This window comes from Anser cygnoides, chromosome 7, assembly GCF_040182565.1.
Source record: "Anser cygnoides isolate HZ-2024a breed goose chromosome 7, Taihu_goose_T2T_genome, whole genome shotgun sequence".
Classification (NCBI taxonomy): domain Eukaryota; kingdom Metazoa; phylum Chordata; class Aves; order Anseriformes; family Anatidae; genus Anser; species Anser cygnoides.
The window spans coordinates 8582513-9119101 of NC_089879.1; the positions used below are offsets into that span (position 1 = coordinate 8582513).

General features: G+C 43.4%; 8 protein-coding genes, 2 long non-coding RNA genes and 1 other non-coding gene across 36 annotated transcripts; 4 read left to right on the top strand and 7 right to left on the bottom strand.

Annotated features, from left to right (window-relative positions):
- Positions 1–1884: 1884 nt before the first annotated feature.
- Positions 1885–32530, bottom strand: TRUB1 (TruB pseudouridine synthase family member 1). The gene is given in 9 exon segments (XM_048060576.2): positions 1885–2429; positions 3794–3850; positions 4987–5126; positions 6405–6430; positions 6432–6478; positions 11922–12003; positions 26755–26810; positions 30787–30882; positions 32343–32530. Coding segments are annotated over 9 exon segments (864 nt in total). The 5' UTR covers positions 32488–32530; the 3' UTR covers positions 1885–2214.
- A 4542-nt stretch (positions 32531–37072) lies between these two features.
- On the bottom strand, positions 37073–42059 carry LOC106031910 (uncharacterized). Of its 2 annotated transcripts, none has more exons than XR_010832774.1 (3): positions 41504–42059; positions 38439–41100; positions 37073–37725 (listed from the first exon to the last, which is right to left on the bottom strand). It is a non-coding gene; the product is annotated as an uncharacterized lncRNA (long non-coding RNA). The 2 variants fall into 2 exon arrangements; XR_010832775.1 differs by having other exon boundaries at positions 37073–37441; positions 37654–37725; positions 38439–42059.
- Positions 42060–57408: 15349 nt separating this feature from the next.
- Positions 57409–93550, bottom strand: FHIP2A (FHF complex subunit HOOK interacting protein 2A). Of its 2 annotated transcripts, XM_067000409.1 has the most exons (18): positions 93370–93550; positions 85794–85872; positions 83752–83921; positions 81450–81554; positions 81098–81220; positions 78510–78548; positions 76528–76821; positions 75306–75502; positions 73975–74089; positions 73793–73869; positions 73499–73691; positions 72092–72261; positions 71066–71209; positions 69445–69535; positions 67568–67711; positions 63052–63192; positions 61775–61878; positions 57409–61677 (listed from the first exon to the last, which is right to left on the bottom strand). In XM_067000409.1, exons 1-18 carry the CDS (start codon positions 93412–93414, stop codon positions 61572–61574), a joined length of 2337 nt encoding a protein of 778 aa, XP_066856510.1. In that variant the 5' UTR covers positions 93415–93550; the 3' UTR covers positions 57409–61571. The 2 variants fall into 2 exon arrangements, with proteins under 2 accessions (XP_066856510.1, XP_047916454.1); XM_048060497.2 differs by lacking the exon at positions 78510–78548.
- Positions 93551–93634: 84 nt separating this feature from the next.
- On the top strand, positions 93635–99461 carry LOC106031907 (uncharacterized). Of its 3 annotated transcripts, none has more exons than XR_010832772.1 (4): positions 93635–93744; positions 94012–94138; positions 94542–96594; positions 97068–99461. It is a non-coding gene; the product is annotated as an uncharacterized protein (transcript). The 3 variants fall into 3 exon arrangements; XR_001204519.3 differs by lacking the exon at positions 97068–99461 and having other exon boundaries at positions 94542–94674; positions 95256–97057; XR_010832771.1 differs by lacking the exon at positions 97068–99461 and having other exon boundaries at positions 94542–97057.
- A 4894-nt stretch (positions 99462–104355) lies between these two features.
- On the top strand, positions 104356–296403 carry ABLIM1 (actin binding LIM protein 1). Of its 12 annotated transcripts, XM_067000419.1 has the most exons (23): positions 192417–192551; positions 204411–204594; positions 204949–205058; positions 219102–219228; positions 220377–220470; positions 239994–240081; positions 244675–244733; positions 247460–247522; positions 255087–255164; positions 257487–257642; positions 262192–262227; positions 263517–263646; positions 273771–273875; positions 275940–275987; positions 278306–278452; positions 280670–280761; positions 280893–280980; positions 282418–282479; positions 282779–282839; positions 283629–283636; positions 284887–284961; positions 287932–288012; positions 289351–296403. In XM_067000419.1, exons 2-23 carry the CDS (start codon positions 204488–204490, stop codon positions 289462–289464), a joined length of 1929 nt encoding a protein of 642 aa, XP_066856520.1. In that variant the 5' UTR covers positions 192417–192551; positions 204411–204487; the 3' UTR covers positions 289465–296403. The 12 variants fall into 12 exon arrangements, with proteins under 12 accessions (XP_066856518.1, XP_066856519.1, XP_066856516.1 ...); XM_048060488.2 differs by lacking the exons at positions 247460–247522; positions 273771–273875 and adding an exon at positions 163237–163495; XM_067000417.1 differs by lacking the exons at positions 247460–247522; positions 284887–284961; positions 287932–288012; positions 289351–296403 and adding an exon at positions 104356–104558 and having other exon boundaries at positions 280667–280761; positions 283629–284883.
- A 9444-nt stretch (positions 296404–305847) lies between these two features.
- AFAP1L2 (actin filament associated protein 1 like 2) lies at positions 305848–369451 on the top strand. Of its 3 annotated transcripts, none has more exons than XM_048060550.2 (19): positions 305848–306010; positions 343936–344064; positions 344598–344675; positions 348761–348852; positions 352471–352561; positions 357831–358036; positions 358298–358477; positions 359360–359449; positions 359767–359851; positions 360206–360310; positions 360884–361095; positions 363004–363149; positions 363498–363609; positions 364283–364522; positions 364610–364790; positions 364971–365138; positions 365671–365852; positions 366300–366428; positions 367095–369451. In XM_048060550.2, the coding sequence occupies exons 1-19, from the start codon at positions 305995–305997 to the stop codon at positions 367119–367121; spliced, it is 2469 nt and encodes an 822-aa protein (XP_047916507.2). In that variant the 5' UTR covers positions 305848–305994; the 3' UTR covers positions 367122–369451. The 3 variants fall into 3 exon arrangements, with proteins under 3 accessions (XP_047916507.2, XP_066856507.1, XP_047916508.2); XM_067000406.1 differs by lacking the exon at positions 305848–306010 and adding an exon at positions 355736–355819; XM_048060551.2 differs by lacking the exon at positions 305848–306010 and having other exon boundaries at positions 357834–358036.
- A 4098-nt stretch (positions 369452–373549) lies between these two features.
- Positions 373550–393283, bottom strand: VWA2 (von Willebrand factor A domain containing 2). 2 transcript variants are annotated; one of them, XM_067000408.1, is made up of 14 exons: positions 393172–393283; positions 388377–388435; positions 387738–387812; positions 386590–386723; positions 385106–385215; positions 382324–382518; positions 382054–382184; positions 381346–381478; positions 380044–380099; positions 379081–379188; positions 378365–378946; positions 377536–378087; positions 374383–374505; positions 373550–373874 (listed from the first exon to the last, which is right to left on the bottom strand). In XM_067000408.1, exons 2-14 carry the CDS (start codon positions 388423–388425, stop codon positions 373753–373755), a joined length of 2370 nt encoding a protein of 789 aa, XP_066856509.1. In that variant the 5' UTR covers positions 388426–388435; positions 393172–393283; the 3' UTR covers positions 373550–373752. The 2 variants fall into 2 exon arrangements, with proteins under 2 accessions (XP_066856509.1, XP_066856508.1); XM_067000407.1 differs by lacking the exon at positions 393172–393283 and adding an exon at positions 392928–393165.
- A 2478-nt stretch (positions 393284–395761) lies between these two features.
- Positions 395762–418277, bottom strand: TDRD1 (tudor domain containing 1). 5 transcript variants are annotated; one of them, XM_067000403.1, is made up of 26 exons: positions 417612–418276; positions 416755–416852; positions 415504–415574; positions 415177–415321; positions 414674–414779; positions 413499–413559; positions 411822–411926; positions 411304–411486; positions 410490–410633; positions 409373–409544; positions 408130–408201; positions 407522–407698; positions 406221–406328; positions 404626–404796; positions 403975–404226; positions 403078–403197; positions 402279–402389; positions 401909–402079; positions 401129–401371; positions 400530–400646; positions 400196–400306; positions 399092–399259; positions 398582–398797; positions 398328–398374; positions 396691–396819; positions 395762–396076 (listed from the first exon to the last, which is right to left on the bottom strand). In XM_067000403.1, exons 2-25 carry the CDS (start codon positions 416813–416815, stop codon positions 396727–396729), a joined length of 3225 nt encoding a protein of 1074 aa, XP_066856504.1. In that variant the 5' UTR covers positions 416816–416852; positions 417612–418276; the 3' UTR covers positions 395762–396076; positions 396691–396726. The 5 variants fall into 5 exon arrangements, with proteins under 5 accessions (XP_066856504.1, XP_066856506.1, XP_066856505.1 ...); XM_067000405.1 differs by having other exon boundaries at positions 395762–396819; positions 409373–409421; positions 417612–418277; XM_067000404.1 differs by having other exon boundaries at positions 395762–396819; positions 415177–415294.
- Positions 418278–419279: 1002 nt separating this feature from the next.
- Positions 419280–421474, bottom strand: LOC125182377 (uncharacterized). Its single transcript, XR_007161971.2, has 3 exons — positions 421342–421474; positions 420445–420560; positions 419280–419929 (listed from the first exon to the last, which is right to left on the bottom strand). It is a non-coding gene; the product is annotated as an uncharacterized lncRNA (long non-coding RNA).
- Positions 421391–454560, top strand: CCDC186 (coiled-coil domain containing 186). Of its 4 annotated transcripts, none has more exons than XM_048060476.2 (17): positions 421391–421522; positions 431091–431141; positions 433260–433955; positions 436349–436475; positions 438405–438533; positions 439257–439469; positions 440708–440827; positions 441351–441455; positions 441811–441909; positions 442703–442789; positions 443564–443706; positions 445678–445933; positions 446538–446727; positions 447815–447895; positions 448927–449137; positions 449764–449983; positions 450714–454560. In XM_048060476.2, exons 3-17 carry the CDS (start codon positions 433264–433266, stop codon positions 450795–450797), a joined length of 2757 nt encoding a protein of 918 aa, XP_047916433.2. In that variant the 5' UTR covers positions 421391–421522; positions 431091–431141; positions 433260–433263; the 3' UTR covers positions 450798–454560. The 4 variants fall into 4 exon arrangements, with proteins under 4 accessions (XP_047916433.2, XP_047916434.2, XP_013030039.3 ...); XM_013174585.3 differs by lacking the exon at positions 421391–421522 and adding an exon at positions 430191–430532; XM_048060477.2 differs by lacking the exon at positions 431091–431141 and having other exon boundaries at positions 421415–421522.
- Positions 454561–478194: 23634 nt separating this feature from the next.
- Positions 478195–480429, bottom strand: ADRB1 (adrenoceptor beta 1). The gene has a single exon (XM_067000422.1). The coding sequence runs from the start codon at positions 480412–480414 to the stop codon at positions 479107–479109; it is 1308 nt and encodes a 435-aa protein (XP_066856523.1). The 5' UTR covers positions 480415–480429; the 3' UTR covers positions 478195–479106.
- Positions 480430–536589: the final 56160 nt, after the last annotated feature.

The following is a 536589-nucleotide window of genomic DNA, read 5'->3' on the forward strand; positions in this document are numbered from 1 at the left end:
AAGAAGTAGACTAATAGGATAATATCTACTGGCTATTTGTAAAAGTTCAGAAGGATAAATACAGAAAACGAGAAGTTATTCAATCTAGAAGACCACAGGGATATGGACAATAAGAGAAGGTGTGTTTCAATCAAAGACTTGGATCATCCAACATAATAAGTACATGGGAAAATAAAGTTTTCTGCTTTACTTCATTTCTTTAGAAAATAATCTTTCTTCTCTGTTCCTATCCAAAGTACCAAAAAGTACTCCTAAAAGAAACTAAAATCTCCCACTGTTCTCTTACAACACTTTTCTTCCATCTCCTAAATCACAATTTCTCAAAACAGTTACTTCATCCAGTCTGCATTTCCCTTAAGTTTTTGTAAGAATATATATAAAAGAAGAAAATCGTCTGTTTGCTGAACAATAAAATACAAACTCTATCCTCCCACAAAAAAAGAGGGGGAGGGCTTCATTAATCTTGCATATACTTCAGTTTCTTATTTTATAGAAAACAAATAAAAAATACAGCCGTCTGGAAAGGCATCCTGCAGTAAGAAACTTCGGGATATTTATTTCTTTTCTGAAGCTGAAAGCAAAGTTGGAACTTGATCATTTCACATAATACCAGCACACAGAGCAAGCTGCTTTATGTAAGGTGCAGATAAAGACATAAAATGCAGGGTGTGGAGATTCTAACTGGGAACAAAATGCAACTTCTTTCCAATAGATGTAATTAGCTAGCAAGATAACTTACCATGGAAAGGAGCAAGGCAATTAACACAGAGTCATTAAATCAAATTTTCATGTCTTTGTAAAAGATACACCCAACAAGATCTAACCACAGCCTGTTGGCTTCACAGCATTGAGTCACTCAGAGTAAGAGAATCGAGTCTCTGTACTCCAGAACTACAAACTGGAGGCGTAGGAGTGGTACAAAGCCACAGCAGCCCACCTGTCCAGCAGCAGCGTAGAACAGCAGCCAGTCCATTCCTCTTTGATGGCATTCCAGTGACACTTTCGAACGCAGGGCTTTCTCTCAGATATTACTCACATCTTTAAACTATTCCTCTTGTTCCACGTTATGACAAGAGGGAAGTAGACCTGCTACTAACTTGTTGATTGGGGACACATATGGTAGTCCTCCTAGTCCATTACACAGAGGGAAACCACTAGGGTGCTTTTTAGCACTCTCAAACACCACTGTCTTTTAACCATTTTGGAAACCTCAAGGGAAGCAGTGGTGAGAAATAACCAGTGCAATCAGATTCTGTTGAACAAATGAACTGCAGAACAGGCCCTCACTGCCCCACAGAGCTAAAATGGTTTCAACAAAGATGGTTGGGGTGGTGGGTCCCACTGTTGCCCACCCAGCTTCTGGTCTGCAGCAAACCAGTCAGACCCCAGAAGCACTGCAGCACCTGATCCACAGGAGACAGCTCAAGCAATACAAGCAACACACAGTAGAAGTAAATTCCACAAGCCCGACGAGGACATAACAGGTAGCTACACTTTAAATGATAGACCGTCACCAATTAGGACATCATACCAGAACAGGATATACACACCTGTAATGAGGACCACATCTTTCATAGCACTAGTTACCAGTTACTTTTATGGACTCTTTAAACTTGTAAACTACTTACTCTGCTATATCAGACCTAACCTAAAACATCGGCATCTAGGTTTAATGCATGCTGGGTAACATTTGACTGAAAGAACAATCAGCATAGCAGAAACTGCAGGAAGTGGGCATTTCCTGAAATGGATTTCAAGAAAACAAATTGTCACTCCACATTCTTCTACCCTTTAAGCTATCAAAGTCTTATCACCATGGTATTTCAGCATTCGATTAGCAGCTGTAAAGGAGGAAAAAAGAAAAAGATTTTTCTTTGGACCACATTTAGCAAATCCTAAGGACATATATTTTTTTTATTGAGGAATTATTAACAACTGCTATATTACACCCCATAGGTTTTTTAAAAGTTTATGAAGACTTGACATCAGTGACAGACCAATTTACAGCATGTTACAAGGGAAATAAACAGATCAGAAAACAGCAAGCACTGGATATTTTCAGTGAACGTTCTAGCCCCAGGAAACAAAAGAACCATTTTTCTTGCACTGCAGTTTGTCCCAATACAGACCTGTAAATTTACACAAAAGGCAAGACAATCCCAATCCAATCTTAAAATGTCTCAATCATTCAGTCTTTTTCCTTGACCTAACTTATCACTTATCTTCACAGCTCACAGCGGTTTCTCCAGGATGCTCCGTCTTAAATTTTTTATGAGATGGTTCTCCTGGGAGAAGAGACATGCAATGCTCTAAAGATCGCGCAATTTCATCAATTGTCCATTTGTCTTCATGAAGTGCATGCTCCTCTAGCGTAAATGGCCCGTGTTTGGTTCGGGTCAGCTCTTGCATGCTGGCACAGGTAGAGAGTTCTATAGTACAGGAGAAAAGAGACTTTAGAAGAAGTGCATGGTCAAATTTAACTATTTGCAACTCGCTTAAAAAGTACTTGTATACGTAGCCTTCTACATTATTCTGCTTAGTTTGAAAAGGCAGTTCATGAAGATTCAACACTCATTTACATCTTCTTAAGTCTGAGACAAGGAATTCCTTTGATTTCAACAGATCTCCACTGCAGTAAGAGTTCAAAATCTGACAGAAAGTTGTCAGGAGGTTTTCCAGATTTAAATCAGAATGATGAGAGAGAAATAATGACATAAAATAAAAGCAGAACATTCTTTATTCAAGTGACTTAGAAGACCATGTGCTATTTTCCATGTTTTGGAAAAGCATTTGTCCGTGCTTTTCAACATTTTTATCCTGTGCCACTCATCAGGATAATACAAAATAAGGAAAAATTCAAAATATAAACAAATGCTATGATGGGTTAAATACAAGTAGGACAGAATTACATAATGAGCGGTTACAAAAGACAACCCCTTTTGTTTGTCAGCAACTGGAACTGACTTGAAAGCGCACAGGTGTACTAAAATATTCTTGCCCATACTTGCAGATGCAGGAGGATTTTTACTGCATTTCATACTCTGAAAAAGGTCCAGCTGGGTAGAGACTTTATCTCGGTTTGTCTTTAAAGGACTGAACACAACCCAGTATGCTCAGAAGACTGCAATAGGAGAATCTCTGACTTGCCTAAGTACAAATAACAACACTGAAATTCATAGAGCTCTCCCACATCACTTGGTTTCTTGATCTGCAAATGTATCACTTAAAAAAAATGAAATGGACTATCTGTTCTCCATCATGCAGTTTGATAGATATACGGCACAAGACAAATAACCCTGTGGGAAAGCAACACCATTCACAGTAAAAGGAAAAGAGAAAGAAAACACTAGAAAAATCATCACAAATGAAGAAGTCTTTTCAGGAGATAGGGTTTATTATGTGCATGGTAATGTTCTGTGCAATCTGTTTTCAAAATGTGATGAATAACGTTTAAAAAGACAGTATCCTTCTTCTTCTCACCCTTAATCTGACTTAGCTTTAGCATATGGAGGAGAGAAAAAAAAATTCCCACCTTGCCTTGCATTTTCTTGCTCAGTGCTATTCCTTGCTCCATTTTTAGCCCCCAGCCCCCAGGGTCCTCCAGCAATTATTTAGCCCTTATTCCCTCATGCTCCCAAGGAAAATACCCTAGTATATAAAAGCAAGTGATAGCAGTACCAATCTGCAAAATAGCACATAAGTCTGGTGGCCGGAGATATAAAAAATGGCAAGATTTTTCTATAAACAGACACTTTCATTCCTTACACCATCACTTTTTTTTTTTCATGCCTACCTTTGCCAATGTCACTGACCAGGCTCCTGACATAAAAGCCACCGCCGCATTCAACATCTGGAATGTTAATAATGACATGGTAAACTGCCAGTACAATGTGAAATCTACTTTACATGGAGACCATGCTCCCAAACAAATGTAAAAATGCACTAAGCAAACAACCCAGTGATAAAATATTTATAGGATGCAACATCAATTATTCATCCTGTAACATATGTGCGGGTGAGATTGCTAAACCAAGACAGGAGGGAAGGCAAATACAATGGCAACCGAACTAACTCACTAGAAATTAAGTACTTGCTGTGGTACGTTAAAAAATGCTTCAGTTTTATTCATTTTAAAGGTTTCAGATGGTTGTTTTGTATTCCTAATGATGAAACCAAATTATTTCAAGAATAGCCTAAACTGACTATCAATGTTTTTTTTAAGATACTGCACATGAGCAGCTCCAATAAAAGCTGCTGACATTTTAAAATTCACCTTTAACTTTCCCTGCTCTCTCAACCCTTCCCTTCCCCCTCTGCCAGTGATCAGCTGCTTGTCACCCAGACATAAAGTAAGGCCCGAAGTACCAGAGCACCGAGTTCTGTGGTTCATACCTGCTCATCATATAACATCCGGCCCATCAGAGGACTACAGGTCAACCAGGTAGTTCCTCAATGCAAATGATTATCCAACCCTCACCTGCATCAAATATTTACAACAGTATCTTTGGTTCATTTATTAAGGTGCTTCTTAATGTACTACCCACACTTTTTTATGTATGACAGAAGGGTAAGATCCTGTCTCTGCAACCTAGAAAGAGGTCTGACAGTAACTGATGGTGGCCCTTGATGAACTGAGATGCCAGCAGTCTGGGCACTGGGGCAAAGGAATGAGTCAGGTGAAGTAAGGAGACCTGAGAAAGGAGTAGTGAGCTGGAGGCTGCGAAATCATGGACAGATGCAAGTAATCTCCTGGCCAGCCTCTCAGAATTTTCCCTCACAGAAAAGATTACATATAATCAGCTTAACTTAAACCCAAAATATGGTGCTTTTACTGCAAAGTGAAAGTCTGTGCACATAGGCTCACACTAAAATAAGTAGCTGAGGGAAATGAAACCCATTTCAATATCTTAGTCTCATTCTGAGTGTAAATAAGCACTAACAAACAAACTTGGAGCATCACTCTATACAATAATCTTTGGCCTTTACCCAGTGTGAACAGTGGTGGCTGGAACTGTTGGAGAGAGAGGCTGTATACTCTTACTGGCCGAGCTGGCTTTGCTTCAACTGCTTCTCCTCTCTTCACCAGAGTTGATAGCCTTTCTCCGTCCTTCTTCAAAGCAGAATAGCTGATCAGATAGAGCACGAAAATGTGTTACACTGTTGTAACAGAACAAGCTTCCCATCCTCCAGATTCTGTTAATATTGTACAACAGCATACATTTTACCCTTCTAATCCTCTCCAAATGCTCACATACAAAAAAATAAAACCTAGCAAGTGCTTCTGAAATCTCCCGGACACAGAATAATCTCCTTCACCAGTAGCTACGTAAACTGGAAAACAAGAGGCGGTCCTCAATTTACCTCTTGCTGCACGGATTTAAAAGTGTTTCATCACTTAATTTGTAGTTTATGAAAAATAAGGGTTTCTACAAAGGGTACAATACCTGCAGCAGCCTCTAACATTCTGCCCCTCAGAAGGCTGCAGGACACGCTCTGTTTCAGTACTGTGGTGGGGTGAGCACTGGGCATAGCTCGGGCAATGCCTGTAATTCTGCCTTGCACCTTTACTCTACTGAGACCAGGGTCTTCCCTGAACAGCAGCTGCCAAGCTACAGAGCCTTGTTCCAGGGTGTTTAGGACCACTGTGGAATTTAACAGAAAATAAATAAAGAATTCAGTGATAACATGAAACTTCATCAAAGTTCCAACTCTGGCCCTGAAAAAAAGACTACTATAGAAAAATCAAGAAAGATCTTGCTCAAATTACCGGAGGGCAATTTGAAAAGGTCACACAACCAGAACACCTACTGAATGGCTGACCTTACAGGGCTCACAGCGGAACCACAGTAACCGATCCATTGCAAATGCAAAGGAAAGCATGTTAGCTTAAATCACCAGAAAAGCCATCTGTCACAAGCTAAGCACTTGCATATTGCCAGTTACCATGGCTCACCTGACTGGAAGAAATTTGTTAAGCTATGGAAGCTTAAATCACTAACAATTTATTCGTACTCTAAGTTTCCACAAAACTAATTTGCAGGCATTAAAGGTATTTCCGTGCTGATGTCATTAAGCCTCCCCCTGCCCCATAAATAAAATTAAAGTCTTGAGGCTTTCCCTTTTAATTGTAAGACAGGACAGAACAATCCAAGCCCTGCAAAAGCTGCTTAAGACTGCTACTCTATATTTACCAACAGAACAGGCTCCAGGTCACCATTTGTGCTTGATATTCAAATCAGCATGACCTGCAGTTCCAAATGTTAAACTCCTAGGTCTGCCTTGCTTCTACCCTCTTGCCACAACGCGTTCTTTTTTTTTTTTTATTTCTGACAGAACTGACTCCTGTTGGCAAGTCCTGACAGCTGAACACCGCTCCTGAGAGTTCTGAATGCTGTGGAACTTACAGCGGAGGAACCTGCATTATGTCCCCCTGTGAACTTCTGCAGCACATTTTCAAGATCTGTTTTTGTTACCTGGTCTGTAGAAAGAAAACAAGTATGTTAGCATCGGTTATTCACATGGCACCAATGGAACTGATCACGTTCTGCAAACGGATACAAAGAAGTGGTCCCTCTTGTCTGAATTTAGATTGGATGAAAAATGCCAAAGATAAAAAACAGAATGTAGGTAGGAGTGTGAATTATCACAAGAAGAATGGAACAAACAGTCCAAGGTGATTAAGACAGTCTGGACGCTTTCAGAAGGGCACAAGTCCCTACACACACAGTTCTGCTTTGCAACTTTTCCTCCCTCAGGACTACCAATTCATTTTTCTTGGAAACTAGGCAAAACTACAAAACTCGTCCTATTCTAATCTGTGTTAAAGGACTAAGAAGAATAAAATGCTCATCTAACATTGACAACTACTCTTAAAAGTACATAACTGTACTCACAGGAAAATTCCAGCAGGTTAGTAGTGAAAAAACTCTGCAATTTTTATTTTTTTTTTCCCAGTGAAGAAAGACTGTATCTGGAAAAACATACTAAATTCCTCCACCACACATCTAACCTGCAGATGCTCACAAAGGTATGGTTACACACTAAGTAAGGCAATCTTACTGAAGAAATCCTATAAAAGAAAGTAACTGCTTCACGAAATCTACTCTCTTGAGTACACCTACGTACCCCTCCCACTTTTGTTAGAAGGCTGTAACTGAAGTAGCTGGTTGCACTGGTCCTTTGAAATACTATTCGATAGGGATGACATTCATAATTAATTTGTTTAGAGTACAAAAGATCTGTAGGCAAAATGCCCTTCAGTAACTGTCTAGTCATGTGCCTCCTAAGTTATATTCTAGTGGTAGACTTGGCAGTGCTAGGCTAATGGATAGGCTCGATGATCTTGGAGGTCTTTTCCAACCTAAGTGATTCTGTAATTCTATGATATTAGAGGCACATGAAGTCAACAGCATCCTTGAGCATAAATAAAATTAAATTATTTATTGCCCCTTCATTATGTTTTGGAGAAGACCTGTGCTTTCAGCCTTTACAAAACAGCTGTACTTCATGCTGTAAGTAAAAAGGAAGAGTTTTCTTTCCTCTGCAACTTCTGAAGATGGCAATATGGCATCTCGTTTTGGCCAAGCACATTTTGCAGCCTTAGGAGCACATGCTGCCCACAAGAGTTATTAACTGCAAGGTTGCAAGGCACACGGGTCAGTCAGGGATACTGAGAGAGAACAATGCACCGCAGAACATACGGAAGGAATGACAAAATTGTTTGCACAGTAAGTCTGGATCATCTTCTGAAGAGGTTCTTACATGATTGTTTAAATCCGATAGCATTGCTGTAGTTTAGCAGTGCATCACATCAAGATTACACAGAAAAGTTAGCTTGACTCAACCCCATGCCTGTGATCCTGTCTGCCTTCTTGCAAAACCCAGGCTGTTTCAGGGTAGAATTTAGTATTTAATATCTAAGGAAAAAAAAAATCCCCATGTGAGGAATGATGCATTAAGCCATTAACAAAGCTGTGCAGTGTGTTATCAAAGTAAATATTTATAGATGAGTTTGCTAAGATACAGAATAAATCATATTTGTCTTCTGTGATGCATCATAGCACAATCTGGTCAGTATTAAATTCTGAAAATCTCAAAACATGCTTTTTTTTTTTTTCTTTTTTTTTTCCTTCCAGCATGCACTGCCTTTGTGTTAATGGGCTGTACTGGATTCTTGCTCTTTCCTACAGCAAGCTGGTGCAGCTTTCGCCCAGCTCTCTGATGAAGAAGAATGCCCCATTAATCCAGTCCCAAACAAACACTTTCACTACGTCTAAATTGTATATTTGTCCCAGGCACCAGGCTGGACTCGTGTTTCCGCAGAGCACACAGCCCTTTGCTGCCGTTCAGCTCCCCCTGTCGCTGCACCCACCGTGCAGGACTGCGGCCCTGCCCAGCAGAACCATCTCCCTTCTGGCCCCCTGCCCACAGGTCTCCCTCCCCTGGCTGTGGGCTCGGGTTTAGTAGGTTAACAGCCTGTCTTGGCAGCGAGTTCAGAGCAGCATTTGCACGCAGCATTGCTCCATGAAGCAGGGAATATGAACAGGTTCATAAAGGCCACACAGTTTCAACTGCTCCAGAACGTTCTCTCCCCATTCTCCACTCCCTGAGAGTAAGCGGCAGAGAGGTTTCTGCAGGACTTATTTGTCACAGATCCCAATCACCCTTGCTACCAAGAACTAGCCCACTCTCTTCAGTAACCTAATTGCAAAAGCTAGGTTTTGCTAGAAGCTGGGCTTAAACTGCATCTCTCTGCCCTTTCAGGGACAGACTGCTGCCCTGTTTCACAATGATTCCAGTCTGGGCTGTCTAGGTTTGGCCCAAGGGATAACCGCATCCAAACCGCAGGAGTAAAGACAGCCCTAGCTTCGAACAAGATGACTGGAGCTGCTCTGTGTGCATGCTATTTGAAATACCTTTATTTCACACTGTTTTCTAAATTTCTTCGTAAGCCCTTAGACTGACAGTGGGTTCTGTGATGTCTGCACAGGCCGTGCTTCTTCCAGTGCGACCGCTCCCTACGATTCTACCAGCATCCCAAAGCACCCAAGACTTCTTGTCTTGAAGGCTTCTAAAAGCATTTAGAATAACGTTTTCATCAGAATAATGTTTTCAGCTTCTAACATGAACATTTTCAACACTCCTACTTCCGAACACTGATAACTGCTGACCCATTTTCCTGCTGTAATCATAAAGGAAGGTAAATGAGTTACCAAACCAAAAGGCGCCAGCTGTGCCACAACTTCAAAAAGCCTCCACTGAAGGGTGATCTTGCCCTGTGCTTGCCAACAAGTGATACCAGAACAGAACACAAGATCACAATAATTAACTGTGACAGTCCAAGGGAACTACAGCAAGTGGCCTCAGCTCAGTCTGGCAGCAAGTGTCTGCAAACAGACAAGCAGAACGCTGAAACGACTACATTTATTTATTTATTTATAAATTATTCAGGTAGCTCTATTAAACACATTTTAGCAGAATCAGCAGAAACCTGTAGAAAACCCTGAGAAATTCTGTTCTCCATGTCTGGATGCAGTCTCTGAGCAGCTGGGAGGAAGCGGGTTTCAGAATGCACATTCCTGTGCGTAGTTGCAGAAGGGCTGCAAGTGTTAATGTTCTTAGAAAGCTTCAGAGGAACATTAAATCCTCGGTGCTTCCAAAGTCAGCATCCAATAGCCTGGGAGCCGTACGAAGCCCTAAGTAAACCTCATGTGGAAATGCAAGTTCTTTCTCTGCTAAGAAAGAAATAAAAACTCTCGGAGGTTCAGGAGGGGTTAAACCCAAGCAGTTCTCTTCAACACATCCTTTGGTTGCGAGCAAGGGTAATTCACAACAGTTTGCTTTCCGAAGTACTGTCCAGAGACACCCTGAGGACTAAAACTTAACACTTTCTTACAGCAGGCAACTTTGTTCAGGCACTTTACTCTTGGGGTCCAGTGGAGTCATTCGGAGGAGTTTTAAACATCTTGCAGGCTGCTTTACTGCCCTCTCCCTGCATTAAGTCCCAGCCCCGGATTCTGCTGGTACTGCAGGATTTGTATTCCCTAGCAGATGCTCACCATCTCCCAGGATCCCTCTAGGTGTCAAGGAAAGCTGAAATTCGTTTCAAATACCTGCTGTGTATGTTCCTGGAGTAGCAATTAAGATTAGGAATCGGTATGCCACCCAGAAAGCCAAGCTGCTTTGGAAAAGGCACTGGTTAAGAATAGAAATACCTGCTTTATGGAAGATGAGGTAGGAAGAAAATACAAAATACGTAGGTAGCACGCAGAAAGAGAAGGAGTACATATTCTCTATTCCTTCTTTATGAAGAATTCAACTCTGATTTGCAGACATATTGAAAGTAACTAAGGCCAATTTGACAAGAAGCCCTTTCAGCAGTCAGCTTCAGCAAAAGGAAGCTTTGTCCCCTACCCAGTACTACACTGCCCCAGCAACGCCAATACTTCCCTTCATGAAACTGCATGATGAGATGGATCATGGGATTGATCTCAGTTTTAAAAGGATAAGCACCTCAAAAAAGTGGTTATTTTTAACCCAAATCAGTTCCCCAAGCTTACTTGCCATACAGTATAACAAAAACCTAAACCACCCTAACAGAGGAGGTGGTGCAGAGGTAGGAAACTACTGTCGCCAACGCTGTCAGTGGAAGAAATGCTCATGAAAACACTGTGAATTCTGTCTGCCATAAGCAATACACAATTAAAAAGCAAGACTAAAGTTTCATGAAAGTTATTTTTTAAATCAACTATGGGAATTTCATCTATTTGAAATGAACACTCAGTGCAGCCACAGCATTCCACATTGACAGGTATACAAAGACTAGGGAAGCGTCCACCAGCATCACCAAATGTTGGCTATTACCTCAAATACCACGCAGATGCTTAGTCCTTTAGAAGCTTAGAGAGAAACTTAGAGCTAGATCCTGAGGCAGAAGCAAATGAGTCAACATCTCTGACTAGCACTGCCTAGTAAATAACACAATTTAGAATGATCTATCGGGTTAAAGGTGGACAAGAAACTCATACTTGCCTACCTCGTGCAAAAAGAAAGACTACAAAAGAAAGGAGGCTGGGGGTGAGGAGTGGAATCCATGCTACCTTTTCATCATGCTATTAAAAAAAAAAAGATAATTTACTTCATGTGCTTATAACTAGGTACCACAAACAGTGTGGGACCGATACGAGTTGCTAAGCAACCAGTTACCTATTGCTTTTTTTTTCCCCAAGGTTGTGAAAGAACTAATGGTAAATGCATTTGGTGTGTCGCTGTTTAGTCCCGCTCTGTTTCTAAGACAGCCCAGGTAGTGTGAAATGTCCACTCCAACACAGTTGCAGTCAGGATTAAGCAGAAGCCCGAAACCCTTATACTATGCTCTGTGGTTCAGAACATTGCCTTTATTAGGACAGAAACTGCAAGCAAGAGCAAGATTTAGTAGGTGAATATATGCAGAGGGTAGTTTATGCCATCCCCATTTTTACACCGAGCAGTCTGTAGTTAACCAGACATCCTGGAGGGAAGATCTAAGTGCTTTATTCCTCCACTGGCCTTGAAGGGTGTTACTAAAAGAGCATTCGTGAGACTACACACTGTAAGATGAAAATTTTACTGGACACAGCATGCCATTTGTCAGCCTGTTAAAGATTTAAGATGACACAGTCCTGCCCAATTCTATTTTCACCCCCCTTACCTAGTGTCTGCTTTGTTTTTTTTCCTCAACAGAAATGAACACTTGCACTGGGCAGAATTGCATGAAGCTGGACTGAATTATTTCATCTTCAACTTCAGTGCTCGTATAATCTTAGTTTGATTTCACATTTAAATTTAATTCACAGAGTCTCAAACATCTTTTCCACTTTTCTCTGACAGAGACCATTTATGCCTTCAAATAACATCAAGCATATTGATTCATTTATGATTACCATAAGGTTTTTCTTCAGTTATTTTTCCTGTAGCATCCAACGTATCAGTAGCTTTGCCCAGTAGTCCAATGGCAGTGTACTTCTGGGAACAAAAAGAGAGAGATTAGTGAGTCAGGTCTTCCAGGTTTCCTTGTCTTCCTTTTTTTGTGAATTGGTTTTGGTTTTTAAATGACTTCAAAACAACAAGGACTCCAAATAAGACCAGGAAGAACACTAACTGTGAGTAAGACGAAGTAACAACGATAAGACAGGGAACTCAAAAGAAATTAAATCCTGCATTACATGGGCCTATGACTTTTAGAAACCCAAGGAAGAAGAAAGTAATCTGATTTTTCCTATAAATACATCAATACCATAAAGAAAATAGTGTTAAAAATCAAAGTCCCTGTGGGGTGTCATAAGTCACTGTTTAAGCAAGGCACACAGAGTACCTCTCATGCAGTTTTCCTGTTTCTTTACAATCTTAAAAACAAACAAACAAACCGAAACAAAACAACACAAAGAACTTGACTTGTGAAAGCAAAACACCCACTTCCAAAGCAAAGCATTACAACAGTTCAGCCGTGAAATGCAGTGACACACAATAGCCTACAGCTAGAGGAGCTGTGAACATCTGGAACTGGTGCAGACATTGTGACTAGCACATGGAGTGCAAGGCCACTGAGTGACATCTCCGCTTGTCATGGGATCGCAGGATATTTCCCTTTCAGGGTTTTTCCTTAAACAGTTATTGTCGAAAGAACTCTCCAGACTGTGCGTTTGTAGCTTGCAAGAAGGAATTAACCTGTTCCCAGGCCAGTGGCTCTCGTCTGTACTGTGTTTCACCTGTGTCCTCCATTTCCACACTTTCACCCCAGGTACGGCCAGGCTGTAGGAATAAGGCAGAACCTGCTGAAGCTGACAGAAAGCTTCCCATGAACCAGCTGCCCATGAGACTCACTCCGTACAACGAGTTTGGGTCAAGTTTGGAGATCTTTTCATACCTGAAGGTCTGTGCTTTGAACTACTGCCTATCCCCCTTCCTTACATTTCACTAAGCCCTATACCAAGCATTTCGATAGCCTAGAAGAGAACAATCAAGGCGTTCCACAAGCCTAACTCCCTGGTAAGGCTTCGATTAACTTCTTCCCAACTGAGTTAATAAAAATTTGAATCAGGTCCTGAAAAGATGCACCTTCCAGAAGCTGGTTGACCAAACTCTACTGGAATGCATCCAAGCACACATCAGCATTAACATTTTACTCTTCGATGCAATTCATCCTTTTTCATATGCTCGGAAAGAATAAACAAGCTCAAGTAATAACAGTGTAGGAATATAAATCACGCCTACAGAAAGGGACTACTAAGACCTGTCTTGATTTTGTTCTGTGTGACAACCTGCCACTTGAATGCATTTCTTCAAGCAACTGCCATGAAATGGGAACAGCAGAAATAGTTGGACAAAAGGCAGCGGAGTGCAAACTTTAATATAAAAATAGCCGTAGCCTTAATGTGGTAAGCAAACTTTTTTTTTTTTCCTGCAGTAATATGCTGCAAAATTAGGCATTAAAATTTTTTATTTTTATTTTTATTAAAGTTTACTTTCTTCTGGGAAACATGGAAAAGGAAAGGAAGGAATGGATGAAGGCTGCTCCACAATAAATATTTATATCAACTTCGCAGTACATCATCTGCTTTTAGGACCATAAAAGTGCTTGCTCTCAGAGACATTTAATGATCTAGTTCTTAACTTTTAATAGCACAGTTAGAAAGAGACACTATTCAGCAGTTATTTCTAGAGGTTAATAAAAAACGTGAGTAGATCTTAATTCTAGCAAGATGAATGATCCTAGCAGTTCAGTAAAACTTGAAATCTGAAAACTTCAAATCCCTCCACATCAGACTCTTCTAAATGGAAGTACTGATACTTCTTCAGTTTGAATGCAGTTCTTCCTCTTAATTCTGTTTTTGGCTATGCTGCTTCAGGCTGTCTGTTCTAATGACAAGCTTTATTTGACCTCCCTGCAAGGGAGAGAGAATATCATGTGTTCATATGTAAACACAAACTGTAGGAACTACACAATCCAGAGCTCAACACTTGACTTGCCCTTTAGTTTCTGCAAAAAGAACATAAAGCCATCTTTAAAAAGCCATCCCAAAAGAAAATCCTTAAAAATTGGTTACAAATTGCCATTCCTTAGAGAAGCCTTTAAAGAGGCACAAAAGCAGACTCAAGACAGAAACGCAATAATCCACCAAGAAGGCTATAACAGGGCAGCAAGAATTACAGTTGGTTTACAGATCGGTCTCTGAAGTGCCCTTGGATATCTACAATTATACATCATAATTCCTACTAGGCACTTTGTAGGGTTTACTTCCCCTTTTTAGTGTCCAGGACCCAGAGCTTGTAGAAGATGAGAGCCTCAATTTAACCTGTTGTTCCTCTTATTTTGTGTCAAAATTCAGCATTAACTCCCCTTAGCCTCTACCTCACACTGCCCTGGGAAGCGCCCAACGGATTGTGAGTCATTTAGTAAGTGTTTGGTGACCTGCCCTCACCTGTGTCGACAATCATTTCTTTCTTCCAGTTTTATAAAACATATCTGGCAACATTCTTCCTGTACTTAAAGTACAAATCACTGCAGAACACGGACAGCGACAGCTCACAACCACACTGATTGCAACCCACACAGCCAGCAACAACAGGAAAGCACGGTAGTAGGTATCTCAGGAAAAGCCCAACAGATCCAGACCATGACAGGAACATCCCAGTATGAGCAGTTCGTCAGAGAATGGTCTGCCAATTGACAGCCCCAACATCTCTGCCCCCTGCTTATATCAAGTGACCGAGACCCAAATCATTTAAAAACTGAAACCAGCACCTCAGCTTTCCTATGGGATCCTACGATGTGCAGGATGTAGGATGTGTAGGATCCTCCAAGTGTAGCACGTTGAAAGATGAAGCACTCCCAGCCACAACTTGCATGCACTGCAGCACTGTGCATTAATTTCAACTTCTGATGATGTTCTGAAAGGCCCCAAAGCAGCCTCCCAATTACCAGAACAACATAACCCTGAGGGGATGCAGACCTTCACACAACATTCAGGCGTTAGGGTACGGTTACATCTCTCTGCTGCCTAGAAAACATTTTTCTTGATGTTATGACAACTGCAACAAGAGGCAGCAAAGCAATCAGAAGCCCTCAAGTATAAGCAACTCTTTCATTCACACTAGTGAGGAGACGACCTCAAGGTGCTTTAGGTTGACAAACCACTGCACTCCAACCATGAGGAAACTGTCCTGCAGCCTCAGGGATACGCATGGTGGGTGCAGCCCCAACAAGACCAGAAAGAAGTGCTTGGGTAGCCATACGGCTGCTACCACACCTGTGACCAGGAAGACATGGCATAAAAGCCAGTACCAGAGAAAAATGGGACCACTGGAACCCTTAAGAAACAAATTACAAACCCTCCCGTAAAGCTGAAAGATCATGGGAGGAGAGATTTTGTTTTAGTCACAACCACAGGCACAATCAAAATTCTCACTGTCAATAAACATGATGCTCACAATCATGTTTTAGGAAGAGAAAAAGCTATCATTTGGCTTTTTGATTTCAAATCCAATTTAAGAGAAATCCTGATACTAGCTGGGAGGAGAACGAAACTGTAAACATAAGAAGAGAAATTACAGGACTTTATCAGTGCGCATATTTAACTGTGGGAGGAGAAAAGGAGGAGGAGGAGGAGCAGGAGGAGGAATCCTCTCCTGTTTGAGGGTTCGTGCAGCCAGCAGGCTGTTAGCTGCACAGCCTGCCCAGAGGCTGAAGCCCCTGGGCTGCCTGCCAGGCACGTCTGCCCCACTTATCAGTGCAAGTGCCAGACAGACCATGGAACGGAACTTCCCCATTTTAATTGTTAATATATCAAAGGGTGGTGTGTTTTTTTTTTTGTTGTTGTTTGTTTGTTTGGAAAGAAGCCAGATAGCTGAAATCTTAAATTATAAGATGTTTAAAAGCTTTTTTCAAACACGGAAAAGCAACGCTTTGGAGGAGCTAGACAGCAGCACACGTAATTATGAAATAAGGTCACTAGTAGCTGTCAGGAAGATTTTAAGATGGCTCCCATTGCAAGAACTTCTCAGCAAAGCAAGCTCCCTGGAAGAGGCAGTTCATAAGAGTTCACCCAAGGATGACCCATTTTCTAATCACAGCAGCAACCGAACAGAGAAGTGTAAAAGGAAAGTAAAGATTGCAGCTCCTGTGCAGGAGGCTGAAAGCCAGGGAAGAGAAGCCACAGCTGATAGAAAGTCAATTTATGCAAACTGATGCCTGCATGGGGCTGACGAGTTTGAGAGAACACGCACAAAAAATCAACAAAAATAAATAAATAATAATGAAAAAAAAGTGATTTGGGAACCTGAAAGAAATCGGAGGGAGCACCCAGCAGGCCAACACGGATTGGAATTCCTGCTCCCGTGCCTAATCCATGCAATCTACACTCCTGGTGCAAGCAGTTACATTTTTGTAAACTTAGGCCAAAGAAGCCTTCGGCTCTCAGTTTTACACTGACATTCAGTTTGTATGCAATGATTTCTAAAGCACGACTAGGATGCTCCGGATTTACGAGTTACATAACTCGTGTTTGCTGTTTGTGTAACTTTAGCAGTGACCAATGGCCTCCCGCATGCTAATCATCCACCGAAACAGACGAGTACATGAGGTAGACAAATAAGCTGGAAAAAAACCAAGAAGGTTGCCATAGTTTCAATTATTTTCCGAAACAAAGCACTCTCACTATGTAGATTCTAATATATTAAAAACAAAGAGCCCTAATCTCTTAAAAGCAGGTTGCACGGGGGGAAAATTAAAACTGCAGGATTAGGGAGGAGCTCCATATTTTGTGATAGAGCAAGTTCAAAATTAACGAACACCAAACATGTCCTCTTAACACACACAAAAAAAACTTTCCTCTCCCATTCATTTTTCTCCTAAAAGAAAAAGCTGACTTTGTGCTAAGCCTGCACTAAATTTTATTTACTGCTGGATGCTGTAATTGTACTGTCATTGCTGAAGAACTATCTGATCTTTACTCTCGGACTAACAGGATTTTCTGACCTCTTATGTCAGCTTATTTAAGAAGTTCAAGCGCACAGGGTGACTGGACTTTCAACGTGAAGGACTTGAAGCACCTGTAGTAGGGGAGCCCACAAAAGGTACCTTACCTGCAGTTCAGAGAAGCCACAAGGTAGTAACTAAAGGTAGCACCAAGTGCTGGTGTTAGAGGGAGGGAAGGAGAGGGAGGAAAACCAAACCAATAATAATTAAAAATAATACTAATAATCCTAACAGGAACACTAGGTCACCCTAAATAGCACCGTGGCCCTGTGTCCCTTGTAAACGCAACACAGACTCACAATATCCAAGGGGGGATGCAGGCTGATGTGCAAAAGCAGCTGCTGGTAAACCACAGTCTATTTATTCAAACCTTTCTGACACTTACTGCCTGTGGAACCTACCACACAGCAAAATAACTTAAGTTGGCTCTTAAATGTTGTCTTCAGCACCTGTTTTTGTTGTTGTTTTGTTTTGTTTTTTAAACACCTGTTTCCTCATTCTGCCATCTAGCACCTAAACCACAGATCAGACAAAATAAACCAAGCCAACCTCCATCTCCTAGCCAAGAAACAGTTTTAAGAAAATTCATAATTCTTTGCCCAGAGATAAGACAGTCCCTCCAGGGGGTGGTAAGACTTTAGACACAGAGCATCTTAAGCTTAGCAGTGCCTTTGGATTCACTTAAAGGCTTTCAATTTTATCTTAGTTCTAAAACGCATTAAGAGCATCTCCACGTTACTAGAAGAAGCACTACAGAAAACAATGCAGAATGGCTAGTTTAACCCTGTTAACATCTTTTCTTTTTTCCCCCCTATGATTTTGACTAGGGAAAAAAAAAAAAAAAAGGAAAGAAACGAAACTTGCCATCCTGCAGCCTTGGTTTGGGTTTTCATTTTTGTTTGTTTGCTTTGTTTGGTTTGTTTTTCTTTGAACGAGTGAATGAATGCAAGACCTGTACATGTAGCACAGACACACACAATTATAGAAAGGTCAAGAGGAAAGAGGGCCACAGTGACCTTGTGAAAGAAAGCACATTCCAGAATGCTCTTGAAATATTCTGTGTTTTTGGAGGAAAGAGCTTCTAGAGCACAATAGGTGCAGTCTACTCAATATTTCCAACAGTTAAAAAAAAAAAAAAGTGTGAATATTAATAGAGCATGAAGCTGAGCTATTAATAGATTAGGCCTCTGGGGTTAACATAAAAGAGACTTGAGCAATACACAGCATGTTAAGCCAGCTTATTAATGGTACTGCAGCAGGAAAGCTTCTATATATACTATCTAACAGCTTCTTCTTCTACAACTGTGTTTTGGGGATACCGGGTAGGTAAGGAAAGAACAGATATTCAGATCAGCCTCTTTTTATGATTTTTTTTAGGGTAAAAAACAGGTTACAAATGTACTGTGTTTTGGAATAACGGGTCACTGAAGATGACACCAGTGTGCATACATGGAAGGGGCACATTAAGACCACATTTATCCAGCTAACACTTCAGCCCTTCCTGATTTCTGCATCCTACACTGTGCATGCTTAACGTTCTCTCAGTGCACAGACACCACTTCAAGTTTTGCTAGCACCTTCTACACAATCTCAAAACACATCAAAACCAACAGAATTCATGCGGCTCCTAGCCTTCCTTTTTTGTAAGCATTTTCCTTGTAACAAAGTAAGGAGGAAGACCATACTTTCATAAACTGACATTGATCTCCAGTTAGTATCTTGAGACATTCAGGGAACAAGAAATTCATTATCAGTAACGTACAGTGATACGCACAGATCAGAAACCCACACCAAATGTACGTAACCAATGATGGTTGCTGAGCTCTGGTACGAGAAAGCAGAGCAGAGCTCTGAGCTTGTGGTCTCTGCTCTGGTACGAGGGCACCATATGACAACAGAACACTCTGGTTCTGCAAAAATTCTCAGGTGTCAGTAGTGGTTAAAACAAAAGGCAAACAGTATCACAGCGGTACTTGGATATAGCTGTCATGCACTACAGACGTAAGTAGGACAAGTTTTAGCAACAGAGATAACGTCTTGCACCTAAGACTTCCTTATCTGTTTGCACAACTCCGTAACAAATACCATGTAACAGAAATGGCAAGACTTCTCGGTCCTGTATGTGTATTTCAGGAATGTAATATACTTTACTGAACACACAAAAATGGTAACTAAATGGATAAAATTAAGCAACCACTACATGTCAGGATGAATCACCTAGCCCATCTACAAGGGCTGAAACACATCCATCTGCCTGTGGGTTAACATCACTCATAAAACAATCACTCCATCTCTGATCTGCCAGTCCTGTTCCTCAAGGGAAACCTATAAAACACCTTTCAAAACAAGCCTGGGAACTAAAATTCATAACTCCACTGGGCTCAGAAAAAAAAAAAAACACGAACTCAATAGAGATATTGGATTTATGGCACAGTATAACGTTACCTCACACTAACCCCCTCACATTCCACAATGAATAATATACCAGGCTCTCTCCTTCCCCTAGGAGATAACCTTATCTCCTTCTTTCCTCTCCTACCTTCCTTGTAAGGAAACAGTAATTTCTTTGGGCTTGAACAGAGGCAAAGCAATGACATTTTATGTAGCTACAATCCATTTTGCTTAAATGAGCGGGTCACATACAGCACTCTTTTTTGTTGCTTCTCCCATCTCAAAACCAACAGAAATTCCATCAGACCCTTGCTTAATGTGGACGGCATACCACAAACAAAGAGGTGGGAGAACGAAAGGGCACGAACCACGGAGTGAAAAATGAGAAGGTGTTGCAGATGAAAAATTTCCTAGGGAAAGTGCTAAAGAGCAAACTATCCAGTTTTACTTGGATTCCTCACAACAAATATAGATAGCTGGATGTGACAGCAGTGCAATTCGGAGGCAGAACGCCAGCTAAAACTACAGTGTGTTGGTTTTACCCAGCTGAACTCTACCACAACAGCTCTCTCACTCCCCTTCCTCAAAGGGAAAGGGAGAGAAAATATGATGGAAAGGGCTCAAGGGTTGAGATAAGGACAGGGAGATCATTCACCAATTATCGTCACAGGCAAAACAGACTCAGAGTTGGGAGATTAGTAAAATTTATTGCCTATTACTAACAAGCTAGAGAAGTGAGAAACAAAAGGAAAGAAACCAAAACCACCTTTCTGCCTCTCCCACCTCCTTCCCTTGAGCAATGCAGGGGAACAGGGAACGTGGCTGCGGTCAGTCCCTGACACTTTGTCTCCGCTGCTCCTTCGTGGTCCCTCTCTGCCCCTGCTCCATGTGGGGTCCCTCCCACGGGATGCCGTCCCTCCCGAACTGAGCCTGTGGGGGCTGCCCACAGGCAGCAGTTCCTGAAGAGAACTGCTCCCACATAGCTCCGTACCACGGGGTCCATCCCCCAGGAGCAAACTGCTCCAGCACGGGTCCCCCATGGGCAGCAGCTCCGGCCCGGGGCCTGCTCCTGCGGGGGCTCTCCATGGGCCGCAGCCTCCTCCAGGCCACATCCACCTGCTCCACCGGGGGCTCCTCCACAGACCGCAGGGGAACTGCTGCTGCGTGCCTGGAGCACCTCCTGCCCTCCTGCTGCACTGACCTGGGGGGCCCCAGGGCTGCTTCTCACTCCTCACTCTCCCAGCTTCTGTTGTGCATCTTATTTTTTTCCCTTTCTTAAATCTGCTCTCACAGAGGCGCAAACAACATCGCTTATTGGCTCGGCTCTGTGGTGGGTCCCTTTGGAGCTGGCTGAAACTGTCCCTTATCTAACATGGGGCAGCTACAGGGCTCTGCTCACAGAGGCCACCCCTGCGGCCCCCCACTACCAAAGCCTTGCCACATAAACCCGATACACACGGGTGAACAGAAGCAAGACAGGATCTGAAGACTCATCATGCAAGCAACAGCAATCCCCCTAGCCTTCTTGACTGGAAGCCTGGCTCATAAAGTAGTGAACAAGAATCCTGCTACCTCACATGGGATAGAAGTTGTTTTCCTAATCCATTTTATTAAAAGAGGCAATAAAACATAGCCCATCTGTATGGAATAGTCCTGGGGTCTTACCTACCTGCTGCCTGCCTGGCCAGAACCATTGGTGTACCATGGTCACAACCACTAACTACTTTTTCTTTCAGAAGTGATCTAAAAGATACCTACTTCACTAAACTCTAAACAGATCTGAAGTGACATTTAATTTAGAACCCATGGCTTCTGTTTTAGACCTGAGAAAGTACTTGCAGGTTCAAATGCCTAGCTTTCCTTACTACACCAATAAATCTAATAAAATACAAAAAAAAATACTACCATTACTCACAAGCTCACCCTTCCAAAAGAATGTTAAAAATACCAGAATATGAAAAAGAAAACAGAACACATACCCCTATGTACTGTATGAATAAATAGTTTTGACTTTACCACTTCCAAAAGAAAGCATGATGAAGCAAAGAGCTCAGCTGGTGATACTGCGGAGAAATCTTTTAATATTAAAAATAAGAGCGCACACAACCAAGAGCATCCCTCAAAAGGAAAGTCAGATCAATTTTCTTGCACTCATAATTCAAGTATATGAACTGGAGCACAAACTGCTTTAGAAATACATTTTAAAAGAAAATAAAAGGCTCTTTAAAAAAAAAGGATTTCATAAGATGTAGCACTCAAACCATCACGGTATGCATATTAATGCGCAAACACACAAATGTTAGCAGAAGAATAGAGTTCTCAGAGATCCTGAGTTCTTATAAATCTCAGGAAAATAGGTAGATAGAGGAAACAAATCTACTCCAGCTTCCACTAAGAAAAAGGCCCCAGAGGGAGCCCCACTGTATTACTGGATACCAACGAGTCCACATGGGGCTTTGGTGTCTAACGAGCTGTAAACAAATGAAGTCACAAGAAAAGGCTTCATTAGTTCTGCTCCTTATAGAACTAATGGATGTTCTTTTTAATGCATTATTAATTCATTGAACTCATTGCCTTAAGATGGAAGTTAAGGACTAAATTCAAAAAGAAAAAAAAAAAGAATTCAGAGAAAGCTAGCAATCTTTATGTTTGAGAAGTTAGGGGATACAAATTAAAGCTTAATCTTTTAGGACAGTAAGATAATCACAGGAGGTAAAGCAACAGCCTCCTTTATGGACATTTTGTTCCGCAGCATCTGGTCCCAACCTTCTAGAGGAACAATCCTGCAATATATGAATTCTAAACCAAGTATCACACTGCAAGAAGCAACTTACATGTCTCCGAAATTCCCAGAAGCGATGTGGAAACAATTCTTCCATAGGACAGAAGTTTGAATGCCAAGTTTTGAGACCTGATTGCTGGGCTTATTTCCCATCCAGGATTCACAAAAACTCCAGATAGTCCAATTATAATAAATCTAAGTTGCCACATATCAGGTAACTGATGTATCTTTGTTCTGCCCATAATCTTTTTTTCTCTTTCTAGTGCTTGCAATGACTTGGATTTTGTGTTTTACTCCACCCAGTGATTTTTATTTTATTTTTTATTTTGGATAGTGTTTCATTCTGGAGAAGCCAGAACTTCTGAGATTACATTTTCTGTTTTAAATAGCTCCTGCCCAAGCTTGTGCAAACATCGCAGTGTACTCGAGCAATTCCCTTCATATCACTGAGTTGTTGAGGCTTCAGATTATAAACAGACCATGACATGAAGCCGCATCCCCAGATACAAACAAAACACATATGCTTTCTGCTCATCAGGAAGCAATGATTTCAATCGCAGTTAGATGGATAGCCAAGTCCTGGCCTCATTCACACTTGTAGGAGTCAAATAAAACTCTTAGGGTGAGCCCAGATGTTACCTCACTGAAAAATATGCAAATTAAGCACGGAATTGAAGTATAAAAGTTTAAATTATCCTGTTCTATCCTAACTAAAAATAAATGCTGCATGTGTTGGAAGACATCTCCTCCCAATGGAAAGCATTAGAATAATGAAGAATTTCATTACTTAATGCTATTTCCCCCCCCCCGGCTCTGATGAGTCTGTTCCTACATTACAGCACATTCTAGGAGATGAGAAGTTTTAAAATAGCATTACCATTTGGGAAAATGTACTAGTAACTAGCATTCTCTAACCTCTTCACCCTCCCCAGAAAGTCATTTCTATTACTGTGTTTGAGAGAGACAAGTCACCCACCAGACTGAGCACTTGAAAAACAGTTTACCATAATAATAAAAATTGGTCCACCCCAATTCTATACACTTTACCAGTGAAACAAGAAATAGTAGAATGAGAAACTATCGTTATTTTGCAAACAATAAAACAATTTATCTCAAAACAACGCAGTGTGAAAACTCCAAGCAAGACTAAGTTCAAGCACATAAGATGGAAAAGCGACTCTCCTATGGAACATGTATTAAATGCTCAGTATTTACATTCCAGATCCAAGAGGATTCAGCTTCTCCCCCTCACTTGGAACATTTGAAACAAAATAAAGCAAACAAACAAAACCTAAGCCAGCTTGGACATATTTTTATTTCTGGATAAATACTAAGAATTCGATGAGATCTGGAACACTAAGTAGGTATTGCCCTTGGCTACACGTTTTTATTTGTTTTGAGTTACTACATAAGGAGGTCAAACCGACAGAACACCAGTGGATAAAAGATTTACAGAGGAAGAGTAACACTCCTTGTATAATATGTACAAGTTGCAAATTGAGTGATAATGTTCATAGCTGCCACACAGAGTCAGGAAAGTTTCACACAATGTTTGGGAGAAAAAAAAAAAAATCAGAAATAGTCCAATCTCTGGCAGAGCCACCATATGGAGTTTACTGCAGTAACATACGTTTTGGCCACTCAGCATAGCTCTGCTGCCAACAATGATAGACTGAACTATTTCTTTACAAGATACATTCCTATAAAGAAACAGCAAATCCTAACCAGAGAAGCTCAGCCAGTTCAGCTGAATCTTTATAGTAATAAACAAAATAAAAGAAAAACATCACACCCTTCAGCATACACTTTAGCATCCACAATGGTAAAAAGATCAGAGCATAAAATTGTAATACATGGCACGGGATGCAAAAAAAAAAAAAAAAAAACCTCGAAAGGTATTTAGACAGTCACGTACTTATCTGTATCGTCTCTCACTACATTATGAGCCTTTACTGTAAGCACGGTCAAAGCCAAAAAGGCAGGTATCTGCAGCAAATCCTTCAACTTCCTTAAGCTTCCTTTCCTGAGTTACTGCGTGCCTAATTTATCAAAGCATAAACAGAAAATAAGAAAGCAGAGGCAGACAAGCTCCAAACGAAGGCTTGTGACTGTCAGGCCATCTGGCACAGATGCTAGCTGCCTTGCTCCCTCTGCCATATCAGAGCATCCAAACAGCTCCTGTGGAAGAGCAGATCTGCTGTAAGGATGCAGCTTTACTTGCCTCATTAAATCATGCACCTGCAGCCCATCCAATCTAAGGCCAGGTGAGAGCTGATGGATCCGGCTGGGGCAGCTTTCTGGACTGCCCCCCCTGCCCGTTTCTCCTCTGTGTTCCCTTCCCTTGTCCTGCAGCAGCAGCTCTAAGCCTTCTTGAGCTCCCTGGGTACAACATTCAGATAGATAACCCTACTGGCTGCAGGACAGCAAAGTCACCAAGGAGCTCTTCTGCCAGAACAGGAGGAACTGCCTCATCCACCACAGCTGTTTCCTCTGAGCATCAGCTTAAGAGATTCTTGGATTGCTTTAGGTGTTTTGAAATCAAGACTTTTTCCACACATTTAGCTACAAAGACATAACTGAATTATCTCAAAGCTTTAGTTTAACTTAAATGTTCTTTAAAGGGAGATGTCATGTGGTAAAAGGTTAGAACTTCCATGCTGAAATGCTTTAAATAAAAATCATTTCCTAATGAGGGTTGGAAACTCACTTCTACAACTGGAGGGCTGTGCTTTCCTCTTCCCAGATGTTACGACAGCTGTGCCAGAGGGCAGGAGGATACAAAAACTTTGGTGAAACTCCTCAGCAGGACAGATATTTAAAATATTACATGAATCCATATGAAGATATGCAAAGTAATGCTGCTTCAATAGGAAAGCGCAAGGTTTAAGTGCTTCTGGGCACTGCTGAACTGGTAATTAAACAGCCAACTAAACAAGAGCCTTCAAACTTTATCAAGTGTTTAACAACAGGAGGGTAGAGAAGCTGCTAAGGAAGCAGCATTCAGTATTGTAGTGTGCTTCTTCCTGGATGCTTTTGGGTTTTGGCCTCATTAGCAGGTGAGCACTGGTCAGATTGCGTAGGAAACTACAGAGGTGGCTTTAGTTAAATCACTATTTTTTTTTGCTTGAAATTGCAAAGATTAAAATTGTACTTAATTTTTTTCTATTCAAATGTCTGTTCTAATCCCAGACTAATTTTAATTCAGTTTTGCTTAGTCAATGAGAAAAATGTAATGTCTAGGACATCAGAGATAGAAATCTGTGATTTGTAAGAAATGCAACGTCTGAAGTGTTGAGAACATACATAGTGGATTTTTCACCTAACTCCTTACACTTCAACTGTAAATCCAGCTCCAGCTGCTTACTGTATGTTTTAAAACATAAAAGACTGAAATCTGGTCTTATACATCAATACAAGCCCATTTCAGTCAGTTGAGAGACTGACAGAGTACACAGGAAGTTTTGTACCAGTCTCTCCAGCTACAGCTTTTTATCCTGCTTGTATTCTCTTCTGTCAAAGTATTTTCCTTTGAGCTGAACTGAGGATTATCAATCAAATTTTACCTCAATTTATCACTTCAACACCTATAAACAGCTTAAGTGATCAGACCAGAAGAGAATGGGAAAATAGAATAAAATGCATTTAGAAAGGCTATCAATTTGCTGAGCCCCTCTCTATTGACTTTCCCTGAGTACAAGATGAAATCTGGTAGGCTTAATTGATTTCTGCATCTTTCATTCTTACCTAAACTTCTCATTTAAAAATAACGGCTAAAACCACGGGATTTTACTTGCAAAGAAAGAATCAACACTGGCAGGTTATTCCTGGAGTATGTGCACCTCTTTGTTTAAGTAACACCTCCACTCTGGAGTGCGCTCACCAAAGACGTAGTGCAACTAATCAAAAGCAGCAATGAACAAGATTTCTGCCTGTTGAGGCTCCAGTTTGGACTAATTCATGCAGCCAGAGGGCTTTTGTTACCTTTTGCTCTTTGCATGTGCCTGTCCACGTGTTTGTAAATCACCTGTCTGAAATAGACAGAATTTGGAGTGAAAGCTACTATCACATCCACAAAACATACTTAATTCCAAAGGGTGCCTCTTAAGGTCTTGTTGCATTTAAGAAGGGAGAAAAGAAACAAAGACCACCTGTTACTGCAAGGTGACCAACAGCTATGTTGTCTACACACAAGGAAATCAAACAAAAACTGAACCATCAGCCACAACTACATTCCAAAAGCATCCCTTACAGTACCATCTTCATTACAGGTTTTCAAATTTTTCTCTTTGTTGAAAACACTGAAGTACTATAGAAGTCTTCTTGTAAAATGGGAATTTGTTTTCCTAAAGAATGTTGATAAAGACCAAAGAGAAACAAAGGTTTTTAAATGACCAGTCTAGATGTAAGAGCCTCAATATCAAATTTCTGTCCAAATGCAAAAAGGAACAGAAGTACGTATTTACTAAAAAGGTAGTGGACATTTCAGATATTTGTATGTTGGTGCAGCTCTTCAAGGGAAGAAAAGACAAGCAAAACCCACTAATACACGACATTAAGTACTCCTTACCTTGGAACCAGCCAACATAGTTTTCAGCAGTTTTGTTCCCTTTCCAATGCCAACCACTGCAAAGACAGAAAGAGAAGTGCCACTTCAGAACTAGCTCTGCAATTCCCTTATTCAACACCAGTCACTTCTAAATATTATGCTAGTCAGAAATACTGCCTTTCGTGCTCTGTTAGCATATAAGGAGAGCCAATGCTTATGAGAAAATCTCTCTATGATGTTCAAACAACATGGGACCAGTGAAAGAAAAAAAAAAAACACACATCTAAAGCAGAAGAGAAATAAGCTTCACCTAATTCTTAAAATGCTTTAATTCAGCTCCTATATTTCTCTATCTTTTAATCGCCAAAGAAACAGACAGTGCAATTAACCCCGTCTCTGGTTTGATGAAGGCTATGGCTCACTAATAATGAATCTGGCCTTCACTCTAAGTAAATAGGCCTTTTAAAGGTTGATGGTGGCTAAGAGAAATACAGGCAAGATAGCGTAATGAAATAGTTTATCAGGGTCACAGCAAGCAAGTAAAATAAACAAAAGGTCTCACTGTCTCTGTCAAAAATCTTCTATAATCAAACCCTCCTGTTACTGTGTATGTACAAACCGTCGTCTTCTCTTAAATCGGTACCACGCAAAGTAACAATCAGTCAGCTTTTCATAAAAGAAGCAGACAGGAAAAAGAAATATTTTACATTTTGCTTTAAAGCTTTTTACAACATGGTGCTTTCCTTGGATAAGCTTTTCTATTGATTTTCTCCACATACAGCAATCCAAAGAAACAAAAGACAACAGAAGGAGGATAGAAAACAATGAAGAGTCAGATACGCTGTCACCGCACATTTGTGAGAGCAATGCCATGCTATTTATTGTAATTCATTGCAAAATTCACCGCGAGGTCACATCAAAAAAAGACAGTCAGTGCTGATGAGAAACTACGAAATTGTTCTGAAATTGTTCTACTGTTGAAATAATACAAGGTCACCTTCACCTTTCTTGAAATTTAAAATGAAAATATTGCCCATGTACTGATGCAATACGTAACAGCTATGTCCTTGATTTTAATAAAACTACAGGAGTTAAGGGAACTTGCAAGAAATCAGATTTGTGTTAACCAGAAAACAAAAGCATCTAGCCAGCTAATGACTTTCTTAAAATAAACAAAAACCACATTTGTGCTCTAATACTTCTCACTCTGAGACTCTTAATAATTCTTATTCCCAGTAACTTATCCTCTTGATTCTCAGGGCTTTTTACACAGTCACATATGCCCTTGTGCATGTGCTTTTGTGTGCCTTCAGTTCAGCGCGTTCCTGTCATACTCACCAGACTGAGCTGCAACAAGGCTGAGAAAAGGAGATAAGCACACAGATAAAACTTTGTAACCACGCACTTCTCTTACAACTTGATGACATCACTGACAGTTCAATGCAACTGCTGAGCTGAAATTTGCTTCAAAGTGTCAAGAGATTCAATAGAGTAGTTTTAGAGACATCCAATGCTTTTGTGAATAAGAGAGTAACAATTTTCCTTGTTAATCATCAACTAATGTAGCATGTGTGCTATTGAAAAAGAAAAACTAAACTTGCCAGACTACACAAGACATAGCAAGGTTTAACTGAATTTCACACTCGCATTTTGCCACCTTCCAAACCACTTCTTAAACGCCTGTTACTAACTGGATTAAATAATGCTGACTTCAGTTTCAGAAGTATCACCACTGCTCACTTACCTCTGCCTTTTTATGAACGGCTTAGACTGGCAGTCCTGTGTCCTCGGAAACCCTAAGATTTTACTCTCAGATCTTCCTCACATAAGGTTGAACGTATCTCCATAACATACGCTCTTTCTCAAAGATGTAATGAGTTCTCCTAAAATTTTACCACTAGCTTTTAATTTTGTGGCTTTTTCTTCTTTTCTTCCTCTGTGGAACTACAGCTCATTATTGGCATAGAGAAACAAGAAAAATATGAACAATTGCTATTATACAGCAAGAAGCACTAAACGAGAGCCACAGCCCTACACTGATATTAAAACAAGATACTCTAAAAACTTAAGAGTTCCTTGCTTCTTCTATCTAATATATGAGACCTCACTGAAATACAAGCTGAGTCCCAGCTCTCATCATCTTCCAAATGCAACAGAAGCCACAGATGGGGACAGAAAAGATTTCACCTCCCAGAGACTGCAGTTGCTCCAGACTCCTATCAGCGCAGGGCCATCGTTTGCCACTTGGTCCCTAAGTCACCTTTCATTAATAGCATAAATGACTGAGCTCTGCCTCCAAGGCCCTTCCTCATCTACACTTGCTGGGAGTAGGAAAAGAAATACAAAAGTGTGTCTTCTGATGAAAGGCACTGCCCAGGTGGTTGCAGTACACTTTGCACACCAAGCAGTGCTCTGTATCAGCCACTTCACATAAACAAAGTTACAGATATTCAGCACATACAGTTTGTGAAACAGCAGTAAAGATGGAGAGCAGACAGTTAGAGGTTTCAGAAAATACTTTATTATGCTCCCATACACCAGGGAAGAAAGCTTCCTGCCCTTCCACCCCACATCAAAAAGCAGCACACATTTTCTGAATAACTTGTTTCTATTGTGTCTCCAAATCATCTTACCTGAACCCCCAGGAAATCTCAACACATTCCCTTCCCCATTCCTCACAAGTCTTGTCCTTTCCAGTTTAACTTCCACTGATTTTTCTCTGTGTGTTTTGTATGGCACTGGAAGGAAACATCCTGTGCCTTTTTGGATCAATCCATAGCACATTAAGGTGATGAACTTCTCTGTCTTTACCAAGCACATCAAGCCCAAGTACTTTTTGTCATGCCACATGAGCTGGCTTTGGAGACTGCTGGATATCACAGAACGCTAGGAGAAGCAATTAAGGACGAGTGATTTTTCTTTTCCTCTGGATCAATGCTGTTGATGTCCCACAATAAGCAGTAATATGCTCAATGGGAACATCTCTGCAAAAGGAAAACCTTGGCTTCAGTGAGACACGCAGTGTTCTCCGTTGAGTGGCCACAGAGCACAGGAAATCGGAACTGGAAGAGCTAGTACTTAACTCCTAGCCCAAGAAGGTTCCATTTTAAAATGCTTGAGGTGACAGAGAACAACAATTACCAGCATATACAGGCCTCTACTAGCAACAACCTCTGCAAACAACGTTCCTTTGAAGCACAGCTCTCCCTGAGAGCCATTACATCGAAGCTCAATGGGTTTATTTTGTGTATACTCATAGTTGCACTGTTGATTTTCAATACCCAAGTATCGCTGTTATTTCTTCTAGCCAAGGTGAGCTACAAAACTATGATTAAAGCAAGCTGTAGTTTTCCACGTTACCTATCAACAAAACCACTGGTGACAGTATATGATACGGGATTAATCCAGCCCAATTATCATACCCCCGGCCAAGTTTTCAACAGCAACTGATATATCCTGTTCTTTAATAAAACAAAGGAGTTCAATAAATAAATCACTATCAAAATTAAAAGGAAAAAATCTCCTTGATGACTCTTCTTTAATAAGCAAGATAGGACAGCAAGTGAAAACTATTTCTGTGCTAAGCCTCAAAAAAACAGCACTTGAATTGCTGTTACTCATCTATCCTTTGACAAGTATACAAGCCCAAAAGGCTCTCTCCAAATCCCAGAAATGCATTACTTTAAGAACAAATAGTTTAGAAAATTATGATGACTATAAATCCCCAGCTTAACTAAAAAAAAAAAAAGCCATAAATTTCTGAGGTTATTTAGAAAATACAGAATGTTGTGCAATGAATTGATGTAATAGCCCATGAGTTATATCAGGGATTTGGAAAAAAAATAACCTTTTGTTCAGGAACATATTATATGCATGTAAAAGTATATGAAGGGGAAATTTAACCTGGATCACTCTTTTCCAGTAACTCGTCCTTCCCCCAAAGCCACAAGGTTTGCCACGTGTATCCCAAATTGTTCTTCCACCTCTGATTTCACGTAGGTGTGAAAATATTTCCCGAGGTCATTGTATGACTGTATGTATACTTTTCATTACCCAGAACTCCTGTCGCTGCACTGTCCAAAGTTCCACCATGTCCAATTTTCAAGACCTGACTTTTTCTTTTGTTACCATTCGTTTGCACACCAGCTTCTGAAAATAGAAATGGAAAGGAGGCATTACAGGACAACTTTCAGGCATTACAGTACAAATAGAATATATTTCCAGATTGCCGAAGGAGAAAAAAAAAAAACTATGAAATTGTAGTGCAGAAACTACTGTACTGATTAAAACCAATGATTCATTTAGATCTATTCCCAACCCAAAACAACTTTCAAGATATTATCGCTTATATTTTAATCAACTCTTTTGTACTGTTATAAACAAAAGTTCAGACAACACTACTAGAAAACCAGACAGTTTACCTGTGAAATCACGTATCATACACAAATTTTATGCTAAATAATCTGAACAGTTTTTGCTGAATTTACTTCCACGCAATGGGCCATGTTTAGAATAGAACAGAATAGTTCAGAATAGTTCCCTGCTGTTGGAAGGGACCTACAGCAACCCGCTGCCTGACCACTTCAGGGCTAACCAAAAGTTAAAGAGCTACCCATATGTCTCCTGAACACTGGCAGGCACAGGGCATCAAGCCCCTCTCTGGGAAGCCTGCTGTGGTGTTTGCCCTCATGTTGAACCTGCTGCCACCCAGCACCCCCAGATCCCTTTCTGCTGAGCTTTCTCATTTATTTTTATGTTTATTTGCATGTAGGCAGCCCCATGGAAATTATACAATGAACTGAACTTCCTCACTGCTGCTTTCATGCTGTCAGAGCATCCCAACCCACCGTACTTCTCATGTAGCTGATGACTCCAGCAACTGTGCAGAGACCAATGCTCCTTAGTTATTAGTACCAAGTATGATTAATGTTCTAAGCCCCCTTACTTATTTCCAAAGTTTTACCAGGACGCTGTATTATCTCTCCATTACACCCTTCACATCAGGCCATCAGACGTGATCTGGCCGAGCCTCACCCACGCAAGAGCTGCAGTCTGTGCCTCCTCACTATGGAGCAAATCAGCCTCAGTGGGCGACCACCAGTCCTAAACTTTGTTCTCACCAAGTGAGCACAAGCCAGTTCTCCAATACAGGCCTATATTAGATGAACAAGTACCCCCAGTCCATTATGAAGGAAATCCGTGCCACAGCCCTTTACATCTTTTCAATAACCAAACTTTTGTTTTCCCCTGGTAAGGGACAGCCAAGATTCCATTTGTATTCAGGAAAAAAGTTCCTGCAAACCATGCCCTGAACTTCCAACTTCCTTGAAGCACTTTTCGGTTTTCACTCGGTTAAAATTTAGCTATTCTAGCAGCAAGAGGCAGCGGGTGCGGAGCTGAGCATCCCTCCTGCTGTCCCCGGGTCCGGGCCCCACGGCTGTGGGGCGGCAGCATGGGGACAAACCCCACAGCCTCCCCGTGCCGTGCCTCGGGCCGAGCCCCCCCAAACTACCCCTCCTTGGGGTTTTCTGGCCCGATGGGGGACGCGGCCCCAGCCAAAACCCGTCCCCACGGGGCCTCCCCCCTCGGCTACCAGGCCCGGCGCCTACCTGCCAGCAGCTTCTCCTTCAGGAGGTTGAGCACGGCGGCCGAGGTGGGCCCCTTGGGCTTGTAGACGGCGAAGAGCCCGCTCAGGGAGAAGAGCTTCTGGGCCGCCCTGCCCGCCACGCCGCCGCCCGCCTCCCTGGCGGCCATGCTCCGAGCACGGCCCCGCCGCCCGCCCGGCCTCCGCCCCGCCGGCCCCCGCCCGGGAGCCGCTGGGAAACGTAGTTCGGCCGGGCTCCGGCTCGTCCTTCCCAGTGGGGACTGGGGAGAAGGAGGGGGGTCCTGTGGTGGTGGGGCTGGGGGGAATGGTGGTCAGCGGGTGTGAGGTGCAAGGGTGTAAACGTGAGGGGTTGGAGCCCCGCGGTGTGCTCAGCGAGGGCACAGGGCGCGGTGAATGCCGTGTGACTGGATCCCTCAGCAGCTTCGCGGGGTTGTTCTCTGCTGGAAGCCTTTCGGTCAAAAAACTAGTTAGGAGTCCTGTCATAAAATACGCCGTAGCGCGACCAGAAATGAGGGCGTACTGGGAAAATAAAGGAAAGTCTCCAACTGGTATCCCCAAACCAGGTCACAGTGGGAGGTGGCAGGTAGCAGGGCTGCCCGGCTGTGTGAGCCGTGCTTACAGCTGGGCATATGCGCAAGAATTTGTGGGATTACGGCCCAAGTTTTAGATAAAGCTATCAGACTTCCCTAACAGCTGGAGGTAGTCAATTAGAACATAAACGTATCGCGTTTTAATGAAGGCAGTGAGACCCCTGCAGTTCTGCCTTTGGCACTGAGAAGAAAATCTTACAGCACTATCAAACCGGCTCAAAGGCGGGATTTGAACCATCTCAGTGCTAGGTGCTTGATTTCTGGAATATCACATTTATGGACGATAGCTGCTAATCTCAAGTACATAAGTTACCTTTTGTGGTTGCATGCAGTTCGCCCTGTCCTACAGCATGGGCAGAAAGACACATGGCTTTCTGATAAATGGGTTTGGAGAGCTGCTGTCCCTCCCCCTCACCCGTCACAACGTTAGTCATTGTACCTTCCCCGCACAACTTAAAAGAATTACATTCTGCTGACTACTTGCTCAGTCCATTAATCTTCCTGCCTTCACGTGTGTCATATAAGAAAGTATTGCTAAGGCAGGCTTCTCTTGGCTCTCTCCCTTCTCCTGTTAAATCACAAGGGAAGTACAGCGCGTGGGTTTTCCTCTTCAGGCCTGACTTGTACAGACTCATTTCTCTGACAACACTCCCAAGGCATTAAAGCAAGCTATACATGAGCAAGGTACCAGGAACTTGGATGTTTCATTCATTCATTTCATGTACTCGTTCATAAGCGACTGCAGATGAACCTATGAAGAGACACTGAGGAAATAAACACATGTTTAGCTAAGGGCTAAATGTGTTCCCAATACTCCCCAGAGCTTGAGAAGCACATATTCCTGCTTTCTCTGCACAGAGCAGGACCAAGGCCCACGTGTGCTTAAGCACTTTTTCGGCTTTCACTGGGGCCAGGGTCTCCCTCAGTGACTGCTCACGCCTCCTACAGCAGCTACCTGGGTGCCCAGTGCTTGAGACGCAAGCTACGAACACTGCTTCCAGGAGATGAGTACCCGCTTCCTGCCACTAGCAGTGCTGAGCAGCCTCCCTGACACACTTCTTGCACATATTACTGAAGGGGTCTGGTTACAAAGAGGAGTACTAGCTCCTCTCTCCAGGACAATCGTGTGCAGAAGAGTTTAGTAGTACCCATGTGTTCAGTAATGGTGAAATCCAAACCATTCCTTCTTAATAAAAGTAGGGTGCCTACATCAGCTCTCTGGAACTACCAGGCAAGGTTTTAATTATGTGCCTTATTTGCTTAGATCTCATTTACATAGCTGTAATCTGGCTGTGGAAATATTTGCTGTCATCTTAAGCTGTGAGGGTGAATTCCCTGTTGAGCGGCACGTGTGGCCATCATTGCAGGATGTACAAGAGAGGCATCAGAGTCCTTCAGAAGACAAAATGGAAAAAAAAAAAAAAAAAAAAAAAAAAAAACTTGGGTAAAAGGTCAGCAGGAAAATTGCTGCTGACTTACGTGAAGTTAAAATTTAAGCAGTATGTTAAACCATGTATTGTAAACCATGATGGTGTTTCTTTTGCAGATATGGCTTAGTCAGGCTAACCATTTGAAAACCATTTGTGAAATATTCTCACAAATGCCCTGCTAAAAAGTTCTTAAACACAGATTGCTCTGAAAGCAAGCTCAAGCAAAACTACTTAAACAGCACTGTTTAAATAGAAATACATTTAAATTTAAATTCTCCAGAAATGGAGTAGCAAGCTTCCAGCAAGGAGACTGCTGCCCAAGGACCGAAATGCAAACCTGTCACAGTCATGCCCAGCACTATCACTAGGTCAGCAGGCTATTCTGAAAACACTGCAAAGGGGTAGAAGTATGTAACACAAAAATGAGAGCTCCACTGTTGGCACAAAGATGTCCCTAAGGCAAAGCAAACCTCATCTTTCCAATACTGCAGCAGTGGATGGGGCCTGTGCTACACCTCCGTGTACTGCCTTTTAAAGGACTGACCTAAGCTGAGAATTGTCTAAAATGATTTGTCTACTGTAATTACCACAGATGAAGGGCTTGAGCTGAAGGTCAGTGTCTCACCCTGGTACTGTTTCCACAAATTACAAAAAGCCCCCTTTTTTTTTTTTTTTTTTTTTATTTGAGGAGACGGGTTTCAACTGACTAAAGAAACTACCCCCTACCCTCATTTTTAGGACTGAGCAGCAAGTTCTTGTTGGTCTCCCAGACTTCTGCATCAGCAATTAAAACCCAACTCTTTGTTACTGCAGCAGATGGAGTCTTTGAAGGCTTAGAAAGAAGAGGTTTGCTTTGACTTCAGTGGGCATTGGATAAGGGCCCAAAACAAGAAATGTGAAAGACTATTAATGACTGTCAGTATTTTAGTTAGCTAGAAGTATGAGTACATAAATCACACATGGCTCGCTTCATGGGGCAAGGTTATTCAGCATTCGAAATGGTGGGAATGATGTACCAAACTGTTCGTCTCAAGGGCATTATTTCAGATTTGCCTCGTGTTGCTAGTGATTAAAAGTCATTACCATCTGCTCAGTAGCCTATTTGAAATGAGATGTTTATCTCCAACGATTCCTAGCCAAGCCAGGATCCACAACAACCAAAAGCATGATTAGAGTTACTGATTTTATTAGCAACTTTAAAAAAGGGACTCAGTAAAAGGTTGAAAGGACGTTGTTGCTTTATGCATGAAGCATGGTAGGTCGGGTAGGGACAGGCCAAATGCTCCATGCAGGTCACTGGAACTGCACAAAGTGATGCCTTGAGGATCTGGTGATTATGCTTTATAGAGAAGAAATAATGTGGAAGATAATAGTAGCTCTAGTATGTGCAAACAGCAGATGAGTGCTGTTGCAGAAGAGGAGGAATCCTTTACTTGTTTGTGCAGAACAGAGATGCAACACTTCCTTCTCCAGGAAGATGCTTACTTCCTTGTCTGCTTTTAGATGAGCTTTTTCTGAAGCAATGCTTACACACCAGAATGCAGAAGAAAATGATGCTAGATGTCAGCTTTTAAAGTAGATTCATCAGCAGAAGGCCATTTCTGTATCTGTGTTCAGCAAATCACTTTATGATTCCAGCTTTATTGTCTGCATCCAAATCAGAGCAGATAATTGCAAGGAGGTCAGTCATGGCTCATGTTCTTCCTGTGAAAACAGACTTGCAGCTGTCTGAAAGTTTAGGTCCTAGTCATGTGAACTGTTCCCTTTGTCAGCTAGGGGAGTTTTGTCCATAATAGCAACTGTTCAAGCCTGAAGTACATCTAATATTTTTCCTCTAACTGTTCCATCTGGTTGGATAATAAGGCGCTGATAAATAACTCTTCAACTTGTTAGTTCTTTCAATCCCATTCCGATGGGCACACAGCACGTACTTGATTGTGTGTGAGTGGGTCTTTACAATAAAAGTAGGTTCTTCAGCATCTTGTTGAACTGCAGCAGTTTTGAAAAAAAGAATATCAATTATTGCATGCAAGGGAAAGATAAAACTACCCATGACATATACTAGCACTAGGTTTGGCAATTTTTGTTAGTCATTGTTCCCATGATGGTTCCTAAACTGCAAGTATTTCATGAACAGATTTTTCTATTTTGTTCAGAACAAGATCAGTAGTCTAGGTTTACACCAATTAAAATTTTACATCTATGTTTCTGTTTATTTTTAAGAATATTTTCTTTCCATCTTTATTCTGACTTCTCTGATATTAGAGGGATTATTTTCAATTGAGAATGGTTTAGGTAAGAGCAGGTTTTGGTTAGCTGATTTACTGCAGATTTGTAGTGCCAAACTGAGTTGGACTGAACAGAATCACAGAATCATTTAGTTGAAAAAGACCTCCAAGATCATCAGGTCCAACTGTTAACATAGCATTGCTGAGTCTGCCACCAGACCATGTCCCTAAGCACCACATCTACACGTCTTTTGAAGACCTCCAGGAATGGTGACTCAGCTGCTTCCCTGGGCAACCTGTTCCAATACTTCACAACCCGTTCAGTGAAGAATTTCTTCCTAATATCCAGCCTAAACCTCCCCTTGCACAACTTGTCCTATCACTTGTTTCTTGGGATAAGAGACTGACCCCCATGCAGCTACAACCTCCTTTGAGGTAGTTGTAGAGCAGGATAAGGTCTCCCCTCAGCCAGGGGATAAGGTCTCCCCTCAGCCTCCTTTTCTCCAGGCTAAACAACCCCAGTTCCCTCAACTGCTTCTCATAAGACTTGTGTTCCAGACCCTTCCCCAGCTTCATTACCCTAAATGAACACAGCATGATTCAGATGTTTTTAGTTATTCCTTCTTAATGTGAAATGCACCCCTGGCAGTTAACTAAAGAAGATACCAGCAATTCTTCCTGACCACATACTGGTCATAAATCACCCATAGAGCTATGCAGTAATATGATATAGATATGATTTAAATTGTTCCTTAAAGAGCCTGTTGCATTTAGTAGGTGAGGACATATCTGTTAAGGAGTGGGAAGTCACTTTTAATCTCTGGTACATGTCCAGGTGTAATGACAGAGCATGGTCTGGAATCAGAAGACTCAGTGATGATGAGGGGAAAAAAATATATATTTTGTAGATCTTTGGGTTGTTTTTTTTTTTTTTTTTTTTTTTGAATAAAAGCCTTAGTAGGATTCTCAGTTCTTGTTTAAATTTGCACAGTTGCTTGTTAGAGTTGCTGTCAAAGAACTAATTTTCCAAGAATCTGCATCCTAATTAGGAATGACGAAAGACTCACCAGATGTTCATACGGAAGAATGCAGCACATGAGGGATTGTTTATGCAGACCATTCAAGTCCACACTGCCCCCCTGTAAATTTAGAACATAAGGTTAAAAAGACTTAGACACTGACATCTGAGAAGCTGCCACTGCTACATTAAATTCAGCAATATGAGTTGAATTAAAGTGTGTTTTCTAGACAAAACATTCAATCTTGATTTGAAGATAGAAGGAGACAGAAAAAAATTAGATTTATGCCTTCACCAGTAGTTCAAATTTGTGCTTGTTTTCTCACCTGGCTTTGTACAATTTTCATGTCCAGATAAATGAGATAATAATCAGCCCTTTGGTGGCCCATTCTCACCCCGTGAGCACACATACAGACTGATTCGTGGTTTGTGACGGATGTGCAGTACCTGAGCTCCCACACCTCAGATGACCGTCTTTCCTCACCTCATTTGATAGAGGGAACAGTCTGTATCTCCAGAAGAAGAAAAAGAAAAAAAAAAAGAAGGAAAAAAAAAAAAAGACACTATATCTAGCATTAAACTCACATCAAAGTTAAATAAATATTGTGTAATTTCTTCACATAAGCAAGCTGAAGCCTTGATCTAGGGGGGTATTCTCTCCCAAAACAGTGCTACCGTTCAGATTTGTTGTGCCTGGGCTGCAGCAGGGGCACAGCCATCTTCTCTGCACGAGCAACTGGGTCGGTTCAGGTCCCCAGCCCTCAACTAGCAGCAGATGCTTATGGAAAGAGCAAGAACGAATACTGCAAGGAGTTCCCTTCACCTCTTATGTACCTCACCAGCCCAAGCAAATGCCTCTGATAAGAAGGTCAAAGCTGTGGGTTTGCTATGCATTGTCCCAGGAGTGAATATGGAGGCCGGAGGTGTCCGCTGTATGCCCTGGCAGGGGGAGCCAGTGGCCATTCTGGCACATTTTGCCTGGAAGATGTCCTGCTGGCATGAGAACTACCACAGCACACCTCCTCCGTCCCCTTTTATTGGCAGGCTCTCACCCTGGAAAAGCACAAGTAACCACGGATTAGTTCCAATTAATTCAGAAGTGCAAACAAACAAAAGTAGCCATTGTCCACGGGTGAGGGCTGCCAACTGCATCGCTAATGAGAGCTCCAGAATCAATAATCGAGCAGCTCCAGGCAGAGAAGTGTAGTTCTAATGCACGTTATAATACTGTTAACAGAAATTTTTCCATTTACCATAAATTATTCAACTTTTAATTGCTTAGGCTGTAGAGTCTGTAAAGATGCTAATTGCCACCTGTAAGATTAAATTGATAATGTCTGCTTTTTATTTTCATAAAGACAGTCTTAAAATGGCAGAGAAAAAGACTTTGATTTGTCGGGTACCCTGTTAAAAATAAAGAGATTCTAAAGATGGTGAACACTCTGCTTTTGATTCTGGCTTGCAATCATTAAAATGACACTGCATATTTACTATGTTGCTGTGAATAAATAAATATTTTGACATAGCTGGATCAATATTATTCTACTCTATCCAGATTATCCTATCTCATGTCGTGATCACGGACTATGAACAACCCTAAGGTCAGAATATATTTTTGCCTGTCACAATGAAAGTCCTAAATTATTATTATTTTTTTTAATAAGAAAGGAAAATGGAGTTGAGTATTGTCAATTTTCTGACAGGTTTCTTATAGATTTTCATAATATTTTTTATCATTCTTTCTTTATCTGGCCAGGTTTGTATGGATATTCTCTAGACAGATGGACAAATTGACTTTGTTTGCTTTTTATAGTAATCACACCAGGGAAAAGATAATGAGAAGTTTATTCAGAAATATTTTTGCTAGTAAAAAAGGATTCCATTTGCTGCACCTATAAATCCAATACCACCTAGAAAGCCCACCTGGATTATTTTTTTTTAATGGATTTCCTTTAATTTGAGCCTTTCTTTAAAATGTTTGATGAGGAAAGAAAACCATGCTTTTCATAGTATCCTGATTCACCTTCCACTTCTGAAAGGAACATTGCATCCAATCTCCACTGTTAAAACTGAAATAAACTAAAACAGAGAATGTTTTCCTCTGCTAGACATTGAAAGCCTCCTTCCTGGAAAGCTGAAAAAAAGGCCAAAATATTTTTTTTTCTCTTAGCTCAGGAGCTCACTTTGAAGCAGTACTCACTTACACAGCTGAAGAACTTGATCCCAGGAGTGCTATCTGCTGAAGTCAGTGAGAGGAAAAGGATGCTCGAAACCATGCCCTAATTGCTAACTTGGCTTGAAGGTACCTTCTGTGTCCTACTAAGACGCCATCCCTACAGTTTACGGTAATCATCTCGTGTTGTCACAAGGTCATGGTGAGCGGTGATGGCCAGGACTAGCAGCGTGCAAGTGTAGCGTTGACATGAGCACTAAGTGGATGGTACCAGAGCAATGATATTTTGGCAAGAGATCATCTACAAGAGGTGACCAGGGATGTGCAGAAGGAGATTTACTTGAGTTACTGCTTAAGTAAAGATACTCTGCTCGAGTACCCTGTTGGTTTAAGTCCTTGAGTTCATAGGAAGGTCATTAAGTTACTTGTTTCTGGAGTATATTTATTACTTTTAAATCCAGTGCAGTCTATTTAGTCTTTCTTGGAGCTTCTTTGTGAAACATTAATGAGAAGCTCATGCACACAGTCATAGAATTTGTCTGATTACTCCATTCATATTTAATAAGCTTGCTGCTTACACTTCAGAGCAACAACAGAAATTAGATAATGCAATACTTTAGTGCTGGAGTGACCCTAAATTTGGCTCTAAATTATTCATTATACTGGCTGAGGGCAAGACAGCTGTCGTAACCTTAAATTTATCTAAATCCTACATTGCCTAATTGGTGCCTCTTTGTTGTTATTCCCACTTAAAAAAATAACTAATTTTTATTGAAACCGAAAACATCCAGTTTTAATCTGTTGCAGATTTATCATCAGTCTCTGCAGAAGTACTGCAGTCAGCTAAAAGCAAAGATAATTTAGTTGGACTTCAGCTGTATATACAACACGTGAGCCCTGCAATCAAGTGAGACTGGGAAGATCTGTTTTGTTAAAGGGGTGATTGTATTTTCTAGCTAAGACAGTATTTTTTAAAGCTGTCAATTAGAATAGAACACAGATATTAACCAGATGTTCTCCCACATTTTTAGGTTTTTATGGTTTCATTTTATAAACTATATGTCTCTTTCTCATGGGTCTCATCCAGAAACACACTACCAATGTAGTATTTTTTAGGGTTTTAAAGAAAATAAACTCTGTAAGGTTAAAGGTGTAATATAAATGTAGGTATAGTCCAGCCATCAAGTAGAATCTAAAATCATACCTTAAGTGTAGGTGGGCTCATAATCTGTTTACCAGGTGAGAAATCATACTTTCATACCTCTCATACCTGTCATACCTCTAGGGTTGTCACTGGGAATGGCCTGTTCTTAAAAGTGGTATCTGAAAAGAAGCACAGATTTCATCGAAACATCCGAGGGAAAAATAAATGGCAAAGATGAACTGGGGTGTAACCGCCCTGCGGATGAGCAGGAGGAAGCCAGAGGCAGCGCAGCTGCCCCTGCGTTTTCATCGCCTGCATCGCCTGGACAGCCCCAGGCCGGGAGAGTGACGGCACCGACAGCACCGACTTGACCAAACGACCTGCTCTGAAAGGCCAGAGTGAGGGAATAGCATATAAAATGCTGCCACGTTACTCCTAAAATACAGTAACTGCCCATCAGAGGTTTGGAGCCTCTTGGTACTCATTGCCTTTCAGGTGCCATGCACGGTAGTGCGTCGCTATCAGTGTGTGTTGTTAACGAATAAAGTAACATGTTTAAGAGTTGAAGGCATTTTATCGTACCTCGAGTGCTGACTGGAACGCTCACCGAGACAGATTGCATATCCTGACAGCGGTCCAAGGGGGAAAAAACAACTTTGGGAAGGCAACACAATCTAAATTTTGTAGAGTTGAGCCAACAAACAGATGGCAGGAACTAAACGTCCTTAAAAAAAATAATCCCGTGGCCGTGGCTGTCCTGGCATCAGCCTGAAACCCTGCCAAACTGAGAGCCCCGGTGAATGAGCTGCAAGGAGCTCACAGTCATCTCTGTCCAAAAGAGCTTAAGGGGGAAGAGCTGGGAAGAACTGCTGCAGATGACGGCAACTCCAGAAGTTAACACGGGAACCTGCCCGCTCAGTGAGGTGGGAGGGAGGGACGCTGAAAGAAAGCAGCGATTTCTTAGTCAGATTAGTAAGTTATTTTTCAGCAGTGGCAAACCAGCTCCTGTAGCTGCTCCACAGCAGGCAGCTCCAGTTCCTGAAGATTTGCCTGGCGTGCAGGGAAGAAGGCAGGTGCCTATGGAGCTGAGATCCGTCTCGCCCAGGGCACGGCAGAGGAAGGTCTCTGGACCAGCAGCCTCGCCGGTCGCCCCTCAGCAGCCCCATCCCCACAGCAGCCCCGGCCACCCACTCAAGTCCCCCCACAGCACCGGGTAAGGGCTCCCCTTGCAAACAGATCCCACTGAATAACTCCAAAGTTTCCCTCTGCATTTTGGAGAGCAGGAAATACCAGCCGGGGAAGGGGTGAAGCCTAGAATAGCAACTTATATTGAACAAGACCTGCAAAACTTTTTTCCTCATTATTTTAAATAGGGCTTAATGTCTCAGACAACTAAAAGAAGATCTGTTTTCCCCTTCAGAAGCATTCTGTGCTCTTAATTCATCCAGATTTAGCTTCAAAGTCCAGCTCTTTTAATGCTGAACACTGTGCTTTCTGTGAGAATTAAGAGTTCTGCTTGAATCCTTCACCGGGTGACGCTGGCAGCAACGCAGTACACTTGCATTGAGAACAGACAGAAGCCCCCCAGAAGCCCTTCCCTCAACAGGTAGAGTTGGCAAGATCTGATCGCTCCTGATTCACATTTCCATCTGTCTTCCCATTGAAGGGTGAGGGCGAAATGCCTGGGGGAAGGCTGGCCACACAGCTGGTACTGGTTTTCCCTGCATCGTTGCCATCCAAAGTGAAGGAGACAGGCAGGAGGGGCTGCAAACACTCACGAAATGCTGAGCTGATTAAACTTGCTTTGATCCTCACAGTAATTCTGCATCCAGGATGCTGTGGCACATCACTGCATTGCACACATCACCGAGCTGGAGCTGTTCCTGGGGGAAGGCTTTTCTCCCCAAAGCCTGCAAGAGGATTCTTTATTCCACGGTTAAAAGGGAGTGACTGAAGCAAACTGTCAGGGGAGCGAGCAGGCTGCGGGGTCTTTTTCTTTCTGCCGGGGCCTGCCTGCACGGCCAGCCCAGCACAGGCAGCAGAGAGGACACTTAGAGCCACTTCCCTGCTTGCTGGGTTTGATTGCCGTGTGCTGCTTGCCTGCGGATCCAAGCCTTCGCCATTCTCTTTACCCTTCCCAGAAGTGCACTTAGCGATAAATGGAAGGTTCGAATTCAGACATTCACTCTGGGGAAAAAATGGGTTGCAATAAATAATGGTCACAGGTTAAGTCATCCAGGTATTGTGTGTTCCCATTAACGGGCATCAGAGAAAAAATATGCTGTAATGCTTGCATATGACTTTTTTTTTTTTTCCAAGAACATCCATTTTAAATTACATCTCATGAGAGATTTCAGCTATTTTCTTTGCGTTCAAACACAGCTTCCCTCTATATCTCTGACTGAAGCAGAGAGCTGAATGCAAGCTGCAGAGAAATCTGTTAGAAGATGCCCGCAGGTATACGTGGCACAAAGACACAGGAACTTTATCTTATTTTCTGGCTGCTCTGAACTGATTGTGGGGATTAATGATTTATCTCTCTTTAAAGAACTCCTTGGAGCTACATAGTCTCAAATCAGATAAAGTATACACCATTCCCCAACCAGGCACCTGCCAATTTAGGTTTATCCTTTAATCTGGGCACATCTAGTTTTACAAAGATTTGACTTAAAGGAAAGTTTCCTGAGAAACATCATCAGTGCTCATCAGTTTTCCAAAACCCATGTGATGTTTCTTCTGAGACCCCCCCCTTGCCTGGAAATTTTTGAGATGAGAGGAAAAGAGCAGAGATTTACTGCGCTGCTGGGAACAAGCCGGTACCACACCTCTGCGATGGGGGAGTCCCCTGAGCGGTGCAGAGGGCTTGAGCTGGCTTCTGACACAAGGAAAAAGTTTGCTTTGGAGAATATCACAGCCATATTTCATCCTGCTGCCAGCACCAATGGAGGCTGCCAGCAGGCACAGAGAAAGCAAGCAGCTCCTTCCTCCGCCTAGCATCTGTTTAAGTTTGCTGCAAACTTACATATCCATGCAAAAAGGGAGTAAGAGATTGCTCAGAATCAGAAGTACATGACACTGGTCTATAGACAAATCTTGAAGAAGTCAATACGGATGTTTCTGGAAGTACACCAGAGACAATGTGGCTCAGTGACATTAAAGCTGATTATTGACTCCCTTGTAATGAAGTCAATGGGAGTCATCTTGGTGAAAGCGTGTTTCGACTAGATACTTGTCTGATTCATGTCCTCATTTATGTGAGTCTGAAGTGGGATTTGTTCTTTGCGGGGAAAAAAAAAAAAGATTCATTCATATATACAATAAAAGGGAATTCACACGCACTCAGGAGAAGTCTGCCAAATGCAAGGCAGCTCCAGAGAAAAATGGCATTGTAAACCACCTCATAGCTTAAAAGAAAATAAGCTGGGCGTACAACAAGGTGGGAACCATCTGCTTGGCTTCAGTGGGAATTTCCCCTGAGTATTCACTGCAGGGGTGGATAGATCATGAAACAGAGGATTATTTTTCCTCCTTTAGTAATTAAATTTACTGGGTTTCTGCAGAACAGTTCCTGGCACAGAGTAAGACATGTATATGCAGTACCTTATCATTGTAAGGCCACATAATTACAGTGATAAACAAGCCCATTTCGTTAAGCAGAGTCTGACATTTTGTCTGATTGACAGACCTTCATTTGCTACAGACCATAAGTCCATTTTATGCAGTCATGTCAGATTTCCCACTCAGCCACTAGTCCGTGCACCAAAATGCCTTTCCTTTCCCTCGGCATCCAAGATAAATACCCGTTTGATGTAGTACCAGATTTCTCTAGCGAGCTAAAATTTGAAGGGGGCACCATATTTGCTTCATTCTTCTTCATGACATTCAGACTAAACAGCTGGCCTTCCCACAGGTCTTCTGCGAGGCTGGGCGCAGAGAACATGAATCAACAAGGCAAAGGTCTCTATGACCTTGTGATAAATTGGCATTGTCCTTTGTCTAGGTGCTTTTGGACCCGCACCATAAATTCTTGATCAGGATGTAAATCCAGATCTACTCCCAGTTTGCTTCTCCTGTGATATCTGGAATTAATACAGCAGGTAGTGGTGCAGTTCCAGTGCAATTGCGGTTAAATATTGCTGTCAATCTAAGTGCCTTTAATTAAGAAATATTTACAGAGCAATTGGATGTTCTGAGAACTGCAATATAGTGACTTTGAATTCTTCAAGACTTCTTTTTCTTTCTTTCTAATTTCAAGATTTTCTTTTGCATTTCAGCTTCTTTTGCACTTGTAATTTAAAACTGTGTCACATCCTCACAGCTGACCTGTGGTGTTCTGTGCTTTTATCCCTACAGTTTCAAATACTACATGTTGGATTTACTTTTATTTTCTATGTGAAATGAAACCAACCTCAAGAGTTGCACAACGTCAGAAGGAACACTTTCTCCTAGTTAAATTTTCCTGAATCTTGTTGAATATGCTAACCTCATTTTTTCCAATTCCCTTGCTAAGTGGAAAAGGCCAGAAGAAAGTACAATAATTGCTTGCTATTGTCTTTACTATTAATTAAAAATTCATAAATAACATGTACAAACAAAGATGAATAATTCATCTCCGAACAGTGGGTCTGACAAGGAAAATCCATATTCTGAATATATTTTCTCCAGATGCATCAGGCAATGAAACCAGCTCCCACAAAGGAGTTTAACACTATCGTGTTTGTGTATCTTGAATATAAACATGGCCAGGTGAGTTTACAGAGAGAGACAGAGAAAAAAAATAGAAGAGAATTAAGGAGAGATGTATAGAATAGGCATTTAGTGTATATAGGTTAGGGAGCCGTGCAGGCCGGGGGAGCGGTGTTCGGTGCCAGGCCGGCTCGCAGGCGCTGGTCAGTCAGTGACACCGGGCTCCTGAGGGGCAGGCGGAGGCCGTGCAGCTGGCTGGGTCTGGGCGCCAGTGGTGGCCGCCCTGTCTGCCAGACAGCTGGAGGTTTCCTTATCTCTGAAGCCTTACGCTAAATATGCTACCAAGTTCTTCTAAAACGCCTCACACTCCCTCAGGGAAGTGTCTGAACCTCCCAGCTGTGACAGCATTTGTCCTTCCAGGCACACGGTGGGGATTTTTTTTTGTCTCTGGGCTGCGATGCACAGAGGTTGTCTGAGCTCCCAAGGGCACAAGAGGAGCCCAGGGGCCCTCAGACACACCCAGAACTTGTGGTTTTGCTCCATTTCCTTTTCTCATGTGGAAAACAGATGATACATGATGTTATGCCGGACAGCCATCATAGAAAGCTTTGGGTCGGAAGGGACCTTAAAGACCATCTAATTCTACCCCCCTGCCATAGGCAGGGACACCACCCACCAGACCAGGTTGCCCAGGGCCTTGTCCAACCTGGCCTTGATCACCTCCAGGGTTGGGGCATCCACAGCTGCTCTGGGCAGCCTGTGCCCGTGCCAGAAGGTGTTCTTACCTCAGCAGAGCTGGATCCCCAAGCTGTCAGCCCCGCAGTGCAACGCGGCTGTGCCGCGGTGCCACAGACCACACAAGATGGACTCCGGGCAGGAGCTGGGCCTGCTCGGGGGATGGAGGAGCTGGGGCCGTGGGGAGGAACCTCCTGAACTGGCACAGCTGAGATCCCTGGGGTACTGAATTCGTGCTTTGGATCAGGAGGGTAGGGTATGAGAGATTCTCCTACAACGCATATTTTGAGATAAATGCCAGTTGCAGTGAAGCATCCACTATGAACCAGTCTGTTAGAGAAGGGGCACGCTGCTGTTGTGCCAGTTACCGCTACAAAGCACCATTGGTCCACGAAGCCTCGCAGGACATGGCTTACAGGAACCACTTCGGCAGGGTAATAGAGGTGCTATATGTTGCCCCTGACTGAAAAGCTGCAAAACTGCCCGGCAATGAACAGGTTTCGCAGCCTTTGACTGACGATGAACTGGCCTTGTGAGTTTAATTAGCCGGTGAGGAGGCAGAGGTACCAGAACTGTTCTCAGTTTGGTTCAGTGCAGAGTAAATAATCGCTCTCCAACTTCCCTCGCCCCTGAAATTTATTCCTTGCTTGGATCTGACCGCATCTGCGAGTCAGGGAGGCAGACACTGGGAGCGAGGAGGAGGCTTTTGCAACCTGACCCTCAGGATGAGTAGCTGCAGCTAAGGCTTTTGTACTGACCCATTTTTCTAAAATATTTATGCCTGATCAGCCGCTGCTGTTTACTTCAGGCTCTGCCCTCTTGGCCCACCCGGAGCTGCCTTATCGGCCAGCCTCTGCTATTTACAAAGCACAAAAAAAAAATGCTGCAAATCTGAAATTCAAGAAAACCCTTCCTTTTTGCCATGTGCTGAAGTTTCCACTAAGGGAGCCATGAAGAATTAATGGTGCAGGCAGACAGGGCTATAAGTGGAGACCAGCAGATGCCCCAGCAGCCTCACATGAGCATGAAAGGCCGGGTGCCCCTCACCTCAGCAGCCACAACTGTTGTCAAATGTAGGTGCGGATGGCTTTTCAGGGCCCCTTGTCATCTTTGGGTGGTGTGGTCAGTTGTTTCATACATACTGGGTGCCTTCCCCTTGCCTGTTTGCAGAAGGGGCAGCCTCTGCCACAGAAACACATTGAAAAGCCTCCGAGCAGGCAGCAGAAAGCTGGCTGGCACTCCCCATATAGATTTCTTTCTTTCTTCTTCCTGTATATTTGCTTTTAATGGATCAGAAGCACGGCATGCTCCTTTGCATCATTTTCAGTGAGGAAGGAGCTAAACTCCTGCTCCGTGCTCTCCCCTCTGACCTCCCTCATTACTGTAGGAAGGGCAAAGAAAGTCGATGTGGAAAAGACCCGCTGGATCCTGAGATCCATCAGGCTGCTGGAGGAAGGGTATGGCCTCTCTGAGGTGACAGATGGAGCTGAGGTCAGCAAATTTGTCCTTTTAAACAAATTTGCAAGAAAAGGTGCTTTTGCTGTGAGACTTTGGGGTTGCTTTGGTCAGTTCTGCTTTTTCACTGTGTCTAGATCCAGGCTGCCTGGAGGTAACCATGGGTTTGCCAGTGATTTCAGTGTCATGGGAATTTGATCTTGAAATACACTGAGTTCACAGGCCATATAAACTACAATATTTTGCACGTCTGCTCTCAATCCAGAGAGCCAGAGGGCTGAAGGTACATTTCCTCACTGCAAACAGCAAGAAATAGATCTTGACTTAAAGGAGAGCCACCTTCACTGACCGTTGTGCCGTTCCTCAGAGAGGGCATGGAAGGGGAATCATGGCCACCCACACTTTATTGACTTTATTCCTTTCTTAACTAACAGACGAACTTCTGAAAATGTGCGCAGTAGACATTTTCTGAGATATGAGAGCCAGCTCTAAATTACGATCCTCAAATCACCAATTCAGAGCCCTCAGAAATATATATATTTTTCCATTTCTTCCACTATAATTTCCGGGCTGGGGCTTCTAGCCATTAATAGCATCTACATCATTACGGTGCCGTGACACTCCAGCAGCACCCTCATCCATTTCAGTCATTGATCCACTAATGTGTGCCGGATGAAAGAGGAAAAGGTCCAGCTCATTCATCCTCCCCTCCCTCCTCCTCCTCCTCTCACCAGGTGGCAGCCACTCACCCTGTGCTTTAAATCCCTATCGGATTTCAGATGCTCGGTGTTAATTGCTTTGGACTGACCCCAGACAGCGAAACTAAAATTAAAGTAACGGGGCCATAGAAGTGGGTGAAATGCTACAGGAGTGAATGGCTCTGCAGCTGCTTCCCTTGGCCACAGTCTGCTGGCAGCAAGGAAATAACAAGTCAGAGCTGGGGCTGCAAAGCACACTCAACAGCATTGGATCCTTCCTGGAACATGAAGCCGAACCAGGAGAAAGGCTATAGAAATTAGGCAATAAGGACATCAAAGGTGCAGCAACACGCTGCTGCAGGGATGGCACCTGAAGTAGCATCAACTGCACAAGTAATGCTGCAATTCCTGCTGCACGTGAGACAAAAAAAAAAAATCCTCCCTGCGGCCATCTACAGTAAATCCATACTGCAGCTCTGTGTTTGAGTGATGGTGTGAGCTACAAACATAGCTGAAAGATACATTGCTTATGCTTATAGCTTGTCGGGGGGTTCTAATACAGCAATTTGATTTTTTATTTATTTATCCACGTAACCTACCGGCAGATTCCCCCTTTCTCTTTGTACTCATTACTTGATACATCTGTTCTTTTGTTCTGTTTTTCTTTATCTTTATATTGCTCATTTTGGGGATCAAAGGATAATGGAAATAAAAATCCTGTTAGTTTTCAAAGGTCCCCACAGCAGCAGGTAATTGGTTTCCAATCAAGCCCAGCCTGTCTTTCATCTCCAAAGGCCTTGCAAAGAACATTTTGCTAAGACACAAGCATATGTGTTCAGCAGCACTGCCAGGAGATCTAATTTTGAAAGTCTGCAATTACCTGTGCAGTGGCACTTACAGAGATGAGAAGCGCTGATAACAACGCTTTGTTTTTCTGCCATCTTGCATTAATGAGCCGTAACTGCACCCTTCTGCAGGGGCTTTCGGCGGCACTGCTCCCACGCTGGAGTAGCAGCGGTGGTGGCACAGGGCCAGGGGCAGGCTCCAGCTTCCCCCTGCTGCCCGGGCCAGGGCCTGACCATGCGGCCATCCTCCTTTCCCCTCCTTCTTGGTGAAGCCAAGGGAGATGTGCCACCCGTTGCCACCCTGCTTCATGCTTCCACCTCCCTGCAGCAGCATGTGAGCTTGAGTTGGCCACCTGAACTTCCTGGGCTGTGTCACAATGACCCCTGGAATATCCTTGTGTATATACATTTACCTTTCAGCAAGAGGAAAACACGATGCCAAGCAGCTACAGACAGGAACTTTTAAAAACCAGCTTTGCCACCAGAAGAACTGAAACTCCTCCTGCTCCACCCACAGCTAACCACACTAAGACATACTAATGGATTTTGTTCGTGTATTGAGCAGAACAATTCTGTGCCATCTAGAGAGGCAGGAGGCACCCAGGTATGTACTTATGTATGCACACCAAAATCTGGGGCTGACTCTGTTTCTTTAAATAAACAGTATACATTCATTTCACTTAAAATAGGACTCCTGTCAAGCTTCTACCCTAGAGCAACTACCAATTGCACTGTCAAAATCACTCTCTGTGGTTCTGAATAGGTTCCTTAATGAAAGAGCAACATTAGCTCTTTAGAACATTTTGTCCCTGAAGGATGCAGCAGCAACAGCCGCTAAATGATTTCTGGCTCAGAGATGCTTATAAATGGTAGGAAACATAATGGTTTAAAACATGAGTATCAGCTCCCTGGAAATGCTTCATAACAGCGAATCAGGAAACCAAGAGAAAAATGGATGGTTAAGAATGGTACCCACTGATGAATGCTGTTTCCCACACGCACGCTGACCCCCCTTGAGAATAATTACTGTGTGGGTATGTTGTCACTGAAACAACGAAATAACCAGAGAATGAAATTATTCGGGACTCAATCCAAAGAAAAATACTTGCTGGTAAAATGAAATTTTAATGTCCACTGGTTGCTGGATTAAATAATGGTGAGCATCCGAATGAAATTCTCTGTTTCTATTTTTGCAATCTGTTCATGCTGACTGTCAGGGTGGTCATTTTTTATCCTGGTTAAACCTGGAGGCAGTCGCAGAGTAGGATTTGACTTCAGCAGAGATGTTTGGATTCAAAACAAAGAAAAGGAGCTTTTGTTAGACGCTGCGTGGTCAGAGGCAGGACTCAGGTGTTCTCCTTTTTCTTTAATGGGCATGATGTGGCTGAACTCAGCTGAAGTCTCCAAACGGGGACTTTGGCACCATTTAAACATCGCAGAAGATTTACCAGCAGGCTTGTGCACATCCCCAGTCTCAGTTCCAGACTGACTTCAGATCAAATGTCACTCTTCTTATGCAGGAAAAACCCGCGAGGAGCCTTTCCACAGCATGGTGTGTATCAGGGTCAAGAACAGTAATAAAAGAGATGACATTTGTCATGGGCAGGCAGGAGTCTCTGTCCCTGCTTTGTCAGAATCTTTCCCCTGGCCACAAGAGAATGGAATTTTTTTGCTGTGTTTGATCCTGTTACTTGTTTTTTATTTCTTTTCTTTTTCTTTTCTTTCCCTTTTTTTTTCTTTGCAGTTCTGAAGTGTATTTTTTACTGTTACAACCCCAAATTTTTTTATGGCCAAAGAGGAAACACACCTGATATGATATATAAAGCCAAGAATTTACTTCAAGTAGAATTGAAATCTTTGAAGTCTGTTCCAAGAACCACTATCAGTCCAGACCTGATTATTGCAGAAAGAATTTTGTCTAGGCACAAGAAAAAAAATCAGTGATTTCTGTATTTCAGGTCATAGTTATAATACAGCCATACAGACCACGGGGTCTCCAGTGCTGAGCCCGCTCCCCACCTCTTCCCTGCGGGTTCTCCTCTACCCTCATGCTCCCGAGGCCTCAGCCATCCGACCAGCCCCGTATTTCTCCACACCCTGTCACAACGCAACAGTGCAGAGCTACACGTGGTAGTACCGCTATGACAAGCCAAGGAAAACACGGCCAGCTGGTGAGAAGACCAGTTGGTGTTGCAGCTAACCCAAATTAAAACAAGGCCGCAGGCAGGTCGGGAGGAGCTCAGAGAGGCCTCAGCCCCGAGGCCTTGCAAACCGAGCACAAAGCCCGTGGCCTGTTACCACAGTGGCAATGCCGTGTTACAGGGCCTCAGGGCCGCTCTGCTGTGCTGCTACTACATCTCTTGTTTGCTTCCCATCCAGCTGTGACCCTGCTCCTGCCCAGCCTCACAGCCTGAGGAAGGTAGCTGTAGGCCCAGGGATCAGCCCGGCATCAGGAGGTCTGTGTTCACCTGGCTTAATGAAGAACAACTCCATATCAAATACCACATGGGGGATCGGTGCCTCCTTGGCTGTGCTTATAAAATTTCAGGGAGCCCCTGGAATAAATGGTACTGAAGTAATATGAAGCTATAAACAGGGATCTTTAGCTGCTGTAGTAGGTGAGTTACAAAGTTAGACTGACCTTGGCTCATGACGGTGCGAGTTTTCTTCATCTGATTTCAGTTTCAGCCTGGAGATCTTCACATGGCATCTGGGTCAGCTTGCTCTGTAAATCCTTACTTACTTCTGATAATTGTTGGTGTAACTGCTAAGCACACAAAGCTTCTGTGGAAAACCGAATCCAGAATAAGAAGTCAAGCCCTCCTCTGCCAAACAGTTTAATACAGGAAGAGCTGAAAAGACGAATTACACCTATGCAGCTTGTACTTATAAAAGTTAAATGAAGTCTGGATTGCACATTCGTGGCATTCGTGGCATATGTAATTCCTCTGTGACAGCTTCCTCTACTAACAGTCTGACTCATCTAGCTGTCATATGGGGTAAAAACCATATGCCACTCAAAAACACCAACCCAACAAAGTAGCTCAGGTATTCAACACCACCACAGTGTGTGGATGGACATCAAACTGATTAACAATAACTAAGGCAGAACAAACCACAGTGATCTAGGAGTAAAAAATAATCCGAGCGCTCAGGTACTATGAAAAATTCACTTAAATGGTACCAATCACTGCAATTATTAGCATCACATTATTTGCAGTTCCCATCCCTTTGCTTCTGTCTGAAATAAAATTAAATAAGTAAATATTAGTTTACTGGATAAGCATCAACATTGAAGTGTAGCTGTTCGGAGAATGGTGAATCACTGTCAGCTGTACCATAATCCCAAATGATTGGAAGCAACAAATTTCTATTTTCCACCTCAGAAGTGAAAGACAAACTTTTGTGTTACAGCTTTCCCCTTAGAGCTTTCCTTTCCTCAGAGCTCACTGTGCCAGAGCTTCACTTGAGAGACTGAGAAAGTGTGCTCCAAGCTGCAGGACTGGCTGACTGGTAGCACAGATCACATATAATCGCATCAAGGCATGTGTTTTCTCATTATTCTCTATGGTTGATATTTAGAAACAAAAAGGCAACCTTATTTTAGAAATTTAGCAATTAGAATTATATTAGTAGATCAAATTGACATTTGGAATTAATTATAAAAGGAAAAAAAATAGGGGTTATGCTCTCTCTTGATCTTGTAGAATGTAAAAATAGGGTTTGATAAATCTGGTTTCCTGCACATTTCCCATCTTAGAAACATCAAGGCTTATTGTGATTTGTTGGTTGATATTAACCCAACTCCTTATTTAATGATCCAAGCTGAGATCATGGCTCCAGAGAAGCAGACATAATACATAGCATGAAAGTGCATGCTAAAGCTAATACAATTTTGTTGCACGTTTCACCCCGTGTTGGTACTACTCCTCCTAAATTTGAGTGAAAAGTCAGAGCAGAGGAACAGCCAAATTCCAGGCTGGTAATGGGAGGTCTTGTTTACCAAGACCAAGGCTGGCTGCATTCTGGCAAATGGCAATGAGAGGGTAACACTTCAATTATCATCGGCTTAAATTAGCATCTTACACGATGCAGACAAGTTTTTGCCTATGTAAGCAAAGCCAGGTGGTTTGGGGGACTGAATTTTGATCCCACATTATTCAGGCTTTTGTTCCTTAGGAATTTGTGTTAAATAGGTTTGTCTGAACAAAGAAGCACCACCAAAGCAGTAACATGTTTAGCAACCAGAATAAAACATGCTTCTCTTCTCCCTGGTTTATGCTTTACTCCTTTGGTGAAGCCAATACCAAGCTATTATGATTACCGTGTTCCACGAGTGCTCAGTGTTAGCCAGGACCTCAGTTCTCGATGAAAAACAGCCAGAAGGACGCAGAGGTGCTGGGCCCTGCCTGGGACCCTCACAAGGCTGCAGGTACAGGACCCCAGCTCCAGTTCGTGGCGTGTACAGGCATGCTCCTTAAATCAACAGAGGGAACCTCCTTACACATCTTTCCTTTAAACACGACCAAGCTATCCAGTTTTCTTCAAGCGTCATTAAGAAACTCCTGAGCCCAGTTTTTTCTTCTCTGCTAATTTGCCTTCCTATTTTTCTCTAGAAAATTTTAACGCATTATCAGAAATGCCTAAATCAGCTTGCTGAGCAGAGAGAGAAGACTGCATCATTTCTACCGAATGCCAAATTCCAACCGATTTCAACATTTGGGTTTTCACCGACCCGCCCAGCCACACTCACTATGCAGCTAGGACTTTCCTAAGGGATCCTGCAGCTGGAGCTGCACGGACAGAGGCAGCGCTGCTTTTGTCTGCTATGTCCTTAACACGCCGTGCCCGCTGGGCTGAACAAACTGCTGACTGCAGAACTCCCAAGGTGAAGGACAAGAAGGAAAATATTCCCAGGGATCTGAAAGGATGGAATTAACAAGGCAAGAGAGTGTGAGTCTTGGGAGGCAAGAGAGGCAATAGGAAGATTTCTGTCCTTTACAGGAAGCTTAAAGGAAAATTGTCTGGAGAGATGCACAGTGTCAAAGACTTGCTGCTAATAATAAAAATAGAAATCTCCAAAAATGTTAGGAAATAAAAATTCATAACCGAGAAAATAAACCCAAATTAAGAAACACAAACTTGACAGGTGCTTCCTGTGGATGCGGAGATGAGGGAGGTACAAGTGGCTTTCTCGAGTAAAGGATAATGAAGATCCAGAGAACAGGTAATTTGTTTCTTCTCTCGGAGGTGCCCCAGCATGGGGGGCTCCTGGCCCAGCTCATCAAGCTGTGCCCCCCGCTGCTCGTAATGGGTGCAGCTTCTGCAAAGAGGTTTTTATGTAAGCGAGTCTCATTTTGGAAGGCTGAAAATTGCTTTTCTCAGATTGCAGCAACTTTCCTCATTTGCAGGAGACTTTCAAGTGGATCAGTCCATTTCACCGCTTTCTAGTGGAACAAATACAAATCACGTAGGAGCCGTTAATTAGCCGGGAGTCTGAGGAGGTAAATGGGATACACGCTCAGTTCATCTCCTCTCTGATACAGCCTGGCTTCCTGTTACAACACTCAATGTTTTGTCCAGTCTGGTTTTAAAATGTGTCGGGTAACAGGCTCCTTCCACGTCTAGCCTGGCAGCGTTCAGTCAGGAAGCTCTCATCGATCAGGGGTATCAGTTTTCCTCCATGACATTACCTCATTAATTACGTGCTGATAAATCAGGTTCAGTATTTCCTTCAGTCTTAATGTGTAAGGCTTTCAAATCTTTTTATTGTGAGGAAGTGTCCCACTAAGCCTGAGCCATAATTTCACTATGCAAAAAGCAGTTACCCCCGTTGCCCTTAGCTCCTAAATAAATTGCTGCACTTCACTATCTTTTGCCGTTTTCCCCAGAACTTCCTGTAGTCTTGTTATCTGTCATTACTCAGCACAATGACTCACATTTTCATCCAAAATGTCTCCATTTCGTATGGAGACATCAGAAAATACAGAAATCTCTCTCCAAGCTGGGGTAGGGGATACTGTACACATAATGCAAATGTCTCATTTTTGCTGCCCCTAAGGCAACACATTTGGGGGTTTATAGTTGCCATCTAGGGCTCTCTATGGAGGGTACCCCCCCCCCCCCCAACACCAGTTATTTCAGAGAATACATAGAATAAACCAAGGTCCTTTTTGGAAAATGAAGGTGATTAAGAATACATTACGCTTTTCTTCATGCTCCTACTGCCTAACACTGCAGTGGGGCTCCTCCCTTGCGGGTGCTTCAATAGTTTTCAGTATGTAGAATATTTTATCGGAGTGGCAAAGCCGTACAAACCCCTGCTGAATTACGATGCTGGAGAGCAGAAAGGCAAGAGGAGCAAGATGTACCTGCTTCATCAAAGTAGCAAAACACCGACAAAGTTGTCAGTGCCACAGTGCTATCCTAGCAGACTCCAGACCACCAGCAGCACTTATAGTAACGTACAGGAATTTAATGAAATGTTGTTCAGAATATATGCACCATCTTAGCAAGGTCGATTTAAGTAGCACTTCCACTTGGTGAAATACTAAATTTTAAGATGCATTGCATCTTTTTATCTTTATTGATCTGACTCCAAAAGCAAAACCAGCAACCAGTCTGAACTTGTAAAATTCAACTTTTCATACTTTCTTGCTTTTCTGGCATTCCCAAGAAGCTTAAGTCACCTGAAAACTTTAATCCACCACACGCTTCACTTGATTCCTAAATTGCTCTTCAATCCTCTTGCTCATCCTTGAGACAGAACATCAGCTGATCAAGGATGCACCAAGAACATATGGGTTTAGGCCAAAAGGGCTCATACAAGTTGTGACAGATTCACTTCTCCGAGCATTAATACCCTTTAATCCAATTGGATCACATACCAAACCAGCAAAATCCTGCAGGCTTTGACTGCACCAGCTCTGGTAATATTTAAAGGTTAACAAATTCGGTAGATCCTGTGCTACTTGTATCTGCACTGAGAGCTTTGACTGAGAGTTTGTAAAATGAGCTAACGAATATGAAGGATAAACCACACGCCCATAGCAGTGTTTTTTTGTGTTTTTTTTCTTGCAGTAGGATGTGGAGCCCCCAAACTTGCATCAGAATGCAAGTGCCGTAAGATTACCACGCTTCAATAATAAAGTGATTTCAAGGATATCGAAAGTAAGCGAAAAATACAAGAAGATATAAAATGTGCAATTTTGATTCAAATTCCTCACTGCTTGAGGAGCCAAAGTGTCCCTAAATCTCTAAATGCCTCATGCAGGCACAGCAAGTAAATGATTTGGGGTGGGAGATGACAATCTCTGAGACCCAGGAGGATGGAGGAAAGATGCTGAGAGCTATAAAAAAGCTGTCAAGTGTATCATCTTGCTGTTGCTCTCTCCTTGTTCAAGATGCAAGAGCACTTGCAGCTGTTAAATATTGAGAAGGAAAAACAGCTTAACATCCAAGTGTAGCCCTCAAAGGGAATCTTACAGAGCAGTAAGATTTTTTAAAAGATTATGAAAACTTGAAGGACACCAAAACTAGATGAGATAGTAAGAAAAGATATCCAACAAATACGATTTAAAAATATATAAAAACATGTAACAAAGCTTTCCTCAAAGGGCCTGAAGGAAGAAGAGATGCTCACTCACGTACATGACATTTGTACCCAATTCAATAAACTGCTGTTGTGACTGAGGCACTCTGCTCTCAAATGCAATAGAAAACCAAGGTCTTGACCAGCTGCAGTCTTGAAAGATATTAGGGCTCTCAGGAAGAGCAGACATTAATCTGTGTTCAGGATGACTGTATCCTGGCCATTTCCCTTTGCTTCCATTTTTCATGGGAAAGAGTACACTGATTCACTCTGAGCCCTGCACAGTACAGCACAGTGCAGGAAATAGGTTTATTCCAGAAGATGCTGCAGTGACAAACAAAATAAACTTTAAAAAAAAAAAAGATTTCAAGATCAAAGGCACGATATAAAATATGACACTATGAAGACTCAGTATTTTCTGTCTTGAGGTCATCTAACAAAATCCGTTATGTATTCTGTAATAATAGAAGGAGTGGCTTCATTGAAATTCATTTATTTGGAGAATATCCCTTTTAATCCTGCATGCATTTTTTAGCACAAAAAGTTGGATTTTCTTGCAACCTCCTTTGTAAAACTTAATATTGTATGTCTGCTAATGTGGCTGTTTCAGCATTCCTCACCGGAAATCCCACACCTGTGAAACTTCAGCAACACTATCAGTAAGTGACCTACACAAAGTTTAATAGAAAAATTTTACTGAATATCCTCTGTTTAATGTAAACAAGGCAGGAGGCAAAACAAGGAACGTTTATTTTACATAGTTACACTATTTTACAGGGCACAGAAACTACTGAGAATCACGGTTTGAAAACCCTGTAGGATATGCCATATCGGATATGGATTTTTCATGTAGCACTAAATCTGCTACATAATCCTTAGATTTTACCTAGCACTTCGGTTTAGTACTGAGACAGTAAGTAATAATAAAATGTCACCTGTGGAGTCACACAGCAGGCTAAGGTAGAAATTACCATGCATTTACAAAGCCATTCCATGATTACTTGTGCCCTGTAAAATCACGTGCAACGATCTTTACACTAATCATAGTGTAAGCAAGCTCGGAATTCTGGTTCTCATATATATATATATCTATGTATATATATACATAGGTGATATACAACCAGACTCAAGCTGTGTCAAATCACAGCTTTTATATTGCACAGACAAATACATAGTAAGAACATTACACAGACAAGATCTGAATACCAGGAATATTACAGTCATATGAGAAGACAACTAAGGACAAACTTGTTCTACGGGAGCTTAGCACATGGCTTATTACAAAATTTGCTATATCAGAGTCTAAATCAAATACATACTTTAAATGGAAAAAACATAAAAATGTGTCTATTTACACACGTGCATCAAGGGTTAAAAAGTAGTTTGCATCTGCTTTTTGAAATCAAAAATTATTCTAGTATTCCTCTCAAGCATTTCAATCTAATACTAGTGGCCATATTTTCAAAGGTGATAAGCACTTGCACTTTCCACAGACATGTGGAGGATCTCCATATGTTGTGAACTTCAGGCCATACATTTTCTCAGGTGTCCATCTCTGGGTAATAAATATACAAACACAGAGACACAAGATGGGCACCTCAATGGCATGCATAGATTGGGAAGGTGAAAACATGGACCTGAACTAACTTCTAACCTAAGAAGAAGGTTCTTCTTTAAAAAAAAGTGCATGAAAAGTATCACAAAACAAAATTAAATGAGTTCCATCTCTTAAGGAAGATTAAATCACTTTTACAAAATAAAGGTCATTGTCATCGTGTATGGTAATCAAGGGTTTGTAGGCGGCACTCACAAAATCAGTTCAGGCTAATGCAACTTTAAGCATTGCTTCACTTCTTACCAAGACGGATCCGTGTCTTACAAATTTATCAGCTGAGTAAGATTTAGTTTGCAAGAACATCTCCAATGTTCCCGAAGACTGCACAATTTTATCCTGAATTTAAGAGTACTCACAGTTATATCTACTTTTTTTTTTTTTTTCTTCCCCATGTACAAGAGTTGAGGAATTGTGTTTGCAGCTTGGTAAACTGTTTTGCATTAAAATGCCACAGACATTGCAGCAGTCCTTCCAGAAACTGACTGATACAATTCCTTACAACGTAATAAGCTCAGGTATCAGTAAAAACAACAATACCAGAGGTGATGTTAATGGTTTCATTTAAGATCAGGCATCTCCCACATGGCTTTACAAATCATTATATAGCTTGGAAAGCTCTTGCAAGTTTTGCTTAACATTTCTCTCCCTTTCATTCATAGCAGTATTATCACTTCCAGTTTCCACTGAAATTAGGACATCAGAAGTATCCTGGAACATACACTCAAAAAAATAAATAACGAAATATAAATTTTAAGGAAAAAGTAATTAAGCTCAAGAAAAAACAATAAAGACAAATTCAATGAAGCATCAGCATTTGTGCTCAACAGCTTAACTCTATCCATGCAAAAGACTGTGATTTAGGAAAATTATTGAAATTAACCTTACGTTTAACTGTTTCACTGAATTGTGACCTTAATTATAGCAAACGTATGTATTAAACATCACTGCACAGACATATGTTCTAAATTATATGTCAAGTATGTTACATTAATGAAGCTTCTAATATGGACTGACTGCAATACATATCACTAAAATTATTTGCTACTTTCAAGGTATATTTCTAAAGAACAAAAATGAGAAAAGTGTCATTTTTTAAACTTTATCCTACTATGCTACTTGGATCTGAAAACACTTCAGGGCTGAATTCAGGGGGAAAAAAGGAAGGTTGGGAAGTAAAATACATTTGCTTTTTTTTGCCAGATAAATCCAAGAAACTGTACAGATGCCTCCCAGTATAAGGAGCCACTGGATTTGCTTTTACCTGCCAAAATATTTCCCCAGTTCCAGAACTGCTCTGTTAGCCTTCCTCCCCAGCTGAACCTGCACAGGAAGCCTTTACAGCAGGACCACCTTCACTGTTGTGACAAGAATAAATTTAGCCCGTTAACTGTGACACTTCTAATTAGCCTGCTAACTTAAATGACCTCTCAACACCCAGATTCCGTAAACATATTAAAAAAAATGATCTCAAAGGCATGGATTCAGAGCAGAATCTGATTCTAGGTACAGTCACGCAAATCCAGGACAATTCCAGTGACTGAGTAAATGAGTCCATATTTGCATATAAGCAATCACATCCAAAACGGGCATTAGCTGTGCAAAAAGGACACTAGCAAAGACAAAGAAAGACAATGTAAACACAAGGAACTAACCTCTACCTTGCCTGCCTATACTGTTAGGTTTGTAGAAGGGGAAAGAGGTACTATGCACCTGTGCGGTGTGCAGGACAGGTCTCTCACGCAAATCACTGCGTGTGGCTTGAAGGTTAAAGCACAGCCTCCTGGCCCTGCTAGTGCAGGGGTGGCAGCGAGCTGCAAGCCCTGTCTGAAGGGCTCGCTGCCATCACTGTAGAGAAACAGCAGCAAAGTCCAAGCAATGAGAACGACTGCCCTGGCTGACAGCATTCACACTGACAGACTCACTGAGATACCCTTCTGTATCCCAGCACCATGCAAAGCAGGTGTACATTTTGGTCCTACATAACGTAGCAACACTCAGGCAATCTTCCGCTGGGCACCACTGCTAGGGTTAGATAAACAATAAACACGTTTCTAAAAATGACAGAACATTTATGCTGCCAATTTTCAAGGCACAAAAGATTCTTAAATAAATTCAAGCTAAATGTCAATTTAGAAATTAAAAAAGAAATTAAAAATACTGTTTCAGCAACAACTACTAATGACCTATAATTCATTTCCCTGTAAAGGTGAAATGCCAAGCAACTGGAGTTCACATGCAAAAAACTGAAGTAAATCTAGTTACACAGATGACCTGAAGAGCAATCACTTGGAAAGACAGAGACAAATGTGCAATAAACATGTACATTTCAGATATACTTGTTATGGACATGCTCCTGAATCAGGGTTAATTCACTAGTATTGGTTTTATACTAATATACCTCCTGAAGTAATCCACTGGGGAATCAAGCTCAGAGTTGTTTTTAAGAGTCACAAAATTAAAAAAAAAAAAATCCCTCATGAATATATTTCACTGTATACGAATTAGTGGATTTTTTGAACCTCTCTTAATTTCTAATAATATTCATTTCAACTATAGTTGTGATTTCCTTTCACATGAGAAGAAAGGAATTAGGACATAAAAATGTTATAAAAATTAATTTGCTACTTAAAAGTAATATGGTCACAAAAAGCGAACTGGCGCACGTGAGCTCCAAAACATGAAAGACCTAGCTCCCTGAACATCGTTGTAATAACAGAACAATAACCAAGGTCTGATGTCTGTGGTTCTCCATGCAGCTTCTGCAGATCCTTGCACAGTGGCTAGAAATGCTATGTATTGGTTTCTCCCAAAATGCCTTTAATCACATTCTAGGTCCATCTGAATCCATCTACCTCACAACGTGGCGAATCCAACAACTGGTGAAAGTAACCCGTCTTCCAGTCCTGCCAAATGTCAACAGACGCTTTGCCAGGAGGTGTCACCTCTTCTAGCTGGGTGTTGTCGGTAGTCCTTCTGGCTAAAACAGGCCGGGTGATTTTACAGCCTGGCCACTCGTCAAGGCTGCTTATGGTGTAGATGAGGCATGATACTTCACAAATGCAATTGCTGCCAGCTCTTTGCAGAATTCTTCCAGCACAATCACACCCTCTAGTAACGTCATGTGGTCAATGCTGAGAGAAAATTAAAATAAAAATCAGCAGAGAATCAGGACCGGCACGCACAAAAACCACCAGTGAGCTTTAGAGAATATGCAATGTATTTACTCACATGGGCCCTTCCGGCTCCAAGCCCAGCAGGCGTTTTCTGACCAGCAGAAGTTTGGGAGTGAAGTCTGGGATGCGCTGGATTCTAACCATGAGGTCCCCAACAACCTGCAAAGCACAGCGCCATCAGCACACACAGTCACACCCTTGCAGAGCGGCTGGCAGCAGGGACAGATGACAGCCTTCAGTGCCTGGGACACAGAGCCACTTCAGAATCGTCACAGGCTCACAAAACAATATGCGGAACTGCTGCTCTGTGCCAAAAAAGGGTGAGTGGTCGTAAGCACTAAGGATATGAGCAGGGCCAAGGGTGTGAGTGAAGAAAGCAAAGAGATAAAAGAGGACAGGAGCTCTGAAGCCTTCCTAGCTATTGCCATAGATTATATTACTCATTTATTTTAATTACACCAGTGATTAATTCGTCTTAGTAAATGTTGACGCAGGCAATTGACCAGTAAATTCACGGGTTTAGGGAAAGCACAAAGGGAGAGAGTGAAGATTATATTTGAAATGGGGAGGGCTGCTGGGAAAAAGGGAGCTAAGCCCTCTGTTAGCATTGGGTAAGCACCATTAATAGGCTCCTGACCAGCTTAATAACAGCTGGTGCGTGGGGTAGCCGAGGGATCTCTGACTGAGACGACTGCGCTGTGACAGGCATCCAGCCAGCACTTGTAGGATGAAGGTCTGGCAGGAAGAGATGAAATCAGAGAGGGAAAGGAAAGGGACTTCCAATAAATCTAGCACTTCATTGCTGACCGGAATCCAGAGAAGGGTCACAGGCTGGACTGTAAAAAACAGCTTTCATCAGAAAAAAAAAAAAGAAAAAAAGAGGATGAGCAGAGATATTCACTCAGGCACAGGTATTCAGAGTGTCCTTTGCTGGAGTGTAAATTAAAGCCCTCTCTTTCCCATCCAGGTGCAAACGTGTACTTTTTCTGTTCTTACTGCATTACCTGATGTTGCCTGCAAGTGACAACAATGTCACCTAGTCCTAAAGCAACATCATTGCCAGAAGGGATATTTTACATCTGCGCTATGAAACTAAACAAACAAACAATTTTGAAGACATGCAGAATCAGAATAAATGCTGGAGAACATATTTTCCAATATTTTTGGTAGAAAATCAGTAATTCTGATTTTTAAATCCAGAGCTAAGTATCTGTTTTCAATAGGAAGCCATTTGCCAACTTAAACTACCCAGCTTTAAATATTCATTACGAAGTTACTAAATATATCACTGCTATATAGCCATATGTAAATATTAACCGTGTGTTTACTCACCCTGACAATAACAGAGAAGAGAGACCTGCAGCCAGAGGCTAGGTTTACATAAGGATCCAAAAGGTATTCGTGTATATGAGGATGGGGAAACAAGGAGAGTTTGGACAACACTGACGTAACTTGTAAATTTACATCATAGGGCTGCAAAAAACAAACAAAAAAGGAAAATGTAGTGCTTTGTTATTTTCACATTGAGTTCTTTTTATCCAGCAAGTGTTTATTCAACTACTACAACCTCACATACAGGGTTATAAATATGTACAGACAAAAAGCTAGATTAGAAGACAGGCCCCAAACCTGTCCCACAGCAGGATTAAAAAGAATATGACAGTTAGGTATCAGATATCATTATCGATGTAACTGCTACAACCACAGGGCACTTCTGCACACTTCCTGTTTACTGTAGGATAAGAAGTCCTCTTCCTATAAAACCGTTCTTCAGCTCACTAGCTAAACAAATAGCATAGAATCAGCCTACATCAAACATCTGCCTCGATGAAACATCTTCTTGCTTCTCCTGGATAACCGCAAACTATATGAGCTTAGGAAATTGACAGCGATAAATCCCTGTTTAAAGCTAATAATGTATTTCTCTTCTTTTATTTTTTTCCTGGAAAGAACCACTGCAGAAGGCCAGGTCATCCTGTGGCAGCATGCTACTGGAGATGAGGCAATCCTGGGCTGGGAACGCGGCACGAAATTCCGAGCTTCTTCTGCACCGCCTTTCCCCAAATCAACCACATGGAAGAAGCAACACTGTCAGACGCTGCAAGATGCTGATCAGCCATAAGGGCTTTCTAGGAAAAAAAGAGTACCTAGCTTAAAGGTTTTTACCAGCCCAGGAAGAAACTCATTTCCATAAAAGAAAGTGCTTTCATCACAGCTTCTTCATGTTCCAAGAACTCCTTTTTTTTTTGTCTTCAATTTTCTCGTTGCAGGGAAAACAATCTGATGTTTTAATGTAGGCCAAAATTTCCAAACTAGTGGAATTTCCTTCCATTTATTGAGTGTTGGAACAGACAATGATGGCAAGAGTTGGACAGACATTCCCTTGGTACATGCCGATGCCAGTCTGAAAATATTACCAATGCACAGATGGTTTCACTCAACCTGCCTGATTCTACCTGAAATGGATTACCGGGCCCTCATTCAATCCCTTTGCCTGCCAGAAGCATGTTGGCAGCAACATCTTCATGGCATAATCACATCTAGGAGACGATGTGTGCTCATGGGCTCAAATTATCCCCTTGATGCTCTCAAGTTAGCATCCCACTGAAGAATCAGGGAACAGATTCTTCCCTTTTCCAGAGCAAGATTTGGAAGACTTCAGCTTCAGATTTAGATATATTTAGGTGTGCCTACATGTCTAAGCTCTCCTTAGCCTACTCAACAGAGATTTGACACTTGATACAATTGCTTATAAACACCTCATGCCGCCTCAGATGCTCCCAAGTATCCTGATAGTCTCTTGACAGTTCCACAGAGGGTGGATCCTGCAAGATCTGTGTGTAACTGCCAGCTTGTGGGAATGTCTCGGGCATCACAAAAACAGCAACAGTTACCTCAGTTCAGGCAACTGAGTCGACCCGACAGTCATTACAGTCAAGGAAGCTGAGATGGTGATTCATTAGGTTTAAAAGACACCTACTGGTTTCTCAGTCTAACAGCTCCTGAGACTACAGGGGCTGTTCTGACAAAATTTCCACTGACTAGATGTGGACACCCAACTAACATTTAGGTATCGTAATCCTGAGTTCGTTACTAGACACCGTGGCATGCCAGAGGGAGTTGTCTTACAGTTCTCGTGAAGGGAAGGCACTTATTTCTCCCAGTCAGCAGCAGTTATTTCTGTACTTGATATGTTCTAGCGAGAGATTCATCCCAATCTTCTAACAAATGAATGAAGCTTTCAGATTCTGGGCCAGAGATGTTATAGGTGACAGGGATTACTACCTTTTGAGTTAGTGTGGAAAAGAAAAGTTACTGTGCAGACAGAGACACAAATTCCCCCCATAAATCTATTCCACTGTCTGTCTAACTGAACCGCTGGAGAAGGTCTTTAGAGTTGTGTGAGTCAGTCAATTCATTAGGAGGTTTTGAAGCCATGAGATTTATCTGGTGTTCGCAAGAAGAGAAGGAAACAAAGTAGTAACACGTGCTGCATCGTTCAGACAGACTGCTGTTGTGATTTGAACTCATTGAGAGCATTAAGGAAAGCTGAGCTTTTATTTATGTCCATATGTTCTCTAGTTAGAGAAAACCAGCAAAATTTGGAGTTTAGAAAGTTCTTAGGAAACAGTTACTTCCACAGACATTTAGTGGGTAATATTAACAGCAGGAAGGAGGTACTGTCTAGTAATTAAGGTACTAGATTTGAACAGCCCTGATACAAGTTACTTTACTTCTGTGCCTCAGCTATCTTCTGTCAGAAACTAGGTGAATGACACTGACCAGCCCTGTAAAGTCTTCTGATATCCACTAATGAAAACTGATAAATACAAAAGAACTACCTAAGACAAAGCAAAAAGGACATCGAACACAATCCGTAAGTAGTACTGTATCCCTACTACAGGCTTTTCCGAATTTTTTACTTTATCTGGACATCAGCATATATTGTGTCAAATTTGCCTTTGGTCAGACCCAGGTTTTTCTGTGCATTTGACCATGAATGTTTGCGTGTTTCACCATGTTGTTTGTATGTTTCACCATGAATAACCCCTACCAATTTCTGTTTTAAATTATTTTTTAATTTTTTTTAAGGCAGGCTTTTGGTACAATATAGTATGAATTTACCCCTGCTGTTTGATTCAGGCAGTTCATTTTAGTTCTGGAGTCAAGTATTTTTGACACCACAGATTGTAACACCTTGCTTGACTAACTCAAATGTGTGTCATGCCGACCGGTAGTATGTCAATATGGGCACTGTGCTGCCATGCCAGATGCTATTTTTGCTGTAATCATATGTATCTGATACTTAGGTGTTTCTCGGGGGATGTAATTTAGTTTCTTTACTTTTTATAATTTATGTGTCATTGCTCAGACAAGGTTTTCATATCCACAAGGATTGTTTTTCCTAAAAAAGGAAAACCAGGTTTCCTTACAACTCCAATCTATAACCATTTAAACTAGGGAAGAGCACAGTACATGTTTACTGGAACCAAAACACTGAGAATACACAATACAGCAGTATTTGGCTTTCTTTTCCAAATTCTGAATTATAAAAGTCAGTAATCTCAAACATCCTTCTCCTCTAAACACTCACAGAGCTGACCTAGAAACAACTTCTGGCTTCCTGTCATGTTGCCTGTGCATTTATGTGTCCAAATGACTCTGGTCCTGTTTACGAGCAGGAAATCTGGCAGTACCACAGTTAACTAGTCATTCTGCAGATAGCTGCACATGCAAAACCAAACAGAATTGTGCAAACTTCTGAAAAACTGGCACTGCTGCATCTATAGCAACTCCAGCTGGTGTTACAGGGAGTGTAATCTAGACTTTCAGCACTCATTTTTACCAAGAAGGAAAGGCATCTTCCTCATCAAAAACAGCAATGTCAACTTGACTAACTTAAGTCCAGAATTTAGAAAGGACAAAGAAACAAGAAATTTTTGTACAGGGTGACCTCCTTTTCATCTCGCTGAGCCTTCATGTTGCTTCTCCTCAGAAAGACGAGGCCATGTGGACAGGCTAGATACAGAAAGAAACACAGAGCAGGAAAATTCACTTTCTTTTAACTCCTTTATACTAATCTGGGTCTGACATGTCCTTTTCAGGATAAGGAGCCTGTCAGATCATACCTCACTTGTTTGCCCTTGGCAGCTATACTTTCATTACTTGAATATAACGAAACAGGAAAAAAGAAAAACACCTTTACATTGCAGATGGAAAAGGATACCTTCTAGAACTTTTCTCTGCAATGTAGTTTTTTTCTAACTGTTGAAAAAACATGGGGAGAATGTTACCAGCGATACAGTAAGTTCTTCTCATCTCACAATGGTGTAAACTGTGTTCTGAACAAGACTCCAGAATGAAATTCAGAGAAGTGTGACAGAAAGGAGATGTAACGCATTTTATTTACTGAAAAATGCACATGCTTTCTAGGTGTAAATACTAGAAAATGCAAACAGAACCAGTGATGCTAGTCGCAAAGAGTACTTAAGGATACTATCTTACACTCATCCTTTACCACAAAGATATTCTAGTATTAGTCATCAATTTAAATGACATTTCAGTCACAACACTGATCAAGAAAACATTCTGTACGCAGAAAGATGGCTAACAAATATAACATGCTTAATGTACAAGAAGTTTTTGTTCTGTTTTTAGTGAGAGAATACTGATCGCTATAACATCCTGCAATCTACAGAGACCTGCAACAAGGACATGGGATTTTACACAATAATATGATGCTGTAACAGACATCTGAATGATGGGAATCCACAAGACCTGATGGACATTAGCCACTTAGTAGTGATGAAAGCATCAGAAATTGAATTTATAGCTTGCTTTTTCTTACCTGATCAAGAATCCTGCCCATTCTTTCAAAGAGGACTTTCAAAAAGTGTCCTTCAAAAAATGATGCTTCTAAATTGCACTTTTCCAAAGACCTGGGAGATCCAGGCCACTCCCACCGTAAGCAGATGACACAATAATCACGGAACTAGAAAAAAGTAGAGAGGAAAACATATTCAAACCTCCATGGAAATCATTTCATTTCCTTTTAATAGTGTCTAGGCCTTAAAACCATAATCTGTAGCTACATGAGAAATCTAAGCCCCAAAAGAACAGCCATTCTGAAATAAACATAACCAGTTTCTATACAGGCACTTCATTTTCTTCTCGATGTTCATGATACTAAGGTGGTTTTAGAAACACAACACATGGAGAACTGAGCTACCCAAAATTGGCAGACACCAAAACACAAAGCAAAGCTAACAATACACATCTCGATCTAGGTTCTTCTAAAGCAGAAGTTACATTCCTATACATTACTCTTGTCAGTAAGTTACCACACTGTCACTGCCTCATGGGCAGCTTATCCCAACATCCAACCCATATTGCTCCCATATTCCCCAGGGAGGGAAGGCACGTGTATGAGCAGGTGATAGAAACAAAATGAACTTCAGGGCTTTCTCTTCCCTCTCTCTGTTTCCTATCATCCACAGCAGTCTTTCTTAATACCCCCATCAGCTTCTGCCTCCGATGTGCTGCAGGCTGCCTGGTGTCTCACTTTCAAGGAATTGTACCTTGAAGGGAGCACCAATAATACACATAAAAATAAGGAATGCAGGAATAAACAGTAGCAAAAGTGAGACAAAACAGACTCGGGAATCATTCAGTGCATGCAGCTTACCTACTGGTACAAGCTTCCAGGAATAGAAATAGGGAAGCAGAACAGCTATTTGGTTGTAATAACAGCAATAGGCAGTGCTATTCTTAGGGGGGAAATATTTTAAGAGTAGCCATATCATTGTCAGGAAGTGACAGAAACCAATTCTCTTCTCTAATAACTCCCAGAATACTCTTTTTCCCAAGGCATGAAAGAAATACAAAGATGATATGTACTTTCTAGCATCCAAGAATAGAACATGGGGGAATTTTACGTCAACCTTTGTTTTCTTATTCACTATTTTCTATTCCTTTTCTTTTCAGGAGACTGTAGATAAAACAATACAATAAATACAGAAATCCAAGCTTCTCACCCTAAATTGCTGCTGTCATAACTCAGAGATCATGGAATTTTTGAAGTACGTACTAAATGTAGCTCTCTCGGTTACTTCTTTGCATAATTTTTTCTATAATAGAAGACTCACAGGGCTTCAGTAAGAAAGCCACAAATAAATAGTGATTGTCCTCTGACCAAGGAGACTTTAGATTACATGTGTAAAAACAAAAGCTGCATTTATTTCAAAATAGTAAATCATAAAGGTTTCCCTTCCTACCAGAACCCTCTACTTCAAACCTGAACGCCTGAGGCTGTGCATTCCCTGTGATGAGCCTTTATTTTTGAAGTCCCAGATTGCATAACTCCTATGCAGCATTTTAATTTCCCTTTAGTCCTTTCAAACAGCTTGGCAGGCAATTCTCCAAGAGAATGCAGATAAATGCAAAAGCAAATTAAGAACCTATCAGCAGTTCAGATTTCCTCTCAGTGTATTTGTTATATGAATATTAATGCATTTAATGTCATCCATTATTCCCACTAGAGTAATACAAGGTGGATTCATCATCAAAAAAATCTCCAAAGCTAAGTTTTCATTAGAAAATAAAAATTGAATTTTCCCATCTTCCATTACTAGAAGATGCATATATTAGGACTATTTATAGAAGCATTTGTATATCCGCATAATCACTGCAAATTCTCGAGGAATAACGAAGACTTCGCTGACTTACTTGTCTGTGGGCATCTCTGAGGTAAGTATCATAACCTGTACCCTCCACGTGGTATGACGACTTGGCTTCATCAGGTACAAGACAGAGAAAACTACAGAGATAAAAGTGTGTTAATGAATACCCATAATCCACAGAGCACCAGATCAATACTTTTGCATTATCTGCAATAGCGTTCACAATACTGAATCGTATGTGCATTCTAACTATTGTTTGTAAAAAGACTTACACTTCAGAACTGTTCTATCTAGCACTAGAGGTGAAAACCTCAGTGGAAGGCTAGCACTTTCTGAAAATGAGCAGACAGAATGGAGATGAAAAGGAATAGTCATAAGCAGTCCAAGCGTTTGCTAAAGGTCAGGCTCCATCTCACAAGAGCACATGGAAAATTCACTGGGGAATAAATGAGTCCAAAGAGAATTACAGTCAAAATTCTTCTTAACCTACTGCACAGGCAGTTTTATTTCCCAGTTTGTTGTGGTAATAAATATCTAATATCTAGTTCAGGAATATTTGCATATAAATGCCGTTGCCAGGTATGTAGTGCATAAACTTTATGTGCTTATTACTTCACCAATACCTGGCCTAAGTAACAGCAGAGAATTCTGAAGCTTATTAGAGAGGAAATTTCATTAAAAATTATTTTAAAAGACAAAATTTCTGGACAGCAAAATAAAACTGCTTTTGGACCCTTTTCCCAAAGTTTAGCTTTCTCCACACTGAACTCCTGAAGGCTCCTGTAAGATTTGTATGCAGAAATATGTAGTAGCTGAGTTTTCATATGGAGCTCATCTTATCTGAAAAAATAAATCTGCAAAACACTGCAAATCCTGAAAACATTTCTATTCAATGATGGATATTACATAGGGTGAATTTAGGAGATTGTTCTTTTTATCTTTCCTCCAAATCATGTCCACCGTAAACTACATATAGAAGTACTGGGGAAAGAAGGCAAGAAGCCACTCCAGTCTGTGCTGACTGTCCTTGGGCTGTTTGCTGCCTTTGGCTAAAACCTTTGATTAATTCTGGATAAGCAAATAGGGCAGCACTGAAATACCAGTGGCGCTTTGCTAAAGTGTATTAACAGGGCAAACAGCATTTGTCCTAATATTAGTTGCTAATAGAATTACCTTCACTAAGATGCTTAGAGAAGAACCTGTCCTCTTCATGATATCCTATTTGCAGTATGTCTAGCATGCACAAAGGTAGGTTGCAGGTGACAGAGATGCCTCTTGGTTTTCAAGGAACAGAAGGTTATCTCTGGTTTGGCAATTATTTCCTTCTATGTAAGTGTTCAGGGAACTTTGGGAAGGTGGAGGTTTTTTTACCTCTTTTGGAGAAAAGAAAGCTTTATACTAATGAGGCATTCATTCGGAATTGTATTTGGCTGGACTGTTAGCTGTAAAGTTTATCTAGTCTTTTGTCTATGATGAATTATTTTTACTTATCTTTCTCTAATCTTTCAGGAGTAGCTTTCTGATAAAATGCCACATCATTTTCTTCTGTGGACCCATTTTACCAGCTGGCACAGAATAACATCCATTACAGAGTACATTTGGTTTGCAACAGTGTGCACAGACACCCACACATTCAGAGATTTCTTTAAGTGTTTATTTCAACTTACCTATTTACAATTTTATGAACTTCAGTCTTCCCGTCATTTTTTGGATGATCTGGACTGACAGGTGGAGAAGCACTGAGCCACTCTTGAGCTGACAATGTGTTATCTGGAGACAGATCAGTAAATAGCGGATCTTCCTCCAGGTCTCTGTGAGATTATATTAGACAAAGTCATTCACAGAACGTTATGCAAGGCAGGAAACTGGATCAAAAGGCATCCTTTCTGTTTTTCTTCTCTGAACAACTAAGATGTTTTTCAGAACGCTACCATATGCACAGCTTTTTACCAAATTAATAAGCAGAAATGCCAACCTCTACACATAACCAGCAAAATTTCTCTTCTTTTAAAGAAAAATCATAACCTGCTGATCTGAAGAACACAGCAGACATTTTTGACTGGTACAAAATCACTGCATTACATCACATAAATGCTTCAGACACATTTTTCACAAGAGATATACTCTGGGAAATCACCAGGTTATTTTAGATGACTCAGGCACCTTAATTTAGATAATTTCTAAAATAGCTGGTGTGATTAGTCCTTACCCCTCTCCATCAGTATATATATATATAAAAAAAAAGTTACAATAGTTACATAGGGTATTTCAAAGAATTTTATGTGAAGTGTCCCAGAAAAGTTTTTCCACCAAAAAATGATTCTAGAACATAAATGTAAACAAGACACCTAAGTGACTGACTTCAGGAACAACCTCATTGAATACAGTACAAATGTGCATGGGTTTAAGCTAGGTCGACATGTAAGTACAATGCTAAATGACAATCTTTGAGTGCCCAGTGTTCAGAAAAGAGGCTTTTGAGAATTTTAGCTTTTCTGTTACTGATCCAACAATTGGTAATGTAATAATTTGTGCATCACTTTAGATATGCTTATTATGGATACAGCTTAATACGCAGAGCACTCAGTGTGCTCTCTATGCTCACTTTTTCTTCAATTACTAAAACACCCTGATTTTAAAAATAAATATCCAAGTTAGCTGCTGTGAAAATTTTCCTTAAAAAAGAAACTTACATTGCTCCTGCAATCTGTCCATTCTCTACCACATCTTTATCTTCTTGACACAGTGGCTTATATTCTATATAATTTCTTTCTTCTAAATTTCTCAGAACCAAATTATAAAGAATATGCTCATTGGGTTTTTGCAAAAGGTGCTCAAACATTCGTAGAGTCATTATGCTGATCTGCAAAACAAAAAGCAAAAATTACATGAACAATGTACCATTGCCTTATGCTGCTTATCTTATATCTGAGTTTGCATATCTTAGGACATTGCAATTACTTGTTTACATTATGGAAGGAATCAAAAATCCCAAGAAAAATTAGTAAATTATTATACTGAATTATTATGTGGTATAAGAACAGACAGAGCCCACAAATATCCGAAAACTAATATGTGCATGTATTTTTTCCTATAAAACAAAAACTCTCCTAAAATCTGCCAAAATAACGATGCAAAGAACATCCAAAGAACTTACAACTTAGCTTTCTGTGTATTACAATCAATTCCATGCTGGAGGATAGATATCAGTGTGCAGGTGAGACACAGAACAGGACTTAAAGACAGTAACAAATATCCAGAATAAAACGAAGTAATATGGGGATATTGAGGCTAGAACTACAGACTAAGATTTCTACATGGAGATATGCAGGCTTTTACAATGAGACTGACTTTAAGCAATAAAGAGACAGTTTTTAGAGACAGCTTTAGAGTGCTTCATTTTGCAAAAGCTAGATAACCAATTTTGAAAAAGCGAGCAGGTGAGCATACTGAAAAAAAATGAGTATGTGAAGGCATAGGTCAGTATTTCAAACAAGCTTGGGTTACGTGTTTGTTGTTGTTGTTGTTTTTTAAAGTAGAGGGTGGAGAATGGAAAAATGAAACAAGCAGGTCCTGAGGGAGGATTTTACTGAAGTCAATTATTCTAACAAGGTTTGCTGTGTGTAAAGTACTTAAAGTTATTACATCATCTTTTCATTGTCATTGTGTATATTCTCTGACCACATGTAATTTATATAAAAAATAGGGGTTTTTACTATACTTTATGCGATAACATGAGAGAATTGACACAATGTGGAAAATAACAGTGATGCAACATATAACAAACCACAAATTAAAATGCAATTACAGAAACTGCTTTTGCCCAATCTTACAGATAAGCAAGCCCAAACAGATATGTATATAGGGCAAGCAAATTTAGCAAAGAATCTTTATTAATTGCTGCAATGAGCTAGCTAGAAAAAACAGACTGACTTTCACTTTCCAAAGGGAGTTTGTAGAGCTGGCAGTCAGAACTGTTTTCCTTGGCAAAAAGCAGTGAGCTGACAAAAATATGAAAAAACTTCATGACGACATCTCTACAGGTTCTATGCAAGCCAAAACTGGCCAGCAGAAGTTATTACGTGATTAGCACTTCTCACCTCATCAGAAATGTGATCACAGTGTTCAATTAACCTGTGTCGCAATGGATGTCTGTTGATGTCTGTCAAAGTTTCTGGCTCTCTGTGTTCTCCTAGTACAAAATAAACTACTTCCTGCAGCAGGACATCCGAAGTTACTTGACGAACAATGCGATGCAATAGCGCAGTTGATGTGAGGATTCCAATCTCTGAGCTGAACAGTAAAATTAAGGTCAGATATGTATACTGGATTTGAAAAGAAAACTCAGCTTGATTCAGACTTTGCTCTGCTGTGTTTTGTAGGATGCTACTCACGTTTGCATCAGCTGGGGTTCCATAACATCAACGAAAAATCGTTCCCGCACAGCTTTTGCCATAGCAACAGCAGCAGTCTGAAATGAAAATACAGGATGGTATGCCTCAAACTCAAAAGCTAAGAAACAACTAGAAGTCTTTATTTGCTGAATATATTTGTATCATCTGTAAACATTTCAAACCTTTTGTGCTTCTTTGATGAGTTGATCACAGTAGTCAAACCATGAAAGAAATGAAATCAACGCTCTTTTCCCTGGAAAAGCAGATGCGTCTTCTTTGTGGCTATAGGAATCCAAACTAGAGAATGCAGGGAAAAATACTTATTTAGTCTACGAGTACTTGAAGAACATTGGGCTCTATTCTTATTGAACTTAACAGCATAATTCATGATCTACTAACAACAAAGTGAACATTAAAACAACATTAAAACAGTTCTTCTGCTTGTCTCTACCAATCTGGAAGTGCTATCATTACATAGAAAGGTTTTCAATGGCATGTTAAAGGATATATGGTATGTCCAGCAGAAGAACTCTGAGGGGAAATACTGAGGTTAAGTATTTCTTAAGTCAGAAGGGAATACCAATCACCTAGTCTGTTCTGCCAGGAAACACAGGCCACAGAAACTGCATCTGCAACTCCTGTAGTCAGAGACCATAAAATGAAGGCAATGATCTCTGCTCTGTAAGCAACCTCAATCAAGTCGACCAAAACTACACGGTATATACCTGAACAAGATGGTATCTTTCAGAAGAAAAACATGCATCTCTATGGCTCTACAGAATAACAAGCACACTGTGTTCTTTGGTAAAGCAGTCCAAAAATTATTTATTCCACTATTCTGCTGCCATTTTTTTCTTCTAACTTCAAACTCCATCCACCAGAAGCTAAAATATTCTTTTGCAAATAGCTTTGTTTTGTGTGTGTACTAACAGATCAAGATCAATTCATAAGAAAAAAGGGCAGAGTGGGAAGGAGCACTTAAATGTATTGAGAATATGACAAACAAGCAGTTAGGATAACAGGCACGTATCTCTTGCTTCTTGCTGTTACACAGTAACTCCTTCCTTCTTCTTTTTTACTGCAAAAATTTTGCAACAGCATGCTGTCAAATACACTCTTCCTGCCCTCTGCAGCACCTTATGGGGCTTACTGTGTACAGTGAAAAGTTTGTGAGTATGCTTCTTAAATCCTTGACATCTGAACAGGAAAATAATTTGTACCTGACGCTACAGCTACAACACCATAAATTGCTAATGTAATTCAGCGGAAAACCCCACCCCCTGAGGAATGTCTGCAACAGACCAGCAGTCAAACCTGGCCCTATGGCAGAAATAACAAGTACATTGTACGTCTGAAGTCTGACCACTATACTGCAGACGGTATCTAAACTCTGCCCTTGAGACGAGCATGGGGATGTAAATATTTCTGTACATCTCATCTAACTACAGAAAATGAGTGTCAGGAAGGGATGTAAAGTCACCACAGATACTAAATACAAAGATAAAATTCTTACCCCCAGTTAATTGCCTCCACTGTTTCAATGTCTAAGGGATCCAGTGACTGAGGCAGGGCTTTGTAGAGGGTGGCCAGCCTGTCTGTCAACAGTTCACACAAACAAGTGCTTTGAGTCAGGCACTTGGCAGCTGCTGGTTCTGGCAAACTCACCAAAAGCATGAGCCCTTCACAGGCCTTCACGGCTATCCGGCCGTCCTGGCAGAAAGACGTGGAAGAATTAATCAGAGGGTGAACGAAGCTCACTTGAAATTAAGAAGCAAACATCTCCCAGACAATAACTATCCACTTCCCCACAGTGAATGAATACATTTCTTTTTGTTTCTTTTTCAGTCATTGAGATTTATTTCTAGTGAATTTGGATGGTACAAAATAACCTCACTTGAATCCAGGTCAAATACTAAGAACACAACTGCAACCTTCAGGTTGACAGAGCTAGTGCTGTAGGTCAGAGTAAGACCAAGACATTAGACAATACGAACTATGATTTAACAATAATGAGCTACACAGACAGATATGGGACCTTGGGATCTTGAGCAATGTGGTCTGGTGGGAGGTGTCCCTGCCCACGGCAGGAGGCTGGAACTGGATGGTCTTTAAAGGTCCTTTCCAACTCAAACCCTTCTATGCTTCCATAATATATTTTTCTGCTCTCAACCCTACTGTACCAGTTACAGACCCCCCTCTAAGTTTTCAGAAAGAATCCTTCTAAGGATGAATTCCAGGATGGAACTGGCTACAGCAGCTTTTTTAAAAAGAAATCAACCCTCTAAACATAGTGCCTTTGCAAGAAGAGTGGGTATGGTAACTCAAAATAATCAAAAGTAGTTTGTTGTTTGTTTGTTTTTAAAAAAAAAAATCCTCATGATATATTTAACTTGATGATTATCCTATGTAGCAGTTTTTTGAGCAATTTGTACAGGATGCTGCTCAAAACTGACATTACCATCAACAAACTTAATAATCATTTTCTAAAATATTTTTATTTTAGAATGAATCTAAATTTGCAAAGTGAATTTGACAAAACCCTTTGACAAAAACCACCCACAAAAATCTTTGGTTTACTTTTTATATCTAAAGTACAGGCTGTAAAGACATGTATGTTCACTCTCTCTGCCTAACCCACACTGCATCCAAACTATTCCTTCATTTTATCGCATCGAACAAAACATAACAAAGCAAAAAAGCAAACAATCAATCAAAAAAAAAAAAACTACACTCACCGGACTTTTAGTGAGATTTAGCAGAGAATTCACTAAATTATAGTCTTGATTTGGACAAACAGTGGAGGACTCGGGTGATGATGCGACATTGAGTTCATCCAGACTGAAAGACAAATCATCTGCCTGTTGAGGGAGGTCATCTTCCTTCTCCATTTGCTCTGCTCCAGCAGCACCAGGTATTTCTTCAGGCTGAATGGGCTGTCCTGTGTCTGCTGCCAAAGACTCTTGGCCTTTTAGCATGTCTTCTGTGATTACGTTTGTTGACTCTTTGGAAGCCATTGCTTTTAACTTATTCTGCAAAGCATTTTGTTGCAATTATAAAGCTGAAATTGCTGTTCATTCTAAAGCACAAATCTACTAAAAGGAAATTTTACATCAGCATTTGAAGTAGTTCTCTACAAGGCTAGACACAGTAACCATGTAGAACGTAATGGGTTGCAAGAATACGTGAGTTTTTAAATCCAGCACATTTTTTAATTTGCTTAAACTTGTTTTAAGGCCCATAAGGTTGAATCCTATATGGTTTCAAGGTTGAAACCTATATGGTTTCAAGGATTCCTGCCTTTTAGGAGATAGAATCTTTTTCTCTCCACCAATGAAGGCACACATTCATTTGATTTGCCCGCTATTTGAAGTTTTTCATTTATCTTACGAGGGCACCTTTTGACCTTAGCACACACTATAAAATGTCCCTTTCTAGGTCAAGACCTCAAATTCATTTAATGTCTGAAATACTATTTCCAGTTAGAGTCGTACAATGGAACTCACTCTAAACTTCTTGAGAGTTTATCTTCAGTGAGATAGGTTAAAAAAAAATACACACAACTTTTATGATAGTAGAATACCCTTGAGTTGAAGAAAAAGTTCAATAGATTCAATGGACAGAAGATACTATAAGTTAGCACTGGTACTATAACAGATCATAGAGTACCTTCTCAGATGCTACAAAGCATTTCTACTTATGAAAGAAAGCAACCCATCTCTTTCTATAAATTCATCTCCAGCACTTAAAGAGGCATTTAAATCTGTGCTCGGAGGGACCGGGAAGAAACTCAGACAGTGGCAAAAACTGTGTGTTCTTCTGGCATAAGCACAGGTGAATAATATTTTAGTAGAACCATAAATTAGACTTCAGCACAGGACAGTCTTTCAAGTCAGTAGCAAGATTATTAATCTAAACGGTTTCTCTCCACTATAATAATGGCAAAATTATTACAAATGTATCTTAAGCATTAACAATTTAAAAGATTAACCATATTAATGACATTAATGGTGTTTAGTGCATACAAACCAGCAGGGACAGGCAGCAAACAACAGAACTGTCGTGAATGTTTGCTTGCTTGGTGTGCATTCTATGTGGTGAATTTGTTCTGAGTGATACCATACACTCATATAACTAAGTCCCTGGAGAGGCAACCCAGCGGTAAAAGCAGCATACTGCATGCCATAACGGAAGTAGGATTTTTGACTACAGTAGAAAAATAACTCTAGATCTTCTAAACTCCTCCTGACATCCTTATAAGTTATCAATACATGGGAATAACTGGATCGGAACTATGACCCTTGCACAGAAAGCAGAACAGGAGCCCGGAACTGCATTTTCAACCCTGGGTTACACACTGCTGCTGGCACTACTCAAGTAGCCTCAAGCAGGGCTGTTAAAGAGAAAAGCTTCTTTTTTTTTCCAAAGATTTGATAATGTTTTGTAGAATATTTACTTTTTCTTACCTATTATCTCATGCCTAGACTCTTTTATCACTTGAAAGGCTGTAGTTTACTCTTTAGCTAAGATGAGACTTATTGATAAGACCTAACATACACAGAAGTATAAATGCCCCTGGAAATTTGTTCATAGCTCGTTATTTTAACATAGGCAGGTAACACAAAGCGGTCTGTACATCCAACAACACACAAGCAGAGCTTATGGATGTATTTAAGCTTCCTGTTGTCTAATCATGCAATTGTGCAGCTTAGCTGCTCACCTGCCTCCTGTAAAGGTGCAAAACAGGATCCTGAATGACCTAATAGGAAAGGTTACATAAAACATACATTCAGTGTTTTCTAGATAAAGAACTCCTCAAAGTGAACTCAGTATCAGCAAAGAGCAGACAATATAAAAATACAGTTTTGTATTTGCGTAAGATGCAATTATTGGAGTTTCAAAATCTGTGGTGGGTAGTAAATACCATGTTGTTTTTCTAGTTCAGAGAGATTTAAAAAGAATTCTGTGAAAAATCAAGTAATATCATAGCTAATACAAATGCCTATGTTGAAAAATATAAACCTGACAATTTGTATGAATGAAAGAAGTCCACAGTGAAACTATTTTTCATTTTATAAAATGAATGTACAACTTTTTAATAGATACTATATTAGAACTTGTTTAAAGTCTCAAGAGCAGAAATTTGAACACAGAGATGCAAGTATCCTTTGCATGGAACAGTCAGTTGCAAGTTAACACCTCTCATGAGATGAGATAGGCCAACTAAGGTGGAAACGAGTAAGGAAATAGCATAAAATAATGATTAAGACAGAGGTGATAAACATTCCTATACATGTTCTTTCTCTCTACACAAGAACGAGGAAAACTCAGTTTAAAGAATGGAATACAGTAAAGCCAAAATAAAATTAGCATATGGATTTTAAAGGCTTTATAAGAAGAACGCAGTTCTGATTTCCCAACAGAAGTAACTTTCCCAAGAGATAGTTATGATGCCAGATAGTCTTATCAGTTAAGTAATATAGGTGAAAGATTATATTAAAATATAAACGGCTTTCTAATACCAAAATATTTGATATGGAATCATAAAAAGGAATTCCTGTGTTTGTAGATACTCATTCTTTTAAGTTCATGAAATACTGTGGAAGCTCATCAGGAAAATTCAAAGAAGGATGCAAAACATACTGACAGACAAGCAGACTGCTTTGGAGAGATGTATCTGCATTTCAGTTTAAAAGTGTTAGAGATTTAAGAGTTAAATGCCATACAAAATACTGTAACTTTCCCCTTTCATGAATTTGAAGGTCAGAAACAGTATCAAGTCACAATAGCACCTCTAAGAGGCATGGATGTGAACAACCAGAATGTTCTGTTCTAACAGAGCACTATTCTGCACCCCAAATATCAGTTTACCTGGCAGGAACTATCAGAAGTTGTAAAGATATCTGCCTTAGGCTACAACGTTTAGAACACCATTGTGAAGGAAACAGGATTGACAAGGAATGCCCTTCAGCTTGCCTGAACTTTATAGCCAGCATTTTGTGAAACTGGAGATCTATTTGAAATTTGGAATCATCTCATTTTCCATGATTGATTTCTAATATTGTAAACTTGCTGTATTGAAAAAGAACACTAACTAATGTCTTACAAAATACTTGTACTTCTTGTGACAGGGATTCTCAAGGTTGACTTTATTATTTGAGTACAGGAGTTATTCAGAGGGTCTTATTTATTCTTTTCATCTATGCAATGTACACAAACTACATTAAAAATTATCCTGGCTTGGACTTCTACTACATTCTGCACATAATATATCTAGTAGCCTGCTTCTGAATACCTCTAATATTTAAACACAAACTCCTCGATCCTTATGTCGCTTGTATTACTTGTACAACCACAGTGGATACAACGGCAATCAGGGCAGTGTTTAATTAAGGTAAAAATAAACTCAGGATGGATTCTTTACTGACTGACTTCTAAGTGAGGTATTCATATACTCAGTGGAAAAGAACATATCTTTGCTGTTTATCAGTCTCTACTGTTACAGATTTACAAGGTTTGGGGAAACATTGTAAAATATTCCTGAAGTACAGTGTATCTACATATTTTCAGCTATGTGTCACACACTTAATAGATATTGTGCCACGATAGGAAACACTGAAGTGGGTACAGGAAGAATTTCTAAATGGACTTTTATAAATTAAACTTTTATATGTTCCTTCTAAATGGGAAGAGAAAGTCAGCCTAGAAATTCTTTGTACTCCCACTCTGGTTTCATCAATGCCACATGTAAGTTCCAAGAAGGGAGTAAAGATATTTGGCTTTCTTACAGTTAGAAAATAATGCCATATTGTAGATTGTGAGTTGGCACTGCAGCTAGACCATATGCGCCACTACCAAATAAGGGCCCGAGCCCACAGAACACTTAGCATTTTGCAAGGTTTCATTGCCCCATGCAATCTGTCCCTTAGTCTTCATCGGGCTGAAGGCAAAATAACAAGGAAGCCCAACGCCTCACTCACACAATGTTCTACTTTACAATCCCTACTATTTCCCTGGGCTGAAAAAAAATGATTTTCCAACTTGGAGAGTGCCCTCTAAAGGTTCAAAGGGTAAGTACCTCAAGAAGGTGTATTTGTGGGCCCTGAATGAAAAGTAAGTAAAATTTATCAGATGTATCAAGTCTCTAGAAGTAAAAGACTATTAATATTGCAGGAAAAAAATCACATAGTGAATGAAAACTAAGCTATGAAGCACAATGTCCTATCTCCAGTTCTCTATTAGATTTTGTCTGTGACATGGTGCTTTAAAAATACAAATGGAAAAAAAACACAGATTTGATTTACTCACCTCAAGGAAAAAGTTGACCAGGTATGGATCCTGTTTCAGCTTTGCACATACTATACAGAGAAACTGAATTTCTTCATTTTCTGTTGGTGTTGCCAGAACTTCACCACACAGCCTGATTAATTTCTGTCACATACAGCAAAATGCACAATTAAGGCAGGAAGAAAGTTATAGCTTTATCTACAAAAGGTGGACTGAAAGGTGACAGCTCAAGGATCTAATTGGCAATACACTAAAACCAATCCTTTTCTTAAACTGACTCAAAAATAGAAAAATTAAAGATACCGTTAGCTGCAGCAGAGTAAGAAAAACTTGTCATACAAAAACATAGCTCGCTTAAAAAATTGAACAGTACCTGCACTGGCCTATGCACATTTATGTGGGGAAGAAGAGGTTGTTGTATTCTTCCAAGCAGTTTTGTATAAAAAGCCAAAACTTGCTGTTTCATTCCTGGAGGACACTGAAACAAAAACAGATGAACACTAATGAAAATGTAACAAATGTGGAGAGAAACATAGAAACAAACTTGTCATTCAAAATGGCTAAGATTAAACAGAAATAATTTATCCAAAACTATTTTTAAAATTGCATCATCTGTTAACACATTACTTTTATTAACAGAGATCAACAAAAATGTTGCATTTCATTATCCATTTTCTTTTTCAAATTATCCATACTTTCAATTAACTGCTTTATACAGATTTCCACCATCTTTCCAGTAAATATTCCCTAATATAGAGGGAAATTAACTCTGAAAGAATTGGCTACACGTCAGCTGCCTTGTAGGATACCATACCACAAAATGCAGCAAATCAGTGTGAATTCTGTACGTTCAAATATAAGATAATCATAGAAATATCTACAGAAAACTATCATCAGAAATATCTACAAAAGTCTTTTTGTTTTTTAAATTAATGTGCCATTAGCCTTAGGCAGATAAAGTGTTTACAAAAGCACAGACGTTCCAGGACAAGAGAAAGCTGTTGTTTTCCCTGAGATTCAGCAGAATACAAATTGCAAATGCCTATGGAACATCCAGGCCCGTGTTCTACTGTCTCTCATGCATACATCACATGAAAATACTTTCCCATCTCCATGAGATCTAATGGCATGTGGTCCTGTACGTACCTCTGCTTCTGGCTAAATCCCCCTAACCCTGATGTGTCCTAACACGTTAAAATATAAAAAAAGCTGTTACTCACAGGTCAATTTTAACCCATATTATTTCCCAGATCCATTTCACTGCACACCTTTAACGGTTATACTAACAGAAATATGTGAATGGAGCATGGGTGGCAACAGCCAGGAATCACAACTGCCTAACTTGCCTCTCCTGCCAAGGTAATTACCCTCAGATTATTAATCCCTAATTATCACTCCACTGTCAAGTGAACTGCTACAAAGAATGACAAAATTTGAACCATCAGGGTACAACAACAATAACGTAATAAGTGTAAGTGACTGCTGCAAAGGGATATTACTTTTTTTTTTTTGCAACAGATCTTTGAAACATCTTGCAAGCGCTAAACTGTGTGTTTGCTTCAGATGTATCAACGCACAAGTGGCAAAGTATAAAGACAGGCTGTACAAGAATTGCTTGTACAGGCATATTTGCCTGAGTGCAAAATGACTTCTCTCAACTCTTAGAAACATGCTACTAATTACTTGCTTCACATATGTCTCCATTTCATCTTGGTTTCTTGACAAGAACAAAAATGAGACGTATTTCTGAACAAGTAAGTATTTTCAACACATCTGTATTAGGTATCCTTGACTGATTATAGCTGGTACAGTAACAGTAACTGCAGAGCTCTGGTCCTTTCAGAGCAAGTAACATCCTAGGCTCAGACAACTAGTACCCTACATTGTCTACGTGTCAAATCAAGCACATTAAAAACTCATGACAACATGTAAAAGGTTCACTGAGAATGAAACCATGGAGAGCCGCATTTATCCTTAGAACAGGGCACACCATACTTTTCTAACTGCACCTGCACCACGATACAAAAAGCTCTAGAATTAGGGCTTCCAAGTTAACTCACATCATGATCCATCCAATCCCAAATATTTCAGTTGATAAGTCTGCCAAGAAAGGTATCAATGAGAATGCACAAAGACCATGAAGTTAATTTCACATGCCACAAAGCAGATGTGAGAAGAACCAGACAACACTGCCATGGGCTGGATTCATATTAAAGTCTCAGATGTAAAAGCTGTCTGGGAATCAGCTTAAGTCAATGCTTTCTAGCATGGAGTCTTTATGAGCAGTAACTCCTCACATTCAGAAAAACAGAACAAAATTTGTATTCAATACAGCACTTTTCACCCAAGAATCTCCCAACACTTACTAAGCAGCAAGAGGGATAATACTGTCTTGTGGATGCCATAAAACTTTTAGACTGAACAGAAGTTCTTCCTACTTCCAGCCTCACAGTCAGTGCCAGAGCGCTAAGTAACAAATCTCAGTGTTCTGCCTCACTCAGCATCTCACTGGTTGTCTCTCTTTGATCACAATTATTTAAGATTATTATTTATGATATGTTGGTAAGATAAGCAAACAGCTATTGCTTTGTCCCTCGGTGTCCCACACTAACATCTACTTCCCTATTACAATTAGGAGTCCATCCAAAAGATAATCTGCTCTGCAGAGTACGTACATCAGCTTTTCCTAGTGTGTAGAGTGTCTCCAGAATCTTGTGATGTAGCAAATACTCCATACACGGCCCCGTTTCACCTGATTCCCTCTCATTTTCTTCTTGCACTAGAATATCCAACATCTGCTCCAGATGAGAAGGAATGTTGGTATCGGTCACAGGAGCTTTGTCATCTAAATAGAAGAGATATGCGATTAAGAATGACTAAAATATTGTCCTTAGTTAAGCCCAGTTCTAAATTTAAAATTTAAACACAAGACCACTCATTTAAAGAATATTACACACAGAAGTCACAAAATAGCTATTGGGAAGCTATCAGACAGTTGATATATGCATATATATACATATATAATCTGAAAGATAGAAATATGTATCTTTAAAATATATGCGAATGCATAGTGGCCCAAATTTTGAAAAGACAGTAGAGGTTTTGGATGTTCAGTTTTAAGACACTTTCCCTAACTAGCCAAAATTGCAGTCCTGAAAAGCAAGTCAGAAAGGAAAACTCTTGCAGCCAGAAACCAAATTTAACGACAGAAACGTTCAAGCATCAAGCTTTCAGTTAGCATCCAGCCTGTCTCAGTAAGTTCCTCTTTGCCTCGTATTCTGGAATCTATAACCAGCCTCCAAGATCAAATCAATTCACAGCTGATCAGTTCCTTTATCAAACTAGATAAGTAAAATGGCTTTTCTAACAATGACAACAACAAAGCAAACTCAGACTCTATGCTGTTTATGAGATTTTAGATTTGGCTTTTATGCATTCTGCATTAAGATAGCATTCTTCCAATTTTTTTTGAATGAAAGGGTTAAACATCGATCTATGACTGAAGTCATGAAACTTTTGGATTTATGTCACTGTCAGTGGGAGCTGGCATTAACATGTTGTAGAGCGTGTCTGCACATGTAAAGATTTTGCTTTTAAAAAAAAAAAATCTCTTCAGCTAAATTCTCGAACAAATATCCCTCTAGGGAAATGGCTACTACTTTTTACGTAATACTCTAAAAATAGCTGTCACTTGCATGCAAATGGCAACAAGGAAAACTGTCATATCAGAGTGATTTTAGTCTCTACCACAACCTCTAATTATCCTGGAGCATTTTTCTGGAATTTCTTAGGCATAATTCTGCTTAAACTGAAGAGGACAGAAATCTATCCACTGAGTGAAAACTTATTTTTTTTATACAACTTTTGAAAGTCTGGGGGAAAGTCTAGGTCAGATTTTATTCTGTACCACATAATCACAGGTATCAGTTTTCCACTACCACCCTGTCATTTCCACCTTAGGAAACATCACATAGTGTTCCCGAAGATGAGTAGAACGAGGGGTCAAGTTTCAGCTTTTAGAGTAAATATTGATATAAACAAGATCATCAGTCCCAGACAGAAAGACAGATTTAATAGCTACTCTAACAAAAATGCAGAACTAATAAGCTTATGGAAAGCATGGTAATGATCACTTTTAAAACTATTAAACTAGAACCAAAAATTGAAAAGATATGTGCTGCATAACTGCCGTAGGAAACCAGGAAAAAGGTTAAGAACAACTATAGCCAAAAGTTCATCAGAATACCTATTTTTTTTTACTATTTTCCACCTATTTTCTATAGGTATCTATTCTGACAAAATATATTTCTATTGTTTTATACCTATTTTACTTTGGTGAAAGATTTTGTTAAAATCTTGGAAGGAAAAAGAGAATCCTTCATGCAAAACAATAAAAAAGTTAACAGCAGGTACCACATTTCTGTAGCTGTCTGTTTACATCAAACAGAATACATCAAGACAGAAATTGGACCAGACAGGAAAAGGGGCACTTCTCCACATGGCAGTCAGGAAACAAGACCTTCCTTCTATTTTTGTTCATGACACAATTTTGGGGATGAATGTACACTTTTTTTTTTAATTATTACTCATGTTAGTACTTCGGTAAAAAACATGACTCATTTTAGTATTTCTTCATCTTCACTTTTTAACAAAACTGAAACCGGGAATTCTAGATTTCACAACCAAGAGACCAAAACAGAGCATTTCTTTCTTTTACCTGACGTCTCTATGTAGTAATGGGTGATTGCCTTCCAGTGGTAAACAAAATCTTCTTGTAATGGAAGGGAAGGTGCAAGCTATGGCGGAAAGAAAAAAAAAAAAAAAAAGGTTAGGAATAAATGAACTTATTTCCTCAGAGATTAAAGTGAATTTTGGGAATAAACTGCCAGTAGACCAATGCTACACTTTTTATGCTGTGCTTTTACTTTTAACAAGGACTCCTCCATACACTATTTGTGGAAGGAGCCCCATGTCATACTGATAGATGAGAACATCACCAGCAATCTCAGTGATGTCTTTATGACCAGACAATCTACTTGACACAACAAAAGCTCATATAGCAAAGCAAAACAAGAAACGTGGGTTTGAATTGTTTAGATATCAGATATCACAGTTTTGTCCTTTAGGAAAAAATCGCATTCTTTTACATCCGCTTTTGACGACATCTATCCCTTTCCATAAGCTGTTTTCCTCCCTCTGCTCCCTTAAAAATACTGATTAGCTGCTTCCTATTTGCCACAACCTCTAAAAAATCTTTTTTTTTTTTTCCCCGCATCAGACCCATCCCTAGAGTTTGACGGGTTACTCTTTCTTTTAGCAAATACATTTATTTCATTTCTGAAATGCAAAGTTCCTTTTTTTTTTTTTTCTGAAGGCATTTGGGATTGCCAGTTGAGTGTGTCTGGCATGCAGGAATAAATAACACGCTGCAAGAACGAAACGCGGCCTCCCTCGTGCTCGGTCAACTACCAGCACTGCTCCTTCCTTGCCAACTGTGAGGGCTTGGTGGCCAGCCTCTGGGGCCCATTACACCATAGGCACAAACAACCTTTACTCCACAGGCAATGTGCGGAGGACGAGAGGACCACAACCACTTCACCACTCAGCTCTCCAAAGAGCCTTATAAAAGTTGAGGCAAATACTGCATTTGTGATCACGACATAAAATGTTCAGAGTTGGTAAAATCAGGAATCTTACAGTGAAAACTGACACAACCCCACAGAGCACATTAGGAGCTGTTGTTACTGACGCCTAATCCTACATTCGATGCTTCTCTGGATGAATCAAGTCCCCACGTCATTCTTTTATACACAATCCTGCAATAAAAGATTATCACTTGACATGACAACAGCAATGAGATCTCAGGGCATCTCCACTCCAGAAGCTACAGATAGTGCATTTAAGATTAATAACCCCGAACTCCTCTCATGTCTCCTCTTAGGGCCTAAAAACTGCTAAGTTAGCTCAGGTCCTGGACAAACAGAAGCACAGGGCTGTACACTCTTCACTGTGTAGGGTTGGTCTCTTTGAAAAAGCCTTTTAAGTTTGCTACGACAGTCTTTTCTTTTCCTTGAATTTAATGGCATTTAAACTTACGTTGGTAAAGACGTGAAGCTGAGTCTATGAACAGCATTGCCACGTGTTGATAAAGAAGGGAAATGCTAATTGTTACTGACCCTTTGCACACAGGACTTTGAAATTCAAGACTTCAAAAAAGTAATGGTGCTTGGTAACTATCTACACCTGCACCTTGTGTTGAAACGTGTCCTCACAAATGGCAGCTAGGCAATCAAATTTACATTGCTTATCCCTTCCCTGATAGCCTGCGGCCTGATTAAGCCTTCTGTACTTCCATGGCTGGGCACTGAGAGCAGCACTTTAGCACACCAGCTAGCTTGAGGACACCTCACAGTGCACAAAAGCAGTTAGTTTCACTGTGAAGTCTCATAGGTTATTGAAATTCAGCAGAGTGACTGAACAAACTGAAGCCTGAGTGCAAGGTACTTTGTCTCATGCTCCATACGTCACGCTTGCTGTGTAGCTGTGTATTTCAGGCAATGGAATGATTGTTTTGTATAATAAAACTATACTGAAAACTCAGCTCAGGCTGACGAATGGCACAGAGACCGCTTTTGAGGAATATCAGGCTTTTCAGCCCATGCTATTATCAAAGTAACACACAATAGATAACATTAAAAATTTATCCTTGACTGATGTGATTTTCCTCTCCACTTCTTCCAGCCTCATCTATTTCGAGATGAACGTAGTGCCTCTGAGCAATGCCAGGAACAGGATTTCACTTCTCAACACTGTCAATAATTTATCCACAGAGAAAGCTGTGGATATGGACATCCTCCCTCCCAACAGACGCCTCAAGGGACTGCTCTCAGAGATGAAGAGGTAATTCAGGGACAGGTTAATTGAAATATCTGGTGATTTCACAGAGTCTTGTCAGATCAAGGTGTGTGTGCACAGACGGCATGTGCAGCACCAGCTAATGGAGGGACCCCCATTGCACACGTATGTATTTTCTGCTAACGAGTCTCCATTCTGATCAGCCAGGGAGGGGAACAGGATCAGGTCATTTGCACTGTTTGTGTTTGCACAAGTCTTGCATCACTGTCTGTCTGTGTGGCCAACCATGTATACGTGCATTGTGTACGTCTTTATGCATACCTCTCGGGAATATAAAAATCAACCTTGCTGCCAACTGGACCTAGGGATACAGAGCTATGCAGGCTATCCTTGCCTGCACTGGGCTACCTGACTCAGTAACCCCTAACAATAAAAAAAAATGTATTTATTTACTTGTTTGGTTAAAGTATTTAACCCTCCTACCCACAAATTGGTCCTCCCACTGAGGATGGACCTAGTATAAACATGCTTTTTACAGCACAGCTGTTCCAGGGAACATTTAAGAGAGATGTAACTCCAGCAGTGCTACATATTATTCTGAGGTAAGTGTTTTACTAGAAAAAGAAAAAAGAAAAAAAAGGAAAAAGGGAAAAGGGGAAAAGGGAAAAGGGAAAAGGGAAAAGGGAAAAGGGAAAAGGGAAAAGGGAAAAGGGAAAAAGGAAAAAGGAAAAAGGAAAAGGGAAAAGGGAAAAGGGAAAAGGGAAAAAAAGGAAAAAGAACTCTCATCTCAGTTACTCAGATACAAAACCGAGGTAAAGACAAAAACTAAGATTTCAACTATACACAGACAAAGCCCAACACTGGAAAGCACTGGAAAACTGTAAGCTCCCTAACACTTGGTTGACATGCTTTAACTTTACTAAGTCAGGTAATTCCAGTACGAAGTTGTCGTTTCTGCTCTAGGAGGAATTATTCGCTACCAGCTGAGATGGAATATGATACAGTTGCTAATCTGAGTAATCATTCTTTCCTAAAAGTATGCATATTTGTATGCAAGTTTCTGACGCAAAACAAAATTGATTATGAAGGCCTTTGATTACTGCTATTTCTCTAATTTTAAAGAATTACTTTAAAAGTGCAGTTACTTATTGCAGTTATATTAGTTCACTTTGATGTAGATGCTTATGTCCTTACTAATTATGAGCTCTCGATTCCATTCCTAATCTCAATTTAAAGTCCTCCTCCTCTGTGGAAAAAACTTCTTAAAGATTGCAGTGTGGGTGTTGGTATATGAAAATCGCCAAAACTCACTGAACGCTACTGAAAAGCAGCCCCTTAGAGCAGGCACCGATTAGCTGTTCCATCTGGTCCCCAACTCCAGCAGTCCAGCTTCCTGGGAGCGAGTGAATGAGTGTTCTCATTTACCAGCTAAACTTAGCACACGCTGCCCTATCGTTCTGGTGACAATACATTAGTAAAGATCAAACCCCACTCCTTCCAGAGAAAGTGCTGTTCTCAGAAGAACTATAGATCTTTGACCAGAGCTTCAGTCTTTCAGTTATAAAATCTGTCCAAAGCACAATTCCAGGTAGCTTTCAAAACTATACAGAATTAGTGTCTAGGCAGGAAAAAAAAACAATAAAGTCAAGAACGATGAAACCTATAAATATTCAGTTTTAATAGCAACTTCTTTGTGCATTTAAAAATCATTGCCGTATTTTTCACATACGCTTTTCAAGAGTGTAATTCAATATTGAAAGGGTGGGAACAAGAGAGGTTGGTGATATCCCTCAGTACCTTTTGGACAAGTCCACACAGTCAAGCAAACAGCGTATAAACGAGTAACAGCTTCTGGCTGGTCAGATGGGAGGGTAAAGGGAAAGCGGAAGCTGGGTCAAAGAGAAGCAAAGGGGAAGTGCGTACAAGTGCACACACACTCCCCTGACTGAAACACGGAAAAGTACAGCAGTCACTCGATGTTTTTCTTCGATCTCACTAGCCTGAATATTTGCCCTGAGGGAAAATCCAAAAAAAAAGACTAACGCTGGCAGGTTTACTTTATTTTCTCAGTTGATGAAAGCACAGAGTTTATAATGGCCACTGCTTTCAAGTACAAAATTAAGACCGCACATGCCTGCAAGTGCATTAAATTTTGTCATTATAATTTGTTACCAGTAGCACAATGTTAAAACAATCAGTAATGTGAGCTCATTACATCAAATAAAGTGGGCTCAAGAAGAATAAAGAAGAATAAATCTTGTTCTGAGTAGTTGTGCAGCTAATGGTTTTGGAGTAATCTGTAGCAAGTGACCAACAGAGTGAAACAAACAATGTTGTTTGACAGAAAGATGCAAAATTCAAAACAACCCAAATCATAATTTTCCTGCTTAAGATACAGAGCTCAAACACATCCTTTCAAGTTCACTGTTAAGACAAAACATCTCATGAAGGACCAAATCCAATCCAACACAAACAAAAGTCCTTTGAAAACCGAGTGACCCCTTTACAGACAAGCTGTTTGCTCTACGGAAACAAAAGTGAAGAACACGAGATAAGAGGGGGAAAAAAAAAAAAAAGAAGCCTAACTTGCAGCTTTATTATTGTACACTGTATTTTGTACCTCACTGAGAATTTAAAACTCCTGGAATACTCTGGGGATAGAAGCGTACCAATAAACAGCAAAAAGAAAACATCTTGGCGAGAAGGCATACAGAAACTGTCACAGATTCACTAACAGTAACCCCGCTAAGTAACAACACTTCTATTCTGCCCTGAAGAAAGGCAGCAGAACAAAGACCTCAGTCCCCTCCACTGTTCTCACCAACCCACCTAACCCAATTTATTGCCAGGACAATACCACGATGGTGCTTACTCATCCAGACGCTGCACAGAAGTCCAAAAAAAAGCAAAAATACCTAAGTGTCAGGACTGAGATGTGATAAAAGGTGGCAACAATTAGGATTCAGCTGTAATGACAAACAGGAATACAGAGCTACCCCACACTTGGACAATTCGGGGAGAAAAGACTGAAAGTTTTGAGATAAAAAAGCCTTAATAAAAAGCAACTGCTCCCTGACTTATGCCTCATCACAGTCCTGTCACAAAGGTAGTCGATTAAAGAGCAGTACACTCACAACAAGCGAGAAGTTAATGCTCGATGCACATTACACTGCCAACCTTCGGAATGCCTTGTCATAGTTTGGAGAGATAGCACACTCAGGGTAAGATAACAACTATTATCTAATAAAAAGCAACTCTTACTATTTAAATACGTGTCTAACGTCTGTAGGCCTCTGGACCCTGAGTGAGGCAGGAGAGGAGCAGTGAGTGATATGCAGGAGAAATCACAGGGGAAAAGGGCTACCTGAACAACTCTGACTGAAAGTGCTCGTACCAATGAAAGCTGAACCCCGGCACTTCTTCAAGTGTATTTAAGCATCCAACTCGGCTGAAAACTGTTCAGCCACAGCTGAACTCTTCCAGGAGGCAAGCACCCAAAACCTTTGAGAATTTACATTTTAGTTAACAGCTTTGTGGCCAATACTCAGAGTTGAAGCAGAGTCAGCCCCAAAACTGGTTAAAGGTTCTGTTTCTTTGCTCTGTGTTTGAATTGCTGGATCAAACTTCCTACGTAAAGCAAAAAAGCGTTCTTACTGTCTTCTTGCTTTTGTGATCCCATCTTTCATTCCTAACACGTGATGCTCGATATTTGTCACAACTCTGCAAACACAACTTAGCACGGTATCTATTATCAGGAGGTCCACCACAGCAGAAGGATCCAATTCTAAAAGGGACAACACCATTGAGCAATGACACGTAGAAAGTTGCTTCACGAGGCCATTCACAAAGTGATGTTTACCAGCCTGTGTGTTTTTTTTCCATAAATTAAAAAAGGTAGTCTAGTCCCTACTATTTTTCCATTCAGCTTCCTGATTTTTCCTAGTATTGTATGGATCTTACATAAATGCAGTTCTCTTTGTTTCTTTTGGTGCACCATCAATGATGTAAAGATTCTTCTAGGAATAACTTTTACAAGTTGAATCATTAAGCCTGAAAGAATAACTCTTCCTCCACTCTAGCCTCACTTAGTCATCCTTTCCTATTCAAAAAGTGGCACAGTTCACTATAACAAGATTTAGTTAGTTAGGCAGCCACGAATTTCTGTATGTCTTCCAATGAAAGCACTATCTGCTGAAGGTGACTGTATGTGATCATACAGAGTTTTCAAATAAGTACTTCCATCTTTACATTTCTTTCCAGTTGCTCTCTGCCACCAACAGAGCAAACTAGGATGGAGACCCCATTAATCAGTGCAATTAATACATGCTTAATTTTAACACCTGAACAGTCCTGCCGCAGACTGTAGAACTACGGGCACACATAAAGCTAGGCAGATGCTTAAGTATTTGCGGCACTGAGGAACACATTAATGCACAAAGGTGCGCCCCACATGAGACAAGATTTGCCACGGAGGCTCTTCTTTTTCCAACCGTTCTGAATTTCCCTTCAGCACTTTCTGTGTCTGCTCCAGCAGTATTTCACCTCCAGCTTTTGACACCTAACCAAAGACACATCTCTTCAAACTCAGCCTTGAAGACGTCTTGGCCCGCTGCGAAAGCCGGTGCTGAACACCGAAGACGTTACTCGCAGGCCCCCAGCCCAGTGAATACCAAGTAACATAAATGCTGTAAGCAGTAAACCAGCCTTCGGGAGCAGGCAGCCAAACGCGGCCTACCGCAACGGCAGCCCCACAAAGGGGCCCTGCTGCTTCCTTCTCCCCAGCCCAACCGTGGGCACAGACGTTTTGGGCTCCACGACGAGGTTTAACCAAGCGCACAGCACCACGGGGCACCTCACCTTGCTTTCCCGTCCCACCCAATTAAAAAAGGCACCGGCAACGAAAAGGCGCTTTTCGGAAGGGACTATGCCGCACAAAAGCACCGGAGCTGGTTCACAAGCCACGACAACAACAACAACAACAACAGAACCCCGAGAAGTTTCCTGAATTTTCCTCCTTTTATTCTGCTTCGTTGAAAACACAATTACAAGCAAGGGCCTCCCTGGCTATCACCGGGAGCGGGACGCAAAGGCCCGGCAGGACGGACCCCGCTGCCAGCCCTGGCTGCCCCCCGGCCCCCCCGGGAACCCTCCGGGAGCCCCCCGGGGCTCCGAGCCGGGGGCAGGGACCGGCCCTGCCCTGCCCTGCCCGGGCAGCTCGGCCCCGGCTTCCCTGCCCCGCGGCGGGGGCGAGCCGGGAGCGGCGGGGCCACGGCGGGGAAGGAGGGAGCCGGGCCGGGCTGAGCCGGGCCGGGCTGAACCGAGCCGAGCCGGGCCGAGCCGGGCCCCCCCGCCCCGCCCGTCCCCGTGGCGGCCCGGCCGGCCGCTAGGCCCCGCTCGGATCCCCGGCGTTGCGTGGCAGGGCCCGCCGGCGGCCTTACCGCCTCCACGGCGTGCTGCAGGATGGAGGTGAACTTGGAGAACATCCTGTCCCGCGACTGCAGCAGCCGCTGCCGGGACGCCCGCGAGAGCTCCTCGATCCGCCGCCGCCGCTCCAGGGTGAGGGCTGCATGCGGGGGCCCGGCCGCGGGGACGGGGCCAGGCTCTGCCTTGCTCGCTCGGCGGCCGACACCGTGGCACTGACACCGCCGGGCTGCCGGGGCTCCGGGTGCCCGCCCCGCCGCCGCCTGCAGGGGCCGCCACCCGCTCCGCCGCCCTCCCTGCCCGCGGGGAGCCGCGCTCCGTGGGCCCCGGGCGCTGGCACCGGGGTAGGGAGCCCCCACGGGGTGCGGGCAGGTCTCCCTTCTCGTCCCCCCGTAGGTGGCCCCACGCGGTTTTTGGTGTTTTCAGGGCCAGTTGGGGTCTGGCACCGCTCAGACCCCAGGGAGGCGGTGAAATGCCCCCACGCTGCAGCACAGAAAGTCAGTGGGGTCTGGCTGCTGCAGGGAGAGAGGCTGGGTTGGGCTGGTGGCGTGGTCCTGGCCAACTGGGGTGCTTGTAGAGCTGCTGTGAAAGGGCTTGGGGCACCGTGTATCTTACCTGTTTCACTGCTGCTTTTTTTTTTTTTTTTTTTTCCCCCCCAGAATACTGATGGTACGCATCCTCCTCCCTTTGAACAAGACCAAGGGAGCTTTACTTCGCTTCCAAGCCCAATACTTAAGAGAAAAAAGACCCCCCTTCCCATTTTCCCTTGCTGCAGGAAAAGCAGAGGTAAGGTAGGCAGGCAGAGGTTACACGAGCAGCGGGTGGGCAGTGTGATGGTTTGGGAACAGCTAGAGCTCACAGGATAGTGTCTGGGCACTGGCCAAATGGAAGTAGGGGAAAAGGACTGGTTTGGTACTGGGGGAGCAGAATGAAATGTTGGGAAGGTGACGTGGCTGGCACCTGTCATTCCAAATGGGGAAAAACTTTCCCATTAATTTCTGGAGACTAACAAACACCAGTTTTCATATGTTAGGAGTAAGTAAAGAGAGATGAATCACAAGACGACACAAAACTACTATGTAGGTGCTGTATTTTGTATTGTGTCATTTGTGAAGTTTGTCTATGACCGATTTTGTGATGAAGTTTTACTAATGATTCTGCTGTACTAATTGTTGTTACTACTTTGCAGGCCCGGAGAGATGCAGTCCAAGCACTGTATAAATACTATTTGTACGTGAACACCTTTGCTGAAGTGGCTAAGGACCAGAGCTAGCTATTTCCTTCTCAAAATCTATATGTATCGCATAACATAATTTTAGAAGGTAATTATGTTTTTTAAACAATTTTGCTTATTGTGGGTTTGTCAAGTTATATTCTGTAGATACTCTTAGGAAATATAAGTTTTCTATGTGAGCAGTCGTATGATGAAATGTCTGTCCTATCTCTGTGTTTAGGTAATTAGCAACTAGATGTGTGTTGCATTAGGAAGGTTTTTATACTGTACGATATAAGATAAAAAGTTTTCTTAGATTTTTTAAGAATACTGTAGGAGGCAAACCTAGATGCATTTAAGTGGTATTTGCTATGGTTTTGCAATACACACTGATTATGCCTGATATTTATTATTATTAATTTTATTATATGTATGTATTAGCATTTTAATACTGTAAGTACGGTTCAGAGGATACATCCACCCTGCTTATGTGGTTTATATTGCAGGATTAAGCTCTGCTTTCATTAAAGAAAATAAATGATGAGTTGTAGGTTTGAATGCAAATATGTTGTCAGAAAGGGGACTGAGTAGTGGTATAGCTTTTCTCCCATATATGTGGGGATGCTTTTCTCCCATATATGTGGGGATGTTTACCATGTCACTGGTGGCCCTCCCATTCTCTCATTATAGATTCCCTATTTGGAGCCTGCATAGTTTGTGAAGAAAATGTGGATTTAAGGCACTTATGCTTGATTAAGGTGTCTAAGAGAACATGGTAATTTCAAATGCTCTTTGCAACCCATTTGTTTTTGCAAAAATGTTTTTTGGGTGTCTCTGGGAAGCAAAATGAATGAAGAAACAGTAAAGTATTACGAAGATATAAAAACTGACAGTTTTATAACTGGGCGTATTACTAAGTGTAGTTCACAATTTATGAAATCACAAGTCACCTCTTCACAGATGGTGAGACAATGGTTTTTTAATGCTTAAGGGCCTCTTATTATTCTAAGAATGCCAGATGTACATAAAAACAGGGTTGGGTTTTTTGTTTGTTTTGTTTTAAACAAAACATTTCAGTGTGCTTGGCATTCAGTTTTTGGTTGTAAAGGTGACTTCTTATTAGGACTCCTCAATATGAAATGCCTTGCGGTAAGGAAAACAAAGAAAACACCACAATTGCATGATTATCCCAAGGCCTATTAAACATAAATTGAATCACTGCAAATAACCCTGCGTTTACTTTACTAATATATTGAGCTTGAATTTGTAGTGCAGAATCCAGTCAATGGTGCATATATATGTTGCAAATTGTAAATATGGTGGGTTTTTTTTTATGCTTTTCTAAAGAAGTCTCAAAATTCTTAGGTATATGGAGGTATTTCTCACTGCTGGGAATATTATACAAATACTCACAGACCAGTATTTCTATGCAAATCACTGGAGAACTAATGGCGAAATGAGTTCGCCAATATCAGTGCAAAAGAACTCTGCTGGGGTTACATTCTGTTTGGATACTTCTTGTTCTCTGGAAGTGATTCAATTGGAGATGAGTCAGTTATGGACAGGCTACCAGTGCCATGTTGTATACAACAACCTCACTTGCTTATGCCTGATGCTCTTTCCACTGAAATAAACACAAATATTACTGTTTTAATACTCATTAAGTGTAGAGCTCTGCTGTTGTTTTTTGTTTGTTTTTAAAGTAGGATTTTATTTGTGGGTGCTGCATGCAATACGTTAGTGTTTTGCTTGAATGTCAGTTAATACGCTTCTTGAAAGTGAGGCTATTTTAATTGATGAAGCTTTTGGGAACTAACTTCTCCCTCTTGCAAATTAATGAAATTGTCAAGATTAAATCAATTTAAGTGGAGTGAGACAGCGAGATAATGTGCTAGCCTTTCTATCTGGAAATCTCTGTGCTCTTTAGATTGATGGCATCAGGCAGTCTCTAATGGATATATTTGTCTACATTACAAAAGTACTTCCTGCAGTCTGGACTTTTGCGTCAGAGAGTTTCAGGATTTGGAAGGTACAGCTTTGCAGCCAAAAATGAAAACATGCTGGTAGAGCTATGCAGAATATGTTTGCATTCTATTGTGTTTATAATAACCAGAGTGACATCTATGTTTTCAGGGACTGCTTGCATGAAATAAAGAATGAAAAGGTAGAGGCTTGATATGATCTCTGCTTCTGGGGAAGGTGAAAGAGAAATTTGAATTATCTCTGTACCCTTCTCATTTCAGGCTTTATGGTAGAAAGCAAGCAATTTTTGTGTTGGATACCAAATAGCATGCACAGGGATTGAAGTCCAAACCATGTTTCTTCCAAGTTTAATCAGTTTAGTATATGTTGTATCGTACACGCTCCTATTAGCTGTCATTTTCCATCATGAATTTTCTGGTTGTTGGTGCTTCAAGATGCATGTAACATCTCCCTCCTTGCTGCTTTGCTAATAGCACCATGTAATCAGCTCATGCACTATTTCTTCAAATCCCATTTCAGATGTTCCCTGGCCTGCACACCCTGTTGCAGTTCTGCACATCTATTTCTTCTGTAGAGGCATCCACTTGTCTTCTAATGGGCTACAAACCTCCTAGTCGTTAGTCTATTGTCTAATCACTTACCAGTCACATCTGCGAGTCTCTTTACGCCATCCCTCATTGCAGCTGTTGAAGACAGGATACTGGGCTGGATGGACAAATATGCATGCCCAGTAGGGTATTTCTTATGCTTGTGCCTCCGTTACACTGTTTATACAACACAGCTCTAGCTTGCATAACGGGTTATAAAGGAGACCACAAGGAGGTCAGAAGTACACACTACTGATGAAATGAGACATGAATTTTCCAAACACATCATGTTTTCCTCCAATAAGTTTCTATTCCACTGCAAGCCTCCTTATAATCTGAGTTTTCCCCTATAAGTAAATATATGAACGTTCTGCCATATGGTGTCTGCAAGCATTAGCATGTAATAAATTACTGAAACCAGATAAAATGCTCTCAAATGTGATCAGTTAGAGTTTAGCCAATTTCACTGAATTCTGCAGGTTAACAGGACCAGGAGTTTACTTGTTCATATGGTACTGGAAGCTGGAGCAGAGGGATTAAAAATAAATTTCCAGATTTGTGGTGTATTACAACTGTAATGACTGCAACAGTCTGAATGTGATAGAAATAAAAGTGGAATTTGCCCCAAAATATTGGAAAAAAAAAAGAACTGAGCAGCCCAGCTGTGATACATTGGCTGTCTCAATCATTTGTCTGTGTACTTGCAGAAAGGAAAGTCTAGACACTAGAATCCGCATGTACTTCAGGGGACAATTGAGGTGCTTAGTCCTGGCTCGGCTAAGAGGTTTCTTAGTAGTTTTTAGATCAGCTCTGACTGCATGTGTTTGTTTTCTAATGCATAATAAGATTTCATTGTTACTTATATTTTTGGATTTAGGGTTATAATCTGTTAATCCCTAAAATTTTATCAAGATAATCTGTTTGATCATATGCAAAAGGTCATCTAGATAGTAAATAAGAGCTATGCAAAATAGTTCAGGCACACTACTATGCATATTCAGAAACTTTCAACAGATCTCTCTTTTACATTAGTCTACAATTAAGAGTTAAGCTTTTGTTGGAATATCAGTTCAGATATCTTTGTCCTGAGGCATAACTGAAATCTTCCATGGAGTTTGATATTAAATATTGGCATTGTAAAATGTCTTAATTTTGGAGCAACTGTCTAACATTTATTATGTGAGGCACTCAGTAGTGGCTTCATGATTAGTTTTAAATCATTATTGATAGAACAATTATCTAGAAAGACCCAATTATTTGTGTCACAAAGCTCTCTAGTGTTTGCTATCCATGGAGAAAATCCCTGGACATTTGTCATTTACCTATTTTGTTACAGCCAGGGAAATGACCAGTAACTCCCGTGGGTTTATTTCATGACTTGATAGGAAGCTATGTCCAGCAGTAGAGGGCACGAGTGACCTGGTTTCATCTGTTTTGCACGTTTCTGTCAGAAACACAGCAACAAGGTTTAGAGAGAATCTTCGTATCTTGTTTTGAGATAAAATATCCCTGTGTACCCTCTGTAGAAGGAATTAATACACCAACCAGTAACGTTATTTCTGGGCTTAGCTGCTGTATGTTTACTTGGATTTTAGCAGTTCATTTGTCCAGTTTGGTTCTCAAATGATGTTTGAAGCTACAGGACTAGTCTGAGTTTACTCAGACATTGGTTTATCCCTGCAGCCATCACATCCCACATGATCTTTGCATTTCTCCATCAACTAAACCCCAATGAATTTAGGGAGAGGCTTGTGTTAAAAGACAGGCCCTTTTTGGGAACCCCAGCTGAATTCTTGCAAGGTTCCTGAATAACTCCGAAGAGTGACCATGTACATCCCCATTGCATTATTTTATTTGTTGGTGAGAGTAGATGGATTCATCTGAACACTTCCAGTTAGAATTTCGTGCTCAGAAGCTGTACTCTGTGCCAAACTACATTTCCAGAGTAAGCACATTCAGCTCGATCCTTTGTAATTCTTTCTGAGTCATTAGCCCTGTAGGAATGAGCATCTGCACTTGGATGAGGCCTTTAAGGAACTGAGCTGGAGGCACTACTGACAACGAGCAAAGAAAATGAAGTCTGTAGTAGACCTAAGGTCATTCAGAAATGTTTCGGTTGCTCATCCATGTTCTTTTGCCTCGGGCTCTTTGGATTAGTTTGACATTCAGTCCTCGTGTTGTGAAATGCTGAAGTAAGCAGACCTGTGTCTGTAATATGCCTAATATAAAGGAACCCGCTCCTGATTAGATCCTTGAGCACTGCCAGGGCGCTTGATTCCTGCCTGGCAGCTCTTGTGTCAAGAGAAGCATTTCCAACCATTTCGTTTCTCAGGTTCCGTGTTCAGAAGCTGTTATCTCCAGTTGCTGGGTCTCCTGGAAATTTGCAGGTGGTGTCAAACTGAGCTGATATCCATACCTGGGGTGCTCGACTGCTGCCGTCAGACCAGCGCAGTCTGCATTTCCTTCTGCCTCTCCAGCAGTAACGGCCAGCAACAGGAAGCCAATCCCTGTTATATTCACCACCGCATGTACAGCGCACGTGGAAATTCTCTGTTCAGCTGTAAAAACCTTGTCACAACATCAATCCATTTCCACGAGCCGTTTCAGAGCAATTCGTCCCGCTGCCGGATCACTGCCTGCAGAGGGCAGCCTGCCCTAGTATTTCACTCCAGCAACGTGCTCAGGTGGAGAATTCCGTCACCTGCTGGCATCTCTGTCCGTCAGCATCACTGTCCGTGGAAAAAACGAATGAGAGCTGTGGAGGATCACCGTCAGCCTGAAACCCAAACGGATTCAAAAGTTGCGAGCACCCCCCACACACTTGACTAAATTAAACTGTGTTTGTTTGTTTGTTTAAAAGCATGCTGAAAGAATACGGTAACATCAGAAAATTCAGCTAGGCCTGAGACTGTGTCTCACGTCAACCAGATGCGTTTATTGGTACATGTCAATGGGTAGGAGAAAGAAAATATCCAGGATACGCTCACCAGGGTGTACTGGCTGGTACTAACAGCAGAAAAGTGTTTTTATTTTATTCCAAATTTCTTCAGGAAGATTGTGAGATTTGTTCAAGGTACCGTTAAGACGAGCGAGACGGTGCCTTTCGCTGGTTTTGTCGTGTGTTCTCTCCCAAGCGTGTCCCAAGTCCCTGTGAAACAGCCGTCACAATTTCAGTGACGCTTTGTCACAGAGCATGTGCCTACACACAGGTGTGTGCTTTAGCTGTAGGACTGATCAGTGCCGGGTTTGAGACTAGGGGTTGCTATCTTGATATAGAGTGACAAGGGACAAGGCTTTCAGTTCCTGAAAAAGAGTCAGTACTTTGTGGCTCTCGAATCAAATTGTGTCCAACAGCTGATAAAGGAATGATCTTGATGTGCGCTGAAGGGAGTCCTGTCTGCTTCTATACTCCTCAGCCAGAGGGCCCTGCTACGTAGTGGTCAGAGTAGAAAGTAAGGATAAAGAAAACAGCATTTTAGGAATTAAGAGAGCATCAGCAATGTCTGAATTCCAGGAGTACAGGAAGAAATCGGTGTATCTTATGATCAGTTGTCACGTTACTCACTGATGTACTTTCACATTGATTTAGATAATGAATTTATTTGCATCCAGACTTTCTATCCCACATAAACAGGGCTGTTCACAGCAGAATGTATACACTTCTCAGAGTTTGGCTTATTGTCATTGCAATTATCAGTGAATTTTTGCTGCTGATTCCTAAAATTTTATGTGGAGTGCCGAGAAATTTTGATTCTAGTTTATTCATAGTATTCTTTGCTATTCTTGCTATGTTACTCATCTTCGCTACTGTGAACTTTGGCCAAGGAAATATCTGTCCCAGTTTACATTGATAGCATAATGTAAAAGATACTCTATGTAAAAATGCTTACACATTTAATCAGCTCTGATTGCATAATCTAATTGTGTTTGGCCACAGCAAATTCTTTAGGATAAAGGGCAAAGTAGGGCACACATTGAGATAACGCCCTTGCTTGACACACATCTAAAAACTCTCATTTATAATTAACAACAAAGGCAGTTTATGTAATTGTCTCTGTATCTCCTGAAAGCATACACTGAATACAAAATCAGAAGAAAAATGATTTAGGAGTCAAGATTCACAGCTGTTATTCGTGGTTCATACCTCATACGTGAGTCTGTGAGAACCTGATGAAACCTGAGTAAGACTCTGAGCTCTTTGTTGGGATCTTTCCAATAAGGATGCACACATAGATGATACTGAAATTCTTCTGCAGTAAATCTTAGTCAACGTTTAGCTGATCTTTCCAAACCTGATCCTCAGAAATGAATTTCTCATTCTGGCCCATGTGCCCTAAGTTCCTCCAGGGTACTTAGCCATTTTGGTGCAAGGGCATTATAGATTAGCTAGTAATGGGCTTATTTGGAGGCTTTTTCGTAGGCTTTTTTTCTCCAATGCTCTAGGTTACATCGGTAAAAATGATTAATGTTTTCACAATTCAAATGTATAAATCCAGCCTTCGCTGACTTAGCTGGACGACATCGTTCTTTTAAGAGTTTTCAGTTTGTCTAAACCCTGTTTACTTAATGGTTAGAAAAACAGAATCTTTTATGTATTCACACAGGTGAATATATTCACAAGTGACAGCACGGTATGTTGTACAGAGAATACAGCCCAGTATTTAGAGGGCTTTTCCGTAAAGATGCAAATTCTGTTCTTTACTCTGACATAATTTTCTCTGTGACCTTAAACAACATACTTAGTTCTTCAAGGGCATTTAAGCATCTGAATATACCAATAGGGGATTTGAAAACACCTGGCTGCTAAAATTGGTTGGTGAAGTACTTTGAAAAAATCTCTACAAAATCCCTAGGTGCCTGTTTGCATCTCTCAAAGCCCAAATACCTTTAAAAAACATTGACATTAGTGTGTGTGTGTGTGTTTGTTTGTTTTTCTGTCTAATTTGAGTTAGAAGCTTAAGCTGTCTGTATAGTCAATACGAAAATGTAGGAGGTAGGATCCTGCTTCTCAGCTGACTAATTCAGAAACCTCAGGTAGGTGCCTGAAATAAAACTATGTCAATCACTGCTCCTAATGGACTTCTTAAGTAGTCAGGAAATGGCTCAGTCAACTGAACAGCTCAACAGCTTGCTGCTGCTCGAAAAGACCATCTCTTTTCTCTCTAATGCTCACCTGTTTTTCCTCACCTCTTGCTGCACTCGCCTTCTGTAAGCTCCAGTGTTTATCTGAGCCTTAGGTTTTTGTTTTTGTTTATATTTCTGTTTCCTTTTCCAGTCTGTTTCTATTCTGTTTCCAGTCTGTTTCTATTTCTGTTTCCTTTTCCAGAAAACTCACCAGCACAAGAAAGGGAGCAATTCCTTGCTGATTAATGAGCTAAAGTGGTTTGCTGGGGGGTGAGACCAGTGAGGGGAGCAGGAGCACATGGGTTGGGGTGAGTAGGAAAAAGGTAGTGCACAGGAGAGTACACGACCGTCTCTTACAGAAGCAGCAGCAGCAGCAAACTCTTGGATTGGTTTGTCCATCTTGTCGGGCTCAGTAGCTCTTGTTTGAGGTCTCCCCTCCTCTCTGTACCACCCTTTCCCACCCTCTCCTTTCTCTTCAGCTCCCTTCCACATTCCCTAAATATTGGCAGGACAGGAGACAGCCGTTGCAGAAGCTGATTCAGCTGCACACATGCAGATTGCCTGGCTGGTACTTGTGGCTGATGAAGACATGGCTTCCAGAACTGATAACTGTTGAGTTCCCACTGCAGCTTTCCTTCATTTTAATTTCTCTTCTTTAGTCCTAGTTACTACAAAACTTGCGAGGTTTTTGAACTATTTCTGAGTTCTACCTTTTAGTCAACTTTAATTGAAATTTTCTATATCCAAATCTTGAAGTTCTTGAAGCGAATTTGCTGGACAGACAGAAAAATCAAACTCTGTCATCCTCAATTCCTTAGGAAACCCAACTAAAGGGCTAATTTTAATAAATGGGTTCTGTATCTGATCCATTTTAACTTTCTCTGATCAACATGTCTGTTGAACTGCTCAGCCTCAGAGGTGTTGCACAGTAAGTGGAATAAATTCTTTGTGTTCTATAGAAAGCCAAGGTACAAATGCCTTTCTCCTTTTACTTCCTAGCAGCATAAAGAAAGGAAATTCTTCATTAAAAAGCTAATTTCTGCATGTTCCTGGACCTTTTTTTTTTAAGCCATCTATTACGTATCACGCAGGAGAACCCTTGTTAATGCTAGTCAGAAACTCATTGAAGGAAGTGCATAGGAAATGACTCAATTAAAAACACAAAATGCTGTTATATTACATGAGGAAAACCTTGGCTCTTTTGGTACAAGAAGGAAAACCTGAGTTGGTTCCAAGTGGAAAACATTACTCATTTCAGAAAAGAAGACGGGGAAGGGAACTTTTTTGAGTGGATGTTAGCTGAGCAACTACAGGAGGTGGGAAAGAGACGAACCTGCGATTTATTTCATTGCTGCTGCAGGACTCAGAAACAAGGGGCGAGAAGACTGAACGACCTAAGGAGTATGAACTGAAGTGCGGGTGACAGCGGGCAAACAGAGGTGCATATGACTACAAGCCATTGCTGGCTGAGCGCGATATGGGAGGAAGAGCCGTGCCGGCGCATTGTCTGCGCGTACAGCACCTGGTGAGAAGGCACGTGTGTGCTCGCCGTTGTGCTGCTGCTGCCCTGCTCCCTTACACACACACGTAGGTGTACACACACATGTGTACGTACACATACACAGCCGCTGCCTGTCTGGCAATGGGCTGAGCAGCACAAGGGCGCTGCCAGGCAGCCACCAGCCGGCCGCACCTCGGCGCTGCGGTGGGGACCGCCGCCGGGCAGCCGCGGACAGGGATGCGAGCACCGCCGCCTCTCCTGGATAACCGCCTGTATTTATTTCACGGGAAAACCGTGGGGGCTTGCTGCTGGCAGGCAGCTGCGCTGCGTGTGGCACAGCAGAGCGGAGGAGCGTGACTCAGCCCCGCTGCCACCGCCGTGCTGGCGGCTCCAGCACCCCGCGTCCCGCCTGCCGCCCGTGCCGACCCCGAGCAAAGCCGCCTCTCGCGGTTCAATCCGGCCGCACCGCTGCGGTCCCCGTGGCCCGCCCTTCCCCGCAGACTCCCGGTGCGCTGAAGGAGGGGGGGGGGGGGGGGGGGAGCGTTCGCCGTGTCGGGGAGCTCCCGGCCCCGCCGGGGGGGGGGGGCGCCCGCTGCCCCTCCGGGCCCGCAGCGCTGCGCCCGCCCCGCTCCGCCCCGCAGCCGCCGCCCTGCCCCCGGCAGCCCGATCCCAGGCGATCCGACTCGATCCAATCCGATCCAAGGCGAGCCGAGCCCAGCCGCACAGGCGCAGGCAGCGCGGAGAGCGCCGCGGCCCCGCCCGGCTCGGCCCGGCCCGGCCCGGCCATGTCCGCCCGAGGTGGGTCTGCGGGGGGCGAGGGGGGACCGGGGGGCTTGGGGCGGGGGGCCGCCGCGGAGCCGTGCGGCGAAGGGGCTCGGGGAGGGGGCGCTGGGTGCCGGGGTGGGGGGCCCGAGGCTGCCGAGCCCCCCTGGGCGCTGGGCTGGGCGGCTGGCTGCGGGGCTGCAGGTGCGGGGCGCGGGGCGCAGCCCTCGGGGCACTCCGTGCCCGCGGAGGAACCGGAGGCGTAAAGTTAAACGTGTTCTGAACGCTGTCATAACAAAGCTGAAATACCGGTAAGCATCTCTCTCTTTTTTTTTTTAAATTTTTTTTTTCCCCCTTAAAATTATCTGCACGGTAATAACCAGTAAAACCACTCCCCGGTTGTCTCTGAAATGAAAAAAATACTTTGGGAAAATTATATATGGCGTGTGAACAAGCCCCTGAATGCAGGGATACGCCCTGTTTGTGCATCCCCTTATTTCTCTGCATCTTCACGTACTACACACCGCCCGGCGTGCACCAGCGCTTTCCTTTGCCTGGATTCGTCCCGCTGTCCGAATGAGCCTCGCGCACATGGGCGGCAGCGTGCGACTGCTGAAGGGTTGTCAGCACTCTGTGCCTGGCACCATGTTCCTACAGCGTCGCACCCATCCCGGGTATAAATAATAAATGGTGGTAGGTCAGCGTAATTCCTCGTGGCACTGTGGAGCTCTTGCTGTAGGAAGCACTGGTCTGCATCAATCTCCGAAGAATCCATTTCTGGAAGAGCGCTAATTGTGTTAGCATCAGTGCTGTGCTAAGGCTGCATTAGTACCTGGGGGGAAAGCCCTGGTCTCAGCAAAGCTTTATGACGTGCATTAGATTTGCTGTCTTCACAGGGCTACCTGGAGTTGAGGAAGCGATGGAAATACCTTGCAATTTCAGCTCTGCAGATGTTTTGCTCCACCAAACCTGAAACATACAGAATGGGAAGCCAGGGAACATTTCCACTGGCCCTATTCCCATTTTCACCCCCCACCATTCCTCTTTCATATTTCATCGACATGGCGTGGATGTTTGATGCCTGCTTGGTTCTGCTGGAGAGCTGCCTGGAGATGAAGGGGGAATTCTTTCTCAGCCTTTCCCATGCCATCCATTTTTTTCAGAGTAATTAATTGGAGGGACAGGGACCTCACAGGAGTTTAGAGACGCAGCAAATAAGATTCATAAAAGAGATTAAGATATTAATTTCTATCAATATCTGCTTTTCAATTTTAGCAGATGGACTTAGATGGAAAATAAGCATGTCTGTAGGAGTAAATAGTAGAGTTGTTTGGTGCTGACCAAAGGCTATTTGTGTATAAGGCAGTACAGAACATTTTTATTGTCAACTGTTCTAAACGCTACTACTGATAAAATGTTATGTATGAACTTACTTTTAGACACTTAACGTGGTATGACGGATCTTAATGAGGTTACTTCTGAGCATGTAGCTCAGATAAGAAATATGTCTTTATGGGATCAGGGCTTTGTTTGAGTGTTGGATCAGGACCCTTTGCTTCATGCTGGCAGATTACCTCATGCATAAGGAGTCTCATTAAAACCTCAGTATCGTTAGGGTCTGCATGTTCAGCGAATGTCGATTGTTAATATTTTATGTAGTGTTAGCTGTCCAAAAGGTGATCATTATTATTCTGAATGCATCAGATTTGGAGCTTGCTGTTTGTACACCAGGCATACCAAGAACAGCAGAAGAGTTAAACATTTACCTGTGCCATTTTTATTACTAAACTGCAGAAGATACTCAAGGCATAGTAAAACACATCACAATATCATCAGTGTTCAATTTGTGCAGCTCTCTTTATTCATCTCTTTTGCTCCAGGAGGCAGCATGGTCTAGTGAACTGACTGCAACAGATGACGGAAGAAACTCCTGAAATCCATCAGGACCTCTGTATTTTGAACCATCCCTTTGAACTCTTCTGCTCTAGTTCCTTGTTATTTAAGCAGAAGTACCATATAGCCAATGACATGATGGTAGATTGTAAATCAATACATAAAGTCTAGCAAATAAACCAAAATAATGTAATTTTTCTGTAGATGGAACACTGAGTGAAGAGTTTTATACTTCCCTACTTGTACAATGGAAATAATGGGAGATAATTTTTTCAGAGGGGTTGCTGTGAGGACTAATGGCTGATCTGTGCTTGAAGATGAATTTTCTGAAATTCTCCTTTATTTTCTACCAGCTCTTACAGACTCTTACAGCTCTTATGTTGCTGATGTCCTTTGCAATGTCCCTCACCTCTCCTTGTTACCAAAGCATGAGGTCTCTAACCTTCCTTTGCAGCTTGCCTCATAGTACAGCTCTAGCTGATGTTCTGACCAAATGCCAGATGAAGTAGCATAGATGAGTATTTCCATAAGTGTGAACGAATAATCATTTTGGAAATCTGGTGATTGAACTGGGAGCTAAACTAAAGTGAACTTTGAAAATCCTTTTCCACGTCCCTGTCAAGTTGGAGCGCTTCCCAGGGCACTCTCATGACCTGTTCTGCAGCCTGTTGGGATCACTGCCGTTGACGTCAGTCATGCTTTCTATTGTGCAGTTTGCAAAGGTCTTCATATTATACTTTCAGCTGTTGTTAAGTAGCCGCTATTAGGGTTCATACATGACTGAATTTGGGTGTTGGAGTAAGCCTTATAGGTTGTTGCTTACCTAAGGGCTTGTTTGTAAAGAGCTGTAAATTCGCTGGATGAAAGACATTTTTCTAAAGCCAAGTATAACCGTGACCTACTTGTGCATGTTATCTCAAACTGCTTAAAAACTGTCAAAACTACTTGTTATCATGAAGGTCTAAGTTAATGGAAAATGGCTATTTTTAACTTTAGTAATCTGCAGTTACATTGAAGCAAGCAGGCACAAATGGTAGTTTTTCATATGGATAAATAAGGTCTTTGCTTTTTTTTTTTCTAAATATTGAAAGAATTAGCACGAGGTATATTTAGTCTAGCGGGCAACTTCAGGCAAAATGAAGGCGCATAAAGTAGGCTTATCAATAGTGGTGTCTTTTCTGCCTTTTTTGTGCCATAACAATAATCACTAAGTTTTGACAGAAGCCAGAGTTGAAGAAATATTATTGCTGTCTAATCTTAACAGGTTGTTCTGTGCTGCTCTGATACTGTAAGTGTGGGAGTTGTAGAGCAAGTACTTCCATTTTTTAGCCTACTCAACAGTCAGCATAGTAGGGTTGTTTGGAATTTATTTCATACTACAATCTTTGTCTTTTCAGAATTGATTTTGCAACAAATGTAGATCAAACAGACAGATCCATCACCGACACTGGCATTAGGGAGGTTTTGTCCTTGTTTTACAGGTGAGGCAACTGAGGTGATGTTTTTCTTTGCACTGAGTCTCAGATCCAGGGTCAGGAGGAGAATTCTGGTCTGCAGGTCCTGTTCTCAGACTACTAGTTTGTACTTACACCAGTTGGCAATAGATTTCGATGGGAAGAGGACAAACTTCACCTCGTTATGTTTTGCTCTGGTAACTTCTTTCCTCATACACGCTGTGCAGATCACTTGGTTGATGTCTCACAGGTTTGTCAGTGAGAAATTGACGTAATAAATATTGAGCTCCTGTATATTCCACTAGTACCTTTTATTTTTCTTTCCCTAATCTTCTAATTCTCCTCAAACAGCTGTAGCCATGGCTGCTGTTGCTGGCAGTGGTGGTTTTGATCGAGGTCCATGCCGACAGGGTTAAAAACTAGCTGCTGTGAGCTGCAGCTCGGCCATTTATTGTGGTCTGTGATGAGCACAGCAATATTGCTCCATCTAAAGGCACCGGCCTTTTAAGAGGTGGCAATGTTGTCTGCCGTGCCCTTGCTGAAATATATTGCTCTGTTTTAATGCTTGTTGTCAGCGGCATTCCTTTCAGGCACGTGCCGACCTTCCTTGCCGCTGTTTGCGACCTGCTGGCTGCGTGTCCTCCTGAGAGGCCTGGACAGCGAGGGCGGTGCAAACTGGCCGAGCATTTCCTTAATTTCACAAATAGTGAAGTTTAACGTGTTGAGTGGTTAATTATAGTAGCAGTGGACACTCCCAGTCATAGTGATTTCCAGCATGTTCCTCGGTGCGATGCTGCACAGCCTGCAGGAGCTCTCTTGGCGGGGCTGGGCGTGCTGCGGTGGTGCCTGAGGCAGGGCCGCGCGTGGAGCCCTGCCCGCACGGTGCGTTCCTGCCTGCCAGGCCTGGGCTCTGCAGGGCGCCAGCCTGCAGCCGAGGCTGTTTCTCCCCCCCAGCTTTCATCCTGAATTCCTTGTGTACCCATTTCATACCGTTATTTAATCCTATCCACACCTTCTGCTTATTTCTTCCAAATTTGTGTAATGACTTAGCTGGGGTTTTTCTCTCTAGGTACTCATTTTGGGGCTTGAACCTCAGTGTAGGGGCTTAAAGAGGTCAGGATCAGCACCTGGAATGTCACTGTAAGCTGTACTTGTCTGTGGATGAGAATATCTGCAGCCTAATCTTTAGACCTGGTAGAAGTTTTGTTTTGGTGGGGAAGAAGAGTGTTTTAATGAGGTATCTGTCTGAAAGGACAGGATTTCTTTCGAGCTGGTCCTTTTTAAGCTTCACCTCTTCTTCCCATCTTTCTTTTCCCATCAACAAAGATTAGCCTGGGCTGTTTAACTTCTGAGATTAATGAAAATTAGTCCTGAATACATGGAAAAAGTTGCATAGACTAATGGCAACAACAAAAGGAAACTGGGACAATGAGGTAGAATCTATTTTAGATGCACAGCTTTGAAAGGAATTGCACACAAGGAAAATGAACATCAGCTTATGGATGGAAAAGCCAGCAAAATTGCTTTTAGTGAAGAACAGCGGAACCTCATGTGCTTTGCAGTTTCTGAAAATAATCTTTTGGAGATTTTTTTTCCCTTCTTTTTAGTATAATGGGTTTGAATTGAATATTTTGAATTATTTTTAACCTAACCTGTAAGTAATTGGAAATGAAACCATATGTGGTTAGTTCATGTGCTTGATGTAGTATTTCTTAGTGCTGCAGTATAAAGGTGGAAACAGAATACAAAGCAGACCTTGGTCTGTAAGTTCTGAGACCAGCAAGTAGCCCCTAATTTTTTTCATTGCATATTGTTTAGGCTATGATGTCTTTATAAGTAAGTGGTCTCAGTTACAACCCCAAAAAAACTCTTAGGCACTATACAGTAATAGCAGAAAAATACTTCGGAAACTCTTCTTTTAAATCCTCAGCCCTTATTGTTGCATGTTTTCAGAAAGGATTTCATTTTTAGAAAATCCAACCCCAGTCACAGTCTCAATCCTGTAAACATTACTGAGCATTGCATTCAGTGTGTTTACCAGCCCCATACGTAACGTAAGGAAATCCTTAATTTGTAAACAAGGCTGGACCAGATGGGCTTTAGTAAGGTACGCCCATGGTGGAGGAGCCTTAGGTTCTCCTTTCCCCATTTGTAAGCTAGAATTAGTGCTTCAGTGAGTCAGTTTGTTTCATGTGAGTCACAAACCGTGGCCACATCCAGTGCAGCGCCTGCTGTTTCTGCGCCCACGTCGGAGTTGGGCTCACACTCGGAGCGGTGCTGATCGCCTGCCTGCGCCCAGGCTCTGCAGCATGTGCCGATTCCTGTGCTGTTGGTCGTGGTGGTTGTTGTCGTGGCTATGCTGTAATTATGTGGCCTTGGAGTTTCTGCCTCATGGCTAGAAAAGCTCGTGTGTGCTTCACATCTGAAGAAGATGAACATGTTCACGTAAGCTCTGTATTTTAAAGCGCAAAGAGGATCTGTGTCACGGTAAAAAAGGCTGTCCAAAAAGGTATGATACGCCAGCGTGTGTTGTGGCCCTGGGATGCTCTCTGCCTTCAAAGAGGAGGCGCTGGGGCTTTGCTGCCGCGCTGCTGGTGTCACTGGGAGGTACTGGGGAGACACGGGCTCTGCACAGCTGTGGCTGGGAGGTGCTGCGGAGGGAAGCATGGAACAGGAACGTCCAGGAGACAGCATGCTCAAAGGTGGGGCAAAGGGTACTTTTTTCTCCCCGTGGAATATCTGCAGTTTCAACGTAAGGGGGTTGGAAGAAAACCAGACCAGGCTGGTCAGCAAGTTGTGAGGTTCTGCCTCCCTGAAGCCCTAGGGCCAGTGCTTAGCTCTTTTAGGAGTATGCTGAGAAATGGTGCTCTTCATTGACCATGTCAATGGCTTTTTCTAGATAGAGCTCTTTTTCTATTTCACACACAGACATTTTCTTGGTAACTTATCGGTGTCATGCTTAGAAGTGACCCTTCTGGAAATACGCCTGAGAAGTGAGTGGCCTTATCACATTGCACATTTGGAGGATAACATAAGTTTTGGTTGACTGCTTCCTTACTAACAAAGATACTTTATGCTGCTTGTGGAACTGCACAAACAGGTCATGTATTGTCATATTTTATTCCGAAGTGCCAAGCTGAAACAATTTCTGTAACATTTTTTTGTTTTTAATACTTGCCATTCCCTTTGCTATATCTGGGACCCTAACTTAGTCATTTTTAATGTGCTCTCATTTTAACTACAGTTTCCTCCAGTGTAAATCTTGTATGAGTAAGGACTGGGGGATTTCACTCAATGAAAGGATTCTGCTCTAATTATTGTTATTATAGAGCTGATTTTGTTTCTGTTGCACCGGGCTTGTATGAGGCATCTTTGATCAACAGAGCAGTCAGCAAAACCCCTTTTCAAATTACAGTTTCCTTTTAACTAGTGATAAAAGGTTTCAGTTTGTTTTTGGCATTAGAAACTTTGGGAGAAGACCAGGTTAGATAAGAGCTGAAACTTAGTTAACAGTAAAGGATCGTAGTTAAGATAGTGTAACACAGCCCTGAGAGGGGTGTTCCAGCTAACTCAGAGCCTGCACATGCGGTAGATGAAAAGTCCTGGCTCTCTCTGCTGTCCTAGGTTTGTGGTTTTGTGAGTCAGCATTTGTGGGAGAGCAGGCTCCAACAGATGCTATGTAAGGTGCATGAACTTCATAGAATTAGGGTGTAAAAGAAGAGATGGATTTGGGATTTGTTGTTTTTCTGAAGATGCAGGAATGTAGGTGGGCCTGTGGTCAGTAGGCAAGGTGGAAATTAATGTTTTTCTCAGAATGAAAACAGAAGGAAGGAAAACCTTTTTCTTTTTTTTTTGAGTGAAAGCACATCTGAGTGACAAATAGTGACCTTAGCACAAATCTAAACACCACCAATGTCACCTTTAAAATTAGATTTAGTTTCAAAAGGAATTGTGCTGAGTACTACCCGTGAAGTAATATTTTATGCCTATTTATGAAAGTTGTAATGAAAGTATACTAATTTTTTGGCCAAGGACTTTCTTTATTCCAGTGCTATGGGTGTGTGCATGCATGAGCAGGCTGTGCCGAGGTGTGGGTGAGTGTCTGTGCTCCACAGCAGGAAACCTGCGCATGTCTTGAGGGGTTTAAAATGAGCAGAGCTGTAAAACTGATTGGCTTTCGCTGGAGTTGTGCCCAGTTTTGTTTTTTAATCTTAGTCTCACCTGTGCTTGTAAATATTCTCTTCCTACGAATGCAGACACTCAGGACAGGATTTAATGTTTCTACAGCCTTTGCTACTGTTGTATGGTTTTCTCTTGTCATAGTAAAACAAAAGATAAGCAGACAATTCATTTATAAACCTGTGGAATAAAACTCACTGCAAGAAGACAGTGTTGTTATATAATAATGTGGTTATCCAGAACTGTTTATTCTGCTTCATGAGCTGGAGATAATCCCAAAATGCTGGACTTTGATCTCAGGAAGAATAATAAAACTTTGATCATCCTTGAATTGACAGCTGCTATAAAAAGCCTATGTCTTATTTCTCTTTTAGTAACACTGGCTAAATCCAGAGCAACTGATAAAAGAATTTGATGATTGAGGCTTAGGGATTCTTTCTGACTTGACCTGAAGTGATCTCTGTCCAAAAATGTCTATAAATATTTTTTCTATTTTCTGTTGACAGATGTTTTGATATTTGAGATGAATGGCAAAAATGTTTTGTGTACTTAGATGTGCCGTGCACATTTGCTGGAGTCTAGTGTTTCAGAGAGGCAGGCTCCGGTTAACTCTTTATGTTTATGCAAAATACAAGATTGATTTATAATAGAATTCTGGTGCTGTGATTGAGATGCTGTTATCTTGCTTTCTGTATTTCTGAGAATATCATTTAAAATTTAAAAAGGATAAATGGCTAATATCTATGAACATATTTTAATTACTGCAGTGGTACCGTATTTCTTTATGTGCTTGAAACGTGGTAAATATTTTCCTACACAAGTTCGTAGCCCACTTGTGACGTCCTTCTTTCAGAGTTGCAGCTGGACAGTGGCATTTTTTTCTAGATTTAGTGTTTTAAAACTTATAGGAGAATGTGGAAAAAAAATCTAACTTTTTATTCATCATAAACTGAGTTTCTTGAATATTGCAGAATTGTATGGGTCAGCAGAGCTCACAGACTTGGAAGTTTTCTTTGGTACTTCAGAAGTTCTCCCTGTGTGGGGTTCCTGTAGTGGTTTGTGTGGGGTTTCGAGAGTAAAGTGCCATAAAAGGGTCAGGGGTTGTTCCTCCTTCCATCTGGCTCATGCTGTGCTTTGTGTTTTGCTCCTTTTGCCATGCATTGAGGTTCAGCAGTGAAGTAGGGCAAGATCCGAGAATCATTACACTTGGAAAAGACCTCCGAGATCACCTGGTCCGATCATCCCCCAACCACTGATATCACCCACTAAACAATGACCCTAAAGATGCAGCCTTTCTCTTGTTTTTTGGGTTTTCCTCCTGCATGGCTCACTGCTTGGTGCAGAGCTTAAGTTTTCTTTAGTAACACCGGTCTTGTGTTTTGGGCACTACATCCTCATAATTTAAATGTGTTCTAAAACTAGGTTTGCTAGATTTTGAGAGTTTTCACAATAGCACTTTCCCCCTCTTTCTCTTGTTCTCTGGTGCCAGCTTCAGCAGATAGTGGAAGTTGTCATTTTTCCTTTCTGCAAGGCAAACAGGCCAAGCAGACCGGTGCAGTAAGATGCACTTTATTCTGTGTACATAATTGCCACTCTGTATTTATCAGAAGCAAAGAGACTATGTGCCTCCGGGGGGGATTGAGAATTCTACCATCTTGCTATTTATGATGCTCAGGAGGTATTTTTAGTGCAGGTCCTTGGCTGTGATGCCAAAGGGAATGGCTGGCTGGCTGGTGCAGGCGGGATCTGCAGGCGGGCAGCTGAAACTAGCAAGTGCTGGGGGGCACTGCGGGGAGTGGGAGCCCCAACACAGCACCCTTGGGTGGGCTGGTGTGTGCCAGCGTGCTCGTGTGCGGGCCAGTGTGTTTTGGGCCTGTGCAGCGACACCCACTGAGGAAGCTGTAACCTCCTGTGCTCACTGCAGCCACTTGGAAGAGGGGAGGGGATCCATTCGTGCCCCCATCCATGCAATTCCTATTGCTGAATGACTGTCAGAGTTTTGTGGAGTGGTTTTACAGCACGTTTAGTTTCCGTACCTGAACCCTCCCACCAAAAGCAGAGGTCCAGCAGCGTCTGCTAATGCGGGCTATGACTCAGTTTTCTCCGGAAGGCAAGGTCCAGCCTGAGCCTTGCTCTGCCCTGTTAAATGAGCTGCCTGCGCTTTTCTTCCACAGGCTGAGAAGTCCTGAGGGCAGTGGGTGAAGGAGATGGCGAGTGAGAGCTGGAGAGGGCGGAAGGGGAGTGGAAGGCACCTGGGAATGGTGAGCAAGAGAAATATGTAAAGTGGAACAAGGCGGGAGAGCGTGCGTGGAAATGCTCCTTCGAGCTGGGAGAGGCCCAGCTGGCACAGCCCAGAACGGGCCTTGAGTATAAGAACGAGGTGGGAGCAGAGAACATTTGGAGAGTTACTGATAGCTCTCTGGTGGAAGGAGTCGTAAGTGCCCTGATGCCAGGAAGCTTATTTTTCTTGCTTTGGTTTTTGGACACCCCAGGCAGCATAGCAGCCAGCCTAGGCGAGCGCCTTCTGCAGTGACTCTCCTCAGAACTGCTGACAATATTTCTGTGATTTTTCAGGAGGGAGCAGTAGGAGTACTGGTTTGTAATTGTCTGAGGAAAAATTCACAGCTGCCTGAAACCTCTGAGCGCTTCGCTCTGCCGACTCCTCTTTTTAAGCAGTCAACCCGCGGAAGCGAGGCCTCTCCTGCCGTCCCGCACAGGAGTAGGGCCTGGAGGGGGGCTGCGTGCAAGCAGGTGGCTTCTGAGGGGAAGCATCAAAACCCAAGTTTGGTGCCGTGTTTGTGTTTGCATAGCAAAGAGCTGATCTTCTGCGAGGCTGAACAGCCCCAGCGCCAGTGCGTATCCCTCCTGCTGAGGTACACCATCCGTGGTGCTGCTTAAAAGTAGAATCTGCTGGTTTCCTTGAATAAATAGTTAATTCCTTGCTACCCATGTTTTCTTTGCACTGCAAGTTGAAGTTTCAAACAGATTTATTAAGCGATTTCCTAGGGCAGTTAGGAAACACCATCTGTTGTCACGTGTAAAGTGACTGGAAAGCTTGATGCCAGCAGAGGTCCTGTCTTAACTCCCTGTTAAATCTCCCATTGACTGGTAGGTCACCCAGGACGTCTTTGTGACTTGTGGCGTGTCTAAAGAGCCCATAGATGCAGCCAGAACTGGGCAAAGCTGTTCTTATAAACACAACAAGCAGTTTTCTATTTGTAAAAGGAAATGGGGATGACAGAAGGTACGATTGGAAGAGAAACTGAAGTCCACAGGAAGTGCTGCTTTTGCCTAAACACGAGTAATGCTATTAACAGTTCCCAGCTTAATAGTTTTTGTCAAAATATATTTTCCTTCCTTCCAGCAGGACAGCTCAGTTTACTTAGTGTATTGTACTTTTTTGATTTCCAGTAATAAATGTTACATCAATAGCATGGCCAATCAGCCACATGAGAGCTGGTGTCTGAGATTATTCCAAGTTCTAGGACAGAAAGTGATGCCTTGACACAAGGATGGGAGATGGTTGGTCCATTCAAAGTGTGTGCTAGCGTGTCTGCTCAGAATTTCTATCAAGTGCTTAGTTCTTAGTAAAGCGTTCATTGATGTTTTCCACAGCCCGTAAACAGCCCAGAAACAACATGCATCGTGGACTGAAATAGTTCTTGGCTTCTAGAATCTATTGAGTTTCATTTTCTGCCTCCCCGCTTGATTTCTGCAATGCAAGATAACCCAATTGGAAAACCTGAATTCAGCTTTTACTCTCTCCAGCATTAGTTGCTAATAATATTTATGGTTTCCATAAGCATGTTACTCTTGATTCTCAACGTTTGTACTCCCATGATGAAGTACGAGGACATTTCAGTTATTTTCCTGTTTCATAAGTGTTGAAAATGTCAGACGATACTGTTGGTAACGCTTGAGCACAGTATTCTGCAGTATCGGAAGGTGAAACAGATACAGCAATTTGATCTTTCCTTTCCTAAGCGCTTCAAAAATAATTAGCATGCCTTTTATTTCTGATCTATTTCTTGCTTGAATGACTGTTTAGAAACTGCAGTGCTTATTTTATGCACTGCACTTTGAATATATTGACAAAAAGTCTTTCTTCAGAGCTCTTTGAAGACGAGCTATATACTCTATTGTGTTCTGCAAATCTGGAATTACTGTGGAGGCTGGCAGAGTAATTCCAGATTTGTGCTAGTCAGAGAAATGAATTGGTCAGATTTTTTTCAGTAACATTTGACACAGTGGAAGACATTAAGCAGGGGAATGCTTTAGGGACAGTTCATCCTGCTGTAAGTGAGGAGGGGGCACATAGGTTTTTCGAGTCCCTTTCACCGTTAGTATTTTAGAACTTCTAGGGTTCTATGCTATGGGATGAAAGGGTTTATCCAGCTGTATTTGGTCTGAACTTGTATTTTGGAGACTTTCTTGAAAGGGTTTTTTGCATGCTCATTAGTGTACGAGAACAGCGCAGAGAGCCCCAACAATATGTTTTTTTATAGAAGTTTAATTGATAATGAGGATAGAGTTACACTTTGGAGTGTAAAAATGAATGTTAATTGTATACAGTTGATTTTTAGTAAGTATTCCCCTGATCAGAAGGTGCAAAAGTAGGCATTGTGATCTTTGGAGAACCATCCATCCTCATAGCTACAAGAATCTAGGTAAAAATCTGTATTTCATCCACAATTCGCTTTATCTGATCTAGGACATGCTAGATCAGATGTTATTCTAGAAGAAAGGTGTGAAAATTACTTTTAGCTGTTCCTGAAGCATTATGACTGATGTCAGATGTAGGTTAGTGCAGGGAAGAGAAGTTGTGTAAAGTGATTCTACTCTTAAGGAGCCCCAGTTCTGTATGTTAATCAAGATATTTCTGTCCCTTCCTTCTTCTCTTCCTCTCTTCTTCTGGTCTAAACCCTGCTCCGAACTGAGTAGCTTTTCTTTTGCCATCCCAGCAGCCATGTTGGTAAATTGCTGGAAACATCAACTCTACAAATGGCACGTGCATTTATGGTCATGTTTTTATTCAGTTTCTGTGGGGTTGATCAGCTACTGCCAATCGTGATTTTTGGCTTAGCTGAACCATAGGCAAGTACACTTTTTTTTTTTTTTTGCCTAGCCCATAGTTTGCTTTCTAGTTATGCTTCAATCTTCTCTAAAGAATCTGCAGTATCTGGATGTTGTTATTTACTTTTAATACCTCTTTGGAATAGCTTGTGTGCCAATAGTGGTGTCGAGGATTTACTCCTAATCCAGAGCATGGTGGCTTTCTGTCTTGGAGGACATAAACACTGTCAGCAGGATGAAGAGAGCTGTGAGGTTGTTCAGTAGCTAGGGGCAGAGATATGTTGCATGTTTTCATTACCTTTGCATCTTTTCATTACCTTACATGAGGTAGATATCTTGTAAAAGTGACCTGCAAAAGCAAAGTCAGTATGTTGCATTATGTTTTCTGATGCTGAATTCACATTCCCTCTTTGATTTCTTCTTTATTTTTTTTTTAAGCGGAGTGGCTGTTTTTTAATTTATTTGACATTTGGCCATCTGGAGCTGAGCTGAGCTCTAGTCACACACGTTAGCTGTGTTAAGTGGAGCGATGCAGGATCTAGGGGCCAGTGTAAGCACAGTGGAATGAGCGAAGTTCCAACAGGGTTGGACTGGGCCTTTCAGGGGTCATTTGTCGATCAGATCACTGAGAAATTTCATCTTGTTTTCTCAGCTCTGATGGAACTTGGTGTAAAGATGCTTGGGATAAATTGATGGACAAGTAAATGGAAAACAGGAGGATCGTTTCCACTACTTTGTTTCTGAGTTAAAACAACTAATAAGCAGTTCTTTCTGGGTAGTGCTCTGCAGGGCACCTGGGACCTGCTAATGACCCAGAGCTAGTGCTTACAGAGCCTATTATATATATATAAATGTGTATATATATATACACGTTTATACTGCATATAGGGTGTATCTCATTCCCTAGATATCTCCCCGAGCCTTGCGTTGCAGTAGCTCTCTGCCCAAGCTTTTCCAGAAGGGGTGGCTCTGAATGCAGGAGAGAGTGAATACAGCCTTACGAAGTGCTTGGGTGATTTACTGCTGGTTTTGTACTGACTTGAATTGTGAGCTGGGTACACGGGGTGGTATTGTATTCAGTGGACAAGCTCCCTTATACAACAGTATTTCTACTTCCTTGAAAATGATGCTGTCAACAGCCTTCTGGGCAAAGGGCGTTGACAGCAATTCCACAAACAGCATTGGTGAGCATTTCCTCTTTCCATAATTGTGATGTCCAGCTTCCTTCTGGGTCATGCTAACAGCCCATAACTGTTTTTTGTACCTCCACAAGCAAGTGAGGGCTTACGGCTCCGGTTTGCTGACTTTGAAGACGCTTGAAGTTATGAACCTGAATCCCTCGATACCAATTCTGTGTTTCCAGCACATCTCCATGTGGGACACAATATTTATTTATTTCATGACACTTGCCCCCTACTTACCAGTTGGCCTTGTGAGTACTTTGTTAGGACCAGAGATTGTCACGGCTTCTTTAACACAGATATTTAGGGTAGGTAATGGTGGCTATGTCTGCTCTCATTTAGAAGAATAATGGCCTTATTCTGCTATAATTTCTCCAAGTTTAGTGTGTAGCTTCAGATGCTGCCTTTATTTTGTCAACAGGCACTCTGTGTAACACCTACTGACTTCCTCTCCCCTTGGACTTTGGTTTCCCTGCTGAAGACAGCTGCTCACAATCAGCTGTGTTTGTCCATTTTACAAAGCTTCAAGGATTAATGATTTTAATGCACAGTGCAGTAGGGAGACTTTGTTAGATTGATGCTCCCTCGTTTGGTGACCAAGCTCTTTAATACTTAAAGCGATTGCCCACAGTGGTTTTCTGCCTTTCCTGATGTCCAGAAGAGCAGTTCTGGACGTGGCACAAGTGCTCCAGTTGCTGTGCAGATGAGCTGAGGCTGAGCCAGCTGCCGTGCCGCGGGGTGAGGAGCTGCAGCACAACTTCCCTGAGAAGCTTTGGGATCTGCAAAATCACCCCACCTCGATTTACAGCATTTTCAGATTTGGTAGCGGAGTACTGGCAAGATGTGCAAATTATGGAAGATGAAGCATCGCTTAGCCCACATAAAGAATCACACAGTGAGAAAACACGCTTACACTGGTGCTAGTGTGAGAGAAGCGCATTGTAAAGTATCCAGTAGCAGGCGTTTCCTGAGAGTTGCATGCACCTTCTTAAATTTTACGTCTGGAAGTCAGTCTGGGTGATTACAGATGCCTTCAAATCAGTGAATAGTGGAATGAAAATAATTAGAGACAGCAGTCACGGAACACATTTTGAGCTTGGCTTCTCACCGTTATGGCTATCGGTTGCCACCTGTGAGTTAGTTTTTTTCTTTGAGTACAAACATTGGCAGTGGTGGGCAGAGCTGCCTGCTGGGGACATGGGACAAATGAGGGGGCACGAGGCATTAGTTCGTGGTCCTCACTCAGACTGGAGTTTGGGGCAAAGTGGCCTATGTCCCTAGATTTTGGGGGGTTGTTTCAGAAGGATTCATCACTGGGTTCTGTTCTCTTCCCAAGTGAGCCTGGAGATGTGACTTCCCGACCAAGGCTGCGGTTTAACACAGCTGGGGCTTTATGGCAAGCTGTCGCTGTTAGTGTGTTTAACAAGCCTAGGGACACTGCAATTAGGAAGTTCTGTGCCTGTGAGCGTTACCACTGATGTTATTCAGGGCTGGCCCCAGCTCTGCGATGCTCCACTGCTGAGTGCAGACCAAGTCAGTGCTGCGGCTTCTCTCCCGCTGTGATTTCATGCACTGGGTGTCAGCAGTTAGCATGATCTGTGCTGCCAGGTGCAGGTCGTGATATAGGAGAGGATATATAAGATGAAGCTGTTATATCCAAGGGGGCTAGAGAGCACATATGATAGCATAACCTAGTAATGCTATGTTGTTCCTTCCCTGTCATCTAGTCCAGCATGCTGAGCGTGTCTCCCGTTACCTAATCCACAGTGGTGCTGTCTCATTTGTGCCAGAAGAACGTTAATGATATTTGGAATAGGCTTAAGTAGGATTTAAGTGTCATGCAGATGTGGGCTAATCCTTCGCATGGGGTAGTAGTCAGCCCTTATGCAAACCCGTAGTTAGCCTTTTTGCTCAAATGTGGCACAAAGATTAACAGTTTTGAATTACAAATACGAGTTCTTTTAAATCTACTGGGTAGTCAGCAGAGTGTCACAGTATCTCTAACAAGCACACTGTCCTGGAAAGGTGAAACAGACATTTACCACGGCATTTCACGGTGGAAATTTATTTCTAGTTAAGTGTCGTGAGATCTTAGGGAAAAAGAGAGAAGTTTTATTTCTTCGAACAGAGTAAGTTATAAGATAAAATCAAGTTTTCCAGCTTTACTGCTTTAAAAGAAAGCACCATTAGGAACATCTGTGTAAATGTATTTTTTGCTTTTTCCCACCCAGTCATAAATTGACGGACCAGACAATCAACTTGGAGGAAGAAAAGTACGGGATAGTTTACAACCAGAGGCTTGTACTGAGGCTACATTAGGGAACAAAGTAGAGCGGGTTTAAAGCTGTGTTTGGACGACCTTCAAATCCCATCTGCGGAATTCTTTTTAGCTTCAAGTTTCAAATGTCAGCTGCAAGTAGATCATTGCACCAGAAGCACTTAAGCAATAAAAGATCAAGGATGTCCTCCTCTCTTTGCATTTGTTTTAGAGAGTGAGCCGTGTTGCCTCATTAGGAACTGCTGCCTGTGGGTAGGCTGATGGCTTGGGAGGAATCAGGAAACCTTGTGCAAAGGGCTGATGCATTAATCAAGGGTGAGAATGGCAATGTCTCCACTAGGTGAAACAAAAACATTAAAAAATCCACTCTGATAACATATTGCTCCAGTCCGGTGTTTGGGTTCTCTGCCACGAGGCACAAAAATCCTCGTGCACGACACATGGTTAAGAGCTGTGAAGAGTTTGGGAGTGTGGATGTTGGGAGAAGAAAACCGAAATGATACTAGGGTATAGTTAAGTATATTTAGCCAGCACTGGGATCTCTGGCCTCCTTGAACTACAGAATGTATAACAAATCCAAAAAGATGGCTGAAGGGAGAAATCTCTCCCCCCACGCACTGTTTTGGTTGTGGACTTCCCTCTTGCGCTTCCATTGCTTACATGAAAGAACCAGAAACGTGGAAAAAGGGGAAGTAGATGTAAGCACTGTTATTGTAGAAGCAAAACCTGAGGCCAGAGGTTTCTGGACGATCCCTGAGTCCAGTAAAACTATACGGAGCCTTAGCTGCCTCCAAGAGGCACTTGGCAGAACTGAGAGAACGAGGAGCATTCGGAGGGCTAACAAGGCTGCTCTGCCGTGCTGTGAGAGCGTCGGGAGCTTTAATTGTTACCGCCAATGTCATCAAGCCTGATTCCCACTGGAAGTTCCTCTCTGTTAATTATGGTCCTGAGGATGATAACTTGGCAAACGCAGCTGCAGCATTGCTGGTGTATCAGTTAATTAATCATCTGGGCCGGATTGGAGGGAAGATGTTTCTTTACTCCCATTATAAACAGCTGTAGAGAGATGCAAAGGTTTTGAGGACAGGAAGTCCGTTTTCAACTTGTACAGTGTGAGGGCTGTGGGGTCCTGATACTGCTGTGCAGTTTTCATGTGTTCATGTTTTTGAAGGCACGGTGGTGCATTTTTCACACTTAGAAGTCTACAAAAGCAGTTAATTTGTGGCTACTCAGTACAGCTCTAAAAAAAAAAAATCTTTATGACAGAATTGAATAATAACTTTTTATAGTTTCACAGGTGAAGGAAAGAGATCATATTAAGACTAAATTAAAGATAACCAGAGTGGTTTTCTTAGACAGATGTAGAGTAAGCATTTCTGAGATGGCTTTGGGAATAGTTTGCTCTGGTGATGCTGATTTCACTGTAGGGTTTTCAGGTTTTTTTTAGTGCTGCTTGAAACGCTGCAAACACCTGAAGTATATAGCTTATAGGATTCCAGAGCAAAACTTCAGCTGTAGGAACATGGCCTTTTAAGTGACCTCTGCCAGTTCACCCCACAACGATCTGACCTTCTCTTTATCTGTTCCTGTTAATTGTAAGGAATATTGAATGTGATTTATTGTCCGAAGTGCAAGCTGTAGCACCTGAATGTTATTTCAGCTAAACTTTGGAGCTAGTGAGATGAAATGTACTTACATTGCTGAACTGGGTCACTCTCTTTCATTCTGAAATTTGATTCCGAACCTGCTCAGGAGCAGAGGTAATGCTTTTCTAAAACCATTATTTTGTTGTTAAGGCAGACAAAAGCCTCAAGCTGCTTTCTGTAATGTACCTCACAGATCCTCAGGTTGGCTTTTTCAAAGGCAAAAGTAACTTACAGAAATGTCAGCAGAGGTGAGAAGTCATTATTTTAGAGCTAGTCAATTAAACTAACTGCAATGAAAACATGTTCTTTGTATGTGATGACAGAAAACAGTGATAAACGTGGTGATGTGTTCATACTGGTAAAGATATCCTACAATCTGTAATTATGTTCTTCCTAGCTTATTAATTAACTGATTTCTGCGGCATTTTTATGGGGAAGGGAGGGCTGTGTTCATGAGTAGGGCATTGCAGAATTTGGTTTGTGTCCAGTGATTTTCAGGACAGGCTTGTGGCTAAAACAATGATCTACATTGTCTGTCCTTAGGAGACTGAGACTGACTCCTGATATTACCAGGAAAAACCTCCTTGCTGTGCTTTTCGCTTGGCATATTCCCCAAGGTGTACTTCATCATGCTACAGGTGACCTGCCTTTGTGGCAGCAAATTAGAACTGAAAATGATCACAGGGTGCTGAGGTACCTGCTAGCAGAGCCCTGGTATCTGCTGTTACAAACACCAGCAAGATTTGTAGGAGGTTTGTATTAACTTCAGGCTTCCAAAAAGATTCCGTGGACAGCTGGTGTTGTATTTTGGAAGCCCTTTAAAATCCAGAGCTAACATGGGAATAATCTTTTTTTGCAGCTGTATTGTTTTAGACGTGCCTTTCCTTGGAAACAGTAAGTGTAATTTCAGTGTTTTAAGACGAACATAATCAAGGTCAAGATATTAAAAATAAATACTGATTTCCAAACCATTGTCTCTCCCTTGACGCTAATCAGATCAGATCTGTGAAGGCTGTGGTTTCCTCAGTGCCATCTAGTTTTGTTGTTGTTTGCATCTAATTTAGGTCACATGCAGTGAAATTGTTCTCTGACTGAAGTAAACCTGCCTGCTCTTGGCTGCAGTTTAGAGGGTCATAGGGATTTTGTCTGTGATATGTGAGAGCGCTTCCCCAGCAGATGAAGAGGCCGAAGATGCACAGTGTGCAGTTGCTGCACAGATTTGCTTTCTTTGGGGTGCTCAGGGCACCTCGGGGGCCTGCGGCTGGGATGCTCTGTGCTGGTCCTTTGCCAAAGCCTGTTTGGAGACATTGGTCATGGCTAAAAGCGTTGCTGCTGGTTTTGTCTTTATTCCTGCAGTTGTTTTTATTTTCCTGTTCATTTCTTCCTTTTGCTTTCCTTTCCTTCTCTCCTTTCTCCTCTCTCCTCTCTTCTTTTTCCTTTACATTTTTTGTCCTTTTTCCTCTTTTCCTTCTTACTCTTCTTTCTCTTTTTGTTTCTTTCTCTTTTTGTTTCTTTCTCTTTTTGTTTCTTTCTCTTTTTGTTTCTTTCTCTTTTTGTTTCTTTCTCTTTTTGTTTCTTTGTTTCCCTGCTCGTATTAAACATTGACCGTATAATCTTTTCCTTTTACTCCCGAGCCTTCTGTCTTAAAGTGTTTGTTTTCCCATTTTACTGCAGGCTGTTTTATGGTGTGGTGTGTTCCCCTGCATTAAAAATGAAGTCTGAAAATGTCAGCTGTTGAATGGACAAATATCTCTACTCATGAAATTAAAAATTAATGTTTTTCTTTTAAAGATTTTTTTTTTGTATCAGAAATATACTTAAGAAAAGTTTGCCTTGTGCATTTAAGAATTCATTTAAAAAAAAAAAAAAGAAAAAAAAAGAAGGTGCTGAGGAACAAGACCACTTTGCCAGTGTCACAAGGTTTTATTTCTGAGGAAGAGCAAACTTTTGGGGGAACATGATCTAAGTCTGTTATAAGTATTTTTTTTTCCTTGTTTTTAAAACTGTAGAGATTTTCTTGAATACTGGTTGTACTGAGTTTACCTTTCTAAGGGAAGCATTTCATCTGGGGCCTGCTCTTTTTCCTTGCGGAAACTGACACTAATAAACAAGGTAGCATTTACCCTGTCTGGCCAGAACAGTTGCTAAAGAATAAAAAGTAGCATTTGTCTCAAAACATGTGAGACAAGGTGATAAATTACCCTTTATATGTACTTTTTTATGCTGACTGTAGAGATGACTTTCATGATTTGGCATGGAGGAGATGCTTATCTTTTGGGCAGCTATGGGTAGGTTAGGTGAATCCTGCTCTAAAAATGCTTTGTATTGCTGGAATTAGATTAACATTGGGAAGCCCAGCAAGGCTGGGGTAGGCGATGGGCATTGTGCCGAGTTGCGTTTACACTTCGTGAAAGACCAGTGCCTGAGGACTTTCTAATCTAAATGGACAGCAGAAACAGAGAAACAGTTTGTATCCTGAATTTATTTATTTATTAATAAAGAAAGCTATTTAGAGCTATTTTAAATGATTTTGACTCTGCTAAATTGCTGTAAAGGAGCTAAATTGGCATGCAAATTGCAGAGTCCATCAAAGAAGCACAAATAAGCACAGTTCATCAAATGGATTAACCGTGACATGTATATATAGGTGCATGTAAGATGTTGATAAGTGAGTGACAGACCCTGAATCAAGTTAATAAAATTCACTTTGCATGGCAGAGTCATGGATTCTTTCCTCTAGATGAAGGGAGACGTGTCGTTTTTCAGGGAGCGCTTTTAACCAGAGGTACACGCCGACACTTTGCTGTTTGGGGAGAATGGTGAAACAGACGTCGATATCCGTCCGACACCTTTTTAACTTTGTTCATTACAGTCTGGTACATAGAGAATCCATGTAAAATCTCTCTCTGCGGCCCGCCGGGCCCGCAACGGGGTGTTGGGTCGGATGAGAGAAAACCCGGGCTGAGGGCCCGGAGGAGGCCGGGGAAACCGGCGGCGCCTGACGACGGCTGAGGCGGCGCGGGGGGCCCCCTGGCGGCGGGAGGCGGGACGCTGTGGGGCCGCCGCTGTGGGGCCGCCGCTGTGGGGCCGCCGCTGTGGGGCCGCCGCTGTGGGGCCGCCGCTGTGGGGCCGCCCCGGGGCCGGGTCAGGGTGCCCTGTACCGCACAGCTTGTTGTTCTGCCCCTGTACTCTGCTCCATAACCCCCTGCCGTTTTCCCCCCTTCTCCGGCTGCAACCAGCATTCCCTCTGTAGCAGTGGGTTAAAATGCTGTCGCCGAACCATGTGTCCTCACCTAAAAGTCATCCTGTAAAAAGGGGTTGGAACACAGCGTGGTTTTGATGAACTATCATCAAAAAGATTGTGCATTGAGATCAGAAAGCAGGATTTAGAATCATTGGGATCACCGTTTTGTTTCTTAACCACAGCTATGATATTTGTTCATGCATATTCTCACAATATTCCCTCTGATTTAACAGATTATGAACCTTTTTACAGGATTTGGACTTATGAAGCTAAATAGTTGTAGTCCTATAGCCGTATTTCCACTGAATTTAATCACCTTGCTTTCATGCTGTTGTGTGTAATCAGCTTACCCCTTGGGGCCAACAAACACCTTTGATGGTGGTTTGTTTGTAGGTACTGGTTTGATTGCCATTAGCCATCCCAGAACTCCTGAGAGAGAAAGCTTTGCTTTCCTAGCTATAAAATGGGTTTTAATGAGAGACAGGTGAAATGACTTTTAGCCACTGTTACACGTTCTTGTGTCCAAAGGAACTTGCTTCTTGAAAGCTTCCTTGCTTCTGAAGTCTTTTGTAGTCACCTCAGTAGCACTCTTAACAGTGGCTTAGCCCTGGAGCAGGTAAGCTTTGGTCGTCTTTTTTGGCCTTCAGATATCACAGAGTTGTAATTGCACTGTGTGGCCTCCCTGGAGCACCTTCATTCTTCCAGGTGATGGCTCTGGAATTACAGGTTTCACCCACAGAAGAGTGAGTTCTTCAGGAACAGGCTGATTTAATTTCACAGCGTAGTAGGTATGTGAAACTTAAGGCTCTGCAGGTCTTTGCGTAAGGCCTTACAAGTTCAGTTTGGTCACAGAGGAGTCCGCATCCCAGATATTTTTGCCAGAGGCACTCTCTTCACTTAATCTCCCAACTCCTTTAATCACTTTTCATTTCCCTTGGCAAGAGGGTCAGTGTCCAGTCATTTTCTACACTATCTCTGTTTCTTCCCGGTGAGCACTGAAGTGTCAGGAGCGACCAGTCTGCCTGTCCAGGCTAGGCTGGTATCCTTAGCCTTTTCCTCAGTGGTGAAATTGCACATGCTTCCAGGGGAGAGAGTAAGGAAATTGCAGTGAACCTGAAATGAAACACCAACATACTTTTCTGTCCACACCAACCACCCTCAAGGCAGCCATACAGAAGTGTGTGTGAGGGACCTCTGCTTTCTCTGTCTCATAAGTGTTTTTTATTAAAAGTATCCATCATACTGAACTGCAGTGTTTCTGTGTTTCCCCATCATTGGGGAGGATGTAGATCTTGGTAAGTGGAGTACGTATATTACACTAGTAGGAGGTGAAAATCTGTGTATTTTTTAGTATGGTGAATTATGTTAGCTTTGGCACATTCTGTTATACTATAAACTTACTGAGTCTTGGGTATAGGAAATGAAAGTCAAACAGCTGCCTTTCTTCTGCCCTTGCGAAGCCTGGCTGTTTATTAGCAGGGCAGCTTTGCAGCCTTTTTCCACCCTGAGTCACCATGGCCTGCGGTTTGTCAGCCACTCATACCCTGTGTGAGGGGTCCCAGAGCAGCAGCTAGGCTGTGCAGGTGGCTTATACCTCCGTTCCCTTCCACTGACTGAACATCCCTCTCCTTCACCGCTTGAGTTGGGCTTTCATGTGCAGAAACGGATTGAGATACCAGGTAATGTCACGCTGAAACAAACAGGTGGGGCAGGAATCAAGGTACCTGCATCTCTGTCGCTGTAGTGGTGTTATTTTTTCCTTGTTATTTCCTTTTTCCTGTTACTGTTCTTTGGAGTAATAAAAGCTGCTGGTCGCCAAGCAGAGGAGAAAAATTCTCAGAATTTTAATGATGTAGAACAGTTAAGATTTTGTCTGGCTCTATGTGCGTCCTGCCTCTACTGCCTGTGGCAGAGAATAGTGTGAGAGGGACTGTTAAAATCATTTATGGTGTGTTTTCTGTTGTTAGGGTAAGCTGGTGGCCTGCTGGCATCCTTTCTGCTTCTGCACCCTCAGCTCTGCGTTACAGGAGAGAAGTAAGCAGTATCCTGTTGGATCCCTCATTTAGTCCAAACCCTCCGGACAGTCTCTCTTCCCCCTGTCTTGCTGCCATTGAACAGGAACTTGTTCTTTCATTCCTCTCAGCAGTGCAGGCTGGAAATCTCCAACCATTTTGTTCTGTTTTCCTGCCAGTGCGCAACCGCAGTGGCAGTAAGGGAGCAGGTCCCTCTCTGTTTTGGGTAGGGGAACTTAAACTGCAAGACGGTTTCACAGCAGTCTGTTACATAATACTGCGCAAAGCGAAAAGTAATTAATGTGGAGGTGGAAAAGATACCCTTACTACTCAGTGCGAAGCCGGCTTGTCTTTCCGACAGAGATAGTTACCTCCTACCTCTTCATTTCCATGAGAGGCTCTCTCGGAATCCTAAAGATGAGAGAAAATAATTGGAAAATTGTCTTTAATCTTTCACAGAATCTGGCAATACAATCAAAAGGTTGAGGCAATGTTGTTCTGTCTTCTCAGCTGCTTAATATTTGGAAACGGTGAGCAAAGAAACAAGCAAGTGGAAAACGACCCCATGTCCCCTCCCCAGGACTGCAGAATTCTACGTTTTTCATCAGACCAACCAGATTCTCATTTTGTGCCACACTGGCAAAAAAATGAAGTAACCTTCTGAAAGAAATGAATTTTCCCTGCACATCTGAAATCACAGTGTTGTGGTGTGTGGAACTTAGGAGCCCTTTGGACTGCCTACCTCCAGTTACTGGAGAGTTACTGCTATTATTGCAGAATGTAACGAGATGAAACTCCCCTGAAGATACTCCCTGCCCAGAAATTGATGGGACTGCTCATTTTGCTCTGTTACACCCTTCTTTAAATGGCTTTTCATAAAGATTTGTTTTGCAGCAGTTTCAAGTTATATGAGGGTATGATAACAAGAACAGTCTGGCTAAACCTCCTAGCTGATGCTCATCTGACTTAGACAATGTATAATCATAGATAAAAATACCCTGAGCTTGGTTACATCCTAAAAATACTCTTCAAAATTCTTAGCAGCTGTTACTAGAAATAGTTTACTATTGGCTAGGAGGTACAGCAGAAGCTGAAAAAACAAAGACTAAATGTATATTTTTTTCTCTCAGATATTCATCTTGACTTAAATACTCCACGTTCAGATTAAAATCTTTCAAGCACTTGCTCTTCTTAGGCTGCTTATAAGGACGGAAGTGGGCAATTGGATTATTTTCTTAGGCCCCTTTCTTCGTACCTTTTCTGTTTTATCAGTAGCTGAAATTATAAATGGTATAGGAAAGGTAGATAAGGACCATGTATTTTCTTTTAGCAAAAATATCAGGGCACTCAGTGAAACACAAATGATTGCAAACCTATAGGGGGAAAATGAGTTTTTGGCTAGGCTTTGAAACTTACAGCAACAGGCTTTTATTGAAATCACGAAATTAATGAAATGAAGAAAGAAATTGAGCCACTGAAACTAATCTATCAAAATGCCTATGCCTAGTTGTACTGAGGTTAGGAAATACTGGTGCTGAAGTCCTGGGTTTAAGATGAGGGAGTTGTACTTAACCACCATCCTAAGAGCATTGTAGGACTGAAGAAAGTAAGGGAAAGAGCAATAGCTGTATTTGGTTATGCATTTATTTTCTTTCAGTCAAGAACATGCGATAGCAATCGATTTTTAATTGCCCAGGTGGTGACCAGCCTGGGCATGGCACCTGTGCTTCTGGGACTGTCCAAGCCTGAGCTGCTTTTCTGAAATAAATCCCCTGAGCTGCCATTGTTCAGGCCAGTGCTTTTCTGTAGAGTGCCAGCCCAGCTTGTACTCTTCAATAGTCTTTGCATTAGCTTTCTTCGGGGGACCCTGAAAACTGCCTGCATCACAAGCAATGTAGTCACAGGAGTGTGTTTATTTGCAGAAACATTTTCTGTGTCCTTTCAAAAATCCAAAGAATTGTCACTAGAGTATTAATGTCAGTGCGGTAATTTTTTTGTTTGAAAAAGTCTGTACATCCTTTGATTTTCTTTTTTAAGTTTGAGGTTTCGCTTTTCATTGTCAGAACTAACTTTAAAATCCACAAAAGCTATAGATCATGTATTTAGATATTTACTGTTTTTGAAATAATTTGTTATCGTTTCCCCCAAGATCAAATTACTGCATATGTTTTCCAAGTGTCACCCTTGCACAAATGTTGCCTTAAGAAACCTTTTAAAATGTGCTGTGTACTTCACACGCGTGTGTTCTGAACGTGAACCCAGTTCACTGGTAAACTTTCCATAATCCTCTCCATTGTCAACCCCCTACAGTCACTGAAGTAGACTGTGTTGTGTGGAAGTCTTGGCAGAAAGTGCCTTTTGTATGCAGTGAAAGCAGCCGATGGCAGGCGTGCTAATCACCTTACCTCTGGGGTCTTCTGAAGCCACAGCAGCATTAATCGTGTTACCAGCTGCAGGCTGCGCTCTGACCTTCTGCCTGTGGAAAAGATGCTTCTGTTTGCAGAACCCAGACATGGTGTGGACACGAGTGTGACGTACTTTGCATCATGATCTGAGTGCTTGAATCTTGTTGCTGTGTGCTGCTCAGTGGCTGCTGTACAGCACCCTACAGGCAGCTGCGTTTGCCCACTGGTTCTTGTTTGTGCAGGAGCTGTGAGAGTGATGGCACTGCGCGGAAACGGGATGCACAGGATCTTAGAGCTTATCAGCTGAAGGCTTGGATGCTGCATGGCACTTGCTGACACTCTGAAGTGCATCTTTTTAGTTGGTAAATTCCTCAGGCCCCTCCTACGTCTCTGTTTTTCAGTGACTAAGGGAAGGTGGGCTCCAAGCCACATCAGACCTTCAACTTGGATGTCCTAGGTTGGCAAGCCCTCTTTGGATAGTTGCTAGTACACTGAAACAGATGTTGTGGGAAGACTGGAAGTATAGTTATTTTCCTGTATTAGTACTGCTCCTGATTCCAGAACTAATCTGGAAAGCACAGAAGACAAGAACCCTTTTTTTTTTTTTTAAATTAAAAAAAAAATAATTTAAAACTAATGGAACCATTCATGTTTTTCATCCTTTCTCTAAAACGTTCCTTATCCCTAGAAGCTTTTCTCTAAATTATTCTGTGTCTTTTTATAGAAGAAAAATACACTTCAGAAAATAAATTCTATTGGTCTTTGTGTTGTGTGCTGCCTGAACAGCAGGTACTTCAATGAAAATCAGCATCTCAATGCCTTCAATCAGTTCCGCAGCATTTGAGAGTTTCCACGTAGGGACTGTAAACTTCTGCAGGCCATCAAGTGCAAACCAACTGTGAGCTTAGAAAAAGAAAATACAAAGTGTATTTCAGCGGGATATATGTTATTCTAGAGGATAAATGTTGATGGAATTTTATTGTGTGAAGCTTAGTTTTTTTTTTTCCTTTTAGTTGCCCATCTGTGCGCATGAAATAGCTTGCATCCTATGTCAGACAATTGATGTTGCTACAGCTGAAATGAACAGTCCTGGAAATGTACACTTACCTCTGATTTTGGAAGTAATTTTTATGAATCTTAGGGGTCTAGAATTACAGACTATTCAGACGCTGCTAGCTAAATATTTGGGTCATTGTTCAAATAATTAGGTAAGTTTCTAATGCTCTCTGGGATTAATTTGACTGAAAAAAGTATAAACATTGCATTTTCTGTTTGTATCTATTTTCATTGCGCTTTATTTCTGACTTCGCAGCAGAGCAGAAGCCTCATGAGAGCTGGTACCGTAGAGGACACCTCGCTACAAGTAGCTGCAGTATCAAACTGGATGTCCTGAACAGTTGTTATCTAAACTATATTACATTAGATAATCAGTAATGTCTTATCTGTTCCTATTTTTAAGGTATTGAGGTTCTGTTGTGTTGGTTTTTTTTTCATACTATTGTTTTATTTTGTATTCAAATGAGAATGAGATTTTTCTTGATTTTCGCAGCTGAATAGAATAGAATTCTGAATAGAATTTCCTTTACCATTTATAAAAGGGGTTTGGTGAAAGGCAGATTGTACAGTAGCTGCCTGCTTAGCTGACAGGTGAGAGATTTATTAGGGGGCTGTATTATGTTTGTTGATTTATTTATTATTAAAAATCCCTGGTATCACTTATGTTCTCTTCTATATTTTTGGCTTCTGAGTAATCAAAGTCATAAATGGAACAGGTGTAAATTTTCCTGGTCTCTTTACAGTGTAGACTCTATACCTGTAGGAAACTTATGACAAAATAAATATATAAATAAATCTCTTTTAATATTCTCCCAGTATTTTTTTGACTGTAACTGCAATAATTTTATCCATTATATAAACTCAGAAGCCTAAGAGCTGTTAAAATTGTGGACTTAGTAATTGTCTTTTTGTTTTGATAGCTGTACAGTGTTACTGCAGTGTAAAAGCCAAACAGAGCAGTCAGTAATGTTAATATACAGTTAAATTTTTAAAAGTCACAGGAGAAGCCAAGGGAAAACCTTACAATTCATATCAGAGAAGCAGGCAAATAGGTGGGGTCAGTTAAGGAACTGAAAAACCGGAAAGACTTACGAATATTCCCCGGCCCCTTGGCTGTCTGGTTAAATTAGGCAGATACCGCTTACGTGGCTTTGTGTCTGTAACGCCTAATGTTATTTTATCTTGTCTCGAAAATTCACCTGATGGGTGAAGATGTATAGGTTTAATGCCAGATTTATGAGACTTCTCTCTCTGACGTTAGGATTCCCTTGCTGTAGCCCCATGTTCCCAGAATGCCTGTAACAGGGAGCAGGATTAGGCAGCTGTCAGCATCGCTTCCCGTCATTTCAGAACAACTGACTTGCCATTGTGGATGACTCTGACTTCTCCCTCTCATTTTAAAAATTTAAATAATTGGTAGCTTTTAATCAAAAGACTTGCTTTAATCCATTGCTAGTGAAGCAGGGAGCTGCTCTCAAGTGTCTAGCGCTAATGTACGTATAATAATGTAGCACGGGGTCTAGAGAATATTTATGAGCGGCTGTGTATTTTCTCTGAAGATTCTAAGCTATTTTGCAGGATTTAGATTTTAATATTGAAAGCTGCTTTGAACAAATTTGGGTACTCCGGTTGCTGGATGCTGCAGTGACAATGCTATATGAAGTTGTTAAGGGAGTAGGGAAGAAAGCATTTTACAATGAAAAAGCTGTAATACTAAAGAGTTTAAGTGACTACGGCAAATATATTTCTGCCCATATGTGTGTTTTTTGACTTGAATTTTGACTTAACTGAAATGGAGTGGTGGAGGTGGATCTTCTCTGTCCCCTAAAAATAAATAAATAACCTTAGAAAAACACTTGGCTATTTTTTTTGGATACTTACTAATTTTGTGTACCATAGTTTTTAGGTGCCTATTTCAGCTACTTAGAATTTTATTTTTGAGAGGTGGCATGAAGATAGCTTTAATCAGGCAAAGCAAGAGATTCTGTGTGAAGAACTTGCCCGCGAATTTTGTTTTCCAGTTCTGTTGACATCCTTGTCTTGACCCTTTACTGCATTACATTGCCTGTTATAAACAGTATCAGGGACGGCCCCAGCAATATGAATATGGTGTTATATTTGGCCTGCTCTCCAGGAAGGGTTCTCATGCAGTCCTATATAAACAGAAAGATGATCAGTTAAACTAAATTGCTATAAAAAGCATGGACTATGTTTCTGGAACTGTCAACCTTTTTTCTTTTTCTTTTTTTTTTTCTGAATAAACACTTACTATTCAGCTGAGACTGTCTCTCAGAAACATCCTAAGATGAATCTGTACCTGTGGGCAGGGTTGCTTATTAGCTTTGCCTGAAGACTTGCTGAATAAGGTAGAAGGAAGAACATCACATATGTTTTCCTTATGCAGATACACCTGACGCAGTTTCTGTTTTTGCCCATGAAGGTGTAAGTACAAATGTCAGCAACGCTTGGAATAGTTTTTAGAACTTGAGACTTATTAGCAAGTTACTGATGCAACAGAGTAGAGAAAATAACATCTACCATTTCTCTTGAGGCCTCATCATGACAAATAATTTCCAAAGGCTTGCTTCTTTCCTTCCTTGTTTAATCTTTTCAAGAGCAGAAAATTACCATAGAGCACTAGAGTACCAAAGGCAGTCAGTCTGTCTGGGAGCAGTACTTTTAACAAGTGTTTGTCTGCCCATTGACAAGGCTGGAAATACAATAGTATAATAAACAGACGCGTGATGGGGAAGGAAGACATAAAATTCACTCCACTCCACAGGACACGTTACTTGGGCTTTTTGTTTCTAACTTTCACCAAGAAACTGCTGTGAGTGAGGAACGTGGCAGATGTTTGGCCTAGTAATGATATCAATGTTGGGTATTTTGGGGGTAAATTATACTTCAAAAATCTTAAAGATGTTTGTCTTCTGTTCTCTGTGGATCTCTGCTATCATGCCTCTCATCGCCACACAGCTTCTTAGGCAATTTTTGTAATTTAAAGTAGTGTCAGGCTTGACTCATCCTCGAGTGAGCTTGGGCAAAGGAGACAGGGGATGGCTGCCTGCACTTGGGCAGGGCTGCAGTCCTCTGCCTGTGTCGGGGCCGAGATGGCATTGCGGCACAGCGGTGGGCTCCCTGGGAAGGTGCTGCTGGATACCTTGTGAAATCTGACTGCGCTGAGGTTCCTGAAACCATATCAGCAAGAAACAAAAACGAATTTCAGATCCAATTCAACTGAGGTAGTTATAATTTGTTTCCCTAATCCGTGTATAACTGCTTGATGTATTTTTAGACGCATCACTGAATAGCTCTCTTTAAAGATATGGTAGGTTCCAGTTATTTGATTATAGTACTTTTCACTTCTTGTCTCAGTGTGGCATGAAATTGTTGCAGTCCACATAAGAGACAGCTTCTAGTCTTAAGCATTATAGTTTGATTATACAGCTAATGCCCACTCCAGTTAGTCTCCTGATGTTTTGGTAAAGTCATCCCCCACAAGGGTCTCTTCCTTGAGTATATCTTCATTAAGCTATGTACTTGAATGCATGCAGGCAGAATACTCAGCTAAGTAACAGGTCACCTTTGCTCTTACCTCTTTCCATCTCTGTTTTTCCTCCCTGGTCTATCTTCAAGCGTGTTTTGTCTTAAAGGGAGTAGGGCAACCCGTGTGTGTCTGAGAATTCAGATTTGACCATTTTTCATTCTATGCAAAATAAAGGCAGTGAAACAAAGACCATCGAGCAGTTCAGTAGCAAAGAGAAAAACTTGTTCATGGTTGAAAGTAATCCTACCAGTTTCAATACCAGGAAATTCTCAGGCTTAAGACAGTCTGCAGTGCTCTGGGTGTATAGATTTACCCTGAAACAGTACTCCTGCTACTGTGCTTGGCATCAGTTTGCAAATCTGATTCTCTGAATTTGAAACTCCTACCGCTTACTGCAGTGGGACTTCTGCTTGTCAGGGCTTTGTGTCAGCCTACTTCATAGTCCAGTAAGGGCTGTAAAGTTCTCTGGATTCTCTGGGACAAGTGGAGCTACCTATGTAATCCAGAGCACGGTGTGGATGGCTGGCACACATTCTGTAATGCGGCATGAAGTTTGGTCTGTTCCTACTCCCTCTTCTGGGTGAGGGTTACATAAGAACTTACAGGACACCTACAATTTAAAGAAGCCAGAGCACTCTTCAGGATTTACAGTTTTTTTCCAGTCTCACTGTTAGACCTACGACAAGTATAAACAACCTTTGTTTTCTAGTACACATTCATTTTAACCCATGAGAGAGAAGTGGTGTGTCCAAGATTCTTCAGAAAGTCTGTGGTGAAGGTAAGACTTAACCTCTGGCATCTTGGGTGCCACTGCAGGCTGTTAGTTACCCTTCTTCATGCTCCTTTGTGTTTCACTCTTTCCCCTCAGAGCTATGTACTGATAGTACAGACACTTCCACAATGCGGCGTAGTGAAATAATGCTAGAGAGAGACAATCACCATCACCCTGTCATGCCTAAATACGCGTGCACTCAGGCGTGCACGCACACTTGCGAACTCAGTCACTTAAATAGGTGACAGCATAAGGACAAATTCTCCTGCGTTTATACCATTTCAAGTTCCCTTGACAGTACAACTCAGTCTCTGGAGCTGCAAAGGTTTGCACTCATCTGAATTTCAAAGTAGCTGGTGAAGCCTTCAGTTACGTGTAACCGCTGTGCTGGTTTTCTCTAGGAAGTCGGTATCACGCTAGTCTGATCGGTGGAATGCTGCTCGACTTCTCCAGCGCTCGCTGCTTTGCAGATATGTAGGGCATAAATACAGATTAACTCTTACCCTGCGCCAGCTTGGCACGTACAAGAAAGCTGCTCTCCCAGTTAGCTACAGGCAAAAAGCTTGTCTGGCTAATGCTGTGCTTTTAGAAATGCTGTACGAGAGTAGAAGGTGACTTAAAAGTTGTGATCCTTGGGAAGATGTGGTATTAGAGAAAGCAGGGAACGCTGCCCGCAGCTTTTTGTGGAAAATATGGGGAAGATGCTTTGGCAAGCAGAGGGAGTTTCTTCTCAGCTTGTGTTGCCTCCCATCTGCCCGCTTGACTTTGTTCCTCTCGGCAAGTGTAACTTCCTTGCATTGTCGGCTGCTGCAAGGGTGTTGTTTGAAGGAAATGGGTCATAAAAACTTTGTTAAAGGCTTAGTGGGAAATGGTAAGAGCAGTAAATCTATCGGAACAGGTTATTCCTGTCCCCAAATGAGGCAGCAGCCAACCCTGGTTGTAAGGAAAGTCTCTGTGTTCGGTGACTGCTGCCTGATCCTTCAGCCTACGTCCAGCTCGGAAGACTTCTGTAAAATTCAGGCGGTTTTGGTTCCTTTGCTGTTCCTTCTGTGGTCTCTGCGTAAAGTCTGCGCTTGAGGAGAAGCCGAGGGCTGTCAAGTACAGCTCAAGTGACAGCTGGCATCATCCGCGGCGTTCAGCTGCCGTCGCCTTTGGAGCGGAGCCTGACAGGGGCGTTGTGTGCTGTTCCTGCGGCCTGTGACGGGGCGGCAGGGACCTGTCACTGCTGCCACCCCCCGCTGGTTGTCCCTCACTGACCTTCAGCGGGAACCCAGCCTGTTGTTGAGGGGACTCAAGGTGGGGGAAAGGCTGTCTGACCTGTTACTGGGGTTGCTCTTCCAGAGTACACGAGGCTTTTTCTGCCAGGTATTCAAGGGAAATACTAAAAAATCCCCCTGCGTTGGTTACTTGGGTGTCAGAAACAAAAGAGTACCAGCCTTGTGGAAGAGCACCTCGAGTTACAGCTGTCTCACCCTGCCGTCGCCGGGAAGATGATGCAGGGCTGTTTGTTTCTGTTTGCTCTCCAGCCTTCTGTGACAGCTGACACAGTCCGATGGAGGGACATAGGAACGATTCATCCAAATTAAACAAGGATGTGAATCCAGAGTAGAAGGTGCTCTGATTGATCTTAATTTATTCTTGTAATGAGCTAACTGAAATTAAGGTCACTCTTAGTTATGAACAAGAGTGTCCACAAAAGGCTTTAAAGTGCTTTATGTAATTCATTTCAAAAGTTAATTTGAATTAATTTTCTGAAATGTCTGCAGGCAGAAAACCCATTATAGTCCGTGTTTGAAGACTGCAAGCAAAAGTAAATCTGCCTGTGCCATAACAAGTCATTATAACAGAGCGACACGGCGGTGTCCCAGTGGGCTGCAGGCAGCCCTGTGTCACACCACATCGCCACGTCCCCTGGGCCCAGGTCTCTCCTCCGTGCACAGCCGTGGCCTCAAGCCCGCACCAGGGACTAAGGGCTCCTGCTGAACATGATGCCTTTTACCTACCTCCTACTCCCGGTGCAGTAATTTACATTTGCTTTCCCCTGGCTCTGACGTACGGCACCTTCACCCACAGCTGAGCAAGTCAGTCTTTAGACACATTTTCCAGAGTTTCATCCAGAATTTCTGCCGGGGTTCAGCTGCTGGGAGCGAGGAACGGCAGGCTCCCCAGGGAACACAGCTCCTGGTCTGGCTCCGTGCCCTGAAGGCTTCCTGAGTGCCACGTCCCGCCAGTTAGCCCCAGCCTGCGACTTTGGTGGCTGCTGTTCTCACTGGTGACTCAGAGAAACTCGTTTTGAAAAAGCTGAATCCCACTTCTGCATTCAGGAGGGTTGGGAGAACGGAGGAAAGACTGGGGACTGCTCTGAGCTGTGAATTACAGCTGGATGGCACTGGTGCTGTGCCTGTGCCACTCTGCCACATGGAAAAATTGTGCTTGAGAGTGTTCTGATGGCTTTCCTCTGCTGCTCAGGAAAGTATGTCTGAACTGCTCCTGGTTCAGGTCCTCTCTTATGCTACTGTATTAAAGGATTGTGCTGCTCACAGGCACTAATTCAGCAGCCCAGGAGATCCCTTTCATACTCAGAGCTGCTCAGAAAAGGCTTCCACTCTTATGGGGTAATTCTAAGGGAAATTTAGAGGGTTTGTTTGTTTGTTTGTTTGTTTTTGTCATCCAGCCCCTCAGATGCCAAGTGCATTGCCTTCCCAAGAGCTGCAGCCCCTTGCTACAGAATTGGTTGTTTCCACGGTAGTGCTGCTGTGGGATATGGCAGTAATGAGACGCTGCGCTGGGATCACAACTGAAGAGCTGGTCCCCACTGTGACAGACGCTACCCAGTCAGAAAATACTCTGCTACCTTAAAGCCTTGCTTGTGAAGCTGTAGCTACGCTGGGCTAAAGACAGGCAGCGAGCTGTGTGTGGAAATCATCCAGGAGCTGAAGTCAGCGCAGACTGTGGCTGCCCGCTAATGAAGTTGTTTTTGTTGCTGCAGTACGGGCTGGGTGCTGGCAGGCTGTCAGCAGCTGCTGCCTGCCAGCCGTGCTCCGTCCGGGCTGCTGGATGCCTCCCTGCCTCCTAGCATGCTCCCAGCGCCTGTGTAGGTGATGCTCTTGCTATTCTGGGGACGGCCAAACCTTATCTCACATGTTTCGAGGGTGGAGGCGTTGGCCCTCGCTTCTGGAATAAATACTGTCATCTCGGAGCACAGGGATGTATTTCTGGCCCTCTGGTGGGGCAACCAAGGACATAACCTGGTGGTCACTTGGGCTGGCAACAATGTCAGCTTGTTTGTCCAGCCTTGCTTTGGAGGCTGTGAGCTTGCAGAGCCCTTACCTCTCCGGTGTGTAATGGGGCTTACACAGGGAAAGAAGTTTACGTGGGAATTCCTTTAAGGAAAGATTTGGAGCCATCTTCCCCAAGAATAGTTTTTCTTCCTGAAATAGAAATTTGTTTTTCCTGAGCTGCAAACAAGAGTTGTCACTACAGGCAGGTCTGGAACACATATTTCAACAACTTTTAAATAAGCATTTGTATTATTTAGTGCTAGCAGCGACCAGTTTGTCACCTCTCCAAGGCACTGGAGCCATTGAAGTATTTCCAAGGTATTTCTAACCCATCTCCTGTCAGATTGCCTTATGATAGCTTTACTCACAATGTGCATTGAAATTTATGAGAATTCCTTTAGATTTTGGTGTGTTTGTGTTTTGTTGGAAAGGAGTGAAGTTGAGTAGGAAGCAGCGCCTTTAGAGAAGCCAGGATTTTTCATCTGCTTTAGCTATACTATAAGCTAGCAGGTTTTTTTATTTCTTAAACAGCTTCCAGAAGATAGAAAAGCTCTTAGGTTTTTCTCTGTTTTTAATGTGGTTTTATGCAGAAGGAATGCTATTGGCGTAGAAGAGCAGAGTTTTTAGTTTCTGACCGTGTGAGTAATATGCATATCAGGACATAGGTGTCATTAATTATTCCCAGGATTAGCTCTTTTTCTTCTCCTTTTTTTTTTTTTTCTCATGTGGTTATAATTGAAGAACAATAGGAATGGCTGTGACGGCCCAGCTCATTTGTTTAGTTTGGAAGCTGCTTTGTACACTTGGATTTGCTGAAACTGACTTTTGGAAAATGGGACTCTTGTTCCAGAGGTCCTGAAATGACAGCTTTGCAAATTGATTGGTGATAATAGTGAAAGGGTATGACCAAGTGACCAAGTCTGCTGAGACAGGTGACTCGGAGGTGAGGGAAGGATTGGTACGGTCAGGCCAGCTGGAGATTTTAGAAGACAGTTGTTAGAAGTACTCTGGTGCCTCTGGGAATAGGGTATAGGTGGCATGGAGATGAGACGAATCAAGTCTAAAATCTTTTGACAGAAACTGATTTGTCTTGAATTTGAAGTCTAAGACTCAATACAGCATTTAAGAGTTTTTAAAAATTGATGGGTAACACCATGCTTTATTATTATTTTAGTATTTTAGATTGATGATAAAAGAACGATCAGTGTGAATTTAATCTAGAGATCACCGGTAGAATTTTCTTGGCATGGCAAAATTATGAGAAGAATCCAAAATGAATCTTGAAGTACACAAGGAATTTAAGCCTAGCAATGAGACAGAATTTAAGATTAAAAATAGCATTTAGTCTGTAGCTGGAAATAGTTCTGAGCTGGAAAAATTAGTGACACAACAATAAAGCTATCTGGAAACTGAGCTTCCAAGAATATGTGATCCATGGAAAGGTGTCTACGCAAAATGGACGAACGCTCACAGAGAGTGGAACAAAGGATTTGTGTTTCCAGTGTAGGTGTCTGTAAGGTATGCGCTATCCAGCCTTACAAATCTGTGATCAGAGACATACTCCGGGTGGAATTTGTTTTGAACCGCCTTCTTTGGCAACGCGGTTGACCTTGAGCAAGGCTTTTCATACCCTTTAGCGTACATAAACAGCCTGCTAAAAGGCCAAACAATTTGTTGGCTTTTTTTTTTTTTTTCTAAACTCTTGATTTGTCACGGAACAAATGTGAAACTCATGATAGAAATTAGTAGAATAAGTGTGTAGGTGTCATCAGTGTGCATAGACTGCTGACTAAGTGTTCAGTCAAATGCCAGCTAAATCTCACTGGCTTGTGTTAATTTTTGTCCATTAAATTGTTCCATGCATTCTCAGATGCTGAAGGGTGTGGAATTATTTTCTGGTTGATCTGAGATGGATGGGTAACTATGACAGCTCGTTCTTTAAATAGAAGAAACAGACCACATCTTAGCTGCTTTCTGTTCTTTGCAGGAGGGCAGGTTAATTAATAACAAGAGAATGAGGTGTTAAAACGCCTTGCTAGTTTCCCTTCTGTGACTGTAATAGGAAGAAAACGGACAGAAGAGAAAGCTGTTGCTAGTAATAGAGGGGAAAGGGAGGAGTTCTCAAGTAGTGACCAAAGTACTGTCTGTTTCCGTATGGGATGTGTGCATATGGACATCTTGGTCTTCTAAAATGGCACCACAGCTCTTCGCAGTGCTAACTGCTGGGTTTCGCTTGGGCTGATCACCCTTGAACGCATTCTGTCCAGGTTTTGGTGTGTAGCAGTGGTGCAGCTTTGCACTGAGTGTGCTTGCTGTTCTTCAAGCCGACACAACATCTGCTAGAGCGTATTTGCTGTCAGACTGGGGGTCGTGGACTGACTGGGTGGGCTAGGTTTTTGAACTGGCTAGACCATTTAGGCTGAAGGAGCGTCTAGCAGCCTGTCCCAAGCAGTGTACCTCGGGGTTTGATACTGGAGTTACTGCTGTTCAACATCTTCCTCAGTGACCCAAATGGAGGGGCAGAATGCCCCTTATAGCGAGTTCACGGGTGGCACTGGACTGGGAGAGCAGCCAGTAGCTGGAGGGAGAGCAGGGCTGCCACGCAGAGGCACGTGAGCCACCTGCAGGGATGGGCCAGCAGAGAACTTGGGGTGTTCTGCAAGGACAAATGGAGTCTGGCACGTCGGATGGAAGAACCAGGCAGGCTGGGAGCATCCGGCGAGCAGAGAAGGACTAGCGGGACCTGATGGACAGGTAAAATGAGAGTCAGCACTGTGCCCAGACAAGCTTGCTTATGACACCAAGAGCTCATTCTGCAGTGGAATAAAATTTACAAGATTTTCAAGAATGTAGCTTTCAGATCAAGGGAAGTGATGGCTCCCCTCTGTGCAGCGCTGAGAGCTTCCTCTGGAATAGTATCACAGTACCCAGTTTTACACACACACACCCCTGGTTGTAGAGGTGCCAGCCACAAGATAGAAGCTGACCCTGTAGGAGTTCCAGAATTCACACAACCAGCGATCTCCTTCTCCATCCCCCGTGCATTCATTGCTCTTGCTTGAAAGGGCTCTTCCTTTTAAACCCTGTCCTGATGGCGAATGACCTGCTGAATGTTGGTCAGTAGGAGTTTCTAGTTTTTTGGTCTCTTGTCCCACATATTAGTCCTGGCCAGAATTCGCTTACTCTAGCAGAAAATTTTGGGCAGAAAGAAGAAAGGACTTGCACCCAGGTGAGCTCCCTGTGTGTTGCTTGTAGTGCATGGGGTGCTGAGTAATAGGAGCAGCAATGCTGAGCTACCGGTTAGGTGTGGCAGGTAGCACTGAGCCTGGTTCTTGTCTTCTGCCCTTGTACCACAGATAATAAATAAATAATAGAACCGCTGATTCTGCGAGGCAGCCCCAATGCATTTTAAATAACTAGGAGCAAATGTCATTGCCCTACTTCTAAATAAAACTCGCAGGTATAAAAACATGGGTATGTGAGTTAAAAGAAGAATAAATCTCCCTCTCTTTTGACCTAACCATTTCTGTAAATTTTAATCCTGTATTTTTCTATTTAACATTTTTTTTTTTTTTTACTGCTCATTTGTTAGATAAACAGAGTGCATGTAATCCTGAGGTCTGTTTTGCTACCACTTTCAGTTTTCCCTGCTTAACATAACAAAAAAACAACAACAAAACCTTATTTATTCAGATTCACTAGTGCTTGACATCCTGAAATTCGCTGTGTGGCTATTGACTAGACAGGTGTTGAAGTTAAAAACAAACAAACAAACAAAAGCCCCTCTTACTTAGGTTTCTGTATTACCTTGCTTTAATCACTGTGATAAGAAAGAAAATTTTCTTGGTCTGAAGTCACATCTCATACATAGTATTGTCAGTGGTAATAAAATTTTAATGAAAGAATTTTTAATATAATCCAGTAGGCTGTGATAAAAATTGCCTTGAAGCAAAAAAGAGCTATAAGGCATCATTTGAATTCTCCCAGTATTTTTCCCTATCAACTGTGCTTTATACTTACAGCACACAAAGTGCTGTAAAAGCCATTAACTGCTTCAGATGTTCCCTTTCTAGCAAATTTTTGAGCCTTGGTCTTCAGATATTGGTGATTTATTTAAAAAACAGTTACCAAAAAGAGAGAGAGCTGATTTTTCGGTTGTACTACATTGTTCATTTGTTGTCATTTTGAATAGTCCTATGGGTGTATCAGTACTTCCACACAAAAACAGAACTGAAAAGCTGTCTTGTGGGGTCCTGCCTGGAGTGGTGTAACGCCTAGCTTCTCGCTCTGGCTTTGCCCCTGATCTGTGGCGTGCAAAGTTAGACCAAGGCATTCCTTTCTCTTTATGTCTTAATTTGCCCCCCTGTCTCGTGGTTATCCCACCTGATCAGGTTTTAATTGGTGCAGGAATGTTGCTACGTCCTATGGTGTCTCAGCGGTACTGAAGTACGAATGGCTGCGCTTCTCATTAACTCCCAAAACAATGCTCTGGTTATTCTGAAAATGTAGAGCATGTCAGCTGAACTGAAGGCTCATTTGAGCAAAGTCTTAATGACAGAACTTAACCATTGTTGGTTTTTATCTCAGAGTAAAGAATTCTTTTGACCTGATCTGAGCCAGCAGAGCAGCTTAGTGCAAAAGTGTCTGATGGGGGGTCTTTTTCACAGACTAATGTAAAACATGACAGATGAAATATGGACAAATTTGTAAACTTGAATATTTATTTTTGAGAAATTACTGATTAAGGTGGAAGAGATTATGGTTCATACACAAGGAAAACACAGGTGTCTGCTAACCAACTGTACTGATGACAAATCTGGGAGGCATATTCAGTGCCAAGTAGGGATTAGAATGTTGTACAGAGGAGTTGAGGGCAAATCATAAAAACAGGTTAAAATTAAGTTTTAGTAAGTAATATATATTTGTGTAGTTGGGGACTAAGGACTTTTGCTGCTCGGTAGGAATTAACCAGTGGGGGAATGACTGTCAAGGAGAATGCTCACCCCTTGTTTGATGGCAGGCTGACGGTGGGTGGGTAAATCCCAACTTCTCTAGACGGGTGTGTGTTGGTAGAGCCTAACAGAACAGATGCTGAGAGAACACGTACCTGTCAGGGCACACGTCCAGGAGTACGTGGCACTAGTGAAGGAAGAGCAGCTGTTTTAACTAATGGATTAAGCTGTCACAGGAAAAAAGTTCATAAACATCCCGTTAACAAATTTAGTATAGGAGCCAGAAGGAACTGAATCCTGACACCTGGCTTCCAGTGGGACTTGCAGACATTCATTTTTTAGGTTGGAACTTGGTCAGGTTAGGTAAGGAGTTGTGTGATGTTATAGCCTGTAATTGCTGACGGCTGAACTTGATACACTGGAAAGTTGCATCCATTCCTTCCATCCCCGTATCATATTTTGCCGCTCAGTACCATGCCCAAATTTCTTATAAAAAACAAGACAGTAAAGTCTTCACTTTAGAGACTGCATATTCTTTACATTCTTGTAGGAGATGTAATATCACAGAGACTGGTAAATGAAACTTGCATTGTAAAGACTCACACCAGGTGACGTGGGAAGCCTGATGCCGAGGATGGGTGTGCGCTCAGGGTCCTGTGGTGCTGAGTCTGGTTCACTTCCTTACATCATGCCTCACTGAGGAGTCTCTGAGCTGACAGTCAGCCTTGGTGTATTGTATTAAAACTCCTGACACAGATAAAGCCACGTGTGTTCGGGTTGAAGGAGAACATCAGCACAACTGACGCCTGCCTGTCACTTTTTTGCTTTTGGCAATCTGATTTTGTATCTTTACAGCTGTTACTCATTACGAATTAATCCTTGAACCAGGCTTTTCATTTAGGTCTTAGCTGACTTTGAGGGTTGAGTTTTCCTTGCGAAAACTGAGGATGTAAGTGTTCTTGTCACTGACAGAGTGGAAATATTTTTATTTTCCTTGAGAGTTGCTCAGCAAGCAGATCACAATTGCAAAAAAGTTGCATCAAAATTCAAAAAAAAAAAAAAGGTTATTTGTAAGCAAAAACCAGAGCAAGAGCAACCATTACTAGCTGAGGATCTCACCCAAAGTTATTTATTGTGAAGATTTGGTAAATGCCAGCCTCTGGTGGGAATAAAAGTCACTCCTGCTAACACACTTTCCTTCTGAAAGAAAAAGCATTTACTTAACGAACAAGATGCCAATAAAAACAGAATCATAGAAAAGTTAATTAATGAGATGATTTTAATAGGTCCTCTTTTGTTTCTTGGCAACAGAAAGCATATGACAGTCAAGTGTTTGCCAAACGTTTTATCTTCATGCTATCCATTTGTGATCCATTGCTTGGCGCCTGCGTTAAGAGCCAAGTCAGGGGAACGCAATCAGTATCAGCAAGTTCCCAAGCTACAACTCGGGATGGAAAAGCACAGAGGGAGGTTGCACATTCTTGTAGCTCAGCAAATGCTTAGCATAAAAAAAAAAAAAAGACAAAATTGTTCGGTAAATCTTTATTTAAAGTTTAAGGGGAAACTGCCATTTTAGTCTGAGAAGCTATTTAAAGCTCAATGTATCACAACTGATATACTTGCATTTCTTGCAAGCATACACTGAAATCCCAATAGTGCTGACTCAGCATCCATCCTTCCTGCATGCGTATGTTGGGGAGCATGCAATTTAGAATCAGAGAATCAATTTACTCCCTCTTCTTGCCTTCTAGTAATGACTGTAAGTATGAGGACGCCTGGGCTCTTTCATCAGGGCTGTCACTAGCTCAGCGTGTGAACTCAGAAAGTGACTTGTTGTCTATACGGGTGGAAATTTTAAAACACTGTGCTTAAAATTAGACACCTAAATATAAACAGCTTGTATTCATGCAGGTGTAAGGGCTTGTTGGAAAAAAATTGGCTTCTATGCTTGTTTACCTGTAAAACCAAGTGGTGCTGGAAGAGGATAAAAAATTCTAAAATCTATGGGCAGCGAAAGCATGTAGAAAATGATTCTTCAATTAATTTATTTATTTCCCCACAAAGATAAGACTTTTCACCTCAACCTCATTGAATTAGCGAGTGATAGGCTTAAAAGCTAAAAGAGCTATTTGGGAAGTGCTTCTTCATTCCTCGCTGGAGTGCAAGATGGAGCTCACTACTTCGGGGTGCAGAGCAGTGAAAAGGAGGAGGGAGGTGTTCCGGGAGGAATTAGAAGAATTTAGAGAGAATGGGTGCCTTGGTAGCTGGCAAACACTGCTCTGGAGGCAGTCTCCAGCTAAACCACCTCTTGCTGCAACGTGAGAGAGAATCTAGAGCGCTCTCTCAGTGTTTGCCCTGGTTCGTATGGTTTTTCCCTTAAGCAGTAGCTCTTGATTGCTAGCAGAAGCATTGCAGGTTTTATATCTTCATTTATGCCTTACCTAATTAGAATACTGTACAAGTTAATTAATGTTTTTAAAACCTTGAGATCATCAAATGGAATGGATATGCAAGAATTTCAAGTGATGTCTGAAGGGGGAAGGCAGGTCTTTATCTAACTACAGGGGCTCGGTGTTGTGCCGTTGGCCCAAAACCTCCCTCATAACGCACGTATCTGCGGGCTGCTGCGCTGGGCTCTGGGGCTGTCTGGGTGCTAGGAGTTCTGCCTTAATACAGGGCTGCTTTTAAAACCATGTGACATTTTGTAAAGTGCCCTGGGATGCAGCAGGATGAAAGGTGCGTAAATACATGTAAAACGTTATAATTAGGATGCAATTAGCAATGCACAGGGAAGGAGTGTTTGCTTGGCTACGCTTTGTATGTCTATAAAGTTTCATTATTCTGGAGCACAGAGTGCATGGCATAACGCCTGTTCCAAGCAGTTACACTTGAAAATAATTGCTACGCACAAGCATTAAGGAAGTTATTGTAAATTAGTTTCTGCTGGGAGACAGAGACATTGCTGGTGATGCAAAAATTTCACTGGATGGAAAAAAAAATCTGGAATAGTCACCACTGGAAGCAGTAAATGAGAAGGAGAGTAACTAGCGATCAGGAGCCTCAGCCTAGACTGGGAGGTGAGGGAAGTTGTTTGCTGAAGTAACGAGGGAGAGTCTGCTGGTGATTTCCATCCTGTGATCTGCTGGTTCTGCTGCTGGCCCTTACGAACCAGCTCCGGTGAAAGGCTGCGTCATCGCAGGAGCTGTGTGTGTGCATATTCTGTTATGTGGGGCTGGGAGTGAGAAGAAACAAGGAGAAAAGCTATGAAGGAACAGGGTAAGTTAATTTCCTTATGATAAGAGCACACTCGTCCTTTAAAGTCTCAGTCCCGTCCCTGTTCCTGCTCCCCCTCCTCCCTTTTTTTCTTTCTTTTTTAATAATTTTCTCCAAACAGGAGGTTGAATGCCTAGGGTTGGGATTCCTGATACAGACTCACAAAGTTGAGCATAGAGTTTTGTGGTCCTGGGCAGATTTCTTAAGTGTTTTCTTAACCTGTAGCTGGGAAATAATATCTCAACAAGGCTAAGATCTTCCAGGGAGCAGGCTGAGCTATTACGGTCTAATGTTGTCTAGGAAGGAATGCTTTGGAAACTTGAAGGAGAGGCTGAGATGCCTGGTGTGTCTCCCAGCAGACACAACAGGAATTTGCTGCTTCGTGAATCTGTGGCTGTCTGAAGGGGCCGATAACGTCCTCGATTAGTGCGTTCCCTGATAGTTGGCAGTTTGTGGCTCTGGGAGCTTCTGTTTGTATTACATGAAGTCCGGAGCAAGGGAAAAATGGTATTAAATGTAAATGAAAGCCCCACAAACACGCTCTTCAGTTTAAGAGCCATCAGATTGTTGGTCTGTGTGGTGGCATCACTGAGGACGTCGTCGCCTCTCTGTGCTGCTGGCACCAGTGTCAGTTCTGCAAGGCCCTCGCACCACGGGGCTGGTTATGCTCAGACAATGCAGGAATTACAACAGTCCTGAGAACTGTATAGGTTGAAGTAAGCTAAATCCAGTGAGATTGCTGTAGATCTAATAGCTAACAAGTCTCTGCTGAGCTTTAATAGCCAACAAAAACATCTCTCTGATGAGCATAACAGACTGCAGTATTTCAGAGTCTTGTCACTTGGCGAGATTTGAATGTTTTTTTTTTTTGTTTTTTTTTTTTTTCATGGGAACAACATACAGTGTTTATGGCAGCACACCCGTGGATTTCAAATCCCCCAGGGTTTTTGGAGGCTAGATCCTCAGCATATGAGAAGTGAACAGAGATTGCTGAGATGAGACTGGGGACTGGTAAAGTGCATGAGAATTGATCACTTCCCACTAAATTACCAGGAATGGTCAGTTAATTTAACATAGATGAAAGTCAACGTACAATCAACCTGTGTTATAGAGGGGTGTGTATGTACATACACAGCCACACAGAAGAATTAATATATGGCTCCAGCATAGTGTCCAGTACTATGGCTACTAATAATATAGAGCTGGTGTGAGCACGGTGAGTTGTGCAATATGTAGATGTCTATTGCATCATTCTCAACTTCTCCTTTCATCTCTTCACCTGAGCAAAAAAGATCAAGATGTGGTTAGCTGCCGAAGTCACAGCGGCCTACTCCAGGAACTTGCCTCTTAACAATGCCGGAGACCCAGAGCGTGCCTCTTTGCAATTGTGTCTGAGACGTACGCACTGCGCAGTTGTATCTAGGAGCAGAGTCAACAAAAATAAGTGCTAATGGTCAACGCTTCCTGGGAATGCAGTGCTCTAATTCTTTTTGTCTGTAGAACAGGCCTAATTGTATTTGCCTACCACATAAGAGTGTCAGTGAAGGTAATTAAAGCGCAGAGTGCCTTGATTATTAGAAAGGAGGATGGGGGTGGAGAGAAAGCAGTATTTCTGTTGAGCTAATCGTTTTCTGTCAGGCACGTTGAAGTCCAAGCAGAGTGAACGCCCTGTCCTGCACTACACTTAATTTGGCAGCAAATGAAAAGCGTAAAGGTGAAGGAGGAGAACGGCAGCCTGCGACTAAAGGAAGGGAGGCCGGGTTCCGGGCCTGCATTTACAGCTGTCTGAGCGTCTGGATGAGTGTATATTTTTAACGAGCTGGCTGAGAAGATGACGGTTCAGTGTGGGGAAAATGAAGTCAAGAGTTCAGGAAATTCAGGATTTACTCTTTGAAGCAGGGAATTAAAAGTAGTTGGCCAAAATTTGGATGTAGGAGTTCTTACCCAGGAACCCAGCAGGTCTTGTATGTTTCTGACATCTTTACATAGAAGTTCAGACAAGAGAAAATGTGGGGTATTTGCCTTTTTTGGGGGGGTTATTTAAACTGAAATTTTAGGGGGAAAATGGGATTCCTTCTATTCTTTCAGGGAATAGAACTCAAAGGTACTAAGCAGTCGTTGGGGCCCAGGGGAAAGAAGAAAGTGAGAGAAGAGAGTGTGCAGTTCAGGTGGCACAGGTGGAAACTTCAGGTATTGAAGCACTTAAGGAAGACAGCTTTAGGCTTTGGTGGATGGGTCTAAAGGACATGGAGAGAAACTTGGAAAGCAGACAAATGGAAAGGAACTGAAAGCGCTTCTGGGAATCTTGTTGCCAAGAGGATGTTACATGGAGGTAGTGCAGACCTGGTGGGTATTGAGGATGTTAAACACAAATCTGTCAGAAATGAAGATTAATTAATTCAGCTGCTCGTGGAACAGTTTGTCTCTTGTGCAACTGCGTAGAAGGAAATGCCTGGAAGTTTACACTTGTAGTCAGCCTAATTGCCTCTGTCCGGGTGGGATGTTCTGGGAACCTGAGGAAGATGCATGGGACTTCAGCTTTCCCTGCTCTAAGTGATAAAACTGTTTCTTTGATCCCTGGCTTACACAGGCTCTTATTCTTTTGTTTAGGTGCAATATATCCAAAAAAAGAAGAGCAGTGGAGTGGAGGTGAAGCACAGAGTAAAATAGAAGTAAAGCAGTTGTAGGACAAAATGAAGTCTGCTCGCAGTCAGCCTTTGAGGCAGGTTAGGAAAAAGAAAGTTGTCAGTGATATCAGCGGCTTTGAGGTGCTTGATACATTGGAACACACCGCTGTTTGAAGGGCAATATACCACGGTCCTGATGATGAGTGGAATATCTAGAGGAAAATACTCACTCTTCCTTTAAACTGGGAACATAGACACACCTATTTTGCTAGGGCCACTCCCTTTAGTACTGCTAACCCAGGAAATATTGGGAGTAAAGCCATAAAGTGAGCCACCACTGAAGGATCTCTGCCGTTTCTCTGGCTTTACATCTCTGCTCTGGAAGGCTGTAGCTTTTGAGGTCCAGAAACGTTACTGCTTGAGAACACGAATGGAACTAGAAATACATCCGAGCTCTGCAAACGGCAAAGGTTTGTCCTGGGCTATAGCTCTACCGATAAATTACATAGGTTAAAACATGCACAGGACATTGGTTATTGGGTTTACAGAGGGAAAATGGGCTGAGGAAGTTCTGTTGGACTGAAATTTGCATGTTTGTTAGTAGAGCAATTTCTTTAGTTTCTTTTTTACTGATTAAGTGGTTAAACCCTTTCCCAGTTTGATGTATTTTATGTAACAAAGTCCATGGACTTTGCTACATGGCTGAGCAGTGAGTGTGTGCATCCATGTGCTTCTCATCTGAAGTGAATTTTGCAATGTGAGGAGTGGAACACAACCGGGTGGAATTAAACAGCCTTGTTGTCCAGCTCTGACTCTGTGTGTTTGTGGAAAGCTCTTCCCTGCTCTGTTTCGTGGTTCTTCTGTTTTGTAGGTGAAGATGATGACAGCATGCTATTGCTGTGGGGTAAGTTCTGTATAAAGAGGTTTCAGTGCTCTTTTGTGATGGAAGGTGGCATAAAAGTTCCAAGTATTGTTAATTAATGCTTTGAATGAAAAGCTGATAACTTGATCTGCGCTGTTGAGAGCAGCTTTCTTTGGAATTTGTCCTGAGGAAACATTGCTGTACAATCTGTGACTTACTGACTAAGCGCACCTACGAGTTCTTGGCTGTCCCGCAACTGTCTGTCACTCCTGTTTGCTTTTGCACAGAAGGCAGGCAGCAGGATGTTGGGCAGCTGCTGCTGGCAAGCTCTGCTTTTTCCTTGTTAAAAGGTGCTGCGGGTATGACTGAGCAGTGCTGACTGCCGACGTGTAGCAGCCTGCAAGGAGGCACTGGGAGATGAACCTTGAAGCACTTTGCTTCCAAACACCAAAAGACCATTCACCACAGTTTTGGTGGTAAGGTACAAGCAAGCGATACAACATGACTGATGCACGTGCAAGCGGCCTGCAAGTCTTAATCCATTTATCAAACATTTCTCTTTTTTTATACCACAATCTTAGAAAAACATGAGGGAAGACACATGCTTATAAGAAGACTTAGCTTTCTTAGTAGCTCAAGCATGGGTACTTGCTTACTCTCTTACGCTTGGACAGATAAACAAACCTCCCAGGACCCCATTTGACTTCAGGGGTTACAGCTAGCAAAAGTAAAATCATATTTTCTCTTTGCATTGTCTAATCCAATATTTGTCATCTAAAAATAATGTCTCACACAGACATCATCTATCTTTATGGAGCTTAAAAAATGTACAGGTATGCATATTAGAGAACTCTGTATATCTCTTTATGAAAAGTATCACTTTACCTTAAAAAAAAAATAGCCCAAATTCTACTTTTTTATAACAGCAACAACAACAAAATATTCCATTGCTAATTATTCTTTGTAGGCCAAACACTTCACCTAATGTGGAACTAGATAGAACAGTTCTATTTCTGTTGCATCTCTCAGTGTGTGGTGAATGACGTGTGGAAAATTACTTTTTTCCCCTCCTTATTTCTTTACTATTTTATTTTTAAATTCTGTTTTGGCTGATTGCAAGAACATAAATTAATCTGCACAGAAGTGCAAGGTTAAAATCAGCTATTTCTGTGTTGCTGTGATGTGGGAAACTGTCATATCATTACATGAACGTGCTGATGAAAAGAGCATCTGTCCAAATCTGGTGGGGATTCATTCTAGTGAGGTTAGACTGAATATCTGCTTCTGCACTTCCTGAACAGATGTACAGAGAGTAGGGGAAGTCTTGCTTATATCTCTGCCTGCTTTGGCTGGTGCAGACGATCTCTTGTGTGGATTTGGAAATCTGTTCTCACTGTTGAGGTCCTAGTAGATAAACTTCTGACTGCCGCACTGATAAAGTGCAGGAGGGAAGAATTGATGGCTTCTCCTTTATACTCGAGGTATTTGTACTTTCTCTTCCCTAGCATTAGGAGGAATTTGGGAGTCTAGCCCTTTTGAGATCTTATACACAGAGAGACAGTTTTTGAGATATGTGTTTGTCATTTCAGTAAAATGAGTAATGAAGACACTGTTTTGTTTTACCCCTGTTTTTAATCAGTTTCATGTGCTAGCTTTCCCATTCTAGAAAACTGACCCACCAATTCTTTGTCAGATGTCTTCTGAGTTGCAAGGCCTGACCTTATTCTGATGGTAATCCAGCAAGCAGCTGGAGAACTGAAATTTTTGACTTCTTCATAATCAATTAATTGAATCTAGGAAAAGTACTGGGAAGGTTTGGATTCCAAAGAAAACATAAATGTGGAGGAAAAAAAAAACACATGAACAATATAAAAGAAAACCACTATAAAATAATGGTTTATCTTGTAATTCATTCATAGTTAAAAAGGAAATAACTGGAAGCTGCCAACTAGTTTCAGTCAGAAAACGTATGTTATAAACATATGTTTATAGCATAAGGTCTGTACTGCTAAATCCTGTGGTGGTCAGCACCTGCTTTAACTGATTCATCTGAAAATATTGCTCAGTGCTGCTAGAAGTACTTCATCAATCAGTTTTCATTAGCACAGCCTGGCAGGTTGGCTGGCATGCCTGCTTTCTTTAGTTGTTGTTGTTGTTTTCTTGTTATTCTCAGCTGCAGAACTATTTCTAAAAGATACCAGGGCAAAACTCCTACCAAATAATTGAATACGTAGAGTTTAAATACCAGAAGGAATGATGAAGTTGAACTTGAAGAGCTGGTATGTGGAAAAGGGATTTTTTTGTCATAGATCTGTGTCAGTGTTAAGTCTGTGCCTTAAACAAGTTTCAGAGTGATAATATCAACATAAATTAATCTGTGTGATATACTAAGGGAGTGTCTACACTTAAAACAAAAAAAAACCACCCACCAAAGCAAACAGAAAAACCCTAATATGCCCTTGTAATAATTGGTTGAACTCTGCATGAACTGAAGAATTGGACCTCCCATCGTGGAGTAACTGTCTAGATGCAGCGTTTAACGTAGTGTACGTACCAGGAAGGACAGAGAAACTGTGATGATGATTAAGAATGCAGCAACAGGTTGTTCCCGAAGATGGGAAGGGCCATCTTGACTTTAAATTGTGTTTTAGTTAAAGTTTATTTTAAAAACAAACAAACAAACAAAAACAAACAACACAAACATTTGATTAAATTTCACCTGCTGGAACAGCAGCTTTTTTTCTAGTAGCCCAAGACATACGTGACCTTGACTGGCAAAAGCAAATACCCTCAATAGATGGCTTATGGTCAAGGAATGGCAGGATAAGTCAAGAACTTACTGCTGAAGAAATACTGCTCTAAATCATTGTTGTGAATATAGTACGGTAAATATCAATCAATTTATCAACATTGTGATCTCAGATCCTTTGTAGCTGTTCCAGTTGACTCATTCACAATTCCTGTAGTTTATACTACCACTAGTATGGTTTTCCCGATATTGTAAGACCTTCTTTCCTATCTCCTATTCCAAAATTTTAGGCTGGCTAGATGTCAAATGCCCTGCACTTCCACTGCAGGATCAAGAGTCCTGATGCAGTACTATCTTTGAATAACTGTCGTAGCGTTTAATGGGCAGAGCTGCACCACATTGTACGTGGCAGGGAAATACAACAAGATAAGGCCTGTTCTGTGCTGAGTGGCACTGGTAAAGCACAAACAAGCTGTATCTGTCTTCACGTCAAGGACGTGTTTCTCCATTTTCGTGTCCTGTCGGCTTTGGAAGTGTAGTATGTTTCTGTGGCTGTTGCGTTTTCTGTTGGTGCCAGGTTACAAACCTTATTCAAGTAAAGGTTCCCCTTAAATATCAAGAAAACAAAACAAAACAAACAAAAAAACAAAACAAAAAACAAAACAAAACAAAAAAAAGACAATTTGAGGCCATGGGATACCCAGGAGGACCAAAACCTCAGTTTGCTAAATATGAGTGGTTACATTTTATGTTACGCATCATTTCATGTCACGAATGAATTGAACTAAATCCCAAGTCTTTTGTCGGCCCCACCAGTGTTTTGTCTGTGCTGGTGCAGAACACGGTCCCTGCGAGAAGCAAGCGGCTGGCAGAGCATCGTTTTGCTTAACTGACATGTATCAGGTTTTAACGGGGCTCTTGATCACTTGTGCGTGTGTGCAGAGCCGATTCGTCAACCACACGATAGTGCTGACCATGAGAGGAAGGGTTCAGCGGTGCTGTGGGTTTTATTTAATTACAAAGCAAAGATTAGCCAACACAGCATATTTAAAGCTGCTTTTAGCAGGAATGTTGGCAGTGGATGAACTGATCTGATGTCATTTCTGGCATCCTCCAGCAGTGCCATACTTTCCACTGTATTGAAAGGTAGCCTCCTATTCTTAGTTTTGTTTTTGACAGACGTTACCAAAAATTTTACCAGCTTCTGTTAGGTACCTAAATTAGGCCTTCTAGCAGGAAGATGGAGCCTCTTCTAGCGCTTCGCTGGAGCTGAGGGCAGGAGGACTGCAAGTTACCCTGCAGTTAGGCTCCGAGAACAGCCGTGGTGCTGGGGAGCCCGAGGGTTTGATGCACCAACAGAAATGCTTCATGCTTTGTGCCATCACGTGTGCTGGTTCTGCATCTGCAATGGAAGATCCACCATTGGGAGAGAAAGGGAAATTTTCAGCTAAGATATTCAGGAGGTTCTACAGTGACCTAGAGGACTTTTTCTTCTAATATAATTTCTCTGTTCAGCATTTGAGTGAAGTTGCTGTGTATATTCCTGTAATCGTGTGACTTGTCAGAAGAGACAGTGCAATAAGATCCAGTTTATTTTAGTACATAACAAGAGGAGTGCTGCTTTCTTTGATGTCATGCTTATAGCACATCACACTTTAAAAAGGTACAAGAAATAAATACGAGGACTGAAAGAAAACCAAGCTTTCAACTTTGATCTCTTCCCTTCCCAATTTATTTCTGTCTCAGGTAGTATGAGGTCTCCGTTGTGAAGAGAGTGTTACAGAGTTTCTCCTCTCAGCTGGAAGAAATTATCAAAGTTCAAGAAAGGCAAAGTGAAGAAAAAATGTCTGATTAACGGAATTCCATTTTTCTTGCATATCTTGGCTCATTTGATGCTACCTTTGTGGTTGTCTGAAAAAGCAAAATGAATATGAAACACAATGGGGTGCTATTTTAATGAACCATCTCTAGCTCTTGGGGCCTCTAGCTAATATAATAAAGCTTTTTTTTTTTTTTTTTTTGATAGTGGTTCTTTACAGGCTGCTACAGGCTGAAGTGTTACAAAGTAATGACCACAAGTAAGTAGAAGAAAATCAAAAAATTTTAATGTTTTTTCCACACTGCTTATTTGCATCTGTAGTATCTGTTTATATAAAACATACCTAACACTGTTGAGGACTAGGAAAAAAATAATTCCTATAAAATATCTGAAGGTGTGCCAGCTTCTGCCAGGACGATCCTTTTTGCTAATTATTCCCTAGAGTGGCTTAGGCGTCTCTTTAACTTAAAGCATACTGCATGGCCCCAGGAAAGCCAAGGGATTATTTATAAGGTTGCAGATAGGCAAGCACTTGAATTGTGTTGCTGAGTCAGTCGTTCAATTATACAGAGTCTTGAGGGTGCAGTAGTTCTTATATTGGTATTTCGTATAGCTCTGACCATATCCTGCCTACAAAATGGCATCAGTTGTCAGCAGTTACAGCTGTTGTTTTCTTCCACCTTTAAGTAAAAAGGATAGCTTTTGCTATAAGAATATATGTTGAACTGTTCTTGGCATTATAGATCAATAGATTAGTTTTAATTGTGCTGCCAGGAAATATAATGCTGAGCCACCTCATCTCGAAATAATACAATAGACTGATCCATTAATGCACACACTGACATTTTATGTCTGAAAATAGTCAAGGGTGTAGATTTTTTTATTTTTTTTTTCCCCGTGACTAGTCTGAAATGCACATTTGAATTGATAAAGTAAGGTAAATAGCCTTTGGTTGAACAATGCTTTTTGTCTTAACCCTATTATCAGTGCACTCCTCTAGCAAGCAGAGTGCCAGTGATTTTGTATCACAGATTGGGAAATTTAGTTGCCTGCTTCTGCTTTAGATTTGAACCTAGGAGGAGATACCATTTTTGTAATGAAAATGGTAACCTCCACAAGCACTAGCTTTATGCAGAAGATGGAAAAATCATTTGACAAACCTTTTAGTGGATTTTTAAAGTGTTTTAAGTGGTAAATTGGTGAATTACAAGGAAAGTTTTGGTTTGTTTTGTTTTACCCAGAACTGCAATGTAGAAGGATTACGTATTTTGTTTCAAATTAGTGAATTAGGAAGTTTTACAAAGAGATTTCTTTCTTACTTTTAGATAAGCTTAGAGATGCTTTTTAGGAACAAATTATGTTTATTTATTTGCAGTATTCTTAATGAAAATGGATCATCCAATATAGAAATCAGGTAGTTAAGAAATTGATTTGAACTATTCTTTCATTTCCAGTGGACGTATATCCAGTCCCTGACAGTGACCGATACCTGATGCTTGAAAGGGATGATTTAAAGCTGCCATAGGTAGTAGACAGTGCTTTGCTAACTGATGTTATTTTTGCCCCTAACATCATGTAAATATTTCATATGGTGATTGATTTTTTGTGTGTGTACTATTTCAGCCCAGCTAATTGCATGATAGAGAATGGCTGTTGTTGCTCTCCTTTGTTGTCCAAGAAAGAGAGTGATTGGATTTAATCTCAAGCATATTGTTTTGATATTTTTGTGTGTGTTATCTTAACATGCATTGCTTCACTGGTGGATAAACTTGGTGGACTCTGGAGTTTAGGGAAGTGAGTCAGATTCAGTTTCTGAATGTACAGCAAAGGGGAAAGCTTTCCCAAGAGCTTGTTATGCTGCCTGTCCAGCTTTACAATGCACTGCAAAGCTGGTCTTTTGTTATTTAAGGCTCATGTGCCATGAAAGTTATCATACATAGTTGATAACAGGAAGCTGAGCACAATGCTTTAATTCAGCTGAAAGATTTTGCAAATGTCATCAGTTGGGAAAGGAAATTGTCACCATGTGGTCTTAGTTAAGTCCGAGGCAGAACTGTAGTAGTGTTTTCTTTTATATTTTTTTCTTGCTTGCAAATTGTACAGAAGAAATACAGGGCAAAGCAACATTTTATATATGTTTTGCAATGAACACCAAAAAAAAAAAATCAGTAAATTCAATTCCTTTCTTATTTCTGAGTTAGACAAAATAGTTTGTGCATGCAAGTCTTGCTGTTACTACATAGACCTGTGATCCAGTTTGCAGTGCGCCACCTTGGAAATAAATCCTCAGATGGGCTTTCAGAAAGTCCATGTTTGGTGCAGTGGAAGATGGTACAACCACAGCTTCATCCTATTCAGTCTTTAGACTCGCTTCTATCCATTGACGTAGACGTTCATAGACTTCATAACAGTTCTTTGGTACTGTATTTTGCATGTGTGTGTGCTGCAAAAACAGGTGTTTTGGATAAAACTTGGCAAATTATTTTGTTAAATGTCAGTTATAATAATGGTGAAGATCAAATCCTGATTTAGCAGCTCAGTAAGCCTGTAAGGGCTTAACTGGGTTGCTCAGTTGAGTTGTAATACAAATAATTTTATCTTTGATGTCACTTTAACCTGAGAGAGCTCTTTTCAGTCAGCCACTCTGCTCTTTTTGCCAGTATGGAGCTGCCCTGTGTCTCTGTGATCTTTATGTTCCTTCTGTTGTAGATGGTGGCGTAGCTTATCTGACCTTTTCAGTTGAAACCAAGGAATTAACTTGGTAGGGACCTATGGACTGTAAAAGTTGTATCTATACGGATTCTTCATAGCCTGTACCACAATGAAAAATAGCAATGCTCCTCAGTTCTTTATGCTTTTATAGACAGGAAATTGGTGAAGTAATATTGAGTAACTAGGCTTTTAGATCTGTTAGAATTTGCATCCAGATATGCTAGCACAGATCTCTTTTTAAAGTGTCTTGTTAAGTAAAGTAGTAGCAGTGCTTAATATGGACATCAGCGGTCATTATAAGATCTCTACTAAATATGTTTTCATGAGTGGGTGTGATCTTAGTGCGGAGGCTATAACAGAGAGGAGACAAGTGTGGGGTGCAAGGAGCAGAGTTGTTGGAGGCCCAACTGTTCTTCACTTGTAATCATCCTCTGAGACCAGAGGGGATAGCAAAAGTCATTCTGCAAATATTTAGCTCAGTCACTGTCATTAATTGGGTGATCTGTAGTATATGTTTTCATGCTCTTCTAGTTAGTCTGATTTCACTGTGCTGTGGTCTCTGAAGAGCAAAGCAGAGACAGGTATGTGAGGCCTGCCACTGCAGTGGGCCCAGAGGAGGACCGCTGAGTCAGTTCGGTTTGATTTTCTTCCCGGATTTTGACCATTTGCTTTATTGTTGAGGTGAACCCGCTTCCTCATACTTGCTGTTGGAAACAGCAAGGATGGTGAGCTTGTTCTGTGGTACTTTACAATTTTTTGGTTTCTCATTTGCTTGCTCATGTTAGGTAAGCGAAGGTAGCGGTGAGGTGAGACTGGCTTCGTGCTTTGGCGGCTGATCTGGCAAAGTGCCCTGCTGCTCCTGGCTGCAGTGCCTTAGTTCTTTTGCAATACACGGTGCTATGAAGTGCCAGAAGATAAGGTGGTGTTAGTACCTGGGCTCTTTTTACTGTTTTTAGTCCCCAGAAAATATATAGCATTGAGGAGGGGATGTGTGACTCGAGAAATGCCCTTACAACTGTGTTCATGTCTGCTTGCTGGAGTGTGTCAGTACTGGGGGTAATTCTGTTTCTGGGTCTGAGCTGGGGGGATGTTTTATGTGTCTTACTGACCAGAACGCGATCCCAATGATATTTTCCATTGTACAGCAAGAGCATGGATTTTGTTGCAATTTAAAATAATGGCTGTAAACTATTGGACTATAATAACCTGAGATACTTTTTAAGGACATGATTACTTCAAAAGCCACAAAGTAGCTCTGCGCTGCTGGTTTTTAGAGCTCAGCAAATTGTATATAGGGCCTGAATTATTAATGGAGATAAACTGGAAGAGGAAGCTCTGTAGTCTTATCAGTCTCAAGCAAGCAGTAGTTGTTTGACTTTGTCGAGAAAGGCAGCTCCTTCGGAAGCAATGAGTGAACAGGTCCTCGGTGAGGAGTCCTACAGCGAGAATGGCTTGTGTCAGTATGCCCAGAAGATGACTGCCTGTTTTGGACATTTAGGTAAAGAAACTAAAGATATGCATGTGGATTTTTTGCTCTCCATTATATCGATGAACTCTTTCATCAAGCTTGCAGTAAATAGCTGAGTGTTTTGTACGTCACCCTGCGGTCTTCAGTAAGTAAATGGTGTGTGTCAGAAGTGAAAAGCTGCGTGCGTGGAGTCATTGTACAGTAATTAGTAAGCTTTTGATTCCCTATTTGTGGGAACTTGAATTTTAGAATGACTTTTTTTTGCTCTGTCTTGCTGTTTTAGTGTTTTGTTTTTTTTTTTTTTGTTTGTTTGTTTTGTTTTTAAATTGCTTGGATAATTATATTTCTTGGTATAAATGGATGTAGTCCTTGATCATTTTTCATCTACGTGAAGGCTTTTTTCTTTCTTTTTTTTTCTCTCTTTTTTTTTTTCTTTTTTTTTTTCTTTTCTCAGTCTGTATGAGAATTCTGATGTCGGAGAAGATAATTCTGTTGTCTTGGTCAGATGCATGAAACAATAGTTGGGGCTATCTACCTATATGATAATGTGTTACACTCCAAAGTGGCATGAGGAGGGAAAAGGAAAATTTGGTTTTGTTTTCTGTGTTGTTTTTTGTTGTTTGTTTTTTGTTTTTCCTTTGGAGGTAGGTTTTGCTGAATTTAGGATGATTGACTATTTTTTTCAAAAATGAGAATAACATCACACTGAAATGTGTGTGCAGGAAGTTGAAGTCTGTTGACAGAAGCAATTAAAGCAGTTGTCTACTTTTTGCTATTATTCAGCAAAATAACATAGCAGGTGCCTGCTATTCTGTTCTGTGATTTATTTATTGATTGCAGTCAAATTTTGTTGTTACTTCTGTTTGAGTAGCGTTAGTAGAGTAATCTATTCCTGGCTGTACATGAGACATACATAGTTATTTATTTATATAATCTGGGACTGCTTGTTCGGGAAATTCAGACCGGATTGAATAGGAAATGGCCTTGAGATGGATGGAAATGCTATAATTAAAATATTTATGTAGTAGTGAGATCAGACATTTAAAGTAACTAGTTTGCCTAACTTCTGTCTCGTATTCAGTCCCTGGTGAAATCCGTCAGCCTGAAAAGCGACTGCACCTGCGGCTGTGCTCTGTAAAGCCCGCCAAGACTCGAGCCCCCAGTGCTGAACGCTCAGAGGAGGCACAGCTTCAGATTGGCAGTGGTTGAAAAACATTTTGATACTTGGCAGGTGCTGAGGAAATTTCCTCAGTGCTGTTTCTGGGTTGGGTTCCTGAGAACTGGCTTCAAGAAACATACGGACGGGGTTGTGCCCTTGTGCTTCCTGCCTCTTTTGTTTCTCTTCAGCAAGGGTATTAGAAATCAATCTCCTCCATCTAATCGAGTGCTTAACCACCATTCCAGTGGTAGGAGATTGGCACTGTCTTTTTGATTCTGGCTGAAGCTAAGCCTGTTACCAATAAGGCTGGGTTACGGGGTGGTGTAGGAGGTTTTCTCAGACCTGGGGCATGGGGACCTGACCCGCTGAGCCAGCTCTCAGAAAGCCACTCTGATGCTTCTTAGGCTTGTTTTGCTCATTTCTACTTGTTGTCCCCTTATATTATGTATTAACAGGGTGGAGGCTCTTAAAGGTATACCCTGTGCTTAAAAAACACTGACAAAAAATCATATTGCTTTGCATTAGCAGCAGCAGCTACTGTATGGTCTTCGAGATTTGCAGTCATCAGACACAGACACCAATAGCCAGGGCTGGAAAGGGGCATCGTTAGAGTAGCTCCTCGGAGAAAGGTAACCTCAATTTGCGAAAATTAAGAAGCTGAATGTTTCTATGGTGACACACTAAGGTCACAAAATGCTTGCTGAACTGTACTCATGGCCCTTCCGCTAATCCTGTGAGTCTCAGCGTCAGAAGGAGCCCAGGTTGTGATTCCCCTTTCAAACTAGCACTGGAGCCTCCTACAGCAGGCACAGGCGGACTGCTTCTGGGGTGGAGATGCTGCAGAAAAAGGACACTGGTCTCTGCCTCTCAAGCTGACCCTGGAGTTGCTCTGCCCACAGAAGCCATGCTACCAAGTGCAGGAGCAGATCCCTGCGTGGGTAACAGAGGGTTCAGCCTCTTGTGCCTTTGTCCTGCCCCTGCCCCTGTGTCCCCTGCTTGCAGCTCTTCTGTAGTCATGTAAGAGGTAAATGTGCAGGGACCAATCTCAAGTGGTTAAAGGAGTCAGAGGAGGCTTTGTATAGCTTTTATGTCATGTGAGAAAAGGATGCAGTTTCTTCTGATCACCACTACACAGCAGATTGTACCAGTATGTTGTGCATTAGCAGGTGTAACGCCTGTGTAGGGACATACAGCTGGGAAGCTGGGGAGCTCACTGCAGAGCTCACCTTTCTGCCTTCGGAGGATTGGCTTGGGCAGCTGATTTGATGTCAGGGTGTTGTGTGCTCTACCTGAAGGGCAGAGCCCACCTGGAAGTGTTGGTCAGGTTGGATAATTGTCACCACTGTTGTCAGGTTTCTGTGGCCTGTCAACATCTTTCTCAGATTATTCAGCAATAACTGGTACCTGAGCTGAGAGATGCACATGTTAGAGAGCGCCCAGCCGTCTCCTCTGAGTCATCCCGCTGCGTGAGCACCGAGCGGCGATCCACCTTCAGCTCGAGCGATGGAAGCTGTTGTTATTTCGGGAGATCTGCCTCTTCCCCTGGCTGGCCGTGGTGTGCAGGCCAGTCAATTGTGAAATCTGGGAGAGACAGAAAAACAGCTGACGAGCTTCGTTTCCTGGGGGTAATACTTGAAAATAGTTTGCTGCGATCTCTGATCTGATAGGAGATGCTGTAAGACAGAACTCTAATTGCTGTATTTATTGAGCCCCGTCCTCCTCAAAGACACATTAGCATGACCCCATAAAAAGGAGTGTGGCGGCGTTGATTTGTACTGGCTCTGTCCATGGTTGGTTATAAAACCCCAGGGAATGGCTGCTTAAAGGGAGCCGTGATTTCAGGCTTGTTTTCAAGATAACATAGAAGTCCTGCTATGTAAAAATGAAAAGCAAATGACCTCACAGGAAAGGAAAACTGTAATAATAGATGATCAAAGGCTGGGTTTGTGAGATGGCGTGTTCTCTTTAAAACAGTAAATAAAGCGGTCTTCTCTTCCAAGCCTGTCCCAATCAGATAGTACTCGAACTCTGTTTGGGTTTTGAGGGAAGAGTTAAATGACAATTTCTCACCGTGCTCAATAAGCTTATTATTTTGATGTTTTTATTTCACCTTATAATTTAGCAAAAGCCATACTAGAAGCAGTGTGTTAATTGCACCAGGCCATTTTGCAGCTATATACAGCTTCTGAGTGGTAAGGTCTACCTGTAACTCCCTGTTTCAGATTATGAATGCTGTTTCAGTTCTTTTTTTCTATTTCGCTTTGGGATTTCCTGTGACTTTCCAGTGCCCAGTTGATGATTAACTCTGCCTTTACCCAGGGAGAAATATTCATTAGATGATTAGATTAGCAAGTCACTGGAATTGGATTAATGTAAATACTTCTTGTAAGCGAAGCAGGAGGAGTTGGCACCGTGTCTGCAAAGCTTCTCCTGTCAGCCATACAGGAAAGTGGAGAGGAAGAGAGCCCCAGCGAACCAGTCTTCAGTAGTTAGGGGAAAGCTTAAGTGCTTTTGTTTGTAATAGGCAGTGAAAGCTGCAGAAAGGATTTCTCCAAGGAAATCTACTTACACAGTAAAGTTAGCCAGCCTTTGTGTATTCCTCAAGGAGGAGGACAAGCATGCTTTACTCAAACCTTTTCTCCATGGCACACATACAGGCCTGGCAAGGAACAGGGGCTTGGTAGATTAAATGCACAGATGTGCATTTGTAGCTTACGATGATGATTCCTCCATAATAAGATTTCTAACAGAGCAATTTTGTTTTGTTTTGTTTTCAAACTAATCCTCTTACATACCTCAGATAAATTCTTTCTCTTGTCCTGAATATTAATCTGATTTTCAAATACTCTTTATGGTTTTGCTGCAGCTTTTTGCATTCCCTGGAATGAGTTGCAACTGATTGCAATAGTTTTAGATGGCAGTCACCTGACCAAGCATACTGTCATAATCTCTCGACGATAATCACTAAAAATATATCTTCCTTAATCTCCTTTGCTGGATAAGAGAAAAAGAGAAGGATCGGTAAGGACAGTAGTAGACAGAGTACAAGCACTACAGGTTGCTTTCCGTAGCTCCATTCTCATAGAAATGCCGTCTTTCCCCATCTTAAACAGCTTTGGGAAGCTGTGTGGATCAAGTAACAGTAAAGAATTGGTGCTGGAAAAGGTGAAATTCAGAAATTCAGTCAAAAGGATGTCCATTATTGAGGATGGGGATATTGCAGAGGTCTTGTATCTCATTCCGAAGCAGAGCATACTGAAGCAACTGCCCTACTTGAATCCAGATGACTACTACTTATGTGAGCGGTTGTTTGACGGTCCTGAGGATCTGGGTAAGTGAGGGCTGGCATCAGATCATGGGTTTTTTGTTCACCCTATAGACTGAATTGCTTTACAGCTAGCTTATCATTTTGTGTAACAGCGAGATTCTTTATGACAGCAGGTGTGCTCAGGTGTGCAGAAATATTTTTAGTGACTGACAGGAGGGAACAAGAATTAAAAACAAACAAAAAAAAAAAAAAAACCCAAACCTAGAATCTGAATAGTCAAAAGATGAATATAGGTGCATCTCTCTCTGTGATCATTTTGAGAAAAAGAAAGCTTTAATCTGCAGAAGTACTCAAGCTATAAAAATACCTTGCAAAACCACAGCATCCTGTGGTGGTGTGTTCCACTGTTTTCCTAAGGGTTTTATGGAACTATATTTGTTTTTGTTTTAAAACCTATTGCCAAGTAGTTTAATTTGGAGCTGCCTAATTTTTGAATTGGAAGAGATTATTAAAAGTCTTTCCCTGTTCACCTTGTCACTTGTGAATTTTAGACCTCTGTTGTATCTCTTATCCAGGTACCTATTTTCCAGGATAAACAGTCATAGTTTATTTAGATGCTCTTTGTGCAGGAGCGTATCCATGCATTTTATTATCCTTCTTCCCCTTTATTTTTCTAGTTCTACTATAACCCTTGAAAACATGGGGAATAGAACTGCACACAGTATTCAAGATGCAGCATAATGTGGATGTATGTGCGGAGTCATAAATATGCTGTCTGTTCCTCCCAGCAGTCCTTAATTTTTATGTATTTATTTATTTATTTGCATTGATATTGAACACTGGTTTATTCCTTGATGGAGCTATTCGTTGTGGGGCAGTGTGAGGGGGCATTATGTTTTGAATTCATGAGCTTAACTCATTTGTTCCAGTCCATCAAGAATTAAAAAATAAAAATTTTCTGTAAATGCCAATCTATGAAACTGGCTATGAAATTGTTAATCTGAAGCTTGCAGATAAATACAAAATTTCTCTTCTAGGACTTGCGTTATGGACCCTGGTTTTGATACCCCAAACTTCTTACATGCTTGAATTCTGCCTGTCCTTAGCAGATCGAGAGAACTACTACATACTTGTCACTCTGCTTAGATCCTAAAAATATTAATATTGAGTGACTGTATATGGTAGGCGGGTATTTTTCCAATATTTGCTTTCAGGTTTGATATTTCATCAGTGCCAGATAATTTTCTATTCTGTGCAAGTAGTTTTTTAGCTAGTTAGCTCTGTACTCAATGAACTTCGCAGTGTAATAGTAACACTGCAAAAAATGTATGTTCTTTTGTGTAGTTACTGCTTCTGAGCGACCAATTCTGTTAAAACTAAAATTTTAATTAAGATAATGCTAGAACATGAGGTAAATATGTAATATGGCTGTGACCCTGAAAAAGCAGGTGTCATTCTGCCTTGCCATCCCTACATTTCCCTCTGGTGTTCTAGAGAGAGCTTTGACGGATATTTTCTGCATTTGTATAAAGCACAATTTAAAGCAGAAAACTGAATGAACAATGACTGGCTATATGATCAATCCATGTGGGATTCCAAAGAAATGCTTTGCATTTGTAGCAGACTGGCAGCCACCATTTTGCAATTTTCTTCTGATTCACGTGGGACTTGAATCTCTCTAGAAATTTGCATTTATGCAGTTCTTCACTCAGTTATCAGCAATCGCAAAGCATTATTAAGCACTAATAATAAGCAGTTCCTTAATAATTATTAAGCAAATGATTAGCATTATTTTATCATCCTACAATTTGGGTGCTGGTATTCAATAGGATGGGTGTTATGGCCCTGCTTTCCAGTTGGGTGGATAACGCTAGCTGAAAAGCTGCAAGGTGCCTGGTGTCTCAGCTCTGCTTAAATTGCACTACTGTAACTGGAGCCAGAAACCCAGCTCTTTAGAAGAAAAGTAGTGAAATGGTTACTGAAAAAGGCCTGGTGGTAAAAACTGTGTGTGACTTTAAGACAGAAAATGCATGCATCCATCCCTTAGGCCATGTGCCTCCTTGGGGATTACGGTGCCTCAAGTACTACAAGATTTATCAGCTTATGTACGCTCCTGAAAGACAGGTTGCTGTCTGTATTTGGCTTTACAAACAGAGATTAGAAATTACCCCATCCAAGGCATTTGGAGACTCATCTCACGTTTTGCTTGCTGCTCCTAAGTGGAATTATAGCCTTCTGGAAAGGCCCTGTTCTTAGGTTTTTGGAGGGCCAGGAATCTTCTCAACAAGTGCAGAGCAATTTAGTGTCCAGGAAGTGGGTCTTTGGAGTCTCAGGGATTTAACCTGTGCCATGCTTTTACTTAGCGCTCAGCATGAAACTCCATTGGTTTCATAAGGGGAAGGTTGGAGCATCTCATCTCAGGTTAGAGAGTGGTGTGATGTAGACAGTTAACTGTATTCTAAAAATGGAAGATTTTTTTTTAGAAGAAAAAGAAAAAGACTTCAAAAGACATTTTGAATCACTGCAAGGTGACTGCAGGATGGGGGTTCTTGGCTTCATTTGGCTCGCAAAGCCTGCTGAGCAGCCTTCACTCCCGATTCCAGGGAAGGTGGTAAGGGACGGCTTCCCACGGGAGGAATTGCCAGCCGGGTGGTTTGCTGTCACCAAACCTGTGTTAGCCCAGCCTGTTTAAGCACATGGCTAGGTGTCTCTGGAGGCCAGACTCCCATACAAAGGAGGCTGTGGAAAAATGTCTGATATTAAGGACTAGCAAAAGTTGAAAGCTCATTGCAAAAGAGAAGAGGAATCTGAAAGAGAAAATTGGCTCGGAGCTGTGTGATGTTCCTTCTTGCCTGAGATGCTGTCATCTGTCACATGGATGTGATTCCCTGTGCAGCCCTCCTCTCTTCCTCCAACCTGAGTGCTGTTTGATGCGGCGGTGGCGTACACCTGAGGGAAAGGAGATATATACCACGTTATCTAACCGACCTCCTGCGTGAGTTCAGTACCTGTTTATGTAACAGTCTTAATTCAAAGCAGTGCTTGTGAGAACGGCTGCTTGTGTTGGATCAGTTAGATGGAAGGGAAGACAGAAGGAATTTGAGAGGATGAAAAGGGCGTGGGGGAAGTCCAGAGCGCATGAAGACAGCTCAGGGGTGAGCCAGGGAGCTGGTTGGATGGATGAAGGAAAATTTATACAGCATGAGATCCTGTGAAAAATGAGGGTGTGGGGAAAATGTCTGTTTGTAATGTGCTGATGGTGCTCATAGGAGCTCCCCACAGTGTGCGTACTTAATATGACCTATGGCCATAGGGTTTTAATGGTGCTGGATGAGTTTGTAAAGTGTCCAAAGCTAAGCAATGTTGAGAGTGGCAAGCGGTGATTAGAGAGAAGAATCCAGGTTCTGTTGGCATTGTAGCCAGTACTCTTTCTTTAGATGCTGAGACGTGCTGTACAGACTGGCTGTGTGCTTCAGATAAGGTGGTGCTGCTATTTGATAGCTTTTCAAATAGATTCCTTCAAGTGAACGATCTCTCCTGGTCTCACTCCCCGTTTATAAAAGCTCCCTGGTTTATAAAGCTGGTTTACATGATGGAATATAGAGCATGCCTTCAAAGTTTCTGTGGTAATCTAAGTTTATGAGCATTGTGTCATTCTCCTGCAGAATGTCTGAATTCCGAATGGTCCCCGTAAGTCAGCTAGGTGGTTTGAAGTCGTGCAGTTGATCTTCAGTGAATACAAGTCTAAGGTGTTGGACTTGTGTAGGTAAGATATGGAAAATAACTAACGCTACTACAGAAAAGCATATGGAGGACAACTATATTTATCACAATATAAATATAAATCAACTAAATGATACTACTGCAAAAAAAAATCTATTATTCTGGGATGTGTTAGCAGGAGATGTGTACAGCAAGGGAGATAATTGCTCTCTGTTCTGCTACAGAAGAGGCCACTGCTGGATACTGCCTCTGTTTGAACATCTTATTTTGGGAAAGATACTGATAAACTGGAGGAAAACTAGTAGAAGGCAGTGAGAATAATAAATTTAGGTAAGAAGACTTATGAGGAAAGATTAATAGAATTAGGTTGGCTCAATCTAGAAGAGTGGAGATAAGTGAGGGATTTAGTCAATCTTCATGTATGGAAAGGGTTGTCAAATGGAGATGTTCTGCATTGTACTGAGAAGCACAGAATGAGATTAGCTGCATTTGCAGCAGAGAAGACCTACTTTGCATAACTGTATAACTAACTTTCTAGGTGCAAGGGCAGAGAAGTGGAGGAACAATTTGCCAAAGCATGTTGTGCAAACGTTTTGCAGATTTTTATGAGTGTCACAAAGGATCAAGGTGCTTGAGCCTACCTAGCACGTGGCTATGTAATCTCTCGAGTCTCTTCTGAGTCTCTGTTTCTGTGATTACAGATCACTGTCAGTTAAGGACCTGGCTGAGTGCACTGATATATTGTTTTTTTCTCTTTGTTTTTAAGAACCATATGGTCCTAGTGTCTTGATTCAATTCAGGTTTGTGGGAAGCTGCGTTTCTTCCTCCTTGAATTCCTATTCTTCTGGGGTTAGCTTTGCAGTGTTATGGTAGAGATTCATAGGCATATTGCAGTGTGCTTCATGGACCAAACATGTCATCAAGGTCGGGCTCTCATCCTGGGAGCACCCTCTCTCTTCCAGGTGTTTTTCAGCACCTCTTGAAATTGGTTGTAAACCCCTTGTGCTACCAGTGCACAGCTGGGGGTAGGCATGAAGGATCAGGTGTGCCTGGTGAAGCTCAGCCAAGCGCAGCTAAGCTGCTGTCCCCTTGGCACCTGCACTTGCAGAGTCATTCTAACAATTGCCATCACTGAGTGAGAATCTTGCTTTTGTGCTTGCTGCACAGTGCCTGATGTTAAATAGCAAGGGCTTGTGCACAGCTCTCACAGATGAAAGTACTGTCTTGGTCACTCCTGTTACAGACGCTGCTTGCTACTCTGCCCTTTGCCACAGTGACAGCGTTATTGGCTTTTAATCCTGCAATGGTTGCAGGTGTTGAAGATATGGTTGGTTAGTTCATCAGCTTTACCAGCATGGGGTTGCTTTTCATTGCTCACCTGCTAAACACAGGCAGATGTTCTCACCTGTGGCACTACGAGAGTCACAGCGAGGGGCAGCAGCCGGCTAAGTTTACCTGATGCAGTTGTTTCAGTATTTATCCTACTAGGGATAAATTTGCTTGTGAAAATACCAGAGTACTGGTTTCATGTTGGAGTAAGAAATATAGATGAAACTCCCTGTGACAGGCCCTAGAAGTCTTTGGTTATGTAAATGTGCACAGTTAGCTTCATTAAAAGAAGGAAAAAAAAAAGGAAAAAGGTAATTAATTAGAACCAGTTCTTTGTCCTCTGCCTGTATGCTGTATCTACTCCTATTTAATTGCTGTGCCATTTTTATTTAAAGTATTTGAACATATAATGTCTTCTTAACCCTTGGTTTCCAGTTTCAGCTTTCCATTTGCTGTGGGCCAAGTCACTGCAAGTGTTCAAGATCAATCCAAGCTAATTTGCTTAGTGGTACATTGGTGGTTTAGCATTAACCTGCATTAATGCAACATGGTTTAGAGCAACTGCATTCACCTCTGTAGGGCTCGCTGCTCTCTGCCTAAATTCTTCATTATCTGTTATCTGATAAATAACAACAAAATCGTAGTTCCTACTGTTACTAGATACTAGCAAGAAAAATCAGCTAAGTCAGCTTTGAGTAGAAAGAAATAATGAAAAATTTATTAGCATAAAGATTATTGAGAGGAATTTAAGCAAGGATCTTCTTTATGCTGATGGGTGCAGGCAGCTGTGGCAGGGAGGAGCATGTTGTGGCCACACATCCCCCACTGTTTACAGGGAGCCCTGCTTTTGTTCTGTATCTGATCAAAACTTCCTCTCCCATGTCCGTCCTTTGCAGTTGTGTAATCTCGTTATTTTAATCAAACAGCTGAGAGAGAAGTGCAGTCCCCTTCCTGGGCAGGCCAGGAGCGGGATGGCTGCTGAGGCCTACCTGAGGTGGCCGAGCTGCCCGCTGCCCTGCTCCGAGGGGCTCGGGGCTGCCACAGCCTCTTGCTGGTGACCCAGGCCGGCTCTGCCGGTGGGTGCAATGCTGGTGGCACTGGGATGGGGAAGAGAGGTGTAGGAAGTGCTGTTTTCTTCTCCTCTGAGAGGCATGCCTTGGGTCTGAGCTCCTTTTCCAAAAGGAAGGGCTGAAGGGCAGAGAGAGGGGAATCAGAGATGGCTGCCTTCGCTCCCTCAGATTTTGACATTGGGGCACGGAGGGAGTAGAAGAGGAGAGAGAAGCTTGGTGTGGGGCCTCGTCCACTCCGTATGTCCGTGGTTGAGGAGAGGATGAATGCCACCTGCTGTTGGCTCCTTCTCCTCCGTTACGCGCAGAGGTGGGGGCATCACTGAGCAGGCTGTTGTACACCAGGACCTTGGAAGTGTCTTTTAGTTTGGGACAATGACAAATGTTTGATAGACCTCTGTGGGCTTTTTTCAGTGAAAGGGGAGATAGGTAATGGAACAAGAAGGGCAGGAAGGGAACAGCAGGAGCATTCTCCACCCCAGGGTTTTCCATGGATGAGGGCCCTGCCATACTGGGCATGTTGCTCATATGTAGTAAAGGTGTTGTTAGTCTCAAATGTGTTCACAATCCTAGATGCAGACAAGGTGAAGCTGAGAGGGAAATAAGATAATGTTAGAATGGGAGCTTGTGATTACAGGTTTTGCATCATCCTGCTTTCAATTTTGTTTTCAATTATTTTCCTCTAGGGAGCGAGTCTTTATGGTGGAGTACCACAGAAGCGCTGCAATACCAGGGCATGTTTGTCACTGGCTTGCTACCACGTGTGAATTAGATGGTGAAACTCTTTGCAGTTTTCAGTGTAAATCATAGAAATTGCCAAAATATAAAAAACAATTAGTTTATCAGTATTCATCAGTACTTCAGAGATTAAATGCTGTTTGTATATTTTTAAGATGGCAAGTTCTCCTTTAAAATATCACAGTATCACAGATTTCTAGGTTGGAAGAGACCTCAAGATCATCGAGTCCAACCTCCGACCTAACAGTAAGTACTCCCCTAAACCATATCGCTAAGCTCTACATCTAAACGTCTTTTAAAGACCTCCAGGGATGGTGACTCCACCACCTCCCTGGTGTTGTGGTTTAACCCGGCTGGCAGCTAAACACCACACAGCCGTTCGCTCACCCTCCCCCCTCCCTCTCTGGGATGGGGGAGAGAAACGGGAAAGTGAAGCCTGTGAGTTGAGATAAAGACAGTTTATTAAGACAGGAAAATAATAATAACAATAATAATAATAATAGTGATAATGGTAATAGTATTAACAATAATAATGTGTAAGAAAACAAGTGATGCACAATGCAATTGCTCACCACCCGCTGACCGATGCCCAGCCTATTCCCGAGCAGCCGGCCCCCCACCCCGGCCAGCCACCCCTATATATTGTTTAGCATGACGTCAGATGGTATGGAATACCCCTTTGGCCAGTTTGGGTCAGCTGTCCTGGGTCTGTCCCCTCCCAGCTCCTGCTGCACCCCCAGCCTGCTCGCTGGCAGGACAGAGCAAGAAGCCGAAAAGTCCTTGGCCTGGTGTAAACACTGCTCTGCAACAATTAAAACATCAGCATGTTATCAGCGCTCTTCTCATCCTAATCCAAAACATAGCACCCTACCAGCTACTATGAGCTACTTAACTCTGTCCTAACTGGAACCAGGACACCTGGGCAGCCCGTTCCAATGCTTAATAACCCTTTCGGTAAAGAAGTACTTCCTAACATCCAACCTAAAACTCCCCTGTCGCAACTTTCGCCCATTCCCCCTCGTCCTGTCACCAGGCACGTAGGAGAACAGACCAACCCCCACCTCTTTACAGCCTCCTTTAAGGTAACTGTAGAGAGCGATAAGGTCGCCCCTGAGCCTCCTCTTCTCCAGGCTGAACAAGCCCTGCTCCCTCAGCCGCTCCTCGTAAGACTTGTTCTCCAGACCCCTCACCAGCTCGGTCGCCCTTCTCTGGACTCGCTCGAGCACGTCCATGTCCTTCCTGTAGCGAGGGGCCCAAAACTGAACACAGTACTCGAGGTGCGGCCTCACCAGAGCCGAGTACAGGGGCACAATCACTTCCCTAGACCTGCTGGCCACACTGCTTCTTATACAGGCCAGGATGCTGTGACAATATGTGACTTTCCTTTGGAGTGGAGGCAATGAGCCATCCAGTTTGATGTAAACTAACAGTGAGCAAACCTTACAGAGCAACAGCAGCAAAATAGCTTTTGTAGTTCTGTTTAAAAATTCCAGTCGGAGCAAGTATTGGAATCAGTTTTGCCTACTCTATTTTGAATATCAGTTTGATCTGTGTCTCCTAAATACTGTTGAAATGGCAACAAATAATTTGAAGGCAAGTTTCAAATCTGTAAGTTTCTACATATTGAAGCAAGTGACTTCCCTTGCTAGGAGATAAAATGGAGATCCACTAATGGAAAAGTTCCAGAAGCTGGAGGGAGGTGATGAAAGATCTGTTCATTGTAAAAAGTTTGTTTGAATATATTAATATTACACTTTGTAGCCAAGTTGCATCTATTCAGATACCATATTTTTATCTTTTCTTTGAGGGCCTCTGTGGTTCTTTTGAAAGGACTCAGGACTGGGAAATAACTGTTGAGAGTGAAGTATATTTGCAGGACAGATCAGATGCCTTTTTTAGAGTCCTATTTATAGTTTATGTGAAATCAGAACAGAAGAAATTTGTCATCTGGCACAGTAAAAAACAATTAGTCCAGTTGAAGTGTAAGGGTGGTGTATATCCAGTGTCCATGACGAGTTGCCTCATCCTCAGGGACTGTGGACTCGCACTGCCGTCTGCGTTGCTGTGTGTTGTATTGTTGAGGCATGCGCTAAAGGTTAATGCTCAGTGAGATGCTCTGTCACATCTCTCATGACTGAAAAACAAAGAACTTGCTGCTTTGCTCTGCAAGTTAACTGATTGGTGGGAAGCTGCTTCGATCTGTTGTTTCACGGGCCTCTTGGGGAGAAATTCTTTGGACTAGAGAGTCTTTACTGCCTTCCTGCTGATTTCACTGAGCCCCAAACTCCCAAGACAAGCTGTAGAGGTTATTCTGCGAAGTTAATCCAATTCTGAAGTGGATTATCAATATCAAATCTCCTTAACCTTAGGCATGTACAGTAAAACATGACACTTGCATATACTCTTCCCTGTCAGGGATTCCTGCCTTTGTGCAAGTTATTTGCAGTGTTCGCCAGTAATCGTCAGATGGTTACTGACAGCATGTGCTAATTTTTATCTGCAGCATTACTGGTTGTGATTGTGAATTGGCTGGGCTAATTCAGTTTGTAGCAGGTGAATTGCAGTGATTTTGTAAGGTAAGCTTCTAATTAAAATACCGAGCGTAAACCGCTGTCACTAGGCATTTTTACGTACTGTATCTCAGTTCAGTGTCAAATGTGTGCATAGAGGATAAGTTCACACAGGTGTTCATAAAGTATGATCTCCTTTCTAAGGATTAACAGTAACATAAGTAGTTTGGAAGCTGCTTGTTATATCAATAATGTAATTGCTGTTCAGAGGTAAATGTTTGTACATACCTACAGTGAGAAGATTACCCAACAGTGAGCTTTGTATATTTTTGGAGCCACTGCAAAGAAGTATAATGTAACCGTCTTTCCTTATCTGTTTCTAAAGATAAGATGATCTGGAGGTTTCAGGTGCTTTTTACATAAGCTTGCGCGTTAGAGGTTTCTGAATGTTTAGAGCGAAGATGAGCATCCCCGTTTCCTTGTTTTGTTTCGCAGTGAATTAAGCATAACCATTTTACTGTTTTATCTGTATTTTTTGTAGGCTGCTATTACCACTATGCAGAATAACAACCTGCTAAGAAAATCTAGCTTGGAAGTACCTCGTAAAATCAAATTTTGTTTTAAGAAATCCAGACCACTTAATAGATCAAAATCTGTCAATGTTTCATTCCTGAGGAATCTGTCTTTTAAGAATATGAAATGTTTCTATTTAAAAAGCAGTAAGCCCTCACATCCTAGCAGATCAGAATAAACTACTCTATGTATTTTGCTGAATCAGATGATGCATTTGGTAAATTTTAATTTCATTTTCTGCAAAAGAATGATTGCATGTTATTGTAAAGAGCAGTAATACAGGGTGCTTGTATTCAAAGTAGCACGACATAGGTGCTGCAAATAGGACCCAAGGCCATCGGGCATTATCTGCCTGCGGATCAGTCTGATAAGAGTAAGGCTACTGTGATTATTCTAGGTTGTAGGGTTGTGGGACTGCAATATGTCCTTAGAAAGCACATTCCTCTCTAGTGGGTGCTCCCCTTGACTGTGCAAAGCTTGTGTTAGGGAGCCCAGAGGGGCTCGGGGGGAGGTCAGTCTGTGGGGCCTTCAGAGCTCTTCAGCGTCCTGCTGAGGAGATGGGTGAGGAGAGGCTGGCAGCCTACGGCCGTTGCACAAGCTGCTGTATGAACTCGTGGAGGTAAAGCTGTGTGGGGGGTATGGAAAGGCTACAGAATGAATAACTGCCATGAAGAGACTTCTGCAACTCACCTGCCGGCTTCAGAAGATAGGTTGGTTGGCTGAGAGTACTGTAAGAACCTGGAGAGGTAAAAGAGCAAGGCGTGCAAGAGCAGTCAAACACCTGGGAGCGAACACCCAGCTATTCAGACCTATGTGTGGGGGACAGCTTTTCCAGGTACAGGCTGAGTTCTGCCCAGCGGCGTCTGAAAAAACTGAGATCATCAGCTTTGCATGAGTCAGTTGTCTGCCTTCTTTTGTGCTCTGGTCCTTAATAACCATCACTGCTTGTGCCGTTTTCAAAGGATGGAAAATGTGTCAGTTGTCCAAGTGTCTGAGGACAACACATCAGAGGAATAGACTGCTGGACTGGGGTATGTTGAAGAGGAAAAGAAGCCAGGAAAATACTTAACTGTATGACTGGAGAACGCTGAAACTGGAAACCGTGTGCTTCAGCATCAGGGCACTGGGACCACTGCAGAGTTGCAACAAATCCCTTGTTGACATCATTAGTTTTTCTTTTGAACAGGCATGGTTAAGTCAGGATAACAACTAGAGCAGGCCTCCTGTTCCTTAAGAGCGTGAGGGAGGGGGATTTCCTTCTCGGAGAAATGAGCGTTTTGCAAAATTCCCTGAACAACACTTTACAGAAGTGGTGACTCTTAAAATTGACTGAGGTTGTGCAGCAGTTAAGCTGTGGAAGCTTGGGGCAGGCTTTCTTGTCAAAACTGTTTGTGCCAGGCTTTTTGCTGGAAGCAAAAGGACATTAAGTAGAGGATATTTTCCTGGATGTTATTTATTAGTACAACTTCTCCACTTTCCCTTTGTGTTTTCTAGCAGGCAGTTTCCATCACTGTTGGATGAACAAGAGATTTCAGTCAGTCTTGAAGGAGTTTTATATAAACTATGCACTGATACTCACAATCCGTGGTCTCATCTGTGAAGAATGAGAGCAAGATAAAAATCTGAAAGCCAACTTTTAAAATGAGAATAACAAATCTTAAGCCATGGCTAAACTGCTTAGTATCTTAACATGGATTTGTCAACATTATCGCCGTACAAGAAAAAGCAAACCAAGCTGGTTAACCCTTTCCCTTCGTGGAGTGGTCTCAGTATGACTCCCATGCCTTTTGCTGACTGCACAGGGTATTTTTCACCGTGAAGTAACAGTAACATAATTACACTGTGTAGTTATAGTGTGCTCTTTGTGAATCTTACATCCTGGCTGTGTTCAAGGGTGACTCTCTATTAAAGTTGTACAGTGCAAAAGGTTATGTAAAGGATTTTTTTTCTTTCTTTTAGAATATGCACCCCCTAAATAGCAATATGTACCAAGGTTTTGTTTCTAGACTTGCTAACTATTTGTCTTTTCTCCCAGTTTAGCATATGTGAGTAGATTCTGAATTGTACAACAAGGTAAATTTTTTGTCTTCAGGCTTGAAACAATGAGATTAAAACAAAAAATCACCCCAGTTTAAAAAGATTTTATTTACAATACCAACAGCTGATCTCTATATCTTCTTATGCTGGAGTAAATTACATTTGACTCCTAAAATCCCCAGCCTAATATACTGCAGTCTGTATTTTCAAATTTATTTCTGTGTGCATGCTGCAGTCTAACCCTGCAGCTTTCGATGGCTGAGCGATGCGAGGAAAAGCTTCTATTCAGCCACGGGCGAGATGAGATATGGCAGTGCTAATCTCTAGCATATGTGAAAAACGGAGGTAATGAACTCAGAGAACAGAAAGTTCAGATACCAGCAGTCAGCTTCTGTGTCAGCAGCTGCTGGAACAAAACAGATGAATGATAACCATCGCACGCCTTTGGAGGGTGTCAGAAGGAAAGAGTTAACGGTACCCATGCGTGCAGAGCACGGGCTGCTCGCACATCGGATCCAACAGTTATGAATGAAGGTCAGCTGTGCCCCTTGCAGGCTGCTGGCCCCGAACTGTTTACAAAATACGGCTTGGGAAAGAACACAGGCAGGCTGAGTTACAACCTGAGCGTCTCCAGGGTGTCAGAAGCGTGACACAGCGTGCTGCGCCCCGGGTCGGTGGGGCTGGGGCTGAGCTGCTATTAATAGCAGCACACTGAGTCAGAGAAGCAAGAATGTCAGACTGCCTGGGCTGCGCTGCTCTTACACATCAGGCTGCTAACAATAGAAAGCCAGCCAGGTTTGCTAGAGAATATTTTTTTCCCATGCACGTGCCTGAATCTCTGTCAGTCTCTCTTTCTAATTTATATAGTTATTTATTAAAGAATGTCATTGAATAAGAGATATTTTGGGTGAAGTGGACTGGTTTATTTCATTTCTTTCTGTTTTTCTGGGTGGCATTTATGCAAAACACTGAGAATTTATTTACTGAAAATATTTTTAATGATGGATGTATGCTCTGATTTTCCAGCATGCATCAGCCATCTGGTGCTCTGTCTGGCTGATGCCTACAGTTTGTTTCTTTATATTAATTTTTATCTCCCTACATATAGTGGCATTGAGAAGGGATTCCCTTGTGGAGGTGTGAGTTCCAGTTCCCAAAATACAGAGGTGCCTCTGGCTCTGGGCTGAACACAGAGCTTGCTTTAGGCTGCTGTGTGAGTGTAACGGCACCTCCGCCGTGTTACCGAGCGCAGGTACGGCACTGAGCTGAGGCCGACGAAGCTGCAGCCCAGTGAATCTGCCCAGACTCTAGCCCAGAATAGCTTTGTGTTCAGTCCAGCTCTCTTTTGCTGAGGTCACCTCCGTCCTTGGCAAGTCAGTTCATTTTCCTTTGTCAGTTTCTCCACCTCTGAAACACAGATACTAAAATTTAGCGACCAATGAAAGGCATGATGGGGTAGGTTTGTATTGGCAAAATCACTGGTAGCTGGCTACAATGAGGAATAAAGTTATTTATAAACAAGGAAAAAGTGGCCTATAAATACAGGAGTATTGCTACTTGATACTGGCAGCATATATATGTATCCAAAATACCACATGTTAAGTGATTTTAATGAGCATTCAGGCTTTTGAATAATCATATTTCTAAGCTTTTTTCCATTACTGGGAATAAAGTTGTGCTTTTGAAAGTCAGGCTTTGATTTGTACCTGACTCTGAGGTGTTATCTTTTAAAAGAAAACAGAAATATTCTGAATCTTGCTGTAAGGCAGTGAGACCTGGCAATATTATTAAGGGCTTGTTTGTTTTCTGTTTGTTTTTTAACATCAGCCTACTGTCCAGTCCTTCTCAGGCAGCATTTAGTGCCTGGAAAACCCCAGACTGGAAGGTCGGTTTGCTGTCCAGATTCACCAGTGGAGTCAGAGGCATGTTGGAGGGTGATGTTCACCCGAGCAGTGCTGCTGTATCGGTACGCGGCTCTCTTCCTGCTCGGCTCCCTGGCTGCCTGTGGCCAGCATCTCTGACGGAGCTGTGTAAGAGGGATGGAGCTCCCAGCCCTCGGTGTCTCAGCGTGCACTGCCTACCCGACTCACGCCGTGGATGCTGTCTGGGGCACTCCCTGGCTGTGCTTCTAAACCCGAGATGCCCACTGAGCGGCTGCAGATCTGATTTTTATTATTTTTATTGTTATTTCAGGTAGTGAGTAGAGTCAGTATTCCAAGTTTGCAGAGCTGATATGTGCTGCTCTGTTCTGTACTGTGGTCAGAGGACACTGAGAGGCTGTGTCTTAGCGTGTTTTATGGTCTGGTAGTTGATGTTTGGTAACGGTTTTAAAGCAAAACCAGGGGTGGATAAAGAGTGCTCAGCAGAGAAAAGCCACTGTGCTGCAGCCTGCCTCAGCATTTGTATGTGTTCATCTTGTATTTCCCCATCTCATCCTGGCTCAGTTTGAGTAAATAAAAAAAGGAATTCATAAATATCCAGTGTCGTGTGCGTTTGAACATTTCTCCTCCTTTCTCCCACATCTCACTCGCAGTCTTTTGCCAGTCATTCGGGAGCAGACTGCGTTGCCAGCTCTGTTCTGCGAGGGCAGAGGAATGCAAGGTGGTGTCAGTGGCTGGGAGCCGGGGCCGGGGAATTCGGCGTTTGTTACACAGCAGCAGCTGTAGCTGGGTGCTTCGGCACAAGGGGCAGAGTCTGCACACAGGGTACGAGCTGGAGGAAGAGACCACAGTGCGAAAGAGGCACAAGAAGAAAAGAGACACGACGAGCAATAGGACCGTATCAGATTTTGTGGGAGATCTGGCTGAGGAAGATAACTGTCTGGAATAAGCTGCCTTTTTTTTTTTTTAATTATTTTTATTTAATCCACTTCAGCCAAACACTGCTGGAAAAGAGATTGTGTTTAAATTCCTTCAGCTAATTCTTGCTGCTTCCACTACGAAGAAAATTTGTTTGCCATGGTGAAAGAAAAAGGTAATTATGTTTATTGATAGACTGGAACTGAAAAGACCTAATTACCTGAGGTTTAAACCTTCACATTTAAAATTAAGTGTGTCTTCATTGACAGCTGCTTTTTGCCTTTCTGTAGATGCGATGTGTCAAAAGCTGCAGTGGATTGTTTTGATGATTTGTACCTGTTTTAGTAAGGGCAGAATCTTAAACACGCCTAACATAAGGTGTTTGCACAGCTGAGTTCCTTCTGAGTGTGCATGTATCTGTTGTTTCCATGTGATTTAATTCAAGTTTGCTGGTTTTATTTTATTTTATTTTTTTTTTTGATCTGTGTTAGCTTCAGTTCAGGGAGCTTTGACCACCAAAGCAGTAGCTTACTTCTTAAGATAAACACATTCAGCAAGCCTGGACTTGACAAGGTCACGTTTTTCCTTTCAATGAAGTGGCTTATATGGGAGTTTTGTATAATGTTTGAATTTTGCAGCAGTAAATGAGATGCATTTCAATTGCCTATAAGTAACATGTTAAGCCTCCTACCAGAGCATTAACTAGTCAAAGAATTCAGGAATGGTTGTGGAGTCTTTCTTCACAGTAGTAGCAGTCTGCATCGTTTATTGCATTATAAAGATGCAAACTACATCTGAATTGTATTTGAGCAGTGGGATGGATGTGGTTTTGGAGCATTACATTACCACAGACACAGACTTTAGTCCCTGTTTTTTGAAGAGGGAGGATCTGTTCTCTTTACTTTCCTGAGGGCTCTGTAAAAGCTAATGTAGGATAAATTCAAATCAGGTAAGCAGAAATAAAAAGCAGTCGTGTTGAGTGAGTGTGAATAGTTTTTCAACTCTGAACACCCACACAGTGATTTAATGCTATAAATGAAACAAATTGAGTGAATTTACTCTCATTGGGTTTTACATTGGAGCGAGCAGGACAAACTCTCAATAGTCTGCTGCAGTGTATCTGATGTTTACAGAGAGTTGTGGCCATAAACTGTCTCCTGATAACTTTGGTTGATGAAATGTGCTGGTCCAGCATAAATAGTACGGGATATTTAGGCAATTTGAGATCCATTACTTAAGATTTACAGGATTGTTTTTAAAATGTTGTGGCTGTGAACTGTTGACCTGCTACCAGTATCAGTAAGCCATACCAGGGATGGTTTAAGAAGCAGTTTCATCCCAAATCCTTGCAGCTGTAAGTTTCAGGGATTCTGTATCATTTGCATCAGCTATGCCTCCCATCTTTTCAGAAAAGTATATTGTCATTCAGCTTATCATAATTGTCACTTGTTTTCTAAGATGCATTTTGAAATTAGGCTGTTAATTTTCTTGAAATGCACATTAAATACGTGTAGCAGTTTTAGCAGTGCAGTTTTCATCCTTTGCTACGTTTCTGCTCCCCACCCAGCTGATGTGCAGTTAGTTAGACACCCCATGCTGCGTGGGGCTGTACCTTAGGGGTAGTCTGTAAATTCAGTTTACGGCATGAAAGTTGTCACTTACCTGTAAGGACGTTAAAACAAGCCCATCATTTTCATTAAAAAACAAACAAACAAAAAAGCGAGGGAGACAATACGCTAGAATAATGGGAAAAGTTGACAATAAACAGTTGAAAATAGGAAAAGGACTTGTATTTAAATTGCTTCCTTTTCCCCTCCCCACCAAGCATGATGAATTATTTACAATAGCTATTAATATTGATGTTGGATATAAAATTTGGCTTCTGTTCACACAGATCTTAGACAAAAGAGCTAAATGCTGCCTTTAATTTTGTGATACTATTACTAATATTTCATACATCATGGCTGCAGAATGAGAAAAGATAATACTGTTCAGTATTTTTTTTCTTTCATGTTTTCTGCCTTACTCTTGTCAAATAATTTCTCCAACAAAAGTTTGTTGGCCGCCTTTTTGTTTTGTTTATTTTCTGTGTTCTCTCCTCGCACTTTATTTTGCTTTCCCCAGAATTTCAGGCTTTGTTTCAGGCCTGTGTAGGACAGCTGGTCCCCTCCCTCCCAGCCACTGCCGGAATTGTTTTTAACAAGCTGAAAATGCCTTCAGCCTGGTGCCAGTTGGTAAACATGTTAACTAAGCGCAGGAGAGGCTGGTTTCCACTAGAAAAACTGTGATTCCAATTCACCGAAGTGCAAAATGGTTAGTAACAGTTTTTAGCAAATTAGCATGCTTCATTATGTTCAGATTGTGGAGTGATTTCAGTGTCTGCCTGGTCAATTCACGTACAAACAAAATAAAATCCCGAGGCCAGGGTGTTCTCTGCTGACACCAAATGGCTCTTCCTAAATTGTGTTTGACTGATACCACAGTTTTGTGTCTCTCATCGTGTACCTGTCTCTTTCCAATTACAAGCTCTTATTATCTAGTTACTCAGATAAAATTATTGTCACAGCGTTGTGTGTAAAGACGACTTGCTGTCTATAAATCCTGCAGCAGAGAGTTTACATATGTGTTTCTTGTTATTAGCTGTCTTCTGCAAAGCCCATACTAACATATCTGCATTCTCAGTTTTTCTATGTTGAGGTTGTTGTCTGAGTTTCGAGCCTGCAAGCCACGTTGCTGGTTAACCCACGTTGTTAGATCTTCGTTTTTTACCTCCGTTAGTTCAGCACAGCGGAGGATTTAGCCCTGGTTCTTGATTCCTGACCAACTGCTGACGGCCTGGCATTCACCTGCCAGTCTGTGAAAGTGTGGTGGGAATCGGCCCTTTGTCTGATGAGTCGGACTGGGTTGTACATGGCCAAACCCCTGGAAGTGGAGTAGTATCTATTTGTGCCAGACTCCTCTATGCTTGGAAGGATAGGAGTAGAAAAGAGGAAGGGCTGAAAGCTTTTAGGGTTGGGTAAGCAGGTGCAGATGCTTCATGATTTCTGTTCTTCGCACACTGCTTCTCTTGCAGGTTTGGTGCTGGCACCGACTGGGTGCCAGGCTGCAGTAAGCCCCATCGTGTTTCCCTGTTCTCACAGATGCCTCTGTGGATATTCGATTGGTAATGGCTTTCCCAGTAAACAAGACAGACAACATAGTTCAGCAAAATATTAGCGTTTCCTGGATAATTTGGCTTCTGGTCTAGTTAAGCCTTGCAGAGAGATTTAGTTCTGTGTTGTTTTTTCATACTGTTGATAAAGCGTGATGCTGATATCCCTTAAGGTTATGACCAAGAGGACGTTTTTGTGCTTGCAGTGGCTCCAGTCTTGCCTTCTCTTCCATTCGCCTATTCCCAAAAGCCATGAGTCTCCAAAGCAGCTTTTCTTCTGCCCTTTTCCCTTGGAGTAAATTGGACTGCTTTAGCTGGGGCTGTACTCGAAGAGCATACAAAATGTTACCTGCATGTTAATGTCAAGGTGTTTTTGGTGTGGAACGCTCTCACCAGGGCTCTGCTTATTTGCAGTCTCAACATTTATTGCCAGTGTGAAGGAAGAAAACCTTGAACAGTGGGATCTGGGTTCTGACACTCTCTCTGTGTCGTGGATGTTAATGATAAACAGTCTTGATATAACTCACGGCTTGGGAACTTTTATCCCCAGGTGACCTGGGAAAGTCTCCAGGTTTGTTGCTGTTGAATCACTTGACAAAATTATGCATTCACACTTCGCTGGGGGAGGATTGGGGAGTTTCCTTGTCTCTTTGCTTTGGTTGACTTTGTTAACTTTGCTTGTGCCTGACAGTTTGCTTTTGGGGCTGGGCATTTGGGGTTTTGTTTTGATGAAGTCAATGTGCTGACTTTTGTACAAGCCACAAAAAAGGCATTTTATAAATATGTGTGGTATTAGGTATTAAAAAAAGATACTTGTGTGGCTAAGGTACTAAACTACAGAACGGTTCTGTGTTAGACTCTTAAGGTGACCCTGGGGAAGTAACTTGATCTCCCGCTTTGTTAGGTGATCTGTAAAATAAGGATAAGAACATTCCTCTTGTCTGCCTTGATTATTTGTATTAGGGGCCTTTGGAGCAGAGAGTTTTTTTTGCTTTTCACAGCTATCACAAAGAAATATTAGTCTTGGATTTTAACTACTACCACTTGAAACAAAAATCCAATGGTATGTGAAATATCTTATAAACATCTTACTGCTTTTTAAGACAAAATGGTTGTAAAAGAATTATGTTTTTCTTGGAAAACTTACGGTGTTTCTTTTTCTCTACTTTCTCTTTCCAAATTTATTTCTAATACTCGATTTCAAGTTGCAGTTCTGGTGTGCAGCACTGATACTGAGAGAAACAAAAATAACCAAAGAGATGCCAGTTCAGGCACTGCGTGTTTGCTGCAGTTTTTGCATATTTTTTAATAGCACTTAGTTCACACCGGGGCACGAATATTCAAGTCCCGAGTCAGGCCATGCAGTCGCACCAGGCCCCATGGCTGCAGCGCCATTCCATGCATTCCTCACGGCCCAGCTGCCTGCAGCAGGCAGTCCCTGAAGATCCAGTGGCAGCTATTTCGTACTGAGAAGTGGGAGAACTTTTGCCGTTGATGCTGGTGGAGGGGAGGGCTTCGTGGCTTTAGTCATTAACTCTGAGGCCACAGAGTTCGTGGTTCAGGTAGCGGTGGAGGCAGTTAAACCATTGCTCCTTCAAGAGGAGATAAAGGGAGAGCCAAAGGCCCACAAATCAGTTTTGAGTTGGGGAGTTTTGATCGGTTTAATTTGTTGCCAATTAACAAACTTCTAATCACCGATTCCGCTATTGAAAAATAAGAGCAAACAAACCCACGTGTAGACAAACACACCTTGGCTTCTCTCCTTCCCCCTTCCAGGCCCCCTGTCCCCAGGCCCCACGCGGTGCCTTTGGCGAGGCGAGGGAGCCCCAGGGCCAGGTGAGCTCTTGGCCTTTGGGTGCCCCTTTGGTTGTACCCTGGCACTCTGCTGGGGCTCCACCACAGCCCGTGGGCCTTTCTAAGTCAGGCCTCCCCCGAGTGTCCTCGTGTGGTAGGAAAGACCTTGTAGGTTGGGATAGGATGGTAATTGGGCCTGCCACCATAGGAGAATCGGTCCTTTTTGTGATAAATGAGTGCATAGTGGGGGAAAACACCAAGTTCCACTAATCAAAATGTGATGTGTCCTTTGGGTGGGACAAACCAGAGAACAGGATTTTGTTGTTTCTGGGGGCAATCCATAACTAATTTAAAAAGGATTATTTGTAACAAACATGGATTTCCACCTAGAGAACAGTCGGTATCCCCAAAAGGATGATTAATCCTTGCCTTCGCTGAGCCTGGATAGCTTTCAGGCTCACTGGGGATCTGGCTGAGAAGAACACTTAGGCTTTGTCTTAAGCTTATTCTGTTCAGCAAAGTATCTCTGTGAGTCTAATTGAATCACTGGGATTTAAAGCTAAGTAAGTGCTTCGGTGTTGTCTCAAAGTTGGACGCCATTTGCAGCAAAGTCATATATTTCATTAATGGCAATGATTTTTGTGGTGTAAGTTAGCTGCACTGTTGTGTAGGAGGTGACAGTGAGAGAAATAATGCTAGCTTTCGTATGGGCTAATCATAAAGTACTATACACCCAGAAATGATATATGCCTTGTATAGCACAGGGACATATGTTATTTGCTGTTTCAAATTATATATTGACAGGAAAACAGAAGCTGGAAAGCAGAGGAATCTTCTCAAAGCTGCAAAGTGAGGAGCAAGTGCTAGCATAAGGGTCGAACAAAGTAATGCCTGTTCAGAAGTGAAAATGTTGCTGAATTTCTGCAGTACAAGAGCCTAATAGGCACGGTTCTGTAAACAGCGTCACCAGGGTAGCTCGCTAATTCATTCCCTAATTCCCAGCTCTGTTAGCACCAGGTTGATGGCACAGATGTTAATATAATCTACATGGCAGAATTGTGGAACTTGGTGTTAGTTTAGGATCTTAAAATAATGCCGCATTAAAGGAGTAATTCAAGTAGAAACGCAGCCTTGCAGAACAATGAGGGTTATCTTTTATTACTGCTACATCAAACAAGAGTCACTAAATGACCAGTTTATTCAAAGTGTGTGTTTGTTTTTCTCTGAAGACACCTTGAAGCAGCATTGATGGATTTCAGAGCCTGCTTTCTACCCACCACCTCAAGTGCTAACCAGAGGAACGATGGCTGAGCACGGGTCTCATAGGAAACCCATGGTGGAAAGATTGCTGGTGGTAACTGAGGGACACTTTACTACAGATTTTGTTTTGAAAGGTCTTTGTGACAGCCCTATTTCTGTGCAGGCTTTTCCCCATTTTTCATTCAAACATCAGACTGCGGTAACGGTAGGTCTCTATGCAGGGGTCCCCTAAAATCTATAAGTAGATTGCATTAAGCTAGCTCAGAGGCCTGTTTGATGTTTGAGTGCTGTCACAGGTAAGCGCTGTTCATCAGTAAGATGGAATTTCCCTGCTGTTTGGAAAAAGCCATTGCTTTTTCTGCTAACTTCAGCAATTTGCTTTGTGCAGCTTTGAGGATCCTTGAGGACTTGCAGTGAATGATTTGACACTTCTATTTATTAATTGTTTTGAGTAAAATTTTGGTGCAGACATCAAATGATGTATATGAGATAGTTGCTCAGAGTACTCTGAGGAGCCCTTGAATTTCTAATTACCCCATCCTATGCTAGAGGAAGAAAAAAAAAAAAAAACACATTTTTGGGATGGCTCGATCTTTTTGTGTACAATGTGTTGAAGGCATATACAGAACAAAATTATTTAACCGCTTTCCAGGCCAATACAGTTGCTGTGTTATGAACTTGCAGATGTTAGATGTGAGAAACATATGCTTACCGTGATCCTCCAACCCTTTGGTAAGGAGATTTGAAGGGTGAATTGATTATCTTCAAGTTCTGTCCTTCAGTAAGTTGGTTGTATGAGCAAATGCAGAGAACTTTTGCTGAAGTGAGGAAGATAAAAAATAAAGGTATTCTCAGAACATTAGATTAGGCAGTCTGGGTTCACTATCTCTTTATCATGCAATTTGTATCATGATCTATTTTTGTGAAAAATTAGTCTGTACTGATACAGAACTATGGCTGACTAAAGTCACTTAATGCTTCTGCCCTTTGCTTTGCTAACTACCTATCCCCTAACCCATCTGTTAACAGTCGTGTTGAATAATGTAATTTTTAATTCAAAGACTGGCTTAGCTTAGTCAACATTTGTTTCAACATCGTGTTTCACAGCAAGTCTTAGCTTGCTGCATTCTTCATTGTAAGATTAGTGCCTTTTCATTACTGAAAATGGGTTTAAAACTGCCTGCTGCTTTTTCTTGTTTGAGCTTAAAACAGCACTTGATCATAAATAACAAGCTGTTCATTAACTACTCTGGGAAAGGATTATTTTTTCTTAAACATGGGTTGTCATGTATGCTATAATGTAACAAATACAAGCAGAATAATTTTGTCAAGTCTTTTTGTTTCTGCACTGTAGACCATGCTACAAAACCTGCTCTGTGTTCACTGTTGCAAACTTGAGGCAAGTGACCAAGGCAAACACCTGTGGACAGAGGAGGTGAAATTTGTTGTTGCCCAGCAAATGAAGGCAGTACTACAGCTGGCTTAGACAATGTCACACAGGCTCCGATGCTTTCGTATTGAGAACAGTATCAGTGATACTTTCACAGTTTTTATATGTATGCATGTGTGGGGCATGAACTTTCCATTTTTTGTTTGTAAGTAGCAGTGGACTGTTCTCTCTTTGAGTCCAAGCTGCAGTTGTTTATGTTCTAGGACGTTACTTGGCATTTGTCTGTAAATCTTCTATTTCATTCTTTGGGTGGCATCAGCTCTACCTATGCAATTTGCATACTTATGAATATTTAGGAAAGTACCTGAATACCAACTTTCTTATTTTAAAATAGTATGTTTTGTCTTTTTTAAAAATGGTTTCTGGTAAGAAAATTTTCACATGCTATTTTCATGTAAATTATGAGTTTCATATTTTTACTTAGAATGTTTTCTCAACTGTTGTTCTTGTGAACTCCCCCAGCCTCTCATCCTAGTTAACTAGTTCCACTCATTAATGCCGTTACAACTTAGTTTGGCTTTTAAAGAATCTCTCAGGATAGCAATGCAACCTATTTCTAGGCTGGACAAGTGCTGTGATTTGGTGTCTTACTTTCTGCATAGTGTGTTGTGAAAAAGCTTCAGTTGTTACCTGCCAAGCTGAGGGGTGCAGGGGGTGAAGGGTCAGTCATCTGTTCATTACTGTGTTGTAGTCAGGCCTGCGGCTGGCCATGAGATGCTATTTTGAGGATAGATACCTTTGGTGTATTTTGTTCTAGCTGATAAACTGTGGCTGAGGAAGCAAATGTTATGGTGATAACTCAACAGGATACAGAGGTAAACTGTCGGTTTTTCTTAGGTCTTCTCTGCTTTCAGTATCAGGCTAATTGGAATAGGAAAATAATACTTCTGTGGAAAATGCCAGAAAGCATCTAAAAATATGGCAAATAGGAGTTTAAGATTTTTTCCCCCTTTAAAGGTACCTTCTCTGGTTATACGTAGACTGTTAGAAAAGCTTTAAGACAAATTTCCAGGAAGAGAGTTTTAAAATGTGATTCTCTAGGTACAATTTGAATGGCAACAGTGTAAGCAAGCTGCAGTCTAGGATTTTGCCTTAGGCTTTTTCCTGTGTGTGTGGGCACGCAGCTCGCTGCTGTCTCTGCAGGGAGTGCCTCCTGCCAGGGTGTCCCGCAGTTCCCCACGATCCCTGTCCCGTGCCTGCAGCTAGCGACTGCAGTGCCTCCTCTGTCTGCTCCTGGCAGCTCTGGGGTTGCTTTCAGTCTTGGTCAGTATTTGGTCACCTCAGCTGATGGGGTTCTCAGGCTTAAGATTCAAGACCAGGATCTGCAGAGAAGCAAAACGATACTGTCTTTGTCACCCTTGTTTTTAACAGGTATTTCAGTAGCTCCTCAAGGCTCCTCTGTGCTGGCCTCCTGTCTTCACTACGAGAGCACAGGGAGTAGGTGATATGGCAGGCCTGCCTCTTGAACGTGCTCCTGTGGTGCCTTTCCTCCCACAGCAGCTTTTGCCACAGTTAGCATTTCTGAGCTTGCTGTCTGTATTAGGCCACTCGTAAGATATGAAGGGCAGAGCTGTGAAATCCTGAAGGTCCCCTCACCTGCGCTGCTCTGGGTGCAGGATGTTCTCAGTGCTGTGCAAAAACCCTCCAGAGGCTGCGGAGCCAGAAGTCATAAAAATTGTATATCCTAGCAGGAGGTGAAAAGTCCCAGCTGCTACAACACGGTCAGAATGACTGAGCGTAACTCCGCATTTAGCTGCGAAGGTAGGCATGCAAATGTGAAAACTAAAAAATTCACCTTTTAGACAACACTAGCCCATACCCTCCTCGTGTTTAAATTTAGACGAAGCTGCTTTTTGCTTCAGTTAAGAGCAGAAGCGAAGCCAGCATATTTTGCTGTAACCTCGGCTTTGCAGCATGCTCATAGCAAGGCGTTTCCCAGAAGCTTCTTTCTGACTTCCAATAAAAAGCCGAAGTATTTTGTGGCTTGCAGCAGAGCCGTGGAGTCTTGCCAGCAGGATCTGCAGCTCAGAGTCACTTAGCTCGTCTGGTTTCCCAACAGCTCTGCGCTCAGGTCAAGCTCAGGGAGAGAATCATCAGAAAGGGAGGCCGCAGTATTTATTTGTCTTGTTTTCTTTAATTCAACAATTGTTACTCTTCAGGTAATACCTGTAATTTCCATTTCAGAAGGACTTGGTGCTGAGGTTCTTCTTCTGGCTGAGGCAGCAAGATGTTTAATTGCTATTAAACCTTTGCACAATGATCTGCACTACATAAAGCAGCACTGACACGGCAGATTTAAACTTTGCACAGCAAATCAATTCCCTAATTTTGTTCAGAAAGTACATCAGGCTTGTCACGAACATGGGGTTGTTAGTGGTCTCTTCTGTCTCCTTTTTTAATTGTTGCTTTTTCTTTGGAAATCTGGGATTATTTGGAGATGTTTTGGTAAAACACAGAAATTAGCACTCTAAAGCTGGTGGAGTTGCTTTGAATTTACATCAATATAGTGAAGTTGCTAAATGTAATGAAATCAGCATGGCATGATTCACAAGGGATGACACAAATTATGCTGATAAGTCTATGGAGTGAGATTAGCACAAAGCAAGATCAGTGACAGAAAATTCCTCAGAAAACTGAGGTTTTGTTGTTTTTCTGTTTCTTTCCTTAAGGAAGAAATCAAGTAATCCAGACTTCCCAGATGTCCATACTTGTTACTCTGGGTAAATGGAATGTTTAATAGGCCATTGATCTGTCTTATTGGAAACCCAAGTGAGCTGAAGAAAGCATTAATTATCCATTAATTATTCATTTAAGCTGGTCTTGGAAGCAAAAGTGGAAGTCTCAGCCTAGCTTGTCTTGAAAACTTGTGTACCTCTCTGCCCAGAGATTTCTTTTTCATTAATAAAGATAAAAATAAAAAGTCCAGGCAGGGCACAACTGCGTCACAAGTAAAAACTGCTAAAAAGCAACTTGAAACTTTGGGAAAGTTTCATTGATGATCTCTTGTAATTAGGCTGTGCAAAATTAGAAGGACTGTTACAGCTTAGAAATCTATAGGTATTGTAGCTTTTGAAGTTATTCCTGGAAAGTGCTGAAGGAATAAAAATAAAATGAAATATTCAAAGAAATGCTCACGCCTATTTGCCCTGTATGCCTGCTTCCAGCATCCCTTGGGGTTTGTTCAGGTATGGACATTGCACTAGTTCAGCTAGAGCCAGTTTTAAAAATAAAAATTAAAACAAAAATGTGTTAGTAGCCTGGGTATTTTTGTACTTTTGACAGAAAAACATATCTTTAAAATGATCCCTTCTACTAGTAGGCATCTGCACCTTCCTGATGTGAGATAGACAAGTTGACAATGTTTAATCTTGCACTAACGGATCCCTGGGCTATGTTATGCTGGTTGGGCCAAAGAGACAGACAATTGCATCTTGAATTCATCCGACGTGGCCTGTAGGTAGGCAAGTACCAGTGCACACCAGTATGCTAGAGCTGGTAAATACCTGACTTGCATTTCCACACCCATGCAGAAAGTATGCAGCTTATGATACAAAGACAACTGTGAGCCCCTGTACTGAGCCAAGAATGTGTTGCTCTGGGAGCATTTCTCCTTCAAAATTATTAGTTTATATTCTTTTAAATTGGAAAGAAATCCATTTTAGAGTGACCTGAGAAAACTGCATAGTGTGCTAAAACAGATCATGCAGGTTTGCTCCTAGCTACTGTAAATGGAAAGAAAATACTGGTTTCCTTCTAGATAAATCTTATTTTTATCTGTTTTTACATAAGTATTCACTAAGGTAGTTAAGACTTCTGAGCAGCAGACTGTGACCTGCTTCAGATTTGGATGGTCTAGCCTGCCACCATAATCCAAGCTGAAGAATCCTGAGCTCCCAGTACCTCTCTTAATTTCTGGCTCTGAGTTTTCAGACCCAAAGCAGCTCACAATTTATATGGCCAGTAAGCTGGTTGGACTTCAGTCAGGAACACATAAAATAAATTGCTTTTAAAGGTGTTAGTCCTTCTTTAACTCCCTGTTCTGATGCCTGTCTCGCTCATAGGCACTGATGCCTATAAAGGGTCAACTCTGCCTTCTGTGTGTTGCATATGTCCAGAGAAAAAAGCTTGCAAGCAATTCCTTGCAAGAGAACAAGTCAATTACTCAAATCTTGACCTACATTTCCAATTTGAGGCCAGTAAGACAAGCAACGTAATTAGCTTCATTAAAGAGATCGGTCTGGAAATAGCAACTAACAGCATTTGTATTCATTAAAGGGCTGTAAAGGCAGAACTTGAAGTTGCATCGTTGGACCAGTCTTGAAAACATTTACTTATTCCCAATAAAGAGCAAAAACTTGTCTTTCAGATCAATACTAGAAGGTTTGAGTGCTGACATGCAGGGTGTGCTAGGGTGTCCTCCACACGAGTTTGTGAGCAGAACACTGCAGGTACGGATTTCATTTGGCACTGTGCGAGTCCTAGATAACATGTGCCCAAATCCTCAGCTCATTTCCTCCTTTGAGCAACTTTAAAAAATCTGCTCTGATACCTTTTCTTCAGTTGGCTCCAGGCCCACCTTGGGCTGTCTGGATCAGAAAGGGAATTTTCCTCATAATAATTTCCTTTGCTAGCCCCCTGCTTGTCTCTCTCTGTTTTTTGGTGTTTTTTTTTTTTTTTCCTTCTTATTGCATAAACTGTGTGTTTCCTTGGTTACAAGTTAATCGTCAATAGTCTTGTTTGGAAGAATAATAACTTCTGTTCCAGAAATAGTTTTGTATTGCAGCCTATTAAATGAGGTTCACTCAAGGCAAGGCATTTACTGGGATCTTATTTAGATGGAACTGCTAATTAAAACATTGGTCGGCATTGCCAACTGCGCTCTGATTCTGGATTGAATTGAGGGGAAATAATTGAAGTGAGGCTACCAGAAGAGGAGGTATTCACAACTTGGTATTTCAGTAGAAGAATTCATCCATTTGCTTTGAAGGCTTTTAGGGGACTGGGGGGAAAACAAAACAGCAGCTGCCATGTTAGTTTGGCTGAATTTACAGCAGAAATTATTGCTTGAAATATGTTTTCTTCTCTATTCTGTATGCTGTTACTCCCCTTAAGTCATTTTTTTTATTATTAATCTTGTACTCACTATATCTCACACAGTTATAGCAATATATTTCTTCACAAAGGCATTTATAAAGGACAGTAATGTAGAAGAACTTCATGAAGTGATAGGTTTCTTTTGTAGCAATTCATTGAGAAAGGAGAGGAAAGTGGTACAGCAAGTATGAACAAGGTATGTGTTCTGTTGCTGTGTAAGCACTAACCTGGAAAAAAAGCATTATCCTGCTTGGGGAGATGTCAGGAGCTGGTCAGGAAAGGAAAAGAGAGCTCCAGAAAATGCTGAGCTAAAATAATCAATATGATTGCCAGCGACAGTGAAGATGATATGGGTATATCAGCAGTCAGTCCAAGAAAAGCAGGGCAGGAATGGCAGGGAGAGAGAGACAGGGTGAAGAGATGCACATTATCTGGACAATGTTCTGATAAGTATCAGTGATAAGTATCAGTACTTTGGGAGCAGCATTAGGACAGCTGCTAAAATGGGATTTAGGAGGGGGATTTGAGGGAACATGGTTTTGTTTGGGAACATTCTGGATAACACTTTCCACTTCACACAGTCCAACTGAGACACATTTTTTGTTCTACCTTACACCCGCGCATTGCTATTGGAGCCCAGGCTGACACAAGGCACATCTGAAGAGAAAGTTAAACATTGCTTTACAGAAGCCAAATGTGGAGCAATAAAACTTTTATTACCGTAATGAAATATACAACAAAGCTTACACAAACCTTTCCTGTTCCTGCCCAAGCTTTGCTAAGGGCTGTGGGATTGCTGATCATTTCCCAGAACCTGGAATTTTGTCACCCTGACTACATTGCATATGCTTTGTGCATTTCTGTCTACTCATATTATCTCTAATTTGCATGAGATAGTTGTTTCTGCAAGAAACAAATAAACTTGGCTTCTATTCTCTACAGATATGCTTTCCCGGTATGTACTAAAACAAAGTCGAGATAGTTGTAGTTTTGTTATAGCCATTTGCATGCAAAGTCAAGCTACCTCATTCATCTTTTTTATCCCAAAACATGACTTGGAACTGCTTTCCCTTCATTCTTTTTCTTGGATTGTATTCTGTATTTTTGTATTAAAATAGTCCAGTTCTTTTTGCCTTGTGTGTTTGTTGAATGAATTACATGCATTCGTGTTCTTGGAAAGAAAAGCTTATGGACTCTGAAACATTTTGTGGTGTCAAAACTGTGGAGGGAATTTTTCCTCATCTTCACGTGTCTATGGCAGCCTCAGTGGAAAGAGATAGTAGATATGGGTGGCTCTAACTACTGTTTTATGAAAAGACTATATATTTTTTAAATGGTTGTGACTTTTTTGATGAGTGTGAAATGTGATTGGATAAACTTGTGATGAGAAGTGACTGGGAATACAGTTTTATGTATAGCAGAAATTCTTTAGGTTTAAATCATATTTGTTTGCTTTACAGTGGCCCATCCTCAAGAGCCTCACCACCCATCGGAAAAGCCAGTCATCCACTGCCATAAATGTGGAGAGCCATGTAAAGGTGAAGTACTCCGTGTTCAGGCCAGACACTTTCACATCAAATGCTTCACCTGCAAAGGTAAGACCTTGATGTTCACCTGTTAGAAATGAGTCAATTTATGAAAATGTACCTTGAAGCAGTTATGAGAGGTAAAGCTTCCTGCGATCTGCAGGATATTCCTCTTGCTCAATGCGTCAAGGGTTTGTGGGTGGGGAAGGTAAAGAATGGATAGTAAAAGGGCTGAATCACCCACATACAAGCAGCAAGATGATCAACACTACACAGAACAAATTCAATGTGCAAACATTTAGAGTGTAATTGGAAAGAAAGATTATATTGGATATTTGATTCATGAGGGGGGAGGTGATAAACTTACCACTACTAGGAGACTCAGAATGTTCTCACACTTGATTTTGGCCCCCCACTGATTCTGTCTCCCCTTTTTTTTTTTTTCCTGGTCTCTCAGTACTGCTAGGCCTCTACTTCTTTTTCCAGCCTCCACTTTTTTTTTTTTGTGGCCTTGATTTCCATTTTGGTCTCCTACTACCTCTAAGGCTCCCACTAACTCTCATTCAGTCTATGCCTTATTAGTTGGGTTTGCCAGCGAGTGTTGTCTTTTTTGTCTTTGCCTCTTTCACTTAGAGGAGGAAAAGGGGCGTGTGGAGGAGGTAGCTCCAAGTTCTGTTCTGAAGCTTTTACCTGAGCTTCAGAGCTTGTTTGTTGTTGACCTCTTATATTTAAGTGAATACATTTTTTTGTTGTTGTTTAAACTGTATAGTAATTTACTCGTATTGCATATTGTCTGACCATATGGTTCATACGAGCGGGACACAGCTGCTGAAGTAAGCATTTTTCTTTTTAGTCTAATGGGCTCTTAATTTAACGTGACTGTGCCTCTAAAGGAGGTAGAATTAGACACTCTCACTTTAGACAGTTTGGTGTTAGCCAGAGGAAAAAAAAAAAACAAATAATGAGAGCAGAATGCATCAGCTGCATCTACAGGCGGTTTAGTTGTCTTTCTGCTTTATGCATAGCAATATTTGCTCTTGAGATTTCAGCTCATACATTTACAGTGTGAAAGCCTTGAACAAGCTTGTATGACTGAACAGATAGACACCTGCTGAAAATGTTTAGTTTTTACTTCTAGACTTATTCCGATATTATTCCAATAGTCTAGTGAAGATGAGGAAAAAACGCATTTGCTCATAAAGCTGTCACAGTAGTTGTACTGTAGCAGGGTTTCGGTGCGACCATTTTTAGTCTGCTGTATATGGGATTCCTTTTCGTTGTTGCTGTTAAGCGGGTTTGATATGATCATAATCCTGCTTCCTAGGTAGTGTCAGAGGCACGTAGGCACGCTGTGTCTGCTCGCCGTGTGTGCCAGCGGTGGGTGCTGCACTGCGGGAAACAGGGGCTTAAACCTCCGTGCTGCGCTGGCCAGCCCAGGACGTGCTCCATGTCCCGTAACGTGATCGGGCGGTTCTCATGCCCAGTAGTCTGGTGCCGTGTCCATCTCTGGAATCAGTCCCGGTAAAAAGAGACAGTAAAACTGCTCCCTGACAAAGGAGGCAAGGAAAACCTCTACCAATCAGTGTGTTTACATGCCCCCAAGATAAGGGGTAGCTTGCAGTTATTCCGTGCCCACTGAGAACCAAACGCATACCGCCACTTTGTCGTATCTGCCCAGCAAGGCTGGCTGGTTCTATTTGTAGCTCCGCATAAGAGCTGATAAAAGAACAGAGCTGAAAATGGTGCGCCTTGTGCCCCAGAAGGCGAGCTCCTCAGGACTCCTGATAGGCAAGGAATCTCAGGCAGCCAGCAGCTGACTTGGAGCTGGAGTTAACAAGGGAATGATGGACAGGGGACGGTGAGAGACGTTTAGGAGTGTAACTCCAGCAGCACTATGTAGAGCAGTTGCATTTTGCAGTGTTATAACAAAGTCACTCACCTTGCTAAGGAACTACCATTCTGTGTTACAAATAGAGGTTTAATTGGATTCTGTTTTGCCTCGTGCGTTAATCTCTAATTGTAATAAACAGGTTTTAGTTTATATATTAGCAAGAGTACACGGCTCTGTAACCAAAGTGTTAATGGTTACCTGGCAATGGAAGCAGCAGGTGGAAAGGAGGGAGGCTGAGATGTGAAGGTTGGAGGGAGAGGAGACTGTGCTTGAGATCTCATTTTTTTACTTCTTGTCTTTAATAACAAGAATGAATTCGTGGCATATAAAGAAGTAAAAAAAATATTTTTGTAAACTTCCATGCACATGAATAACTTATTTGGAAAACTAAGACTATACACTGCAACGTCTGTTACTTATGTAAATGTGCATGGGATCAGAGCATAAATTACGTTGTGCACTAGCAGAGATTTTAATATCAGTTTAAGTTGTGATCTGATAGGAATTGATTTTTATTTTTTTTGTCATTGGCAGTAGATGACAGCTCATTTTACCCTATTGCAAATACTAGGAGAGGAAACTTTGAGGCTAGCAAAATTGCTATAATGAGACTTAATAATAAGCCTGTGATTCATCTTTTGGGTTAGAGGGAAATGCTGGTTTCAATACAGCCAAAACAACAAAATCAGCTTTAAGCTTTGCTAGTAACAAATAAAAGTTTACAATGCTTGATTTTTGGCTCATGTAGAGAGACAGGCTGCGTTCCCTTACCAAGGTAATGTAATATTAGGGGCATTTCAGATAGTGGGCAGTGTCCCTATTCTTGATGTTGAATATAAATTGGAAAACAAAGCTTACATGTAGTAGAGTCTAAACAAAGAAAAAAACAAAAAACCAACCACCTCATAAATGAGTAATCCTGCTGTGTGTATATGGGTAGCGTCCTCAAGTTTGCTAGTCCTTACTAAATGTCATAAATGTCCGCCATTTGACTGGGCTGTGCCAGGTGGAAATGTTTCACTGTGTTTGAACATTATACATGCAATAGCAGTGTCAGATATCAAATAGCAATTACCAGCTAGTACTCCTGCTAATTACGAGACAAAGCCAAGTCTTGGCATTCAGGAAGCATTCCACAAGCCCAGGTCTCCCATGGAGAAGCAACTTGTAGCTTCTGTTAAAACATTGCTAGAAATTAGTGTAAGATGCTTTCTTAATTACAGAACAAATATGCTAACTCTCTTCTTTTGAGTTGGATGTTTTTGAGGGTTGTTTAGGAAAGCCTACATAAATATGCACTTCCAGCATCCTTTATGGCATGTTCAGGTTCCAGGCACACGTCTGTTTTGTCTATGGGATGACTTTTACAAGGCTCTGTCATCTGTAGTTCAAAGAGCTTAACGGGGGAGGGCTCCTAAGTTTAGATTTTGGGATGCTCTGTAATCTTTGACTTTGAACTGGATATTCCTCCCTTGAAGGACAGGGAAGCAGTTAGGGTCACGTAAGCAGACACTGTATCAACAGGCTGGAATGTAGTTTAAATCATTAGTTCTTTGACCTTTGATCTGTCATCAGATTCCTTCGGTGGAGGAAGGAGGAGGAGGCTGCAATGTGACTGCGGGGCGGTTGGAGCTATTAATAGGTCAGTGTCAGTGCATGGCAAGTCTAAACATGAGGATCCTCTTGTAGCTGATAGCCAGTGCAGAGATATCTGCATTTCCACAAATACTGCTCAAACACTGAGCAGTGGACCAGGTAAGGTGGCTGGTGGATACAAAGTGTTCCTTCCTGAGCATCAGGAAATGGCACAAGGTCCCTCGAAGCTATGAATCACTGAACCAGAGATGCCATCATATAAGAACTCTGCAGACACTGTGGTTCTGCCTGCCTGCTTGTGAACTCCTCTCCTCAGCTTACTTACAGAAACAGCCTTCAACGTCATTAAGTCTGAGTTTTTGTATTTTCATTTATTTTTTTCTAAAACCTGAGTGCCTCAGCTTTCATTTAAACACAAGGGTATTTCTGGTCATAAAAATAGAAAGCACTGGGAAATATGAACTGGAAATGCTTTTGCAGCAGTATACAAAGAGAACAGAAAGTTTATAACATCCTGGTTTGGATGGTCATGACTTTTGGGACCTGACTCATTATCTCAAACAGCTGCAGCAACCCTGCATCATTTATCCACGGTAGGAAGTCCCATGGAAGGGGGCAAGGAATGCTGATGTCAGTTTGGTTGGGCCTGAGGTCCCTTTCGGAGACCAAACGTTTGACAGGAGATGAAACTAATTGCACTTTTTGGCTGATGTTTATGAAAGCTGACAGATGCCATGTCAGATTTTAATAAGCGACTGGATCCCTTTGAAGACAGGAGGCCAGCAGGATGCTTTACAGGTGCTTGGTGAGTAGCACACAGCATCCTTAAGAGCATAGGGAAAGTCACTTGGGTTGGTGGTCAACGTATCCTTTGCGGAATCGTAGAATATCCTGAGTTGGAAGGGTCCCACAAGGGTTACCGAGTTCATTTGCCTGGCTTCTTCATAAGTTTAGGGGTTTTGTTATGTTCTTACATCCTTGTTTTGCTCATTGTTTTAGAAATCTCTCATCCAAGTAGGTAGAGCCAGGCAATCTAAGGCTAAACTTTGACATTTTTCCACTGACTGCATTTTCTTCAAGGTTCATTTCCCACAGACCCATACATGACTTTGATCTCCACCTAGTGCTTAGTCTAATGTGAAAGGTGTTTTAAATGGCTGAATGATTCTTGCCATTGTTTCCATCCTGGTGCACAAAATAGTGATATCTTACTTGGAAAGCTGTCACGTTGTCACGTATGTGGTGGTCGTTTACTTGCCGTTGAGCTTGGTTGCTAGCTATTGCCTGTTAGAGTGCCAGAAAGACTGAAATACATGCACGTCAGGCTCAGGCAGGAAGGTTTCTCCTGTGCAGGACTGGTGCTTGTATCTTCAGTGTTAAGCAGAAAACCTAAGAGTGCTGACTGAGTAACACTTAAGGCAGTGCCACGGCTTTGATTGGGAAGTTGATTAAATTAAAACTCTGAGCTCATCCGAAACTCAGTCATCGCTAGTGGTTTTTGCTCAATGAATGCTTGCATTAAATGCTTAGATGTTTCAAGGTATCCCACTGGGAAATATTTGTGTCATAAAGACAGTTGGCACTAAGTAGTCATGCAGGCAGGATGTTCAAAACAGAGCGTCAAGGGTTTTCAAGGAAACAGGTGAAAGGCCTGGCTGGAGGCTGGAGGGAATGCTTGTCATGGGGATCCCAGACCTAGTTAGGGGACGAGGGGAGAAATGCATTTCCCTCTTTTGCTCAGGAAGTGTTTTAGCTGCTCAACCTTTCTTCCAGCCAAGGTGGTGAATAGCTAATGAAGCAGTTCACCTGTATTTGTTATATATAGGTAAAGCTCTTCTGACTTACCAGCATTGTTTCTAAAATCAATCTGCTGAAATGAGAAGATTCCAGAACCACTGGGAGCACTGGCCACGGTTCCGAATAGTTCTCAAAACGTGTCTGTCATCAGCCTATGGCAAAGAAAATCTACAGCGGCAGGAGTGTGACAAAAAGTTATCATGGTCTCCTTTACAGCTTTTGCAAAATGCTGTGTGCAGGTTCTTAATAGCGCCTGGGAATCTTTCTGTAATGGTAGTGCCTAAACATGGCTTCTGAGATTTACCAATCTCATCTTGTCTTCTGTTGATATGTACTTTGACGTATATTTATTCCTTAAATGACTCATGGAACTGAAGGGTATGCCATCAAGAACAGTGTTGATAAGAGGAATGAAACAAAGATAGCGAAATACTTCATTCATTTGAAATGTGGAAACTTGAAACTATAACAAGAACATGAACCTTGTTTTTATCAAGATAGGATTTTTTTTAAGCTCTTAGGCAAAAAAAAAAAGAAGGAAAAAAAACCCACCTCCTACCCTGAAACAGATTTTTGTGTATTTGTTTAGATGTAAATGATAAACATAAACTGATACACTGTCAAATTCATTTATGCCTTTAAACACAAAATCCATTATGTCTTAAGAAACAGAGATTATATGAATCTTTACCTGCTTGAGAGCAGTACCATTATTCTATGAAGTTTAGAAGTGCAAGAAAGAAAAAACAGGACAGGAAATTGAATTTGCACCCTATTTAATGCATGATGACGAAGCAGATCATTAGACTTTTCTTAATGAATAGCATTCATTTCTGCAAAGTGAGCTCATGGAGTCTGCTCGTGTGGTTTTGTTTCTTCAGTTTTTAAACAATTTTCACTTAAAATCTACGTGGAGTTGTTTTACAAAGGGCCTGCTTTTTTCAACTGTCTCTGACAATAACTATGGAAATCCTCCATAATGCTTGGTAGGATCAAATTGTGCTTCTGTTCACTTCGAACAACTCTGATCTTCTCATTTTCATCATCTCTGTTAAAGCTTGGAAGTGATTCAGCTTAGGAATGATCCTGCTCCTTGGAGATCACAGGCAATTGGATTGCTCTTGAGCAGCTATGTTTTGTCTTAATAGCCTGGGCTTGCACTTGCAGCTCTGAGGCTTTGAGAGCTGACGGCAGCACTGAGGCAGTCTCCAGTCCTGTGCTCCAAAGATGTAAAGGAGCGGCTCCATTATAGTTGAAGAAAGAAAGAAGAGTCTGTGCAGCGTGCAGCAGAAGGGATGAGGAATTCTCCTCATTCCATTCACGAGAAAGGCAGGATCATATGCTTGGAATATGAGAGCCTTTGATATACAGATTCTGAAACAAAGTCTGGTGTTTTCCAGGAGCTGTTGAAGATAAGTTGTTGATGCTGATTTATTTTTTTTGTCTCTGTTCTTGTGATATCTCAGGGAATAGAAATGCTCCCCTGTGTCTTCTGTTTCAGAAGGGAGGTTCTGGCCATGTGAAAAGGAATTCCTTCCATCATATCGAGCAGAAAGGGTCTTGGGGAAATGTTTTTCTCAGAAAGAACTGTTGGGCTGGTAGAATATTTCCATGTGGTGGATGCTTACAGAATACCTCTTGCTTTTCACCTTCTCAAGCAGGATTTAATAATCATTACTGGCTTCACTAATTAATTCTCTTGAAGTGTTTCTTTTTCCCATCAGCACAGGAAAAAAACAAAGGAAAATACTTTGATGTTTCCTATTAACTGTCATCACTGTGGATTTATTTTTTTGTTGTTTTATGACATGATACTTGTATCACAGTTATTGCCTACATCACACCACTGGGATTTATTGTACATATGTATTGAACTCAGTGGGTTTCACTTCATTGCCTCTGCTGTTTGTGGCATGAACAGTGCTGGGCAGATTGTGTTCATTTAAAAGAAAATCTATCACAATCAGTTCATCTTTTCCGTGGTATTTCTACAGTGGTTATAAATATGTGCGCTAATACAATATTTTTAAGCTTGAGGGGATTTGTGGTCAGAATCATTACTTCTGCACAGTTGCAAGAAGAAAAATGCTGTTTAAGTCCCTTCTTTGTATACAAAGTTGTACACCAAGTGTGGATTCTGTCATGTTTATCTGTTCTGATTCAATCTCTGACTCCAAGTGAAAGCAGCCTGTTAGAACCAACCAACGGATGTTAACAGTCTGGGTGACCCTTGTTTGGTCCATGTAGCTTAAAGCTGATTAGTGACAGGAACACGTGCTAAATTGCCTGCGAAAATCCGTCGTAATGTGGGGTTGCCAGAACTTGTCTTTAATTCTTGCAGATTGGTGTGTGCTTTCTGCTGTGAAGAAGCCAAAGATGATGAATCTGCTGGTGGTTCACATAATAAACAGTTCTCCTTGTGTCTGCATTCATGACTCGCCAGTAAGAGAGAATTTAACTCGCTCTCAGTGACTGGCAAAAAGAATAAGAGAGTGACTGGAATGGTGATTTCATAAGGAAAAGGGTAATCGGGGGAACATCGATTTTTTTAGAACAGTCATCACTGCCTTTGTAACACTCTCCAAATAATTTTATCCCGTTTTCATCCTTTTCTCCCCCAAGCAAAAGGGATGAAGCTTAATAATTGTGAGAGTATGAACCCTTTGATTCAAAGTTTGTAGAGGTTTCTGCAAACAATGATGCATCTGCCACAGCCCTTTGTATGATGCAGTGAAGATGGATTGTCAGAAGAAGCTAGAACAGAGGTTGCACGGAAAGTTACTTCATCATCCTACCTTATTATACCAGCCATGATGACTAAGTGAGTTTTTCAGAAAGTGACTCAGTGGTAGAACTGGGAACCACAGTGAAGAGCCAGAAAGTTAAATATAAGGCTTCTGAGACAGTAGTGTATGGACTGCCTTCAGCTCGAGGCCAAAATATATGTAGACTTGAGCTTTAAAGCTACAAGCTAAAATGCAAACTAAAGGAGGTTAGGAAGAAACTTGCATGTAGACACATGAGCACTCCATAACTCCTCGTGATATTTAGCACCTTCTGAAGCATCCAGTATAGGGCATTCCATACCAATACTCCAGTCCATGCAACATAACCACAGGATCTAGCAGTCTGAATACTGAAGTAATCCCTAACAACTTCTAGGCATTAAAGTAGAGCAAACCTATTGTAAATATGCTTATGCTTTGCTTCTGGATGTCCAGTGGAAAAAGTCTTGGTAGCCCCCTAAATCAAGGTAAGTCTAAGGTCTTACCTTACCTGTGGTGTTGAGATCACGTTATTTTCTGCCAAATTGGATATCAGTAGAAAAAAATGGAAGAATTACAAAGTTTTTTTTCTGGAGGTGGACCTGAAAACCAGTTGGGAACATTTTTTGCAGCATTATAATAGAGCCTTAACTGTAGTTCTTTGTAGTTCTCCTCAGTCACTGATAATTGAGTTTTAGCTGCTTGTGGGTTTAATGCCTTCGTGAAATGTCATTTGTTTGCATGTAAATATTAACACTGGTCTATGCAGAAATGGGAAACTGGAGGAATGCTAGTACTGATGCTCTTTCAGTTCTAACTTGCATTCTACCATGTGATCTTTATTAGTATTCTATTAATTACTGTTACAATAACATTTCAAAATGCCTGGGTGCTGCCATATGTATGTACTTTTAAGAAGTCATCGAGCAGCTCATAATTATGCTTTCCCACAGAGGTCTATAAAGAGGACTTTTAAAAAACCGACATGAAGTAAACAGTCCAGTATTTTCGGTGCTACTTTGGGATTTTAGATTCAGGTTCAAGTCCTTGGTTCAGCCCAAGTTAAAGCAAAATTGTAAAATTCAGTCTCCTATCTCTCGTGTCACTTTTCCTTCATAGGAGTTGGCTGTTTGGGGATGGATTGCTTTCTGCCTCTTAAGTTGACCAAAAATGCCAGCGTAGCACTATGAATATTTTCTTAAAGCAAAACAGGTTCCTGGTGAATAAGCATTTAATAGTGAAAAACTGCCAAGTCACAGAAATCCTCGACTGGTCTCTCACCCTTTAATGAATACACTTATGTTTCCCAGTGAAGTAGTACATGACTAACATTTTATGTAGCTACAATTCCACATTCAAATGTAGTGTTATTTATCTAATCCATGAAGTACAGGGAATACAGTGTGTAAAAGACCAACGCACAACCAGTGCAGATTAGCCACCAAAGGTAATAACAGTTCTTGGGAAATTACTTTGTCCAAAATACAGATGGTTAATACTCTTTATTCCCATTTGCCATATTCAAGATCCGCTATTCTGTCATATGGTTTGGCTGCACGTGTCATAAATTATAGATAGTGGAGATGTGGCTAGATTTTTAATGCTTGACTGTCTCTACTGCAGCCTTCTCCCAGTATTTATGTGTAAATAGATACTGACAGTTTACCCTGAACATTTCAAATATACTTTTTAAAGCAATGCAAAAAGTATTGATGCAGTGAAGGTGGGACAGCTCAGCGTTATCTGGGGAATGGAGGAGTTAATCAAAACCACACAACATTCCTGAAATATTCATTGGTTCAAAAAGAAGCAGCAGCATGAAAGCTTCTTAAAATAAAGCACATGCTTGAGGGGAAAAATGTGTGATAGTGTATAAAATAGTAAAATCTGTTGTATTTATGAAATCATATCTTCTGCTCATCTCCTGTCCCTGAAGCGAAAGCAGGATTGCGTTGGTACAAACTATATTTTCCTTGGACAAGTGAATTAGAGACCTGTGGTCAGGTTCCAGGGCTGAACAGCCCTGGAATAGTTTCAGCTGGGAAACTAGATGACAAGTTCGGTTCGGCTCTGTTGGCTGTACCGTGGCTTTGCAGGCCAGGCCACAGAGTGGGTAGTATCGCCCTGTTCGTGAGTTGGGGTCAAAAAGGTTGTCTGATTCCCAGACAAAAAGAAGATAATGGAGTCTTACCTTCTTCCTGAGTCTCTTCTACATGCCCTTACAAGAAAGAATTGTACCCAACTGCTTTAGTGGCCTAAAATCAGTGAGTGCCTCTGGGGAAATCCCCACTAGTCCAGGAATTTGTCTGGAATTTTAGCCTGGAATTTTTCTGTCAAATGGATTCTTTTTTTTCATGACCATCTAATTTATCTTGATTTCTACGGTGCTGTATTCAATGAGGAACTAAGCACCTGACTGCACCCGTTACTTCTTTGCTGTGTAGTTGTGGTCTTTCATGTTGTTGTTGCTGTCAGAATCAATATTACTATGATCTTTTCTCTAAAACATTAGGTTAATCTGAAAGACTCATCCACCACCATTAATCAAACCTGTGGATTAGGGAGGCTGTCTACATAGCACGAAAAAAACTGTTCTCCAAGCTAGCTCCAAACAAATAGGTTCATTCACAGATTACAGCATGGCCCCGCACAGTGATTTTGGCAGGGCAAGTGAGATAGCGGTGTGCTGACCCTGAACGAAGATGTAAGACAGCCTTGCCTTTCAGCGAGGAGCACAAATCCAGCTGCAGCCTGATACCGCCACAGTAAAACTGTCTCCATCTGCAAAGCCTGCTTGGAGTTGTTGACGCAGTGCAGGCCTTTCCAGGGAAATAGGTGATTTGCTTGATGTTAGGCAGAGGCTTAACCTCTTCTTTCCTGTGTTAGAAGAGTTCCTGCAAGCGCTTCAGGTGGCTGAAGGCAAACTCCCACAAGGGCCAGTGGTGTGCCGAAGATGTGCTGAAGTGAGCAGGTTCCTCACACACGTATTGTCGGGAAAACACAAAGTCAGGAGCATCCTGTTCCTAGTGAATCTGTAATTTGGTGATAACCAGGAGTAAATACAATGCAAAACCTATCTTAGAAGGTAGGCCTTGCTTAGCAATTTCCCCTAAGAATGTGTCCACATCTACCACTCATCTGACAATTAAAAAAAGTATTTCAGCTGCCTCCAGTGTCTTTCCTAGGCTAAAAAACATGCATCCCCTGTAATTCAGTAGGGTTGGTTTGAGGATTTTGCTTCCCCCAGTCAGCGGCAGTTGTTTAAGATTCAGCTGCTCAGAGAATGAGCTTTTCAGTTGAAGTGATAATCTCAGAACAAGATCGGAAAGGCAAACACAATGCAACAGGCAATTAGTGGGGGACATGAGCCCCGAGTTTGTGTTATGAGACTTTTTGCTTTTTAATGTAGTATGTGTTCCGTATAACTCCAGTATTTAAAGAAACAGCAACAGAAAAAGTTCTTAGTGACTGGAAAATATAAAAGCAGATACTTGAGAGATGGTATCTTTCACTATGTCATATTTTATGTTTCATAACACACCAGTCAATCCTAAGTTCCATTTTTCTGTACTGCTCTGCTAACATGATTAACTGGATGATGCAAGGTAACCAAGGTCTTAGTGAGGACCAAGTGCGTGGAAGTTGTGACTGTATGCATTTTTCCAAAGAAACTCTTTATTACAAAGTCTCGTGTAGCCAGAGAATGCCAGTCATTTTCTGGGAAGTCAAGGCATGCAGTGACAGTAGGAAAAGTCAAGAATCTGATAGGAGGAAGCAAGACCACCAGGGTCCTCTCATTTGTAGGCATCATCGACTGTTGCTAACATCCCTTGTAGGTATATTTTTCCAATCTGTATGTGTGTTTGTTTTTTCTTCCAGTGTGTGGCTGTGACCTGGCACAAGGAGGCTTTTTCATTAAGAATGGGGAATACCTTTGTACTTTGGATTACCAGCGCATGTATGGTACCCGCTGCAACGGCTGTGGGGAGTTCGTTGAAGGAGAAGTGGTGACAGCTCTGGGGAAAACCTACCATCCAACCTGCTTTGCCTGTACTGTTTGCAAGTAAGTCATCCCTTTCATCTAGTGTGGCCTGAACCCAGTACAGGAAAAACAGGGAGAAAGGCATCACCATGAGACAGAAGTCTCAAGATGTTCTTCTCTTTAGATAAAGTATGTTGTGTAACATTTTGAAACCAAAATACAAGGCAAGTCTAACCTCTGCTCTGCTTGCATCTGTGGATTGGATTTCTTCCAGTGCCTGGCTTTGCCAAGGCCACATTGCAGAAACTCTTTGGCCTAAGTTTCTGTAAAATATTAATTGCACTGGCGGAAGGCAGCAAACTTGAGGCATGGCGAACAGAACAAAATTTCTGGCGTAACCTTTGCTAAAATAGGTTTTTCTTTTTAACTCTCCAGGCGTCCGTTTCCACCAGGTGATCGAGTTACCTTTAATGGAAGGGATTGTCTCTGTCAGTTGTGTGCTCAGCCAATGTCCTCAAGCCCCAAAGAATTGTCTGCCTCCAGCAGTAAGTATTCCATCTTCTTTCTAAATCCTTTCACTTTCTGAGCTCATCAGCATTTGATTGAAACTGTCTCAATTCAATCTTCTTGATTTAATTTTTCCTTCTCCTTTTAGAAGTGTAGACTCTCTCTGGGAGCCATCCTTTTTTTTTCTTTCTTTCCTTTTTTTTTTTTTAAAGTGTCTGGTACTACAGGTTGGAAGAGACATTTACACTTAGTCATTTCCGTATGAACAAATGACTTTTACCCAGAAATTGGATATTTTGAAGGGCTCATTTTCTTTTATAGACACTGTAAAAGTGTCCTCTTGATGCAATCAGAGGTTTCAGAGTTCATAGATTCCAGTTTTTCCATGTATAGTTGCACAAGCTGAAGTATTCAGAAGAGGACAATGTTAGAGGAAATTAATTTTCTTCCACTCTTTAACACTTCAATTCAATTAAATTATCCTTTAAAGTGGGGTATCACCAGGTTTATGCCTCTGGTAGATTAATACTGCAATGGATTTGTGATCAGAAACCGTTTTCAGGAACAGTTCTTAAGAAACCATTATTTAAAAAAAAAAAAAAAAAAACAAAGAGAGAAATCAAGTTAAGAGTAAAGAGAGAATGAAGAAAGTTTCAGAACGAAATTAACTTGGTTTGCTGTTGAGTTTTAGTGCTTCTAAGAGAATTTGTAAATTACTGATTTGCAGTAAGTATTCAGCTCTGCCTGTGGTAGTTTATTCATTAAATCTTTTGGAATTTCTGATTCTTTCTCTGACTCCTGGATTGCATTTAGTCCACTAATCTGTAATGATTTACCCAGTATAGTTTTATAATTCAAAATGACTGCAGATTTTTTTGTGATACTGGGTAGTTTACCAGCAGTCTTGGTTTTATCAAGGGAGGCTTTCTGTATTTTGTACTGGTACTTGGCTTCGAGATCCTGGGATTATAAAGGGCAATGTAAAGGAATATTTGGATAAGATTTGTACTCAGCAGATGAGTGAAGAGAATCTCAGGTTGTCTGATATGACTGAGAGCATAATCAGGCATTAGAAAAATGGAAGAATAAAGGCATATTTGGGTATCATGCCCTCCTGTCTGTTAAGCCATAATATTCCACTCTGTGGTTTTGGAGCTGAAAAAGCCCAGGCCTAATTGGTTAAGGAAGAATTAAGGAAACTCTAAAAAGATTTAGAAGAATTATAAACCAACATGAAGTTGTATGTGGTATTTCAGGCACCCAGAGAATCATTCTGAGATAAAGGAATCATGTGGAAATCATACTTGTTTGAATTTTTGATATCTAGGAGTGATAACCAGCAAGGACTTAGAGGACCTAGCGATGTGGACAGCACTGCCATTCTTTTTCTTGGTGATAGCATCGATTCCTGAACTAGTGGTGTTCAGTGAGAGAAGTATCTGGATCACACTAGACCTTGTTCTCAAAAAGCGGTGTGCTTGTCCAGCACTGTGGCCCCTTCCCCACAACGAGACTCCAGATGCCAAAATGCTACCTAGCAAACAATAGGCTAGAGTTGTATCACTGATGGCAAGTGGCAGAGCTGGGGAGTCACTTCTCGATAGCCATAGTCTCTGCTAGAATTGCTGCTTGGGTTCCAAACTGAAACCATGGGTAACAAGGACTGTAATACATAATTTTGACTGTCACTTGTACTGAGATTTTGTTTTTTAAATCAAAACTGGGTCCTGCTGGGCAAACTTACCAGTGCACATAACAAGAGAGCTCCTGCTCTTAACAATTTAGTGTGCACTAGGTAGAGATCTGCAAGTACCTGCCACTGTGTATCTGCTTCTTTTGTGGACAGATAGTTGTAGAAGATAGTTGTGGGAGATACAGCGTAGAGGTTCTGGTCATTTTAGAGCAAAACTCTCCAAAACCGACAAATGAAAGCATGTGCTCGTAAGTTCAGACAACTTCAATTAAAAGAATACTAATGAAGCATCCTCCTAATAGAGTGTGTTCAGAGATATGCCAGCTGCTGCTTTAGCTTCGCACAAAAGTTGACTTAGATACTGAGACGCCTTTCTTGCTGGCACTGAAGAGTAAATTTTAATTAGTGTAAGCTGTTCCAGATTGCTTCCACTTCTCTCCTGCTGGCTGAATAAGACACATCAATCTTTTCTAATACTTCACCCTTCTTTGAAAAGATTTTTTTTTTTTAAACATAAGTTCTTCTAGAAAAGAATCTCATTCATACTGTGCATCTATTTTCCATCCTATATTGTGTTCAGTTTCGCCTGATTACTTTCAAGTAGATTACTGGAGGCAGTTTTCCTTAAAACAAAGAAAGTTGGAGGTGTGGAAATTCAATAGACTGAAAGTGTATCAGGTTTGGTTGCTTTACGTAATGTGAAAAAGGAAGCTTTGTATCCACTGGAATGTCTGCATTAATGTTGACACACAGTTTTCTGATGTCTGTTATTTCACATAAATGAAAGGCTTATTGATAGCTTTTCTTGGATGCTTTCAAGGAGAATCAAATGCCTCTAAATACAGGGGTTAAGATCTTGAATATCATGAACCTGAATATTATTACACTCTTATAGTGCCCACCCATGACAATCAGAAGGAAAAATACTGAAAAATTAATTTTCCTTTTTTCTTTAAGAGTAGTTGAGTCCATGGTACTTCTTTACTGTGTTTATATTAATATATTTCTTTTGCTCCACGTATATTACCTGGAATAATTATAGCTTTTTTTCTTGAAGAACATTTCAGTGACTCCTTTTTATTCCATTTTGCTAAGACAGTCTTTTTAAGTATACAGATGCTATAATTCGTAATTTAGTCATCTGTATTCCTTAGACATTGCTGGATGAACAGAGTTCATTAGCTTTGGGATTTTCCTTGAAGTCAGCAGGAAATTTAGGGCCAAATACCTGTATATAGCCTTGCAGACAAATGAAATGGTTGGTGGTCTTTTTTCCTTCTGGTTTTATTTCATATGACAGCATGACAGATGAGACATGCTCTATAAAGCAAAGTGGTGAGGATCGGTGCAGAGCAGCACAGGTGCAAGGGGCAAGTGCCTGGTATTTAAAAATCAAATCAGAGAGGAGAGATGATGCTGAACTGGGTTGTGAAAGACTAGAAGTGTAATGTTGATGGCTTGGATGGTTCATGGTTTTCAAGCTTCTGCCAAAGTCATAAAGTTATTTTGTTTGGGTCTTAGTAGACGAGTAATGTAAGTAGTGTATCCGGTCAATTAGTATTTGTGTTTTAAGCAGTGTCCAAGTTGTTACACAGCATCATGATTGCCTGGTTTGTACTGTCTTAAGCTCTTTCTATTTTCCTTTGAATTCTAGCTACTTGCTTACACACCTGTGTTTGTTATGGTTCATGTAGTTCGACATGTAGAGAAGCAGTTGTGCAGGCATCTGTTATCTGTAATTACAGAGGAGGCTACAGCTTGTCTGTGGTCTATTTGGTGGTGATGGGTGCTCTGCTTCCTCTTCTCCCCCCACCTCCCCCTTACAGTACGGGAGATGTTAATTAACAGAATGAATCTCTGGTCCATATATGACAGCCTCAAGTCAGACTCCCTCAGCATTTTCAATCACATATTCAATGGACTGTTTTGAAGACCACCTTTAAAATTCTGCAAAAATGTGTGTTTTTCTAATTTCATGCTGTAATTTAGAGTAAAAAAAAAAAAAAAGAGCCAAAGCCAATTTCAAACTTCATGTACATCATTTATTATTACTTATTATTTATGCAGAGGCAAGTAGATTCGCAGAATTACCAGGCTTACCCTCTTTAATGCTTCTCCATTGGGCATTTTATCACTGAATTCTCACTAGGGTGGTTGGTGAATGAGTTGATGTGGGCATTTCCAAATACAAATTCCTAGTTTATTGAGACCTTGATTTTTATTTTTAATCTTTTAGAAAGTAGTTAAAAGAATACCTGAGAGCAGAGCAGCCACAGAGACATCCCTGTGCTCGGGGCAGGCAGGGGAGGTAGTGCCAGCAGTCTGCGTTGGCACAACTTGAATCAGCAGTCTGCTGGCTCCGTGCTCATCTCTGAAATTCAGACGAGGCTACTACGTGGCTTTGAGCACAGCTTAAGAGATTGCCCTTTTCCTTGAACAGAGATTTTCCCCTTAGGCATTACACTTCAGAATTTCCATGATAAAGCACATCACTAATAAGAATATTACATTGCTTCCTTGCCCTTTCTGAGTTGGCTCCTTGTCTGGGTACTGGCAAGGAAGTTTTAGTTATCGCTGATTATCTTTTTGCTGAAAGGCTGGATCATTTTAGTGATGTATATTAACTGATTAAGAAATTGTATTTCAAATGAGAAGTAGGCTCTAGATGGGTAGGAGAAAACCTCCTTATCCACAAAAGACTGAAGCGGTACCATCACCTAGCAAGAGTTTTCATTTGGAAAAATGTATCGTCTTACAAAATGATGGAGTTTCATAGTTTGCTTTTCTTCAGTGAAATAGATACTTGTGCCCTATACATGCTCAGGTATGCAGTGATACTTCTTGGAAAGAAGCACAGGGAAGATACCTTGACACCCCTTTCTTTGGAGTAGTCTCTGTTGTGAGCTAAGAGCATTGCAGTACAGAGACAACGTTGGACCAGAGTTTCCAAAATGGCCAGTCGTACGGTGCATGAATAATCTTCGGTGCAGCTGTTCCCTGACCAGCCAGCTTCCACGTGAAGCTTTCACAATGCTGTTTTGTATGTTTGTCCTTGCCCGCTTTGAACATTTTGTTCTGGTTCAAAGAATGACCCAGGACTCTCTGGGACAAATGCTTTCATGCCTATCTGTACAGAGCCTAACAGAGCCGCATCCTGGCTCACAACTGGGGCTCTTAGCTCTATTGTGATATAAATAATAAGCTTAATGCTTAATGAACTTGTGGGAGAAAGATATCTTTGTTAATGATTCAATAGCCTTATCTCTTCAAATAAGACACAGTAAAGCTCCCAGTAAATATCTGAAACTTCCAGCAAGGCTTGTGGCAAAGCTGAAGTAGGGCAGAGCTGGGATACTTGATCTGTTGAAGAAAAAGGTGATCAGGAATAAATAGGAATCATCTTTTGTCTCACTGCCCAAAAAGCGTGGAGAAAGAGCTTGTTTTAGAAACAATAAAGCATCAGAACGGAGAAGCACGTTTGCTTTGCACTCTTCCTTTAAAGACTCTCTAATTTTTAATGTGCATTTATACTCAGGACATAACTCTCCCTTCATTAGAGGCAGAGGCAGGTCACTGCTGCCAGTATTCAGAAATATGCCTTAGCAGATTTATAGGCATCCCAAACTTCGCTGTTAGAAGTTAGCTGCGTAAATAAAATGGACGTAAAATTTCTTTTAATCGTGGTTGTTGTGAAAGGTCTGCACCTAGCCTTTGTAACTGTTTATCCACATTTGACTGAGTTTTCATTATTTTGTTCTTTAGCCTTCTTTCCCAAGCAGTCAGAATACTCCTTCAAGTCTGCAGGGAGGCTGCAAAATCTGAAGGGGAAGACTTGGCTGGCTATTTGGAAGCAAGCTCTCTGCAATGATTTTGGGCTTAAAAGGGTATTAAGCAACATCCAACACATGATTTTTGAGCTCATTCTTAGGAAATATCTTACAATTCCACACTGTGTGTCAAAGCTGCATAATATATGGAGGGGTTGTCCAAATGCTTGGCGCAGATGTAGATAGGCCTTAGTGGAGGACGCCCAGCCCAGTTTTGTCTCAAGGGATGCACGCTCCCAGTACCCATACACATCAGTCAGAGAGAGCACTGGGGAACGATTCAGTTCCCCAATGTAATTCAATAATTTCTGTTTCCAAAATGCATTTTAAAATGGATTTTTAAAAATCTTGTATATAGTTTTGATCCTTAAGGAATTAATATTTTGTGTGTATGCCGTAGCACACAGAATTCTCATTTCATAATTCTTCGCTTATCTGCTGAAGATAGAGAAGCACTCACATATCTCTGTGGCATTTAAGCCTGCACACCTGTGTACTGGAGGGGGATATTTGGGACTTAACAGAAGGGGCCCACGCAGTCATGTAACTTTTTCTTTTGATTTATCATAGAATCAAAACACTACAGACATCATTGTGGATTGATTTCAAACACCGTGATTTAAATCACTGATTTTAATCATAGCTTAACTAAGAACCCAGGAAACCTTGATTAAAATAATTGATTGGAACCTTGTTTTACATTTATACTTTTAATTATTTTCCTAAAGAAAAGGCTAACTGCTAAGCATGAGGATACTCCATATGTGTACATATTTACTTAAACTAGTATAGTTCTGTATAAATTAGTCAAATTCTTTGACATCTGTATTTTTACATAATGACTATTTTTGCTCATGACTTACATCTAGATCCATTTGCATGGAAATTGAAATTAAATTACAAGGCTTAAAATAGCATTATGGATTTTTTTTTTTTAATTCAGAAACTACCTGAAATCTGCTGGACACACAGAATGTACATATGTTAAAATTTATTTTAATTTTGTATCTCCTGATTTGTCAAGGGTCTGTAGCTTTATAAAACTATTTACTTTGTATAACTATGTCCATAAGGGTTTTTAAAGTGACGGACCTTATCATACCTGATTTTGTTTATAGATACGAAAAGGAGAGCAAGTTTCCTCCGTGTTTTCAAATCCTGTTTGGATTTTTTAACTTTGATTTAAAGTGTAAAATTTGGATTTTTAATAACATCCTTGATTTTTAAATATCAGTATTAAATTTCCCCTATCTTAATTTAAATTGGTTTTTAATAATCTTGCAGGGCTACTGACTTTTTAATACATTGAGAATACTATGGGTCTAAAATTTCCCCTATCCTGCCCTTTTTAAGGATAAAATAAGCAAATCAACATTCATGAAAGGGTACAAAAAAGTGATGCAAACCTCAAGTACAGTTCCTATCTGGCAAAAGCCATTGGGTTATGGCAGAAGAATACTCAGTTCTTCCCTTGTTAAATTCTTCCAGTGACTCTAAGAACCAATTTCTATGATTACTCCAAGAAGGTTTATTCTTTTGAAGAGTGTTTGCAATTTTTGAGACGTTTTCATCATTTGAATTGTTTTCTTAGATTAATTTTAGTTGTCACTTATGTTTTGTACCAGTGGCTAAATTGCATGAGAAGCCTCCATTTGCTCGTCTACTTCTTATTTTATGAGGATTGGTATTTTCACTGCTGCTTTATAAATCAACTTTGTTCCTTCCCTGGAGGTGTATAAAGCATTGTTAGAAGGTAACTTTTGGGTGACAAGAAACAGAGCAGCAACTGTATTGAGAATGTAGTGGTGGCAGGGCAGTAAGTTTCTGACTTAGCAGTTTTCCATCAGGAAATGTTGGTTCACAAATGTAATGTTTTTTTTCAGGAAGGTGTTTTCAGTCCATTTTGCCTATTTCTTTTGTGTTGCGTGTAAATTGGGCAAGAACAGTTGTGAATGGACTATATGAATGTACTAACCATTAAGTATCTGCTACTATTTGTGTAAGTGTAACCCCATCTTAAATTTGGAATTAAAAAATTTCCATCTCCAAGTCTTTACTACTAATCAAAAGACAATTCCAAAGAGAGTTCTGGGAGAAGTGCGAGGAATTGCTCAGTAAATGGGTGTTTCACTGGGAGGCATCACTAATTTGGAAAACACAACTATAGGAGGAAATCCCCAGACACGAGTATTTGGGAATTGGCATGTTCAGAGAGGCTACCAGGTAATAAGTCAGGAATCAGAGGTCACTTTCTGTTGTTATTTAGAGCTCAGTTTGCCATGGGTTACCAGGACATAAAAACCTTCCTAAAAGTTTCCATACTGGAGATTGTACCGTTTTAATTGTTTTCCAAGAGTAACAGTGGAAAATTACCCAAAATAGTCTTCAAATGAAGAGACACAGCATGTACTGTCCATGAGCTGGGCTTTAAGCATTGAAGCTTATTTGCAAACTGAGCAACTCCCTTGGTATACTGTGAGTTAGAGCTGTGAATTTAAATTCAGCTGAAATTATCTGAGTCCGGAATGTGTGGTAAAGGAAATAACAGGTTAGACTAGCTTCAGATAGCCACTGCTGATATGTATCAGGCTTTGGTTCATCCTCAGAGTAGTTTTACAACTGGGACACTGGGGCTGCTAAGTGTAAAAAACAAACAAACACAAAAGTTACCTTTCTTTTACAGGACAATTAGAAACTCCTCTCTAAGATAGGTGGAGGAAGAAAGAGACAGACATCCTACAAGCTATTTCCATCACACTTTGGTTTTCCATTCAGATGTGTAGGAAAGATGGGGTTGAAAAGGTGGCTGATGTTGAGGCTGATGTCATGGAGAAAGGCCAACTTGGTTGTATGTTGCTTGCAGGGACACTTTTCAGGAGTAAGAGGGTAAAAGGCCAATTGGTTTGGCCTCTGTTGAGAAGGAGGTGTAGCAAGATAAGGAAGGAAGGGAAATAATTTTCTACACAAGAACAGGAAACTAACACAAATGGTCACATCAGTAAAGAGAAGAAAAACTCTCATAATAATATCGTATTAACAAACGAAAGTTGGGGAAAAGCTTTCATCCTTCTAAATTACATTAAATTACATCAAATGGTGGAAGTGCTGTTTCCAGTAATTATATATCAAGATAATCACACAGTGATCTTCATATAAGTGGGTTTAGTTTGTATTTCCATGTATATTAGTCAAATTCTTAAACAGACAAGTCAACGTTAGGCACTCGTAGGTGGTTAACAGGGACTCGTACTGCAAGCAAATAATGCCATTCTATGCCATTGTGATTTCTTTCCATAGTTAATCAACTAAAGCATTTTATTTTCTTTAAATATTTATTTTGAAAATATCATTTTTTCCAACTTGCCATTTATAATAAATGGTCAAACTATGTTCCACTTCCCGTGGGAAACTTAGTTCCCTTCATTGTGCAAGCCCAGCCTCTCATTGTTAGATTATTCAGGAGTACAAGGATGTTGGAGTGGGTTTGTTTTGCCTTTAGCAAAAGGGCAATAACACACTTTGTCCGTCTTTACATTGGCAAAGAGGAAGGGTCTGGCAACAGATTTCATTGCAAAATTGAGTAACATACGTGGATCTCAATTCTGGATGAAAGATTTCCAGTATTGTATGGCCTTCTCTGACTCCAGAACTCATCACTGCCATAACAATCAAATGATTGTGGCTTAAACTTTGAAAGCATTTAATATACTGTAAACAGACAAAGTGAGTTTGTATTTTTAGCTTTCACAGAAATATCTTGATGAGCTAGAAAAGCCTGTGTGATATCATTGAAAGTTTTAAATTTAAAACAGGGCTTTAAAAAGCATTGCCTGATCTTTGTGGTTAAAGGGTAACAGAGAAACTTCTCTGATCTTCCTAACTCTATGAGAAAGGATAACTTGCTCAATCTCCCGATTGCCACAGAGGAATTACTGGGATACAAGTGCTTTTTTAAAGATGGCTAAGAATTATTTACAGTTAGAGATTTCTTTACTTTGACTCCAGTGAAAATACTTGCCTCTTTTTTTTTTTTCCTCCCCACTTCCAAGCCGCTGTCCATTGTAGCTTGCTCCATTGGTCCAATTGTGTTTGATGGTATATTTCTGTGCATGTTGAATGAAAGCTTGTTTTCAAATAAATATCTCTATATAGAGATAAATAGATACTAGATTCCCTGTTTTACCTGTTGCAGGTTTGAACGCTGCTAGTGCCGTCTCCATACAACTGATGTGTTGTACTCTATGGGAACCGTAACAAAGAGTCTCACTCCTGTAATTTGTAGAAGTTCAGCAGCTTCAGGCTTTATCTAGACGCATGCTACCAATGGCTGTCAGGATTGACGAGAACTTTGTGGTGGCTTAATTATGCATCACTAAGCCAGGCTGCTGTTATCTCTGTTCAGCCCCCTGCACGGAACAAAGTTGGCTTGCTCACGTCAACTCATCCTGCACGTGATTTTGCACAAAGGTGTTCATTAGGACAAAAGCAGGTAGAGACGACTTCCCTTGCATATGTTCTATGCAGCGAGTGGAGAACGTGAGAGAAAGGTAGAATTTCTAGTAATTTTTTCAAAGCAATCCACATGGGAGTGGGCAAGGCGCTACGCAGCGTTGTTAGGGTTAATGCAGCTGTGTCAGCTCCGAGCCCCCCGCCTGTGCAGGGATCCAGCAGGGGGGAGCTCCCTGCTATTGGCTGAGAGCAGGGGAGGGAGGCAAAGGAAGAAAATCCACCGCTTAATTTAGGCAGTGACGAATGGGTTGCTGTGCAGGATTTTTCACTCCTGGATGGCTGGGGTGATGCAGATGCTAAAAAGGGAAATGCGTTTTCTCATTGCATCTTCACAAGCAAGATGCCATGGAAGGCAGCTCACCCTGGCCTGCATCTTCTAATGAGGCAGATTAAGGTGACTGGGGGGTGGAGGTCTTCATCATGCACAATATTACAGTGTCATGCTGCTTCCCGTTGCCCTGTCCCCCCAGTTTTCCATGCTTTTGGGCTGGCTGACTCCAAATTCAGCTACACACTTTTTGTCCTTCTTGTCATTTGCTTTTGTATTCGGACACATCAACTATGACAGCCTTCTGAGCGATTTTTTTTCCAGAGCTGTAACTTAAATATGTTAGGATGCATCTTCAGATTGAGCAGGCCTAGTCAGAGAACAGGAAAACCACAACAGGTTATGTTAACCATTAACCATCTCTGGCAGAGAACCGTGCAAGGAGCTTTTGCTTGGCTAAAAACGATGCTGTCAGCTACTGCTGAGAGAGGGCGAATTCACTTCTTCTGTACCATGTCTGAGCAAGTAGACATCGCCTGTGGAGGCTACAAGGTGGGGAATTGCAGCTGTTGGTGTCATAGGCAGCCACAACGCACATCAGCATGTGTGTTACTTCACATTTCTTAGAATTAGTGCTGTGGACTGTCTCAAGTCTTCCTTCCTCTCAAATGTAATTCCACATATTGTTTTTTGTGGTAGGCTTTTCGTTACGTTGTAAGTGTGTATAGGAGCTGTATTACTCACTCATGCATTCACACTGCACTTCTCCTCTGCGTTATGCTGGCCCAGCTGAACGTGTGGCTGTGCAATGGATGGGAGTGGGGAGAAATGTGGGTTATCTGACAAAACGAGAGCACGAGAGAGCTCAAGGTCAAAGGGGTGCCATCTGTTTGACCCAGGTGTGAAGCCAGAGGGAGAACTGCTGTGGGAACCATTACACAAAATCTGGGGGGAGGGTTTTCAGATTTTTGAGTACAAGTTTGGCCTGGCACATGGTTGTGAACCACTAGTCTTATCTCACTGCCCTTTTCTTTGCAGCATGAGCTGGTTATGGCTTAGGCTGATGCAGCCTGTGCTTAGTGTGATACTGAGATCTGGCCCGCATATGTTGTGTGCTGATGACATTCAGCCAAAGGCTTTAATATGCCTCATACAGGCCTGCGGTCATAAATGGCTTTTATTTGTAGAATTTGGATGAATAAATGGTCTTTTCTTAGCCTAGCCCAGCCTTATTTACTCTCTATTTTAGGAAATAATGATAATTGCTAGCTTCTCATGCATATACCCAACTGTTTTGCTAGAATTAAAATCAGGTTTAGTTAAAAGCCATCTCAGCCTAATAAGACAGTACTTGGGCTGTTAGCTTGCTTTGATATTAGACGTTCAGTATGCCTGTGACTGGAAATAACGATATCCATTTACACTTTAAGGAACCCAGAAAGAGTGAGTGAATGTCATAGTTGCTATAGGATAATAAATGTATGTCCAGCACCACCATCTTTGACTTACAGGAAGCAAGTAAACAGGTGGGCGTACTTCATGGATCCCTATTTCTTCCACATAACTGCTTTTTGCACCAGGAAAGCCAAAGATTGTGGACCGGGTGGGCCCTTTGCAGAAGGCAGTTCTGTTCTGACTTGGCTTCAGAAATTCAGTAGAAGTGAAGCAAAGTGCTTTAAAAAATCTCTTTCTTGGTTCCGTATCTGCAAAATTTCAGCTTCACAAAACTTGCCTGGATAAAGCTGCCAAAAGCATGGAAAATAAAGCAGATTTTTGGAGGGATTATTGTAACAGGGAATGTGTCATGGTTTGGCAGGACCGCAGGTCAGGAATGTGGAAGCTGGCACAGCAGGGAGAAGCAGGAGTGCTAGGAAGCTGAGAAATGGGTGCTGATTAAAGCTGCAGCTCAGCATCCACTGGGATGGGAGGAAAGATTCCGTTTGTTCTCACAGTTGGTAGATGTATTGCATGGTTTCAAGTTGGAAGGAACCTTAAGAGATAATGTAGTATCCTCTCCAAACCAAAGGGAAGATCAATGTACCAATGGCATCCTGACAGATGTTCACTTGTCTCCCCCTTAGTCCCATTTTGTAAACTCCAGAGCCTCTCTCAGTGACCTGTTCCAGCCCTTGCTGTCATTGTGGAGTGGCATGAAGCCTCGAAATGGCACTGAAGAGCAGAGGGATCCATTACGTGCTGTCAGTACTTGTCATTTCATAATTTCAATTTGTAACTTTTGTCCTCTAGAGCAAAGCCCTGGGATTAGGACATCTCAGGGTTGCTTTTCAAGTCCAAGCTGCATCATTGGTCTGTGACTTGCATTTTATTACAAGATACCGTGGTGCTTGGGCCTCTTCTCTTAAGGGATTAGAGGGCATGAAGAATGCTGATAGAGAGGCCTGCTGCAAATAGTGACCTGGTTAGCAGGAATGCACAGCATCTATTTGGGGCTGGCCTTGCCCATTATCCAGCAAACAAAAGTCAGGCCCTTGGGTGTCAAAAGGAGACACTCCTCTTATTGTCAGTTGTTATAGTAAACCTGGACTTGCCCTTTTGCAGGGTGTGGTGTTACCTGGGCTGTAAAACTCTGAGGAGATGGCGGTGTCCGGGCTGTACCTGTTCAGTCAGCTGGAACTGGTCTTGTTCTAAGGCCGCTTGTTGATGTTTCAGGCACGTGGAGAAGATGTTACATTCATGGAAGGAACACCAAGTCTGAGGATAATAAAATACAGAAAAACCTTTGTTCTGTTTTGTCTCTGGCTTCCAAGCATGTCCCAGTTGATGGGCATTCCCTTTCTGCCTCGCTGCTCCGCCAGGCCTTCCTTTCCCTCAGTCACAGAAGCTCCAGCACAGTGCCGGCAGTTCTCTGCTGTGACCCACATCGGTCTCGTCAAATCTCCCCATGCACTGAACTGCCCCTTGCCAAGAAATCTCTTGAGTATCTTATATGTGAATGGAGAGGAATGGGAGCTCAGGGCTGAGCCCAAGATTTCTGATGTGACGTGAGATGTTGTGGCATCCTCTGGGACAGAGGGCATTCGGTGGCTCCGGGCTTCAGGTTTGCTGTCTGCCTTCAAATTGTCTTTCTGAATCACAGCAAAAATTGAGCGTTGGCTACTGGGTAGTACCAAAATCCCCGAGTGAGAGTGCTTGTGCCTATTAGAGCCCAGGAGAGCTGCTGTTTTCCACACCTGCAGGTGGAACACAATATGCCCCGTCATATAGCATTTAGTGCTGCCACACTGCTGTCACCCTTGCCTCAGGCCCTTGCTAAAAATGTTCTCTCCTCTCTTCCTGGGCTGGGATGTGCCACCGCCCGTGGCTGGGTGCACGTCGTGGGGTTTGCTGCCACCCAATGGGAGACTGCAGCATCCTGGTGGCACTCGCCCAGGCCTCCTTCCGTAGCTTCACTTTGGCACTCCAGATCTTGCAAAGAGCAAAATGAGAAAAATACTGATTCCTTTGGAAGGCTGGTACTTTTCTGGATGATGGTTCATTGCTGCTTCCCAACAAAATCTCAAATTTGTACAAAGCTTACCTGGCAATCTTTGAATCACAAAGTGTGAAAAACAGGATAGAGATTTCTGTCCTCTGCTGAATATGTCTGTAATAAAGAAGACTGTATCTTCATGGGGGATCTGTAAGTCTCTGAGGAAAGGAAGACATGTCTTTGCATAGCTGTGTAACTTTCCCCTTTGGTTACCAAGTACAGAGATGGGTGTATGGTTGATGAGCATCAGTGAACCAGGTAACTGAACAAATGCATTTGTTTGTTTATTTGCAGATTGTGCTGGCTGTGGAAGAGACATAAAGAATGGACAAGCATTGCTAGCTCTGGATAAGCAGTGGCACCTGGGATGCTTTAAGTGTAAGGCCTGTGGCAAGGTCCTAACTGGGGAATACATCAGCAAGTAAGTAGCCTCTGCAACTCTCCTGCACTCTTGGCATGAGTTCTTGTTGCCGGAAGGGAAGAGCTTGCAGCAAAGTTCACCTTTTGACATCCAGTTTCTATCACCTCTCAGTATACATCAAAATTCTTTCCTGTCGGTGAGAGCTGAGCTGGGGAAGGGAAGTAAGCTGGGAAGAGCAACTGAAATGTGATGTTTAATGATAGTAGTCCCTACTTAATACCAGTACAGAAGGGGATATATCTCAATGCTCCCACAAGGGGTTGAGTGAATTCCTGTGTTTTCTGTGTTAGCCAGATACAGCTTTTTGCCGTTTTGTTTTCCAACATTGATATTGAGGAAAAAAAAAATAGGAACCTGTCCATCGTTTGCTTTTGCTACAGAATAGACTAAATGTGATGTGATTGACCTGTCAGTGTTTCTCAACTCCAAATAAACTAATGAAGAGAATATTGAACGTAAGGAGGGGCAGAGGAAGAGAACGGGAAAAAGTGTTATAATGATAAAACAGAGGGAATGAAGATACAGTCTTTGTTCTCCTCTTCAAGTATATAATGAGGAGAAAATGTAGGGAAATAAAGTATGTTTCACAAACCCTTCAGTAAGTATAGTGGGATGTATAATATTATAAGTCAATAAAATGAAATAAATTCTGTAATTTCTTAAAAGAAGGTCAATGCGAATGCCTGAGAAATAGTATTAAGCTCTGATTGGTGCTTCAATTTGTACTATGTATTCATTGTTCATACCAAAACCATCCATGGCCTTACACTTAGAAGCAACTGGTTATGCTCTTCACAGACTACGAAGATTTCTTTGTTGAATGATCTCCACTCATCACCATGGACAGAGTTCCACTAATTTCTCTAGAATTGTACTACCTGTAGTTTTAGAGTCTGTTCTTAAGAATGAGGTTTGCTTCAGTGTTTTGAGGTTGGATACCTTTCCTTTTTGGAAATTTAAAGAAATAATTCTAGAATTATGAGAATATGATATTTTTTCTTCTACTGCAAAATACGTCTCTTGAATTCTCTCCCATTTGCCTATTGCTGTTTATTGATGTTCCTGAGTGAAAACAAGGGAAGAATGTAAGTCAGGCTGTAACCTGTTTATTAAAAGGTGGTTTATATCTTGCGGATTTTCTTTTTCAGAGATGGTGCTCCTTATTGTGAAAAGGACTATCAGGTTCTTTTTGGAGTCAAGTGTGAAGCATGTCACCAGTTCATTACTGGGAAAGTCCTAGAGGTATGTGCTTTGTAAGATGGAGTTTAAGAATTGGGCCACATCCCATTATGTTCTCATGAAACTGCAAAAGATAAAAAAAATTCTCATGGGAAAGTTTTACTGCTGATTTTAGAGCAAAGGTGCTAATTTTCAGAAATATTTTCAAATGTTTTACCTTTGGAGTAATCAGGGAAAGTATCTGATAGAGAATTAATTACACTAGTTTCTATGGATTTGTGATTTCTATGTTTCTTTTTTAGTGGTGATGTGCAAAGTCTGTTGCATTTCTTATTCTGTGTCAGATTTGATATATTTATAGAGGTAATTTGAGTATTGGAATCATAACCTTTGACAACTGTGAGTATTCTGAGATATATAGTCATGAAGGGGGGTTGTGTACCTGAGATTTTTCTTCTCAAATAAGGCCAGATGATATGAATGATGCTGACAAAGCGAGGGAGAAATGTACTGGAAGTAATATGTTAGAAATGAGAAGGCACAAACAGAAAATGTCTGAACAGTCTATTTTGTTGACTTTTAGTTGGAATCCTTTGTCTTCTCTTTGCATCTGGCCAAATCATTTTACAGTTGCATATCTTCTGTTGTCAGTACTGTCTTCCACGGCTGTGACTAGTCCCATGAGATGGGATCCTTGAATTATGCATGGATCCCTCTGTGTCATCACAGAACTGTTCAGTGGTTAAAAATGCAGACGACCTTCTTTGTCGTGTTATCATTGAAATATGAGGAGCAAACCTGTTACCTCCCTTCCATATAGGATTCTATGTTCAATGGAAAGAACCTGACCTTTGAGCTTAGGCCTAGAGCGGGGCTGCTTGGCTTGACTCCAGATTTAGTTATGCTTGATACTCAACCTTCCTGGGGAAAAAAGGAATTATTGGAGGAAAATAATATATATAAAGGAAAATCCCCTTTATATAATAAAGAAAGTGGAAGAAATGGGAAAGCCAGGAAGAACTTCAGTTACAGGTGTATTTTTTGGAGCGGAAACCAGATGTACTATTTTAGTGAGTCCAAGAAATAAACCTGAAAGTATTACCAAAATAAAAACAGATGGAATTTGCTAGTTAAATGTGTATTACAAGTTGTCTTCTTTGTGTTCCATCTACTACCGGTATAGGGCTGTGTCTGCCCTCCTCTGAGAAGTTTCAGATTTGATGTAAAGTGGAAACAGCTTGAGTTTCTAGCTCTGGAGGTCTCTAGTTCAATATTCGAATATTAACCAGGACAGTAGCCACCAAATGAGACTCAGAAAGCATGTAGACACCTGGTGTACCTGTCACTGCTTCTACTGAGAGGAAATACACTTTTTCAGTTAGCTGTGATCTTAGTCTGACTCCTTTGCAGTGTGTTTCTAATTCTTTTGGAGAGCCACAAAGATAACTAGTGAGAACAGTCTGACTTTTCCCTTGAGTTAGAAAGGCTGTGTCTCTGGCTTTTGTCTAGAGGTCTACTACCATATGCTTATCTGTTCACATCTACTGATGAGTTTTTCAGTTTAGTACTCTCTATTGGAGAGTACTCAGCTTAGTTGGAATGGGAAGCACTGCAGGAGAGAAGTAATTGGATTTGTGAGACTGGGAAGCATAAAATATTCTAAAATGACTTTAGATGCTATTTCTGCTGTTACTCTTTTACACAGCACATGATAGGTGCTCAAACCTGTGCAATCGGTTGCTGAAAGCAATGTGATCTATTCAGAGGCATGGAGATGAAAATAATAAAAGAGGAGGTTCTTTGAGTCTGCAGAGAGCTGGGAAGAAATGAGCTATTTCTGTTCGGAGCCTTCTGTGTAGTGGATGTGAATATAGAAAGGTTGCATTCCTGTTGCTCTTTCTAGTATCAATGAGAAAGAAAATTAGGTTTCTGAGAGGATCTAGAGCTATATCCTTTCAGAGCTGAATCAGCTGAGGCCAGGGGAAGATGAGTTCAACTGAACTAGGTTTCAGCTCTCCATCACAACCTAAGCTAAAGTTCAGTTTATCAGAGTCTTTGTGTCCCAGACAGAACCTTGTTGCAGTCATTTTGGCCTCAAGGTTGGTTTCTTGCCTTGTAGTTCTTTCTCTTCTTATGGGTATTTATTATCAGAAGAATAAACAACATATTGCTGAAATAAAAGTAATGGAGCAGGTGTCCAACCTCATGTAAGAGTCAAAGTCAGAGAAAATAGATAAAGGTTCTTCATGTGACCTAGCCCCAGCAGGATTCGAATATGCTCATGAAATAGAAACAGACCTTTTGAATGATATTATGGAAATATTAAGCATGTGAAATTGTAGGTAAAACTAGAATTTTTGCTTGCATATTCATGGATCTCATTGATTATCAGAGGCACAACCCATAATAATACAGTAGAGGGCAGCAATAGTTCTCGATATCTAACCAAGACCAAAAAATAAAGCATATAGAAATTGAATTACTTGTAACACAGCTCTTTCCAGATTTGTTTTAAATGGCATTTGAAGCTCACTGCTGTGTGGCAGGTGTAGAGTGGACAAGTCCTTAGAGACTTTCACCAAAAAACACAGTATTTTGTGGTCAGGGAGACTCAGACATTGCTTTGACTGATTTACAGTACATCTTAGTAGCCTGGATAGTCCATGAATAGAGTTCTTCACATATCAGCTGGGAATGCAGATGCAGGAGAGACATACAAGCGTTTTCTGTCATTGAGTGGCACTTGAAAAGATGCTTAGAAGATACAGCTAATATTCAATAATAGGAGGAGTTTATTAGAACCATGGGCTAGTTTCTTGTCTCCTCCTAGAAATCTTGTATGCTGTCAGAGATGCACAGTTCTAAAGGAGCAGTACTAATGTCTCTAAATTAGACTAAAGGCACTAATAAGTGGCAACATAAGATGAGAAAATCATGTGTCAGCACGAGTCCCCTTTGAGAAGAAAAGGTAGTTTAAAGGATGGGGTCAGAGCATGACATAAATCCTCTGGTAACAAAGGAGATGAGAGATTGGAAGTAGCCAGAGGGTCACGGAAGATAATTCACAGAACAGGATTCTACAGTTCATGGAGAGCTGCGGATGCTTTTGAGGCAGGACAAGTAAAAATCTCATTAGCCTGTACAGGAAATCACCCACAATCTTTCAGTACACCTGAAGTTTTAATTTAGATGAAGCTCGGGATTCTCACAGACAGATTACTGTTTTCCCTCCTTGTTTTCTTAAGCAGTGTTTCTTTGGCAAAGTTGGGCATTTTTGTCAATTAATATCATGGGCATTGTCTCTTGTCCTGCTGCCTCTCTTGGGAATGAAACCACATTACCGGCGTGAAGTAGTACAGTTGTAGGAGGTGGAGATTATGGCATCACTGTGCAGCTCAAGTGCTACTTGGCTTTGTATTTTGCTTTTATTAATAAGAAATATTAATCTGATCCATGTTTTTCATTTAATATGTCAATAAAATATTTGTTATGTCAGGACCGCTATATATTATTTCATAATATTCATCCAGAGCAATGATGTGAAGATATTACAGGGGAAGTATGTGGCACATTGTATGCAAACACTTCCTTCTAATGGATCAGAAGCAATCAACAGAATGCTGTTGTTGTAGGGCTGCTTTATTTTCTGCTCATTCTTATTACTTTACTAGATGGAAAGTATAGAAAAGCAGGAAAACTGAAGAGAAATGAAAGCGTGAATCTGAGCTTTTTTGTGGAGGCAGGTGATACCTGTTTTTCCAGTAAGAGTTTAATTTTTTTTTAAAGAAAATTTAAGATGCTTTGCAACATCTCAGACTTTCAGCTCCTGCTCATTTTTATCCCTCATCATTGCTTTGCACCTCTGAAAAATCAGGCTTTAGTCTTCTACATTGAGCAGTCAGCAAGAGAGACAACCACTGCTGAAGCTAACGTTGGCGCAAGAGTCCTCATCTCAGAAGGCAGCTGTGCTATGCCCTATAGGCACATTCAGCAAACTTTGTCAGAAAAGCCAAGGTTTGAGCTCAAATGTTTTAAGATTCAAGCCTTAAGAAAATAGAACTTCTCCAGCATTCTGTAGAGATGATTTATTTGCTCAGTTTTGAAATGCATTACTGAAAAAAACAGCATGTATTTTGCTAATATCCACATCTCATGGAAGAATCTCCTTTTTTTCTATACCATAGATCTGACAACTTTGAATAGCCATAAAAATACATAAGAAAAAAATACCATGTGCATTTAAGTCAGCTCAGGTATTTCTCATGTTATTTTGCCCATAGCTTTCTGTGATAAATAGTCACAGATGATAGATAAGTCTGCACACCAGCACAATGAATGTGATAAGTATCTAACATGAAATAGATACTGCAACTTTCTTGAGCATGCAGGATACTTTAATACTTGAGTATTTGATGATACTGTTGTCAAGACAACAGAGATCAGTGTTCTTCCTTGGGTTTCTCCAGGAGAAAGGAAGCTTTATTTATGGCAAATTACTCATTTCCTCTTAACTCCAGTGAAAAACTTCTCAGGCAATAATGCCATAATGAGAGTAAGGACTGTCACATAGACTTTCCACTAAGTTGTTGTCTTCATAGCTTCAAGGCTTGCCTATAGTCCATCTGGTCTTAATCCTACAGATCTCTCTGTAGACATGTGTAACTCCACAAATCCGAGCAAACTTCAGCACATATTTAGCTATTTGAAAGATACTGGCTTAAATCATTTTTGCCTCATGTTTATCATGCACAATATAATTATTCCTGTAGGGCTTGATTCAAAATATGTTAAAGCACTGAGAAGCTTTCCATTGACTTCAGAGAATGGTGGATCGTGCCTATACCCATGCGTTTTATCTGTGCTTATCTAAAGTGTTTTACAAAACTCCTTAGTATTCTTTTAGTTCTGCAGAAAGAAGATACCAAGGCAGAAACAGGCAAATAACATGCATGAAATCGGACAGAAAACCTGAGAATAAAATTCAGGTGTTGAGATTTTCACTTTTATTTTCTATTACTGATATGACTAGGATTTGATCTCATGATCTGGAGATCAAGATATATATATCTACTATATCTACTGTCAAATCTCTCAACCATCTGGCTACTCTACCCATTTAATTTTTTTTTTTTTTTAATGCTACTTGCTTACTATTCATTAGCAAATAAAAAGCCATTGTGTGATTTCTCCTGGCTGTGCATAGCTTGAGTTCCTGTTCTGGTGGGCTCCTGGCTGCCCTGTTTGTTTCCTGAGCACTGCTGAAACTCGCATGCCACCTTGTAAGCAGTGGCATAAAGCCATTTTAACAGATGGACCCGGAAAGAGAAATGCCAGGAAACCAGAAGCCTTCTTTGACTTCAGCCTGCAAGGTCAAGTTCTAAACGGTTTTGATATAGCAATTTATGCTGAGCTTCCCCTTATTTTAAAGAGAGTGAGTATACTTAAGAGGTTGTATTTCATATGGAGGAAACTTAATACTTCTAGATACTGTACTTTAATGTGCCAGAATTTTAAGATGTTTTATCTGTGCTGCACCTGATTCAGATACCAATTCTCTCCTTCACACCTTGACTTCAGAAATTAGAAATAAATAATAATAATAATTAGAGAGAGAGACAAAGTTGCCATGGTTGTATAAGGAAACTGTATATGTATTTAAAAGGCAAAGAATGTGAGCCTGTGTGGCCTGTAAGTTTATTCAAGTGTTGATTTCAGGGCTAGATTGAGAAGCTCACATGAAATCCTCACCCTTCTCTGCAGTACAGGGCGTAGTTTAGGTACTGCAGGGTATTCATGCACCTGGTCCTGTGTTCTTACGCCAGTACATCTTCTAGATCAAAGAATCTCTTAGATTCGTGTAGAGAATCTCTTAAAACAAACACAGATATACTTTACTTCTGTTCAGAACTGTTAAATGAAAGGCAAACGTATTCTTCTGCTGAATGAAATATATTTCACAGGGCTGTTTTCATAGTGATTATCCTGGAAGTATCACAAAATGTGTCACTTACCAGATTCAGATGATGCAGCCTGTACCAGTAGTAAAGGTCGAGGTGATTTAAAATGTTTAGCACTTTTATAAAGGAAGTAGTTTAAACAAAGACTGATGATGTGATGTATGCAAAAGGGTTTGGTTTTGGTGGTGTGTTAAGGAAAATTGCTGAAGGACGTATTACCATTCTGTTTTCATATCACCACACTGGTCTGGACATTTTATAGGCTTGGGAGAGAACTCAGCTGCTCTCAACCAGCGTCTCCCAGCCAGCGCTGTCATCCTCACACAGCAGAAAAATGCAGCAGCAGAAGGCTACATAACACATGAGAAGCAGTAGCGTTTAGTGCACGCCTTGTCAGTTCTGTGATTTGCTTTGTGTTTAATTTTACTGCTGTTCTAATAAATCAGAAAACACGAACGTGTTGCCTAACCAACAAGGTAAGTGGTAAAAAAAAACAGCAGAAGCACGTTGCTGCGATGGGTTTGCCTTGTGTTTGCCCTCACAGCCAGACAGGTACATACAGCAGACCGCAGGGCTTGTTTCGATTGTGGTATATACCTGTGAAGAGATCAAATAGGGTTGTTTTACAGGGCACACGGTGCGTTCATCAAAGGCTAACAGGATGTGTGTGAGGCATGGCCTCACCCGCAGAGTGCTGGCAGTACGCAGGATGTATGTGCCTGTGAGAGAAGCGGCCCCTGTGCTCTTCCTGCACTCGCCTGAATCAGAGCAGAATGCAAGCTGGGCGTAACTAAGTGCTTCTGACAAAACAAGACTAACACCCAGGAGGCCGTGTAAATTCTTCAGAAGCCGTGCAAGTAAAATTTAATAACTTCCAGAGCCAGAGAGTGCTGGTTTCGTACTCGGTGGACACCTGTCCCTGAGGGAAAAAATGTTCACCATCGAGCGGTGACACACAAGTGATGGATGAGAAGTGGCCCAGCCCCTGCCTGGGCCAGGATCTTCCCCGTTTCCTTCTCTCAGAGCGAGCTGGTCGAGTCAGTGCCCGCGTGTGTTCAGCGTGCAGGCTTGGCAGGAGGGAGAGCGAGAGCAGAAGACGACGAGGAGGAGGAGAAGGAGGAGGAGGAGGAGGAGGAGGGAGGCTGAGGGCTGGGTGCACTCAGGGGCGCCTTGCTCGTGGTCTGTAAGGAGGTGGAGGGAGTCTGCCCACCGGCCGAGCAGGGATGGAGTTAGACTGAGGAATTCTTACCAGAAGGTAAATGTCTTCCTGTGAAACCAGATCTGAACTAGAAGGGGAGTAGTTTTCTTTTTGGGGAGGGGATACAGCTTTGTGATGTGACTGAATAGCTTGTCAGTAATATCAGAATAGGATGTTTGTACTATTAATACTGTGCTCCAGCAGGATTTTTTAAAGGGGTATGTGTAATCCCGTGTTTTAGTTGGAGAGTGTAGCTAACATTTTTAAACTGCCAGGAACAGATGAGAACAGGACAGAGCTTGGCTGTTTCTGATTGCAGCTGATTGCAGATGCACGGAGGAACAATACACTGCTTTATCTCAAATACTTCTTAATATAGTATGTTAGATCTTGTGATCACTTCTGGAGAATCGGTGCATAGCAATAAGGTTAGAACTTTTTTTCCAGTTTCCCTGCCTTTGAGCTCAGAAACCTGTGTTTTTAGTTAATGTCAAACGTTGGGTTTTGTATTGTTTTTAATGTGGGGTTTGTTTGTGTAGAAATGGGGAAATGAAAAGTATAATAACTCAGGGATATTAGTAAATGTTTTAGCCAGCTTGTCTATGTAGCTGAGTAGCAGCACAGACTTAATTCAAACTACCCTTCCCTGATAAAAATATGCATGTGTAATTGCACAGAACACAACACCATGCACAGGGTCAAAAATCTAGAATTAATATACTTCCAGAGAAAAATAATCCAATAAAATATAATAATAAATTAAAAAAAAAAAAAAAGACCTTCATGTAAAAATCATTCTAACAGGGTTTTGGTGACTTTGCTTTTTTAAATTCAAAAGATTGAACTTGGCAAGAGGGATATCTGTATCTAGAAGAGGCTTGACATATAGTAAAAGCAATTAGCTGGAGTTGACAGAGCCCTAACACAAGTTCAGTTGCTATGGCAGCATCATCACAAGGCATTAACTTCTCGGCAGTGGTTTTGAAACCATCCCTTAGTCAATTTGAACATCAATAGAAAGGGGAGGAATGTTAAGAAGATGGTGAATAAGGAGAGCAAGTCGTAACAAGTAATTTGAAAAAATAACCAATTAAAGCTTCCTTATTGCCACAAAGGGACTTGTGAAGTCTTGCAGGTGCTTATAAAATAATGGCTTATCTATATAAATTGCTTTCTTGTGTACAGTCTTGCTGATGAGGATTTATGTTTCCTAGCACAGCATCTATAGCTTTTTCCTGTTTGTTTTAATTAAATATTCTGTAGAGTGTTTCTTGCACTAAGTATTAGTGATAAACTTTAGCAGGCTGCTAAAAATACTTTAGAATGACATTTTAGTGGAGGCATTTATATTAGTAAAAAGATTACTGCCACCAAGAGCTGCCTTTGTGGTATATAACTATTGCGCATATTCTGGTAGCACAAAACAGGTACTTAAAACAGGAAGTTTTTTCCTGTAACAGAGGTGCACGTAACATACCTTTTTTTTTTTTTTTTTTTCCCCAGTGGAATGGTAAATTACCTGGGCTACTTTATTTTTCTTGTTATGTACCTGTGTTAAGAACTCTATTGCGTGGTTGTCACTGTAGAACATGTTTTTTTTTCTTGGCACAGTCTGTTTTAGGGAAAACATAATATTGGATTTTTATTTTATAGTTACTCGTTTCTTCTGTTGGAATTCATCTTTTCAACTTTTGCATATATATTTTATTTATTTTTGCATCTTTTAAATGTTTGCACCACAATCAGCCACAAAAGAGGTATAAAATTACTGAGGATCCCTGCACCAAGGTACTACACTGAAACCACTGTCATGGTCTCGCTTTCAATTGGGATGTAGCGCTAGGGGAATGTGAGGTAATCTGTGACATCATGACATTATTTCAGCCAGTTTAATTTTTGATTTTCCTGAACTGAGATCACAATGAAAATGGATTAAGTGGTGAAATATTTTTTGTAAGATTGTGATCTTTCATTTTTAGGTTCTGTAAGTGGAGGGTTTGCTCCTAACTTGTAGAAGGGCAGGGTGGGACTTACACCTGTCCCCAGTAAAAAGTAATTGTTGGGAAGAATGCAGCAGAAACCAGTTTGAAACTTGAGAAGTGGAGAAGAGCTTGTTGAGGCAAGTCTATAGGTGTCACACATTTGTAATAGGCTCCAACCAGGTATTGTGCTTAATATTCTCTATGTGAGGACTCAGTCTTCTCTTCTGTCTGCTTTGTCAGGGTGCTTTCCCTGACAAAGTTTGGAACCTAGGAACTTTGAAGTCCACACAATTAACACCCAAGTGTCTCTTTACTTATCTGGGTGCTTTAAAGATGAAGAAATATGATTACCTGAGTATTTTGCAGGTAATTAAATGTTTAAAATGACCACCTGGAGCATAAAGTAGGTAGGTTTTAATTGCATGCTCATGCTACATTGGAAGGTCATACAGCTGTAATTGTTCTTTAGATAGATACCTGGTTTGTATGACATTTATTACAAGCTATTTTCTTTGTAAGAGGGAAAAAGAGCACACAGCAAGAGGTGCACCTGTGCATCACCAGCAACGCAGATATGCTGGCATTCAAACTGTCCGTGAAACTGGCTTGGGGTGTTCCGTAGTTCACAAAGGTCTCTGAAACGAGCACCATGAATCACTTGAGTATGAGTTAGTGTGTTAAGAATTTGACTTGTACATGTAGGACTTGGAGAGAGATTTGTTATGCATACAGATGGATGTTTTGCTTTGAATTCTGTGAAGTAGTTGCATCTTGGCTGGAAAATGTTGTTTTCCTAGGAATGAGGAGAGTAAGAACTGAGGCAGTAAAACTTCAAGCAGATTTCTCAGCAGCACCCTTGAACTACTGTGCTGTTGAGGCAACAGTCATAGAGATGCTGTATTCAAGTGAAACTTTGATGGCAGCAAATGATGTTAGGTATCCCTTTCTACTTTATGTCCATTTATCTCTTTCCTGTTCATCACCAGAGTAACATGTTCTATCACGGTTATTTTGTTGGAGTCATTTTCCTGCAGTAACTAGAAACCTTGATTTTATACGGAACTGAAGAAAACAAGGTAGCGAGTAAAATGGCTGTGATTTGGCTCTGAGAAACATACTCTGATGTGATGTTCATGCCAGCTAGGATTCAAAAGTGTGCTTGCATAGTTTTGCATCTGTAATTAGAAATTATCTGTATGAGAAGACTGACAAACAATACAAAATGGACCTCTGCCAAAAATAAAAGGCTCTGATTCTAAGTTATTCTGTTTGAAAAAAGAGACGACTATTTCTCTGCATTAACTTATTCACGTGGTTAATTTGATGTCATTTTGGCCAGAATTGCAAAGCAAGGATTCCTCAGAAATGCCTCGCTGTAGTCAAATTCAGTCTCATAATTATGTATCAGTGACTCTGGAGTTAAGAGTGATGTGTTTGGGAAGAAAAATATTTGAAGAATATCTGTCCCTTCGCTAGATGGTCACCTGTTGCTTATTGTGACCTCTTACTGGAAGAATTTTCTAAAGGTAGTAGGTAGCATTGCAGATAATCAAGAATAAAATACTTTTTATACTTTTTAAAGCGTTATAGGACCAGAGTAGCTGGAACAGTGACTACTAGGATGAGTTTGCTACAAGAGCAGACACTAGTCACCAAAAGGAAAAAAATACTCTACTCAATTCACTCCTGGCATGTTTTCCTATTAGAATAACGTGGGGATCTACCAGATACAAATGAGCATATATTGAGTGCTTTATTTCTACTTTGTTTCTTACTGGCTACCTTTGTTTTATGTCCTCTTGTTATTTTCTGCTGAGGTACTGTGTGATCTCATGCTTAATCTCTTTTCCCGCTCCTTTGGCCTTCCCAACTCTTCTTTCTCTGTTGTTCTTGGGACACTCCCTCTGAACTGAATGCAGACATTGGAGTGGAGACCAGGCGTTGCTAAATCGCATGCCAGAGGTTGCACGGTTCCACAAACAGCCTTCTGACAGAAAACTGGAAAGTCAATTTTATATTAATTAGGTAGGAAATCAGCTATGGTTATTTGAATCTGGTGGTGTGCTACTCAGAGGCGCTGCCGGACTGGGAGTCTGAGAATTTGAGTTCTCTGCTTGGATCTGCTGCAAGAATTAATTTTGATCCAAGGTGAGTTGCTTAATGCCCCAAACTCTCACATCCTTCATCGATAGGCAGGTGCTAGCCTGCTCAGCAGGCTAGCAGGAGTTTTGCTGAGCCCTGCACTGAGCTGTCTCCAGGCTGTGCCCATTCTGCAGAGCCCCTGATGCTGGTGCCGTGCTGGAGCAGCCATGGCAGTAGCAGCTCCGGTGCTGATGCGGCACAGCTCGCCCCGATCTGCTCCTGGCGTTGTGCTTGGACTGTCTCCCTGAGCCGCAAACCGCATCAACAAAAGCTCACTTCCAGCAGCAAAGCTCCTGCTATACCAGGAATTTTGCTGCTTTGCCAAGACAGCTCGAGGAGTAAATTTTTCAGGCTCTGACTCTAATTATTCTGTTGGTTTGCTCCTGTGCTCCCTGGGAGCAGTTTAGAATCACAGAATGGTTTGGGTTGGAAGGGACCTTAAAGACCAGCTAATTCCAATGCCCTGCCACAGGCAGGGACACCTCCCTCCAGACCAGCCCTGGCCTTGATGCATGTTTAAATACTTCTGTCTGTATAAAGCCCATTGGAATGGATTTTAAGGTTAGAGGAATTGCTAAAAGCATCTTGCTTGGCCTTCTCTTTTCAAAATCATAGAGCTTTTCCCTAAAAATAATGGTAATAATGGTAAAATAATAAAAATAAAAGCTTATCCTTTGGGAAATTATCCTGTCTTGTCATGAAGGCTGCAGAATGATCGTAAAGTCACAGATTTTCCCTCTTGCTGTTTAAGTTACCTCTACTGTAGAAACCTCATTTTGAGGTTAAATTTGTCTAACTGCAGCTCGTTGATGTCACAGTTGTTTTTGTTTGTTTTTTTGGTGGGATTGAAAAGCTCATTCTCTTTCCTGTTATTATCTCTTCTTTGCTTTTAATTAGTTTTCCATTGTGCTCCACTCATCTTTGAAGCCTCTCTCTCTCAGTAATGATTTGGCTCCGAGTCCTTCAGTTTCGCATCTTAAGGCTCACGTTGGTTTGGTGGCTCTCCGCTGAACTACTCTGCAAATCCACGTGTCCGCTTGTCAGTATTATAACAGTGATGCTGCAGTATATAGTCAGAAGCAAAACCTTCCTTCTGCTACCCCTTTATGTTCTTTGCACACACCAAATGATCGGAAGAACCAGCCGTTTGAGGTACTCTGTGAGCTCTTTCCAGGAGGTTACTAATGATCATCTCCAAGTGCCCCCCTCAGTGGCTGTGGCCTACAACATGGCGCTCAGTCTCCCAGGGCCCTGCTTGCTTGATTTGCGGCCATTCTGTATTAGGCTATTAAAACGTACTTGTTGGATTTTAGGTAGCTTAAACAAGCATTGTTTTGAGTCATCAGCAAATTTACAAGGAAAGGCTTTTATATTTGTTTTTAGATTTGTTTTTATTATATTGTTTGGGCCAGTAGCAGAGGTACCTCATGCTGTGGGCAGAAGGAAGTCATCTCTGAGGTGTTTGTCTCCCCCCTGCTAACACATCCATCTGTCAGACAACTGCCTAGCTATAGTGTTTTTTTTAAGACTCTTGAGTACAAATTATTCAAGTCTTTTAATTTGTAAAAGTAGACTCATGGCAAACACTTAAAAACAGTATCAAACAACAAACAGCATCAAACATTACCTTTTACATTGCCTTTTTAATTATCTTAATTTTTATGCTTTTTCTATATAAAAGAGTACAGAGCATGGTAATTTTCTTATTTGTCTTTTACAGTACACAATTTAGGACATTCAGTAGGCTGTCTTTGAAATTCAAGGATTTATCTTTTCATGGTTACTTTAAGATCTAGGTATATGTTCCTTTAAAATTCCATGTGTGAACATGCAGTGTTGTTCTTTATTTCTGTCTGTCTACACAATTAAATCATGATCGGAATGGAATTGCTAATTTTTGGAATTGCAAATAACCTGTTTACATTAGGATCAAGTCTAGTATTTGTTACCAGGTGTCAGGTGCAGTGCCTTCTGACCTATGAAATATCCGTCAGATGCAGGTTTTTTGTTTGTTTCAGGGGGAGGTTGGTTTTTGTTTGTTTGTTTTTATTTTTTAAGATATGAAGGAGCTTTGTTATTGACATTTCTAGCTAAATTTCAGCAGGTTGAAGTCAGTTGTGGTTCTGCTGACTGAGAAAGTAGTTTCTGATTAAGTATACTAGTAATATCTGTCACAAAAACAGTGAATTCACAGATTTGTATTGACTCTCAATGAATCAACATGAGAACTGCTGTTTATGAACCCAGACTTTTCCCTGATTTTTGGCCTTTTATTTCTGAACAGAAAACATGCATCTTAGATTACATTCCTCAGCCATAGTGACACTAGTCATTATCTTAACTCCTGCATCTCTGATGTGAATGACCCTTATAAATTTAGTATCCTTCTAGATCCTAGATCCAGTCAGTCCAAATAATAATGGGAGAAGACTTATAAATTGCATAGAGTAGTGAGATGCCTGAGACTAGGTAGAATACCATCAATTTACATACCTATGTGCTACAAGTACAAGACAGAACATAGTGTAAATGTTGCACGCATTCAACAGTTAGTCTTACTTTGCAGGACATACATACACCTTAATACAATCTACTACGTGTATTTTTTCTGAATTCTCTCTGATTAACTACGTGGTCAGTCACTGGGATTAGATTTCTCTGTGCATAAATGTAACCCAGCATCCTAATAGAGATGACGTTAGAAATCCTGGCAGTCAGCAATAAAGGTGGGTCTGCTATTGCTTTGCCTCTCTGTACAGACCAGAATACTCTGGTCACTGGTCAAGAATAGTCTGGTCAACTGGCCACTTGGGGCTTCTGTGGGTACATGTCTTAGCTGAGTGGAATTATCTTTGAAGTAACAACCTCCTGCTGTTAACTGTGTGGAGAATGTAAGTTCTTAGCAGTGGTATGGTGTGTAACAATAGGTGCATTTGCTCTGTGAAGACAGGATGAATGGCTGCCGTAAAGAACCCGTAGTTTAGCATGTTTCGCCTCTGTGTGCAACTTGCTCACCACTGGGTGTTGCAGGAAACAGTGCAGTCACAGGTGGCTGCCAGGGCCTTACTGCACGGTAAGTCTGGTTGATGTTCAGCTCCCAGGAGGGCTGATTCTTCATGCTAGCAGACCAATTGCAACACTGGAGATTTAGCCTGAAGCATTATTCACATCTTTTCTATAAGGAAAAATGATATTCTAAGCAGCTAATAATTGCATTGCTATTTAGCAGCCACTAATGAGTATAATAATACTGTATGCTGATGGAATTAACAGTAATAAGTTCCAAAAGTTTGATATAGTCCATCTGTTAAGGAATGTAATAGCATGACACTGGTAGTCACTGCTGGGATGCTGGGAAGTACGTTGTATAAAACTCAGAAAGCAGGCATGAACGAACAGTGCAAGTGTTCCTGGCAGCTGCAGTCTGGGCTTGCCCGAGACAACACAGCAGTCAATGGAACGCTCTGCGGTTCTTCCACGTCCCTTGCATGCAGGTTGTCATTCAGATTTAGAGTCACGGGCTCACGCTCCATTTCCCACTTTCCCCCTCACGTGCTTCTTGCAGCCTGGGAACTGCCAGTGTGAGCTCTGCTTCCCGCTGCTCCGGCTGCGCAGGGCAGGGCTCTGCTGGGAGCTGCTCCTCTCCAGAGGGGGTGGTGACATTAGTACTCCAAACAACGTCAGGAGGTCCTCGTTTTAAAGATGCACATCAAACAAGGATTTATCAAGCTAGAGTGTTTACAGAATTTAAATTGTATTACATTGTCCTTCCTTTGGTAATAACAGAGAAAGTTACGGGAGATTCGGACGTCCTTTGGAAGCAGAGGAGCTGCACTTTTATTGTTGTATCTGTTGTAGTGACTTGCTGAACAGATAAGAGCCTGGGAAAAGTGAGTGGACAGTTTAGGCCAGGATGTTATTAAAAGCAAATTTTGGTCTTCATAGTGTTTGTGCTGTTCCACCCGCCTGTGAGATCACAGAAGCCTGCAGAGAAGGAAACAATGGCATTTGATATTATCCTGAACATCAAACAGGGTGAAAGATTCTGTGACCTCTGCGAGTAATTAAAATAAAGCTTCCCTGGAAAAGGGTAGGCTACTGCTACAGTTCCTGTTTTACAATTCATGACATTCCTTAAGGGGTTTAAAGATGAGTCTGAGTTATTCTTTGTGCTGCTCCGTAGTCCTTAAGAGAGCTGAGAAATCAGGTCAACCTTCTTAGAGTCGTGGTAGAAGTAAATATTTGATTAGATGTGTCAATCACAGAGCTGTGATAGCTCTTCATTAAAAAAAAAAAAAAAAAAAAAAACTTTAAAGTACTCTTAAAACTACATAGCTTTTTTTTTGCATTTAAGTTGCATTAGAAAAATGAAGCTTTCTACGTGTTTAATAGCTGTTTGTCAGGTGATTGCTAGGATGTCTTTGAATGGAGAGTGAGTGCAGCTGTGCAAGTGTAACGCAGCAAAAATGCACTTAATTGTGTCTTTTGGCCAACAGAAAATGTCTGTTGGTAATTAGTTCTTCCTCCACCAGACCCACTGGCATGTGAGCACTCCTGGTGGGATTCTTGTTATTGTCCTTTCTGGCTCTTGTTCACCGTTGTGCTGGAAAGAACAGGACTGAAGGCATGAGTAATAGGAAATCTTAAACTCTCACGTTCACCAAAGAGGAAAACATTTATTTAATCAGACTGGAGCTCTACAAGCACTGAGAAAATAAAAGTTGGTCTTGTGGGAGCTGGGGGTACAGCATGAGGGAAGAGATGGACTCCAAGAGTGCAGTACTTGGCCTTTGAAGTACTGTGGTCCTGGGATTAGGGCTGGGTGTGCTCAAAGCAGGGACTGAGACTGGCTTCTGGGTCATGTTACATCGGCTTGTGTGCAGCTGTATTTGTATCTTCTGGGTTGGAGTCATTTGTGTTTAAATTTTTTTGTGCAACCCACGATTGCCTTCCCTGACACCTATGAGAAACGGTACAGTTTTGGCTTTAAGTCCCCAAAGACTGAATAGCTGTTTTTTTGAACAAGAAGTGATTTGTTGCTGTCAGCAGGGTGCAAGGTGCCAGCTGAGAAGTTTTTGAGTAGCAAACCAACTGCAAGAGGTTTTTGGACATGAAGTGAACTTGGGAAGGGGTAAGGAGAGCGAGGCATAGTGGGAAGGCAAGTGCCTTTAACCCTCTTACACTTCGGCTGAAGAATCTTCAGGGCAAATGTGCACTGAGTAATGGTGCCTGGTACTGCCAGCAGGGCTGGGCTGTAAGCCTTACAGCCCCCAGTACAGCAGCATGTGGTTACAGGAGACTTCACGCTGACTGTGCTGAATGTGGGTTTAGTAGCCTAAAAGCTAGGAAAAAAAAAAAAAAAAACACATATCTGAAAAGCATGAATATTTCATTCTCTGTAGATCCTGAAGTTTTTCCTAATACGTTGTAATGACTGATTTTTAGCAACCAGCTTTCTCAGACGATGACGGCAAGTCAGGCTTAGCAAGACTAACCCTGGGTTAGCTGAGATGCAGATTGGTTCCCAGTGGATACCCGCTGAAGAGTCATAGAAACACTACTGAGGTAGAAAATGGATGAAACTGGTTTTGAAGCATTCAGCAACATCTGCAGCTGCTGTGATACAAAACTCCAGCAAAACCTAGCTAGTGCGGGATGGGTTAGTGCTTCCACTTAGCAAGCTTCTGTTAGCAGGGGCGTGCTGTTCCTTCATCACCGCTCGCACTGGGCTAACATCTGGCCAGTTGTTACAGCCTTGGGGAGAGATCTGATAAACATTTCGGCTGTTTTAAAGAGATGTGTACATCATATAAATTACATTGACAGTAGCATATTGGAGGTTTTTCTGGGGGATGGGAAGCTTCAGAGTGGCCACAGGTTTACACACGACGTTGTGATGAATCCTGGATTTGTTTCTCCTGTAAATAACCTGACTTTTTCAAATGTGTAGGCTGCTTATAGAGGTCATAATCAACTGACAGATGTACCAGGTGTCCTTAAGAAGAGCTTTGTGATGAGGAGAAAAACAAATGGCATGTCTGTCAGATGATCACGGCAAGTGAAAGACTCACCAGTATTAGCACCAGGTAGACCAGATACAGATCCTTTTAGGACAAAGGATGAATGGAGCTAGTAGAAATTACTGACCCAAGTTGTTGTGAATTAACTGCAAAATAAGGAACACAAAAATCAGACGCCTGGGCTACTGCCAGAATAACTACCCAACAACCAAAGAATTTAGCAGTTTTGCTTGCGACAGTGCAATGCAACATTTGATTAATACATTGGGGTTTTATGTCATTGTGTTCCTAAAACACACACACATCAAAGCTTGGAAGAACAGAAGCTGAAACTGTTTGGATGTGAATGCCTGATTTCTATTGCCCACACAGCATGGTGCTTTCACGTTATAGATATTTCTGCTGGATCCATTAAAACTCCATTGCCGTAGTTTACTATTGGTGTTCTTGGTAGGGAATTCTTTCTTTATAAAGCCTGATTAATCTGACAGTATCGATGTACAGACTTTTTGGCAGTTAACTGAAATTACAAAAGCTTTTGACCAGTGTTGTTTCAGTCTTTTGTGTCTGGGAATTTGGATAACATCTCATGAGACGTGGCCCCATCTCAGATGGGATATGTCAGGGGTTAATTAATAATAATATAACAGGACCTGTACTCTTCCTAGTTCAGACTATACAGCTTCTTAGTTACCCTACTGAATACGTTTTGAGAAGCTATGAATTTATTTCAGAAAAATCCGTGTGTCTACTGAAAATCTGAGCTCTCTTATGCAGCAGAGATATGCTGTAGCTGGATGAGACAGGCGAGCCCAGAAAAGATTCCTGTTCTATGAGTTCATATATATTTTTGTAATCATTGTCTTCCTGTTTGGAGAAGATGCTTTCCGGCAGTGATTCAGTCTTGTTAGGAATTTTTTATATCTCATTAACTGGAAGCAGTTTCCAGGACGTGGGCTTGGCATCATCTTTAAATGAAATATGCCTGAAATCGCTTGTGACAAGCAGCTCTGTGGGCCCTCACTCTGCTGAAGAATTTGAGGAGTGCTCAAAAGTGGGGATTATTTTTTACCAAACACAGATAAAATTCCTGTTCCTTTGTATGTACAATATCGATTGTGCACGGCAGAAAGTGCAGAGAAGGATGTCAGCTTCTGCTGGTGAGTGCTGAGCTGTCTGAGTTGGAGATCTACCTTGGAAACCCATTCAATATTCACAGCCCTGTGCTGCAGACCGGTGTTATGCATATAATATTTCAGTTGATAGGGAATATTTTGTGAAAAAGCATTTGAAGTTAACATGTTAAGAAATCAGATACATTTTTAAAGCCTTTTAAAATCCATTAATTGTCACTATTCAAGTGTTTGGGTTTTTGTTTGTTTGTTTTAGGATTCATCATTTATTTATTTTATTTTTTTTCAAAAAGCCTGGTGTGGGCTTTGCATGCTTTGTTTCTCCCAAGGAGAAATCACAATCGTATCTGTGCCTTGATTTTTCCTGTCCTTAAAGGCCTGAAACCTGATCAGCCTAGTCTTTTATGAATATCACTGTATTGAAGAGATGTGTACTTAAGTGACTCAGTGGATTTGGGTAACAGGATCTAGAGCATTTAGAATCTTTAGGTTGATAGTTCAGACAGCTCAAGCTGCCTGCACCCAAGTAGCTTCTGAAGTCAGGCATTTGTGATTTAGGTTAATGGTCCCAGGAGCTGCTCATATCAGCAGTGTTGGGAAGGCAGCCAAGGAATGAAATGGCAGGTTGAAAACTGTCATTCATTGTCTAAACTCATCCATAACAATGGAGCAATTGAGAACATACGCACTGTCTGCAAAAGGAGGAGGCAGCAGGTTTGCACAAATGTCTAGCTGCAGTGTAACATTCATTGCTTTGGACTGGTAAGTGAGATTCAAAAAGCTGTTGGGCAAAATCACGGAGAATAGAGAGACTGGGATATAGCCTTTCACCAGGAAGTCTTTAAATCACTGAGTACTTGAATGGGGACGTGTGAAGAGGAAAGGCCGTTCTATCTTGTCTTGTTCTTGTAGCCTTCTACCCCATGTAGTCACTGCTGGCTTCTGTTGAGGACAGGGTATTGGGCCTTTGGATTGAACCAGAACGGCAGGTCTTACGTCCCCATAGCTACTGTCACATCATCAGAGCAGTATTATAACAGGTGAACTAGAGGAAAAATGACTGTGGTCTGTTAGCAGGTGGAGTGCTTACAGAGCAGCGTAAATGTGAGCAATGTTTACAGTGCATTGATCCCTCATTTCTCTTTCTTGTTTAGGCAGGTGACAAGCATTATCATCCAAGCTGTGCACGATGCAGCAGGTGCAACCAAATGTTCACGGAAGGAGAAGAAATGTATCTGCAAGGTAAGGACGTCTCTGTTCCAAAACCAGAAAATCAGACTTGTTAATTTTTCTGTCACAGACCTCAGCACTTTATAAGCTATCCCTGTGCAATACAGACAAGGGGGACTGTAGCCATCCTTTCTTCTTTACAGTGCCCTCAAACATTTTACTTAACTCTTTCACTTTAGTAAGTGGCCATGATGGTGGCTTTGCAGTGACTCTACACCTGAGTTGAGCCAGATTGTGTTTTCAAAAGCTGTGTAGCAAGGGTAAAATTTATTAGGCTGCCTCTGAATTTGGCTTCTCACAGATAGCTTAGTGCATAGACTGGTGGATGAGATATCAGACAAGGTGAGAGGGTTTCATGTCATTTTCCCCTGAATTGTGCTGATCAGTTTCTCTGCTGTTCTGGACCACTCTCCAAACTGTAAAACGCAATGGAAAAACTTCCAGACACTGCAGTAAGCTTGCTTTGAATCACGTAGATCTCATCCCCCATGCGCATCATTAGATTGTCTCCTCTGCTTCCTAATTATATTTGCTTGCCTTGCCTATTTCCCGTTCATCTGGTCACATATCTCTTTGAGTTCCATTTATATTTATTTGTTGTCTTTCTGAAGTCACTTCTTTCTCATATATTCATTTTCATCTCCTTGTTATTATTAGCAGTCTTGCACTCACTTCCAGGTGCGAAGCACTTTTTTTTTTTTCTTTCCCCAGAATCTTTTCACGTAAAAAAGAATGTGCTTCTTTCTTTGATTGAAAAATACCCTGGAACTGAATTCTGTTTACTTTCCCACAAGGTAGCACATTAGGTATTAAGCTACAATTATTTTTTCTGACTGATGTAGTATTAATTAATGTTGGTAGCAAGACATCGAATATGCATTTGTATATCTAGAAATCTAAGTGAAAAGGCAACCACAGATCGTGATTTTGTATATTGTATTTATGTTAGAAAACTCGCTTGATGCACCTGAAAGGACTGTGAAAGCATAGGAAAGAAATGATGAAAGTGTGATGGCAGCTATCTCCTGAAAAACTGGAGACAGATTCCTTCTGGAGGAATTCCAAAACTAGATAACATTGTTAAGGAATTCCTTTGAAGCTAACTTGTGTTATTTTATAGTTTGTCCTCCCTTGCAGTCCATTTTTCTCATCTCACTGGCCTTGTAAGGCGTCATCTTATTCCAGCTGTGCACAGAATTAGATACACAGTTGTGTAGCGGCACTTCATTGCCAGAGCAAGGAGAGGCTGAAAGAGGGCTGGGTAGGAACTAGTGCTTTCTGATGGCAAACTGGAAAGACTAATTTGAAAGCAGCAGTTTCAGCATCTGACAAATAGTGATCTTAGGTTCTTCACATGATAGTATGATAAAAGGACAGGCAGAGTTCAAGGTGAGCAGATTAATTCAGAAATTATTTTAATAGCAGTGAGGGATGAACTGATGCAGTTTGCACCAGTCCAGCACAGTTCACGTGCAGGCTGTGGTGTAAACTTGCGCAGATCCCAGAAAGGCAGGAGGTACTTAAACAAGGCTAGATTTTGTCCTGGAAAAGTTTAGGTGATATGAGACAGGAAGAGATACCTGGCTCCTTGACCTGCCATCATTCTCTTCTTAGCTGCACATACTTCTGTATCTCCTGTCCCATGAAGGTGAATTGATGTTCCTCACGCTCACTGTGCTTCAGTGGAGGAGCAGCAGCCCAGGTTGCATTGCTTTATTGTAGAAATCTGTTTTCTGACCAAGTAATGTTATTGCTGAGTGTGCTCCAGACTGTCTTGACAAAGCTTTCCTTGCTGAATTCAGCATGCTTTTAAGCGTAGGTGACCTGAAAGCCTTTCCTCTGCAGAGCTCTCAGCTGAAATGGATATCCTGACTCCATCCAAATTGTTCCCCCTCGGGTGCAGAATAACAGCCTTCCAAGCACTTCTCTGAAATAAAAACCAGCCAGAACCAAAATCACGTTATCGATGAAATATATGAAAATAGGAAGCTTCCTTCTCATTTCTCGTTGTTCTCTCTACTGGACATAAAAACTGTGTTGGTACCACTTTGTGTAATTAGAGGAGCCTGGTAGGTTTCTGTTAGTCACTTGCAATAGAAATGTGCAAAAGCAAACCTGCAAAAGGAAAACACAAAACCAAACCCACCATTCTGGGGCTTTCTGTGTTAAGGATGGCTTAAGTAGCGCTAGCAGAAGCACTCTGACTTCACCCTGCTCCCTCACAGGAAAATAACAAGGAAGTAGCATCAGAAACTCTCTTTCCCATGGACTTCCTTAGTAGTATTTTATTATAGGGCTCATCCCAGAGGGCTGTTGCTGAGCTAGGATGTTGCTTAGCATTCAGAGGGCTGCTGCTCTTGATTCTCACACAGGCTTTCAGCCTTATTCACTGTGTAACTGAGCTTCTGCTTTTTAGAGCACTGTAGTCTGAATCAGAGGTACACGCAAAGCAAAAAGCTGAATAAATGAATGTGTTGGCTGATGTCTGCCAAGTGAGCAAACTTACATTAAGAGTGGGATTAGCCACAATTTGCTGAACTGTTTCTGTTAGGAAAAGGAAGGGCGATGCAACTTGAGAATTTACACAGTTCCAAACATTTCAAAATAGTGTGACACAGCTGGGTGAATAAAATCTACAAGTTATAGTTCAGGATCATGAAAAAATATTTGCATTTTACTTCTTGTGCCTGCTCTATCTGATTTGGGTTACACAATTTCATATTTTTAAAACTTTTTACCATTTTTGTGAAGGAAAGCTCACAACTGGTAACTAAGTTCCACCATGAAAATTATATCCAAACCTTCTTGCGTTTCTTGTTCCCCTTCAGCAGCTCCAGCATTCTCCTGGGGTGTTCCTAAAATTGGACTAGTTTGTGGTAAATGCTGCCTGAAAATGCAGTGATAGCTTTTTCTTTGATGATGGGAATGGTTTAACAGAAAAGAAACTGAGGTACAGAGGAGCAGAGAACATTTTTCTTAGGGTCACGCAGGAAGCTTGTAACTGAATTTGCAAATTCTGAAACCTTCTGAGTCTTAACTCATCAGCCTTATAGCATGAACTCCCTTCCTCCTGAGGGCTGGGATCTGCCTGATCTCCTCAGCAAATGCACAGGCCATGCTGCTCTGCTGATCTTGCTGGCGCTGTGGGGTCCTGGCTCGGAAGCTGCTGTTTGTTTACAGAGAAGGCTCTCGGTACGCTTCTCCCTGTTATCTGATCCTTCCCGCCTGCCAAATGCAGTTTCTTCTTCCTTGTCTTAGACTCAAAGCCAAACGTCTCAGGCCCTGATCCAGAATCACAGCGTTCCCTGCAGTCTTCTGGTGATGATTATGCTGTGTGCTGCTGGGAAGTGAAATCATTCCTGTTGCTCTTCACTTCTGTACTGAGGCATGTAAGGGCTTGTTAGGATAAAGTGTCCGGGGCCCCTGACCCGTACCTCTCAGTGGCTCTGAGGGTGGGGTGTCCTCTGGCTGCACTTGGGCTAATATTCACCAGCAGGAGACCTGGACGGCCCTTTGTTTGGTTTCTTTGTGGACGGAGTGAAGGTGAAGCTCCCTCCTGCAGACAGACATGGCTCAGTATTGGCTTTGCAGTGGCTGGACCGAAGTTTGAATTTGACTGCAGCTGCAGTCAGTGTTACAAATCAGCATTAGCTTCTGCTCCATTTCAGTTTGGCTAAAACCTGCCAGCAGCTTCCCAGCAGTGACCACAGTTCATGCTCTGTTCCTGAGCACTGAAGTGGAATGGAAGTCCCCCTTGCCCTGGGCACTGCTCAGCCCGTGGGCACAGATGGATATTTACATTTTCACAATGTAAGAGAAAATCCCATGTTTTGGAACACAAACGGTGGAGACCTTGAATTTTTTTAAAGGATGTGAGGCTGGAACGTGCCGTGCGGAAATGCCAGTACAACACATGCCACTGACCTCACAGAGCAAGGAGCAGAAGCGATGTGTGTGCCAGTGACAAGTACGGTACACTTGGATCTCGAGATAGGCTCCTTCACGTACTGCTTCATGCCAAATGTCATGCTGGCTTCTCCAGCTTGGTGCAGCGGGCACGATACAGCACTGACTGCTGTGTTGTGAATTTTTTCTGATTTTGCTCCATATAAGCTTTTCCTGTTGCATTTTGCGTAGTTGTAGGGAAGAGGTGATATTTCTCAATATTTCGCAATAACTGAGCACGGCACCTACTGCTCGAGGAAGTCATCAGACTTTGCTGGTATTGGTGGGCTTATAACCAGAGCTTCCTTTTTATGCGTGGTGGGGTACATAAGGGAAGAACAGATCAGGTCGCCATGGCCCTTGCCCTCCATCCTCACCAGAAGAACCCTTAGTCTTTCAGTTCCTCCAGCTGGTGCTGGCTGCCTTTCTTGCTGCTTACGGCTGTTTGACTTAATTAAGAACGTGTGCTAAGTGCTTTGACAGCTTCCACAAGGGGCTGCTGTAGGTGGGCTGTGGGTTTGGTTTGTTTGTTTCACTTGTGTTCCTCTTTCACAGTCAGATACAGTGAAGGGGTTCTCTTTTCACGACTAAGTTTTCATGATCAGAAGTCATCTGTTTTAATCTGAATAAGGATTTTTCTCCTTTTTACACCTCCCAAAGGTTCCACTGTCTGGCATCCCGACTGTAAGCAATCCACTAAGACCGAAGAGAAGCTAAGGGTAAGCTGAACTTGTGGCAATGACTCACTGGATATTTTGCACACCCAGTAACTGGACATTGTATTTGAAAGAGTTGATTGTCCATGTTTGTTTAGTGCATAGCTGTCACCACACTGGCAGAATAACTATGACAGCACTTCAGAGGTACTGGTGTGATTTTTAGGCTCACCATCTTCACGTATCTGTTTCAGTGTACTGATCTGAAGGTAGCATCATTTACTGACATACAGATGTGGCATTGTCTTTAAGATATTTAATCTTATATCTCAATTATTATTTTTTTTGGGGGGGGGGGGGAGATTTTTAAGAGGAAAATGTGAACTGAGCAAGTGCTACAAGGTATCTTAGTATTTTTGCAAATCTGTATAACTTCTCAATAGTTATCCCATTCTGTGCAGTTATTTACAGCATGTAGCTCAGATGGACTCTTCATCCAAATAAAACCCAGACTAAAGGGATCCTAATTTGAATGTCGAGAAGAGTTGCAGTTATCCTTGGGGTCACTTCAGCATATCCCTACAAGGTTTCTGGATTAAATATTTGATGGGAATAACATCGCACTGATAAACATTATAGTCTGGATTTTTGCATGCAATTTTAATGTTAAGCCTGTATTCACTAATTTGCCTTCTGGACAATTTACTCTCTTTGATGTCTCAGTAGTTTCTTTGAACTTTAATTTTTCTGAATATGAATATTAGAGACTTCATGTGAATAAAATGGCTAGAAGGTCTGTCAGCCAAGGAAAATGAGAGGCACTGGCATGAAGGTTATCCTGTGGGCTTTGTTCTACGTGCGGGTTGTTCACAGGAAACCCAGGCCTTCAGAATTTATTTAGGTGCACTGTTCTGCAAATTTACTATGAACGTAGGTAGCATACTGATAACTGTTTCTTGATCAGAGTTCACATTAGTGTGGGCTGTACTGATAATACAGAAGTAGAACTGGCCATAGGTGACCAGGTATTAAAAATGCCTGTGAAACTTTCTTCATAAAATTCTCTGGATTTTGTACCCGGTCCTGTCAGCTGCAAAGAGGTGGGTGTGATGCAGGCTTGGAAACTTAGGAAGTCAGTAAGCCCCCTGGCTGTTCTCAGAAGTCTGTCTCCTGGCCTTTGGTTTCCAGCATGCAGCATTATGTCACTTGCATAAATATTGTTCTCAGTGACCCTCTTATCATAATGTAAACCAGCTGTAACTTTACCACGTTACCTCCAGAATAGGCGTGGGGCTATTGCATCACCCAAGGAGCAGACAGATTGTTTATGCCAGCGCTCAGTAATTAGAAGGTAAAGAGAGATCTCCAAAGAATTAGATTGCTCCCTTATTAATGTTAACTAATTACCACAGTACTTTTTATGCTGCTCTGGATTTTCTTCCTCATTTAACAATTTGAATGTAAGACAAGGCTTTGGCCCTGCTTAAGTGTCAGAATGCTTACGCCTAGCAGTGAATGGCTGGGGTACAATACCTCCCTTTCACTTGGACCCAAAAGCCTTATCAAAGCATTCCTGACTACAGTGCTGCCCTTATGAACCTTCTCCAAGCTGACCTTATAACTCAGTTGGTTTATTTCCATTCCCCATGGAAATTGTAAAGTCCTCTTCAAGTATCTTCTCCATTTTTCCATTATACATTTAAGCATGTGAATCTTCTTCCTCTTCAGCTGATTTTAATTGAAGTGAATGAAGTAAATAAATTCACCCACCTGCAAGACTTTGCATAAGTGAGTTCTTTCAGGAAATTTAAGACAAATGAAGTGAGAGAATGCTTATTAGGGGAACATGAGAAATGTTATGGCAAAGCTATCCAAGGCCACCTTATTCCTGGAGATCTTCCATGCAGAGGTTTCAAATGTCTTTAAAGGGTATCAGGAAATGCAATATATTGAAGATAGCTGGAGAGAGAGAGAGGATTTTTAGCTTCAGCTTTACATCGCAGATAGTCTGTATGTATTCTACAAATATCAGACGCTTATTTTAAAATCAGTTTGAGTTCACTTGATCACTTGAGTTCATTTAGATGACTTTGCCAAATGTTTCATTCGGCAGGCTCAAATGAAGGCAGTAGCAAAAAGGTAGGTACAGAAACATATTAAACAACTGGCAGAACTATGTGCTATTTGAACGTGTCACCACTAAATTATGAACTGTGGTTTGATTTGCTGTCAGTTTCTTGGTTGCATAGATTTCAACCTGATATGAGAATCAGAATCTGGTTTGTGAGTTGTCAAATATGAGATAAAACCACTTACAGGGTCAGGCCTAGATATACTAGTGGTTCTGCAAGAAGTCAGTGACATGGCCTCTCTGCTCTGCTGAGTTTCCTTTCCCAGTAGAGCAGAACAAAACAAAATGCCCTTTTATCATGGAAGTCACTTCAGAAGTTTTCAGCAAGTTCTGTTTTCCAGCAGAAACTGATTTGTGATATAAACTAATCAACACTTTAGCTGGTTATTATTTCAGAGGGAGTTCATAAAAATGGTTAAGGTCTTCCTCCTGGATTTTTTGTAGAGGATTATAAAGACAAAACAAGCAAAGTAAAGCAGTCGTGTGTATATAACAAGAATATACATCGTTTAGTTTTTGTTGGTGGTGTTTATTTTGTTTTTAACAACTGTCTGGTGGTTTGTGATTCTACAGGGACCAATAAGTAACATAAATCTTATGGGCTGGGGAAACTATTTTCCTTTTCACTCTTCTTTTTCCCTTTTCTGTTTCATGACAGCATTCCTCATCTGAGTTCTTTTATCCAAAGAGTCTGGTTCTGCGCAGACCACGCTCTGCAGAGGTTTGCTGCTGTGTTTTCAGTGTTGATAACAATCTTCTTTACTGAGAAGATTCTTGGTTATTGTCATTTGCTGTGCTTGCTACTACTTCTGCCACATAGCTTTCCTGCTGTCACTTGCCACCCTGGGTACTGATTCTGTATTTTGCATCATGTAGTCTAGTGTTTGTTAATTCTCACATGTTCATTTCTTTTAATGAAATGCTTAATTTATTTTTTTAGATTAATTTGAGCTTTTGGGGGTTGCAGTATTTTTCTTCCAGTGCCATAGAAAGTTTTTCTTCTGAAGGAAAAAATTAGAGTGCAAATATGAAGCAAATGAAAATGGTAAAAAAGTGTCTGACTTTGAAGGGAAGAAGTCAGGTTTCCATGAACAATGGTTTATGGTTTTTAGAGAGAAAAATGCTATCAGTTATATCATTTTTGTTTTTATAATTATTGACCAAATACAGATGAAAACTTCAGTTGAGAAAATATTTACAAAATGCTGGGTTTGGGCATGTCCTGGGCACCGCCCCAGAGCATTTGGCCTCTCCGTAGTCAGCAGCACATCCATGTTGGCGTTAGGAGGTTGTCCCTTCTTGATTGTTTTTCTTTCAGACTTCCTTGACTTTCAGACTTCCTTGCGTTTGGTGTGCACCTGAGACCACCACCTATTTCCATTTCTTCTCATTCAGAGCATTGCTTCTTTGTTGGTTGTATCTGCTGTCTGGTTATACAGCTTTCACCCAATAATGAAGTAAAATTGTGCTGATAAGGACTTAGTACAGGCTAGCACTAGGCAGATGGGCTGATAGACTCCGTGTCACTGGACTTTCACTGTCTCTCCTCACTCTGCCTTCACATCTCTCATTGCATAGTTGTATCATCAGCCAGGGCAGGGTATTTGTGTTAGATGCAGTCTGCAGAGCAGCGTTACGTGGCTGAATACAGCGCTGTGATTCAATAGCGGTCACTGCCAGCCCTGTGCCCTTTGTCCTGCACAGGACTTCACACAGTTCACTTGGATGTTGCAATGCATTAACCCCTCTTGAACGTTGCTCTCTCTTATCTACAGAATATATATCAAGAAAATAAAGCTACAAAGTTATGTTATCACGGCTCCTAAGGAGGGCATTGTCTCTGCGCTTTTAGGCTTTATGGAATCTGATATTGGAGACTAAAGAAAGCAATCTGGGAGACTGTTCTGCTCATCTTTTAGGCCAGTGTAGTGGCTTCTTGCAGTCAGTTTAGCATGCAGGAATCTGAGTTTCCAATGTTGAAATCCAGGAGCCTTAGGATTGAAAAATGAATCCTATCCAATGTATTAGAAAAATATGCAAGGAAAAATATGAACGGCCCATGCCAAGATCAAGGTATGTTCTCTTTCTTGCTTTGTAGACTGTATAAGATACAAGTAGCTTAGGGTCAGATGATATCCTCTTGTGTAAATTTAGTCAGTATTTAATGCTGCTTAGATTTACAGGCTGATTATACAAAGTGTAATTCAAGGCAGATTTTGGCTTTAAGTGTTCTTCTGCAGAGTAGACACAAAGATGCTATCACTGCTGTTGCTGTAAAGACGGGCCAAAGGCTTTAATCTACATTAAAATTACAGTTTAAACTTTACTAGAGCATGCTTGATGCAAACGCCTTTTGCACATAGTAAGCCAGAGCATGCATGTTTTGTAAATATTATCTGCAGCTTTTTCCAGACCATGGCGGTTCAGTCTTGTTAATGCTTCTTGTTTCTCTGAAGTATGCACCTGTTGATGAAGGTGCATACTTCAAAGATCCTGTAGGTCCCTGGATCTTGACTTCAGAGTCCTGAGACTTTGTGACTGAGCCGAGTACCAAACAGCTAGTGAGAAATGGGTCACAAAATCTTAGCCAGAAACAGAAATACCTGACAGTCTCTTAGATCTATGAACAAACTTTGGTACTGTAGTTAGAAGACGTTTTGAGCCTTGGATGAACTTGCTGCCAATGAGTTCCATTTTGTATGTGTGTTTTATTACTAATATGGTGGCAGATTACAGGCAAGACAGGAGAAGGTGTATGCCTACTGCAGCTCTTCATCACATGATAAACCTGCTGAAAACTGTTTGGATGGTGTACATAATTTGGAGAAGACAATCCTTGGTGTGCGATTCAAACAGGACTTTACTCCGAGCACTTTAAATGCCACTGATGCAGTGATTACACATCAGGCATCAACACCACCATCTTCGACCAGCCCAACAAAAGTGCTGAGCTGCCAAACTTGAGTACTGGAGCTTCCATTGAAATCAGTGGGAGTTAGAAGTTAGGCATTTCGCTAGGAGTTAGATGCCAAAGGCAGTGCAAGAAAGAAAGGAAAAGAATATAAGGGAACATAAAAGGTATAAAGGAACATAAAAGAAATATAAACCTTGTGCAGTAATTGCTTATCATTTGCCATGAGTGGCTGTCTGTGGACTGAGACCCATGTTTACTGGGGTTAATTGTTTGCTAAATGTAAGAAGGAACCCAGCAAATTGAAATAACTAGCTTGTAGGGGATAATGTCTTAAGTTAAAAGATGACTGTAGTGTTTTTAAAACCATACTTGCTACCTATCACACACACACACAAAAAAAGTTCTTTTAAGAATTTTTGAGGAAGTAAGCCAAATCTTGTGAATTCTATAAGAAATTGACCATTGAATTCAGTATGTTCTGAATTTCATTCATTCAAAGTATTCATTTTTTTTCTGCTTTCCACTCAGGTTACTTTTGGTGAAGACTGCATTTGCATGAGTAGTCTTGTAAAAGATCTTACATATGGTAGCAGTGTGCCTTCAATGACTGAACTGAAAATTCCTTCTCCTTTCTGGCCTTTTTGTCTAGAAAGGGAAGAAAAAATTCTTGTAACCTATTAATATGTGTCTGTGTGACTTTGAACTAAACCTTTTCGCGAGTTTTGTCCTGGTGCACATATATTGTAGATTTTTAAGGAAGTGAAATACTGAAGTACTCCGTGCATTTGAAGGTAACACACTTGTAAGAAGGGCACAGTTCAACTGGCAGACAGGCACAATGAATGCTGTAGCACTGAAGTGCGTTATTGGTCTTGTACACTGCCACTGAAAATTACTGAAATCCATGGGAAACCTGTCTCCAATGAGCCCTGGTTCCAAGACCTAAAAAACTTCTGTCCTCTGTAAAGCCTTGCAGTTGCTGAAGCAGGTACTTCCAGTAGCAAGTATTGTACTGGGACTGCCAAATTCTTTGCTATTGCAAAGTTGTGGCTGCTGAGTAGAATAAATTACACCCTAATCTTCTTTTTAGCTTATTTATAAATACGCTTCACTTACAGTAGCTTCTGAGGTTTAGAGAATTTGCTTAAACTGTGCTGCTAAATGTTATTAAGTGAAAACATATTCATTTTTCTGCAGCTATTATCACCGCCTTGCATAATGAACTCTATCAAAAAACTAAGGCAGGTACTGTAAACAACGCTGACGATGCCTTTGTTAAACAATAGTGCATCTGTTTGGCCAGATGTTCTTGGGATCAGTTTTGATCTGGTTGCCTGCACTTAGTTATTGTAGAGCATGCTTTTGAACATCTGTACTTCAAAAAGCCACAGCCACCACATTACAGCAGTATCTGGATGATGTGAATGGCTCTAGTGTGGATGTTTTTCTTAAAAGAAGTTATGTATTTAGATGATGTGCCATGCATGATGACATGACAAGCTGAGGTAAATGCAGATGAACATGTTAAGCTTTGTAATCTAATAATAAAATAACAAGTTAATTAATTTGGGGCATATGCATGGGTGGTATGATAACTGAGCATTAAAATTCACAATGAACCTAACAGGATGAGCATCAAGAGCATGACAGTTGGTGTTACCTCTGCCAGTCTGCAAATGAAGTTGGTAAAGAACTTTTGCATTGAGGACAAATGCATGAAATGAAGATCAAAAACATAAAATTAAGATGTCTGTGATAAAGTGGGAAATACGGAGAAGTCTTACAGATATTTCATCTGCTTTGTGATTTGGTTGTTTCCCTGAGCTACTTTAATGATATGTATGAACTTCTATTGTTTGTTTTTTTCATATGCATTCAAAAACTTCCTATATGTGGTACAGACATCCCATGTTAATATATTTACCAGTGTTACATCCATTTGGATAGAGGAGGAAAGAAAAAAGAAACAACTTTTCTACAGTTAAAAAATGTGGAGAACGACCATGCCACAAGAAAAAAATAGTTGTAGTTCTTAACAAAGATTTGATTTAAATTTCTCTGAAAAAAGTGACAGTGTGAAAAGCTCTATTTGAATCCCTAAAGAACAAGCACGGTCATGCAAAGAATATTCCAGATCCATTTGCAGAAGTAAACCAGCTTAACTTTGTTGCTGGGAGTATAGAACAAGTGTCACAGGTCTGTTGTGATGGAATGAAATACCTCTAGAGGAATGCATTCATATTAAAGAAGTCTCTCATTTTCTTATCTGTATGTGTTGAAGAGATGCTCATGTGATATCTCCAGTGAAGGTCAGGGTTTGCCGCCGTTCCAGTTTTAACCTGTGTTCTTATCCAGCTCTTCTCTAGGATGGGATTTAGACCAGTTACATCAGTAGAGAATTCATCAGCCAATGTGTCTCTTGCCACCTGTTTAAGTAGTAAAGTCACAGTGGTGCTACAGAGACAGGGTTTCTCGACTGATAATGAAAACATAACGTACAATGTAATAAAAGCCATGCCCAGCCACAGATTTTCAGTCAGGAGTTATTATAGGCCTCTTGGTTGCTATAGTTGTCTAATAGCCTAAAACTTTGCAAAACTAACAGTTTATATCAAGGGATCTTCAATGTAGGTTTGTTAAGGCAAAGAGCAGAAATGTTCTTAAATGCAGAGCAGTCGTATTTAGGGGAAGGTGCAAATCTGTGAAGGATTCCAGACCATATGGGAAACGGCAGAGTCTACAGAGAATAGCCATCTGCAATGGAAACAGTCAGTGTAATTCAAAACAAGTAGGGCAAAGTGAGGCAGCAAGAATGAAAGTAGATGCAGAAGTCCTCTTCCGTGCACTGTCTTCAAGGGTATGTTGTAAAATCAGTCAAGATACAGGGCTGGGAGCTGATGGAGGAAGCGCAGAGTAGCAGGTCTGCTTGCATTCAGATGCTCAGCAGATAACCCACGTGTGCTCAGGTAGGGTGGCATCCTGCCTGGGGAACGTGGAACTTCATCAGACGCTCCAGGTTAAACTGCTGTACACAAGAACTGTTACAGAAAATAGAAAAGTGGTTTTAGAGAGCGTCATATCTGGCTCGTGGCCGTGTTAATGGGATAGTAATGAGGAACTTGGAGCAGAAGCACGGAGGGGAAATGAAGAACAGGTGCTACGACTTGCCAGTCCATCTGGCAACTGCTCCTGTACTCCTGAACTAAGAGCACTTAAAAGAATTGTTAGCAGGGCATTGCTGAAACTGTCTTCTTAGGCTGACTGTATTCAATAAACTCGCTGAAGTGATAAGCACAAGGGAATTTTTCTTCGCTGAAGAAGATTTTAGCGGTTACACTAAGAGGTGAGACTGAGAGTTGAAGCAAGGGCTGAAAAATTCTGATTTCCTGAAGAGATTACAAAGAACCAGAGGGAAAAGCAACCCAGAAGGCGTGCCAGTTTAGAAGAAGTCGTAACTGGCTCTCATGCTTGTTTTCCTGCAAGAGGGAAAATTAATCAGACAAAACTCATAAAGCATGTCTGCCAAAAGTGAAAGGTAACAGAGACGCCCCTAACAGTACCTCAAGTGCTTAATGGTGTTCCCTGTGTTGTAATGAAAACAGTGGTTTTCCATAGCAACTGCAGCAGCACGTTACATGTGTCTTCACTCAGTGGCGTGAAATGGCAAAATGCAAAGGGGATGAAGTGTTTCTCAGCAATAGCCAGCTTAAGTCTTGTAACGTTTCCATCAAACAAGTGTGTGGGGGGGACTGTTTTGTTTTGTTTTTCCTTTGATTTCATCGTGGAAGGAGCTAAAGGACAGCTGAGAAATTTCTGAGCTCCCTTTTGGGATGTAGGAATTTGCAGCTACAGAGGGAAAAAGAAAGGAGCATACAAAGGTCCAGCTGAGAAGGCATTCTCAGACGTACTCCTGAGGGGATTGGTGACCATGTCATTCCATAGCCACATCTGCTCTCTATTTGATCTGGATCTTCACGTTTTTTGGTGGAATGTGTTCAAAGCCCTTTATTTCTTTGACCCTCCCTGCATATGGTGATTTCATTTCCACAGAGGGAGTCAGAGGAATCCTGCTGTATGATCCTCAGCTAGTCTTCAGCATTTTTGTAAGGATGGTTCCAGTAGCTTTCCTGGCTATGAAATTAAAGGTAGAAAGAGTCTGAGAGTGTTTCAGGGATGAGAAATGTCCAGTAGCCTTGCTCACTCCAAATATTTCCTAAGAAAAATCAGTGAACCAAGCTGTTTAGTCTTGTTTCTCACCAGTGTGTGACTGGAAGGTCCCTTAGTGCATCGTCACAAACAGACAAGAGGTAAGGACTGCTTAAGGCGGCTTAATTTTTGGTGACTTTGAAACAACCCACTGCACTGTTCTCAGAGTCATCTGCTGATGCATTACTTTATGATAGGAGTTAGTTCTTCACAGTCAATTAGGGAACAAAAATGGCTTCTCAAGTGGAAGAGGGATCTTTGATTACCTTTGTCTGTTGCATGCTATATTTGAGTTATTGCCCCAATAGCCTTGAGTGACTTTTGATCAAATAAGTGGTTTTCAAATTTGTCAGGTTTTCAGGATCCCCACATCTCAGTGCCAAGTTATTTTTTCTCCTCTCACAAAACTTTTGCTAGGGGATCAGTGTCCGTTGAGTACTGATGCAGTGTTAGATAATCCTCTGAATGTGCGGCAGCACTCACTCTGTAGGGGTGCAGCTGTTCTCCTGAATTTCAGTTTGCAGGACATTGGCACTAAACATCAGTTTTGCAGTGTGGAGAATCATGAAATTTCAACCAACAGTTTAGCTTTTAGGTTGCATCTAAGTTGTGCTGCAGATGCAGGGAACAGCTCCAAGCCAAAGATTTCTGGTCTTTCTGCTGAGAAGGGCCAAATTCAATTCCATATTCATAATGGAAATCCAGTGACTGAACACCTGGAAAGCAATGACGTGTGTGCTGTGCTCCTCTCAACAATTTTGGCTGCTGAGCCAATGGCTGCTGATAATCTCTAGCTGTTTGTGAACTAACATTTTGATAAAGTGACCAGCAGGACTGTCCCGAACTGTACGTTATATGGCTACTTGCAGTGTCTCTGGCAGGTGTCGTTTTGTTTTGTTCATCATTGTTGTCAGTCTTTTACACCATACGATTTAGAAAACCTCATTCCTCCCTCACAACACTCCTTCCCCTGAAAAAAAAAAAAAAGCCCACACCTGCCTCATAAGATTGTGAAATATGCCAGAATGCTTGCATTTGTCTTGACTTTTTTTTTTTTCCAAAATGCGGTTAATTTCAAGATGTGTGCAGATTTCTTCACTTAAAACCAAAGATACCAATGTTAATTGCTTCAGGTGGCTCTGAAAAGTTCCTGTTTGTTTTTCAGCCTACGAGAACATCATCAGAAAGTATTTATTCCAGACCAGGTTCCAGTATACCTGGCTCACCAGGCCACACTATCTATGTAAGTATTTCTTCTGATGAATGAGCTGCTTGAATATGAAATACTTCGTGCTGAAATAAAACATTTCTATACTGATGCTAATGCCTTCATTTCAGTGATTGAATTGTTAAAATTCTCAGCACCATTACAGGGGTAGTTTTTATCACCACAGAATTTCAAGGGCAGGGCAGGCTTTTTCCAGGCCACATAAAGATTTAGTAAATCTCCTGAAGCCACTTGGTGATGTGAAGATGGACAGAAGGCAGACAGGTCAGCTGCCTGACCAGATCTTAGAAATTGCAGTTGGAAATACATTCACAGGAAGTTTGCCCCAACATTTCAAAGAGTTATTTCTTTTTCTCCTCTTCTAATACCACTTTTAGTATTTACCACTATACTTCAGTATTGTCAGTGCCCCTTTTTTCTTGGCAGAGGAGTTTCCAGGGTCAGAAGAAGTCATCTACTAAGTTCGGTTCTAAGGAGGCAGAGTATGAAATCAGCTGTACTTGGATGAATAACAAAACAGCTCAACCTTCTCAGACTTGCTGTATTTCAATGCATATAACCTACACTTCCAAGAACTTGCATGCATTTAAGAGTCCATATAGCCTTTGTCCTCATATAAAACGTGCTCCAGACAACCTGCACAGTATCCAAGGGAGAAGTGGAATATAATAACGAAGAAGAAAATGACAGGAAAGCAAGTTAGTGAGAGAGAGTCCATTATGAGGGGTCAAAGACAAAGGTTATGTTCGGAAGAAGCAGCAGATACAGGGCAGACTTTCTTTTCTGTTACCTGCACTTAATGCTGAATCACTCATTTTGTAGATAACCTTAAGATTATATAGGTGAAAATGTAAGGCATACAGATTTGTTACATGTATTATAACGCAGAAGAATTACCAAAATTACAGATCTCAAGTCCTGAGTTTGAGATAAGTGCTAGTTCTTCAGTGCATTTCAACAACAACCTAAAAAACAGCTAATATGTCTAAAGTGTTCACACTGCAGCTGTCAAACCACAGAGCATGTCCTGGAGAACTGGTAATATCACCTGCATAAGCTGTAGCTTCACCTGTTGCTGAACAACTGAGTCTATAGGGCAACATCTGGGGTCTGTGAAAGTATCTATGGTGATTTAAAATGTCCAGACATATTTGCAGCTCTTTGACAGACTGCGGTAAAAACATTACACAATCCATTAAAAAGTGGATTTCCTAACTATTTCAAGCTTTGTTTCTCAATCAGAAGTATTTTGTATTGTATTTAATTTATGGTGTTATTTAAGAACCACCAAGACTAGTGGTTGTTAGAAGGGTTGTTAGAAGGGCTCAGGAAGGTAAATTCACTTAAATATAAAGACATTATGTGCTAGTACTCAGGCAGAACAGAACTGAATGAGAGTAGAAACAGATCAGCCTTGTTTTCTTGTGCAGCCTCCTATAAATAACTAAAATACCTAGTAGAAAAGGTGAAAAGCAAATTGAATATTCCCTATTAGCTTTAAAAATCAAGTTTACTTCTGTAAAGTAGTTAAGAATGTATGCTGATTTTTTTAACAAGTTTTCTTTTAATTAAGAGAAAATATTAGCTACCTAAACAATATGTAAGACCTCTTTCCAGCTCCCTCTGATGGCCACAACTGTCTTTTTAGAACTGATTTCCTGCTCCCAGTTTCAAACTAGTTAAGAACGTCTCGCAGTTTTAGTGAGAAAATAGTCAATGTTAGTACTACTTGGTATCCTGTTAGTAAGCAATAAATGCTTTAGTTAGAAGTTTGCGCATAGGTTAAGTGATGAGTGCAATATAAAAATTTCAGCTGGGAGTTTGATGCCTAGTCCCGACAACTAGTCCTGCTTGCCATTTTATTTCCTTGTAATGAGTTGTATTTCCTCTCGTGTGCAGATTTATAGGTTGGCGTTCTGTCTGTGGTCTCCTGCATGGAATCCTCTCACAGTCTCTGTGATCTGCAATCTAAATTGATGTTATCGCACATTTTGCAGATGGGAAAATAAGAGCGGAGGTGAAATGACTTGCCTTAGGCCACAAAATGAGTCATTTGTGGAGCTGTAGTTTCCAGCTCGGTACTGTTGATAAGCAACTTTTGTGTGACATCTGTATATGCAATGTTCTTTCTTTCCTAAGCTCAGAAAACACTGTGTGCTTTTAGAGGGAGGCCCACTTGGAGAAGAAACAGAAGCAGCCACTTTGTGTGTAGAGTGCCAAAAAGGGTTTTTCCATGGCAACAGTGTGATAACAAATACACAAAATCATAAATTGTGTAAAATAGAAATTACTAGTGCATTTGTGTAAGTTAATTTATGTTCTGTCTTTGACCTTCAGGCAAAAGTAGACAATGAGATCCTTGATTACAAGGATTTAGCAGCCATTCCCAAAGTCAAGGCCATTTATGACATTGAACGTCCAGACCTAATTACTTATGAGCCATTCTACACTTCCGCCTACGAGGACAGACAGGAGAGACAGAGTCTTGGAGAGGTAATGAACCGACAAGCAACCCATTCTGCTATAAGCTTTACTCAAAGCCTGCTACGCTTCTATCCTCTTTTGAAATAATTTCTAATTGACACTCTTTAGAATTGTTGCTGCTGCTGTTCAAAGTGCTTTTTGTGTTTGATCTGGGCTTAATGGGGACAGTCGTGACGATGTGTTACGTGGGGAAGCTGCACAGTTAAACACACAGGTCCACTTCTTGCCTGCATTAACACCAGCTGCTGGCAGAGGAATGGGGAGCAGGTTGCAGGCCGTTTGTGTGTGTCTCTGCTGATAATTCGCATGCATATTCTAGCCTTTGGGTGCAGCAAAATCCAGACCATGAGGCAAAAGCCAGCTTGGTGTTGTGCTCTGTACCAGGCACGTTGCTGTAGAGCACCAATGCTCACAACAGAATATGAGGAGTACCATAATGTTCTGTGGCAGTAACAGCATTAAGAGCTGCAGACTGCTTTCTCTCTTGCACACCAAAGGGAAATACGTTTCTAGAGCACTTTGCCAGACATACATATGGGATAAAATTTGAAATAGGTCAGGATGAAATGCTCTTCCACCTGGAAAAGCAGGTTAGTTGCAGTATGGAAATAGCTGCCTCACATTGTAAACTCCCGACATTTAGTAGATTCTTTTATCCTGCAACAAGAGAAACAATCGTCTCATTTATTTTCTTAAATTTGTATTTAAAGATATCTTTCAGGTTGTAGGGTCCCTCAGTTTTCTCAGGTGAACTTCTATAGCTGCAACCACTATTAACACGGTTCAAATGCAGATCATGAAGCAGGTTTTGTCAGGTATTACCAGTTGACTGTAAATCTAATTTCCAGAATGCAAATCTAATGGGTGTGGAAATAGACTTCTTTGCTATCTCGGTGACTTTAGCTGACAGTAACTGAATTAAGTATGAAGATATGCTGAGGAAAAAGGAAGTACAGTAGAGCATTCAGGCACAGATGGTTTGAAGTGACTAAGATAATCTCTCTTAGCAAAGCATTCTTCTCAGCAATAGATTGGTTTTCTCTGCTTTTGTACTTTGTTCATTGATATTTCATAGGACTAATCTTAAATTGTGAGCTATATTATAAGTTAACTTGAGGAAATTCAGGAGACTGTTTGGCTCAGGAATACAACAGGTGATTAACAGGTCAGAATATTACAGAACTTCTGCTCTCAAATTCAGGCTGGCAGCGAATCCAGCTGACGTATGATTCATAACTCCTGTGAGATGTATTGGTGATCTCTGAGCAGTTCCAACAGATCTGAGCCATTCCACAGAACCATCTACAGACACAAATCTCTTGTTAGTCACAAAGGAAGAACTGATTTCACCCAGTTTTGTTAATCCTTAAGGGGATGCTGCTCACTGATAAAGGCATATGTTGGAAACTGTCTGCCCTTATGCTTGTTCCGGGAATAGGCAAAAGCCTTTGGGGTTTTCTTACCCTGTATTATCACCAGCATTAAATCCAATTAATTTCTGGTGACTACAGAAATTTGTTCTTGAAACAAAATGGTTCTCACCATCTTTTCAAGAGATCTGGGTTTTCTACTCAATGCTACTGGTGACTACTGTGACCTTGGGCAATTCACCTCGCCTCTCTGTCCCTGTTTCTCCTCCCTTCCCTTTCCCTAATGAAAGCACAAGCCCATCAGGGGTGGAGTGATCTCTTACTTTGTGTTTGTGTTGTTGTATATGAGTGACACTTAATCTTCGAATATCAGTTGCTATCATCTTTAAAAAGCAAAGGAGGTGACATGTTCAGTCGTGGCAGGGATTTACAGACTTTAAGCAATTTAGCCTGCATTCTTTTTCTAAAGTGTTTGTATGTGGTGGGATTAAATAAAATGTGAGCCTGACTTTAAGCCTGCACCCTAGAAATGCCCTTTACATAAATTTAAAAAAATATATAAAAAAATCAAACTCAGGTAAGAAAGATGTGCATGTGTACAAGGCAGGTGTGTAAGAGCAACCAAAATTAATCCAGTAGTGGAAACAAACCTTAAATTACAGGGAATAAACTACAAGAAAATTGTATACTTCAGCTACAGAAAGTGCAAAGACAGCACGAGACATTTTTCTTTATTGAAATAAAAGGGAAATGCATTGAAAAGTTTCTCACCAATAATTTGTGGAGTTCGGTTAAATCCCAATCTTGTTTTTCTATAAATCTGTGATGAGAAACACTTTCCCACAGCACCATCTAGCGGGAGCTGGACATTTTAGTTAAAGACACTGGATGCTTGAGTTACACATCCACCAGCAGCCAGAAGGTCGTGAAGAGGTGGTTTAGCTTCTCACACAAAACAGATGAGAAATGAGCCTTCTGGTGCTCTGTGGCTGTTTGAAGATGTGTTTGCTTGAAATCAGTACATATTTTTTTTTTTTTTTTTTTTTTGCTATTGAGGCTGACCCTTAATGCAGTGATAAAATTTCTAGAAAGTCGAAGTTGCTCAGGTTCTTCAGGCCTTTAACTTCTGCCCCGTTAGCAGCAACCTGGTTAGCACAGGAATCAAGTCTTTCGTCAGCTCCGACTTTTGCTGCATACATATTGAGAGAAGCAACGTTACCCTGTGCGTTCTCTACTTCTAGTATTCTGTCAGTTGAGAGCAATAGCTGTCTGTAGCAGCTTTCAGTAAATAAACTGATGTAAAATGTGAAAACTGTTTTTTTCTAATGTGATAGGTGCTTCAAAATGGAGCAGGCATCATACCTGGTAGTTCATTCAAAAGGCAATTAAAATGAGATCAGTACAAAGTGCTGGAAGTTGCATTGTAAAATTACACCTGTAAATGTGGCCAAAATGTTGCATGCCAAAATTTCCCAGATGATTTCCCAGAATTTCGAAGAATGATCTGCATGACTGCAGGCATCAGAGCAGCCCCTTAGATCTCAAAGTGACAGAAGACTGAGCCTGCCGTGGGGAGTAGAAATTTTGCTGTAAATTTTTTTTTTTTTTTTTGCTGTAATTTTGTTCCCTACAGCTCTACCAAAGTTTGTTGTTGTTGTTTTTAATATCTGGAGACGTCACTTTGTGTTTCCACTGGCTTACTATTCTGGAACTTTGTCTTCACAGTCTACTGCAGAGCGTATTTTGAACTGACTAGTGTAAAGATTTGTGCAACAGAACAGATTTTAAAAGACTTCATAAGCTCTGAAGAAGCATGACTCAGAATTTGAGATACAGCAGTTCACCTATGCGTGATGAAACAATGAGTTGGCTGCAGAGGGTGGCTCCATTTCCCAAAAAGCAATGAGATGATGTCAGTTAGTGATGGAGTGGAAATACCTGAAATGTTGGTCATGGAATCAGCAAGTCGCTTTCTGGGTTGCCTTCCCAGTCTTAGATTCCTGTGACAACCATTTACATTGCCTGAGCAAGTAGGCAACCTCAACAGATTATGGAAATTTGTTTATTTACAGTAATCACCAGTGTTACCAGCTCTGTGAGAGTTAATGGTCTCACACTGCAAAATGTAGAGGTGAATTTCTGGTTATTACCAGAAACTGAGCATACATTTTAGACTAACTATTGTTGTGCATTATTGTAAAAGTTAAACCAGAATCAGCAGTTTTGGTGCTGAGACATTATCTTAACAGCTATGTCGTCCTGTAACAACTGTGGTCATATTTAAGAGCATAATCTCTTGCCGTGTTTGCTATGGCAATTAAGTAATATGGAAATTTAATGCATAAAAGAATAAATATTTTAAATCCTGATCTTCCAGCTTCAAATTGTCTTGTGATAAAAGACACATAACTGGTAATCATACATAGCCTTTATTCTTGTTTGTACCACCAGTTTATGCATGATCTTATGCTTCATTTCTAAAGGCACGTCTTGCCTCAGTTTCCCTATCTCTGTAATAGAAACGCTTCATAACTATTGCGCGTATTTCTTACCGCTGGCTTTTGCATACTTCTTTCAATATACATGCTGAAATTCCTGTCTGTTCTCCTTGCATAACTATGGATGAATACAAAGCTAACATAGAGAGAGATCATATCAATGTTGGTGACAACTACGTGCTGCTTTGCATTGGCTGTGAAACGTAAGGCCTTGAGGAAAAGGAGATTTTTGCCAGAGTATGTGTGTTGGAGGAACAGCATGCTTCACCCTGGAAGTCATTCTCTACTTCTGGCGCCATGCAAAGCTTTGAGTTAAGATTATTTACTTTTGATTTCCACTTTAAAGATTTCTTCATAACAGGCATGCTTATTAAATTAATAACCCTTTCTGATTCTGATCTCTACAGATATGCTTTAACTACCACAATGATTAGATGGTTGAGAGATGTTGTTGCATGATATTTGACTGAATTAATCACGCTTATAAAGATTCTCCCAGAGACTTTAATTGCTTCAATGATTTATGGACCAATTCCTGAGCAATGTGGAAAAAGCAAGTTACGGTGTTACAATGGCCTCAGTTATGTCTTCATTGCCATTTTATATGTCTGGGTTGCCATTTTCTAGCCCAAAACATGCCGTGATGATTCTGTAACCTTACTTTTTTTTTTTTTTTTTGTATCTTTGCAGTCTCCAAGGACATTATCACCTACCCCTTCTGCAGAAGTAAGTTTGGTGGAACATAATCTTACTATGATTACAATAGCTCACTTCAGCAAATGCAGGTGTTGATTTTGTTACCCATCTGATCTCTTTTTGCTATGTAGAAATGTTTTCTGAATATTGAAATTTAAGGAAAATTAACTCTAAAAAGAAAACATTAAGCTTTCATTGACAGATTGTATGAGAAATGAAGCTCGTGGCGCTACCCAATTATTGTCTATAAAGCAGAGCCACTTGTCCAGCAGAGGTCACTTCTTGTACATTGATTCTTCTGGTTGCCACAGGCAGGATCTCCGGAGACGGATGACTGACATGAGCTAAAACGCTGCTCTAAGCATTTAAATAAGAAGACATGGTTGCTACTAAAACATTTGTAGTTTTGCCTAGAAGAAAACATAACTGTGGTTTGGTTTTCCCTGGGGGCTGTTTTGAACATTATGATAACATTAAATATTTGTAGAGTTATTTGTCAGGTTCCTATAGATGCCATTGCATAAGCATTTTCATTTTGGGGGTGTAGCGTGTTTGTTTGCAACATAAAAGTCACGGTGATTGCTACATGCTTAAAAAAATAAAAATAAAAATAAGGTGACTATAAAATTTGTAATTCTTTGTGCATTCAAATTGCTCTCATCCATTTTGTCCTGTTTTGCTTTGCTTTGCATGTGTTTTCTTGTTTTGTTGGCTCTGGGTTTATTTTGGTTTGTTCTGTTTTGGTTTGTTTTCCAGGAAACTGAGAAAACTGAGTTTTGCTGTGCAAGAAGGTGTCATGTTTTCAGATGGTTGGGTGGGGGCGTCAGATCTAATTTGGGTACTAAAAACCCTGTTTGTAGCTAGTTGAGACACATGGTAAATTAAGCCACAGAGCTCTGAGCTGCCTCTTTTGAACTCTTGCTGGTCTCCACCTTAGCTAATTGAAGGCTGGCTCGTGTATCTTGTGCCATGTGCTGCAGCACAGGCATCCTCTGAACAGGCAACTTCCCTTATTGAATCACAGGAACATGGGGAAATCTAGGATTACATAAGATTTAATAGAAATTACGCTGAATGACAGGTGCAGTTAGAACCTTCCAAGACTGAACTCTGACACTGACTATAAAAATGGATCAGTCTTTGAACAGATCATTAACAAACAATAACAATGAAATGGGTTGAAAGCTTAGGGAATATTGTTGTTTCAGTAGCTTCTGTTGATATCTGCAGATCCACAAACGTTGAGCATTGCTAAAAGAAATGTGTAATGCACGTTTATATTTACTAGTGAATTCTTTTTAATTGCTTCTATTCTGCAGGGTTATCAGGATGTTCGGGATCGCATGATTCACAGGTCTACTAGTCAGGGCTCCATTAATTCTCCAGTGTACAGTCGTCACAGCTACACACCCACCATGTCACGTTCCCCTCAGCATTTCCACAGACCTGGTAAGGGCAACTGCCTTAGAAGCATGTATAAAAGTAGTGTTTCTTTACTATGTCACCGAGTGGCAAAGATAAGCATTTGTTTCTCTTAGCAGTCATTTGAAAAATTGTTTCCTATTTTAATATCTTCTCCTCTACCTGTGTTTTTTGTTCATGATTGATGCAGTCTTTTGCCGTAGATTGATGAGTGTCATCATGAATACTGATCTTCTGGTTTTATTTCTGATTAATTATTTTCTAAATGTATGTATGTTTGTGGAAGTGATCAACAATTTACAGCAATGAAACACAACCTTCGTTCAGGAATTTGGGAAAAGTATCACATCTTAGAAACAAACGTTATGGCTTGACTATAGAGAAGTCACAGATGTAGGATTCCTCCCTCCTAAAAAATATTTATATAAAATAAATAACCCAGCATATTCTGAATTGTTAGTCACTTTTTAAACATACTCATGCTTTGCAAGATAGTTTTGGGTTTTTTTAATTGAAGCCATAGACATTTTCTAGGGGACATATAAAAAAATACAATTTTTTTTATTGATTTAGCAGTGATGCACAAGTTCTGTGTATAATACAGAGAATGTACAGTCATTCAGGTTCTAAGTGCATTCAAATTACTAGTTGTGTATAGGAAAGCAATACTTGAAAATTAAGCGTTCATCCATGCCCAAATTGCATAAAAATGTATCTGTAAATGCAATTCATTGAATACTTTTCAAGATTGATTTATTCTTTATGGTAATGAATTAAATCTTTGTGACCCGTTTTTAAAATAAGTGATACAATCGTGCAGTTCCATCCTCCTTGGTGATTGCAGACGAACACTTAGCATGCCAAAGGCCCATCCACAATAGCAGCTGCAATTTTAAAATTAAAGATTAATTGTAGAGCCACCACTGTGGAACTTGAGTGCTGGAGCCATTTCCTAGTAAGGGTGGGCTGAAAGCAGCTAATTGTGTCTGTCAGTGAATGCCTTATTTAATGGGCCCAAGGGAGGTGGGACAGAAGCAAATTGTGTCTGATAGTTAGTGCTGACAACATGACTGTGTTTTAAGATGACATTATAACTAAAACTGAGAGACTTATAAAGCATGAAAAAGCTGCAAACTTCTGTCTCTTGTTTCTGGCAATTTCAAGGGGATTTTTCCATTTCTATCGGTTGTATCAGGGGCATGAACAAATCCAAGACTTATTCCAGAACTTACTGTGATTGATTTTTTTTGTCTGTGTTCAGTCAAGGATGTTCCTCAGAAGTAGGCTCTGCTTGTGTAATTCTTTGATGGGCGGATGGGCTCAAGCAAGAATTTGGGTCCAAATGTAAAATCTTCAAAAGTTCGCAGCCCGAGGGATTTTCCGAGAAGATATTTGTTCAAGCTTATCTCTGTTCAGATGATCTCATCTTTGGCTAACCTGTTTTTTTTTTCTCATATGACACAGACATAAGTCTGTAGAATTCATCATTTTGATCTTTGCTACCCTGCTTTGGGGTGATTGTTAATTTATAATTTTCCTCCAGTATTATTCATATTGAATAATAGCATGTGTATATTTAACATTCTTTTCTTAATATCACTTCTTGTAGCCATGTTATTTGCAAGAATAACTTCTCTCTGAATAAATGCAGTGGCCCCAAGTAACTCCTCTTTGGCTTCCAGCTAGCCCTTGAGAGAGAAGCGAAGCACTGTGTTGACGTTGTCAGCATCAGGTTCTTCAAAATTTGAGTGCTACAAGTTTTGAAAAAGTTTGCAGCCTTTTCCTACCGTGATGCCCTAGCTGACGTTGGTAGAGTTTTTGGAATGCCTTAAAACAATAGAGGGCAGCTTGCATGCCTCTTGACTGACATGGGGTTGATCAGGCACTTTTCAAAACAGCTGCTTTCTTAACTAATTGAGCGTCAATGTTTGTGATGTTTGCATGATGGCAGCAGGCTATTTTCTGGTAACAAGGCATAGATAAGAAGCTCATTAAGCAAGTAAATATTACGCTGAATTAGTAATGCAGTTCAAATCTGAGCCTCTCTTCATCTACTTGCTGTAACTTTGTCTAATGTTTATGAACCCTTTGGTACGTCTTTTAACCTTTTTTTTTTTCCTTCCTCCTTTTCAGAATCCTAATTGTTTAATGCCTTTTTTTTCTTCCTTTGAAGCCTCCTTCCCTGCCTTTCTCTTATTATTTTTCTTTGTTTTCATTTTGTTCTGCCCCCCGATTCCCTGCTGCCGCAGAGCTGCTCCCTACTGGTGTGCAGCGGTTGTCATACCTGCGCACTAGCAGTCGCAGCTCCGCTCACCATGACTCCCGCCCCAACTCCCCCTTCCGACACCACTTCATCCCCCATGTCAAAGGTAAGGAGCCAGGCCTCTCCAAGGAGTACCCTCCGGGCTGGAGATTTATTAGCATTCTGTCAAAGCTAATAAGGTGCATCTTCGTAAGGTTATCATTGGCTGCGTAGCTGAGCATGCCTCGAAATGTGCCGTTACACTTAAAACACTGGTAGAATAGACATAATGTCCTTTCTTAGAGGAAATATGTCATTTCTAAGGGCCCTAGTTGACAAGTCATCAAGCAATTTCCCTGTTAGAAATACAGAGGGAAGCATTACCATCTACTGCTTAGAGCGTTTATGTGCCTAACTTAGCCTCTTCCTAAAGTAATATATAACAACCCTTACAGCAACTAGCATGTCAAATTATTTCCACATTCTTAAAACACACATTTAAAAATTTACTACAAATACTGCCTGAATAAGACCAAGGTGACCCAAAAAATATGAGGAAAAAAAAAAAAACAACACAGATTATATCAAGATCAATGGCAATAAGGAAAAGAATCATTATTAATCCTATTGGCAATAACTAGTGCCCAACAAAATAAAATCTCTAGGCCTCTCCTCAACTAGTGAGAATCAGCAAACTCTGCTGAAGTCAGTAGAGTTGCAAGGATTTACGCTACCTGAGGATTTGGTCATTTCTCATTTTTTAACCTGTAATTTTTTGTTATTTGATTTGAGGGCGGAGTTTTTTCTATGTCTCCCTTCAAAGAGCTCATTCAGCTCAACAAGCTTTTAGTTTCTTGCTTTCTCTGGATGTGGTTTTACTTTTATTCCTACTGGAGCATTCTCTGGCTGGGCTGTTTCTTTATGTTGGGGGAGACAGTCATAGCTTATATCACCTACGAAAGCTCAAGAAGAGGCAATTGAGTATGTTGAGCACAAACTCTATTCTGGCACCATGGATTAATGCAGATAATCAGAAATTGGAGTTAAAAATGGTTGCAAGGCAGTTGTTGCTATGCATTTTCAATAAATGCTAATAGATCTCAATGCTATCTCTCTTGAAACATTCAGATCACCATTACTAATTTTAGTTTTGCTTTTCCTTAGATGATTTTTGTTAATATGCACTTCAACTTTCCTATTATATCACTATAAAAACAAGAAAACACACCTCACTTCAAACTTAAAAGATTGGGACCCTTAAAAATAGATACACAGCTCATTTCAGCATGCAGTTAATCCATAACCCTTGCAATTTCAACATTTTTTTTTGCTGTTAACCCAAATTACTACCTGCACTCTTTCAAGTGGCATTTTCATTCTTTTTCTGTTGAGAAAATAGATTCTTCAGAAGATAAATCAGAAGAACTATTGAAAAACCGTGCCTGTTGTTTTCATGTTTCAAAGATATTCATGTGTAGATTAGTCCTGTATCTCAGCTATTGGTACAAAAGGCCAATTGGAATTGTAAGTGCTGTAGACAAAGGGGTGAGTATGGTTCTTATGAAGTAGATGCACATAGAACATTGTAAGAATCTACCATTTTCTGAAAATTTTACATAAAGGTCTTAGGCCTGTACAGGGTTCATGTGTGGTAACTAAGCAAGGCTCCCAAAGCTGTGGTTCATATCACTGTGACATGTGCACCATCTGGGGATGTGGTGCGTTTGGGAGGGGGCAAGCAGCAGGTACTCACAGATTGTAATTCACATGGCTCAGTTGGAAGAGTAATCTCTTAATTGTCAGTCGAGGAAAAGAAGCACCTTCTTAAGGTGACCTACAGCACTTCAGTGTGGTTCACAGGTTAACGTGGTGGGACTGTCCCCGTGGTTTTCATTTCCTTTTGGTTTTCTTCTCTGTGGAGGAAGGAGGCCACTCAGTAAAACAAAAAGTGCGCTCTTGGGCTTCAGTTCACCACTACAAGCTGAGCTCCGCCAGAGCATTGAGTCAAACTCAAACTTCTATAAAGCATACATAGATAAAGTAACTTGGGATGTTTTTATTAATGATCTGAAATAAAACATGTAGTAAAACTGCAGGCAGAGCTTCCTGATGACATGCAGACTGTGAAAATAGCAGCCAATAAAGAACACGAGTAAGAGCTTTTTCAGTGAGCAGTGCAGCCAAATGTAAGCCGTGCTTCTGAGTGATGTCCATTCATACACGCTGGAAAAAGTAGTAACTATGAAGAGAACTTGGCTGTTCTGGTGGATATTAGGTTGAGTAGGACAGAAGAAAGAGATGCTCCAGCTAAAAGAGCTACGTAGGGATGTTTTAAGACCTACAGGGAACTGGTAGATTCACAGTCCCAGCAGGATGAGTGACATAAGAAAAGCTCCAGAAGTTTCAGAGAAGGATCATCAATTTATTGCAGATCTCATAGTGAGAAAGTTAATGCTATTAATTTATTAGCACTATCAGATGGAACAATTTGATAGCGATTTGTACCTGTGTAATAGAAATGTGTGGTAATAGTACTTTCTCCTATATAACAGGTAAAGATACAATAAAGTCCTATGGTACACTGAAATTAGGCAAAAATCATTATTTCTCTCATTTGTTTTAGTTGAAGATAAGTAGGCATTGGAATATCTTTGTCTACAAAACACTGAAAAATACAAAAAATCAACAGGCCTGAAGACCTTCAGAATTTTTCCAACATGTTAAGTGATCAGTGGAGCTCTCACAAAACCCAAACATTAGATGAACAAATGTTTGTCGTGTTCCTGAAGTCAGAGCAAGCTCTGGCTTGTCCTTTGAACAGGTTATGATGGAAGATAGTTTGTAATCAGATGCACTCAGAAAACCCACATGGTGTATATATGTGTATATGTACTATATGTATACAAGATTATAGGGAGAGATAAAGTTTCTGCTAAATAAGTCCTGTGCCTGTCACAACATGTAGGAGAACATGTTTTCATAGGAGGAGACAGTATAGCTTGTTCTGAATATAATTAGGGGATTTGGTGTGGCAATTTTTTTTTTAATCATTCCAGTAGTGTTGAGTGAAGTCCAGTTGCACTATACTGTGTGTCCTCTTCACTACTCCATGTTCATATAAAGCTATTGTTACCCACTGGTGGGTTGAGCTGGGTTTCCCACATGGTTCTGCATTTGTTCTCCTTGTATACCAAGTGTCCACATACCCCCTTTTTTTTTTTTACATCCATCTAGCAGAAAAGGGAGATTGGTCTGGTACCGGCTGCACCTAAAGCAACTCCCTGATAATCTTGTCTGTAGCGGTTTGCCTTGGATATCATAACCATCAATTGTCAGAGTTTAAAGAACTGCCTTATTTTACCCTTGAGAGTAACATCTTTTTCTACTAGGGAGTCAGACCCTTGTGAATACATCTGAGATGAGAACTGGAGCACTGTCTGGAGTTAATTAGATGGGATAGATATGTTTACAATGATTTAACGAATAAGTATCATATATCTTTGTATTTGGCCTTTTTCAAAGTCACTTGTACTTTGAGCAGGAAGGTAAAATTGGTGTAAATTTGTATGAAAGATTTCATAAAGCTGTAGTGTTTTGGTTTGTGTTGATTTTCTTAGGAGTCAGAGAATACGGGTCATGTCAAAACTGCTATAGTAAAGGGGCGTAATTTCCAATCAACATAATGATAATGAAATTGACAGTTGCCACATACACCTGTGTTATTTTGTATCATCAAGCCAAAAAAAGTTGACATTTAGACCAGTTTGTGTGTTTACCTATAGCATAATGCTTAAACCAGCGTAATACTCAAGCCTTGCAGACAAGGCCAGATTTTAAGGCCTTTAACAAGTGAGGGGGCTAAATATGCCTAAGGCAATCTTAGTTAGAGTTTGTTGATGTAATTTACATGTTGAACAGGCTGGGAGAGGGTATAATATACATCAACTCAGACTTCATTTAAGCTCATTTGGTCTCTCCATTGAATTTGGGCTTGTCTCAATAAAGTACTGTCTTCGCTATGAAAGAATCAAAACAAGTCCGTGAATGAAAGAAACCCTGACCCTACTGAAATCAGAGACAAAACTTTCATTGAGACCCAGGATTTCATCTTACATGCCTAGAATTTTTCAGAGGCATTCAAGAAGATTGCAAAGCCCCCATAAGATTTCTGTCTGAAAAGAGCACCAAGTTAAGGGGGGAGGTTTCCTCTACTCCCAGACCTTCCCATAATGAATCTACAGGCCTCCATAGTGAATCTGGGCCTTGTTTTTCACAGGTTCCTCCTTTCCTGCCCCAAGACGGGTCTCTGAAATGAAATACTCAGTGCATGTGATAAATTTCCAGGGTTTTGTGGATGTAGCTGAAAGTTCTGCTCTGGAAAACAGTTATGCTTTGGCTGCTTCACGACTTTCAGATTTGTTGGGAAACGTGCTACACATCTGGATAAGCTGATGGACGGCAGCTTGATGACACATGAAAAGGACTTAGGACTTAGGTTCTGTTGAGGTGGTTTCTTGTCTGTTCAGAAGTAAAGCAACTAAATTGCAGGTTGGCAGAAAGCTCAGTGTTGGTTGCATACTGACTTATCTTAGCCTGATTCTGTGAATTTAGCTTGTGAATCACACGGTGGGTACAGTGACTGATTTCTATGTTAAACTGACTCCAGTATTACTTCACATCCCCCATCTACACATGCACACATTAAAGTTCATGCCAGGGGAGCAGGAGCTAGTTTTTCTCATGGCGTTGGCAAACTGGTGTGCTCTCATTGCTTCGTGGAGTCAAAAGCAGTTACAGTTTATTCTGAGATACGAAGACAGGCTTTTGGGTGCAGGCACAGCAAGGAACCCCAGTGCAGTGGGCTCAGCCCCTACTTTTACGTAAAGCTGCTGGCAGGCTGGCCTCAGGGCACTGGGAGGCACGTAGAGGCAGGTTAGCTCTGCTCTCCGGTCTGTGTATGCGCACTCTAAAGACATCGATACTGAAGATACACAGACTTCTTCCAATTTACGTAGTCTGTCACCAAAGAAAACTCAGTTTCTGAAGCAGTATTGTCCAGAGCATTGATTGTTCATTTCCTTCCAAGAAGCACCCCCTGAGCCATTTTACATTTTAGGTAGTTGAGGTTAGTTAAGATTTCTTAATAGCCTTGGGTTCCCTGTCTGAGGACTCTGTTCTTGAAAATTTCTGTACAGTTAGCCTCTAAAAGATTTCCTGGAAGAACTGCTGAGGTGTTTTTTTGTTTTGTTTTTTTTTTTTTTTCCCCCCATTTCATCATAAGCATGTTTCTGTGCTGCATCATTTTCAGTTGAACACCAGTTTTCTTTGAACTTGGAGCTGTTTTTACCACTCAGCACCAAACCCAGCAGGACGCTTCATATGCTTGAAGTCATAAGAAAAATGTCCTTATACTGAAAAACTGACCAAAGCATGGCTAGTCATTTTTGTTCACTTCAAATCCCTTTTATGCATTTTCTGTGATCTCCTACACACATTCAGATCAGTGCTAGGGTCAGGGACCCAGAACTGCCAGCCTTTCCTAGACCCTCAGGCACTATCTAGAGTTCAGCAGATGCCTACCAAGCCTGTGTTATTTTTCTAGAAATCAATTTAGACTCCAACAGTGCCATTTTCCTACTAAAACATAAAAATTGCCAAGCAACTCTAAGATGAAGTTCCTAAGGTTTTCTCTTCCTAAGACCCATTGTAGATGGAACCTTAAAACTGCTCAGGACATAAGCCTATACAGCTCTTCTGGGCAAAGTTGAAAATCATTTATTTCTATTTACTGAAAAATGGGTATATGGATGAAGTCTTACAGCAATTCCACATTGTTTTTGCAGATTTGTTGCAGTAAAATAAAAATTTTAGAAAAAGATTGTTTTTTTTAGAAACAAAACATTTTAGTTTTTGATGGTTTTTAGTTTTAATTTCTGAGAAGGCATTGGAGAATGTTGTGTTTAACCTGTAGTGATTTTTAACAATGACAAGCAAACGGAAATAATTATGTTCTTAGTTCTCTGCAAACGCAGGTTCCTAAGCATGAGCTTTAACACAAAATTCTGCTTTCATAAATTGTGGGTGATTTTATAGCTGCATCTGAAGCATTTAAGCCTTGTTATGAAAGTGGGCTCACCAGGGATGATCTAATGAGTCTAAATAGATGTACCATTCCCTCCTGCAGGGGTTGGAGTTAATGAGACTACGATCCTAGAAACTGTAAAGGAGAGTCATATATCAGTACTAGTAGGAGTCATTAGGAAGAGACAGACCACACAGAAACCCCGGGAAATACCAGGCAGCAGAGACATCTGCAAAGCAACATGTGCAGGAGGATATCGTGCTAATTGCGTGCCTTGTGCTGTGTGCATGATACAACATTGCCAGTTTTCTCTAAACAAGTTATCTGTGTACCAGCTAGGAGATTAGCCAGCATACGTTATGGATGTGAGCTATTTGGGTCTAGGTGAGACACGGCTGTGTCTCACAGAGACATAACTCTAACTGTGTTAAGAGTATTTTTTCCATTTCTGGTGCCCTTTAGGATGGTAAATGACCACTCAGATGAAAGAGAAATGATGCGAAAGAAAACTCCTCACCCCAATGTATAAATAAGAAGTGTGCTGAGCCTGAGGTTTTGGGTAGTCTAATGGAGCATAGGAAACCTGCAGCTGAAAGAAGGCCTGCATTTTTTTTTTTGGTGTTTCATAGCTTTCCTGTACTTGTCTACTATTTTATTTTGGTGGTGGTGTTTTGTTTAGTTTCTTTTTTCTTGCTTTATTAATCAGCTTTGCTAGGTTTTTTAATCCCTGGTGCATACCTGAAAAAATGAAGGGGTTTGATGCTCCCCTACCTTTTACCTTAGTGGTCACCCACACCCATATAAACTGAGCACTCAGGTGGACAGGTTTTGCTTGTATGAGTTTGTGTTACTGTGAAGAAAGGCACAAAGTAAAAGGCAGCAATGTTCTTTTATGGAAAACACACAGCTGTGCGTTGGGAAATCTGTCTTGGTGCTTGGGGATCAAACTATGTTTCAGCAGCAGCCCTCACATTGACTGGGGAGCTTTCAGGGCTGATGGGTTGTTAGGAAGCAAAGAAATAGTCCTAGTAAGAATAACCATACAAACGGAACTTAAGTTTTAAGACAGTAGATTCAGATTTGCTGAATAAGCAGTCATGAAGTATTGTCACTGGAGCCAGATACGTCATTGACAGAGACAATGGGGTGGCACCATTGATTAAGGTGCAGCCACCAGATGGGCTGCATTGCTTTACAAATTATTTTGCCATATCAAAAACTTCCTATCGGAGGAATAAACCAATGAAAGAGTGTGTAAGGAACAGGTATGCATTTCAATGTTGGCCAAGTGACCTAACAGCTATTTTCCATCTCTAGCTTCTCTGCGCTTCTGGTTTAGGGAACTGTAGTAACTGCCAGCATCTGCTTTTACCTGCTTGGGAGTTGGTTTCATTTGGGGTTTGCGTATCAACTACTATGCTCTGTGCCTGCGACTTTTAACTCCAAATGTCAATTGCCGTATTAAACCATTGCCAAGTAACCTTCCATTCTTCTTTTCCACATTGCCCATCTAATCACCAGCTGCCAGCACACAGCTCCTGCCTGCATGCCGTCAGAATGAGTGTGAGCTGCTAAAACCTCAACTCCAGCCTGAACACAAATCTTTGTCTCTGCAGGAAAATGAGGAAAAAAAAAAGTCACCAGGGCTACCAGACCTTGTTATTGTTTGTGTTTATATTTTTGGTTCAAACTTCTTTTCTCCCTGGAGGTTTTGATTCCACCAATTTTGTTTGGGTTTGATTGGGCTTGCTTTTTAAATTTATTTTATTTTATTTTGTTTGTTGCTCTCCCTCTTCTTATTTTGTTTTCTCCATTCTTTCATTGGAGGCAATGAGCCGTCCAGCGGTTGGAACTCCCCTGTCCCCTATCGGCCAGACAGCCGCCCTCTCACTCCAACTTACGCTCAGGCCCCTAAACATTTCCATGTTCCAGGTAGGAGCTGGCACTGTATGTGTCTCGGTGTCCTGTCACAGTGTAGAATGTAGCCTTTGTAACTCCTGTCTTGTCTCCATTGTTTCACGCTGTTTGCCATGGGGTGCACACGCAGGGTTTGGGACTGCCTGCTCCTGGGCTTGCTGGGAGGAGTAGTGCCTTCAGAAAAGGGGGGTTTCTGGTGATTTTTCTCTGTTCTGTTGGTCAGGTGTTTCACTGTTAGAATACCATGTATGAGGTCTACTAATGGCCCGTGAGCTGGATATAAGCTATGCAGGGCTTGATTTTTCTCTCAGTTGCACCAGCATAATTCTGCTGACTTTGGGGAAGTTGGTTGTGATTCCCAGTGACCAGTGAGCCATTGCGTCTATAGTCATGGTTGGGACTTATTTCAGTCTTGAACCAAACAGTTTATTGTTCCCTTTTATTTTATTTTTTATTTTTTTTATTTTAACCAATTGAGGATATTTCACTTGTTTTGTGCAGTGGCATGGTGTCCTCACAGAGCCCTGCAGATTTGCAAGGACATGTGTGCATCAGGATGCCCTCTCTATAAAGGGCAATATCTATTTAGAAGTGAGCTGCAGCCTCTGAGATCACTTGTCTTGCTTTTTGGTGGGATGAGGGTGTATGTCCGTAGGGTTGTGGACACACATTATCTGACTGTATCAGTGCTAGCTGAAAGCCTTATATCCAGTTATTCTTCAGGTCCCCTTCAGTCTAGTGTCCCTTTTCACTGCAGAGGTTACTGCTCTGCCTCCCGTCCTCAGACCAGGCAGATAAACCACTGATGTGAGCTTCCCTTTCAGGCAGTATGACCTGGCTTGGCCCAGGTGGGCTGTTTTAACCGCCTAAGCTAACCTGGCTGCTTTTACTTGTGCAGGTTAAAGTGCCCTTGCATGACTTACCCAGCCGAGTAAACACCCCAGTGCGGTGGGAGAGCTGTCCTGCTCAGCTGGCACACGGCAGCCCCCCAGGAGCCATGTTTGCAGCCCCCTTATGGCTTTTTGGGTCAGGCGTGCACAAAAGTACTGCGTGACTGCCCTTTAATAGCTATACTCATTTGCTGTTCAAGTAGCCCTAACAGATCACGAACACGAATGAAATACCTCAGTGTCTTTGTGTGCAAGGAATTGGCCTATTTAGTCAAGGAGGTAGGGTTCCGTAGAGTAAGTTTTACCTTAATTTTCATAGATTTCTGCTTGGTTTTCCTTAATGCCAGAGGTTGTCTCCTGTAGCACTTTAATGGGATCTGTGTATTTGTAGCACTTTAATGGGATCTTGTATTTGTAATACATGAAGTGTTGGTTTGAGGTGGGTGGGTACTTTAGAACAATGTAGCTTCTGTCTTGGATCACTGTTTGTAAAAATATTTTATCTTTTAGACATGCTGTAGATTTACTCCATTAGGGTTCCGGGAAGTGACTTTTTCCTGATTTACATTGCAATATGCAATGTGGTGGTCCTTAAATAAATATATATATATATTAAAGTCTATCCTTGTGGTTTGAGGATTAGCAATATATCCCTTAGCACTGACTCAGTGAAGCTAGCTGTTGACTGTTCAAAACAGTGTGTGAGGCAGCTATTTTGTTCTCTGGGTTTTAAAGTGAATTGTAGGCTCGCTGCATTATCCTCTTCTCAGTCCAACCAGTCAGCTGGAGAGAAAATTGAGCTGTTATGGCTGAAGCACAATTTTCCACAAGAAGTTATTTGGGGTAGTTTCCCCCAAATAGCTTGTATCTTCACCATGGAAATCTCTTGCTTGTTTGCATTTCCTAATGTCTGTGACACTGATAATCTCCTGGATATTTGAAGTGAATTGTTCATGATTTGGATGCATCCACATGTTACAGAATCAGCTCCAAAGGACTTCATACCACATGTCTTTGACTTGTCACTTGTTCTTTTCTTTTCTTCAGATAATCTGATTCTGTGTAATACTGGCTTTTTCTTGTGCTACATCCTTGATTTGGTCTGTCTGCTGTTTTAGTGTTGGGGTTAACTTCAACTATAACTGAAGTAGTTCTCATATTAACATTTTTCTCTTTCTCAATTTCACAGATCAAGGTGTCAACATTTACAGAAAACCTCCAATCTACAAACAACATGGTAAATGATCTTTCTCTTTTTGTTTCAGAGCTGGATTGTCAATTGAAATGCATGCAGAATAGTGAGAAGTATTCAGTGTTTATGCTGCAAGCATCAAAAATCAGTAGTCCAAGCTTGAAACAGCTTTTATTGCATGTCCTGCTGAGTGATTATGTTTTAACGCATGTTGTTTCATTTGGATCATATGGCTTAAATCTTGGCCACATTGATATTAATGGCAAAATTGCCATTAACTGGGATTTTGCTGTCTTTATAGCGTTGTGATGCCTTTCTGTATTTTACTTCTTTAAGTTTATATTTTCAGAATACGGGTTTTGATGGTGGAAAAATGGATTAACAACAGTCTGTTTTCTGACAGGAACTTCATGGATTATGTTTATTTTAAACAGACAAAGTACAATTTATTTCAACAGCAGTGATGGGGATGTTACTATCAGACTGGAACTCCAAATGTACTGTGGCTTCAAACAGGAATCTTTAAATACTGAAAACAATATAGGTGACTTATCATTGACAGGGCTCATTTGATTCTCAAGCCCTAGGAAACTGCTCTGGTAGTACAGTGTATTTGCTGTTCCAGTGTTTGGATTCTGAGTTGGACAACAGCATTAGTACTCTTATCTTTTCAGAGTAGATGTTTTTTTAGCAAGTCTGAAATAACAATGATGGCAGAAGCCAACTGCCTTGGTCTTCTGTAATACTCCAGAGCAAGGGACCTTGAATGTGTTCTCTATTCCCTTTTGCTGTGAACAGAAAACTTTAAATAGGACATTTCTATGTGATGTGATGAAAGACAGATGACTCTACTCTTTAAAGACTCTGCAACCCTTTGCAGACCCCTTAACCAATGAAACTTATTTGAGTTAAGTAGCAAATTAGCAGTACTACAGGGTTCAGATGAACAGTTGGCTGAGAGCTGTTGAGCTGAGATGATTAAGAAAGCCCAGGAAATCCATTCTGTAGGCAGGAATGAGCACTGCAAATAGCACAGCTGAAGTTTTACATCAGGTTTCTTTCCTCTTTCTTTTTTAAGTTTTCAAACCATGTGATCATTTTAGAAGTCTTAACATTACTTTTGTTTATTTTTATGGTTTTAATGTATCTCCTCATCTCCCATTAACATGTGAATGTTTAACCACTGACATCACCAAATCTAATACGTAAGTACTGTTTGAAGTCATGCTTTTGTAAACTCTGACCAGATTTCTCCATACCTGTAATTATGCTTAGTTTTCCAATCATAAAATTCTCAGAATTCCCAATGATACCTAATACTGATTTTCCTGAACTACTCTGAGTGTGTTGGATTAGTAACAAAGTGCTTCATTTCTATAACAGATATCTTTCCCTTTAAAAAGAAAAAGGGGAAAAAAAAATCCAGAATCTTTCCTTCTGATATAATAGCTTCATATAAGAGAAGGGTGATTTGGACTAACAGTTCGTGGATAAGAGGTAGTTAAGGTTGTTTTAAATGCAAACTAAATTCTATTGAATTTATATATATGTATATATATAAAGTGTGTGTATATGTATATGCATACATATATATATATACACATTTAATGTCAAGAAGTGAAATCCATAATGCACATCCTCACATGCTTTTAAGAGACTTTGGCTTAGGCTGGAATCTTAAATGCATGTGCCACTGCTAAGGTATGTTAATGGTGAGGTTCATTTCATTGCAAGTGCCTTTCCCTGCCAAGTTGATCTAAATGGAGTTTAGTAGTTAATAAATAAATTTGCATCTCTTTTTTACTGCTACTGCATGCTAATAAGCAAGTACATGCAGGAGAAGAGATAGAGTGGTTAAATAAACATATTTGTTTCAGATTTTTTTAACGTTTGTTTTGCAGTTTGTCACGGAAACATAGGAAATAATTAGCATCAGTACAGTTAAAATTTATGTTGTCTTTCTGAACTATTTGTTTTCTTACCCTAGAGGGAAGACAAACCAGTGCATAAATCTGGTTTCATCTTCGTTATTAATCAGCTGTCTTTAGGAGATATTGGCAAATACTGTTGGCTTAAATTTTCTCACTCTTGCCTATCATTCTAACGCTCTGCAACCCTATTAAAATCCCAAGCTGACTTGGGGTTATTTTGGGGGTAGGGATGTGGGATGAGAAGGTTTGATTTGAATCTGTTGGCAAGAGGAAATCATTACGTTGCTTCAAATTACAATTAGAAAGGCAAAACATGAAAATGTTTAGTTTTGAAAATGGCCTTCTTGTAAAGTATAAAATTTTGCCGAAATATGGAAGACCTTTATATTGATAAAGATTACTACATAGCTAAGTTCCCTGATTGCCATCTAGATGCAGCTGCTTTGGCAGCACAGAGCAAGTCCTCCGAGGATATCATCAAGTCCTCCAAGTTCCCAGCAGCTCACGCACCAGCACCCAACGAGATACCAAAGATTGAGACGGACCACTGGCCAGGTCCTCCCTCCCTTGCAGCCATAGGTATGCCAAAGAAATGATGTAAGTGATGTAGACTAAAAGGTACTGATAAGCAAAGTAGGTGTAAAAACAGGTAGGGAGGGTTGTTTCCAGTCCAGGTGTTCTCCACAAAGCGCAGTTGTTCTGGTGAGACCTCCGGATGTCTGGGTATTTATAACTGTTGAATAGGAGTGAGTAGAGGAGGTCTTGCAAAAGGACATTTTAATTGATCACACGGATACTAACTGTAGACAACGGATGTGAATTCCCATATAGTAACGTAATAACAGTATCATGTATCACACAAGCCTGACTTCTTTCAGTTATTGTCTATTTAAGCTTTTAGTCCTAAGCTAATGGCGAATATTCCACACACAGTGTCATCGCTTCCAACCACATGACTGTTTTCATGCAAGTACTGCAGTGAAGCAATTAATAGACTAAAACAGTCCTATTTTTTCCAGATTTACTGTTTCTATAGACTGTGTATTTTTCTTCTTTGTTGTCGCATTGCAGGCACCTTATTTACTTTTATTTAAATCATGCACATGATCATTTTTAAACTTTTTTTTTAATGTATTTTTTCTTTTGATTTTGTTGACCCTCATGTAACACAGTACAAAAGTTATCTAGCCTGGCTGATTTATGAAGTCAAGTCAGAAACAGTGAAGGTCTTGCCTATTTCATAACCTCCTTTCTGAAAAGGAGAGTATGGTTATTCTCACAATGGGATTTTCGTGGAAGTGCTGTGAGAGGTGTCATAACGTGAGAGGTGTCATAACGTGGGAGAGCTCGATGACCAGTCAAAGGGGCTGCATATGCAGTGGCAATTGCTTGAAAATGTCCTTTTTGTAGGGTTGTAACTACAACATTACAGTCACAGTTAGCACAGTCACAGTGCTAACATCTACATTGAACCTCTCCTGATGGTGCTTGTCATAACTACACCATTATTAAGCTGTGTGTCAGAGGGGGAGGCTTTGTTGGAAATTTTGGCTCTCAGTTCACTCTCCTAGCTGTGGATGATAACTTTAATATTTTTTTCCCAGTAAAACTGCTTTGTACGTTGTTTGTTACATCTGAGAAATTAACATGATTGTTTATACAGATAAAAATGTGCTCATGGATGTATTTTATTCAGAAATAAAAAGACATTAAGCACTGAAAAACAAACTCGCAAGCCCTAGTTTTTTAGGCTTGTTACCTGATTTTCTGAGTGTGGTATTTTAGTTACAGAGCTAGACTGAGCTCAGCAGTCAAGAAATAAGTCATGCAGCTATTGTACTGAAGTCTTGCAAAAGCCTGAGACACCAAACGAAATAATAAATAATTTGAATACAAAGATATAATTTCTTGATAACTTTTTGTCTCCATGTTAGCATCAATTTAATAGTGCTGTACAAAACATTTCATTCATGTAAACCTTCAGAGACTTTAGTAGCAAAATTGAGTCTTCATTCAAATAAAACACTGAGTTTGTATTGGTGAATAGCTGTATGAGGAAATAGCCTGTGCAGAATAAAATACAATTGGCTAAATGCATGCAGCAGTGTCATACTCTGTGTATTCATTGAAGTGTCCTAGCGTCCAAACTGGAAATTAGCCCATTTCTTATGAATATTCAAGACGATAAAGATTAACCAATAAAGATCAAGAAACTAAAATGCAGAAAACCTGTGTAGAAGTGGTTTAGTAAATCTAAATTCATTTTAGCTTTATCCAAAGGATTAATTAATTTATTTTATACTAGAAATTATGGGATACTCATTCCAAATATGAGAGTCTATTCAGGAGATTTATGAAGTTTAATTTTCCACTTGAAATGTTATGTGAAATTCACTTTTCTGAGTCTAGATAATTATAAATGCAAATCAGACATTGTTTTTTTAGCCGCTGGTACACTTGCAGGTACACTAAACCCCATGTTTCCAGAACTAGCAATCTGAGCTCCTTTTCCCTATTACTTTAATTCTTCAGTTTTTTATTCAGGACCGTTGCTTGGCTGGGAGCCCATGTGCAGTTTAACTTCTTGTTAATTTTATAAGAAGCTGTTAGCCATAGGGCAGGCTATCTGAGTGAGTTTTGTTAAGGGCAAATTTTGAATAACTTGAGTCTGCAGGAAAACATTGCTTTGTTTATTCAGTAAATCAAACTGATGAATACATTGAACTAGCACTGAAATTTCAAGCTGCAGTAGAATGGATACACAAAGCTGTCTGTACTGTGGTTTTATGGAAGCAGGAGCTGACATGAGACGCAGGTCAAGTGGAAGAGAGGAAGACGACGAGGAGCTGCAGAGACGCCGGCAACTGCAGGAGGAGCAGCTCATGAAGGTTATTATAACCTTGTCTTCATACTGTTTCTGAACACCATACAAAAACTGCTCCTTTTCTTTCTGTAAGCAATTTTTGATACCTCAACTAGCTTTATTTTATTCATGTATTTTTTTAATTGCCATTTTTAGCTTAACTCTGGTCTTGGACAATTGATACTGAAAGAAGAGATGGAAAAGGAGAGGTCATCCCTTTCTGCCAGTCGTTATGATTCTCCAGGTAATTCATGTAGGCATTGAAGCTACCAATGAATAGTGAATAATGAACACCATAAAGGCACATATTCAGTGGTTTCCCAGAAGAGAGACCACTGGGAGACTGCCTGATATGTGGTATTCTCCCATGAAAAGAGTGGCGGGTGAGGGCAGGAGTCATAGTTGGGTATTTGCGGGATTGTTTGTGTTGTTGTTGTTGTTGTGTTATGTTCTTTTGATCATTTTTTTTTAAACTAGAAGAAATGCGAGGCTGAGAATTCTGAGGCCATTTTGGGGAGAGAAATTTCCTAAAATAGATAAAGAACGAGCTTCAGTAACTGTTACCTCACACACATACTGGTAACAGGATTATTAAATTACAATAACACATTTTGCTTAAATTGGTGGTTGCAATCACCCTTTAGTTTCTCCTCTCAGGGACAGAAGGTCAGCAACATTTACTAATGGAGCTGCATATTCTAAACACAGGTGGTATTTCAGTAGTGGCTGACATTTTGATTGGGTGTATTGTGTTGCAGAGAAAAAAAAAAAAATCAGCTTTTGGCCTTTTTGCACACTTTGATATACATTAGTGGCTACCGCAGAGCTCCAGAGATTAGCTTTTGGGGTTTTATTTCACCCTTCATCCACAGGTTGTTGTAGCACAGCAGCTAGACTTCAAGCCAAGATGGGACAAAATGACTGCTGCCAAGCAAACTAAGATTTCTTCATGTTCCCTATTGTATAAGTGCATTGCCTCTATTTATGGTTTAGGAGAGAGAGTCTGTGGCTCTCCCTCAATACTTGTAATGTTTACAGGTCCAGAGTCTACCTGGTCACTTCAGAGCTTATGATTTTTTTATTAATGATAGCACAGGTTAGAGAACTACTTTATTGGAGATGAGTTCATCTCTCTTCACAGTGATAATCAATGCAGTCAACATTTGCCTTTTGTGGAGTCGATGGTACCTCTCCCAAAGCTGCTTATTGCTGGCAACAAGAATGCTTCAAGTTCCATGCCCCTGTCCTTCTGTGACAAAAATATTTAAAAAAATCAAAATCATTTTTATATGAAGAATCTTGTCTGAAAGGGCTGCATTAACTAAAGAAACTATTAAAGATACATGACAATATTTCATCTATCTAAGGTCTAAAAATTTGTTTTACTCTCTTGTCTAATCCTTGAGCATTAATTTCAGCTCAGTGGAGACCACTTTGATTTTGAGCCTGGCACCATGACATGATAATGCTACGTCTAACTTGCAGAACGTATGGAAGTTTGTGATGAGTCTGGTGCTGAGATGTTACTCTCTTAAAGTCAGTATATCTCAGTTGGTTATGTGTACATTCAGTGTTTCTAACTGTTTTTTTTTCTGCTAGTTGATTTCTCAGATGTCCTTGGTTTTGAGTTTTCGTGGAATTTTCCCAGTAAAATGTTTTTTTTTTCTTCCTCCTTCGACAGCCCATGCTTCAGCCTCCAAAACCTCTTCTCTTCCTGGCTATGGAAAAAATGGACTTCACAGGGTAAGGAGATGGTGATTCTGAGAAGCAAAAGGTGGCTTTAATCATCTATGGTATTTATTTCCCTATTAAATGTAGTGGATTTTCAGTTTGATCAAGCTTTCCTATAAGAACATCTGAACTAAAACCTAATTTCCCTCCCCGCAAACTTCAGTGTTAAAAATGCAAGAAAGTAATGCAAGAAAGCTTATAAAGGTTGAGGAAAGATAAGCTTTAAACAATTTGTTACTCCCCATATAGCACCACACTGGTGAGGTCACAAACTGTGAATTTATGTGCATGTCCCTCTTTTCCTGTTACAGCCGGTGTCTACAGATTTTGGTCAGTACAACAGTTATGGGGATGTGAGTGGTGGTGTTAGAGGTAAGACTGAGGGGCCTTTTTACACGCCTCTTCCTTACAGGGAATGTATTATGATCTTTGATCATTTCTGCTATTTTATTTTAAGGTTGTGGATGTGGTAGCATTGTATTTGCTGAGTACATTTCTCCGGTAAACTTGACAGTTAATGTGTACTTGCAGAATTTGAGTTAAAAGGTTTGGGTTTATTTTGCTAAATCTGCTACGTAGATCTGACCCCTGTTTATGCCAAGTGACTGCTTTAGCACTGGTATACATGGAAAGCAGGTAATCTGTAATTGGAATTTGTACTGAGTTCTGCTACCATGTTCTCTTCTGAAAATTGCCATCCACTGCACAGAGTGTGCCGCAGTGAAGTAAGAAGGATAATAGCTTCTAATCCCAGTTGCTGCTCGTAATTTTCATTGTGACTTTAAGATAGATGTGATATCAGTCCTTGCCTAATAGATTTTCAATTAATATTTATGAAAGTTATGGAACTTTATGAGACTTAATGTTTTGAAACAGTTTGAGCTTGGGGGTGAGAACCTGATTATGGTTCTGTGTGTCTCAATATTTCCAAAGTGACTTGATTTTACTGACTGAGGATCCCACTTGAAATGAAGCAGTCTGCGGTGTCTGGAGTGTTTTACTCTTCACAAATTAAGACTAAAAGTAGGGAGGTTTGCTGAATCAGGTGGGATTTTGAAAAGATCAGGCAGATCACAAGACACTAGGATTATCTGGTAAATTGTGACTGATTCCTCCTCTTCCACACTCTACAGCCGATGAAATTTCTCTTTTGCTTTTCAGATTTCCAGGTAGAGTATGGATTTTCATCAATCAACTGACAACGGAATTAAAAGCATCTACTTTCTTGTTGAAGTCTGAATTTCTGCTACAGGAAAGGGGTTCTTAAGACATTAGCTTTGATTTACCTGCATGTTTAAGCATAATCACCAATGTAGACTCTTATCAATAAAAAACAGGCACAACCTCAGGTTCCTCCTTGTACCTCCCCAGAACTGGGTTAAGAAGGCTCAGACCAGTTCTGTGACTTGTTCTGTTAAACCCATTGTCTGTTGAAATACAAGTTATCTGCTGTAGCTCTCTTTGGATGGCTAAGGGCAAATTTATTTCCAGCCTCTCTAATACCAGCCCCAGAGACAGGTAGAAATTCTCCTCTGGAGGCAATTTTCTTCCATACCAGGAGCCTTGAAATCCTTATTTTTGCCCTGAAATTTGCTCTCCAGACAAGATGGCTGATAAATAGCTTTCTACAGTGCTGCTGTCACAGATGAGCTAGTAAGATATGTACTTGCAAGAACCAGCCCTTTTACCCCAAATCCTATCTGCAGGATTTTTTCCAGAATAGTTTGTCTGGCTGGCTCCTCAGCACAATCACAATATGAAGTGACAATTTAAGAAGGGATTTAATTGTTTGGATATATTTTTTTACTACTGTATCAAAACCATGATGATTGGAAAGAAAACAAGCTTATGGGAAGAGAAGGGAGTTCTTTGTGTATTATGCTCAAAATGTAATTTTATTAGGAACAGTACCTGTGTCAAAATAGCACCCTTTTACCAGAACCCTATCCCCACTTGTGTTCATAGTCAAAATTTTCCATTGTAGAGACAAAAAAATACCTTGGCTGATACAGTAAATGACAGAAAGGACAGTCCAGAAGCGTAAGAGTGCTTATGTATGCTGTTGGGTGGGATCTAAATTAATGCTCCTGTGTATTTGTTCCAAAGAACCTTAACTGATCATTGGGGCTGGGAAAGACTTACCACTCTTTCAGAGACCCCAGGTCCACCCGGGCTGTGGTGTATTTAGTCTCAGTGGGCAGCTATCGCCAGCCTTAGTGACAGAAAATGTGGTGGCAGAGGGGGTGGAAGGATGCCTCAGAAGAGTGAGAAAAGAGCAATGTCCTGTATGGTAAGAGTCAGCATTAAGGTGCGAAGGAAGTCTCAGTGCAAATTCACCTTTGTTTTCACCGCTGCTTGAGTGCCTTTACCCTCTGTGTGTGTAACCTACGTGTCTGATGTATACCTGTATCTGATGCAGTCCCTTCCGGATGGTCATGTCCCTGGAATGAGAATGGACAGAGGAGTATCTATGCCTAACATGTTGGAGCCAAAGGCAAGTGCAGATGTTATTCACTTTTCTTCAAGGCAATGAAGATTTGACTGTGAAATGCAGATAAAATACAGGAAATGTCTTAGTCCCCTTGTTTTTCTTTGCCTCACCTCAGTCCCTTCTCCTTATGTGCTAAACCTTTCCCTTTGTTCTGGACTTTGCCTGTTTTAGGTGTTAGTACTCAGGCTGAGGGCAGCCAAAGTGCCCTTTCTGGGTAAAGGAGGCTTCTCCAGAGACAAAATGAAGATACTGAAAGTGCTCAAAAGCTAGTTCTCTGTCAAGCTTTCAGTAGCCAAAATAGTAGACCAAACTTGACTGCAAAGTCGCAGATCTGTTAAGTTTGAAAAGTGACACAATACTGTGGCTCACAACACGTGGTTGAGGCTGCCTTGATTCAATAAAAGACATGGATCTCAGTTTTGAATTGGAAGCTAGGTATCTATGTATCTTTTGGGATCTATCTTCAGCTGTCAGCACCATTAGCCTGACACCTTAAATAGTGTTGAATTCCCTATATAAAAAAATATTAGGAGATTTGCTGGGAAAAAGAGGCAATATCAGCTGAATGTGAGTTAAGTTATAAATTAAAGTGCTTTTGCTGCTATGTTTAGAGATGTCTGAATCAAAAATGAACATAAACAATGGAGAGGCTTCAACCAGGCCTGTGTTTTAAGTCTTGAAACTGCCTCTGTTGCTGGTGAACCTTCTGAAAAATCATGATTTTGCCAAAGTTACAAGGATTAGCATTTATGCAGTTAAGTGAGGAACTCTTTTTGCAAACCAGATTACTACTTGTGCTTCCAAGTGACCTCTAGACAAATTGTACAAGGCAATAACTTTAGCTTTATAAGCTGAGACTCTAGTGCAATGTACATTAACGAGTGTTTTTATATATTATATAAATAAGACCCTGGGGACATCCCTGACTTCTGAGATACTGCTTTTTATTCCAAATAATTTCTCTTTCAGTGCAATAGCAATTCTTACAGCCACCACTTCTCTTGATGCACCCAGTTATTTGGAAAGTTGTTTTGGGTAACAAATTCTGTCATATTACTAGTGATAAAATTTGTGGGAATTTTCGTGAGATAACAGGTCACTTTCTGTTGACGTTTGAAAAGGTTATGCCAGACCTGGAGCTAATTGACAGCAATTCTGTTCATGTCAATGATCCAACACTAATTGAAGCTTGATCGGGTGAAAAAAAGCCAACTCAAAGTCAACATGAAACTCCTGGGAAGTAAAAATCAGTAAACTTTAGAAAGACCAAATCTTATCAAGTGATTCATTGGAAAGGACAGAATTTGTGCATCCTGACACCCTGGATTGAAACATACCTTGTTGTGAATTCCTAAATATAAAATGTACTTATGACCTTAGACCTTGACTTAAACTCTGTTTGTTTAAACATTATAAAGAGTTAAGTTTTAGTTTCCTTTCATGCTGTATCTGGTAATCATTTCCAGTATCAAACGTAAGCAATGTAATTCAAAGTATAGTCTCATTGTACATTTGTGACAATGTCAGAATCTCCTAAGAATCATATCTTACAATTGGTATGTAAGCACACATTACTTAAATTATTATTACTTACAATAAACTCAGTGGTGTGTTCATCAATGCCTGAATCTTATTTATTATATTTCTGCAAAGTTCATTGGGATAATTGTTTACAACGGAATGAACTTAATTGCTTAGTACTGCACAAAAGCTGATTTGGTTGAATTTCTTCTGTTAAAATAATTGAATTAGTGGTGTTTGATGATAGCACAGCTGCTTCTCCTAAGAGAGTTTTGGTGGTTTCACTCAGGGAGCAAGTATCTGAATCAGTAGAACAAGACCAGCAGTAAAAATAGCAGTAAAAGCCAATTCCTACTGAAGTCTGTGGAAGAACTTCACTGGTTTCAGTGGGGATTGGATGAGGACCTCATTGGGAATGCTGTTATCCTACATTACAGCAATATGCAATGAGAAGGGCTATAGGGAGGCTCTGTCAGGCAAAACATGAGCTCTCCAATGTCATTCTAAATGTATGTGGAAGTGTACATGAAAGACTGAAATGAGATGATTCCAGAAACTGATTTTAAGGCACAGGGTTTTCTGAAATCCTTTCTAAGGACTGTAGTTTCTGTTGGGTCAGACTGATTTGGGACCCACTGACAGTAAATATTTTTACTTCAAATAAAGAACCTATACATGTAAAAGAAAAAATGAATAATTTATGCATTCAGGAATTACTGGGCAGCAACTGATTTGTGTGAGTTCTGGATATTCTTTGCAATGCAAAGGGAAATCAGGAGAAATGTAACGGGAGATGTGCTGGACACACTCTTCTGAAGGAGATGAAGGTGTGCAAGATAAGTATGTCTACAAAAGCATCTCCTTTAATCCATGCATGTGTGGCACAGCCAGCAACCACAGAAGGCAGTTGTTCATTTCTCTAACTATCCAAATAGGCAAAGAAAATCGTGATGAATTTTGTTGATTGCAGTGGCCCCCACTAATGAATGTCTTGCTTATTCAGAGTTGCTGCTTTTTCAGATGCTCTCTCATGTGGTTCATCTTTTAAAAGTCCTCTGTCTGTTTCCTTAGAGCTGTCCACACTTTGGCAACCATCAGCCAGACCAAGGAGTGCCAAATATACTTACCTTAATAAACTCTAAAAATTATACATTGCTAGATGAGAAAGTATATTGACTAGAGAGGACTCTGTGTTACCAAAGCCAACTGATGCACCATAAAAATTATTGGTGTGGACAAGGACAGATTGCCTCTGAAGTATGAGGCAGTTTGGTATTAAGTTCTTGCTCTATCCAGACTGGCCTTTCATGCATCTTTAAAAATGAAATGCTGCAATTTCCGTTGAAAAAGAAAACAAATGTTTGTGTGGTTATGAAAATAAGACACATTGTGTTCTTTCTGTTTTCGAATGTAAATACATCTCTTTTTCCCATTTTTATACATTGTTAACAGATTTTTCCATATGAAATGCTCATGGTGACCAACAGAGGGCGAAATAAAATACTAAAAGATGTAGACAGAACCAGGCTGGAGGTAAGAGAAGCAAGTTCCTAAACGCGCTTTCCTGCTCAAGTTGGTTGTTGTTGCACACTTGAAAACTCTAACATTGATGTGTGGGTCCTTGTTAGACTGGAAAGATTTCTCAGCACTAAGCAGGGAAGAAGGAGTCAGACAGGGAGGAAGCAACAGCTTCTCTGCAAATGGTGCCAGGCAAGGAGTCCCGCATCTCTGACCAGCAATGCCTGTGTCTCCTTGTTCCTGGACAGAGCTGTTCACAACCACCTTATTTTTTAAAGCAATTATTTTCATACTTGCAAATTGGTAAAAAGGCCAACATTGGTTAAGCATTTTGTAGTCATAGAACCCATGCTGGAATGGAGCAATGCTTTGTGCAGGCTTGGATCACTTTCTAGCTAAGAGTCAGTACCAGCCGTCCTTGGGGATCCAAAGTCTGACTTGCTTCGATTCATCAGTAAGTCCTGTGAGTTAGACTGGTCGATATGCAAAAATGCGAGGATTTAAATCTCTACTAACAAATAGAAGTGGTCAACCAATTTGTGGGTTAGTAAGACTTAAGTAGTTCAGTGGAATTCCTTGCCTAACGATGTTTAAGTAACTTGTAGTTAATTAATCTCGTGGAGGTGAGTGAAAGCGGCCACAAAAATTCAGGTATGTGCCTGTTTATGTACATTTTTAGACAAGTAGATAATGGGATCACTAATCAAAATGCAAGGTGGCGTTACATTAGCACTGCAGGGAGGGACTTTCCCTGTCCAGTGCACTCTAGAGCAGTGGAACAAGAGACGTAACTAATGCACAGGACAACACCAAAGTGTGTTTCATTTGCTGCAGAGAAATGTGGTGGACAGTTAGGCTGGCTTCTTGCTTTTCGAAACTTGCAGTAAAGCGTGTCCAACCTGCAGCCCTTCTGCAAAGCTCTCCCGAAACCCAGTGTCTGTTTAAACTTCAGTGTGTGGGTGGGGATGACTGCCTAAAGCCCACAACAAGGGCATGCAAGAGCTTTTTTCTGTTCTAAGATCTACTTGTCGCTACTTGGTGGATGACTGCAGATAAAATGTTTTTCTGTCTTTCTTATTCAGCAACTGAAATAATTGTCCTGATCTCCTTTTTAGACTTCTCAGAGGTAATAAATGGCAAAATTTTATTGGTGCGTTGAGAATGCAGGTTCATAAGGACTTGGATATTGCCAAGGGATTGTTAGTTCATCAAACTTCAATCACTAGATGCTGCAGTGGCTCTTAGAGTGACATGAAATCCTTAAGGCACTCCTGTCTCCTATTGCATCTCTTTGGCTTTGACTGACTGACCATTGCCTGTTCTCTCCTTTTTTTTTTTTTTTTTTTTTTAAAGCGTCACTTAGCACCTGAAGTTTTTCAAGAAATATTTGGCATGACGATACAGGAGTTTGACAAGTTACCTCTCTGGAGACGCAACGACATGAAGAAAAAAGCAAAACTCTTTTAACTCCCTTTAAAGAAACCAACTTAAAAATGGTACATAGGATATTGTATCATACAGTCCAAACTATTTGGCAGCAACTACCTACCCACCAAAAAAAGGAAAATCGCATAGAGGCACCTCTGCACACAGCAGTTGAACAAGACGAACACTTGCCCTCCTGGAACATAGGGAAGGAAATATCTGAGCTCAGAAACAACAAAGATGATTTTCAGAGGTGTCGACCTTTTACATGATATCATACAAGATAGGAAACTGTTCTTCTCCCTCAGTGATACTCCCTTTACTTCTCTCCATAACATGATGGACTTTATTGCTAGAGCCAGGAAGTGCCCTTAGGATGCCTTGTAGACTAAAGCAGTTGTAACCACTCCAAGAACTGGAAAAGAAATATATATATATATATAAATATATATATATGTAAGTGTGTTTGCGTGTGTGCGCACATGTATTTATATCTATCCATCTGTGTGTATGTATGTGTATATATGTGTATATATATGGAGAGAAAGATAGATAGATACTCTGTAGTGAAGGAGAAGCCCTTTGTAACACACCCATATGGTCACGTTGTCTTTCACACAACTGTTTCTTAGTTGGCAGTCTTTTGAAATGGCATCTTTGTGTGACACAGTCTGCAAAGGTGGGTGCTCTGCTCGTTTGCAGTGCATCCCAGTTGAATTCTTGGAAAGCGGACTCCATGTACCTGTATATATTTGCTAGGATATATAGAAAGTGAATTGCTGTGTCTGTTGCCAGTCTTCCCTCTTCCACACTTTCTGCTTGAATTAATAAGGCTGGAGCTTAACCAGTCAAATAATTTAAGATCACTTAAGTAATGGGAATGATGGAGAAGAGTCAGTTTTCTTGTAATTTAGTCCAGGAGATGAGTGGATGGGGGTGGGAGTGATAGAGTGAGAAAATGCTTTTTTAAGTGTGCCCTGGTTCACACCCAGAGATTTCGGGACAGACTCCCTGCTGGTCATTACTAGTACAGCTCCTCAGATTGCTGTGGAGCTGTAGGATTTTACATCAGCAGGGAAGACGGTTCTCTGCAAGCCAACACACAGTTTCATCCCTCTTGGGGGAGGAATGTTTATGAACTAAAAGGTACCACCAAGGTGGTACCATGCTCTGCCAATAGAGGCTTTTTGATTAAATTGCAGTTGCTGTTGTCAATATGGCACAGTGCATGGGGCCAAGCACTTTCTTTTTAGTTAATGTAGTTTTTCACTTGTGCTTGGAAAAGAGGGCACAGGCTCTTTTTTTTTTCTTTTTTTTTTCTTTTTTTCCTCTTGAAGCTTCAGAGCTCCAGCCTTGGTTATATTTATTTCCCTTTGTGCCTGACTTGGTTTGTGGAGACAGAGAAATCATGCAAGATGGTTTCTGAGCTGCATTGAACTCCTCTTGCTTTCAGTCTTCTTCCACTATGCTGCAGCTTGAAAAAAAAAAAAAAAAACTGCCTATATATACCTTAACTGCTTCTGGGCAGGTCCTTAAAGAGATGGACACAAGCACCAAAGTAATTGAATACATGCATTGTGGCTGCAAGGTCAGCTTTTTTTCTTCCTCGGTGCTTAACTGCCAATGCATACTGCACTAATGAGCCCGTCTCCTGGTATTGGAGAGGGACGTTCAGGTTCTGTGTCTGTCAAAGAATATCAAGGTTTCATTTTTAATGCAGAAACTTTTGGCACTGGAGACATCAGAACCTTTGTATTTTCTGTTACGAGACATTGGTGTTAAAAGTCTGGAAGTCAGGAAGGGGAAACAGTCCCACGTAGCTGTGAGATTCGATATCACTGTGCTGAGTTCTGTGTCTCACCGTGCGGCATTTCACCATGAAACGCGCGGGACAGCCCAAACCCTGCCTCTTCTGTGCTGGTTTAAGAAGTCCTGTTACAGCAGATCACCGTGGTTCCTTTGATCCAACCCAAGCTGAAGATTCAGTGTTTGAGAGGCAGATGCAAAGGGTCAGCACCTGCTCCATGCTCTAGGGCTAAGGGAAGGGTGAGCCCAAGGGACAAGCTGGAGAACGTGCTCCTGTGCAGAGCTGCCTCACAGTCCCTGCTGAACACAAGCCCTCAGAGAACACCGTGACACGCGGTTAGCTGCGAGGTAGCTCTCTGGACCTCACTGAGATTGCAGCAAGGCTCAGTTCAACATGTTTTACTTCATTTTTCAGAACAAGCATCTGAAATGGCTTTAGAAGAACGCTGGGAAGCAAGTGGGAATGCCAGGGGCACTGGCAGGTTGAGATGCATTTCTGAGTGGCAGCTGAAACCGCAGCCAGGCAATGAAAGGACAGCAGTGTCTCACAGTCACACGTTTCGTGAACGCTAGTCTCAGAAATTCGGCGTATGTTACCTGCGAAGGTGTGGCTTAACTCCGAGATGAACATTTGGGTTTTAATCATTTAAAGTATTAAATTCTCCAAATTTTGTCAGCCCACATTGGTGATGCCATGATGCTGCTGCTCAAACGCAGTAGGCATTACAGGTCTCTTAGCCCAAGTCACCTTGACAATAAACCTTTTTGGTGTGAAGTCTGCTCTCAGGGATGTGAGCTGTCAGTCTGCATTTTTCTGTTCCCATCTTTAAATTACTATTGAACTGCTCACAAGGTATGTAAATATGCTACCCGGTCAGTTCAGAGATGGTTAAGCTGGGTTGTCTTGTCTTCTATTCTCTCTTCTCCCTCCTCTCAAAAAAAAACAACCAAGCAAAGACAGTTCCTCAGCCTTTGAGAAATGACAAGACAATTTGTGTCTGCCTCATCAACGGAGAATTTAAAGCTGCAATTGCAGCTTGGGAAGGAATGAGGAGAAGCCAGCTCAGATGCAGCAGACGCAATTAATCTTTAACTGGATTTTTGGGCTGGTGCCGGTGTGGAGCATAGTCAGTCAGTTCACAGCTCTCTACACTGAACTTACTACTGCTTTATTTCTGATTGAGGACATGAAGGATTAATTCCTCTTAATATCCCACCCATCCAGAAGCAGAACCATCCCAAGATCCCTTGGCCCCAAAGAGCAGGCTGCAGCCGGCCATGGGATGGGTGGGTGGTTTCTGCAGTGGGCTGTTAGCAATTGTCACTGCAATATTTTCTTTCATCTGGTCTTCCCACCTCATAAAAATGGAAAGGCAGCTCCAGGGAGAGTTTTCTGTGTAAGCAGTGAATCATTTTCCTAGTATCGATCCAGTAGCGTATTGTTTGTTGGGCAGCTCTGTGCTGTTGGGCAGTTCTTTGTAATTCCCCTCTCAATGGTCCCTTGTGGCCGATAAATTTGAATATTGTAATGTAACAGAGAGTCAAAGCTTTGTAATAAGACTCTAAATTATTCAGTAAATACTTAAGCATGTCTAAGAATATTCCTTAAGTACATGCTCAAGTTCTTCTGCCTCGTGCAAAGCATTTGAGCTTCTGATGAAGTCCCATCAAACTCAGTGCTGTCAACAACGTCACTGCCAAGAGAACTGAAACCTGATTGCTTTTGTCTCATTTTTCCCCTTTCTGCTTTAAGAATGAAGTAAGAACAAAGACCTGTCAAAACAGGCACGTGGGGTGGAATTGCAAAACCATACAGGTGTGCAGAACGGGATCATAGACACGTGCAGGTTGTCAAAAACACATGTACATGTAGCACACGCTTCCCTTATGGAGTTGAGATGCTCTGTGAGTAGTTAGCCTGGAATTTCCAAACGCTACATTGTGTTGAAAAGAGCAGTAGTTTTGAAGGATGTCACTTGCATATGTGCTCGTATCTTCAGGGCTCCTGGGTACCTGCTTCTGAGATCCAGCAAGTGTGCAAAATACAAGGTAACCGTCCCACTTTGTGGAAGTGCCAGGCTGGCCACGTGTGGTATCATTTAAAAGGCGTTTTCAGGCTTATGTGAACATTTGCAGTGCCCATTCCTGGTAGTGCTTAGATGGAAGAGAAAGACCTTATGCAGCAGTCTTCATATTAATGGGGAATCCAGAGATTTGACCTGCTGGGTTTTGTGGTTTCTCCAGATCCTGGTCTGATAATTTCCATTGAGAACAAGAGAGCTGTTCTGCAGTACAGTGGGAACAGCTGCCTGTAACCTGGATGCCCTCGCCTTCACTTGGCGTAAGCTCCAGCCTGCTGACAGTCAGAAGTGGAAATAAGTGTGTTGAAATAAATATGTTTTTCATCTTCCCTGAAGGTAGTAAAATGAAGCCAACTTGAAAAATAGATTTGGAAATTACTAAACTGTCCACTCTTTCTCAGTGAAGTGATTGATCTATTGTGGCCTCAGTTTGGAAGCTGAGTGTAGCATCTCAACTCTGCCAGTGTCCTATCCCAAACTTGACAAACTTTCTGTACAGCTGGAAGAGTAAGTTCTTGTGAAGCTTGCTCTCAGAATTTCATGCTTTTTTATTATTATTGTTTGTTACCATTTCATGCTGGTGTCATTTAACACAGGTTTTAGTGGCGTGAGTCTCAGAAACATACTCTTTTTTTTTTCAGTTTGATTGGTAGCCTTTCATTCAGTATGGTTTGTGCACATAGCTGCAGTGTGCTGTGAAAGGTTAGACTAGAAAAACAGTAAGTTTCTTACAGCTGCATGTGGGACGAGGTAGCTCGGTGGCTCCAGTAATGCTGTTACTTCTGTCAAGACGGGGTCGTCTGGTCTTACCAAACTGAATGGTCCCAGGTCTCTGTGGGGCCAGCACTGCAGTGCTCACTGCTCTTCCCCTGTCACAATGTGGAAATCCTTTCTCAGCCACACAGTTCAGACACCCTGCTTTTCGGGGAAGGTCACTAGGGGTCTCTTCTGTGAAAGAGTTACTCTGAAGTTAGACACATTTTGAAGTGAAGTCCCTTTCTGTAAGTCATTGCTGCTGCTGGGGTGTTTCTGCTATGTCAGGTAATGTCAACGGATGGAGAAGTGTTAAGTTCTGGGAAGGAGGACAGCTGGCATAGGCTTGCTTTCTCCAGGGTTTGCCAGCGTGATATTTAGCAAATTTAGAAGAAAATGCATGCCAGCTTGTGCTACTTCTTTCAGACTTTGGGGAAATCAAGTTTGGAGCACCTGTAGATTATGAGCGTCTATGCCGAAGTTAATGTTCTGAAGCTATTACAACAAGTGATGGAAAAAGTGGGTCCCCAGAACAGTAAGAATATAAGAACATCCTCCAAACTCAGCGTGGAGTGACTTACCTTGGCTGTTCCTGACTTAGCAGCAGTTAGGAGATCCTGGCCCGTTTGGGCCATAGCCTTGTAGATACAGACTAAATGGAAATCAGCCTTTCTCCCACTCCACATTTCATTGTTTTCTTCTGAATTTATCTGTAGAGGAGGACGTCAGCATCCTGGAAATTACCTGTGGTGCTAAAAAAATCGATGATAATGATGATGAACAAAGCATGTACAGGAAGCAATAAAATCAACTGATCTGTTGTGAAATGCCAATCCATTTTCCATAGCAAAGACACTTGGGGCTTGATCCCGCAGCCTCCTTTCACATTCAGGGCACGGCCCAGGCCTTTGCCAAACATTGTGGCCCTGCCCACACATCTTCTGGAGTCCATATTCTTCAGGGTAGACATATGGAGGAAGTGATCCCGACAATATGTGGTATGTTTTTACCCCATTGCTCTGTAATTAAGAGCTGGAGAGAGTGACTGACCACTGTGATGGCAGAACTTTATCTTCTAGTGTAGGAACACCCTCATCGCTGCGGGTTGCAGGACTGCTCTGGCTGGTGAGTGTTGCTGCCTGTTTTCTCCCACACACCTATTTAGTGCTTAATAAAGTGCAGGACAAAAAGATCTATCACTAAAAAAAAAGATACTGAATTTTTAGTCAGACAATTGTGCTGGCAGGAGCTGTGTGATGCTGGCATTTGGCATGGAGGGAGTGAGTGTTATTAATTTTAATGTGAGCATCAGTGCAGGAAGTGGGAATGTAATTGGCCATTAATGTTGTTTGCCTGTATGCAAAATAAATTATCTGTTGCCCAAAGAGCTTTTAACAGGGAAATAGATTTCTGCTAATGATTTCCTAAAAAATGCTTGTCCGTATGAAGAGGTAATACTTCCACGTGTGCTGTGGTCTTTCTTTTGAGGTAAAAAGAGATGACTGAAGGCAAGCAGTTATCTGCTTGGCCAGAAATCACTATAGTTAATACGGGTGTTGCTCCTAGGACTTGCAAAGCTGAGGCCACGGGACCTTGCTCCTAGGCATTAGGAGATGAGGTGTTAAAGGCTTGCAGAAGCAGCTGCGCGAATCCCAGCGGTGCCTTACCAGGCTGAGTCTGGCTCCCTTGGGCGCTGACAGGTCCCACTGGACACCCTGCAGAAAGCACTACCCCCAGATGCAAAACCACTGACACCAGTGGGGCCTCTCACTGCCATCCACACGCTTGGGAACGGGTTCTTTCTCATCTGGCAGGACCAGGAAAGCGTCTGACTGCTGTGCATGCCCGCAGCAGCCAGCTCTGTGTGTCCCTGCTGGATCCGTCTTGTCCCAGCAGTGCCACCTGGTCGTTGCTGACAGCTCTTCCTGCGAGGGGGCCTTACAGCTGGGGACATTTTTTTAAGCTTTGGAAACTGAAACTAGTTTTTCAAAGGTATATTTTCCTTTAAGTCGGTAGATTTTGGCAATAGGATTTTTATTGTTTTATTTTTCTTTTCTCCTCCCTCCACACATTACAAGCCAGCGTTTCGGGGAGGTGTCCCTGTGTTTCCCATTCATCTGTGAGACAGCTCTTGAGTCTCTCTGTAAAAGCAAATCAATGTCTTGTCTGTACAGTAAGTCTGCTTGTATGCATAATGAAAAGTTGAGCTGGGTTGCTGTTCTGTACAATTAGTGTTTCCACTGTCATACTGCAAACAGCACATACTGCACTCCTGTGCCACTGTAATCTGCATCACTGTTGTACTCAAGTCAATGAATAAAGTTTGGAGCTTTATTCTTAATTGCTGGATTCATGTAGCCTCATTTATTTGTTTCGTTGCTTTTTTTCACCTTGCAGAGTTGTATCAAAGTCTTCTTACAGAACAAGATGCGCAGAGAGAGGCGAGACATCATTGACCAAGACAGATGAAAAAATGGCGTGGCTTCAGTAAAATTCTCACAAGACTTGAGAAATGACAAGAAGTTTCCTGTCAGTAAAATATCTACTTATACAAACCGCATAGGAGTCTTAATTTTGTGCGGTTAGTTTGTGGTTTAAAAGGACCCAAGATATCAGCAAGGTCAGATAGGTCATCCTGCTGCATTGCCTTCATGATCTAAATAATTTCCTTTCTCTGTCCTTGTGAGTTCAGCTAAAATTTTCATCCCTGACAGGGTATTTCTGCGTCTTAGTATTTTAAGTTGAGTGTTTGCCCAACTACCTGGAGTTTAACTCTCCCCAGCCTTGGTCTGGGTGCAGAAGATGGGGAAGATGCCATTCCAGGAGACAGGGCTGCATGTGTGTGCTGAACGCCCAGGTCTGCAGCAGACCACAGCAGCAGCAGGGCAGAACACACCGCATCTCAGAAGGACCTGTAGCGATTCCCATCATTGCCTAAGAAGAGAGAAATGTCCAGAGACTTGGCGTGTAGGTAGCCCCTGGAAAGGGTGCTATGCGTGCACTGCGCTGTAAATAGATGGCCTCCTGAACATCACTGAATTAATTCGAGCCTCCTGCAGTTGCACTGGAGCCTCATTAAGACTGGCTTTGGGGCTTAACGTTAAAGGGGAGGGGGGGGTATGTTGTGGTGTTACTCTTTGAAGTGAAACCACTGGAGATCAATCCTAAAAGAAGTTCAGAGGGGGTGTGAAAGAATTGTGCTTCAGGCCATTGATCATCTGAGCCGCAGCTCTCTGTTCAAGGGCAGAAATGGTACAGCACGTGTCACAGAATCACAGAATGGCTTGGGTTGGAAGGGGCCTTAAAGATCATCTAACTCCAACCCCTGCCATGGGCAGCGGCACCTCCCTCCAGACAAGGTTGCTCAAAACCCCATCAGCCTAGTCTTGAATGCTTCCAGGGATGGGGCATCCGCAGCTTCTCTGGGCAGCCTGTGCCAGGCCTCACCACCCTCTGAGTGAAGAATTTCATCCTGCACGGCATCCTTGAGCCTACAGAAAGCCCCTGCAGCATCAGGATCTGTGCCCTGCAGGTAATACGTTCCCCGTCTTCTCTCCCACACCTGACAACCAGGAGATGTTTCCCTCACTGCTCGGCAGGGCAGGACCCCATTCCCTGCCTGCCACCCTGCAGCCCCAGGCACCTAGAAAAAAAGAAAGTCCTCCTTTTGAATGTCTCATTTAGTTATGAAAAGTCCACTTCCCAGGTCTCAGCTCCCTCCTTGTAGCAACAGAGCAAGAGTTACCGTCTGGTGCTAGCCCCAGAATGCCTCCAGCCAGCATGGTCTGGAGGTCCTGAGCAGCAGCTCCCAGGGGGGCCTTGGACCCAGCAGGGTGAGGGAGCAGTTGCTGTGTTTCAATCTGCCTCAGTCCACAGTGGTTGGGAATTTCATCTCCATGAACGTCTCCTGTGCACAGAGCAAGTACGCAAGGCTCTGGTCCAGTCACCGGCTCCACAGAGTGACAGTGGCAGCCACCCTAATTGCATTTTTTAATTTCTTTCCAGTTAAATGTACAAGCCCAGTGAAATCTAAGTCCCAGGTTTCTCTTTTTCTTTTCGTTTTTTCATTTTTAATTGTTAGACCATTTTTCCCTGTTCCCTCCTCCCCACAAATAATGTGAGGTTTATGACCCCTGAGTAATGGCTGAGGAATGCGCTGCATCCTACAGCCATCGCGAGGCATCTGGCAATGGGAATCTTCACAGCATGTCAAAAATACACAGATAAAGCCACTGTAAATAGCTCAGATCAAAACAAGTCAAATGTCAGTGCTAATTTGCTGTCAAGTATATAGTCCAAGACCACTTCCTCCTGCAAAAAGAGAAACCCAGTTCCCAAGTGTGGCTTGCTCTGCTGTCCCAAGAAGCTCGCTCCCCACCAAAAATCTCTCTCACTCTGAATGAACAAGAGCATTTTTTCCCCTTGCTTTTTTATTCTCTAGCTTTTGTGCTGTCCGCTGCTGAGTCTGAGGCTGGGAAATGAAACTTCAATCTGGCCTGCCATTTTTCTATCGTAAGAAAGGACTCTTGGGAGAGATATTTACTGTTTTCTATGGCTCAGTGAGAGGGCGAGAGAGGGAAGTTGTTCCAGGAGTTCCCATTACAAAGCATTTTTTCACATAGGCTCACTTGTATTTTTAAGGACTTGGAGATTAAAGAGCCGGCAGCCCTGGAACAGGAAGCTTGCTGTACGTCCAAAGGTCAGGTGGGTCTCAGACAGCCACTGCTTCCAGTTCTCTTTTGTATACACACTGCAGATTAAAATGTACGTCCCGGACTGGATGTAGCCATGGTAGTGATGGGGGCCCGTGGGTTGGGGGAAAGGAAGAACGAGGCAGCAGGAAAGCAGCACAGAGCCGTCCCTCCTCAGGCTGCGGTTTCATAAGACGAAGGACTGGGCTGCTCAGCCAGCTCAAGGTATTCCCACGGCCTCACAGCTCCTTCCTGCCATCAGATATGTCAGCATGACTGCTTGTGGGGTCGTTCTCCCTGACATTCGGGAACTGATCCTGCTTAAGAAAACATTTTTTACTTCTTATTTTGTTCCATACTTTTTTTTCTTTTTCTTTTTCTTTTTTTTTTTTTTAATGGAGTCAGTTCCCTCCTTCGGTGAATGCAGTGGCCTCACAAAACAGTTGTACTGGCACAAAAGAAGGGGTGGGCACAAGTGGGCAATGGGGTATGAAGAGCATTAGAGCAGAATACTTTGAGTTGCGAGGGATTATGACACATTACGTCATGAAATTACAGTCTTGATTTGGTGACAGAAGTGATAACCCTCCCTTAGTGCTGCGGTTCCAGCAGCACATTCACACCTTCTGTTATTAAGCAGTCATTAAGAAGCGTGTATCATTTGGGATATCCCAGCCCCCATAGCACCAGGTTTTGGAGAGAAGAGTTGCTTGTAGAACCAACCCTTTTCAGGATGAGCCCAGTGAGGCTGCCTGAAATAGTGCTCCACGTTGGCTGACTCTTCTGGAAGTAGTCTACATACTGCAGAGCAAACAAAATGCAGCTGAGTCCATTCAAGGAATTCATTGACATTGATGCTTTGAGGTCTTTATGTGAACCGAAGTGTTTGCTGTGAAACAGGAGACAAGCTAATAATCAAAACAAGTTTTACAATGAATGAACTGCTGCTGAGAAATGCCTACTTTACAGCCTTGATACCATGCTGGACGCTAAATGACTGCCAGGAGCAAACTCTGTGGTATCTCAGTTAGCTCTTACCCTAATTATCATTTACAGAGGAGTCCCAGCTAGATGAATGATGACTTCAATATAAAGGACTTTTAAGTAAGATTTATTGATGTGACTACATTAATAATTCCCTTAGTAATGATGCATTTAAGAGTACAGATACTGTGGGAGGAAGGAGGAAGGAGGCCAGATATTTGGAATCATGTAGAAGTGTGTGTTTTATTTTCATGTTGTGGCTTTTGCTGTTCCCCCTACCTCCTCACGCAGCTAAAAATAATAATAAATAAAAACAAAACAAAACAAAAAAACAGTAATGCTCTTACTGGCTAGTTTTGTGGGAAAAAAAAAAAAGAGGGAAAAAAAAGAGAAAAAAAGTAGGTAATTGGCACATCTGTTGAGGACAAGAAATACTGGATCATAAACAAGATCTGCCATTACACACAGGCAGCCCCAAGCACACCACTGCAACATGCCGACCTTGCTGCCAATGCTTGGCATTCAAGATTTGTTTTTTCCATAGCTGATCAATTGTTCCACTTCCTGAAAAGTGCATTTGTGCTCCTTCTGCCCCCGAAGCGATCCCAGTGGAGGACCCCAGGAGAGCTTCCCCGTGTTTTACCAGTCCCAGTGACAACAACGCTACCACAGGGGCAGGCTGAGCAGCCACCCGATCGGGTGCACAAACCAGCTCAAAAACTGACCCTGTGAGGAAAAGTGGAGTCAGGTTCAGTTGTACCAGCAATCTGTTGGGGTCAGTATGCGGCTAACATGGCCCTGGTGCTGACACCAGGGAAGGGGAGCTCTGCCCCAGCAGGATTTACCGCTCTGCAGGCCCCAGGCTGCCACTCGGCCTTCTCCTCATAGGGACATCCAGGGAAGCTCGTCCAAACTTAAGTTGCTAGACCACTCCCCTCTGGGCATTTTCGGCCTGAAATGAATTGTCCTTGGTCAGATGATTTCACTGAGGGATTGAAGTAAACCGAAACAAATTAAAGGCACTTAAAGCGTGAAGGTTTGGTAAGATCTTCTGCAGGTCTCGTGGGAGATGCTAAAGCCATTACATCTCACCACCACTCTTCTGCTGGATGTCAGCATCTTCAGCTGCAGCACTGGAGCAGCTGCATGCAAAGCTATTCAGGTTATTTCAAGCAACCTTCCTTGAAGGTTGAGCTGTGGTAGCTAACTTTTCGGTGAGAAAGGAAATGCCACAAGAATACACAAAAATAGTGTTTGGTGGGCAGCCAGCGAGAAGCGGCAGGACGGAACCTGCACAAGAAAGGCCCTGAGACAAGATCTCTTGCTATAACTTCAGTACCGAGAACTACCCTTTAGCAGAAACCTCATCCTGTAGCAGAACCCACGTGTCTCCTCAGTGCATCTGCCTGAGGGAAGGACAGGAGAGCTGCAGCCTGAGGTGGACATGCACGCTCCTATGGTCACCTCCCACCCTGCAGCTGCTGGGGCCTGAGGATGGCGGCTGCAGCCCTGTGCTCCTCGGGGAATGGCAGACCAGGGCTTGGGTGTCCAGGGCCCTCAGGCACCGTGGGACACTCCTGGCTCCTGCCACTTGTGCATGGGGTGACGCACGCCATCTCCCAGCTTCGCCAGTGACGACCCTCATGGCCTGTGCCCCTGGGCGGCTCTCCCAGTCCAACCCCCTCCGAAAAAACACACATTTCTGGGCACCTGGCCTGCAGTGTGAAACAGCCTTTGTGCGATATTTTGTCAGCTACAAATAATTGAAAAAGGCCTACATAAAGTCCTAATTGTGTCACAGAACAGGCTCTTCAGTCATCCATCTTCCTATTAAACTTGCGAATTTCAGCTACTCAGCCCTGTTGGAGTTATTTTCCCCTTCCCCTCCTTCTTCTTTTAAGCTTCTATTTATATTCTCTCAGTTGTCTCTGCCAGAAGATCTCATGTGGATACATTAGGCCTTTTCAAAAGGAAAGTTGGATTACAGCGATTTTTCTCCCCGTAGGACACAACAGCTTCATCCTTCATAACAGAGCAATACACTATAACTTCATTATGGATGGCATGAAGCTGGCCTATTTAAACGGAATACTTAATGATAGCGGGGAAGGCAGAAGAAATTCAATTCTGCTGGTCTACGTGGGAAAAGGAAAAGAGCTCTTTTGGTATTTACTGAGGCTGACTTCTTGACTCTTAATTAAAGTCTCCTTTCACAGGACATAAAAAATAAATAAAAATGGGAGATTCGAGTTATACAGATAAGATCTGCTACCGTGTGGTTGCTTCTTTTTTGTCAGGTAGTCTGACATACCCTGAGATCTAGTATTATTAGCAGGCATAGGGGCTCCTCCGTAGCACTTAGCCATGGCTGGAAGAAATTGCAGTTTGTTGGTGCTCTCCTGTAGGAATTACAGGTTCTGTTTTTTTTTTTTTGTTTTGTTTTGTTTTGTTTTTTAACTTTCCCACTTCAGCAGCGCTGACCTCTGAAGCGTGTTCTGCTTATTGACTTTGGCTTGGTGGAAGTGGTTAAGGTCTAAAGAGACGCTGCGGACTGAAAAAAAAGACAAAAAAAAAAACCAAAAAACCTCCTTTTTGGGAAAATGCCAGAATAAATAGCCTTCTGTGAGCTCACAGTTGACATCAGACCACAGGTTGTGGTGGTTGTGGTGATGATGGAAGAGGCTTTAGAAGATCCTAATGAAAATGTAGCAAGATGTAAAAATTAATGTTTCCCGTATTTTAATAAAACCAGTTTTTCCTCTCGCCTGGGTAAGTTTTAGTGGTGCTGAAAGATGCCAAGAGGTCATCTCTGTTGAGGCAAGTCCTCCATTGACAGCATTATAGTCCACACAGGTTTTTTGTACCGACTTAGGAGAGAGATTACTCCATATTGGCTTACCAATAAAATCCATGTGTGGATGAGATTTGTAATATTTGGTCCACTGAAAGCCCTGATTTCCTATCCCATCCCCTCAAAAACTAGGACCATGGCTAATTACATATCAGAAACCTGTAACAGAAACTCTTAGGAAGCTGAAAGACACGTCCCATGGTGACTGTGAGCATTATATGCTGAAATGCAGTGTGTTGATACCCAGTGAGGTCTGCTGGTGGGAGCATGCCCATACGGAGTGGAAAAAAGAATGTTTTTTTAGTTCTTTTACTGGTGTTGAACACTGCCAAAGGAAAGCTGAGGGGCTTCTCTGGAGGGAAACATAGGTCTGAAGTGGAAAATAAGTGTGACGAAGGAATGGCTCCAGGATGAATAAATGCCCAGGCAGTTGAGAACACTGTCCAGTCAGCATGTCTCATACTTTGGCCAGAGGTAGGTACGCTATCTGTCAGGGGAGAGAAAGTCATCCATGCTGTTAGAGCTCTCTCTAATTTGTTCTAGAAGCAGTTTGGACTCAACGACTGCAAAGGAAATGTCGAAGAATAGAAAGCCAAGAGAAGCTCATCAAAAAGACATCTGGTCCTGCTGTCCTTAATGGGAAATCCCCCCCTCCCTCCAGCCACTCTCTTCCCAGCTATGCTCTTTTGAAACAGTTAATGTCTGAGGGAATCCAAAACATTGCTGGAATGTATCAGCCATGAAGTTTTTGTATAGCTGAGCAGCTGAACAGCTTTTTTTTTTTTGTTATTTGTTTGTGTTAGGTCTGATTGTCTTGCCTTTCACTGGAAAAAGTCAGAAATGGCTGGGCAGAAGTCAGTGGAGCAACACCAGTGTTAGGCCAGTTGAAGCTGGGGAAGAATTTGGCCATCTCTTTTATGGCCAGAATCATGAGGTGCTTCACAGGGAAACAGGAAGACCTCAAAAGGCATACCCAGAGTCGGCATGCTTGAAAATCTGAAGTGAAGGATTCATGTCCTGTTCTCCAATTAAGTACTCACTCCTCTTCCGCCAAGTAGCTTTGCTTGCGTCAGTTACGCTATCCCAGACAGCGATGGGTCTGCCTCCTGCTGCTTCTGGGCCTTTCTTCACTGACTGAGCCCTGGCAGTGCTTTCCTGGAAGCGGGGACAGGTCAGGTCTGCTGTAAAGCACCCACAAATGTTACCTCTGGGGAAAGAAGCTGGGTTGAGGCTCATGCTCCTGAGCGGATTGCTGGGATTTGTCACAGAGCACTGCAGTAAGTCACCTGGCAATGGCATTTACCACATGAAATATCTCCCCTGAAAAGAGGCAGAAGCTTATTATGGATGTCTGCAATTGCCACTAATAATAAGGAGGAAAAAAGCAAGAAATACATGGATACATGTGTAGACGGATGTTATTTTATTGGCTCCAAGGAGCTCCATCATGAAAACCGGCATACAAGTATTTGCTCTGCCTGGACAAAGCAGCAAACTCTGATTTCAGCACCAACACTGGGAGTATTAGCTCCTTGCACTAAGCAGGGTCTGCACATTTCCCAGTTTTATTAAAACCTGGAATACAACAGCCTGTTTGAAGAAAAAAAAAAAGTGTTCCAAAGTATTCTAGGTAGTTTACACTGCAAGAGGAAGGGGACAAACAGGAAGAATTTATATCCTCTGCCATTATGTTCGTTGTATGTTCGTCAGGGACAGGCAGGGGATATAAAGCCTCTGGGGCCTGAAGACAGGAATCTCAGGTATCTGATGTCTTGATGTTTCAAATCATCTTTAATTAGTTTGTTTAACTGTTATTATCCCTAATTAGGCTTGCTGAATTCAGAATGACTACTCACCTGCTTTGAGGCACAGGCAGGCTTTAAAAGTTTGCAAAATCAGGGCCACACTGCTAGATTATGAAAACCACAGCCAAGAACTTGCTGGAAAGGGCTGTAAGAGAAGTATTCCTAGTGACGGATGTATTTATTTAACCTGTTTTTCTTCCAGTCATCGGAGGCTGCTGGATCTGATGGCTCACACTCTTGGCTTGCCTCTCCATTTGTGTGGTGGTTGTGTACTGGCAAGAGACGGGATGTGCTCCACCTTCAGCTTCCTTGAGCAGCAATAGCCCTTTATCAAAATGTGTTCTCACTGGGGACGTTTCCATGCGGTAAAAGCCGCTTTGCAGTTCCACCTGACACAGATGCCCTGTGAGATGTCACCGCCAGCAAGCACAGCCTTGGAGGGTGGGGGCAGGAGGGGCACGCAGGGACCCAGGCAGGTTGGGAAATGGGGGTTCCGTGAGCCCCTCCTTGGCCTTTGCCTAACTCACTGCCCTGTGCTTGCTGACTCCATGGCCCAGCAATCGCACAGAAATGATGATGCTCCCCCCCCCCCACCATTTTACTCAGCTGAAGTGGAAATGAACATCTCTGAGCACTCCAGGCTCTTCAGACGTGTGTGTGCGCCTCAGAGATAGGCTTGCAGAGCCGAGCAAAGGTGCAAGGAGCTGTATGGTTTGGAGATCCCACCCACCTGCCCCACAGTGGAAACAGGTCTCTGCAAGAAGAGGTATGTTTCCATTGCGGGCTACACCACTGTCTTCCTGTCCACACTTAAAGTGCTAAGCAAGGCCCAAGCCCCAAAGTCTGTGGGTCCCTTGAGGGTCAAGGCTAACCTCAGAAAAACAAGGCCTTGGTGTCACCCTCATCCTTCAGTGGCATCTTTTCAGTCCCTCTTTTAGTTTAAAGCCATTACCCCTTGTCATACCACTATGTTCCCTGACAGAGTCCCTTCTCAGCTTTCCTGCAGCCCCTTTTAGGTACTGGAAGGCTGCTGTAAGTTGCCCCAGGAGCCTTCTCTTCTCCGAACTGAAGACCCCAGCTCCCTCAGCCTGTCTCCACAGGAGACCTCTGAGCAGGAGACCTCTGAGACCTCTGAGACCCCAGCCCTCTGAGCATCCTCGTGGCCTCCTTTGGAGCGTCTCCAACAGCCCCACGTCTTTTTCGTGCGGGCCCACAACGCTCCCGTTACTGACAGAAGAAGCGTCACGGTCCTGCAGCGCCCTCACAAACGGCACATCACCCTCGGACCTGATCCCCGCTGGCCGTGCCTGCGGCGCTCTGCCGCGAAAAGCTCCGCCGGAACCGCGGGCGGGGAAAGCCCCCGGGACGAGCCGGGCGCGGCGCTGCGGGGCGGGGCAGCGCCGTGCCCCTGGGGCCGTTCCCGGCTCCCGGTGGCCTCGGCGGCCGCAGGTTGCCGGCTGCCCGTGCCCACAGCGGAGCCCCGGCCGCGGGGCGGGAGAGGGGCGGGGAGGGGGCGGCCCGGGCCGGGATCCGGCGCCGGCGGCGGAGGGGCGGGTGCGGTGCGGAGCGGAGCGGAGGCAGCGCCGTGTCCCGCAGCCCCCATGGAGAAATGCAGAGGTGAGGGGGGGGCGCCACGCGTGTCCGCGACCCGCCGCGCTCCCCTGCTCCGGCGGTGGTGGGGAAGGGGCTTGGGGGAAATGGGGGGGGGGGGGTCGCTGTTTTCACGCGTGGAGAAACCCCGGTGGAGGGGGTGTCCGCGCGTGGGGGCGGCAGGCAGCTCCCCAGGGAGCCGAGCCCCGCGAGTGGGGCGGGGATGGGAGCGGGGCGAGTCCCGCAGGGGGTCGGGGCGGGGGGCGCGGAGCTGCGGCTCCCCGGGCACCTGCCCCGGGCAGGGAGCGGCGGGGACCGCGGGGGCTCCCCACGCAGGACCGGTCCCCCTCGGGGCCAGGGAGCACCGCCGTGGTTCGCTTGCTGCAGCCCCTGGATATGCCTAAGGTTGCTCCGGTTTTTCTTCCTAAATTGCCCGTCGGCGCAGACTTCCTGCCCTCCCAGGCGCGATATCGGTGTCCTGGTTTCTGAATGCAAATCGGGCTGGAGGGAGGGCAGGGCAGCGCCCCGGTCTCCCCGCTACCCCCGGGGGTCAACGGCGGCTGGGAACGGCTCGGCCGAGCCCCGCAGCAATGCGGGTAGCGCCGGGGAACCGCTCCGGGGAGCGGAGGAGGAGGGAGGGAGGCTGATGAAGTGCCCACGCCTGGGGTGCTCTGCGATTTTTGGTGCTGCTGTTTTGTAAAAGTCTCCCCCGGAGGAGGTGATTCCAGCACTTGCAATGTACCGAACAAGTTTGCAGTACAGCTTTATCTGTTGGGAGGAAAGAGGGTTCTGCTCATAGCCACTGCCCAACTTGGGCTGCCTGAACACTTCAGAGAGGAGCATAGAGCTCGACAAGTATGTTTCTGCCTGACCCCACCTGGACTCGTTACCCTCGAACTGCCCAGGTGTGCTTAGAGCTCAGCAGATGCATTCAAATTAATAGCCCTTGTTCCCTAGTCCTTCCGTGGTGGGGACCTGATGTGCCAAGGTATCATACTGTGGAAGTTAATTTTTGCCAGGACTGTCTGTTCTCTGACTCTGCTGTGCAAGTAATGCAGTGCTCTGACACAGCTGGTTCTGTATCTCCTATTGCATTTTGATTCGTTTCCTACTTACAATTGGTGCTTTAGAGGCCCAATAGGCACAGTAGTGATGTACTGCTAAAGTAATGTTAAAGATCATATCACAAGCTAAATATTGTGTAGCTTTTTTTTTTTTTTTGCCTTTTTTTTTTTTCTGGCAGGGTCTGCACAGTGCCATTCAGTTTTCGTGGCAAAGCAGTGGATTCATTGAGATTCAGCTATGTTTTGTATATTGTCTTCTTTTAAATATGCACACTGCTCCCTCAGAGCAGTGGGATGCGTTCTGCACATGTGTAATGAATAGCAAGAGCAACTGATGGCAGAGGCTCGGCAGTGCTTTCTGTGCTATGGGTAACGAACGGGAAAGGTGTGGGACCAGCGGGCACTGATGAGGGCAGGGAGGCATCCTGAGCTGCCTGGTCCCAGGGGGATAGCGTGTGGGAGTTGGGAGCCCTGCGGAGCAGGTGGAGGAAGCAGTTGAGTGAGGAGTTAGTGATGAGCATGAGGGGCAGTGCCTGTTCCTGTGGGACAGTCCACCTACGATGGATGGAGCCAAAGGACACTGTTAAGCAATAAACTGCTGTTACGGGGAGGCATTTGACTCTAAGGCCTTTCCTCTTGCTTAAGAAGTGCAGATTGTGAGCATCGGCAGACAGCACTGCTTATTTCCTTAAAATGCAGGTGGGAACGCGTTCTAGTCGTGGCCGTAGCCTGGCACACGCGGGAGGTGTCTGTCCCTCCTGCTCCCAGAGCAGCCACAGGATTTGGGTGCTGTATCAGCCTGCGGGGTGGCACCTGCACTGCGGGAAGGGCTTAGGTGCTTGGATGCATGTGGTGGGAGTGAAGGAGGGGCTGTGGAGCTCTCCTGGGAATGGGTTTCCTTTCCCAGCCTCTGCAGATGGGGATGCAGGGCCAGCTGCATGGGAAGAAACTCTCTTGACACTTGTTAGGCTACTAAGGCTCTGAAAGATGATCTCGGTGTGTGGCAGGGTTTTTTTTTGTGTGTGTGTTTTTTTTTTTTTTCCTGCCAGTCTGCAGCAAAGAGCGTTTTCTCAAATGATATGAGCCTTGAGAGGTTTGGTAGGTTATTATTGTATTTTTAATGCGATAGGGCTCTGTAATGGAAATCGGTGCGACTTGCAGCCCAGTCCTTCAAAGAAAGATGTTTGGCACTCTTGTGTTACTGTCTCTGTTGAGGAAAGACATCAGCTTTGTATTCCTCTTCATCTGAGGGTCTGCCAGGGCTCTGCAGGGCACTGCAAGTGCTTGCAGCGCTCCTCTAAGGGGACGCGCTCCTTCCTCTGGGGAGTAGAGGTTGTCTTGTTACCAGAAGCCAAACATTTAGTGTAGATGAGGATTAAAATGGTGACTTGGTAGAAAGATGAGGTGTTTGCTTGCTTATTAGCGTGTTTCGACTGGGAGGGGAATGGGGCGTGGGCCTGCTTGGGACCTAGTGCACATGTTCTTTTAAACAAGTTCCTGCAAATGCAAGGAGATATGCTTGGGATGAACTGTAAAACAGAGAGGAGAATAAAAGTCCTGGTGACATTGAGGCCCTTTATAAACCCTCGTTAATCAGAATCAGAATTGGATTGATTCATATTAACATGATCTAGGCTGTATATAAACATATGTGGTTTATCCTCAGCTGAGCACCATCACAGCTGTTGTGTTTAGCTAATTGCTTTGGTGCAATTGGCAACTGCAGAAAACAGGGCAGTGTGCTGCTCTGTACCGAATCCAATACAATTTTCAACTGCTGTGCTGAGTCTCCTTTGAAATGGAAATTAATGTCCTGTGTAATGCTGTAAGATATGTTATCTCTCACTTCTGTGAGAGTGACCCTGGTGGGTTTTGGAGAAGGAAATGGGCTCTGGGAGCAGAAGGCAGGGATGACAGTCATTTTCAGCACGGATTTAGGTAATGAAGCCTTTTTCTGTGACTAAAACCACAGCCTGCCTCAATTATACATCTACCCTGTCCACCCAGCCACGCCATCCTGCACATTGTCACCCGTGCCAGTATATTTCTAGCCCAGCTGCATTTCTGAACGCAGAACCCCCTCAGTCATGCTGCTGTGGTATCTGTGCCCTGCTGGCATCGTTCACAGAATTGCCTGGATCCTGCTTCTAAAGCTGGCAGTGCTCACCAGCACTGCAACTTTGGGTGCCTGCTTTTGGAGCATTCCTGGCAAGGCAGGAGGCCTTGTTTTTGTGGTGTGCTCTTTCATTTTGTGTATGGGGCAGTTCTTGCCCCTCTGCACACCTTCGCTGCTCCTGAAGCCGTCTGTGTGCGTGCTGTGCCTGGCGGGGGCACCGGAGGCTCCCTGTGAAGGAGCTTGTTGTTCAGGGGCTTTCACTGATCACTTCCATCGAAAATCTGCAGCACAGGGAGTGCCGATGTTGTTCTCTTGGGAACTTCCTATGAGCCTCCAAATAACCTGCTGTCCCCTCCGGAAAGGCAGAAGTCCTCTGAGGCAGGCAAGTGTATCTTCAGGCAGTAGCAACCAGAGAGCCCAGGGCTGTAGGGGAGACCTTGGAGAACCAAAACTCAGACGTGCATCTGTGACTAACGATGATGTGGAGCACGAGCACCTGGGCCGTAGGCGTTCCTCGCTGAAGCACAGGCCCAGAGCCAGTGTGTTGATCGGGGTGCTGCAGTCACAGGGCCGGGCTGCTGACCTGCCTGGTGGTGTTTACTTCGCCTTGGAAGTTGAGTCACCTCCTCTCTGCTCTCAGGTCAGCGGGGAAGACAGGCTGGTGCGGTCACTGCTGTGGTCTGTTGGCACGGCTCTGAGCTGTCGCTGACATGGCCTTGCCCCTCAGAGGTGGAGGTGCCAGCACTGCTCATTTCTGGGCTGAAGTTCCTATAAATGTTTTTAGAGACCAATAAATTTAGTTGATTTCAGGGAGCAGAGCTTTAGGAAGATGGGGTGTGTGGGGGGTAGTTTGAAGCAAACTCAAGCACCCTTAAGCAGGGCGGCATTGGGTGGGCGACCGGCCCCACAGTGACCCAACAAGGCCACAGCCAGGGACGAAAGACACCGAGGCTGAGAAAATCGCCAGGGCTAACGCCTGGCATGGGTTAGCTTGTGACTGTTGGTGCGGGATGGCCATGGGAGAGGTGTCGGTGACAGAGGTGTGTGCGTGGCAGCTCCCACAGGCAGGGGCTTTGGCTTTGCTGCTGCCTTGGGGTCCCCTGGCAGCAGGAGCGTGGCGTGGCAGGATGCTGCGGGGGGAGGCCTGGGAACTGCGCTCGGCTGGCCTGAAGTTCCAAACACAAGGGTCAGCACTCACTGAAGTACTTTTTTCCCCTCTTTTCCCACTGACCTACTGGCTTTTTTCGTGGGCAGAATTCCATAGAAAGCACATCTGAGGATGGTTTGGTGTATGGCAACATTGTCTTCAGTTATAAACAGCTCTGTCTGGAAGTAAATATCTCAGAATTATAGGATCAGCCTGAAACTCCCACATAATGTACATACTTGCCACTTGTGATTTAATAAAAGCCAGTATTTCCTCCCTTTGGTGAACCATGCTCTGTCTTGCATAAAGGTTTTTCTGATGTCTTTTTTTTTTCCCTCCTTTGGATCCGCTTAGGATAAAAGTGTAGTGCAAGGCTTACAATGAGCCTGGGAAAGATAGATCTGCAAGCCCCGGCTGGCAGTTCAGCCTGTGGGCTTCTTGTTTGTGCGTGTAGGAATTCGAGTCTCCTCCTGAGATAACCAGGAGCAGTCGCCGCCCCCAGCACGGGGGTGATGCACGTGGTTTTCCACTCGCTCGTGTGACTTGGGAGACTTTCTTTTTGAAAATATCTTTAGACTCCCCATCTCGCTAATAATTAATGGATCTAGGGTTTTTTTTTTTGGAGTCAGCGTGAAGTTTGGAGTGTAGAGGTGGGCTGCTAAGCAGCTTGGATGCCTTTTGAAGATGTTTGCATAACGCTTTGGCAGCAGTGCTTTCAGCGAGGTGGGCCCGAGCCAGGAGATTTTTGCAGTTCATGCCCGAGTTGTGGCTTGAGCCCTTCCCTCTTGAACTGAGCTCGGTGGGGAGCAGGGCTCGGGCTGCTGCGATGAGGCGATCTCCTTCCCGGAGCTTGCGTCTGCACCGAGGCAGGTGGCGAGGGGAAGTGTGTGTACAGGCTTCTGTGGGCTGAGATAAGGTATCTGCAAACAGATCTCTGATCCAAAGTCGCTCTGCAGATCACATCATCATTATTTATCACTGCAAAGCATGAGAACTATTAAGGCTTGGGAAGAAAGAGCTGGCTCCCAGAGAACGTGAGTTGCACAAGGGTTTTGCAATGCCGCTAGTGGCTTTAGCTGAGTGTCTCTCCACAAGCACGTTTGAAACGGGGAGCTTTCTTCTGCTGAGGAATGCGACCCGGCCAGCTGCAGCCCCACCGGCTTCCAGTAGCACCATTAATTTGTCATTTGTGTGGAACAAGCCAGTGCACGCGGCCGGTCAGTCCCCATGCCAAAGGCTCCGGCTTCTGATGGTCCCACTGAGAAAGAGCTGAAATCGGCACTACACAGAGACGCTCTTTGATGCCTGCTGGTAACGGGCAAGTGATCGCAGCGGTTAGGTGGCCACCACCTGCAGCAGTAAAGGATTGCAAATGCAGAAATTTGGGCTGCAAAAGTCGAGATGTGGCAAGGCCAGGCTTCTGCGGTGGCTTGTGACAGCTGGAGGCCATCTGTCCCCTCATCCCATCAGCAGCTTTATCCCTGCTACTTGGCTGGGGAGCATGTCCTGCCTCCTCTGTTTGAATCTGGTGTCTTCAAGGATATTTTGCGTTTTATTACAGCCTCTAAAAATGTGCCTGGTAGCCTTGAATGCTGGGAACTTCTGCTGGTTTTATTGTCATACTTCTCAGACTTCTCCATTGCCCTGGGGTATACAGAATCCAGCAGAGAACTGGGATTATAATGTACTGTTCCACATCTGCTATAGGATTGCCTGATCTTGGCAGCTGATTGAGGTGTGATAAAGCCTCCTCGCATGAGAAGAGAACTGCTCAGACTGATGGAGCTCTATCTACAAAGCAGCAGAGCTCTCTTTACCTTGCTGCAGTTAACTGGGCTGAGGGGTGCGATGTAGCATCCCCTCATCTAACCACAGCCAAGCTTTTGGTGCCTGTTAGGAATTCAGGATGTGTTCATGTGCTTGTGGGTGAAAGCAGCTTTTTTTTCTTAATTAAAAAAAAAAAAGTGTTTTGTGTGCATCGTAGCAGCTGTCTGCCTGTTGTGTGCGGTGCTTGGGACCGTGCCTGTGAAACTGGGTTAGGAGACTGAAGCGCTGAGAACTTGTTTGATGACCTTATGGCTATATTCCTTCCTCTCGTGGTGGGTAACAAGGGGAGAAGTGTAGAACACAAAGATGACGAGCTACGTGTGAAATCGCATGAGGTGGCTCGAAGTGGAGGTGTGACACAGATGGACCAGGCAGACCTTTGTTCCCCTGGGGGGCCACGTGCCATCCTGTGCTGGCCTCAGACCCATGAAGAGCAGGCTGTGGGTTGGCTCCTGCTCAGTTGTCTGCTGCTGCTGGGGTCTTGTGGCTGCTGGGCAGCACTGCGGCTACGTGCTCTTCCTCCTGAGCTTTTCAAGCCGTGCCTTGGTGGTTTGCCTAATCTGGGGCATGTCGTGCTTGGTGCCTGGGACTGCAAGTGTAATCAGTGCTGCACGGGCTTTTGTAGTTCAGCACCCTCATCGTTCTCTTTGAAAGACAGTCATGAGTATCCCAGAGCAGTGCCCAGTCACCAGTGAGCTGTGTGTGTGTGACTTTGGGGAATCTTGGGTTTTCCCTCAGCCTGGTGCTTGTGATCCCCACATCTGTCTTGGTTCCCTGTGCAACAGTCAGAGCCCACTGCTGTTGCTGGTGGTGCTCGGCCTCGTATGGCAGCGGTACCTCTGAAAGCCAGGGGCCTCTGCAAGAGGTCATCTCTGCAGAGCCACCCCTCGCGAGCTCCTGCACCCTGCCATCTCGTCTTGCAGTGCCTCCCTTGGCTACCCCATGAGAAAGCTGTAGGAAAACGTGAGGACTGACTTGTGATAGTCCTAATTACACATTACTGGGTTCTGTCTATAGCCTAACCGATCATAGTGCTGAGCAGTTAATAATACAGTTCCCCTGCTGTGTGCCAAGCATGGGTGTAGCTTTTCGGCTAACAAGGACCCACGTTGTCGCAGGGCGAGGGCTGTGTGGGATGAGGAGCAGCCTAAGAGCATGCTGAAAAGGCACAACCCAAATATTCTCTGAGGCTTGCAGCAGGCGTGCACTCACCTTAACACAAACCCAAAAGGTCATGTTTCTTCTCACCAATGCAAAATGGAAGTCTGCTACCACACCATTTAGCAAAGCAGTGCTTGTAAATGATTTACTCTTCTGTTAAGCACAGTATTATTTTATATAAGCACAGATTCTCACTACTGCTTTAACCTTGTCCCATTTTTTCCAGTCCTGTTAAAGGATACACACGCATCCACAGTGTCTTTCAACTCTCTAATGAGCAATGCTGGCTGATGATGTTACCCATTTGCCTCAGTGCCATGACAGTTTAATTCTGCTGCTGCAGCTTTGGAGTTCTTCCCCTGGTGAAGAGAAGACTCTCCTTTGTGAAATTAGGCTATCTTTCAGGTGCTGAAAGGCACTATTGGCTTGTTTGGTGCTGGTTGTCCTAATGCTGAGCTATGCATTGGGACCCTGTAACCTATCGAGTGTCGTTAATGTATCAGTGCTTGCAAGAGTGGCTCAGCTTGTATCTGAACGTGGTTGAACTGCAGGGTCTAGTTCTAGGAAACTTCCCCAATTCTTGTAAGTCAGTCTTGAAGTGTGTTTATTATGCTAAGCTTCACTCTTGGTTTCTGGGACTTTGAATCGTAATTCTGTCGCTGATCCTGATCTAGATGTTGAGACACCGTTAATGCAGTCTGTCATCTGAGTGCTTAGGTTGTGGCAGCTAGTCCCAGTTTCAGCACAGCAGGCTCTTGCTTTAATCACCTGCATATGCCAAAATACCAATCAAATGGATTTAAGTGGGCTACCCTGACTTATGCTGAGCTAGTACAACCTAGCAATGCATTACTTCTAGCGAAGCAGAGCAGACCTGGGTGAGGATGCGGTTTCTTCAGGTCTGTGTCTGTTAGCACTTTGTGCTAGATGACTTCAGTGAGCATAGTTTTCAGCTCGGGTTGCTCAAGCAGATGCTCTCTTTGAGTGCAGAAGAGGTCTATTTCTGGAAATTGAAGTGGGAGTTGGCGAGCTGGGGGGAAACGAAATGGCAATCGAAACTCATACGTTATGAAGCCTGAATTCCCTTGTCTGGCTGAGAAGAGAAGCAAATGCTTTCTAGACCCGGGAGGCTCAGCGTTCCCAACATCAGCGTGATTTATTTGTAATTCTGATAGCTCTCTGAGCCTCTTAAACTGAAAGAGCAATGGCAGCTTTCCTGTACCGCTCCGACCGCGTGCAGCAAGCTGTGGGCAGTGCCCGGGCGGGAGACCCGAGTGCCGCAGGAAGGGAGCTCAGCTGCAGCCAGGTCCTGGGGCAGCACCCCAGGAGAGGATTGCCTCTGGCTGAAACCCTGCGTTAAATGGCATGGGATTTAAATTCCATGTTTCGCTGGGCCTGCTACGTCAGCCTTCCTTCAATTCTTTGGCTTAAATAATGGCATCCCCCTTTGGTCCTGTGTGCTTTCATTTGCTTGCTGGTATCATTTCAGCTGTGGTAGTTCTTTTATTCTTGTGGTGGTCAGTTACCAACTCCACAGGAGTTTCAGAGCCACGGGGGTAACCTGGAGCACGGCCAGGTATTGATCATGGAGAGCAGCTCTTCTGGGAGAAGGCTTCAAGACCAGGTGTAGGGTGTCCTGTTCATGCTGCATGTGCACTAAAATGGAGCATCCGTGCAGTTAGTGTAGGCATTTAGTGTCTTTGAAACTAGTGTGACTACAAAGCAGTGGACTGTTGTGTGCCACTTCCAGATTGCGTGTTCTTACATCAGTCAGCTAGTCCCCATGAAGAAATGAGTAGGTCCACTTCTCTCTTTAAGGTATTCTTATAGAATTTAACTCTGGTCAGACAACCTCACGCCGACACTCCTGATTAGCTGCAAAACCTTTTCAGTTTGCTTTTGTTCCCATGCAGGACTGGAGTTTTTGTTGGAAATGCTCTGTTTTCAGCATGTGTTCTTGTTTTTTCTGACAAACATGAATGTCTGTTGGCCTACAACTAGAGGAGGTGGGAAAGGCCAAATTCATTCCTGGTGTCACTCCAGCATAGTCAATGGGCTGACCACAAGGATCAGATAGGATCTAAGACATTAAGTTTTCTGAAAGTTTAACCAATTTTTATTGATACGTTACTTAACTACATTTCTGGTGCAACTGATAAAGATGCTTTGTCACATCAGGAAATCGAACTTTAGAGTTAACAAAAGCCAATGTGTGATGGAAAAGGAATGCAGAGCTGGCAGCTCATTCACCCAGCAGAAATGCTGATGCTTCTGGGTGCTCGTAGCACAGGCATGGCTCACCCTTGCTCCAGACATAATTACTTGGACCATGAAAGATGAGGAGGTTTGAACACGCTGGAGACGTGCGGTATGCAAACACAGCCAAATCCTCTGCTGAGACCTCAGCCGGGGCTAGGGGACCCTGGCGCTGAGGGCTATGGAGCATGCGGCACGGCACCGACCTGTTGGTGCTTGACATCTTCATCTTTGAGGCTTTGGGCTGAAGCCTCCTCAGCTGCTGCTGAAATGGCGCTCCTGAGAGCTTCTGCTAGTCCCACGTTCTGGGTTGGAATTTCAAATTTTCTCTCAGCACTTGTTTGTAAGATTTCCTTCTCTCGTTAATACGTTCACTTTTTGTCTGTGTTGTTTCCAAACGCGCAGACCTGCTCTGCCATGGTACAGCAAGAAGGAAGTAAAATATTCCTTTTTTAATATGTAAAGGGAACTGCTGCCTAGTGAAGACAGAGCTGGCTTCTGGATGAAAGAGTCAAATGCCAAATTGTTTTCTTTCAATTTGAGCAGGAGCAGCTTTGATCTAGAAAAGATGACTCAGTCAGTAGCAGGGAGCATTTCTTTATTCTGAATTCAGAAATAAAACCCTAAGATTTAGGCTATGGTGGGTTTGACACATCAGTCACAGTGTATATTATGTGAAAATGAAAACCATAATGTCTGAAATGAAGTGTGGATGCTTTTCTGAAACAAAAAAACACTTCTGATGTCGGTTGCCAAGAGTTTTCCTGAAGCCAGAAAGGGCTGGGGGTGGGGGAAGATCACTGCTACGGAGATGGGAACAGGGAGCAACGTGGACAACCCGGGAAGGGGAGAGACTTCCTGCACCTCAGCTTAAGCCAGAGGTGGGGCCGGGATTAAAATCTGGGTTTCCTGGCCCTGAGTCAGACCCCACAATCCGTGTTTGCTGCCTCCTCGCCCTGACTCGGTGCATCTCCTGTGCCACCGCTTGCAGCTCGCTGGAGGGGGCCGACGCGGTCAGACCCTGCTTGGTCACAGAGTCAGCTCCAGTTGTGTGGAGCAGGGATGGCCAATTCCTGCTACCGAGCTGCTTTTATTTGGAGCCAGGTGTCCGGGCCCAGATCGGCGCAGCTGTGTTTTGTGGCACCACAGCTGACCCAACAACACAGCTGCGCCCGGGCTGGGGCCCTGCGCAGGCCACAGCACACACATGTGGCCTGAGCTGGGTGCTGGGGTCAGCAGGGTGTGCGGCCGGCATCCTGGGGATGTGGTGAAACACATCTGGCTCAAGGCAGCGAGCTGCTGGCGAGTCCTGGCGCAAGGGAAAACTGTCATTGGTGCAGCTTTACTCAACGTCCAGCCACTGGCCTGTTTTGTTCTGTGCTGCTCTCCTCTGCAGGCTGAGAGCGAGTGGGTGTGTGCGTGGAGGGAGCCTCCAGACACATCCTTGGTGGTTTCGGTGGTTGCGTGCAGTGGGTGATGGAGACTTCTTCGGCACGGTCGCCTTGTGAAACCTCCAGCTACCCAACAGGTTGTTCCTGCTGAGGAGGACGGCCCAGCCCTCAGCCCTACGATCCCCCTGCCTTGCCTGCACCGCCTCTGGCATTTGCTCTCCTTCTCCCTCTCCTAGCAGGCAGCTGCCAGCTAGCTTGTGGCCAGGCTATTTTTCTGCTCACTTAGCTTGCTGACAGACCAGAGGGCAAGGGGGTGGGAGCAGCGTGCTGGGGAGAGGAGCCACCCTGTTGGGTAGCAATGCACTGTCAAGCGTGCTCGCTCAGGATGCCAAGGATGTTCAGGTTCTCCACAGATGCCTGGCAGCAGGGATTTCCTTGGTCTGCACTGTAGCCCTGCCTGGTAACAGGGTTGGTTATGGAATAGTAGCTTGATTAGGTAGCCCAAACTATACAGCTGTAGAGAAGATTAATTTATACAGGGAAAAGAGTCCTTAAATCATTTACTTTACCCCATGTTCCAGAAAGCGTGTGTCTTCTGGTGTTTTCCCCATTTAGACACTGAATATTCCAAGTGATGTGACTTCCCCTCAGATCTCGTCAGGATTGCTCCATGGTCTGGGAGGTCTCATTACTCCTAGGGACGTGATGTGAAATATTAGTACTGGATGCATATAGTGGAACACTCACATAATTTCCCTTCTTGGCATGGCCCAAAAAAAAAAAAATTAAAAAAATCCCATTTTCACCAACGCCAAAGAACAGCCAAAGGTGTGATGTGAGAGCTGGAGAAGGTGAGGACATAGTGGCCCACACTACCTGCTGTCACACTGAACCCAAACCGCCCTGGCACCCAGAGGTGTCTCAGCCAGCCCGTGCTTACCAGCGAGCTGCTGGCCTCCCACAGCATCATCCTGTGGCTGGCAGCTGGAAAGAGTGTGAGTGCAGATGTGGTGCTGGGAGACGATTCAGAAGCTCAAGGCTTGCAGCTGGAAAGTGGAGAGAACGTGGTTGGAGGGAGCTGATCATGTCCCTTCCTTGAGGAAGGAACGGAGTCTTGGGCGCTTCCACCCTGTGGGTGGGTGGGAGGGAGGAGGTGTCTGCTGTCCACCCTACAGCAGAGCAGACTGAGAGCTCCCAGATGTCATCAAATCCTTCTCTTCCTCCTCCAGCTTCCCTTTGTACATTATCATTATCACAGTTTGTTTTGCCCATCCGTTTCCAGGAACTACCCCAATTTTCAAAGTCTTGCAGAGATAGAAGGGAGGTTTCTTCTGTGACAGCTTGAGGAGCAGAAGATCATATTCATTTATCTGAAAAGGACTCTCTCTGGTAGTGGTTCACCTGCCACTGATGTTTTCAGCCCAGGGGATAACTGTGTGACCATGACATTGAGGCAAATGTGAAGCTAATGGACTGAAAACACGTAGCAGTGCTGGCTAATCCCAAGTAAATATCCAGCAATATGTAGCGTGGCAGTGCGGGTGTGCTCCCAGGTATCGGTGGTGCTTTTGATATTTCCATGCTTCAGTTCACTCTTGTCTTGAGTGTGCCTTTAATATAAAGCAGTATTGTGAGAATTAGAGATTTTACCCAGTGGCACCATGTGAATTTTGAAGTAGTAATGCTTTCTTGAGTAGCACTGGTGATATGTATGTTAGCAAAGAGATTAGAAGCACGGATTTCTGTCCTCCATGAAACAGCCCAAAGGGCCTAACTGGAGATGTTGCTGAGCTTTATCCCACAGGAGCAGACTTTTAACCCTTGGCTGGAACAGTCCTGTCTATTGGGTGGAAATACACAGTGTGACTATTCATCTCCAGCTTTAAAACAATAACTTTTGTAATCGGTTGTTGGGTGTGGGTTTTTTTTGACAACTTCCAGATCTCATAAAACTGATGTTTATGAATTATAAATACCAGTAAATGTACCTGAAAGCTTGGATGCTGTAACTGTTATTAGCTCCTCTTAATGTAGGTCGTACCAAAATGTAACTTCAGCCCAGAATTGGTGACAATCCTCAAAGCTGTAGGTGTGCCCAATGCTGCAGTATAGTTGCTGGCGTGTCTTTTAGATGGAAGGAAATTGATAGGATAAACATTGTATCAGAAAATCAAAATAAGCCTGCAGAAATTTCTGCTTGCAGTGAAGATTGTAATTTTTAGGTGGTAGGACAAAGGGAAAATAAATGCAGCAGGGAACAAGGAAATCATGTAGCAACTGAAAAATATCCAAACATATGGAAAATTCAATTCTGTGGAGAATTAAGTCACTATTTATGTAATCAGGATCAATGGAAATGAGCTGATGTCAGTATTGGACTGGCTTAATGCATGGATGGAAAATTGTGTCCTCTCGGACAGACCTGCTAATAGGAGTGGAAGCTCCATGCACGCTGCATTTCCATTAACTGTGTTTTATATTTTACCTAGAAGGGGCCTGAGCCAAACCCAACAGAAATAATAGCGTTTTTACTAACCTGGAGCTGATTTGGGGTCTGAGCCTAAAAGATCCGTAGAAGATGGCAAACAGCAAGAGTCTGTGGTGAATGTCTACCTTGTACTGCTTGTTCAGGGCAAAGCTTTTCCCTTGCTTTCCATCTGTCTGAACCTCTTGTGCAACCAAGTTCTGGATCATCCCTCCAGGTAGGGCTGTGGTGGCCCAGCAGCCTTGCAAGTCCCTGCCCAGGTAGGAATTTCCATTCCAAACCTCCAGCTGAGAACTGGAAGGGGCTGTACCTGGCACCAGGTGGGATGGGTGCCCATGTGCCCAGGGCACGGAGACTCCAGCAGTATTACAGTGACCGCAGAATCATCGAGGCTGGAAAAGACCTTCAAGATCATCATGCTGCAGAAGTGCCCAAAGACCTCCTAGCCTTCTTGTGCCATGACAGTGGTCCCATGAGATGGACCCTGTGGTGCAGGAGTGATGTGGAGCAGAAGAAAAGCCCCTGCAGCTGCATGGGATGTCCCAGAAGGATGTGTGCTTTGGAGGCAGGTTGGTCTTCTCTTGTGATGGGGCTTGATAGCAGCAGCAGCAGGTCCACAGCTTGTTCCTGAAAATAATCATTACCCTTGCAGCTGTGTAGGAAACACCAGAGCAGTCTGTTAGGGGTGAGCACACTCTAGTTAACGTTACTGAAGGATCGTCCTGGAAGAACTGCTTGGGTTCAGCACAGCTTAGGGCAGTCTCTCTTTGGCCACCTTGAATGGGGCTGGTTATCAGGATCCAGCCACACATCCTTACTGCTGATTTGGGAGCCAGAAGGGTTCTCGAGGTTTCTGGGGTGTGGGTTTTTTTCCGATTTGTGAAGATGAAGAAAGAAAAAAGCATATAATGGTTTAGTGAGGAGCTTGCATTCTAGATACCGTGGACACTGTGATAGTGATCAGGGCACTGCGCTGTGACCTACTGAAGATGCACTTCAGTGATGAGCATCAGCCACATATTAACCAAAAGGGATCTTCTGATAGGAAGCAACAGGTTTCATGAGAGGCTCTTCACTGCATGAAATAGGTTTGAAATCCTGGAGTGGTTACTGCATAACAAGAAAACCTGCCTTTGAATCAACAAAATGAGGGGAAAAATGTCAGCTGTTAAATGTTAGTGGATGGAGCTGTCATGTGAAGCAAACGTGTGGGTGGCTTCCAATTAACAGAGATGCCAGGGGTGGGGAGAGACTAATGAGAGAAAAGGGGATGGGATAGGCTGACCTTTGACTGTTTCCAATTCAGTGAGAGCCTGAAGGGAGTGTGCGAAGTGAGCGGGAGGTCTCTGAGGGTGTCAGCACAGGAGACGACCCGAGCTGCTGAACATCTCACACCCCCTGGAAAGGGGGGCTGCCACGTGTGCCCTCAGCTCTCCCCGCTGGCCAGGCACTTCTGCTGCTCGCCTTGTGCTCGGACAGTCAGCCCACCCTCGGAGCCAATTCCCCTGGTCAGCCAAGGTGAAAAATGGGGGAGGAAGGGAAGGGAAACTCCCTCGTCCCCACCAAAATCCCTTTTGTTGTTGCCACACATTACTCTCACTGAATTGATGTGGCTCAGTGAAGGGTGGGATGAATACCACTGAAAGTGCAGGGCAGAACCGAAACTGTAGCCAATGGCAGGGAAAAGGAAGAGGAGCATGGGGCTCGTTAGCTTCATGGGTTCCTCATTTGGAAAGCTTTTTGGTCACTGAAATAACCTTGATGTTTCCCTAACCGGTAGGAAAGGATATGGAGAGAGGTGTGACATAAAGAGAGCAAACAGCTTTGTCCAGTACCTTAAACGTTACTTCTGCATTTCTTGTTAAGCCTCTTCAGCTTAACTTAAACATTTTCTGTGCTATGAAATAATCGCTCTGAAAATGGTGCTAGCGAGGTGAAGACACCCTTGGCTTTGGGAGCGATGTTAAAGTGATTGCATCTACTTCCTGCCCAGCAGATTTGTTGAAAGTTGGCCAATGTCTTTCCTGAGAAACAGCTGCTCAGAAATTTGGGAGGAAAAATATTTTATTCCTCACATTCTGGTGGATTTGAGGCTCACCAGCTGGTTGAGTAGCCTGCCAAGGCTCCACGCTGTTGTGGAAATGTACAGTAACTGGGCATAAGTAGCTCTAAGCCCCTTTTGGACTCGAGTGTGAAAATGTCTTAATGCTGGGAAGCTGTTGAATGTCTCTTTCAAAGTAGAAATAAATCAGAATGGAATTGCTCTGTCTTTGCCAACAAATAAACTCATTTTGGGGAATTTACTGTCCCTGTTTCCACAGCGCCTCTTAGGCTCGGCCTGTTGGCTGGAGCTGTCCAAGCCCTCCAAGGCCCTTGTGCTATTCGTGTCTGTTTGAAATATTATATTCAACTTAAAAACCCAGTTCTTAAATTGGATTCTTGAGTGCTTGTATCCATAATTTGTTTTATTTCAATCTGAGGATGAAATTCTCTGTGTTGAGGAAAGTCTCTGATTGACTTCAAGGAAAACAGGCTCAAGTCCTAACAGACTGAATTTTAAACAAGGAAAGGAAGACTTGTGTCAAAAAGACTTTGCAGCAAATACAACTTCTGTCAACGTAGTCTTGTTTGTCTGTCTGTTTTTAAACCCTGAATAAACTATGATTTGCTTTTCTCAACTCCCACCCCTCCCACAAATTGGAGAAAAGTTTAAATGGAGTATTTTGTTTGACTGGTGTAAAATAAATATTTTGACAGCTAAAAAATGAAAAAGAAATGTTTGCCTCCATCTTCTGAATGGAAAACTGGATATTTTCTGGCTTAGAATGTAATGGTGATGCTTGGCCACAAGGACAGCCTCCTCCAGCCCAACTGCGGGCCCAGGACGAACAGAAGAGGGAAGGTTCAGGCATGATATGAGAAAAATCTTTCTGATGATGAGGAGAGTCAAGCTGTGGACAAGGCTGCATGGAGAGGTTGTGCAGTCTCCATCCTTGGAAGTTTTCAAGACCTGATCACTGGAAAGAGCCCAAAGTGACCTGGTGTGAATTAGGAGTTAATGCTGCTCTGAGCATGTGGCTGGATTAGGGATGCCTGAGGTCTCTTCCACCTGCAGCATTTCTGGGATTCTTCAGATTAATAGCCATGGAGAGAAACAGCACCTCTCCTCCAGAAGCTGCAGTTTTGGGGATGTAGTGGCTCTCTAGCCCGTGCTTCTTAGTGGAACTTTAAGCGGGTGCCATCCCTCTCCCCATCCATACCCGTGGACCTTAATAAGCATGAGCTTTGGGACAGTACGACCCAGATGCTGAATCTGGAATAAATCCCTGATACTCATATTGCAAAGCAGCTGCCTTCAGGGTGTGTGGGGAGGATCCTTGCCTGCAGGGAATAGTCGAGGGCTACGTGAGCTGTGCTTAACCATTTCATGAGAGTTCTCTGTATGCGTGCTATCTGGCCAAAGCTGCTCGTACTTGTGGCCAGGAGCTGCTTGTGTGTGGCTTCTGCAACAGATCTCCAGGCAGATTTCCTCCCTCTGGGCTAGCAGACTTCTGGAATAGGCCAGTCCCCTCGTAGCAACCCGTCTGTCGATGGTGAAGCTCAAATCAAGATTTCATTAATGCGGAGCAAATTGTTCTGTTGGAATAAAGTTCAGGCTGCGAAAGACCAGGGCTGCTTTGGATCTGACCCAGGACTTTTACAAAGCAGCTTCAATCTATTTGTATGATTTTTATTTATTTATTTATTTTGTATACACTATACAAGATTTCAGAACAAGATGTTCTTCTAACCCTATGAAAAAAAAAAGGCCAAGAGAAAATGTGTGATGCAGTAGTGCAGTAGTGGGAGGCATTCAGATGCTGCCAAAGTGGTGTGATGTAACTTGACACGGTGCCAATGTTTCAATTGTAAACCGAATGCAGGTGAATGCTGATCAAAATGAGCCCACAGAATATCAAACTGCTGCATCTGTAGCTTGGTTTGAGGTAGCGTGTAGAAATACAGGTGAGGGAGCCAGATTCTGTCTGGTGATATATGAGTATTCTTATCTCCGTGTTTAAGTCCTAAAACAAACACAACCCATGGATATGCAATGTTATTCTCTCTAAACAAGCTTAAAAAAAAAAAGCGCAAACAAAAAACCCACACCTTACTACTCATGCTTAGCTTTTGATGAGTAGACAGCTTGGGAAAATGTTTGCTTTATTTTTTACACACTATCATCTTACAGGCTTGATGCGTGTAAAACGCTGATAAGAGGACTGGCTTGGTGGCTGAGGGGAGAGCAGTGGATGTTGTTTATCTTGACTTTATTAAGGCTTTCCCATAACATCGTCTCAGGAGTAGGCGGGGAGGTGAGATGAAACTGCCTGAACTGCCGTGCTTCGTGGCACAAAGTCTAGCTGGGGGCCAGTCGCTAGAGGTGTGCCCAGGGGTCGATACTGGGGCGAATACTATTCAACATCTTCATTAAAGACCTAGCTGATGGGGAGCATCCTCGGTAGTTTTGCAGATAACAAAACTTGAGAAGTGTTCAGTGCACCAGAGGGTTGTGCTGGTGTTTGGAGGGACTTGAGCAGGCTGGAGAAATAAGCCAAAGGCTTCTGAAGTTTAGCAAAGAAGTGCAGAGTGCTTTGGAGAGGAATAACTGCACCAGTACCTGTGGTGGGCTGAGCGGCTGGAAAGCAGCTTTGCAAGGAAACACTCAGAGGTCCTGGTGGAGAACCGTGGTACTCCTCCTCAGAGGACCACATACTGGGGCTGGTTCAGCAAAGGACCAAGAAGATGTTGGAGGGATTGGTGCGTCTGGCACAGGAGGGGAGGCTGAGAGAGCTGGGACTGTTCAACCTGGGGAAGAGAAGGCTCGGAGGGTCTTGTCACTGTGTATAAACACCTGATGGGGGGTAAAGGAGGCAGAGACAGACATTTCTTAGTGGTATGTAGGGAAAGGACAAGAGGCAATGCTTTCCGCAGAGGCACAATCTGTCTCAGTCAAGAGAGTTTTAGCTCTTGAGCAGGGCCTGTGTTCCCATAGTGCGTGACGCAGCTGCATGGGTGAACCTCTATCCCTTCACGCTGCATCTACTTTTGGCACACTCAGGTACCTGTGAACTTGTGGCTCTTAAGCTGTTCTGCAGACGAAAATCTCAAGTGTTGGGACTGTACCTTCAGGGCTAGAAAAGAGGCTTTTCTGTTCTAATGGATTTATTGCCTCCGGTTTCCTTGAAGCACCACTAAATGTGTCGTGCACAAAGGTGGTTTCATCAGCAGTTCTGCTTGGCTGGAGGGAAGATGCTCTCTGTTTTGCTTATTTAGGTTCAGCATGAAGTCTCTCCTGGCAGGTCAGTCGCTTCCCATGCATGCCCAAGCTGCCCTTTGCTGTGAGCTGAAGGTGAGCTCCCACCCCTGGCCAGCCGTGGTCGGGGTGGGCAGAGCCATGGGCAGGGATGCTCTGCGACCCAGCCGAGCGTGGTGTTCACCATGTTGACCCCCCTCTGGCTGCCCTCTATTTTTAGAGGTTTGGAAGTGTCGCTGGGATGTTCCTCATCAGAGGATCTGGCACGCCAGGTCTCCTACGCGTCCTGGAGTTCAGCTGGGCAGAAGGGATTTCTAGTGGAAATGCACATCTGTTACTCCTTAAGTGTGACCACTGTCAAGGTTTCCATCCCTCCAGCAAAGCAGTTCTTTGCCAGTGGCCCAGTAAACTCTGATTTTGGAGGAAGAGAGGGAAAGGGAGTAAGTCTGCAGGATAACCGAGTCTTTTTTTTCTTTTCTTTCTTTCTTTTTTTTTTTTTAGTTGAAGGGATGAAGTTTGTTTTAAATTACAGCATATTGAGTCAGTGTCTTTGACACCCGCAGCTGTGCTGGCAGAAAGCTGCAGGAGGCTTTGTCCGGGCAGGGTCCCGTGCGCCTGGTGCGGCTGTGGGAAGGCTGCACCTTGCAAGGTGCTCGGCTCGCGGTGGCTCCCGGCTTTGCTTTGCGTCCCCGGCGGGAGCATTCCTGTCAGGGGGCGGGCGTCCGCCCAGCAAAACAAACGACGTTGTTTTGACACGGTGGTGCAAAACCGCTCCCTCCACCTTCCCCTGCACCGCTGCCGCCCGGATCTCGGCGTGAAATCCTGAGGGGAAGCTGCAGGCTGAGTCATCTGGCGCTGCGCGCGCTGACAGCACGGACAGCGGGCTGGAGCCCTGCGGAGGCTGGGAGGAGAAACCCAGGAGATCTTGGCCAGAGGTGGCGGTGGGTTCCCCCACCTCCTTTCCTGTCCTTGGGCTTGGTCGTGGACCCAGACCTCCGGGTTTGAGCTGTGAGGTGATCGAAAGGAGTCGGTTCAAGAAAACCACTGACAAGGCATCAAACTGCCAGGGTAAACTTGTGTTTTGCCTGAAAAACCTCGTGTGTGAGCTCAGGACAGAGATAGAAGAGTGGAAAAGGCTTGCACAGGGAAGGTCTTTGAAGATTTGTGCTGCTCACAGGAGCAGCCAAGATAAGAGGTTGCAATCCCCCTGCTCCAGCCGCAGCCTGCAGCCAGGTAGCTTTGGTGGAGCTCCTGCATGGGTACGCGAGAGGGAGCTGGGGCTGCTCTGGAGCTGGGCAGTGGTGGGAACCCGCCCCACGCTCCCTCCCAGCCCCTTTCCTCCTGGAAAAATGAAGCCAAAGCAGGGAATTTTTTGGTTGCTCCGCTGGGTGTCCCCTTCCTCTGGCAGCTCTGGCAGCTGGTCCCCTCTTAATGAGCCACGTTGCCTGGGGATGCCATTTCCCCAGGGCAGGCAGCTCCCCCTGCACTCCTGCACCGATTTGTGGTGGTAGCTGCGTGTCCAGCCTCTGTTATCTCTTTCCATGCTTTCCCTGGAAAAGCTGCTTTTCTGCAGAAGGGCTGTTTGCAAGCTTCCTCCTTCCTGCAAGGGGCTATGGTCCCCGCGGCTGCTGTGCCGCGGGAGGGGAGGGATCGCTCCCTTCCTTTCGGTATATCCCACCCACACTGTGAGAATAGGGAGCTCGCTGCTGAAACAAACGGGCAGGAAATGGGCAGTGAATAAAGGAAAGGGCTCCTCCACATGCCGTGAGTGTGACCAGTGGTGTTAGCCTGCCTTTTAGAAAGGGCTTTGCTAGCTGGATATGACCCAAACCTGCCGGACTTCCAGGCAGTACGTCTGCACCGCGCCTTGTGGCTGGGCACAGTCGATCCATGCACTCGCAGGGAAAGCAAAGCGCCTCTGTCGTGGGCTGCTGGGCCTTGGGAGGGTTGCGCACAGCCGGTGTTGGGCAGCGTGGCCTTGCAGGAAAAACCTGGGAAGCCGGAGGCTGTCCCTAGCACGGCACTGTGCTCCGGGGTGGGAGAACAACTCCATCAGCTGCAGTGGCAGTGGTACCTCAGCGGTGTCTCGCACTGTGCTGAGCCCCCAGGTTCGCCCTGCTGAGCGCCCGGAAGGCAGACCCAGACCCTGCTGGCTGTTTGCAGGGTGTGCTGCTGCTGCTGCAGTGGAGCTGCTTCGCCGTGGAGCACCGGCTGTCACCTTGGGCGCGCGGGCCCAGAGGTCTCCGCTGTCGCTGCAACCTTCTGGACCCCCGGGGTTTTGGTCTGGGATTTGAGGCCAGGGGATTTCTGTTTGTTTGTTCAAGGCTGTTTTGTTCATTTATTCCTAATCACATACAGTTCTCATTGTTGCTCAGGCTGTGGCTTTCAGCCGTCTTGAAATGAAAAGAAAATACATGTTTGTCTTCCAGCACCTTGGGAGCCAAGGGAAGCCTTCGGCAGAGCCAAGACGTAACGTGGCAGTGCAAACACTGATGTGCAATGTTCCCCCAGATCTGTGATTAAGAGCCGATGATTTTCCCAGGGTTACCAGGAGGACGCAAGCCGACAGGACCCGGTCCTCTGGCCGCCACAACACTAAACCTGTTCCTATGGTGATGGGCTGATTGCTATCGTTTTTTTGTGCTGATTTCAGGTCTTTTACTTCTAATGCTCTCAAATCTGCGCTGCTACGTATTTCCCGTCTACGTACAGCCAAAACCAGACTGAGCAGCTTTCAGGGGACAACACAAGCAGCAGCCCTTTTCCCCCGAGGGCTCTTCCAACCCAAACGCCGCCCGGCAGGAGGCCTGAGCAGCCCCGGCGGCTCCTCCAAGGGGCTGAGCTGGGCCTGCCGCCCCGCCGTTCTTTCTCACAGTATTTTTAGTGGAGGAATGCACCTCCTGACCCGCCGCCGGGAGCCTCTGCCGTGCGGGGAAGCGGGTCCCAGGCGTGCTCCAGCTGCGACGTTCCGAGCAGCGACTATTTCGGGAGCCTCTGGGTGTTTCCAGGTCCCCCGGGTACTCTCTGCATTTGCCTTCTCGCCTTTGTTGATGCTGCTTGGACAGTAAGGAGGACCTGGAAGCTTGCCACGATTTATGATCTATTTTTTATTAGGTAAGCAGCAGACAAAACGCATCCTGGCTTAGCGACCCTTATCGGAGAAGGGGTGCCTGTCTGTGTGGGAAGCACGCAGGGAGGGCGATCGGCCAATTTTTCGTTTTTGTTTTTTCCCGGTTGGTGCTCTCTGGCCACACATAATGTAACAAGGGAAAGAAAAGAATATTTTTGTGCTGTTGGAGATGTGAGGTCTGCTCCCTGCCTCTCCTAGAAGGTAAAATGTTTTAGGGATGAACACAGCGTGCATCTGAGGAGCTCCTCTCCTTTCTGTTAGCTGGATGTAGGAGGTCTGTAACCTCCTGCCAGTTGGGAAAGCGCAGGCAAGCTCCTGCCCGCTTTCCTGCTGAGGTGTCCTCCCTGGCCCGGGCCCGGGCTCAGATCCTGCCCCAGCCTTGCTGATAAGTGAGTTGTGTGGGCGAGGGCACGCTGCCGAGGGATGGAGGCAACCACACGCTCACCTTCCTCGTGGTGAACTGGGGCTGTGAGCAGGCCGGTCGCGACAATGCGGTGTTTTGTGAAGGTCCGTGCTTCTGAGTTACTGAGAAGATGGGTTTGTTAGCCGTAGGGTAAGGGAAACACAGGAATTTAACAGAGCCTGCTTATCATCCATCCATCCATGTAGGTGGTACAGGGCCAGAGGACTTTGCAGGTGACTTCTGAGCATGAAAGCTGTGCTGGGTGGGAGGGACAGCAGCGTGGGCTGCTTCAGCTGCTCTTCAGCTCCTGGAGCTTCGCTGGGTGGCTGCAGCAGTGTCCCAGGCTCCCACTGCCCTTTTTGAGGGCAACGTGATTTTTTTTTTTTTCAGCGTAGCTCTGACCCGGAGTGCTTCTGGAAGCCAGATGTGTCAGCTCAGCACGACATCCTGTCTAAATATTTTCAAACAGAAGTTTAGGGTTGCTTTATGACTCTTGATTTTGGAGCTGTTTGCTTTTCAACACTGGTGTTTGGTCTTGTGGCTGTCTCCCTGCAACGAGGCCAGGTCCTGGTCTAACTTTCACCGGTTGGACTGGGAGCTGCTCGTACCGACCTGGGCTGCAGGGCACGGAGGCTGGAGCACACCACGTAGGTCACGGGCAGCGCTGGAAGGTGGCTGAGGGCTCAGCAACTGTCTCCTGATAAATGTCAGCACCGGGCAAACCCTTCACAGAAACTGCTGGGTCTCACCATGGGAGCATGTGCTTGGGGGAGCTGTTGTTGGCAGTGGGAGAAGGGAAGGAAAATGGGCAAATTCAGACATAGTGGGGTTTTTCCTTCTGTAGTAGGAAAATAGTGGGCCACGTCCCTGATCCCGAGCCTTGCAAATCACCCCGTGTCAGGCTCCTAGTCAAGGAACAGTAGTATCATATATACATACATGTGTACAAACATACGTATGTAGGGGAACAACTTATATGGGATAAAATGGGAGTCAGCTGCTCTGGATAAACTGGTGTTTGGGGCACACGGGACTTGCCTGCAGTTCTCCCCAGCCTGACCTCAGTTTTGGTCCTAGGTCTCTCCTGTCCCAGAGGAGAGCCCCAGCAGCCTGGTGGAGTTACTGGCTGTTGAAAGATGGTGGAATCAGTCTTTCTTTTTCTAGAAACAAACAAAATCCCAATGTTCAGGCTTCCCACTGAAAGTGGAATGGTTTGTGGTTTCCCATTTCAATGAAACATAGTTTGCGTTTGTTTCAGTTTCATCTTGAGCTTTTTTTTTTTTGGTGGTATTTTGGGATCCCCAGAGCTGAACATCTGGATCTCCGTGACATGAATTGGGAAATATCTACACTGTTTGTTCGCTCCTGCGTAAAACTGAAGTTTCTGTTAAAGAGGTCATCCTTCTTCTCTGTGCTTAAACTAAAACTTTATTGGTAAGCTTCGGTGGGGGCTGTGTGGATCTTTAACAAAAGAAGGTACGGCTCAGGTAGATATCTGCAGTGACTGTACAGCAATAACGAGATCTCTATGTACTCTGTATTTAAAATCCTGTGAACAGCAGTGATCGTTCGGGTTTGATGTGGTACCTGATGTTACCATTGCCTTAGCCATGGTGTGCACTTTCACACCTGGTGAAGGAGGAAAGATGGTACGCAGTCCAGTTAGGGCAGCGGGATTAGATGTCCCCATCCAGGCTGCAGCCTCTTGCTAGAAATGAAGCCATCAGATTTCTCTGAACACCTTTGAGGTGTTGGTCTGAAGCTGTCTTCTTGCCCTGTTACCTTTGGTTCGTGGCCCAAATACTCGGGTGGCTGCTTGTGTCTGGGTCAGGGTGATGGTGCCACTGATACCTCCCAGAGCAGCTTTTGAAGTGGTACATGTGCTTTCACAGCCAGAAGCCTTTTGCCAGTCTGCCCGTGCGTCCTGAGGCGTGGCCGCCCTGGTGTGTACCTTCTTGTGATGAGTCCTCTTCCAGCAGCGGCTGTGTTTGTGCAAAGATTGCTCTGTTTCCCTCACAATTGCCAGGAGCTTGTGAAATGGGGGCCCTGTGAGACCTGTGGGGAGAAGTGACAACTTCCCTTCCTGTGAAATTATGGTTAGATCCACAAGTCTGAAGCAGATGGGATCCAACACGGTTTGAACTAAGCCCACAAGTAGCATTTGAATGCTGAGACAATTTTCAGTAAATACTTTGCGTTATGACATCCTGTGAGCTTCCTCAGAGTGTTTCTGGAAGCCTGGTTAAGCTTGCCAAACTTCCAGAATATATATTTATTTATTTATCTTTAGCACTCTTGACAGATAAGCAACCCCAGGGACTTAACCACGGCGACCCGTCCAGCTGGGAGCGGGGCGGTCCCCAGGGACCGTCTGCGAGCGGCGCTGCTGGGGCTTGTTCCTCTGGCCTGGCTCACCTCATCTCACCTGCACCCAGCGAGACACCCCGAGCCCTGTGCCCTCTGAGGGCTGGGGACTCGTTTTAATCATCTGTGTCGCTGTCTGGATACGAACCATTGAGCAGAAGAGTCTTTACAGTAGGGGAAAAGTTTAGAGAAAACGGGCATTAAAGCCTTCAGGTGGGGAATAGGTGATGGGCCGAAATGGCCCTGGTCTAACACCAGCTTTGACTTCACTGCAAAACCACAAATCTTTTGGCTTTGGGTCTCACTGCAGCTGGCTGCCTTTGGCTCTTGCTCTTCCAGAAGCGTTAAGGCCTGGTGGAAGGGGATGAATGTGGAGCTTGCTGAGGGGAACAGAACAAGCGCGACAGGTTTCAGCTGAGCTTTTGCTGTCATAAGCTTGTGTTCGTTTGAGCCCCCGTTCAAAACCACTCGTGGCATAGCACGTATCTCAAAGCAGCAGCAATTTAGCAATGGTTGTTTGTGACTGGAAACCACCTAGTTTTGCATTCGGTTTCATCTCTGGCTAGCATCACGCCTCTCCAGCTGGAGCAGCACTCCTGACCTGGGAGGCCGCTCACTGCCAAAGCAAACACCAGTGCTTGCGGACCCCAGATGCCTTTGAAGCCCTTGCTTCAAAAAAACACCACCCTCTGAACTACGATGAGGGATGATAAACTGCTCCACATACAGATCCAGTCCTCTAAGAAACGTCTTATCTCTGAGGGATTTGCAGAAACCCTCTCTTGTTTGGAAACGATGAAAGCAAGACAGCCGTTAGTAAGGGGAAAAGAAAAATGGGAGCAGGAGGCATCTAGTTCTTCATGGTGGTGTCTTCCTCAGGTTTTCAGCGGTTGCAAGGGTTTTCTGTAAAAATGTTTTGAGACACAGGTGTTCATGAAGCTGCATTTCTAACAGGCTGGGGAGCAGTGGGAAAGCTAAAAGAAACTTTTTGGCAGTAGATCAGCTTTCTTAGCATAGTGTACTTGCCCAATCTGTGTCCTTTTAAATTGTAATGACTTCCTCAGGCACCGTAAACACTCTGGCCCTTGTCACTTTTCCTTTTGAAGTCTGTTTTTCATAATGCAGCCTTTTCTGAAGTGTTCCTGCTGTCAGTCAGCTAACTAGTCCAAAACACTCCCGGTCTTCAAAATCGCTTAATTCTTTCTCAATTGCAGATAACAGCTCTCCTGTTGCTTGCTGCTGACTCATGCAAGAAAGGTAGCGTGCCTTGGGTACGTGTGCAAGTCCCCGCTGCCACCTAAATAGGGCAGAGAAATCAGAGCAAGATGGCCAAGGCGTGGACACAGTGAGGTGTGCTGAGAGGAAAAATTGCCTCAGTGAAGCCAGCATCCGAGTGTTAACCAGTGCTGGGCGTGTATCCTTGGTGAGGCTTGGAAAACCAGCCCCATCACTGAAGCCTTTGGTTTTGGCCTAAGGTTGCCTGTGGTGAAGGGTGAATATGGAAAAATGTCCACTTCTGAAAAATATTTAATTGCACAGTATCTTTTCTCAGGTTAGCAGGACCAATTTATGAAGTGTTGCAAAATGCAGGTCTATAGTTTGGCTCCAAACTAACAGAGAGGCAGAGCTAAAAGACAAATTCAAATCCCTTCAGGCAGGGGAGGGATTTGAACCTGCCTGCCCCCTTGGAGGTAATGGCAAGAGGGCAGCTGCCCTGTCTTGGTGGATCCAACCTCCACCCAGCTCCTGCCCCTCTTTTCTTTTTCTGTTGAAACAAATGTGTGAAATCAAAATTGCTTTTTACTTCATTAAAAAAAAATCACTTCATTGTTTTCAGTTAATTCTGCAATAATGTATGCCTAGCCCTAAAAATGGGCAGTGTTTTCCTAGCCATTTGTCTTTCCGCTCCTTCACCTGCCTCTCTGCTGCTTAGAAAGTCTGGACAGGCAGGTAGCAATAAAGCAAATGAAACTGCAACAAACCACAACAGAAGCAATCCTCGTATTTTCCCTAACCCAAGAAGATTTAAAGGCTCTGTGGCTTTGTGTTCCCTGGCTGCCTCAGCTTCGCCTTTGGGGCTGGAAATTGATGGAGGGAGAGGCAACAGGTTGAGTGAATTTGCAGTGGCAGCCTGTGTGGGAAAGGGCTGGTGCAGCTGCGAGGGCTTGGACAGCCTTTGCGAGACAGGAACAGGAGACAGCAAATGAGAAAATCCCTCCCTAAGCAGTATCCCAAATGCTCCCTGGAAAAGTGAGCAAAGCAGTGTGGTGAGGGGGAGGTCTGGAGCACACAGCCCGGGGCTCCTCTCCTCGCTGCTGCCCCTTTCTCTGGACCATCAGCACGTTGAATGGCCACTGGTTTTCGGTACCTTCTCTGCAAAACTGGGGCTCTGCTGCTTTAGTTGCAGCTCACTCACCAGTGGTTTTGAGGATGTGTTTCTCTTTATGACTGTGAGCATTATAAAATTATCTCAAGGGCAGTTCCTGCTTGCAAGATGCTAATCGTGTCCTTGACTGAATTGGTTCCAGCGCCGGAGGCAGAGCAGTGTGCTGGCCAGGCTGCGCCTCACGGTAGAATAAGAGACTTCCTTCAAGTTATTACTTTCATTAAAAGCTATTAATTCATTAGTGCCAACATTTAACTATGTTATGTTCACCTTTGGGATGGAAAACACGGCTTGGAGCAGGGGCAGCACGGATGGGTCCTGGCCAAAGCGCTCCCGCCTGCTTGTGCTGCTCCCTTTGGTCCCCTGCGTGACCCCCCAGGTGCTCCCCAAATAACCCAGGTGGGCAGGGGGAGTTCCTGAGGATCACATAACTACTTATTGGCATGCAATGCTAAGAAAAGAGAAATGCCAGACTGGGTAAATTATAGCCCAACTACAAGGATCTCTCAGACGTCTGTTAAGAGGGAGATTAAGGAGTCAAACACGAGCGCAGAAAAGTTCGAAGGAAGCTGAATTTGCTGGAAGGGCCTGATCTTGTTCATCAGCAGTTTCTTGTCATGGATTTTCTGCTGAAATGGTAAATGAAAATAATGATCTAACTCTTAAATCTGTGATAGGATTAGCAATACCTTCGGCATATTTATGTAATGGGTTTCAGAGATTTAATTCAGCGTATTGTTCCCGCTCTGGATAACTGGCTCTCGTTCATGTAAACAAAGTGCAAGACAGACAAAGTAAGAAAATCTTTTTTATCCGGTAAATGGTTGTTTTTTTGGTTTGAGAGCTGTCTTTCATTTCCCATGCCTCACAGTCAGAATAGAAAGGGAAAAGTTTTCGAGTTTTCTTGGGAAATAAAAAGGCCACTCTTTGTCCTGGTGCTCTGCTGCCGCAGCCCCCTGGGCTCCTGTGGGGCCCTGCTGGGGAAGAAGGCAGAGGTGCAGTAGGGTTACCTTGTCCTGAGCTCCTTCTCACCCCTCTGTGCGTCTGGGTGAATTTGACCTGGGGGTGGTGGTTGATGAGAAGCTCAACACGAGCCGGCAATGAGTGCTCGCAGCCCAGAAAGCCAGCCATATGCTGGGCTGCACCCAAAAGCAGCGTGGCCAGCAGGGTCAGGGAGGTGATTGCACTCCTCTGCTCTGCTCTAGTGAGACCCCACCTGGGGCCCTGCGTTCAGCTCTGGGGCCCCCAGCACAAGAAGGGCGTGGACCTGTTGGAGCAAGTCCAGAAGAGGGCCACAAAGATGATCAAGGGGCTGGAGCACCTCTCTTGTGAAGACAGGCTGAGGGAGCTGGGGTTGTTCCGCCTGGAGCAGAGAAGGCTCTGGAGAGGTCTTATAGGTTTTGGTAGAGTAGAGGGGTTGATTCTGGGCTTCTTTGATCCCTTCTCCATGGATCTGACCATCACAGCACGTGGGGCTTGGATCCATGGGGAGACAGCAGGAGCTCACGTTGCATCTCCTCGTGCAGCAGCGCCCAGCTCCGGCAGTCGCCGTGGCGCTGGCATCCTGACCCGTGCTGGCTGGCACGTTACTGGGTCACCCACCCCAGTATGCTCCTGGCTTGTTGTGGGAAGTATTGTGTCACCATTTAGCCCCGAGGCATTGTCACCTGTGTTTTAGTAGGGCACGTTTCTTTCACACGGTGAAGGAGAGCTGCGTTGGACGAGTAACGTGTGTGCAGCCATTGCGTAAATCGGGAGGCTTGGGAGAGGCTCGCTTCTGAGTCTCCCTGTGGGTGACACTTGTTTTTGTGAGTATTGGACAGGTAGGCTCTACAAAGAAAACACATTTGGCAATTTCTTGGGCAATATATGAATTAACAACACAGATGCCAAATGGTACCAAAAACTTGAACTGCATTTGAAAACCTGGTGAGCGGTGAAAGCGATGTTTGGGGTTTGAAGCAGAGCAGAGCCCCTGTTTCTAGAGCATCGCTGCAGCATTAGGACAACATTGGTGTTTCCCTGCAGGGCTCGCATGTCTTGAAATGGCTCATGTGGTGCCCAGCTGCTTCGGTAATCCACAGCTAACAGAAGACGTGTGCTCCTGGGGTGCAGCTCTTCCACCCCGAATTCAGCAAAACGTCAGGTCTGAGGTGGGGGAGATGAATAAAGATGTCATCCAGCCCTGTCCTCAGGACACCTTCTGCAGGTGGGTGGGAGCTGTGGCCTCCCATGCTCAGATGCTGGGGCCCTGCTGGGAGAGGCTCGCTGAGCTCTGGGGACTCGGGGCAGGAGGAAGTACCGCTTGGTCATTCCTAAGCACCTCCACGCCTGGTGACCCTAAACTGAAGTTTAGTAAACGTCAGCTTGCTGTTGTTAGTAAAGCGATGAGCTTGGGTGATGTCTGTAGATTTTTATTATTTATTTATTTTTAATTATCTTTATTTTGGAGTGGTTTTGCCTGCTGGTGGTTATACAGTGGGATTCCAGAAAAAGTCTCTGATATGCACATTGCTGCATCCCCACTGCTCAGTGCCTCGGGGACATGCTCCCGCCCCATGTTTAGGCTCTGTGGTTCCCCTGAAGAGGACGGATAAGGACAGTATGAAATGTTTGGAAAAGGGATTGAGCAAGATAGTTAAGAAAGAAACATAGCAATCAATAATGATGTCGCTGTTGCCTCCACCAGCCTACCCTGATATATTTCAGGATACTTTTAAAACCTGTTTTTCCCCTGCACTGGTGCAGCAGCCTTGCGTAGTCCTTCTGCTCCTCAGCTGTAGAAGCAGAGGCTCAGCCCAGGCCATACAGGCTGCCGGCACAGCTCGAAGAGTCCTTGCCGCAGAGGAAACAGCAGGGAAAGGCTGGGGACGCCAGGGCTCTGTGTCTGTCTTTCTTTCTGACCCCAGAGCTCATGCTTTTGCTTTCTCAGACATAATTCCCTTCCCCTTCTGTTATGTTTCTATTGTTTGTTGGAGAAATGATGCCATTAAATCAACAGAGAGTGGTGGGAAAATGTTTTGATACGAGGGTATGTGTATGTGTGTGTGCATGTCCTCCATTAAAAAAAAACACACACACAAACCCTCTGCATATCTGGCAGCTTCCTTTAATTTGTGTCTTGCCTGCAAGAGAGAAATCCATCTCCAAATATTTTTGGCAGTTAACCTCCTTTATTTGTATTGATGTGGTACAAAGCGCGGGGTGTTGTTCCAGGGCTGTCGCTCACCATCATTGTGATAGCTAATCTCTCGAGGGCCTTGCATTTTCCCAGTTGCTGCTTTGTGAGTGCGGTATCCCAGGCTTCCTTTTTCTATGGGAAAGAGGGATCCTGTGGCCAGGGCTCTGAGAGGCATTCGGACAACAGTGTGCCTGCTGTTCTGTAAGGCAGGGATGGGGATGTGCTTTCCTCTGGATATAGCCATGCAGAGTGGTGGATAAGAATGATGCAAGGTCGACATATTTCGACAACAATCATTTTCCCTAACCCAGGAGTTCCTTCAAGACCGGCTACCCTCCCTTCCATGAGCTAGAGCAGCCCTACCTGGCTCTGTTCCTTCTGTAAGAGGAAGTCTACTTTTGGGAATTGGTTTCTGGCTGCAGTAGAGAAAGGTTTTCCCCCAGCAGTGGCAAGACCCTCAGCTGAGGTGCAGGAGCACACATTGCCACTTCCATGGAGCAAACATTGCACCAACGGAGAAGAGAATATGACTGGGCTGAGTGAGTGGCTGTGAGATGCTCGTTTTGCTGGATTTGAGCAATGTCTAATTGTGTCATGTAGTTGAGTTCTTTGCATGTTTTTATTTTTTTTTCCATGAAAACAGCTATTCTATTTGATTGAATGCCTCTAAGTAGCCCCTTCCTGGATAGAGCTATGCATTACATTAGATAGCAAACAACGGAAGTCCTTTTTAAGTTACAGGTCAGATGGTAAGCAACTCCCCATAATGAAGTAGCTGCATGGAGTCTTTGTGTCTTGTAAGGATCGAGAGAGGGAGAAGAGAGCAAAACTTCACAAGAAAGGAGAAAAAGAACCCTAAATTTTAGCAGAAGGAGTCGGGAGAAAACACAGGAGAAAGGACTGTGGGAAGAGAAGAGAGTCAGTGGTGGCAGCTTTAGAGGAAGTTATGTCTCTCTGTAACGCCACTGTAGGATTCAACTCTGGGGCTTGGCAGCAAATTTCTGATTTGTAGAAATTGTTGAGATTGTTTTCCTCCGTGTTGGGAAGGGAGCCTGCTACAGCCTGCTCTTGGGGATATTTATCTTAGAAAGAGGACCTTCTTTAACATCCTGCCCTGCCTGACTTAGTCCGTATTTTTTCAGTTGATGTCCATGCCAATTTGGTTTGATCTCAACTTACCCTCTTGGCCACTGTGCTGATCTTTCCTTGGTTGCTTCCCTGATGTTTCCTAGCTCTGTTCTGCCCCAGCAAGTTACTATGTTAGGCAAGTGATACGTGACCTGGTATGCTGAGGGTGCAACAGTTCTCATGGTGACAGTCCAAACAACCCCACATCCCATCACAGTTTCGTGCTGATGCTACTTGCATCGCTAAGCACCTGAGCAGAATTGTGCAGTCCATGGCCTAGCAACACTTCAGGGACTTGAGGTTGATGGGCACTCTGCTAATAGGGCATGTTACACAGGGAGGAGACTGGCTTCTTTCAGATATCAGCCAACCGATTCGTTTGCCAGTGTGAGACCTCCAATGAGTCACCAATTGGTCTGTCATGGAAAGACTGAGACACTTGACAAAGAAAGATGTCACTGTATAGCCCCTGAATTTTCATTCATCTACCCTATATTGCCTGTAATAAGGCAATATGGCACTAAAATATGAGATTGCTTAGTAAAGCTCCTTATGACACAGTAATTTTCATGTTTTGCTTCTCTTCTCTCTTCCTTCTTTTTTTCTTAATTTTTCTTGGATGCTGTTTCTCATCTTCCAGCAGAGTGAAGAGAAGCCTGTTGTTTGCTCAGCAAACTGAAAAGCTTTGTGTGCGTTTTCTGCTGCTGTTTTGCTGAAGTTCAGGGTTCCTAGGTTAGAGCCGCTACTTCTCAATGCGAGGCTTGTTCCAACTTCCAGAGCAGCCCACGCAGAGCTGGTTGGGTTCATCTGTGCAGTTCACAGCCCACAACCCACCAGACACATTGTTTGCCTCTCTCCTTCCATGATTCATACTTTGCGACAAAGACGAGCCTAATGCTCCCGACTGGAGTGTGAAGCCAGGCGGTGCCGGATTTTAGGTGCATCAATAGAAGCAGTCTGGGTTTTTTTCTTTCTTTCTTCCTTGTAAGCACTCATTATGTCTGAAAATCAGACAGCTTTGTGACTGGTCATAATAGTCTGACACAGCAGGCTTAATAGGGAAAATATGATAGGAGTTCACTAATCTTACAGTTTTCCTATTTAAGAGAAGAGGCTTGCCTCAATTTTGTGTTTTTTACCTTTTTTTTTTTTTAATCTAGCAGTGATTGTTTAATGAGAAAGTTCGCTGTTTACTGGAAGCCTGGTGTTGTTTTTTTCCTTCTTCTTTTCCTTTGGTAAACACAGCACTTCACATTTTGCTGTGGGGAGACTTCTTTTTTCTACAAATATTTATGAAATACTCTTTTGTGAAAAATGGAGGAGTTTCATCTGGCCAACACTGAGTTGAGCTTTTTATTTTATTTTTTATTTATTTATGTTATTTTTCTGTGAAAAGCTAGAGGCAGAAAGGCTGGCCAGTCAGTGCAGGTGCCAGCCTGGGCAGTGGAGCCTGCTTTATGGTGATGAAAACCAAACCGGCACCCTTGAGTCTGTGCTTGCCTGTCTTGTGCTCATCAACCTGGTGAACTTTGGCGTGCTGGAGCCACACCAGCTCCTGCTCTCCTGTCACACGTCCTCTGAGTGTGCCACAGCGGAGGGGTAACCACCGCAGGAGGGCCAGGGCGTCGTGGTGGCCTTGTCTTTGCTGCCCCTCTGCGAGGTGCTGAGGCTGGCCCCGTGGGGAGGGCCGGTTCGCCCGAGGAAGGGTCTGCTCTGCTGTTTTGGAAGGCAGCCCCACGCGGGGGTCATCCAGCCTCTACAGCTGTCGCTGTCACCACATCTGCCTTTCCTCAGGGCCATGAGAGAAGCCTTCTGGCTGTCATCGAGGGCGACGTCAGCCTGAGCGAGGCCCGAGGAGGCTGGGGACAGTGCTGTGGCTCGGCTGACAGCGCTCGCTGTTCGGCCCTCTGAATGCTGCCTCTGTGCCTGCCAGGCCCCTCCATGCACTCCTCAGCTGCCCTACTGACGGGGGATGAGGAACCAGAGAAAAAAAAAAAAAGTGAAAAGCGTTGCTCTCCGTGGGCCGCAGTGTCGTGGGGTGCCCCCTCCATCTGCGGGGTGCCGGACTCCATGTTGTGTGCCCACAGCCCAGACACCCGTAGCGGGTGTGGAGCCTGACATGGAGCGTGGAGCTGGAAATCTCCTTAACATGCCAAGGTTCGGGGAAGGGTGGGCTGGGACACTGGGAAGCTGGGTTGTACTGGGGACCTGCTGGAAAAGAAGCCCGTATCCGTGGCCAAATCACTCTCATCACTGCATGCACGAGTTTCCTGGTAGTAAAGGGTACTCCTTATCATCCTCTCATCTCGGGAGAGGAAAGAGTTCATCATTTAGTATGTCTCTTCTTACAGTCCTTTGTCCAGTGGCTGGGGCCCCTCTACCTTGATAAAATAAATAATTGAATTTAGATTAAAAGGTCTAATATAATCCTGCCCAGTGGTTACTAAAACACTTGAGTGAAAGTTCATTCTGAGCCTGTCTTTCCATTTCCTCATAAGGCCAAGACATGAAGTAATTAGATGTAGACATAGGTTGTTATTGTAGCAAAATGACAAAGATCAGTGGTTATTGGAAGGAATGGCTTTTATAATCTAGTTTTATGGTCATTTACCTTTCACTGACCTTGGTGTCAGGCAAAATTGGCAGCTCCGTTGTGAGGAATGTGCTTCCTCAATGGGGGCTTTGCAAGCTGCTGCATTTTTGGCTCTAGCTTCACATGAACTAGGACAGATACTGCTGCAATGCAAGGGACTTTCTGTCTGCAAAGAAAGGCCATAGAAGAGAGCCAAAAGAAGCCCTTTTCAGCGCTCTCTGACTGCCACTGAATTGACGTCGAAACAGATCAGTTGTGTTTCAAGTAATTCTTTGCTTATTGCTGCAACCGAATTTCCAACCTTCATACAGAGAGAGTCTGCTGTGGTCAGAGGGCTGCCCAGGAGTTTCTGTAAAAAGGGTTTCATTGTCTTGGAGTAAAAGAAGGGGGAGCATCCCTCATCCTCCATTTAGGATCATGTAGGAGGAGATGGTGGTTCTGGTTGTAGCCTCCACTGTGTAAGTCTTCCTACACCAGCAAAGATGTGAGATTTGTTTGTATTTTAAAGTATTGTACTTTCGGTGACAATCATCACTGAAATCAGTCAAGTTCCGTGCATTGACTACTCTCTTCATCACATATTGAGAAATCCTTATGGTTGTATTCAGTGACTGATGCCTGTGGCCATGAAGAAGAGCACGATGTGAGCTGTGTTGTGCCATCTAATGTACTCCATATTTTTGGCCATACTTTGTAAGGAGATGGAGTATCCTGTCCCGGGGCTTGGGAGGACTGGCTTCAGTAGGGGTTTACACAGTGACTGTGGCTAAATCTTTTAATTCTTCTGGGCCTTGCTTTCTCCATTCTTAACCTTAGAGGTAATTTGTTTTTCATAAATAAGGCAAATTTTTTGATGTGGAAGTATTTATTTGAGGTAGTCTTTCTGATAGAGGTAAATAGGTAGAAAGATTATTTGGGTAATGTTGTACTTGGGGCTTACACTGAAGTGCTATAAGAGTTGAGAAGAGCAGTGCAGATGTGGAAGGAGGTTTCTTAAAATAGTCTTTGAGAGTTGCACTGTCTTGTGAATCTGGCTTCTGTCTACTTCTGATGTCTCATTCTGCTGCTTACAGCCTTTGATTTTGCAGATGCATTCCTTGCATCTGTAGCTACTGCCCTGCAGAGCATGCCTAGCTTTATGTGCTCTGAGTTCTAAACTGCTAAAATAAGGAGAGCAAAACAATGCAGCTAGGAGGGAGCCGTTTGTTTCAGGCTGCTTTGGATAACCACCAACCTGGTTCTGCCATGCGTATGTTCAATACTTCATCACCACAGCGTGACAGGTCTTTAGGGGAGGTCAAGCAGTGGTTTCCAGCATTCCAGATCCTGAGATGGTTTGACATACATGGGCTCTCAACTGTTTTTAGTCCTATTGACCTGCTGTGACCTGCTGTGATTCTTGCTTGTGGAGAGGATCTTATAGAGCCCCTTCTTATTCATCCTTCTTCTTTCTCACATTCATCACTCTGATGAGTTTTAGCTTGTTCTTCTTCTGATATGAGAGAATGAATGGTCACATTCATTTCAATGGCGGTTTATTTTTGCAGGTATCAGGTTTGGATAGGGAATGTCCAGCTGAGATGAAAGAGAAACTTGCATAGAAGCAGATGGTTTATATGCTGCTTCTTGCTGAAGAAGAGCAAAATGAATCTCTCTTGAGCCCCTAAAGGCCGAATCCCTTGAAGTCTGACAGAGTCTTTCCACTGACCTCGGTGGCCCCAGGATCACATCCTAAATGAGTTGCTTTGAGTCACTGGAAGCCTGAATTCAGCTTTGGTGGGCTGGAAAATGTAACCTACTGTATGGGCTGTGTTATTCACAAGAGCCGGGTCCTGTGTGTATGCTAGCTGTGGATGCCTGGGAGAAGAATAAAGGCATTTTCTGCAGTCATGGGGGTGGAGGAGGGAATTATCCCCCCTTCCCTGCAAATGCAGTGTCGTGACTGCCACGCAGGCAGCTGGGGGAGCTGACCCACTTCTGAAGATTCAAATTAAGATTAAGTGGTTTTTTGAGCTGTTTCTTTTGGTACACGCAAATGTCCTGTTCCTAGGACAGACGAATAGGAACATACGTTTAGGCCTGACTTCAGCCAGAACCAGCCTCAGTTCAGGTTTTTGGAAGCGCACCATTGTAGTGGATGGCGGGGTTTATAAGCCTGGGATTTGCCCCAGTGGAGTTTCCTTAAACTTAGGAGAAGCAGGCTCCTTGATACTTGAGAGAAGCAGGTTATGAGCGTGCTTGACACAAAATGCTCACAGCTCATTGCTAAGTGACACTTATCAATGACATCAAGTATTGTTGACAAATGCTACCTGTTTCCTTGTAGCTTATGAAAAATGCTATTGTTTCTTGAAATCATTTTTACTTTCTCTAGTCAGCAGTGGGTTATAGCTGGGCAAACAAGCAGCCAACAAAAGCATTCAAGTTAATGCATCGTGTTACAGGTATTTTTTATTTCATACTGGTCCTAAATAAAACCAGATGAGAATTAATTGGATATAGAGGGTATAAAATAAGTGTGAAGAGCTAGAATTTAGCAGTTTCCTCTAGAGCTATTATCAATTGATCTGGACTTGTTAGACTGCTTTAGAGTCAGGCTAGTGAAGGTTAATACAGTTTGAGAGCAGTAGCATGAGTTTGAATTAATGGCTAGCAACACAAAACTTCACAGTGTAGAGTAATTTATGCTTTATTTTTCCATCTTCTAACAAGTATTCACCCGAGGAAGGGTCAGCGGCTGGCTAAAGGTGGGGGCAGTAAGACGGTGAAGGCTCTTTCCTGCACAAATATTTGTGATGAGACTGGAGGTGGTAGCACTTAGGGTCAATATGCTTCAGATGCTTTGCCCGGCAGAACTAAAGTATAACACTTCTCTAGTTCGCTGCTGTGCACTGTGATTCACATGGGAACACGAGGCATGGAAATGCCGCAAGTAAAGGGAAGGGCGTGTTGCCCCAGTTAAATAACCCACACGTCACAGCCGCTAAGGATCCGCAGCCTGGCAGCGGTAACCCCAGGCTTTTCAGCCCATCATCTTCCCCGCAGGTCCTTGGCATCAGGGAGCGATGGAGGGAGGTGAGCGGGGAGCCTCCCAGCCGGAGGAAGAGCCGAAGCTGGTTTTTCCCTACTTTTCCCACACGCTGTCATTCTTGTGCTGCGCTTCCTCTCTCCACGTAACACCCCGTTATTTCCTCTGCGGAGCAGGCTCCTGCCACTGCTGCTAATTAGCCCACGATAAACTTCAGAGCAAACAAAAGCAAGCAATTAGACGCCTGGTGCTTCGGCGCGAGCCCTGTCAGTGGCAGAGCTGAGCAGCAGCTCCTCAGAAGGAAAACAGACCTGTCGCTGCCGGTGTGAAGGGATGGCATCGGTGCGGCAGGTTTTCCTGAAGGCTGTCTGGGAAGCTGCTCAGCCTTGGGTTTATCTTCAGTTCCATGTGGTACACACACCACTGGTCAGCGCCCAAGCAAGATGGTGTGAGAAGTTACTGAATCATGGATTTTTGATGTTCTTTTCTTCTTTTTTCCTTTTTTTTTCCTTATTTTTTTGAGGGGAGATGAATATTTGGTACATAGCATGTGGATGTTTTTCAAATTGTTGTGGAGAAATAAGGAGCAAGCCTGAAAATAGGAACCAAAAAGCAGGGTCTTTGATAGGCTCTAATTGCAATGATGTTTCCGTTATATTTGAAGGGATTCAAGATTCAAGTGGCAAGATCCTTCTAGCTGCTTTTGTGTAGTCTCAGCCCGATTGCTCAAAATCCCTCTAGGCTTTTGTCATCTTGAGCAAAAGGTCCTATAGGAAGAAGAGTAGGTGTTTACCTGGGATTTTAGTGGTTTATGAACAAGCTAATGGAATTTGGAGCTTTCTTTTAAAAAATAGAAGGAGGGTTCAAGCTAGAAAAGTAAATATGAATTATTCCTGAGCAGAAAAAATGCAGAAAAATGGAAAACAATCAATGTATGTCCTCTTTTGAAATGCCACCAAACTGCTTTGCTAACAGTTGTCTCTGTTGCTGTCGTAGCTCTCGAGCAGCTGCTCAATGAACTTGAAGATTTTCTGAGGATCCTGGACAAGGAGAACTTGAGCAGCACTGCTCTTGTGAAGAAGAGCTTCCTCTCCGACCTGCTGCGGGTGTACACCAAGACCAGCGGTACGGGCAGGGAAAGCTGAAGATGGGGTGGTGGGCTCACGTGGGAACCGCTACGGGGTCTTGAAGCAACATTTTCTTGGAGGTTGGCAGGAAGGGGAGACAAGAAAATTAAAAGGAGAAAATGGAACAGATTATTTTTGCAGTGACCTCTAATTGTTTATGTAAAATTCCTCTAGTTATGTGTCCAGCTTTACAAGCAAAGGATTCCCAAGATTCCTGATCCTTTCTGTTTTCCTTATTAAACCTTAAGTTTATTTAATCCACTTTGTAAGATACACAGGATGTACTGTTTGGCTAAGTTAGTGTTTAAGTAGAAATTTTAACTTATGGAATTTCCTGGCTATACAGCATTTATTTTTTCTGCTTTTTATTATTGGTTTTCTTTTTTTTTTTCTGCACATTGCCTCAACAAACATGCTGTCCCCCACGTGCACTCAGCAAAGCCACTTCTTACATCCGTCTTTGTGGAAAAAAAAATGAGCAATGGGAAAGCAGAGGGGGGATAAAGGCTTCGCTTTTCCCTTTGGTTGCAGGTGGCGATGAAGAATATATTTACATGAACAAAGTGACTGTCAACAAACAGCAGGGTGACCAGGAGAAACAAGACAAAGGTAGGGAATTGAAGATTGATGGTTGCCTCATACCTAACAGCGTGATGAAGGTGCGTGTGACTACTAGAGCTTTTCTTTACCGAGACTGGTGGTGGTCCCTCTGGCAGCTCTGAGAGCTGAAGCAGTTGATGGGGTGGAAGGACTGCCATTTTCACTACATTCCTTTGGAAATCGTGGTCCTTGCCAACACTGTGAAGTTATTCCTGGAAGTAGCACTTTGGAGGGCATTATTTTGGGATTAAAACGTTGCCTTCTAAGGCTTGCAGTTCCAGTGCCTGAAATATTTAAGGAAGCTGTTGTGTTTCCTTTGGCCATGAAAGAAGTCACTTCACCTTTTTGAGCCCCTGAAAGCATGTTCTCTTTTGTGTGTCGCTTTGCGCTAGCCCATAGGGTCCGAGTTGTCACAACATAGTGAAGTGAACTCCCAGGCACAGCCTGCACCATCTGCATCGGCAGAGGAGCTTTGTCTCCCGGGGGTTTCTCGAGTTCTGCGGTGTACAAGCCAAGAAATCAAACCTAGGCAAAATATTAATTTCTAATTTAGATTTCCCAAGTTTCAAATTTGTAGCGTGTCAAAGAACATAATTCTTTAAAAGTAGCCGTGCTCTTTGAAGTTCATCACAAAGGCTGTTTTTGATAATTGTGTGGAGTGAGTTACTGCTGACACGCATCTTCTTAAAGCACTTGTAGTCACAGGCAAACCCAGCCCCAAAGTTTTCAGTCCAAATAAACAAGAGGACGCTTCAGTGCAGCCTGCATTGACTTGCTGATCCTGCAGTAGTTAGGCCAGCTCTGTTTTCAGTTGTTTTTTTGTGTGTTTTTTTTCTTGTTTGTTTGTGTAGTTGGTTTGGTTGGTTAGTTTTGGTTTTGGTTTGGTTTGAAAAGAACATAACAACAACAACAACAACAAAAAACTACCTGCAGCTGAATTTAGATTAATTTTAAATACCCAGGGAGACAGGATGTCCTCCCGGATTACGCGTGCAGCCTCAACATGATCTCCAGACAGGGTCCTCTGGGTAATGCTGTAATGCTCCATAACAGGATTGCACAGCCTCCTGGTAGCTCCCAGTAGCTGAGTGGCAACAGAAATACCTCTTTATATAAGTTCTTGTTTGGGTGGATGAAACAAGGCTTGCACTTATGGACCATGCTGAAACTCAGGGTCATTGTTTCAGACAATTTATTTAGAGTTGCTTCTTCTATTTCAGACTTTTCCTGATCAGGGCTGTGAGCCTACCCACTCAGTCCCTCCCTGTGGGACCTGGCGTTTCTCTCTTTCTCTGTTTTCAGCAACTTCCTTATTCCAAGTAAAACTTCTGGGTTATTTGGAAATGAAGTCAGTCAGACACATGTGTGGGATCTTAGCCATAGCTGCATCTGGGTGTACAGCCCTGAGCCTGTCTCTGTCACGGCATGGAGAGGTCTGTGCGTGCTTGGTCAGTGGTGGGACCTGAAGGTTCAGGCTTAGCAGGTGGAAGGGGCTGTAGTACCCACTGGTGCTAGGGACTGTGATGTAGATCCCCAAGGGATTATGCAGCTCCCTTTATCCCCCTTACCTACTGCAGCTTTGTGCTTCACCACAGTCCTTTGGTGGGATGTGGTGACCACACTTCTGTGGCTGAGGTCAGTGGGACCTCTCATCCCCTGCAGGTTTTATTCACCACCTTGGGTGTGCTCTAGCAGCACAGGGTGCAATGCTTCTTGACGTGATAATACACCAGCCCCTAACGTCCTTAAAAACGCAGTTTCTGTAAAAAAAAAAAAAACAAATAAATGATATATTTCACTGCTCACTGTATCCGCTTCCAATTCCATCAGTAAGAATTTAAGCTGAACTGTACTCTATTTTTGAGATGCCACTTTATGGCACAGTAGTTGAATTCACTGCAGTGAGTGAAGAAGGCACCGTCATTTGCTTGATTTCATTTATTTGAGAAATACAGCAAGTTTCCACCCTGCAAGTCCGTGGGGTTCTTTGGAAAGCTGAATGCTGTCTTCTGAAAGTCAGAAGCAGGAGATATCCAACTCTTAGATGGTTTTAATGATATAGCAGCAATTTCATAAATTCATAGAATGGCTTGGGTAGGAACGGACCTTAAAGATCATCTAGTTCTACCCCCCTGCCATGGGCAGGGATGCCAGTTTGGTTTATTATAGTAAGTAGATTGATATCATTAATTTGTTATGATGACAAGAGTCACAGGGAGTGGTCTACTGCATATTCAGATTGCTAAATCTTAAGACAAATCAAGTACCTTTAAAAATTAAAGTCCCATCACCAACAGGCATAGTTAGTAAGGATCTCTTGACCTCGAGGAGTAAACTTGAGAGGAGTCCCTGCTCAAGGGGAAGTCATTGCCATGCTCAGACTTAGAATTCTTGTCATATTGCTCTCAACCTCTGATGTGATTTATTATTTCCCCATGAGGGATTTCAATGGTCACCTGCTCTAGGGCTGTACCCCCTTTGTTTGTGGTCACGGCTGTGAGCACTCACCAGGTGCTCTGTTATGAATGAGCTGTCCTGTTCCAGGCGCTGTCACATCGAGGCCTGTTGGGGTTCATAAGCCTGAGCAAGACTTTTTTTTTCCAGTGCAGGAACTGAGCATATCGGTCACAGTTCCCCCTTGCTGGCAGCTGGGCACAGCGATAGGTACCTTTTGCAACCTCAGAACAGAAAACCCCGAAACATCCCCCAGGAGTCCTGTCAGGAAGAAGGTTAGAGGAGGTTGTTCTTCCTGTGCAGAGCCTGAAAATCAAAGCTCCATTGCGTCCTGCTCTGTTCCTCAGCTGGAGCGTGTGGGCTTGTGTCCACAGGAATGGGCTGGTCTCCAGCAGGATGAAGACCGAGGCTGAGGTCCCCATCCTGTGTTGCTTTACTCTCACTTGGAACCTCACAAGGCATCCCTCAGTCCTACTCGTGCGGTGCATTTGGTGTCTGTCAGTCCCCAAGTGTCCGCAAAGTTGGCCGGTGCTGATGACCAGGAGACCTGTCTAAGAGGGAGCAATTTGACTTGAAAGATGCGTTTTGCTCTCCTGCACCATCTGGCCGCGAGCTCGCTGCAGCCTGGGGCAGAGCAATCATTGTGGCTTCCGAGCCCCAGACTGGAACAAAGTAATGTGGTTTCCAACTTCTATTTTTAAAACCCAGAATTATGCAGCAAAGTTCATGCCAGTGCCTTCTGAGCACAGTGCTAACTGCTGCTGGGCATTGCACGAGGCCGTGGTGGTTTCTGTGTATGCCCGAGGAGCGTGGCTGGAGCATTAGCAGGTGACTACGGGACCCAGAGCACCAGCTCGGTGCAGATTTTGGACCTAATTCCCTTGCTTAATCTACTGGACCTGCAGTATCTGGACATCTTAGCCTCATTCTTCCCAGAGTATTTGCTAAGAGATACTGTGTGAAAGGAGACTTCCCCACTGCACAGAATAATGCCTTCAACGTCCTTAATTTTTTGGCCGTTGGGTGCCTGGCTCCCACTTGTTCCTGAGCATTACTGCATTTCTCTGTCTTGGAGGGCGTGGGATCTGGGGACTCATTTGAGGCCACCCAGGAGTTCTGTGGTGGGGAAGAGGGACTGCACACAAGTTTTCTGAGCTTTCCGTATATCCCCCAGCTACTGAATCACTCTGCATTCAGCTGCTTGGAAAATCTGACTTTCCAGAGGCAGAGGCTGACTGCCTGGAGCAGTTCTGCTGCCATATGCCCTTTCACATGTTTGGCTTCTGCTGCTTCAAGAGCATCTCTTCCTCAGCTGGTAGATTCAATAGCAATTAAATTACTGTTCTTGGCTGGCTCTGAACTGTTGTGCAGCCCAGCCCAACCCAATGGGTCTGGGCTTCACAGTTTTCCTTCCAGAAGCAAAAAACATGCCCGAAAAGCAGAGGCGGGTTCTTTTGCTGGGTCTTCTAGTGCCACAGTCCTGAACTTAGCCCAAAGTGACATGGTCACCCCGCAGTGCTGCCTGTAATTATCATTCTGCTTTCTACCAAAATAGCACCTAGCTGTTCCTGCACCTCCTGGGTAGCCATTTGCTGGGAAATGCCACATGTCATCGATATAATTGTGTTTCTGGCTTGCAGCACTGGATGGGAGAGCCTCCTTGACCAATGGAGACTTGGGACTGCATTCATCCCCTCCTCAGAAGAGCCTGCCGGAGCTGCCCCCTCCAAAGGTAGGTGTTACAAAACCTTTGCTTTTTCACTGCCCAGCCCTCAGCCTGGGGACATCAACCCCTGAAGGCTTCGGGGCCACTTTTATTACATAGTGAGCAGCACAGCTAAATGGACAGACCTCTGCCAGTCGTCTGTTCATGTGGCAAATAGTCCAGATGAGCTTTATTAAATATATGTATATATGCATTAAACTACGGGCTCCCCAGTGTATTGGTTTCCTGCCCCAGGACTAGGGAAAAGTGGCTGGAGAAGGCAACATGGGTCTGTACAGCCCCACAGAGCCCATTTTCTCACTGCTTTTGATGCCCAGAGGTGCAAGACCCCAGGCACTGTGCTCCAGCTTGCTGAGGGCTTGCTTCAAAAAACTGCAAAAAGAACATTCCTTTAGATCCTTCCATAGGAGAGCTGTAAATCTTGCGAGGGTACAGTTTTACATGGTCAGCTTCCAGTGGGATTTTGTCCCTGTGCCAGAAAGCCAGCCCGACTGTCCTCGAGAGATTGTGGCTGTTCTGTAGTTGGTCTGACGTGGGAATTGCAGCAGTTGGGATTTGGGGATGTGAAAGGAAAGGAGGGCAGGGAGTGTATGTGGAGGGGACATGGAGGAGGGCAGGATGGTGCATCCGTGACCCCAGAGGAGAACCTGCCCCTTCCCTCGACACGGGTGGAGGCCCCAGGACTTCAGCCCAGGACAGGCTGTGTGCTGTACCAGGACAGCTCCTGCACATCTGCTTCTGCAAGCTGGGCAGGAGGGGCCACTGCTCCAGTGGGGTGGCCTCTTCCCTAGCCTGGCAGCTGGATGATGCTGAATTTTGAAAATCCACTTCAAAGAAAATCCAGAAAATTAAAAACACTTCTTTTTTTTTTTTTTTTTAATGAACATTGTCTTGGGAAAAGGAATGGCAGAGCTAGCTACTTACTACAGGGACTGCTTTTGTAGGAATACCCCAAGGAACCCAGCATCCAAAGCATTTTCCCCAAACAGCTCAGCTCACTGCCATTCCCGGGTAAGCCCCTGGGATGCCACCACCTGATCTGCTGGTGCTTGCTGGCCTTCCCTGGGAGCTCCTGTCCTGAAAACCTGGCTCTGTGTCAAGTGTTATGGGATGGCTCTCAGGCATGTTACGTCCTTCTGATAGGACAATTGAAAAATTAAATGAGGAAGTTAGGAAAAGCAGTTTTCAACAACAGCTGACAAGGTTAGGCTCTGCTCCCAGGCCAGCTGCCTGTGCTGGGAACTACCTTCCCCAACTGCTTACCCGTGGAGCTAACCTCACTCACATAAAGCAATCAGGTGCTTCCTCGCTGTAAGCATCCGAGGAGTATCAGTGAGTTGTTGGCTGCAAAGACATCCGAGCACTCAGAGGTACTTCAGTATTCCAAGAACTGTGGCTACCTACCCAACGGGGGGTGACCCAGCTGGAGCCGACTCATTTCTTTGGTTTTGTCCCAAAGTAGCCTTTAAGCACTAAGTCCCACGGGCTATAGCTCAGATGTCAGTGTCCTTCCATCCTCCGGTAGCCCTGGCAGCTCTCCTTGCTCTGCTGCTTCTCGCAGCTGCCTGCCAGGGAGGTGGCAGGGTGCAGGCACGGACTCCCGAGATGGTTTCATTTGCGTGCTCCGTTGTGTTGTAATACAGAGACAAATGTGCTGCGAGGGCCAGCCCGGCTTAGATAACGCAGCAGCATATATTCTTTGATATCAGATAGAGACAAAACAACTCTACGTCTTTAGGGAAAGAGGAAAAAAAACGACTTCTGGGGCAGCTGGGGCGCAGTCCCACCTATTCCCTGTTGGATTCCATTGTCTGTAGGAAGCAAAACAGAGCTGCCCCTTCCCCCCACCCTTTCCCTGACACTCCTGGGATGGTGTCAGAAAACCCACAGCCTTTCTTTGTGTAGGCAATTTGTTTATGGTCATAACACAATATGAGCTGGCTACACGCACAAGGCCACCGCAGATGGCAATTGCAGACATACTCCTGGCCGGGGAAGGGATTAAGGAAAGCTTTGGACTGGTTGTTCTTGTTTCTTTAATTTAACACATTAGGACAAGTTCCTAAACCTTGAGGTGTTTGGAGGCAAGTGTTTTCTGACAGCACGTCCTGTGTGGCTCTGGGAAGCAAGCTCAGAGCCTGCTCACAGCAGCTGGCAGTCCCATGTCAGGAGGTGCCTTCGTCCAAGACACCTGAAAAGGTGACAAGTGTGCAGCTCACCCATGCTGGCCAGCAAGGCCAGGGTACCTAACTCCCGTGGGATCAGCAGCATCTCCTATCCAGGGAAGTTGCTAGCCAGAAAATCTTTTCCTTCAAAGCTTCCTATCTGCCTCTGGGCAACAGTACCCTTTGGTGGAAATATCCAGGGCAGGAGGAACGGCTTTGAACCTACATTTGATGGTGCTGGCGTGACCTGCAAAGAGAACTATCCTGCCTTAGACTGTGCCGTCATGCTCAAGGCGATGGGGAGCAATCACTGTGGATGAGGGACCATGCATGATCCGTGACCTTCGATGTTGGTGTCTCTGCAGAGAGAGACCGGCTCTTCTGCCTGTCCTCCTGGGAGGCGTGGGGTTTTACCCCCCACACACTGAACGTCCTGTCCAGGACTTGCACAGCTCTCGGTCAGAAGCCACGGGGGCGGTGTGAGCCGGAGCATAGCGCTGTCAGACGGCTGGGGGTGGTTTGACCTGGGCAAGGAGAGGGGAAACCTTGCTGGGGAATGGCGGGATGCTACTGTTGGGCTGTGGTGGGAGAGGTGGGATGCCACGTGTTTGGGGAAGAGTGTAAGCTAAGGGCCCATCCGACTGTTATCTCCGGCTCTGCTGTATCACGTTCAACAGCCATGTGAATTACTTGAGAAGTAAAAAGGTTGTTTCTTAGCTTCCCTTTTTTTTTTTTTTCGTCATATGTTGGTATTTCTAAAGGATCAAGGCGCTGTTTTTCCTGCCTGCCCTTGCTTGTGTTTAGGGAGGGGTTTGGCAGGCACCACAGGGATTTTCCAGCACTTGGACTCCTTTCAAAGGCCTATTTTCCATCAGTGTTGTTTATCCATTTCCTTCATTTTTTTTTTTTTTTTGCTCAGAGCACAATTAAAGATTCCTAATATTTCCTAAAACAGAGATTTTTAGCTATCAGCTAGAGACTTCAAGATACGACCAGTGACAGCTCAGGCTGCGCTTTTGAGTGCAAAGCCAGAACTGCACGGAGTGCCCACCCCGCTGGCTCCCCGTTAAGGTGATCGGTAGCTCGGAGGCTCATCCCCTTCCGAGGAGCAGCCTGGGAGGGGTCAGCATGGCAGGCAGAAGTCCCAGTTCACGGTAAGGCCAGCGGGCTGGAGCTGCTGCTTATGGGGAAACGTACAAGTCGATCCTTCCGAGGATCTTTCAGCAGATTTCAGCAAAATTAAAGAAAATAATATTTATGATGCAATTATGCAGTAATTTCAGAGAACTTTCTACTTTAACTGGAAACCTTCAGCAGACTAATAATTTTTCTTCCCTGTCATCTCAGCTTGTTTAGATAAAAACCCTAGAATGTATTTTAGTGCTACAGAAAGGATGCCCCATTTTCAAGCATCTATTTTTACCTTAAATCATGCTTCTTTTTTTTATTTATTCTTCAGATTCCTGACACAAAACAACCTTTGGTCCCCAAGATCGAATCCCCGGAAGGATACTATGAAGAGGCCGAGCCATATGATGTCTCTCTAAATGGTATATCACAGCTAACTGTCTGGGGGGGTTATGTGTGAGATGGAAGACTCGAAGTTTATGAGAAAAAGTAAACTAAAAAACATACAATTCTTACAGCTTATGTGACAGATTTTGTTTTCTGATTCTGGTCACGTGTAATATTATACATGTAATGCCAGCTGAAAAGAAAAGTCTAATGAGTTACTCAAAGTTTTAAGTTTCCTGTAGAAATAAGTAGTGCGTCTGGGTTAATAGGACATCGCTGTAAAATATTATAAATCATTGTGGATTCTCTTTGTCTTGATGGTTTTCTGGCAGATAGTCTCTAGTCAAATGCTGGTTTCTGTTCAGAAGCAGTGAAGCTGTGGTGGCTTGCATTTATGTCCTGCTGCTCTGTTTGTCCCTTTGGGGCTCAAAATTGATGACTCTGACCTGTTAGCTGCTGTAACAGGTTTTATAATTGACTATTTATTCAGCTCTGTCTCTTCGGGTAGTTGAACTATCTGTAAGCTTGTTTTAAAAGCCACCCATCATGTGAGGGGACAGCGTGGATTCGCTGTGCACACTCACTCACGCCCGTGTCCCAGTAATGTCCTCAGCAGTGCCACTGGTGCCCGTCACCGTGTGCTCCCATCCCCTCTGGGGGAGGCTGCTGCAGGCAGGCAGAGCTCCCGGCTTCTCATTTGTGCCGATGCATTCGTGCATCCTTCTTTTCGGGACTACCCTTTAGGAGAGATTACCACCCTCCGATCTGATAGCAGCTGATCTTGTCGTTGCTGTACGAGCCATTTAAGTCTGGATGAGAGAGGTGACACTGCACTGCAGGAGAGGCAGCTCTCAGCTCAGCACCGTTGATTGCAGCAGCGTAGGGTGCAGTCGTATACGTGGCACGGGGCAGATCCGAGTGGGAAGAGTTGAGGCAAGCAGAGAAGTGAGAGCTAGGGATAAAAGTGGGATTTGGATCTAAGCTCTTGGCCGTTGAATCAGAGCTATCCGTGAGAGAAGCTGAGCGCTCCACAGCCCCGGTGTGCAACGCCAGGCTGTAAAACTCCTGTGGCCCTGCTTGAAGCCACCTGGGGCTGGTTTATGCGGGCAGCCATCACTGCAGCACGTCCCCCTCACACACCCGGGCAGCTCGTAGCTCAGTGTGGATCTCTGTGCTCATCCAGGCTTAGGATTTTCAGTGCTGCTCCGAGATGCAAATACACCCGGCAGGGCCAGTTAGAGACCTGAGGCACCCGGAGATCAGAGCCCGCAAGTGTGGTAGAAAGGAAAAACCCCACGTGATGGGAGCGTGGTCAAAGTGAGGTGGTTGTGGGGGCTGGCGGTGCTGTCTGTGGCTGCTGTTAGCAGCTGTTTGAGCAGCGGGCTTGGTGTTTCACACCTCCAGATGCCGAGCACGCTGCAGCTTGCCCTGAGCAAAAGCACCAGGCACTGACCTTGGCCCCATGGTGTGGTGCTAATGGGACCGTCCCTGGCACTGCTGCAGCGTGTGCTTTAAACAAGGGTGTCCTGAGAAGGCCAGAGCTGGGTGCCTGCAGGGAGAAGAGCAGCAGGAAGAGAAGGGGGTGGCTACCACCACTGGGCTGCGTGTCAGGAGCTAGCTAGGTGAAACCCTTTTGCCTCCAAGCCCAGTTCCCCCCAGCCGGTGATGCCGGGCACCACCGAGTGTGGTGTCGCAGCAGTAAGCGGAGATCCAAGCCTGAGAAGGGCGCAGAGATGGGATGTGCAAGCCCAGACAGCGCTGCCGCGGCGTGCGGTGCCTTTACCGCCCGTGAATGCTGTACCACCCGTGCCCTCTGCAGGCCCCAGCAGGTCCCTCCTGCACAAAGCGCCCTGCGTGCTGCAACGCAGATATCCCTCAAGGTGCTTTGTGTGGGAAGGGAGAGAGCGCTGTGCTGCTGGGAATTTCTGTTGTTTTTTGGTATACTGGTGTGTCAGGGGGCTCACTGGGGTGAGTGGGAAGGAGGAGTAGGGACAGGCAGGGAGCTGCAGTGATATGCAGGAGGAGGCAGCAGAGGTGCTCAGAAGGGGGTGAAATGCAGCATTTTGTGCCGAGGGCAGGTCGGGCAGCAATACTCTCAGGCAGTTGGTGCCCCGGTTTGCCTGGAGACATCAGAGTTCAAATCCCACAGCACATGGGGCAAACCTGCAGGTCTTGGTCCTGCCCGTTGGCTTAACAAGTACAAAACGAGGCTCTCCATCCCTCAGCCACCCCTCAGCGCGTCAGCGGGCAATAGCACCCTGCAGTACCTGCTTACAGGGAGTGATGCTCATTGCCAGCAACTGCTTTGAGACCTTAGTGTGGCTGGCGTTGCTAAAGGGTGGTAGGAACACGTGTGGGTGTGCCCAGGGCAAAGAAGAGCCATGTGTGCTGAAGTAGGACCCCAGTACCCAGCCGAGACCTCGCTGCTCGCCCCTGCAGGCTGGCGGAGCAGGGAGCTGCTCGTGGTGTTGCTGACAGCATGAGCCTTGGAAGACACCCATGGCTCTCCAAACAAATGGGCGTAGCGAAATTAAACAAAAATAGGAACGCTAGTAAAATTAGGGAGCGCGCTGCCAAGAAAGGACATCAAAGCAAGCCTCCAGATGGGCTGAGGAGATAGGGGATTTGTGCATCATCAGAGGTGGGACTGCAAACAGTGTAACAAACCGTGGGTGAATTAATTAAAATGAAACGGGCAGGAGAGACCCTTGGGTCTTGGGGTTCCTCTTTCATCGTCAGCATCCCCGCCTCTCCGCTGGGGATGCCTCTGCCTTTCACCGTACAGCTTCAGCGAACGCTGCTGCTTCCTTTTCCGCCCAGACCGAGATGTGTTAAACCGTTATCGTTCCCTTCCTCTGCTGTATTTGCATAAGTGAAGGCTGTGATAAGAGACAGAGTGAAAATGGAAGGGGCAACATGACTGCCAACTGAGCAACGATTATTCCTACTGAGCCAGCTCGTCTGCCTTCACTGATTTTAATTCTGCTGCTGATGATCCCTTTTTTAAGGGGAATTGCCTTGCTTGCGGGGCTGGTTACAAGCGTCCTCAGGCCCCCTGTCCCTGTTGGAAGCTGATGCGGGGGACGGGGCAGCCTCGCTGGCAGAGGGGGGAGCGGGACCCGAGCCAGGCTGTCGCCCTTGTTCTTTGCATTTTCTTATCTGTGGCTTTCTCTCTTTGTTTCCCTTTCTCTTTGCTTTTGACTGTGCAGGTCTTTTTGGTAGGCTTGCTGCGGCTGGACCCAGGCCAGGGTTGCAGGTTACTGAGGGTGTTATTTATGCCACAATAACGATGGGTATGGCATGCTTTTAACCCTGAAGTGCTTTTCCTTTATTATTCTTTTTTTTTGAAACCTAATGTTTAGCCAAGGCAATCAAGTGCTTCCCCCTGGCACTGCCCGTTACGTGCATGAAGGGTGGTTGGAGCTCCCTGCGTCGCTGTATCGATGGGCAGCCTGGGCAGCGGTGGGAAGACCAAACAGGAAGGCAGAGCTGGGTCTAGATAAGGGCATCCCAGAGCATGGCTGAGAGCCTCTGGGGTGGCTTGGTTTCATAATCCTGTCTGGGTCAAAAGTAGCTTGCAGGTGTTATTTTGGCACAGGAGAGACTGGAAATCCCAGCAGAAATGGAGGAGGGGAGTCGAACGGCTCCAAATCCTTGTAAGGGAAGAATTGGGGAAAAACACACTCTGTTTTTTCAAAATTTGCCATCAGAACATCTCTGCTGTGTGTTGGTGTCTAATTTTCTGAATTTAGGAGGCTGCCACCGATGTCACTTCAACAAGAGGATAAAACTTTGGTCTTAGCTGAAACTGCCAGTAGGCGAAGACCTTGTATTGAAGTGCCTGAGCTGTCTGCCTTGGGATGGAGTGAGCTCTAGGGGTAATCACAGTGTTAGCACAAGTCACCCAAGCAGGGTTTGTCCCAGTTTGTCAGCTGGAAACGCAGCCTGGAAAATGCCTTTCGATCAGGAGGTCACCGCAGTGGTACCAGGCCAGAAGAGTTTGGAGATGGTGATCCAGTAGCATGTCAGCGGTATTCAGAGACTTTGAAAGGCAGCCTTTTTTGTTTTATTTTATTTTTTATTTTTTTAAAGTTTGTTAAATTGGTGCAGCTTCGTGCTGGCCACTTGAGGGATGTTGTAGAGTGAGATTTTACCAGAGGAGGCTGGGGATAATACTGTAGCTTTGTTACTGCATCTCAGTTCCTTTTATTTTAAAAACAAACCCAAGTTAAGAAATTCTCTTCAATGATGCTTTTTCTCTTTTCCGGCTGCTTTTCCTCTTTTATTTTACACCAATCCAACAATGTTACTTTTATGTGGATATTAAGATTTGATGAGAATCTAAATTAGATTAAATTCTGGTGAGGGAAACTTGATGACCTTTCTCAGTGCTGTTTGATCAGATAAGAATGTCAAACTCTACGCAGATGGTGCCCAAATCTTGCCATCTTGCCATGCGAGCTTACGTAGCCGTGATGGGGATCCGGTTCCTCGTGAATAAGAGCTGTACGGTAGACACCATCAAAGCACTGCAAATTCCCTTGCAGCCAACAGGAACGTTTTTGTTGTTTCTGATGAATCTGGCGCCAGCGACCAGCTGCTCCTGTCAGCTGAAAGCTCCTATCACCTCCCAGTAAAGCTGAGCATTGAAAATCCCAGCTTACCCTAATAAAGTAGCAATCAGTTCAAGAATGAACGTGAAAAATGTGCTTGTTATTATTTACCGCTGCCACTTATGACTAATTCTTGCTGCTGCAACAGTGTGTTACTTCAAAGCCCCTTGATGTCCCTTAGATATGTTAGCCCAGAGAGGGAAAGTGGCATGACATCTCTAATACAACAGATCCTTGCTTGTTGCATGGCTTTGCAAATACCATTTTTATTTCTGACATTCAGAGAACAAGGGGTGATTATAGCTTGCTATTGCCTTAAAAAATTTATTTGGCTTCAAGTGGAAAGCAGAGAAAGCATCTTGGCAGGAAAAAAAAAAGCAGAAAGCATCAGAAAATGTCTAAGGGAATGTTCTCAAACTTGTGGTCAACTGAGATGTGTCTTTTGAGTATTTTATAACTGAGACTATGAGACTCAAAACATTTCAATTAGATTAATATTGAGCTAGAAAGAAAAAGAAAAAAAAAAGATCAGTGAGGGTCATTTTCCTGTTGATTATCCTCTGCAGGAGATGTTCAAAAGACACATCCCTGTGCTTGCAGCTTTTGCATGTCTGAGCATGGTTGAGGCAAGCAATAGGCCCAGAGTTGTGCGAGGGATGTACTTACTGACAAAGCTTTGCTTTTGTTTTAGAAGATGGTGAAGCTGTCAGTAGCTCCTATGAATCTTACGATGAAGAAGAGAGCAGCAAAGGCAAGTCAGCAACCCACCAGTGGCCATCCACAGAGGCCACCATCGAGCTGATGAAGGACGCCCGTATCTGTGCATTCCTATGGAGGAAGAAGTGGCTGGGACAGTGGGCGAAGCAGCTGTGTGTCATCAAGGACACCAGGCTGCTGGTGCGTATATCCTCTGCCGTCTGCCTACAACAACCTAAAACAACCTATTTACACCTTAGGTGTATCTACATACATAATAGATATGACCTGTTCGTAGTCTGCATACATAGATGTGGCATCCTTATAGGCCCTAAACCTTCTTGTGTTCAGGGCACTTAATGCATGAGGTTGCACTGAGCCACTTCTAGTGTGAGTTCATGCCAGCAAGCAAAAGGGAAGGCTCCTCTTGTCTCTGACTTGTCCTCCATCTTCCTTCCCCAGTGCTACAAGAGCTCCAAAGACCACAACCCACAGCTGGATGTGAATTTGCTGGGCTGCACTGTCATTCACAAGGAAAAGCAAGTGAGGAAGAAAGAGCACAAGCTGAAGATCATCCCCATGAACGCTGATGTCATCGTGCTGGGGCTGCAGAGCAAAGACCAGGCAGAGCAGTGGCTCAGGGTCAGTGACATCCCCGGGGTTGCCCAGGCCTTCAGCTGCCAGGGAAGGCAGGTCCCTGAGCATTTCCTTCAGGCTGCAGTGCCTGTCATAGCAGCCCATCAGGAGCCCTGTGTGCCAAGGGGCAAGCTCCTCACTTCCCTCCAGCTTCCCTCCATGCATGCGGTGTGGCTCAGCCCCTGCTTCTCCCCATGCTGATGGATGGCGTTAGCGCTGCAGGAGCTCCTGCCTCAGTGAGGCAGGTGTGAACATGGGGAGGGAGGGACAGGTAACCAGAGAATGCTTTTTGGAATGGCCCTCCAGCATTATTGTCTTGACTCCTTGGTAATGCAGAGGGAAGGTAAGAAAGAGGAGAAATGTGAGAGTGCTATGTGCTTCATGCTCCTGTGCAGGACTGTACATCTTCCAGAGACGAGTGTCTCTGAATCCCTCCAGCTGAATCCCAACAGCACCGTATCTGATTTCCGTCCTGTCCTCGCATGCTCTGGCTCCTTCCTCCCTGCAAGCCCATATACAAATAGACCACTTTATTTTCATGTCTGGGTTAGCTTCTTCCTGGAGCAACCCACCATCTTCTGTGCGCGGGAGCCCACAGAGGCACCTCGCGGCCCAGCCACCGCAGCAGGAGGAATGCCTGGGGGGAGAGTGCCTAGCGTGAAGTGGCTGAGGACAGGGGGAAATGTAGCCCTTGCCTTGGGATGGCAGCAGAAGGGGGAGCCTCTGCGGAGCCTGGGGCAGCACCAGGGCTCCCTGGCTGACCCGGAGCAGGAGGGACTCTGGGGGTCTAGCAGGATGTCCTGTTTTCACCTGTCCGTGGTTGTGGGGAGAAGCATCAGTCCTGTAACTGCACTGTACTCACCAGCTATGGCTTTGTCTTCTGCACAGGTAATCCAGGAGACCAGCGGTCTGCAGTGCGAAGGAGGCAGTGAAGGCAACCAGTACATCCCAGATTCACAGCGCCTCACTTACCCGAAGGTACACCTTGTCCCTACAGAGAGGAGGGATAGGGGGATGACTTTTCCACCCTATTCTTTTAATAAATAGCAGGCGTAGGTACAGTAATTTTGTCTGAGCAGAGATGGATACAAATGTAACCCACCACCTGTTCTGCTAAAAAGGAGCATTATTGGAACAGTCTGAATTTTCTTGCCACATTTTTTCCCCAAAACTGACCCAGCACTGGGCTCCCCTCCATACAGGGGAGCAGCCAGGGGGAAAACTCCCTGTGGCGGGTGCTTGCTGGAGGAGCGGGTTGCGTGTCTGCATAGCTGATGTCTGGTGCTTGTTGGCAGGTGGAGCTCTCCGAGAGGTACTCTGCAGCCTCAGAGAGTGGGAGCAGCACAGACGGGCACCCGGAGACGGCTGAGACAAAAGATGGTAAAAACTCACCCTGGGAATGAGGGGAAACTATGCTGCTGACCTTGTGTGCAGCGAGGGTTTCTGTAGCTTCTCCGGCTGCTGCCACCTCAAACTGACCTGATGCAGGGTGAAAACTGTCTGTTAATTCACTACCTGAGAATTTGATTTCATTGCTTTTTTCCATGATGAGTTGGCAGGTGAACACTGGGATTTCTCAGCAGTTAGTGTTCCGATAGGGCTTGAGAAACCTGGGCGTGAGGCCCTGCCCTACCACAGAGATCCTGCATGAATCTGGGCAAGTCGCTTTGGGACAGTTTTAGATGGCATAAATGCAGCCTAAGTGACTTTTCTTTGTTTGTTTGTTTCTGGTAGTTAAGAAGAAAGGCACAACTGGCTTAATACTAAGCAACCTGATGAACCTTGGGAGGAAAAAATCCAGCTCCATGGATAGCCCAGAGAGATCCCTGGAGACCTCAAGTAAGTGACAGCACGAACTCCTCTGCAGGGACTTGTCTCAGGGCTGGGCCCTGGTGTGCAGTGCAGGGTGAGCACCAGGCATCATTGCCTGCTGTGTGCATGCATCAGGAGGCAAAAAAGCCGCTGTCCACGCCAGTAAATCCACGCAGGTTATGGTGCCTCCTCACATGAAGGCGACTGTGGTGCTTACAGGGGCAGGCAATAGCTCACAGGGTGACTCGAGAGGAAGGGCAGGTAATACCAGACACGCGTGGTGTGATTCAACAGGGAGGAGGTTGTGTGGGTCAACTGGAATCGTTTGGGACCAACTTTGCCCAGGTGTCCTTAGCCAGCTTGCTGCTCCAAACCTAATTTGAATTTCAAGGGTCCCATTTGGAACCAATTTTCACCCTTTCATCCTGTTTTATGTGGTTCAGGACCACTCATCTTTGTGGTTTTGCTCTTCATCACTGCCTGTGGCTTTCTGCGGTGAACTCAGAACTGACTTACTCCCCGTGCACAGAAATGACTTTTGATTCACACCCCCCCCCGTGGGGTGGAAAATATGACTCGATAACCTGTGTTTGCTTGCAGGTTACCTGAATGTGCTTGTGAACAGCCAGTGGAAGTCTCGCTGGTGTCAGATAAAAGACGGTCACCTCCATTTCTACCAGGACAAGAACCGAAGCAAACTGGCTCAGCAGCCCCTAAGTTTGGCGGGTTGTGAAATTATTCCAGACCCAAGCCCTGATCATCTCTATTCCTTCCGCATCCTGCACAACGGGGAAGAACGGGTCATTCTGGAGGTAGGCTGTATATCTCCAAGCTCATTCTTCTTTAAATGGTCGGTTTGGGTGTCTCAGCAGGCCTAAAAGCCTCTCACTGCTTGGATGCTTTTAAGGCCTTTTTAGGGAAGACTTCAGTTCAGCAAACAGCCTGAAGCACTGGACTTTGGTTCACCAGACCACGGTCACCTAGAAGGTGTCCTACCTGGCTGGTAATCCAGGCTGCCTCTGATGCTGGCATCTCCAGAGGACTGTTCAGCCTTCATCTTAGGTTCTCATCTAAGGTTGGGATGAAGGGTCTCTGGAGGTGCCCATCTCCACTGACTATAGGATAAGGGGTCTTCTAAAAAAAAGATGAGAGCAACTTTTTGCTTGGTCAGATAATGTTATGACAAGGGGTGATGGCTTTAACTAAAAGAGAGAAGATTTAGATTAGATTGTGGGAGGAAATTCTTCACTCAGAGAGAGGTGAGGCACTGGCACAGGCTGCCCAGAGAAGCTGTGGATGCCCCATCCCTGGAGGTGTTCAACACCAGGTTGGATGGGGCTTTGGGCAACCTGATCTAGTGAGTGGCATCCCTGCCTATGGCAGGGGAGTGGAATTAGATGGTCTTTAAAGTCCCTTCTAGCCCAAACCATTCTATGATTCTATGAACTTCATCTTCTGAAAACAGTCCCAAAGCCATGGGTCATGAGTGCATCCTAAGTAAACCGATCACAGATCTGCCCCGAAAGTGCAAGTGAATTCGTCTCCATCTGTTACTTTCCTTTGCCTGCATCTAGGCTGCTTATCTCTAATCTTAGTTCTCTCTGACGACAGCGTGATTATAGTAGGAGGTGGACAATGTGAGCAATTTCCTGTATTTTTCCAGTGGGTGGAATATTTATAGCTAAACAACAGACTTCGAGTGCCTGCCATGACGTTTTTTAGGTGTTTTTGCTTAGCCTCTGATTCAGGTTGTGTCTATGTCCAAGACGTTTTGCCTAATTACAGATGTGAAGAAAAGGTGCTGGGAAAATTTACATTTTGTGAATGGAAGAAACTGTATTTTGTTGGGCCACCAGCCTCAATGTACAGACTGGCTGGCTGGCTTCCCAGGCACTGAAGTCTGTGCTAAATCAAACAGATTGGAAGCTTAAAATACACTTTCCAGTTTGGGATTCACTTGCCCTGAATTTTACTTTGTACTTACTGCTCTAATGCCTCAAATCAAAGCAAACGATATCTGTATCAGCCCACTTCTTCCTCCAGGTAGAAATCATCCACTACTGGGAGGTAAGCCTATGTGGCTGTTTGCTAGAGCTGACTTCCAGGCACAATATTCAACACTTAATTTTGCAAAATGTCAGGCTGTTCGTTGCATCTGGGAATTTGGTTCTGACCATGTTATAGCTAGGGGCTCCCTTTGATGTTCTTCTCTGACCATGCTTTAAACTTTCCTGTTCCCTTCTTCCCTGTGCAAACAGGATTTGGGGCTCTGGCATAAGGAACTCGCAGGCTCTTTGCTATGCTTGTGTCTCTTTGCACATCTGGTGTTTGGAAATCATGTTACTGCACTCTGCTGGTGCAAAATAAAAAACGCACTCTTTCCTCCCAAAGCTGGCCCCCTGACAGCATCTCCTCCAGCCATAGAGACTTTTCTTAGTTTGGAATGCAGCTGAATGGTTCGCCACTGAAAGGTACACGCAGACCGACTACAAATTTTAGTAAGGAGTTAAGAGAGGAGCTGCATTTATGTATCTATCTCCCCAGTTTGCCAGTCGGTCCGTACACAGGGTGGTGGTACTTTCTTTTTTTAATGTGGTCTCAGGTTTAAAATAAATGGCCAGCTCCTTGCAAGGACAGAGAACTGCTGGTAAACTCCTTTGCTGAGGGAGTCCATGGGCGCTGCTGTTGCCACCCATAACATCTGTCTGGTCACCTTGTAGGCGAAGTCCTCGGAGGAAATGGGCCACTGGCTGGGCCTCCTTTTATCAGAGTCAGGCTCAAAAACAGACCCGGAGGAATTTACCTATGATTACGTGGATGCTGACAGAGTCTCCTGCATCGTGAGCGCTGCGAAGAACTCCTTCTTGTACGTCTTTGGGGTGGCGCGGGGCTCCTGGGAGCTGGGGGGGGGGGGGGGGGGGGGGGGGGGGGGGGCGGGGAGCAAGCTGGAGAGGGGTGCTTCAGGCATGGGTGCAGCTCGGGTGCTTTCTCTGAAAGCTCAGTGCAAGGCAGGAGAGCACTCGTCCCAGCGTGGTGCACCTACCTGAGCATTGCTGCCACAGGGGTAGGGGCGTGCGCCCAGGTGGCCTTTGGGAAGCCAGGTTAGTGGGGCTGGGGGTGCAGCACCGCATGCACAGACGCCCCAGAATTCAGCAGTGTGGCCGCGCAGAGAGCACCGTCCCTCCTGACAGGATGTTCTGCTGCCTGTTCACAGCCTAATGCAGAGGAAATACTCCGAGCCCAACGCCTACATCGACAACCTGCCCAAGGGGAGGATGCCGCAGGAGGAGCTCTACGACGACGTGGACCTGCCGGACATGCCCGAGGTAAGGTGCCCAGCACGACACCCACCTGCAGCGAGCGCTGCCACTGGGTTTGGCTCCTGCTGCTTAAAAAGTCCCTGGTCGCTGTCACAGGTGGCTTGCATCAAGGGGCATCCATGATTCACGGGGAAGCATCGCATTTCCCAGCCAGGGGGAATCTCCAGCAGGGAAGGGAGAGGATTTGCCAAAGCCACACACAGCTGGTATTGGCACCTGGGGAGAAGGGAAGTCCCAGCCCCCCCGGGGAAATCCAGGCTTTTGCAAGGGACAGAAGTGGGCGATGGTGAGGAGTCACTGAGGAATGTGAGAGGTTTCCAGTGGGGTGTTGTAGGGATCTGCTCTCACAGGCCATGCTGGGGAGATGGGGGCTGGTATCCTGGAGAAGGCAAAGGATCTCACAGGGCCCGGCTAGATCTACACCAGGGTGCGATCCCCATGTGAGTCTTCTGCTACCACTGGAAAGATTTATTGGAGGAAAGCAGGGTGGAACTTTCTGTACTCTGAAAATATTCCTTGAGGAGTGACTTAGAAAATGGGGTTGTAACTTCGTTAGATCACTTATATATTTATGGAAAATATCCCAGATTGCCTAAGATGCTGCTGCTCTGCAGTGAGACTGCCCTTCCTTCGGCTGCAGCAGACGGGCCCTTTTCAGGGGAACATTTGGCTTTTGCAGGGAGAAGTATCCAAGAGCGACAGCAAACTGGAGGGGGACCAAGACAGGGTGTACCTGGATCTCACCCCGGTGAAGTCCTTCCTGCACTGCGCTGGCAAGAAGTCGAGCCAGACTTCACCCCTGAGCTCGCCGTCTCCAGAGAGGGCTGGCACGAAGGCTGCCCCCGACAGCGTGGATGAGACAACCCCGGTGGCTAAGGACGCTGAGCCCTGTGGAAAGGTGATGGAGACCTCGGAGCAGGTATTTAACTGGGTTTGGGGCCAGGATTCATCAGGGGTCCAGCTCCCCACCACATCATCTCACCTTCTTTCCCATCTTCTGCTCCAGAAACAGCCAGAGAAGCTGGAGCCCGAAGAGCTGCCGCCCCAGACGCCGCCTGTCAAAACCCAGGCACAGCAGCAGACCGTCGTCTTCCCGCAGACGGCCCCCGAGCTGCCCGCGGGGTCGGCAGCGGCGGTGGGCAGCCCCCAGCTGGCACCCGCACACCGGCCCAAGATGCCCCTTCCTGGTGAGTGGGGAGCGGGGAGCATGGACGGGGGGCTCCGGGTGCGAGCTCTGCCCTGTGGCTGGTGATGAGCCTCCCATGACTTTCCCAAGTCTCGTTCATTTTTGTTTGCGACCACCCAAAGATGTTTTCCCTCCTGCTTTTTCCCCCATCTGAGCTGGTTTGGGTGGCTTGTGCTTTCAGTGGCAGCAGTGGAAACCAAGCTGGGCAAGAACAGGACAGAGGCCGAGGTGAAGCGGTTTACGGAGGAGAAGGAGCGGCTGGAGAAGGAGAAGGAGGAAATCCGAGCTCAGCTCACCCAGCTGCGCAAAGAGAGGCGGGAGCTGAAGGAGATGCTCGTGGGATGCACAGGTAGAGCTGGGCAAGGGGCAACACGCAGAAATGGGACAAGGTGGGACCAGGGGGTTGGAGAGGGGTGATGAACCTGGGACCAGAAGGGGCTTTGCTCCTCCAGCACCACCTGCGTGACCACGGACACATTAACAGCAGCCCAGCTGCCAGGGGAGTCAGTGCTGAAATCCTGGAAAAGGCTGGATCCTGAGCCACCCTGTTCCTATCTCATGGCACGGGAGGGAAGAACTGGCCTTGTCACAGTGACATGGTTTGCCTCAGCTCCGGGGGTAGACCCCGTGCTCTGAGCCAAACCACGTAGCCTAGAATGCACTGGAGCAAGTGCTGGCTCTGCCATGGTCCGTCTTGGGGAAAGACATAAGGAAAATGTGCAGGAGTGATGCATACTCTTGTGGCTGGTCCCTGCTCCCCCTCTGGGTGCCCCAAGTCCCCTGCAGCCACCAGCACCACAATTGCCAAGGACCCCCAGCTTCATGCCAGCCCCTGGGAACCAGCCAGCAAGCGCGGTGCCGAGCTGTCCTTCCCTTTGCAGACAAGAGCCTGGAGCAGAAGCTGAAGGAGATAGAAGAAGAGTGCAAGAAAAAGGAGAGCCGAAGGGTGGATGTGGAGCTGAACCTGGTGGAGGTGAAGGAGAACCTGAAGAAGGCAGAGTCCGGCCCCGTGACGCTGGGCACCACGGTGGACACCACGCACCTGGAGAACGCAGCACCCCGGGTAGGTGGGGGCACCCAGTGCGCGCGGTGGTGTGGGCACACCACTTCAGCCTGCTCCTTAACGGCATAACTAATAATAACGCAACATCATATTTTAACACTCTATCTATAATGATGTGATATATAAAAATATAATATGATAATAACAGTAATATGATAATATAGTAGCATGAAAATAAAATATAGTAATATGAAACTATAGTAATAAAATAATAAGATACCTCCCCCATCACTGCTGCAAAAAGGAGGCTGGGACGCAGGAGACTGGCTGTTGTGGGACCTCGAGCCACACCATCGGGGTCATGCAGGGCAGGACCCAGTGCTCCTTCTGCACCCAGCCAAGCAAAGGGTTGTTCTGGGGGAGATTTAGGCACCTAAATTCCTTCCTGAGGACAAGGTTCCCACAAAACAGCGATGGTTACACCTATTTCTATTACTCGTATTGTAGGTTCAAACAAAAACTGCCAGTCCAGGAAACAGCGCAGAGAGCTCACCAGTCAACTCAGCAACAGCTTTGAAAAACAGGCCTTTGTCCGTCATGGTGACAGGGAAGGGGACAGTCCTACAGAAAGCTAAGGTAAATGCTGGTTGGTGCCTGGGGTAGCTGCTGCTCGCTTGTCCCAGCGGCTGAGCAGACCAGCAGGGATGGCGGTGACGGGGTCTGGCCTGTTGGTGTTTGGGCAGCGCGCTGAGCATGACTCAGGGCAGCCTGGTTTTCCTCTGGGCTTTTCACCTGGGCTTGTCCTGGCTGTGATTTCAGCTAATCGCTGTGTGCTCCTGTAACTGGAGCCGCGCCATGCTGACTGTGCTGGCAGCAACTGGAGTAAACAAGAGGCTTCCTCTCACTGAAACTGTGCTGAAACGCATTTGAAGTTTCACTAGGAGGACGGGTGATCTGGTAGTCTGCTTCTGAGCACCTGGGAGGCGGCCCCCATATGGTCTTCTCCTTACCATCATCTGTCTTTGTAACAAAACAAGGATGCTGGCTGAGCTTTTCTCTGTCACCCTCTTAAATGTCTCACCCCATCTACCCACCCACGTGCCTGGTCCCTTGCAGGCAGTGCCACTGCTTTCTGGAGTGGGAAGGCTGTAACAAAAGCATTGCTTCTAACAGAGACCTCCCTGACCCACTCTGTGGCTAAAACCCCTCGGTACCAGAGAATCAGGTTGCTCCTGAGCATATTACAGCTACTGCTGCTTGCCAGATCTACCTTTTGACTAATTTGCCTTTATTCTTTGGCAGGAATGGGAGAAGAAGGGCGCTAGTTAGAAGCACGTTTTTGAGAGATGGACTAAAGACTGGAATTACCCAGGCATGGACAAGGGGATTCAATCACCTCTCGGTGGAGGTTGGGTGTGCAACACAACCCACACCACGCGCCTCCTCTGCGTCGCTCCACCTGCTCAGATGCAGCAGTGGAGCCAACGGCTGCCAATACCAATTAGCCCAAACGATCTTGCTCTTTCCAGACAAGTCCCATCACGTAGCTAAAACAATAACAACCAGTGGCAATCCTTGCATCCGATTCCTAACCCAGTCGATGTAAACAAGACTGTTACTGTACATAGGGGTGTTTTGTGTATTTCTACTCTGAAGGTTTATCAATGAGTTATTAAGGTTTCTATATTAGTGACAGTAGTGGGTTCAGGACAGGCCTCTGCTATTCTTTATACCCCAGTGGTTTTCAACCTGTCACAGCAAATCCCAATCAGCTAAAGTCTTACCTGTTGCTGCTGGTCATCACTCAGCTGCAGATCATCCAGCCTTCAGCCTGGGGAGGTACCTGGGCCTGAGCAACGTCTGAGACACGGATGAGAAGCACACACCAGCGGGAAGGATCCTCTCAGCACAACAGGGCACTAAGTATATCTACACCTGCAGCAGAGATTTTCAGTGACCAGATGCATCACACTGCAGCCTTTTTCCTACCAGCCTGCAGCAGGGTTGATTTGCCACAATACGGAGGAAGATCCCTGCTCACCTTCTTGTGCTATATTGCAGCCCGGTGGCACCAAGGGCTCTGGGCAAAGAAGATCTCTCAGACAGCATCCAGAGGAGTTCTGGAAAAAAAAAAAAGAAAATCATATTTGAAGGCTTGTTAACAATTTACCAAAGGTCCAGGCCTGCTTACCTGGTGGATGAGGATGCTGGATCCTGATGCTGGCCCTTTCCACAGGGAGGGAAGGTAAAAGTGTCCCTGTGCTCCTGCCCTGGCTGCAAGCACCACTTTGCTGATGCTCTCTGGTCCCTGCAGAGCTGCAGCACAGCAGCAACTGCACAATCTGCTGAACACCTCCCTGTGGGAAAGGAACACTTCACATGGGTGCAGGAGGCTGCTGGATCTGTTCTCCTCCGTGTCTCTGGTAGGCTGCTGGCTGTCTTGGTGCTATCACCCTTATTTCCAGATGATTAAACTTACTTAATATAGCCTTTGGGTGCTGTGGCCTGCAGAGCTCATCCCTCTCCTCTCTGGCCGAGCTTTTTAATGAGCGATGTTAGGTGCCTGGAACTGGTAAGCTTAGAGACAGTAAAATTTGAAGGCGCAGGGCAGAAATCCATCCACCTGTTTCCCTCTCCTCCTCCTGACCTGCTGTCACATCTGAAGGCCTGCAGACACCACTGCCTGGCTCCTCTGCTGGTCCTTCAGCCCTGCAGCTCGGTAACTGAGCTGACGGCAGGGCCTCAGCGTTCTCCAACCCTGCAAAGCCAAAGCAGCTCTGCTAACCCGGCTGGGCTGTCCCTGGGGTCCTGTGGCTACGCTGACAAACAGCACCCAGAACCAGGGTAAAGACAGGCAAAACGTTGTACCTTCCTAACCCTTGAAAGCCTCTGACAGGCCCGAGATCAGCTCCAAATGAGGCCTCTCCGTGAACAGAGGTCTGATGGCTGGGGGATGAAGGGGTGCGGGAGGCTGCTCGCTGCTGCCACCGAGCCTTGGTGCAGCAAAGCACGTGGGCAGGGTATCCCCGAGGCAAGAAGGGTGCCCTCGTGCCTGTTTTTACTGTGCCACAGACTGAGGAAGTTGTAAGCCCAGGCCTCAGGAGGGGTTCACCAGCCCCAGCTGTCAGCCCTGTCCCTCAGCAAGGTTTGCACGTAGCAAAAACTCCTGCAAATCAACTGCTGCCACTGCTGGCTCAGGACCCAGGGGCCTTTCAGCTCCAAAGCACGAGGAGGCCACGGCCACCATCACAAAGCTTTTGTTTTGACCCACGATGAGCTGGCAGGAGACCCTGTCCACACCCTAAATAGACCCCGTCCACCCCCTAAATACACACACAGCACCATGCCCTCACCCTGCACCCCGCTGTCAGCTGCCAGAGCTTGTCCAGCCATTTCACAGTGGTACCCAGACAGCGCTGGGCGAGAGCAGCCCCGCTGCCCGCACCGCAGCCCCCTCAGCTTCGGTGGGCTTGCTGGGACCGCCAGGGGATGGTAAACGTAGGCGAGTCCTGAGCAACACGTGTTTCCCAGACAAAAAAATGTTAAACAATGTCTCTGTGTCCCCATTGTTTTCTTAACTCAAGGCATTTCCTTTGTCGTAACTGTGAGCTATAAAGTGGCGCTTTAGAGGGTTTTATAATAAAATGTTGAGTATATTATTACCAGTGTAATTTATTTCTAATACGCCCTGTCCCTGCTCTATTTTCCAATGGCTTTCATGCACTTCAAACCCCAACACTGTTAGTTACTACAGAGTTCCTTGGCTATGCAGTCCACAAAGTCTATGTCTGAAATAAATAGTTTAGTCCTCTATAGTGACAGCAACGCCAACCAAATTTTTCTGACAGCTAACCCACTGAAAAATAGCAAGGAGTTTGCATGAATACGTGCAGCAGCCTCAGCAGCACAGTCCTCAGCACAAAACCAGCACAGAGGGAATAACGTCTCAAAAGTCCCTTACCTCCCGCTCACCACCAGGTAGCAACTGTGTGCAGCGCTTGGTGCCTGCTGCCATCGCTGTCGGGCCAAGCAGGAAGGCATTTAGCTGGAAAGGAAGGAAAAGGGTTAGGAAAGAAAGTTGTTGAAGCTAGGCTACACAGATGCCAAACCAGACCCCTTTGTGAAACAAATATTTACTAGGCACAACAGGAATGGTTTTGCTTGCTTTGCGCAAGAAACTCAAGGGCAGAGGGAAGGTAAGACCTACAGGGGGTGAAATTCATGGCACTTACCTAAATCCCAGTTTCTTAAAGAAGAAACGGCCTCTCCCCTGCAGTCAGCACCTGGCCCATGAGCAGCGAAGGTTCCTGCAGCAATCCTGCAGCATAAGAGGTGTTCACAGCTGTTAGCAGCACAGACACCTAACACTGAGCTGGCACAGGCCTCGGCCTCTGCACCCCCCGCCAAGGCAGACAGGATCAGCGCCGCCTTCGCAGGGACCCCCTCAGCGGCTGTGCCAGGGGCAAGCAGCGCCCAGCCTCCAGGGCCCAAGCCCCCATCAGACACGTTCTTGTTAAATATTTCTGACTGAATTCAAAGCAAGTCTGTGGGAGTGAACCCAATAAGGGATCACAACAGAGCCCCAAGCCACTTTCTTTTTTTACTTACCCATTTTTAATTAAAATTTGCAGGAGAAAGGGCCTAGAAATTAGCCAGGATCTTCAACTTTAATTAAAAAAATAAAAAAAAAAAGAGGCAAAATAAAACAGCTCCAACTGCTCAGCAATGTCCTACCTGCCTGTGGGATCAGCAGCTCTCTCCAAGACCATCCCAACTCCCTGACCTTTATGACCTTTGCCTTTTCCCCCTCTTCCCGCTGCCCTTATGCCCCCCCTTACCTTGCAAAGCGCTTCGTCCTACAAAAGCAGAGCTGCTGGGGCTGCTGCTGCTGGGTGTTTGCTCTCCCTTGGCAAAACCCTGCAGAAATGGAAGGCTGTGGATGCAAAAACAAGCACTGAGAGGCAAGGAAACGCGGTCACCTGAGACCAAGCCGGGTTGTCCCACGCATGCACGTTGGGCGTACCAGTGCCTGCGTGAGTCCTGGTGACCTCTGCGGGGCTGCTCCCAGCGTCCAGAGCTGCTCCTCCGCGGTGGACATAGCCCGGCGTGGGCTGCACCCTGCGGGGCACGGCTGGCACCCTGCAAGCAGGCTCTGCAGAGCACGGCTGAGCAACCACCCGAGGCTGGGTGCTCAGCCACATCTAGGAGGAAGGTCACAGGTGCAGCACGTGTGGATCCCTGACACGGGGATCCCTGGGGCATTTGGGGCTCTCAGACCCCTGCCTCATTCACCCAGAGGCTAGGGGCTGGGTTTTACAGACACTGAGGTGCACGCCTCTGGAAATCCAGTGGAGCACGGGAACCAGCTTCCCTGAAACTCCTCCAGGCTTTCATCCCAGCTCTACCTGACAATCGGATGCCCGGGGCTAGATATATCCCACCTGGCATTAAAATACAGTCTGCAGCACGAGAGCTGGCAGTCTGTGGCTCCCAAATCTCACAGAGGGCTTTGTCTGTCTGCGCTTCAACACAGCAGAAGGTTCCTCCCGACTCTGGACCCCAGCAAGCAGTCCCAGTAAAGCCCAGGCACTCCACCAACGTACTTCATAGCCACATATTGAAACGAAGACAGGCACGCACAGATTACATGCAAACCACACTTGCCACAAGCCAAAATGCTCAGCAGCACCGTACAAACTATCCTGCAGGCAACAGAGATGCAAGGGAAAGGCTCCAAACACCTGGATGAGGCTGAGCATACCCCAGCCCCAGAGCTGTGCGCCAGGCAAGGTAAACGTGCTCCACAGTTTGAGAGGGAAGCCTGATCCTGCAGGGGAAAAAGGCTGCGAGGAGGGAACGAACAGTGCTGCTGGACGAGCTATGGCACAGAAACCAGCAGGGAGCTGCAAACCCCACACCACGAGGGTGAGCGCTGCAGTCTCCGTGACCCATCAGAGAGACCCGGGAAGAGTTTTCCGAGCAGCTTGGCTGGAATCCAGCTGGCTCCACGGGTGCTTCCGCACCATAAAACACAAACCACGACTTTAGATGCTCACTGTGAATCTGATGGAGCCCATTCTCCCTGTAACAAGAGACAACCGACACTTTTATAGCAGGGGAAACGCATAGCTACAGCCCTGGCTAAGTCAGTAATTGTAAAGGTTTCATTTCTCTTCCTGTCAGCCCTTCCTTCAACCAAACCTCCGTTTTGCTGTGCCTCGGGCACCAAAGCGCACAGACAATCTACTGAAGCGACAGTGAAAAGAGAGAGGAAATTCCCCTTTTCCCCTAACCTGTTTCTCCACAAGGTGTGATAGCATCGCTCGTGTCTTGGCGCCAGCTTTCATCCCCAAGAGTGCCTTACACAGTTGTTCTTTTGACAATGAACCTGCGGAATAATTTGGGTCTCTCTCTGCACATCTAATGTTACTATTCAAACGCTGAGCCAGGACATCTGGGTGAGGGCATTTTTCCTCTTCCGTGAACAACAGCCACAATTGTCACAAGGGCTGGCAGTCGCAGTTGATGTCTCTGCCTCAGCCCTGTCCAGAGCTGCTCTGGCTCTGCCGAAGTGACGGGTGCCATGGGAAAAGCAGCAGAGAACAACCCCACAGCGCGAACCTCGGGCCCTGGGGAGCGATTACACACGGCTTATAGCTCCATGGGCAAACTGACCCGGTGATCCAGTGAGGCTCAGGATGCAAGCGAGAGGCCAAAGCGTCTTTGGAGACACGTGAACCATCACAGCCCATCAGAGCCCGGCTTGTGCTGCAGGGACTGCTGCTGTGCTGGGAGACAAGGTCGGCTTAAAGCAAAGAGGGGAGGGAGAAATGCCATGAGGCTCATCCAAAAAAAAAAAAAAAAGTAAAAAAAACACATACCATACGAAGTCAACAGCAAAGAAGTGGCCAGCAGGAGGAGAAAGGAAGCGGTGGATGAGATTTGGGAAGAGATGTCCAGGCCTCTTCCTCTTCTGTGCCCTCTGCTTTGGAGCTGCACAAACCATTGAATGCTCTTGCAAAACCAATCATTTTCAAACCTCTCTCCTTATCAAAAATGGGCAGCTACAAAATGCCTGTGAAACTAACCATATCAGATCAGTCCACATAAATTCAGAGAAGAGAGCGGCACGGACAACTTACGAAACAGAACAGAAACTCACAACCAGATCTCCTTCCTCGTACTTGTGTTCCTGTAGGTATCTATCAAGCCGTTCACTGCGTCACCCGCTGCCTAACCAGGGAGGCAGCTGTGACCAAGGGTCCTGACTGGGTCTGTGAGACCTCAGGATCCATCTCAGTTTCCCCAGTCATGCTCCCTCCTTAACTGCGAGGTGATGCTCAAAAAGCTCAGAAAAGAGAACATTAAGAAGCAACTTCCTCATTAAAAAAAAAAAAGCCAGTAATTTCATTCTGCAGTTTTTCCATTGAGAACTAACTCTGGCCAAGATCAAGGAGTCAAATTCAGAAAGACAAACAAATCTTTAGGCTGATCCAAAAACTAACATCAAGATTACAGCTGACTAAGAGTGTGACCCAGCCCATTGGCTCAGTTGATTCAATACTTCCTTAAAAATCTCTGTGCACTGGGAACAAAGCTGCAATCTACACTATCCCCCATCGGTGGAAACTCCAGAATTGCTCAGACTCCCACATAATTTTAGACTAACTCAAAGATCTTTCAAGAAGACTGTTAACAAATAAAAATCCCACAGCACCAGAATTCCAGATGAGGAAATGCAAAATGCCAACAATAAATACTGAAACACAAATATTTACTTGATTCAAAAAGAAAGCAAGCACCGGAAAGTTTGTGTGATGCAGGAACTGGGAACATCCTCAGCATGGCCTTGGTGCCAGTCACTTGATCTGGGCCAAGGCCAGAGGTGGCCGGGGGGGTCGTGCCTGCGAGCAGCAGTCCGTGTTGGTGGCAGGAGAACCGGGGCACTCGCACCCCTGCATCAGCGTCTGTGGTCCCTGTGCCTTTGGGCGCTGGAGAAGTGCTGCAAAGCCCTTGGTCCCCACTGCGCACGGGAGTCCGGAGGAAGGCCTGGGGATCTCAGGGAGTCACCCCGGAGAGTTCCTGTTGCAGAAGGAGAGAAACGCAGCTGGGATAAGGGCTTTAGGACCAAGGGATAAGCTCGGCACCTTACGGCCCAACAAACGCCATTAGACAACTCCGAGAGTTATCTAACGACAGATAACTATTAGAGTTAGCGATAACTCCGTCCCTTCAAAGGGCAGCCGGAGCTTCCCATCCCAATAGCCCAGGAGGGTTCGTTTCTTCAATCAGGGCCCACAGGACAGGGGAACAGAACGGAGGGGAAGACTACCAAAATTATTACACCTTGGGCTTCGGCTTTCTTGGTGAATGCATAAAACAGGGTGCAGCTTCCCGAGAGATGCCCTCAGCATCCCAAACCTCTCTGCTCTCCGGGCGACACACCACGCCAGCACCAAGGCTACCAGCGAGCTGTCAGGGAGTTACAGCCACGTCTCTGCTCAAGGGAGAGGTGGGCATTTGGGAGCGGTTCAGCGGGGCTGGGCCGAACGGACGAGGCCCGTCACGGTTGGTGTCTGCTGAGGCTTACTGCTCTCGCAGTGGGGTCCTTCCCAGCCGCGGCATTCGCAGCGGTAGCTTCCAGGCCCGAGGATGCACACGCCCTGGTTCAGGCACGGGTTGGGTTTGCACAGGCTCACGGGGCTCTTCGCTTCTGCAACAAACAGCAGGACAGCAGGGTCAGGCACGTCGGCAGAGTGGTAATCGTTAAGACCCACGTCCATCAGGAACATTTCCAAAAAGACAGCAGCTAAATATCCCCAAGGTCAGGAGATGTCAGCTGGGGCGAGCGGGGTGGGAGGCACACAGACATGGCAGAGGGCGTACGCCTACGGCCCTGTTGGTACACAGAGGGCAGACTCCTCTGTGTTTAACCTGGAGAAGAGGAAGGATGGCTTTGCTAGATGTTCTGATATCAAAGGAAGCATCTTCAGAGCCGTGCACTGAAGACACGAGCGCTTCTAAACCTCCCAGATCCAGACACCGCCAGTGCAGAGCGAGACACGTGCCCTGCTCCAAGCAGTTCACAAGCCCAGGCACCCCCGGAGTTCAAACCCCACTCGCCCTGGAGAGGGCCTGAGCTTGTACCAGAGGGCAGCAAGGACAAGAAGTCAGCTGGGCAGCAGGGATGGCATGAGGGGAAAACAATACGGGAAATATTTCGGTGCTTTTTTCTTGGAGATCTGAGAGAAAAGCCTGCAACGGTAGCCTGGGCTGTAATTAGCTCTGTTCTTGTGAAATACGGGGCAGATTTCCCAGCTCTCCGAAAGGAGCAGACCTCAGCTGGCAGCAGGGCTGGCAGCGCTTCCTGCTGTGAATACGCTAGGTTACATAGCGGCATCCCTGAGGAATTCGCTTCCAGCCTTCTGGCACCTCTACCGCAGCGTTGGTAAAGGTGTGAAATTCCTCCGGGGAACCACGGCGTGGCGTAGGGCCTGCACCCGCTAGCCTCGCCCTTTGCTCCGCAGCAGGAAAAGCAGACAAAGGGAGTAGGAAAGGAAGGAGAGGGAAAGAACACAACTTCTATCCTCTATCCACAACAGTTACTACAGATCACAACACGTTACAGTCGTTCCCCCTGTACAGACAACGATGATTGCACATCAACACTCAAACCTACACCTGAGACAGGCAGAATTATCACTGACGCCAGTCCTAGATTTGAGGGATCTCAATCATCAGTTCCTGTTGACTTTACATGGAGTCAAGCTGACTTCAACAGCCTTTTTGTTGTGGTGAGACACCCCGGATGGGGTCCTGCCTGACGGCGCGTCCCCAGGACAGGTGCCTTTGCCTTCATGGCAGGGTGGCAGAGCTGCTGGCAACCAAAGCCAGAGGCCCCTCTCAGACCTACCACACTCCTTCCAGGCCCCGGCTGCTCCCCAGAGAGCTTTCCTGGTGCTCTGCTCCACACGCCTTGTGTCCACCACTTCCCTCCACGCCTGGCTCACGGCACAACCTGGGGATCCCTGTTTGGGGGAATCATGCTATTCCGCCCAGACACCATTTCTCTGAACTCAAGCCTCCCGTTAACACAATATCACCTTAAATCAGCTTCTTTCACTTCGGGGAGTTTACCCTTTGATGATGCCTGTATTTCTATTAATTTGTTATTTTATATAATTAGTGCTTAGGATCCTTTCTCCTAGACCCCAGGTCATTTTTTATGGTCTCTTTTCAGCTAAGCCTCGTAATAAATACAATACTCCAGGTGTCCAGAGGCAGGGTCTGTTTTTCACATACTTTTATCACGAGTCTTTCTTTTTAAGTCCTTTCACAGACAATGGTTCTGTTATTAAGTCTTGGACTTAGAGTAGAAGAGTGAATGAAGGGTTTATCTTTACATCAGCCTGGGTCCCAGCCTCTATAGTACAAACAGTGATTACCTGCACGTGAAATGAAAGCAACGATTCAGTCTCCAGAAATGGTATGTTATTAGCCTGAATCATTGAACCTTGCTGTCTCTTCCCCTTCATCTGTGTCCTTGTGGTTAATTTCATGGTAGAGGAGATTGTTTTTATAATAACACAGCTGAAAATACCGCTGTAATAGCAGCGCATTGAACATCTCCAGGTAGGAACTGCCTGCAGAGGCCTGCCAGGAGACAGGCTCCTCGTCCCAAAGAGACAGCTCTGGCGTTTTTTCTAACCCTGAAAGAGCCACGGCATGCCAACAGATGAAAAAGACCTTTGATTGTGCTGTTAATCACAGCACTGCTCAACTTGCTTCTTCATTTGATCTTACTTATGGGTTAAAACATAACAAGACCAAAGAGCTAAATGTTATACTGATACAAATGAGAAGTAAGACATGGCATTTAAAAAGGGGGAGAGATGAGCTGGAGCAGCAAGGAACTAAAAGGACTTTCTCCACCACCAATGTCTGCAAACCAGGGCTGCTTTCCATTCTGAAAAGCTCATTTCAAACACAAGCACTCACACACAGCACACACGTGTTTCAAACTTGATTTCAGTATGCATTTTTTCCCAGCTGGGACTGCCCCTCAGAACTTGAAATTGTGAAGAAAGCACACAGACATGAGATTTACAAGAATATTTGAAAATTCTGCCCTCCTGAACGCTTTGGGAATAAGGATTTAGTCCTGCAAACAAAACTAAGCATAAGGTGTCTGAAGGCCTCAATTTATCAGTCTGCAGGCTCCAAAACCAGACAGATTTTGGATTTTGGATTAAATCCTGTGCAATGCAAACAAAATCTCAGTGTCCTGTAGTGGGATACTTGCTCAGGGAGCAACACTGTTGGCTGCAGAAATGCATCCCTTTAATCCTCCCTAACAGCACTTCAGAAGGTACAGTAACACAGAGCAAATTCTACAGATGTAAAGCAACATCAGAAAATGAGCAACTTCTTAGTCGTTCAGTGAAGGCAGAACCTGGACCTCGCAGGGCTGGAAAGAGCCAGTCACATGAAGCTTGACCTCACCGACTGCACTCAATATTGGGAAAGTTGGTTCCTGTTCCTTTAGGATTACTTTGGACAATCATCAGATCTCTATGTCATGGTCTCCCTGTCTGTAAAGTGCACGTGACAACACCAAGAGCACTCATTAACGCATCAGAAAACCCACAACAACAAGGACTACGTATGAAACTCCCCTCTATGCCTGTTTTATGAAGTTTACCACCTGCCAACAGCACAAATAGCGAGGTTGGGATGTTCTCACCTTCACAGATTCTTTCAGTGATAAGGTCCTGGTAATGCCGCAGGGCTTCATAGGAGGAGATGGGGACCAGGTAGGTGGGAGACCCAGCAACCCTCAGCAGCGCGTCCCTCCGTGCATCTCCAATGACGACCACAAACACCAAGACGCCGTTGTCCCTCAGCTGCTGAGCTGGGGCAGCTGCACCCTCCGTGCCACCTCCGTTTGTGAGCACCACCACCACCTTGTTGACACCGGGCCGTGCTCCTTTCTGCACTGTCATCACGTCACCGTAAATATGGCGTAAGGCACTGCCGGCAGAGGGCACGTCCCCGAGGAAAGGCGCTTGGTCGACTGCTTGGAGGAGAGCTGAGTTGCTCGTGTGGGTGTCCAAAGCAAACACGGTGTGAGCTTTGCTGCCGTAGGCCACGAGGGCAATTTGGGTGACATCCCGGTTGATACTGAAGTGCGAAGAGCTGCTCTTGACGAAGTCCCTGAGCTGCAGAAAATTCTCCAGGCCAACTCCAGCTGAGGCATCCACAGCAAACACCAAGTCAAGAGGCTGTGCCTGGCAGCCTGGAGAGAAGGGTGCAAACAATGTAATTTTCAGAGTATATATGTACTTCTTTCTACCAAAAAGAGCAGTGGGGGCAAATGGTGGGCAAAATTCATCACTACTGATCACTGTGAAGGATGATCTAAGACCCTTTAATATCAGTAGATACAGCTCCATCATAAAAAGCAGCGATGGAAGCTTAGTCCCTGAATCCACGACCGACAAAAGCAAAACAAGGACCAGTGGAGTTCAGTGGTTTGACAAACCTATCATGAAATCCCTTCACCACTCTCTTACCTTCAGGATTGTCCACACTGCAGATTCTTCTCTGCAGCTCTGGGATCTTGTTGAACAGATCCTGGGGATCTGAGTAGACTATTGTCTGCTTCGGATTGCCGGTCACTTCAGCCAGCTCTGCTCCCACAAAGCTGCTGCCTACACCAATCAAGATGAGCTCTTGGTCCCTCGCATACTTGGCAGCTTCTGACACTGGGTCCTGGGACTTGGAGTCAGTGAGCAAGACAACCACGCGTGGGAGATCATCCTGCACATCTGCAAAGACTGGGGTGCTCCTAAAACCATGCTGTGCAACGTACCGCAGTGCTCTGCCTGTTAGGGTTCCTCCTCCACCGAAATTCAAAGCATCGATGCTCTTCATGAGACCAAATGCATCCTTGTGTTGTCCCACCTCAATGGGTATCCTGACATCAGTATCGTATTGGGCCACCCCCACGTTTGTTGGTGAGTCCCGGCCCACCACCGCTTGGAGGAACCTCTTGAGGAACGCCTTGTAGCGCAGGAACCCCTCCAGTGTGACCCCCGCTGAGCTGTCCATCAGGAAAAGGAGATCCACGCCACACTCGAGGCTCAGCTTTGGTGCTGAAAGGGAGAGAGCAATGTGTTATATACAGTGTATGCTGACCCCTGGAGTTGTTCCTGCGGCCCTGCCATGGGCACCGCCAAGGCAGGACACAGCTGAGAAGGAAGGAGGGAGAGCACAGGTTCACACCTACCGCAGTGGACATCTCCTCCATACCCGACCGGGCACAGGCAGTGGTATTTGTCCAGCCCCTCTGGGACACAGGTGCCACCATTCTGGCACGGCTGGGAGTCGCAAGGGTCTAAACGGGACCAGAGAAGGGAAAGACGGGGAGTCAGCAGGGAGCCTGCCCCTTCCCATCCTGTGCTGGCTCAAGAATGGCCTTTGGTGTGGAAAAGGGTCAAACTTCAGCCCGTCTTCCTGCAGCTGGAGCTAACGCAGGGCCATGTGCACCCTCACTCTCCTGGGATACTTCTCAAATAGACAGTGGTGAAGACAGCAAACCAGACTGACCTCACTGCATTTGCTTTCCAATAATGCCAATGAAGTTACATTCATGTAAATACAAAACAGTTAAAAAACTCCTTGCAGTCCTTCCAGATTTACACCAGCAAAGAAAGAAAAGATCTCACCTGTTGCTTGGATAATGTTATACTGACAAAGAAAATAAAGCCACTGTTATCTGAACCAGCAAAGGGAGGGAGGCTAAGCGCAGAGCTCAAGTCCTGCAGCTATTTCCACTGTCACAGAAACAGGCTGACAATTAGCAAGTGTCAGGTTCCCTGCGGAACTGATGATGCCCACGGTACCCAATGAACGAGTGGAAGCATCCCACCCTGCACACCCTCAGATGGAGGGCTGTGGCTCTCCGCAGGCATCGGGAACAGGGCAACCCCCTGTCCCAGCAACACGAGCAGGTGAGGAGAGAACTGACTCCTCGGGTGGAAGGAGGAAAGGTGGGGAGGTATTTTAATTCAAAAGAATTCTGGTCATACATATCCATGAGATGACAAAATGGGATGTAGTATCAACTTCTTGCTGAAGATCACAATCCTTTACCCAGAACAAAATTTTCAGAAGTGAGGATAAAGACTGCATCTTTTTATATTACCTTTCCTGCTTGGTAAATAAAATTTCAAAAAAGGTATAACCTTACCTGGGCATACAGTTCGGAAGCATCTGGATGTGTGTTTTACCAAGACTTTTTTCCATCTGAAATAGGAAGTTTAATAATAAACAGGAAAATAAAATCTACCATGACTTTAAAGATTAACAAGGTACCTTCAAGGCTGACCTTACTATGTTTTCAGTGGAACACATTTTCTTTTGAAAAGGCAATTTTTCAAAACTAGCATCTCAAATAAAAACATCTGTTCTAAGTGGGGTGGTGAAAGAAATACAGATCTTTTTATCAAATCTACTCTTTTGCTTTTGAACTCTACTTCGACATTTTATGCCTAAAGATTATGGGCATATTTTTAAAGCTTCAAATGATATTTTTTTTTTAGTTCTTAAAGAAGGGATGTTAAACTTCAGGACATGTCTGAAGTTGTCTGTGTAATCATCCCCCAATATATCTGTGCAGCAGGCCATTCGTAGCACAGCCCAGATACAAAGTGATTTTAAAACATTTATCTGACTGCCCGATATTAAACCAAACAAATGAGGCATCCCCTCTAAGGGAAAATACCCACACACACAACAATTCCTGTACACCAACACTTTCACTCAGCTCTTGTTATCAGCAAAGAGAGCGAGAAGCTGCCTTCCTCTTCACAGCTCATTTTAAAGCATTTCCCTACTGCATTGACTGCAGCGATGACATCTTTTGGAGGACCTGGCAAGCTTTGTGGGTTCCCAGCTGCAGCCTCCCCTCTGGGCAAGAGGAAATTCCCCTCACGCAGCTCACTGCCATTGATCTAACAAAGTGCCTCCGTGTTCACAGCCCAGTTTTGGCACTGCCACATCATGACTGCGGGTATTTTCTACCAGTGCCTGAGGCTTCTGCACAGGACAGTCCCTCCCAGGCCACCCAAGCAAAGGAGAAGGGGCTCCTCTAGAGGGAAAACAGCCTGCAGGGAGGAAAACAGAACTAGCGCCCATGCAGGGAGCCAGACCTAGAAACCCCCTGTAGCACAGAGTAGGCACAGGCATGTAAACTTCCAGGCACCTCAGTTCAGCAGGTAGGAGACTAATCCCAATTCCATTTATAACCTTTTGGGTGCTCTTGGGAAAATCATCTTCTCCTTCTGCACCTCAGATGCTCCTCTTGCCCTTTTCAGACCAGCCAATGGTCAGAGCAGGGGTAGCTTCTTCCTAGGGCTATGCTCCATGCTTGCACCAGTGTTTCTAGGGATCTTCATCCCCATAAAGACACGGTCAGACAAAAGCCTCACTGCTGTATGTCCCTTCTTCTCTCTGTCCCTCTCACTCTGAGATCCGCGGGTGTCTGACTCACCTGTAAAAAGGGCACAGCGAAGCACGCACTGCATTTTGCTGCTTGGAGCCCTTCCAACAGACATAGTTTCCAGCCAGCTCTTTCACAGTTTCCAGGGTCCTGCGTTCACAAAGGTGGGATTCGACTTTGCAGCCTGTAGCAAAAAGCAAACCCGAACTGGGGTCAACTGCCTGAAAGTACCAAGTCTCTGTGGGAGTGGAGCAGCCCTTTGAAACAAACCAGCTTTCTTCATCTACCTGCCAACAGTTCAGGAGGCAGTGCTTCAAAGAGTCCTCGATGAGACCCCAGAAGAGAATTTCTCTGTTGTCAGTCTCACAGCCTACCCCGCCTCCTGGGGTACTCTTCAGCCCCCTCTGCTCTGGCTATAAAACCGCACTGCTGCGTCACTGCAGCAATTTTCAGCTCCTCTGGTGCCTTCATTACTCCTGTGTTTGATTTACTTCTACCTCTGGGCCACCCTAGTTCCCACATGGGTATCTCTTCCATCTCTTGCGAGGCCCTGGTGGCCTCCCCTTACCACACAGCCAAGTCTATTAGAAGATTTAGCACAACCGTGCTTATGAGCGAGGTCTGGTGTTCCCACTCTGAGAGGTCAACAGAGATACACCAAGACTTAGGTCTGAGACCCTTCAGGTCTAGAGAAGCATTTCAGACACCACCTCCTCTTTTCTCACTCAGTGACAGGGTCAGAGCTGGGGCTGAGGCTACCTGGGGCGGCGGCGCGGCAGACGGAGCCGGTGAGGGCGCTGTAGAGGCCGTTGGAGGCATCGGCGGCGTCTCCAGCGAAGAGCACGTGCTGCTCGGTGGGCTCGCTGGCCAGCAAGTGCAGCTCCTCCCACCTGCCAAGCAATGGGGGGGGTTCAATCACTCCTGTAACCAGGCCCTAAATGGTCCCCAAGGAGCTGTGTACCAAAACAAACCCCACGCTTGCCATTCGGTGAGCTGGGCCTTCGTGCCCAACGCTGTGGAGTTTCCTACCTTGGAAACTTGATTCCCACTGCAAAAACGGTGGTCCCTCTCTCCTTCACCTGCATGGCAGGCGTTGCGGTACTGCCCTGGGACTTTCCATCCGAAATGATGACCAGGATCTCAGGGACGGTCGAGTTTCTGCCACCCGGGAAGCCCTTGCGGAGAACGTATTTCAGAGCCCGGCCCGTGTCTGTGCTCCCACCTCTAGAGAGAAGGGAGATAAAATTGGAAAAGCAGAAATCAAACTTCCTCTCTTGCTATTGCTGATTTCCACATTTCTAACATCTGGAAGGGAGGAACTTCACTTATTTCCGTCTGTTGCCACACAAGGCATCCACAGAGACGTCCAAACCTGTCATTCTCGTCATCTTTCCACAGGTCCATCTATCCATCCTTACCTCTCTCCTCTCCAACCCACAGTTGTGTTAAGAAGACTTAATAAAACAGAGCACTCTAGAATATTTAAGTTTAATTTCCAGTTATGACAACTATCAACTGCTTCTGTTTTTCCATTTGAAAATGAAAACCACTTCTTTAAGAGTGGCTTGGAAAAGCGGTTTAACAGCAATCTCTTGTATTCCAGTCAGAAACACAGTACAAACGGCGATAATGAACAAAGACCAGCATCTCAAAAGTTTTCCTTCCTCTAGGCACATAAAAGTGGTATATATTCTCGCCACATATCATCCCTTTCCCTCCAGAGGATCTCCTGCCGTTCTGAGATGAGAGCTACAGCAGGGGAGCCACGCGTCGCAGCTTGTGGCTAAGAATCTGCAGGCTGGCAGTGGGCAGAAAGCCTTTGCCTCTTTCTCCCTGGTTAATCTGAGATCTGAGGTTTAATTTAAATTTTTTATTTTATTTTTTCTTTTTACAAAAGTCGTTTGTCCATCCTGTAGGAAAGCTCCTGAAAATACAAATGCTAAGCTTCTTAGTGTATTCCCAGAAACTCCATAGGACTGAATACAAGGCATGACTTCTTCAGGGCTTTGCCAGTGCCCTTTACACTACTAAAGTAAGCATAAAGAAAAGCCACCCGGTGCTCCGGTTGTCTAAACCTACCCTGAATTCAATTGAAAGCAATACCCTCATCTGCTGGGTTGCATGCCAGCAGCACTGGTGTGATAGGGAAGGCGCACCAGTCCCTGACATTAGCACAAGCTGTCCCCAGCCCTTCTCATGTTGGAGATGGGATCATCTGGAACAAGCATGGGGCCATTTAAAACACGATACAAGTTGTCGACATCAGCCCGTTCTTGTCCTTCCCCAGGAAACCATCCATTCCCTCTCACCTGCCCCCACAGAAGAGACCAATGCTGCTACTTTCCAGGGGAAAAACAGCAAAAAGATGGGCCAGTGCATTCAAAAGCTATTTGGATGAGATTCGCAGAAAAAGACCAACAGTCTCCAAACAAATCACAGAAGCCTCACCGCAGCCTGGTGCTGCCTCTTTTAAGTGCTCTCAGCTCTGTGCCCGGTGCAGGGGCTGAAGTTGGGAAACGCCAGGAGCACGTCAAGGAGGCTCTCAACTAAGATGTCAAACACCGTTTTTCAGAAGCCAACTGGAATCCATCCATAACTATTTTATCTACTCTGAAACGTCAGTTTTTCATTTAAGCTAGATGAAATGGCTGAGCACAATGTCATTATTTCTGTTCAATCTGTCAGCATCCGTCTGTTGTCAAAGAATTTCAGTGCCAGACACCAAACACTGCTTCGCTTTCTCTACTCTCAGACTTATAAGCAATAGCCAAGGAGGAGGAGTGTGTTGTTTTTTTTTCTTTCTTTCTTTCTTTTTTTTCTGGTAAGTTTTCCCTGTAACACAACAAAAGAGGTTTTCTTGATTTGATAGGCTTATCAAGAGCACTGCAACAAAACCCAGCTAACTGATGTTGATTAAAAGTCAGAAGTGGTCACATTGCTCGCAACATGTACACCGTGCTGAGAGCAGCAGGCATCCGCGAGAAAAGTTGAGCTAACCTTTCGCCCTAACGCAGATCAACAAAAGAGAAGGCACTCGCGGGCCGTATCGATACCTCATCTGTCACCAAAACAAGTGTTATTTGGGTTGGTTGTCAGGCCCTTTGCAGATCCAAATGTATTTCTTGGAGATGAAAAGTCTGGATGCTGAGAGCCTCTGAGAAGAGTGTTTCTTTGGGCTTCTGACTCCATTTCCTGAGGCCATAGGAACACATCCAAGTCATAACTTTCACGAAGAAAATTTCTGTCTGAAAACCCGATTTCTGCCTGAAAACCCAACTCCCTTGGATTCAGCAGATGCAAGGCATGCACAGATTTCGAGGGGCTAGCAATTCATCACTACCTGCTAGGTCAAAGGAAATCATAACCACCAAAACCCAAAGGTACACACTGTCCTGCCAGCACTCAGCCAGGCAGGAAGGCCACACTTGCTTTTTCCTCTGCAAGCCCACGGCTGTGGCTGTGCAAACTCCTCACTGTACGGCCCAGCAAACAGCAGCAGAGCGTCCCTGCACCTCCTGCCAGCAGGAGGAAGGATGTAACCCACCACCCAGCACAGAAACTCTCCCCTATCTACCACATTACAGTGTGACATTGGAAGCTTTCTCCCCTGTTAGCCTGCACTGACAAAGACAGAGCAGGACGCACGCTTGTCGCAGGCTGTGGATTATGGACCACGGGCACTGGCCATTCATCCCCCTTCCTACGGGTATCGCAGTGGTGCACGCAGAGCTGAGGTGGAAATCTTGGAAAACTCTCAGTCCAGAGATCACTCATAGCCCAGAAAAAGAGAAGAGCTGTAAAATAAGCTGACCTGAACACCGTCCTCTTGATTCCCTCTTTCACTTCTTGTTTGGTTCGGTATGAATCCAGCGGGAACTCAAGGTGGGGAGTTGAACTAAACTGTATCAGTCCCACACGGACCTAAAAGAAAAGGTTAAAGAGTATGAAAGAAAGGTGCGAGTCTTTTGATCAATTTACAGATTTAGAAACTCTAAATTGTATCACAACAAACATTGTTTTGCATGTTGAACCACTGGCACTCTAAATATACCTTAAAAAAGAGCATAAACCACAGCATTGCCTGTACTGATTACAAACAAGGCAAAAGAAGTTCAGCTGCAGACAACATTGGACGCTCTGCTACAGTCGCAGGCAGCTCAGGAACTGTATTTATCCATTCAGAGCAGCTCATAGCCTCAAGGATAATAATAAGTTTATAAATAACACCTTTTACACCAAACCATTGAGACACTGAGATGGCAATCTTTCCATTACTAAAAGCAGCTCCCTCTGGCACTGATCACAGCAGGTAACTCAAGGCAATTATTTTTCCACTGCCTCCTCTAAAACCATTTGCTATAGCTGAAAATGCAAACTGACTAAATTACCTATATTGGGCTATACATTCAGAATATTTCACTGAAGCCTTACAAGAAGCGTTATGGAATGTGACGTCTTGAAGGTAAAAAGGCTACTGATTTTCAGTCCTATGTAGGGATTAACAGAAAGACTAGGGGAAGCATGGTATTTAAGGAAACAATTCCTCAAATCTGCAAATATTGCAGGGACGAAAGAATAGAGTATCCAGCCAGGACCTGTCCTTAACCAAATTGTAATGGGAGGTTTCACAGGAGTGAAAACCTCCCCTCTGAGCAACATCCCTGTTGGCTGCAGAGAACGTAGGTCCACTAGCAGCTGAGGAGGACAAGAACATTGTGAAGACCTGTGGCAGCATGCAGATTCCCAAATGCCTCTGTACACAACTGGCATGAACTCCTCCTGTTCTGCCCTCTGGGCTTATTTTGGAGTAGGGACTTTCTAGAAGCAGGGCCAACAGACTGTGTCACGTACATCCCTACAGAGAGGTAGGGACCTCTCTACAGAGGACCTCTCTACTGTCCCTACAGAGAACTTGCCAGAGACTAATTCTGCTACTTTCCAGGGGAAAAAAAAAAAAAAAAAAGTTGCTACCATTTGTAGTCTGTCTATGAGCATCCAAAATCAAATAAAAATCAGTAAAACAAATGAAAAACCACACCACAAATCAGAATCTTTCACCTGAAAGATTACGTCTTTTCTCAAGACCAAATGGAACTGCTTAAATCCATGAAGAATCAAGAAGAGTCCTCCAGCCTGACTGCTTCACAAACCTTCGCTGCATCTTTCTGAATAAATATCCTCACCCCAAGGGAGCTGCCAGGATGAATTTTGCAATTTCACTCAGCATGCTATCACTGGCCTTCCCACACATCATCGAGCTGCTTGAAACTAAAATGAGACATTCCTGACACTCACCCTGCCTGGATGGATGTCCAAGGCATCGCAGAGTTTGCCTGCGAAGTGCTTAGACCTTTCAAAGCTGCCTTTGCCAACGCTGTAGGAGCCATCCAAGAGGAAAAGGATATCAACTGCGGCTGAGCACTGCATCACTAGGAGGGAACAAGATATATGCTGTGGGCTCACGCTTGGATCCGAGGCAATTGCAGAAGCTGGGCAGGCAGATTTTTTAGAAAACAATGAAACAAAAATTGGGAAAAGGAAAGGAAAGGAAAGGAAATAAAAGCACCTGCATTTATCAGTCTCTGGAAGTAAATGGCAAAAAATAAATAAAAAAATGGACCTGCAGAGCACAGAGTGGGGAGATCCCACACTCCCAACCCAAACCCTGCACGCTCTCCTTCCTGTTCTGATCAGGACAGCTCAGAGCTGATGGTTTGCAAGGCTTCCACCTGAGATTTCAGGTCCCCAGCCCGGCCCCCTGGGCTCTGTGGAATCGAGGGAGCTGGCAGCTCTGGTGAGAACATCCAGCGAGATTGTGAGCTGCGGGGCGAGTCGCTCTCCCAGCCCACAGAGTAGGCACTTGCAAGGCACGCCGGCCCCCGTGGAGCCAGATGTGTTTCATCTACAGCACAGTGTTCAAAGCACGCTCTGCTTTTGTAAACTCAAACTCTGCACAGCTCCAAGGCACTGACAGAAACACGTTTCACAAAGATCTGACCATTCTCCTGCCTTCAGGGCCGTGTCCCTGTGTCACCCCTGCCTGCAGGAACACGCCGACTTCCCCGTGCATGTTGTTGAGGCATCGTGCTGCAGGGGAAGCCCCTCATCCCTCTGGCAGCGCACGCAGCCAAGGGGCTGGTGGTGATGTGCACCAGGGAGAAACGTCCACGTGGAGCACACCAGGATGGAAAGTCTGAGCTGAACATACGGCGCTGCTGCGGGATGGGGCTGGAGGGCACGGCCGGCATAAGAAAAGATGTAAATTGACAGGCAGACAATAGCAAATGTCTAACAGGAGAATGCATGATATAGTCTGTAAGTAGGGGGGGACTTTAGGAACTAATAGGGCCCCAAAAGAAAAAGAAAACAAACAAAAACACAAGAGAAACTAGGAAAAAAAGAATTCAGAAAGTAGAAGGCTTGAGTTATAAAAACAAACTTACGCTGGCCAGCAGCTGAAATCTTGCCAATCATCTCCTGGTCAGCATGAATTTCTTGTATACCCATCGCCAGCAAAACTGTGGGATCAAACAGATCCATCAGTACCAGAAACTGCCTTTAAAAAAAAATAAATGCGGCCTTTAATCTGCAGCAGTAAAAATGCTGTTTTGCTGGGCAGATTTCACACTTGCAAAACATAACGTGGTGATGCAGCTCAGCCCATCAGCACCCCCAGGAGGAAATTCCTTCTGGCAGGGACACGGACACAATTTGCCACGCACCTCACTCCTGCACAAGGGAGGACGGTGCCCCCGCTCACTGCAAGCTGTGCCAGGCTCCGGCTCTGAAGACCGCAGCCACAGGACACACCAAACAGCTGCAACTGGAGACATCTACGAACTTTTAATATCATAATAACAGCATCAGCTTTTCCTGTTTCAAATAGACTCTTCACATAGAGTCACGTGCGTTTGAAAAGCTGTTTCTCCAGGTACTGTTTTCCCCCTGTCCATGTAAAGCAGAGGCTTACATGAAAACCTCCTGGATTCAGCTCTTGCACCTCCGAGCACAGAACTCCAGCTGCAGACGGGGAAGCATCTGAGAGAGAAACCACTGATGCAGAAAGACGACTTTAAACGTACCTTGGGGAAGCAGGAAAACGCAGATGGACTCAAGTGGCAAGAGGCTCATGGCGACAAACCTAAGAGAAAAGAAAAAAATGAAAGGAATATTAATCCAATTCCTAAAGCAGGTTTCTTTGCCTGCAGCTAAAATCGCCTTGCTGGTTGTCTCATGAAGAGCTCCAAAATGTCTGGTCTGAGTACAAGCAGCGAATGCAGCTGTCCTGGGAAGAAGGGTGGGAAACAGGAAACAAAACATTGAAATAGAAGGAATGATAGAGAAGAAAGCTCCTCCTGTATACCTTGTATACTCTTCTTCCCAAGCCCAGAAGGAAGCAGGCTTGGCAGGGGAAGGCGGGACTGCCCAGCCCTTCCTCAACAACACTGCCTCAGGCTCTTTCGTGCCTCGTGTTTTCTGAGGACTGCTTTCTGGGGAGATGCTTTTATGTGCAAACGTCCAGCAAAGGACTGCTTGTTTTCTGTGAAATCAGAAAGGCTGCCATCACTCTGTAGGTGGACTTCAGTGACACTTTCAAACGTGCCCAGATTTAGACCAAGCCTGTCTGGCAGAGGCCTTGTCTTTCTATTTAAGATGTGTATATTTAATTTTTTTCCAGATTGGGAGTGCTGGGTACACTCACCAGGGCAATTCTGACCTGACTCAGGCTGGGTTTTGGTCTCCCTTATTGCAAAAGCAGATTTTTGTTGCATAGTTAAAGACAAATAAGCGTGTTGCTTGACCACCACCTCTACGCGTCAATTATTTTTCTGTGAAGACAGAGGGGGCTTTTCACAGGAAAGACTCATCTCTGCAGCTAATGATACATTAAATAAATAGGAAGAACCTGCACTTTTTGGTGAAATCACCAGAACAGGCCCGTTCCCATCGCTCCAGATGCCAGTGCTTTGAAAGCACAACCTGGCAAACCTCGCGCTTCAGAGAAACAGAGGCCAGGAAGCAGCTTCACGGGTTTTCATGTGGGGCCACCATGCTATCAGCCACGCCACCTTCAATTGCTGCCCCTCTCCAGCACATTTCTGTATGTTAGCTCCACCAGGAACACATTTATTCAGTCAGAGCTGAGCACCGGGTCCTCTCAGGCCCGGACCTGACTGACCACCCCGGGCCCTGCTCAGTTCTGGCTTCTCACTCCCTCAGTTTCCACAATTTTTTAAGTCAGGCCCCAGCCTCTGCTGTTTCCACAGGTGGGAAGCCCCCGGTGACACACAGGTGTACATCCAGGAGTCCAGGGACACGTAAAACCTGAAACCCCAAGACACCAGCCAAGCTTTAAGCAACAGAGGCTGCTCTTCTGGGCAGGCTTTTCCATAAGAAAGGACGCCGTGCACCTTGCCAAAACTGCCTGGCACAAAACAACGCCATGAGGTGCTATTCCCTGTGTACCCATACAAACACACCCACCACTTCTATGGGCGGTTATCAGAAGGGTTACCACCTGCACTGCTTTGGGGCAGATGTTCCTCTTGTGCTGGGACAAGAAGAAAAACGGGTAAAAGTACCTGTCACAGCTGCTTTAATTAAATACCAGCTCTTTTCATGGCCCCATTGCCACGTAAACCCACTACACTGAGACCTGGCTTGCAACAAAAGGCATCCTCCAGCTTATTCTCCTAACTGTCCTCCATTTATTTAATAGCAGGAGAGAAGGCAGAAAGGATTATGCTGCATATTCGTCAAAGCGTGACCTTAACAAGCCAGCGACACCCTGACAGCACGGTTGTAACGTGGTGCCTCCCCTCAGTGCCAGTCTGCCGGAGAGGACGTGGCACCGGCTCGCCGAAGGGAACCCGCTGCCCTACCCGCACGAAGGAGGTTTCCTGGAGGCTGGAAGTTTCCTCCCAAAGGTGGATTTGCTGTCCAAGGCAAGGCATTAATCGCAAGCGATGCAATTCTCATTGCTTCATCTCCTAAGGCTTGCTAAGAGGTTGGAGGCAGGTGGGACGCATCTATGGGGAACTCCAGGTGTCCCCTCGGCCCTTTGGGGACAGCTAATGGGGAGAAATGTGAGCCAGAGATGCAGGGGGAGGAAGGAAGAAGACAGGAAAAGTTTAACTGCTGCTCAAACGCACACTAAAAAAAATCAGTCTAAAACTTCTGACGCTTTTTTTTTTTCCTCCTACAAGTGATAAACAAGATTAATTTTTCGTAATATGCTTGACAAAACCAGCTCGTTTACTCAAAACCCTTGGTTTTGCACCAAGTAAGGGTTTTGACAGGCTCTTTTCCCCAGGGCAAGAAGGGCTCCTGCACACAGACCTTGATCTTGCAGCACCGCTCACACGGGGCACTGTCAAAATCTAGGTATTGCACATCAGGTCCTGCCAGAGCCACGAGCCACAGAACAAAAGACACTTTTCTGACCCAGGAGCTTGTGCTAAACTTATTGTGCAGTTTGTTCTGACAGCCGTGCTCACGCTAGTGACTTTGCCTGTGGCTAGAGCAGCAGGAGTGTTCCCGGGAATGCCTCATCCTTTTCATCCCTTGCTGGATGTCACATCTGAGGCCACCCCCGGGAGCCAGAGCACCTCAAGCACTGAGCACTTGCTCTCAGCAGCAAGCAGCAAGTACAGATGCCAGGAAGAAAAGCTTTGTGTAGTGCCTGAGAAAAGGGGAAAGGTGATCTGTGTGAACTTGGTTTTCTTGAGATAAACCAACAGCAGTGCAAGAAAAAACACAAAAACAATACAATTACACTGAGGTCATGAAAACGTGCAGAGGACTGGGTCCTGTACCCTGCTGGGATCTCATGCAAGGCTATGGGCTCAGCTGCAGTCACTGTAATCGTCCCCTCCTGCCCCGTGCAGGTCTGGGAAGGCCACAGCTGGTGCCTGTTTGGGGTCTGTTCTGTGCCATCCCAGCCAGAAGCATCCCCACCTGAAGTGGGTCAGTGAGCAATTTACCTGCACCGTGAGCAGGTGCAAATGGTTCCTAGAGGAGGTGGGAGAGGGCCAGGCTCCCCGCATCCTTGTGGCTTTCCTCTGCACCTCAGCAGGAAGACACGGTTCTGCTTTATCCCTCAGCAGTAAGAATCTGTCCTTAAAACACTGAGGATCAAGCTGGTTGTTAACAAATAGAAGCCTCAAACCACAGGTACCTGCTGGCTGGCTCGGAAGGACAAACCTCACAGCATCAGATGTAGGAATAAATATTGCTGTGGCAATCCTTCCTCTTCCCCTAACACCTAATCCTGCAGAAGAGGAATTCTAGCTTTCCTAGCCAGTCAGTTGTAGCGGTTACCTACAGCAGGGGCTGGAGGAAGGGAAGAAAAAATCCTTCTTTTGTCAACTCTGGTATTTAATTTAGCCCTCAGAACACGAGACAGTCTGTCCTCATCTCAGCCTGTATGACGCCAAGATGTTCTTGATCATCACATACCCAGCCCCTTTCACAAAACCAAGCAGAATTAACACCACCTTATCCTCCTGCTGCATCTCTGAGAGCCCCCGGGGAGAAGGCACAGCCTGGGAATTCTCCATGGCACCACTCCTGCAAACTACAAGCTGCTACCTGCACGCATTTTCAGGACAGAGGTTTGTGGGCCCTTCCTAAAGGAACTTCAGAGAGTGGGAATCCTCCTTTTTTTTTTTTTTTTTTTCCTACAGAAGCAGGATACGATCAAATTTTTATTATTAATTTTTCACCTGCATGTACCTCCTAGGCTGACCCCACTGAACAGATACCTTCAAGAGCACCCAAAAAGAAGATAGTTTGCTGTCCCAGCACGCCCTACACACACACAGGCTCTCCAGCACAGCCAGCTCAGACGAAAGGGAAATGGGAAAGCGTGTTTATACACGGTGCAGGTCTCCTGGTGATGCCTCATCTTCACTATGCAAAATTAAACATGTAAAATGGCAGGCAAGTTACCAGAAGCCCCCATTAAGTCATTTTCACAATTTCCGAGCCACGCTTTAATGTCTGTTCACATATTACTCAGCTGACATGGAAGCAGCATCCTTCCCCTTTCCTTTCCTCCTGATTTTCTAAGTAGCAGCTCTGAGGAAGGCATCTTCATCCCTCTTGAACACAGGCAGGGTCCATCACCCAGCTGTGAACCAGAGCCCTCCCCTCGCCAACACACCAGGAAAAGCCGCTCCATGCACTCTCAAAGACAGAAGCCACTTAATGACCTCTCCTTAACGAACTACAAGCACCCGGACACATCACAGACACCGTTTGAGGTCCTTCAGTCCTTGCGGAGACTCGATGAAGCCTTGTGGCTTCGGAAGGAGGCCATCAGCGAGGCCACCAGACACAACCTGCCCGCGAGCCTGCCCTGACAAGTCCAGCGCATCTCCCCAAACCCATGACAAACGAGCCAGCCGAAAGCCTCGAAGCAGGGGCTAGGGCTGGTTTATCTGTTCATTATTTCAGCAGCCCAGCGCTGTTTGTGCACCAAGTGCTCAGGAAGCCTGGCCAAGCCACCCCAGCACGGCTCCCGCTCGCAGCCTCCCCTCGGTGCTGGGATCCCCAGACCCGGACGGGGGCTTTGGGGCCACGGCAGCCCCTCGGCCTCCCCACCCCGCATCCTCCCCGGGTTGGAGCCTCACCTCCGGGGGCTTCTCCCTCCCCGGCCTCGGCGGGGCAGCGGCGGGGGTGGGCGGATTTCGGCCGGGAAGGAGGCGAGGAGGCCGGGAGACCGCCGGCCCCCTGCACCGCCTGGCTCGCAGCCGTCTTTGAAGCAGAGAGGGAGAAGTCAGCCCCGAGAAGAGGTAAAAGGTGAGATCTTCAAGCGCTGACGCGGAGGTTACCAGCCGAACGGGAGAAAATGAAGTCGCTGCGGGTGCATTTTACCTTAATGTGGCGCGGCCCTTGCACACCTGCTGGGTTTGCCCGGCCCCTCTGGCCCGGAGGTGCACGCACGCCCCCCGCCAGCTGAGGCGGCCTCGCCTCCTCAGCCATCCCCGCCTGCCCCTTCCCCGGCTGCGTAACGAGCTCCAGGAGGTGCAGGGGGGGAAAAAAAATAAAAAAAAAGTGCGCTAGGTTTCATTTCAGAGTCACACTGTTGTACCTACTCATCCTAGAGCCTGAGTGTAGCTGACTTCAGCACACCTGGGACAGGCTGGCTAGGGAGGGCAGGTGTCTAAAAACAGGTAAAACAGGACCAAAAACAGAGGTAAAAGCCAGACCAGCTATGAAATAACTTACTTCCCTTACTTACTTTGATGGGGGATGATAGGATCATTCCCTACTGCTTGTTTTCCAGCTAAAACTACTTTTTAATCAATGAGTGAACACTACATTCAGACCCTACACCTAGAGGGGTTATTTAGGGCCCCTTTTTAGAGTTATATGAGCTATATGATGTGTAACTGAAAGAGAACTGCATGAGTTAACACTTCTCGAAAAGCATTAATTTCATGGTTCCTGGAGTCACACATAGCTGCAGAGCGTGACAGGTTCTGAATCCTGTGCCTGACCCACCTCGAGACTCTATCACATTCAGGAAGGAGCAGCTGATGCATACAGTGCCTGAGCACTGCTCCTGTAAACAGAAGTAAAAGATGCACTTAAGAGAGAAGGTATCAGACCCGCTTACAGGTGGGGTTTTAAAGCAGACAGCAAGACCTCAGGATTCCAAGCCCCAAGGCATCACTGACTACCGAAAGCACTGTACCACCCTAACCCGACAGACGGGTACAAATACTGGTGCTTGCATAAAATTAAGCTATTCTAGTCGAAGAATATCATGCACGTCTCTTCCCACACAAAAGCTAAACAGATCAATAATTTTGTAATCTGCACAGAAAAAAATATTTTCTTACCTCCACAGTATAGTACTAGTTAAGAATATACTACAATAGCAAATACTCAAAAAAGAACCAAACCAAATAGGGAATACTCCAGCTACTACAAACACTGTTCATAAATGAAAAGTCTTTTAAGGATTAAAACGAAACCCTGTTGTTTTTCAGTGCTATATCATTTTTATTAAGTTTTTCATTACCTCCATTTCAGAAGCTCCACATTATTACAGAGTTTCAGTTCATATTTGTTTTGCTTTGAGGATAAAGTTTCTAAGTAAAATTTAAGAGACTGGATGCTATAAATTCATGTATTTCTCATTACATCCTTGTGGTTTAACCCGGCTGGCAGCTAAACACCACACAGCCGTTCGCTCACCCTCCCCCCTCCCTCTCTGGGATGGGGGAGAGAAACGGGAAAGTGAAGCCTGTGAGTTGAGATAAAGACAGTTTATTAAGACAGGAAAATAATAATAACAATAATAATAATAATAGTGATAATGGTAATAGTATTAACAATAATAATGTGTAAGAAAACAAGTGATGCACAATGCAATTGCTCACCACCCGCTGACCGATGCCCAGCCTATCCCCGAGCAGCCGGCCCCCCCACCCCGGCCAGCCACCCCTATATATTGTTTAGCATGACGCCAGATGGTATGGAATACCCCTTTAGCCAGTTTGGGTCAGCTGTCCTGGGTCTGTCCCCTCCCAGCTCCTGCTGCACCCCCAGCCTGCTCGCTGGCAGGACAGAGCGAGAAGCCGAAAAGTCCTTGGCCTGGTGTAAACACTGCTCTGCAACAATTAAAACATCAGCATGTTATCAGCAATCCTTTGTTCAGACATTATCTCACATGAAAATTTACTTAAAAATTAGATTCTATACTAGCATTTAGATATATAATCCACACAGACTTGATAGAGTTTATCATCACTTCAAGAAAAGACTTCAATTACAGATTAAAAGGAGCAGAGAAAAACAGAACAAGAGGAACCCAAGGCTACATATCAGGAAGTCTAAGAGGTTTCCACATTTCTTGTGTGATTTGTTCTTAATGTTCCACAAGACTTCATCTGAAATGGAGTAAAATAAAGCCTTTGAACCATTCCAAGTCTCTTCTCCATTTCTTCCACTGTCTAGAAAAGGTAACCGCCAAATAACCTCTCACTGTGTCTAAGTAGAGCACCAACTTCGTTCCATTTTTTTAATGACAGATTAGAACAAGCAAAAATTCAATCTTCATATTTTTCTTTTTTCTGCTTTTCAAATGTAGACAAAAATGACTGTTAGTCTACTGCAAAGTCAGCAACTAGTTGTTTAGTTTCAGAAGATTCGTATTAGCAGCAAGGAACGGTGGTATGTGGAAAAGTGAACAAAAGCTGCAGGAGAACCATAGCAGCAGTGAGTTGTTTTGCATGCAAGTAAATGCTTGTAAAGGTCACACTTGTCCCAGGAGGCTAAGGGAGGCTAAGGCATAAGATGGACGCAGGCGCGTTTCAAGACTGAGGCACTCTAGAGTGCCAAGAGAACCAAGTGGAAGAGTCAGTTTAATTACACTGCAAGAATAAAATATAACAAAATAAGAGGCAGGAAAAATATCTGAGGCAATTTAAGTGTAATAAAACATTAGGTCAAACACTTCACTTTCACAAAGAAATTTAATATCAACATCCTTCTACTTTGAACAGAGCCAGAATTAAACATATTTACTTCAAGAGAACAAAAAATGTATCCCTGCAGCTTTAGTAAGCAAGTATCTACTGTGCTCTATAAATAATGATTTGGCATCCCTTAGTAACATTGCCACTGGATTAGTCAGCAATGACAAGAAGGTATCAGCTGCATTAGAGAAATACTGAATCAAATTATGAATGGGCTGTCACATCCTAGAATAGGACTTCTCTATTAGTGTGGAAAAAAAATGACAGGGTTGAAATCTTGACAATGCAGCTACCTGTAAGAGACAGAACAAAGATCTCATACAACTCCAAAATATTCACAGGTGCAAATTACACAGCATAAGTGTAAACAAACACTTGTGCACACTTAAGTGTTTACTGATTTGAGAACTACCTATTTGCAGCCTAACACAAGATTCATCCTTTAACAATACTGAAAACAAGTTTGAGAAAATTTCAGTCTAACTTCAAAGACAGGAAATTATGTTGACAGAAGACTGTAATCAAGATAAGATAGCAAATGAAAGTAAAGAAAGTAAAAGAAAGTAAAATTAATGGTACCAAAGTTGAAGTAAGCTTTAGATTACATTAATTTTAAATCTAATTTTACATAATATATTCAAAGTGCAATGACCACTCCATAAGGTTATGCGCATTCAATAGCTAAGTAAAAGTAAAAAAGCTTACCAACACTGTGGTACCAAAAAAAAACCCGAAAAGAAAATTTAGCTTGCAGATTTGAAAACATTGAAGTTACATACTTATTTCATAATAACAGTCCAAGCATACAGATTGATACAGTTATTTAAACAGCAGAATTTCTTCTAAGTGACTTTCATTTTTAGTATGATGAATACAATTGCTCTTCCAAAAATGGAATTGCAGTAACCTGGTACGCATACAAACGAAACAGCACGTCACAGACTTAGCAGTCCAACAGTTTTTTCATTTCACTGAACCCATCTGGATTCCCATATTTGTTTAGAAGGAAGAGGAGAATCTGTTCGTGTTTTTTAAGCTGTGGAATAAGCAGAAAGTATTAGAAACACAGTTCTAAAAATTGAAGTGTAAATTTGTAATTTACATTACAATTGTAACTTACAATTGTTGTAATTTAATTTGTATATCCTAAAACTACAAACTCAGCCAAGTCCCACACTAAGTCACTGAATATACTGTTCCTTTCTGTAGTAAAATCTTCGGGGGGAAGCCAGCAGAATTCTAGCCAACTTGATATTTTTTTATTTTTTAAAAAGAAAATTTCAAGACCAAAATCGACGGAATACTCAAATTATGGCATAGATCAGGTTGTTAAGTTTTTGTTATTTACACACACCTATTTCAGTACAACTTAAAAGATCAGGAAATCGTCTGTCTTCTCTTCATGTCATGAGACTTTGAGCCAAACTTGTTGGAATGAGGAAGGATGATAAAAAGGTAACCAAAGTGAAGTCACATGAGATTAGAGAGAGAACAAGCCCCAAAGAACTGAAAGATCAAAGAGATCTACAGGGGGGAAGGGAAAGGGAGCTTCAAGAGCCTACACTGGGACAGGGAAATCTACTAGACTCTTCCCAAGCTTAGTTATGTTATCTTTCTGCTACTAAACTGCTGCTAACTACACTGCCTTTGAAACAGCAAGATCCTGAACCACCAGAAATGCTCTCTTCTTACCTCCCAAATATAGTAGTGCATGTTTTTCTTTTGGCCTAGGTGCCTCTGGCTGAAAAATCAAAACACCTTTACAAAGGAGTTTGCCTTTAGAATTCCAAGTTTTGCTTATTCCTCTGACAAAGACCCTTACTTCAGAAAAGGTTGCTGTATCTTTTCTGGTACACTTTAAGTCACTTTCAGTAATCTAGAGTTGTTTCTAATATTTCACGAACGGCCTAAGTTAAAGATTAGCAGTGCTAAAACCAGAAAGCTTTCAAAAATTACACAAACATGCTATTTCTGTGAAAGACTTTTTCCCCTGCAAATAAAGAAGAAAAGATTTTGAAACTAGCAAAGCCGTTACACGTTCCAACTGAACGCAGACTCTCATCCCTAGCACCATGACAAAACGTGGCAGACGTTAACACTCATCTGTGCTACCTGAAATACATATTGTGAGAGTCCTCTTACATGCGCAGCTGTCTGCCAAGTTGCATCCACAGCAAGACACAGCTTTGTTACTGAAAACAATCCAGTTGCCCTTGGTCAAAATGATACAGTCTATGCAAAACACTGCAACTATCTTTACACAGTAGACAAAATTAGCATCCCTGAGCCCTTGAACTCTACCGGAAAAAAAAACCAGCTGGATGTGTGGCAGAACACACAGAGTGATACATACACAATATCTTCTCAGTTTCGGGATGTTCTAATTACTACCATGTACAAAAGCTGAGAAAAGTATTGGGATATTCACTTCACATACCTTCAGTGTTTCAGTTAGCTATTCTCTCCCTGCTCCCATTTGCTTCCCACACAGGGTTTCTTTTAAATTCTGGAAAAACTTAAAGTACTGTTTGGACTGAATCTTACCTGTATTTTTAATTCTGTGCAGCAGCATTTGGTCTCACTTCCATTGCCTACAAAAAGGACAAACAAACCACAAAGTAAATGAATGATCTAGATTAACTGGGAAAGCAGTGCTCATGTGTGAGAGTTGGTATGTGGAATTCCCTAAAATTTCAAAAGAACAAGTCACTCGGGCATCCCACATGTCAAATTAATTCCTAATTCCTAATTAATTCTTCAAATTAAGTTTAAATTAAGAAGTCTGTAAAAATAAGTACCTTGATGCACAATATCTGAGTTTTCAGCTTTGCAGATTAAACCTTCTGTTACTAGTTTGTCAACTATATTCACACTACCATTTTCACACTGTTTCTCCACTTTTACCAAGTTCACGTTTTCATTGATTCCCTTCACAGTAATTGTGACATATTTATTCAACAACATTTCTTTCAACTTGTCAAGTAACAAAGGAGACCACTCAGCTTTCTTTATTCCTGGAAAAAAGAGAAGTACAATCAAATTTGTTCTATGAAGAGTTACTTTATATCACTTCATCTTACATATAATGTCATCACAGCTTTTGAAACTATAACACTAAATTTTCATAGTAAATAGTTAAGATTCTACAGCTAGTTAAGAACGTTTTCTGAAACAGCCTTCACGGTATTAACCGGTATACTATTTCAACAGATCGTTATGTTTGTTGTTATTAAGGAATGAACACTATATCATCAGGATAGACGCAGATTTATAATGAACTTTTGTTGTTGTTTTTATTTTTTTGTTACCTGCAAGTGAACACATAATTGTTTGAAAAGGAAACTTTAAGTAGGAATCTGTGATCGGCAGGACATTTGAAACTGGTAAAGTTTCTGTGTTCCCATAGTCTGCATATAGCACTTTCACTGTGGACTGAGAAACTTTTAGAACAAGAGCTCTGTACCAACGCCCATTACCTGAAAAGATCAAAACAAGCAGAATCAGACAGATTATGATGAGAACAGAAATATTCAGCTTTACAGTTTCCCAGGAATTTTTAAATACTCTGGTATACAGACAATGCCACTTGACAAGGTAAAAACCCACAGAAGAACAAGAGAACCGTTTCTGATTGCGGTATTTATACTGACTTAAGTGTTTCTTTCAGAATTTTGCCCAAATCATACAGACAAGAGTTTTACTGTGCTACTGTTTTGGGATGTCTATACACCCACCCCATTGCTAGCTCCTTTATCTGTTTTCCAACACATTCCTTTAGCGTATGCTCAACACTTTAGCGTATGCTTAGTGTTCTCTGCCTAGTATTTTTTAATTCATCTATGCTGTTTTCCATGAGCTGTTATCTGATCTAGCACCTACGTTTATTTTTATAGCATTTTCTAAGTTAAGGCTGTTCAGCGCTTAGCTGGATTTCCTGTAGCAATGCACATGCAGTCAATGTTTAATATTACTCACTATTTTTTAATTTTTTTTAAAGGTGAGCTAATGCATCAGCAGGGAATGCCCTCTTCTAAAAGAAGAAGGCAATAAATGAAGGTTCCTAACAGTTAAAAATACCTTTGACTTGAATTAACAGTTCACTAATCCCTTGTTAACCTAACAAGGCTGAATTATTAGTTGTTATAGCCAGTGGCACCTACCCATGCACAGAGAAAGCAACAAAACAGAAAAACATCCAGCCACCTACAAAACAGAAGTGGGTCTGTACAGATGCAAGGGCACTATTGCTCTGCTATAAATTTCATGCCCCAAGACGCAGGGCAGCACAAATAAATTTCAGTTTAAGCAGTAACTAGCTATTCTTTCCTCTTCAAGTTCCATACATTTTGCAGTGCACAACATATTCCACATTCTCCTGGTTAAGAAAATATAAGAAAGATGGATTCCCTCACCCGAAAACCTGGCACAACAGGCTTCACCCGTTTTTGGTGTGAATGACTGCATCTTATAAGATTTGCAGTAGTCATCTAGTTCAATCAGCTGCCTAAGTAGTTTCTCATGATCTACAGAAGAAAAAAAATGAATGTAACGAAGAGCACAATTATTCTTAAGCTCCCCTGCCCCCACTCTTGGCTTTTTTTTTTTTTTTTTTTAATATATTTGTACTTTTCTCCAATCCAAGCTATGTTTCTATGTAGTTCAGTTCACTACAGGCAATCATTTTATTAACTAGCTCGCAGCAATAACTTCTTACTGGTATTAGGAGCAGAGAACACTGTTTCTTACCTTTACTTTGAACTGGAATAGCATAGAACAAATCTGGGCTTACAACTTCTGTTACACAGACAGGTACGGTTTCATCCATAGCCAATTCTATTGGCTTCCAGTGCCCAACTGAGGTTTCTAAGAGGAAGAGCAAGAAAGTGCTTCATGCTGCTTTTTTTCCCAAGCATATACATGTTTTAAGTATGTTACGGAACACACTTTTGAATTTTAGTGACAACCGCATGGCTTTATTTCAAGAAGATAACTATAAACCAAGATAATTCTTGCTTAATTTGGTATTCTTTATCTACTAGGTATAGAAGTAGTTAATTAAAAAGCATTCTGGAGAAATAAGATACGGGAAAGAAAACATGGAAAAAGTTTTCATCATGCAGCAAGCTTACAACTCTCCACTGTCAAACATTCAAATAACATTCAAGACAAACACAGATTTATACTTTTTTTTTGTCTGTAATGCCACCTGCAGGGCACTTGTGTTCAACTATAAAAACCTCAAGATAATATCAATAGTAAACATACTGTTTTGAGTTTATCTATGGTTAAAGGCTGGAAAGTTGAAAATTGTCGTTCAATCTAAAAGTTAACATTCATTTAGTTACCTTTATTGTCAGACTTATTTGGAAGATTACTTTTGTCTTGTAGATCTTCCCTTACAGCTAATTTTTCAGAAGTTAGTATCTCATTGATCACTTTTGGATAACCTGTGGAATTATCAATAAGCTCTACACCTGCCCCATCTCCAGAAAGGGAAGTTACTTTGGCTTGAAGCTTCATCCCTGCAGAGAATGCATGAAGTCTTTCTGTTGCTTCTGGAATCCATTTGCTGTTAGCAGGCTTTATACCTAAGAAGGAGGAGATCTGTTCAAGATAACTCCATTAACTGACTTTCTCCAACATTGTATTTTCCTTTAAAGATCTAATTTTTATTTATTTTTTAAAACACAACTTGAAATACCAAGGCTACTTTGGCTACCTTAGGAATACACAGTGTACTTCATACTTGTTAGCTGGTCTCTTTCCTTTCCTCAAAAAGGAAACATTTCCTCAGGACTCCCAAGTTTTATTTTCTACATCTTACAATACTCTACCAAGTAAATCCCTAACCCTTAGCACAAATAACACTGAAGACTGTTTATGAAAACGCCATATTAGACTGCTTTATAAAGGGCGCAGAAAATCATAGTGTTTTAAGAGACAAAAAGAGCAGAATATGCCTCGATGAAATGAGGCATATTGTTTCCAGACTCTGGAAATAACACAGACATTTATAATAAAACACAGTTCTGTGAAGTATACCATGCATTTACCTCCTTCCCCACAAGCAACAAGTTTCTACATGCAGTAACACTTGTAAGGAGAGAACTCCTAAGAAGATCCACCTGAAAGCCAGCATTTAATTCCTTGAAATGGCAGCTGTAGGAATGAGGATGGAATCTGCCGTATTTTATCCAGTGGTACTTCCTCAACATTCCCGTAGTCCACAAAGCATACTTTAACAATTCCGTCTGAAATAACATTTTGCACCAAAGCACGATACCAGTTACCATCATCTGATTTAAGAAAAGATTAAAGAAAAAAAAAACACATTTCACACATCTAGTGCATTTACCAGCAGATTTTTTTTTTTTTTTACTAGTAAATAAAACCAATTCTTTGCTATCTTCTACCAATATAAACTATCAGTTAGGGTGGAGTTTTTTGTGCTTTATTTCACCCTGTTAAACTGAAATATTTTAGTCTGCCACTTACCAGAGAAAAAAGCACAGCAAGGTTCTCCACTCTCTGGCTTAAAAACATTTGGAGGAGTTTTCCGGCAGTATTCAGACAATGATTTATTAAGTAAGTTTAGAGCGCGTAACTCTGAAGAATAGGAAGAATTAAAGACAAGATCAATAGAATAAGTGGGATTGAACATTATCAATACTTCTGTGGTATAGTTTACATTTAAAAGAGTTAATGGAAGATTTCAGTGAAATTTAGTATTTTATTTGAAAGAACTGTGACACTGAATTAACTAGTTAACTTACCAGGCAGACTGATTTAGCAAGAAGTGAGAAAGCTGATCTTTACTGACAAATAGGTAAGTAGCCACAAAGTTTGTCTGCAAATTGCTGTATAGGAGCCTTTGAGGTCTGGGCCTCTTCCACAAGTCTAACGATCTGTGAAAGAGGTGTATCAGCTCTGACATGGGTTGCCAAAATTAGCAGTGATCCATTCTGATTAATAGTACCTCCAATAACTGTATTGCCAGATTTTTTAGTCACATTCGTCAGTTCACATGAATTAAGAGATTTATCTACCACTAAGCACCCTTCAGTACTATTCAATTGCTTAACTTCAACATTTTCACATTTCAGTCTCAGAGCCACTACGTGCCCTGATTCAATTTCATCATTTTTCTTGTACTCTTCGCTCTTACATACAAAAATTCAGAGGTAAGACTTGGTGCTATAAACTCACTTGAAACAGCAATGCATTTGAACTATAACAACTGAAAAATCAGGAAGCAAATAAACTACGCAGGAAAACAAAAGCTGAAGAAACTTACCACTGTTTGAAATCTGACAGTAGAATTCTCCAGGATTGTACAGCGTACACACTATCACATCTACTGTTTGTTGAAGAGTTAATTTATTCCATCCCCACTTTTTTTTGTTTGCTGTGTCCTCTAGAGAGGAAAGAGAGAAGTAGAGGAATTAAAATAATTTTTATAGAAAAAAATCACATCCTGTATATTCATTCTTTGTGTACTATAATTTCTCATTATAAGTAAACCAACAGACTAACTACCAGTGAGAACCTTTTTGTAATAAAAGCAAGAGAAACATGCCAGTTGCTTCACTACAGAGAAGAGCAAGCCATAGGTATTTGGGGAGCGGTGATCACAGAAAGTTTCAGACTAGACAACAGTAATCTGAGCATGAGGGACTCTGTGGAATTGTAGTTCCTAGAATCTAAGTTGGTTCCTTAGTCCCCTACCTATCTCACACTGAAGCTTCGATCACTAAATGCACGAAAGGCAGTTTAGGCCACTAACCCCTTTAGTGTTGAAGTTACACAGGCTACTGCAGTTGAACAGCTTTTGAAAGACTGAACATATGGCTTCAGATGTTAAATATAGACAAAGATGAGCTAAAGGGCAAGGGCATAGAAACGGGCAGGTATTAACCAGTCATATCCTACTTCAACTAGAAATTTTAAGACTTCTGACCAAAGAAAATTAAATTCTTGTAAGATCTTCTACAAGTAAACAATTGCAACTTCACTATGTATGTGCACACATACACAAACACATGATTTCTTCATGGAAAAGTCACAATAACTAGACTTCAGAGCTGTAGAGGCTAGATTTCACAATCTGGACTGGACAAAGAACGTGGTTCTCTGTACATACTCTAGTAGGAGGTTAAATACTACCACTTGAGCAGGACGTGCTTGTACTCACTATTTGCTTGCTTAACATCGCTTATTTCAGTTGCTGGCAAGGAGGCTATCCTTGATTCCTCAGCTGCACAGTTTTTCAGCAGGAGATAGCTCGATATATTTATTTCCGGAATAACAGATGCATCCACAAGCTCCACCACAGATCTATAACTCTCTTTATCCACTACTTTCACTGTCAGCACTTTGTCTTTCACTAATTGTTTCATAAGAGAAATAGCTTCTGAGGACCAGGCTCCCATTAGTGGCTTTACACCTGAAAAGTCAAATAGCATGGAAAGATTCAGACGGCAGATTTCAGAGGAAAGATTCAGAGGGGATTCAGATTTGTCCCAGTGGAGGGGAAGAGACAGAGTTCAGCATTTCAAAATACAACATGAAGTTTTATCTTCTCCTGCAGTGTTAAAGCCACAATAGATTTAAGAACTCCACAAATCCAGCAGGTGACTGAATTTTGCTTAGAAAAAAAAAGCACACGCAAACCTAAGAATAGGCACATTAACATAAGAGTTTTCTAAGCATACAAGTCACTAAATAGGTTAGGAAAGATTTTAAATACGTGAGGAAAGATTTCTTCTTGTTTTGTACATATGCTACAACAGTTAATTAAGAATTCTGAAAATTCTTAATTTTCAGAAAAAAGTTTATTTCCTACCTGCCAAGGTACATCTTATGGCTTGAGCTGGCAAGTTCATTAATTTTGGAGTCATAGGACGAAGTCTGGTTGGCTGGAGAACTTCAAAATTCCCATAATCTATGTATCCCACCAGAACAGTATCTTCAGAAGCATATGTTATAACAGCAGCACGATACCAAAGATTGTCTTCTAGAAATGAACACACAGACATTCGTTATACTAGATACTTGCTTCCAAGAACAGAATGATTTTTTGGACAGAACAATATAAGACAAAATAGCAATGTCAACACAAGACTTGAAACAACAGAATTACAGTTCATGCTAACCTTGACAAAACCCTGCAGAAGACACCTACCACCATCACCCCTCATGGGAGTTAAACGTTACAAACATTCTTTCCATAAAGAAGCCCCAGCACGCAAAGGCATACTGCAAGAAAAAATAAGCTCTACACCCACACAATGTAGTTAAATTCAGTGTTAAAAAAAAGCCAAACAGGATCTCAGCAGACTGAAATGGCATGCAGTTCAAAGACCACATAACAGATCTAATATAATTTACGTATTTTAATTCAATTAAAAGATTTCAGAAACAGAAATAAAAGCTCTCTCTCAAATTTATCAAGACAGCTAAAGTACTGAACTGATGGTTTTCCCCAGCTAAGCACCTGAAACCAGTGTCCACTCAAACACCAAGACAGCTTATTGACAGTACCAGCTTTTTCTGAATGTGTAAAAAAAAAGTTTATTTCAGCTTATCTGTTCAGTTTAACAGCTAATTTATTAAAAGTACCAAAAACATATCAGAAACAAAAAGAAATGATGAGGAATGCTCATAGATTATGTAAAGAGGCTGTAACAGCAACATTTCTGACCAGAAAAAAGGTACAAGAGCAGCAATTTTTTGTCTGTTTTAAAAAGGTGAATGAAAAGAAGAAATATCTGTAAGGAGGAGATTCATCTTTACCCTCCTGCTCTCAGGCAAACAGGACCTCATATTCTTACAAATAAAAGGTATTTCTTTCATGTAGACTGGACAGTTCCAGGCACATAACACTGCCTTATGCAGAATACTAGTTTAGGTTTAAACAAGATGTAATTTTGTAATAAGACTTGTAGAAACTTGACAGTGATGGCTGTCACACAGAAACTAAGTTATGAACATACAGTTCATAATTACCAGGGTTTTGCTACATAACCTGTTGTGAAGAACCCCATCAGGGCAACAGTGCTATATATAATCCTGTCTCTTCTTTACCTTTTTTGGGGTGTGAAATTTCAAGCCTATGCTTATTTCCAGTCACAGGAAACAGCATTAAATCAGTTTCTTCATGGTCTCCTAAAAAGCTCCTTTACTCAAAAATGAATGCAGTGTTGTTTGTTTAGTGATGGGGCCATTTTATGATTCTTTTTTAAAAATTGGTAAATGATGATGACATCTATCAAATACTATTCAATTTAAATTTAAAAAAACACTATGAAGTGCAATGCAGAGCTAAAACTGGACAAATGAAATAGTCTGTATAAGACATTTCTAAACATAATTGTAAAACTCATTTAAATTTGGCAGGAAGTTAAGCTGACAAATTCAGAGTCGTACTTCCACTTTTACCTGTGAACTGAGCACAGCACAAGTCTCCTGAAGCAGGACGGAAATCTGGATTGCTAGGAAGTCTGTTACAGTGTTCATCAAGACACACCTGAAGCTCAGCAAGATGACCTGGTATTAAAATACACATGTTGTGGAAAATACACTGCCTGATAATTAAGGAAGCATACAAATGTTAAGTTTAAGGCCATAAAGAACAGATTGTAACATAACGGAGGTTATTTCATGTAATGTTAAATGTAATACTAAAAAGAAGTGATCAAACTAGGACTTGCACAAGGAGAGTCTTGCACAACTCTGAGAAATCACTACAGGGAAAGCCAGTCAGACTCTTTCAGTACAGTAACATAACTGAAGCCAGTAGGAATTGAACACGGATAGCGTAATCACGCTGTAAAGAAGCAAAAGGAAGACAGCTCTTCAAACAGGTAGATGTCTAGTGTAACTTTTTGCCAAAGGAATCATAAGCTATGAGTCTACCCAGAATTCAGAGGAAGACTGGGTAAGTATAAAAGAAGAGAAAACCACTCAGGATTAGTAAACATGCCAGATCCCATCCAGCTGCAAAAGCCACTTCAGCTGAAAATAACCGTACACTCAGAGAGTGCTAGGAGGACACAACCCACGAACTTACTCTGCTCTCTCCCTCCCCCAAACGTCTGTTTAAGGGCATTGTGTGAGATGCACCAAAGCTCCCCCTAGCCTAGCATTCTGATCCACTGTAACTGTTACTTGTCTTATATTCTACTGTATCAGAAGACAACAAAGCAGGGTTTGGGAATTGTTATCCGGGCTTCTCTCCCTTCTGAAACTCAGATATTCTCCCCACTCTACATAACAAAGAAGCTCAGTCCACACACCCAGCCTAAAAGGCAACTTCTCCCCACTGGCATAGCATTACAGGCATTATAGGAACAAAAAGGAATAATTAAAACCTGACACACATTTCTGAATACCTGTGATAACATATTTAACATTTAAGAGAACACATTTATTGTTTAAATATACAAATTCACTCAACAAGCTTGCTATAATCCATACAAACACCATCTTTCTAGTTTGGACTACTCAGACTGGCAACAAATGATAGCATCGCCTATTAACTTGGAGGTGAACAGCTAATGCTGCCAAAAACATCCTCTACAGCACCATGGCTCTTAACTGAGGCACAGCCTAAAGCCACAGGAAATCTCCATTATAAGGTCAAACTATCAGACCAGCAATGCCTCCCTCTAGAGGATCTCTCTTGAAGAAAAAAGTGCCATACTAAATACCCCACAGCCTGTTTTCAACAAGTCACTTACGGCCACTGCGCATCTGCTGACAGAAAAAGTTGTCTGGATTTTGAATATGGGAAACCACACCAGGGAACGTGTCTCCAATACATACAGAGACACACTCTGCTACCGACTTTCCACAGCAAAGCAGATCTTTATCTTCAGGTGTTTTTTCTTTACCTCCCATAGAATGGTTTTCTGACACTGTACATTAAAGAAAAGGAAAAAGATGTCACTGATCAAAAGCTAGATGACTTTGCAATGTGCGACCTCACCAGGCCAGATTCAGAGATACTTATACAAATTATGCTAAATTAAACTACAGAATTAAAACATGCTGAAGCAGTTTGTTTTGCTATACTCTTTGGACTTTGAAGGCTCATGCCATTTTATCCATGAAACTAATAGACACATCATCCTCACTCAACAAGCATTTCATACTGTTAAAAAGCACAGGTGCCAGTGTCACTAGTGAGCTGAAGGAAGCTTCCCTGGCCAACGTTTAAGTAGGATGTAAAGCTAATGAACAGCTAGAATATGTAAACTACATATAAAGCATCACCCCATCTGTGAGAATCTAAGGCTCCCCAACCTTTTTCAGCCTCCTACTTAGAAAGTATGGTTTGCTTACTCACCTTTTGGAGAGTCTGTTCCTTCGGTATTACTTCCTGGAGTTAAATTAGACCTCATTTCTAAAGGCAGTTTATCTAAACAGATGCAAGAAGCAAAGCAGTTTAGCATACAAGTTAGTCATAGTTCAGTTTCATTTAAGAACCATCTTCTGAATCTATCCTATGTTACTATCCTGTTCTTATTTATCAAGCAATTAATACACTTAGAATGTGAGACAGAAGTAGACTCAGAGTAACTCAAGCATTTAAGCTTCCTGACAACATGCATAGCTCCAAGACTGTTTCACTAAACAAACAGTCATGATCACCATTTTCTTGTAGACATTACCAGAAAATACTTGGCTGAAAAGCGATTGAAACTTTTCAATTCTTCACAGCCTGTGTCTAAACTTGCAACACCAAGTACACAGGATTTACAAAGAAATCCTGAGTTTCTCAGTAATTACATATTCCATTTCGGAAGCATGAAACAGTATTTCAAGTTTTCAATATAATTCTTTTCAAATGAAAGCCTGAGTACAGATGTTTAAATTGCTTGTAAGGTCATGAAATGCTGCTTGTGTCTATTCCATGACCAAGAGACTGCTGTGATCTTCTCTCCAAGAGGCTGATAAGTTATATTAGTTTGTCAATGTAGTAAAAAGCAACTGGATGTGAAATATGCCCAGCACGGTCCTGAAGCAGTGGCATTTACACAGGAATAAGGTGAACCATCCATAGACTGCAGAGACTACGGCATGAAGATAAGCTTCCTGCATGTGAGGAATTTTATCAGGTTAAGAAAATGAACTATCACTTTCTTCAAAATTTCTGGGGCTGCAAATTAATGAAAAGAATATTATCTCATCACTATACTGTTCTTGCTCTGGGGCCAGATTAAAAATAGCCCTCCTAATGATGACAGCAGGTACACCTTTTCTGTATTGATCTGGTTCTACAATCAAACCCTTAAAGCTCAACTGAAAATATCAATTCAGACTCAATTTTAAGGTCATTAAACATTAAGATATTTCAGGTACAGTTACTTTAAAATAGCCTCTATTAAAAGGCAAAATATAATTAAAAAAGTATATAAAAAATAAAATCAAGGGGCAGGTGGGGAGGGAGGGAAGCAAAAAAAGAAAAAAAATCCTCTTCCAAGGGTCTTGGGGAGTGTTGTGGAGAGGGAAAGTGAGCATGAAAGACTTAACAGTCGTGTTCCCCACCTCCCCCCTAGCCCATTTCCACCCCCACTCCAAACACTTACAAAAATCTGGAAGAACAACATCTACAGCAAATCTTGACATCATTTCCTCCTGTAATATGTCAACAACAATTACTGAACAGGTCTTTCCCATGAGCTGGGAAGAAAAGATGTCGACGCCTTCATTCCATCCTCTTTGTTTTGGATCATAATTAGCAAAGGAACACTTAATTGCCTGGAAAGAATTACCATTAAAACAAGGAAGGTTGGGGATTATTTGCCCTTTAAAAATATGAATAAGTAATTAAGGCCCTCCAAAATATCATCCGGTCTGTAAGAGTAAAAGCTGCTGCTGAAATCTGAAGCACTATCAATTCAACTAACTTCTTTACAGAACAGTTAAAAAATAGGAAGTTATGTTCAAACTGTACACTGCATTTCCTCAGGACTACAAGGTGTGCCTGTATCACATTACGTCTGACTACGGGTGTATGTCGTAACTTGCCTGCAGGAGACACTGAGGGTTTTAAGACAAAGTTCAGAAGGCTGTCAAAGTCTACTACAAACCCAGCAGAGTCGCGTGAACACACTACGAAAGACTGTTCCGATAGCTGGTACTCAGGGCACCCACTGGTTGAAAGAATGCTTCTTTATTCTTTGTGTCAAGTCAAACATACCGTTTTGACCTGTGGATTAAAGCTAGACCATTTATTTTGTAATGGGAGATATTCACACAGCATGCAACGAAGTCAGTTGGATGATGAACAACTACCAGAACAATTGCAACTTAGACCAAGAGCTGTCAGTACTGCAGACGAGGTTTGCCCAAATTCTGAGTCATTTTCACCACTGCCTAAAACCAGATTAAATTACTCGAGCAGGCTGCACCCCCTACCACCCTCCAGCACAGAAGGGAAATGTGAGCCCGAACATCCCACAGTTATTTTACCAGCTCAGAAAACAATTCTAGGACTAAGGAAAAAAAATAATATAGGTGGCCTTCCTCACTGCTATGGAACATTTCAGGACATGAACCTCTGCGTAATATAGCAGGTTTTATGCATCACTTTCACTGAACACAAAATACTGTGATAATGACAGTTACACTGATACAAGAGCTATACTTATTTCAGAGCTACTCATTTAAAATCTCAACTACTGTTACGGAAATAGAACTCACACATGGAGGAAGCAGTTCAATGTCTTTGTGAAGAGCTTTAATCCAGGAGAGTGGAATATTTTCTTCCTTTCCATAATCTATATAGAATACTTGCGCTTTCTTTTGCGATATATCCACATCTTTAACCAATGCTCTATTCCATGTCTGTATGGGAATAAATACTCTTAGTAAGAACACAGCATAACAAACAACCACAATTACTGCACTCCTCACTAAAACACACACTTCAAAGCTTACTTTATTCCACCAGGTTTGTTTTTAAACAAAGGCAACCAAGCAATTTTAAAGCAAATCAAATGAACCTGACACACGTCAACACTGACTGCTGTGAAGATAGTTATACTCCTATGGATCTGGGCTTTCCTACAGAGAATCACATCTGCTAACAATGAAGGAGGAAAAAAAAAAAGGAAAGAAAGGGGATGGGAAGGGAAATGAGAACTAGAGGTGACTACAAAAAAAGCAATCAGCAACCAGGTAAGAAATGAAATAAATAAGCAGAGGCATACTCCAAACTAACTAAAGTAATTTAGATTTGTTATAAACTCCCATAGCCTTCAAGAAACACTAGGACAAACCACTTCTACACGGTTTAAGTACATAAAAATATATAAAAGTAAACTTTTTAGAGGGAAAAAATAGAGCGCCTTCAATTTGAGTTCCAGGTATTATAAAGTTGCTAACTATCACAATTTCAATACAATAAACAGATGTCTAATCAGCAACTTTCACCTGTAGAGACATAAAAGCAAAACTTGCAAAGACATGATAAGCTCATTATAAAAGTGTTATTTTATGGACAATCGGATCTTACCTGATCCAAAGAATTCCTTGCAACGCAGACTTCTCCTTTGATAGCCACATAATGCTCCTGAATAACCGTGTTAGCGTAACAGTCTTGCAGTTTCACAGAAAGTTTACTGATCTGGTCTAAAACTTCTGGAGAAGTCATCTGTATATAAAATTCACTTGGACTCCTGAATTCTGTTACTGTACCCTGAAGAGAGAACATAACAATGATACAAGAACACCCCGCAGTCCATTATTCAGCACCAGCGTGCATTTCAGTAAATGCATTTCACCCTACACCTGCTGCTGTTCTTTTGTTTTGAATCTAGCAGTAGTATCTACTCAGAACAAAGAGACAGCGATGTTCACCATCACAGAAACAAATCTTTCTCCATTATTCCCTCCCTTTGCATTTACTTATCTTTATAAAAATAAAGACACTTTACAGGCAAACAAAACGATACAGATTGCTGAGGTAACATACAGCTACGCATGCTTAACAATGCTTCAAATGCCTCTTGCATTCTTTCAAAATTGAAGTACCTGTACTTCCATAGCTTTTTTGAGACCTAGGCTCCGGAGATCTGACAACATTATTTTCTTGCACTGCTCTTCTGTCTTGAGGGAATCCGCAGACGTTGAATTACCCTATTTAAAGGAGCTACAAGTTATGTTTAGACTGGAGTTGTTCAGCTGCATCTTTGAGTAATAACAAATGAAAAAAAGAACATTTTATCATCTCAACAAAAGCACATTTGTAGATACTGGTTAAGACCTCCTCATTGGAATTCAAAGACTTTGTATTACTCTTGGAAATAACTATAACATAAATAGTTATATTTAGTTCATAAAATAAATAGTTATATAATAACTAAATAACATTATCAAGAGATACACTGAGGATGAAAAACAAGTGCTGAAGTAGTCTAGGCAGCAGTCATGGCTTCACCTGTTCCTTTCACACAGGACCAATGACTCTGCTATACTTCCTGCTTATGAGGCTCTCAGAAGAGGAATTCAATTCCACCTGCTTCCTTGCAGCTTTAACAGAGTACATTGCAGCTACTGCTTAACAGCACTTAAAAAAAAAGTAACATTGCACATTTAGTGTAATCTGCCTAATGCGTACCATCCGTGTCTGCGACACCCTAAAAACATCACAAAAAAATCTCATACACATCCTTAAGGAAAAGTACTCTTATATTCAGACCAACATACTTTGGACAATGCATGACGACAGAGACTGCTGTTATAACTTCCAAATTAATTGCTTACTTGCAACAAAGATTCTTCAGAACATTTCCCATAAAAATGCTCCTCACAGTCCAACGGTAAAATACATTACATATCGAACAATCTTTTAACGTGAGCTCTCTTACTTCCCCAGAACTTGCTTGAGACTCAGAAGATGAAACAGGGAGAAATAAAGCCTTCCATTATTTCAAAATAATCCTCTAGAAATTGTTTATTCATGTTGTATGCCCTCTTGATTTAGAGGTCCCTTGTTACCAGTTTATCAGTTTTAACGGAACAGTTACAGACACGCACAGACAGCAGAAAGCTTTCGGAATGTACTAACAGAAGTCTCATGACCAAAAATGAAGCCTACTTTCTAAATTTTTTCAAGAAGTTAAACAGATGAACGAACAAAATGATAGCAAAATGATCTCCTGCAAAACTGTTCTTAGGAAGTCCACAGGAAGAAATGTTTGTCTGAAAATAAGATCAAAATGCTATGAAGGAGAGCTGCATCATGTTTAAATCCTGTTACAGCAAACAAGCAAGAGTTCATCTGCATCTGTTAATGTACAAGACTACATGACATGTATTCCTCCAATATTTGCCAGGCTTCCAGCTTTAGCTCATGGATACAGGTAGAAATACAGAATTGTTCAGAACTGGACAAGCTACATCTGTATCCTTCCTAAGATATTTCTCTAGCAACATCATACATCTTAATTTTTAACTTTATCACAAATGTTTGTGTTTTTTTTTTTTTTCGAACAGAAATCAAGTTTATTGACAGTCTTGCTAGTAGCTCTAGAAGTAACATACTTTTGAATGTCTCTCCTAGTAACTTTTGATTAGAAGCATTAATCTTTCTAAAATGAGTAGATTATTATCTTTGGAATTTGCTCCTTCCCTGGACAGGTTAGATCATATCCTGCAACTAGCTTACAGTAACTTCATTCAACACATAGCAAAAATCATATTCTATACCTTAAGGTAAAGTCCTGTCTTTGTTTTAGCAGGTATCTTGCCTCCATTGTTATTACTTGAACTGTAATCAAAGAAAAACATGTTAGTTTTGAAGAACCAAAGACCAGACAAGGAACATTCATAACACCTACTTGCAAATAAAACAGAAAAGCTGCGTTAATAATGAGACGTTTGTGTCAACCCTTATTCCTCCTCCAAGAAAGGACAGAACAAATTTGTTAGTTCTCTGTCACATAACATCTGGTGTGCTTTTTGTGATACCATCAACAAAAACTATTTAATTTTGGTTAAATTGGAGAAGAAATCTCACACTGTTGTGGCATTCTGCTAACACTGCAATCCCAAATAAGCCTTAAAAACTGTAGAAACCGAAAAAAAAGATAAATCTTGCTGTTTCAATTGAACACACAGGTAAAATCCAGATAACGTGCCAGACTGAATCCCCTTCTCCTACACCCGTGATTCAGAGAGTGTAGCAAAACTTATGAAAAAACACCTCACTCGTAAACTGATTATGGAAACCTGGCTACAGGCTCATGGAACAATTGCTATCACCACTCTTTGCTAGTGTCAGCCTAAACGCTCAGATTTCCAAAACTTCTCCAAATCCAGGCAGTTTGTACAGTATCATAACCTAACAGAGCTTCATTTAACTGAAACAGACTAGACAGCGATCTCTTGATCATCTCAGCTGGCATGTCAAAAAATGATAAAGAGCAGCTAGAGAATGAACTGGCTGAAACAACATCTTCTAATTGCAACTGTGCTGATCAAAAATAAAATATCCATAAAGCTCAATGACGCTACAGTTACATTTAAAATTTGCCTCTTCAGTCTGTTAAAACAGTCCATTAATTGCGCCACTCCTGATAAGTACAGGCTTATTTGTCCTCCATTCCCTACGTCATCAACAGCAATAACACAGGTGATGAACTGGTATTCTTACCACATGCTCACATCATTCCAATACTAACACAAAGCAAAAACATTTCTGTTGACTTAATTCACACTTAAGAACTCTAAACACTATCACGTCATCCTGATGTAATACTAGCCTAAGAATAAGCAACTTATTTTACTGTTATAGTGCCCTGATACGGTAATTTAAGTTGTACTAAGAGGGATATCATTATATTTCTGTAAATATTATTTAGCAGAGCTTTTAACAAACTTACTTCTGTTTAACTGGCTCACACACAACACTATGGGATGGCCAATCTTTCTTCTGACAATCTACAGAGCAATAGTATATTTGCTTACACTGCGAACATCTGAGGGATCCTAAAAAAAAAAAAGTCAAAGAAACATCTATATGGGAAAAGACAACAGCTGTTAAGATACTAACTCCATGTATTATTAAATAACTGCTTACAAGGGGGTCCTACTACAGTTCTAAGCAGATACAAACAGGTGTTTTTATTCATCTGTAGCTACCTATTACTGCTCCAGTTGCCCCAAATTCCTTCTGTACTGAAGAAGGAAAAAAACATTTTGATTGAGAGAGATGCTCTTCATTTTCTCACTTTTGTAAATCCAATTACTTTATGAATAGTCACTACATTTGCATATGACAAACAAAATACATTTCTATGTTAAGGCATTTTTGAGTAATTCTTATGATCCTGCTTCACTGACAAATACACCATGCATCACAGACTACAGAGTAACAGCAACTTACCAAACAGACCACAATGATGGCAAGTTCTCATTTGAGGAGGTGATGCTAGTGAATTGAAGAGACTCTTATCATAGCCAATAGAGAAAACATTCTCATAGGAATATTGCAACTTCTTTGGCTTCTCAATCAAATCAGAATGCGATACCTGTAAAAATCTAAGGTGATTCTTACCAGAAAAAGCAATCCCATTGGATAGAAATATTCTCATGTATCAAAACGTGACAAAAGTTTCAAAGTTCTAGAAAGAGATGATCAATTTATGCTGATCATTCTGCTATCTAGAAACACTCAGAATACGTGGGGCAATTATAAAGTGCAGTAACTCACAGTACGTCCTTTATCAGTTCCAGCTGCTTGTGGCAACTTTCTTCTACTGGTTGCGCCTTCCATGGAACTTCCTAAGAGAAGAAATATTTGCAAAGTGATCTAACAATACTAATGTGTGCCTGTGTTATGGAGTATTTACAGGAAAACACACAAGTCTTCTCTATTTCTACTGTTCTGCTAGCACATTTGAGCAAACGGAGATGTTACAGGAACATTACATATTCTGCTAGTCACTTCTTATCATTCTGATACCGCATTTATTCAAACCCTACCATCAGTGGTATTATTTGAGCAACAGTTTCTCTGCTCTGGTCCTATCACTCAATAGAGGCCTTAATGACCACCATCCATAAATAAGCAAGTACTCAAAAACAAAACACTCTGAAACTACTTAAACAGATTTTATTTTCAACTGAGTGCCTTATAAGCCTTATGATTTCCCAAGTTTATTCTTTATGTGAACGCTTGTCTTGTAGAAGTTGTTTGATAAATCTGCATACCAACGTATTCGGAACTATATTTTTTTACTACTGGGTAACTCATTCATCTACAAAAAAGACGTTGTTTCAGTCATAGACCACACATGCCTTTTTGAGCTTGTTCCAGTCCAACAGGCTCATTAGTCCCAATTCTCCACTAAGCCAATATAAAGCTTATGCGGCCCTTTTTCTACGTGGAAGCAAATTAATTACATTTAATGAACCCTCCAGATGGCTGCATACCAAGCTACCTCAGATCTCCCAGTAGCAATCCTCCCCCTCTCCCCCCCATTTGGAATAACTGAGAGCATGGAGCAGAGAATAGTGAAGGCAAAAAATATTCCTGAGTGGACTCCGATTCCCACTGCACAATTGCACCAAATTCCCCAGTACTCCAATTACTCTCATTTTACAGTTATCTAAGGCATTCCTGGCCACCCAAGTCTGAATTATTAGGAATTAGTTGCATTTATAAGCCAAACTTTTACTGCTGATCCTTACAATGATTACGCATATACAGAGGAAAAAAGAGTTAAAATACCTTTGTCAAGCTTTGGACAAAATCTCTTTTTATTGCAGTTGTTCACTCTTGTGCTGCAGCTTAAAGTAACACTTTCTGTACTTTTTTTTTTTTTAAACACACACATTTGACCAAAAAAAAGTGTGTAATTGCTTCACAAAATACTCATTTCTGTTATGTATTTCACAGGTTCAGCCTCCAAACTGAGGACTTTGCAACAGAAAAGTGGCTCTCCTCTGCTTTAACCTTTACCTGGAACTTTATTACCATTGTCCTTCACGTGAAGGGGCTGGGCCATCATGTCAGCATTCATACCCGAGTATGACAAAGGGCGATTGTATGCCAGGTAACTAAAGAAGCATAGATTTAAGAAATCAATTCAGGCAAGGACACAAATTTAAAAATTGAATATTTTGAAGTCATATTGTGAAGTTATCTTTAAAAATCACTTTTGGAAGGATAATTCACCATCAGTTTACACACTAAGAAGTAACAGCTTGTGCTAAAGGTATTAACAACAGTTCTGACCAAAGGTAAGTAAGCAGCAGTGCTTTACAAGAGGGATTTGCTGAGAAGCAGGAACGGTTGTCACAAAGGGTGACAAGCTAACTGAACCACTCGCTTCAGTAAGTGACATCTACTTGTAGCACCAGCTAAAATCCACCAGTTCACCCACCCAACAATGGGATCAGAGCCCCATGTGAAGGCTCCGCAGCACAGCAGAGCCCTGAGGCGAGCCAGCTTCTGGACCAGCACCGCCAGTGTCTGAGGGGAAGGCAGGCAACGGGATGTTACCAGAAGGAATTTTTAGCACCTGCTTTCCAAATGTTAATGCACCATACACCTATTTTAACTATAAAAAGGTTCTCTTACTACATTACGATGAAGAAATTAAGTTACAATCTACTCACAAATAAAGCAGAGCTGCCTTTGAGCATACCCATTTACATGGCAATCAAGCAAACCACTAACTAACTCTCACAACCGAAACCACATAGAACCAGCAGGTGCTACTTTAACTAACTGGGGACAGAATTAAGCATTTTTAGCCCCAAGACACCCAGCTGGGGCCCGGCCCGGCCAGGCCAGGCCAGGGTACTGGCTCTCACCCCGACCTCGCCGACCCCCGGAGCACTGCGAGGGACCGGGGCCACCCTGCGCCCCCCGGGCTGCGCCACGCGGCCGCTGGGCCTCGCTCGAAGGCCGAGGGCAAACGAAGACACCCCGGCTGCTTCCTCCTCCGCTTCCTCCTCCTCCTCCTCCTTTCTCCTCCTCCTCCTCAGAGCCGCCGTCCCTCCCCCGGAAGGGCTCGGCCCGGCCCGGCCCGGCCCCGCGGGACACGTGCTGCGGGGGCGGCTGGAGCTGGCGGTGCCTGAGGCAGCCCGGTGGGGCAGGCACCTTCCCTCTAAGAGCTGTGAAGCTCAATAATCAATAAACTTCTGTTTTAAAGCGATTTTGCCCTGTGGCCTAGAAGATGTGGTGCTTCATCCATCTCCCCTTTCCTCGTGTCCCGGACGAGGCGCACCCTGACGTCCTGACCCTGCGGAGCGCTGTGGTGATCCCAGTGCCATGCAGTTAAACATTCACTGAGAATAAGTGAACCGTGGCTCTTCTGGTGCTTAGGCTGCTGTACCCACTGCCAAGATGTGTAAAAATCAGGTAGAGTTTATTCTTACAAGTCAAGTGGGGCGGGTAGAACGATCTCTGTCACAGACAGACACAGAGGCGTGGATCTAGGCTCCTGTCTGCCAAATTACTGATCCCTACTAAGTATACTCCAAAGAAAATGTGTTGTGTTAAGAGCTGGCTAAATTTTTTCTAGACGGCTGAGTTATTACCTACCAAAGTCAGAGAAGCAACTCTCCTGGCTCCTGTGAACTTCAGCCCACTGTGGCAAGCAGCAGAAGCTGGCTACAGTGGAGTGGCTGCTGATAAATTTGGTAGGAGTATGTGGTATTTCAGGAAAATGGCCAAATTGCCCACCATTTTGCAGCAGAGTATGCACAGCGGGGTTGCAGAGAGTTGGGGCAATCACAATGCAGCCTCCATTACCTCCCCGCACCATGTTCCTCTGTCCCCAAGATGAGCCCAGTAATTAGTGCCTAAGAAGCACTAATAACTGAGGCATTAAGAAATGCTTCCCTGGCATTCAAATCTCTCCAAAAAAAAAAAAAAAGTTTATACTATCTTTGTAATTTAACATATCCAAATATTTTTAGTACCTTTAGCTGGCTAACCATTTCCACCCCCAAGGATGAATCAAAGCAACACTGCTGGTCTGAACAGTCTTTTGGAATGACACTAATTAACCTTATAGACTGAGCTGGAAGAATACTGACAGGATGCAGTGAAAAGGAGAATCAAGGATCCCACTGGGGACAGAACTTTATCAGCACGTGAACTGGCATGAAGTTTTCTTGCAGTTAAAAGTTTCAAAGAATGACTGAGCCACAACGACTGTTCATTTCGTTGTTTTTGTTTCTTAAATGTTACTTGGTCATTTGGGACATTCCATGCCTTAGGATACTGCATCCAGAAAGGGCATGAAATGACAGCAGTGAAAACTAATTCTGAAAAGAAAAAGAACAGGTCTGGCATCGGCAGTGGAAAATGACAAATGCAAAGGAGTGCCAGAGGTAGCTGGGGGTAGTGCTGTTAGCATGGAGACTGATCAGGAGCAACATCGCAGTAGCTGCTGGAGGTCGATGTGCTTTGCCTGCAAATACTAGTCAGAGCTTTGGGCTTGTCCGCGTGCAGGTTTTGTAATACTGTACCAGTGTGTTATTAGCTCTAATTTGTAGGATCCAAGTGCCTAGGAACTAGCTGGGACACCACTGCGCTACATGCTGAACAAAGGGCAGTCTGAGCAACATACAATGAAAATAGTTTTTTCCAGGTATGACTTACTCAGAGTGCTTGTGTAATTACAGTCACGCTTAGGATTGAACGATTCCATGCATAAATTAGACACGACAATGGTGGACAGGCCTGGGCACCAGGACTGCAGCTTCAGCTGCAATGCTGTACTTATCTGACTTGGGGAGAGAAGACAGGCTTCCTGGGGTTTTGGTGGTGGTGCTCCCAAAGACCCATGGCAAGCCATGCCTACTTAGAATAAAATAGTTAGTTAATGAAAGCAATTCTTAATGAAGAAAATAATAACTCTTTAGGTCATCTTGCCATTATACGAAAGGCATGATGTGAAATTAAATCAGCTTGCAGTAATTACATTACAACAGAGCAGCCTGCTGATGATTGCAGAGGATGGGGCCCTCCTCCCAGCTCCTCCTCGGTGTTGCCAGCCACGGCTCTCCAGTGCCCGCGGTGTGGAGGAGTGAGGAGGAGTACAGGGTGTTCAGCACTTCTGCAGCTTCAGCCACCTCCTTGTTTATTTACGCCTAAAGTGGGGATGCTGACACTTCCACAGCTGAAGGGAAGAACAGAGGATCATAAGCCCCTGCAGTGGGCAGAGCTATAAAGATCCTATATAATTAACAAACGCCAGCTAGAAATCGAGCAGTTATGTGAATACTTATTTTTTTTTTCTTAGAAGACAACAAAATAAGAGGCAAAAGCTCTCCAACTGTGACTTTTTGAAAAAACAGGCCAAATTCTGCTTCTGCCTCTGCAATGCAGAGCTTATGTCTGCAGCAGAAGGGGAGTCCGTGCATATGACTGTCTTTTAGAAGGTAAGTTCTCTCACTCAGAAATTGTCTTCCACACCATTTGTGGTGCCGAATGAGAGCTGTTGCTGGCTACCTAAGAGTTACAGTCATTTGGTTGTTCTTACTTAATTTGAGTGCAGACAGTTTGGGGAGGGGGCTCAACCTGTGGTCTTGGCATTATCATTCACAATGTATCCGTAGCTGCCTGCTGGGGATAAGATAGTGTTTAGGTGAAAATTTGGCTTCAACACGGGTATTGAAAGAGAGTCAGAAGTACCTGAGCCTCCGTGCTGGGCCCAGAGCTGTGGAGAGTCCAGCTGCCTACAAAAGTCCTTTTTGACTGCCTCTCTCGGAGAGCAGAGCCTCGATTTTCTTAACCTGATTTCAACACCGCTGAAAAAAAAAATCGTATGTGTAAGGTTTTCTATGCATATAAAAACAAATTTGCCAAAATAAAGGAGTGGGCTGACCTAACAGCAAAGTCAGCCCTGCAAGGGGCGGGCGTTGGACATTGCACTCCTGAGGTCCCTTCTGACCCAATTACTCCAAGTGGCTCGTTATGTTTAAGGAGTTCCTACAGGACAGATGCCATTGCTTGGGGTAGCCAAGCTGCTACAGTAAATGCAACTGTTATCATTTGCAGCGTCTGCTAATGTACTTCTATCAATTTATTTTTATTAGATTAAAAAAAGGCATTTATGTTGTCCTCGGGATTCCAAACTGTGTTCCATGGAGCAGTTGCTTCTGTCACCACTAGACACGCTCCAGGCTTTTGCTGCCCAGCAAATTTTATTTATTTTTTTAACCCCCTCAGCAAAAAGCGGTGAAGTTCTGGCAGATGCTCGCCGGGGCCAGACCCTGTAACACCCTAACACATGCTATTGCACTGCAATACAAAAGTGAGGTGCCGTTCTCTTCATGATGAAGGGGTGAATGTTACTTGGTACAGCACACCCATCTTGGACGAGATGAGAGGCGTCGGGATCTATCTCTCTAAAACCCCGAGGGGCACACAGCTCCTGGGGACCGCCCTCCCTACGACGCCAGCCATGAGGCGCACCCCGCTCTGACAGAATCCCGGAACCACTCCGGCTGGACAAGATCCCTAGGACCATCCACCCACCCGTTACCCCAGCACCGACAACCCCACCACTAAAACCATTCTCCTGAACACCTCAGGCCCGGCCCCTCACGGGACGTCCCCGCGTCCCCTTGCGCGTCCTCCGCCCACTGCGGGCCGGCCGCCGGCATGGCTCCGCCCGGCGCGGGCCCGGAGCGCCGCCCGCCGCCATCTTGGCTGATGTGTCAGGCCGCGGCCATGGGGGAGCTGTCGCCCTCCCCGCCGGCCCCGCACGGTGAGGCGGCCGGGAGCGGGGACAGGGAGGGGGCGGGTGGGTGTCCGCTCGCTGCCGGCCCCCTCAGCCCCGGGGGAGCCCGTGGGTTCCGTGAGGGGGCCGTGCGGGGCCGGGGCTGGGCTCGGGGGGGGGGTCCCCGTGGCGGGGGGGCTCGGTGCGGGGCGACCCTAAGCCGGGATGTCGGGGCGCCCCGCTCCGGCCTCTCCGCGTCGTTAGGCGGCTCGCCCCGGTGTCTGGGGCTGCGGGGGGCTCGCTACGCGGCTAAATAATCCGCTGACGAGAATTAGCTTTATGGTGTATCAGTACGAAGGTTATTTTCCAGCGGTAGGGTGAGCGGTGTCCTTGTTTTTGCGGGTGGTGTTTGCTGAAGCCCCTGCTGGGTTGGCGAGCAGGGAGCGCTGCTGCGAGTTGGGTTGTGGTGTAGGTATGTGGGGTTTGGCTCCTGGCCTGGAAAATCGGCTGCCCAGGTGGGTCTGGCGTGGGTGTGCTTCCAGTGAGACCGTGCACGCCGGGGGAGGATCTCTTGTGGGACTGAAACCTGTATGTAGGGATAGGGATAGGGTCCTCTGGCTTTGTTGTTGGCTTGCTTTATCGCGTAAACTTTCCAGAAGTTAAAATGTGACAGGCAGAACATGCTAAAAAATCCACATGTGACCAGTGTCCTGCTATGTTTTGCTGTATAAGGAAATTGTTGAAACAGCATGGAAAACAGCTGCTCTTTTATATTGAGAAGGAAATGCAATCACTGACTGCGACGAATGCTTATGTTGCCATTGACTTTAGGAGGGGATGGTTAAGCTCTAAAAGCAGGAGAAATTGAAATTCTGAAGTGGCATCAAGAGACAAGGCAGTCCACTTGAAATGTCATCCATTTTAGAGGGGGGGGAATGTAAACTTGAACCTTATTGCCTCTGAGCTCTTCTCGTCTTTTTCTGGAATTCTTCAATCATCCTTTTTTGCCTTGCCTTTAAAACAATATTCTCTATTGTTTTAAAAGACTTACTTGATTTGGTATTGTTGACAGATGTTTATTAGTATTGCAAAGTTCAGTATTTCAGTGTTGAGAAGAGGACTAAGGAACGAAACAGAGAGAGTGGTTTCTTTGGTCCTAATTAACAGGTATGTTGCTTATCGTTTCCTTAGGCTAATATTGGATTTCCTGAAGCTGGCTTTTTAAAGAGTTATGGAAGAAAGCAAGTCTTTTTCTGGATAGGCTGTTGTTATTAGGTAAAAGGCAGTGTGTTAAATCAGTAGTCCTTACGGATAGCTTACATTCAGACTATAGACTGAGACCCTGCTGCCTCCAACTGAAACAAAAAATCTCATCAGAAGCAAAACAGTCTCAGAAGAGAGGAGTTGTAGAAGAAAATGATCCTATCTTCAAGAAGGGCATGGAATACTGATGTTTTTAATGTGCAAATGTTACATAATACCTCTTATTAATTAACAGGAGTCCATCTTCTTTAGAGCTCTCAGTTGACTCATTCAGATTTGTAAAAGATCAACTCTTTTTCCCTGTTTGTTTTTTTTCCCCTCAGGGCCTCTGGAGAAGCTCTGTAGGAAGATCAGGTTAGAAAACAGCAGTGCCTTACCATCCTCATGAATGGTGTTTTTCAGTATACAGAGGTCAGGCAGACAGAAACGCCTTGGTTGGAGTTTCACAACCCTGTTGTATGTTCTGGAAAGAACATTTGAAAATAGCCTTTGATTGCAAATATGCTGGCATCTTCAATACTAAATAAGCTAAGACCAGTAGCTTAACTAATACAATACCATGACACTACAGCTTTGTAATGGATGAAACTTCTAACTCGGTTAGCGATGGAGAAGACCTATCGTAGAATATATGCTTTGTCCAGGCTGTGATCTCAGTCATTCAGGGAGGATTTCTTCTCCTCCCTTAAAGCATTCTGCTCTGCACAGGTGAGAATGTCAGTGTCAGAAAGCGAATGCAAACGAGGCAGTAGTGGTGACTAAACTGGCCGGTATTAGCCTTGTTCTGAGCAGAGTTGATGCACGATGCTAAAATCCTGAAAGACTGTAATGGTGCTGTTGGTGGTATGGCAGCAGTTGCTGAGCAGTGTAGGTGAGACCAGTTTTCCTTACTGAGAAGAGTAGGAGTTGTGTGCTGAAGAAGCTTGCCCACAGAAGATTGCAGGTCTGTGCATAATCCCGTATGTCTCACTTGAAGCTCAGGGTAAAAGGGCCGTGTTGCTCGTATGTGGTTTTTCCTGAGACACGGGCTTCTGAGCCTGGGGCTAGAGTGACAAAAAAAGCAATACTCAGGGTACCTGATGCCTTGTGTTATGGGGAACAAATCCAGTCCCACTTACTAAACCTTATCCGATAAACTTTATTTTGGAGTTGTGCCGTTACTTGGCTCTGTGTGCGGAGTTAATGGGATTGTGATATTAACCACTTGCAAGACATGGGTAGAAAACCTGGTGATGCCGTGAAGAAATTCATACAGTGTTGCTCAACTGTTTAACTTGTGACATAAACAAAGAAAAGCAAAGTTAAAGTATGAGTAAGCCTGGTCTTCTACAGTACTTGACTCACGTTGAAAGAATTGATAGCGATGATGAGCTTTGCACCTTAGCATGGGGCTATGCAATCAGTGCGTGTATATAAAGTAAGATTAAAAAAAGAGGAAAAATGAGCTTAAGTATTAAACTGATACAAGCAAGGAAATCTAGAGAGTATTTGTGTATATGCACACTTCCACTCCCTGCTCTCCAAGCACTTGCATCAATGCAGGTCTTTGTGTGAGCTGAATCGGGAACTGTGTCGAGTTATGCCTGGGCTGGAGAGCTCGGTGTCGCAGCACGCAGCCAGCTTTACCTCTTGTACGTGTCCTGTCTGCACTGTAGCCCTCCAGCTTTTCCACGCAGACGGAGCCACGTGTCGATACATCTTCCCTCTCAGCAGCACTGGCTGATACTCCATAAGCCCTTTACCGTTTGTCTAGTATAGAGCTATATCCAGTCTTTGGTCTAGGGTCAAAATGAGTTAATGTTGGGAGAGCTGGTGTAGGTGGGACTCGGGTGGTTTTCTTCTGCTTCCTACATGTGCCATCTAAATACAAGAAGGCCGTCAGTGTACAAGGCCTCATGGCCTTCCCCTCTCTGTTTTGTATGGCATGCAGGCAGTAGTTAGGAACTAAATCTCCTCTGAAGCTGTTCTTGGCTGAAATCTTTGATCTGTCCCTCTACATAGCAGCTATACAGCAGAGATACTTCTCATATCTGGTCACGTAAACAAGAATTTATTTCAGTGAATCCTCTTTTCCTTATATTTTTCAATTGAAAACAGAATTATCTCTTGGAGTTGAATTTCCCTCTTTTGCAGCGTTACCTGGTGATGCACTGTTTAGACTGGGAAGGCGATTTGAGGTGGAGCTCTTGTGAAAGATGCCATGCCCAGTACAGGTACGCTGGGTGCTAACTGGAAACAACAGGGAAGTGGGCTTTGCTAGCCACTGTGATGAGCAGTGGACAATAGCTGAAGATATTTGCTTTAGGAAAATAATTAAACAAAATAACCTCATAGTTGACTTGTTGGACAAAGGTAGGTTTGGTCTGTTCAGATTAGTCTAGGTGAAAGTATTATTAGGATTACACTTCAGCTGCCTGCTAACACAAGCTGTAAGATTTTTCTTCCATTTTATTTTTAGTCATGCTGTCAAGTAAAACTTCTAACGAGTTCTTGTGATGACAGGTTGGCACTCACTTAGTGCTGACTAATTATCCCAAATTAAATGATTGTTGTCTAGTAAAGATGTGAAAAGTTCTTGAAGAGTTGCATTGTAGCTTTTAAAATGAGCAACGCTACGATACGAAGGGAAAAAATTGTCCTACCCCAGCATCGGTTATTTCCTTAGCAGTCTGCTTGGAGATTCATTCTGTGTATGAGAGCACACGAGCCGTCCTGCGGCTTCGTTTCTTACCCAAGTGTAATAGATTGGAAATTAAACCCAAATTAAAATGAAGTAGCAGTTTCTGGGATTCTGAGAGTTGTCTGGTTGCTAATGGTGGCTTCAATGTGTTTGTTTTAGGGTAATCTGGTAAAGAAAATAGTACTTATTATTCTGTGGTGATAGAATAGGGAGGTGTCCCTGCCCATGGCGAGGGGTTGGAACTGGATTGTGTTTAAGGTCCTGTCCAGTCCTAGCCATTCTCTGGTTCTGTGAGCTAAATGAAGTTTCTCTTTAGTTTACGATGAGTGTAGAAGCTAGAACTGAGGTGGAAGGCTAGTGAGAATTGCAGGGCATTTGAAGAGACTGCTGCTTAAAGCTGTTTACTTAGATTTTCTCTTGAGTCTCCAATGGGTGTTACTTTGGGATGGTGCCATCTTGAAAAGCAAGATAGATAATAACAGCAGCTATTTTGTAAGCTCTTGGTCCAGAACAGAGTTTAAGGACGGATCAGGAGGCAAGGATCTCTAATCCCAGTGCAGAGAGCTGCTCTGGAGCAGTTCCAAAGGGCCTGTCCTGTAGGTAGGGGTTTTCTCTAAACGTACTGTGTAGAGGTGCGCATTGTTTCCGTAGCTAGTTTGCGATACAGGCTGCAGTTTCAGCGTGACCATCTGAATACCTCTGCATGTGGGCTGCTTGTGTTGGTGTCACCGGGTGTTTCAGCTCTTTATGTTTGCATGGTCATGGTGCTTAGGACCCTACTGCCTGGGGGTGTCAGCTGCCCATGAGCCGTGGAGCGCTTCGTCACTTCTTTCCTTGTCCCACGCCCACTCTGAAACGCATCGTGCCGCTGCTGCAGCTTTAGTCATTAGACTTCAGTCCACTGCTTGTAGGAAATTTGAGTACTCTGCTGTGACAGATAAGAAAGAGGAAAGAGGGTGGCTTTGTAAGTTACATTGTACTTTAAAAATAAGCTTGTCTCGGATTCTATAAAGCCTATCTGGATGCTTTTCACATTTCCAGAGGCGAAGAGCACGTGTGGTGTTAGCTGCTGATGTGAGAGCTGTGGTTCCCTGGGTTTGTGGATTGCATCCCTGCCTCCTTGGTGGAAAGGAGTTGGTGCTCTCTTTGCCAGAGGCTCTGCTCCAAGGTCTCGTAGCACAACTATGAGGGGAGAACATCTATGCAAAGCTGATGCAAACCCTTCATTGTCAGAAGGAACTGACATAAGTGGCTGCAACTGACCACTATGTTGTTTAATGCTGACTATGTCTGGTGTTCAGTGAACTGCATTTATGGTGTTAGCTTCTTGCTAACTGAACGTTTACTCCTCTTTCTCTCCAAGGCACGTATCTCAATACTCTTTACTGCTTCTCAAAATCCACTCTGGTTTGAGCAAGTCTTTGTTGTTATGCACACACTCCTGAAGCATTAGTCCCTTTCTTTCCATCCTTGTCCTGCTTTTCTACTGTATAGCTAAGCTCAGCAGCTTAAATATATTCTTTTTCTGTTACAGCAATGATTTTTTGTCTCCTGGGACTGACCTGAACAGCCAGCCCATGTCCTGGCAGTGCCACGCTTCTGTCACTCTTTACTCTGTTTTGGTAAAAGCCCAAATGTGATAGTTACTTGGTGACAAGATGCGCATTTTCTTTTTTTCCCATACTGTCAGTGATTTTTTTCTCAACAGTCAAGCTTCAGAAAATGCTTCCTATACTTCTGTCATTTAATGAGTCGTTAGATGTGTTTTGAAATTGCCTGAAGCCTCTTTGTTCTTCTCCGCTGTTTACAGCGTACGTGAGGCATGGTTCAAACTCGGCTTCGTGAAATTGAATGCTGGCATTAATGGTGCATCTGCTTAGGAAGTCTTTGTAGTCCAGGATTTAAAAGGATCATGTTTGTGTTCCGTAAGATTGAAAAGGCAGGCGGTTTGAAATGGCATGATATTGAATTAAAATGTACCAGATTCTGAAGGCATGCCCCTAATAACAGGATAGGGGAGGGTTGTGGTCCTGCTGAGAGCTGTGCAGGCAGTGGGAAGCACACAGGGAATTGCTTTCATCATGAATTAACTTCTGGTGGCTGGAAATTAGCAGTGTTGGAACGGGGCTGAAGATTTCTGAGTGGTACAGTGGATAACCTGGTGGACGGCTGAATGTGTCAAGAGCATCTTAAAAAGTAGGGTGTATGGTCTTTTCAGCAGAGGAAAAGGGAGGATTGAGTGTTGGAGAAACTGCTCTTTTTTTGTGCTCAGTGACTGGCCTCTGAAGTGAGAATTTATTGTTAAAGCACGTATGGGAATGAAGGACTGCTGCTGGTTTTCTTCCCTCTGCCTTCCACCTGTATTGCTGCATCTTCTTTCACTTTTGCATTGACAGTAGGCAGAAAGGCAAAAGAAAAGCAGAGAGCAGGAGGGAGAAAAGCTGCAAGTTTGAGATGAATGTGGTAGGTCTTAGCTCTCTGCTAATACAGAAAACTTCTTAAATTTTCAGAGTTCTTCTAGTGAAGGTGAATAGAGAAGTTAGTCTGGTGGTTCAGTGTAGGTATTGTTTGAAATACTCTTATTTGGAATCCTGTATCTCGAGCTGTACCTGCAGAAGCTATCCATTGCTGGCTTGTGTTCTGACACCCGGGCGTTTATTGTCATCTCTTAGTGTATTTGGAAGAGTGATCCTAAAACAAGAGTTATTAAATTTATTTTTGTTACTGCATATGAAAATTAATTCTCAATTCTTCAGAACGTATAGCAGTATTAAAATCAGCATTTGAGTTGGAAGAGATCTTAAAAGAGGTGATGTGTCTTCTAACTGCTAATTGGCTTCTTATCGCTGCAGGTAACTGCTATGGTTGTAGTCCAGGAACTAAATATTAATGTCTGATCACTGCTTTCTTAAATAGTTATTTAATGTGGACTAGTAAGTCTTGCATTAATAAACAGTCAAATTACTGTTCAGAGATGATATCACTGGCTTTTCTGGTAATTCTGTTTTCATTTCCCTGTAAAAATACCATAATAAACGGGAACCTTACTATCCTAACACATTGTCACAGCAAGGGTATAGTACCATAATTAGACTTTTTTTATTCCAGAAATCCAACGAACGTGCTGTAGCGTGGTATTTACTCGTCGTGAGAGAATGAGAGCAAATCTTGGCGTGAGGAAGAGTTGCTTGACTTGTCCACTTAGCAGGTGGATTTCATAGGATGAGTTAAGATCTTGATCTTACTGGCTGGTACTTCACAGGTCAGGTCTGTACTGTTACGGTAGCTAAATAGTAAACATTATTTGACTTAATTTTTAAGTCACTTTAAACCTTGAGATAGGCTACTTGCGGACAATAGAACGTAAATGGATGTAATCCAAATAAATTCCAGCAACCTATACATTTTTTCCTTTGCAAGTTTTACCTTTTTACATGCATTAATTCTGCAAGCATTTCTGTGTGCTCTTACCTCTTACCTACAGATAGCCCCCGAGGCCAGGGCTTAACATCATGTTAGGGTGCTTGCTGCTGAAGGTAGCTACAAGGAGTATTTTATTTTATTTTTTGTATTTTACAGGATCATGTAGCAAGGTTTTTGATGTTCCCCCCAGATCAATACCTGTCTTGTATCAGATGCTTAGCCGAAGAGCTCGAGTGACTGTCACCTCTGTTCGTGTTTCTGCCGTTTGATTAGCAGTTAGAGAGGATGCTTCTGTTCTGGTCCAAAGGCAGTGAATGAAAAAACTGCTGCTGGTTTCCTGAGTATTTGCTTTCTTTCATGTATGTGTCTGTGAGACACTCCCTTAAAAAGTTGTGCTGGCCATTCACTGTACCTGCAGGCCCTCAAAATCTTCCGGAGTTTGATTCCCGGCAGTTTTGCAGCAGCAATTCGGCAGACAAGCACATTTAAGTTACAGCAGTAGGAGAAGGCTGCGAACTGTGGCCCTGCCAGAGCAGCAGCAGCCTTACAGCCTGGCTGCAGGAAGCCTTCCCCGCACCGTGCCAGTGCCCGGCAGTCTCACAAGGTACCTGGGGGCGCTGGGGGTGCGAGGCAGGCACGCTGGGGCTGAGCTACCCTCCCTGTGCTCACCTGACAGTTCCTACCCTGGGCGTCTCAGCACGCACTGCCGCTGCAGGTAGGCTGCTGCGTGAGCCGGGTCCCGTGCGGAAGGGCTGGAGAAGCCTCAGGTGGGTTTTGGGGCCGAGTGACCGGCTGAGGGTGTAGGGGGACACAGGAGGACACCGGTGCTCCCCTGGCAGCACTTTGCTTTCTCCTGCCCCGCTGTGTGCAGACTTGCCCTGGTGGTAGGGCTGGTGTGTAAGGAAGTGGTACCACAACTTCGTTATTTCACCAACCTTTGGAAGAGTCATTTAGGGTAGGTAGGGTGATAGAAGGCGTAGATGGAACCTGGAAGAACATCGAGCTGCTGTCAAGTGTGTATCAGGCGTGTTTGGGACCTGCTATATTTGTATGCTTGATGTGAAAGAAGCGAATATTATCATATTTCATTTCAACCAGCTGGGGCTAGGCTGGCAGCGTTGATCTCTTTAAGCTACACACACAGTTTTGCTTACCAAGCAGGAGCCTTTTCTTTGCTATTGTTACTGCAGTTTTCTGTCTCTGGCCTTACAGACGAGATCTCTGCTCTGTTTAGTTGCCTGGGGTAGACGTGACAAACTTTGGATATGCAAGAGATACGTTTGAATATCAAGGTGAATTTGCATTGACAGCTACCCCGCATGATTTCTTTGGCTGGATATTTCTGAAGATAAAATTCTGATCCTAGCATAAGATCTTATTTCTATTTTAAAAATAGTAATAGGAATGTGGAAACTAGTGCTGTGCGGTGGCAGCAGGAGGAAAGAAAACATCTGTTCAGGGCAGGAACAGGTTTGGATCGATTTGGGCAGACAGATGTAGAATTTAATATACTGGAATCGGGCTGGGAACATTCTTAATGTAGGAAATTCCATTCTGGGCACCACTGAGATGCAGAGCAAGTCTGCAGGGAACACTGAATCCTCAGAATTTACTCTTAAGCTTTACCAGATTTGTACAGTCACTTCAAACTCCCCATGCGTTTGATACAAAACCTACACGTCATGGCTGATAGTAAGTACATGATATTATGGATAAGGACTTGATGGCATTTTATTGCTCTGTAACTGCTTGAATTATGCAAATAACTTTACTTCTGCTTCCAAATAGATTAATCTCTATTATTAGTCTCTAATATTAATTCAGAGTCTTACTTACAGGAGGAAGTAACACGACAAGGTTAAAAATCAGTATTCTTTCCAAAGTACAGTCTAACTGCGCTTTATTTTTCTGTTGCTCTCATGTGAGGAGAAATACCATCCAGTTTGCTGACCGGCCTTGAGGTTTAGGTGGAAGCTCCCCTATCTGCTTTTACCACTTCTTTTCTTGTGGGAGTGAACCGCAGCAGCTGGGCAGCCATGAGCGGCTTTGAGGCAGCAAAACATCAAACAGCTACACAGCTGGGGGGGTTATAACACTTTAGAAAGTGCTTCAGAAAAGTCTTAAATTGAGCCAGAATTTTCCCTCTGATCATTCCAGAGAAAGTGTAGGCAAGGACTTAAACTAGAGGAACCGCTATGGAAAAAGTTGCACCTCAGCTTTATTCTAACAGTCTTTTTTTTTTTTTAACAGGCATCTGCTGAGTGTGTGGATTGGAAGCTGCCCGTGACAAGATAGTAGGAGGTGAATTTCTGCCTTCCCTCTGAACAACGGCATTGTTTGCAGATCTGATGGTTATTGACTGTGTTAAATGTACCAGTCTCAATCATTATTTTTAACAGCTTTTTAATTAAGTAGAAGCTAGCATTCTGCTACTGTCGAGCTCAATGCTTTTTCTTGCTGCCGTATTCATTTTCCTTGCTTGCCAATTTAGATCGTAAATGGGGGTTGTTTCATTTATTTTTTTTAGATTAACAGTAGAACATCTTGAACTTTCATTACTAGGAGCTATCAAAATGTAGATAGTTACGAAAAGAGCAGTTGTTTTGGCTGGACAAACTAAGCGGATGGATTCATTGGCTCTGGTATTGACCTAAGCATAAATACTTGAAGCCAAGGGTAATCAGGAATTTTATTCATGTCAGAGAAGATTTGCTTGTAAACTGGGAATCCTTGTAAAAGTTTCACATTGTATGTTGTGTAAGAACTCTGCCGTTCACCACCTCTTTCTCATTTGTAGTTTAGTTACCATTTGTTTTCTGGTTCCCATTGATTTGTACTGTTTTAGAGACTGTGGCGTTTAGTTTTTTGTTTTGAAACCAAAAAGGAAAAGAGGTCTGTTTGTTACTTAAAGAGGTAGAATTGTCACTGGATCATTTGTTACTGTTGCCATAGCATGTTCTCTTTCATACTCAGCCTTAGGTTTAGTTTCCCTTTCTATTTTCCTCCTGTGGATTACCCGGCAGTGTTTTCAGGTACTTGTGGTGGGTCTTTTTTGATTGTGTTCTCTGATAGAAACAGCTGAGCTGAGGCTACTTCTTTTTTTTCCTTATCTGATTTTTTTATCTATTAGTGCATAGTGGTAGCAATTAGTCACAGACATAATGGGGTTCGTGTATCCCTCTGTTTTAATGGGGTAAGCAGTGCTACTAAGTGTTGGTTAATAAGGCAGGGACTTTGGAGGAGTTGAGCCAGGTGGCACAGAGGGCTTCCGTTCGGTCTGAGTTCAAGTGCAGAGTCTGGAGCGTGTAGCTGAACAGCTCCAGTTGTGTGAAATGTGTGAGCGAAAGCTAAACAAATGAGAAAGCAAGTGTGAAAACATGCCTGATGTTGCAAGATGGCAAAGTTACTGCTTCCTTCGAGATAATTGCTGGAAAAGCTAAGCTGAATTCCTAAATGAAAAAATTGACTTCTGTTTATAAATAGTCTAATTTATCCAGTATGGGGGGCAGGGTGACATCTAAAAGTTATGACTGCTGTAATGAATTTCTCCTAATGGAAATGGTACGATAAGAGCTTCTTGTGCTTGATAAAAATGCCAGCAGGCTTTCCAGACACCTGACCATCTGGGAGTCCTGAAAAAGAAGATCCAACTTTATATCCAGGCTGTTCCATAAATGTTCTAGCTATTTGGATCACAGTACGGTGTTCTTCTAGAAGAACACTTTCTTGCATAGCTTTTCAACTCCTCAAATGTTTGCTCTGCAAGCTACTTTGGGAGAGCAAATCTGCCTCAGACCATCTGTGCTCATCCAGCAAGAGATTTCTGCTGCTTGCTAGCAGATGGGAGAAGAGAATCTCACCCCCAGCCCCCTTCTTTTGGGTTGCTGGGTACAGATAGGTTTCGTTGTATGGGTAATAGGTGAGGATGTGACAGTAAGGAAGTATTTTCTCCCTGGCCGGATGAGGGAGTTGCCCTGTGTTATAAAAATGAGTGAGTGAAGGCATATTGTTGCTTTTAAATCGTGTGTGGGACAATGAAAGCTAAAAAGCGCACAATTCTTAGATATTTCTTTGTTATATCTGAAATGTTTTTCAAAGGTGATTACTTGAACTTTTTCTGGTTTTAAATCATAGAATTATTAATTCTAAAAAAGTTCTATTTTTTTGATTGTGTTGGCATTTACTGTCCCACTCCTTCGTGTTTGCTTTCCTTGATTTATCACCCTCCTTCAGAAAAACTTGGAGAATTGACATAAAAGGCTAGAAGAACAACAAACTCTGCATAGCTGCTGTATGTAAATGTTTCTACCCTTTGAATTGTGCTTTCCAGTAGACTTTCTTTCCCCTTTCTTAATCTCTTTTAATTTTGATTTTGAATATAGCATGTTGTCTAATATGAATCCTTCTACATTTCTGAAGGAAAATGATGGAGGAATGTGTACCAGCAACGCAAGGCACGCCGGAGCCAGTCAACCTGTCGGGCAATGCCTCTTCGAGGTGCCCAGATAACAGGAGGGCTGACGAAACACCTGGAGCGAAGGACTGCTCAAACGTCGCTTGTGCTGGAGCTGGAGCTGGCGTCCTGGAAATGGAATCGAGGTTGTCGCCCTCAGACCAGGATCCGTCAGCCACTGACCTGAGCAGCCGCGGGGGCCTGGCGGAAAGACAGGAGCAGCAGTCTGCGCGTGATGACAGCGGGGGGGCGGACTGCGGTGCCAGTACCTGCTCTGAAAGTAGGGTCGAGGGCTCCACGAAGCCAGGGCGTTTATCTAGCGAAGAATTTGAACAAGATCCAAAAACTAATCAGGCCGAACAATCGTTAATGGAAATACTGCAGGAGCTAAGGGAGGAATCTGACTTTGTGAAAAAATCTAGTGATAAAATCTACTCAGAAAGCCCTTACGACACAGACTGCACAAAGAAGCTTATTTCCACCATGCATCAGACTTCCTCACAGGATGATTTGCTGAAGGAAATAGAGTCTGAACTCTTATCTACAGACTTTTCCAAAGAACACAAATGTCCAAACGGTGTGAGGAAAGGTGAACATGCCTTGGCTGTGTTTGAAAAATGCGTGCAAGATAAATACCTGGAGCAGGAGCAAACTATAAAAAAGTGAGTATTTTAGTATTCTCATTGCAGCTGTGGAGGTGTGTACTAAAAAGTTTCAGATGCGTATTCGTGAACACAACATTATGGTATGAAACAAATAGCATCCTGAGTTGATTTAAGGACAGATGAAGAACATCCTTAAAAAAAGGTCAGTAAGTGAGGAATTATTTTTACGTGTGGAATGTACTTTTAAATAAAAATGCGTGCTTAGATCTCTGAATTCTCGTGGGCTTTGGCAGGAACTGAATGGCCAACTGTTCAGTCGAATAGCTTGCCAGTGTCTAGAATTACTTATATCACCATCACTTTTACAGTATTTAAAAATAGTCCAAGATTCGTTCTGTCCCTGTATGTCTTTGAAGAAACGAACCATTATAATTACGAACTCTCACTATTTGTGTTTGATTTGAGTTTGAAGTTGCTTGTTTCTTTTTCAAGCAATATCAGAATTCAGTCTTCTGTCATAATCCGGAAAGTTCTAATTGGTTGAGAGTTGTTCTTTGTGTTTGAAATGGCACAGGGGGGCTTTTGAAATGCTTAAACTTTGCTGTGTTCAACTGGGCTTAGTAGTTCTGCCATCTGCTACATGAAGCATATTTGTCGAAAGCCAGTTCATTGATTTTTATTTTTTTGATTCCCCACTTGGCCTTTAGCGTTCTGTTACCTCTTCAAAAAGGTTTTTTAATAAGAAAACGCAGTGTGTAACTTTAATTTTATTCCTGCTTGCAGAGCTGGAAATAAGTGCCCTCTCCTTCCTACGAGGCATTCTGATAGCGTGGAATGGGAAGACATCAAAGGGAGGGAAAAATAGGGGGAGAAGCTCCCAAAAAGTAGAGCAGGGAAAGCATTCTCTTGCACCTCACCAGTTGACCTCTGGCATAAAACATAAACGTGAGGAAAGTGAGCTGATGACGGGAAGGCTTGGGTATGCGTGATTATGCATTTAGTAATTGTGGAGGAGGAATGAGACTCTGAAGGGACCGGTGTGTAGCTGGTTCTAACTCCAGAAAATGGTAAGTGAACAAGTCAGTTGGGTTTTACGTTTGTTTACAGTAAATTCAAAGGCAGATCAGTATTTTCAGCAGTGGACCAATTACTTAGAGACAAATGTGCATGTAGATATATGTATTTATTACATATACACACACAGATTTGTTTTATATAAACATATCTTCAGTCTCTTTCTTTGCCAGCTGCATCCCTTTGAATTTTGGGTACTCACCTCGAGAGCGCAAAGCTGCTGTGGAATACTTTGTTTAGTCCAAAGGGTGTTCTGGGTTGGGCTGATTTTTGTCCCTTTGTTTATGATCAAAAGAATTTCCTGTAACATTGCTCTGGAAATAGTCCAGCTGTCTTTTATGAGCAGATCTGCGATAGGTAAGTGAGCAGCAGCTGTGTGAATCTCAACTCCCTTTGAGCATTTGTAATCTTGGAATATTCCTGACTTCTGAACTGTTCTTTAACCTAAGCTTGCTTTCGTTGGTGGTGTTGAAGTTCTTGTAATTTGGAAGTCTTGTTTATTTAGAAAATAGTTTTTGAAGGAGGGAAGCTGAAGATGAAAGTATGAATCTAAAGGGGTATTTAAATATCTTGTTCGGGTAAATACATACCGCACACAAATTCATGCGTTGGTGGCCTAACTTGCCTAGGTGCTTTTGGAAATACCCACTACCTAACCGTGTAGTTAACCATGTCTTTAACCATTTAAGTACATTTGAGACTGTTTACTCAGCAACTCTGACAGTATGACTTCTGAGTTTCACATATTGCACTGCTAGAAGGTCAGGCTAAATCTAGTATTGTCAAGGTGTCAGCCTCAACTCAGGCTTCAAACAGCTGCAACGGAACGAACCGTAGCTAAACATTTTAACTTTATAAGGGCTACGAGCACGGATGCTGTTGTAGTTACATGGAACCCAGATTTGCTAAGTCCTATATCTTAGCAGGTTGTGGAATTCAAAGGCTGCTGTGAGAGTTTGTGCCGATCCAGGAAATGAACGTGCTGCCTGTGTATTCAGAGCTCTGACTGAGGAGCTCTGTGATTGGAAGTTACTGTGTACAAAAGCACCTTAAAATTGTTAACCTTTACAGAGCCTGCTGCTAGTTCTGGAGTGGCATAGAGGCATGAAATATCTCACATCGTCAGGGGCAGTAGAAACCCCAGAATGCTGGAAGCAAGCATTTTCTCATCAGAAAGATGCTGCTGGCTGGTTTAGAGTTAAGCTTCATAGGCACAGCATGCTTTTGTTTTTTGAAGGCTTTGGTGGAGTTCATTAGTGTTTCTGGCTCTAACTGCAATAGGATTTGCAGTCAAGAAGGAAGAAACATATCTCAAAATAAATAAATCAAAAATACAGTACTGAAGTACCTTACATTTTGTTTCTTTTTCTTTACAGATTGATTAAAGAAAATAAAAAACATCAAGAACTGATTTTGGACATTTGCTCGGAAAAGGACAGCTTAAAAGATGAACTGAAAAAGCGAACAGAAACAGAAAAGCAGCACCTCAACATCATTAAACAGGTACAGACAACGAAACAGAAGTGGCAGCTAGTATCTCACCTGTATGTGGTGCCCCTGTTTAATAGAATATGTGGTAGCATAGGGGAGAAGGAAGGAGTGCCCATGCTCATGTATTCTGAGTATTTGGATTTATCCTCACTATTCTTCCATTCCAAGAAGTATTAACTGGCTGGGAGTGCTTAGTGCCTCTGGCTAAGCGATCTGAATCCAGAAATTCATTTTAGATGTTCAGGGAGTTCAGCTTGATGAGTTGCCTTGATAGGTGGGTTGTGTGTACCTTGTCTTCCTGCTGGAGGCTGCGTATGTTAAAGGCCTTGTAGGCCTTTTTGCAAAATGGCGAGTTCAGTCTCTTAGGATGATTTATTTCTTGTATGTAGACAGAAGGGGAATCTTAGGAAAGTGTTTTATCATGCCTCATTTTTTTTGTAGTAGTCTTTACCTTCTGTTGTTAACTACTGCATCTGGCAATAGAGGTGAATGGCTGTAGGTGGACTTGTAAGTGCTAATGGTTATGTGGAACATGTAAAGGTTAGAGCATGTTAACTGTGGCCTTACACGTTATTTTGGTATTATCACTTACTATATCCTACATTTGGCCACTGAATGGTTCAGAACCATGACAGGCCAAAGAGGAGCATAGAGTTTGTGTTGGTGTAGGCTGGCATTAGTGTAGGAGGGAAAGGTATCGCTTCGGGTGTCAGTGCTGCTCTATTACAACATTCGTGAGGGAGTCACACGTTGGTTTCTAGTCCCATGAGTAAGATCTCTGATACGGATGTTTGGAGGTGGTTTCAGAAAATGCTGCTTTGGTGCAATACTCGTAGTTGGATAGCAGCTGGAATTGTGAGATACAGTGCAGTGAGAAACACCTGAGTTGCTGGGTTTTGTTTTCTCATTGTTGAAGTGAGTGTTTTTAATGTGATGATTTCTGAATTAATGTGTCCCGGTAGCTTTCAGGGAAATGAAAGTTTGGCAGCACTCGCAACTGCAAGTAAAATGTTTATGCATGCTTGCACGTTTAAAAATAAATAAAAACAAAAGTTTTGCGTGCTAGGCAATGATTCAACTTGCAAAACTGAAGAGGGTGTGATCAAATTCACTGTGTGGCAACAAGTATTTTAGCTTGTTTTTGCTTTGTGTTGTAGCTTAGGTTGCACAGAAATGAGGTACTGACAGTGGCATCTTTCTTCTTTTACACCCTTCTTCCCCACAAAAAAGGCAGGCCTTGGTGAAATGGCTCTTGGTAACGAGAGGGTTGTCCTTAAGGCACAGTTTGAGCAGCCATAGGGCAGCATCACAGCTTGTCTCGCCACCGCTCGCCCTTGTGCGAGTGCTCCTTCCTCTTGGCCATGCCTGTGCGGCTGCGCAGCGAGCCTGCCCGGGGAGGTGTTCAGCTGAGCGCCGGTGGTTGTTCTTCAGCTGGATCAGGTCTCACCTAGTTCACTGGGTGCCTAAGGAAACGTGCCAGCACAGTGACTAAGCACCACCTTTGTATTTGCTGAGTTGTTTTTCACTGAATTAATTCCCAGTCCAGTTCAGCACGGACGCGTGACTTCTTTGCCAGCGCAGTGCAGGCTGGAGGTGGTGGCACAGGGATAGCAACGAAAGGGTAGAAGGTGAAGCTACTGCAGCCAGCAGCCAGCATCTCAGCATTTGCTGTCAATCTAATTTTTTTTCTGTAATAAACTACTGTGCCTACTGTTCTACCTCATTTGATGCAGTTGTGTCACTGAAGATGAAAATTGACATCTTTCATGCTTGTACTTGAATACAAAGCTAGGCGTTGATACGGATAGTTGCAGCTTGACAAGTGTAAAGTACAGGTAAAGATCTGTTGAGGCATATAATTTGTGTGAAATGTTCCTGCCTGTACAAAACATGATCAAAGTCTTATTTTTCCTATAATTATATCATAATGTTGTCTTCTAGCTAGAAGCAAGAATAGAAGAGCTTATTAAAGAAGTGAAAGCTGGTAAAGACAAACTTTTAACCCAAGATGCAGCAGCCAAAAATGCTATTCAACAGTTGCATAAAGAGATGGCCTATCGAATGGAACAGGTAAGACAGAAAACCTTTAATTACAGAACATCTCATGAATGAACTTGATTCCTGTAGGAAATATGCAACGTGGTTTTGGCTCAGAAGCAGGGTAAAAGCTGGCAGTGGCTCTTACTTATGCTAACTTATCAGATGAAATATCTCTCTCAAATACGGCACAAAGCTTTTATTTTTGTCTTGTGTTACTGAGAGTTGAGTTTTTTTTTTCCTTCCTAATACATTATGCCAAGTATTTTCTCTATTATGTGAACTCTAAAGCTCAGTTTCTGATTCTTTTTATTTTCTTACATGAAACAAAATTTATTAATGCTGGGGTAGGGGGGAAGCCCATCTGAAAAACAAGCCACTAAATGATACTGAGGTTGGCATGTGGACAAGCAAGACAGAGGATTGGTACTGGGTTTTTGCAAAAGTGTTTTGTGACTAAATCTTATGAAATACAGCTCTTTCCTTCTGAAATAAACTTGTGGGGGGGTAATTCACATGAGACGTTTAGCTGTGAAGCTGCAGCTGCTTCGATGCATTTACTGTTACAAGTAATTCCAGGTGAATCAATTGGACTCTTGTGATACTTATGTGGTGGTCTAATGCTAGGCTTTGCAAAACTGGTGCTATTGAGCCCTACTTTGATATGCTCCTATATTGGATGTCTTTGGAGTAGTGTCTTCCAAAAGCAAACCAGAATGAATCAACTTTGTATTTCCTATTTAAATATTTTTCAAGGCAAATAAGAAATGTGAAGAAGCACGCCATGAAAAGGAAACAATGGTGATGAAATATGTCCGAGGAGAAAAGGAGTCACTTGACCTCCGAAAGGAAAAGGAGATACTTGAGAGAAGAGTGAGAGATGCAAACAAAGAAATTGAAAAGCATGCTAATAAAATCAAACAGCTTTCTCAGGAAAAAGGAAGATTACACCAGCTCTATGAAACTAAGGTGCTCTGAGTATTGCTGCGTGACTTGAGTGAATGATTAAAAGCACTATCAGAACAAACTTTTATCAACGCTTGTTTGCTACTATACTTGGGGAAAGAAACATGTTTTCATTTTGTTTTGACGTATATCTGTGGAAAAAAACCCTTTCCTCTGAGGGAAGGGGAAGAAGTAACTGACTTCTCGTTATCTTTTTCAAGTTCCATTTAATATTTCCCTAATTTATTGTATTTAATAAAAAAGAAAAGACGGCTTATTGCAGGTCCGTGGATTTTTGAGGGACTTTCTAACTTTTTTTGAAATTTTAAAAGGCTGTAATGGCACTAAATTATTGCAGTCTTTATTGTAATTTTTCTGTCTTTACTCTGTTCTCTTTTGTACTTCTAAAAATTGGTGGTATGGCAATCGGATTTTTCAGGCCTGATTCAAATAAATAAGTAAATTGCCATTCAGTTGTAGAAGCCAGTAAGATTCCCATCAGGCTCCTAAATTATCCAGGTCTTTCTGTACTGTTTTGCAACTATTTCATGTGGAAGACCCCAAAACTGATAAATGAGTAGGGTTCATGCTGATTTGGGTCTCTTCTGATGAATTTTACTATGCTCAGTTGACAAAAGAAGAATCAGAAAAATACAACTGAAAGTGATAAAAATTATGACTCTGAAGCAAAAAATCAGTGTTCTTTCTCACACGAGCAGGAAGTGGGAGCGTGGCTTCAGGTTTGCTAAACAAAACTTAACCTCCTAAAAAACCTCCTAACACCTCATGATTACACTAGAGCCTTACAGGAACTGTACTGCCCTCACACGGTGCTTCCGTAAACCTGTATTGAGCAGTTGAACCTGTCATTTCTGAAACAGTTTGGAGGTGTGGGTTGCTGCCGTATCTGTGGATGCTGGTATAGAAGTTTGGGCCAGCAGTGTGCCTCTCTTAACGTCCTGACTTGACGCTGACTTACAGGCTGGTGGTCTGACCTGCATATGTTGCTGCCAGAGCTCACGCTGCACATTTATAGCTGGTATTACCATTCTGTCAGCGTCAGGACTTCTCTCTGTAGCTTTGTGTAATGCATAACTACTGCTTTGCACCTGCGTTTCCTCATCCTGTTGCCAAAAAAAGAACAAAAAGGGGCCTGTGCAGCTTACTCGGGAGATTCTTATTGTAGACCAGAACTCTAGTCTGTGTGTTGCAAGAAGCGCTGAATGATTTATATCCTTAAAATAAAATTTGATTTTTTTTAGGATGCTGAAGCCACTCGACTCAACAAAGAAATAGAAAAACTGAAAGAAGAAATCAATTCTCATGTTATCAAAGTGAAATGGGCTCAGAACAAATTGAAAACTGAAATGGATTCGCACAGGGTTAGTAAAGTGCTACCATGACGTGAAACTACAGTCAGAGGAGTGTAGTTGCGATACTGTTCTCTCTTTAAATAGTACTAAAATCTATTTTTAAAGTGTTTTGAATTTGAACACCTGCAGCAGAAGTTGGAATAGTGCTTTAGATACTGTTACTGAAGTGGTAATGGTGGAAGGATGCGAGGAGGGAAATGCAGAGCGGGTTCTGTTTAATTTGATCATCAACTTTTAATTTGGATTTTGTATGATAGATTTAACTGTCTTTTTAATTTAGGTTTTGTGTGATAGATTTAATGTGATCTGTCATCTACAGCACATAACCAAGAAGTCCTTTTTTTGTGATTTTGGAACAAACAAAATTGCATAAAGTAGTAGCAGAATGGAAGTAAGAAGGGAAAAAATACTGGACATTTTTGTTGTTAAATCTTTTCAAACTGAAGTAGGAAACTTCTGTTATAAGAAATGTTTTTTTCTAAATGATGTTATGTAAGTATGTTTAATCCATTATTCATTCCTGTTTCTGTAGGAATCAAAAGAGCGCCTCAAAGATGCAACAACAAAATTAACTCAAGCAAAAGAAGAAACAGACCAGATAAGGAAGAACTGTCAAGAAATGATAAAAACCTATCAGGTAAACACTTCTTCTCAGGAGGTGGAATTAGTGTTCAGGATCTGATTTTACATCCCCCTCTCTCCCAGTCCCCCCATTTCTATCTTAAGCTGTAGCAGGGAAGAATTATCCTGTGTGAGCTACAATGTTGAGATGACCAATCACTGATTGCTTTGATTGGAAAGTTGATAATCAGAAAGGAAGAAGTTTGTCTTGATTGGCATCTGGTGTGCAAGTCTATCTTCACCTTTTCAGAATTATTGGATACATACCTATGGGAAAGTTGTTCAGTGATGTGAAAAGCTGTATAGATGTTCATAAAACAGGAAAGAGGGACGTAAAACTAAAACTCTCCTTGTATCTTCTATCCTTTTAGGAATCAGAAGAAATTAAATCAAATGAATTGGATGCAAAGCTCAGAGTAACTAAAGGAGAACTAGAAAAACAAATGCAGGAGAAGTCTGATCATCTGGAGGTAAATATTTGGTGTATGGAGGCAGCACAGTTGCCTGGCTACCAGTTAACCTGGTAGTTAAGAGTGCTACGAGTTTCTAACTTTAAAATTTTTTTTTAAGCTGATTACAGTTCTTGCCAAACATTTTTCTTCTTGGCCTAATACTCCATTCCAGGTGTCTGCCTCCAACTGTGCTTACGGGAGGATGTTTTTAGATGTTACCCTGGACCCACTTCTTAAAAACAAAGCTGCCCTTGTTGTATCATGCTTTTCCCATAACTGCTCTTTTCATTTATAAACGTGAATGTTGCCATAATTTTGAGCACAAATCCTAAGGCAAGGCTGTCTTTCTTTGACCAGTATTTTGCTAAACTACGAGTCAGGGGATAGCTTCCATTCTCTGTAGAAATTTGCTATCCCCAAAACTAGATTCTCTAATGAGTACCTGCTCACGTGTGCATATATCATCTCCAGTTAAGCAAGTGTCAGAACGTAGAACTTTCCCCAGGGGCTGTTGTGATGTCAGTTTGTACAACTAAAACTGAAATGTGCAATCCTATTTTTGTCCTTGGTTCTTTTAAGAATAAAGAAACTTCTAGGCTTTGCTTTTTTTTTTCCCTAGGCTTTTGCTTTTGTTTGTGGTGGCTGTTTACCGATCTATATATAAGCAAAACAAACCTTTAAAGTACCTGTTTTATTTTAAGCCCAGCCCTCTCAGCTGTTGTGTTGGCCTGCATTCGCCTAGAGTTTTTTTTAATATCCTAGGAAATGCCAGTGTTGATTTAGATTTCTGAATGAACTTCTCTTTAAAAAGGTGCATCATGCAAAAATAAAAGAACTGGAAGACTTGAAGAGAACATTTAAAGAAGGCATGGATGAACTTCGAACACTGAGGACAAAGGTAACGTGCTGGATTGTAGGAGAGCACAGTGCATAGTATTGGCATTTGGAATAAGACTCTATTCAATTTTTTGTTAGTAATTTTCGTTCTTTGAATAAATACTGTGATTAGAGACCGGCTTGCATGAGATCAGAAGGAGCACATAACTGTAACTCTGGGTAGCCTTTCTTAGTGAATCGGTTGGTCCATAGTACAATGTTTTGTTTTATGGTATGCAACTCATTTGACTGAAAAGTTAGGAGAAACATATTTAGTAAAGATCTTCTGAGTTTAGTAACTTTTGGAAAATGAAAAATATCTGTAAAGTTTTCCTATCAGTGAAGCTAGGCTTGTAGACATCACACATTTGATGTCTGTTGAGGAGGTTATGCTATCCATAACTTCTGAACTGTCTATAAATTAGCCTGCTGTTTCTTCAACCCAGATCTCAATAGGGCCTTAGAAAAATGGATGAAGACATGACTGGATTTGGCTTTGTAACTGGAAAAAAGATGTCTTTGAGGTCTTTGAGTCCTTTGAGTCTGTTGCATTAGTTTGAGTCTTTGGACAAGGCTAATGTTAATCACACTCGCATAATTTGATATTTTTTGCATGTATTATTTTATCTATTTTTTTCTGACTATGTTTTGTCTGAAAAACAGGATATTACCATTCTAAGCTAAAATAACCAAAAAGTAATAAAAATGTTTTGTACAAAACGTTAGACATTTGATCAGAATAATTCATCTCCGAAGCTTGGGAGAATAAATAGTTTCTGATTTTTTTCCCATTTAGGTGAAGTGTCTAGAGGATGAGCGCTTAAGAACAGAAGATGAGTTATCCAAGTATAAAGAAATCATTAATAGACAGAAGACTGAAATTCAGAGTTTGCTGGACAGAGTCAAAACTGTAGATCGTCTGCAGGATCAACATCAGAGGTATGGCTATGCACTTTGAGGAGTGATGTGACAGGTTTTCTGGTATTTGGAAAGTTTTTCTTTATTGAAATTACAAAAAACTTTAAAACATCAATAAGTGCAGAATCTTTGTCCTAATTTAAGTGTTTATTTCTCACGTGAATCAATCTCCCCAGTAATAGAGATGACCTTAATAGCTTCTAATAAAACTAGTGGATTTAGTCTTGTAAGTCTAACCAGAGTGTTCACTTTTAAGTGTACCCTATAAGAAGTTACATCTTGTAGAAGCCTACCCAGTGTTTGCTTCATTGAAAGATCTATCACTTCAAAATTGTGATGGATGAATTAAAGTATTTAACAGAAAAGTTTTTATATCTTTGATAGGTGCTATATGCAGATAGTTGGGAGCACTTGTATTTCTGGTGGATTAGTACTCATTCCGCTCTTCAAAGTTTCCACATTTAAGAACGTGAGGGATATAAAATTTTGGAAAGGAGTTGGGTTCATGGACAGTTCAGGAGTTTCTGAGCATATTTCTGCTTTTGTATGGTGCATATGAACTAGAATACAGAAATGCTATCCACTTCACTGATTCTAAACAAATACAATGGAGGTAGACAACTTTTGGATAAACAGAACCACTCATATGTCCCTTCTGTGCTTCTAAAGAGTTCTTATTTCTCATTGAAAAATACCTTCGTGATTACATGCTCGGGGTTTCGAGAATGAAGCGTTTTCCATTTGCTGTATGCTGGTCAGCTGCATTGGCACTGTCTCCTCAGCTTTCCTAGGGAAACTGTGATCTGTTAGAGACAACTGAAGCTTAGACTTCAGTCAGTAACAGTTTTTTTTTCTCTTGGGATCTTGTTAAATGAATTAAAATGAACTCTGTGATCACAGTGTGAAGACTACAAATGTGTTTTCCAGTTATCTTTTCCTCTCGGTAGTTGAGATGTCCTTAAATATGTCTCCATTTTTCCTATTAAACTTCGGTTGAGGTGTTTTTTTAACATCTTTTCTGCACAACGCTCACTCCCACTGCATCAATTTTCATATAGTCTTTTATTTCTGTCTTAAAATGACTGACGTGTTTTCAGTACTCCCTAGGATGTTTGACAGAGTCGTGGAATCTCAACAAGAGATTGAAAACTTGGATCAGTAAATTCCTGTTCTCTCCGAAACAGACATTCTGGAATCTTGATCTATTTTTCTTACTGTTGTTTAGAGTAAATAAACTTGCTGCCTTTTATTTTCTTGGAAGCAAGTGAGAAGAATTTTGTCTTAATTCATGCAAAATCTCATCTATTTTCTTTATGAGGAAAGGGTTGAGGAAGCAGGTTCCTTCCTTCTAGAAGGAATCTAGAAGATTGAGGTGAAACATCTCTAAATATGTAAAAAAGTATTATAAAGGGGAGGTTCAGCTAGTCTTTGTGCACTGAAGCAAGGATAAAAATAAATGGGGTTTTGCAGGAAATATTATTTTAGGTTGGATGCTGGATAACACTTTTGAGTTGGATACTGATTACCTCCTGTGTTGCAGGATCTCTTTTTTGGAGAAGTGTAAGGATCAGTTGGAGATCTCTTTTCAGGACGGTCTAAACATTTAACTTTGGTTTGACCTTGACTGTTAAGTAGAAATTGCTCCTGTCATAATGAAACAACGTATTTGGAAAAGGGAAATACGAGAATATTGGATTTGCAGGCAGTCCTCTTATCTACAGTCTTGTTTCTGACACCCTGTACTGAAGCACGTGAAGTTGAGTACAGACAGGTGGTCACTTCATTTCTGTGTCATTATCAGCATTGCAACTTGTCATGAAATAGAATCTGCAAACTCCCTTCGTTTTTAAAACAATCCATTGATACACGAGGGTCACAAAGTGTTCCTGGGCATTGCTTGGTCTGGACCTAAATGCTTTTGTTTCAGTAGGGTTTCATAACTGATGTCTTCAAGCTCAGGTTATTCCTAATAATATGCAATTCTTTTGGCAGAGATGAACAAGATATCAGTGCTTTAAAGGAAGAAGTAGATGGTCTCAATTCTCTTATTGCTGATCTCCAGAAGGACATTGAAGGTAGTCGGAAAAGAGAATCTGAGCTATTGATATTCACTGAAAAATTAACCAGTAAGAATGCACAGCTTCAGTCTGAAAACAATTCCTTACAGAGCCAGTTGGATAAGCTTTCTTACAGCGAAAGAGAGCTGCAGAATCAGGTGGAATGTGTTCAACAGGCTAAAGATGATCTGGTGAGTACAGCATGCAGTTTGTTCATGCATTACTGAGATGTTTGGGGACCATGAATTCCGCCACGTGTTTTTCCTCACCTAACTGCAACTTGTTGAGTTTGCCAGTCTGGTAGAATGAACACCTCCTCTTTTTAAGAAGACAGAAATCCCAAGGCACGTGGCGCTGAAATGGGATGGGGGTGTCCTTGCACTGTTCTTTCTGTCTTGCAGGACAGAGTTGCGCTCTATGCAACTGACATTGAAACAACCAAAAGATTGTAACCTGTGAATTGTATTACTGTTAACTGTTTCTTAGGTAATCTTGATAAATATAAGATAAACAATTTTTAATGATTTTTGTAAAAAAAAAAAAAAAAAAAAACACAAAAAACAAAGTTAATGTGCCTGTACTGCATCGTATAGATGTTTTAGAGTTCAGAAATCTTACTGCAGCATCGCGCTGTGCTGTGTATTTATTTGCAATGCTAGTTTTTAGCTTAACAAATGTAAAATGCAAGAGACTCTCATGTGGAAAGCAAAGTACAGAGATAGAACTATTGAGTGTACAGTGTGGTTAGGCAAGAATTCTTTTGGTATATGACTTACGGTCAAACTATAATTTCAGGCCACCAAGCTGCAGAAGGAGGAGGATCAGCGAAAGCTAGAGGTTGAGACGCTACAGGCTCAGCTGGCTTCAGAGCAGAAAGAGCTAACAGCGCTGAAGACCCACGTGGATGAACTGAAAGATGAACTGACTACCCAGAAGCGCAAGCATGCAGCCAACCTGAAAGATCTCACGAAACAGCTTCAGCTAGGTTGAAATTCATTTCAGATATAATACGTCAGCCCAGTCTGTAAGCCCCTTCACAGAGTCTGATAGAGACTAAGGCTCCCATCTGTGTATGCGTGCTGTTTGAGCGTAGCCCTTCTCGCTCTCCCTGTCCCAAAAGAGTGAGCGAGCAAGTTAAGACTTGAGAAAACTGCAGTGGCAGTAAGCAGGCCCTAGTCTCAGTTGTCAGTCTTAAATAAAACTTTTGAAATGGGCTTAGTTATAAACTGAAAGTTTTATCTTGAGAGCTTTGTCTTTGTTATCCTGTATGTGACTGCCTAAATGTCACTGTGGGTAGGCACGGATCCTGGTCTGTGTATGAGTATAGTCAAAAGCTGCCAGAAGTTTCCTAGCTCCTGACTTATCTGGAATTATTGGTGAGAGTTACTGTTTAGTATGTTAAACAGAGCAGTTTAGTTATTAAAGATGGATGGACGTTGAGAGACTGATGATTAATTTTGTCAACAGAAATCATTAAATACTCGATAGCACATATGTTCTGAATGCAGATAGATTTGAACGTATTCAGACTTCTTTGAAATGTATTTGAAAGAAAAACTCTTACAGCCATAGTGCAAGAGAAGTTATTTGTCTCTTTGTACATATATGAACAGCTGCGCATTTTCCCTTTTCATCCCTACTGAATGAGTGGTGCTTCTGGCTCGAGTACTACTCTCAGCTCCCAATAGTGACAGTCATGAGATCCCAGAACAGAGCTGCCGCTCTGTCATTCAGCGGTTATTTCCATAGCAGTCCCGATCAAAGGTAAAATCAAATTCAAGTCTTGTTGTTCCCAGATAACCCTGTTTATGACATTACTTCAGCTGGAAATTGTTGCAGGGTCTTAGCAGATGTTGCGTCCAGGTACTTCATGGCTGAGTGCAGGGAGAGAAGGGAGCTATTTTGGTTCTTGTTTTGTCTTTTCCCCATCAGATTTTAGTTGCTACCATTGTCTTTAAGTAGTCAAGCCACGTTAAATTATTGGAGGTCAGAGGATTAGAGTGGTTGTTGTATCACACTGAGTCTTGGTTTTTAATCTCCTGTTGGTAACAATCACTTTATTATACTTTTAGCACGGAGGAAATTGGATCAGATGGAAAACGGTAATTATGACAAAGAAGTCAGCAGCATGGGGAGTCGTTCCAGTTCATCAGGTAATATAGCAAATAGCAGGGCTGCCAAAACAATCCTTCGATCTTAATAAGGTTGCCATGGAGTGCTGCTTTGAGTCGTGCTCTTTCTGTGGTTTGTGCATATGCAGTGTGTGGGCAGTCTCCCATTCAACCTGACAAAATAGCCTTTAAACACCAAAATGCACTTGGCTGAATGCAGTTAAAGGTGCTTATTCTTATTACAAGATTAAAGCTTGATGTTTATATGTTTTGGGTGTTCTTAAATGCAAGACTTTCTGTTGTTGTTGTTGCTTTTATGTTTGGAGGAAGCTCAGAGGACTGCAGTTTCTAGAGAACCCTCTTAAATGCAGCTGTGGCAAAACAAAAAAATTAGCAGCAGCTTCCAAGATTGTTTAATTGCCTTATTGACAGTTGCAACTGTTCAACTGATAAAAATCAATTAGCATGTTTAGAGGCATCAATGCATTTGTATAGAATTGATCACTTTCTATCCAGTTAGAAGTAGAACGGTTATCTGTAACGCTGAATACATCATCTGTTTTCTTCCTCAGTATCTTTGGGTTTTAAATTGGGTTAGGTATGCTGAAGTATTTTGTAATCTCTCTGTATAAGATCTGAACAGAAAGGAAAAAAAAATACTTCAAGCTCTAAGTGAACGGCGCTGCAGATGGTTTACAATGTAGGGCTCTTGTCAGTCTGTACACAGTTCTCATGGTTGTGATTTTAGCGGACTCTAGAATAGATCTGTTTGAAAATCAGCTCAGTCTTGTACAAAGTAATATTAATGAATATGACAGTACTTCTGCAGGACTAAGTGTTACTGAAGTACGTACAGTGATGCTAACGGAATTCTGCCCATAACTAGGGGAATACACGCTGTTCCGGCATGCATTTAAATGGTGTAAATACTGTTTATTGTAGAAACCCACTCACTTGTAAGGGAAACTGACATTCTGAAGAAAATATCCTAAGCTACTAAAACGTAATGAACGTGGAGACGTTTTATTTGTGGCAAAAGTAAAAAGAGCTTTAAAATCTGAATGTGTTGGCAGGGTCCCTGAACGCGCGCAGCAGCAATGAGGATCGGTCACCTGAGAACACTGGATCTTCAGTGGCTGTGGACAGCTTCCCGGAGGTGGACAAGTCTATCTTGGTAGAAAGGATACTGAGGCTACAGAAAGCACATGCTCGAAAAAATGAAAAGATGGAGTTTATGGAGGATCACATTAAACACCTTGTGGAGGAAATCAGGAAGAAAACTAAGTATGTTCTGAGTTTGGTTCATACAGTTTTCGATGTTGGGTGTACATATACTGTAGTATGCATGAGACTGTTTTTCTTCATAAATTCTTAGTGTAGTTCTATTACTATTGTCAACTTAAAAGTTGTTGAAATGATTTGGAGAAGTTATGACTTAAATGAGCAGCATTGTTTCAATGACCATTCAAAAACAGATGAGTTCAACTGTGGGTGTTGGCTTAAAAATAAAAAGGCAAAATATTGCTCCCCAATTGTCTTGCACTTGGTGTTTCCACGGGTTAATATCACTTGATACTTGAGGTTGTTTGATCTTTCAGCAAAGAAAAATAGACACATCTTTTAGTACCTTTTTTTGCTCCAGTAGCAATATTACTTTCTCAAAGTACTTCAAAGTATGTAAAACTTGCGCCTTTTAGTGTCCTGGCTTTCTTTCCATCACCCCCTATAGCATCTGTGGTATCTTGGGTTTTCTGCTGTCATGAAATTGCAGGTGTTTACTTTGTTGCCTTTGCAGTAATACAGTACTGCTTGAATTTAAAATTATTGTATGTCAGGAATGTGAAGTTATTTCAATGTCTGCCTTCTTACTACCTTGTAACGCTGTGATGTCTTTTTAATTTTTTGCCCAGAATTATTCAGAGTTACATTTTGCGGGAAGAAGCTGGCACGCTGTCCTCAGAGGCCTCTGACTTCAACAAAGTACACTTGAGTAGACGAGGTGGGATTATGGCATCTCTGTATACATCTCATCCCGCAGATAGCGGTCTCACGTTAGAACTCTCCTTAGAGATCAACAGAAAGCTGCAGGCTGTGTTAGAAGATACACTACTGAAAAATATTACGCTGAAAGTGAGTATAGCTTTTGTTCCGTATGCTCTCCTAGTTCTGAGATGCTCTCTTCAAAGAGATGCATGCTGTTAAAGGGAGGAGGCTTTTTGGAAGTCAGCTCCCTGTGAATTGGTGATACTGGTAGCATTGGTTAATCAAAGGGTGTTGTAATGTGGTCCACTCTGAAACTCTTTCAGGACCCTGTCATATGCTGTAGTGGAGGGCTGGTTCTCAGCAGTAAATGTAGGGCCGCCAGTTTGGCAGAGAAAAGGCCTTTGCGCGTTCCTCTTGTCATGTGGGGGCTGCTTGGGCTCTGCGTGCCTGGTCCTGTGCCAGTTGCTGGGTACCAAATGGAGCCGCTGGGGCAGCGTGTCTGCTGTGAGGAAATGGCAGCAGGCTGGGAAGAGCTGTGCTGCCTGCCACCTGAACTGCAACGTTCTGCGGGAGTTGGACGTCTCTTCCTGGGGTTATCATTCCCCTTAAACACTACGCTTTGTAGAGACAGCCTGTAGAAGTAACTTAAGAAGTAACTATCGTAGTAAGTGCAAAAAAAGACTTGCTCAAAGGATCGCATCCTTTACTGAAATGAGCTTGGTTTTCTCTACCTCTGTCTAATCATTTGCATTTGTTCGGGATACTTGAAAGTATCAATCTGCTGACATAAATAGTAATTTTGACTTATTAGTGCATTTTGTGCTGATTTGGTTTGTTTTCTCTCGCTAACTTAACCCATCCCTTTTTTCCCCCAAAGGAAAACCTTCAAACTCTAGGAACAGAAATAGAACGACTTATTAAACACAAGCACGAACTGGAACAGAGAATAAAGAAGACATAACTAAAGCTTCTGTGGAATAACTGATACGAAGATGCAGAAAAGGCAGGTGCTACAGACCACTGTTTTTCTACATTTTTCCTGAAATTTGATTGCCTGCCAGCACAAGCATCCAGTATTTTGTATACACGGCCTTTAGTCATACAGGCTGTTCTTACTCGTGAGAGATATACAGGGTATGGCATCAGTGTGGTTCTGTCTACCCAATACCAGCCTGAGGTGTTGCTGAACTTTCCTACACACTACATTTATCTAAAACTTTTATTTGAAATGACATACAGATGCTTTGCAGTGCATACTATGTTTTCAGTGAGTTGCAGTGAGATTTTCATTTCTACACTGTATAATTAATCAGTCTTTTAATGATGGAGCTTGAAAAAATAAACCAATCATGTTTTAATTGCTGTTGAACATATCCAGTGCTACTGAGCTTTAAGGGCTTTCAGATATTATTTCCTTTCTTGCATATTACTTCTAATGATTAGGTTGATCGAGCATTTTTGACAAATGCATGGAAAAATGTCACAAAATTTTTAAGTGATGACTATGACATTGTTTATTTTCTGCTTTGGATTAGCATTCATTGGGTCAGTTTCTTTATTCAAAAGAAATGAAACAACAGTAAAACTAAGGGATTAAGGAACTTTCTGAATCAATTATTGAGTATGTGCAACAGAAGCAAACATCAATTCAGCAAATTCTGTAAACCCCTGATCTTTAGGTGAATGGGTCTAAAGAAGTCTGATCTCCGATAACTGGTTAATAAAACATTGTCCTTTTTTATAACTAACAACATTTTAAAAAATAGGAGTTAAACTGCCCACTGTTACATATGTACAGATAGACATTGTGCTTGCATCTGTTTTCAGATGAAGGAAAAATTTTCAAAGACAAATAGAAGCTTACTAAGTTCTCTCATTAGCTATGAATAGACCAGCCCATGAAAGTGGTGCTAAGAAATGGAAAATATGTCTAAATGGGATTTCATTCTGTTGGTTGGACTGTAAAAGTGGCATAGAAATGGGTGTGACTCCTTAATTTTACTGTTGTGAAGAATTAAGACAGTTAAAATGGCGTGAACTGAGAATTTTTGTTTAATCCCTCAGTGTCTGAGAGGGTGATAGCAGAAGAGGACCAAGGTGACAAGTTTTTAGTTTCACAACATCACATTTGCATTTTAATTCCAAGGTACATAATTCACAGGATCTGAAATGTCTATTCCAGCAGTAAATGCATTATCAGTGTGTTTATTGCCTTCTGACCAAAATGTATTGATCAGTTCACCCTGTAAATACATACGTTGGGTTTTTCTTAAATACTTGAACTTCGTATTATCATGAAAAAAAAGATTCAGTGTAGATTTGTATGCTGGAGCACACAAGGAGGAGAGTTTATGAAAGCATCCAGGTGACTTAGGGGTGTGTACTCCATTTTCATGTGCCACTGAGTCACTTGAGCATTGTAATGAACCAAACTGAGCAAAACAGTTGGGGACAAGAGAGTGGGATAGGCACTTCTGAAAGCACTTGCAGGATCTAGACCTGGTTTGTGGTCCAGGGAGCTTCAGGGGCTCTTTGGATAGCCGGTCCCTTCAGTGTCAGTGGAGTAAGTGTTTGGACAGGGAGGGTGGAAACAAGTGATGTAAACCCTGATGAGCGTCGTAGAAGCTGTGAGCCTTTAATCTGGGTGGGTTTTATACACATATGTATATTTTTTTTAAACTCCTGAGAACAATGTTTATTGAAAACATTAGGGAATTTTGACCAGCGCAGTCGTGGGACTACCTCCGCTTTATTGTTGCTTAAGTGATGTGGAGAGGGAAATTCCTGGCTCTGCTGATATAGATTTGTCCCCAACTTCTGGGAAGCTGAGATTTAACCTCGAGCGAACAGGCAGTTGGTCGTGACAGAGCTAGACCTTCTGCTGAAGGAAAGTATTTAGAAAGACCAATTTGCATGTCGAGACATAGCTTAGCTTTTGTATGTTTGCGTTTTCATGCTTTAATGTACCAGATCTCTGGATATTTTCAGGTGTTCAGCTGAATGACTCCAGTATTTTAGATACGATGTTAATATTGTAATCATTTAATATATGTTCTCCAGGTGTACAATGTGAATGAAGGAGAGGTGTGGTGCAGATGGAATAAGTGCAATGACATTGTGGAAATTCTTATTTTTTTGGCATGGTTGTTTCTCCATTTAAGTTATTTGAGGAACCTAGTTAGTTGCCCTCCTGCCCTGCTGGAAATGCTGCTTTCCTCTCTGTAGCACCAAAAACTTCCCAGACTTTTTCCCCCCTGCTTACGGAGACACACAAAGCTGCCGAAATTTCACTTTGCTTATCATGCATGGTATTTACATAGACTAAAGGCATCATCAGGAGGCTTTATTTTAAGCATACCTGTTAGAGATAGAAGCTCCGCTGTGGTTGGCACATTAACAAGTGACTCCATACAGTTAGCCCAGAGTGCGAGGAACACACAACAGGGCCAGCCAGCAGCTCTGCGTAAAGGTGTTGCTCAGTCCTGAGAGCTCATGGTGTACCGGCCACGTAAATGTTGGCTGGCCACCTGCCTTTTGTTTTGGTGGGGTAGGTTGCCAGCAGTGTGATCTCGTTGGTGCACACAACAAGAACCGTTGTGAAAAGGTGTTTCTGTGGGGTGACTCACACCGTTGAACACCAGTGGGTGCAAGGCTCGGTTTATTACATTTCACTTACCCTTGTTCTGGAGACTTTTTGTGTTACCAGCAAGAGATTGAAAACTATCCTCAGATAAAATAAATTTTGCTGATGAACTGATAAACTGATTTTGAAGACAGCCTGGAGCAGTGAGCTTACATACCTGCCACTGAATTTCAGTGCCCATTAGATGTGTAGCTAGTTGTATCCCACAGGCTAAAACATCTGATTCCTAAACACTCAGGGTGCTCTTTTAATCCAAACATCTCACATCCAGATTTTCTCAGAGGCCCTACAGGAAGGCTGCCGGTGCTTTTCCACCCTCTAAAATCCTGTGCTGTCACTGTCTAAAGCTAGATCCTCTGAACTGAAGAATTCTTTTTTTTCCTGTAGAAATCACTGGCTTTCTGCTTCGTAGGCTTGTGCAATATGTTTAATTTCAGTCTCCAGAATGCATTGGAGGTCAGTTCGTTTTCAGATACGCTCTCATCTCCTTAACTTGTTGCTGGCAACACCTACAGTATCTCCAGCTGCTAAAACTGAAGTTACTCTTCTGAAATAGTTTTCATTACAATAGTTCAGTTCATAACTAAAGGAAACAATAACAGATCAGATCTCTGGCTTCCACTGAACTGAGTGTAAAGCTGTTTGCCTGCGTGCTGCGGGGACCCTGCAGGAATCTAGGAAGCGGTTCAGAGCTCAGGGCCCGACAGCCCTCTAGGAATGGGCTTCGACCCTTCCAGCTGCCAGTGTGATGGGAAATACCAACGGTAGGTGGCACTAGAAATCAGATTTATCCCGTCTCCCCAGCCACCTGAGACCTTTCAGAAGGCAGACAGCTGAGCTGCAGAGGGAGTTGGGTGGCATTTACAGCTTTTCCAAGACGGATGGCATTTCCTTCCTGTTTTCATGTTCAAACTGAAACTATGTTAAATCTTCCAATATATGTATGTACGTTGTCTGAATATACAGAGTGTCTATTGATTTAATTTTGTAGATACTTGTTTCTGTATAAAGTTTTTGAAGATATCGCTATACATTATGTATATATTGTACTTTGAAATAATAAACCTACAAATGAGTGAAAGTCTGCTGCGGGTCTGTGGTTTGTGCCTACGTACCGCTGCCTGGCACCGGGTCGCACAGGTACCTGCGTAGCTGCGTTTTTCTGCTGCACCATCTAAGCAAGAGGTAGGTGGCAGTGTGTCGTTGCTGCGTACCGCAGGTGCTGGCAGCCAGTCTAACAGCAAAGCCAGGGAAAAGTAGAGCTGGGCATGTCTGTACTTCATCTCTGGGAAACTGGGCTGAGACTTTTCCATCCTAAAGACAGGCGATAGGTGTGCTGTAATTAAATGCTGCTCTGAGCTGTTAGCAATTCCAGTAAGTGGCCTGAATGCTGGAGTCTTCTTTTTTCCTTGTGTAATGTGAATTTGAAAATCCCAGTAGCAAAGGCCCCATTCCCTTGGCCACACTCTGCCTCCAAGATACCGCGTTTGCTGCTCTGGTTTGTTTATTCACTTATACAGGTGTAACATAACAGCGGTATGACTACAATATGACTACAAGCTGTGGTTTTTATTTTAAGTGATGCCGTCAGATTGCAGGCTGTTCGTTGTGGCTACTCTTTTTTAATAAAAGTCCAGGAATCAGATTTTCAGAGGCTGTGCTGCCCTTTCAAACTGGTTGCATGGAGACTGAGAAAGGGGAAGAAGGAAGACCAAGAATAAGATAATATAAGGAGTTTATTCTAGTATCTCCTAGAGAATGTTAAGTGAAAGAAGGGAGGGGTGCTATTTTCTGTTGGAATTTTAATGGCAAACTAGCACTGGCTTTCTGGGAGCAGGGTGAGGGTTCCCAGCGTGTTTTCTGGTTGCTGTTATCTGCATTGCCCTTTGCTGGAGTTGTTTGCAGTTCACTGTCTTTCTTCCAGCCTTTTCCACTGGGAGCAGATGCAGCTCTTGCTGACAGACGAAGCGAAAAGCCGGGCTTTATTTGTGCTCCCAAGTACTTAGCAGTGCTACTTGGAAACATCAGCTTGGAGCAAAGCTTCCTCAAATAGAGATCTTAGTTTGGGTGGTAGTTGCAAGTAGCCACCTGGGGGGGAGAAGTTTGCCGTTTTGCAGATACGTCTGTGTTTTGGACGGGCACAACTGTGTTTGCAGAGGAAAGGTCCTCAGAGCGCGCTGTGAAGCACTCAGCCCTGCAGCAAGCCAGTCTGATACCGGAGCTATTGGGCAATAAATACACAACCCAGAGCTAGCAGACTACTTCTGTAGCTGACTGTGAAAGAGGAAATCCGTGCTGCTATTTTTCTCTCCCTGCCCTATTTTAAGGGTTTTTAATAGAGAGACATGGTTGGGGTTTTGTTGTTGCGGTTGTTCTTAGGCTATTTTACATTAAACCACAGTGGGTCTGTGCCAGATTTTGCAAGATTTTTGCATGCATAAAGTAACTTCTTGTAGAAGAGTGAGTGATGATGAACAAGTTGTTCTCATACCCTGTACAAGTATGCTGTTAGATATGTTTATGGCTGTTCTGCTCTGGTGGATGCCCTATATTCAGGAAATCTCCAGCCTTCAGGTGTTGCACGGCTCTTCACTGTGTGCAGCTGGTCTCAGGGCTGCTGTAACACCCCAAGTGAAGCACCTCACTGACTAAAAGGCTGAATTAATTCTGGTCTTGAATGCCTATGGGCTACTTAAGGAATTTCTATTCAGAAAATAATCCAGAGCGTAGGAAAGCAGCTCATGAGAGCCCTGAGAAGTCTGTTCTCTAACAAGATGCTGGTGTTTGTGACATTAGGTAGGCGAGCACAGCCTTGCAGGCATGGCCTTTCCTTTTGGGGTCACTGGCATGTCCTTAAATGCTGTCCTGGGGTGTCCAGCCTGCAGGCACTCAGGAACAGGTGCTGCCTTTGAAGACGGAGATGTCTTGAAGCAAGGTGTGAATTTAGGGCACTGTTTTTCAAGCTGTGGTCAGTCAGAGGTAAATGCGCCTGTGGTTTCAGAGCGGCTTCATGCCCTGCTACCGACTGTTCTGGCCTCGCTGCTGGAAGGAGCGGCCCACGCAATCTGACAGCGGTGTTTGTGAGACTGCATTGTAAAAGCAGCCAGTTAAAAATGCCTTGAAAGAATGTTATTAAATGTGAAATTAACTCCAGTCAGTGCATGGCACAGGGGAGAGGAAGGAGGCGAGAATCCCTTGCACTGGTGCTGCAGGTAAAAACAGCGTATGGCAAGGTTATGGGCTGAGAAGAACAAGCTTAGTACTGGTCAGCCTAAACCTGTTTTGTGGCTCTGCAAATGGTCCCCTGGAAACTTTGGCAAGCCAGAGACAAAAACACTTGAGTTTGACCTCGGAGCTGTAACCCGTTAATGGTGTAAGTGGCTTGTACTACGCTGGTCTGGCTCTACTGCAGTAATTAGATTATCACACAGCCCTGGTCCTCCGTGCTGCAGGGACAGGAGCTCCTCGAGCGAGGCAGGACAGCTGGCAGCAAAACCCCTGCCTGGCTCCAGGTGAACCTGCCTCTGCATCCGCAGCCCCTTGCTTCCCTTGGCTTTAACCAGGCATTTCTGGGCACTCACACAGACCCAGATGGAGCCAAACAGGCGTTTTCCATCAGCAAGGACAGGCAGAGGGAAGCCTCAGATTTGTAAACCAAGCTGGTGAAGAAGCAGCGATCAATCCAGGTGTCTGTGGCCCCACGGATGCTCTGAAGCCTCCTTTCTGAAGTCATGCAGCATGGGCCGCACAATCCCGATAAATGCATCAAGACGGGTGGGCTGCTGGCAGCGAATGACTTCTGCATTGGCACTTCAGAAGCGTAGGTGCATCTCTGAGCCAGGACTTGGCAAACCACCGGTTGCATCAAGTTGCTTTTGCTCCTAAGGTAGGTGAAGCCCTTGGAAGAGAGATGTGATGGATTTGGCAGTAAGCCCGTAGCACGAGGCTCCTAGATTACTTTTTGTTGTTGTTACTTGAATTACGTCAAACAACTTCCCTCTCTTAGACTTTCCTTGCAGTCTTCCAAGGCTGCTTGTTGACAATGAAAGACCATTCAACTGTTTCAAACGGATTTGACCTTGCTTGGGTTAGTGACAGAGCCAGTACCTGGCTGGCAGTGGTCAACTTGTAATGCCAAACCGGCTGTGATGTGTCCCTCACTAAATAAAAAGTTTGGGCAACTGCAAGCCCTGCTGAGGCACGTTGGCAGGCAAGCTCCCTCCCATCACACTGAAGGAGAGCTTGATTTATTTTTCCTTGGCTTTGGCAGTAGCTGAAACAATAGAATTGTCCCCAAAGACTGGGGCACGTGAGCCAGCACCGTTTCTCCAGAGAGCAGTAAATGGAGGGACTCGTGTTTAATTGTGTACTGGAGCAAACATTGGAAGTAAAACACAAAACAACCCTCCCACCCCAATCGGTGAGTTTAGCACCAAGTGCCGAGGGAGGTTTCTGGCAGGGAAGGCAGGCTTGGACGGGCGAGCGAGGAAGCGAGGCACTTCCACCGGCTCTGAGTCACCACCCCACAGGCTGGAAAAAACCCGGTCTTCCAGCTATGTGGCTTTGGTGATGGTTTCTCTGGAGGGAGACTGGCTTTGCTTGCCCGGACCGTGAAGATCTGCTCCTTGGGAAGTGCAAAAACCCATTTTGTGGTGCCAGGATGGAGCAGGGAAGGAGGCTTCTGTCTGTGGGGCCTTCCCGCTTGTGAATGCAGGAACTGAGCTGCTCCACGGCATGGGGAGGCTAGGCCCTAGCAGAGCCTTCATTTCTAAAATTATCCTACTTCCAAAAAGCAATTCCCGAGTTCAGTTGGGTTTTGTGCCCTTAAAAGGTTTAAGGAGGCAGTGAGCTCAGATTAGGCCCCGTTACTCCTGGTTTCTGGAAAAGCGGCCGGGCAGATGTGCAGAGGCTGAGCAGAAATGGTGCGGGCAGGCCCAGGCCCGGTTTCCTGCCCGGCTCTGGGCGAGGGGGAGCTGCTCCAGATAAGCAGGAAAGGCTTAGCAGTGAAGCATGGTTGAGAGAAAGGGGCTGGGATGAGGCTAGCTGGTGAAAAGCTAAGAGACAGGGGAAAAAGGAACTCTTGTATAAGGAAGGCAGTCCCAGCACAGCAGCCAGGGGCCTCGCCTGCCCGGGCCTGGCGTGCAGCCGGCAGCACCATCTGAGCTTCTCCTTGCTGAACCCCGGGCATCCCAAACATCCACTTCTAAGTGGAGATATGTGAAAAAGAAACAGAAGGGACTGACTGTTTTTGGCAATGCGGCACAGCAATCCCTTTTGCAGGGAAGTGCTTCCAGCAGCGCTTTATCTCAGAGAAATGGCCGGGCTGATTTTTTCCTGTTTCATCCTAGTTTCTATGACACAGCCTCCGGCCACCCTCCTGCCCCGTGTCCTTCTGGTCCCGAAGGCATCGCTCACTGTCCATCCCTCGAAAGCAGAGGTGAGGCTGGCACCATTGGCAGGATGCTGCCTGCAGCCCAGCTCCATCCCCTTGGTACCGGGACAAAGACAAAGCCCCTGGCAGGTAAAAGAGGGGACAGGGACACGCAGCCCCCTGCAGGGCTTGGACCTGCAAATGGAAATATGTGGGCAGGGAAGGAGAAAACGATACAGACTGCAGATCAAGGCCTTTTTAGGATTTCTGATGGGTTTAAAGGAGAAAAAGATTGTTGCTGGGGGCGGGGAGGGAGGGGATGCGGGGGGAATGTTTTGGTTTTGTTTTACCAAAAAGCGATGGTAAGAAATATAATTTGTAATATAAGAAAATAGACAACTCTGTACTGATGATTTGACTGTCGGCTCTTACAATAAAAGGTGGGTTGTGTTCTAATACTGAGGATGAAAAATGGGTGGATCCAGCAAAAGCCTGTAGTAATGCTGTAGGAAGGTGGAGGTAGAACTGCCAGGAGCAAGGAATGGGCTCTCCTAAATTGCTGAGGGAAAAATGCAGTTGGAAAAGGTGTATATCTGTTGGAAAGGTGTATATCCAGAGCAGGACAAGCAAAACATGACACTAAATTGGTGGATGCAGTGAAGAAAAACACAACAGAAATAACACCTCAAAATTATCTAGTTACACTTCTTCTGAAATCGCATTGCACTGATGCTGACAAAGGTCTGCAAGCAGTTCATATGCCAGGCACGTACACCTATCATGCTGGGTAATGCTGCATCATCGTTTCCTGGTGCTCCTGTTTTCCTGTCTGTATCCATCTGTTGTCCTGTGTGAAGGTTAGATCACAAGCACTTGGGGGCTGGGAGGGATGGGTATTGCCTGTGCAGAACCAGCATAAATTGTTCCTGATCCTCGCCGGGATCTGCTAGGCACCGCTATCAAAAAGGAAAGTTTAAAGATTTCTTGTACATAGTATGAGGACAACTTTAAACCGAGATAAGTAGTGACGTGCGAAAATTAAAGGGGAAGAGAAATTGCATTAGCCTTTGTGAACAAGCAAGGAAAGAATTGCAAAATAACTGCTTTGCAAAGTTTGGGTTTGCAGAGGCAAGCGCAAGGTGCACGAAACGGGAAACGGAGTGTGCAGCTGGCAAGTGTGCATGGCTGCAAAGATTCCCTGATTGCAGTGCCAAGAAAATCAAAACTGCAGCCAAGAAAAACATGGTTAAAATGATGCAATGTCATAACCCAAATGCTGCTAGTAGAGTGGCAATGGCATGCTGAACAATCGAGAAGGAAAACACTGACAGCATTAGTTAGTGTAACAGGGATACCTGAAACTTGCAAGCAAAAGGGGTGAGCCTGTGGACCTGCCGACACAGGAGCAGACACAAGTCATGGCAATGAGCCCTGAGGGACCTCGACCTTACCAAAAGTATCAGCCAGCCTTTCTCCAAGGGGTGATACTGAAGTAACCATGAGGGCTGCATGCTCAGGTTTGTGATTTTTTAACTCATTGTTTAAAATCCACTGCACCCACAACTCCCACTAGAGCAGACCCTTCTGGTGAGCAGAGCAAGCCAAAAAAGCTGCAGTTCAGCACCAGGATGCTGCATCTTTCCCGGACAAAAAGCTGCGTAAGGGCTGATAGCATCCCACCCTTCTGAAATAAAGAAGGAATACACTTCGCAAGGGCTTTGAGATCTCCAGAAAGGGAAAGTCCCACCTGTAAGGTAAGTGCTGGTGGCTGCAGTGCATTTAGGAGACAGATGCGGTTTATGTTCTCCAGACATCTGCTCCATGCCTTCTAAAGGCTGTGATAATTTAGTGATGCCAGCTCTACTTACACTTGCAATGCATTCAGGTAATAGAACTAGACATGAGAAAATGCAAATGTAGATCCACACCAAGATATGAACACCCTGGCTTAGACCCAACCTTATATTTTGCTAAAAAGCGAAGAACAAAAATTTCTTATTCAGAGAATAAAAGACATTTTATTCACCCAACACTTTTTATTAGTAGGATGTGGTTTTGGGGTGTCTGTTGATGAGCAGCCTTTATTACTCACGCTTTGCAGCTTTATCTGTACCCTGGACTTCAATACAAGCAGCCTGATGCAACCCCTGATAAGTGGGAGAGGGGAAAAAGCATGCACAATACAAGACGTTCCCATCAAAATCTCAGTTCCTCCTAACGCAAAGAGGTCCTACAGCACACAGCGTGACTAGGGCTCAAATGCTAATCTCCTCTTCACAGAGCACCCCTCAGATGGGGAAGGGCAGCTCGTCTGGTGGCTTAACCACAGCCCTCAGCGGCCACTTCCTCAGAGATGCCTGGGAGGCGCCCGCTGGGACAGCAGAGCATGGAGGTGGCCTCATCCGAGGTCACTTTGTGGTAACCCCAGGCCTGGGGCTGTGAGAGGGAGCCACAAAAGTGTCCTCACCCCACGGGCAGTGGGAGGCCCAGGCAGCTCCTTGACAGAGAGGAGCCTGGCAAGGAGCTCTCCACGTGAGCCTCCAGGCAGGCTCAGCCCCGCAGACGAGCCTCCTCACTCCCTACCTGCCCTGCTCTGCCCCGCTTGTCTCATCCCCTTTGCCTGCTGCTTCGGGACCTACAGGTCTGTGGGTAAAAAGGGAGAGCTGACACCTAGAGTAATCAGGCCGCAGAAAGTGCCCAAGAACAAAAGATTGATTTTAATGGCCCAGCTTTGAGCAAGTTTGGCCGTTAGCTTCAGGAAGTCTTCATCATTTGTGTCGAGGAGGAAGCAGATGGAAATCGCAGAATTAATTTGATCTGAAGAGATTGTGCTCTGGAAAAACACACGCGTCAGGCCCCATTACTCAAGGCTACAGACCTGGGGACAGGACGAGCCACGTGTGGCCTGCAGGTGGGAGCGTGCTGGGTGCCGCTCGGCAGCGCTGCCGAGCCGTGCCTTTCCTCCAGCAAAGGGACGGGGGCAGTTCTGTGCAGGTGCTGACAGAGCAAACCCAGCGGGAGCTCGGCTGACTTCTGTCCTTCGAGGAAGGTGAACAGCAACAGGAACGTCCCCTGGGAAAGCATAGAAATTGGAGGACTGATAGCGCTGTCCCTTGTTGTTGGGTGGATCGCTTTCAGTCAAGGCAGAGCACGGTTTTGTCTGGAGAGAGGTCTGGAGGAGCCTGCAGGGAATGGGCTCAGGCCATGACCGCAAGCTGAGGTGTCCCCTGACCAGAGGCACACCACAGCACCTCCCTGAGCCCCACGGAGCTGCAGGGCTCTTTCCAAGGGCCCCACAGACCCCAAGTGTGAGCTGGGCTGCACGCGCTCTGTGTAACATTGGGGTGGCAACGCAAACCCTGCTTCTCCTTTCTTTCCATGGCACAGCAGGAGCACAGGCAGAATTTAAGTAGGACCTGCACACACATTGCCCGGGATGAGGCCACCATTTTACCACTGCATTCAGTGGGGAAGAAGTCATGCTGTCCTCAGGGGCTGTTCAGTAACCTGGGCATTTACAGTCTCAGAGTCCCTATACGTTTTTTGGGGGGAAATAATGGGGTTTGTAGCTTACTGGTAACCTGAAGGCAGGTTGCCAGTCATCTTTACAGATGGCTGAGGTTCTGTAGAAATAATTAATTCCCTTTATTCTATTTATCTTTTTAGAAAAGGGTGTTCTAATTGCAGAGCAGCTCCCCACCTGATACTGTGAACAAACCTCTTACGAACTGAATAGCTGTCCTTTGTGCTTTAGGCTTGTAACAGGGTGCGAAGGGGGGTTAGTGAGTTCAGGCAGCCCCTAACACTGCTCTAACTCGATCACCCATCTCTCTCACGAAGCACAAGCGTTTTGTAAAAGGCAGCCACAACTGGAGGTGACCCCCCAGATGCTGTGTCTTCGAGACAGTCGTCATCATTTACCTGAAGTAGCTCAACAGTTGCTGGAAGAAGTGCATGATAGAAGCATTCCCACCCCCTCCTACCAGCACCACTTTCGGATCCTATGATTTCTTCCTTGTTTAAAATGATTCAGCAGTAGACTCTCAGATAGTCTCTGTCTGGTTAAAAATAGTTGCTTGCCTCATATGGATTTAGCATGGTGCTGTCAACTGTAAAATGTTCCACCTTCCAAAAAAGTAGAGTGAAAAATGAAAGGGAGCGCTCACACACCATTACTCCACAGTCAGACCCTCCAGAGCTTGCTCCAAACCCATGGAAGGAGGAGAGGCCAGCTGAGCGGTGGGCAAGGTGCTCGAGCCGCTGCCTGATGCCAGGTCCTTGGGGAGCAGTGTCCCCTACACAAAAAAACCCAGGCTGATGATTTGCTCATTTCTGAAGACAAAACACATGTTTAATTTCAAGAAGTATTTATTTGCTGCATTTTCAAAATACAAGAAGAGCTTAGTCATTGCAGCTGGATGTCTCCTGATGTCATCTAAGAGAACACGCTCCAGCAGGAAACCAGTATAGCCCAGTTTGGTGAGCCACATTCCACAGCCAACCCATAACAGTGGGGCAGCAGAGCCCGAGGGCCTCCAGCCCTCACTGCTGCCATGCTCCATGGGTGTGTGGAGCCCGCACAGTGCCATCAGCTGGCCTGAGCCTCATTTGTAACAGTGAGGTGAATGTGCTTTGAAGGAAAAATGGGGTAATTTGACTGCAGTAGAAGGCAGGTGGTGCAGGAAGGTTATTTCACTTGGGCCTCAAATGTGCTTGCGTTCAGGCCCAGCTGCCGGGGGGCTGTGGTGGGCCCCCTCTGCCACAGAGGTGTCACGGGGTGGTGGTGGGAGGGATAGAGGGGAGAGAAATGGAGAGTGCTTCTGGCCCAGCCCTCCAAGGGGTGGCTGCGAGGGGACAGACCGTGCTTCTGCAGAGCCCCCAGCCAGCTCCTGACGCCCCTGTCTGTGGGGGCTCCTAGCTAGGGAGGGAAGTACCGGTCAAAGAGCTACCTGCAGTGAGCAGCTGAAGCGTTTGGCAGGGTTTCTCCCGTTTGCTGAGCAGCAAACAGCCTCGGTGGTGTTCACCTACTTCCAGTGCTGAAGAACCTCAGAAAAGCCAGAGGAAGAGAAAAGCTATCCATCACTTTTCACTGCATGCTTCACAGCGTCACAAGCTGGCTTTAGAAGCTGTATGACAAATTGCTGGTTAATGCCTGATTTATTTTTCTTATTTATTTATTTATTTATTTTTATCCCTAAGAATTGCATCTGCTGTGCACGCAGAACCAGACGAACCCACAGCTTGGGTGCTCCGAGGCCCCATCTCCGCAGCACTCCGGCAGTGCCATGGCCCTGTAGAGGTCCCGCAGGGTACCTGCACGTAGCTGCAGCTCCAGCCTCAGCCATTGTTCTGTGTCATGCTCGACAAGACAAGGGATGAGTCTAGGAATGAACTATTGCTACGGGGAAATGATTGCCTTGAAGGAGTGCAGGCAGGCCCCAAGTTTTCCAGCTTCAGGCGCCTGCATGTGCGCCAGACCCCAGGACACAGCTGTGTTTATGGGAAGGGACGTTCTCACAGGCCAACAATTTTAATACACGCCAGGCCTTATGCAATTTTCCTTTCCATTTATAACATTATGTATTTTATATGATAAAGTTTGAAGCGTGGCTTTTGTGCATGGATGATACAGTTTCCATAATATTTTTTAATATGCAGAGGCATTTTGTTTTGAGCTCTTGGGGCGTGAGTCAACTCCTATTTGAGGCCACTGGAGTCCTTCCAGTGACCTTCCTGGGACCTGGCTCATGGGGCAGCCAGGGCTGATGTGCTGCAGGTGCGAGCTAGCGTGACCTGCCGAGGCTCAGGGCACCTCAGAAGAGCAGGTCCATCAAAAATTGAAATTACAAACAGGAAATTATGCCAACAGCACCGTGAGCCTCCACTGGGCAAGCTGGCAGCAGCTGGGTTCAGCCCTGCAGGATCCCTGCGTTTGCCCGTTGGAAGCAGATGCCAAATCCCTTAATCTTGAGGCTGCAGGAGGCAGGGTGAGTTGCAGGAGCTCCTTGAGTGGGACAAACGTGACCCTGGGTTGTCTGAAGCGCATGGGCCAAGTCCTGCACCCTCACACGAGCAGCGGCCCCATGGGGCTGCCCGGCCTGTCGGGAGCGCTGCCTGCAGCAGGATGTCCAGGATGTCCAGGGTGCCGGGGGGATCCGTGCCAACTCAGCCAGGTGCCCACCCATGAACAAATTTTATCCCCATTTCTTAAAGGCGCTTGGAAGAGTCATTTCTTTTTTGGTAGAAGCAAGATCCAGCAGGGAAATGTAAGGGTCCCTGGTTCAGCAAAATGGCAATTTAGCTCAGCTCAGAGAGATAGCCCTGCTCTGTGGCTCCCTGGACAGCCTCCGGTGTGGTCAGCACGTGGAGGTGGCAGTGCTCGGGGCAGCGAGTCCCTCAGGAGGCTCCAGCAGGTGGTAGCCTCAGCCTGGCTCTGGTGCCATCCTGCACAGCACGGCTCTGAAGACACCTGGGATCGTCCCTTGGGATGCAGCACAGGGCCATCAAGCCGATGGCAAAATTAGGCAAGGATTTGGTGTTTATAAAACAACTGCTAAGAGTTTTAAAAAGGGACCAGGAGTGTTTACATACAAGCTGGATGGACTCTAAAGCGCTGCATGCTTTGTTGTGTCAACTCGCACACCTGCACAAGATATTTTTAAAAATCTCCACGAAACCAGGGAGCCAAAGAACAGAGAGAGTCTAAGTGCCAAGCCCCACTTTCAGGGATGACCGAGGGCTCCTGGCAGGACCTTGCACAGGGCTCCAGGCCCGGCTGCGTGGCAGCCAAATGTGGGCAGGGAGGAGCTCTGTACCTCCCTCCATCCCCTGGCAGAGCAGGCACCTGGATGAAGAGGAGTGGAGCCACACCATGCCTTATCTTGCACTTCTTAACCTACCAGAATTCCCAAACCCGCCTTTCTACACCAGCAAGTTTCTGGACCCTTTTGTAGCAACACGGGTTCTTTCCTCTGGTATCTCTCACAGAAAGCCCTGCCTTGACCGTGTTTGCTCGTAGGATGACAGCAGCACTCGGCCCATAAAAGGTTATTGACCTGGGAAGAGAGAGTTTCTAGAACTGAAGGGCTGGGCAGTTTCTTGGAAACTGCCTTATCAGCATGGCTACAAGCTGGGGCTTTAACAGCCTTGCTGGTCTGCGTGTCGCTTGTTCCTATTCCTACAGCTCTGGACACATTTGCTTATTTTGCAATACGTTATTTAAAACAGCTTCAGGCCAAGATTGCCTCAAACCCATGAAGCCACGCTCTATTGCTTTGTTGTTTCTGAAGTTAGGTGTCAACCGAGTCCTGAAGCAAAGCAAAGGGAGGGGGAGCACACGGGAAGCGCATAAAGGCTGATGCTGCAAGCCTCGTGCTTCCTCTTTCACTGGTGGGGAAGGGAATGGCAGGGGAGCCCGGGGTTATCAGTAGAAGCAAGAGGGCAAAACAGGAACCGAGGGGTCTTGGCTTTGACTAGCGAGGAGTGTCATCAGAGTGCAGGCTGGTCACTGGGAGAGGTGGAGGAGGAGTGGCTGAGTGCAGCACCCTGGGGATTCGCAGCCACGCCTGACGGTGCACTGAGGCCTGTTCGAGGCACCAGCCTGCGTGCGCTGGGGCTGGATCGCCATACACCGGCAGCCCCTGTCCCACCTGCGATGCCCCATGGGAGAGCAGGGGCCGTGGGAGGCATGCTGCCGTGAGGGCAGGGCTTTGCAGCTGGGATCCAGCACCAAGGTGCCGGGCAGGAGCTGGCTGGAGAAGCCCTTTGGTGCAGACAGCTCAGCCAAGCCTTTGGAGCGGCGCCCACAGGGCCATGGACACGCGGCTCCAGTAACCTCACCTCCCCACTCGCTGTTGTAATAATCCTGTTTGCTCAGTCTTGATGGCTGAAGCCAACCGTAACCAAGAAAAAACAGAAGGTTGCCCTCCAGCACCTCTTCCCACTGACAGGATGATGGTAGCCAGCCGCGCTGGGTGCTATCCTCTAGGTGTCCCCATGAAAGCAGCCTGAGCACCCTCCATGGTAACTCCGCTTTGCTGCAATTACACCCGCAATCAATAGAAGCTGGTGTAAGAAGATGACATTTTACTGGAAATGAAAATGTTTGACTCCAGAAAAAGAGATCTTCCTCACAGCTGTTTTCGGGGAAAGCAGGGAAAAACAGAGAAGGTCCAGAGAAATTTTGGAGAGACTCAAAACTTGGGTGAGGAGCTCAGGCAACAGAAATGCAACCCTCCCACAGATGGAAGTCTTCTGTTTGACCTCACCTTCAGGACATGGAATCTCTCCTGCTGTTCCCACTTCTTCGGCTTTCTTTTTGGGATCCCCTTGAATATGAAGTTTAGCTCAATGGCCAAAAAGTTGCCACTGGGCATTGCAACAGGGCCCCAAGGGCTGTGATGGGTTTCAAAGCCTGTGAAATGGTCTTTGGAAGAGAGGTGGGATGTGCTGGAGGGAACGAGGCAGCCTTCGTACCTATGGGCGTGATTTAAGTGGGGAGGTTTGAGTGTATAAGAAGTCCCGTGTGCCACTGGAGCTCTGAGGGCAGGTCATCTGTGTTGGACCAGCACAAATGTGTGATTTACTGAAGCAATATTAATGACCTGCTGCCACCCCTCGGGCAGTGACTGAGCACGTGTGCTCCTCTCGTGCCAGCAGAAGGCAGCCTGGGTCCATCAAGGCAGGGCATCTCCCAGCAGTGGTCACTGCTCTTAGTCCCCCGTGGAGCTGCAAGGAAGGCGCAGTGCCCCGGGATGGTGCAGAAAAGTGCTGTGACTGCCCCGAGACCCCCATGACACAAGCTAACTCCTCTCTGCAGCTCTTCTCGACAGCATCCTCCCATTGCCTAAGCAGCCTTTGGCCAACAGATCGCTGCAGTCACAGATGTTTTTTTCTATACTGGAATGTAGCATTAAACTAATCACTGGGGGATGGAGACAAGCAAAGAAAAAAAAAAAAGGAAAAGAAAAAACAAATGGGAATAATCCTTAGCTCGCAATGAATTTTGCAGAACATTGTTGAAATTAGGTTTTATTGGAACAAAAATGTATTTATCATATCTGTCAACACTGAAAAATTAAGTTTAACTTAAGACTTTATTTTAGACCCTGAAAATGACCCAGAAGTGATATAATATTTATAAATAGCTTATCATACACCATAGTATAAAAATACATTTATCCTCTTACCATTGAGTCAATATCGAGTCAACAATAGTCTTGCTATTGTTATATACGAGATGGGCATTAGTTTTACCCTCCTTGCCATCAAAACAGAAGCAAAATAAAACCAAGCGGAGGAGAGCAGCAGCCACCGGGACAGATTGTCCCGTGAAAAGCGGCACAGAAACCGGTGTCCGTCAGAAAAGGGCACCTCACCTCAGTGCCAAAACTCATGTAGGACCAAGCCCAAACGACACCAAGCAGCAGAGGCTTTTACCCCCTGCCCTTGTGCACAGGCTTTGAGGCTGCAGCCTGCTTAAAGCTGCTCTCCACCCTGAGCCAGCCAGGCCCCGTTTAGCTCCCGGTGCTGCGGCCGGGCAGCCCTTCCGACGTCTTCGCCCTGTTGTTCTTGGCCAGGGCTTTGCCAGGGCTGTGGGACTGCAGACCATTTCTTGTGCCAGCTCAACCTGAAAGCAAGCGATGCTCCGTGACCCCGGTACAACGCACTGTGAAGGCTCCCCTGACCAGGAGCAAAGCAGTGTATAAATTGAGCCTGACACCGTCTGTGCAGCTGTTTCGCATGGCCGGGAACCCACGGGACTGCTAATGCTGGCATCCGGGGGCTCAGGCACTGAGCTCAGCTACCGAGCGGCCCCAAGACATTTCGGAGTGGGATTCGAGACCTTATGCCAGCAGTGGCGAGGCTGTGAGGGGACGTGCATGGGGGACAGAGGTGACGGGCAGCAGTAGAGCACCACAGATGCGGCTGGTTGGGACGCGGGCTGGCTGAGCACCACGCAGCAGCCCGGGCTGGCCGCTCCTGCCTGCATGCAAAGCTGTCGCTGGAGTGGCAGGAGCTAAACAGGAGACCATGGGTAATGCTGTGAAGCCCCCCAGAGAGGAGAGATGGTGAAGAGAGGGGAGCTTTGGGGAGCAGGAGGCTCTCAGCAGCTGGGAGCCATGCAGCAACGCGGGGAGATAAGGCTCGTGATGGATGGACCTCGGAAGGTTTGAAGGTTTTTGTTCTGTTTGGATAAGCAGTGAGCTATTTGCGCAGATAAGCTTCAGAAAAAAAACATTTGATCTGAAACCCTTTGTATCTAAAAAGCAGGGCTGGAAATAGCATGAGATAATTCCTCCGGGGCTTTAGTGGTTCCTGGGCTTCCCTTCAGCAGCACCGGGATGTCCAGACCCACCCAGGCGAGTACCCAGGAGTCGGGGCAGCGCTGACAGCCAGACCCCCCCGGGGCTCAGGCACTCGGCCGTGCCCTGCTCGCAGCCTGGGGCAGGGGGAGGCGGGTGCGTGGCGTCGGCGTGGTCCCCACAGCGGACGTGGGTGGTTTAAAATACTGCAGAGGAAACGCCCTTGCTAACATTTGTGTGTATCTTAACGTATCCGTTGGCAGGGGGCTCGTGTAACGCTGCCCGGCGCCTGTTCACCAGCACAGTTACACCTCGCCGAGCATCCTGCTGCGTGCAAAGATCTGCCGTGACTCCTGATGGGTGCAGCATGAGGCTTCGTCACCTGCCGGTGGTCCTGGCACAGTCCTGCCCCACTCGTGTGCCGTGCTCAGACCTGGACAAGGGCTGCAGGCAGCATGGAAAGGGACCCGAGCATATCCTGCAACTCTAACTGCAGTGCTGGAGAGGAGCGCCTTTGGAAAGTGCATCATTTCCTTGGGAACGAGCTATAACGCTGTGCGCTACTCCAGCGAGTTTCCTTGTACCACAAGTTGTTTAAACAGTTTCTCATTATGCATTTCCCATTCGGACGAAAAACAAACCTGAAAGCCCGCGGCACCGAGGCTGGTAGGAAAACGGAAATCCTGCTCTGACCATCCGAGTGGGCAGGGAGCAGCTCCCGGCTCGGGCAGGCGCTGCTGGACCCCGGCAAGGTTTGGGGCAGGAAGGGGCAGGTGGGAGCAGCGGAGGTTTGTGGCCCCGTAGAAAGCCTTTGGGTGACCTGAGCACGTTTTGGACTCGCCTTTGAACGGCTGGTCGGTTACGTGGGGTTCCTGTGGGGTATCCCCTGCTTTGGGATGCCGCAGTGAGGACCCAGGTCTGGACCCAGAGGGCAGCAGAGCAGAGGGCTTTCGGCAAGCTCAGGGCGCCTGCCCTGTCTGGGTTCAGCCCTGCATCCCTTCCCGGGCTGCTATTTATGTCTGTGCTCTAATGAGTCCCCCGTCCTCCCCCCAGCGTTAACCTCTGCCTTGCCGAGCAGTGTCAGAGCTCACAGGAGAAAGCTGTTTATGTTCTATGGCTTTGTGATAGTTTCCTCCTACACCACCTCCCTTCCTTCCCCAATAAAATCACTACGGCGCGCTCGGCAAGGCCCAGAAACAAAGCGGGGTGGGCTGGACACCCAACCGCTTTTTGGAGAACCCAGATGGGGTAGGGAAATAATGTCTCTCCCGAAGGATGTCAAAGGCTGAGCTCATAATACAGGGAAACTAGCGTCCACCCTAAGCGAGGAATTGCCCACTCGCAGCCCCTAGTATAAAATACAGATGTCCATGTCCATGCAGCAGGCCACGGGTCGTCACTGGATGCAGAGGTGTCTTCCTCACCGGTCAGGATGCTGCTGATGGTGGCAATCCCATCTGTGGGAGGCTCTGTACGTAGGAAGTTTCACCAAGTGAGCAGAGAAACGAGAGCAAAAAATAAAAACTGAAACCTGCAGCAGTGTTCTGGACTCACCTAAATGGATGAACAGCGGCAGAAGGCAATGCAAATCCATTACCCTGGCTGCTCCCTGCAGAGGGAAAACAGGCACGCCAAATCCCATTCATTATTCTCTTTCTTATTTAATGCTAAGTAAGTCGTTGAACTTTACTACTTGATCTATCCATTTTCTTTAATAGCAGGGCTGCAGGAAATCTTTTGCTCCTCAAATGGGGTTTCAAGTTTCTCACTGATATCACACAAAAAATACTTGGAACGTCTGAGTAAAAAATAACCGCGTTTCAAAGGGAGGTTGAGCCATGCCGATAATGATAATTTTTCTCTTTGGAGGCGCAGCACCAAAGAGTGGAGGTCACAAGGAATTCGGAGCGCCATTGTTCTCCTTCCAGGGGCTTTATCTGGAGACGGGCGGTGTGACAGACCCCGCGGGGGCTACCGAGCGCATTATCTGCTCCCCGTGTTAATGGCATGCATTTGACAACACCAACCGGTTCATTTATGAGGTGCCTCATAACGTAAAGTCGAAGAAATCCACGCCGTGCAAGAGCACGAGTACATTTGGTGCAGTTAAAAAGTATCCGATCGACGCCCAGCCTGCTCCGCAGTGCTCCTTGCTTAATTACGGTGATGTAGAAACGTTCCTAAAAGGCACCTGAGATTTTGTGGCGTGATGGAAGCGTTATATAACGAGAGATGTATTAATGGAAACAATCCAGCGCTGAAATTATCCCAGCCTTTTTATCGTTGCATTCCTTGCTCCTGCATGAGCGGCATGCACGGGAATAACAGCAGCGAGGCTTCACCCACCAGAAGCCACGCGTGATGGGGATGGCTTACAGTCCCTCGCAGTGTTACAGTGCCCGTCGGTGCTGGGATCTCCCTAAGGACACCGCTCGAGCAGGGCAGCTCCTCCTGGGGAGTTATGTACCCGCTGCCCGAGGTTATGTACCTCGCAGCTGGGGATGGCGCGGTGCTGCCACCAGGTTCTCCTCCAGCTCCCCTGGTCCAGGGCTCTGCCAGCGCCTGACGAGTCAGTCCCACGCTCTTCTGTGCCGTGTAACTGCACCTGCCCCGGGCAGGCAGAATAAGAGGCCAAGGGGTGCCGGTCTGCATCTCGGCTCCCGCAGCAGCACCAGACACGTGGCTTGTGATCCCACCCAGCAGATTGAAATCTGGGCCGCCACCAAAACAGATGATCTCAGCCCCGTCACTCCGCACCTTTCCATTTCCTTCGTGCCATCGCCCGTGCTCATGCAACCCACGTGGACCAGCTGAAATAAATCTTTCCCGGCAAGGCTGCTTCGCCCCCAGACGAGCCCGTTGTCCCGGCGGCTGCAGAGGCAGCAGAGCCCGGCCAGGCAGGGACTTGCCACGGGGGCCGGGCACCAGCCCCCCTTGGACGGGCCGGTGCCGAAAACCGCAGACATGTGCTCACCCTGCTCCCAGCTCGCTGGCAACCAGCTGGCAGCGAAAGAGGAACAAAAGCTCTCCCTGGACGCTCTCGAGGTGGTTTGAAGCGCTGTCACAATACCTGTTGTGACCGGCAGCTACCGCAGCTGCCTTGCGCCGAGTATTATTTCATCAAAGCTCCAAAAAGCCTGAATATTTTGCGCAATCCTATCGATCCCCGCTGGTGCTGGGAGCACTTTGATGCACTTTTTTATCCTACCTCCTGTGAGCTAGGCAGTGCTGCCGTCACCCAGCTGGGGTGACCACGGAAAAGAGTGAGGCGCTGCCGGCCCTGCCAGCAGGGTGGCCGTGAAGGGACCCCCAGGGGGGGCCACCTGAGCTCCACTTCTGCAGCCACCTTCCCGAAGCCAGGTGGGTCTGACTCGCAAGCAGATGGGACCAACGGGGTTTCTGGCTGTCCCAGTCCGGGGACTGGAGCCTGCAGTGGTGCCTGTGGAGCTCGGTCCGGGCTGTGACGAGGTCTCCCCAGCGCTCTGCTCGGCGAGGGCACTGCCCTCAGTGGCGTAAGCGAGCTGACGGAGACCTCATTTGAAGGCTCCCAAGCGAGTCGTTAGGGGAAGAGCAGACAAACAACACATCCCTCCTTGAAAGCCGGGCTCGGACAGCGGCCGGGCTGCTAAACAATGGGAGCTTTGTGGGACGTCTCCCAATTTACCTGCTGCCGTCCAAGAGGAAGCGCCCCTCCCTCGCAAGCACAATGCCTGGGTCGGTAACCCCGCGCGGGGACGTAGGCTGGCACATACCTTCGTGTCACCGCGCTCGCCCTCCCACCCAGGCAGGAACACCTCCGAGGTCCCACCTCCCACCACGGCTTCTCCTCCCCACCGGTCGCAGCGGCGAGGAGAGCCTGGAAGGAGCGGGAATCCCTTCTTCTTGAGAAGCACTCGTAGAAATTTTGACCGCAAAGCACTTTAAAAAAATTTACCACATTGCGAATTGTTTGTTTTCTGTAGTCCCAGCCGGAGGAAGCACGGCTGACAGCCCCAAGGGGTCTGCAGCACTCTCCCTGCCCTCAACAACTGGCTGGTTTCTAGCTGCAGGATTTATCCGCCCAGCAGCTGCTGAGATTTTGGGCCCCTTAGCGGCTCTGACCGCCTCCCTGCTGTATTCACATACATCTACCTCTCGAAGCATCGTGCCAACGAGCTTAGGACCAATCATCAAACTAATTTTGGTAAGAAGACTAAATAGCATTGCTCTGAGAGAGACACAGGGCCGGGCACGCACAGGTACATCGCTGCCTGGAGGCGCAGAAGAGCGGCTGATGGCAGGAGCACCGAGCCGGGAGGAAATCCCCATTTAATCTCATTAAGGGTGACGGGGTTTGGAGCTCACACAGGCTCGGGGAGGAGAGGCACACCACTACGCCCGCAACACGCTGCTCTCCACGGCGGGGGCAGAAGCCTGTGGGGGTTCTCCCTTGGGTTGTTGACCTGGAGGCCGGGACGTTTCCCGTGGGGCAGCCGGGGCTCGTAGCGCCCAGCATCCCGCGGCCAGGGCCGGGCACGGCCGCACCAGGGCTGGGCCGCGGGCTCCTGCCTGGGCATGGCTCCGGGCGGCTGCTGCGGGGTGCTGGGGCAGGGCAGACAAACGGCAACGTGAAGGGGCCTGCAGCGAGCCTCCGGGATGAGGAGATGGCAGGGAGAGTGCCTCGGAGTGCCGGCAGAGCCATGGATGCTTTACGTAACAAATCCCAACGCTCCCGGTTTCGGCAAGCCCGACCCGCCGAGGTGCCACCACCGTGGTGCCGTGGGTCCGTCCCTTTGTGGGACCAAGGCTGTGGCTCCAGATGCCAGCGCGGGCTGTGGGAGGTCTCCAGGCCAAGCTGGGGGCGAACTGGAGCCCCTTGGGGAGGAGACGCAGGTCCCCCAGTGCTGCGGGCGGCCAGGGAGCTGCACGGCTGCCGAGACGCTGCTCAGGTTCGGTCTGGTTTCCTGCTGCTGCCCAAAAAGAGTCAAAAACTTTCAGGAATGTCTGGGGCATGTTTCAGCTGCCATTCTCTTGGTGGCACAGGCCTGAATGGAAAGAGTCTTCGCTCCTACACTCCTTACCCCGCGTTTCTGTGGTGTGCCCACCTGGTGCATCCCTACCAAGAGGGGCCAGCCTTCCCCACAAAATTATATTACAATGTCGATGTCTCTGTTTTTACTGTTTGCAAATGACAGCTCCAGGTTTGCCTGCCAGCATCGCCTTTCTCACCGTTTCCTCGTCCCAGTCACTTTTTCCAGCCCCATCCGACAGCCCCTGGACGGAGGGCAAACCACGGCGGTTCCCCTCGGGCAGGCGGGCACGCCAGCCCCGCAAATAAAAAGCAGATCGATTTCTTCGGCGAGGCCGTTATTGCAAACGGTGTTGATCTTACATTCTGTGCGATTGTTTACACGCAGAGGAGGACTCCTCGCTTCCTCCTTGGGCGTTTCGGAATTTGGCAGGCCCTGAAAGCGAGTCAGTGGTGCATAGGGTAATGCTCCTCGGGGGGAGCACGCCGAGCGCGGTCCCAGGAGGTCGCATTAGTGCCTCTGCCACGATCAAACAGAAAGTTCCCGCTGAACAAAGAGTTTTGAGGACTCCGAGTGAAATATTCAGAAGGTGTGTATGTCTCTGCGAATTTGCTTCATTTCACTCATTGATGTGGCTGTAGCAGAACTATTTTTAGGCATAATCCTTCAAACAGAACACGACTTCTTTCTGATTAGCACAAAGCTGGCTGCTAGTCAAAGGATAATTATTTCCCAACACATCACCTAACACACATCGGCAAACAAAACACTTATTATTCCAGCTATCCAGTGTTAACTGTTGTTTAGCAGTTAACATTTTCTTGACAGCTTCGGATAGGACTAATTGCTCCGGCTTCATTAACAGAGGTCATTTTCTGCTGGTAACAATACTTTTCTGGAGATACTCTCTCAGAAAAGATTAGATTATCAGGTCAAGTTCTGCTGCCAGTGGCAATGATGCCTGACCGCATTTGGCCTCAAGAAAGCGCTCCTTTAGTTCATAGCTGCGCGATTTCCAGCCCTGCAATTGATATGTTACATAAAGGAAGTAAGTGCACTCTGCTGGGCAGGAAATTACAATAAATGAGGAAAGCGTGCAGCACGAGGAAGGTCTGCAAAATAAATAGCCACTTAGAAGTTATTAATAAAATGTGAACTTCTGATAGGGTTTAGCAAAAAAAAAAAAAAAAAAAAGGAAAAAAAAAAAGCTGATAAAGAAGTAGTCCCTATACTTGAAAATAGAGGGGTACCCCGAAGGGAAAGCAGCTGCTTGCAGAAGCAGCAGAGCGTGCTGTATCACCAACCGATGGCTGATGCTGTCAAATCCTGTGTGAGCTGTGGGCACTGCTAAGATCCTAATTTTAAGCCACACTTTTCGCGCTTAGTTTCACTGGTTCATCAGTTACAGCTCGGTGCGAACCTGCAGTCAGCTAACGGCCGGGGTCACAGGCCTTAAGAGCAGTGAATTTTCGAGAGGCGCTCCTGCAGCCCCAGCGCTGTTGTGCCGGGCGCCTGTCGGTGCATCCAGACCTCGGAAACATCCATCTCCCCTCTTCCTCAGCTCCCCCGAACACGCCACGAAACGAAGGCGGGCGTCCCACCTGCTATTTCCATTTAGGCACCCGGAGGGGTGCAGCCTACTTCTCAGACGCGCTGCGCAAACACTGCCAAGAGAGCGACCGGCGCCTTTGAGGATCCGGCCGCTGACACACGCACGTCTCAGGCACCCTGCTCGAATGATTTTGGTCCCGACAGGCTCTGGCTGTTTCCTCAGAAGTACGTACGTTCACTGCAAGCCTCCAGAGCATGTCGGCTGCCCCGTAGCACTCTGCAGGTTTGCTCCTTGCCCGGCAGCAGAGGACAGCCTGTCCCGAGGGGGATCCACGCCGCTGGCTTTCCAGCAGCTGCCCACGCTCGTACACGTGCCTGCTCCATGTCCCACTGCATCTGTGGGGTCACTGCGGCACCCTATGGGACAGACCCGCAGCCCCCATCCTCGCTGCCAGCTGGGTCGTCTTCACTGTCTGCTACGGCTTCGACGTGCGGGCTCCGGGCGCTCCCAGAAGGTCATTGAATGGCTGGAACTCATCGGGGGACATATCCTGGCCGCTGTGCACACACGTCTGGCCCTGCTGGGGTCAACGGGCAGCCTGCCTTCAACGTCTGTAAATCCGTGGTGCTCAGCCAGGGGAAGCGTGACCCCATGCAGCTCTCCGGCAGGACGAGCGGAGCAAGTCCCAGCCCTACGTTTCCCACCTGAAGTCCCCGTTGAGCCAAAACACTCATCACCTGCTAAAGCCTAAGGACAAGAGAGCTGGCTGCTGGGGCCAGATCCTGCCCTGCCCTACCCAGCAATGTGCACCGGGAGGAAGGGCCGGGGCCGCTGCTGGCGCTGGGCACGCTGCCGTCGTGTCCTGTCCCGTCCTGTCCCCGATGCACGCAGCCGCCGCCTCCCCGCTGTCACCAGCATCAGGTGCCGCGGTCCCTGCACGTGGAGCCCCAGTGACTTTGCTGGAATCGCAGACAAAAGCAGGCCCGTGGGGTCCAAAGCCAACAAACCCTGCGGTGGCAGAGCACGCTTCGCTTAGCACCTGACCTGCCATCGCGGTGGCATTTCGAGGAGCCCACCTCACTGCTGCCACAGGAGAAACTCCTGCCCGCAGCTCGCAGCCAAAGCCCAGCTAATTCAACTCGAAAGGATTATTTACCTCCCCAGTTCCTTTATTTTGTCCTTGCATAAATAGCACAACCTATCTTTTTTTTTCCTTGAAATACATTATTAGAAGTTGCTAAAGACAAATCCCTTTAAAAAAATGGTTATCAAATCAACCTCTCTCTCTGCCCTACAGATCTCACCTTGGGAAGCACTCTTCCTGGGAGCCGACTTGTGATTTAACTGTGCTTCTGAGTGTAATAAAGCTAAAAATGGCTCACTTTCATTCTGCGCTGACATTAGGAGGTGTTTTACACTGCCTTTTGGTTGCTCTATCTGCCGAGTATTCATTGCAGTCATGAAAACGTTACGGACCCACGAGGGCACGGCGCGCCTTCACAAAGCAGTAGGGGCAGGCAACCTCCCGCACCAGGGACCCAGAGCTCAGCCCTACGCCAGCGGTCACAGCATGAGCACCACGAGACCCCTCCCCACTCAAGGCCCCGTTTAACTTTCAAAGTAAGCATCTGCTGTAGTCTTAACTATTCCGGCCCCCCGACCCCCAGGCTCGTACCCCAGCAAAAAGGTGAGCACGACCCCGAACGGCGCGGTTGCAGAGAAGGAGCGCGTGCATTATCAGCCTGGAAACACCTTGTCGCTTAGCCATTAATTTTAAGGGAAGTGGGCAGACCTCGGCGCAACAGGAATGCAACCTTATTGGGTTTCAAACACGTTTTTTACAGTCCTGTGTCAGGAAAAGCCATTAGATAGAGTTGTATCGGTAACCCGAGCCGTCTTTGGAGAAAAACAAATGCTGGTCTTCCCATTATAGGTAGGTATTGTTTCAAAACCTATACAGACACGCTTGCTTGTGCTGCAATGGTATTTATTGCACATACACCAATTACTTACACAGTAGTAAATTGCACCAGAGTATAAATAGGTTATAAAACACACACACAGAGGAAAATGGAAATGTCACACAAGTGCTAAAATAACAGCAGGTTCACGTGGGCACTTGGAAATAAAAATAATAAAAGTCCCTTAAGAGATCTTAATTTATAATACGGATCTATGTACAGTACCTTCATAAAATAATATAAAAAGTCACTCTCTCGATAAAACTATAACAGATCAGACCAAAACAGAAATCAGTTTCAGGTTTGGTGTTATTTAAACCTCCGTTTCATTTTCAATTTGCATGTGTGTATGTGTGTGCAAGGAACATCTTCGAAAAAAACTTTATAATTCTTAATACTGTGCAAAAAAAACAGCTTTGTTGCCATTTTCCAAAATTGTGCAGTAAATTTTTGTTGCTGCCAGGACTTTTTTTTTTTTCCCTGTCCATCTGTAATTACAACGAACCAGCTGCAGAAGGCTCATTAACCTCTCCCCCCCCCCCAGCCCCCTTTTCCATAAAATACTACTAGTGGTAGGTAAATACGCTGTTTAATATAAACACGGCCCGTTTATTCCCCTGTACAATATGCACAGTGTGAGGTAGAAGTTTCCCAGCCTGACTGCTATTGTCTGGCCAAAGAAATAAGCACAACAACTCGCTGGTTGCTGATGCAGAGAGAGGGGGCAAAAAAAAAAAAAAAAGCAGAAGAGTTTGGGGTTGTTTTATTTTTTTTTCCCTTTCCCAACAGACCTGCGCTCCCCGTTCTTAATTCTGTCGTCGTCCCAGCTAGCAGAGCAGGGGAGCGCAGCCTCCCCGCGGCTAGCGGGGCTGGCCGGCAGGTCGGTGCGGCCCCGCGGGCAGACCTCGGCCACTTCTGCGTGGGACCGGTCCCGAAGGGCTCGGAAATAAAACTGGGGGCACCTGCTCGCCCCTGGCACAGGGGGGACCTGCGCCCACCTGGCTGCATCGCCTGCCAGCGGCCAACCTCCCGCTGCTCCAGCCCGGGCTCCGGCTGCCGGCACCGTGCGGGGAGGCTCGCCCACGGGACGGGCTCCCGAGAGCGTTTCTCCAGCCCGGCCGCATCTACGTCTCTTTCAGCACTAAATATAATCCGGTTATCTTTGGGACTGGCTGTTTTTATTTTCTGTTCTCCGGCCAGCGAGCTTCCTGCTTGCTTTTAGCTTCAGATGAGGTATGTCGTACGCAATTCACCTGCTTTTATTCGTAAGTAAACACCGGCTCTCTCTCCCCGCCAAGGCAGAGCGCAGCTTGGGCTGGCGTCAGTGTCCCCACCGTCAGCGTCCCCACCGTCAGCGTCCCCACCGGGCTCCTGCCCCGCTCTTCCCCTGGCCACGGCGAGCCCCGCGCCCCCTGCCCGCCTCCCCCTCCCTATACCTTGGACTCCGAGCGGGACGTTTTGCTATTTCTCTCCTCCAGGCTGGACTCGCTGCCGCCCCGCGTGCCCCCGTTGCAGTCGGTCCAGGTGCCCCCCTGGCTGTGCTCGGGGGAGCCCAGGGTGCTGATGAAGCCCCCGGGGAGCGGGGCCAGCTGGCCGCCGCTGGCGTGCAGCCGCCGGTCCGCTTTGCGGGGGCAGCAGAGCAGCCTCTTGAAGGCCTTGCGAAAGTCCGGGCTGCGGCAGTAGATGATGGGGTTGAACGCGGAGTTGGCGTAGCCCAGCCAGTTGAAGAAGACGAAGAGCCAGTCCGGCACCAGGTCCCTGTCGAAGGCGTTGACGATGTTCACCAGGAAGAAAGGGAGCCAGCAGAGGGTGAACACTCCCATGATGATGCCCAGAGTCTTCAGGGCTTTCTGCTCCTTCATGGCCATGATGCGGGAGGTCTTCCGCTTGCTCGCCCGCCCGTTGCCCAGGACGGGCTGGTGGTGGGCGAGCGGGGTCGCCGGCGGCTGCTCCTGGCCGCCGTAGAAGCGTCCCTCGCAGCGGTCGATCTTGCGGATCTGCTCCTTGGCCTCCCTGTACACGCGCAGGTACACGAAGATCATGACGAGGAGGGGGATGTAGAAGGAGACGACGGACGAGGCGATGGCATACGCCCTGTTGGTGACGAAGTCGCAGCAGCCCGGGTCCTGGTAGCACTCCAGCGCCCGCGGGTCCTCGTCCCGCCACCAGTGCATCATGATGGGCAGGAAGGAGACCAGGGCGGAGATGGCCCAGACGGTGCAGATGATGCCCTTGGCCCTCGCCCTGGTCATCAGGCTCTGGTAGCGGAACGGCGAGGTGACGGCCAGGTAGCGGTCGATGGCGATGACGCACAGCGTCTCGATGCTGGCCGTCACGCACAGCACGTCCAGCGAGGTCCAGCACTCGCAGAGGAACGACCCCCAGAGCCACGAGCCCCGCACCACCAGCGTGGCCCCGAAGGGCACCACCAGCAGCCCCATCACCAGGTCGGCGCAGGCCAGCGACGCCACGAACAGGTTGGTCAGCGTCTGCAGCCGCTGCGTGCGCCCGATGGCCGCCATCACCAGCACGTTGCCCGCCACCGTCAGCAGCACCAGCAGCGCCATCAGCAGGCTCATGCCCACCGCCCACTGCTGCGACACGGCCCCGCCGCCGGCCTCCTGCCGCCCCGACGAGCGGTTGCCCTGCGGGCCGCACTCCGCCGCCAGCCACCCCTCGCCCATGGCCGCGCGCCCCGCAGGAACGCGCCCCCGCCGCCGCCGCCCCGGGCACCGCATGGCCCCGCGCCGCCGCGCCCCGCCCCTCGCTGCGCCGCCGCCAATCGGCGGGGAGAGGGGGCGGGACGGACCCGCCCCCCCGGGGCGCCGCCGCCAATCGGGAAGGGGGGGCGGGGCCCGGGCGCTCCCCGCCGGGCGCTGCCCCCGAGGCGCGGCGCCGGGGGGCGAGGGGCGGCGGAGCGGGGCCGGGGCCGGGCGCGGGGTGCGGGGTGCGGGGTTGGCCCGGCTCGGGCTCGTTGCGCCCTGCACGGGGGGGGCTGCACGGACTTCGGTCCCCTCACCGTGGGATTTCTTCCCCCGCGGATCGGTTCGCTCCGCCCATGTGTAGATTTATTCGGCTGAGACCCCTGGTCGCCACGGGGGTCTTCCCCCGTATACAGATCCGTTCCCCCATATATGTATTCGTGCCCCCCATATAGATGTTTCTTCCCCCCCATATACATATTTATTCCCCTATATATGTATTTATTCCCCCCCATATAGATATTCCCGCATATAGATATTCATTCCCCCATATATGTATTCATTCCCCCATACATACATTTATTCCCCCCGTATTTATATATTTATTCTTCCCTTATATATATTCCCCCATATATACGTTTATTCCCCCCATATTTATATATTTATTCCCCCATACACATGTTCCTCCATATATATATTTATTCCTCCGTATATACATTTATTCCCCCATATATATATTAATTCCCTCATATATACATTCCCCCGTATATATTTTTATTCCCCCATATATATTTTTATTCCCCCATATATATATTTATTCCCCCATATATATATTTATCCCCCCATATATACATTTATTCCCCCAGTTATATATATATTCCCCCATATGTATATTTATTCCCCCAGTTATATATATATTCCCCCATATATATTTATTCCCCCATATATATATTTATTCCCCCAAAATACATAGTTATTCCCCCGATATACATGCTTGTACCCCTCCTATATATTTATTCCCCCCCCATACATACTTATTCCCCCCCCTATATATTTAAGACCCCTGTGCCCTTCCAGCCGGACCCTTAAATTCCCTCCCAGCCCCAGGCTCATGCCTGCTCCACAAGGTTGCGACCTGGGAGCGGGGGATTTATTTCTCTGCCCGCTGTTTGCCTAACCCTGGCTGGCGGCCACGCAGCAGCGGGGACCCGACGCTTGGCTCCCCGCCGGCCCCGTGGGAACCCACGTGGAAATCCCGAAGCGTTGCCGTGGCTCGTCTGGTGGACAGGGGTGGTCCCCCTTGGGTGGGAAGGGCACGGTGCCCTAAAGGGCTGAGTAAGACCTTACACCGAATGAACAGCAGAAGGATCCTGGATGGGAATATTTTCCAGAGCTGCTGTCCGTTACACTGATACCCACTGACGGGTATTCCGTTTTAGCACAGAATCGACCAGATTGAAAGCTGATAAAATCTTACAGTCGTTTCCCAAGATAACACATTTCGTGGAAGGCAGCGTGAGGGGTGCCACGCAGCTGTTCTGTTTGCTGATCCTGGAGCATCATCCGTCTGTCGTCTGTTCATACCCTTTATTGCTATGGCATCCTAATACAGCCGATAAACACCACAACCCGACCAAATGCCCGCTCTTTGTCTGTCAAACTCCCCTAACAGAGCTCCAGTTGGAGATCCCCATCCCACGGTAAGGGAAGATAAGCTCCAAGGCTGGAGAAGAAAGGAAATTACAAACAAGTATGCAATAAGCCAGAAGAAGCCTGATCTTGCGTTGCTTCCCAGTATCTTTGTCGGTTCAACAAGCGTCAATCTGGAATGCCAGATCGGAGCCGGAGCCAGAATGTCTTTGGGAAACAAAGCATCTCCAAAGGAAAAAATAAGCAGTTTTACAATTTCTGTACAGAACATCCCTCTGGCCCTCGCAGCACAGAGCGGCCAAATGCTAACTGTAGGCTTAACCCCTTTCAGAGCACTACCTTTTGGAAATCTCCTTTAAAACAAAATTTCCTTGCTTTTTTTTTTTTTTTTGAATTTCAGGCAGCTCCTTACCATGGGTTTGATACAGATCTTTGTTTTCATGTTAGTTAGGGATGTCAGGTCAGAAGAACTTCCAAACCCAAAAGGGACTGTTTCTACGTGTTCTCCAGATCACGGGTTTTAACAAACAACTAATTTATTTTACCCGGGGAAAAAAGTCACTTAAGAAAAAAATGGTACCCAAAGCATTGGTAGTAATGTGGGGATGCTCTTGCCTGGCCTGCGTGGTTGGTTGGAGGGGGAAGACTTGGCAGAAGGGTGACGAATGTGTAGAGTAGGATGGTGGGGTGAGCCAGTGAGGAGAGCAAAGAGACCGTTTTAGCATGTTGAAGACATAATATCCTAATGTAGTTGGAGGAAGAGAAAATTGTCAGGGAGGGGGAGGCATAGATGAATGCAAGGAGGTTTAATGAGGGGTAGTATGACGAAAGGGAAAATTTGATATGAATCTCTGAAGGAGCTTCTAGGACATAACCCCCACTAGGTTGCCAGGAGTAGCAGTAGATAGCTCATCGCTTGGGCCGTTATGGTTAGGTTTGACAAAGCTCGAGTTCTCACTTTGGATCAGATAGCATCATGTCCAAGGTCCGGACATTTCCAACTCGTACTTTTAGCTTTAACGTGGCTTCCTACCATATCTCACCAACTAGGGTCTTGTCAAATATCCTTCAGTTTTTCCTGTGCAAAGAAAAATAAACTCTGTCATCTTTACTCCTGGATAACCAGCCGGATTTAAGGAGATTTTTCTGGAGAAATGAAGTGGAGGGGCAGTTTCTCTGTGGCTATTAGGCTGGCATGGACAGAGCAGAAGCTCCTGGGGGCCAGCAGCTGGGACGTGGAGTTGTGTGCTGGGCACAAGGGGTGACCACTTGTGGCCTGGCAGGATCTTGTTTTCCTCATCTAGCCTTGGTCCAGTTACACCCTCATTGCAATCAAATTACGGCACCACCATTAATGGCATAACATCATCTTAAATATTAACTGTTTGTTCTTTTCGAGACATTCACCAAAGCCCAGTGAATGCCTGGAAGGCCTCCCATGATGTCAGGGAGTTACACGGTCCTGTCCTTCTTCCTTCTCGGCAGAAGGACCATGTAAAGGCAAACGAAAAATGCATGTGCTCTCACTTTTTCTTCCTGCTGCACTCCTAAAGCCCTCTGTAAACTGAACATACATCAGAGAAACTGTTTTGTGTTGGTTATCCAGACAGTTTCGCTAAAACCTGAGCAGACGACAAGCAAACAAGAAACAGCCCCGCAAGCCTTCGCATGAAGTAATCGGGCTCGGCCCGCTCCGTTCCGTCCCAGGAAGAAACTGTCACTTGGCTGGATTCACATCGGACTTTTGTTATTAGAGGAACAGAGACACGATGGAACGTTGCCACGAGATCCATGTCTCTTGTTTTTAAAATAAACATCTTGGCTTCGACTTGATGTTTATTTTCCATAAATGCCTCAGCTTTAATTTGGCATTTCTGCAGCAGCGGGAGGCTGTTTTCCTGTGACAACACGCAATTCCAGTGACATTATCTCCTGATGGCATGTGAAAGAGTGCGCCAGACACTGCATGTAGTTGCTTTTAGTTGAACGATGACATGAAAACGGACGACAAATGTATTGAATACCAGGTGAGGACATACTTCCCAGCACCATACCATGGGTGTGACACCACAACGGCACGAGGGACACTGTCTCGTAGGGTGTGCGGGTCAGTATGAGCGCGCTGAGCTTGGCTTGGTGGTCTGGGCTACTGAAAGCCTACCAGCTCCTGTTGGAGCCTTGGTTGGCGTATGCAGGACTGAGCATACTGATATTTCGAAAAGCTCTGAACCAATCTGAACACACACAGATATGACCTGCCAGGCTGGATCACTCCACCATGGTAACTCAGCCTTGTAGAGCAGATTTTTATCAGGAGATCCTCTTACAGACTGCTGATTTATTAGTTACCTCCAGTGATTCAAGAAGTGCTATGGCTCTCTGTCTTTCTGTCTTTCTCCGGGTAAAAAGCTGCTGAGGAACAGCCAAGCTGGAGGCCTCCTCATCTCCTGAAATCTGTCTTGCCCAGACAGCCGGACTGCAGGAAAAGGCTGAGTTTGTCCAGTAAGTTCAACTCCATTCAGTCCCCCCCGACTGGACCAAAGGACTTTGGTGAAATTCGTGTTTCACCTTTCTCAGTGACACTTTGGTACCCCCATGACCCACACCTGCTGTTGTTGACTGATGTCTCACTTCACAACGTGATGTTACCATTGTGTCACCAATCACCCTGCAGAGCTGAATTCTCCTTGGGGAAAAACAACATTCAAACATCAAGAACAAGCCTCGTTTGGTGTTTCTGGGAGCAGAGTGGTAATTTTGCTATTGATGCAATTTTCATAAAGTTGATTCCCCTTTTATTTACAACCTGGTCTAGTATTAATCTGGAGCAATACTGATGCAGTCTTTAATCCAGATTATAACTAAAAATTGCCTTCAGTTGCTCCATCTGCCAAGTCTCACTGTCTCCATCTCCCTATACTTTTTTGACATCCAGACTCCTAGACAGAGACACTGGCACTGTGAGAAAAGCCTGACTAAGACTGCCTCTTTTTTAAGCACCAGCGATTCCTTAGAGAGGGGTAGGAAAACATTTTACAGCAGGCCAGAAAACACTGTGGTGGCCAGAGGCTTTGTTTATGCAGAGGGAATGTGGTTGAGGGATCAGAGCAGAGGAGTGATGACTAGGAGTCCTCTGAGACTTCCTCCTGGTCTATTCCTGCTTCGACACATGCTGCCTACAAGGAGTTGCTTTACTTCTCCGTACCGAAGCTTACCCATCTGTAGGACGAAAGCTGTATGCTTCAGGAAACATCATCTCACATTGTTATTGGAACAAAAAGCTAATCTTTTACAAGCACCTGCTGAGGTGTGGGGATGTGAGGTGCACTGGAAAGGCACGGTGATGGAGTTTCAGTGCCAAGCAACGTGCTGGCTAGTGAAATGTGCATGCCAAGAAACCTTTTCCTTCCTCTCCACATCACGGAGGACTACAGCACCCAGGCTGATGTCTGGGACATGCAAAAAGACTAATTCAAATGACTTGTATGTGTTCTGGATAAAAAGACTGAACTGAGCAGGGTGGCCGCGGGTCCAGCTCCAGCTGCCTGTGCTGGTGTGTGCATGGCTTGCAGTGATTTTGGTGTCTGGGCAGCCCAGTGTCGTTGGCTGAGTGTCTCTGGATGTAGGACCAAGGCTAGATCCTGTAGGGAAATGAGTTACGGCTCCCACTGGGAGAAAATATACTCAGGATTTTTTTTTTTTTTTAAAGCAAGAAAAGTCAATTCCAGTTCATGCTAACTTAAGGCAGTACCCTGGGAAAGAGCTCTGAATAGCTGAGACTGTGTCACAACATGTGAAAAATTTAGATGGTTGTTCCTTTCTGGTGGCATTAAGAGTGTGTTTTGAAGCTTTTAATTTTTAGCTTTTAAATTTAAAATTTTGCAAATTTTATTTTTCAGTCAGTATTTTTCCCTGTTAGCATACACCTGTAGTCCTGTGCATCCTCTCAGCAATCTCTCAAATACAAAACATCAACCTGCCATGCCACATACTCAGGTGGATGCTGTCTTTACTACGCATTGCACAAAACAAAGCTATTTTGAAGTAATGAATGATGCTTCCCTCCAAAAAGTGTTGGACCCCGACTGCTTTTATTTGGTGCAAATATTCATAGGATTAGTCGAAAGAGAAAGAAGCAGTATGATGAATCAATGTTAGGTGGGTAGCACGCAGAGCTGTGTGAGGTTGCTATTATCTAACCCCAGACAGCCCAAAAGCTAACAACTATCCTAAAAATCCCTCCATTTAAATCTGTGGAACAACTTCGGTCTGTTTCTGTGGAGCTGTTTCTTTGGTCCACTGATAAATGTTTTTGACATTTAGTTCTGGAAACTGCTGAGACAGTTTAGACATCGTTAACATCAGTCTTAGATATAGTTAATGCCTGGCATGGAGTGAAAGCTACTGTGGCTCAATTGTCACAGACTGAACTGTTGACTTGCACCTACCTGAGCTGTGGGTAAAGTAGCCTGCTGCCAATTGATGCATTGCCCCTGTTGACTTGCAGTCTGCTGGAGTCCTCTGGCAAGCGGGAGAAGTGCTTGAATCCCGTTATACCTGCTCCTTCTGAGCACATTCTTGTGGCCTGGGTCTGTCCCTAAAGAGAGCAGTGGGTAGATGGTAGCTGTAAATGAGGCTTCTGAAATCCACGTTTCTGGGGAGTGCAGAGCACCCCCAAGCTGTAGGCTCCTCCAGGTTGGATTTCAGTGTGCTGCATCCCTGGGGGATCAAGTATAGGCGCTGTGTTTAAGATACTTGAACCAGTGCCATTCTCTCTATTCATGTGTTTTGATTTTGCCCACCAGTTTCCACAAATCAGTTTATTGCATTGCTACCAAGCATGCACAGGAGAAGGCTTGTGCTGTTATCTCCCTTATCTGTTTAAAGAGCCATAAAATTAAGACAGTGGTTGCCAGCCTCATATCCAACCAGACAAGATATACAAGTGATAATGAAATGAACGTGAAGTGAGAGAAAGGATGTGCATAGTTCAGCATCGTTTTATAGTCTCTAAAGTGCAGCCGTAATGTAAGCAGTTTGTCTTGCCCGTGCGGACTCGAGTAAATTTAGAGTGATGTTTACTTCTGTGAAGAGGTCTGGTGTTAGTTCCTTCAAGGCTTAAGTGAAATATTAAAGCCTCTTACTGCCAAGTCTGGTCAGCTAGCTCTAGTCACTGGAGCAAGGCTGGTACTCTTTGACAGAGCCACAGAACCAGAGTGGTGATGTTCATGAGAGGTGTGAACAGGGCCCTTTTTGTGTCCGTATCCTTTCTCCTCATAGCAGTGACAAGGGAAAACACCAGATTTCTAGAAGACACCAAAATTCCAAGTATCACCTGGATGGCCCAAAGATGGAGGATGAGAGATCTCAGAGATTCACCTAAACCAACTAACAAGATCCAAGTCTTTGTTCGTTGTGATAAAAAGCAAAAAGTAGCTGTTATGTCATCACTGGCAAATCAGTATATGTATATATGTATAAAATATATATAAGTTATACATATATATATATTAGTCTATGTCTGAAGTGGCCATTAAAATAGACAGAACATTTCTGCAGTTACGTTATTGACTGCTGCTGTGAGTGGAAGGGTCAGAGCAAATGACAAAGAAATTCACTTGCCTATACTAACTGCTTCTCACTGGCTTTAGAAACCTCTGCCGACCCTTTCTAGGTGGCCTTGATACCATTGCTTTGGATTAAGCTATTTGTCACATATACACATTTTGTTCTTCAGCAGTTTTGGACCAGGGCATGCACTTTTTTCTTCTATCTATAATGAAATCATGCTGAGATAGTGAAAAAATGTTTCACTGTTCACTAGTTTGCTTATTTATTTGTAATAGCAAATTAAAGTATGATAATTGAGCTCTGCAGGTAATAGCATATTTCTGATGTCAAATCCTCTGTGTAGGTGCCTCCCATTGGGAAGTATCTGTTTGGTCTGCACCTAGCAGCAGATACCTGGCATGGTAAGCTGAAGTGCTCAGCCTTCCTGTTTCCTGGAGGAAAAGTGGATAAACGTGTGCTTTCTACTTCTGAAAATCTGGCCCAAATTTATCGCTATATAACTAAATCTTTCAACAAAATTACTGTGGTCTTGAAGCACAGCTATAGCTTAGGAAATAAACAGCTTATAGCTTTAGGAAATAAAGCTGAAGTGATCCTAGGTCTGGCTTTGGTCTCAGTGTTTCTCTTTTCATCATAACTTGGCCCAGAGTTTTTCATGAGCCAAATTACTGTCCTGTGTTTAAAATCCTGTGTTGTGTTGGCACTGAAGTCTGACTATAGTCTTTGCTGCGAAATTTGGATCTGATTTTCTCTCTCTGTGTGCTGGACTCCATAAAACCCTGAGCAGCAGGGCCTGATCCAGATGTCATCCCAGTGCTGGCAGCCCCCATCCGTCCCCACACCTTAACCATTCTACCCATGCTTTGCATAGGATATTTACCCGAGTTACAGATTTTTGGTTAAAGAAGAAGGAGAGAGAGGGGAAGGCAGTCGGTGTGGGTAAACCACCAAGGTTGTAGGGATTTCACTGGAGCTTTACTGGAGGCATCCAGCACGGCACTGCCAGCCCTGCACTCCCCTAGTTATATTCAGCCTGATGAAACATCCCTGAGTCATTCCCGAGTTCGATCTCTATTCTCATTTTAAGGGCCTGATTTTTAACTCAGCTTAACTAGACCTCCCTTTCTCACTTCCTCTTAAATCAGCAAGATATTTAATAATCTACAAATACCTCACTGTGGCATCAAGCTAAATTCATTTGTGACCAAACGACATAAATGACACCTGCAAGTAGTTCTTGATGCACCTGCTGTTTATGCATAGTGCCTTTGGACAATAAGGGAGATTAACCTCTTTTTTTTGCAAGTTTTCTCTGTTAGCTATTACACTTACTGCATACGGCTCCCTCACATCTGAGTAGCAGAAACTTACATCTGCCAATGATTTTGTAACATATTAGTAACAATGCCATAATTGCATCTAATAAATATTCTCTCTGCCCTCACAAGGCTTTTGTGAAGCTGAATAGCTGTGCGCCTCTTTGCAGACCTCATCTGAATGGTCCCCTATAGACTGAATAATATCACTATTTTAAATAGCAGCGCTGTTAGTGAGAGCCCTCTCTGCTCAAGCTGTTCGTGACAGTAACCACAGGCTGCTCTTCGCAGCCTCAGGATCTGGAACTGCTGAGCTCCCAGTTAACATAGTTATTCTCACTCGCTAAACACCTTGTTCCTTATGATTTATTTATCCCCTTATCCCGAAGTCTATCCAGGAATGAGGTTTTGGTTCCTTGTTTGTACATTAATTATTCATAATGATTCAGGGAGCTTGTTTATGCAAACATATTTCAGGCCACGGGCTCCCTGTGAACTCTTTGCCTTCGCAATTGCTTTGTGTATTTGCTGTTTGTCGTGTGCTGCCTGCAGAACTCGCGGATCGCCGCGACTCTGTCGTGTGGCGTTGCTTTGTTCGCCCACCGATGAGTCTCCAGCCCAGGAGATGTGTTTCTGGAAGGCACGAGAGCGCTTCTGACAGGAGCATCTGGGCATCTTCCTATTTTCCAGGTCTGCAGCTCTCCTTCAGTTCTTTCTGAAATCACAGATTCATCCTCATGTATTTTTTGGAAAACGGGCTGAGCAGGTGACATTGCTCACTCGACTTTTTACTTCACGTGCTGCTACTGGTTGTATTACAGTGGAGGTCAGTAGTGAGATGGGAGTAAAACAAGTGCCCTCCTGCGGACCTAAACCAGGCCAGTTAGTTAAATAAGAGGGGAACCAAAGGGACAGGCAGGTTTAATGGCTTTCCCATTGGCACCCAGGGCTGCTGCAAGGTTAGAGCCAGACAGCTTCAGCATCTCAGCCTGTGTTTGGTGTGTTGGATGCTGCCTGCTGATCCCTCTAAACTTTTCGTTCTCTCTTTATACCCACTTCTGTCTCTTGTTGCTCTTGGCAGCAGTTACCATACCATGAAAAGACATTCCTGTGGGAGTAGGGCAGAGGGGGTGGTGCCTTTGCTTTTCTCTCGGGGAAAAGGTCGAAGCATCCTGGCGTGCTGTAAGGTCTGTGAAGAGTGGTGACCACTGTAACACAAGCGTCACAAGCAGGACAGAAAATACATGGAAGACGTAAAATAATCCCTCTATTCTACTGAAGGTCTAGCAAATCAATGCCTGGCATTACTTTGCTGGCAATGCCTGTGTCCAGACTTGGGTGCCAGCTTTCAGAAATATGTGAGCCTAGTGGAGCGATCCCAAAAGTGAGTACTGAGAATGGCCAGGGGCCTTGACACTGTGGCTTCAGTGGAAAGACTGAAAGGACTGGGTTTGTTTACTCTGAAGAGATCACTAAGGGGACGCTTGATGACCGTGTAAAATGTTCCTGCAAAGAGGAGCAGAATAAACTGTTCTCTGCTGGATGTAGGACAAGAAGGAACAGAAATATATTGCAGCAAGAGACACTTAAGTTGCAGCAGGCACTGCTGGACTCCAGGCTTTAATAAGACTTTAAAATAACTTTGAGCACTTAAGTAATGTCTCTAGGTTAGGAGCATTGTTGAACTTTACGGTTTAGGCTTCTTCTATATGTAGCAAAGAGAGGCGGTAGTTCTGGCCGCTAGTTTTGACTAGTGAGGGAGCTCGGTCTCTTGCTTTAGCTGATTTATTTAAGTGCCCAAGTTAGAAGGGATGGATCTTTGCTCTGTGACTCATCAAACCCAGTGGGTCCCTTGTCACAGTCTCCAGTTCCTGCCTTCGTCATTGATTTTCAGTTTCCTTGCTGTGTTCGGCAGTGAATCTCTGCTTTACAGAAGTTTGAACAACCTTAGCATAATACATATTTCCTGTTCTTCGGGAAGGTTAATGATTTGTTTACTGCATCAAAACGTTTGATGACTTGCCCCTTGAATATATAAGCACGATTCTGTAGGCTGCATCAGCTAAACAGCTTCTGTTTTAAAATAATGAATAAAATAATTGATAATGAATAATATTTTACCTGGTGGGTTGTATTGCAGTGTGTTAAAAAGCTACATAAATGTAAAATAGTTTTAGTCTCAGTTTTTAATGTTTCTTTACAAATACAAATGAGTAAAAAAAAATAGAAAAAATACCATGGCAACATCCTAATAGTCTGACTGTCCTACCAGATCAGAAGATGTAGCATTAAAAAAGATCTATCTATAGCCCTGTTACTGTGGATCAAGGCAGTACTGGGGAAATGTCTTATGCTAATTAACAACAAACAATATTTTTTAGCAGAGCAAAGATCCCCTTCCTGGAAGAACCATATTGGCCTGAAACTCTTGAGGTCGTACATACGGAAAAACTGAGGTGGTCTGATTTAAACGTGCTCTGTTTTTTGCTTTGTGTTTTGTTTTGTTTGTTTGTTTTTTGTTTTGTTTTGTATTCTTTTGCTTTGCTTTTTTTTCTGAGTCTTTGGGGTCACAACAAGAGGCCGGTGATATGGCACAAGCTACCCCCGTCAGCACGACAGGCGTGCTTCCACGCGCCCTGCTAGCGGCAGGGATGGATACCGGTAGGTAAAGGCACAGCGTGCCAATGCTGTTAGCCTGTCTTCTCAGGGAAACAAGACCTACAAACTCGACTCTCTGTGATGTGTACATATATGTCTTTCTGCCTGTTGGCCAACTTCAACCAAAACTGGTGGAGGACAAGAGATTTCCAGTAAAATAAACTCCTGTATATGTTAACTGCAACAGGAGCTGGGTAGAGTGAAGAGAGCCTACTAGTGTCTTGCTTAGGGAAAGGCAGCTGCAGAGCTCCTACCTCAGCAGATATTAAAGAATCCACACAACAGAGACCTATTTGAAATGAAGCTTCCTGCAGTTTTAATTAGTAGTTATTTAAAAGAGGTTTAGTTGGAGTCATGACAGGCAGGGGCTCTGCTACCAGCTACCCATCTACTCCTAATCTCCCCAGCCCCAAGCACTTTGAACCCTTTTACTTCCTATCAACAAAGGAAAAAAGACAAAACATTTCCTGGGAATGACATTTCCCTGTCCTGTATTTGTTCCCTACACTTAATTTTTATTTCATACTCACTGCAATTATCTTTACTAATCAGCTTTTTATTATTATTTATTTTTATTTTTATTTACTTTTTTAATTGCTGGCTCAGCCAGGTTTACTTGCTATCTTATAATCAAGTGTATTTTCCTTCCAGCTCTACAATCAGTGAAGCTCCTGGACTCGGTTAGACCGCAGCTACTGCTGTTGCACTGCTGTAAAGGCATGAACTGTATCAGAGCACAGCCTGCTCCTGCAGCTGCTCTGGCTCCAGAGGGGTGTTTGTGTCAGTAAACTAATCACACATGACTTGGACAAGAGGCAGGCAGGGAGCAGATAAGGGGCTGTTTTTGCAGAGCCCGTTCTTTGTCCATGACTATGTTTTGGTGAATGAAATCATCGCAGTGCAGACAGCAATGTGGCTGCACAGGAAAGGAGCCTGGTTGCCCCTTAGTTACAATCCCCACTTGGTTATGTGCTCCCAGCCTTGGCCAAATCACTTAACCCTTGTGTCACTTCTGCTCTGAGCAGTAAAAATACATATAAGAGCAGTGGACTGCTGTCTGGAGATAGTGAGCTTCAAAAATACCATATGTACAAAGCAGCCAGATGGGAAACATGCTTTAATTTCCACTAAAAAAAGAGGAGAAAAGACCTTCCCAGAGATTTCCTTATAAATGGGATAGAGTAGGGAGAAATAGTACTTTTTTTTGCAATATTTCTCCCTCCTTTGTGACTGGGGCATTCTAATTTCAGGGTTGGTTGTGTTGGTGTCTTCTTTTTTTTTTTTTTTTTTATTTTTCTGTTCTGTTAGTACAAGAGACTGGTACTAGGAGCTAGGTATTGCACTGTACTTTCATTACAAAGAATATACATCATCAGGCATTTCATAATGGCAGCTGGGAAACAAAAAGGAACTTCAAATAAAGGAGTCAAAATAACTGGAGGGCTTCCTTCTGTGGCCAAACTGGGAGGTAAGACCCTGATGTTCACTTGCATTGTCCATGGGGAAGTGAGGCATGTCTTCAGTGTGAAAATTCTGGTTTGACCAGAGGTGAAAGCCAGCCTTGCGCTGAGATCAGGAGAGCCAGGACAGTGTCAAGAAGCCCAAATGAGCCATTGCAGCAGCCACAGCAAGTGAGCTATGACAGTCCCTGCCAGGCTTCAATGTCTCTTCAAAACATGACCTAGCTTTGAAAATCTGACTGACTGCATGTATTGCTAATTACACAGAAAGATAGGAAGGAAAGATGTTCAGACAAGCTGTAAGGAGAAAGAAAATGAACACTATGTTATAGGTATCAGCCCTGTTGTAGTGATGAAGACGACTGCAGTGAGCATGGATGGAGAAGAACTTGTGAGAACTTGGAGAAGAACTGAAATGGAGTGAGGTTGGCAACACAATGGGAGATACCCTGAAGAATGGCTTTGAGTAAGACGCCTGAACATATCTAGGCCAGCTGAAGAAGAAGGAGGAATATCAAACAAAAATCCTACTAGTGTGATCTGGTAGGCTGCAGAGTGGTCTCAGAGAAGCAGTGGAGATCCTCATCCATTACATCATTACAAAGCAGAACAGAAGAACTCAAACAGAAAGGAATGGACTATTCCTATTTTGTGAAATTCAGAATAGCAAGGGCCATCTGCCTTGAGAGAGGCAGAGACAACACTGAAGTTACAAGACACTAGCTAAGATTTTTATTTTTTTATCGTAAAAACAGAAGGGTTGACCCGTTCAGTTTATTAAATATGGCAGCTCGCCTCCATAATTTTTTATCATTTGATATGTGTTCCCTGTACAGCTCAAAAATATGAGCTTCATCAATTAAGCAATGCTGGAAGTAGTTTTAAAACCTCGCTCAAGAACCACATCCAGAAACTCAAGACAGCTGTCTGGATCTGAGCCAGTGGGTTTTGACTTGAAAACAAAGAAAACCCTCCTATGACCTGAGAGGTCTATTACTATCAGTTTGTCTTTGTTCAAAAAAAAAAAAAAAAAAATTATCTGCTTCCTTAGGATCAAAGGTAAATAGTTCATGGACACAAGAGAAAAGTAAAAAGGAATCATCTAGCCAGAGAACTGTACATTTGGAGGCAGCTTGTTGTTTTGCAGTCATGGCATTACCATTGCTCCAATTAACCAGGAAAATAGGTAAAATAAGGAATAAGTTGAGTTTTTCATAGTACTAGCTTCTTGCAGTAGTTGGCATCAAGGTCATCATGTTGTGGCTGTTGGACTTCTGCCTTTTCCCTTCAGTTTCAACTTACCCAACCTAAAGGAAGGAAGAACAGTCTGCAAAGAAAACCTGGATAAGTATGTGATCATGTAGTGGGCTCGAGAGAGATGTGGAGAACACTTTGCAGAGCCTCACATGTAGTTTGTGTGTTTCTTAACATTTTTGTTGAGTTCTCCTCTTCTCTCCATTCTCCACCTCTTTTCCAATCTCAAGGCATTAGACTGTACTATACGTTTTACCCAGAGGTACTTATTGCACCTTTCCTGGTTGGACGGATGAAGCGTGGCATTGTAGCCTTGCAGAAGAGTTAGTTTGCAGAGGTTAGGTCTGGCTGGATCAGCTTCTCCTGTACAAGGTGAGTGAATGAAGACAGAAGGCGTGATGTGACTGAAGGTCCTCAGCTTCCATGCCTGCTCTTCCTAATTTGTCTCTGTTTATCCATACCCTGCTGAAGTAGGGCAGGGATTTGGGTTCTTCACCAGGCAGATATCACTGACCTGCACAACTGATCTTCCCTTGCGCAGATCAGCACAGGTTCTGGAGAGTCTCGCACATCAGGGAGTGTCTTACCAATGGGAAGACAAATAACTGTTGGATATTGAAGCCTAGCTAAGTGATACTTTTTACCCAAGTAATCATTTTCATCCAGGAACCTCTTCTGATGTTGTTTTCCTGAAAGTTCAATAATTCAATCCATGGCTGGGGATATGCATGGTGACACAATAACCTTTATATTTCATTCTACAGGGTGTAGCTTAATCTGTAGGTTAGGTTTTGATTTGCTGCAGAGAATGTTACTTAGTTAGGAGGACTTTGGATTAGTCTATGAGGACTAAGCTGGGCCATGGAAACTGCCCACACAGAGCCTTTTCTGTGCCTTGGTGCTATCTCATGTCCACGAGAGCACTAGTGTCCATCAATACAGATAGGAATATTTGGATCCTTTCATCAATAACAGATAATATGTCTCTGCTGTAATTAGATTTTGAACACCACACAGCTTTGCTCTCCAACACAATGAAATCCATCAAGTGTTTATTGCTGTTCTGGTTAGCTTTCTCTCAAAGCATTAGCCATGAAGAGAAAACCCCATTTTTTTATCACACTCATTGTCATGATAACAGATCTGTGTTCTGCTGCTTGCCATTTTATAGCCTCTAAAGCTGAGGAAACAACACTGCTGTACTTCAACTCCATGAGCAACAGTACTTTAGACTCCTCTTCTGACCTGAGCTCTTTTGTGAGCTCATGCCAACTTCAGTTTACTTCTCCTTCTCTGGGGAAAACAGGAGGAAGGGACCAAAAATTGTTTGTATGGGATGGTGTCAGGATGCCAAAGTGGGAGTGAAGAGAGAAAAAGAAGTAGTATTAAAGTGATTGAGACAAACCTCTAATGCCATTGCACTGACATACAGGACTAATCCACCCGTCCTCCTCTCACTTCGGATGCATAAACTTGACAAGAGGTTTAGGTGATCCATTGTCTCTTAACTCACTGCAAGGTGCTACAGTTTGATGGAAGGACTTTTCTCTTTCTTAACCTTCATTTCTCCATTTGTAACTGAGGAAGCATTTTTAGCCTACCTTAATATGCTCTCTGAGCCAGAGGTTATGTTCCAATGGACAGGGGTGTATTCTGATAATGGGATCATGGCTAGTGCTATATTTTCTGGCTGCTTTCCTAATAACCACTAAAGACCTCATCTAAATGATAGGAAACAAACAAACAAACAAACAAACAAAAAGCAGCCTTGGTAAAGTGAAGATTTGTTCAAATACGTAACTGGAAGTTGAGTTGTCTCTGGGAAAAGAATCTAAACTATCCCTAAACTTCCTTGCAACCTGATCATGACAGTAGGACTGTTTTCTGCATTATCAACACTTAACATAAAGTTTTGTGTTATTATATGGCCATTCAAAGCAAATGAAAGGCACCCCATAGTAAGATCTACTCTTCAGGGTGACAGACTGAAGACAGACGGGCCAGGTCTCCTAGTAAGGTTCTTGCCTTCCCTATTTTCTGTCACTCTCTACAGGTGACGGCAGGATCAGGCCCAATGCAATTGTCTGGGTTGAGTCTCCCCAGCACGCCCCAAGCTCTGGCCTTGCTGGTGTGCGGCCGTGCTCGTTGCTGTGCCCAGGGCCTCAGACATCATCCTCACGGCTCTGTCAGCTCTGTCCCTCAGCCTAGTGAGAAGGTTTGGGTGCCAAGACTTGCAGATCCTCCCTCTCAGCAACCGATGTGACTTCTGCGTGAAGAGAAAACAAAGTAGGTTAAGCTTGATTTTAATTAAACATTTCCTGCTTTCACAATGAAAGTGGAAAACACATGTGGGTGTCTCCTCACTAAGTATGAAGGACAAAACAATGCTTTGTAGGAATGGCGCAGATGTTAAACCCTTTGGCACATCTTGTTCAGCTCCCTTTCCTTTGAAGTCAGGCTGGGGTGATTTACTTAAAGTGCTTCCCTCCTGTGCATGTCTCAGAGTCCTGTGGATGATTAGGAAAAATGAAGACGTCCTTAGCAAGCATGAAAAAGCACTCTTTGAAACAGAAAGGAATCTCCAGAGAAATAGTCTGTTTTTCCCTGTTCGTAGCTCTGTAAGGAATGAGAGAACATGAAATATCATTTAGGTTCAGTCCTGGAAAATGAGATGATATTTGGATATCTGTAGGGATTGTTCCCTATAAGTCTCTGTGTAAAGCTTCTGCAAGGCTTCTCCCTGGATTGAACCATTCACGTCTGCACTGCTGCTCTGCTGTGGTCCTGCCAGTCTTCAGTGTCTGGAACCACCTCAGGAGGTGCCTTTCTGGAGAAAGCAGCTGATTTCACAGGGAAGTAGTGCACAGGGGCAGTCGAACAGCAGCCTCGGCCTGATTAACTAGATGGAGTACTGCTCTGACTCAATACAGCACTCTCTAGGCCTGCATGTCTCATGGGTGTGATAAGGGACACTCGTATGTGTAAGAGATGTCTACTTTTCCTAGAAGACATAGTTAGTGGTTGCATCTATTGTTTTGGCTTAAGCCCCGTGACTGAGCCCAAACTCCCCGATGATGCGAACTGATCCCCGCTCTGGCACTAGGTTGGAGTTGGCCCCTTGAGCAGCGGGATTAACTGAGGATACTAAAGATCAGTCAGGGATGTTTTCCTTGGAGTGCTGCCTTCCTCTTCATGTTGTGCAGCCTGTTAGGCAATGAATTAAAATGAAGACACTTGGAGGAAGTGCATGGAAAACACACTCTTCTGCACAACCCGCGATCCTGCACAAGTCGTGTGCATGCAACTGGCTCTAACCCTGGCTAGCTCTGAGAACTCAAGCCCAAAATCAAGTCCAGCAGTCAAAGTCCAGCAATCAAAGTCTGAATCTCCAGTGTTGCACCTCCTGCTGCAGCTCAGGTGTTCCCAGTCCCATGCACAACAGGGTTACTCCACACTTCTGAAGCTCGAGCCCAGGCATCCCACCATGCTGCTCGCCTGTTTTGCAAAGGAATATCATCGAGCTCATCTTGCAATTCAGTCTACCCACTTTTCTGCAGCTATGTTTAATAGTTTCCATTCTGCACTACTCCCTACAGAACTACCTTTTCCATTTTTTTTTCAAATTGCCAAAATACTTTTATATTTTAATCTTGATTGCCAAAATGCTTGCAGCCTCCTCTCACTTCAGTGGCCTCTGTAAATTTAGCAGGTGTGGTCTCTCTTGGTGGAGTCCCTCAGTCTAAAAAACCTTTGAAGCTGGAAGTGAACATTACATCCAAATTTCCCAGCTCTCCACAAACCCAAGGGGCATTGGTTGGGCTTTTTCTTTTAATAGCCTGCATTAACATGAAGGAATACAAACAATTGTGGCCTGACACAGAGCTATTGTCAGAGATGCTTGCACTTTCCTAATGGAATATAAATGTCCTCTAAAAACAAAGCTTCAGCAAAGCTTTATTAGAGCAGACTAGTGAAGCTCAGTAGATGGACAGGCTAGCTAAAGGCTTTCAGGTGTGTGCCTTTTGTCTTTGTCTTGCACTTTTGTTCCAGTGTTCATATTATGATTTTGGCATAGATACAACCTCCATTTGTACATGATCAGGAAGCGATACTTGGTAACTCATTTTTGGACACTGCTGCAGAGGACTGAAGCGTAAATCTTATACACAGACAGATGTTTCTGGAAAAGGTAAAAGGTGGATTATACCTAAATATTAAGGAAATAACTTCCAAGAAGAATTTCTATCCTTCCCAGTACTAATCTTGATTATTTTTTATTTTTTTTTTAATTCAAACCCACTGTTTTTTTGGACAAGGTTTTCTGTGATGCACAGCACTGCAGAGAGTTAGGCACAGAGAATTACTGTGACAGCACAAACCATAACACTATCCATCTAGGCCATCAATCACATTTCCCAAAACACCCAATAAAAGAAAGTGGTATTCTATCCACTTCCTGACTGCTTTTACTCAAAAAAAAAAAAAAAAAAAAAAAGCAGAAACTGGATGAGAATTTGCTCGAGGTCATGAAAATTGAGTCAATGCAATCCCAACTCCAAACTCCTTGCCTTTAAGATAGATCTACTGCAATTGCAGATGATGATGACATTAGGATGGCTTTAACTTCTGTTAAAAGACACACTGCCCTTTCACTCTCCCTCCCTTAATTCTACTTTCCCTCTTAGTAAAGCAGATCCAAGAGCGGGGACAAAGACCTGAATTCTCCTATCAGGTTACCTTAATGCCCTGCGGGTCTCCTTGCCAAGTGGTAGGAGAACCTGACTTGGAATAAAAATGGTCAGAGCTCTGTTGATTTCTGTAGACTCAGGATAATTTGTGCCAGCAGAAGTTTTCTCAGGACTCTTAATAAGAAAGAAACTAGAGGATTACAGGGAAAACTGTACTGGTATTCATGGAAAAGGCTAATCTCGTGTGTGAATATGGTCATGCTCTGGCTAAAGTAATTGCTGGCACTGGAGAATAGCAGAAGTTAGAGCCTGTCACTGAGAACAATCTGTCCTGGCTCATCTCGCACTGGTTATCACGAGAGCTGTGGACGGGGGCAGCCTGTGCTGCCCCACTCCCATCTGGCAGGGCTGGCTGTTGGTGATGCCCTGGAGACAGTGCAGGGGGATAAGTGCAGGAAGCGCCTTCGCCCTTTTGGAGCTACCGATCCGTGCTCCCTCATGCAGCCTTCTGCAGGAGGCAGCAGCAAGCAGAGCAAGATGCACGGTGTCTGAAGACAGACAGCCTCTTATCCGTGGCTTGTCAATGGCTTTAGTGAGGCCAAGCAGCTGAGAAAGTTTGGAGGTCTTGGGAGGACAAAATGGGAGAAGGGGAACCGTGTGATGTGAGACACGGAAAGGGGAAAGAAAAACATCTTCCTCTGTGTCGCAGTTACCAGGAGCATTGCAGTATTTGTTAGAGCAGAGCCCAGCTGAGGTCAGAAACCCACTGCTAGAACACAAACACAGGCAGGGATAGCTACAACTCCCAATTTAGCTGCCAAAACAAAGGGTTAGTAAATGCACTGATATACCCCAAATCCCACCAGAAGTCAGAGAAAGAGCCAGGAAGAAACCTTTTTGAATGATTGATGGTTTTGTTTATTTTAAAAAATTATTACAAGCCCTCCAGCTCCCCACTCCACAAGTTTCTGGAACTCGATGTAAAGAAAACATTTCATTTCAGATTCAAGCATTGTAGCATGTTCTAACATCTATTTTCTTGAATAAAGTGGAATGAAATTTCTAAATGAAGAGCCATTTCCAACTGGAAACCAAATGTTCTGGCTGGAGTTGCCAACATGAAAAATTTCAGCTTTCACCATCTATTGCGGTTTGTTATTCATGGACAGTTAAGCAAAACGGAGACAAATTCGCAAAACATTTACGTTGCTGGCAGGCTTCCTGACGCTCTGCGGAGTCCTACCACCAGGAGCTCCTTCTGCGTGCTGCCTGCCAGGGCGGTTTGCTTAATCCTCCACTCCCCACTGGCACCTGCCTTGCCAGCAATGCTACCTGTAGCCTGTACCACCCGACCCAGTAGTAGCAGAAGCCCAGAGCCCCTGTATGCCACCCTTCTAGAGCTGGGGGCTCTAGACACCCAAAGGGGTGTTAGCTCGTGCTCACTAGCGTTGGTTGCAGGGTGAGCTGGGGCACACGGCCACCCACCCCACTTACACTACAAATACTTGGTGCTACTGCGCAGAAACCTGCACCAGCATCTCGGCCAGAGGCTGCTGCTGTAGCAGAGGCTGGTTTGTGGCCAGCTGGAACCTGCAACTGGAGAAACTCCTCAGTTTGCTTGACTGATAATCACTCCGAGGCATCTGCAAGCTGGACTGCCTGCAGGCTGATCCCGCTATGGCAGCAGATATTCAGTAGCCAGTGAATCTCTCCTAGGAGTCTGAGAAGCCTTTGTCTTTCCTGGGAAAGGAGGGATTAAGCTCTCCTTGTCCTGTATCTGTTTTAACGAGTTCATACTGACCTGATTTTTAAAACTGATTTCCCAGATTTGTTAGCTAGAGAACCTGATTAATTTTGTCACAGAAATATCACCACAGTGCTAACAGAAGCTTATTAAACTGGATATTTGAGTGGAAAAAACATATTTAGCAGCTGTTTGCAGATGCCTGTGACTTGACAGATATTAAAATACCATAAAACTGTCTCCTCGTTCAGACAAATCCTAAAGCTATTTATAACTATTAGCTATTTATCTATTATCTGTTTGCTCTCCGTAGCTGTTTATAGCATCATGTAGTGCACTACAAGGACACGGGACTTCGGCACCGCTGGGAGTTACCATGGTGTTTGCAGGGAACAGAACACGGGGACCTGAACGTTGCCACTGTTTGCATTTTGTAACTCACACACACACGCACTTGTGGTGCCAAATACTTGCGGGTACAAAAGAATGAGGCTCCCGCAGTGTGCCCAGAGCAGCACCCGCTTACATTCGTGGGGCATTTGGTTGTGTGATCCATGCCACACTGTCACATGCAAGTAAGAGTAAGATATCTGCTGAAGATGGGAATGAAGAAGCATACACATGGGCTTTTACCACCCTCTAGAATAAATCCTCTGTTAATAATGTTACTAAGAGGACAAAATTCTGGTTCCTTTCTCTTCCAAGAACCACGGTCATGTTAATTTATTTTCATTGCCCAGTCAAGTAAGGAGTTGGCTTCATGTTCCTCCTGAACACTGGTCAGAGCTACTTGAGAAACTATTTTTATTCTCAGACACACTCCTTGGATAATATTGCTATAATTAACAATGAAATACTCTCAAAACATTTGAGATATTCACAATGCAGGCAAATTCTGCTGTCTTATATTGTAGACAAGGCAGGGACAGATGGAGTTAAACATCCTAAACATCCAGAAATTACCACCATAAAGCCTTGTTCCACATTTTGAGTCAAAGAAAATAGTACTGCTTAGCACTCTACTCAGGCCATTCAAGGGAGCTTGCAGGAACAGCACCAGTCTTCCTAGGCAGTAGTGGCATTAATATGACCCAGACAATTGTTTTTTCATTTCCTTTAGGATAAAGATAATTCAAAGATATCCTGGTGTGTGAGACATAAGTGAGAGAAGTAATGGGCCTTCTTTGACATGTTGTGAGTGGATGCAAGGAAATTGAGGTACCTACAGTCAGCAAAATTTGGGGTGAGAGGAGAAAGTTCAATTAGCCTGAACACAGATAAGCAAGCTTAACAGCTGAAGCAGGTTTTAAGAAAGGTTAGAAGTAGAATAGAAAAGCAGCATTGTGAATTTTCATTTGAACTTCTTAGAAGAGAGTCATGGTGGGAACTGAGAGACATGCAGCAAAAGAGATGAGCAAGTGGTACAAGGTTGCTCAGAGAGCCCATGAGCTAAAAGCTGGCTGACACAGGTGGGGAACACAGACAGGGCTTTCAGACAAAGGTGCCAGTTCACCTCTGGGGCAATTTTCTCTGCAGCAGTGGCCATGGATCAGCCAACAGGTTGTGCTGGAGCTGTTACAAGTGCGGCAAAGCCCCCAGACTTCAGCGGCCGTGGTGAGCTCTGGCACAGCGACCTCTCAGCACAGGCTGCCACTGTGCGGTGGGATGCTTGGAGAAAGGGAACTGCTGGGAGCCCTTAATGACAGACCATTGAGTTCCTGTTTTTTTCCCCAGCTTATCTGAACTTCTGGACTGCCTTGTGTGGAGAAGGAGAGAGAAAAAACAGGAGTTGGCACTTACTATTGTGTTTTCCCTTTTTTTTTTTTTTTTTCCAGCTGACCCGTGATAAAAAAAGATCCATTTCAGCTTGGAATAACAGAAATGGTATCAGAGAATTTACAAGCAGAAGGAACCATCTGTTTTAGGTGCCATTAGACTTAAATGGGCTGTGTTCCCTGAAGTAATGCATCCGCTATGTTTCCTACAGGCTATCTCACATCAGTACCTGGAGGTGAGTCCCCTGTGTAACAGAGGGAGAGGAGGATGCTGAGGCTGTGTTAGCGCCAAATGCCATTAGCTACCTGATCATCAGTATGCCAGGTGTTGTTTTTTCCCTATTATAGGGCACAAAATTTAGGAACTGGAATAGGACACGCATGTTGACAGCTATGGAGAGATACCACAGAGAGCTGTGGAGTGCTGGTGAGGACCTTGGTACAGGGTCTCCGTGTGAAATGGTGCTGTGGTACATATAGCACTATACACTGTAGGGCGTGGTGGGCTGCCTGGATGTGTCTGTCTTCTTACTATGGAAATGGGAATCTTATTAAGCATTTTGAGAATGGTTTGGTCAAAAAGTCTTCATAAAGACACAAGAATAGGACCACAAGCCCCAGCTGGAGACTCTCATTACCAACACAAGTTTTCCACCAAATAAAATACTGGGTTTTGAAAGTCTTTGTCAGTGAGCTCTCTCACCCCCAGCTGCACTGTCTTTATTTCTGTGGTACTTTATGTAAGCAGAAGTGTGTGGTTTTATTAATGATAATGTGGGTAGTAAGCTTTCCATTAGCACCAAATATCCAAGTCACATATTTCTCTTTGAGTGTTGGTTTCTGTTGCTCTTATCTTGAAGATTTTTTTTATTATTATTATTATTTCACATAGCATTAAGTCTTTAATTACTTTTAAGAACAAAAATTGTCCAGATCAATTTTTATGTAACTGCAGGTCTTTACAAAGGAGTTAAAATAAGTTTTAAAAGCAGAACTCAGCAAAGAGATATGTTAGATAACCTTCAGGCCTACCTAAAAAGAGCTCCTACACATGCACATGTGGACATACACTTACGTTTTTCCATTCATACAGCACTTCCCATCTAACACTACACTTTGCATGATGACTCCATTCTGTTAATGAAGAGTTAATTCCTTGCACATGTTAGATTCATATAACAGCAGTAAGAATAATATTGAAAAGCAGTCAGGCCTAGGGACATCAAGCAGCATTAGCAAAGGAATAAGACTTTCAGGTCTGTGTTTCTGTGTACAAAGGGTGTAATACCTGAGACTTCTACTCTAACTCTGGATCCAAGCACCTATAAAGTACAGTGGATACTCCTTTAGCCCATATTTTCCATGGAGATGAATCAGGTATCACACTTTCTGTGGAGCTAATGGTTGAGCATTAGCAGCCTGTGGTCCACGTTTTTATTATTAGCAGTGCAGTGGCAATTGCACAAGATGCATTTAACATGGAAGAATTAAGAAAGTGTTTGTCCCAAAGAATTTTCTGACTTGAGTCAATTTACCAGCAGGAAGATGAGAACAAATTGAATTCAGTTATCACCCTTAGAGCAGTGTGGCTGGCTCATGAGATCTGTGAACCTTTGGTATTAAGGATTCTAACACTTTAGAAAACAAGTAGCCAGCCCCCTTCCCCGAAAGACCACTTATTTAACCTTCATGATTGCAGGGAAACTTGAAAACATAATCCGTGAAAGCAAAATATCCTCAAACATATTTTTTAAAAATACTTTTTTTTAATTTTAAGTCAAATTTTTGACCTGAAGAATGCATGAGGGTGCATGCATCAGGTTTTGGATGCATGATATCTGTATACTGGTTGTGAAATGAAATTAGATTCTTTTTGAGAGGCTAGAATACAAGTGTACTTTGGAACAGTTTTGTGATTTCTGCTGAATTTTTGTCGGTGGGACTGTTAACTGTGCAACAGACACTGGATCCTGCTAGAATGAACTGGTAAGATCTTTGAAAGGCAGCGAGCGTAAGCCTCCTATACAGTTCTATTTATAAAATTCCCCTGCAGCTGGTGAAAAATGAAGCCTGTGTACCTTACGCTGCCCCAGAAGTTGTGAACAGCAGCTAAAAGCAATCCTGACAGGCTGCAAAGATGCTGTGAGCCAGAAGCTGCATCTGTTCAGTTCCACCCTGGGAAATAGATGAGCATGGAGGCAGAGACTGGGAAACTTCTTCTGGCCCTTTCTTCACCGTTTACTCTAAAGAAGTGCTAGAGGAAAACAACAGCAATGAAAAAACTTACAAGGGCAGTCTGAAGATAGGAGGAGGCAGGACTTATTCCCTGCCTGAGGATTTGGAGCCCTCTGAACAGTGCTACAGCTAGTCCAGGACATACTTCAGAAACCTTAATTAGGAACCCCACTGGCTGTTGCCAATACGGCTTCTTCAAATTGGCCAAATTCTTAGAAGAGCGCAGAAACCAGAAACCCAGAGCAGGGCAGGAAAGTCTGTGAGGTCCTCTGTTCTTCACCTTGCCTCCTCCCACTGAAAAAATAAAATAAAAAATAACCCAAAAAAACGGCAATACTACTTTTCGTTAGCTAGCCATTATTTACTACACCTAATCTGTACTTCATGGCACAGATTTCACATTCTGCAAAGTTAAAATATCACTTATTGCACTAATAACTGATTTTTAAAGCTTTGCAATGTCACTGCTCCTTCACACAGAAATCAGAATGCCTGTGTACAACAGTGTGCTATTATACCCGCGTTGCACAATAATGTTGCAATCATTATATTTAAACTACATGTCAGAAGCATTACATTAGAACCAAAAAAATGATGCCCTCCTACAGTTTTAAAAAGTGTTAACATGAGGATGTTAAAGTCTCATGTGCCTCCCTGAAGTGGAGAGGGGTTCCAGCACTAAAAACTAAGCGAACAAATCAACTTGCTGCAACTGTTTCTCTCATCCCCCGCTGAACAGCAGAGATGGCTATAAACAGCATTTGCACACTCAAAGTGATCATTTGTCCTAACAAAAGTTCTGTTGAAATACGGCTGGAATCAGTCCCACGGGCATTACTCTCTCCTCCGAGAGGCAGGGAGGTCTCGGTGACCTTTCTTCTGGCGAGGGACAGCTTGTCTCCTCAGCTCGCCCTTCGCGAGCTCCGCTGGGGGCTGCCGGCCTGGGGCAGAGCTGAAGATCTGAAGATTAAATACAAGGAAACTCTCACGACTGGCAGCACAGCCTTGCCACTGTCCTTATGCCAGATCCCTAGAACAGCTGTCTTCCCACCAGCTTGCCACCACTCAGGTAAGTTCCCTGTTAACTCACCCCGGCTGTAGCACAGGTCCAGATCTTCTGCTGACAACTGCCGTGCCTGTTGCAAAGGCTACAGAGAAATTTTTAGAGCTCGCTAATACACACCAAGCTCTTTGTGTAGCAGTAAAATATCACAGGAGGGTGATATGAAGCCCCTTCATTCCAATTAAAGATTAGAAAAGATTAGAAAAGAGGACCGTGAATGCATGACTGTGGAAAAAGCCACTGAATCACAGAATCACAGAATCACAGAATCATCTAGGTTGGAAGGGACCTCCAAGATCCCCTAGTCCAACCTCTGACCTAACACTAACAAGTCCTCCACTAAACCATATCACTAAGCTCAACATCTAAACGTCTTTTAAAGACCTCCAGGGATGGTGACTCCACCACTGCCCCGGGCAGCCCATTCCAATGCCTAACAACCCTTTCGGTAAAGTGTTTGTATTCATCCACTTACATCATGCACATTCAACAGAGAAGTTTGTTCTCACCTCTAGTTACCTGACACCCAAAGTATCTGTTTTCCTCTCATATGTGACAGAGACTGCCTTCTCTTCCCTTCACAGACTGTTTTATTGTAGCTGGCTTCACATGCTCGGCCAGTTACGGTTCCTCACACACAACCAGTGTGCAGGCACGCAGCTCGGTCCTTTCAGTCCCCACAAGCTTTTGGCAGTTCGTCCCCAACAGCATCTATTGCTGGCTGAATCTTCTCGTCATGTTGGATGACTTCTGCTCTCAAAAGCCATAGACCTGAAGCAACTTCAACATAAATTTTCACTCACCTTTCTGAGCATTGAATAGGTGAGAAATCATTACCACAGGCTGTAATTTCAGCCAAGGGTGAGATTCAGAGGCTGCCTGGACCTTTCCATGGATAAACTCCATCACCTCTGGTTATACCAATCCTGTACAATCCCAAGATGTTAGAGGAAAAATTGCAAGCTATAGTGTCACCTTAGACTGTCCAGATGATGAACCAGACAGTAACTTTGTCTAAGACATATCATCGTCTCGTTGCTTTTGAGTTTCTTGCACTTTTTTCTTACAGTTTGTAACAGGCATGGTTAAAGACCGTGTGCAGCTACCCATTACCCAAATGTGCAGTTCCCACTCCTATCATTTCCCTGTGGGTAAGCAGTCACTCCTGCAACCCTTAATACAGAAGGGCTTGCTCTTGCTGCTCATCATCTCGCAGCTTCCCTTGCTCAGTCACCCTTTCACCCTTGCTGCTCATCATCCCACTTTTCAAGCTAGCCAGAATGACCTGTCATGTTCTTAGCTGCATCTCTTTGGTGAAAGCCGTGTGGGTATCGTCACGATCTCTTCCTAAACACCTCCAGTTGACCGAGATTTCTCAGATATCTAGCACTGTAATGGTTGCTTTGCACCTCAGGGGAAAAAACCTTGTGGAAAGAAGAAGTGACCTTGTAATTAAAGACTGCATTGTAATGTAAACATGTAAGAGAAAGAAATATGATCTGCAGAAATTATTCAGGTTCTTGCATTTGCTGAACATGAAACCTCTGATTTTCCTATCAAAGTGTATTTCCCGTGCAGTCAGTCAGTCAGACGACACTGATAGGCAATAGGAATAAAACGAGTTTGTCTGTTTCCTATTCTTTGTGCCTTTCTTTTATGACTTGAGAATGGCATTGTATCCACACTGTTCAAAAGCCAGCACGTCTGACTTGTGCTGATACGTGGCAAATGGTATCTGTTTGATGTGATACATGCTTCCCCAGGCTCTGACAGAAAGGCTGTGGAAGAAGAAAGCCTGTGAGGCTGAGGTTGCACAGGCTGGAAGGCTAGAGCAGCTCTAGAGCAGAGGAGGAACCAACCTCCCCCCACATGAAACCCGTGAATTTAGTCCTTTTAAGACTGTGAATGTATTTATAGTGTATTTACAGTGAAGCCTTCTTGCAGCATCACTCCTTGTAATAACCTACTGCCCTCATCCACAGGACTGGCAAAGGATTCCCTTTGCAGGCTGGGGTAACTGCACGGTGAGCTTGACCTTGCTGGAAGCAGAAGTTTTTTCTAGTAAATTCTGTGCTGCTGAAAGATTAGTACCACGCCAGACTGGGTGGGTGTTAAGCTGTGCTATTTAAGGTTCTAAGCTGTGCTATTTAAGGTTCCAGTTGAAAGAAACACACAAATGCACGTATTATTTTATACACACAAATCTCTCGGAACAAAGAGCCAAATCCCCCTCTTTTCCAGTGTAAACCTTGGGTAGTCCGAGGTGCCAGAATTCCACAGGAACTTGCTTACGGGGCACTGCTTTTTGATTTCATTGCTGCATCATGAAAAAAAATGCTGTCCTGGGAAAATTAATAATATCTAGATCAGAGACATGAATGCAGAATTGTGGGCTCCATTCCCACCCCTACCTGGATTCCTGGGGTCACCTGAAGCAGTAAATTAATTCCTCTGTGCCTTAATTCTCCTTGACGGAGAAAGATAACAATCCTTGCCTGACAAGGACTAGAGAATAACTAGGAAGTGTTCAGATGCTTACAGCAGAAGGACTAACTAATGGCTTGGAAAAAAAGAAGTGTTCACACAACCTTAAAGAAGCAAGTTCAGCTCTAGCCCTTGGAAACACCATCTACAGAGAATCCCATTATATTCAAATACCTGCTTAAATACCACAGAAAGCTTCAATCTCTGGTTCACTCCCCTTCTTGTCTTGGAAGGAAAAGACAGGATTCTTATCTTTGATGACTCTGCCATGCATCTAGGTTATTGTCTAGATCTTTTCAACATATGTGCCTGTGGTGCTATTTTCATCCACAGGATTTTTTTTTACCTGAAAGAAAAAATACTTTATAGTTGTAAAAAAGCAAGCCACCTATGGCTGGAAGACACGTGACAGGAATCACTTTATTAATATGAGAACCAGATATTTCACTAGGATTCTAATGCTTCAGTCCCCAACAGGACACGTGCTGTCTTTAAGAGAGAATTTACAGCAAATTTTTTATTTAGTCCTCCCCCAGCATTGTGTCTAACCAGCTGCACATATGAAAATTCTTCAAAGGGTGACATACATTTTCTTATGGTATCTGGGAAACACTTAGCTTTTTAGCATTAGAGGCATGGAGAAAAGATCACACAGCAATTAGCTTATTACTGAAAACTCAACACCTCCTTGATGTTTGATATGATTTCTTGCCCATTGCTGTGATGTTTTGGATGTAGAAAAAAAGTAATTCCAGAATCACTACCTACTGTAAATGGGCACATAAAAAGTATTTCAGAAGCTTCTTATGTGTGCGGTGCTATATTTCCTGGATGAAGACTATATGTACAACACTGAAGATGATCTATAAGAAGAAGCAGAGCCTGAAGAGATCTGAAGATACAAAGCAGAAAGCTTTGGAGGAACAGGAAAGTATGTATCAAAGCAACCGGCTTGGAACAGAGTCCCATGCTGAACAACTTTCTATCTGCTTGACTGGCCCTGGGGATGTAATCATGCCGTAGTTGTACTGACACTGGCAGTGAACAGAGAAAGGTTTTACATTCTTTTTCCTTTACTGGGAAGGGATACCATGTAAAAATATGGTAAAAGGATAAGACTGGAGGCAGAAAAGAACAAGACAAATCTTGAAATATTCAAAACATTTTCCTATTAAAATTAAGAAATGTACCAGAATTTGAAAAAGAAAGAAACAACCCTCAGCTGGCCCAGTGACTGACCGAAAGGGGTAAAGAACTGCAGGGATACCTATGTTTTTCCTTCAATATTTTCAAAATACAATATAAAACTTCACCCATGTCTTCAATGTTTGTTAATGTAAGAGAACATACATACTTCTGATAGAGCAATCTTGCTACTTTTATTCATATGGTTGAAGTTGGAAGGGAACTCTGGAGATCCTCTTGTCCAAATCCCTGTTCAAGCAGAGCTGTCCAGGACCATATCCAGTGGATCATGTCCACTTCAATTCCCATGTGAATAGCTACTCTGGGGATCAACACTGGGAGATGGGTTTGCATCCTGTTTCTCACTTGATCTCTGTGGTCCATTTGTATATAAACTTCACAGAGATAACCAGATGTTCTAGATCAGAAGGAACAAGTATGACAGCACAAGTGAATGAAGTTCTTGGGCAGGAAAGATAACACAAACCAGCGTGTAAAGCCATTACCTTTGAATTTTCAGCATGTAAAGCAGAGCACACTAACCCTCAGATAATTTGTTAATTTGTTCTTATAAAAGCACACAGTACGTTTTATACTGCGTCAGCAAGCCCAGCATGCTCCATTTACAGCATCAAAGGGACGTGAACTTGAACCTCAGCTGAAAGAGAGACCATTTGAGATAGTGCCCCAAGATTAAACCATGTTTTGAAATAGAGATCAACGTAAGCCTTCTGTCCTCTGTGGAGTAAGTTATCACTAGTTCTGCAAACAGCAAAGAATATTGTACGTTTCTCAGAGTAAAAGGGATCCTGCATACTGAGAGTCCAGCCAAAATCAGAACAATCTCAGTGTATATCTTGTTTATTTTAGTTGCATATCTTGAGCTAATGAAGTAATCACTTTTGCAGTGGGCAAAAGGACAATGTTTATAAAGGTTCAGGCAATCAAGCATTTATGAGTTTACTGCAGAGGCATACATCTTTCTGAGACAACAAATGTACAGAAGCTTGAGTATTTTTTTTTCATTTCAAACAGGAGAAAATCTGAAGGGGCTGAAGAGCAATTACATTTCAATTACTGTGAAAAGGATGGGTGTTTTTCATACCTGTTGCACGTGAAGTTGTAATATTTAGGATGTTGCACAGACCAGAAAAGGCAGATACCCACCATGTCTGTGTGCCACATGGGTGCAGATGAGGTGCTTCCTTGCATGTTTAAATTAATTGATGTTGAATATAAAGTCACACTGGCTGCACTGGCAGGTGTGGCCACTTGTTTTGTACCTGTGAAGTAGGCTACAAAAGATTGGAAATACCTCCCAGCATTGCTGTCAAAACAAAGGAGTCAGTCTGACTAACAGCCTGAAGTAAAATATTTTACTAAATTTAAACACACACGTTATTCAGTATTCCGTCTCCTCTGCCTTTGTCCGTGTGCAGAGGTATGACCAATATGCCTGGTGACTCACACCAAGAGACAAGAATAGCATCAATGAATTACTTGAGTGTTTACAGCAGGACTTGCCAGAAAGGTGCCTTGCTCACAGCTTTAGATAAGGCTCTAACTGCAGTTTGTCATAGAAAGTTCAATTGCTCCGAAACATGAAAAACTGTGGCTTTGTTAAGCTTGTCTCAGCTAAAAGTTGCTATTGCTGTATCTTATGTTAGCTGAACTTCCACACAGGTCTTATATTATTGTGAGGCTGTCAGAAATCTCTCAGCAGGAGCAATAAATGCCAGTGAACTGTAAAAGTGAACCATCCATCTCTAATAGCATTCTGAAGGAGGGCGATAACATGTTGAGTAGATAATCAGGAAACTTTCTTACATGATAAAACTCTTCAGCCATTCAAAAAAAAAAAAAGGGGAGACTGAAAAAGATCAGGAGAAAACAACTTATGTAATGCACGTTCAGGATTCCCCAGAGCCATCAGATGTTTCCATTTGTGTTTTTGTTGTTGTTGATGTCTCTGATTTTTAGTTTTATTACCTGCAAAGAAAACTGTGCATGCCAGATCTATGGATAGTGTAAATGTGAAACAAGGGTACCAGTTCAGATATTTACTATTGCTCCAGGTACTGGAACAGCAAGGTTTCTGCAAAGAATATTCCATTCAGGTGCAAAGGCACATTATTATTAAAATTATTAATTTTTAATATATTTTAAATATATATAATTAACTTTGGTGGTAATAATCTTCTAAAAAGACAAACATTTCATGCTTTTTCTTTGGGCTGTTTCTGAAGGAAGCAGCACCTGGCTCCCTCTTAGATGGAGAACTACATCCATAGATGAAAAATAACTCCTGAGTTTCTCCAGAATTTTCCAGGAAAATAATAAATCATCTACCTGACATTTCTAGTGGTTTTAAAATACATGATGTACCCTTCTCCTTTTTCTTCCTGTGGGCTATTATGAAAAATAATTCACTTTGAATCAACATTTATGTGACAGAAAGTTCCAAGAACTGTGAAAAGGCTGCTTTGTGACTTGGGCTTCACAGACGTCTCCATTCAAGGATCTCCAAAGTCTCCACGCTCCCATGGTCCGAATTGCTCTGCACAAATACACCTACAGATGGAAATTCTGTTAACGATGCTGCCTTGTCTATGTCAGCAGTGTGTAGCTGTACCTTTCGTTTTCCTTTACATTTTCTGGAAAGGCCATCGTGCAGTTGCTGTTCCTCATGACCATTACATGACTCCTCTGAGGCCATAGCAAAGCTTACTCATCTGCATGTCTGCTGTGGAACTTGTGGTTTCATAACTTAGCAACTTCAAACAAAAACAGGAATGAGATTGCTCTTCTACTTCTACCAAAGTAAATAGCAAGTGACTGAATGTGCTGTGACCTGGGTGACACAACCAGGTGTTGTGGAAAAAATGGTCTCCTCTTTGCAACCTCTCCCTCCGTTCTTTTATTTCCCAGTCCTACCTTGTATGTTTGTCCAACAGCTGATCAGTTTGTTGAATAACGTATTTTAGTTCTTGTGGGTAAACATCTTGGAGAACATGTTTGTTTGGTGCTGTTCAGAATAAGAGCATGGAGCAACGGACTCACTTTTCCTGATCCTCATGCGGTCCTTTGTGTTTCTCTTGTTCCTGGCTGAATGCTGTCTTTTTTGGTTTCTTTAGCAAAGCTAAAACTCAGCTCCCTGTGTATTTTCTTGTACTTCGCCATTCTTAAATGCAGAATCTCTTTTCTCTAACTTTTCCTCCTTTATATCTCAGATGATCTGTGACCAGTTTGGTCATTGTTAGATGGAGTCAAGATCAGAATCCACTGTAAGTGTGGGTACCATGCTTACAGCTCCTAAGCTAGCACTTACACCCTGGGGTTTGTAGTATCTACATGTGTCAGGTAAGGAAACGAAGTAGACAAACAGTGGGCTCTGTAATGATGGTAGGTTCAGATATAAATCTAAGTCACTATTAGATCCTACGTCTTCCTCTAAAATCTCTCTCTCTCTTTCTCTCTCTCTTTTTTTTTTTTTTTTTCTTTCATGAACCATGTATCTGGAAAGCCCTTAATTAGCTCTGAAGTTTTCAGGTGACAGTAGCTCATTTTGAGTGTCTTTGCCATAAAATCAGCTCAGTTGAGCAAGTGGAAAGACCTAGGCTGAGCTGGGAGAAAACTGTCACTAACGTCTGTGAATCACACAAACTTAATTTGCATTTCAAGCCAACCTCGTGCATCTAGTTGTGTCTTAATGAGAAATATACTGAAATGGTACTGTGTATGTCCACACAGCCCCCATAGCAAGGTGCTGATTGCACTGGGGATCAGCATGAGCGGTTTTCTCTGCATTTTGAGGTACTTTCCAGTTAAAAATAGAAAAATACAATACCTTGGGTTTTTTAACTGAAATGTTGTTCAGCGGAAGAAAGGAGCAGCACTGCAGATCTTCAGAGAACATTTTGCCATGATACTGCCCTGCTGCCCTCCTGTAAGCACTCCCCATGGCGGGCAGAGTTGCAGGCAGACGAGTGAAGGCTGAGCTGACCCCTGTGCCCAGCTAGGTCTGATAGCAAGGGGCTTGTGTCTCCGTGATGCCTAATGCAACACTCTTCCACTAATTGCAGCCAACCAATTTCCTTCCTTGCCCTACAGCCTGCTGGGGGTGTGAGACGCCGAATTTGCACGTCTGAGCCCCGGTGGCAAAGAGACATGCTAAGTGATGGCAGGTGCTTGCTCCGGGTCTGCACGTGCATTGCTTGCAAAGGCTTACGAGGGGAGAAGGAAAAAGAAACAGCACGCAGTGCCGAGATACAGTCTGCCTTTGCTTTTGGTTTGAAGTTGGAAAAAGTATCAAACAAGATAGATGGAAAACTTGAGGAGAAGGTGGTTGAGGAATCAGGTAGTTGGCAACTATTTTTGGATGAGATGACTTTTAGGGGACTGTGAAGCTGAGTTGAATGCAGTTGTATCTTATGGCTAAAAAAAGCTGATCAGGGATTTTTTTTTTTCTAAATGTTAACAGATTTTCCTTTGACAGTTTTTTAAAGGGAATATTTCTTCTTGGAAACAGTCAAACTTTTTTTTTTTTTTTTAACGTTTTCTAAATGAAATTTCCCATTTTAGAAAAGCATTTCTTTTTCTAAAATTGTATTTAAAACTAAATGTCTAAAGAAGAGCATTAAATGAACTAAATTCTTCCAAAAAAAATAGAGCTTAAATGTGAATGAAACACTGGGGCTTGACCCTAGAATGAAATGTTTTGTTTTTTTCCCTGAAACATTCCTGCTTTATTTTGTCCAGAATTAAGTCACCTTCCTCTGATTTTTTTTTTTAGAGCTCGGGTAGGCTGAGTGACAAACCTCTGCTTTTTCCGACAGAGTAAAGGACGTCAGAAATACGTGCAGAACATGGGTGAAGGTTAAGCTATGCAAAGGTTGAGCAGAGACAGACGGCAGCAATAAGCCTTTTCACCGACTACTGCAAAAATATGCCCTTGCCACTCTTAGATCTTTTTGTTTGAGGAAACCAAGGTAAAAAGGCTTGGAAAGATGATGCTCCGTGTGTCACTGGCAGCCGGAGCACACAGGAGGAGATCAGCAGTGGGAAGTTTTTTCCCTCTGAAAATGCTGTGCATACCCGGGCTCTTTTCTCCTCACAAACTAAGTGTTGATCAAGTGTTGGAGTTAGTAATATCCTTTTCATTCGTTGTGACTTTGATATAATTTTTGAAAAGTGAACTATTGCTTTGGTTTTATTGTATAACAGAGTGGTATCTCATTCTCATTCCAATTACCCAATGGCTAAAAGACCAAAACATGACACTATCTATGAAAACAATATCTTTCTACCCATCATGAAGCAGAAAAGGTGCACAGCTCTGTCAGTCCTTCCTTTACAGACTGGATATCTATAGTTTGCCTGAGTAACTTCTCATGCAGATGACAAACACAACGCAGATGAGAAGTCACAACAGCTTACTTGGCAAATCAGTATATTTGTATTTAATATAAATATAGGGGAAATCAACTCGTGTAGAATACATGACATTTCAATTTTATTCAACAATGTGAAAACAATTCTAAAACAACATGAAAGTACCTCTGGAGAGTGTCAGGAGAATGGTGGTTTTAATATCAGTTTCACATAGTATTTTATAGGTTTTTAACTGAGAGCACCACAAATATTGTGTGTCTGTGTGTGAGAACACTTACCTACTTCCCCAAACACCTAATAGACAAGTACTGTAGTAGGGTTTAGGAAACCAGCAACTTTATTTTTTAGCATTACCATTGAAGATAATGATAAGCTGATTTTGGCCTGACAGCTTGATTTTGGCAAAATCAATTTTCTTACAGTCCGCATACATCAGGCACTTGGGTTAGGTTTCTACATAATTAGGATTTAGATTACTGACAGTGTTGTTCAGTCAATAAGAATGCCCTGCCCGATCTGGCCAGCTTAGCATAAAATCTGGAGGATGCTTATTTCTGTGTTCTGGGTCCTGTGGAGGTCACGTATGGCCAGCCCCATCATTTGACCCTAGATCAACACCCAGGCCCAGGTGTGGTCTACGGCGCAGCTTGGAGCTAGATCCCAAAACAGTTCAAGGCAGTGGAGAGGAGAAGGGCACGGGGCAATCCTCTGGGGCCAACCAGCCTGGCTGTGCCATAAAAGCTGGCTGGTTATGCATGCCATATTTTAATGAGAGCACTAAGTTCAGACCAGGAAATCTGGGACGGGTCTATAGTTAGTAGCTCACATTTAAAATGAAAAATTAAGTATGGCCGATGTCCACTATTGTAGGAAAGTAGGTGGTTCTAAAACATTTTTCTGAGTAAAGAAATAAGATCACAGTGAGTTGAATGGTTTGTGGTTTCTTGAGCGGGTGGCTTTCTCCAGCAGAAACCAAAGAAGTCTCATTTAACTGATGTCTTCTTTCCTGAGAGGAATGTGCTCATTTTCACTGTTTGGATCACAGACAGGTCTGAACGAGACCACCAAGCGGCACGAATTTTGGCTGGTGGCTGAGGTAAAAGCAGACTCAAAGCCATGAGTGGGTCCCACTTCTGTCATTTGTCAAACTCAAGCAATTTGGGAGTATACGAGTGCCAAGGCTTGTGAAGTACCACGATTTTCTCTAAAAGGCTTAACAAGAACCTGGAATTTAAACTCAGCTCAATGTATGCAAACTAACGCAGAAGCAATCTTAGATTTTAAGATCGTATCTCAAGTGGATCTTGGTTTCTGAATACTTTTTTTGACTTATTTTGCAACTTGCTTTCTGTTACGAAGGAGAAAATGAGGCAAAACCTGCCTCTTCTGATCTGATAAGCTCTTTGAAACATAAATGGGAATATAAATGGGGAAATTGTCACAGGTTCATTCTGACTTGATTTCTGACATTAGACTGTTCTGCAATGCTGTCTTCTGGAATACAATGTCTTCTTTATGCTCTAAATTTCTATTTAGCCATAGAAATGCAAGGTTCTGTATTAAATCAACGTTGGTATCTTGTGATCCCTGAGAACTGCAATGGATGGTATAGACAGTCATTTCCAGCTCCCTTTGAATACGTGGTAAAGAGCAAGCAGGTGGAGTGCAGCTGCTGTCCCTGCTGTTTCATGAAATACTCTCTCAAAAGGCTGTGAAAAGGAGACCTCTGTCTCTACTTTCTAAGTTCCTGCTGGGACCCTGGAGACAAACTGTTCCCAGTCTTACTTTATATCCTGTCTCCAGCTTGAAAATGGAAAAAAAAAATAAAACAACAACATATTTTTTCACATACCTATTCCTAGGTTATTCCTTGGTTTAGATCAACATTGAATTACGTTAGATGTTTAATATTAGCACAGCATTAAATCACGGATACTGAGCTGAACCCACAGAAAGCATTTCCAGCCGGGGCAGTCAGGCCAGCGGCTTCACTGAGCCTCGAGCTCGCTGGAAGGCTCCTGGCAGTGTCCCCGCACGGAGGGAGTCCGAGGGAGGCAGGTCAGGCTGGTGAGTAGCACCACTAATTCCAGAAGCAGTGAGCAAAGAGTGGGAGATAGGCAGCAGCAGAAGCAGTGAAGAAACAGCCTTTCAAAATTCAGGTTAACTTCTTACGGGAGGTTGAGCTTGAGCATCACTTTCCTACACCCTTGTGTTGTAGAAAATGTTCTTGCTGGTTATACAAAAGGTGCCAGACAAAACAATGAAGAAAACCCAGGTGGTAATCAGATTTTGTCCTACGCTGTGAATCAAAACCCAGACATTTCGGGTGACACTTGGCAGTAAAAGAGTGAGCAGAATGGGACCACAGGGTCCCTTTTGTGGACACGCACTTGTGAGGGACCAGGAGCCTGAGATCTTCAGCTTTGATAATTCAAGTCTCCGACCTAAAGAGACCACACGGGAGCAGGAGGTCCCACATGTTGATGGCCAGCTCCACAGGCATGCAAAGATGAGATTTATTAGACTTCTTAATCAGTGCCCAACTGAGACGGTGTGGGACAGTTCATACTTCTCAAACTTCGTGTCTTCCTTGCAGAGTTTGAGAAATGCCATATCAAGTGCTCACTCCAGTGTTTCTGCCTAGCTAAGAGCTTGAGGAGGAAGAAGCCCCTCCACCAGCACTCAGGTTTTCTTTACAATACAAAAGGACGTGAACAATTACTTCAATTAAAGTCTTTGGAAACTGACTGAGTCACCAGAGGAATGTTGGTAGGGAAGCATCGCTGCAATCCGACGGGCACACACTGTGAATACAAATTGCCAAACAGAAGTTTAAATTCCATTTTAAGGGAAAGCGCAGAGGGAACATGAGAGGCGTCGACTTCCACAGCCGCTGGAACAAACCTTCAGGTCGAATTGCACTGTCATGTGCCAACGCTCCTGCTAATGCTCATCATCGCCCACAGAGCAGAAGGCGGGTGTGCTTCCTCTTCCACGCACCCCTCACCTCCACTCTTCCCTGAATCCCTTGATGAAAGACAGCAGATATTTTGAGATCTCACTTCTTTACCACGATTTTCTTTGCTCAGGTTTTGGGGCCGCTGTAATTGGCTGCGGTGATATTCCTGGGGAAGGAGGTGTGAAGAGGTTGGTCTCCTGGGGCACCCTGTGTGTCTGCGCGGCCTTCCTCAAAACAAAAACAGAACAGGAGATCGCAGAGCGCTGGTCTAACTAACACGAGTATGTATGGCTTGTCAGGGGGCTTAGATGCAAGGAGCTGTAAAGGGGAATAAGACGGCTTTTCAAAAGGACTTAGCTCAGCCTGTAATGGTTTACAGACATATCCAGCAAATCTCCAGATAATTAGGCCTGTTTCTGGCATACCAAAGCAAATTGTTTAGATCTTTTTTCCCTTTAAAATCACATTATCTGGAATGCCCTTATTGATAGCAGATGGATGAGGCTCAGAAGCATGAAATCCTTTGTGCAAGAAGATGAGGGAGCTTTATTGGTCTTTTCTACTAATTTCCATGAACTTCGTTCTTTTTCTTGGGGAGGCTGTCACAAGACATTCCAGAGCATGAGTATTACCTACCTCTGCTGAGCACGAAACCTGGAGCAAGAATGGGCAGCAACATCTCAGATGGACTCTTGGAGAGCAGCTCAAATGCAAAAGAACTCCCAGACCTGTGCTCTCAGCCTGTGCTTTCTCAAAGTCCTCTAATGTATCGTCATTTCCATTACTACTGAAATGGCCTTCCTACCTATTGAAAATGAATGTACTCTCATCTAGTGCAGACATGTGAAGCCAAGCCAAAATTAGTAAGAACTTGATTTTAATACCATGCTGGGAAGGTTTTATTCACTGAGTCTGCTTGCCTCAAGACACACTGCTGCCTTAGAGCAGAACTCCCACACATTCTGGTTTATTACCAAAGCTCACATTTTATAGGCAATTCCTAATCCTCATGTTATTTTGTTACTCAGACAAATTTATCTAAATCTGAATTTTTTGCAAGTATGGACTGTGCTGTCTGAGGATGGAGTCTGGGACTAACTGCATAATGCGATACAAACAACATAGTTATCCTTTGCTAGGAAGTTTCATGTCAGAAAGCTCCTCAAGCCCCCTTGTAAACTCACAGAGGCAAGGGTTAGCAAAACTGGGCTTACAAGCCCAACCTCAACAGTCCAACTCTTACGATAGAAAGTACTGTGAGCTTAGAAAAAGAAACTCCTGGTCTCTGTTCCTGACTGTCACTTTTTAATTCTGTGGGGAAAACCTACAAATTCCTTACAACTTGTTTTTAATATTTCTAAAATGATGGTATCAACGTGCACCTTCATCCTATACATCAGGCTCCTCAAATCTGACAGCAGAGTGAATGACTTAGATTTCCCTTTGATGTGAATGCTGACTTCTGATCAGTTTTCTCAGTTTACCTCAGCTTAGGGTCCATCCAAATAAACTTCAACATTTCTGTTTTATTTTTATTTATTTATTTATTTACTTTTCAGAGTAGCTCTTGTTTCACCAGTAATGCATAATTTAAATGTGTCCTTCTGTTATCCCTTTAAAAAGTCAAAAACCCTATGCTACATTGATTCAGAAGGGTGCAGCAAAAGGGGTTTTAGGAAGAGATTTGATTTGTGAGCATGCATTTAAAAATGTTCTAAAGTTTCCTTGGGGTCAATCAGGAATGTTGAAAACTATGTCAAAGCTTATACAAATATTTTAAGTGGAAGGCTTTCCAATGTAAAGCTAAATAAAATGAAATCAAATATGTGGTGCAGAAAAAAAAGACCTAAATCATTATTTCACATTTTTTTTTTTTTCTATTTGTCTATTTGTAAAGTGTTTTCCAATGGATGCACAGATCTGTTTATGGCAAATTGAAGCTGGCCAACATTACTTTCAAAGAGCCTCACATGATATTCTACCAAGCCTTAGGGACCCATAGATCATTAGGTAGAAACAATTGAACTAGTTTTCCAAATATTTCCTTCTGTTGCTCACAGATACATCTATCAGCTCCCCAGACTTCCCTTTACAACATAACAAAACGGACCTGTAATATCCCATGGCTCATATAGTATGTATGTTATAATTCAATGTGGCAGAGAAGAGAGTGATTGGTAGGACAGCTCAGGGCATCGGGTACTTACTGCCGGCACCATCATTAAGCTAATTTGCTTTAGACAGTTCTGTTCACCTGAAAGTTTCTGTAACCATGGAAAGAATAGAAAAGAAAAAAAAAAAAAGGAAAAGGATGGAGTCTCTGGAAAATCAGGGACTTAACTTTACCCATCTCCTAATTATAATGTTGAACCTAAACATCTTGTTAAATACTAAAGTTGCAGAACAGTGGTATGTAGCAGTTATGGAGAGACATATATAAAAGACATGCACTGTCTTACAAAAATGGTAAAAATCAGTAAGACATGGGTTTTTGTATAAACTGGTAAAAACTGCCTGGAGGATTCTCACACAAAGCAAATGACAGTACTCTGGGCTCCCAAATGCTCTAAGAAGCATTGGCCAGTTTACATGAAAGTAAATGTTGTTATCATTAGTTTTCAGACGTGAAACACTAAGAAGTAGCTTAAAATGTTACCCTTTTAAATCTCTGTACATTATCTGTGATTTGACATCTCATCTTTTACACTCTGCCAGCTGGGAACAGTGATGTATAATGGGAAGTTGCTTTCTTGTTTTCAAACTAGAATAACCAAACAAGGAAGGCATACAACAAAGAAGCTGTGAACAGAGAAATAAATGCACTTAGTGCTGCATGAGGTTTCTGACTGAAAACTCTATGGAAATGTAGCCAGAATAAAAATAGCATGTAATAGCTAGCCCAGACTTTTAATGGAAAGAGGGGAGAAAGACTATATGAGTATTTGTGCTTCTCATGTTTAGGCTGACCTGTGATAAAATAAAAACAATTTAACCAATTTTAGTTGGTCTGAAGAGGAGAGAGGGTGCTCCCCCTCCTCCTTTCAAGCTCTGCTTGTTGCTAGAGCATTTGTTTTACTATTGTTATTAGAGATGCATCTTACTCATAAAACTTGATCTTACCACCATCTATGAATGCCAGAATGCCACGAAGGTAGCTTTTTCCTCGTGGGGATTCATACTTCCTGTTAGGAAGGCTGACAGGGCAAGATAATGGAGTCAAGTCATTTCTAAACACTAGTTTATCCTTAAACTCTTTGATTTACTTAGAAAATGCCTCATGGCAAAAATAAAAATTTAACCTCCGTGTCTACATGTTGTTTGAGGACAGCAAGAGAGGGACTGCTCCCTTCGATGAGCCTGCCATCCACCTGCACACAGACGAAGGGGCGAGGAGCCCTGGCGTGGGCAGGTGCTGGATGCTCTTCCAGGGAAACACGAGCTAACTCTGGAAAGTTACAGACGGCTTTAAGATTGAAAACGTGAGGAGCGAGTCCATCCCACTTCCAAAACAGAAGTTGATGTTAGGCCTAATAAATGTTGATATTCTCAAAAGCCACTTCAACAGCCCACCTACGCGGACCATCTGCCTGTTCTTGCCGCAGCCTCAGCGAGTGCTGGGCCACCACCAGGAGCTGGGTACAACCTCGCAGCCAGCCCCTGGCATGTACCAGCTCCCAGCAGTGAAGAGCAAGGGGGAGAAAGCATTCTTTTTAAGAGAAAAGAATAAACATGGAGAAGGAATTCTGCATAAACAAGCAGGCTTCTAGATGCAGCTCTGTAAATGAGCAGATCAGAAGAGCAAACAACCCTTGACACTGCCAATGAGTCACTCCCACTGTGCAAAGGACAGGGGTTTTGTGGAGCTGCTATTTCATAGCTCCTCTACAGAAGATAAAATCTGCATTAGGTTATATTTCTTCTGTTCCATGCTTCAAGAAAAAAGAAGCTCTTACAATAATAGCATGGGCTGAGAATTCAGAATAAAACTCTGAATTCTGTTAGATTCTTTCTCTTTGAAAGCAAGTTATTTTCTCTCTCTGTACATCAGTACCCGAGGCATGTTGTTCTGAGACAGCCATACCCATGCACATACCAAGTTTGATACATCAATGTTAGAAGGGCTATTTAAATAGGTACAAAAGATAGACCTGCATTTAAACTAGGATATATGCACATCATCACTACATTGATTCCTATTCTTAGTGTAAAAACTTCTAATAATCCCATGGTGTCTAGTGGGTCTACTCTGGATTCTCACTGTCATAAATAAGATTGAGATTCCACCTTAACTAAGAAATGACTATAAGTGTGAAAGGATTGAACAGTGTAATTCTGATTCATTTAGTAAAGGAGTATAAAGCCATGTCTACAAATTAATATCATTTGCAGGAATATTTTCAAATGTATGATGCTGGGAGATTCAAACTTCCCTTTTTAACCGTTTGAAAGTGTTTGATGACATTCTCTATGGGGTTTATTAGGAACATAAGTAAGTCAGCAACAGGACACATACATAAAACATCTATGGAAATCTTGCTGGTATTCATGTGACCTGTAGAACATAAGGTCAAGCCTTAAAGCAAAATTTAATAAAGCCAGCTTTCTTCAGGTCAGTTTCTCCTTCTTTAGAAAGATACCTGAGCTTATTTTAACTCCCAGTAAGCTTTTCAGTTTAGGTGGTTTTGTTTGTTTCTGCTTCCTTCACTCATATTGAAAGAAATTTGGGAAGAAATCATGGTAAGTTCAAGAAAAGAGGATAAATATTGTTCTCTGTGCTGGAGAACTGTGGCTTCCTTAGAATTGCTAGCAACAAGACAGCAACTCCAGGAGCCAGAAAAAGGGCAATAATTTTAAAATTTCTAAGCACCTCTGAAAATTCCTGGCAATCAGCATTGCTCTCAATCAACTGAGGATGGAGAATAGGTTGACAATTCAAGATATCTTCTCCAGGGCAGCTTAGGCCCTTCTCAAGATGGTAATGACCTGCAAGTAAAGTAAGGATGCAATATTTCAAAGGTTACAAGCAAGCAGAGAATAGCTTTTTTAAAGGGCTGATATCATCACTACAAGGTCCAGATGAGAAAGCAAAGGGAACAAACTGACTATATAAAAATTTCCTTGGTAATTCTAAACAATGCACTATTAACTTTCATGTGAAGTAACCCTTAAAGTGTGCAGTGATAAAAATTAAATCTTCAAAATATACTGTTATTCAGTGTTTAAACTAACATCTATCTGGAAAAACTAATTTCACAGGTCCTAGAATTACAGAACTGAGCAATGGAAATGAACTACGTGTCCCTGCATTGCTCAGGTTCATATGCTCTTGTACCTTTATTAATGCTTTGTTTAGCCTCGTTTGAGCAAAGTGAATTTCCACATTAAATTCGTTTCTATGCATCTCAGAAACAAAATAATCTACGTTTAAAAGCATGTTCCAATGACAGCAAGCAAGAAAGAAATCTGTACGCTTAACAGAAAATGGCTCTAGTGTGTAGAATATTTAAGTAAAATGGTTATATTACAGATGTAAGTAAGGTGGTGTTTTGCTGTGCTCAACTATTGTAATGGAAAGTACATTTTAAGGCAGAAAAGAAGGAGGAATTAAAAAAAGGCACAGAGAGAAATAATAAGCCAAATAGTCATCAAAAAAAATCTATAACTGAGCTGGCAAAGCTACATGCCAAGTTTCAGCTAAGGACATTGAATTTCAGCTGACAGGTCCATCTAATTTACTGCTTTGTTTTGGACATCAGGTTAAAACACTTTAAAGAAAAGCTGGACCAATGCTGCTATGTCCTGAGTTTTCCAAGCATGATGAGCTCAGCTTGGAGAAGGAACTGAGTATTTGACCTTACTGTGCAGAACTTGGGCTCTTAATTTTCTTGTTTTCTTTCTTATTATTTTTTAAAAGGCTATTAAATCATGTATGCTATCAAAAGAAAATATTCTAAAGGCAAGGATTTAAAATCTCAAAATGGTCTTTGGACAACAGTGAAATGAGAGCACACGGTTAAGAGTGAAATTCAGTCTGCTTACTCAGGTGGTGCCTAAATCCAGTCTTGGAGAGCAATTTGGATTGCTTGCACCCCAGCAACACCCAACCCCAGAAAAACGTTAACACCATCTCCACCTTTGCTGAGATTTCTGCAGGCATCCATGTGTGCTGGAAAGGCTAAGGTGCAGAGGTGCTAGTACCTCCTTTCCCTCTGGGACAGCAGGGGAGGCCCAACTGCCCATCTTAGTGATAAGACAAAAGGAAATGGCTTTAAGTTGCATCAGGGGACATTTAGGTTGAATATTAGAAAAAAAAATTCTTCACTGAAAGGGTTGTGAATTATTGGAACAGGCTGCCCAGGGAACTGGTTGAGTTACCATCCCTGGAGGTCTTCAAAAAGTGTGTAGATGCGGTGCTTAGGGACATGGTTTAATAGTGGACTGGGCAGTGCTAGGTTAAAGGTTGGACCAGATGATCTTAGAGGTCTTTTCCAACCTAAATGATTTTATGATTCTATGATCTTGAGCACTCCTGTTCCACCACAGGGCTTAAAGGGGGGGGAGTCCTGGCTGGATGAAGATGAGCCTTTGCTCAGTTACATGCCTGTCCTCTCAGCAAAACACATTCATGCTCTATAAACTCAAGTGGACAAATGAATGGTGAGAAGTCTTCACTGCTGCACATGGCCAAGTGAAGAAAGGGAATTTACTTTCCCCACACAAGGCCTTTGTAAGCATTTAACTTTTCTGTACAGTCAACAAGGAGAGAAGAATATCCCATTCTTTGTCTTTCATTGGTGTTTTCTACAGCTGTGTAGAGAAGTCTTAGAGAAGTCTCAGAGAAGTCTTCTCCCTCTCTCTCTCCCCTTTAGATATTCTCAGTAATTTACAGGGGTAGGTATCTGCTGTTGTGGGGTTTGACATTCCTGCAGTTCAGGTATTATAGGTCCCCAAGGTGGGGTGCAGGACTTAGAAGAAATCATCTAAGTAGGTCTTAGGGGTTGATTTTAAGCACATGCCTAGCATCTAACCTAACACTGTTATACTGTTTGTTGAAAACTCACTTCCACAGATCCTTCTCTCATTCAGCTCTGTTGAAACTTTAGCTTGAATGCTTCACTCCTAATTGCCAATATTAGTGTCATTCCTCACTTTCCAGACCCCAAGAGTTGAAGAGACACTTAGCATATGGACAAAAAATTCCTGTTCTACTCTGCAGTAGGTTGGAAAAATATCCTTCATTGTGTAATGTGTCTCAAACAAAAATTAGAATCCCAGGTTGTTACTCGCTCATTCCAAGTAGCAAAAGTCAACTTTTTCAGCTTCAAATGGCACGCCTGAGTTATCATGAGCTGCAGAACCATGCAGCTCCTGAGGACTTCTCTTTACAATCGATAATGCAGATAGCACTGGCTTGTCATTGCCTCCTAGGTCCAACTTCAAGAGCAGACCACAAAGGCAAGTATAGGTGGTCATCTGATCATATTCTCCATGGGCAAATACCTCTTTTTTTTTTTTTAATGACAAATGCAAAACCAACTGAAACATTTTGGAATCCTGCAGCATGACCGAAGTGCTCAAACCCAGGAACATCTAGTAACCACACAGCAAGCCATGCTGCAGTTGACGACTTCGATGAGCTGGCAGAACAGCCTAAGGTCCGTACGCTGTGTTGCCTAGCCACGTTGTTAAATCATTTTAATTACCGAAATAGTCTAGAAAGTCTGCTCTGTCTCTCACCTTCCCAACATAAATAAAGTCATGAACATGTTGGCTGGATCATTTTGTGTATCTTTGCTTTCTGCACATTCTTTCTGGTTTGGGATAGAGAAGTATAGTCCTCGTATCCACAGAACAGGCCCAGTCCTGGCAGCAGCTATTCAAGATTAACCACACCTGCAAATGAAAAGCACTGCGTAAAAATGGCTGATACTGTCTCTTCAGAACGGCAATTCAAGTTAGTTCTGGAAGAACCCACTCAAAGACACTTCTGTTTCACACATTTCTCAGTATTTTACCTTTCTACAAAGTCAGTCTAAATATGTTAGCGATGATGGCGTTTTCTTGGAGGGTGGCCACATGGCTGCTGAGAATAGATTGAGGCCGCTAATAATAGATCTTAAATAGGTGTAAGGTATGCAATGCTTGTTTGCTTCCTATCTGGAAGTCTTCCAGCCGACAAAAGTTTTGGTTTCTCAGATGAATGAACCTAGTTTTGGTAGACGTAACCCAGCTGAAAATGTAGTCTATATGAATGAAACCTGCAATGTACTAAGAGTGCTTCAGTCCTCCTCAGCACCACAAGAAATTTCTCATTTCCTACGAGAAATCTTGTCTTTTCTGTTCATGCCCATTGTTGCATATATGCTATATGCTCTTCTGCAAATTTAGCTTGTGGTTTTCCTCTCAAAATTTTGAATCAACTTTATGGTGAGGTAAGGTTTAAGGATTTGCAAATGTGGTGATTTAATCAATTCCAGAACCACATGCTCAAATATATATTTTCCTACAGTTTCAAAATAAGTTTTTCACTGCCGGATGATTCATTTTGCTTCTTACCCGTTGCATAATTTTAGCAGTGTTACTTATTAAGGAAATAAAAATACACACAAAAGTTCAAGCTTTAGATAGAAAGTGATATGCAGTTTTGAGGCACTCATCATTGTCAGAGGAAGTAATGTCAAAATAGACAGGGAAATGAAAATCAGTTTTGGATTCCAAGGCTGTGGAAGTATTTGTTAAGTATCTACATTGTACAAGGGTCTTAGAAGTGGTATTCTTCCACCACTTTTTGTTCTCTGTTTTTGTAAAAATAAATAGTCAATTTGCTTAAAAATTCTCAGTGCGTCTGTGGCTAGATTTTCCCATAGCATACAGGTAACTTTGCTGCCACCTTGAAGCTGTGTAGACTTCTAATCCACAGCAACTGAAACATAATCTAAGTTACTGTAGCTTTCAGTGAAGATAAGCTCATTCAAACAACCTTGCTTGTGACAGGCCATAAATGTCCAAATGACCATCTTAAGTTGCTGTATCTTGGCTCAAGATATAGGAAAGTTTAAACTTTTTTCCAAATACTTCAGTGATTTTGCTGCTAGTCCCATTTCCAAAGATCTGAAGGGCTAGGAAACTGAACATAAAACAAAAAGACTTTGGGTCTGATGATGAAAATACCCACAGACATCTACATTACAGCATGTTGAGGTGAATGTAGCCCATGAAAAGTTAATGCAACTGTAAAGCTAATGTAACGGAATATAAATATAATGGGAGTTTGTAATGTGTTAACAGTCACAAATCTAAAGCTGGGCATTTTACTATTTCCACACTTAAATAATTGACCTGATGTGGCAAAGGCTCAAAGTTACAGCTCCCTTCTGAGAGCCAGGAGCAAGACCTGGATCCCTGTGATGCTGACGTTGTCAACACGCACGGAAGGTCCCACTGTCACCTCCACTGCCTCAGGTGTGACAGCAGGGCTCTCCTTTGGGATGGCAAGCTCCAACAGCCCCTGGCAGTTTGGAGCTCACTGGAAGTGGTTTCATTACTGTCACTTCTCATTAATCTGAGCTCTCCAGGGATCCGCTACGAATTGCTGATCTATCGAAGTGAAAACCTGCAGCCATATCCATCCTGGAAAATGTTGGCAGAGCTACGTTCAAGCAGATTTAAGAAAATCACTGATAATAAATCTTCCAGTATTTCCTTTGTATATAAGTTGGTATCTCCGTTTCCCATTTTTCCTGATACATTTTATTGTGTAATTTATATCCCATGTAGAAGCAAAGCCTTTTAAACACAGGAGAAAACCTAATGTTTCACAGATGTTATTAGGAGTTTGCAGTTAAATTGAACATATTAAAAATGTGTTATACACTTAAAAAATGATGAGTGATCTTTGTTGCTTCTGCTTATAGATACCAGAAGAAAAACAGCCCGCTATTCAGGAAACATTAAACAGCCATCTTATGAAAATTTGATCCATTTGAGGGAACATTAAGTTGGGTGTCCCAAAACTGAGGTATCATTTAAGCCACTTAAAAATATTTAGAACAGAGAGGCCACCTGAAAACTAGAAAACTAGAGTGCTCCAGGACTTGCAAAGATGAAAGACTTTGTGGTAGACTAGCACTGCATTGCCAGATTCCTGCCTGATTCTTAACTTAATTCTCAACTTAATGCTGTTTAGGTTATTTGATTTTTTTTTTATTACGTTTATTGAAGGATGTGCTCTGTGGAAGTGCTTATAAATTTCAGAATTAAACAAAAAGAAGGATTCCAGGAGATTAAAGATGAGAGTCAGCGCTAGCCCCTCAGATTTAGGATGACAGAACATTGTACAGTGAACAATATCTTGCTTACAGGATGGAGAATGCATACTACTGAACTGGCACGCACAAACAATTTGACAATAGATATTAACCACCTGGCCACACCATTGAAAGAATCTGTTTTAAGAAGTTGTGTAAACAAACTTTGATAGTTTGCAATAATAACATGCTCTTATCAGCTCTGAGGCTGATGAGTTCAAACAGCAGGACACCGGAGATCAGCAACGTGAGCCTTTCTTTGGAAGTGGGATTCAATTCATCCAGACTTTGAACTGGCTGGGGCATTTTTTGCCACCATGAGAAACTCCTATAGACATATGTTATATATATATATTTTACATTTTTACGTATTTATTTTGTATGGTAAGTGGTGACTACAAGCTTAATTCGGTGCTCTTTAACTCCCTTTTCATGCAGCAGAGTTTTCATTAAGAACACACAAAATGCAATGCAACCTTTCAAACACCAGGCAAAGAAAAAGAACAACCTAGGAAATGCTTTTTATGGCAGGGCTATTTAAATATAATCACATATCTGTCATCAGACAGGCCTGCTTGTAACACTTTGTCAGTTCTCCTGAAGAGGAGGTGGTCCGCAGTCAGGGTTTCTGAATAAGTCAGAGTGTAGGATTTTTTTAAAAGGCATAATGAGCAGCAAAGAAATAATCTGCAATTTTCATCATTTCTTTCTATTAAAGCAGCACTCAGCTGTCCTAAGTTAGGGCTCGAGTCCCACTGTGCTAAGCACATGAAAAAATTAGTGTGTGCCTATGCAGCTGTGTATTTATGTACGAGCAGACCTCTACTAGGGTGAACAAGCTCTTTGCTGTCAGCAGCGATGCTCCTGGACAATGAAGCACGTACGTGTTCGTTGAAAAAATTGAAAACAAGTAGACTCTACAAGGATCAAAGCCTTCCAAAACAAACAAATCTCCCAGTGCAGGTGCAGACCGTGGTCATGTTGGGAATGAATTCAGATTCATGTACAGTGTTGGTGGCAGGGGACAGGGAGCAGGTGACAGGCTGGTGAGGTAGGCTGGGCTCTTGCTTCCCGTGCTGATCTGAAACATCTCACTCAAATACTTTGCTTACGTTCTCCTTACTGAGAAATTAAAATGCCATTAAAATTGTCAGTTTGGCACAGAAATTTTTAATTTGAGGATACAATAAGCAGAAGACCTCAAACATAAGTAAGCCAGTACCAGCAAAACCAGTGCTTAATTTTAGCCTAGGGAATTAGGAAACCAATATATAATCACAGAGAAGCAAGTACTCTCAGCTCCCCCTGCCATAACAGACAAGACCCCTCTTGTGCTGTTTTTTTCTGACAATTTTTGTTATTCATCCTTACATTCTTGACTAAAGTAATAGTTGCATTAATTATAGCGGGTTTTTGTTTGTTTGTTTGTTTGTTTTTGGTTTGGTTTTTATTCTTAAAAGATTTTCATAGAATCATAAAGGTTGGAAAAGACCTCCAAGATCATCTGGTCCAACCAGATTTGTGTGTGACACTCCTAGGACTGTAAAATAAATAAACCAAAGTTAGGGAATCCGAGGGGGAAAAAGTTCCTAAAGTAATATCTTAAATTTTTTGCTGAATTTATGGGTCTGAGATGCTTATTTCCCATTGCTAATGTTATGTACTAGCTGCTTTACATTTCAAGTACCTTTATGGATAAGGGAAAATAGCATATTTTTCTTCCCAGCATTTTTCTCAGATACTGCAATGTCTTAAAAGAAGAATCAATGCGGGGAAGGTGCGGAAGAGTTAAAAAGGCAGCTTTTAGGGAAAAGCTAAGCTTAGGATCCCACGCATACTGGAATGAGGCTCTGTAAATTGGTTCTAATAAAACACGAGACAACAGGGTTAGTACATCAGACAGGAATTCTTCAGGATTAAAGGTAAAAATAAACCAGGCCAGGCTAACAGATTTATGTATGATAGCAGAATTTCCTCCAGAAAAAAGGCTTCCCAACTGTTTTTCTGGGTATTTACCTCGCATCTGGAGCCCTCCTGGATTCCTTACAGACACTGAGGTCTCACACAACTCTGTCCCAGGGCCGTGCCTTCTGCTTTCTCCTTTTGATTCGGAGATTTCGGTGCTGGTTGCCTGCTGGTGTGTTAGAAATGCCTCTCATTACCTCTTGCCTGGACTGTAGCCACTCAATATTGAAGATGAACTCATCCCTGTTTGATGAACTACAGCAAAGTCACAGGACAGGTCCCGGTGAGTAAATGAGAGCTCATTACACGTCTCCCTCCTCTACCGAGACAGGCTTCCCACAGAAGAGTGCCATCCAACTGGCATCAATGGGACTTGGACCGCTGTCTTTCCTCAGAAGAGATGACTGATGGTGCAAACTGCCAAAAGCCTCCCCCGGGCAGAGGGAGCTGAGTCTGCTCCATCCCCTGTCACTCTGCAGGACAGCAGCAGGATGTGAGCCCCGCAGGAAACAGGAGTGATGGGAAGTGGCTTCTGACGCTGGGAATGGAGAACTGTGGATACAACAGTTTATACGGAAGACTTGCGACTGAGGAAATCGAATCCTTCTGCTCAAAATATCGAGTACAATCCATGAAATTGTTCGCGACCTTCTAGATGCTCAGTGCCAAACAAAAAAAAAGTCAGCTGATGAGAAAGAACACTGCCCAGTCACTCAGATTTCTATTATAAGGGTAACAGCCAGCAGTTCAGGAGACATCTCTGTGTCTCGTTCAAAGTCATAGAGTGAACTTCTGTGGGATCTAAACATCACCTCACCTCCTACAGGCACTCCAAACATGGCCTTGCCAAACATTTCTTCCCCAGATGAGAGAAGGAGAAAAAGAAAGAACCACAAATGATGATTCCCGCTTGTATGTTGATTAACACACTAATGAAGATGCTCAGCCATTATGAAAAAAAAAAAAAAAAAAAAGCTGAAGAATTCAAGTATCCTTTCTGAGCATTGTACAAATTACACCTAATGTCATCCATAAATTGTCAGCTCACAGTCTCAGATCAGCTGTAAGCTCGTGTCATGCAAGATGGTTTGTGGAAGTGACACATGCTTCCACAGCGGCTTCTTCTAGTCCTCACCCTAATCATATACAGGGAGGCCTGAGAGGTGTTTTGATGGGTACTCTTTGGCAGTAACTCCAGAAGCAACCTTGTCTCTGGCCATATGTACTACTGGATTTATCTGTCACGAACTCAACATGCAGCAGCTGGTTGGTGTGATGGGGTTGTTCCTTGCTGAGCAGACTGAGCCAAAGTCTAGGGAACGCTGGTAAGAACTGAGCAGCTTTGCAATGACCTGCAATGGCAAGGCCTTCACTCACGTGTGTAGGACCTGTTGTATTTTGGAGAAGGACAGATGTACCACAATGTAAATCAAATCCTATATTTAATGCTGCTTTGTTTTTCATTCATTCCAATCAATCATCTCTTGAGTAACTAGAACAAATTAAAATAAATAAATAAATAAATAAATATTGTGAGGACTGCTGCATCTCTGGCCAACTCCAACATTTTTTCAGCATGTGATCAAACATCCACATAAAAAGCCTGATAAAATCTTGAAACCTTTGGGGATTGAACCTGGAGGGACCTGTAGTTTAGCCGAACTCCACAGGCCCTTCTGGAATTCCTGAACTAAGGACTTAATCCTCCCAGGTCAGGAAGGTTTATGAATTCGTTTGCTTCTCCATTACTGAGGCTTCAGGAGGAAAAGCAACAGGAGATCTGTACGTGAACAAACAGGCAAGAGCAAGCCACTAGCATGATGGAAGCAGAACTGCAAATTTCATAGAAGTCATTTATTATTCTGGCTTCTGCATCTATTTTTAAAGCTGTTTTCCTAAGAATAAATGGTGCTAGGGAAATAAACCTGCCCTACCAAGTTTTATCATCATTTATATTACCAGAGTGTCTAGGAGTCCTTCTCAGAAAAATGCTCCATTGCATTAGGCGTTATGCAAACACGTGGGAAGAATAAAGGGGGCTTCCCACCGAGAGCTGGAGGCTGGGATGATGAGAAATGTTCGGCCAAGGACATGATGAAGGAGCAGTTTCCACGTCAGGCAGAGTACCTGAATAAAGTGACATACAGCAGCAAATAGAAACGGAGATTTCAGAAATAAAACACAGGTTGTGTATGTTGAAGGCAATATGTTGGCAGGTCAAGAAGATGGAAGAGATTTGGCTAGCAATAGATCATTAGGAACTGTGCTAAGAGCAATTTCAGTGGTCTGCATGGGGACACAGCTAAATTAGTGGGGATGTAATACAGAAGTGAAGCAAAGGAAGCAGGAGCTCTTGTTAATAGCACATTTCATGAGTGTCAAAAGAAAAGGGAAAGGGATGTACAAATTAGGAATATTTTCCTCCAGTATAAGAGAAACTAAATGACTTTTCTTTTGTGAGTGAAAAGAGCTACAAGTGGGTAGTCACTGGGACTTTGGTGGAGGTAATTAGAGAAATGAAGGTAGAGTGAAAAGGGTCAAGTGATGGTCATTAAGAAGAAACTCAGCAGAGATTAGAGACGAGTGCAGCAATCTGGTAAAAAATGCATCTATTTGCTGCCTGGGAAGAAACGTATGAGGTCTACTGCCCAGTCAGAGGCAGGCCAGCTTCTGACGCACGTGAAATGCTTGCCTCCTCCTGACTGGGACAGCTGAAGTGACGCTGGAGGCTGACAGCAGACATGAGGGGAAAGAAAGGTTTAGCTGACAGGTCAGAGGCACTGGTGTGGTGCACGTCCACCAAGACCTCATGCTTTGAGGTGCTGCCGTCCTCCTGCCCCTCACTGCTGGTTTAGGCCAGAGCTGTAGTGACCCCTCTGAATGCATGAAGGTGTTTGGGACCCACCATGATGGGACAAATATGTTCCTAAAGGGAGTGACGGATTTATTCCAAAGGATTCAGCCTTCACATTTTATATCGCTGAGTTAAACTTACTACTGAATCTCTCCCTATTTTGAGGCAATTTCAGTAGACATCAATGCTGAAATACACTATCAGAGTGCTACCCAGGGACATTAGGCTAGTGAATTTCCCTCACTAATTTCCTTGGTTGACAAAAAAAAAAAAAAAAAAAAAAAAGGATAGGATATCAGATGGCTTACGGTAGTTCCTAAAACATATTGTTAAAGCAGAAAGGTCAGAATTGCCTCAGAATAACATTGATAAGTTTTTCTTGAAAATTTCTTCAGTTCACTGTAAACACTTCTCAGCTTAAAATATAAAAGTTGCCTAAGCTAGCAACATAATTTTTTTTGATCGTAAATACAAATTTCTTTCAAGATTGTGTGAAGCTTCAACACTGATTAAATCTAAAAGAATCCTCTTTTTTTTTTTTTCTTGTTGCTGTAACAAGATGCCCCACAGGCTTTCTACATATTAAAAGTTGGAAAACAATTGCCATGACCAGTTCATCTGAGCTAGACCATTCTCTGCAAAAAATGCATGCCTGTTGTCAGGTGTCTATAATAACCTAGTCCATCCTACTGTCAGGACCAAAACTGTGACATGCAGAGTCCCAGACGGCACAACAGCAATCAGACTATCATAGTGTATGAAAGGAGAGACCCTGTCCTGAGCATCTTTGAAAACTATCCTCATGAGAGGGTACATACTTACACAGACCAGAAGCAGGTCACAAAGGTGCTGAGACTCCAGCCACTAATGTTTCAGAATCTCTATTTTTTAAATCAATGGGTTTTATGCATATTAGAAAAAGATGATTATGTATCTCTCTAGAAAAACAAACAAAAAAGACAAAAAAAAATCAGCATTCATCTTTCTTCTTGACTTCTCAGTAATTTTACCTGTATTTTATGCACTCCTTGTAATTTAAACCTACTGTAGAGAGAATTGCTTTGTTCAGCAGCCTCAAGTAAATAAAAAATGTTAACCCCCTGCTAAGTTTAATTTCATGACTACTCCTGTTATGATTCAGTAGGTGTTTCATTTTGCAATTCCGAGAGGCAAATTTTGTCACTCTTTACTAGGGATTCCATCTCCGAGTGTCCCAGCATATCCTCTGCACCTTCCACATAGTCTAACAAGTTCTGCCTCATATGCCTCCTTTGATTCAAGTCTGCAATAACAACAGCATTTTATAGCACTTACACTGCTAAGAGCACAGCAAAAATGCTAATTAAATCCATCTTCCTCACTCAACTGCATAAAGGAGAGAAAAACTTTAAATGATGGGTTTCTCAGTAGCCCCCAGCAAATTTCCCTTGGATTTAGCTGCCATTTAGAAATCGATGCTCCTATGCACTGTTTGGCACATTTCAATTTTGTACTCTCTTGTGTGATTCCATTTGCTTAATGGATTAAGGTTCTGGAAAACAGCTCCATCTCTCATTCTTAACAATCTCTGTAGTTTAGTGTTAAACCCAAATAACCTGCAAAACATTACAACTTCAGTCAAGTCATTAGCCTGTTAGTGTGCATAAGGAGAGGGAGGGAAAGTGCAGAGGCCTTGATTTAACTACTACTTCCACTTGATCTAACTACTACTTCCACTGTTAGACGGGACTGTACTTTCTGTGAAACACAGCAGGCTTATCTGCTGTCATCTCAGACAGAGCTCAGACCGATGCTAGGGAAGTGATGTGCTTTCCAAACCCTGCTGCATAAATAAGACGTTAAAACTGTTGTACTGCCTTCTCATTAGTGTATAGAGATGATGTTAGAACAACTTCTCAGTTCTCAATGACAATGATTGCAAACTTTAACTTCAAAGATCAAACAACATTGCTGTTCCGCAGTAGGAATTTACACACAAATATACAACACAGAGGTAATTTTGACTAAATATTTGGTTTTACTAAAGCAACCTCTTCATTAATATCTAACTACTCCTTAATGTTACAGTTCTGTTCAGCTTTTGGAAAGCATATCCATTACTTACAGCCTGTTGATAGGCTCTCTGAGCATTGATAAGCCCACATGCTCTGCTTAAGGGAATGTCTGACATAGGACAAATATAGAGATTTAACTGAGGGTTACAGCGTGCTAATGCTTTTCCAGAAAAGAAACAATATGCATTGCTGTAGCAGTACATTAGAAAGCTACTCTTTTACACTTCAAGTCTGAAATCCTTGCCTCTGCTTTCGCATCTTTGCTTAAGGAAGAAGGCAAAGGCAACCAAACCAGCTCTAGAAAGCCCGATTACAGCTAAGGTAAAAATTTGCTACAAACAGCAGCATGCAAAACTGTGGTCAAATACTGTTTTCAATTTCTGTTGGGACTGCATGCACAAAATACCAAGGTGACAGGTGAAAAGGAAAAAATTCAGATGAGGAAGCAGGGTCGTGATTTTGAACACCCACAGAAAAACAGACTCTGTAGATTGGAGGGACAAGGAAGGGAGAGAAGCCTTTTAAAGACTCATCTATCCCATGTCTGGGTAAATTCTTGGCAGGAGACTGCAGAATCCCTTGCAATAACAAGAAAATATTTTGGCCCCATCATTAAATTTCAAATGAAAGGCTCCCTTCCCCTGCCTTTAGGAAGAATGTAAGTAATTGCTTCTTAGAGCAGCCACTTTGAGGCCACGGAAAGGGGCAGTGCCTTCCTCAGTTCTGGCAAAATGCACAAATCCAGCTCAGTCAAATATGTCATTGTACACAATGGCATTTACTACCATGCAAGAGTCTATAGGTTTGTACATGCAGGTTTATTATTATTATTTAAATTAATACTTAGATTAAAAATCGGGGGTGAAGGTATCATTTCAGATGAGATGAATAAAAATAAGTGAACTTTCAGCTTTATCATCCAAAGTGAATGCTCACTAAGATGCTGAGATATCATACAACACTGCTTAAGCTGAGTTAGGTTTGGCAGGAGCTTTATATGCACTTTATATGAAACATAGAAATGCAAATAAATTTGCTTGAATGTTTGTCAAATTCAGTCTTAATGCATTAGGCTACACTGAATATATTTCATCTGGATGGAAAATCAAAGAAAATTAGTTGAGTTTTATAGGTATTTGAATAAAAATTAGCAATATTATTTAACAAGGGGGAAAAAAATCAACTTAGCTACACTACTAACGCTCACCTATTGCAGTAAACAAGACAGTTTTTTTGCATACAATACTTTCATCAACAATTAATTATTGTTATCATTAAGAACACGATTCAAAGCATAATAGATTATATTTGTAGGTATGCTGGTATTGCTCCTCAGTTGTATCACTGCACAAGAAGCCTGTATTAGTAGTCCATATCCATATGTTCTTAGTCAAAGCTGTAAAAACTGTTATCCAAGTGAAATAATTATAATAAAACAATTATATTTGGTACAAGCTGTTGTTAGAGTATGGTTCAACCATAATTATTACAATTAAACATTTTTACTATGATAGTTATTGTCAACAGAACAAAACGTCCACCTCTCTAGGCAAGTGAGGAAGAAATGGGGGAAGGTTGTATTCCCTCATTCCTCACAT

Coding starts and splice junctions, on each gene's coding strand:
- TDRD1 (XM_067000403.1), bottom strand. CDS start 416,815: ATGAATGCTGACATGATGGCCCAGCCCCTTCACGTGAAGGACAATGGT. Junction 415,322..415,503: donor GAACTGATAAAGGACGTACT/GTGAGTTACTGC, acceptor AGATTTTTACAG/GTATCGCATTCTGATTTGAT. Junction 400,307..400,529: donor TATTCCAGTTCAAAGTAAAG/GTAAGAAACAGT, acceptor TTTCTTCTGTAG/ATCATGAGAAACTACTTAGG.
- AFAP1L2 (XM_048060550.2), top strand. Junction 348,853..352,470: donor CGGAGCTGCCCCCTCCAAAG/GTAGGTGTTACA, acceptor TTTATTCTTCAG/ATTCCTGACACAAAACAACC. Junction 364,523..364,609: donor TGATGGAGACCTCGGAGCAG/GTATTTAACTGG, acceptor CTTCTGCTCCAG/AAACAGCCAGAGAAGCTGGA.
- CCDC186 (XM_048060476.2), top strand. CDS start 433,264: ATGATGGAGGAATGTGTACCAGCAACGCAAGGCACGCCGGAGCCAGTC. Junction 440,828..441,350: donor CTGAAATGGATTCGCACAGG/GTTAGTAAAGTG, acceptor CTGTTTCTGTAG/GAATCAAAAGAGCGCCTCAA. Junction 445,934..446,537: donor AACAGGCTAAAGATGATCTG/GTGAGTACAGCA, acceptor CTATAATTTCAG/GCCACCAAGCTGCAGAAGGA.
- ABLIM1 (XM_048060488.2), top strand. CDS start 163,252: ATGCCGTCTTTCCCCATCTTAAACAGCTTTGGGAAGCTGTGTGGATCA. Junction 220,471..239,993: donor TTACTGGGAAAGTCCTAGAG/GTATGTGCTTTG, acceptor TTTCTTGTTTAG/GCAGGTGACAAGCATTATCA. Junction 284,962..287,931: donor CTAACATGTTGGAGCCAAAG/GCAAGTGCAGAT, acceptor CATTGTTAACAG/ATTTTTCCATATGAAATGCT.
- ADRB1 (XM_067000422.1), bottom strand. CDS start 480,414: ATGCGGTGCCCGGGGCGGCGGCGGCGGGGGCGCGTTCCTGCGGGGCGC.
- VWA2 (XM_067000408.1), bottom strand. CDS start 388,425: ATGAGCCTCTTGCCACTTGAGTCCATCTGCGTTTTCCTGCTTCCCCAA. Junction 381,479..382,053: donor CTGCCGCGCCGCCGCCCCAG/GTAGCCTCAGCC, acceptor TTTTTGCTACAG/GCTGCAAAGTCGAATCCCAC. Junction 379,189..380,043: donor CTTCCGAACTGTATGCCCAG/GTAAGGTTATAC, acceptor GGTCCCGTTTAG/ACCCTTGCGACTCCCAGCCG.
- FHIP2A (XM_067000409.1), bottom strand. CDS start 93,414: ATGTTCTCCAAGTTCACCTCCATCCTGCAGCACGCCGTGGAGGCG. Junction 81,555..83,751: donor ACACACTAGGAAAAGCTGAT/GTACGTACTCTG, acceptor TTTTTGTTTCAG/TGTCCTCCAGGAATGAAACA. Junction 75,503..76,527: donor TAAATCTCACTAAAAGTCCG/GTGAGTGTAGTT, acceptor TCTTTCTGCCAG/GACGGCCGGATAGCCGTGAA.